The 568,324-nt window shown below is 48.8% G+C and overlaps 2 protein-coding genes, 7 long non-coding RNA genes and 1 pseudogene across 18 annotated transcripts, besides 41 other annotated features; 4 read left to right on the top strand and 6 right to left on the bottom strand.

Annotated features, from left to right (window-relative positions):
* Positions 3,736-4,123, bottom strand: DYNLL1P3 (dynein light chain LC8-type 1 pseudogene 3; annotated as a pseudogene).
* Positions 31,157-36,201, bottom strand: KLHDC7A (kelch domain containing 7A). The gene has a single exon (NM_152375.3). It carries the CDS (start codon positions 36,147-36,149, stop codon positions 33,816-33,818), a length of 2,334 nt encoding a protein of 777 aa, NP_689588.2. The 5' UTR covers positions 36,150-36,201; the 3' UTR covers positions 31,157-33,815.
* Positions 35,379-36,250: an enhancer, noted in NCBI's record as "H3K27ac-H3K4me1 hESC enhancer chr1:18807375-18808246 (GRCh37/hg19 assembly coordinates)". NCBI's record gives its function as "activates a minimal SCP1, AML or CMV promoter by ChIP-STARR-seq in naive and primed H9 embryonic stem cells {active_cell/tissue: H9 hESC(naive and primed)}" and the evidence as "EXISTENCE:reporter gene assay evidence [ECO:0000049][PMID:30033119]".
* Positions 36,251-37,123: an enhancer, noted in NCBI's record as "H3K27ac-H3K4me1 hESC enhancer chr1:18806502-18807374 (GRCh37/hg19 assembly coordinates)". NCBI's record gives its function as "activates a minimal SCP1, AML or CMV promoter by ChIP-STARR-seq in primed H9 embryonic stem cells {active_cell/tissue: H9 hESC(primed)}" and the evidence as "EXISTENCE:reporter gene assay evidence [ECO:0000049][PMID:30033119]".
* Positions 48,687-48,860: a silencer, noted in NCBI's record as "fragment chr1:18794765-18794938 (GRCh37/hg19 assembly coordinates)". NCBI's record gives its function as "represses an EF-1alpha promoter that drives an FKBP-Casp9 reporter gene in an ReSE screen in K562 erythroleukemia cells {active_cell/tissue: K562}" and the evidence as "EXISTENCE:reporter gene assay evidence [ECO:0000049][PMID:32094911]".
* Positions 109,071-109,764: an enhancer, noted in NCBI's record as "H3K4me1 hESC enhancer chr1:18733861-18734554 (GRCh37/hg19 assembly coordinates)". NCBI's record gives its function as "activates a minimal SCP1, AML or CMV promoter by ChIP-STARR-seq in naive H9 embryonic stem cells {active_cell/tissue: H9 hESC(naive)}" and the evidence as "EXISTENCE:reporter gene assay evidence [ECO:0000049][PMID:30033119]".
* Positions 109,765-110,459: an enhancer, noted in NCBI's record as "H3K4me1 hESC enhancer chr1:18733166-18733860 (GRCh37/hg19 assembly coordinates)". NCBI's record gives its function as "activates a minimal SCP1, AML or CMV promoter by ChIP-STARR-seq in naive H9 embryonic stem cells {active_cell/tissue: H9 hESC(naive)}" and the evidence as "EXISTENCE:reporter gene assay evidence [ECO:0000049][PMID:30033119]".
* LOC124903865 (uncharacterized) lies at positions 128,091-131,388 on the bottom strand. The gene is made up of 2 exons (XR_007065518.1): positions 130,911-131,388; positions 128,091-128,715 (listed from the first exon to the last, which is right to left on the bottom strand). It is a non-coding gene; the product is annotated as an uncharacterized LOC124903865 (long non-coding RNA).
* Positions 133,214-134,013: an enhancer, noted in NCBI's record as "H3K4me1 hESC enhancer chr1:18709612-18710411 (GRCh37/hg19 assembly coordinates)". NCBI's record gives its function as "activates a minimal SCP1, AML or CMV promoter by ChIP-STARR-seq in primed H9 embryonic stem cells {active_cell/tissue: H9 hESC(primed)}" and the evidence as "EXISTENCE:reporter gene assay evidence [ECO:0000049][PMID:30033119]".
* On the bottom strand, positions 138,648-409,333 carry IGSF21 (immunoglobin superfamily member 21). Of its 4 annotated transcripts, none has more exons than NM_032880.5 (10): positions 408,933-409,333; positions 289,121-289,233; positions 225,144-225,265; positions 182,121-182,239; positions 154,901-155,016; positions 151,434-151,908; positions 140,736-140,821; positions 140,139-140,331; positions 139,700-139,738; positions 138,648-138,875 (listed from the first exon to the last, which is right to left on the bottom strand). In NM_032880.5, exons 1-10 carry the CDS (start codon positions 409,000-409,002, stop codon positions 138,805-138,807), a joined length of 1,404 nt encoding a protein of 467 aa, NP_116269.3. In that variant the 5' UTR covers positions 409,003-409,333; the 3' UTR covers positions 138,648-138,804. The 4 variants fall into 4 exon arrangements, with proteins under 4 accessions (NP_116269.3, XP_016858093.1, XP_016858094.1 ...); XM_017002604.3 differs by lacking the exon at positions 408,933-409,333 and adding an exon at positions 308,189-308,477; XM_017002605.1 differs by lacking the exons at positions 289,121-289,233; positions 408,933-409,333 and adding an exon at positions 238,247-238,275.
* Positions 169,789-170,288: an enhancer, noted in NCBI's record as "H3K4me1 hESC enhancer chr1:18673337-18673836 (GRCh37/hg19 assembly coordinates)". NCBI's record gives its function as "activates a minimal SCP1, AML or CMV promoter by ChIP-STARR-seq in naive H9 embryonic stem cells {active_cell/tissue: H9 hESC(naive)}" and the evidence as "EXISTENCE:reporter gene assay evidence [ECO:0000049][PMID:30033119]".
* Positions 170,289-170,790: an enhancer, noted in NCBI's record as "H3K4me1 hESC enhancer chr1:18672835-18673336 (GRCh37/hg19 assembly coordinates)". NCBI's record gives its function as "activates a minimal SCP1, AML or CMV promoter by ChIP-STARR-seq in naive H9 embryonic stem cells {active_cell/tissue: H9 hESC(naive)}" and the evidence as "EXISTENCE:reporter gene assay evidence [ECO:0000049][PMID:30033119]".
* Positions 194,302-194,596: an enhancer, noted in NCBI's record as "tiled region #11488; HepG2 Activating DNase matched - State 12:CtcfO". NCBI's record gives its function as "activates a minimal TATA promoter and a strong SV40 promoter by Sharpr-MPRA in HepG2 cells {active_cell/tissue: HepG2}" and the evidence as "EXISTENCE:reporter gene assay evidence [ECO:0000049][PMID:27701403]".
* Positions 194,302-194,596: a silencer, noted in NCBI's record as "tiled region #11488; K562 Repressive non-DNase unmatched - State 20:ReprD". NCBI's record gives its function as "represses a minimal TATA promoter and a strong SV40 promoter by Sharpr-MPRA in K562 cells {active_cell/tissue: K562}" and the evidence as "EXISTENCE:reporter gene assay evidence [ECO:0000049][PMID:27701403]".
* Positions 210,210-210,367: a silencer, noted in NCBI's record as "fragment chr1:18633258-18633415 (GRCh37/hg19 assembly coordinates)". NCBI's record gives its function as "represses an EF-1alpha promoter that drives an FKBP-Casp9 reporter gene in an ReSE screen in phorbol 12-myristate 13-acetate-treated (for megakaryocytic differentiation) K562 erythroleukemia cells {active_cell/tissue: K562(+PMA)}" and the evidence as "EXISTENCE:reporter gene assay evidence [ECO:0000049][PMID:32094911]".
* Positions 216,389-217,016: an enhancer, noted in NCBI's record as "H3K27ac-H3K4me1 hESC enhancer chr1:18626609-18627236 (GRCh37/hg19 assembly coordinates)". NCBI's record gives its function as "activates a minimal SCP1, AML or CMV promoter by ChIP-STARR-seq in primed H9 embryonic stem cells {active_cell/tissue: H9 hESC(primed)}" and the evidence as "EXISTENCE:reporter gene assay evidence [ECO:0000049][PMID:30033119]".
* LOC124903863 (uncharacterized) lies at positions 218,800-228,023 on the top strand. Its single transcript, XR_007065516.1, has 2 exons — positions 218,800-226,076; positions 227,601-228,023. It is a non-coding gene; the product is annotated as an uncharacterized LOC124903863 (long non-coding RNA).
* Positions 219,021-219,546: an enhancer, noted in NCBI's record as "NANOG-H3K27ac-H3K4me1 hESC enhancer chr1:18624079-18624604 (GRCh37/hg19 assembly coordinates)". NCBI's record gives its function as "activates a minimal SCP1, AML or CMV promoter by ChIP-STARR-seq in primed H9 embryonic stem cells {active_cell/tissue: H9 hESC(primed)}" and the evidence as "EXISTENCE:reporter gene assay evidence [ECO:0000049][PMID:30033119]".
* Positions 219,840-220,726: an enhancer, noted in NCBI's record as "H3K27ac hESC enhancer chr1:18622899-18623785 (GRCh37/hg19 assembly coordinates)". NCBI's record gives its function as "activates a minimal SCP1, AML or CMV promoter by ChIP-STARR-seq in naive and primed H9 embryonic stem cells {active_cell/tissue: H9 hESC(naive and primed)}" and the evidence as "EXISTENCE:reporter gene assay evidence [ECO:0000049][PMID:30033119]".
* Positions 222,502-223,389: an enhancer, noted in NCBI's record as "H3K27ac-H3K4me1 hESC enhancer chr1:18620236-18621123 (GRCh37/hg19 assembly coordinates)". NCBI's record gives its function as "activates a minimal SCP1, AML or CMV promoter by ChIP-STARR-seq in primed H9 embryonic stem cells {active_cell/tissue: H9 hESC(primed)}" and the evidence as "EXISTENCE:reporter gene assay evidence [ECO:0000049][PMID:30033119]".
* Positions 232,841-234,040: an enhancer, noted in NCBI's record as "MED14-independent group 3 enhancer chr1:18609585-18610784 (GRCh37/hg19 assembly coordinates)". NCBI's record gives its function as "activates an origin of replication core promoter dependent on BRD2, BRD4, P300/CBP and CDK7 cofactors, and independent of MED14, by STARR-seq in HCT116 cells {active_cell/tissue: HCT116}" and the evidence as "EXISTENCE:reporter gene assay evidence [ECO:0000049][PMID:35650434]".
* Positions 232,841-234,395: a biological region, named in NCBI's record as "MED14-independent group 3 enhancer GRCh37_chr1:18609585-18610784".
* Positions 232,949-233,149: a silencer, noted in NCBI's record as "peak94 fragment used in MPRA reporter construct". NCBI's record gives its function as "represses an SCP1 promoter by STARR-seq MPRAs in K562 erythroleukemia cells {active_cell/tissue: K562}" and the evidence as "EXISTENCE:reporter gene assay evidence [ECO:0000049][PMID:32103011]".
* Positions 233,102-233,748: an enhancer, noted in NCBI's record as "H3K4me1 hESC enhancer chr1:18609877-18610523 (GRCh37/hg19 assembly coordinates)". NCBI's record gives its function as "activates a minimal SCP1, AML or CMV promoter by ChIP-STARR-seq in primed H9 embryonic stem cells {active_cell/tissue: H9 hESC(primed)}" and the evidence as "EXISTENCE:reporter gene assay evidence [ECO:0000049][PMID:30033119]".
* Positions 233,749-234,395: an enhancer, noted in NCBI's record as "H3K4me1 hESC enhancer chr1:18609230-18609876 (GRCh37/hg19 assembly coordinates)". NCBI's record gives its function as "activates a minimal SCP1, AML or CMV promoter by ChIP-STARR-seq in primed H9 embryonic stem cells {active_cell/tissue: H9 hESC(primed)}" and the evidence as "EXISTENCE:reporter gene assay evidence [ECO:0000049][PMID:30033119]".
* Positions 234,041-234,160: an enhancer, noted in NCBI's record as "active region_281". NCBI's record gives its function as "activates an Ori minimal core promoter by ATAC-STARR-seq in GM12878 lymphoblastoid cells {active_cell/tissue: GM12878}" and the evidence as "EXISTENCE:reporter gene assay evidence [ECO:0000049][PMID:35858748]".
* Positions 235,730-236,243: an enhancer, noted in NCBI's record as "H3K4me1 hESC enhancer chr1:18607382-18607895 (GRCh37/hg19 assembly coordinates)". NCBI's record gives its function as "activates a minimal SCP1, AML or CMV promoter by ChIP-STARR-seq in naive H9 embryonic stem cells {active_cell/tissue: H9 hESC(naive)}" and the evidence as "EXISTENCE:reporter gene assay evidence [ECO:0000049][PMID:30033119]".
* Positions 236,244-236,758: an enhancer, noted in NCBI's record as "H3K4me1 hESC enhancer chr1:18606867-18607381 (GRCh37/hg19 assembly coordinates)". NCBI's record gives its function as "activates a minimal SCP1, AML or CMV promoter by ChIP-STARR-seq in naive H9 embryonic stem cells {active_cell/tissue: H9 hESC(naive)}" and the evidence as "EXISTENCE:reporter gene assay evidence [ECO:0000049][PMID:30033119]".
* Positions 253,661-254,564, top strand: LOC124903864 (uncharacterized). The gene is made up of 2 exons (XR_007065517.1): positions 253,661-253,730; positions 254,073-254,564. It is a non-coding gene; the product is annotated as an uncharacterized LOC124903864 (long non-coding RNA).
* Positions 267,649-268,149: an enhancer, noted in NCBI's record as "H3K4me1 hESC enhancer chr1:18575476-18575976 (GRCh37/hg19 assembly coordinates)". NCBI's record gives its function as "activates a minimal SCP1, AML or CMV promoter by ChIP-STARR-seq in naive H9 embryonic stem cells {active_cell/tissue: H9 hESC(naive)}" and the evidence as "EXISTENCE:reporter gene assay evidence [ECO:0000049][PMID:30033119]".
* Positions 285,486-286,134: an enhancer, noted in NCBI's record as "H3K27ac-H3K4me1 hESC enhancer chr1:18557491-18558139 (GRCh37/hg19 assembly coordinates)". NCBI's record gives its function as "activates a minimal SCP1, AML or CMV promoter by ChIP-STARR-seq in naive H9 embryonic stem cells {active_cell/tissue: H9 hESC(naive)}" and the evidence as "EXISTENCE:reporter gene assay evidence [ECO:0000049][PMID:30033119]".
* Positions 304,741-305,564: an enhancer, noted in NCBI's record as "H3K4me1 hESC enhancer chr1:18538061-18538884 (GRCh37/hg19 assembly coordinates)". NCBI's record gives its function as "activates a minimal SCP1, AML or CMV promoter by ChIP-STARR-seq in primed H9 embryonic stem cells {active_cell/tissue: H9 hESC(primed)}" and the evidence as "EXISTENCE:reporter gene assay evidence [ECO:0000049][PMID:30033119]".
* Positions 315,707-316,207: an enhancer, noted in NCBI's record as "H3K27ac hESC enhancer chr1:18527418-18527918 (GRCh37/hg19 assembly coordinates)". NCBI's record gives its function as "activates a minimal SCP1, AML or CMV promoter by ChIP-STARR-seq in naive H9 embryonic stem cells {active_cell/tissue: H9 hESC(naive)}" and the evidence as "EXISTENCE:reporter gene assay evidence [ECO:0000049][PMID:30033119]".
* Positions 316,876-317,376: an enhancer, noted in NCBI's record as "H3K4me1 hESC enhancer chr1:18526249-18526749 (GRCh37/hg19 assembly coordinates)". NCBI's record gives its function as "activates a minimal SCP1, AML or CMV promoter by ChIP-STARR-seq in primed H9 embryonic stem cells {active_cell/tissue: H9 hESC(primed)}" and the evidence as "EXISTENCE:reporter gene assay evidence [ECO:0000049][PMID:30033119]".
* Positions 317,377-317,877: an enhancer, noted in NCBI's record as "H3K4me1 hESC enhancer chr1:18525748-18526248 (GRCh37/hg19 assembly coordinates)". NCBI's record gives its function as "activates a minimal SCP1, AML or CMV promoter by ChIP-STARR-seq in primed H9 embryonic stem cells {active_cell/tissue: H9 hESC(primed)}" and the evidence as "EXISTENCE:reporter gene assay evidence [ECO:0000049][PMID:30033119]".
* Positions 340,927-341,426: an enhancer, noted in NCBI's record as "H3K27ac hESC enhancer chr1:18502199-18502698 (GRCh37/hg19 assembly coordinates)". NCBI's record gives its function as "activates a minimal SCP1, AML or CMV promoter by ChIP-STARR-seq in naive H9 embryonic stem cells {active_cell/tissue: H9 hESC(naive)}" and the evidence as "EXISTENCE:reporter gene assay evidence [ECO:0000049][PMID:30033119]".
* On the top strand, positions 341,095-357,078 carry IGSF21-AS1 (IGSF21 antisense RNA 1). Of its 5 annotated transcripts, XR_007065512.1 has the most exons (8): positions 341,113-341,180; positions 343,450-343,573; positions 344,568-344,682; positions 345,057-345,154; positions 346,321-346,434; positions 347,464-347,590; positions 350,107-350,207; positions 356,995-357,078. It is a non-coding gene; the product is annotated as an IGSF21 antisense RNA 1 (long non-coding RNA). The 5 variants fall into 5 exon arrangements; XR_007065514.1 differs by lacking the exons at positions 346,321-346,434; positions 347,464-347,590; XR_007065513.1 differs by lacking the exons at positions 343,450-343,573; positions 344,568-344,682 and having other exon boundaries at positions 341,116-341,180.
* Positions 341,427-341,928: an enhancer, noted in NCBI's record as "H3K27ac hESC enhancer chr1:18501697-18502198 (GRCh37/hg19 assembly coordinates)". NCBI's record gives its function as "activates a minimal SCP1, AML or CMV promoter by ChIP-STARR-seq in primed H9 embryonic stem cells {active_cell/tissue: H9 hESC(primed)}" and the evidence as "EXISTENCE:reporter gene assay evidence [ECO:0000049][PMID:30033119]".
* Positions 360,254-361,132: an enhancer, noted in NCBI's record as "H3K27ac-H3K4me1 hESC enhancer chr1:18482493-18483371 (GRCh37/hg19 assembly coordinates)". NCBI's record gives its function as "activates a minimal SCP1, AML or CMV promoter by ChIP-STARR-seq in primed H9 embryonic stem cells {active_cell/tissue: H9 hESC(primed)}" and the evidence as "EXISTENCE:reporter gene assay evidence [ECO:0000049][PMID:30033119]".
* Positions 369,513-370,012: an enhancer, noted in NCBI's record as "H3K4me1 hESC enhancer chr1:18473613-18474112 (GRCh37/hg19 assembly coordinates)". NCBI's record gives its function as "activates a minimal SCP1, AML or CMV promoter by ChIP-STARR-seq in primed H9 embryonic stem cells {active_cell/tissue: H9 hESC(primed)}" and the evidence as "EXISTENCE:reporter gene assay evidence [ECO:0000049][PMID:30033119]".
* Positions 370,013-370,514: an enhancer, noted in NCBI's record as "H3K4me1 hESC enhancer chr1:18473111-18473612 (GRCh37/hg19 assembly coordinates)". NCBI's record gives its function as "activates a minimal SCP1, AML or CMV promoter by ChIP-STARR-seq in primed H9 embryonic stem cells {active_cell/tissue: H9 hESC(primed)}" and the evidence as "EXISTENCE:reporter gene assay evidence [ECO:0000049][PMID:30033119]".
* Positions 373,677-374,292: an enhancer, noted in NCBI's record as "H3K4me1 hESC enhancer chr1:18469333-18469948 (GRCh37/hg19 assembly coordinates)". NCBI's record gives its function as "activates a minimal SCP1, AML or CMV promoter by ChIP-STARR-seq in naive H9 embryonic stem cells {active_cell/tissue: H9 hESC(naive)}" and the evidence as "EXISTENCE:reporter gene assay evidence [ECO:0000049][PMID:30033119]".
* Positions 374,293-374,910: an enhancer, noted in NCBI's record as "H3K4me1 hESC enhancer chr1:18468715-18469332 (GRCh37/hg19 assembly coordinates)". NCBI's record gives its function as "activates a minimal SCP1, AML or CMV promoter by ChIP-STARR-seq in naive and primed H9 embryonic stem cells {active_cell/tissue: H9 hESC(naive and primed)}" and the evidence as "EXISTENCE:reporter gene assay evidence [ECO:0000049][PMID:30033119]".
* Positions 417,685-418,207: an enhancer, noted in NCBI's record as "NANOG hESC enhancer chr1:18425418-18425940 (GRCh37/hg19 assembly coordinates)". NCBI's record gives its function as "activates a minimal SCP1, AML or CMV promoter by ChIP-STARR-seq in naive H9 embryonic stem cells {active_cell/tissue: H9 hESC(naive)}" and the evidence as "EXISTENCE:reporter gene assay evidence [ECO:0000049][PMID:30033119]".
* Positions 426,142-426,436: an enhancer, noted in NCBI's record as "tiled region #487; HepG2 Activating non-DNase unmatched - State 22:ReprW, and K562 Activating non-DNase unmatched - State 23:Low". NCBI's record gives its function as "activates a minimal TATA promoter and a strong SV40 promoter by Sharpr-MPRA in HepG2 and K562 cells {active_cell/tissue: HepG2 | K562}" and the evidence as "EXISTENCE:reporter gene assay evidence [ECO:0000049][PMID:27701403]".
* Positions 438,698-438,887: a silencer, noted in NCBI's record as "fragment chr1:18404738-18404927 (GRCh37/hg19 assembly coordinates)". NCBI's record gives its function as "represses an EF-1alpha promoter that drives an FKBP-Casp9 reporter gene in an ReSE screen in HepG2 liver carcinoma cells {active_cell/tissue: HepG2}" and the evidence as "EXISTENCE:reporter gene assay evidence [ECO:0000049][PMID:32094911]".
* Positions 442,719-451,474, bottom strand: LINC01654 (long intergenic non-protein coding RNA 1654). The gene is made up of 3 exons (NR_125946.1): positions 451,284-451,474; positions 448,853-448,939; positions 442,719-444,911 (listed from the first exon to the last, which is right to left on the bottom strand). It is a non-coding gene; the product is annotated as a long intergenic non-protein coding RNA 1654 (long non-coding RNA).
* A 13,281-nt stretch (positions 451,475-464,755) lies between these two features.
* LOC105376812 (uncharacterized) lies at positions 464,756-473,377 on the bottom strand. The gene is made up of 3 exons (XR_947008.3): positions 472,576-473,377; positions 471,896-472,246; positions 464,756-464,900 (listed from the first exon to the last, which is right to left on the bottom strand). It is a non-coding gene; the product is annotated as an uncharacterized LOC105376812 (long non-coding RNA).
* Positions 473,378-506,641: 33,264 nt separating this feature from the next.
* On the top strand, positions 506,642-516,661 carry LOC105376809 (uncharacterized). Of its 3 annotated transcripts, none has more exons than XR_947006.2 (4): positions 506,642-507,195; positions 507,511-507,655; positions 511,587-511,790; positions 516,359-516,661. It is a non-coding gene; the product is annotated as an uncharacterized LOC105376809 (long non-coding RNA). The 3 variants fall into 3 exon arrangements; XR_947007.2 differs by lacking the exon at positions 516,359-516,661 and adding an exon at positions 515,269-515,480; XR_001737785.1 differs by lacking the exons at positions 506,642-507,195; positions 507,511-507,655 and adding an exon at positions 508,474-508,571.
* Positions 507,687-508,212: an enhancer, noted in NCBI's record as "H3K4me1 hESC enhancer chr1:18335413-18335938 (GRCh37/hg19 assembly coordinates)". NCBI's record gives its function as "activates a minimal SCP1, AML or CMV promoter by ChIP-STARR-seq in primed H9 embryonic stem cells {active_cell/tissue: H9 hESC(primed)}" and the evidence as "EXISTENCE:reporter gene assay evidence [ECO:0000049][PMID:30033119]".
* Positions 563,037-563,536: an enhancer, noted in NCBI's record as "H3K4me1 hESC enhancer chr1:18280089-18280588 (GRCh37/hg19 assembly coordinates)". NCBI's record gives its function as "activates a minimal SCP1, AML or CMV promoter by ChIP-STARR-seq in naive H9 embryonic stem cells {active_cell/tissue: H9 hESC(naive)}" and the evidence as "EXISTENCE:reporter gene assay evidence [ECO:0000049][PMID:30033119]".

Raw genomic sequence — 568,324 nt, 5'->3', positions numbered from 1 at the left:
GGCAAAAATGGTAATTACTTTTGCACCAACCAATACTACCTCACTTCTCTTTTGTGCTATTGTTCTCATATGAATTACATCCTTATATATTATAATATCTTTAACATAGTTTTTAAAAATATTGCTACATATAGTTAACTTTTAAATCAGATAGAAGCAGAAATTTATAAGAAATACATTTATAGTATCTTGCATATTTACTTATGCAGTTACTTTTACAGTTATCCTTGTTTCTTTCTGTGGATTTAAATTACCTGTCTAGCATCCTCTCATTTCAACCTGAAGGACTTCATTTAATATTTTTTTGGTCTTCTAGCAGCAAATTCTGCTTTAATTTATCTCAAAATGGCTTAATTTCTTCTTCATTTTTAAAGGATAATTTTGCTGGATATAGAATTATTGGTTGTCAGGTTTTTTGGCCATTATTTTCAATATGCCATCCCACTGCCTTCTGGCATCCACGGTTTTTGATGAGAAATCAGCTGTTAATCTTATTGATAATCCCTTGTATGTGATGAGTTACTTCTTCTCTCTTGCTACTTTCAAGATTCTCTCTTTGTCTCTCTCTCTTTTTATTTATTTATTTATTTTTTGAGATGGAGTCTCACTTTGTTGCCCAAGCTGTAGTCCACTGGCATGATCTTGGCTCACTGCAACCTCCACTTCCCAGGCTCAAGTAATTCTTCTGCCTCAGCCTCCTGAGTAGCTGGGACTACAGGCGCACGCCACCACATCTGGCTAATTTTTGTATTTTTAGTAGAGACGGGGTTTCACCATGTTGGCCAGGATGGTCTCAATCTCCTGACCTCATGATCCATCTGCCTCAGCCTCCCAAAGTGCTGGGATTATAGGCATGAGCGACCGTGCCTGGCCTTGTCTATCTCTTTTGACTACATTTGTCTAGGTGTGGATCTCTTTGGATTTATCCTCCTTGGGTTCACTGAGCTTCCAAATGCACAGATTACCATGGTTAAAAAAATTATATTTGGGACATTTTCTGCCATTATTTCTTCAAATTTTTTTTTCTGCTCTTTATTTTTTCCTCTCTTGCTGAGACTCTCACTATTCATATGTTGGTATGGTTGATTATGTCTCATAGGTCTCTGAGACTCTGTTTATTTATCATTGTTCATTTTACTTTCTGTTCCGCGAAAGGATAATCCAAATCTGTTACTGGGCTCTTCTAGTAAATTCTTCCTTTCTGTTTTAATTTTCAACTTCAGAATTTCTATTTGGTTCGTCTTATAATTTCTATCTCTTTTTTTGTATTTTCTATTTCATAAGACATTGTTCTTACACTTTCCTTAAATTCTTTAAACATAATTTTATTTATTTATTTGAATATATTTAATTTATAATGTAGATTTAAAGGCTATTCCTAGTAAGTTCAACATTTAGTTCTTTAAAGACAGTTTGGTTGCCTATTTCTCTGTGTATGAGCCATTCTTTGCTGTTTCTTTGTGTGTCTTAATTTTTTTTTGTTGAAAACGGTACATTTTTAATAATATAATGTGGCTACTCTAGAAATTGGATTACTTCCCCAGGGTTTGTGGCTGTTGATGTTTCTTTCCCCCTATATGTTTGTTTAGTGACATTTCTGGACTAACTGTATAAAGTCTAAATTACTTGTCATGTGTGGCTGCCTGTTTAGCCTAGTGTCAAGCTAATGATTAGACAGAGTCCCTTAAATGTCTTGAACAAATAGGACTTCTGCCCTTTGTCAAGGAGCTCTGTGTGCATCTTCAATGTTCTGTCAGTTTACAACTCTGCTTTACTCTCACTTCCTGCTTGTGTAGGGTCTCAGGTCATCCAGAGGTGAGAGATTAAGACCTTACTTGGTGTCTTCTGGGCACATGCACAGCCATGCACCTGTTCATGGCATTCCAGATTCCCAGGGATATGTTGGAGGTTTTCAAAGTTCCCTATGAACATCTCATTTCCTAAACATTAAGTTTTTGATCAACTTCTTATTTCTTCCAACTGGTCTGTGATGTTCAATAATTTCCACCATTTTTTTTTTAACAAATTCTCTGGGATATGACTTTTTCCAGTTATCAAATTCTGTCTCGGGTTAAATAATGAGAATATTTGCAAATATGGCTTTTTCAGGGAGCTGCCAGTTAGGTAAAATTGTGACACTTCTCTGGGGATGGGACTTTTTGAAGTGCTCCTAATATAAGCACAGTGGGGTATGTTAACTACTTCTAACTATACTGTAGAGTTTAAAGGAAGAAAACAATAAACTCAGCATTCTGTATTCATGACTCCAGGCCACTTAAGAGAACCAGAAAACTTCTATGGCTGCTTTAAATGTAATTTCTCATCTCTGTTAGACGTAGATCTAGCATAGTTGAAAATTAGTTGCATTGCTTGAACCACAGGCTGCTGAACTACAATATAAGTTGAATTCATAGCCTTATGGGTCTCTTGAGTGACAGCAAGCACATGCATTAAAAGAGTGGGACTCAGCTCTAAAATGTAGACTTTTGGAGAAGCTTTTAGTGGCTGAAGCAATCCCCAGTTCACAGAGCCTCCCATGTCAGCGAATCTTGCCTTGTTTGAAAATTCTGGGATGACCACTTTGTAAGAGGAAGCCATGTTTCTTCCTGACCACCTCCACTGCATCTAGTCTATCTCTAGAGCTGTGCTTAAAGTTAGACCCAAGCATTGTATGCACCTAAAGAGTGATTTTTTTTGGAAATTCTTGTTAGCAGAAAATGGGGAGATAGGTGGGCATAGACTCAGAATGTGTTAGACCAGGAATAGAAAAACATAATTTTACATAACATTTCTGAATTAATCTTTGATTTATTCTTTGGGGGGATTTTCCACAGAATCTGGATTCAATGTGCTAGATTGAGCAGCTGGGAGTTCTTACTATTTGCTTGGTTGGCTGCCATGACCCACACCTCCCTGTATTTATTTCCTTGTGTAATTTAATCCCATGTTGGATCAGGGCTGGCCTACTGACTTGCTTTAGCTAGAAATGCAGAAGAAGTGAAGTCCAGGAAGCTTCTGCTTTTGTGCTCTTGCGAGCCCTGAGTAGTCATGTAAGAAATCCAACTATCCTCCTGGAGAGAGAGAGATCATGTGGAGGGGTACAGGGTGCAAGATATGTTAGTGAAGAGGTCAGCTTGGATGTTACAGCCCACAGAGTTGGCCTGTTTTGTTATCCACTGCCCTTGCTCAAATCTGAGGTTTCTCTCGCAAGAACTCAAATTGGGAGATCTGGGTTTGTTCTGACGAAAGGAGAAGGTAGGTTCTTATACAACATACATACCATTGCCCAGATACTTCCAAGAAAAGCCACGGATGGGCCAGATTCTGGTGGCTGGGCAGGGGGATTCAGAGTTCCATGTGCCCATCAGACATCACCTGCCTTGGTGCAGTCTGGGCATACTCAAAGCCCTGGCCTGCAGGAGAGCAATTATTATTATTATTATTTTGAGACAGAGTCTCACTCTGTTGCCAGGCTGGAGTCCAGTGGCACGATCTCGGCTTACTGCAACCTCTGCCTCCTGGGTTCAAATGATTCTCATGTCTCAGCCTCCCTAGTAGCTGGGATTATAGGTACGTGCCACCACACCCAGCTTTTTGTATTTTTAGTAGAAATGGGGTTTTATCATGTTGGCCAGGATGGTCTCGATCTCCTGACCTCATGATCCACCCGCCTCGAGCCCATGGACTTTCAGGATGTCGACAGCTGGAGTTACAGGCATGAGCCACTACACCCGGCCATGCTTTTAACCAGATTTGAACAAGAGAATGGCCACTTGGTCCAGGTAGAAGTAGATGAAGTGTTTGATTTCACGTGTCATGTAACTACCGAAGTTCCTCCCCACGATACAATGCCAGGTGGGATTGTTCTTCTTGTCAAATTCCTTCTTAAGATGAGCTGCAATATCCTTCTCTATGTTATATTTCTCCAGTGCCTGAATAGCGCACTCCACCGAGTCCTGTTGCATCTCTTCCGACATGTCTGCATTTTTGATCATGGTCTCTCGGTGGCACATGGTTACCGTGGAGAAGGGGGCTGGCCGACGGCAACAGTCTCCTGGGGGAGGTGCTAGCATTGCTCAGGCGGGGCTGGAGCTGCTGTCGCTACTGAAGCTGTGGCACATCTAATGGGAGGCACTATTTGTGCCACAGGAAGAACATCAGGTTTGAAGCCTCAAGGCTCAAGTTTAAGACCTGGCTATTTTACTTATCACTGGTGGAACCTTGGGCAAGGGCCTTAATCTTCTGAGTCTCATGGTTTTTTTTCATCTGTAAACTAAGGGTGGTCATAGTAACTTCCTCACAGAACAGTGGAATGGTGTAAATGAGATAGCATGTGTGGAAGCACTTCAAAAATGGTCAAGTACTCTCTCCATATGGCAACTGCCCTTATTTTGCCTCATTGTACAATGAGGAGCAGTGCATGAGCTCATCTACCAATGGTCTGTCTTTTATAACCTCCTCACTCTAGGAAACAAGATCGCTGAGGGGAAGCAGGTATCGTCACTGTCATTTTCACCTTCCCCATCATCGTCACCATCCCATCATGATAATTGTCATCATCACCATTATTGTTGTTATTGTCAGCATCATCATGGACCATTTCCTGAACATCTACCAAACTATACCCTTGTCATAGACTCGCACAGCAATCTTTCAGGTTGTGCTGATTATCAACCCTCTTTTACAGATGAGGAAACTGAGAATAATCTAGGGTAATCCACTTGCTCAAGATCAAACAGAAGAAACTTTGGCTCACTGGAAAATTTAAAACCAATTAAAGGGATGTTTGTTGTTGCATCCATCTTCCTCCTTTCCCCATCAACCTCAGAGAACTAACATCTTCTCTGACATGGCTCTGGGGTATTTGGGATGTCAACAACATTATCAAGCTGCACTCCAAACACCAATGATGTGAATGACACTTTTTTTTTTTTTTTTTTGGAAAAACGGCCCCACGCATTGGAATAGTGGCGACGAATGCTGAATCTGAAGCTGTCGACATCCTGAAAGTCCATGGGCTGGAGCTAAGGGGAAGCCAAGCGTCCCTGTTTTATTTGCTGTGTGCAGCCGTCTTTCAGAAGCTGGGCAGGCACTAATTAGATAGCCACTCAGAAAGTTGCTATCGCTAACTGGAAGCCATCCAAATTGCTCTCTTTATTCCGAGGCTTTGGAAGAAGATACCCCCTCCCCAATTCTCCTCCCACCCCATCCTCACTTGCCAAACCTCAAGGACCACAAATACAGCTAATTATGTCAGCTTGGCTTGGCACTAGTTTTCCAGATAGCATCTTTCATCAGCGTTCACCTTCCGGCTGCCTGGCTTTCTGTACCTGCGGGGACTGTGGGTGATGTGTTGGTTACCCTGGTGACACAGGAAAGTGGTAGGGGGAGGCAGAGGGTGTGGACATCTCCAACTGTCCCCCAAACTATGTGTCCTTTTTCCTCCATGCTTCCTGTGCTCCCACAAGATGGCAGTAGGCGCTCTAGGGAACCCAGCAGTATGAATCTCTGGGGGTGACAGGGAGAATCTGGGGTCAATTTGTTGGCTGTCTCAGCCTTGAGCATCCTAAAAGCATCTGCTGGATGGTCTCCAGGGGTGAGTTTTTAAGGGCAGTCACTGTGTTTTATTTTAAAGGAATTCACTGTGTTTTATTTTTTTTATCCCTGTACCTCACCTCCAAACACACACACACACACCACACACACACACACACACACCCCTCCCAACACACACACACACACACACACACACACACACTGCCCACCCAGCCCTAGCAGTTGGAGGCTAAGTCTTAGGCAATGTATGTGGGATTAAATTAGCATCATTTATGCACCAATGGCATGCACCAAAGGCAGGGGAATGGTAGTTGATCTGCTTAAGAGAACAGACTGTTTCTGTGTTCTTAAACCCAACACTCAAGCTGAGCTCTGAGCCCAGGAGTCAGGCTAAATGTCATCGGCAACTATGAATTTGAGGAGGATCTTGCTTGCTAAATTCTCTACAAAGTGGGGAGGCATGTGGCCTTTTAAGAGACAAAAACATGGCACAGCATATACAGAAATGAGTGTGCCATTGTTTTCTAGACGACCTGATACACTTCCTCTGAGCAGGTGACCCTTTTCCTTTCGCCATGCCTTGGTCACAAGATGTTTCTAGTCCCAGCCCCAAAGTGGCCAGGTGAGCAGCCGACCAAAGAAAGGGCAGAGGTGTCTTATGTGCAAAGCGATCCCTTCCTCCTCCATTGTAACATGGCCCAGTTAATGGGAGGGTTAACAATAATTGCTTTTTCATTCTTCTGTCTTCCATTTTCAAAACTCTTTCTTAGCACTTTGGGAGGCCGAGGCGGGCGGATCACGAGGTCAGGAGATCGAGACCATCCCGGCTAACACGGTGAAGCCCCGCCTCTACTAAAAATACAAAAAATTAGCCGGGCGTGGTGGCGGGCGCCTGTAGTCCCAGCTACTCGGGAGGCTGAGGCAGGAGAATGGCGTGAACCCGGGAGGCGGAGCTTGCAGTGAGCTGAGATCGCACCACTGTACTCAAGCCTGGGCGACAGAGCGAGACTCTGTCTCAAAAAAAAAACAAAAACAAAAACAAACAAACAAACAAACAAACAAACTCTTTCTTAGTCTTAGTGTGACCAAGACCACCAGGGGAGACTGACTGCAACATTCTGCTTTTTTTTTTTTTTTTTTTTTTTTGTGCCAGGAATTGTGAGCCCACCAGTACCCAGCACCATCTGCCTTCCTCTGGCTTATCAGCCTTTTAGTGATGAAAGGGGGACCAGCCCATGACGAGGGATGGTTGCCATCTGAAATGGTCATCTTAGCAGAAACCATGAAACAAACCTTCATTTACATGGACAATAATGCTAACAACATTTAGAAAAAGGTTTGGAATGTTGCCCCAGACTCCCTCAAATCAACAAAATATGGAATCTAGCAGTGACCCTTATGAAATACACAGGCCTGAAGGTAGATTGGTTCCTACGGACAAGAAAATAATATTTCTTTTTCATTTCCAGCCTAGAAAATTTGGCCAGCATCCCAGCTGGCCACAGTACACAGAAGTCAGTTCAAATAGAGATTCCTGCCTCCCCTTGTTTGCAAGAGTTACTTGTATAAAAACAGTCAACAAACGAATCAGCCAGATGAGCTTTCCTTCCTTTATTCAGTCAGACAGTGTTTTATGTCGGGAATCCATGTAGAAACAAATTCATGTGCTAGGTGCTGATGAGAAACCTGAATTTGCTGGTCTGGTTATATAAACTGTGCTGAGATAGGCTGAAGGGAGAAGGCCCAGTGGAGAGCCAACCTGCAGTCGACTCTCTTCTGCACATCAGCAATAAGACTTGCAGCCTGGTGGCCAGTATGGACCGTCCATTCCTCTTTCTACGGCAGCTAATATTCATCAAGGTCGTTGATGTGCCAGGCATTGTGCAAAGTTCTTTGCACGTACTGCCTCATTTTGTCTCACAGCAGCCTTACGAAGTGGGCTATTCTCTAAGGCTCATCTCTAAGGCTCGGAAACAGAGATAATGCATCTGAAGTCATGAAGCTGGTAAGTCCGGAAGCCAAGATTGGGGGAAGATTCTCCAAGATTGGGGAAGCCACGATTTGGGTTTGCTTTTGTTTCTTTGAGACAGTCTCATTCTGTCACCCAGGCTGGGGTGCAGTGGCACAATCTTGGCTCAGTGCAACCTCTGCCTCCCAGGCTCAAGCGATCCTCCTGCCTCAGCCTCCCAAGTAGCTGGGACCACAGGGGCATGCCACCACACCCAGATCATTTTTTTATTTTTTTGTACAGATGGGGTTTCACCATGTTGCCCAGGCTAATCTTGAACTCTTGGGCTCAAATGATCCACCCACTTGGGCCTCACAAACTGCTGAGATTACAGGTGTGAACCACCTTTCAAATTTGATGAAAACTAAATCCACAGATCCAAAGCTCAATGAACTGCCTCCAAAAGCATAAATGTAAAGAAAACCCAAGCTATGTCACATGATAATACAATCACTAAAAATCAGTGATGAAGAGAAAATACTAAAAGCAACCAGGGAAAGGGGACACATTACATATCAAATAAGAAAGATCAGAATGAAAGCAGTCTTCTCATAAGAAACTATGTAATCTGGAAGACTATTAAGGTGACATTTAAAAAATAATGAAATAAAAACAATCTGTCCGTTTGTAATAATACCTACAATTTTTTAAATGAAGGCAAGATAGTTTTTTTCCAGACAAACAAAATCTTAGAGAATTAATCACCAGTAGACTTGAACTATAAGATATGTAAAAGTAGTTTCTTCAGGCAGAAGAAAAATGGCACCAGATAGAAATTGGGTCTATGCAAAGGAATAAAAAGTGCCAGAAATGGTAAATATGTGGATAAGTATAAAATATATATTTTTATAGTTTTTAAATCTCTTTAAAAGATTACTGGCTAAAGTAAAAATAACAATGTATTTTGGAGTTTGTAACATCTGCAGAAATAAAATGTATGATAACACCAGCACAAAAGATGGGAGCGTGGGATAAAAGAACACTGTTTATGATTTTTACCCCATGTGTGAAGTAATATTTTTCAATGGCAGCAAGTTAAAAACGTATATTGTAAACTCAAGAGCAACCTCTGAAAAACAAAACAATACCAAAAAGGAAATATAGTTAATAAGCCAAGAATGGAAATAAAAGGAAATAATAAAACATGAATGCAAAAGAAGGTGGGAAAAGAGGAAATAAGGAAAAAATAACAGATGAAATCAGTGGAAGACAAATAGCAAGATGGAATATTCAAACACAACCATATTGTTAATTACTTTAAATATAAATGGTCTAATGATACTAATTAAAAGTCACAGACTTTCGGTTTCAATAAAAAAGGGTGCAAGGCCTAATCAAATGCTGTCTTTAAGAAACTTATTTTATTTTAGATTCAGTGGGTGCCTGAGTAACTATGGGGCTTGGGCTTCTATTGAACCCATCACCCAAACAGTGAACATAGTACCCAGTTGGTAGTTTTTCAATCCTTGTCACTGTCCTTTCTTTTGAAGTTGCCTGTGTCTGTTATTTCCATCTTTGTGCCTGGATGTACCTACTGTTTAGCTCCCCCTTACAAGTGAGAACATGTGGTATTCGATTTTCTGTTCTTGCATTAATCCACTTAGGATAATGGCCTCTAGCTACATCCAGGTTGCTGCAAAGGACACAATTTTATTCTTTTTCATGGCTGCGTAGGATTCTGTATATGTGCCATATTTTCTTTATCCAATCCACCATTGATGAGCACCTAGGTTGATTCCATGACTTTGCTATTGTGAATAGTGCTGCAATAAACATATGAGTGCTGATGCCTTTTGGTAGAATGATTTCTTTTCCTCTGAGTAGGTTCCCAGTAGTGGGAGTGCTGGGTTGAATATGGTAGTTTTATTTTTAGTTCTTTGAGAAATCTCTAAACTGCTTTCCACAGGGGCTGAACTAATTTACTTTCCTGCCAACAGTGTATAAGTGTTCCCTTTTCTACACAGGCTTACCAATACCTGTTATTTTTTGATTTTTTAATAATAGACATTCTGACTGGTATGAGCTGGCATCTCTTGTGAAGAAGCCTATTTTTTATTTTTAGTAGAGATGAGGTCTCACTATGTTGCCCAGGTTGGTTTCAAACTCCTGAGCTCAAGTGATCCTCCTGCCTCGGCCTCCCAAAGTGCTAATATAGGTTAGTGTTAGTGATTGGTTTTGGCATGAGCCACCATGCCCAGCCAAAACCTATTTTAAATATAAAGACAAAAGTAAAAAGAAGGATGAAAAAGATATACCATGCTAACATTAATCAAAAGAAAGTCAAAGTGGCTGTATTAATATCAGTCAAAGGAGATTTCAGGACAAGAAATATGAGAGAAATATATCATCATGAAAAAGGGATCAATTCATCAAGAAGATACGATAATCCTAAATCTTTTTGCAACTGATAATAGGACTTAAAATTCATGAAGCAAAAACTAATAGAACTGCAAGAAGAAATACAACTATGTAATTATGGTCAAAGATTTCAGCATTCCTGTGGTAAGCAGAATAATGGGCCTCCAAGGCTGATCATGTCTTACTCCCTGGAACCCATGAATCTGTTGCCTTACACGGTGAATGAGAATTAAAGTTGCAGCTAGAATTAAGGTTGATAATTACTAGGTTGGTGTAAAAGTAATTGTGGTTTTTGCCATTATTTTCACCAACCTAATAGCTGACATCAACATAGGGAAGTTATCCTAGGTTGAATTGGCCTAATGTAATCCCAGGGATCCTCAAAAGTGGAATGAGGAAGAGGGAGGAAGAAGAGGAGGTCAAGTGATGCAATGTGAGATAGACTCAATCTGCCATTGTTGGCTTCAAAGATGGTGGAAGGGACCACAAACCAAGGAATGAAGGCAGCTTCTGGAAGCTGGAAGAGGCAAGACAACAGGTAATTTCCCAGAGCCACCAGAAAAGAAAGCAGTCCTGCCAACACCTTGATGTTAGCCCACTAAGACGCATCTCAAACTGTTCTGACCTACAGAATTGCATGATGATACATTTAAGTTGTTTTAAGCTGCACGTTTTGTGGCAGTTTGTTATAGCAGCAATAGAAAGCTCATATTACTCCGGTATCAGTAATTGATAAAATAAGTTGACAAAAAATCAGTAAAGATATGGATTATTTGAACAACACTAACGACCAAGACCTAGGGATTCGTATCTAAAGAATAGAATGCAGTGAAAATGCATGACTTCTGCAGCCAGGTCATAAAAGGTGATACAATTTCTGCCTGGGGATCTTTCTGTTTCTCCCTTTAAAAACTCAGTCACTTTGACAGGTGCAGTGGCTCAAGCCTGTAATTCCAGCAAGTTTGGAGGCCAAAGTGGGAGAATCACTTGAGCTCAGGAGTTTGAGACAGTCTGGGTCACATGGTGAGACCCTGTCCCTACCAAAAAAAAAAAAACAACAAAAACAAAAAAGCTAACAAAAACCCCAAAAACCCCAAAAATAGTCAGTGTGGTGGTGGGTACCCATAGTCTCAACTACTTGGGAAGCAGAGATGAAAGGACTGCTTGAGCCCAGGGAAGTTGAGGCTGCAGTGAGCTGTGATTGCACCACTGCACTCCAGCCTGGGCAACAGATCTTGTCTCAAAAACAAACAAAAAACAACCACAAAAGAACCTCAGTCACCATGTTGTGAGGAAGTCCAGGTCACACAGACAGGGTGTGTTTAAGTGTTCTCTCTGACAGCCCCAGCTAAGATCCCAGCCAACAGTCACCATCACCCTCCAGTCTTATTCACTCACAGGTGATTCTAGCTCCCAGGCTTCAAGCCAGTCCAGCTGATGCTGACTAATGCAGATATGAGCTGCTGCATGAGCAAATTGCAGATGCATGAGTGAAATACACACTGTCATCTTTTCTTTCTTCTTTCAATAGGAAAGATGTGTATTTCTCTCTACTGTAAAAGAAGTCTAAGGTAGGCAGTGGACTGAACATGGCAGTTCATCAATATCTGGGACCTACGTTCCTTCTGTCTTGCTAACACCATGTTTGGTTGTCAATTCATGGTCCAGGACAGTTGCTTGAGTACCAAGTATCATGGCATGTTCTGGGCAATATGAAAGGGAAAGGGTGGAAAAAGGCAGGTTTCCTCCCTGCTTAGGGAGGGAAGGCCAGCAATTTTTCTAGGCCAGAATTTGGCCACATCTAGCTACAGGCTATGGGAAAGGAGCTCTTTATCCCAGATGGCCATACATTCAGATAAAAATTGAGGATTCTACTACTGCTGGGGCCAGCACGAGCTGCTGGGGTGAGTAATTAATAATGCTTGTCAGCTAAAATAAGCCTCTATCATTTCTTTTTAAAAAGTTAAGATATTCACATACCATCTGATATGGTTTGACTCTGTGTCCCCACCCAAATCTCATCTTGAATTGTAATCCGAATTGTAATCCCCACATGTTGAGGGAGGGGCCTGGTAGGAAGTGATTGGATCATGGGGGTGGTTTCCCTCATGCCGTTCTCATGATAGTGAGTGAGTTCTCCTGAGATCTGATGGTTTTAAAAGTGGCACTTCCTCCTTCTCTCTCTCTCTCTCACCTGCCACCATACAAGACGTGCCTGCTTCCCCTTCACCTTCCATCATTATTGTAAGTTTCCTGAGGTCTTCCCAGCCATGCAGAACTGAGTCAATTAAACCTCATTTGTTTATAAATTATCCAGTCTCAGGTAGTATCTTTACAGCAGTGTGAAAATGCACAAACACACCATCAAATTTACTATTTTAAAGTGTACGACTCAGCAATTCTTTTTGTGTATATTCACAGAGTTGTGCAACTATCATCACTTTTTAATTCTAGAATATTTTTATCACCCCAGAAAGAAACTCTGTACACATTAGCAGTCACCTTTCATTTCGCCTTCTTTCTAGCCCTTGGCAACCACTCATATGTTCTGTGTATCTGCATTTTTCCTGTTCTGGACATTTTGTATAAAAGGAATCTTGCAATATGTGGTCTTTTTGTGTAGCTCCTTAAATTTTGCATAATATTTTCAAGGTTTATCCATGTTGTAGTGTATATCAGTACTTTGTTACTTTTTATGGCTATGCCACATTTTGTTTATCCATTTATCACTTGATAGACATCTGGGCTGTTTCCACTTTTTGGCTATTATGAATAATGCTGCTATGAACACTCGTGCACAAGTTTTTGTGTGAACATATGTTCTCCATTCTCTTGGGTATATACCTGGGAGTGGAATTGCTGGATCATATGGCAACTCTATTTAACTCTCTGATGAACTTTCAAACTATTTTCCACAGTGGCTACTGCATTTTACCCCCCTACCAGGAATTTATGAGTTCTGATTTTTTGACATCCTTGCCTACACGTGTTATTTTTTATTTTGAAAGTGTAGCCATCCTAGGGGATGTGAAGTAGTATCTTGTGGTTTCAATTTGCATTTCCCTGATGACTAATGATGTTGAGCATCTTTTTGTGTGCTTGTTGGCCATTTGTATATTTTCTGTGCAGATATGTCTATTAAAAATGTTGGCCCACTTTTCAATTTTTTTTACTATTGAGTTATAGGAATTTGTTATATATTCTGGATAGTAGACCCTTATCAGATATATGATTTGTAAATATTTTCTCTTATTATTGTGTGGATTATCTTTTTACTTTCTTGGTTCTTTCTCCTTCCCTCCCTTCCTTCCTTCCCTCCTTCTTTCCTTCCCTCCCTCCCTCCCTCCTTCCCTCCCTCCTTCGTTTCTCTCTCTCTCTCTTTCTTTCTTTCCTTCTTTCTTTCATTTTTTTGACAGAGTCTCACTCTGTCACCAGGCTGGAGTGCAGTGGCACGGTCTTGGCCCACTGCAACCTCTGGCTCCCAGGTTCAAGTTATTCTCCTGCCTCAGCCTCCCGAGTAGCTGGGACTATAGGTGCACGCCACCCTGCCCAGCTAATTTTTGTATTTTTAGTAGAGATGGGGTTTCACCATGTTGGCCAGGATGGTCTCAATCTCCTGACCTCAGGGGATCTGCCTATCTTGGCCTCTCAGAGTGCTGGGTTTACAGGCATGAGCCACTGTGCCTAGCCTACTTTCTTGATAGTGTCTGAACCAGTCAGGGTTTTCCAGAGAAACAGAAGCAATAGAAGTAACAGAAAAATATTTCTTTTAAGGAATTGTGGGAACTGGCAAGTCTGAGATTCCTAGGGCAAGCCAGCAGGCTGGAAACACAGACGGAATTAATGATGTAATCTTAAGGCAGAATTTCTTTTTTCTTCCACATTCCTCAGGTTTTGTTCTTAAGGCGTTCAAATGATTGGACGAGGCTCACCCATGTTATGGAGGTTTAATCTCCTTTACGTAAAGTCAACTGATTGTAGATGTTAACCACATCTACAAAATACCTTCACAACAGCATCTAGACTAGTGCTTTGCATAAGTAATGGAATATGGTAGGCTTGCCATGTTGACACATAGAATTAACCAACACAGTGTTGCTTGATGCATAGAAGTTTTCAATTTTGATGAAGTTGAGTTTATCTATTTTTTCTTTGGTTGCTTGTGTTTTAGGTGCCATATTTAAGAAACCCTTTCTTTCTTTCTTTCTTTCTTTCTTTCTTTCTTTCTTTCTTTCTTTCTTTCTTTCTTTCTCTCTCTCTCTCTCTCTCTCTCTCTCTCTTCCTTTCTTTCTTTCTTTCTTTCTTTCTTTCTTTCTTTCTTTATTTTTTTTTTTTTTTTTTTTTTTTTTTTTTGAGACAGCGTCTGGCTCTGTCGCCCAGGCTGGAGTGCAGTGGCGCGATCTCGGCTCACTGCAAGCTCCGCCTCCCAGGTTCACGCCATTCTCCTGCCTCAGCCTCCCGAGTAGCTGGGATTACAGGCGCCTACCACCTCGCCCGGCTAATTTTTTGTATTTTTAGTAGAGATGGGGTTTCACCATGTTAGCCAGGATGGTCTCCCTCTCCCGACCTCGTGGTCTGCCCGCCTCAGCCTCCCAAAAATGCTGGGATTACAGGCGTGAGCCACCGCACCCGGCCAAGAAACCATTTCTTAATCCAAGGTAGGAAAGATTCATGCCTTTTTTTTTTTTTATAGAATTTTATAGTTTTAGGCTTACGTTTAAGTTTTTGATCCATTTTGAGTGAATGTTTATATACAATGTGAGGCAGGAATCCAAATTCATTCTTCTGCATGTGATGTTGTCATCTTTTTAAGCTTCTCTGTTCAATTTTCTCCATCTCCTTAAGATTCCAGTAATGTGTTCAGGGTCCTTAGAGGGTGTGAACCCTTGACTGACCAATTTGCTCCTTAATCCAGTTCCAGGTCCCAAACTGGGAGAAAACTGATCTCATCCGCTCTGTTTGGTGGCTTTACTTAGGGCTTGAAAAACAATGGGAGGGGCTGGCACAGGTGAAACTTGGTGTTTTAGAGGGAATGTCCATAAGTTGATCATGGTAAAGTGCCTAAATTTGTTTGGACTTATAACCTGGCAGAAGAGGCTGCAAGGACCTGCGAAATATAGCCCATGGGCCAAATCTGGCCCTCTGCCTGCTTTGTCAATAAAGTTTTATAGAAACACAACACCCGTTCACTTACATATTGTCCATGCTTGCCTGAGTGCTAGAAGGACAGAGTTAAGCAATTGTGAGAGAGACCATATGGCCTTCAAAGCCTAGAATGTTGACTATCTGGTCCTTTAGAGAAAAACTTAGTTGAACGAAATATAAGTATGTGTTCTATTCAAACTTAGAGAAAATGGACATGTAGCAGGCGCTGTTGGTGCCACACCCAGATCCCTGGCTTCCTTTTTATAGTAGATTGCCCATCCCCCAGGTCCTGTGCAAATTGCTGCCTTCTCAGGAGGAATGACCTGGAATGATTGAAGCCATCCCTCCCGTAACTGGCTGGGGTCAGGCGGTGTGCACCAGAACTCTCTGTGGAATCAGGCAGAAGCTAGACTTCATCTTTTTTTTTTTTTTTTTTGAGATGGAGTCTCGCTCTGTCACCCAGGCTAGAGTGCAGTGGTGGGATCTCAGCTCACTGCAAGCTCCGCCTTCCGGGTTCACGCCATTCTCCTGCCTCAGCCTCCCGAGTAGCCGGGGCTGCAGGCACCCACCACCATGCCTGGCTAATATTTTTGTAGTTTTAGTAGAGACAGGGTTTCACCGTGTTAGCCAGCATGGTCTTGATCTCCTGACCTAGTGATCTGGCCGCCTTGGCCTCCCAAAGTGCTGGGATTACAGGCGTGAGCCACCGCACTCAGCCTAGACTTCATCTTTAACCATGTTCCTATGTGGCTCTTTTTTCCCCTACAGAACAAAGCTATACAGAAGCTAGCTTAAAGGCGTGCACACTGGCCAGATCTGAAGCAATTTGAACCTCAACATAAACTATGTTAAAGGAGATTATAATCCTTGAATAAAAGAGAAGTCCATGAGTCCGCATGGATATACATAAATAAATAGATAATGGGGGGAAGAGAAAGGTATTACTGTAGAAGGCCAACTAATAACTGTAGAAGGAATGATAAAATTAGGAAATCACCATTTGGCAACCATCATAGTAATAACTAATTTCTGCCAAGAAATATCAATGGCTACTAAAACCAGTGGGTGAAAGTTTGATGAGGCACAGGTTACTTACAGAGTCTCAAAATATCTCACCACAAAATACTTGTTACTTATATAGGGAAAAGAGTAACTTTACATGCAGAAAGCTGGCAGATGCTACCTCAATCAAGTGATCAATGCTGCCAGTAATGGGACACATCAAAATTGCATGTCACCTGACAGGATGCAATGAGAAGAACACAGCAGCACTTTTGTGATAAGTCCTGCCAAAATGCATAACTTGAATCTAATTATGGAGGAACATTAGGCAAACCCAAATGGAGGGATGTTCTACAAAATATCTGGCTAGAAATCATTGAAAGTGTCAAGGTCATGAAAGTCAGTGGAGTTGCTGCAGATTGAAGGAGACGGAAATGACCTCTGGTGATGCATGTAATGTAGGACCCTGATTGGATTAGTTTGCTGCAAAGGACATTATTAAGATAGTTGGGGTTGGCAGGTTGCGTGGTTGTAACATATCAATATTAATTTCTAGATTTTGATGGTTGTATTGTGGTTGTGTGGGAGGATGTCCTTATTTGCAGGGAATAAATAAATACTAAAGAATTTGAGAGTGTTGAAGCATCCTGTCACCAATCTGCTCATAGAGAAAAAAGTTCAGAAGAAAAGGTTTTGGGACTATTCTTGCCACTCTCCAGTTAACTTGAAATTACTTCAAAAGAAAAAGAGAAAAGAAAGCAGCCATCATCTCATGGTCCATTCCTTCTGCTTCACCCCTGAGAAAAAGAATTCCAGTGGAGAGAAACATTAGCAGTTGTACACCATTGAAGCTGGTACCTCTCTTCCCTACACTTTCTGCAGGGACCCCACGCTGTGTACAGCCCCTCGGTCTTAATACCTTTGACTCTGCCTGAGGGCTTTCTCTGGGTGCCCACATGCAGCAGGAAGAAGCGTCAGGAAATTCCAGTTCCTCCCCTCTTGCCCAAGAACAGCTCTCAAACACTGACTGATGGGAGCCAGTGATTAAATACCCCAATCCCCTCTCTTCTCTGGTGGGATAACTCAGGTAGGCTTTGCACTGGCTCCCTGACTTCCCCAACAGGATTGAGTCTCACACACACTCTTTAGTGATTTTTTTCCATTCCTTATTTTACTCCACACTCCACTATCCATGTTTCTTGGAATTGAAATGGGAGAGTTCCCCGACACACCTCGCAGGATGTGTGGCAGGGGTGTGTCTTGTCTGTTCAAGCACATGCGCAAACCCCTTATGGGAGGGGGAGCACGTAGACAGGCAGGTGCAGGAACCAGGGCGAGTGTTTTTGGGCTCCGGCCCCAGGGTAGCATCTAGGGGTGGATGCCTGTTAATTTCAAAGCCCCAGTGGGTAGTCTACAGTGGTCTGTTAGCTCTGCCATCCAAAGATGGCTTAAGTGTTAACCAGCTCAGTGCCCTCTTGCTACCCGGGTTCTTGTCCAGCATCCAGGAAGAATCAGGTCATGTGTGGACTTGAAGGATGGTGAATGTGGGGATTTTATTGGGTGATGGAGGTGGCTCTCAGCAGGATGGATGGGGACCTGGAAAGGGGAAGGAGTGGGAAGATATTCCCCTGGAGTTTGGCCATTCTATGGTCGATTTCCTCTCTGACTGTCCCCAGTCAAACTTCTCTCAATGTTCAGATGTCCCTTCTCTTTTCTCCTTCTCTTCTGTGCCACTCTTCTCTTCCTTTGCTCTTCTGTTCATCTGCTTGTCTGCTTGTGGAGCCTGGGGTTTGGGAATTATATGGGTACAGGGTAGGCGGGCATGGCAGGCCAAAAGGTAACATTTGGGCACTAAATTCCTGTTCTCATTTAGGGCTGTGGGTTTTCAGGCCTGAGGTTGGGGCCTTTGCCGGGGAACTGCCCTCTTTTACCCAGTATTTCCTTGCCTCCTGCCTCCTACCTATATCAGAATCACCTCCTTCATGAACTATTTTGCACTCAAACCCTTTTCTCAGAGTCTGTTCTTGGGAACCCCAATTGAAGACTCTCTCTGTTGTGTCACCTATTTATTGTCTTCATAGCATTTCTGACTATCCAAAATGGTCTTCTTTCTTCATTTATTTGTTCTGTGCTTGAAACAGGATCTGAAGCTGGGTGGGTGCTCAGTGAGTATTAGTGAAATGAATGAGAGAAGAGTGTTTTTCCATCTGGATTCCCAGAGGTCCATGGCATTGCTTCAAGGTCCCACCCCCTAGTCAAGGGAGAAGCTCAGCTGGGGGACTCTGTCTCTGGGCCAGACCCCCTCAACCCAGTAAAACTCTGGGCTATATAGGTTGTAGTTCCACTTGAAATCGAAGGAGATCAGAATATGCCACTCCAAGGCTGGGCATGGTGGCTCATGCCTATAATCCCAGCATTTTGGGAGGCTGAGGTAGAATTGCTTGAGGCCAAGAGTTTGAGACCAGCCTGGGCAACGCAGCAAGACCCTGTCTCTACAAAAATTAAAATTAGCCAGACATGGCAGTACACACCTGTAGTCCCAGTTACTTGGGAGGCTGAGGCAGGAGGATCACTTGAGCCCAGGAGTTGGAAGCTGCAGTGAGCCATGATTGCATTGAAGCCTGGGCAACAGAGTGAGACCCCATGTCTACCAAAAAAAAAAAATGCCACTCCAAAACATGAAGAAAACTTAGGCTCAACAGACGAAGGAAGCGTTCTCTGGCCTCCCCTTATCTGCCTAAAAGCAGGACATAAATTTCTCTTTGAGTAATGGGTTCCCTCACACTCCTGTTCCAGGAGAGAGGAGGACTCTTAACATCAAAGACTGGGAGTTGACACCAAGATGAGTTTGTCATAAACAGATTTCACTCAAATAGTCTTTATCTTCCGTTATTTTCCCCATATATTTTCTAGTTACTTCCCATAACTTCTTATCCCTTGAACCCCAACATTTTTTCCTCTCTTAAAAGAGTATATAAGTCCCCAAGTCTAACCACTTCTTTGAGTTTCAATTCTCTGCGAACTACATGAATATTAATAAAAATGGTATCATTCCTCTTGTGAATCTATCTTTTTTGTTACTTTAATTTGCAGACTTCCAATCACTGAACCAAAGAGAGTAGAGGAAAAGTTTTTCCTCTCCAGCAGAATATAAACAAGCAAAGAAAAAAAAATTTTTTTAAAGCTTAAAACCGCAAAGCAAATGCACCCAGCTTATTTGTCAGAAGACACTTGAGATTAGAGAAGTTTGGCCCCCTGTTGCCCAGCTAGTTGGTAGCAGAGCCCAGGTGATATGGTTTAGCTGTGTCCCCACCCAAATCTCAACTTGAATTGTGTCTCCCAGAATTCTCACTTGTCGTGGGAGGGACCTAGGCGAAGGTAACTGAATCGTGGGGGTGGGTCTTTCCCATGCTATTCTTGTGATAGTGAATAACTCTCATGAGATCTGATGGGTTTATCAGGGGTTTCTGCTTTTCCTTCCTCCTCATTTTCTCTTGCTGCTGCCATGTAAGAAGTGCCTTTTACCACCCGCTGTGAGTCTGAGGCCTCCCCAGCCATGAGGAACTGTAAGTCCAATTAAACTTCTTTTTCTTTCCAGTCTTGGGTATGTCTTTATCAGCAGCATGAAAACCGACTAATACACCAGGTTCAAGGTGATGCTGTTCTCATTCCACAAATACAGTGTTGGCTGAATCAGTCAGCAGGATGCCTGGTCCTCCCCAGCCGCAGCTGAGCCTAGAGTCTATCTCCTCATTCGATCAAATTTGGGGGAAGGCCAGAGTGAATCTACCTCCCATTTACAGACATAAACTTACTCATTAACTCCTCACAGTAACTCTATGAGATAGGCATTACCCCTACTTTGTAGATGCCAAAATTAAGGCCTAGTGAGAATTAATGAAAATTACCTAAATATCTGAATATAGGGGACTGCTTTCAGTGAATTGCTACATTATTCCTTTCAAGAACATGTGGTGATACAAACTAACTGTTGGCAAAGCGTTGCCAAGCACTGGTCCTGCTGGATCCCCATTAACTGGAGAAATAAGGCTTATCTGCAATTAGCTCATTCATTGTATGCAAATGATACTAATAGCTTGAAAACAGTGTGTTCTCTTAAGTAGGTTAAACATTCCCTTCTGAAATCTTGTTTATACTATTTGAGCAACAAACTCTTCTTTTTTTCTTTCTTTTTTTGAGACAGAGTCTCCTTCTGTTGCCCAGGCTGGAGTGCAGTGGCGTGAACTTGGCTCACTGCAACCTCCGCCTCCCGGATTCAAGCGATTCTCCTGCCTCAGGCTCCCCCGTAGCGACTAAAGGCATGCACCACCACACCCAGCTAATTTTTTATTTTTAGTACAGACAGGGTTTCATTATGCTGGCCAGGCTGGTCTTGAACTCCTGACCTCAGGTGATCCACCCACCTCAGCCCCCTCAAAGTGCTGGGATTACAGGCATGAGCCACCGTGCCTGGCCCAAACTCTTCTTTTATGGAGCAAGACAAACTCAGCCAGACCAGGCTGGGAGAAGGATTACAAATTGTCACTCATTTGAGATGAGACATGGAGGTGTTGACAAGTGCTTGCCAACCTCACTAATGGGAACCCATGGAACAGAGGGCCAGCAAGATTCAGCATCACCTGAATTATTAAGCATTTGTTGAGAGATGAAAATGGCTTCTTTTCTACCACCTGGAGAAACTCAAACTTTTTGCCAACGAAGTCTTGCCAACTGGATGTCCTGCTGGGCCTACTTTAATGAACAGATAAGACTCCATTTTAATTAGCACACTAATTGTTTCCATGCAAATGAATGTGGGGAAAGATCTTGCAAACAGTTTATTTCCTTAAGTGGGTTACCATGGTGCCCCCTGTAGCCCTGTGTAGGGGGCTCAATTGCACAGCCAACTGTTTTGTTCATTGAAGAGCACAAATCCAGCTCATCAAGCATCTCCTGAACACAGCCCCTGTGCTGGGCTCTGTGCAAGAGTTGGGGAATAAACCACACCCAGACCCTATCTTCTAGGAGCCCACTGTAGAAGTCAAAGGTGAGAGTTGCTAAACTCTGTTGGGTAGAGCTCCTGGTTGTAAGCAACAGAAATAAATTCAGGATAATTGATACAAAACAGATGTATTGGAGAGGTTAGGGGCAGAGGCAGGCCGGGCAGCAGGAGCCATCTGGTAGGTACGCTGCCACTACTCAGACTCACCTCTGCCTGCCCCTGTGTCCTTGTGGCATCAAGGCCATTGCCTCTTGCCCGGATGACCTCTGTATTCTTCTCGCTGGTATCCTGACTTCCCCTCTGGCCACCCCGCAATACATTCTCTCCATGGCAACCAGAGGACACATTTAAAACTGAAACTAGACAATGCCACTGAAGGAAACCAAAATATTTCTCTCCAACATAGGATTTATGGGTCTTTGTTAAAATACCATTCAGGCAAAACTCCTAAGCCACTGCCTTAAGAGAGAAATACTTTTGAACTGAAGCCTCACCCACATGATGGGTATAGCATGTGTTAATAAACTTCAGTTTGTTTTTCTTCTGTTAATCTGACTTTTGTTTTCAGGAGAGTATCTCAACTATGGGCCTAAGAAGAGAAAGAAAAAAAATTGTGATTTCTTCCCTAGACCACCAGTGTGTGCCAAAACCTCTGAAGACCCAGTGTCCAGAGTTTGGTTTTCAATATTCTTCTCTAAAAAAATAAACCACTGCTACCTGGAGAAATGTCTGGTCCTAAGACTGGGCTGGAAATACAGAAGATGAGTCTGCGTCAGAGTAAGAAAATGCTAAAAAGAAATCAGTGAGGGTGTACCAAAAGGACAGAGGTGCCAACTGAAAGAGCTCCTCATGGCCCAAACTAGATAATCTGATTAAGGAATTAAACAATGTAGTATTGCAGTATAACTCAAAGTATAAAGAAAATATCTATGATATCTGTATCTATAATATCTATGAGTCTGTACTGATATAAATAGATGATTGAATAAGTAAATAAATAAGGAAGAATAGATGAATCTGCCACAGAGACGAGTTCCAAATAATTTTTGTAGATACTCCCTGCATCAAGGAGGCAGAACATGACACTTCACCCTATAAGCTGCAAACAGTGACTTCCTTCTCTAGGGTAGAGTATGGCAAGGGGAAAAAAGAATAGGTTCACAGCAGAGAAATGTGGCAAACACCACCTCAGCCAGGTGATCAAGGTCCGCATCAACAGTAATAAGTTGTGTTAGTAGCATGCACTCTTAATATCATATGAGGAGAAGGGCACTTTACCTCTGTGGTCTTCCTCCTAAAACCCGTAAGCCCAGTCAAGAAACCCATAACTCCATGAGAAAAACATCAACCAAAACCATGTTGAAAAGACAGTCTACAAAACACTTGACCAGCAGTCCTCAAAACTGTCAAGAACACCAAAAACAAGGAAGCTCTGGAAAACTGAGGAAGGAAATGAGATTTAGCTCTAGGGGTGGGGCTCGGACACTAGACCAAATTGAGGACTAGCTAAAACAGGTCAGGGTGGAAGCAGCTTTCTGTAAGATCCGCCCATCAGTGTGCCTTGTCAGTTTACCATGGCCACCTGGAAGTTACTACCCATTTCCATGGCAACAACCCAACAACCTGGAAGTTGCCACCCTTTTTCCTAGAAATTTTTGCATAAACCACCCCATTTTCTTTTTTGAGGTGGAGTCTTGTTCTATCGCCCAGGCTGGAGTGCAATGGCATGATCTTGGCTCACTGCAACCTCTGCCTCCCGGGTTCAAGCTATCCTCCCACCTCAGCCTCCCAGTAGCTGAGATTACAGGCATGCCCAGCTAATTTTTGTATTTTTAGTAGAGATGGGGTTTTGCCATGTTGCCTAGGCTGGTCTGGAACTCCTGACCTCAAGTAATCCACTTACCTCAGCTGGGATTACAGGCATGAGCCACTGTGCCCTGCCAAACCACTCCATAATTTGCATGTAATTAAAAGTGGGTATACATATGAGCACAGAGTTGCCTCTGAGCTGCTACTCTGGGTGCACTACCTATGGGGTAGCCCTGCTCTGCAGAGAGCATTCCCGCTGCTGCTGCTGCTGTGCACTGCTGCGTCAATAAAAGTTGCTGTTTATCACCATTGGTTCACCCTTGAATTCTTTCCTGGGTGAAGAACCCTCCCAGGATAAGCCCCAACTTGGAGGTTTGCCTGCCCTGTATCAAAACCATCACTACCAAGAAAAGCCTAAGAAGACATGACAACTAGAAGTAATGCAGTGTCTTGGATGGAACACTGGAGTACAAAGGACATCAGATAAAAGGGAAATCTGAATCAAGTATGGACCTTAGTTAATCATAATGTATCAATGCTGGCTCCTTAGTTGTGACAAGTGAACCATCCTAATGCAACATGTTAGCAATAGGGCAGCGGTCCCCAGCCCTTTTGGCACCAGGGACCGGTTTCGGTTTCGTGGAAGACAATTTTTCCATGAACTGGGGTGGCAGGGGATGGTTTCAGGATGAAACTGTTTCACCTCAGATTGCCAGGCATTAGATTACCATAAGGAGCATGCAACTCAGATCCCTTGAATGCACAGTTCACAATAGGGTTCGTTCTCCTATGAGAATCCAGTGTTGCTGCTGATCTGACAAGAGGCAGAGCTCAGGCAGTCATGCTCACTCGCCCATCGCTCACCTCTTGCTATGCGGTCTGGTTCCTAACAGGCCATGAACCAGTACCAGAACCCCAACAGGGGTTGAGGACCCTTGCAACAGGGGAAACTGGGTGTGGGGTATGTGCGATGTATTATCCTTGAAACTTTCCTGTACATTTAAAACTATTGTAAAATAAGATATTTATTGTAAAAATTAAGTAAACAAAATCTGCTGAAGGCTTCTCAGTGGACTAGGAATAAAATTCACCCTTCTTATCTTGGCTGACAACACCTGTGTAACCTGGTCTCCTATCCCCTCTCTGGCCACATTGGCCTTCACTTGGGCTAGGACACAGGGCCTTTGCTCTTGGTGTTCCCTCCCCTAGAGTGCTCTTCCTCTTGTGCCTCTCTCTCTCTCTCATCTTCCCTCCCTCCCTTTCCCCCACCCCACACTTCCTCCCTCTTGGCCAAGTCCTCCTTATTGTTCACATCTCAGCTTAAATGCCACCTGTTTGGGGAAGCCACCTTGAGAAATATCTTAAGTGTACCCCCGCTGTCACTCTCCACCCCAGCATTACATTTGATTCCTGCGCTGAATCTGTGCCAATCTCCCATCATTTTCTGTAATTGTTCACCTGTTTATTTCTCAGCATCCCTAGCACAATGGGCTCAGCCATTCACAACAGTTCCCCTGGCACCTTGCAAGTAGTACTGGTTTAATGAACATCTGATGGATGAAGGGTGGAACCCATGCCTGTCAATTTGACAGGCAGATGTGCTAGCCTTGTCACTCCCTTTGTGGACCTTGCTGCCTCTGGAAACCTTCCCTGATGCCCACTTTGCACCCAAGCCTTGGTCTTTCAATCCTCCATACTCCCATTCATCCCTGTGGTTAAAGCAACGTGATGCTTCTTAAATACAGTCCCTGTCCTGGGTGTCAAACAACCTTGAAGCGATTCTTACTCCATGATCGTAGTTACTTAGTTCCACGTACCCAAAAGTGCCTGTCATTGCATAATTAGGATGCACGATGGAACAAAATCATCCCCATGTTTTATACCTCTATCATTTCCAACCTATATTTTTGTTACAACACCAAAAGTAATTCATGTAGCGAGAGGATGGAGGGAGTACCTGGAGAACAGAGAGGGTGATTTTCCTTTTGTCTTTCCCCATGGCAATAAGGAGGGAGCGCTGGTGACTTAGAGAAGAAAGCTATTCATCATGTCCTCTGGAGAGAGCAGATTCTCTTGCCCTGGAGCATCCTACTGAGCTGGGTGCCGCGTTGTTTGTGGAACTTTCCAGAATGAATGAAAACCAGTATGTCTTTGTGCTTAAGGCACATTTCCAATTTTCTGTGCTGACTGAGCAAAGAACTTCCTCATCCTCGTGAAGGATGCTTTGCAAAGTTAAAGACAACTTTTACTTATGGAGGGAGCGGGAGACAGAGGGGTATCCTTTAATGCGTGCAGAGTTTCAGCCTGGGATGATGGAAAAGGAGATGGATAATGACGGTGGTTGCATGACCATGTGAAAGTCCTTATTGCCACTGAAGTGTGTACACTTAAAAATAGCAAAAGTGGTAAATTTTATCTTATGTATAAGATCCCATTTTTTATTTTTAAAATTATGGGTAATAAGAAACTGGAAATAAAGAAGTCAAAACAATAACAAATTATTTCTGGGAGGAAATGATTTTTACTGTCTTCTTGGGCTTCTCTGGATTTTTCCAGTTGCATATTCTACAATAAATGTTTGTGTATCTTTTGTAATCACATACAACACAAATAGATGCACTGTTGTGAATGCACTTAATGCCACTGAATGGCATGCTTTTAAAAGTGGTTACAATGGTATGTTTTGTGTTATATGTATTATGCCACAATAGTGTTTTTTTAAAAAGACAATCTGTACGAAAGACATTACTTGCCTGGGCTTTTTGAGGTTGATATTGTCCTAATTTGTCACCATCTTCCACCATCCACCCCACTGTGTCATCCAGGGGAGAGAGACCAAATTTAGGAACTGAAAGCAAGTGGTCAAAAGGTACCGGATATGGGTTTAAATGTTTCTGGGTACAACTGAGGAAGCTAAACACTTAACCCCAGGGTGTGGGTGGTGCCTGATACTGGCTCCCTCAAATCTGATTCTATAACAGGAGTTTTTGTTTTGTTTTTAAAAGGATTCACTCAGAACGTATTCTGATTCAAGTTGAGGCCAGGTTAAAGCTGACCCTCATTTTATCTACAAAGTGAAGATTGCTGAATGTGATCATATAAACATGATTGCAGGAGAAAGAATCAAAAATCTTTAGAGGATAAACTGTTTTCAAGAACACAAAGAAACCACATCACTTTGACACTCATTGCAAATAAGATACATTATATCTGTGTAGTGTTTTTAACCTTCTAAAGTATATTCATGGTTTTTATTTATTGTACTACCAAGCAAGTCATGTGGAAGTGGCTTTTCTTTTAAGATAAAAGATCCCAGAGCCCATCTGAATGCCACTTGGAATCGTCTAGGAGCTAGTGGAGGATTGTCGGTGCCAGTGTAGGGCTGTCTGTGGTGTGAAGCCCTCAAGAAGGTAGAGGGGGGCAGGTTTGAGGGGAAAGAAGGGTGCAGCTCCTCTATGGTCTCACAAAGGGAGGAGGAGTAGGTAGGAGCACCAGCCAGGAAGACTGGGGTGATATTATTATAGGGATGTTATCAAGGTAGGTAGTGCTGGTGGAAACTGGGGCTCAGTCCTACCAGGAAATCTGGGAGCCAGTGCAGAACATGAACCTAGGAGTTATCTCACTCCAGGGTTGAGGGAGCTGGGGTATTTACACACCAACTCCTGCCTGTCATTGGTTCGGGGATCCTCTAGGTAGCAACAATCCCCAGGTAATGGCAACAGAACACCTTTCAGCAGCGGGGAGGCTCTTGGGGGCAGAGTGCAGGTGCTCTATCCCAAGATAGTTGGCCGATAGAGTGGCTGTGCTCAATAGGTGTCAGTGATTGCTTTTCAAGGAGCTAATCTCTTGATCTTTTTGTAAAGATGCTCCTCTGAGGTGGCTCAGAGTTTTCTCCCTGTAGACATTGGTTCCTGGGTCATGGAAAAGACCTAGCTGAGGGCTAGCACCAAGCCCCTTGGCCAGGCAGGCACCCAGAGGGTCCCCAGTGCCCTAGTCTGGCTAGACCAGAGCCAGGGCCCTATGGCTGAATAAGGAAGAACCCAGGATTTGGAGTCAGGCAGACCTGGGCGGTGGAGGTGTGGGGTAGGTCTCCCAGCTCTTCTATCTTATAGGCATGTGACCCTGGGAATGAGATTTCACTTTCTTGAACTCTAGTTTCCTCAACTGCAAAGTGATGAGATATCACAGGATTGTTGTGTCACTTACCTATTGTGGTGTTGCAAACCATTCCAAAATTGACTGGCTTAAAACCACAACTATCTATTTCTCTCATGAGCCTGTGGATTGGCAACTGGGGCTGGGTTCAGCTAGGTGGTTCTTCTGCCAGTCTTGGTTAGGTTCTGCCAGTCTTGGTTGGGTTCTTTCAGGTATCTGTGGTTGGTCAGCTGGTGGTCAGTGGCCTCACTCACAGGTTGGGGGTTTGGCTGGCTGTTGACTGGGGTAACTGGTAACTGGCTGTTGACTAGGGTAACTGGTCTATGGGTCTCTCATCATCCCACAGCCTAGGCTGGGCTTGTTCACATGGCGGCAGTCTCGTGATTTCTAAGAGCCACAAGAGAGCACATCCAATGCCCTAGCAATTTTCAAGCCTCTGCTTATGTCAAATTTGTTACTGCCCCACAGTGGCCAAAGCAAGTCACATGACCAGATTCAAGACATGGAAAAATTGATGGGAAAGAGAGAATTTGGCCAGAGACAATATAAGTAAAGCTCTTATTAGTCTTGTGTTTTATAAATGTATTGACAATGATTACATGCCTTATTCCAGTTTTTTAGCAATAAAAAGTAGGTGTTATAATTACTAATAATCATTAAATCAATAGGTAATTTTTGTGCAGGGTCCTGTCTCCACTTCCTCTTCTATATCACGAAGATAATTGCTCTGTCAGACAGTGATGTATTGAGGGAAGAGTGAGGGAAGAACAGTAAAGTATTTGCACAGAGCCTGGTGAGAGGAACTCTATTTATTATGGTATAAAATTTGCGTCTCCTCCCTGCACACAAAAAAGCAATGCAAACTTGATCGCTTTTTCATTTTTGTTTTCACATCTCACATTTCAAAAAACCCCAGGGTCAGAGCTGTTTGTGGAGACTTTCCTCCAGGCTGTCCTTTCTTCTCGCTCCCTGAAGTTACCTCCTCCCTTTGTGTTTCATGCTCTGCCTTCTGCCCCAGCCTAGGGGCTGCTCCTGGCTGAAGCCACAGCTTCAGGAGGATCCGAGGGGCACCCTAGGGCCACAAGGCCCTTTCCAGTAAGGATTACAAAGATGGGAAGTGCCGGCTGCTTCTGTCTGTGGCCTTTAATATTTGCAGCTCAGACACAGCCCAGCATACTCCCAGTTCCCCCAAGTGGTGATTTCTCCCAATCTGTGAAAGAAGGGAGCCCCCTCCATCTCGCATTTTCTCAGGGTTCCCAGGGGCCTCTGAGCAGCTTCTGAAGCTCCACAGCTCCGACTGACACCCCCTGGAAATTGCTTAATGCTTTCAGCCTGAGGAAACTCAAATCAGCCAGTCAGTCAATCCTGAACTACTCTGGAAGAGCAGAGTAGAGTCTCACAGTCTCAAAACCTGGATGGTCTAAAATATGAGTAACTTTTATGTTGAGCATCCCCTGCCCCAGACCTTCTGAGACAAGAATCGGCCGCTGCAGCTTAATTCTCAACCTTCCTCCTCCAGGGCCAGGATGAAAGAGAGCAGGAGGTGGTGGGGGTGGTAAAAGAAAACCTCCTCCTCTGAACTGGCTTAGGGCAGCCCCGCTGCAGGCGACAACTGTTCTTCCAAGACCTACTTTAACAAATTTTTATTTTTATTTTACTTTTATTTATTTTTATTTTTTGAGACAAGGTCTCACTCTGCCACCTAGGCTCGAGTGCAGTGTGGCATGATCTCAGCTCAAGGCAACCTCTGCTTCCCAGGCTCAAGTGATCCTCCCACTTCAGCCTCCCAAGTAGTTGGGACCACAGGCACACACCATCACGCCTGGCTAATTTTTGTATATTTTGTAGAGATGGGATTTTGCCACATTGCCCGGGCTGGTCTTGAACTCCTGGGCTCAAGCAATCCTCCTACCTTGGCCTCCTAAAGTGCTGGGATTACAGGCATGACTGCAAGTAGTACAAGATGTAGTAGTAGCAGTTCCTGGGCCGGGAGCTTTCCCTCTATTATTTTGTTAGTTCTCACAGTATCTTCTTGAGGCTGGCAGTGGCAAACCCATTTTACAGATGCAGGTATTGAGGATTAGAGAATTTAAGAATATGTCCTTTGAGTTCAAAGTTCAAAGATGGAGCACAATTGATTGGTGTGGGTGGAGACAGGGTCGGAGGCAAGGCTGATGCTGGGTCCTGGCCTCCACTGCCTCAGCATAGAGGAGTGGAGAGAGTATTGCATGCAAGGCAGTAAGGCTGGATTCAAGCACTTTTTTTTTTTTTTTAAAATAGAGTCTCACTTTGTCGCCCAAGCTGGAGTGCAGTGGCTCAACCTTGGCTCACTACAACCTCTGCATCCTGGGTTCAAGCGATTCTCTTGCCTTAGCCTCCTGAGTAGCTGGGATTACAGGCGTGCACCAACATGCCCAACTAATTTTTGTATTTTTAGTAGAGACGGGGTTTCACCATATTGGTCAGGCTGGTCTTGAACTCCTGACCTCAAGAGATGCTCCCACCTGGGCCTCCCAAAGTGTTCAGATTACAGGCATAAGCCACTCTGGCTGGCCTTGGATTCAAGCACTTTTAATGAAAACAGAAAAGGTCTTTGGATTTTGCCATGAAGGCAAATTTCATTAAATTCTCTGAGCCTCAGCTTTCTCACCCGTAAAATAGGGTTGTTGTGAGGATCAGTGAGGAGATGCATATAAAAGCACGCAGAGGAGAGCAGGGGCCCAGTGAATGTGGTGCCCCTGGATGGCCCCTCCAGCCAGCCTTGCCTCTCTCGCCGTAGGCTTCCAAGGACAGCTCTGTCCTACAGTCACAGAGGGGCCAGGCCCCAGCCCTAGGCAAATGCTATGGCTTCTGTGGTTGTTTCAACAACTCTACCATTGCAGACGGGACCTAGACTGGCATTCTCTTGTAAATATTGATGAAGGCCCCAGATAGGGAGGAATAAGAAAACAAAGGACGTTTTATTTGTGATAGAAAGAGAACCCAACAGAAAACAAAAATCTACAGGCAGGCCCAACAGGAGGGGAGATGTTTAAATAAACCTTGATACATTCACTCCATGGAATATTGTGCAACTATTGAAATGATGTTTACCTAGGATTTGTAATAACACGGGAAAATGCTTATTATAAAATGCTAAGTGAAAAAAGGAAGAAACGGAATTGTATATTTAGCATAATCGTACCTAAGCAAACATCAAGCCAAACAAAAACTTTGCACAGAAGAAAAAGACCAGAGGGACACACACCACAGTAGGGGGTGTCGTTGAGTGGCAAAATTGGGGAGATTTTTAATACCTTTCTCTATTTTTTTTCTATAATGGGCATGGTTGGTTTAAAGTGGAAAGCGACCCAAATTTAATTTTTTTTTGTTTTTCTGAAGAAGAAAGAATTCCTATTGGAAAAGCAAGAAGCCAAGTGACACAGATGTCACTCTGAGGCTAAGGGCAGGAGGCCAACAGACCCCAGGCTATTAAGTAAAGTCAAGTAGAAATCTGAGACTCTGGCCCCATGAAGTCGTCTCAGCTGCACACCTGAGTATAGGGTCTGCAACATTCTGGTAACGACACTGGCTCTCACTCCTATATGTTGTAAATGTAGGTGTAATTGAGTTTTTTTCCCTTACAACAAAGGCTAAACAGAATAGCTGGGCCCCTGTCCTTCTTCCTACCCCAAGATGGCGCTCCTCGGAAGCAGCCCGGCTCTCCCTGGTGGGCACAGGGAGCAAAGTCCTTCTGGCTGCAAGGCCACCCTTCCGGTTCCCTGGACCAGTCCTGGTCTGTGCATCTCCCAGATTTCCATTCAGGTCCCTGTTCAAATGTCATCCTATCAGGGAGGCCTGATCACATGATTTAAAAGAGCAACCCCTTTCCTCCGGCACTCAGGATCCCATGTCCCTGCCTCAGCTTTCTCCTTAGTGTATATGCAGCCTAGGTACTAGGTTCTATGTATTTCCTTTTAAAAGTGTCCATTTTCCTTTGCTAGAATGTGAGCTCCATTAAGGCAGGGATCTGCTGCATCTCCAGCACCTAGAACACTGCCCAGTCCAAATATTCTGTAAATGTTTATTTCAGGAGTGAATGAATGCATCCTGATCATTTTTTTTTTTTTTTGGTGTGTGTACATATTTAGTTTTATTGTAACAAAGCAACTTGTATACTTTTAATGTTTAAAACAGAGCATCATCTTTCCTTTCCAGTGAAACAAAAAGAAAACTTAAAAATAAACAGGAACAAAATTACAATAGAGAATGTCAATTCCAAATAAGATGCTACGGGTTCCGCTGATGCTCCCATTGAGTGGCAGGACTCAAGCCATCATTAGGAAAGAATTTATTTTTAAAGTGTCATCTTAAACTGCAAGGACGATTGTGCCCTCAGGGTGTCTTTCCAAGGTCTTGAGCTACCTTGTTCCACCCTGATGGCCCTGACCACATTCTTCCTGAAGCCCAGCTCTAGAGCCCCAGGCCAGCACATCAGCTCTAATCTATAGGTAGTGACTGCCTGGGACACTGTATTGAAACACTTATGAAGCCATTGTGAGCGCTCGCCAGGAAAAGATAGGACGACTGATGAATGATTTTGCCAATGGAACCATAAGAGAGGTGGATCAGATGGACTGTGTACTCCTCTTCCCAGCCCAGGCCCAAATCTCAGCTCCACCTCTCATTATGAAGACCACACCCACCATCAGCTGGGGCCTGGAACACATTTGTCCGTCTTATCCCTGGAATCACTCCCCTAGTCTCTACCACAGGTATGCAATGGGCTTTGGAATGTTTTTCCAGAGTGGTCCTTGTTCCTCCTGGGCTTGGAAACTTTCCAGAACTTTACCTAGCTTAGTTGTTGCCTTGTCCTCTGCCTGGCCCCTCACTAGGGGTTGAAGGTTGGATCTAGGTCCACCTGCCCCCAGCTCCTATGTAGAGTTCTCCTCCCAAGCAAGTCCTTCCCCCAGTCCAGCAGCACAATGCTAGTGCCTCCTTTGAGTCTTGTCACTGAAGCCATTCTGCCCCAGCCCACAGGTCCCTTGGAGGTTCATGCCTAGTGTTGACACTGAGCTTGAATGTGGCCTTGGCTGGGTTCAGGGGTCACTCTCCCAAGAAGGTAGCCATGGCCCCAGCTGACTTTCCCTTCCTGGTCTCTGATTTAAGAATAAATTCAGTTGCTTCATCTTTCGAGGCCCAGGCCAGGGAAGTGGGGTGGGGGTGTGGCCAATGTCACCCTGTGGCCTCTGAGCTGCCACTGGCAGAGCCTGGTGCCAGAGCCCAGACCAGGGATGGTGGTCTTCGGTGGTCCAGTGCAAGCTCTCCTCTTATGTCCATGCCAACCTCCTTTTCATCCTTTGTTCCAGTCCTGCTTCTTCCAACAAGACCCACAGCCTGGGCACCAGCAGCTTCCGTGGACACAGGATCTAGCTGGGACCACCTGGGAAACTGGGAAGAACTTTCTCTTTTATCCTCTCATTTATCCCCAGGGCAGACAGGGACATGAATTGTCCTTCCCATTTTCAAGACAAGGACACTGAGGTCCAAAGCATCCTTATTTTCTTCCTTGTCAGGCCCTGCTCTGGTGTACCTCCCATCTCCCCTGGCTTCTGGCTGGGACCAAGAGCATCACTGCCTTCCCATCTGTCACTGTCTCCCTCAGAGGTGGAACAAGGGCTGTGGTAATACACTGGGTCAGGCTCTCTCCCGTCCCTCCTGGAAGGACAGGTGCTTTCCTGAGGCTGGGGGTCTCCTTCATTCGGAGTTTATCAAACCAGATGTGAAAGGAGATCCAGTCTCTGGATGCTTCACTAGACTCTTCTAGTTCCTCCGCTTGGTCATCCACCTGAAAATGTGAATGCGGCAAACCAGGTGACCGTACCTGGCACAAGGAGGGCAAATTATGCTGTCACCCTGAAGTGCTGACTGGTGGTGGTTGCCCCAGCTTCCAGACAGGAAGACGGCTACAGATCTGAGAATGAGTGCAATGGTCAGTTAACATGGGCAGGGCCGAGGAGCAGGGTGGCCCTTGGATCACATAGTTTCTTCCCTTTGCTGAGACCTCCGTGTATCCTTAGCAGACCTCCACCAGAAGATAGCTTGGTACAATGGCTGCTTCTCTTTCTTCCAATAAGGAGAAAAGTAATGTGGGCTTTGGTATATTTTCTCGCAAGCAAGAGTCTCCTAGGCTGGCCCCAGCTTCAGCTGTTCTACTTTTCAAACCACCACTCCCTCTGGCCAGGGCCCCTGGGGCTCCCTCGGCTCCTTCCTGGCCCTGCCCAAGTCACCTGCCTCCATCTTTCCCACCTGTGTGTCCCGGTGCTTCTGGGAACTGTGGAGGTGGGGCCCAGTGGCTGATGTTTAGGAAGGGGCACTGATGGCTCAGAGAGCCAACCCCTCTCCAGAGCAACTAGCGAGGGGCTGCTGGGGTCAACTGGCTCCTAGAATTGTGATTGCAAAAAGACTATGCCCCCTAAGCTTTGGTGGGGTCCCGGTGTATCCCCCCAAGAATTCAGAGTTGAAGCAAGGGCGGTCATCCCTGAAGACATGAATGCCTTCTGCCTTGGAACACCAGCTCCTGGTCCTCTTTTCTGCAGTGGGGCCTCTGCAGCCCATGAAGGGTAAGACTCATCTAAGATCCCTCTCTCCCCAGCTAGGGGAGGAGAAAGGACCGGAATTCACCTCTTGATGGCCACATTCCTGGGTTGCCTGTTTGCCTAGAAATGGCCCCCAGAGGGACGGCTGGCAGTGGAGCCCGGTGGCCCCCAGCTTTGCATGAGGAGCTCAGTTGAGGGACTGCTAGACCCTGGTCTGAGGCAAATCGGGGGTGGGCAAGGTCAGGACGGTGGGCAGGAGGGTGCCCTGCGGGGCCGGGAAACTCCGCAGCTCCTTGGGCACAAACCTGGGTGAGACAGAGTCTGCTAGGAAGCAGAGGGTGCTCCGGCGTCCCACGCAGTAGATGAGGTTGTCCACCACGGCGCACTGGAAGGCATCCGGGTAAGGCGTCCGGTACGTGGCGCACTCGTACCAGAGCCGGGTGCTGGCGCTGCAGCGGTACACGGCGATGCCCAGGCTGCGGTTGAGGTCAAAGCGGTAGAGAAAGCCGTTGACCGCCACCATCTCGGCCGTGCGGTCCTTGCTGCCCCCGGTGGGGCCGGCCCACCAGCGCTGCTCCTGCGCAGAGAAGCGGAACAGCAGGAAGCGCAGCGAGCCGCCGGTGACGAAGATTTCCTTGGCACGCACCGTGGCCGTGTGCGCCAGGGCGAACGTGTCACTGGGGAGCGGCGGGGCAAAGTCCCAGCGGTCCAGGCGGGGGTCGTAACGCTCCACCGAGTTCAGACACTCTCCGCCGATGGCATACAGGTGCCCGTCCAGGGCCACCAGCCGGCAGTGCGGCCGGGCCTGGTTCAGCGGGCACACCTCGCTCCAGATCCCCGTGAGCGGGTTGTAGCAGAAGACGCGGCTGGAGGGCTGGTGCCCGGGCCCCTGGCAGCCGGACACCACGAAGAGATAATTGAAGAGACTGCAGATGGCACAGCCCCGGGACACGGCCTCGGGGGGCATGCGAGCCAGCGGGCGCCAGACATCCTGCTCATCGTCATAGCAACAGAGGCCGCCGGAGTCTTCCTTGGGGCACACGTCAGCCACCACCAGGTACTGGCGGCCCCGGAGCCGGCGCTGCAGGATCAGCTCGCGCTCTGCCCCGCTCAGGCACCCGTAGATGTCCGGGCTGCGCAGCACCTGCAGGTAGTTTTCGCTCATCACCTTGTAGGCCGCCTCTTTCAGGGCCTCCAGGTTCTGCCTCTTGGCCAAGGTCAGCACCTCATAGCAATTGCCCAGATCCAGGCGGACCTGTGGGGCTGAAGCAGGGGTGAGCGGGATATGGAAGAAATTGGTCCCGGCCACCGGCTGCACATGGGGCTCCCGGCTGCTTCTGCCTAAGCCAGGCAGGGCGCCCGGGTCTGGGCAGGGTGGAGCGGGGAGCCGGAAGCCATCTGGCTGCAGCTGCAGCTCTGGGTTCTCCGCTATCTGCAGAAGGCTCTCCTTCCGGCTGAAGCCTCGGGTGGAGGGCCACGGCCCTGTCTGCGGGGAGGCGGCTCTTTCGGCTGCACCCTTTGTGTCACCGGCTTGGCCTCCCGAGGCAGCCCCTGTTCCCAGGGACCCTGGCGGTGGCCTAGGGGATGGAACCTCAGTCAGGGCTGCTGTCCTGGGAGCCAGCCTGCCCTGGAAGATGGCCTGAGAGGTAGATTCCACATAGTAGTCGTACACCTTGCCCTTGAGCCGGGGCTCAACCCCCTCCGCCTTCTGTATGAAATGCTCCTCCATTCGGACGCGGGCTATGGATGAGAAGGTATAGGAGGAGTTGGGGGCGCCCTCCTGCTGATGCAGGGTCAGGTCAACATCGGAGGCAGCCTCGAGAGCCCCAGCCTCTTCTCTGCTGACCCCTATCACACGGGTGAAGACCCAGCTCTGGTTCATGTCACTGCTGCCTTGCAAGGGAGCCACGTAGTGACAGTGGGGAGGTTCTAGTTGCCCCAGTCCTGGATGCTCACGGGGTTTACTGTCCTGCCATGGAGAAGGCTCACCACCGGCACAGCTGCCGTCGGCTGCTGCAATGAGTCCAGCTGGGGAGCTCTTCGGTTCGCTGCCCAAGCGGGGGAAATGGGGAGGGTCAGGGTTACTGCCAACAGCTGTTCTGGTTTCCTGGCTGGGGCAGCAAGGAGGCACCTGCTCAGAGTCCGAGCCCTGCCCGCCCCGCTCCTCACCTGAGCCTTTTCTCTGGGGCTTCCTGTCTGTGGAAGTGGCCCCCGTGACCAGGACATAGGGGCCTCTTGGATTCTCACAGCTGCAGCCCTGTGGTGCTTCAGCCCGCTTGCTGCTCCTCCGACGTCTTGGCCCCCTCAGGAGCACCCCAGGAGAAGCCTCCTGTACAGCAGGCTGCCCTGAGCCCTCTGCTTCCTCCTTGGCTTCTGCCTGGCCATTCCCACCCCACCGCTGGGCTGGGGCAGGCCTCGACTTGTACAGCCTGTAGGCCACAGTCACCAGGAGCAGGGCAGCGGCTGACAGCACCACCTTGCCGGTCAGCTGCATATCCAAATGCCAGTCCTGGGCCTCTGCTCCTCTGGGGAACATGCTTCTCCAGCCAACCTGGGGCTGAGGAATGTCAAGAATCTGATTAATAATTGCCCAGTAGGGACCAGTTCCTGGGTCCTGCTGAGCGGAGGGGAGGGAGTTCTGGGCTGGTTCTGGCTGGCCAGCCGAGGAGAGGAGAGGAGCAAAGGTGACTTTGAGCTGCAGAGGGTGGCCGCTGGGGCCCAGAGCTGGCAGATCCCAGCGGCTGGCCTCCTTCCATGCTTCCCTGGTGGCTGGGGTGGGGGGCCCGCCCAGGGGCTGAGCTTGTGATCAGCCACCTAAGCCAGCTCTGTGGTCAGCAGCTAGGGGATGTTAGGAGTATCCAGTGGGCATACAAAAGAGGAGGAAGCTCTTAACCAAACAGTCACCCGATGCCAGGAAATGCATGGGGTTGGTTATTCTTTATGTGTGTGCTTTATTTTCTCTTTTGCAAGTCCACTGGGCTCAGAGGCTTGGGTGTGGTGAGTCATGGGCAGGTGGAGCCCCAGTAGGCGTGGATGGGGTCATTCTTGTGAGGTCTGCTGGTCCTCACAGTGGGGTCAACTTTATGCTGGCCAAGCAGGGAACGGGAACATGGCAGTGGAGTCTGGAGCCAGGGCATGCAGCCAAGCCACCTGAGCCGGCCCTTGAGTGCCTCTGCCCTCCTTCCCTGCCTGACAAGTTTATTAAGAAAAACCAGCCTTTCTGAGAACAGTGGAGAAAGACATTGCATTAGTGCTCAGATCGGGGTTAGATGTGGACACATCTTCTCTTTTAAAACCAGACAATCTCCTACGGTGAAAGATTGAGGGAAGACTCACGTCTCCCAGACCCCCCCTCACCATTTCCCCTCCCCCATCACCAGTGCTGTGGGTCCTGGACCCAGACTACCTGGCTCTGCTACTTACCAACTATATGACCTTAGGCAAGAGACCTCACCGCTCTGTGCTTTGTCTGAAAAAGGAGGATGACAGCATACGCACCTCATCAGCTTGTGGGGAGAACTAAATGGGCTACTAGGAATAAACACTGGGGCAGAGCCCCCATCATGAAAGCTTAGTAAATATGAACTATTCTCTGCTTCTTCCTCCTTTTCCTCTTTCTGATCATCGGCACCATCATCGCTAGTATCAATTGTCATCAGAGGACCTTCCAAAGCACAGAACTAATTCTACCCTTCTCCTGACCAAGGTCCTCAAAGAGTCCCCAAAGTCCTGTGCAGGGGTCTCAAACTCTTGCTGCATATGGAGGCTGGGTAGGTAAAGTGAACAAGTAAGGACGTCTGTCCGCCCCACCCCAGCCGATGGTATCAGGCCCAGCATTGCCTCATCCTCCCACTGTCGCAAAAAGCTTAGAATCCCAGTAGTGACATAATCACTCTCAATTTTAAAATGTTGGCATCTGATTCAAAAATGAAACTGAAAAACACTGTGGGCCACAGGAAGCACACGCATGGGAGGAATTTGGCTCTGAAGGCTTTGACTCTAGGAGACAATCCTGACTCCCTATGCCGACGTTCACAACTCTCTGTGTACCAGCTTCGGTTTACTCTTCCAGATGCATCTCCTGATCACTGCCTAGCAAACCGGGCTCAGGGTGACTTCTTGGCAGGGAAGGCTGGTGGACATCCCTCTGGCCCATCAGAGTTGGGTAAAAGGCTGTGTCTGGGCCTTCTTCCCTGGTGCCTTCATCCGTCCAAGATCACCTTTTCTTCCTTTGGGTCTCGTGTTCTCTGATGCTCCTCTTTTAGGCTTGGCCACAGCTGCTGCATCGTAAAGTGCATTGTGTGCAAGATCTGGTCTGCTGCATTCTAAGTCCTTGAGGACAGAGGCTGTAGCTGGCTCAGCTGTGGACCCTAAGCCTATGTGGGGCCCTGCACCATTTGGGACAATAGCCAGCAGGGATTGTCTTTACACTGAGTGGATTGGGGTGAACACTCGGGATGAAGCTCATCTCATCTCGTCTCATGCTCACAGCCCCTTTGGGGAGAGACACGATTGTTATCCCCATTTGACAGCAGCGGTAACTGGACCTCCAAGATTATGTCAACTGGCTTGTAAATGGGGACTCAAAACCTTGTTTGCAGAGTCCAGAGTTTTACAGACCTGACTTCATCCAGCAGGTGTGACCTCTTAGAAAGTCAGGTGTCCTCAGCCTGTCCCACTGGTAGCTGTCAAGAGGGGTCCCCTGAATTCTCTTTCTTTCCATCCTGGTCAAAAGAGTGCCTATCAATGCAATGTGCACAAGGATCACAAGGGGTGCTTGTTAGAGATGCAGCTTGCCTGCCTGCCTGCCTGCCTGCCTGCCTGCCTGCCTGCCTGCCTGCCTGCCTTCCTTCCTTCCTTCCTTCCTTCCTTCCTTCCTCCCTCCCTCCCTTCTTTCCTCCCTCCCTTCTTTCCTCCCTCCCTCCCTCCCTTCCCTTCCCTCCCTCCCTCCCTTCCTTCCTTCCCTCCTTCTTAACTCTCTCTCTCTCTCTCCCTTTCTCCCTTTCTTTCTTTTTCTCTTTCTTTTTTGAGACAGAGTGTCACCCAGGCTGGAGTGCAATGGCACAATCTCAGCTCACTGCAACCTCTGTCTCCAGGGTTCAAACGATTCTCCTGCCTTAGCCTCCCGAGTAGGTGGGATTACAGGCATGCACCACCACGCCCAGCTAATTTTTGTATTTTTAGTAGAGACGGGGTTTCACCATGTTGACCAGGCTGGGTTTTTTTTTTTTTTTTGAGATGAAGTCTCACTCTGTCACCCAGGCTAGAGTGCAGTGGCATGATCTTGGCTCGCTGCAACCTCCGCTTCCCAGGTTCAAGCAATTCTCCTGTCTCAGCCTCCTGAGTAGCTGGGACTATAGGTGCACACCACCACGCCTGGCTAATTTTTGTATTTTCAGCAGTGATGGGGTTTCACTATATTAGTCAGGCTGGTTTCGAACTCCTGACCTCGGGTGATCCACCCGCCTTGGCGTCCCAAAGTGCTGGGATTACAGATGTGAGCCACCACGCCAAGCCAGGGATGCAAATTTCTAAGCTCTACCTTTTAGATGTCCTGATTCAGTGGGCTGGGTGGGTCCCAGGAAACCTCCATTTTTAACAATCATCTCAGGAGTTTTTAGTGAGCCTAGGAATTAAAAATAAGTTAGCTTTTCTACTTGTCTGCTGAAAATTCCTGTTCATTCTTGGATGGTGGGTGAGCAGTTCCTCTCAAGTTACATAATCAATTCCTCTTGGTTACATACTCAAGGTGAGTAACAGAATGGGAATGAAGTCCTGGGTGCTTTGTATAAGTAAAATTATTTAATTTTCCCAGTAATCTGGAGAGGTGGTTATTATCATTGTCCCCATTTTACAGATCAGGACATCGAGGCTAAGAGAGACAATGCCAATGGACTGAGAGTGACAAATCCTGATTTATAATGTTTCTTGCTGCACAGCCCATTGTCTTCATCTAGAAACTAGAGAATGAGGTGTTTGGGGCAATAAAAATGATTTTTCCAGGGGTGAAAAATGCTTTGTTGAGGCTGATGAGGGGCCAGGCTACCATTCCACTGGTAGGGGTATGAAGCTCATCTCATCCCATCTCATGCTCACAGCCCCTTTGGGGAGAGACATGTTTGTTATCCCCATTTGACAGCAGGGGTAACTGGACCTCCAAGATTATGTCAACTGGCTTGTAAATGGGGACCCAAAACCTTGTTTGCAGAGTCCAGAGTTTTACAGACCTGACTTCATCCAGCAGGTGTGACCTCTTAGGAAGTAGGTGTCCTCAGCCTGTCCCACTGGTGGCTGTCATATGTTCATATGTCATATGTCTTTACCCTTGGAGAAGGGGAGACATATGAAATGCCCCCTTGGTGAGATGTGACCTCACATTGTCCTCTCAGATGCCACCAAGTTAGAAGGGTCTCAGCCCCTCTGAATGCTGCTTCCCACCTGATAAAGGCTCCATCGTGTCCCAGAGCCCTCTCTCTGTGGCTCCAGCTTAAACCCTTCAATTCAAACAATCAGCATTTCCATTTGAAAAGCTCCTGGGCACTGGATGTGCCCGAACCAGCCTTGGGGTGTGGGGAGGTGCAAGGATCACTGGGAGCAGAAGACAGTCCAAGTCCCAGGGGAACTTATTTTGTCCCTGGTCCAGAAGACGGGGCATAAGCCTGAGATATGATCAAGCTGCCATGCATCGCAAAGGAGAGATGAATGAGGTGGTTTATCAGAATAGAGGTCAGGAAAAAGGATTCCAGAAAGAAGTGTTTGGAATTGGGTATTGATAAAGAGAGGAAGAGGCATAGACTGATTGATTGATTGATTCAAAAAATATTTACAAGATGCTTACCACCTACCAGGCCATGTGTTGTGATGTCATGACATAGGTTAAGGAGACCGCCATGGCTCCTGTGCCCATGGAGGCTGTGGTCTAGGAGACACCAGGCAGGGAGATGGTGGGGGGTGCAGATGCTGGTTCGGGAGGGCTTCCATGGGAGTTCAGAACAGGAGTCCCTGCACCAGGCTAGGACGAGAGGGTGTGGAGATGGTATTTGACGTGTTGGGAATGGCGGAAATAGCACAGGAGAACGTGAGAACAACAAAGCCTGGAGACCTCTAGACTGGAGCTTGGGGCTGGGTGCAGGGCAAGGGGTGGGGCCACATGCCCCCGATTTGAGCCCTGGTTTGGCACTTCCTGCGACCTTCCCTTGTCTGAGGGCAGAAGTAATGCCTGTGAAACAGCTGAGCATAGAAGATGTCTTCATTAAATGAGGCTTCCTGCTGTCTGCCCTGCATTCCAGTTCTCGGTGAACACAGCCACCTGACAGTGTGTGAAAATGTAGGTTTCATTATTATTATTCAGGTCTGGCGAGGCCCACAGATCAGGAGGCGACTGCCATTGAAAGGTGGTTTTTTACTCACGGGTCCCAAGAGAAGGGGGCACACTGCACCAGGCAGGACCACGTGGGGAAGCACTGGGTCAACCAGGAGGCAGAGCGAGTGAGGCAGAAGCGTGGGTGAGAGACGCTTTATGATGGTTTTTGCAGGAAGGAGTGAGAGAGGCAGGGTAAGCAGGATTCAGATTGGCGAGTTGGAATACTTTCAGCAGGCTCAGGGCTGGCTGTCTTTAGTTGTCCGGTACCTGGGCCTGGGGTGATTAGAGGCGGGGAATACTGGCCCAGAGTATGAGAGGCCTTGGGAATCTGATGAAGGAGGTGGTTGGGGGGTATGGGCTCTGGATTGGTTAGTTTGCGTGTGAGAGATACACTCCCGGGTAAGCCGCTTGCTATTTCTAGGAACTAGCTCACCCTGGGAGGGGCAGTCTCTCCTGGTCAGAGAGGCCCCAGATGTAAAACATCAAGGATATAGAAAATAGGAAAATAGGCCAGGCATGGTGGCTCACGCTTGTAATCTGAGTACTTTGGGAAGCTGAGGTGGGAGGATTGCTTGAGCCCAGGAGTTCCAGACCAGCTTGTGCAACAGAGTGAGACCCCATCTCTATAAAAAAAAATTAAAAAATTAGCCGAGCACAGTGGCATATGCCTGTAGTCCCAGCTACTCGGGAGGTTGAGGCGGGAGGATGGCTTGAGCCCAGGAGGTCAAGGCTGCAGTGAGCCTTGATTGCACCATCGCACTTTAGCCTGGGCAGCACAGCAAGACCTTGTCTCAAAAAAAAGAGATGAAAATATAGTTAATACAGACAGACAGAAGAACAGACAAGAACAGGGACTTTGTGGCCCCTGACAGGCAGACATCTTCCTTGCAGGGCAGCTGGGAAGTGAGCTTTTGTCTCTACCCTGAGGTCTCATTCCATCCGGCAGGTGAACACGACGCTCCTGCTAGTTGGCTTCAAACTCCATAAATTAGCTCCTGCTAGTTGACTTCAAACTCCATAAATTACAGCTTTTTTTTTTTTTAAAGTCCCTGTTTGGAAAAAGTGAAATGAACAAATAAAGACAGGAGCGAAATTAAAAGATAATTGGAAGTCTATATCGGGCTTCTGTGAATGTGCGTGCCTGCCGCCAATCTGGTCTCTCCGTGCGGGCAGGATAAATTGAGAACTCTTCAGTTGGCTCAGGGGGTGGATAAAACAGTCAGAGACAAATGCGTGCCATGCAAATAAACAGGCCCATCTCTGTCTGATTAGCTTTGTGTTCCATCGTACCAGTCCCCTCGCCAGTCAGCTTGTTCTAAGGGGCTGTGTTTTCCAAGGTGAGGTCAGACTCCAGGTAGGTGTGTCAGGTAAGGCCTTGAGTGGAGGGTAAGAGGCTGAGAGGACATGGGTGTGAGCACCTGGGAGAGGAGAGGTGGGTTCTGAGGGGTGGAGACATCAGAGAGGGAGGTGTGTGGCCTTTTACACACATATACACACATGCACACACATGCACCCATGTGCACATGTACACACGCACAAGTACATATCCACACCCACACATCTCACCTTTTGAGTCCAGGAGGGTCAGAGATAACTGGATTCTGCTTTGACCAATGGGGAGACTGAGGCCGAGAGAGAGACAGAGAGAGAGACAGAGAGAGACAGAAAGAGAGACAGAGAGAGACAGAGAGAGTCCAGTCTAGCTGTGACTAGAATACAGGGCACCTGGCTGGGTCTGGGGGGTGGAGGAGGAGGTCGAAGATGAATTCCTACTTATCCAAAAGGTGCTCAGTAAGTATGTGGTGTAGTCTTTTTTTTTTTTTTTTGTGAGACAGAGTCTTGCTCTGTTGCCCAGGCTGGAGTGCAGTTGCGTGATCGGGACTCACTGCAACCTCTGCCTCCCGGGTTCAGGCGATTCTCCTGCCTCAGCCTCCCGAGTAGCTGGGATTACAGGCAGGCGCCACCACACTCAGCTAATTTTTGTATTATTAGTAAAGATGGGATTTCATCATGTTGGCCAGGCTCGTCTTGAACTCCTGACCTCAGGCGATCCACCTGTCTTGGCCTCCCAAAGTGCTGGGATTAGGTGTAGTCTTTTGCATTCACACAGGGGGCCTCTCTAGATAAACTCTCCTGGATGTGTCTTGGGGTTTGTTGGCTCGTTAAACCTCACATCCCAGTGCTGCAGCCCCAGCTGATGTGTGGCTCACCATCCATACTGGTTGTTAAAATGCTGAGAAGTTTCCATTCCGGTTGGTAAAAGGGCACTGCCCCAACCCCAGCAGCCTGGCTGGCACTCCCCCAGGACCCCTTCAGACCTCCCCCCTACTTATGAACTAGAAGCCAATGCTTGGCATTGCAAGGGTCCTCCAAACCCCGCCTTATTCAGTTAGGTCAGTCTTATGCATTACATAGTGGTGAATGTACTGAATAGCTCTCCGCCTCTGCCTCCCCCAGGCCCCTGTTTTGTTCTGTCTAGGGAGATGCTGGTGCAGGAGTAGTTACTCTGATGATGTTAACTCAGTTGGTATTCTGAGGCTGCAAAGGTGAGGCCAAACCGGTACAGCAGTGGACCGTCCATGAGGAATGCCGCCTGCCGAGACCAGATAGCAGCTCATTCCAGGGCATCTCATGACACCATCCATTCACACAACCTCAACAAATAGCTGTCACGGTTATTAGGGGCAGAGCACTTGACCAGACACTTTGATTCTGCCACCCTGTGTGGCTATCATCCCCATCTTACAGATGAGGACACTGAGGCTTCCTGGAGGCAAGGTGACCTCCTCGCCCAAGGTCTCGCAGCCTGTAAATGGCATGCAGGGGGTGCTCACACAGTTTTCTCTTTCACCTTGGAACCTACTTCTATTCAGCTTGCCCTGCTGCCTGCTGCCAAAGTTCACCTCCGTGGAACACAAGGGAGAACCAGTGTTGTTCCCCAGAGAGACACGGTACTGTTGCTCCTTTATGTTCTGGATAAGCAGAAACCAGGGGCAGGTGGTGTCAGGATTTTGGAAGGGGAGAGGCATACCACAGCTGCCAGGAAGGGGGTCTGGCCTAGAAAGGGAGTTTCAAAGATTTGGGAGTGCCAAGGGCATGAAGAAATGTCCTACTTACAATTGCCACCACACAGATCATTAGGAAATGGAATAATAGCATGAGCTTCGTGCCTGTGAATTTGATGGGGAAATTGAATGTGAAACGATTCGTGGGTGCTGTTTGAGATGGCAGAATGCATCCTGATTTTTTTTCTCCTGGGGTGGAAGGAGTTGCAGAACTAAAGGAGCATCCTGAGGTTTGAATATGTGGGAATGACCTTCTGTCTCCCTGCATACAGAGACAGACTTTCACAGAGGGCTCAGAGCCAATAGTAATAGTAACAGTAAATATGAATAATAATACATTACTAATTACTGATATTAGTAAATGCGGGCCAGTATTTACTAATAGTAAATTAGTATTACTAAATTGTTTTAGTATTATTCTTCTCTCTCCTCCTTTGCAATACCCCAATATTAGTATTCACTAATAGTATTAGTAACTAATAAATACCGGCCAGTATTTACTAATAATAAACTTGTTATTTAGTAATAGTAAATTAGTACTAGTAATTAGTAATGCTAATTTACTATTAGTAAATACTGGCCAGTATTTACTAATTACTAATACTATTTACTAATTACTATTTACTAATTACTAATGTACTATTTACTGATTACTATTTACTAGTTAGTATTTACTAATTTACTAATTACTATTTACTGATATTTACTAATAGTAAATGCTGTCCAGTATTTACTAATAAGAGTTAAGGCTGCAGACATCATCTCCTTTAATCTTCACAGCAGCCCTGCAAGATTGATAAGATGTACCCATTCTACAGATGAGGAAATTGAGGCTCAGTCTCTTGTCCAAGGTCAAGTCTGTGGACCCCAAATCCATTCTTTGGAAATCCTTGCTACTCAAAAAAGCATCACTGGCCAGGCATGGTGGCTCACGCCTGTAATCCCAGCACTTTGGGAGGCCGAGGTGGGCAGATCACTTGAGGTCAGGAGTTTGAGACCAGCCTGGCCAACATACTGAAACCTCATCTCTACTAATACAAAAATTAGCTGGACACAGTGGCCTATGCCTGTAATCCCAGCTGCTCAGGAGGCTGTGGCAGGAGAATCGCTTGAACCCGGGAGGTGGAGATTGCAGTGACCTGAGATTGTGCCATTGCATTCCAGCCTGGGTGACACAGAGAGACTTTGTCTCAAAAAAAAAAAAAAAAGAAAAAGAAAAAGAAAAAAGAAGCATCACTTAGGAGCTGGTTAGCATGCAGGGTCTTGAGCCCCACCCCAGCCTCAAAAGGTCAGAACTTTCACATGCATCCCATCCCCGGTGATTCTTGGGCATGTTACAGTTTGTGAGATGCTGTCAGTGCCTGGATCAGCACCCCATTCACCCACAATCCCAAGAATCAATCAATTGTATGACCTTGAACATCAAGAGCACATTTTCTCTCACCCTGGGTCAGAGAGAGGTCACACTTTTGTCACTGACCTCTTAACATTTGAGCTTCTGGATCAACCCTAACAGACGTCACTACTGATTATGAAAAAAACTTCTCTGTGCCTCAGTTTCCTTATCTGTCAAGTAGGCATGATGCCATCCATCTCATTGAGTTATAGTCAGCAAACATGCTAGGATGTCCAGGAGGGCACCTGGTGCCTAGCAGGGATTTGGTAAGTGTTTACAGGATGGATTGAGGGGTCATAACAGACCCCACCGTTGTCAAGTGCTGATGATTGTGCCTTGCTGCTTGCTAAGGGCTTCTTCAGGTGCATTTTCTCTCATTTAAGTGAATGTTCACAACCACCAAGCAGGCACAGTTATCCTTGTTTTATAAGGAAGAAACCCAGGCACAGAGGACAGGATAAGTTACTTGCCCAAAGCTGCACAGTTAGGAAACAGCTGAACTGAGATTCAAACCACGAGCCTTCAGATCCAAGGACCTTGCTCCCAGCCGTGCTGTCTCCCCATGGCATCACTGCTCTCTCCTCCGTTGCAATACTCCTGACAGTCACCAGCCCTGCTTTTACCCCTAAAGCAGCAGGAATCTCCCTGGATCCAGTTGCCCATGGAGCGCCGTCCTCATAGCACATTACCCCTCTACACTCCTGCTGGCCTTTCTTGCAAACCTGATTCCCGATCTGCCACTTGCTGGCTCCAGAATGGCCAGTGGCTCCCCGTGGTCTCTCCAATCAAATCTAAATGCCTTGGCCCATTCTCCGAGGTCCCCTTGATGCGCCAGCCTCATTTGTCACTGTTCCCAAACAAAACACCTGTTCTGCTCCAGCCAAGCTCATCGGTTTACTGTCCTCTCGTCACTGCTGTAACACGGGCCATTTCTCCCACTCTCATGGAGCTCTTCCCTGAATCTCTGCCATTCAGGTTGCTTTTGCAAAACCCCAGATCAAAACTGGGCCTTGTCTACAGGGACTCAAGCCGAGGCAAGGGCTCTTCACTTATGCCAGGTCCTAGGAGCCTCTGAGGATCTACTGGACGTTATGGACCCTTGCTGAAAAGATGCACATTCAGATAATGTTTCACATGCGAATGCTGGAAGGTCCCAGGCCTTTGAAGTCCCGGTTCAGAACCCCTGAGCTAAAGGAGGGCACACACTGGGCTCCCGGGAAGCATGTGTTGGATCAGCTGTGGGTGAGAAATAGGTCGCCATGATTGGCATGCTTTGAAGTGGGTGCTTTGGGTTTACTCCATGCAAAAAAAAAGTGGGTGGGTTGTCTGGCCAAATATGTTTAGAAAACATTGCTTTGCAATCTGCAAGCCTCAATTTCTTTATCAGTAAAATGGGGCCAATAAGACCTACTTTGATATAAGCTGTAGTGATGATGGAATGACTTAAGGTGCATTGAGGACCACACTGTCCTTTAGGCCCCTGTGTCCTGTGCTCTTTTCAAGAGACCCCCAATAGGAAGAGAAGCAGAGACCCTCTACTGTCTACCCTCAGTGGGGAGGGGGGACCCAGATGGACTGAGAGCCTAGCTGAGTGTGGCTGCAGCTCCCAGTTCTCTGCCCAAGCCAGGAGAGACAGGCTGTGGGAGGGAGTGAGGGTGGGCATTGCTGGGTAAGGAGCCCCGGCAGGCAGCCCTCAGAACTGATCTGACTCTTGCCTCTCCCGGGACTCCAGAGCCGGTGCTGGCTCCAGAGAGGCAGGGGAGGTTTGTTTGTGTTCCACAGCCCTGAGCCTCTAAATGGAGCTAACACAGTGCAGCCAGGGGTCTTGCGGGCCCATTAGAGCTGCGCTGGCCGATTACAAATCAATGCTCTGAAAAGAGACAGCCTCCCAGGTGCAAAAGGTGGTGAGAGCTGCCCCAGCCAGGGCTGGAGAGAGCTGGAGGAGGGAGGGGAGGCTACAGGGTGAGACAGCCAGGTACGCCTGGACCCGGGACTGGAGGGCAGCACCCAGCATTCACACGGCCTCTGTTAGGAGTCAGATTCCTTAGAGCCTGGGCCTGGGGATGAAGAAACAAATGGAGAATTAGCAGCTTTGTCGAGCATTTACTATGTGAGGGGCACTCAGCTAGGAACGTCACATTCCTTGGCATGTCATCTTTATAACAAATCTGTGGTGGAGACAGGCTATGTGTTCACTAAACCCTGGTTCAGTTTCCTTTTCTTGGGCACCCAGTAAAGCTATATTCTCCAGTCTCCCCTGAAGTTGCAAGGGTGGCATTTGGCTAAATTATGGCCTAGGAAGGGCAAGCAGAAGTGACCAGTGGCTTCTGAATCCAGGAAGTAAAGAACGAGCGTGTTGCGTCCTCCTCTCTCTCCCTGCCATGGTGATCTTAGAGGCCACATGTCCCAGATGGACCAGGGCCACCCAGTTCACCAGCAATTGTGACAATAAACTGGTATTGGGTTAAGCCATTGAGATTCCAGGGTTTGTTGGTTGCAGAAGCTAGTGTCCATTTCCTGGACTAATATACATTCCATTGGGTGGAAGTGATCGTTCCCACTTTGCAGATGGGAACCCTGAGGTTCCAAGAGGCCAAAACTCACCCAATTGGTAGGCTCAGCCTCAGATCTGCAATGGAACCTTCCCATCTGCCTTATCAGGCCCACTCCCAGCCTTCCAGAAACCCACAGTCTAGCTCGGAGGGAATACATCAGAGCAAATTATAATGAACCATGACGGAGGGCTTTGTGGAAACAGGGAGGAAAGAACTAGGGCTTTGGGGAAAGGCTCTTAGAGCTGAGTTGAGGGACTTGGCTGGGAGACAAGGTGGGGAAAAGGCAGTGGAAGCAGAGTCCACTGGGTACAAGGGCTCTGGGGCTGGAGACCACAATGCACAGGTCTACACGTAGGCGGAGCTCTAAGCACTAGAAAAGGAATGAGGTGTTAAAGTGGCCAGAAATTTCCACATGGAGAGCAAGTGAATTGTAGGATTTAAGACAAGAAAGATGGAGATAAGAATCTGGGAAGGACTTCCTTTGATTGGAACATTCCAGATAATGCCAGCTTGGTCGCTCCCCTCATCAGCAGTCACCAAGAACCGGGAGGAAGTGACAGAGTGAACGTTTGGAGAGAGAGGAGCTTAAGCGGTGTGATTCATTGTCTATGTCCCCCAGGTGTAACCCCATTATTTTGTCCCTCCACACTGCGGGAGCACAATTCTTTTCTGTGGTCTGCATTCCAAGCTCTGATTTCCCAGGTTCCATCATGCAAGATCGTGTCCCAGCTCTGTACTCTGGCTCTGGGCACTATGCTGGAAGGAGGTGGGGCTGTTTGTCACATGGTTTTAGTCACATCTGTCTAATTGGCAATGGGTGAAGGCTGCGTATTTTATTCTCTGTCTTCGGAGGTGCTGTGTTTCCGTTTCCATCGCTGATATGCTTGGATGTCCTGTCACCTCCAAATCGCATGTTGAAATGTGACCTCCACTGTTGGGGGTGCCTAGTGGGAGGTGTTTGAATCACGGGAGTGGATATCTCGTGAATGGCTTGGTGTTGTCCTCATGATAATGGGTGAGTTATTTTTCTATTCGTTCACTAGAACCTGATTGTGTAAAAAGAGCCTGGCAACTCCTACCTCTCTCTTTTTGCTCTGTCTCTCGCCACGTGACATGCCTGTACCCACTTCACCTTCTGCCATGATTGGAAGCTTCCTGAGGCCTCACCAGAAGCTGAGCAGATGCTGGTGCCATGCTTGTACACCCTGCAGAACTGTGAACCAAATAAACCTCCTTTTGTTACGAATTACTCAGCCTCAGGTATTCCTTTGCAGCAACACAAAATAGACTAACACAGCCACTGCCTGAGAGCCCAGAGAAGAGGTGAAGCTCAAGTGTTTCAAGGCAGAGCCTGGGCCTCCACTGTTTCTGGGCAGCCGGCTTGCTTTTCCGGTAATCAGAGCTTCTCAGAGCTGAGAGAGGCCTTGGAGAGCCCTGGTCCAACTTTCTCACATCAAAGGTGGGACAACAGGGGTGACTTACCCCCCAGTCAGCATAAAGGGGACTGAAGGCTGGGCATGGTGGCTCATGTCTGTAATCCCAGCACTTTGGGAGGCCGAGGCGGGTGGATTACCTGAGGTCAGGAGTTCCAGACCAGCCTAACAAATACGGTGAAACCCCATCTCTACTAAAAATATGAAAATTAGCCAGGCATGGTGGTATGCACCTGTAATCCCAGCTACTCAGGAGGCTGAGGCAGGAGGATTGCTTGAACCTGGGAGGCAGAGGTTGCAGTGAGCTGAGATCATACCACTGCACTCCAGCTTGGGCAACAGAGCGAGGCTCTATCTCTAAATAAATAGGACTGAAAAGTCAGCTTCAGGACCCTGCGCTCTGCAAACTGTCCTCACTCCCCCACGTGCTTGTAGGCTGCAGGCTCCCCTCGGCTGCTACCCCAGCCGAAAGTAAACTGATGAGTTGGGAGGCCCCAGTGTTATTTCACAAAGGAGAAACTGAGGCCCAATTGGGAAGTGACCTTGTCCAAGTTCCACAGCTTGGAGATGGCAGAGCTGGGATTTGAAGCTGATCTGTCTGACTCCAGAGCCCACATGCTGTCCACCGAGCCCTGCTGCCACCCAGTAGGGAATTCAAGATGGTTCTGAAACCAGTCCTTATCTCTGGGTAGCATCTGTGATGATGGGAGAGACCCTTTCTTACCTTGCAAGGTTGTCGGTTAGGAAGACACCCTGAGACAAAGGCGGAGCTCCTGGACCCAGTGCAGCTGCAGTGAGATTCCTACATCATTCCCTTCTCAGTGGCTGCCCTCCGCAGAGGAGGGAGGTGACAGGCATGAGGGCGAGCAGTGTGTGTGACACGGTCTGGCTCCCACTTGGGGTCCAATAAACATTTGTTGAGTAAATAAATGAATAAATGAGAATAGACTGAGAGACACTTTAAAAATTGCCTTGTCAACAAGAGCAAATAAATGCAGTACAGAAAGAGTTTCATTCGTTTAATTTCCGAGAGGCTACAAGCTGTTGTCATCAGGGCCAAGATCCATCAGGGCCACCTCTGGAAGGTGGAGGGGACAGAGGAGGTGCTGAGGCCACATCTGGAGGGAGGGGACGTGGCTTTGCTGAGAGATTCCTGAGGATGGGCTTTCTGGGAGGGAGGGCAGCTCCAGCAAAGGCTCTGAGGTAGGAATGAGCAGCTGCATTTGCTGGAAGGTCAGTGATGTGGCTGGAGCAGGGGCTGTCGGAGTGGAGCTGGCTGCAGTCTTTGAGCTGAGCAATCCATTCTTTATTAAAAAAAAATTATTATTTTGTTAAGTTCTGGGGTACACGTGCAGGATGTGCGGGTTTGCCGCATAGGTAAACAGGTGCCATGGTGGTTTGCTGCACCTGTCAACCCATCACCTAGGTATTAAGCCCAGCATGCATTAGCTCTTTTCCCTAATGCTCTTCCCCCCATGAGAACACATGGACACAGGGAGGAGAACAATATTCTTTCTTAAAACTGTTCTCAGGGCTACAGGGTCAAGTGGATTGTGTTGAGTTAGATGTCAGATAAGGCTTAGAAATAAAACAAAAAGAAAAGAAAAACTGTTCTTAGGATAGCTGAGTGATTTGAAGACTTGAAATCTCCAAAAACAAAGTGAACAATCATTTCCTTCAAAACTCAGGGGAAGCAGGGCTGGGGTCTGGCATTGTCATGAAATCATTGTGTGTTTTTGGATAAGTGAGTCCTGTTCTCTGGGTCTCAGTTTCCCCATCTGTAAAATGGGTGGGGAATTGGAAGTTTCTCTCCTGTGATGCAAGATCCTGAATGTATGTTCCACCAGTGGGAAGCTGCAGAGGATGGTGGGTGGAGATCTAAGATTCTGTCGCCTTGAGGCCCCATCAAGTCCTTCTCTGTGGTGCTGGAGGCCACGCAGTGGTTCTCTGGTCAGTGTTCCATCCTCTGCTTCCCCTCTGGCCTTGGCTTCTGCTCCTACACCATTCCTCTAAGAGGCTGTGCTATTCCTTTCCTAGGCCATCCATTCCTCTTGGTCTTCTGGAGACAGTTCAAGCATTGGCTACTTCGTGTCCTGCAACTAATCACTATTAATTCTAACAATGAAAATTGTCACGAACATTTATTTTGCCCTCACTATGTGCCACGCACTGTGCTAAGCACCTCATTTAATGCTCAACAACAACCCTGAGAGGTGTTGTTATTATTACTACTATTATTTAGAAACAGGGTCTCACTCTATTGCCCATACTGCAGTGGTGGTGTGATCATGGCTCACAGCAGACTCGAACTCCTGGGCTCAAACAATCCTCCTGCCTTATCCTCTGAGTAGCTGGGACCACAGGTGTGCACTACCATGTCTGGCTTTTTTTATTCCTTTTTTCTTTCTTTTCTTTTCTTTTCTTTTTTTTTTTTTGGAAAAATGAAGTCTCACTATGTTGCCCACGCTGATCTCGAACTCCTGGCCTCAAGCGATCCTCCCGCTTTAGCCTCCCAAAGCGTTGGGATTACAGGTGTGAGCCACCGTGCCTGGACAAGTAGATATAATTATTACTCCTAGGTGGGAAAAATGAGGCTCAGAGGGGCTAAATGACATAGAGTAAAAACCAGAAGTACCTAGGGGAGGGCCATCACTCCTCTGCAGTGCAAGGCCTGAACCTCAGGCTCCACCCAGTAACCCTTCACCCAGCCTGGGCACCCGGCCACTGCCTCTCCCCATGGCAGAGTTAAAGTCAAAGGCCGGAAGGTGACCCCAAGTAGCCCCAGAGCAGCCTCCTGGAACTGGCTTTTCTTGCTCCAGATCTGAGTCTGAGGCAGCCACTGTTCCAAGTCTGGACGAGGAGGACGTGGAACCTGCTCTTCCAGAACCTTCCAGTCACACAGTCTTCTGCCTCTGTAGGCTGGTGAAGTAAAAGGGAGGCTGGTGCTGACATCTGTGATCAGCTGTACCTGCGTGGGCAAGGGTGCGGCAGAGCCAGAAACAGCAGAGGATCGGGAGTCGGGAGAATTGGGCTGGGCCCTGACTTTCCTCATACCTGCTGAGTAGCTTTGGCTTAGGCCATTGCTGTTCCAGCCTCAGTTTCCCCTGTAAAATAAGTGCACTGAGTAGATCCTAAATAGCTCAGATGTAGAGAACAGTCAACACAACTGTTACCAAAGTTAATATTGACACTGCACGCATATGACAGGGAGAACGGTGTGTGTGTGCGTGTGTGTGTGCAGAGCAGAGGGGAGGAGCTGAGGGCAGGGAAGAGTGCTAGATGGACAATCAGGAGACCAGGTCCTGGTCCTGGCTACAGTATTGACTTGCTGTGTGTCCCTAAGAGCGCAGTATGCCATCTCTGAGCACTTAGATCCTCATCTGTAAGATAAGGGCCTTGGGCCAAATGACCTCCAGTGTCCCCATGGCTGAGTCTGATTCTGCCAGGAGCTGTTTTGTTGCTGAAGATCAGCAGGTGGCTGGTGAAGTAAGCTCTGTCCTAGTGGCAGGGCCCCTGGGAATGGCCCTAGCTCTGCCTCTTGCTGGCCTGGGCCAGTCACATTGCCTCTTCCCAGGGCCAACATTGACCACAGCAGGCACACGACTGGGGGCCGAGGCACTTTTAGGGGCCAATGAAATGTCTTAATTTCTTTTCAAAATCAGAAACTAAAAAATAATATAATCCAGCCTAGATTATATTTGTTTATACCACTGTAGGAAAATAGAATTTCTTTTTATGAATCAAGGCAAAAGTGCTCAGAGCCCCTGAAAATCACACATGGTCTGGTGTAATATCCCTGACCTGCCAGGGTGGTTGGGAGGAGGAAGTGAGATGGCTGTGTGGGAAGGTCCCTGGAACACAGGAGGTGTCCCTAGAATAGTCACTGGATCTGGGGTGAGGGGTGTGGTAGCAGAGTAACGACCCTGCAAAGATGTTCATGTCTTAATGCCCGGAACCTACACTGTGTCCAGCTACACAGAAAAGGGGAATGAAGGCTTCAGGTGGGAAACAGGTTTCTGATTAGCTGACCTTAAAACAGGGGGGCTGTCCTGAGTTGTTTTGCGGGGCTCAGTGTGATCACAGGAGTCCTTAAAAGCAGAAGGAGGGGCAGGAGAGTCTGTCTCGGTAATGAGATGTGAGAGGGACTCAGCCGGCCATTGCTGGCTCTGAAGACAGAGGATGGAGCCAGGAGCCCCGGGACGCCGGCCGCCTCAAAAAACTGGAAAAAGTGGCAGAAAATGGGTTCTCCCCAAGATCCTCTAGAATGGAACCCTGCCCTACTGGCACTTTGATTTTAGTCCAGTGACAGCCATGTCAGACGTCCGATTTCCAGAACTAACTGTAAGAGAGTGTTGTTTTGAGTCAGTAAGTCCACAGTAACGTGGAGCAGTAGCAATCAGGAGCTCACACGGGGGTGTTGAGCAAAAGTGATTGGGGAGGGACTTGGGCCAGGCTGAGGCCCCAGACTCTGTCACTGTTCCCTCGAGTGGCACCTCCTCTGGGGAGGAGCCCGCTTCTGGGCCTGGCACGGGAAAGTGGAAGTGTTCCCATGGAGCCCGAGGGTCAATGGAGGTGCAGGAGAAGCTGCTCACATTTTGTTTCTCCTGGTTTACTCTACCCCTTTGTCCCAGGCTCATATTTCTTTATTATTATTATTATTATTATTATTATTATTATACTTTAAGTTCTAGGGTACATGTGCACAACGTGCAGGTTTGTTACTTAAGTATACGTGTGCCATGTTGGTTTGCTGCACCCATCAACTCATCATTTACATTAGGTATTTCTCCTAACGCTATGCCTCCCCCTGCCCCACACCCCCAACAGGCCCCAGGGTGTGATGTTCCCCGCCCTGTTTCCAAGTGTTCTCATTGTTCAGCTCCCATTTCCGAGTGAGAACATGCGGTGTTTGGTTTTCTGTTCTTGTGATAGTTTGCTGAGAATGATGGTTTCCAGCTTCATCTCCATGTCCCTGCAAAGGACATGAACTCATCCTTTTTTATGGCTGCATAGTATTCCATGGTGTGTATGTGCCACATTTTCTTTATCCAGTCTATCACTGATGGACATCTGGGTTGGTTCTAAGTCTTTGCTATTGTGAATAGTGCTGCAATAAACCTACGTGTGCATGTGTCTTTATAGTAGAATGATTTATAATCCTTTGGGTATATACCCAGTAATGGGGTTGCTGGGTCAAATGCTATTTCTAGTTCTAGATCCTTGAGGAATCTCCACACTGTCTTCCACAATGGTTGAACTAATTTACACTCCCACCAATAGTGTAAACGCATTCCTATTTCTCCACATCCTCTCCAGCATCTGTTATTTCCTGATTTTTTAATTATCCCCATTCTAACTGGCATGAGATGGTATCTCATTGTGGTTTTTATTTGCATTTCTCTGATGACCAGTGATGATGAGCATTTTTTCATATGTCCGTTGGCTGCATGAATGTCATCTTTTGAGAAGTGTCTGTTCATATCCTTTGCCCAGTTTTTGATGGAGTTGTTTGTTTTTTTCTTGTAAATTTGTTTAAGTTCTTTGTAGATTCTGGATATTAGCCCTTTGTCAGATGGGTAGATTGCAAAATTTTTCTCCCATTCTGTAGGTTGCCAGGCTCATATTTCTAGGAAGCAGAGACTCAACTTGGCGATCTCAATTCCTGAATCCCATTTCCATAATCGCTCTCCAAATTCTGGTCCCCTCTCACCCCACATCATTCAGCAGAAAACACAGATTCCCCTGAAGCTGCTTAGACTCTGAAAACATGGCCATCAGGGTCTCGTCCCTGTCCACCTGGGCCTGTGAATCATCCGGGCGTGGATGCTCTGGTGAGCTTTCCCGGCTTCAGCACCTCCACGAGGACAGAACGTGAGCTGCTGCCTCGGTGTCCCAGAAGGGCCACGTTCCCTGGGAATCCTTCCCTGCCCTTTTGGCCAGCTCCAAATTCCCACCCAAGAGCAAGCTGCTCCTGCTGCACACTCTGGGAATTTGCTTATCACCACAAACAAAGGCAGGCTCTGGTGCCAGCAGCTGGGAGGCCACTGGAGTCTCAACCTGAGAAACATCAGAGAGATGTGTTCTTCTGCAGGGCCGCTTGTGGGGTGGGAGGCTCCTGGTTGGCAGGGACTCTCCTCGCTGCTCTGAACAGAGAATGACCTGCAGAGAGAGTAGAGGAAGAACAACACTAGTGTCTTCCAACTCCTCTCAAATCTCTAGGCCATTCAGGATGGCAACACTCACACCCACAGCAGCCCCTCAAGTTGGGAGAATTCTTCTCTCATTCATTGATAAATTGCTAGACACTTCTGTGCCTCTGTTTTCTGCTTTGTAGAATGGGACTAAGAACAGTACCTGCCTCCTGAGAATTCTGTGTGTTAATACCTTAGAAGTGTGCCTGCTCCTGCGTAGTGCTCAAAGGGTTACCCAGTAATATTGTTCTTTCATTCATCTCTTCCATCTTACACATCCTCTGGGAACCCGTGGTGCCAGGCCTCCAGGTTGGGGGTGTAGAAATGAATATGACATGACTCTTGCCCTCAGGAGGTTCATGGTTGAGCAGGAAATAAGCCACACTACCATTTTGTAGGGCACAACCAGTGATACAAACATGCCATGGAGTGCAAAGGACAGAGCCCAAAATCTGCCCAGGAGGGGAGGATTGAAGAGGACTTGCTTACCCACAGGCTTGAAGGATGTGAAGAGGTTTCCAGTAGATGAAGAAGACAGAAGGGAATTCTAGGAAGTGGGAACGGAATGAACAAGTTATAGAGACATAACATACCTGGGTACTAGGGGAATGGCTGGTCACTTGTATGTGTGAGTGGGCACAGGAGGCAGCGTGTCTGGTGAACATGCTGGAAAGACAGGTCAGTTTGCGTTCAATGGGCACACTGATGACTTCCCTTGCAGGACACTTTGTGGAGCACTGGGGATAAAGAGATAAAGACATTCTTTGCTCTTGGAAACCTCATACATAGCAGAGAGAGATAGACATTCATTCATTCATTCATTCATTCATTCATTCAATATGCATTGCTCATCACATGCTGGGCACCAGGAATGCTGTGGCAAAATGGATTTCAGTCCAGCCTTCATGGAGCTCACAGTCCGGGGTAGACAGACCTTCGTGGGATATTTATACACCTGAGGGAAGTATCCTAAGGGTGGGTTTCATGATGCCATGACAGAGAGGAAGGAAGGAGCGAGGCTGTTGGTGCAGTGGATTAGTGTTTTGTCTCTGAGGCCAGATGACCTGAGATCAAATTCTGGCTCTGCCTAATTACTTACATTTCATGTAAGTATTAGCCTAATTACTTACATTTCATGAGGCATCAATTTCCTAGATTGGATTCCTTTAGAAAGCAACTAGTTTACAGGGAAATGCCTTTTGGATCAAGCCGTCAGGGGAGTGAAGGACGTAGAACTGGGCAGAAGGAGGAGTTGAACTATGACTCTGCCTTAATAGAGGCCTCAGCCTGCCTCCCAGGGGGCTATGATGCTAGGGTGGCCCTGCAGGCTTATCCCAAACTGAAGCAAAAGGGCTGAGCATCTGTGCCCCTGATCCGACTGGTCATTAGAGATGGGCTTCCTGGAGGAAAGGATGTAGCCTTTAGGGTAGGGTCTTCCCAAGCTAAGGGGAAGCCTGGGGAGGGACTCAGCTGTGAGCTAACAACATTCCTGACAGCTGAAGGAATAGGCGTCTTGGCCCTGAAAGGGGTGATCTAACTTTGTCAGGGGAGGGTGGGGGCGTGGAACACCACAGCCTCCACTGCAGTCAACAATAATCGCATCTATCTCATTAGGATTGTCGTGAGGAATTCACAAGTGAACACATGGAAGATGTACATATTTAGCATCAAACACCAAGTGCAAGTCAGAGCTTAACAAATATCAGCCATTTTTATAAGCGAGATGTCTTATTCTTGGGCAGAGAGCTTCCCACTTAGAGGGATATGCAAAGGCCCTGCTGTAGGAGTATAACTTCTGCAGAAAGGAGAGCCAGAGTGGCTGGAGAAGAGAAAGAAAGAGGGAGTGTGGAAAAAGCTGAGCACAGAAGGCAAACCAAAGTTTAAGTAGGTCATGAAAAACCCTGAAATAGAATGATGAATAAAGGGAGACATGAATACACACACCGTGTGGTTTGTACAGAGGCAGAGAGGGGTTCTGTCAGGATCAGTCTCAGAAAGAGAGTTCATCAGCATAATAGTACTATCATTCAACATTTAATACATGTGCCAGGCACCAACACAAGCACTTCATCATCACTAGAATATTTTGTGCTGTGTATTCTTAAGATCGTCAGTCTAACAGATGAAGAGATGGAAATGTATGGAATTAAGATGAAGGAACACGGAATTAAGGTTTTTGTCCAGTGACAGAAAGCTGGTAAGGGGTCAGGCTAGGATTTGAACCCAGGCAGTCTGGATCTAGGGCCCTTGCTCTAAACCACCAGGATATACAATCCCTGAGGGGAAGAATGACTTCTAGGCAGAAAGGAGACTTCCAGGCAAAGCAGGTATCTGGGGAAGATTCACTGAACTCCCAGATGCTTTTATTGTTCAGCTCCAGTGTGCAAGGCACCATGCAACGTAATGTGCCCTAGGAGGGCCCCCCGATCCCCAAGCCCCCATCACAAAGGTCGGGAAATGCCACAGCCTCCTTCTGCAAAGGATTGCTGATAGGAACAAGAGCTGCAGGCTAAACCGACGGCTCGGAGAGAATCTCCCGCTGTGCAAAAAGCAGTTCTGGATGTCTGTGCGCCACTAATGGAAAAGTATACTCTTCCTTTGAAGATGATAGAGTTGTGGCTATTTTAGCCTGACAGGCTGAACCCCCTGCTGGGCTCCTACTGTGAAATGAAGAACCAGCAGAGGAAAGTGGCCAGGGGACCGCGTGTATGTGTGCGCATGCATATGCCTGTGTGCATATGTCCAGGCAGAGGCTGGAGAAACATTGCAAGACTTGACCCAGAGTCAGCAGCAACACAGTGATTCAATCAATGCCTCAACACCTGCTCAGCCTCATGGGGGACATGGATTGCACTGAGCTCGGCTTTCCCTCCAACACTCCACACTTCCTCCTGACTCAGGAACATTGGAACCACTGTTTCCTCTGCTGTGGAATGCTCTCCCCCAAGAATCTTGCATGGCTCCCCTCTTCACTTCACCTGGGTTTTTGCTCAGCAGTCTCCTCTGAGGAATCTTCCCTGACCACCCATAGCAGAGACAGTTGATATCTTTAAACATCTTCTCCCTCTTAGCTCTAGGTGATAGAACCCCTGAGTTTTAGCTGGATGACTGGCTGGGCACCAGAATAAAGAGTATATTTCCCAGTCTCCCTTGCAGTGAGATGCAGTCATGTGACTAAGTGCTGGCCAATAGAATATGAGGGCAAGGTATGTGCGCAACTTCCAGGCACTTCCAGAAGGGAGGGTGTGTGCCTCTTCTCCTGGCTTCCTCCCTCTTGCGTTGTGCAGTGTGGACGAGGTGGCATGGAGGCGGACTGTGCTCTAGGGGAGTCAGAACCACACTCTAGAAGGAGCCAGGGTGCCTGATTAACCTTGAGAAGTGGTGCCATCAAACCAGTCCTGGTGATAAGTGAGAAAGAAGAAACTTCTGTTTTGTGTAAGCCCCTGTTATTCTGGACTATTGTTACACTCAGACAAACCTGTCTTCTAACTAATATATTCTAACCACCTTATCCAAGGGGGCTCCATGCCACTCCTGGCCACACTCCGTCCCCTCATCTTGCTTTATTTTATACTTATCACTTCCTGATGTAATATCATACATTTACTTTGTTGTTTGCATATTGTCTTGTTTCCCTCTCTAGGATGTAAGCTCCATGAGGGCAGGGGCTTGGCTGTTTGCCTTGTTCCCTCAGTCTACCCAGCTCCAGCAGTCATGCCCAGCACAACACGGGGCTCAATACCAACTTGTTGAGTAAATAAAAGATGAGGACCTACTATGTGCCTGATGCTTTATTTGCATGATTGCAATCGATGTACACCACGGCCCTTCAAGAGAGTGTTATTATCACTACTCTGCAAGCAGAGAAGACAGAAACAGCAGAGAAGGCAGAAGCCACAGCCAGGGAGTGAGTTGCCACTCTGTCCCTTTCTTGGCAAGTCCTTAAGGTATTTGTTGAAACCCCAGACCCTGAAAGTGGCAAAACCAAGATTTATGCTTGGATCTGTTTTCCCACCAAATAAGCCCCTCTTGTCTTCTCCCAAAAGCAATTGTGATATTGTGGCTTGAGGAGAAATACGCTCTTATGACTGACTCAACAACACAAAGACAAATAACTCAATTAAAAATGGGCAAAAAGGGACCGGGCGCGGTGGCTTATACCTGTAATCCCAGCACTTTGGGAGGCTGAGGAAAGAGGATCATTTGAGCCCAGGAGTTTGAGACCAGCATGGGCAACATGGACAGACCCTGATCTACAAAAAATACGACAATTAGCCAGGCATAGTGGTTTACACCCATAGTCCCAGCTACTTGGGAGGCCAAGGTGGGAGGATCACTTCAGTCTGGGAGGTCGAGGCTGCAGTGACCTCTAATCACGCCACTGCCCTCCAGCCTTAGCAACAGAGTGGGACCCTGCCTCAAAAAACAAAAATTGGCAAAAAATTATAGTAGATATTTCCCCATAGAAGATATTCAAATGGCCAATAAACACATGAAAAGACGCTCAACATCATTAGTCATTACAGAAGGTCAAATTAAGACCACAACGAAATACTCTTTACACCCATTAGAATGGCTATAATTAAAAAAAAAAAAAAGACTATCCCAAGTGTTGGTGAGGACGTGGAGGAATCGGAACCCTCACACATTGCTGGTGGGAATGGACCATGGTGCAGCCACTTTGGAACTAGTCTGTCAGCTTCTTAAAAGTTAAGCATAACTTTATATGATATAGCAATTGTAATTTTCCGGTTCCGTCCATAAGAAATGAAAACTTGGCTGGGCGCGGTGGTTCACGCCTGTATTCCTAGCACTTTGGGAGGCTGAAGTGGGCAGATCACCTGAGATCAGGAGTTCGAGACCAGCCTGACCAACATGGAGAAACCCCGTCTCTACTAAAAAAATACAAACTTAGCTGGGTGTGGGTGGGTGCCTGTAATCCCAGCTACTTGGGAGGCTGAGGCAGCAGAACTGCTTTAACCCGGGAGGTGGAGGTTGCGGTGAGCTGAGATCACGCCACTGCACTCCAGCCTGGGCAAAAAGAGCAAAACTCCATCTCAAAAAAAAAAAAAAAAAAAAAAAAGAAATGAAAACTTAAGCTTACTCAAAGACTTGTATGTGACCATTCACAGCAGCATCAATATTATAAGAGCCCCAAAGTGGCAGCAACCCAAGTGTTCAATATTTAAGTGGAAAAAAAAAAACACCCAGATACAAAAGAGTCTATGCTGTCTATTTCCATTTTCACATGAAAAGTCAAAAAAAAGACAAATCTATTGAGCAGAAAGTAGATTAGTGTTTGCCTGGGGCTGGGAGTGGGAACAGACAGTGACTGCTAATAGGCACAAGGTTTCTTTTTAGGTTGATGGAAATATTCTAAAATTAGATTTCAGTGATTGTTAAACCTCTGCAAAATTTACTAAAAAGTCATTGAATTGTACACTTAGACAAATTTTATGGTATGCTAATTATGCCTCAATAAAGTTGTTAAAAAATAGATATATTTTTAGACCATAGCAGGTCTTCAAAGGGAAATAATTAAGAAATTTTTGGAGACAGCTTCTAACCTTCTGACAGGGAGGTGACAGAGAAAGTGTGGAAAAGGCCAATCTGACTGGGCATGGTGGCTCACACCTGTAATGTGGCTCCCAGCACTTTGGGAGGCCGAGGTGGGAGGATTGCTTGAACCCAGGAGTTTGAGACCAGCCTGGGCAACATAATGAGACCCCATCTTTACCCAAAACAAAATTCAGCTGGGCTTGGTGTTGTGCACCTGTAGTCCCAGCTACTCAGGAGACTGAGGGGAAAGGATCACTTGAGACCAGGAGGTCGAGGCTGCAGTGAGCTATGACGGCACACTGCAGTCCAGCCTGGGTGGCAGAGCCAGACTCTGTTTCAAAATAAAGAAATAAATATAAAACAAAAGCCCAATCTTTGGACCACAGCCAGGGATTGAGTTGCCACTCGGTCACTTGTTTGGTAAGTCAATTAAGTTTTCTTGGCCTCAGTTTCTTCATTTGTAAAATGGGGACAATAACATCTACCTCCTAGAGTACTTTTGGGAATTAAAAAGGGGTAATAAAAAGGTTTAGCAGGATGCCTAGTACAGAGATTATACACTCATACATGCTAGTTCCTTCTAAGGGGGTCACAACTAAGCCTTAACCTCATTGGTGAGACTTTATTTCTGGGGGCAAGTGGGATTAATTAATTCAGCAAACATCTCTTGAGCAAGTGCCTTGCATCAGATCCTGCCTTGGGTGGAATATGAAGATGAACAAGACTCAGTCTGTGCCCTCAAGAAGCCCAGCATCCAGAGTGGTGACAGTCATTTGCAAGGCAGTTACACTACTGAGAAGGATACAGAATAGGATTAGGGGAGAGGGCTCCAGCCAATCTGGAAGGAGAGTGGTGAGGTTAGGAGGGCTTCTAGAAGAGGAGTTGCTTGTGTGCTTGGAGGGTACACAGGAGGGAGGTGGACATCCCAGGCTATGGCAACAGCTTCCACCAGCCCAGCTCAGCCCACTTTACCTCTCAGAGCATATGATGAAGGAGCGGGAAGAGAATCTCAGACCCTTGGGTTGGAAGGAACCTGTCAAGGCCATCTTGCCTAATCACTCTGCTTACCAGGGCCTGGACTTCAAAGGCTTTCAGTAAAGGAAGAAGCTGCTCTTTAACTCAAGGTCCCTTTGAAGAGGAATCTGTCGACAGCAATACTTCGTGACTTGCACAGAGAGTTGCAGACAAGTTTCAGGAGATCCGGAGTCGTGGGGGAATCACTCAGGATGCATGGACCAGCCTTGGTTGGGGGGAAGTAGAGACGGATGAGGGATTCTGAGTTTGTGAGTCAGTTCTTGCCCATTGATCTTGGGCAAGAGGCTTTGGCAGCAGTTCCCAGTGTCCCAACCTAGGTGGTGGTCAGGAACCCACCCCAGAATGCCCACTGGATGTAGAGAAGAAAAAGAATTAGAATCTACTGGGCCCCTGCTATAGGCTTCTACATTGTGTCAAAGATTTTTGCTAGGGACTTTATATGAGTTCTCCATGAGGTGAGAATTTTCATCCTCATTTGACCTGAGAGCATCCTGGCGCTCAGAATTGAAGCAACTTGCACAAGGTCACAGAGCTAGAAAGGAGTAGGACAGGATTCGAGTTCAGCTCTGCTCTCCCCAAAGTGCTTGCTGCTTCTCATTCTATGCAACACCCTGCTTGCCCCAATCACACGCAACACCTAACAAGCCAGATCTCTGACATACTGGTGCAACTGGTACCTTTGGGAATTCCATATTCACATTATTTTAAAAAGAGATCTTTCTCATAATAATTTATCATATTTTAAATGAGATTAAAATACAAAAAATTGAAATTGCAACAAAAATAAACATAAAATTAAATCCAATATGTAAAGAAAAGGATAATGCTCATTGGTAGACCCATACTGTATTATGGAGTATATCTTTCCAGACTTCTTCCTAGGCCAGGAACTCTGTTTTTGCATAGTTGATACCATTTTGTATACACCATATTGTGTCCTATTTTTTCCTTCTCAAATTGTATCATAAACATTTCCTTTGCTACTTCAAGTTTCTTGTAAACATTTGGCAACACAATCTTCATTAATCTGAATGAGTTTATTTAACCAAGCTCCTGTACTTGAGGATTTAACTCATTTCCTTTTCCCCCCACAGTACAGCATTTGAAACACCTTCTGGCAGGTGAAGGTGGATGTGGCAGCTCCCTCTGGGTTTGTAGTGGCAAATGCCAACACATCTGGCCCTCACACCAAATGTCCATCTGTCAGGGGAAGGGAGGGTAAAAAAGAGAGCCAAGCACCTGCTTGAAGATTCTTGCGCACTTTCCTGTTCAGTTCCCTCGACAATCTGGGAGATGGACACTGTTCTCCTCATTTCACAGGAGGGGGAAGCCAAGCCTCAGGAGGTCAGTGAGCCAGGTCACAGGATTGGTGCTGAGCAGAGCCACGGTTCTGATTGAGATCAGCCTGAATCTCGGGTCATGCTCCCCTCTCTGCCCCACACTGCTCCCTCATGGGTGTGGCAGGAAGACCACAGGTCTATCCAATGTAATGACTGTTGCTGTCTCCCCTCAAATGGTCACATACAAATTCTGCTGCTTTGTAAGGGGCATTTGACTGGAAAATTCCACAGCCAAGAGCAGTGGCTCCTAAGCCTTTTGTCTGATGAGATGCAAATTCCTGAGGGAAAAATATTTCCGTGTGTCTTTGTACCTGTTCTTACACCCTTTCCATTTGTACCCTCGCAGACTGTTGCTATTCTAGGGCTAACCTTGAACTCACTCTAATGTCTGTGCTTTGTTTTTTGTTTGTTTGTTTGTTTGTTTTTTAACAAAGCAAATAATTTGCATTTTTTGGTATCCTATCTTTGGGGAACCCTCCTGGCGTGTCATAGCACCCAGACTGAGAACCACTGGCCAAGAATAGAGGTGAGAACCAGGAATGAATTTATAAAAGATCTTGGGCTGCCAAAAGTAGCCCTTGAAAATCCCCACACTAAAGCTCCTGCATTTGGATCATAGGAGATGCCCCCAAATCTGTTAAATAAGCACAATATCTGCTGCTGAATATTGCTGTGAGTTAAGCATGAGAATAGGCAATATTTGCAGATTAAAAGGCACTGTAATAAAGAAGAATTATGCTCAGCAGATCTGATTCTTCTCTCCTTCCTGTGCATACAGATGACTACATTTCCCAGACCCCTTTGCAGTCATGTGGGGGTCATGTGACTAGTTCTAGCCAATGGTATGCAAGCAGCTATAATATATGCCACTTCCAGACCAAGACATTTAAAAGCATGTGTGAGTTATTCACACTCTTCCTCACCTGTCTATGAAGACTCTAGAAGTTGGGATAACAGCATCACTCAGGGTCCTTCTACCCATCTGGGACCCTGAGTGACTCTGGGACAGAGCCACCTGCCAACCTGCAGCAGACATATAACATCAGAGAGAAATAAAACTTTATTGCCTTGAGTCCCTGAGATTTCTGGGTTGATCTGTCCCTAGGCTATTCCTGATCGATACACATTCCAAGCACAGGGCCTGGTCTATGGCAGAGGCTTATGCTTTTTCCTTGTCCCCTCCCTCAGTGGCTCAGAGAAGTGTAAGTCACATGCCAATGTAGAAAGGGCAGGTAATGTGGAGAAAACTTCACTGACCTGGAAAGTTCCTTTTGCTCTAAGATGGAGCCTTCTGAAAAGGCCAAGGGCTGTACATTCTCAAGTTCTCTTTGTTTTGTCTTTTTAAAAAAAATTACTTTAAATTCCGGAATACATGTGCAGAATGTGCAGGTTTGTTACATAGGTGTACATGTGCCATGGTGGTTTGCTGCACCTATCAACCCATCATCTAGGTTTTAAGCCCCAAATGCATTAGGTATTTGTCCTAATGCTATCCCTCCCCTTGCCCCCACCCCCCGACAGGTCCCAGTGTGTGATGTTCCCCTCCCTGTGTCAATGTGTTCTCATTGTTCCACTCCCACGTATGAGCGAGAACATGTGGTGTTCGGTTTTCTGTTCCTGTGTTTGTTTGCTGAGAATGATGGCTTCCAGCTTCATCCATGTCCCTGCAAAGGACATGAACTCATTCTTTTTTATGGCTGCATAGTATTCCATGGTGTATATGTGCCACATTTTCTTTATCCAGTTTATCATTGATGGGCATTTGGGTTGGTGCCAAGTCTTTGCTATTGTAAATAGTGCTGCCATTAAAATATGTGTGCATGTGTCTTTGTAGTAAAATGATTTATAATCCTTTGAATATGTACTCAGTAATGGGATTGCTGGGTCAAATGGTATTTCTGGTTCTAGATCCTTGAGGAATCGCCACACTGTCTTCCACAATGGTTGAACTAATTTACACTCTCACCAACAGTGTAAAAATGTTCCTATGGCTCTGCAACCTTGCCAGCATCTGTTGTTTCCTGACTTTTTAATAAAAAAAAATCCCAGTCGCCATTCTGACTGGGATGAGATGGTATCTCATTGTGGTTTTGATTTGCATTTCTCTAATGACCATTGATGATTTTTTTTTCACATGTTTGTAGGCCACATAAATGTCTTATTTTGAGAAGTGTCTCTTCATATCCTTCGCCCATTTTTTGATGGGGTTGTTTTTTCTTGTAAATTTGTTTAAGTTCCTTGTAGATTCTGGATATTAGACCTTTGTCAGATGGGTAGCTTGCAAAAATTTTCTCTCATTCTGTAGGTTGCCTGTACACTCTGACGACAGTTTCTTTTGCTGTGCAGAAGCTCTATAGTTTAATTAGATCCCATTTGTCAATGTTGGCTTTTGCTGCAATTGCTTTCGATGTTTTAGTCATGAAGTCTTTGCCCATGCCTATGTCCTGAATGGTATTGCCTAGGTTTTCTTCTAAGGTTTTTATGGTTTTGGATTTTACATTTAAGTCTTTAATCTATCTTGAGTTAATTTTTGCATAAGGTGTATGGAAGGGGTCCAGTTTCTGTTTTCTGCATATGGCTAGCCAGTTTTCCCAGCACCATTTATTAAATAGGGAATCCTTTCCCCATTGCTTGTTTTTGTCAAGTTTGCATTCCCAAGTTCTGAGTTGAACAAGAAGAAAGTGCTCTTGGCTGATAATAACAGATCATTTTAACAAAGCATCCTGAGAGAGTTCTGTGGAGGTGATTGTCTAAATCGTCCTCTCAGAAATACGCTTTCCTAACTTCTCTTGTTGAGACTTAAGTGGACTCTTTGATGATTCAGCCAACTGCCAGCAGACAGTACTCTCCCCAAGATCTATACAGAATTAAAAACTTCGAGTCCTAGATTGTCAGTGCTGAATGTTGGCTTAGAGGTTATTCCTACAGATGAGAAAACGAGCCTGTGATGGTTCAATTTTATGTGTCAGCTTGGCCAGGTTACAGTGCCCAGTTGTCTGGTCAAACACTAGTCTAGATGTTGCTATGAAGGTATTTTGTAGATGTGATAAACACCTGCAGCCAGTTGACTTTAAGTACAGATTACCCTCAGTAATGGGGTAATTGTAGGGGGCTCTCATTCAATCGGTTAGACGCATGTGTGAATTCTTCACAATCTCTCTGAAATGTTCACAAAGACTCTAGAAGTTGAGATAATAGCATCCTTCAGAGTCCCTCTACCCATCTGGGTTCCTGAGTGACTCAGGGACAGAGCCACCTGCCAACCTGCAGCAGACACGTAACATCAGAGAGGAATAAAACTTTATTGTCTTGAGTCTCTGAATTTCTGGGTCTTAAGAACCAAAACCAAAGTTTCCCAGGAAAGTAGTTCTGGTTGGGTGCGGTGGCTCACGCCTGTAAACCCAGCACTTTGGAAGGCCAATGTGGGCAGATCGCTTGAGGTTGGGAGTTCGAGACCAGCCTGGCCAACATGGTGAAACCCTGTCTCTACTAAAAATACAAAAATTAGCCGGGCATGGTGGCACACGTCTATAATCCCAGCTACTTGGGAGGCTGAGGCAGGAAACTGTTTGAACCTGGGAGGCGGAGTTTGCAGTGAGCTGAGCTCATAGCACTGTACTCCAGCCTGAGCAACAGAACAAGACGCCATCTCAAAAAAAAAAAAAAAAAAAAGGAAAAAGGAAGAAGTAATTCTGCCTCAAGACTCAGACTGTAACATGGAAATCCTGCCGAGTTTTCAGCCTGCCCTAAAAATTTCAGACTTGCCAGCCCCTACACTGCCTGAATTAATTCCTTAAAATCCATCTCTCTCATTTTCTCTATATATGAAATGTTCTCTTTCTCTGGAGAACCCTCAGAGGAAAACGTCAGGAAACAACAGAACCTTGACTGATACAGAGATTCTCTTTCATGCTAATCTAATTAGTAGAGGCTGCCTTGAAGGCTGTGTTCAGAAGGACTCTGAGGCCACATTTAGATTCAGTGAATCCAAATAAAGTGAATGCAAGTTCTATTAAAGCAGAGAACTTCTTTATCTTGTAAATTACTATATTTCCAGTACCTAGGACACCACCTGCTACATAGGGCATACTCTGTGATGATAAAAGTTGCTGGATGAATAAATGACCTTTTAGCGTGCCTGCCTGGACGCTGCCGTGGAAGAGGCATGGCATTGCTAACTGATTGCACAGATGAGAAAACTGAGGCCCCGAGAAGACTTTTCCCTCAAGGTTACGCAGTTAATTAACTGGCGGCATATTCAATGTTAAAACACATCTTTTGACTTTCTTGTCCTGAACTCTCCATTATCTTGTTTGACAAGGGATTTGAAGAGGAACAAAGTTATCAGGAAAGGAGAATCATCTGCTGGAAAAAGAGGCTTTGACCCTTATTTGTCAAGAATGACTTTGAAGAGAGACATCCAGGGCTCCTGTGGAGACAGAATTTACTCCTCACGCCTACGTGCACTAAAACCACACCACCAGGAGGCCCTCCCCAGCTGCTCTCTGCGGCACAGCCTCGTGCCTCAATCTGCTGCTGGCTCCTCATGAGAAGGGCATTGCAGAGGGGCAGCAAGGGCTGCCCCCACAGAAGGACCCAATGCCCACATCCCTTGAAAACCCCCAGCTTAGCTTAGGACTAGAGGCAGGGGTCAGGCAAGTCTAACCAACTGTTCAGGGAGTGTTGGTTGCCTCAGTTGGGACTTTCTCGGTTTCGTTGATAGGGAGGGGGTAGGTGATTTTCAGGTGAGCCTGACAGTGCCCAGGACCTCCTATAGGGCCTGGCACACAGTAGGGCTCCAATGAAGGCTTGTCAAAGGACTGAAGGAATGTCCAAGGCAGATGGAGATAGGGATAAAGCGAGGGATGAGGTACCCGTGTTTGTCTAAAGTTGGGTGATTTCTCCTTCTTGTTAAGGTCTGGGTCATCAGGATTATTGGGGTCATCATTGGGGTCACTGTGTGCATTCTGTCCTTCCCTGGCTGGCCTAAGCAGCCTGGCTGTTTTCATTTCCAAAGACAGGGCTGGTTTCCTTAGGAGCAGATGGGTCCTATCCATCTCTTCATCCCTGCATCCCCACTACACTGTGGGCCTGTGGACATGGCTGTATCTCACTGTGGTCCAGGACTCGGCAAGGGTTGGAATCCTGGCTCTGGAGGACCTGAGGCTGCTCAGTAAGTGTTCTAAGCGTTCATGTCTGCATTTGTAGAAAGAGAGTAGAATAATAATACTTGTGTTGTAAAGTTGTTGAAGCATTCAGTAAGCTAATCTACTCAAAACTCTGTGAATGGGTCCTGGAGTTAAGTAAGCACTCAGCTAACATCATCTGCCATCATGGTGGTGGGCGACTAAGACGGCATCCCCAGGTGACTCCATATTCAATGCCATTGTCTACACTTCCCCACAGGCACCTGATCAGGTAACACGCCAGGCATTAGCATTCATTCAAACAGCACTGAGACTCTGAAAGGTTACATGGCGTGCTCCAGGTGAGCCGCTTGACAGGGGATGAGCTTTTACCTCCAAACCCACCCCTTCTACCCAGAAAGAGGGTGCGTTCCCAGTGGCCGGGAGGATGGGAGGGTGGAGGTGTGACTGGGAGCTTCCTCTCCTCTCAGGAATGCAGGGAATTCTGTCATAGATCAGGATTCTGAGAACTTCCCCCAAGTAAATGAGAAGTTATTTTTGACTTCTTTTTTTCCTGAGAAAAGCATTAATTTTTCCACCCTGGGAAACGCTGGTGCAGTGTATGTGCATGTGTGTACCTGTGCACACATATGTGTATGTGTGTGTGTGCATGTGTGTGTGCATGTATGCACATGTATGTGTGTATGCGTGTGAGTGTGCATGTGTGCACGTGTATGTATGTGTGTGCATATGTGTATTGTGTGCATGCACGTGTGTGTATATGTGCTCGTGTGTGTATGTGCATGTGTGTATGTGTGTGTATATATGTATGTGTGTAATTGCATGCGTATGTGTTGGGGGTGGTGGAGAGGGGCCGCCCTTTGTTTCTTTGGAGGCTGGACTGCTGTGCAGCCAGAGGGCCTCCCGTGTCAGACAGCAGGGCAGAGGCCTGGCTGACCTGCTGACCGCTGTTGGCCTCTTCAGGGTCTGTATCTGGGGTTGCTGCACCCCAGGTCCTTGGATTCCAGCAGGCCTGGCTCCTTGCATTGACCAGCTTCAAATCTCTGATTGCATTGCTTGCAATCATTAGGTGCATCCTGGGGTCCCCCAACCCCCACCATACACACACACACACACACACACAGTGTGTGCATAGGGCAGGCAAACTCATTTCAATATTAGCTGAAGTAAAAGAGGATTAAGAAGTTAAATCTATAGTAGGGGAAAAATAAGTTTAACTGAATGCACTTCAAAGCCAAATAGAAATGACTTCTGGATCCTCGGCTGGTTTTGGATTATCTTTGCCTGGTTTCCCATTTGCCTGCATGGATTATCTGTATCTGTGAACAGTGCACATGGTTTCAGAAGGGACAGGAGTGGTGGGGCCACGGAGCCCAGGTTTTGCTTCCCTGCCAGGGTAGGGCCTGGCCTTGGTGGGGAGGGTCAGCCCCTATTGGCAGCCAAAATGTGTCTGATGGATTTGGGCGGCGGGAGGGAAATCAGGGTCCTTTGATGAAACACCAGGTGCAGCAGTAGAGGGGACTGATTGGGAGGGAGAGGCATCTGTTCTGAAAGGCAGGCTGGGGAGAAGAGAAAGCACTAATCACGGCTTGAATGCTAAACTCTGGGCTGGTGTTCACCAGGGGGCAGGGAGGGAAAGGAAGTTCTCAGAGCAGATGAAAATCCTTGTCATCACTGTTGAGAAACTACTGGTGGCCCAATGACTCAGGTGTACAGAGACTTATTGCTACTTCAGTTGTTCATTGATTTTCTTACCCATAAGTGTCTATTTATTCGTGACAGTGTGGCAGGCAATGTGTTAGGCACCTAGAACATAAGGGTAAACCAGACAGACACTGTCATCTCTGCTGCCAGGGATGAGTAAATGATTACTTTGGTGTGACAAGTGATAGCCTCTTGTCCTACACAGGATGTGTATGAGCACAGAGCAGGGCAAATAACTTTGACTTGGGAGAGATATTCAGAGAGGGCTTCCTGGAGGAAGTGATGTGTAAACTCAGACCTAAAGGATGAGATAGATAATAATCATCATAATAGCAAACTTTTCATAAACACTTGACTACATGCCAAACAGGGTTCTAAGCATGTTACGTGCATTTTCTCATTTATTTTCCACAAAAATTCTATTATTAATTCTGCTTCTCAGATAAGAAAACTGAAGCAGGGGGAGGTGACTTGTAGGGTCATAAGCTAAGAAGTGAGGGACAATGATGAAGAGGTGAGCAATGGGGAGAGAAAGAAGAGAAGCAGGGATATAGTGTATCAAGCAGAGGGAATGGTCAGCCCATGCAAAATCACGGAGGTGAGAGAGAGGGAGCCGTGCTGGAACAGAAGGTGCAAGGAGGAGTGTGGTGAGTAGGGAGGCTGTGGTGGATCCCAGTGGGTTCTACCTTACACAGGTGGCAGTCTTAGGGAGGCAGGGGATGGGGAGTTTACTCCCAGAGATGAATCCCACGTCAGGGGACTGCAGCTTAGGAACGTAGAGGCGGGAACACCCTCAAGACTGGGTTGACTGTGGATGTTCCCTGGACCTGGGGACCAAGACCAGACCTTCAGGACTGGGGAGGATTTAAAAAAAAAAAAACCTGGGAGGATGAGGTGGAATCTTAATCCCACCCCCACTGGACCCCTCTAGTGATTCAGCATCACTGGGAAACCAGACTTGGCCATTCCCCAGCATGCCCCTTGGCCATTCCCCAGTAGGGGCACGCTGATCCAAGCAGGCTTGGAGAGCTTCGAACCTGGCCACTACAAGCCCTGGAGTCAGGGAGGTCTGGGTTCAAATCTAGATTTCCTTGCAGAAGAACTCCGAGTTTGGGCACTGTATTAGTTCATTCTTGCACTGCTATAAAGAAATAACTCAGACTGGGTAATTTATAAAAAAAAAAAAAAGAGGCTTAATTGGCTCATGGTTCTGTAGGCTTTACAGAAAGCTTGATGGCTTCTGGGGAGGCCTCGGGAAAAATTTCAATCATGGTGGAAGGTGAAGGGAAAGCCGACACGTCTTACATGGCTGGAGTAGAAGGAAGAAAGTTGCTGGGGGGTTGGGGGGCATGCTACACACTTTTAAACAACCAGATCTTGTGAGAAGTCTATCATGAGGACAGCACCAAAGGCGGAAATCCACCCCCATGATCCAAGCACCTCCCACCAGGCCCCATCCCTCAACGTTGGGGATTACAATTCGACATGAGATTTGGGCGGGGACACAGATCCAAACGATATCAGGCATATAACCCAACCTTTCTGGGCAGAGGCTCCCTCATCTGTAAAATGGGGATAATAATTTTGTAGGGCACCTTTGCGACACTCACTCCCCATTCCTTCTTCCTAAGGGGACTCCTGTCTTGCTCAAGCATTCGCCCCTCCCTGATGAAGCCATTTACATATATGGGAAGCAGGATCTATCCCCAGGGCTAGGATGGATGATCCTAGTTAGAGTCCTCAAGCATGGTCAGGATTGCCAGTGATTGGCTAGGAGTCCAGACTTAAGCCAATCGGTGTATGGCATTCCAAGTGGGTGGCCAATCGTCTTGTCTGGGGCAGGTGGTGGTGGTAGGGTCTTTTTCTCTCCTACTGGATGGGAACAGTGAAGCCTCTTACTCCAGTTGCTCCTGGTGGCTGACGTGTGCTCATAAGAGCAGCCAGTCTGAGGATAAATCTAACACTTGGAGAAAGACAGAGCTGAGATAACCACAAAGAAATTGAGCCAGAGCCCTGATCATACTACACTCAGAGCCCATCTGACCTCTGGACTCCTGTTATGGGGAATAAAAAAAGTCCTCATTGCTCAAGCCAGGCTGAGTCCTTTTCTGTTACTGCAGGCAAACTGATGCAAATGTATTTTTAGTGGATTGCTGATTTGTGTGTTCATATATTTAGTCAATAAGTATTTAAGTGATTATTGGCCAGACAACATACTAGGGCACTGGAAAGGCAGCATCAGGTGAGGAAGGGGCTCTCACATGGACTTTATTCTCTAGTTGGGGAGACAGGTGGTAAATGAGGGACAAAACAAAACAAAAGCCATCAATGACAGGGACTACAGAAACTGGGGTGATACACAAGGGAACGAGAGGGCACCATGGCAGGGGAATTCTTGGCATCAGAGGAAATCATCAGACTGGGGTCTCAGAGGAGGCAGCGTTGGAGGGGAAGCTTGAATGGGAAGGAACTGGAAGGATCTGGATCATGGAGAACCTTGTAGCTCACTGTGGGGTGGGGGTTGGATTTTATTCTGGGGACATGGGAGGCTATTGCAAAGTTGTTGTTTTTTTTTTCTTTTGAGATAGGATCTTGCTCTGTCACCCAGGCTGGAGTGCAGTGGTGTGATCTTGGCTCACTGAAACCTCCGCCTCCCGGGTTAAGCGATTCTCATGCCTCAGCCTCCTGAGTAGTTGAGATTACAGACGTGCACCATTGCACCTGGCTAATATTTGCATTTTTAGTAAAGACAGCGTTTTGCCATGTTGGCCAGGCTCATCTCAAACTCCTGGGCTCAAGGGATCTGCACACATCAGCCTCCAAAAGTGCTGGGATTACAGGCATGAGCCATGGGGCCTGGCCTGTTGCAAAGTTTTAAACAGAGGAATGGCGTGCTCTGATTTGCATTTGTATGCAGTCACCATGGCTGCTGTGTGTACAATGGACTCCACCTGTGGGAAATAGCAGAAGCAGAAATGTTAGGGAAGCTGGAGCCTAGGAGAGCCAGAGCGACACCATTTTAAAATCAACTCCATCTTAAAACTAGCGAGGCACATTCTTTACCAGTCACGACTCAGGGTCATAAGATGTTTATAGTTGAGGAAACAACCTAAAGATACCTACAAGGACACACTCCCTCAACAGCAGAAAGTCCACACATCCTAACAGCCGTAACAACATATTCCTTCAAGATAATTGTAGTTATGCTTTGATGTACTCACACAGTGGAATGTCAAGGATAGTTTTCTTCAAATCAATAGAATAACACATTTTGTGACGCTGTCTACTTACCCGCACGTAGGCACAGCTTAGCGTAGTCTTTACATAGACAAGACCCCTATATAAGAAAAGCTTACACCAAAGACATTGTATTCCTCTGCCGGCTTTTGGAGGATGCTATACTCTATAACAAAGCAGCTTTCAATAAACTATCTCTTCTCACTGTACTCTGACACCCACCTTGAATTTTTTTTCTGCACGAGGTCCAAGAACCCTCTCTTGGAATCTGGATCAAGACCCTTTTTCCGATAACAGGGAGACCAGTGGGGAGGCTGTTGCAGTGACAGAGGCTGCTGGAGTATAACTGTCAGCAGTAGCAGAGAAGGCAAGAGGTAGACACACAATTAGAGTATATTTGGAGGCACAAGCGCCAGATGTCCTGATATATCACATGTAGGATGTGGGGAAGCGGATGAATCAAACTCCTTGGGGTTTTGGCTTGAGCTGCTGGGTGATGGCATTGTCCTGTATGGAAGTGGGTAACCAGCAGTAGGAATTGGTCTGTTGTAAAGACATGAAGAGGGTACATTTGAGTGACAAGTGGAAATTATTAACCTCTGCTTGTTTTCAATCTGTCAGAGAATTCTGCCTGTACCTGTTAAAGTCTTTTAAAGCTCAATGTTACTTTTTGAGACAGGGTCTTGCTCTGTTCCCCAGGGTGGAACACAGTGGTGTGATCATGGCTCACTGCAACCTTGACCTCCTGGGCTCAAGAGATCCTCCCACCTCGGCCCCTGGAGTAGCTGGGACTTCAGGCATGCACCACTACACCCGGCTAATTTTTTAATTTTTATTTTTAGTAGAGGTGAGGTCTTGCCAGGTTCCCCAGACTGGTCTTGAGCTCCTCCTGGCCTCAAGTGATCCTCCTGCCTCAGCCTCTTAAAGTGCTGGGATTAAGCATTGGGATTCAGGCATGCATGACCACACCCGGCCTAAACTCTACCTTTGAGGCAGGCTCTGCAGTGGCCAGACTGATTTCTTGGGCTTCTTTGCTGTGGAATGGGAGGAAAGAGAGAGGGAAAAGGTTCAGCCATTTAGGAGAAGGGGCACTAGGAGGCATGGGGAGAAGAGAGATCCCAGGAGTCTTCAGGAGGTGATGATAGTAAAGAAAAAGGAATTGCTGTTGTGATCTAGGAATCCTGTGGATGGAGAAATACACATGGGAACTTGAGTTATGTTGAAATTCCTTTTTGATTGCTGGGCTGGGTTCCTTAGCCATAATGTTGCCTTGAGACCAGAACATGGGGGCTGCCATTGTGCTAGGGTTACACACATAAGCCAGCAACAAGGGGTAGCTATTATTATTAGGAACTCTTCCCAACGATGAAGTGGGAAAAAGCATGGAGAAAATGCTCTTGGGACCCGCACTTCCATTCTTAGTGGTGGGTAGAGTTCTGGGCTGACAGGTTGGAGGGAGGGTCCCTCTTTTGTTGTAGCACCCTGACCCCCAACTGCTTCCTGGGCCCTGGAAATATTAGATCGCCTCCCCGCAACACACACACACACACACACACACACACACACACACACACACACACCCCAAGCCCAGCCTTAGCTTTCTTTGTTTAGTAAAAGATTGTTCCCAGGAGGCCCTCTCTTTCCCTGTAGGTTAGTTAAGATGAGCTCCCCAGACTTATACTGGGGGTAGGATTGGGAGAGAAAGTTAGCCTTAGCATGAGTGTTTGGTGGGCAGGGCAGGGGTTAGAGTGAGGCAGACGAGGCATCTAGGGTCTAAAATTTAAGCACACACACCTGTTCCCAAGTGCTCAAACCTGCGAGTGAGTGGCTTCTGACATTTTGCACCTCCAGTATTCTGCTTGCTGCATCCTAGTACCAACCCTGTTAATGGGAGAAGAGAGATGCAATAAAATAGGCTTATACTATGGCTCCATTTGTTTCTTTCTGCCAGACCTGCAGAAAACATACATCTCTCAGAACTTTGGTCCTTTTGCCTGCAAAATGAGGGTGCTGATGCCTGCCTCACAGGGTGCTTGTCATAGGTATTAACCAATGTTGGTTCCTTCTTCCCTTCTCAGGAGTCCCAGTTCGAATTATTTTCCTATTTTACACATGGGGAAATTGAGGTACAGAGAGGTTAAACAACTGGCCCAGGGGAGCGCAGCCTGGAAATGGCACAGCAGGGCCTTGAACCCGCACTCTCAGCAACCGTGGTGCAAAATCTCTCATTGAAGCAAATATAAGAAGAACAGAGTCTGAGGGGCTGTGCTAGGTAGAAGGGGACTTTGCAGGCCATAGAGAGAGGGGACTCCTAGGTAGAGATTTATGATGTCATAGGTGCCCCCCTGACTAGGCCACCCTTCCTCAAGGCAGGCTGGGATGTGTCTCACTATCACTCAGATATGATGAAGCCAACAGACCAGGAGATGCCTGCCATTGAGAAGACTGTTTGTTACTCACAGGTCCCAGGAGAAGGGGGCATGCCACCCTTTGCAGGGCCACACAGGGAGACACAGGGTCAGCCAGGAGGCAGAAGGGGTGAGGGAAAAGTAAGGGTGAAAGCCTTTATTGTGGTTTTCCCAGGAAGGAACGGGCGAGGCAGAGTAAACAGGCTAAGCTGGTTTAGGACCGGCTAATTTGAATAATTCCAGCAGGCTCTGAGGTGTATGAACTGCCTTTAGTTGCCTGTTACCTGGGGTGATTAGGGCAGGGGTGACCAATGTGAGCTCCATAAAGGAGATAGTTGGGCACAGTACATTTATGTTTACTGACTAACAGCTACTGAGTATTTACTTACGTGTCAATTACATGCATTTTTTTAAAGCCATCATTTACTGAGTACTATGTAGAAGGCAGTGTTCTATCCATGGAGGTACCATTACTATCTCTGCTTAAGAGGTGGACTTGTTGGTTTGCATATGAAAGGCACACTCATCTCTAGGAATTAGCTGGCCCTGGGAAGGGTAGTCTTTCCCCAGCTGGGCAAGACCCTTAAGATGTTAAACCATCAAGAATACAGAAAATAAGAACATATGGTGGTTAATACACGTTTCTGAGCTGGGAAGTGCTTACTTGTCTGGAGCATTTGAGGAGGAAAGATGAAAACATTTGTGCTCTGGGAACACCTGTTAAATAAGCTGCCCTGCAGCTTCACAAGCATTAATTAGATTGAGCGCTACCGGGAGGTGGGGTAAGGGGAGCAATCAGCCTTGCAGAGAAAACTGGGGAAACAGAGGCACCAAGAGGCCCTGAGTCTGGTGTTTCCGATCCATTGCAGCTTTGCTGACAGTGAGACCCTGGCTGCCAATTTATGGTTCCTGAACCTCAGATTCAGTACAGCCTAGAGGGCACAATTCTGGAGTCTGGAGTTAGATAACCTGGGTTTGATTTTTATGTCTGCCTCTTATTAGTTTGATATCCTTGAGCAAGTTAAACCTCTCCGTGTGTCAGTTTCCTCATCTATAAAATGGGGATGATAGTATGGATCTCATAGGTAGTTGTAGTAATCACCTAAGTTAATTCATCTAAGGCACTTTATGTGTATGTAGGATATAAAGCCCATCATAGACACAGGCATGCTGATGGTTTTCATTATTAGCCGTGCCAATGACAGTCAACTGAATAGATATCCACAGCTGTACCACCCGACAAGGGTTGTGGTGAGCATTAGGTTTGGTAATGCATGCTGCAGAGCCTGCAGCCAGGTACAGAATAGGCATGCGATGCCTGTTAGAGTGCCTGTCATGCTTACACTCTACAGTTATTGCTGCTGTTGCCATTATGACATGTGGTCCTGTCCCTTCCTCAGTTGTCCATAATGCTGGTGATTATGGGGTGCTCCCCACTTCCCTCTAAAAAACGAGATGGAAGTAGAGCATTAGGTGGATGCTGTATTTCCACCATAGATGATGCCCTTGCCTTTCTCATGGCAGGAATAACTGCAGCAGCACCCCTGACCCTGCTGCCCCACCCCCCACCCCACCCTGAGGAGGGAGAGAGAAAGGCAGGCAAGAGTTGGGAAGGGTGGGGACAAGAAAGCTTGCCCAGGGCTGGACCTGCATGCATGCCCCTCAGGCTTCAATATCCTGGCTTCTGCATCTCACCTTTCTCTTCTCTGTTCCCTTTCCTTCTGTTTCCCTTTTAATATTCTGTCCTTTAATTTGTTTTTAGTTTATCTGCTTGCAAAGTTTACATATTCTCAATTTTAAAAAAATCAAAAGATTCAGAAAGGCATGAGAAAGAAAAACTATTCCCTGGAATCCTGTCACCCAGAAACAAGTAACTACCATTCCAGACCTTCAAACACACAAACACACCTGTGCACGCACACTCACACGCACACACACACACTTTTACACAAATTGCATCAAATTAAACTCTGCTTGACCGTTTGCTTCTTTTATTCATTGACGGTAGCGGAGAAACTTGGGTATCAATGAATGTAGACATGTGTCACTTTTTGACCACTGTACAGGACTTTTTGGCTGTACCCTCATGTAGTTCATCCAGCATGGGTGGGTGGACAGGAGGCCATTCCCATTTTTTTTGCTACTATAAATCATGCTCATTAAGTATTTCACACCTACCGCTTTGCCTACTGGTTTGGGATTGATCCTTAGGAGCAGAAGTCTTAAGTCAATTTGGCACATTCATTCATTCATTCATTCATTCAACAAGATGTATTGAGAATTGTTTACATGCCAAGCATGATCCTAGGCACAGGGGTCACAGCCATGAGGAAAGCAGTCCCAGGTGCCAGGAGGTAACAGAGAATAAACAATGCAAATTGTATATAACAGAATTTTGATATAAACGGGCAAATTTGTTCTCTAGAAGCATGGTGCCAATTTACATGTCTACCAACAGCAAAAGAGGATGCCACTCCCCTTTGAGCTCTTTCCAAAGCTGTACAATGTTAATTTTCCCCATCGATCTGATAGCTAAAAGGTAAGATATTATTGCTGACTTTGTTTACTGACTAACAGCTAATGGAAGATTTACTTATGTGTCAATTACATGCAATTTTTAAAGTCATCCTTTACTGAGTTTCATGTAGAAGGCAGTGCTCTACCCATGGAGGTACTATTATTGGCTCTGTTTAACAGGTGGGGGAACCTGGGTATAAAGGGTTAAACACATGGATCAAGGTTGCACAGCCAAATGGTGCTGTGAACAGGGATTTGAGCCCAGGGCTCTCTGTCTTGGAGTTTAAAGACTAAATCACTTCAACCGGGCACAATGGCTCACGCCTGTAATCCCAACACTTTGGGGGGCTGAGGCGGGTGGATCACAAGGTCAGGAGTTCGAGACCAGCCTGGCCCATATGGTGAAACCCTGTCTCTACTAAAAATACAAAAATTAGCCAGGTGTGGTGGCGGGCCCCTGTAGTCCCAGCTACTTGGGAGGCTGAGGCAGGAGAATTGCTTGAACCCGGGAGGCGGAGGTTGCAGTGAGCCGAGATCACACCACTGCACTCCAGCCTGGGTGACAGAGTGAGACTCCATCTCAGAAACAAAACAGAACAAAAAAAAGACTAACCCACTTCATAAAGCACCTCTTGCCACCCTGCACTGACTACACAGGATTTATGCCATTTCATGTGTTGATTGGGCATTTCTAGTCCTTCTTTGGCCAATTGCCTATGCATGCCCCTTATTTTCTTATTAACACAGAATTTCCCAGGGAACTCCATGCTCTCATCAGTAAATGGGTATCAGAATGTCAACCTCATTGGGGAATGGTGGGGATTTCAGGGAGATGATGGGGAAAACACCCTGCTTTGTGCCTGGCATATAAGAGCCTCAACAAATGTTCTTTAAAAAACAATAAGGGAGTCCAGGCACTCTGGCTCACGTCTATAATCCCAGCACTACGAGAGGCCGAAATGGGAGGCTCACTTGAGTTTGGGAGTTCAGGACCACCCTGGGCAACTGGCAAGATCTCATCTCTATTAAAAATAATAATTAAAAAACTAGCCAGTCATGGTGATGCATACCTGTTGTCCCAGCTACTCAGAGGGCTGAGGCAGGAGGATTGCTTGAGCCCAGGAGATGGAAGCTGCAGTGAGTTGTGATTGTGCCACTGCACTCCAGCCTGGGCAACAGAGTGAGACCCTGTCTCAAAAAAACAAACAAACAAACAAACAAACAAAAAAAGAAGAAAAAGAACAGTGCAGCAAACAGGCCTGTAAACAACAGTCTTTGCCAACGAAGGGATTATCATTAAGCAAGTGGAGAGAAAGGACTCGCAGTTCTTCCTGGGGGGTGTGGCGAACTCAGTGAGCTGTAACTGGCCTAGGTTGTTGTGGAGGAGGGGGCTTAGGAGGGCTGGAATTGGGGTGGCCAGTTGAGGTGTGCGTCAAGCTCCTAAAGAACAAAGGCAGCGAAGTGGACTCTGGGGAAAGGTCCCAACATCCAGGACCCAGGAATCAGGGTGGCATCGAGGCATCCACAGATGCAGAAGATATGGAAATGGAGATTCAGCTGCTCTAGGGATGGGAACCACAACCTCTCTATGGTGGGCTTGGGATGGGACCAGAGCTGAGTGCAGTCACAGCTTCATCACTGCAGGCAGTCCTAGGCTCCAGGAAAACAACAATAAACTGACAAGCAGGGTGCTCACCTTCCAGTGGCCTGAAGCAAGACTCAGGGGAGGTGAGACACCAGAGGCTGGGAGACCTGCCAGAGAAGGTGAGGGCCTGGATAATGGGACAGTGAGGATGGAGAGAGGAGGCTGGAAGGAGAGGATTTTAAGGGTATAGAATCAACCAGAATTGTGATGGAGAAGGAGAGAAAGAGGACACCTGAATTCCTGGCTTGGGCACCTGTGGAAAGGGAGAGCGGATGCTGGGGACAGAGGGGACAGAGCATTGGGGAAGAATCCGAGAGATGTGTGGGTGGAGAACCCACAGGACCTTGGCTTAGGAAGAGGCCCCTGGCATGACTCTGGGATGCTGCTGTTATTGACTGGGTGGAGGGGTGCCATTATCCCTGAGATGGGACATGGGAGAGGTTGGTCAGCTACGAGGTGGGAGGAGTTCCAATTTTGGACATTTGAACATTCATGCCTCTGGGAACAACTGGGTAAAGATGTCATCTTTTGAAAGCCACTGCCTTCCTGGAATACTGGGGCTTCTTTAACCCAAAACTGGGAGCTTCTGGGGAACTCTTAATTTTTTTTTTTTTTTGAGATGGGGTCTTGCTCTGTTGCCCAGGCTGGGCAGTGGCACCATCTTGGCTCACTGCAGCCTCCACCTCCTGGGTTCAAGCAATTCCCCCACTTCAGCCTCCTGAGTAGCTAGGATTACAGGGGTGCACCACCACACCTGGCTAATTTCTGCATTTTTAGTAGAGACAGGGTTTCATCATATTGACCAGGCTGGTCTCGAACTCCAGACCTCAGCTGATCCACCTGCCTCGGCCTCCCAAAGTGCTGGGATTACAGGCATTAACCACCGTGCCTGGCCGAACTCTTGATATTCATCAGAGCTTCTGAAATTACCAGAAAGGCCAGGGTCTTCCAGGAATGGGGGAGGCGGACAAAAATGGCCCAAGTGAGAGGTGGGAGCATTGCCAGACTGTCTACACTTCACCTGTTTGTAGTGGAGAACTCCAGAACTGTCAGGCGATGTGTCCTGGACCCATTTTTTAAGGCAGAAGAATCCTTTCTACCTGGGTAATAAGGTGGTGAGGGCTGGGTGGAGGAGAAGCTGAGACTGGCACAGCCTGCAGAGGAGGAGGGTTTATGGGGAGTAAATCTGAAAAGCGTGCTGAGAGAGTGGGCTATGAGGGAGGTGGATGGGAGAGGGAAAAGGATGTTAATAAGGTTGGGGACTACATTTTTGAGTCACCTTGAGAGACTTTGGTAAAGAATGTAATTACTTTTAATTATCTCTAGCTGCCAAAGTGGGTTTTTGGAGTCAACATAGGTTCTGCGATTAGGCCACAAAAGTATTATGAATAATGACAGGGCTGTAGTAATTATAACCACTATCATTTATTGAGGGCTTTTAAGCCCATGGATTCTGGGACCAGACCTGGGCTTGATGTCATCTTTATCATTTGTGGTGCAGCAGCTTCCTCAACCAGGAAATGGAGATGATAATAATACTGTTCTGATTATCTACTGCTGTGTAGAAAACCACCCCAAAACTTTGTGGCATAGAACAGCCCCCATTTTTATCATGCTAATGATTCTTCAGGATGGGAATTTGGATAAGGCATGGTGGGGATGGCTTGTCTCTGCTCTGTGTAGTCTGTAGTTTCACCTGGGGGACTGTGGACAGAAGCACCTTCATATAGTGCCTCCCCATGTAGCTTGAGCTTCCTCACAGCATGGTGACCTCAGGGTAGCGAGACTTCTCATGTGGAAACTCAGGGCCCCAAAAGCCAGTGCTCCCATAAACAAGGCAGAAACTGCTTTGCCTTTGCTTGTCCAGCTTTGAAAGTCACATGACATCACTTTCCACTGTATTCTACTAGTTATAGGCCTGCCCAGACTCAAGGGAAAATTACAGAGACCATATCTCCCAGTGGACTAAAGGAAAAAGAACTTGCAGTCATGTTTTATTTATTTATTTAGAGAGAGCTTCTTGCTCTGTTGCCCAGGCTGGAGTGCAATAGTGCAATCATGACTCACTGCAGCCTCAATCTCCTCCTGGGCTCAAGTGATCCTCCTGCCTCAGTGTCCCAAAGTACTAGGACTGCAGGTTTGAGCCACTGTGCCTGGACTGCAGTCATGTTTTATAATAGCTGCAGGTACTCACCTGTAGAGTTGTTGTGAAGGTTAAGTTAGTTAATGTATGGAAAGCACTGAGAGCAGCGCTTGGCATCTAACAATTGCTCAGTAAAAGCCAGTCATTATTACTATTTCATCGCTGTTGTTATTGTCAGCTAATCTTATTCTACATGGAGGATATCAGTTTGAGGTCAAGTGGCAGCCTGGGAATCTGAGCGTGTGATTCTCTGCTGTCCTGCTTCCCTTAGCCTAAAGTTCTCAGTGCCCAGTGATTCCTTTTCAGCTCTCTCCCCCATTTGTAGCAAACCTCCACCCTTGGTGTCTTTTCTCCCTCCCTCGTTTTGCCTCCTCTCCCCAGCCCTGAGGCAAAGATGCTCAGGATACCATCTCTGGCTAATGCACTCAGTTCCAGGAGAACCCTTGATCTGTAACATTGTCACTGCTAATTCATTGAAACTCAGCCATTATTAGCAACTCCTCAAGCAGGTGGGTGGTGCTGCTCCAATTCCAGCAAATGAAACTTCCTCCTTCCTGGCTGCTCTGGGAGGTGGATCTCAGTCGTTCTCCTCCAGCCTTCTTTGCCTCTGGGAGGATGGAGTGGATGCAGCACTCAGATCTAGGCCTGAGCCTGCTGTTAGGGTCTGGGCAGCACTGATTCTCACCTTGGCCCTCCCAGCCTGAGCACCGGAGTTCCTGACCAGCCAAAATTGGGTACCACACGTGTGCTTGTTACTCAGTTGCATGGGAGATGAGGTCGCCATCAGGTGATGGTGGGCTGGACTTTGGCCTCTGAGCCTCAGCTCTGCAGCCTATAAGCTGGGTGACTCTGAGTAGGTTCTTTTTTTTTTTTTTTGACAGAGTCTCACTCTGTTGCCCAGGCTAGAGTGCAGTCATGCAATCTCGGCTCACTGCAACTTCTGCCTCCTGGATTCAAGCAATTCTCTCGTGCCTCAGCCTCCCGAGTAGCTGGGATTACAGGTGTCTACCACCACACCTGGCTAATTTTTTGTATTTTTGGTAGAGATGGGGTTTCATCATGCTGGCCAGGTTGGTCTCGAACTCCTGACCTCAAGTGATATGCCCATCTTGGCCTCCCAAAGTGCTGGGATTACAGTCATGAGCCACTGTGCCTGGCCCCTGAGTCGGTTCTTAACCTCCCTGTATTAGTCCGTTTTCTGCTGATAAAGACGTACCCGAGACTGGGAAGAAAAAGAAGTTTAATTGGACTTACAGTTCCATATGGCTGGGGAGGCCTCAGAATCATGGCGGGAGGCAAACGGCACTTCTTACATGGCAGCAGCAAGAGAAAATGAGAAAGATGCAAAAATGGAAACCCCTGATAAAACCATCAGATCTCGTGAGACTTAATCACTACCATGAGAACAGTATGGGAGAAACCGCCACTATGATTCAATTATCTCCCACTGGGTCCCTCCCACAACACATGGGAATTATGGGAGTACAATTCAAGATGAGATTTGGGTGGGGACACAGAGCCAAACCATACCACCACCCCCTGCCTCAAGACTCAGTTTCCCCAGGGAGAGAACAATGACTGGCCAGGGGACTTGCTACAAATGCAGATTCCTGGTTCCCACCTTGTATAATCTGGATGGAGAAGAATTGGCCTTCTCTTGTCCTGAGGATGGGTCCCAAGAGGATTCAGAAGCTGTCAGTGAGGGAGGGAGGCAAATTCTCAACACCCTAAGCCGCAGGCCTCCTCTGTGTGTCTGGCGTGTCTGTGTAACAATACATGTGAAGGAATTGTTGTGGAACTCCTGAGAAAAACATCCAGAAGTTCGTAGCCCAGTGCCTGGCACACAGTTACCTGTGAGCTGCTCTACACGTGTTGGCCACATACATTGTTCTCATACGCGGTATCCTGGGTGCTATTACCAGAGGCAAGTTCAAGGAAGGAAAGGAAGTTTCTGGGGGGTGAGAGCACAGAGGCAGAAGGAGTAGGAATCTAGAATCTCACCCCCAAAATGATGAGTCTGGGGAAGGACTGGAAACCCAGAGGGCAGGAGCCCATGGGAGGAGGGCACTTCTTTTATAAATCTAGGTTCAGTTAATTTGGGAACTTGAATATTCACAGTTAGTTGGCTTTCAAAGTGGGTTGCTCATCTCTCCGGGACTGCTCCACATTTGTGCAGTTCCATGGCTGACCTCAGTGTGTGTTTGATCCTCTTATATCTCAGGTTGGACGAATTCCTCTACAGAAGCCCCAAGCCTCCAGGCTGGCCCCAAGGCCTGGCCAAGGCTTGTGCTGTATTCCCCCACTTCAGTGGGGAGGAGTGGTGAAGAGCATGCTGTTGATGGCCTCATTGTGAACCACATCTGTGCCACTTCTTAAGCTGTGTGAATAAGCTGTGTGACTCTGGGCAAGTTACCACACCTCTCTGAGTTTCCTGGTGATAAAATGAAGGTAATCATTCCTAGCCTGCACAGCTCCTCAGGCTGCTGTGAGCTCCCATCAAACAATGGATGCAAACTTGCTTAGCAAACTATCCAGATCCTTAGGATGAGTTGGTAAGTGGCAGGGACCCGCTGAGCAGATGGGCAATGTGAGAAGGCTCATAGCTGCGGCTACTCAGAAAGCTGACAGTGAGCAGAAGGGCCGCCTCCTCCTCCTCCTGTAGTTTCTTTTCCTGTTGGCTTTGTCCTGATAAACTCCAGCCCCATAGAGGCCCTGTTAATGGGGTTGGGTCACCCTAACATTAGAGCACTTTGGTTAAAGGCAAGGGTCTAGAGCCAGACTCCCTTGGTTTGAGGCCTAGCTCTGCTACTTGCTAACTGTGTGACTTGGGGCAAGTTATTGACTTTTTCTGTGCTTCAGTATTCTTATCTGTAAAAAAAGGGTCATACATCTCATCTCATGGGGTTCCTGATTGTTTGCCTAGGTCGTGCATGTAGAGCACTTTGTACAGGCTCTGGGATCTAGCAGCTGCTATGAAATGCCAGCTCTTATTATTTCTCAAATGCTCTTTCCCCCAAGGGAAATAATGCACGTGTGTGTGAACCCACCTTGCTCAGCACCCGGTGGATGCATGCCCTGCTAGTGGGGGACTCAGAGGTGAGAATACCCTGGTCCCAAGCTCAAGAGGAAACTGAGAGAGGTGTGTGAATAATGGTCATAGCTAGAAATCAATATATGTTCAGGTTGAGGTAGAAAAACAAAACCTTGGCTGGATGCAGTGGCTCCTGCCTGTCATCATGGTTTGAGCCCAGGAGTTCGAGACCAGCCTGGGCATCATGGCGAAACACCATCTCTCAAACAGCAACAAGAAATAATAATACAAAAACTAGCCAGGTGTGGTGGTGTGTACCTATAATCTCAGCTACTCAGGAGGCTGAGGTGGGAGGATCACTTGGGCCTGGGAGGAGGAGGTTGCAGTGAGCCATGGTCGTACCACTGCACTCCAGCCCGGGTGACAGAGCAAGACCCTGTCTCAAAAAACAAAGCAAAACAAAACAAAACGGGTTGAATGCGGTTGCTCATACCTGTAATTCCAGCACTTTGGAAGGCCAAGGAAGGTGGATCATGAGGTCAGGAGTTTGAGACCAGCCTGACCAATATGGTGAAACCTTGTCTCTACTAAAAATACAAAAAGTAGCCAGGTGTGGTGATGTGTGCATGTAGTCCCAGCTACTCAGGAGGCTAAGGCAGGAGAATCCCCTGAACCTGGGAGGTGGAGGTTTGCAGTGAGCTGAGATCGCGCCACTGCACTCCAGCCTGGGTGACAGAAGGAGACTCCATCTCAAAAAAACCAAACAAACAGAAAAACCAAAGTCTTGATCACCGAATTGTATACTTAGGACAGGTGAATTTTTATGATATGTAGATTATAGCTCAATAGAACTCTTAAAGTAAAGCCAAACCCCCAAAACAAAGACTCCGGTGACCTTTCAGCATAGTGAACACTTGTGATGGCCAAGGAAGTGGTTGATCACAGCAGGCTCTTGGGAAGAGGTGGTGTAGGGGCGACAGGAAAACTTCCCCTTCATCCTCTGAAAGTTCACTGAAAATCAACTGACAGCAGAGAAATTCATAGAAGTGGAACACACAGTTATTAATGTGCACAGAGGAGAATCACAGAGTGATCCCCACCACTCAATGTGGTATAAAGGGTTATATACTCCTCCTCTTAAGGGAAAGGAAGATGGAAAAGTGTGGGTGATTTTAGGGAGATAACATATGATTTTTAGGGGAATTAATGGGCTTGAAGAACATATGATGGCCTGGGACAAAATCTGTTGGGTCCACAGAACAGACAACGGTTTGTAACAAAGGTCTGTCCAGCGGTGTTGACAGGCTTCAGTCTTTCTTTCTGTCATATGAGTTCTGATCGTGAAACTCAGTGATGGTACCAGAGGTAATTGTTTTCTCCTTTGGTGGGTCAAACTTTAGGCAGAAAAGGGAACTTCACAGAAAAAATTTATCCTGTGCTTTGAAGGAGACAGAGAATCAAGAGACAGGAGAGAAGGAAAGGTCAGAGAGAACTTGAGGCTGCTTCTCCAGTTCAGCATAACAACGTGCCATATTTTGGGGTTTTGGTTTCTAAGCCCCAACATTCCCCTGTCTGAAACTTCCCTAGAAGTTTTGCACACTAAAAGCTGAGTCTGTGGCTGTGGAGAGAAAAATCATGTTAAGAGTTGAGTATGCAAAGTCTCCCATTTCTGGGAATCGGCCAGTCCTGTTTCATTTCAGGAGCTGGTGCTGCAGACAGAATCTCAGAAAGAAAACAGAGGTTAATGTTTGGAACAATCTAAAAACCTGTTTCCTTAGAGCCTGGAGGGCAGTCAGTTGAGGTTTCTTGATGTTAGATTAGGAGCATCTTCAGTTAATGTGGAAGTAGGCAGTGGCCATCTGATATACTTTTCTTATCTGTAGTTTGCATGTCACAAGTTGTTTATGTATGAGCTTCAGCTTGCAGGGCCTCAGGAAAAACGGTAATAGCAATTTCATTGAGTCCAAGTCAGAAAATGGAAGACAAATTTGGAAACATCAGTTTGGAGACTTGTAGACAGGAAAAAATTCAGGATTCAGTCCAAATTGTAGGCAAATAATACAAACTCAAAAAAAAAATAGTCAGGGTTAGAATCCAATAACAGGTGTACTGTAGTTTTCTTCTGAAACATAATTTTTATCTCTTCAGTTTCCATTTCTACCAAAGACACATTATAGAAGGACCAATTTATTTGCACAATAAGTTTTAGTCTTATTATGTTTGGCCTGATTATTTCCATAAAGCGTGGTAAGAATAGTGGTTGGCCATATAGAACCTTAAAAAGGCTCTGTTTAAGTGGGGTTTGCTGGAACTTTCTTGTAACGAATCTCAGATTAGACTTTTAGAAGTCTCTTGAGAGAAAGCCAAGTCAAAAATTTGCCCCCAGACTATGCCTGTAAAACCTGTATGAATTGAGCAAATTCCTCTCTTCTTGAGGTTCCCCAAATATTTTGAGGCTCATGGGTCTGTCAAAAATTTTCATATTTATCACAAGGTCAGGAATCCTGTAAGGGAACTGTGTAGACAAGATACCAGGTCGATATTTTCCCAAGCCTATTGGCTTTAAAAAGTCAACCTTAATCCCTCAAAGCAGTCTGTTCATATTTGAAAATATGATATTCAGTCAAAACTTTAGTAAGATAACCAGTGTTTCCAACATGTCCTATTATGTAAGAAAATAGATCCTTATTGAATTTATGGAGGTAACTATATTGCCAAAAAATAAGGATATTTATAATTCCTGAATTCTGGAGAAATCAGGTAGAGAGGAGGGTAAATGTTTCAATTTTGTTCACAAAAGTATATTTTACACAATTGCTATATGCTATAAATAGCTCAAAAGAAAAAAAAGAATTTCTTGACTCTAGAAAACAAAACACAAAAAGGATCCGCAATATTTCAAACCAAAGCCATAAGAATGATTTTAATTCTCTATCAGTTCAATCCAATGTAATTAATTCTAGTTTTGCTTGATCTTGAATTAGGAATCTTCATGAACTCATCAGGTTTTGTTTTTCTTTTTACTACAGTTCTGGAAGTTTTTATCTAGTCCAATAGTATAATCTCCAAAGTTATTGGAAACCTGTATTCAAGATTACTTGTCAGAGTCCTTTCCATGAATTGCCTTGAAGACTCAACACTTTAGGATCTGCCAAGTGCTTTTAGAAAATAAAGCATCAAACTAAAGCAATTTACTGCCTATACTAAGACATACCACAAATGTCATGCAATTTTTGAACACATATTAAACCAATTTATGCCTAGTGTTCCATTACTGGAACACTAAGCACATGGGTTATTTATATCATACTGCTCAAGGTCATCACCAAGGTCTGATTGCAAAAATTCAAAAAATTGCAACCTCAGGCATAAATGGGTTAATAACATATCCATAAAAGTAGAACTCAAAAAAAGTCAAATCCCATTTCTTATTTGACAATAATTCCGGTGTGATTTTAACATACCAAATAAGCCTAGTATGTTTCTCTTGGACTTCCAGTGACCCTATATGGAATATCCAAATTAGTTTGGGGTCAAAAAGTCTAAATTTTAGGATTTAAGATTTGATTTGGGGAAGCATGTTAAATATCAAGGGTTTAACACACTTGATATCAAAATGAGAAAAGTTTAAAACACTTGATCAAAACAGGATCATAGATCACTGTTAAAAAAAGGTAATTTATTTAGCCAAGTGATAATTCGAATATTTCAAAAAGCAAAAATGTTGCTCTTTGATAGAGAGGAGACTCAGTTTTCCAAACAATCAAAACACCTAATAAAGACATTATGACAACAACAGAATCTGTCTCTCCCTCTCTCCCCTTCTGTACTTTTTTGCAGATTATTCAAAAGGCGAACAAAAATCTTTTACCTCTTATTAATACTACATGAAAATCTTGTTCAAAAGAGAAAATCAGGCTGGTCACAGTGGCTCTATCTGTAATCCCAAGACTTTGGGAGGCCGAGGCAGGAGGGTTGCTTGAGGCCAGAAGTTTGAGACCAGCCTGGGAAACATAGTGAGAACTTGTCTCTACAAAAAATTTTAAAAATTAGCCAAGCATGGTGGCTCATGTCTGTAGTTCTAGGTACTTGAGAGGCTGAGGCAGGAGGATTAATTGAGCCCAGGGTGTCAAAACTGCAGTGAGCTCTAATTGTGCCACTGTACTCCAGCCTGGATGACAAAGTGAGCTCCTGTTTCTAAAAAGAGAGAGGGAGAGACAGAATCAAATTCTGCCCTTGTATCAGTGTATTATTAATACTAAAGCTAATTTTTAAAAAACCTTATTAATATATCCATCCAATCTCAATCAGCATTGACCACGCAAGATTTCTATAAACTTTTTATAAACTCCTACAATTTTTCTCTTTTTCTTTTCCAAGCATTTCATATCCATTCAGTTTTATCTATCATTTTAAAAATTCCTTCAATTTAAAACAACATGTAAATAGCCTCTAAACTAGGCAAAACTACTTTCCCTTTAACAAAAACCACATTCTCATGTTTTTATAATCCTTTTTTAAATGAAAAACACATTCTACTTTTATTATATACTTTGCATATAGAATTGCTTCTCTTACAGCTAGTAGTTTTAATTATATATATATATATTAATTACAATGTTAACTCTTAGTAACTGTAATTTTTAGTGAAAAACCTAGGAAGTAAGCATTTTGAGTTGTTATATACCAGACTTGGAGCCTAGGACAGAGGACAGAGCTGTGAAGACCATGTCTAAGGGATTAGATCCTTCCAGGCATGACCAAGAGGCACAGCTGGGGCAGAGAGGATGCGGTCCAGGCTGTGGGGACACACATATGTCCCCAGTCCTCACCATGGCCACTTGTGTAGACCCCAGAATCCAAAGGGTCAAAATCAAAGCATAAGCTCATAAACAAATCAAACAAATACAAAAATATCATAGAAGTCACAGTTATATGACCCTAAAACATCCCATAAAGACAGTATAAATTGGTCTGACCAGTACACCCAGGCAAAAATGTCTTAAATTCTAAAAACATTATATTTTATTTTACCAACAATTTTAAAACTAGTGTTATTCATGAAAGATAACTAACATCATATGAATTTGAAAAGCATTTGGGATTATTAATTTATGAGTATTCATTTATTTATAAGTCAATTTGGTACCAGGTAGACAATATACAAATACAGATATGTACAAATAAAATACAGACAGGTGCAAAGTTATTATAGCATTGATTTTAAATTTTCAGTCCTGAGTCAGATAAAACTCACTGGCTGGACAGTTGGGTGAAATGGTGACTCTGTAAATGGAATAAGTTAATCCCTTTTACACGGTGGAAGCCCTTACTAAGTTTTAGAGAGAACTGGTAGAAAATTTATATCTCAAAGCAGAGAGAGAATTTAAGCTATTTCAAGATAGAAACTGGGTTTGTTATTTAGAGGAAGATTAAAAATGGATGCCAAGGGAATACAAAATCATAAGAATGCATCATAGAATATACATATATTTTCTTTGAGAGAGAGGATCTTGCTCTGTCACCCAGGCTGGCACGCAGTGGTGCAATCATGGCCCACAGCAGCCTTGTCCTTTCAGACTCAAGTGATCCTCCTGCCCCAGCCTCCCAGGTGGCTGGGACTACAGGCATGTACTACCATGCCTAGCTAATTTTTTCTTATTTTTTTGTAGAGACAGGGTCTTACTATGTTGCCCAGGCTGATCTTGAACTTCTGGGTGCAAGTGATCCTCCCACCTCAGTCTTCCAAAGTGCTAGGATTACAGACATGAGCCACCATGCCAGAGCATCATAGGATTTTTATAAGAATACCAATTTCATTTAGATAGGTAGCTTCTCATTTAGTCTCTGTTTTCCAGCTGGACCATGGAGCTCAGAGTGGAGCTCATCAACAAATAGAACAAACAAAGCATTTGAGACTTGCAGGTGCTAATATTTAAATATATGAAAAGTAGGTGCAGCTGGAAAGCAGATAATTTAAATCATTAAAAATCAAAGATCTCACTTTTACAATGAGTCTCAGGTCCCCCAAAAAGAGGAAACAGGCTGCTCAATGCTTCCACAGTGCAGTTGCTGCAAAGACATTTTCCTGAGGCTGGTGGGTGACACAATCTGCCTGTTCCTGCAGTCTCCATGTGTTCAAACTGTGCCCTTCTTATCTAAATGGGCAAAGAAACAAGTAGCCCTCTGTAGTAACAACCATCCATTGCAAATGCAGTCAGCCACTTCCAAAACTGCATCCCTCACAGGTGACTTTCTGGCCACTGTACACCCAAAGACTGTGTTCTTGTACAGTACAAAGTAACCCCTGTATTCCCCAAGGCCAAAGAGATCAGATAACTAGCAAATGAGAGTAGAGCTTTAGACTGGAGAGGAAACTGCCGTTAAATCTTGAGACTACGCAAGGAGGGCAGAAGACCCCAAGAAGGGTGTGTGGGGTCTTCTGTCTTCCTTTTTCTGTGTTCCTCAAGGGGTCTCAGGGACACTAGAAATCACCTCTAGCTTTCTTTATGAGCTATCAAAGATGGCACAGAGGAAGTAGAAGTAGAAGTAAATGAGACGACAATTCTTAGAGGAGCCAATTTGGGAAGATTTTAAGCTTTCTAAAATGCCAATGAAGTTTGACATTTTTCTCAGCAAAAGTCATTCCAACAAGAAAAGGAGCAAACAGAGGGACCAAATATATTAAAAAGTGGTTTCAATCAACTAAAAAGCTTCCCAGCAATAGGATCCAGAGGACAAAAAGCAAGAAAGCCTTTTAAAAAAAAATACTAGCCTGAGTATTAGCTTTTAATTAAGCTGACTTCTGACTATAGAGATCTTTAAAAGAATTTTTAAAAATTTGTTATCAGATTTCAGCCAGGACACCCAATATTCTTGGCTTTTGAACATTTTTTTTTTTTTGCTTTTAAACAAAAGATACCTTACCAAATGACTCACCAAACCAATAAGCCTTAACTAAGGTTATAACTTGACCAAGGACGCACTAGGCATCTACAAAGAGGTACAAATCAGTCTTCACAAGATCCAGAACCACCCCCAAAGATAGCTCAAAGAAAAGCAAGTTTCACTAGCCACAAACGGGGTCCAATCCATGTTTCTGTCCTGCCATATTCTCTAGGGCCTCAGTTTCTCAGCTGACCATCTACACACAAAGGTCCAAACGGCCCATATGCCCTACAGATGGGAGATAGGAAATCAAAAGCTGTCCATGGAAGGAAAAAGGATCAATAACAAATGAGTACCCTCAAAAGTCAAAAGTTACATAAATAATTTCCAATGGTGTACTTATTCCAGTAGTGACTCAATTCAATAAACCTCTTCATGGAAAGCCCAGGAAGTAATTTTCTAGGTTTAGAATAGGTTTCTACCATATAAGTAAGTGGTGTTCCTGGTGTAAGTCAAAAGCTATCTGAGACAGGTCTCAATCAATTTAGAAGTTTATTTTGCCAAGGCTAAGCACATGACTGTGATGCAGCCTCAGGAGGTCCTGATGACATGTGCCCAAGGTGATCACGCTACAGCATGGTTTCATACATTTTAGGGAGACATAAGACATCAATCAATACATGTAAGATGGACACTGGTTTGGTCCAGAAACGTGGGATAACTCCAAGCAAGGGGCTTCCAGGTCATAGGTGGAATCAAAGATTTCTGATTGGCAATTGGTTGAAAGAGTTTGAAAGACCTGAACTCAATAGAAGAGAGTGTTTTGGTTACAACAAGGGGTTGTGGAGACCAAGGTTCTTATTATGCAGATGAAGCCTCCAAGTAGCAGGCATCTTATCCGGCTAAAAGAGTCTGTTTTGTCAGTATTGAGGTCTCTGTTTTAACGTGAATGCTGGTCAGCTGTGCCTGAATTCCAAAGTGGGGAATGTATGATGAGGCATGTCTGACCACCCATTCCCATCATGGCCTAAACTAGTGTTTCTGGTTTACTTTATTTATTTATTTATGTTGAGATGGAATCTCACTCTGTCACCCAGACTGGAGTGCAATGGCGCGATCTCAGCTCACTGCAACCTCCGCCTCCTGGGTTCAAGACATTCTCCTGCCTCAGCCTCCCAAGTAACTGGGACTACAGGCATGCACCACAACACTCAGCTAATTTTTGTATTTTTAGTAGAGATGGAGTTTCACCACGTTGACCAGGCTGGTCTTGAACTCCTGACCTCAAGTGATCCACCTGCCTTGGCCTCCCAAAGTGCTGGGATTATAGGCATGAGCCACCCAGCCTGGCCTCAGGTTTACTTTAGAATGCCCTTGGCCAAGAGGAGGGGTCCATTCAGTTGGTTGGGGAGCTTAGAATCTTATTTTTGGTTTACAGTGGAGAGGGCATAGAAGAGGAAGTCCCCATGATCTCCAAAAATTCACTCCAAGGTTTACGCTAAGATAGCAAAAGACTCTTGCCACAGATGGTTGAGGATGGTGTTTGTGTGTATGGTGTCTCCAGAACCCCATAAATAGGTGGGGTCTACCAGTCACAGACCTGTTAATCTATGACACCAAGCAGACCCTCCTGGGATCGGGCTTCCCCAGGGCTAACCAGACAACAGGGGTTGAGACAACAAAAGCCCTTTGTGCATGGGACTTTTTATTAAGACAAACTCCCCTGAGAGCTTGACACCTTTGGAACAAAAAGAGTGCTGCTCAATGTCGTATGTGTCTCAGGTTCCCAGCCATTTTCAGACTGGCCACCAGATATGACCCAAAAATCATGCTCGCTGGACAGCAGGGACCGAGAGAGTGCTCCCGCTTGGTCACAAGTCAAGCTCTCAAGGACATAAAACAAGACAAGAGGGAATCTTATCCTGTTTTATTTTGGGAACCCACAGCAAAATTTGTCTTAACTGCTGGTCTGAATGGAACCATGAAACTGACCAGTCTATACGGCTGTTCCTGGAAAGGGGTTCAGATGGAGACTCCAAGAGAGGGTTCGAGAAAGAATCTGGGGCAAGGCCATAGAGTAAAATAAAAGCAAGTTTACTAAGGAAGTTAAGGAATAATAGAATGGCTATTCTATAGGCAGAGCAGCAGTGGGGGCTGCTCAACTGAGTATGATTTTATGCTAAACGAGGGGAGGATTATTCATGAGTTTCCAGGAATGCGACAGAGATTTCCTGGAACTGAGGGTCCCTCTCCTTTTTTTCGAATGTGTAAGGTAACTTCCTGGCATTGTCATGGCATTTGTAAACTGTCATAGCGCTGGCGGGAGTGTCATGGCGCTAGTGGGAGTGTCAGTGCCGTGACAGTACATATTAATATATTATAATTAACATATCACCCCCCAGCGCCATGACAATACATATTAATGTATTATAATTGGCATATCGTGAGCGGTGAGGACAATCAGAGGTCACTTTCATAGTCATCTTGGTTTTAGCCGGCTTCTTTACCGCATCCTGTTTTATCAGCAAAGTCTTTGTGACCTGTATCTTGTGCCGACCTTCTATCTCATCCTGTGTCTAAGAATGTCTAAGCTTCTGGGAATGCAGCCCAGTAGGTCTCAGACTTATTTTTAACCACCCTGTATTCAAGATGGAGTCACTCTTGTTCAAACGCCCCTGACTGGGCCAGCTTGAACAACAGGCGTATAGGGGTTTTAGGCCTGTGTTCTACCCTATGGTACCCTCTTTATAACAGAACAACACAGAAAGACAAAGACAGAGAAAAACACTATTTCTGGGAGGAAATGTCTCAAACAATATGAATGTTCATACCAAAAAGTACACCAGAGTCACTATACTCAGGACTAGTCACGCAAATCCTTTTTTTCCCATTAATCAAGATTTTGGAGAAGAAACAAGAACAAATTGTGATTTTTACTGTCTGCTTAAACAGGTTCCACAGAGAAAGAGTCTGGAAGCCTGGCTGATAAGAATTTCTTTCCTTTCTGCCAGCTTTTCAGGTCCTGGATTCCTTCACTGCGGCTTCAAACAGAGAGACTTTGGTGACCCTGCTCACAGAGCCAAAACTGTAGTTTTCCCTCACCCTCTGAAGGTTCACTGAAAATAAAGTGACAAAAGACAGATACATAGAAGGAAAGGCATATGCATTTTTTGACACACATGGGGGAGAATTGCAGAGTGGTTACCCCACCACGCAATGGGGTATGGAGGGTTATATGCTCTTTTTCTTAGGGGAAAGGGGGATGGGAAATTGTGGATGATTTTTAGAGGGATGGTAAATGATTTTGAGGGGAATTCAATGGGCATGGAGAACATACAATGGCCTGGGACAAAGTCTGTGGGACCCGCAGAGCGGACAATGGTGTGTGACACGTCTGTCCAGGTTGGTTGGCAGAATTCAGTCTTTCTTCCCGCGATATGAGTTCCGTTAATGAAAACTCAGGGAAGGGACCAGAGGTTACTGTTTTCTTCTTTGGCAGGTCCAGACTTTAAGCAGAAAAAGGAACTTCAGAGAAAAACTTCCTCCTGTGCTTTGGGAGAGATGGAAGATTGAGAGCCAGGAGGGAAAGGTCAGAGAGACCTTGAGGCTTCTTCAGTTCAGTGCGTCAAAGCATCATATTTTGGGGTCAGCTGGTCACAGTGGCTTGCACCTATAATCCCAGCACTTTGGAAGGCTGAGTGGGGGGCGGATCACCTGAGGTCAGGGGTTTGGACCAGCCTGGCCAACGTGGTGAAACCCCGTCTCTACTAAAAATACAAAAATTAGGTGTGGTGCATGCCTGTAATCCCAGTTACTTGGGAGGCTGAGGCAGGAGAATTGCTTGAACCTGGGCAGCAGAGGTTACAGTGAGCTGAGATCACACCACTGCACTCCAGCCTGGGTGATAGAGTGAGACTCTGTCTCAAAAAAAAAAAAAAAAAAATTAGCCGAGTGTGGTGGCGCACACCTGTAATTCCTGCTACTCAGGAGGCTGAGACATGAGAATCCCTTGAACCCAGGTGGGGGAGCCTATAGCGAGCAGAGATCGCGCCTCTGCACTCTGGCCTGGGCAACAGAGCAAAACTCCCTCTCAAAAAATAAATAAATAAATAAATAAAGCATCATATTTTGGGATATCAGTTTCTGAACCCCAACAGTGGCATTTGAACTGGACTGAAAAGAATGGTGAGAATTTGGATGCCAGATATTGAAACTGCTTTTGCAAAGTTACGGCAGTGAGAGAAATCTGACATGGCTGACTCCACTGTGCTTCTAGCCTCACTGTCTTTGCTCATTCCTGGGCATGGGCCAACCTAACTTTGAGAGAAATTTAGTTTATAGTTTAAATGATAATAGCCTTTCCCCAAAACTAAACTGTTCTTGTAAGACAAATGAAAGACCACCAAATTAAGAGGATGAGAGAGTCTTGGATTCTAAATAATTACTAGCCATTATTCCAGAGGTCATGAGATTTGCAACTTCCCCAAATAATCTTGCAGATAACATCATTATTGTAGAACCTAAAATTAGCCTTTTGAGATGTCTTTCCAGGTTTTTGCATTCCTGACGATGATGGCTCCACCTGGAGCCCCCACCCAGGAACTGACTCAGCCAAAGAGAAGAGATTCTCTGATTTCATCTCCAACCCAATCACTCAGCATGCCCCTACCCTAGGCCCCTGCTCACCAAACTATCTATGAAAAACTCCTAACTTCTGAGCCTTCGGGGAGACTGAGTTGAGTAATAACTCCATCTCCCTTGTGGCGTGGCCAGCTTCGTGTCAATTATACTCTCTCTTTACTGCAATGCCATGGTCTTGGTGAATGGATTTTGTTTGAGTAGCGGGCAGGAAGAACCTGCTGGGAGGTTACAATATGATGGGTGTTGGGCTTGGACAATGGGCCCTGTGGGAAAAGCCCAGGATGATATCCGTCTCTGCTGCTCTCAAGCAGGGTGACTGTGGCAAATGGCTTGCATCTCTGAGCCCCAATTCTTCTCACCTGTAAAATAAAAAGAGCCAAGGAATGTGTGCAGAATAGCTCTACAGAACACCTGACACAAAGCTGGTAGCTTTTCAGATGCAAGGTAATCAGCACGAGGGGGCCTATGTGGAAGGTCTTTTACTCAGTCAACAAACTTTCATGGAACCCTCGGTGTGTGTCCAGGCCCCTCAGCTCACGGAGTTTACACTGTAATGGGCACTCACCTAAGGGGTCCAAATGGAGATGTGCAGGCAGCTTGGATTGGCTGGAACTCTGGGATGCATGGATGGAGTAAAGGGGAATAATGTGGGACATAAATTGGGGTTTGTAGCAGACGGGCTTAAAAGCCTCAATAGGTTGTTTTGATTTCTCTCCACATACACTGGGGAAGCAGTGAAGAGTGTGGGCTAGTGGAAGATTTGTCATTAGCTCAAGGTGGACTCCTTTCCCTTATCGCTTTGAGGGAAGTTGCAAAAATTGCAACAGTGAAGACATTATGACAGTGAAAGAGATCTGATCTAACCAACTTCCATCTTGCTTTTAACCTCCAGCTGCCCTTAATCACTCCTGGGCTTACACTAAGCTAACTCTGGGAGACATTTAGTTTATAGTTTAAATGATAATAGCTCTTCCCCCCAAATCAACTGCCTTTGTAAGGCTAATGAAAGGCCTCCAGATTAGGACAATGAGAGGAGCCTGAATTCTGCTAAGGTGTAGACATAAATGATTACCAGCCATGATTCTGGAGGTCACACGATTTGCAGCTTCTCCAATTACTCCTGCAAATAACATCACTATTGTAGAACCTAGGATTGACCTTTTGAGATGTCTTTTCAGTTTTTTTTTTTTTTTTTTTTTTTTCTTGAGAAAGACTCCCACTCTGTCTCCCAGGCTGGAGTGCAGTGGCATAATCTCGGCTCGCTGCAACCTCTGCCTCCCAGGTTCAAGTCATTCTCCTACCTCAGCCTCCCAAGTAGCTGGGACTACAGGTGTGTGTCTTCACACCCAGCTAATTTTCGTACTTTTAATAGAGATGGGGTTCACCATGTTGGCCAGGCTGGTCTTGAAATCCTGACCTCAAGTGATCCACCTGCCTTGGTCTCTCAAAGTGCTGGGATTACAGGCGTAAGCCACCATGCCTGACCCCAGGTTTTTGCATTTTTGACAATGATGGCTCCACCTGGACCACCAACTGGTCCTATGGCCCCACCCAGAAGCAGACTATTTCCATACCCATATAATTGCCTCCCCAACCAATCAGCAGCATTCAGTCTCCATCCTGCCAGCCTACTCTTGAAAAACCCTAGCGTCTGAATTTTCAGGTAAGCTGATTTGAGTAATAATAAAACTCCATTCTTTTGTTCAGCCAGCTCGGCATGAATTAAAGTATTTCTCTATTGCAATTCCCCTGTTTTGATAAATCAGGTCTATCTGGGCAGCAAGCAAAATGAACCCATCGAATGGTTACACCTTCCTCCCTCACTCCCTTCCTTCCTTTCTTCTTCCATCAACTATTCCTGTGCTGGCTCCGGGATTACCAGACACAGGCTGTCTTCATGACACTCGCTCAACATGATGGAGGCAGATGCTAATCAAATAATCCCACAAAGAAATGCGAAATATGTGAAATTGTAATTCCAATTAGCAATAAAAGGAGAGGGGCCTGGTGCAATGGGAATTCATAAGAGAAGGGATCTCACCTCCCTGAGAGGCTGAGGGAAAACTTCCAGCAAACACAACTGGGCAAGATCTGAAAGATGAGCTGAGGAGCAAAGAAGGCTGGGAAAGGATTGCAGGTGGAGGGCATGGCATGGACAAAGGCCCTGTGGCTGGGAGGTGCATGGTGAACATGAGGCTCTGGAAGGTGGTGCTAGGGCTCTGGACACACCACCCCAAAATGTGACTATAGGAGACCAGAATATGCCACCCCCAAATATACCTCTTTGGCATAATAATTATTTTGAGCTGGCTATTTTGAAAAACTGCAGACACAGAAGGAACTCAAAAGTTGCCCTTTTATAAGAGAAATTTACATCTGTAAAGAAAATCTCCAGTTGTAATAGTCTCTTCCTGACTGCACCAGGGAGAAAAAGCTGACTTAATCACTAGAAACTCTTAAATGATGAAGAAAGCAGCGAATTCCATCTGCATAACAAACTTTGCCTTTGTTTAATGTGTTCTTCTTGGTCATCTCAACAGGGCCTTTTCCCAACAGTCTTTTTTTCCTTCATTTCAGAAAAATGATGGTATTTAAGCCTGAAGTTTAAGCTCTTTCTTTGACATCTTCTCTAGGGAATGACTCATTTATTTGAGTTTTCTCCCGTGTACAAGGAGGTAATCCATGCTAATAAACTTCTATTTGTTTTTCTCTTGTTAATCTGTCTTTTGTTACAGGGAGTCCCAGTTAACAACTATGAAAGATAGAGGGAACCCTTTTTCCTCCTTATAATGGAGTGCATGGTGGAAGGCAAGGTTGGAGGAGTCAGACAATCCATGCTCTTGGAGGCCTCTGTAGAGCAGAGGTTTTCTACCTGCAAACCAAAAATTAAATTCTAAGACCCCCCCAATCATCTAAAGGGACCCTCTTCTCGGCCAAGGGCATTCCAAAGTTAACCTGAAAAACTACTTCATGCCATGATGGAAAGGGGGAGCAGGACATGCTTCATTAAACCCCTCTCCCTTTTGAAATTCAGGAAAAGCCGACCAGCATTAACATCAACACAGACCTTAAGTCTGATAAGAAATATTTGCAATCTGTTCTCTTGGAAGCCTGCTACCTGGAGGCTCTGCGTGATACAGCCTTGGTCTCTATGACCCGTTACTGTAACCCAGACATTCCTTCCTATTGATAATAATTATTTTAATTGATTGCCAATCAGAATTTTGTTTGTTTGTTTGTTTGTTGTTTTGAGACAGAGTTTCACTCTTGTCGCCCAGGCTGGAGTGCAGTGGTGCATTCTTGGCACCTTAACCTTGGCAAAATTAAATTTCTAACTTGATTGAGACCTGTCTCACATACTTTTGGGTTTACATATCCATCGCTAGGTTCATGGCTGAGGCCTCTATAACTAAAGAGAGATTAACAAGAAAAAAGCATACTTATAAGTTTTAAGGGAAATAAAGACCCAAAGAAATGGTAAGCCTATGTATTTAAAAAGTGAATAGTTGTAGAGAAGCATAATTGGATAAAAAAAGTATGATCTAATGGTAATAAACTGGGAGGACCTTAGCAGGGTCTGTTTTGTTTCTGTTGTTGTTGTTTGTTGTTGTTGTTTTGAGATGGAGTCTCACTCTGTCGCCAGGCTGGAGTGCAGTGGCATGATCTCGGCTCACTGCAAACTCCGCCTCTCGGATTCCAGCCATTCTCCTGCCTCAGCCTCCCGACTAGCTGGGATTACAGGCATGCACCACCACATCCAGCTAATTTTTGTGTTTTTAGTAGAGACTGGGTTTCACCATATTGGCCAGGATGGTCTCGATTTCCTCACCTTGTGATCCTCCCACCTCAGCCTCCCAAAGTGCTAGGATTACAGGCGTGAGCCACCATGCCCGGGCAAGCAAGACCTGTTTATTCAGATTCTTCTCCCTGTCCCAGTGTCTTTGGAGATAAGCAAGTTCCTTTCCTCTGGATATAGGGAAGTCCCCTTTTGAACGAAGATCTTTTTGTTTCTTTTTTTGAGACATGGTCTTGCTCTGTCACCCAGGTTGGAGTGCAGTGGTGCTATTGCTGGAAAAAAGTTCCTGATCCAGACCCCAAGAGAGGGTTTTTGGATCTTGCCCAAGAAATAATTCAGGGTGAGTCCACAGAGTAAAGTGAACAGAAGTTTATTAGGAAAATAAAGAAATAGAAGAATGGCTACTCCATAAACAGAGCAGCTCTGAGGGCTGCTAACTGGCTATTTTTATGGTTATTTCTTGATGATATGCTAAAAAAGAGGTGGATTATTCTTGAGTTTTCCAGGAAAGGCGTGGGTAATTCCCAGAACTGAGGGTTCCTCCCCCTTTTAGACTATCTGGGGTAACTTCTGGATATTGCCATGGCATTTGTAAACTGTCATGGCACTGGTGGGAGTGTCCTTTAGCATGCTAATACATTTTAATTAGTGTATAATGAGCACTGAGGAGGACCTGAGGTCACTTTTGTTGCCATCTTGGTTTTGATGGACTTTGGCCAACTTCTTTACTGCATCCTGTCTTATCAGCAGGGTCTTTATGACCTGTATCTTCTGATACCAGTTCTGTGGACCTCCTATCTTGTTCTGTGACTTAGAATGCCTAACTTCCTGGGAATGCAGTGCAGCAGGTCTCAGCCTTATTTTGCCTATTCAAGATGGGGTTGCTCTGATTCGAATGTCTCTGACAGTGCAACCTTGACCTCCTGGTCTCAGGTGGTCCTCCTACCTCAACCTCCTGAGCAGCTGGGACTATAGGTGCATCCTACTGTGCCTGGCTAATTAAAAAAAATTTTTTGTAGACATGGATCTCACTATGTTGCCTAGCCTGGTTTTGAGCTCCTGGCCTCAAGCAATCCTCACACCTCAGTCTCCCAAAGTGCTGAAATTACAGGCTTGAGCCACTGCACCTGGTCTTGAATGACGGTCTTATGAACAGCTTTAGGGGAAGGTCAGAGAGTCCTTCCCAGGTGGTATGGCCCGCTTCAGGGAAGAATGGCAGGGGGAAAGTGAGAATGACCTTTCTACTTCTGCCATTTTCCCCAGTGTCTAGATGCCATATTTTGGAGTAGCATGTCCTGAACCCCATCACCATGTTTGTGGTTTTGCTTTTATCTGAGAGCAACAGGAAGTTCTGGAAGGACTGAAGTGGGAGGGTGACACCATCAGAGGTGTATTTGTGGAGGTCAGTAATGCTGTGGGGAGGGCAGAGTGGAGGGGCAAGAGTGAAAGCAGGATGTCTTAGCTTGGGATCATTAAAAAGCTGAAGTGAGACAAGGACTTGGGTGCAGGTGGCTCATTTGGGAATAATCTCTGGGAGCAGGAGTGAGGAACCATGGATTTCTGGGTTGCTGTACCAGGCAACAGGGGCTCCATTCTGCTAGGACCTTCTGAGAAGCAACACAAGGTCTCCCAGAATTGCCCTTCCACCCTAAATGGGGGGCCAAATGCTATCCATCAGTCCTGCCTTCACTGGTGGAGGAGGATTTCCCTCCAGAGTGTTCATTTGTGGGCTGTCCATGAGCACAGGCCCCCCAAACATCAGAGGAATCTTAGGAAGAAAGAGAAGACAAATATGGCACACATGTGAGACCAGACCACATCAGAATGCAGTGAATCATATCCCACAGGGAGCCGTCCACTCGAGCCAGGGATGCAATCAGAGGAGAAGCCAAGAGGATGAGAGGAGAAGGAGGAAGTGTCTGACACCTGCGAGGAGGCCACTGTAGTCATCCAGGTGAGAGAGGAAGGTGGCATGGTCTAGGGCGGTGGCATGGGAGACAGGGGAAGTGAATGGATCCCTGAAATGTTTAAGAGTTAAATCGACAGATCTTGGTGATGGATTTTGTTAAGGCTGGTGCTCTTCATTAAGAAAGAGAATCTTGGAGGAGGACCAGGCACCAGGGTAGGGAATGTGGGGGGTGTTTGGGAGTTCAGGGTCACACGTGGTGGTCTGGAGGTGCCTTTGAGACATCCCAGAGAAGGAGTTGAGCAGGAGCTGCATACAGTAAATGGATGGGGAGCTTCAGGGAGAGGTCCAGGCTGGAGCCATAAAAGTGTGAGTCATCGGAGTCTGGATGGAAATGAAGCCATAGGTGAACATGAGATCACCTGGAGAGGGAACAGTGTGGGAGGAGCCTCCAAAGAGGGCAGTGCGTCGGGCAGGCCTCCTCGATGGCCACCTGCAGTCCCCTCCTTCCTCAAACCTCCCCTGCAAGGGCCCACCTCACGGCAGGGAGTGACATTGCGGCACTAGTGATTCTAATTGAATACAATTGTCTTCTCCAAGTTGTGCTAAAACCTTTTCAAAGTCCCCTGAAATTAGGGAACATTGATAACACCACTCCTTGGGGTTTTAATCTGTGTCCTCCCTGAAAATGGTGATTAATTCTTTATAAGCTAATCATATCTCTTAGGCAGGCTGTCAGCAGAGGGCCCGTCATCTCTCATCAATAATGAAGCGATCCCAGCGCCTGCTTCTCCCAGCAGCCTCCTGCATAATTCACCAGGAGGGCTTCAAACAAAGAAGCTGAGGGGGCCAGGTCCTCTTAATCGGTGTCCTTCGTAATTATCCACAGGGGCGGGGAGGGGTGGGGAGGGGTGGGAGGGAAAGGCAGGGGATATAAAAACTGATTGATGAGCTCACATCTGGCTCCCCTTTTTAACATGCTCTCACCTGCCTCCGCCATCTGTCCGTCATCTCCACCCAGCCTGCCCCCTTCCTCTGGCTAACTCATTTGTACCCCTCTTGTTCTGCTCCCTGCCCTTCACCGTCCCCTCATCTCTTCTTTTCTGGGACACTACTCCATAGGGTTTTTTGGCCAGATTCTGCCCTCTGGCCATGCACCATCTTGTCACGAGGCAGAGGAGGAGCTATGGCCTTCTTTTGACAGATGAGTAAACTGAGGCTCAAAGAGGGGAAGTGACTTGCTCAAGGTCATAGAGCAAGTCAGTGACAGTCAGAACTAGACCTACAGTTTGGTGTCTTCCAGACCTGTGCTCTTTCCCCCCAAATCTCAGGCCAAGTGAGCGACAAGCCATCCCATCCTGCCCCAATAGTGTGCCTACACTCCGACACTGAAGAGGAAGCTGCTGTTGTCTTCCTTATCAACCCCAGCCCAGGTCTTTTCCTGGGAGTCCTACTGCCCCATGTACAGAGCTGGTCTGGGCTTCTGTCACGCCTTGTGGATATATCTCTGAGGCCAAACATCAGAAGCAAACAGTGGCCAGAGGTCATGAGCTGGGAGGAAGTGAAGGGAGACAGAAACAGAAGGCAGTTTCCCTCTCTCCTCTTTAACACCATTGCACAGGCCTGCTCCCACTTGTTGACTGGGCAGATTCCAGCCACAAGGGAAAGTCCTGGTGCCTGAAATCCCCACACTGTGAGCATGGTTTCTCTCATCTAACCCTCAAGCAAATGTCCTGGGAGGGTCAGGAGCTAAGATGTAATCCAGAGAAGCAAGACCAGCTGGAAGGAATACTCTGAGTCCAGTGCTCTTTTCTGCCATCACTGTCCAGGGAAGGAAGACCCCATCCTTGGGAGGGATCCCTCTCTCTATGCATGGCTCAGGCAACTGGGCAGGTCCCAGGGGGTCCCCAGGCCTCTATGAGTGAGTCCCAAATCTGGTTCTCTGGCCTGACCTTGTGCCAATGCAATGGCTGGGCCTACTCCCTGGGGACCTAACTCAACCCATCAAAAACTCCACCCATTTCCCTTCCAGCTTTCCACACCCTTGTTCCTTTGTCTCATTTCTGAGTCACTGCTAAGGTGAGCTATCATCACGTTACAGTGTACTCAGGACAAGGGGGTTTCCAGGGACACGGCACTCTGTTTTAAAATCAGGACTGTTCCAAGTAAGCCAGGATAGTTGGTCACCCCAGTGTCCCCTTTCTTCCAAGCACCTGGACTGAAAATTTCACCATCAGAGAGAGACAGTGCTGGAGGAGGGAGGAGAGGAGCTTCCTCCTGTATCTGCAGCCTGGCTGTACCTCCCCAGGGCTAAGTGACCTTGGGTATGGTCCTTAACACTTCCACTGTTGACTCACCTGAAACATATGTAATAATAATGTTGGAAACAAGTGCTCGGCATAGCCAAAAGAAACTCGCACTTAGACAGAAAATTTCTCAGCAAGACACCTTTACTTCTGCAGAAGGGTGCTGCTTGCACCAGTTGTAATCACAAGAGCACACCGAACAAAGGAGAGAAGGGGTTTTTAACCCTAACGCAGTTCCTGTTTCTGTGTCCTTCCCTGAGTGGCTGGGGTTGGACCGCACAATCTAAGTTGATCCTGATTGGCTAAGACTTAAACTTTCCAAGTAAGGTAAACACGCAATTTGTGAAGGGGGAAGGGCAAAGAAGAAACAATTAGGCTTAACTGAAGAAGGGGTAGGATTGTTTACAATGTATGATCAGAAAATTGAGTCTTTGAAGAGGAATTTAGTTGTCCCAACATAATAAAAACCAACTTTGCAAGAGGGTTCTGAGGAGCGAGTAAGATCAGATGTGAAACTGACTCAGTACAGCACCCTGCCACATGAATGTTCAGTAAAAGGCCGTTCTCACAACAGTCATCCCTGGCACCCTCTTCCTCCTCACTCACCACATTCAGTGCATGGCCAAAATCTGCCAAACCCATTAGGGCTTCCATCACCTGCAAAATATGGTCTCTACTTCCCAGGTTGGAATTCAAGCTCTGGTGGCCCAGGCCTAGCCCTAGCCAAGGCTTGCAGCCTCCCTGCCCCTTCAGTAGGGCCCCCAAGCTCAGCCTGGAAGGACAGTTCCCTGACTCTGCTTCCCACTCTTCAGCTGTTCCTCTCCTGACTCTCTTATACCCATTTTAGGTCCAGAAACAGAAGCTCAGGGAGGTCAAGTCATTCACCAAAGGTCACACAGGAACTTAGGGGCAGAGTTTGGAGAGATAGTTAGGAGGATGGATTTGAGAGTCAAATCTTGACTCTGGTACCTTCTCCGTAAGTGACCTCTACATCCTATTCATCTTCCCAAGTCTCAATTTTTCCTTTTTAAAAATAGGGATCCTAAAACCCGCTTCCTAGGGTCTCGGGAGGATGAAATGGTACTTTCTCTGCCTGGGACATAGTAGGTGCTTGATAAAGGCCTCAGTTGTTATTCTCTTAATTTGAGTAGTAGGTTCTTTTCTGCTTTCTGCTCAATGACTATTTCCTGACCCCCTATTAATTTGAGTCAGTGAATATGTCCAGGCCCTTTGTTTGGAGGTCCCAGGAGCAAGGGTGCACCACTCAAAACAGAGCCTGGCCTTCCTAGGGCTGCAGAGCCAGGCAGAGTAGAGTCTGAGTGTCCCGACTCCAGGATTTCCCTGTGGTACATGTGACCTTGATGAGGATGTGCCGACTTGGGCCAGAGGTCAACATCTGCACCACGGCCCAGGACAGAAAGGGCAACTGCAGATGAAGAAAGGCAGGACTTCAACTCACCGTCCATTGCAGCGGGCCTGGCCCCTGTCCTCTCCTGGCTTGGCTCCATCAGGTGCCCGCAGCACCCCTCGGATTAGCTGCAAGCCGGAGGTGGCCCAACCGGCAGGAGTGACGGCAGAGGCAAGGGGAGACAGTGCCTTTAATGCTGTTCAGATCCCTGGTTCCCAGCGAAAATGCTGCATTTGCATTTAAATGGAGGTTTGGAAGTCTGTAAATCTCCATTTCCCAATCGCAGAGGCCTAATGGCTGTTTAATCGTGTTTAGATGAACCCCCTGGAGCACTTGGGGTTGGTGCATCTTAAATCCATGCGGAAGAGACAAAGATCAAATGAGGACGTTCAGGCGGAGGTGTTGTCCGTCCTTGCCAGGTCAGCACTGCCTGGGGATGCAGGGGGACAGTTTGGTGTTCCCAAAGACCTGGGTAGTTCCCTGTCCCCTTCCAGGAAGGCTTCTGGGATTGCTCAGAAGTAGTTTTCACCTGAAACTCCCCAAGCCTTCCCATTACACTGCAAAGAAGAGAAATGGTGACCTATTGTAGTCAGTGGCTGAGATGTGGCTTCAGAGAGACCTGGATTCGAATCCTGACCTGCCCCTGATTAGCTGTGTGGCCTTGGGCAGGTCACTCAACTGTTCTGGAGTCCCGGTTTTTATCTATAAACTGAGAAGAGTATTTCCAAATCACGTATGTAAACTACCTGGCACACAGTAGGCGCTTTTTAAGCAGTAGTCAATGTAATTCCAAATTACCCTTAAATGGAGAGGGATTGTCTTTGGGGGGCTGCTCTGGAGCTGTGATTCTCAGACTTTCACATCAGTTACTGGGGAGCTTGTTTAAAATGCTGTCTGCATTTGTTCTGATTCAAACCTTAGGCATTTTAAGAAAGAGAGCTTTAGGGCTCCATAAGAGGTAATGACACGCATTTGGCCAGGTCAGCATCCTCTAAGTACCTGCCTTGCCACGGGGCATGTCTTAAGTGGCTGCAGGTGCGTTGAATTGTCCTGCTGTTCATACATGAATTCAGGTGGCCCCATGTGGGGGGCTACATTCTATGTGCTCCTCCAAATAATACCTGATGTTTCCAGGGAGCTTGACTCTGTATAAAGCCCTGCACCATTAATACGACCCTGTCACATCCATTATCTAGTGCGATCCTTACAAGAACCTCATGAAATCTATGCCATTGTCCCCTCTTCTGGAGGAAGAAACAGGATCTGAAGGGAAAGAGGCTTTCTTGAGGTCACCTGCTGGGGAGCAGTGCTCAAACCCCAGCAGGTTTACCCCAGGTCCAGGGCTGTTTCCAGTGCCCTCTGCTGCCTCATACAAGAGCAAAGTGAGAAGGTGCTCTTGGAATGTCTGGATGTGAAACATGCCCTCTGCCTCCAACGTTTTGTCTCCCTTTCTTCCAATTATGAGGAGCAAAGAGGGATTTTCATCTTCTGATCATTTCTACCTTTTCAGGTCATTGCTCCTGGGGCTCCTCTGAAAGCTGGGTCTGCAGGTGGGAGGGGAAGTAGGGGGTGTGGCCTAAGGGTGCTCAGCCTCAGTCCAGTCCCTGAGTGTTCTCTGGAGACTTCCCGGGGCTGTGTCAGCCCTGGACATTCCTGGTCTGTTTGCTGTGTGCATCAGGAGTAAGGTGCATTCCTCTCTCACCTGGCTGAATCCCAGGCCTTGGGACGGGGCACCTGACCTTCCCAAGGTGGCATTTCAGGCCTTTCCTTTGTTCCCTGAAATTTTAGATTGGGCCTACCCGGGACAACCAGGTCAGCCTGGAGCAGGAGAAAGTCTCCAATTTCTTAACAGCTTTTCAAATGCTTCCCGGAGGAAGCAGCAAGGTCTGGGACGCTGGGGCTTGTGAACATCTGGTCACCAGCCCTCCTGCCCTGTCCTGCCCTCGCCTGCCCTGGAGTGGCTAGGGCGTGATGCTGGAGGTGGGCTGAGGTGTGACTGAAGCCGAGCTTTCGTCAACCCCTCTCTCTGCCACCATCCCCACATCCCTCAGAGCTGGTCCTCCGTAAACACTCCCAGAATGCTTTGTCCTCAGACCTTTGCCTGAGCCCGGAATGTGCCCCCACTCTGATTTTCTGGCCCAGAACAAGCCCGCTTTTTTTGAAGAAGCCTTTCCCATCAAAATTTATTTCTTGACCAGGTGCGGTGTTTCACAGCTATGATTCTAACACTTTGGGAGACTGGGGTGGGAGGATTGCTTGAGTCTAGGAGTTTAAGACCAGCCTGGACAACATAGTAAGACTGTTTCTACAAAAAAATTAAAAAATTAGCCGGGCATGATAGCATGCACCTGTGGTCCCAGCTACTCCGTAGGTTGAGGTGGGAGGATACTTGAGCCCGGGATGTTGAGGCTGCAGTGAGCCGTGATCACGCCTCTACACTCCGGCCTGGGTGACAAAGCGAGATCCCGTCTCCAAAAAAAAAAAGAAAAAAAAAATCAGTTCCTTTTCCTGTGACTTCATGGTTTTATTTGTACCTGTCTCTGCCACTCTCACCTGTGACATGGCCAGGTCTGATCAGGTGATGTTTTCCGGAGCCTGCAGGAGGGGAGGGAAGGCTAGGCTGGTAGGATCCAGAATGCCCACCCTCACTTCAAACAGAGCAGCTCCACTTCTTTCTGCTCTAAATTTGGGGGTGTGGCCTCAGTTTTTTCTCTAAATCTGAGTTTTGGGAACTGTGTGCTCCTCCAAGTCCCTTTCACTGGAGGATTCTGGGATCAGAGCTCCCAGAGGCAGTGGGATTCGGGGTAACCGGGGACTGACCAGCCTCCCCAGGCAGCACCTGGCATACAGAGGGGATTTGGAAATGTTTGCTGAGTTGAATTGACTAGATTCTGTTATGTCAGAAATGATGCAGTCCCCAGGAATGACAGAACCTGCCCGGAGGGGCTGACAACTGAAGCTTTCCAAAATACGAAAGCGACGGTCATCTCCCACCTCCTCCGGGGTGGGGCTGGGGCTCCGCCCGCAGACGGAACAGTAGGAAGCCACACATGGGAGGACAGTGCAGCAAGAGGTGCATGGACCTCGGCGTTTGGCAGACTAGGGTTCGAATCCTGACTCTTCCACCTACGAATGCAGAGAATGTAGGCAAGTTCCTGTTGCCCCGTGCCGCGGTTTCCTGATCTGTAAAATGGAAATTTTAACAGCATGAGCAGTCAGTGAGATGAGAGTCAGTGACATATAGAGGACTTAGCACAGGGCCTGGCTCGTGGTAAGGACTCAGTACATGTCAGCTGTTGTTGGGCTTGTTCTTGCCATCCTCTGGGTGGAGTCTCAGTGACTGAAGATGCAGGAAGGAGCCGTGGGCCCTCCCCAGTCACCGCCATTGCTTTAGGTCTCACATACACACTTCCTGAAGGGTTTGTCCCTGGAATGCGGGCCCCGGGGGTTTCTGCGGGCAGAGGAGGTTTCTGAGGTCAGAGGGGTCTGGGAAAGGCTGGGCTCAGCAGAGCTAAGCAGGTTTCTTTACTACACGGTTTCTCAGAAACCTGATGCAGCTTCCAGAAAAGACACAGCTGTGCGGTGCTTCCCAAACTCCCCCGGCCACAGAACCTCCTTGTTCCAGAAGCATCTTGTCAAACCAGATGCTGATTTGAGGAAGGCTGGTGCTGTGGGTTAGGGGCAGGGCTCAGGTTGGCGGTGATGGCCCCTTGTGATGCGGTTCCTGCCCACCTTCTCACCATAGTGGCTACGTCCTTCATGACGTGCCCCCAAACTCCAGCCACCGCAGGCTGTATGGCTGCCCCAGAAGGTGCTAGCTGCTGCCTCAGCTGTGGACCTTCTCTGTGTTCCTCTACCATCTCCTTCCCCTCTTGCTTAGTGAAGTCCTACTCATCCTTTACATCTCATCTCAAACCTGGCCTCCTCTGCAAAGCCTGTTTCAACCTCTGTGGGCAGAGTTACATACTGCCTATGTTCCCACCCTACCGTGTTCACCTATTCAAAGCCTTACCGCTACAATATCTCATGTATGTGCCTCCTTCATCATTAAATAATGAATTTCTCAAGGGCAGGGACCTTATCTCATCTCTAGTCTGGCCTGTAGACCTGGGGGTTGCACAGAATAAGTGCTCGATAAACAGGAGTTGTTACTTGGACATGTGTAGTAGTATTCAGGGACGTTGTCTAGCTTACTAGTTAAAGGCATAGTCACTGGCATCAGAAAGACCTGGGTTTGGATCCCAGCCTTATTCCTTGTTGATTGCATGAAGCAACTGACACAGAGCAAGGGCTCAGCAAATGGGGGTTTGTTGAATAAATAGTTCCTCAGGTTCTGGGTAGACAAAAGAACACTTTCACTTGTGTCTTCAGCCAGTTCCCATCTGTAAAATGGAGTGATAATAGTATCATAGGTTGTTGTGACATTTTCCTTTGAGATGGAGTTTCGCTCCTGTTGCCCAGGCTGAAGGTGGGGTTTCTCCGTGTTGGTCGGGCTGGCCTTGAACTCCCAACCTCAGGTGATCCGCCCGCCTTGGCTTCCCAAAGTGCTGGGATTACAGGTGTGAGCCACTGCACCCAGCCGGTTGTTGTGACAATTAAACAATTAATTTGTGTAGAGTGCTTAGCTCAGTGCCTGGCACTCAGTAAGCTCTCAGTAAATGCTGGATAGTATTATCATCACTGTTGTTATTAAAGATCCAGGTGAGAGTCTTGGCACCCAACTGCCCCCTCACCCCAACAATAACCCTGGTGGTACAGAATGTCCTGCCCTTGACCTGAAGGGCCAGTGCTTTCCCCAGGACAATACCTCCATGTCCCCAGCATCTCCTCCCCTCACCTGCCTTCTCCTTTTCCCAGGTCAGAGTCTGCTGCTCACAGCCCAGTGCTCCTCTCCATCAGCTCAGCTCAGCAGCCCTGACACAGCTGATTGGGAATTTGTTTTATTTCTGAGTGTGCCTCCCCTCTCTCCCCTACGAAAAAGCAATTAAACTTGTGTTTACCAGAGTGGGTGGCTGTAAACTGCCATTTGCCCATCTTATCCTGTTGAGCTGCCCCCATGTCCCACCTGCTTTGCTTAGGCTGGGACGGGAGATTTGCATAATCGTAATAACAGAACTCAGAAAAGTGGTGGGGTTGGGGGGAGTTGGTTTTACGCTGCAAATTGTGAGAACAGCTCTGGGGACCAGACTGACCCAGGAGGGCTGATGGGGTGTGTGGGGGGAGGGCATCTTCCCTAACTTAGAGGTGCTCCTACAGGGTCTTAGCCTTCTGTCACTATTGGATCTGGCAGGTCTCCAATTCTGACTCAGCCGAATCCATCCCTGGAGGCCTGGCCAGTCTCAGAGGGGCCACAGATACCTGCTGATTATGCTCCTCTCTGCATGTAGCCTTCAGTGGCTCCCCAGAGCCCCAGCCCCCATGTTTCCCATCTTATCCTGTCCTCTCTCCTGTATTCCTACATGGGGCCAGTATGGCAGAATTGAACACGTGCTTGGGATTTCAACTCCTGGCTATGCTATGGCCCCTGTTTAGGTTTCCCCAAAGTGGATCTTGAAAAAGGACTTGGGTGCAGGTAGTTTATCTGGGAGGGGATTCCAGGAAGCACAGTGAGGGAGTAGGGGGAGTGAACCAGGGAGGAGAGAAAAGTTTTTAAAATGTGCTAGTGAGTGGATCACAGCTGTGGGCAACTGGGCTCAAGCCCTTTGTGGTCTCTCTGAGACCCTGAGTGGAACACACCTTAGAGTTGTCCCCCTGAGGGCTGAGGAAGCTGGCAGACTTATGCACTGGATTGATGGCTCATTAATGGCCTCCCTGTGGTCCATACCCTTGTGGAGGCTTCTCCCACATTGACTCTAGGTGGGGCCATGTAACTTACTTTAGCCATTGGAACATCAGCAAACATGATGCCAGCAGAGGCTTGATGAACACTTAGAATTAGGGCTGGCCCTCTGGGACTGCTGCTGCTACCACATAAGAAGCCTGGGCTGTTCTGCCAGAGGCCATACAGAGGGGACTGAGGCACCCCAGCTCACAGCTGCCCCTACACAATAGAAACGCGAATGAAGTCATATGGGACCATCCAGTCCAGGCAAGGCACCAGATTACACCTGCATGAGTGGCTCCAGGCTAGATGAGCAGGAGAACCTTCCAGCTGAGCACAGTCCAATTGCAGAGTCATGAGCAGATATATGATTGCTATGATAAGCCGTCAAGTTTAGTGTTTATTATGCAGCAATAGATAACTGATACACTCACCAATTCCTATCCTTTATTGTTGTGGGTTGTTCTGGGGGTGTTAACTCCCAGGTGTTCCTGGCTGGCCCTGCACTTGGATTTGTATGTCCAGAGAAAGCCTTCAGTCAGAGAGATATCCTATTTTGAGGCAGGACATCATCTCGGGGTATGAGAACTGTTTATCAGAGCCTTAGGCAACTTCCGGGTGGGCTGAGTTGTTGGGACGGAGCACCAATAGCGCCTGCTACAGTCACCTGGCTCTGAGAATAATCAGAGAAGGCTTCACCCTGGAAGGTTCTGCTTCTAACAACTAAGCTTCATGAAGACAGACACCTGGACTGCCACCATCTAGAACAGTGCCTAGGTGTGCCATAAATAATCATTGGATGTAAGAATGGATGAAGTGTAAAGTTGACTTGAAGCTAAAGGATTTGTAGAAATTAACCAGGTGAACAGGGGCAGCCAGACATCCCTGGGCAGAAAGATCAGCACCAGGCCCCTGTGCCCAGGCCCATGTGACTGGAGTCTAGAGGGGAAGGAGAGTGCAGTACAAAGTGAGACCTGGGACATGTAGGACCTTAGAGACCCCCAGTACGGCTCCCCAGAGCAAATGGAGAGCCAAGGAAAGGTTGAGTTAGAGAAGGAGGCTTTGTTTGATTTGCTTTAGGAAAGACCACTCTGGCTGCTTTGTAGAGAAAGGTCTGGAGGAGCAGAGGCAGAAGGCAGGGGAGGAGGGCATCTCACAGTCCAGACAAAGCACAGACTTGGGTGGGTGTGGAGATGGACAGACATAGGTGGATCCAAGAGATACTGAGGAGGTGAAGTCAGTAGGCCTTGATCAAGGAGCCCAACAAGGGCTCGTTCTGACCTTCCAGCCCTACCTTTGCTCCTGGCTCCTTCCTGATTCATCCATCAATAGCATCTTCACTGGTAAGCCTTCCCCCCAGGCCACACTGGGGGCTCCTCCTCTGTGTCTCCAGGGTGCCTTTTTCTTCAATTATGGCACATCACACATGGAGGTCAGCTTTTAATAGTGCTGGGCTCATGGTAGCCACACCATAAATATTGTCCTACCTTCGTTCCTTCCTCCCTTCCCCCACTTCCTTTCTTCCCTCTCCATTTCCTTCTTTCCTTTTGCATTCACTAAACCTGGTATCAGGTCCCCTGCAATATGAAACCACCCCACATAGCAAAGAGGTGGTGTGGGGAAGGAGCAAAGAACGTGGCATTTGGGTTCAAAGGGATTTCAGCTCAAACCCAGCTCAACTTCTTATTAGCTCTTATTAGTGTGACTTGCTGTCTTGCTGAACCTCACTTTACTTACCTGTGAAATGGTGCTCATGCCTTACAGGACTGGCATAAGGAGAGGCAGGATTATAAGATGCAGCACATGTATCCTCGGCAAAGGAGGCTGTCTTTGTGTTTAACCCCAGATCCGAGGGCTGAGATTGACTTGATGGGACAGGGAGGAAGGGCTGCTTCTGTCTCTCTTTTCTCCTCGTAAAATGCGCAGCCTGGTTTCCTGAGGTTATTAAATGAGGAGCTGGAGTGATTAGGCTGTTCTCTGAGGCCTGGCTTACATCCCATTTTCATTTGTGAAGCCAGTTAGGAGGAGGCAATCTTTTTATTTTTTTCTTTTAAATTAAATTGGCAAAGTTCTGCAGGAATCTTTGAAATGTTCAGAGTGGTGGCTTTTTAAAATAAAAGGAAAGATAAAGGAAGCCATCCCAGTCCTTGGGTCACACAGGGATTGTGTGGCCCCAAACATTGTTTGAAATGACAACCGTCAGCAGATACCCAGGGACCCGCTTTGTTGTAGAGAGAGAATCCTAGGGTTTGTTATAAGGGGTTTTGCCCCACCGAGCCCTCTCAAGAGAGCACTTCCAAGGAGCTCAGTGCATTTTATATCCATTAGAGTTTCACTTGTCAAATCAGAGATGTAATAAAACCGGTCTCCGATGCTTCACAGAGAACGCATGTGAAGACGTTTTGATAAAGTTAAAAGTGTTCTACAAATGTAAGGTATTATTAGCAGTGGCTGCCATGCCCTGAGAGGGGAGGTGATTTTCCCAAGGTCACAGAGAAAGTGGGTGGAAGAGCCAGAAAAAAGAAGTGGAACCTCTTCTTTATCCCGAGGGTTGAGACCTTGTCTCGTTTTACTCAAGTTGTCTACATAGCACTAAAACAGGACCAGCACACAGCAAGTGCACCATGAATACTGCTCACTGAACAAATGAGTGAATGAGTGAATGATGCTCTAAAAGTCCTGGGAGCCTGAAGGACCCTCATAACTCATCTGTACAGGGTCTTCCCATCCCATAACAGGCCTGGACTGGCCCTTGTCTCTCTTTTTCAGCTCTCCGGGTATCTGTGCCCTTGGCCATGTGATTTTGCATTGCCTCTCACTAGTAGACAGAGAGCATTTCTCACCCTCTGACTGTGAACCTGGCCATGTGACTGGCTTTGGCCAATAAAACAAAGTGAGGCAGTGAGCCTAATTCTGAGTTTGGGACTGGAGACGCCTTGCATGGTTCCACTGGCCCTCTGCTGTAGTTGCTGGAGAATGTGCCCGAGCTAGCCAGCTAGAAGCAGAATGAGAAACATATGGAGCACAGCTGCCCTGGTCCAGCTGCCCAAGAGGAGTCCAGCCCAGAGCAGAGCTCCCCAGCCAACCTGCAGATGTGGGAGCTCAATAAATGCTTTTTGAAGGCTGGGCGTGGTAGCTCTCACCTGTAATCCCAGCACTCTGGGAAGTCAAAGCTGGTGGATTGCATGAGCCCAGGTATTTGAGATCAGTTTAGGCAACATGGTGAAACCCTGTCTCTACAAAAAATACAAAAATTAGTAGGGCATGGTGGTGCATGCCTGTAGTCCCAACTACTTGGGATGCTGAGGTGAGAGGATTGCTGAGCCCAGGAAGTCAAGGCTATAGTGAGCCATGTTTGTGTCATTGCACTCCAGCTCAGGTGACAAAGCGAGACCCTGTCTCAAGAAAACAAAAAAATGCTTTTTATTGTATATCACTGAGGTTTGGTGGGCATAATAGAGGCCATAGTTCACTATATACCACCCAATCCTCCAGGACTTCCCTAGCCTGGTTCAGTCTTTACCTCTTCTTGGAAGCTTTCCCTGACTTCTTTAACCTCCTTATATGCATTAATGCATTAGTTCATTCATTCATTCATTCACTAAATGCCTGCTCAATATTGAGCCCAATGTTAGAAGTTACACAAAATACTGTACTTATGGAACACATCACTCTCTGTCACTTTGTTAAGCACATTGCTTCCATGACATCATTAGGCTTATTGCAGTCCCCTGAGGATCTCCAGATGAGCGAGGGACGTGCATGCCAACCAATGCCATGGCTGCCATTATGCTTGTTAATATTCCTAATCTATTAGCTACCATTTACAGGATACTTACTGCAACAAGCACTTTGTATACATTGCTTCCTGCAAACTTCACAGTCATTCTCAGGGAATGTTTTATACTCATTTTACAGCCGAAGATACTGAAACTCAGAGAAGTTAATTTATGTGGCCAAGACCAGACAGTAAGACAGTAGAGGAGCAGGGATCCACCCTCAAGTGTGCCAGATGCCTGAGCCTGTGCTTTTGCTTCCAAGAAGGGTGTGGTAGTGCAGGTGTGCCCAGGGGTGGGGTTGTGAGTGTCAGGGTGGGTGTAATGGGCTCTGAAAGGTGCTTGGTTCAGAGCCTGGCAGGGAAGGGAGGGCCCTGAGGTGGGAACTCTGCAAATATGAAGTCTTGGAAGTGTGAGATGAAGTGCCCGGCAGGGGTTGGGGACTGGAGCAGGGGGTAGTCCAAGGCACAGATGGGAAGAGCCACCTGCGTCAAAGTTACCTGAGGAACTTGTTATACAGGTGGGTTTCTGGGCCCTTCTCTAGGGCCATAGAGTCAGGATCACTTGGGGCAGACACTAGGTACCTTTATTTATTTTTTTTATTTTTGAGACAAGTTCTTGCTCTGTCACCTAGGGTGGAGTGCAGTAGCACGATCATGACTCATTGCAGACTCCACCTCCTGGGCTCCAGCGATCCTCCCACTTCAGCCTCCCAAGTAGCTAGAACTACAAGTACAACACCACACCTAGCTATGTTTTTTTTTTTTAAATTTTTTTTTTTTTTGGTAGAGACGGGGTCTTGCTATGTTTCCTGGCTGGTCTCAAACTCCTGAGCTCAAGCGATCCTCCCACCTCAGCCTCCTGAGTTGCTAGGATTACAGGTGTGAGCTACCATGCCCGGCCTCTAGTTCTTATAAGCCTTCTGGGTAAATCTCATGCTCCTTAAAAGCAAATCCTCTCATGAAGCTGGAAGCCTTCCCACCCTCCTATATCAGCCCTGCAGCCCCTCCCTCTCCTCCACCTCCGCCCTCTCATGGCTCCTGGTCAACGTTCCCAGTTGCTCACTGCCCAGTTGCTCACTGATTGTGTCCTTTGAGTGTCTTATTTATCTGTAGTCAGACTGTGGGTCCTTGAGAGCAGCTTGGGAGAGTCGTGCTTTTTTTTTTTTTTTTTTTTGCAATCCTATGGTACTTGTACCCAGGGTGGGTGGCCAGCCAGATTCGTCAGTTGATTGCAGTACTCATGGTGAAGTTAGAAAAGTCCTGGAAGATCCTGCTGAGAGGCTCAAGAGTCTGCATAAGCACCATCATTATCATAAAAAATACTGTAATGGAGCACATCACTCTCTGTCACTTTGTTAAGCACATTGCATCCATGACATCATTTCATCCTGCTAGCAACACTACGAGGACAGTTTCCCTGTCTATAAAATGGGGGTGATGAAGGAGGCTCCGAGAAGGTGAGTCACCTGCCAAGTCTCAGACAGAGCCAGGAAACCCAAGACCTAGGAGGTGAGATGTTCTGAGAAGCCTTCGAGGCCAGGTGCAAGCTGCCCCGAAATAGCCCTGGCTGGGTCAGTGGGTGGCAGAGGGGACCCTTAGGGTCAGAGCCCTGGGTTCCAGTCCTAACCCTGCCATGAAGCAGCCAGGGGATCTTGAGAAGCCCTTCCCTGCTCCCTGCCTTGGTTCTTGGACTTAGGATAAGGAAATTAATGATCCTGTCTTCCATGTTAATGGAAACTGCAAGGTCATGCCCTTGCCAAGTGCACGGGGGTTGCTCACTCTCCCCGGGAGCACCAGCAGCCAGGAAAGAGGGGGTCTGCATTCTCAGTCCCTCTGCTGGGCTGAGGTGGTACTCTCCCTGTCCTCCCATGTCCCTGGTTTGACCAGCTCCAAGCTTGAAGATGCTCACTCTCCCTGGGAGCACCAGCAGCCAGGAAAGAGGGGGTCTATGTTTTCAGTCCCTCTGCTGGGCTGGGGTGGTACTCCCCTGATCCTCCTGTGTTCCTGGTTTGACCAGCTTCATGCTTGGGGATGCTCCGCAGGAGAACCAGCAGCCAGAAAAGAGGGGGTCTACATTCTCAGTCCCTCTGTTGGGCTGAGGTGGTACTCCCCTGATCCTCCTATGTCCCTGGTTTGACCAGCTCCGTGCTTGGGAAGAAAGTCAGGTGGGACACCTCCTGCTGTATCCCCTATGCCATGAGTACCCAGCCAGGGCATCCATCTGGTGCACTTACTTGGCAGAGTGGCTGGCTCAGTACTGGTGGCCACAGTACAGGGCCTTATGGAATGTTTGCTTGCATGGAGGTACCACAGTGAAAACCATTTGAAAAAGACCGGGAGATAAGGCTTATGGGGGATGGGCACTCACCTTTGTGATGTCTGTAACCTCTGGGTGGGCCACACAGACCAGACAGGAGTCATCCTGGGCTTCCTTTATAAAACTCAAGGCCAGGGTGGTTGTATCATCGATTAGTTGACACTGTCACCTCTGTTTGCTGAGCTCCTTTGCAAGCATTGACCCAGCTTATCTCTCAGAGTAATCACCTTTGCTTCTGGGCTGCTCCTGGGGAGCCACGCTGCAGGTTCCATGCCTTCCCTGGCTTGATTCTCAAGCCAAGGCTAGAACACAAGGTGCCCGGTTCTTCCTCCCATCATAAGAGGTGGTGGGGGTTTCTCCATCACTCCATTACAATGACAGCCTCCCCAGACTCCATAGCCTCCCTTTTGGTTTTATCTTTCCTCTTAGGATGATGTATTTGCTAATATGTAACATAACTTAGTTGTTTTGTTTATTGCCTACCCCTGTTACTAGAGTGTCAGTTTCAGAGGGGTGGGGACTTCTGTCTGTTTTGCTCCTGGCCGCATCTCGAGTCCAGAGCAGTGCCTGGCACTTAGCAGGTGCTCACGGAATGTTCACTGAATTAATCAATTAATCAATGTGCCCCTGAAAAAAAAGTGTGGGTGCTGGTGCCCGCCAGCCTAAGACACGCAGAGCCAATGACATGGGCTCCCGAAGCCGGATAACTGGAAGGAAGTTGAGTGTGTGTGTGAGGTCAAACTGCTCTCCAGTGTGGATACAAAGCTGGCAGTGATACAGCTGTCATTTCTATCAGCTGCCATCAGCACCTCGAGAGTAATGTCCACTTCGCTGAGGACAACCTTTATTCTTAAAGCCCATATGAAATCTCACCTTGTCCCCACCTCCAGCCTGTGCTCTGTGCGGGGGTCTCCTCCTGCCTGCTGCATTGAGAGGCTTGGAGAGGAAGAGCCAGCTCAGACCCTGATTTCCTTCTCATCAGTCCCTGTTTCCTTGGCAGCCAATTAGCCCTCCTTTCCCCAACTCTGTCTGGGCCTCTTCATCTGGCAGCTTCCAGGGTGATTAGGGACTGCCTGATGGAGCGGGACAAGGACACTGAAGCTGCTGCATTAATAGCTTCAGGGCTGGGCTCTGGGCTCTTATCTGAGGAGGAACCAAGTGGAAAGGTGGTGATGCGGTGCCGCTGAGACACCTCCAAAGTGCCCATTCCCCTGCTCCATGGTCTTGCACAGATGACACAGGGAAGTTTTCAGAGAAGGAAGCTTCCCTGGACACCCATTCCTCATTGAAATGTCCATCACAGAACCAGCTAGCAGTGTTTCTCAAAGAGAGGCCCACAGATGCCTGGTCTCAGGACCACCCAGAGTGTGTGCAAATATGCAGATTCCTGGGCTTCCTCACTTGACCCACTGGATCAGAATTCAGGGGGTGGGTGTCTTAGTCCATTCTGGCTATGATAACAAAAATCCCATAAACTGGGTGGCTTAAAAACAGCAGAGATTTATTGCTCACCGTTCTGGAGGCTGGGAAGTCCAAGATCAAGATGTTGGTGTCTGGTGAGGGCTTGTTCTTCGGTTCATAGATCATGTCTTTTTGGAGCTTCTTCACATGGTGGGAAGAAGAGGCTAACTAGCTCTCTGGGGTCTCTTTTATAAGAATATTAATCCCATTCATCCTGGTCACCTCCCAAAGGCCCTACCTTCTAATTCTATCACATTGGGGACTAGGTTTTAATGTATAAATTTCTGGGGGACACAAACACTCAGACAGTGGAAGTGGAAGACCCAGAATCGGCACCGTAATATCTCCCTGGGTCAGGAGTCCCCAAACCAACCCCAGGTTTGATGATTAATTAAGAGGACTCACAGGTCTCAGCATAGTTGTACTCACAGGTAAGATTTATTACAGAGAAATCATAGAGAGCAAAATCAGCAAGAGGAAAAGGTGATAGGGTGAAGTCCAGAGGAAACCAGGCACAAGCTTCCAGGGTCCTCTCCCCGTGGAGTCACACAGGACTCACTTAATTCCTCCAGCAATGAGCTATGACAACATGCGCGAGGAGCTGTCTACCAGCATAGTGCATTAGACTCAATGCCCAGGAAGTCTCCTGGGGGCTGGTTATACAGGCACTTTCTGCCTGGCACATACCCAGATTCCAGACTTTCAGAAGGAAAGCAGGAGTTTGGCATAAGCCACATTGTCTGTACACACCATTTACACATTGTGAGCCACTCTTATCAGGGTGGTGAGAGCCCTCCTGAAACCCGAGTTCCCAGATGCCAGACATGGGCCCACTTTGCAAGCAGGTCTTTGAAGGACAGCAGTCTCAGGCCAGCTCTGCTCACTCTCCTCTGCACCACCTGCTTCTTTTCAAGGCAATTCTTACATACTTTATGGTTTGAGACTTACTCACTGGTCCGGTGGATGAAGCTGGCTCAGTCAACTCAACCTCTGGTTACTGTATGACTCATGATAAGTGACTGGATCACTCTGGACCTGACTTAACAATTCGCAACAGTGAAAGCATGTTCCCTCCCAAGGAGGTTAAGTCAAGTCTCAGGTAACCTCTTCCTTTACTAACGGAAAGGGAGGAAGCCCCTTTTTGGAGGAGTCCTGCCATGCAAATGGCAGAATTTGTCCTTGGCAGGGATGTAATGAGGGAAAAGGAAGGAAGTAGCTAGGAGGAAGAATTCCTCAGATTCATGAGAACTGGTGCTCTGGACCCCAAATTACCCCATTAGTGCTTTCTTCTAGGTCTCTCTGCATCAGAGCCCAGACTTCCCTCAGCATAGCTTATTCACCGGAGTGGGAGTGTTGGGACACTGAGCTGAGCCAGGCCCAGACTCTGCCCTCAAGGGAAAGCTGGCCAGAGATGAGGAACCCCACCAGGCAGGAAATCTCTGCTCTGCCATCCATGATACATGAAACCTGTGACCTTGGGCAAATCATGTCTCCTGGTTGAGGCTCAGGGGCCTCATTTTAAAAATGGGGCTCTATTGCCTAAGATATAGAGAAAGATTGTAAAGATGAAAAATGCTAATGAACAATTTTGAAAGAGCTTTGCAAATATTACAGACATGTTATAAAATGATGTATCTCTGTTGGTTCCTCCTTCCAAGAATGGTACAGATTGTGGATATTGCCTCTTTCCCACCATGGAAGCCCTGGAAATCTTCTATGAACAAATTTCTTCCTACCTGAACTCAGATCTGGGCAGATTCTTAGTCTTTTTGTGTTGCTATACAGGAATACTTGGGTAATTTATAAAGAAAAGAAGCTTATTTGGCTCATGGTTCTGCGGGGTATACAAGAAGCATGGTGCCAGCATCTGTGTCTGGTGAGGGTCTCAGGCTGCTTCCACTCCTGGCAGAAGGTGAAGGGGAGCGGTGTGTGCAGAGATCACCTGGCAGGAGAGGAAGCAAGAGAGAAGGGAGGGAGGTGCCAGGCTCTTTGTAACAAACAGCTGTCATGGGAAGTAACAGAGTCAGAACTCACTCACCCCCAACCTGGAAGGAGATTCATGAGGGATCTGCTCCCATGACCCAAACACTGCCCATTAGGCCCCACCTCCAACACTGGAAATCACATTTCACTATGAGGTTTGGAAGGGATAAATATCAAAACCATAGCAGCAGAGGAAAGAACGCATGATGGAGATTTAGGGCTGGCTCTGTCACTAATTCACCTGCTGACCTGGCAAGTTCCTCTCTCCCTCTGGGCCTCAGTTTTCTCTGTTTATAACATGGAAACAGCAATACTCCTGCCTATCATTTTACCACCACTTCAGATTCATTAGTTTTCCATCTTGTTCCAGAACCACCACTAAGATACATCTGTGCTGAAGGCCTCAGATCGGCACTTCTCTGAAGAACGTTCCAGAAAAGAGTGGAAAACATTGTTTTAGGTGGGCCCCTCTTGGAGGCTCAGGAGGCATGCTAGCATAGTAAAGGCTCTGATAAGTCCTGCCGCAAGGAGATTTTCTCAAGTTTGTTTGCTCACGGAAGTCCTTTGGGCAGAACACCCACCAGCATCCTACAGTCTCTGCTCTGCCATCCATGATGAACGGTCTGCCTACAGAACGGTCTGTGACTTTCTCTTGGTGGCTGTTGGGCTGGGAGGACCCAGACAAGATCAGTCCCAGTTATATCCACCGAATACAGATCCACGGATGTCCCCAGGTTGGTGGCTGCGTCTTTGCCCCAGCCTCAGTCCATTAGAAAGTGATCTTTGCAGCTGGAACTACTGACATTAGCTCCAGTTCCTCCAGGTGTTATTTCATTCCTGGATGCCTGAAAATCCCTGAAAGTGCTGCTTGAGCCAAATTCAGAAGACATGATAAACCAGGTTAATTTTAGGGCCCATGACAATAAGCAGGTGTCCTCTCAGTGGGTTGGTTGGATAAATGAGTTAATTTTGTCCAAGCTCCAAACATCTTGGGGACTTTGGTGCTGAGGGTGCACATATGTGTTGGGGGGTGGGTAGGGGAAATAGTTCCTGCATAGAACTGCTCCAGGGGGTTTGTGGAGACCTGACAAAGGACAGCTGCATACTCAGCACTGCAATTACTGGTGGTAAAATGGTCCGACGGTAGATCCCAGTGAGGGAGCTTGGCGGGTGGGCTTGGCATTCTTTAGAAAACCCCACATCAGCAGCTTTGCTGGTGGGAGTGGGGGTGATTGGGGACCTTGGTGCCTTATCCTGAGGCTGGGCAAGGCAGTCCAGGGCAGTGGAGGGTGGGACAGAGGGGAAGGTGTTTTTCAGAGTGATCCCAGCAAGGGCAGAGACAAGAATGGGGGTTTTAGGCAGACCACATAGGTCGTTGGGGGAACCTCAGCTGTGCTCTGAAGGGACTGTGTGATGTTGGGGGGCTCCTTTGGACTCTCTGAGCCTCAATTTCCTCATCTGCAAATGGAGGCAATAATCTCTCTCTCTCTTTCAGAATAATGAATGGAATAACTTGGGCTAAGTGCCTAGAAATATCTGGCACATAATATGTGCTCTTGTGAATACCAATTCTCCCCCATTTCTTTGGATAAGCTCAGAGACTGGCAGAGAGGTGTTTTTTTTTTTTTTAACTTTTAATTGAAGTGTAACATACACATAGAAAAGTGCATACAGCTTTTTTTTTTTTTTAATTTACAATTTATTTCAACTCTTCCAGGGCTGGGAATGTTACAAAACCTTAAACCAATAAAAAGTCATGTTTTTATTCTTTTTTGTGTGTGTTGCATTTTTTAAAAAGTAATTTTGAAATAACATAAGACTCACAAGTTGCAAAAATCATAGAGTTCCCATGAACGCTTTACCCAGCTTTTCCCAATGGCATCTTAGCCTCAGAACATTGTCAAAACCAGGAAATTGACGCTGGTACTCTAGTATTCACTAAGCAAAAAAGTCCGCGAGTCTTAAGTGAGCTCAGCGGATTTTCACAACCTGAACACAGCCCCATAATCAGTCCCCAGAATGAGAAGGAACATCTCCAGCACCCCAAAATGCTCTTGTAATCCCTCCAGGCTCCTCCACTCCCAGGGTGACCACGGTGGGCTCTGTGTGCCTGGACCCAAGGCAGCACGAGTTTCTTTCTGATTGGATTCTTCTGCCCTCCCTCCAGCCTGGGCACTTCATCCACATTGTCGTGTGTAGTTGCAGCTTGTTCAGCTTGTTCATTGCCACTGCTGATGGGCAGAGAGTTTTATAGGGTCACAGGGCACAGCTGCCCTGGTCCCCAGCTGCCCTACTTTTGGGGAGCCAGAGGAACTGGCCTTAGAGTCTCTAAGTCTCAGGGGCACTACTATGGAAGGAGTTGTGTCTCTCAAAATACATATGTTGATGTCCGAACTCTATTTTTTAAAAAATATTTCTTTAAAATAAAGATGGGGTCTCACTATATTGCCCAGGCTGATCTCAAACCATTTGACCCAGCCATCCCATTACTGGGTATATACCCAAAGGACAATAAATCATGCTGCTATAAGGACACATGCACACGTATGTTTATTGCGGCACTATTCACAATAGCAAAGACTTGGAACCAACCCAAATGTCCAACAATGATAGACTGGATTCAGAAAATGTGGCACATACACACCATGGAATACTATGCAGCCATAAAAAATGATGAGTTCATGTCCTTTGTAGGGACATGGATGAAATTGGAAATCATCATTCTCAGTAAACTATCGCAAGGACAAAAAACCAAACACCGAATGTTCTCACTCATAGGTGGGAATTGAACAATGAGAACACATGGACACAGGAAGGGGAACATCACACTCTGGGGACTGTTGTGGGGTGGGGGGAGGGGGGAGGGATAGCATTAGGAGATATACGTAATGCTAAATGACGAGTTAATGGGTGCAGCACACCAGCATGGCACATGTATACATATGTAACTAACCTGCACATTGTGCACATGTACCCTAAAACTTAAAGTATAATTAAAAAATATTTCTTTAAAATAAAGATGGGGTCTCACTATATGGCCCAGGCTGATCTCCAACTTATGGGCTCAACCAATCCACCCACTTCAGCCTCCCAAAGTGGAGGGATTACAGGTGGGAGCCACTGCACTTTGCCTGACATCCTAACTTTCAGGACCTCAGAATGTGACCATATTTGTTTCGGGAAGGTGTGGAGGGGGCAGAGTCAGGAGGATGAAGGGTCACATTGGCTGGGGGCCACTGGCCACAGGGGACACAGAAGAGAAGAATGCAGAAGACAGTGGCTTCCTTTGGGCTGAATGCCTCAGGGCATGGAGAGAAATCCCATCAAGAGTTCTGGGTGTGGGATTTAAAACTGGGAGTCATTTGCATTTGGAGGTAACTGGAGCCCTGTGGGTGGGTGAGATTGCTCAGGCTGTACCTCCTAACCCCAAATTTGTATGATGGAATCCTAACTCCCAGGACCTCAGAATGTGGCTGTTTGGAGAAAGGGTCTTTACAGAGGTAATTCAGTAAAATGAGGTCACCAGGGTGAGCCTTACACCAACGTACCTGGTGTTCTCATGAGAGAGGGGATTAAGACTCAGACACTTGCAGAGGGAAGGCCACAGGAGGACACAGGATGAAGACGGCATCCATAAGCCAAGGACAGGGGCCTCCAAAGGAACCCACCCTGCTGAATCCCTGGTCTTGGACTTCCAGCCTCCAGAGCTCTGAGAAAATACACACTGTTGTTTACACCCCGCAGTGTATGGTACTTTGTTATGGAGGCCCTAGCAAACTAGTGTGTTCTACTCCTTGGTTGTAGACCGGGAGCAAGTTCCTTAACCTCTTTAAGCCTCAGGTTCAACGTGCATAAAATGGGCCTAATCCTAGTACTTTTTCCTTGGAATTTTTGCGAGGTTGAGAATATGAAAATAAAACCTTAGCCCATTGTACGTGCTAAGCAACTGTTTGCTATTATTATACCAGGCGCTTTTCCAGAGATGAAGATATAGCAGTTACACCCTTGCAGAAGCACCCCCATACCCGTAAGCCCAGGGAAGGGTATATTCCGTGATGCTAGCATTCAGCCACCAAGCTGACTGGCTCCCAGGGGTTGCCAAAACCACCCTCATCCTCTTAGCCCAGAGCACTGACCCCAGAGCGCCTTGGTTGGCTTAGCCACATGGCAAAGAAGGCTTTCCGTGGATGCTGGCCACTCATCTAAAGGCGGAACCTCGAACATCATGTCCACGTCTGGAGCTGCCCCTTTCTGTGAGCATGGGCCGTCTGGTCTCAGCTTAGGAGGAGAAAAGCTGCCCATAGGCTGCCTGGCACCCACCTGGGCACTGTGGGCCATTGGCCAGCATGCTGAAGTGGGCAGTGAGTCCACGTGCCCGGCCTGTCGCAGCTCAAACCTGCTGGCCCACTGCAGTAAAACCGCCTTCGACTTAATATATGCTAATTAGATTTTAATGGGATTCAGATTTCCAACAGTAGTGCAGTGTTAGCCAGGGTAAGTTATAATCATATCTAATTGGTAATTCTAACATAACAAATTTCTTGGATAAATTATTCTTAGTTAATAGTCCCCCAGGAACAACCTCAACACGCGGGTGCCCCCCCCCCCACACACACACAATCACACACATATATATTTTAGAGGAAAAGAACAAGGTGGAAGCAGTTTCACAGCAAGGTAAAGTTATTATTTAAAACCTGGGCTCTTCAGAGGCTAAACCAGAGCCCCAGACTAAAGCCCTTAAAGTTGTTAGAACCCAGAACAGGGTTCAGAACGCCGGAGCCTGGTCATGGTGGTGCATGTGGCACAGTCAGGGCTGTGTCTTGGAGGGTGGGCTACATTCTCTGGTAGAAGATTCCCCTCTCCAGGAGGTGGCAGCAGGAGGGGCCACCAGGCTCAGAACTCAACCCCTACTTGGGACACGGTCCCTCTCCCTGGGGGAGGCCTGCTGTGGTTACAGCAGCCCCTCCCTCCCTGCCTGGGTTTCTCTGGAATTCTTCCCTTCCACCCTCCAAAAGACCTAAAGAGGGACCCACTGGTTACATTACTATTTTCTTTACTGGGCAGACAGCAGAATGTAATTCCAGAAAAAGGAGTGGGGGTCAGCCAGCCTGGCATCCTGCCCTTACTTTGCCACTAAGCCTGGGCAACCCTGGGTATAACCCAGGTACAACCCCAGGCAAGATGCTCAGGGCCTCTGTTTTCCCAGCTGTAACATGCGTTGAGACTCACCAGGCCTTTCTACTTTAGGTGGAAAGAAGATGCCTCCTCTCTGGTATTCGGGTGAAGGTGTGGACCCTACATAGTAGACAGATGGTCTGGGAATATACCAAGCAGGCCTGCCCTGGGCATCCAAGGAGAAGGTTCTCTCCTTTTTCTGTCAAGTGGCTCTCTGTCCTCCTAAAGCTGCCATTGGCCATAGGAGAGTGTGCCTCTCTGCCTGCCCTCCTTCCCTGCTGGCAGGAGCTTAAGGCTTGACTTCCCAGAGGGTCGGTGGTGAGGTGGCCGTGTGCAGAGAGCATCATTAGTTGAAGGCAGGAGATGTGCTTAAAAAGGATGGGATTCTCACCTGTGCTCCCCACTTACCAGCTGTGTAATTCTAGGCATGTCCTTTATTCCCCTTGGGGTCACTTCTTGTTTCATTTATTGAGTACAATAATACCTTCTTATATGGTTGTTGGGTGGACCCAGGGAAATAACCTTGTGAAGAATCTGAGTTAGTACGTGTGAGTTTCTCTCTCCTTTGTTCTTTTCCTCTTCCTCCATTCCCTTCCCTTTATAATGGGATGATTTGGGGGCACAGAATGACTTTGGGGGAAGAGCAGCCAGCCCCACGAGATCCCTTTTATCTAGTATCAAAGATGGAGATTACTGTCGACACCTGGTGCCAAGTGCGTAATAATGACAGGGAACATTTGTTGAGCACATAGTATATGCAGACACGTTTCTAAGTATTTTATATGCACTGTCTCATCAGCTCTCATAACAGCCTTAATGGGCATGATGGGCATGATTGTGATCCTCATTATTTAGACAGATGGGTCACGTGAGCACAGAGAGGTTATGTAAGTGGCCTGAAGTCATACAGCTAGTCAATCGCTAACCAAGGATTTGAATCCAGGGGAGTTTGGCTCTAGAGCTCTTTAAACACTTCATGGTGCTGCCTCTTGAACTGACTAGCTCAAGATCATCAGAATATTTAAAAGAACCATCTGCCTTCGGGGAGCTTCCAGGGAGAAAGGAGGAAAGGGAACCAACATTTACTGAGTGCCTGGCCTAAGCCTGACCCTGTGCTGGGCTTCTCACCTCTGGAGGCAAAATTACCTGGTGCATTAAGCCAAGTGCAGATCCCAGCTCCAGGACTTACTTGCTGTGTGATTGGGGACAAGTTACAAAACCTCTCTGAGCCTCTGTTTCTTTATTTGTAAAATAGAGATAATGCTTCCTCTATTGAAAGGTTATTATAAAGATCAAACAAAATGATTCATGCAAGGTGCTTAGCACAGTGCCTGGCACATAGAGAATATCTGGTAAATGATGAATTCCTAAATTTATGAACATTGTTACTTATGTAAATTCTTATATGTGTGTAAATATCCCCATTTTGTAGTGGGAAAACTGGGTTCCAAAAGGTTAAGCAAGCTGCCCAAGATCCCACATTGGGAACGTGGCAAAGTTGCAGTTTGACCCCCAAAGTCTTTCAAAGCCCTGGGTCTCACTGTCGCTGGATAGATTTGAGAGCCGTCCTCTGCGGCTCTGCAGCTGCACTGCCACCGGGCTCCAGCAGACGCCTCCTGCCCACACACCACCTTTCAGCCCTGACTGCCTCTTCATCAAAATGAAGACCATTCCCAGATGGGTGAAGTCAGCTGCCTGTGCTGGGAGAGGAAGCTCTAAGAGCATCCCCAGGGCTTGGCTTGGGGTCACCTCCAGGGTCAGGAGTGGATCCATTGGGCCTTTGAGCATTGTGCTCGCTGGGTGGTCTCCGTCTTCACTTCTCTTCCTGCACAGCAGTTCTGTTCAGGCTGCTATAACAAAATACCACAAACTGAGTGACAGCAGAAATCTATTTCTCACGGTTTTGGAGGCTGGAAAGTCCAAAATCACGGGAATAGCAGATTGAGTGTCTGGTGAGGGTCCACTTCCTAGATGTCTTTTCAATGTAACCTCACGTGGTAGAAGGGGAAAAGGACCTCTCTGGGACCTCTTTTATAAGGGCACTAATCCCATTCATGATAGCTCTGCCTCCATGATCTAATCACCTCCCAAGGGTCCCACCTCCTAATCCCATCACCTCAAGGGTTAGAATTTCAACATGAATTTCAGACCATGGTGCCAGTCTTTGGGCAGCCGCATCCCTCTACCTCAAGATCTTTCTCTCTCTTACCTTGGGATTTCAAAGGGGGCAATGGGTGCCCTGGGAAGCTAAAAGGCTCAGTCTAGCAGATACTATCCCTGCCCCACCTCCATCCTCAAAGCCCACCACGGGTCTCCTGCAGTTTACCATGCTATGGCTCTCTACCAGGGACTTTCTCTGGTTGGTTGGCTGCAGGTAGTGGATTTAATGCTCCAGCAATTGGTGACAGTGCTTCCAGCTTCCTTGCTCCTTAGTGGGGACAGTCTGAGATGCATGCAATGCAAAATCTCAGGGTCCCTTGGGATAAAGCCCCAATTGCCCAGGTCAGGCACACCCTGTATGAGCTTTCTTCCTTTCCCTACCCCATTTGCCTGTGTCACTGTTCTTCCTGGATCTCCTCCCAAATGAACCATTTGCACCCAAATCCCTATCTCAGGGTCTACCTTAGGAGGAACCCTAACTAAGACCCTCAGCCACTTCAAGCACCAGATTATGTGTGTTTGGTGAAGCGGAAAACAGTGTGAGTTCTTCGTCCGGGCGTATGGGAGGCTCTGATCACAGCACTGTGCTGTAAGCTGTGTGGACTTAAGCAAATGACTCCCCTCTGGGAGCCTCCACTTGCTCATCTGCAGGGTATGGAGCATCTGTTCTTACAGGCAGTTAGGCGAAGTGCCTGGCCAGTGGTTCGTCCTTAATGAATATGAATTATTGTTGTTCTCAAGGCAGATCATCCCAAATTGTCATGCCTCCTGAGCTCCTGGCCTGCTGGACAGTGGCATGGAATGTCCCTTCTTCCCCTCGAGCATGGCTTGTCCGGAATCCAACTAATCACCACCATCCCCCTGTGTTCCCATTCCTGGTTCTTTTCTTTCTTTCTTTCTTTTTTTTTTTTTTGAGACAGAGTCTGGCTCTGTCACCCAGGCTGGAGTGCAGTGGCACAATCTCGGCTCACTGCAAACTCCTCCTCTCTGGTTCAAGCGATTCTTCTGTCTCAGCCTCCCGAGTAGCTGGGACTACAGGAGCCCACCACCATGCCTGCTAACTTTTATGTTTTTAGTAGAGACAGGGTTTTACCATGTTGGCCAGGCTGGTCTTGAACTCCTGACCTCAAGTGATCTACCCACCTCAGCCTCCCAAAGTGTTGGGATTACAGGCGTGAGCCACTGGCCAGGCCCTGTTTCTGGTTCTCTATCCCATCTGTCCGACTGTGCAAGCCCAAGGCCTCTGGCTTCTTATGACCCCCATGACTACACAACTTCCATTCCCAGAGGGCTGGGAGCCTCCCTCTCAAGCTGCCTTCCTCCAGCCCCATTGTCTGGTAGCCCTGCTTGCTGGAATCAGTCCTGACACACACGGGGCATCTGTGCCTGGGAGAGTCACTTAGCCTCTCTAAGCTTTACCCCCTCCTTTGAAGAGTGGGAAGCAGGGTCATTCTGCAGGATAAAGCACCCAGCACAGCGTGCGGCAGACAGGTCAGGGCTGGTGCACCCTAGGGCCCTCCCTGTCCAGCCATGACTGACCTTGATAGTGTCTCACTCTAACTACCTAAGTAAGCTTCTAACTGGGCTCACCTAGGCCAGGAGCAGACTTCTCCAACTTGACTGGGCACACAAATGGCCTGGGACCTTGTGAAAAGGTAGATTCTGTTTCTGCAGGTCCCGGGTGGGGCCTAAGATCCTGCATTTCTATCAAGCTCCCAGGAGATGCAGCTGCTGCCGGTCCTGGGACTGTGCACTGAGTAGGCAGAGTCTGGAACTCTCTTGTTCCACTTTACTTCCAAGCATCTTCTGTGACTCTGAGGCTTTCACCCACTGCTCCCTATTGCATGATATTGATGACAATAGCTAATACTTACTGAACACTTACCATGTGCCAGGCACTGTTCTAAGGATGTTCCACATCTTCATTTATTTAATTCTCCGAGGTGAACGCCATGGACCTCGGCGTCCCCATTTTCAGAAGAGGAAGTAGAGGCACAGAGAAGTTAGTAAAGTGCCGAAGCCATGGAAATAGTGAGTGACAGAGCTGACAGTGACTTCAGACGCAGGCTGGGTCCCTGTGCTTGATCGCTCTGCCATGCTCCTCTTAAAGCAGGAGCCCAATCCCCTAAGCCTAGGCTTTAAAGGATTTAAGGAAGGGCTTTTCCTGTGGTCAGAAAAGGATGGTCCCTGGAGGAGGTCAAATTTGGGAAGTTGGAAAGGAGAAGCAGTTTAGAGAAAGATTCCTCCGAGGACCTTTTGTCTGTGGCTCTGGGAACTCCAGGCCCAGTGGAGTAAGAGGCAGGAGAGTATGGGGGCCAGGGTTGGGGACTACAAGGGCCCCTCATGAGCTGGCAGCTGCTGGGATAGGATGGGAGGGAAGAGGGGGAGGAGCAGTGGTGACGCAGGGGAAGCGGCTATGGAAACTCAGCCCCAAGGTCGGGTGCAGCTGGCGGCCAGGGCTCCACTGTGCCTGCTGACATTTAAGCCTGCCGCCCCATTTGAAAAAATGCATGCATTTTGCACGTCTATTTCCTTCCACCCACCACTCAGGACTGTCATTCCCCGGAGGAGGCCAAGGGTGTCATCACTGATGCAGCAGCTTAAATGCTTTTTGGAAAACTTCCCCGCTCTGGCCTGGTCTGCAGCTCCACCTCCCCGGCTGGGCTCCAGGGCCAGTCTCTTTCTCCTTACTGTCTCTCTGTGTCTCACTGCCTTTATCTCTGCTTCCAGGCTTGCTCTCCCAACCCTCTCTCTCTCTGTCCTCTCCTCCCCTCTTCTCTGTTTCTCTCTGCACTCTGTCTTTCTCTGTCTCTGTCTCTGTCTCTATGTCTCTCTTTGTGTGTTTCTCTTTCTCTGTCCCTCTGTCTCTGTATGTCCTCTGTACGCTGTCCCTCTCTGTCTCTGTGTCTCTGTACTCTGTCTCTCTCTCTCTGTATGTCCTCTGTCTCTCTCTGTCACTCTGTCTCTGGGTGCCTGTCTCTGTGTACCTCTCTGTGTGTGTCTCTGTCTCTGTCCCTATCTCTTTATGTCCTCTGTACTCTGTCCCCCTCTGTCTTTTTGTGTCTATGTCTCTGTGTCTCTCTCTGTCCCTCTTTGTCTCTGTGTGTCTCTCTCTGTGTGTGTCTCTGTCTCTGTCCCCCTCTATCTCTTTATGTCCTCTGTACTCTGTCCCCCTCTGTCTCTGTCTCTCTATCTCTGCCTCGTTTTTGTTCACTTCCTACTTCTCCAATTTTCTCTTTGCCTCATTCATTGCTGATTTTTGCCTCTTTTTGCTCTCTTTCAGAACCCCTCCCCCAAGTGAGTCCCCTTCTCTGCCCCTTCCATCCCATCTCCTCATCCTTGGAGGAGCCTTCCATCTCCCTGGATCTCTGAGCCTCCCGCTGCTGGCTGCCCCCTCTTCTCCTCTCTCCCTCTGCTCCCTGGCCTCTCCCCACCTCCCCTTTCTCAGCTCCCCTCCCACTCCCTTTCCCTCTCTTTCCAGGCTCCTCCTTCCCCTCCTCTCCCTCTGATTTTCCTTCTCCCTGCCTCTTGCTTTCATTTTCATAGGCACTGCAGTGCTTCTGAAGGGAGTCAGCCCCTGACCCTGGCCCACCCTCATCCCTGCCTCTGCCCCAGAAATGTGCAAGTCCACGTTTGGGGGTCTTTCTGGGGCTGCTGGCTCCCGTGGGCAAGAGTAGAGCCCAGGGGGTCTTGTTTTTGTTTTCTCAGCTCTGTGTACACTTGTGCCTTTAATAAAACCTACAGCTTTTCTGAGGTCAGGACAGTAAATCTGAAAACCCTGCATCACTGTCTTGTGAGGGCAGCCAGTGCCTCTTGGATGGGAGCCACAGTTCACTGCCCTGCGTCTCCCTGCAGACAAGGTAACCATGGCCCAAGATGAAGCTGGCTGCTGGGTCACAGTTACCTGTCAGGGACGGGGCCTCCAGATCCTCTCCTGCTTGGCCAAGAGCCCTGGCCAGGGTATAAGCAAGAGGGATAAAGGTCTCCAGTCTGCGGAGGCGAGAGGGCCAGAGGAGCATGTGACTTCCATTGGGGTGGGGGCTGTTGGGCCCCAGAAGCACAGTGCCCCAATGCTGTGGAGAAGACGGCGACCACAGACTCTGATTCTCTCACAGGCTCCTGGCCAAATGGACCACCATAGAGCCAGCGCCAGCCCTCCTCCCTGGAAGGGGCAGCCTTCCTCCTGGAAGGGGCAGCAATAGGATGAGGGGCATGGCTTCCCCGACTTCCTGTGTCCAGAGTGATGGGGAGGACCCCAGGTGTTCACACTTGAAGAGCCCAGGCCAGATAAAAGATGGGCCCATCTTAGAGCCACCACACACAAGACTGCTAACTACCAGCTGTGGGCACTTCTTGCTGATGAGCCCAACTCTGAGGGCTGATTGCCCAGGAGGCGGGGGCTGAGTCCTGGGCTGATGTGGTGGGTGTTGGTGACAGTGGCCCCCTTGAGACCCAGCAGGTGTCTCTGCATCTACCCGGCCAGCCGGGCACACCTACAGCCAGCAGGGATCAGTGGGCACCTTGGGCCATCCCAAGAGGCAGCTGACCAGCCCAGGGGGCCTCTGCACAGCCAGAGTACCCCTGGGGGAATCTGCAGATGGTGGGTGGTGACCAGGACTCATGACTGGGAAGAGCCATGGGCTGAGGTGGAGTTTCCAAGGAATGGGGAACTTGGTGGTCTGGCCAGGCCCAGCGGCCATGTGTTTGGCCAGTCTATTTTTTTAAAGATGAGGTCTTCTCAGGTGACAATGCAAACCTAACCAGAACTTGGGGCCTTGTCCCTCCTAGTGACCTGCAGCATTTGGGCTGGTGTCTGAGAGATAGCTGAGGCACCTGAACTAACCTGGGGCCAAATTGCATTGGTGGCAGAGTTGACTTTGATGCTCCCTCTTATCCTTCAAGGCCTAGCTGCAATGTCACCATTTCCTAGAAGCCTGCCCTGATGTCCTTGGGCAGAACAGCCTTTCACCCTTTCTGTGCCCCATTGCATCCTCTTCATACTTTTATTCTGATATTTATCACATGGAATTGCAGTGCTCTCTCCCCCAGGTCTGTCATTCCTGATGGATGGGAGCTCTTTAAGGGCAAGGCCTGGCTTGCTTGTCTTTGTGCTTCTCCTGCCTGGCATAGAGCCTGGCCCGGGTGATGCTCAGGGTTTGTCCAATGAGTGAATGAGCGTGTGGATGAATAAATGAGCATCCATCTCCCCTTTCAGGCTGGGCTCTGTTTTGCCCATCGCTGTCCTCCCACTTCTCAATTTCAGGTTGAATAAGCCACCATCTCAGCCTGCTCAGGGCTCAAAGTCCTCAAATTCAAAGCCCAAAGCAGGCAGCCGCCCCAACCCTTTAGCCTTAGGCCTCCCAGCTGGCTCTCTTCGGGCGTGTCCCCTGCCACTTTGCGTGGTTCATCCACTTGCTGCTGAGATATTAATGCCCCTCAGGGGTCAGTGGAGCCCAATGACCATGCTGTGAATGGAGCAAGGCAATTCCAATTTCATGCCTACATGGGCTTCCCTCTGTTAAGAAAAAGAGCGGGAACACATCTTTCTTTTTTTTAAAATTTCCTCCAGAAAACAGGCAAAGGTAGCGTGCAGCAGAGGCTTATGTAGAATTGCTAGCAGACAGTGAGGGGCCAGGTGGTTCCCATGAGACAGAGCAGGGCTTTGGGGAAGAAGGAAGTAGACGGAGGAGGCAGGGGGTACTCTGTTGTTGTTGCCTGCTGATCAGGCCTGGGTGTTTGTACACTGATGATTATCTGAGAGCCTTCAGCAACTGAAAATCATCTACTTCTGTCTTGTTATCAGCTTGCAAAATACAGGCATACAAATATTTATTACTGTTCTCACTGGCCTCCTCTGACTAATCCCTCTCACATTGATGCTTCAGCGTCCTGAGCAGGTCCTGGTGCCAAGTGCACATCACAGTTTGACTTCCATTGTTTAGCTGGATAGATGCTTTCCCAACCCAGGACTGTGAGCTCCTTGAAGTTTTCTTGCTCATCTCTGCAGCCTGGTGACCAGCACAGTGCTTGGCTCATAGTAGGTCCTTGGGAGGTACTGATTCATTCATTCATCATTCATTCACTCACTCAATAATTTGTTATTGAGCCATGTGCCAGGCTCTGGTCTAAGTGTGAGGATACAGCAGTGCACAATACAGACCTGGTCCCTGTGCTCATGGGGCTGACGTTCTGGCTCAGGGTAGGGAAAGACTGCCAATAAATAAACAAGTAAGTAGAAAAAGCATAGGGTAATAATGCATGCCTTGCAGAGAATTAAATCGAGGGTGGCACGATGGAGAGGGGTGTGGTGGTCAGGTAGGTCTCTCTGAGTGGGAGTTAAGCTGCCATCCAATTGCATGGAGGAGCCAGCCCTGCAAAGGAGAAGAGAATTCCAGGTGGAAGGAACAAGTAGAACAAAGGTCCTCAAGCAGGAGCGGACTTGAAGAATTCAGTGAATGGAAAGATGAGTGTGAATGAAGCAACAGGAGAGAGGGAGTGGGGATGAGACACGTTAGAGGGTCAGGCAGAGCAGACCACATCCAGTCGACCTGTAAAGGGCTCAGATTTGTTTTCTGTGTGATGGGAAGCCAGGGTTCTGAGAAGGAGGTCGCTGTGGCATGACAGATTTAAAAGGATTCCACTGGCTGCTATGTGGGAGACTGGACTGGAGATTGGGGAGGAAATCTGAAGACCAGATTGGAGGCTGAGGTGGTTTTCCAGGCAAGAGGAAGCTTTGTCTAGGTTGGCAGTGGGGAAAGAAAAAAGTGGGTAAATTCTAGATGAGTTTTGAGAGGAAAGCCAACAAGCTATTGGGTTGGATGCGGAAGAATGAGAGAAAGAGATAAATGAAAGATAACAGTGAAATGTTTGACCAAAGCAACTGGGTTGATGGTACTATTTCTAGAGAAGGGGAATGCTAGGGAAGGAGCATGTTTTGGGAGGGAAAGCCAAAAATTGGGTTTTGGCCACATGAAGTTGGAAATGCATATTTGATGTCCAGTGAGGTAGGGGAACCATATTATGAAGTTGGACATCTGAGTCTGGAATTCCAAGGAAAAGTTAGGGAGTCAGAAATTCGAAAGTCAATGTGGAAATTGATTGAAATGGTCATTCAGGACCCGACTTGACCAGGGCCAAATGGGCTATGATGACCACAAGGAGATAGAGCCAATGCTTAATTCTCAGCTTGGTGTGTCTGGCACCTGGAGTTTTTGTAGGGATGTCCCTGATTCTTTAAGACATTTGCACTGTCTGAGAGAGAGGCACAGATGACTCAGTGATGTCTCTGCTGGTTGGAAAGGGAGAAGAAGCACAGGGCATTCATGCAGCAGAAGTGATGAGAGCCATTTCTGGTGATGGAGCCTCCTCCCAGTCCTCCCTCCTCTGGCCACTCTGGCCTGGGCGGAATTCATTCATTTCCATGGGATGAAATAAATGAATGAATAATTTCCATTCATTTCATTTCATGGAAATGAATCATTAAATGGGTCCCAGCTTCTCTGTGGAAGATGCAATGCTCTGGGGTCATCATTCTATTTCCTTCTCCAGGGCACACAGGAAAGCTGCATTTCCCAGCCTCCTTTGCAGTCAGATTGGGCCATGTGACTACTCCTGGCCAATGGGGTATGGACAGGGGTGATTTATGTTCTATTAGGCCTGGGCCTTAATCACATCCTGGGTGATCATATTAGTTTCCTAACTGCTGCTGTAACAAATTGCCACAAACCTAAGTTTAAAAGAATATGGCAAATTTATTCTCTTAGTTTTGGAGTCAGAAGTCTGAAATGAGTCTCATGGGGCTAAACATGTTGGCAGGGCCAGTTCCTTCTGGAAACTCCAGGGGGAGAATCTGTTTTCTTGCCCCATTTGGCTTCTAGAGCCTGCCTGAATTCCTTGGCTTGTGGCCCCTTCCTTGCGTGACTCCTATCTCTTGCTTCTGCCATCACATCTCCTTCTCCTGCCTTTCACCTTCTTTGCCTCCCTCTTATAAGGACATTGTGATTACATTGAACCCACCTGGATAATCCAGGCTGATGTTTGCATCTGAAGATGCTTAACTTGATCACATCAGCAAAATCCCTTTTGCCATGGAAGGTAATGTATTTACACGTTCTAGGGATTAGGATATGGACATCTTTGGTGAGAGGGCATTATTCTGCCTACCACAGTGATACTCCAGCCTTCTCTTCTCCTCCCCTGGGGATTTTGGAAGCCACGTATTCCAGGTGATGTAGCTACAAGATGGAACAGGCCTGTTTAACCTACTTGGGCTTCTCATGAGCCCAAAATAAATCTTTATTGTTGGCTTAGGCTGTTCTTGCATTGCTATAAAGAAATTCCTGAGACTGGGTAATTTATAAAGAAAAGAGGTTTAATTATCTCATGGTTCTGCAGTCTGTATAGGAAGCATGCTGCCAGCATCTGCTCAGCTTCTGGGGAGGACTCAGGGAGCTTTTACTTGTGGCAAGAAGGAAAGCAGGAGCAGTCAAGTCACATGGCAAAAGCAGGAGCAAGAGAGAGAGTCAGTTGGGAGTGGGGAGGTGCTACACACTTTTAAACAACCAGATCTCATGAGAACTCACTCACTCATCACCAAAGAGATGGCACTAAGCCATTCATGAGGGATCTGCCCACATGATCCTAACACCGCCCACCAGGCCACACTTCCAACACTGGGGATTACATTTCACTATGAGATATCGTGGGGACACAGGTCCAAACCACATCAACTGTGTTAAGGCAGTAAGAATCTGGGCTCAATATGTTACTGCAGTAGGACCTACCCTATCCAGACTGCTTACAATCTTCCATGGGCTCTTCTTGGTGAATCCCAAGTCTTGACCATGGCTCAGAGAGGCCAAACCCCCCCCTCTCCAAAGACTCTCGGCCCTTCTCTCTGAGTTAATAGCTGAATGGCGTGATGAATTTGTAATGTTTGAGTAGAAAGTTCTGAGAAACCTGTACCACTGACATACATGTGACCTTGACTGATGTCAGCCTTGGCCATGTGACTTGCTTTGGCTAAAGGAGTGTTCATGGACATGACACAGGCAGAGGCCTTAAACATACTTGAATGGTTTGAGTTTCTTCTTGAGCTTTTGTGGTCTACCATAAGAGGATCAAATGTCAGGTAGTCACTTCTTTAGTGTGGGCCCCAGATAAACACCCATGGAGCAAACCAACCCATGGAGGAGGCCTGAACCCAACCCACAGCTTGGAGTCCAGCCCAGTTGACCTGCTGCCTGAAGCAGAACTGCCCAGCTGAGCCCAGATTAGATCAGCTGAACCACTTCAGCCTGAACATGAACATAGTTACAAGTGCTTGTTGTTGCATGCCACTGAGGTTTGGGTTGGTTTGTTATGCAGCATTATTGTATCAATAGCTGACTATTATACTCAGCCCTGAGGAATTTGGATTTCTCGTCTCTGGCCACATTCCACGCCTGGATGCTAGGACTTGAGTGAGATAGTGAGCTCCATGTCCACTGTTCATTTGGGAAGAGCATGCCTTCCATTTCCCTTGCCATTCCCCTCTCAGTGCCTGTCCCAATGCTGAATGCCAGGAGGAGGGGCCCAGTTGCTGCTACTGAACAGATAAAGAATGCAGAGCCACAAACCGAGGTGGGGAAAATTGTTCTGTTTGTTTTAATTAAACCGACTGAAGAAGCCAAGACACAGATGGAAAGAGACTAAGAACAAGACTGGAAATAGTTTAGAAAAGAAATGAAAACCGGTCGTGGAGATGTCAGTGCCTGATGGAGTGGCCGGGGCGGGTGCCTTCACGTCAGCTCCAGAATCACTGTCAGGGCGAGCACCAAGGTGAGCCGGGCACCAGTGGGGCCAATGGAACCTGTGCCAGGAATCAGGGAAAGGGTCAGAGCCTGCAGACCCAACCCCGTTCCAGAACAGCAGAGCCTCCAGGTCCCCAACAAAGACGCTGGATTTCAGCATCAGGACAAACTGGGTTCGAAGCCCAGCTCTGCCACCTGGCCACCTAACTGTCCATGATCTCCTCCCCTACCACTAGGCTTGCTGGGCTACGGTCAGATTTCCTAGAGGCCATGAGGATGGTGCAGTGAGGACCAAGAGTGGGAGCCTCCATTGTGAACTGTGAGATTGGCTCCATGTAGGGAGGGGGTGTGGCAGGCCTGGGAGCAGCGTCTGGGCCCCCTGGGGTGGTGCTCAGGCTAGAGCAGGTTGGGGGATGCCCAGGGAGGACAGTATAAAGGGCCTGCACTGAGACATCCGTTGATGCTCCCAACCACCCTACGGAGTGGTCTGGAGTCTCAGAACGCAGCCCCACGGTCGAGGCTGGACACACCCTTCTGAGGTCAGGGCAGCCAAGCTCTGAGCTAAGAAAGCTAGAGATGCCATGGGCAGTGAGATCAAGCTCTGAGCTAAGAGGGCCAGAGATGCCATGGATGGTGAGATGGGGCAGAGTTGGCCCTGGAAATCTCAGCTGGCTGCTTTGGCAGGCTGAGTCCCTTTTTATTGCCTCAGTACCCACCTCTGCCCACTTTGGACCCTGACTCTGCCCTACTAGAGGGCAATGACCTGCCTGAGGTGTCAGGGAGTGGCAAGGGTGTGCATATGGGAAGTTTGGGGGACCAGAGCTTTCTGGCGCCTCAAAAGCCACTCCCTTTTAAGCAAAAAATCCTGAGGGTAGAGACTTACCATTAGAGTCCTCCGTTCCTCTTGGGATATTTGGGTTTTCTGTTGGAAAGAAACAGAAAGAGAACCAAAGGGTGGATGGCCTTCAGAGCTCAGGGAAGGAATGGCCCTTTACCCAGCACCTGCTGTGAGGTATCACACGCACTGTCTCAGTGCAGCCACACAACCTTCAGGGGAGCTGGATAGTATCAGCCCCATTTTGCAGATGGAGAAAGTGAGAGAGGTTAAGCAGTTTGCCTAAGGTTCTTTCTGAGTCCGAAGCTGATTTATAGTTGTAACCACTGAGCGACCCTGCCTCCCAGTGGGGCACCCTCTCAGGGCAAATTTGGGAGATTTAGGCCCAAAATTTTGGGCCCCTACTGCTTCTTCCTCCTGGGGAAACCTCCCAGACAGGACCCGCCCCTGTGGTTGTTCTCCCAGTCCCCAGTTGAGCGCGCCATACCAAACACGATGAGCCGGGTGTGCGTGTCGGTGGAGCCCAGTGGGTTCTGGGCGGTGCAGCGATACATGGAGCCATTGAGCTCGGCGGGAACCCGCTCCAGCACCAGCTCCTTCCCGTCGAACTCAGCGCTGCCGTCCAGGAGGCGGCTCCCAACCCGCGTCCACGTGAACATGGGCTCCGGGAAGACTTCGTTCTGTTGGCCAGATCAGGGGAGAGGTGGGTCACAGGAGGGCCCATTCTGCCAGATCAGCAAGGGGTCAGGGGCTGCCTGGCCAGGGGTGGCACAGCATTCTCATCCGACGGGTTAGGAGTGGCTGCCCTGAACTCCAGGAGGAGGAGGAGTCTGGGACTTAAGAGAATGTCTCGTTGAAGAGCTAGGTTTACTCTGAGTTCTAGAAGGTGTGAAACATGCATGCACCTCTTTGCCATTCCTCATGGGAGCTGATTCTCCCAATTACACATTGGGAAACTGAAACCCACTGGATGTGGCTGGGGATCAAAGGAAGAGTGTTAGAGAGGACTGCCAGGAATGCTGGTGCTGGGTCGGTGCCTCTACCACCTCCCACCACCCTCCCAGATGCTCAGAGAGAGGCTGACCTGAAACCCATGGACCAGAATCCTCACTGTGTCCCCTACCCGGGCTCTGCTGGGCGTCATCACAATTTTGGGTCCTTTGGGGGCAACTGTAGGGAGAGAAAGGCCAGGTCAGAGAGAGTAAGGAAAGGAGGGACAGGGTACATGGAAGAGAAAGTTCTAGTCTAGCAATCAACATCCTTGGGATCAGCTGCTTCTGTGAGAAGCTCAGTGTGCTCATTCATTCATTCACTCATTCACAGCTGCATTCATTCAGACATATTCCCTAAGCCCATGCAATGAATCAGATGCTCTCTAGGACCTGGGGAGTCAAGGGTGTATATAGGACATGATTCCTGCTCTTGGGGGGTTCACACATCAGTGGGGAAGAAAGACAAACAACAGACAAGTACAAGCCAGTGCCATGAGGGACAAGATCAGAGAGGCCCAGTGGACAGTGGGGTCAGGGAGGGAAACGTACCTGGGGCACGTGCTACTAGGCTGCTGAGGGGGAGCAGCCTGCACCAGCAGCCAGACTTGAGGTACCCCCAACTCCCACCCACGCTACCCCCTTGGGAGGTGCGTTTCTGGTGTCATCAGCCCCATTGTCCAGTTGAGTTAACTGGGCCTCAGAGGGTCATGAAGTGATTTGCCAAAGGTCACACCTTGAGGAGAGCCAAGATCAAGGTGCGGGTCTCCTACTCCTGAGTCAGTGCTCTTTCTAACAGGTTAATCTTCCCAGTGGGATTTTTCTAGAACCTCTGGGTAGGGGTGGACATGGTGTGGGAAGAAAGACCACCTCCTTCCTTGTGCACAGCCTCCCTGCCTCTCTTCCTCACTTTCTTGTATCACCTCTTATTCAGTCCCTTTGTATCTCTGAGCTTGAAAGCCAAGATGCCCAAAGGCATGGCTATCCTCTGAACGACACCTGAGAATATCAGGGATGGAGGAGCCACTCGGGATCATTGGGTCTGTTCCCTTCATTTCAGCTGACAAACAGAGCTCCACGGATAATGTAGAGGCTTATCCAAGGTCACTCACAGAGCCAGTTAACCATGTTTCCTGACCTTCTCGCCAGCACTCTTTCCCCCAGATTCATTCATTCACTCACTCACTCACTCAACAGTAATTATGGAGCCAGCCATTTGGAGCAGAGCTGAGGATATGGTGGTGAACAAGACCCAGTGCCTGCTGACATGGAGCTCCCACTTCAGTAGGGGTGAGAGTTCATAAGCAAACAAACACATACGCAAAACAGGATGAGAGTGACAGTGCTCCATGCAGATCACTAGACCAAGGGAGGGGGCTCAGAATTGGTGGGTGAAATCCTCAGATAGTGGTCAGGGTGCCTCTTCCAAGGAGGTGACATTTAAGCTGAGCTGTGAAGCTCACGAGGCATATTCCAGGCACAGGGAACAGCCAGGGCATGGGACAGAGGCAGGTCAGGGAGGGAAGGGGGTTGGGAGACAGATCCCATTGAGTTTCCAGGGCCGGAGGAAGGGGTGAGGGTTTTGTTTGGTACTCTATGCTTTGTGCTACTCTGTGTAAACATCTTCTAAGGGTGGAAAAGGTTTGTCCTGAGGCCCTGGGGCTGCCCTGGGATTACCCCCACCTTTCCTTGCTGGTCCCCGGACCTCTCTTTCTGACGCAAAGCTCTTAGAACGGAAATCAGAGCAGTTGGCAGATGTGGGTGGCCTCCCAGGCACTGCCAATTTCATTCTCTGAGAATGAAATCAAAGGACTATTAATTAAACCATAAGCAAGACATCTGAAATGCCACATGGGTCTAGGGAAGCATCCGTGGGAAGAGCAGGGCTTGCACCAAGGAGAGGGAATCGCTGGGAAGGGAAGGGCTGGTTCTACAGCTGCATCTGCCAGCCAGTCGTGTGGAAGGGCCACTGGCCTGGGATACCTGCGAGCTGAGTTCTAATCTGTTCTTTGCGCCCTTGGATGAGTGGCTCCCCTTCGCATTCCCAAGTGCACCATGGGAACAATGATACCCCTTGCCTAACACGCGGGGCCGTTAGGAACATCAGGCAGTGGCAGGTTTGATGGCTAACATTTGTTTAGCGAGTCCTAAGAGCCAGGACCTACATGAAGTGCCATATGCATAATCTCATTTAGCCTTCCAGCCTTTGAGATTGTCGCCATAAGGAAATGAAGGCTCAGGGAGCCCAAGTAAGTTTCTGGGTTTTAAAATGAACCCTCAAGTGCTGTAGACATCGTTTTGCAGATGGGAAACCAGGCCTAGGGCAGTCTGCCCCTGGGTAATCTTGGGGGCTCTTTACGTTCTTCAGGTGCTGCTGGGGCGGCATTGTTGGCTGCAGCCAGGAGAGGGCGCTGAAGGGCATCCCGGTCCTGGAGAAGGCTAGAGCCCTGGAGGGCAGGGGCAGACACCTTTCCCTTCTAGGTTAGATTCCTCACTGCCCTGCTTTCTAAAGGGCTTGCCTTACTCCTTCAGGCCCGGGCCTGGGCCTGCTGGTTCTAAGGGAAGAAGGAACCAACTTTTCTCAGGTGTCAAACATGCGCTAGACTCCATTTTAGGCATTTTAGGACAGTCACACCATTCTGGTACTTACGAGGCAGGTTATCACGAAACCCATTGTGCAGGTCATAGAACTGGCCCTCCAGGGGGGCAGTGGCTTGTCCAAGGTCATGCTATAGGAAGTACCAGTAACAAGACGTGATAGCACATAGGGCTTCAGAGGGAGTCTCAGAGCCCAAGGGTGGAGGTGGGGCAGAGATGGGTGCCTTCTTCCACCCAGGGCACCCCGGCTCCTGGGCTCCTGTGTGCATCTGATCCTGAGGGGCACAGAGGGTGGGCAGAAGAGGGGTCTGGTCCTCCCTCGCTGCTTTCAAGCTCTATCCTGGCAGCTGCCACTAGACAAGTGCGTTTGCAGCCGATGGTCCCTGACTCCCTCTTTTACTGCTGTGTTGAGATGTTGCTTCTGGAAGCCAAGCCTGCTGCTGTCAGCCTCCTCACTCCTTCCACCCTCAGCCTCCTGACACTCCGAGCCTGGCCCATTAGCAGCTCCAGACAATCAAAACCTACACCCCCTTGCCTGCTTCTAGACCACAATGGCTGAGAGTGCCCGAAAGGAATGCTCTTAGTCTCCGGACTTTCCTGCCTCTCAAGCCCTGGACGTAGAGAAAGAGCAGGAGTCCAGAGACCCAGGATTGACACCTAGCCCTCTACTTTCTGGCTGCATGACTTGGATGAGTCATTTCAACTTGTTGGGCTTCAGTTTTCTAACTTGTAAATGGGGAGAATAGGCTACCACCCTGCTTGAGGAAATACTCTGAAAATGACAATGGAGGAGGGAGATAAGACTGCAATGTGAAATGTAAAGTGATGTCTATCTGCTCAGGGAATGAAAAAGATCCTGGACATATAAGTTGCCTTCCTTACCTGTCCTGAGCATCCTGATGCAAGGATAGTACTGTGGAATCTCAAGGAAAAGCTCCTCTAAGTTTCCCCTAGGAATTCTGGATGCTTTCTAAGACAATCACTCACCCATTCACCCACTCATCCATCCATCCATCCATCCATCCACCCATCCATCCATCCATCCATCCATCCATCCATCCATCCATCCAAATATCCATCCTTCCAAACATCCATCTATTCATCCATCCCTCCAAACATCTATCCAAACATCCATTCATCCATCCATCCATTCATCCATCTAAACACTCATCCATCCATCCCTCCATCCACCCATCTAAACACTCATCCATCCATCCCTCCATCCACCCATCCAAACATCCATCCATCCATCCATCCATCTATCCATCCATCCAAACATCCACCCATTCATCCATCCCTCCAAACATCCATCCAAATATCCATCCATCCATCAAAACATCCATCCATCCATCCATCCATCCATCCATCCATCCATCCTTCCATCCATCCAAGCATTCATTTTATTCATTCATCTATTCAAACATCCAACAATCCATCCAAGTGCCTACCCATAAACCTACCAATTTGCTTACCCATCCATTTCTTCATTTGCTCTATCCATCTAATTCTTTATTGTACACCTAATTTGTGGTGGTCACTATTCCCGGTCACTGTTGGGGATACTATGATGAATAATAACAGTAGCTTATATTTCCTGAATATTTCCTCTGCCTGTCACTATAAGCACTTTGTATGCACTGCCTTACTTAATCTTCTCAACAACCTAGAAAAGCATTAATTAATTAACTATTAAACAGTTGTTTATTAAGAACTATGTTGGGGTTGTTCTGAGCCCTGTACTCTGTGAACTAGGCGGATAAAGAAGACCCTGCCCATGTGCCATTTAAATTCTAGTGGGTGATGGGAATGCGCAGAGTTTGGTTGAGGTGGTGGTTACACCAGCATTCACATTTATTAAAATCTGTCAAATTGTGCACTGAAGGACCTGCATTTCCCAATATGTAAATTTTATCACAGTTAAAACATATATGAAGAATGAATTGTTCAAGCCAGTTCACCTGACTGCCATTACATCTAAAACCAAATCTCAATTCCTACCTTGTGGGCGATTCAGACAATAAGCAAATATAGAATATACTTGTAGGTGGAAATGAGTTATGTAAGAAAACAAAGCAAGAGAAGGGGTGGAAGGAACCAGGAGGAAGAGGCTGCTTTAGATAGAGTGTTCAAGGAAGGACCCTCTGAGTAGAGGACTCGAGCAGAGGCCTCCTTCCAGTCAATTTCCATTCTTCATAGGCCAACACTGTTCCCATTTCTATCAATGGATATTTATTTTTTGTTCTAGAATTTCAAATAAATGGACTCACACAGTGAGTACTCTGTCATCTGGCTTCTTTTGATCAACATTTTTTTTTTTTTTTGAAATGGAGTCTTACTCTATTGCCTAGGCTGGAGTGCAGTGGCGCAATCTCAGCTCACTGCAACCTCCACCTCCCAGGTTCAAGGGATTCTCCTGCCTCAGCCTCCCAAGTAGTTGGGCCTACAGGCATGAGCTACCATACCCAGCTAATTTTTGTATTTTCAGTAGAGCCGAGGTTTCACCATGTTGGCCAGGCTGGTCTCAAACTCCCGGCTGCAAGTGATCCACCTGCCTCGGCCTCCCAAAGTTCTGAGATTGCAAGTGTAAGCCACCGTGCCCAGCCTGATCAACATGTTTTTGAGCTCCATCCATGCTAATGCAGGTATCATGAGTTCATTCATTTGTATTGATAAAAAGTATTTTGTTATATGAATATACTACAAATACGTTTATTCATTTTTCTAATTATGGACATTTAGATTATTTACAGTTCTGTTGTTTTTGCTGTTGCCATGAATAAAGCTGCTGTGGACATATGTTTTCATTTCTCTTGGGTAAATACCTAGGAGTGAAATCGTTGGGTCATAAGAACAGAAATATTTTTATCTTTGTAAGAAACTGCCAGTTTTTCAAAGTAGTAGTACCATTTTATTCTGCAGTCAGCAAAGCATGAGAATTCTGATTGTTCTACCTTCTTGTCAACATCTGGTATTGTCAGTTTTTAAAATTTTAGCCACTCTAATAGATGTGAAATGGTATCTCATGGAGGTTGGAATCTTCATTTCTCTAATAACTAATAATGTAGTGTAGGTTTTTACATGTTTATTAGCCATTTGTATATTTTCTTTTTTAAAAAATTGGGTAGTCTTTCATTATTGATTTGTCATAGTTCTTTATATATTCTGGTTACAAATGCTTTGTCAGATATATGTATTGAGAGTATTTTCTCTCATTCTATAGTTTGCTTTTCTTTTTTCTCAAGGATATCTTTGTAAGAGCAGAAGATTTAATTTTTGATTAAGTCCAATTTACCAAATTCAATTTATCATTTAGTTTTTATTTAGTTTTTATTTTGTGACCACTTTAAGAAACCTTTGTTACACAAATATCACAAAGGCTATGTTTTGTTCTAGAGGCTTCATGATGCTGACTTCTACTTTTAAATCTATGATTCATTTCAAATTAATTTTTGTGTGTGTGCGAGGCAGGGGTCCAGGTTTAATTTTTCCTTATGCCTATTCATTTGTTTCAGGGTCATTTTTTAAGAGAACTTCTCTTTCCTGATTGAACCGCCTTGGGGGTCTTTGGCAAAAATCAATGAACTCTGTGTATGTAGATCTATTTCTGGACTCTATCCTGTTTTGTCAATCTATTTGTCTACCACAGGAAGGTTTTGGGCGGGTGTCATGATCTGATTTATATTTTAAGTAGATCAATCGGGGTGGGAAATAGGATAGGGTGAAAGTGGAAGCAGAACGATCAGTTTGAAGGCTACTCTAATAACCCAGGCTTGAACTGATGGTGCTTGGGTTGGGTATTTGGAGAGGAGACCGTGAGGAGTGGCAGATTTGGGATATATTCTGAAGTTGAGCTGCCAGGGCTTAATGATGGTTTGCATGTGGGATAGGAGGGAAGAGTGGAAAAGGTGAGGGGTCTGCAAGGCTTCTGGTTTGATCAATGGGAAGGACATGGTTGCCATTTAGTGAGATGGGTGCCAGGACGCTCAGGCATCTGTGGTCCAGATTACGAGAAAGGTACAAATCTGGTGAGACAAGAACTGAGAAGAGGCACAAACAGCTCAAAGGGTTGGGGGAGAGTCAGAGAAATCTTCCTGGAGGGGTGGCATTTCAGCTGCGGAGGGCATCCCTGCAAGGGAAGAGGAGGAGCGAAGGCTCATTGCAGGGAGACACATCCCACCCTCGTTGGCCTGATCTTCAAAATCCTTGTTGAATGATTGGATTTTGTGCTCTGAGGTCATCTAATCCGTCCCACTGTCTCACCCAGAGTGCAGGGTGCCCTGATGGTGCAAGGTGCATACACTCACGACTCTTTGGCTCATGGCACATTCCACTGGTCATATCCCCTGGCTCAGTGACGTCTCACCACAGCCCTGACAGGTGGGCTGTAGAGCACAGTGGTTAAGAATGTGAGATCTGGGGCCAGACAGCCTTGGCTGGCTGACCTAAGAAAGGTTACTCTAAACCTGAGTCCCTCACCTCTCAGATGGGAATAATATGATAGCAACTCTCAGCGGCCTCACAGGTTCACTGCAGGTTTAAAGGAGACCTGGTGAGGAAAGCATCTTGCAGAGAGCCTGGCTCTGAGTAGGTGCTCAAAACATTTGTGCAGTTACTATTCTCCCCCTTCATCAGGTCAGAAAACTGAGACTCAGAGACGTTAAGAAGTCTGAATTCTCACTCAGCAGTCGAGGGAGGCTAGGAAGTCAGCCCAGGTGTCTCTTTACTCACCCACCCAATTAGGGCCCTTCATCTTGGTGGCCCTGCTGTGTCCCCCATGCCCCAAATCCCCCGGTGTGTGCAGACCTGCCTGTCCAGGCCCACTGCTTATGAGTGGGCCCTTCTTTCTCTTGCTCTGATGATGAGTGGGGGTGCCCACAGAGGCGGCTCCAGTTAAGGGAGGGCCTGGGATCCAGGACAGAGCAGGCAAGTGCTTTAATGTGGTTTGGGGTGCTGTTGATAGGGGTCACACAGGCCAGCAGAGGCACACCCCCTCTCATCACTAGAAGATGTCAGCTACAAGCTCACTTTTCACCAGCTGCCTTGAAGTCTGTATCTGGCCTTTCATCTTTCTCCTCCTTATTCTTGGTGGGGTGGGGCAAGGGTGCCACCCCGCTGGAAGCCAGAGCTTCCACAAGAGGGGCAGGAGGGGGCTTTCATAAATGAAGCAACCAGGTAAAGGGTGGAGGCTGCTCTGTCAGGGGAGGAAGAGGCCATGGAAGGATGGAGGGTCCAGAGAGAGGAGTGAAGGGCTGGAAAAGCAGGAGGACCAAGAGAGGGGTCGGAGCAGGCTCTGGGTTGGGAAGATCCCAGCACTTAGTACAGGGCCTGGCCTTGTGATGCTTGTAATATCTTTTTTCCCCCCAACTTTTTTTTTTTCTTTTTGAGATGAAGTCTCACTCTATCACCTAGGCTGGAGTGCAGTGGTGCAATCTCGGCTCACTGCAGCCTCTGCCTCCTGGGTTCAAGTGATTCTCCTGTCTCAGCCTCCTGAGTAGCTGGGATTATAGGCACACACCACCAAGCCCAGCTAAGTTTTGTATTTTTTTTTTTTAGTAGAGATGGGGTTTCACCACATTAGTCAGGCTAGTCTTGAACTCCTGACCTCATGATCCACCCGCCTTGGCCTCCCAAAGTGTTAGGATTACAGGCGTGAGACACTGTGCCTGGCCCTGCTTGTGATATCTTTATGGAATGATGAACAAAGAGTACCCAGGAAGTGGGCACCTGTGACAGAGGGACGCCGTGAGGAGGCAGAGTGAGAGGCTTAGAGCAGACTCTGGAGCCTTTGAATTCTCCCCCACTCACCTTGGGCAACTTAACTTCCCTGAGCCTCAGCTTCCTCCTCTGTGACATGGGATAATAATGGTGCCTGTCTCACTGGGTTAATATAAGAGAGGCCACAGTCTGTGGCATATAGTAGGTGCTCACTAAATGTTAGCCTTTATTTTTAGTTTCTGTATGGGCAGGTGGCCTGTGAAAATCAAAAGGCTGCTGGGTGCGGTGGCTCACGTCTGTAACCCCAGCACTTTGGAGGCCGAGGCAGGTGGATCACCTGAGGTTGGGAGTTTGAGACCAGCCTGGCCGATATGGTGAAACCCCACCTCTATTAAAAAAAAAAATTAGCAGGATGTGGTGGAAGGCACCTGTAATCCCAGCTACTTGAGAGACTGAGGCAGGAGAATCACTTGAACCTGGGAGGCTGAGGTTGCAGTGAGCCAAGATCACCCACTGCACTCCAGCCTGGGTGTGACAGAGCCAGACTCTGTCAAAAAAAAAAAAAAAAAAAAAAGAGAGAGAGAGAGAATATCAAAGGTCCATTGTAATGGGTCTTCAGGGAACCAGTCCCATAACCAGTCAAGACACCACATCCTGGGGCTGGTGAGTTCAGTGGTTGGCATGGTAGTGAGTGAAGAAGGCACCAATAAACTTGGCTTGAAATTTCAACGCCGCTACATACAAAGTTAACGACTTGGCAAAGTACTCTACCAACTTGAGCCTCAGTTTTGCTCATATGCAAAATGAGACTACACAGCCAACTTGTGCTTGTGAGGATTGGATGAGAATCCTTGCAGATGTTCCTGGCACATAGTACATACTATCCGTACAAGAAATCCTTTTCTTTGGTATTTGATACTGAGGAGGTGTTGGGTTTTCTGATGGTCCAGATGAAACAGAAGCTCTCTAGAACACCTGACACAAGCTGCAGTCCCAATTCTTGTCAGTTACTGCTCTCAGTCCTTGGTCATGAGTGGCCTGGGTTAGAGGCTGTGGACTGCTCCAGGCAGCCCCTGACACTACAGGAGTTTTGGAGTATGAGCCCAGGCATCTCGGGCTCAGGGAGGAGCTGCTGGGGGCTGCAAATCAAGGTTCAAAGGACATAGGGGAAAGGACAAGCACAGGTCATCGTGCCCATCCCCTGCCCTCGCCCACCCAGTCCATACAAACAACTGGAGATGAGTCTTGTATATTTTCAGCAACGAAGATTCCACATCTCCCCTTTCCCTGCCCTGAGTCAGTGGGGAGGACCAGTATAAGGGGAAGAGAGTGAGTTACCAGGGAACTGCTTTGGGGATCCCTGGGTTGGTGCTCTGTGGGGAGAGGTGCAGATCATGGACATGGATTAGATTCTTGGGCTGAGCTGTCTCTGGGCAGCCAGTGTCCTCTTTGCCTGCCTCCCACATACCCACAGATGACAGGGTTTTCATTGTACTTAAAAGTGTAAGCCGGAGTGATATCCTTCCATGTCCTATGTGTTCCTGACCCCAACCTGGCAAAAATTCCTATGACTTTCAGAATTCTCGAACCCGATCCAGCAAAGCCTGCAACCTCCCAGGTTTGCAACCCTTATGCAGCAACTGTCCTCTGAGCTCACTGGGCTCATATGCAATCCAGAAAATCTCCCTGTCACCTCCCATGTTCCCACCTGTGATGTAGAAAACTCCCCTGAGCATGCCATGACCTCAAGGTTCCTCTCCTTGATCCGACAAATGTCCCCTGATCTCTTGTGCTCCTGAGGCTGACTAGAAAAATCTTGACCTCCCCTGGTCTTCACGCTGACCTATGCTTCTGACTTGACTCAGCAACCCTTCCTGAAGAAACCCGACTCTTGTGTATACTTTATTTACCCAGCAAACATCCTGGTTCCAGTTTTGACCTAGAAAACCTCCCCTGTTTTTAACACCAATCCAGCATATTTCTCTGACTTTCCATCTTTTTTATCTGGACTGTACAAACTCCCTGACCTCTCATGTTGCTGACCCAGCCCAGTGACTCCCTTGCTTTTCCCCAACCTCTTATGTTCCTGACCCAACCCAGCAAATCTCCTCAATCTCTTGTTTCTGACCCTTCCAGAAGACCTCCTAGACCTCCCATGTTCCTGATCTAATCCAGGAACTCCTCTGACCTCCCCTGATCTCCTGTGTCCCTGACCCTATCCAGCAAACTCTTCTGACCTCTCATGTTCTTGGCTCAACCCAGCAAACTACCTTGGCCTGTGGGTACCTCCCATCTTCTCCAATCCAGCTCAGCAAACCTCCCTAAGAACCTGACTCTACCATTTGTGCTCATCCTGACTCCAGTTTGCTCCATCTCCTCCCCCTTTCCATGGCTGTCCTCAGCCCAGGAACCCTATTCCAAGGCTCTCCCCACACCCAGGTCTGCAAGGGCTCTACAGAAGGGCCCCCACCAAGTCTTACCCAGCGTGACCTCTGCCTGCATGGGCATCGACAGAGCTGGGTGCTTGACCTCGCAGCTGAAGAGGGCCTCGTTGTCGATCTGTGGGTTGAGGGTCCAGGTGAGCAGGGCACGTACTTCCACAGTGCCGTCACTGCTCGGGGTGCGGCTGTGGCGCAGGAAGTAGGTGGGCTCGGCGCTGTGGACCCAGCGGGGAAACTCACGGCTCACGACCGTCTCTGGTATGTTCTCTGTGGTTGGCTGGAGGAGGATGTTGGGATCTGGGGTCAGGCCACGGGAGGGGCGCTCCGTGTAGGGTCGCCCACCCCGGTTCTCGGCGTCCAGGAGGGACAGTGACTTCTGCATCTTGGTGTCATCCAGGTCACGGTGCAGAAGGCTGCGGAAGGGCCTGCTGTCCTGTAGGGGGCCGGAGCTCGCAGCTGGTGGCTCTGATAGGGGCACTGCGTCGATTGGTTCCCCATCTCGTTTGAAATAAACCTGCCATTGTAAGGAGGGTGTGGGAAAATGATTTTGTGCTACTAACTTCAACCTCCCAGTGGGTTCTCCGATGAACTGGGCACAGGATGCCAGTTCTTCCAGAGCATAGTAGTCTAGACAGTAGCCCTCACCCCACTCTTTTCCCTTCAACACCCCCAAGAACTATGAGCCAGTGTGGTACAATGGGAACACATGCAGGCCCTTGGGGCAGAGGCTTAGCCCAATCCCATCATTTACCAACTGATGAGGTTTTTTGAGCCTCAGTTTCTTCACTTGTCAAGAGAAGAATAAGACACCTGCTTCATGGGGCTGTTGGGTGCATCAGTGGAACCACATGGGAAATGGGGACTTCGGCCTACACCATGGCAACCACCTGGGGCCCAAGGGTGTGGTCCATGCCCACTCAGGGAGGTCCTGGGGATGAGGGAAAAATGGAAGGCACCGGGGATGAAGTGAGACGTTGGGAGAGGATGAGGGAAGAAAGAATCTCTGTGCGTGTGCGTTTTGGAGATGGAAGGCAGAAAACAGGTGCATGTGTGGGAGGAAGCTAGGTGCGGGGATGAGGTGAGAGCAAACATCTCCTCACTTTCTCTGCTAACGGGGAACTCAAGTTTTGTGAGGCGGCATTTAATTTAATTTGCTGTCTTTTTATTTTGGTACATGTGCCCAGATTCCTGAGGGGATTGGATGTATTTTTAATAAATCTGATAAATAAATCGATAGGGGGGCGGGAGAGGGAAGAGTGGGATGCAGCTCTCTGGGACACAGGTGGGGGAGCGGAAGGAAAGTGTGTGGAGGGAGGGACTGCAGGGGGGTGAAGGAGGTGGGAGGGGATGGGGGTAGGAAATGTAGGATTTTTGTCGGAGTTTGTAATGCCAACAAAGAATCTCTTCTGCACATGATAGCCTGCGTTGGTTTTTTTTCCCCCATTTATTTTCTTCTTTCCTTTTTTCTTTTTGAAAAGTGCTTTAAATGCAGGTTTGTAATTTATATCAAAGAATTACTTTAAAGTTCTGATGTCTCAGGCAAACATAAGATGCCTGGGATTTGGGGAGATGAGGTTCTTTTGCATGTCTATATCTGAATATTTTATTGCCGTGTCGCAAATGTTGGGGCAGGCAGACAGGCTGGGTAGGAGGGGTCTTCCTACAGCCCCTGGGCTGTGAAAAGCCTTTCTTTGTGCCTTTCAGGAAAGGACTTTTTCTCTGTGAGAAAAAAACAGCTTTCCTGATTTTAGGGAGACTGGACCTGTCTATGGCCTCCAAAGGGGAAAATCTGGGGTCATGTCCTGCTTTCAGCAACTGGCTTTGAAGCTACCTTTTTGGGTCCACTTCCTAGGGACTGAGGCTTGTCTCTGTTCCCCTGCCCACCACCCCACCTGTGTCTCTGTGCCCCTGCCCAGTGCCCCACCTGTGTCTCTACTCCTCTGCCCACAATCCCACCTGTGCCTCTGCACCTCTACCCACCGCCTCACCTGTGTCTCTACTCCCCTGCCCATCACCCCACCTGTGTCTCGGCACCTCTGCCCACTGCCCCACCTGTGCTTCTGTGCCCCTGCCCATTGCTCCATCTGTGCCTCTGCACCTCTGTCCACTGCCCCACCTGTGCCTCTGTGCCCCTGCCCACTGCCCCACCTGTGTCTCTACTCCCCTGCCCACTGCCTCACCTATGTCTCTGTGCCCTTGCCCGCTGTCCCACCTGTGTCTCTGCATCCCTGCCCACTGCCTCACCTGTATCTCTGCATCCCTGTGACCCTGCCAGCTGCCCCACCTGTGTCTCTGTGCACCTGCTTACTGCCCTGTCCTGGACCTCTACAGACCCATTTACCACCCTGCCCCAGGTCGCAAGGCAGGGCTGGCCTAGATTCCCAAGGCCGCACAATTGGACCATGCCTGGGAGACAATTGGGTCTGGAATGAGGGGAACCATTTGGCTCCCGTCTTGAACTGTAATCCTATGTACCCATTGCTCTAGCTCCACACCTTGCTAAATCCTAGTACTGTGCGAAACTCACAGGATCAAGACCCAAAGTATTATAAAATGTCAAAATTGAAAGGGTACGTAGCCCAAACTTTCTCCAAATGGGTTTCATGGAAGCCTACGGGTTCTACAGAGGTGCTTCAGGTGCAATGAGAGTGACTTGGCCTCTCTTCACTTTTAAATGTCATATATATGAGGCTTCCCTGTATATCATTTAGACCAAAAGGGTCCTCGTGCTACTAAAAAAGCTGAAAAACAAATATTGTCCAGCCCCCTAAACTTCCTTGCAGAAACAGAGGCAGAAGTGGGGAGGGGGCATTTCCTGCTCATGGTTGTTCAGTGAGTACAGCAGGGCCAGGACCCCAGCTCTCTGGACGCTGCACCTCCTGCCCCACCCCCTTCAAGAGGTCATAAAAAATCTCGTGAACTGCACTGACAAATATCAAAGAAACTATGTTGGGTCTAATAAGTTGGTCAAAAAGGAATTTCCTCTCTCTTCCCTCCCTTTCTCCCTTCCTTCTCGCCCTTCCATCCTGTCCCTCCTTTCAGATGGGCTTCCTGCTGATCATGTGGGCTCCTGGGAATGCCAGTGAACCTGGAGCTTGAGACACGGACTTGAGACCCAGCTCTGTCAGGAGTGCCATGGTGACTTGGGACAAGCCCCTTTTCCTCTCGGGGCCCCCTTTCATTTGTCTCCGTGGGACTCAATAACTGGGGTCAGGCATGCTGGGTCTTGGGCTCCCCGAAAGGCTGCTCCTGCTGTGAAGTTCTAGTACTTTGTCTCCAGGAGAAGTGGGGGTTCTCAGCATGGGGAGATGGGTAGCAACAGGGGCACATGGATGCCTGGACCAGTCCAATGGGTAAACGGGATCAGACCAAGGCAGATGGGGACAGAGTCAGCCCTGGCCAACCACTCCCTTTCCAGGCACAGTGGCGACACCTGCAGCTGGACCAGCCCCGAAGCAGGGTGGTCCGGCAGATAGGAAGGAGCTGGGCACTCCAGGGGTACTCACCATGGGTGCTGGTTTTCCTCCAGACACGATGCAGACCAGCGTGAAGTTCTGGGCTTGGTAGCGGCTGAAGGGGGCTGGTGTGTCAGCAGCCACCACTTCAATGGAGGTGGGAGGAGCTGCCCCAAAAGGAAGCACAGGAAGACAAGGGCTCAACTGGGAGATTCAGGAAGAGTTCACTGATGACCTAAGATGGGCCACGTCCATGCTGGGTGCCGGGGGTGGGGGAGGGCAGGTGTTGCCAAACTCCAGGGGGTGCCATTGGTATCCACTACAGTGAGGAACACGTCCTTGCTGGGAATATAGACAAGAGCCCTCCCCTCCTGGAGCTTACAGTTTAGTGTAGAAGACACACAGGAATCAAGAGATAGCACAGATCAAAGTGTGAAGTGCATCAGATCCCCGGAGGCATCAGTGTGTTGAGGGGACTCTGCCCGAGCCTGGGAGTTCTGGGCAGACGCTGCTGAAGCAGCCACATTGCTGCCGTGATCTGAGGTCACAAGAGTGGGTGGGAGACAGCGTGGCAGGTAGAAGGAGCTTTGAGTTTTAACACCTTGAGTTTTAACAAGTCCTGAGATTCCCAGCCTCTCAAGTAGCTGGGACCACAGGTGTGTGCCACCATGCCTGGATTATTTTTGTGCCAGAGCCCGCAGTAGGTTGGCCAGGACAGAGCGGGGCAGGCCAGGGGGAATGCGGTGCCCAGCGGGGCTGGGCATATGAGCAGGGCACAGAGCACGTGGTGTGCTGTCAGGGGGATTATGACTTGAACTGGCATGCTGGAGCAGGTTGTGACATTTTCAGGAATTTTATGAACCGGCGGTTAACTGTTTGTAACTTGTCACAGTGAGTATCTTCACATCACAAAAAACAGCAACTGCTATACTTTGGGGCCTTTTCCCCCCTTCCTCTGCCCTAGCCCCCAGAGGGCTGATTTATCTTTAAAGCACAGGTTTTGGGTTTTTCTTCTTTATCCTGAGAGCAATGGGGAGCCACTGAAGGTTTTCAGTGAGAGCAGTGACATCATCTGACTTGCATTTGGAAGAGACTGAAAACAGAGTGGGAATTTCAGCTGGGGAGGATGGTACCGTACACTTGGATGGGGGCAGCTGGACAGCTATTTGTGGCCAGGAGTCTTTCCTTCCATCCTTTCTGGAAGTTGGCTTATTTTTGTTGGCCACCCCTCCCACCCACTCAACCTCTCTTCTCTCCTCACCCACTGCCCCTGGCTGGTTTGTCAAAACCCTTGCTCCCAGACACCGTGGGGCATCGCAAGGGGCAGGGACTGGGCCATCAGGCACACCTGGGTCTGAATCTCAGCTCGGTCACCACCACCTCCACGTGCTTGGGCAAGTCACCAAAACTGTGAGCCTCAGTCCCCCAATTTGCTAAATGGGAATAATATTAATACTTGGCAGACATTTTTGCAGGACAAAACTAGCTAATGCATATGAAAATGCTTAGCATATGGTAGGAATTTGCTATTATTGTGATTTCTGCTATTATTTCCCTAACCTCCTCATAATCAGCAGGACAGGAACCAGAATCTTAGAGCCTCACTTGGGAAAAGCTGTCAGTTCTGATTTACCCAGCCTTGGGACACGCACAGGGAGGGAAGCAGAGAAAATAAAGAGGTATGGGCCTTTCCTTCCTTCAGGGGGTTTTCACTCTAGTTAAGTTTAATTAAATTCGACAAACATTTCCTGACACCTACTAGGTGCCGGGAACAATGCCAGGTGCTGCCAGGAGGTGCCCAATGATGAAACAGGTGAAGCATTGCAAAGTTCACAGTCAGGTGGGGGCGACAGACACACGGGCAACTCTATTTCAAGGCCTAGTGAAATGAAATCAGGTATGAGTCATTCATTCATTCAGGGAGCCAACCCATGCTGTCAGCAAGAGAAGCAGAGCACACAGAAAACAATGGGAGAACAATAGTTGGAGAATTGTAATTAAGCGTAAGATCGCATAAAACAGATGGTAAGCCGGATAGGAATTCCGAGAAGGGAAAAATACAGCAGAACACGTCAATTACCTAGAAATTGCAGATTCTGCAATCTAACCTTTCCAAAACTCAACCGAAAACCTGGATCCCACACAAGAATCCACAACGGCTAACTCTTAGGAATCAGGACCTGTTCTGAGTTCTTAACATGTGTGCATTCTTTCTGTCTTCACCATCAGTCTACAGGCTGGGTTTATTTATTCCCATTTTACAGATGGGGAAAATTAAGAGGTGAAGCAACTTGCTCAGACTCACTCACGGTGCCAGTATGAGGAAGAGCCAGGATTTGAACTCAGGCAGTCTGACTCCAGAGCCCAGCCTCTGACATGAAGCTGAGCCACCTCGACCTTTGGGAAGAAAAAGGGAGCTTGTATCTATTGGTGCCTTTAGGTGTATGTACACATTTGAACCACCAGGAACATTCACTTACCTTCCATGGATGCCTTATAATCAAATTCCATCAGGAACTGATGCTGTGGGTGGCTCTAGTTACTCAGTTACCCCAAAGATCAGTGACCTCTGCAGTTAGAGCTTAGCATAAAACTCTGGCATGGCTCGTGATGGCAGGTGAATAGGTATCAGGATACATTCCAAGAATCCTAGAGGCTCAGAACCAGGCAGGCGACTCCTTTAAAATCACTCATTCATTCTTTCTTATCTTCACTGAGCAAACAGAGATCAGACACCTAGAACCTTCCTGAGAGGAGAGGATTGCTTTTCCTTCCTTCCTTCCTTCCTTCCTTCCTTCCTTCCTTCCTTCCTTCCTTCCCTTTCTTTCTTTCTTTCTCTTTTCCTTCCTTCCTTCCTTCCTTCCTTCCTTCCTTCCTTCCTTCCTTCCTTCCTTCCTTTCTTTCTTTCTTTCTTTCTTTCTTTCTTTCTTTCTTTCTTTCTTTTTCTTTCTCTTTCTCTCTCTCTCTTTCTTTCTTTTCTTTTTCTTTTTTTTTTGTGTTTTTTGAGGCAGGGTCTCGCTCTGTTACCCAGGCTGGAGTGAACTGGCACAATCATGGCTCACAGCAGCCTTGACCTCCTGGGCTCAAGTGATCAATTGTCCTGCCTCGGCCTCTCAAGTAGCTGGGACCACAGTTGTGTGCCACCACGCCTGTTTTGTTTTTGTTTTTGTTTTTATGTTTTGTAGAGCTAGGGTCTTGCTATATTGTCCAAGCTGGTCTTGAATTCCTGGCCTCAAACGATCCTCCCAACTTAGCCTCCCAAAGTGTTGGGATTACAGGTGTGAGCCACTATGCCTGGCTTCTAAGAGGTTTGCTTTGAAGAGTAAATGTGATGGCACATGTAAGTTACCTGCAATGCAGGGTAGCAATTTTAATTAGTGTATGACTATAAATAAGGGAGGTAGTACAGGACAATGGCTAAGGAGGTGGGTTCTAGATCAGACTAGCCAGATTTCAAAGATCAGCTGTACCACTTACTGGCTGTGTGACCTTGGGCAAGTTACTTAACCTCTCTGAGCCTGGTTTCCTGATCTGAAAAATGGAATTGTAAGGTACTTGTGAAGATTCAGTAACGTAGTGCCTGCAAAGTGTTTTGAAAGTGCACCCAATACATATCAGCTGTGCTTATTGTCAGTGTGATTTACTAACATTCTTATTTGAGCCTCCTTGCTAAGGACTGGGAGAATAAAACATGGTCGTACCTTTGGAGCATTCACAGTTTAGTGAGGAGATCAGAAAATGCCCTAGATTCGGGCTGTCCCGTAGAGCAGCCACTCACCCCATGTGGCTGGGGAGCACCTGAAATGTGGTTTGTTCAAGTTCACATGTGCTGTAAGTGTAAAACAGAAGTCTTAATTTTTTAAGAAGAGCGTAAGATATATTGATAACATATTGACATGATAATATTTTGGATATATTGGGTTTAATAAATATATTACTAGAATCAATTTCACCTTTTCTTTTTTAAACTTATCTTAATGCGGTTATTAGAAAACTTACAGTGACATATGTACTTTACATTATATTTCTCTTGGACAACTCTGGTCTAGACTTTCCATTTTATAAGTAAGCAAACTGAGATCAGAGAGAAGCACAGGTTTGGCTACAATCATACCCTAAGTCAGTGGCAGAGCCTGGAATGGCCCCTAGCCTTCCAAATCCTGGCTAGGATTCTTTGCACAGCATGGCGCTTACACCCTTCACCCCCCTAAACATTCACACACACACACACACACTCTCTCTCTCTCTCTGGAGATCTGCACCTAAGTCACACGCACCACCCACACAGACCCTGACTGGAGCTGTGTTTCCATCCCTCGTTATATTAGCAATATGTACAGTTAATCAAGCTCATAAGACAATAACAGATTTCAGTTGTATGGACGATGACATAGCAGAGCTGTTAACATCAGCACGGACAGCTCAGGCTTCCCACACCCTCCCCATCAATATACTCCCATCAGTGAGTCCTAGGAAAATGTCACTCTGCATCTCACCTCCTGTCTCCTGGTGGAGGGCTCTGAGTGCCGGCAGTCAGGGAGCCGTCTCCATCCAGGAGTCCCTGGCTCCTGACAGATGCTTCACTCTTCTAGTCACTATTAGCATCGCCCTCTTCTTTTCTATTTTTCTTTTTCCCTTCTCTTGACCAAGTACGGCATTCCTGCCTGCATAGCCCAATAAAAGCCAGTTTCATAGCCCAATAAAAGCCTTCCTTCACTTAGGCTTCCCTTTTTATATTCCTATTCCCACCCCACTCCCCCTCTCCACCTGCTCCTCCACTTCATTCCCATCCCCATCCCCACCTCATCCCCCATCTCCATTCCCATCCCCATGCCCACCTCATCCCTCATCTCCGTTCCCATCCCCATCCTCATCCCTACCCTCATCCTCATCCCCATCCCTTTCCCCAATTCATCCATATCCCCATCCCCATCTCCATCTTCATCTCCTTCCTTATCTTTATCCCCATTTCCACCCTCATCCCCACTCCATCTTCATCTCCATCTCCTTCCCTGTTTTTATCACCATCCCCAACCCCATCTTCATCTCCAAACCCATATCTACCCCCATCCCCAACCCCACTCCCATCTCCATCTCCATCTCTTCCCCCATCTTTATCCCCATCCCCATCTCAATCTCCTCCCCATCTCGATCTCAATCTCCTTCTCTATTCTTATCTTTACCCCATGCCCATCTCCACCTCTATCTCTATCTCCATCCCATCCTCATCCACATCCCCTTCCCCATCCTCATCTCCATTCCTATTTCTATCCCCATCTCCACTCCATCTCCATTCTCATCTCTGTCTCTATCCTCACATTCAGCTCCATTTCCATCCCTCCCCATCCTCAATCTCCATCCCCTATTCTCTCCTCATTTCTGTCTCCATCTCACGACCAACTTCAACTCCATCTCCTCCCCCATCTCTATCCCACCTCCATTCCTATCACCACTTCTATTCCTGTCCCCACACTTAATCTCTATCACATCTCTATCCTCATCTCCAACTCAATTCTCATTTCTATTTCCATCCCATCCCCAACCCCAATACCATCTCCATTCTCATCGCCATTCCCATCACTGTTACAGTCTCTGGCCAAGGTCAAAAGCCAGCAGCTTTTTATGTGTCCTATGCCTGGGATAGATCCCATGCCCCAGGAAGTGTTCAATCAAAGGTGGGAGATCAGCTGTGAACACAGATATCAACTCTACATGACTTCCTGGGCCAGAATAATCCCAAATACAAAGTCAGGTAACAGAATGAGCAGTGTAAGGTGAGGCCACCTGCCTGTGTCCCACTGTATTCACAGGAGATCCAGGTGGCAAAGAATCATCAACGAAGACCCCTGGCTCACCAATCTCCCTCCCACTCTTCTGTTATCACCTGTAGACAATGATGTCCAGTGCTCCCACCATCAGTGCCTCATTTTTGTGGACTTTGAGGCTGTGTTTTCTGAAATGCCTGTGGCAGTGCAATGCTCTCTGGGGTGTGTGTGGTGGGGGTGGGTGAGTAAACACACTCATCACACTCATCAGCACCATTCATCTGAAATGACCCTTCTAAGGTGAAGAGACACCAAGCAGGCATATTTTGCTTGGGGAAGAATAAACAGTAGTCGTAATTGTATTAGTAATAGTAAGAATCTAGGCCAGGTGCAGGGGCTGATGCCCGTAATCCCAGGACTCTGGGAGGCTGAGGAAAGTGGATCACGTGAGGTCGGGAGTTCAAGACCAGCCTGGCCAACATGGAGAAACCGTCTCTCTACTAAAAATACGCAATTAGCTGGGTGTGGTGACACATGCTTATAATCCCAGCTACTCAGAAGGATGAGGCAGGAGAATCGCTTGAACCCGGAAGGCGGAGGTTGCAGTGAGCCGAGACTGTGCCATTGCACTGCAGCCTGGGTAACAAGAGCGAAACTCCGTCTCAAAAAAAAAAAAAAAAAAAAAAAGAGTCTAGACATGGGCAGAGTTTCATAATTTACAAACCACTTACAGACACATTATTCCACTTGTGTAACACCAGACCTGGGCAGTAGGAAAGGCCGACCCTATTCTATAAGTCCACCATGATGATCAACCAAGGATACCACCATAAAACTCCCTTAAATCCACTGATCTCTGCCCCTACCCCCAATCAAACCAGTTGACTTTCTAGTTTTTTTTTTTACTGTGCCTTAAGGGGAGAGAATTGCTGCTAGAAGTTTCCATGAATAATTTTTTCTAGCATCGGGAAAGGTAAAGTGGCTTCCCATCTAACACAGCTGTATGTCACAGCCAACCTCCATCACTCCTGTTCCATGGCCACCAAGGGAGGCAGGAGTTGAAGTTATTTTAGACTCAACAGTTAACATCGACACAGGGAGGTAATGGTTGGATGATCGGTTTTATGAAATTAACTCCGAAATATTGCCTGTCTTTATCTTGAAAGCAGAACGTTATTTTGGTCATTGTAACTCACTTCGGAGACAATGCAGCAGCTCCTCTTTGCTCTGTAAATCATTCCGTGGCCTTTGAAATTTGGGAACACAAACCTGATCTGATATAAATCTCAGAATTGTTGGAGAGGGAAATCTGCCCCAAACCTGTGTCAAACTGTGAGTACTAGAGTTAAATACTCTTCCATGAGGTCCGCTCCCACTTCTCCCAGGGTGCTGGCTCTAATAGAGTCAGACCAAGGTTCTAGCCCAGGCTCTGCTCCCAACATCCCATAGAACTTTGGGCAAATCAGTTGATGCCTGTGGTCATCAGTCTTCCCATCTATCAAATGAGTTCAATAAGACATACCCTGCCAGCCTCTCAGCTTCCAGGGTTTTTGAGATGAGAAGCAAATGGAAAATAAACATAAACCTTCTGTAAGGATAGCAAAGTGCTGAGCAAACAGGAAAGCAAACATAAACCTTCTGTAAGGATAGCAAAGTGCTGAGCAAACAGGAAAGCTTTAATTATATTATCTCTCCAATGGCCCACGCCCCTCTCTTGGCTGAGAACAATGTATAGGGGAATTTCTTTCCCTCCCAGGAGTAACCATTGTCTCGAGGAAGGGAAAATCTCTCCAGCTCATTGGGTACCACTCTACGAAGGTGCTTAGCACACTCTGGCTCCCAGTGTCATTCATCATGGGGTGGTAATCAATTAGGCTTGGGGGAGGGATGGGGGAGGGGAGAGACAAGTTCAAAATTATATTGTTTGCAAAAAAACCCATTCTTTCCTCTCAGCATGCCTGCTCTATTGACTGCCTTCCTTTTCAATCAGCTCTTAGTCATTACACCATATTTCACAAAAGAAGAAAACCACCTTTTTAATATAAAAGTGTCCATGAATATAAATGTCCCTCCATATTCCCTACTTTAATTTCTTTCTTTTTTTTTTCTTTTGGTTCCACACATCTTAGTTTCTTCCCCATCATCTCCACTAGCCTGTCTCTCTGCTCCTTCAAGAACCTGCTCAAAAGAGCACCTCCTCTGGGAAGCCCTCCCTGCTTCAGCAATGCTGAGCTGCCTGTGGTTCCCTCTTCACTTTGCTCATCTCCTCTGTGCCCTGCACACACTGGGCCTTCTGCTAATTAACTCCACCTCATCCTTTAAGGCTGGCCTCAGATGTTGCCTCCTCCAGGCAGCCTTCCCAGGTTTTTCCAGACAGGGTTAGAGCCTGTCCTCTGGGTGCCTGGAGCACCCTGTGCTTTTCATACTCATTGCTACTTGTTATTCTGTTCTGGGTCAACGTCTGTCTCCCCACTAGAGTGCGTGTTCCCTGGAAGTTGGAGCTTTGTCTTTCTTCCACCTAGCCTCAGAGCTAGTGTCGACCAGCCATGCAATAGGAGTTCAATTTCAATGTCTGTTTGTTTCCTTCATTTCTCCCAGCACAGGAAAGCACATAGCCCATCTGTGGAAGAAAATTCCAGAAGACCCTGCAGTGCTGTAGACCTTGCTCCCTTCTCCAACCCTTACACCTTGACCAATACTTACCCTCCCATCACCATGCGCCAAACACACTGAGACATTTTTCTCTTTGAGTCTATGAACACACTCAGCTCTTTCCAGCCACAGGGCCTTTGCATGTGCAGCTTCCCCTGTTTGAAGTCTTTCACTCAGCTTTTTAGCCTGGCTGAGCCTTGTCAGGACTTTCAAGAAGTCTCAGCTCAAATGTCACCCCTCAATCTAAGCTAAGCTCTCTTTTGTTTGGGGCCCCAGCATTTTGTATATTTTCTTCACAGAGCACCTCACAGTGTATAATTATCTCACATATTGGTTCACACACATCTCTTTTCCTCCGATACCCTCACTAGAATGTAAGCAACACGAGGTCAGGGAAGGCTTCTTACCTGCGGCCGCACCCAAGAGCCTGGCACACCAGGATTTGCTCAATACGTATTTTCCAAGTGAATGAGTGAATGGATTGGAGGGAAGGGCCCAGGCATCCTTCCCTCCAATCCCTGCCCAAGTTGGAAGGGCTGAAATCTCCAGCCCCATCCTAAGCCCCTCTCTCCCAGCAGAGACCCGAAGAGACAGATCCCACCAGTGGAAGGGAGTCCCCGGCAAGAAAAAGAGAGAGGGAAAAAAAAGTGCAACTCTTTGGTTTATGGGAAAATTAAATATTGAACTGAGTAGTAACAGCAGCCAAGGGAAAAAAAAAAGCAACAACAAAAAGCCCCCAAATGGAGCCGCCATCAGTGACAGGAGAGATAAACGCTGCGTCTGTGCTTATATGGGCTGCAATGGGCCCTTTTATGTGGCAGCTGCTGAGCTGAATCTAGCCCCACCCCCAAACTTGAAAGCGGCCATGGGAGCTCCTGTGCTTGGTGCAGTGGCGAGGGGTGGGGGGCCCGGGGTCCAGGTCATTGCCGGAATCTGAGATGGGGGCCGTTCTGAGTGGAGCGGGTTCATGAAGGATCCCAGTGGCTGCGGGCGTCATCCACCCACACCGCCTCTGCTCTGCAGGGAGGTGCCTGGAAGCACCCGCTCACCTGCCTTGCCCCTCCCCTGCCAGCTGTTGTGCTTTCGCAGTGGTAGAAGATAAAATTAACAGCCCCAACTGGAGGCTCTGGCTGGCTGCTCTGGGGGTGCTGCAGACAGGGAAGGCAGCCTTCTAGGCAGTGAATCAGTGAAGCCGGGCAGAGCGGACCCAACTGAGGCTATTGCTGGTGGAGAAATAAAATGCCACACACCTGTAAAGAAAGGGGTGGTGGGCGGCCACAGACGTCTTGTGTTGGATCTAGATTTGTATTATAGCACTATTTTCAAGACTAGTCCCTTAACCTGGTGGTTCTCCAAGTGTGTTCCCTGGACCACCAGCATCCGAATCACCCGGGAGCTTATTAGAAACGCAAATCCTTGATCCCCATTCCAGACCTGCCCAACCTGGGATGGGGTGGGGTCCGGCAGTCCCCACCCTGAGTTTTAACAAGTCCTGAGATTCTAATCCAAGTTCAAATATGTGGACCGCTGCTTTAATCTATGTAAGCTTCAGTTGGTGCATCTCTAAATTAGGGTCCTAAGAACCACTAAATTATGTGAACTAAGGGCTTGGTTCATAGTAGGTGATCAGTCAACAGGAGTGAAGATGATTACTGATAGAAAACGAAAGGCTTGGGGGAATTGGAGAACCTTAGCCAGGCTACCCCAGGCCTCAGCAGAGGGGCACAGGAGAGAACCCTCTGGAGCCTCCCTGGCCCTATACGCTGATTGGATCAAAGGACTTCAAATCCCCAAAGCTCCACTCCCCACAACCGGTGCAACTTTCCACTTACGGCTTGATCGGCTACTTGTCAATGTCTCCAGTTTTCTGATTGGCCCCCTAGGCCTCTAGGCCCATGCAGATCCTCTCTGCTCCTGGAGTTTTGCTGGCTGGAAGCAGCCTGCCCCGCAGCCTGTGGGTGGCCGCTGCCTGCAACTGCCTCCGCTCTGTAGTTTATGTAGCAATAGAGAGAATGTGTTTAAGCCCCACGACAGGTGCCGTGTCTGCAGAGATGAAATCTATGGGGTGTAACGTGAATCTGTTTTAAATAGCAGCAAAGCTAGCCAATTTGGGGGATGTTTTCAATATATCTGAGAGGTGAGTATTACACACACGGGCGATTTCACCAGGTACCATACTTGCAGCTTTGTGAGAGAAGCCTCTGGAAGCCCACGGAAGCTTGGGGAGGCAGGTAGGGAGGCACATTCAAGAACTGGCCAGTAGCAGAGCACCAGCTCCTTATAAGCTGTTGCTCGTCCGTCCTCCCCCCAGAGAGCAGTGGGCTGGACTTGGAGGCTCTGGGGAGACCCCTCTTCATCTTCCCCCAGCGTGCAAAACCTCTGTCCCTTCCAGGAAAACCGTGTACAGGCCTTGGCTTTCTGAGGCTTAGAACAGAGCTTAGCCCTGGCCTTGAAGGCCTAGGGCCTGGGAAACCTGGCTCGAGGTCACAGCCCTTCTGCTTAGAAGCGGTGTGTCCTTGAGTCCACTGATGGCTTCCTGCCCACCCCTACCCCCCCACCCATAGAATGAAGATGGCACGGGTGGCTGTCTCATGCGAGGGTGGGGAATGAAGTACTGCCACTTAGCGAGCAGAAAGGCAATTCTAGTTGTTACGGCTTTTTTAGTTTATTATTGTGTCAGGGGAAAAGGTGTCAACCGAGAGTCAGGGGGCTGAAGATTCCGTCTCAGCGTTGCCGTGGACTTTCTCTGCGACATGGCCGTCATTTCCCCCTCCCTGGGTCTCGGTTTCCTCATCCAGACAGTTAGAGGTGCAGAACAAGGTGTCGAAGGGCCCACGTGTCCTCTAAATGTGGCAGTGGTAAGAAGTCCTCACGTGTTTCCACAGGTCAGTGCTCTGAGCCACTCCCAGTCTCTGGACCACTCCCAGCACCACTGGGCCACGCCTGCCGATCTCCCTGCAGAGCCCCTACCCCCCACCGCACTCCTGGCCTGGCTCAGAGCTTTCCTTCAAGCGGGAGATTTCCCGGGGGGCTCTGTGGCCACGTCTTTCCTGTCCTATCAGCGTTTTAGGATTGATTTCCCGAGTCAGAGAGCAAGTAAATCATTCTTGCCGCTTGCTCCTCATAAAGCAATTTCCAGGGGAGATGAGGTGGGTGAGTGGGGAGGAGCTGTAGAGAAGGGCGTTTTGTGGGAGGGGTATTTTTTTTTGTGGGAGGGGGATGCATTTTTTTTCCCCTTGACATTGGACTCTGCAAATTTCCAAACCTACCAAACAGTTCAAGTAATTGTACAATGAACATTCATGCACCCATCACTCAGGTTCTGCAATGAACATTGAACTGCGTTTGCTTGATTGAATATCTCTTGGATTGCATCTTTGTAAAGAGCTTGGTGAGGCAGATCAAGGCCTCATTCCCAAAGGAACACAACTTCTGGCCAGGGTGGCAGGGCTTGATTGAGAGTGAGGGTGTCTCAGAGACCCAGTGCCTGAGGCCTCTTCCCTTGGCCTTGCCCTGACCCAGGTATTGGGACCTCGAATGCACTTTTGTTCCCTAGGAAGTACTCTCTCCACCCTCACTCCTGCTCCCCACCCACAGGCTACTGCAGGGAGAGTCCCCTGGCCCATCTGGCTCTTGAGGCATCCTGGCCATGGGCTCCCCATATCCAATGGATGGATGGCACTGGATTCAGGGTCTCTCCTTCCCTCTCTGCCTGTGGCCAAGCCAAGTGGACAGTGGGTGAGCAGGGACCATGACAGCCTGGAGGAGCGAGGGCCCTTTCCTCACCACCCACTGCTTCCTCAGGACTGGGCACAGCAGTGGACCTTCCATGGGCTCAGGGCCAGGGCTGACGATTGTATCGTGCTTCGGACACCTACCAGCTGGGTAACCTTGGCAAGCCACTTATCCCTGCTGCACCTCATTTTCGTCGTGTGATTTGTTATATTTGTAATTTAGTGGTTTTTTTTTTAAGAGATGGGGTCTCCCTATGTTGTCCAAGCTGGTCTTGAACTTCTGGGCTCAAGAGATCATCCCATATCGGCCTTCCAAAGTGCTAGGATTACAGGAATGAGGCACACTGCGCTTGGCTAGTTTCCTCACCAGTGAAATGGGATCATCACAAGATCTACTTTCTAGGGATCTTGTGAGCACTACGTAAAGTATGTAGACCCACACCTGGCACCTGCCAAGTGATGAATAAATGTCAGCTGTGGTGAGTGCTGCTGTGGTGAGTGCTGTTGTGATGGATGATATGTTACTCCCTGCCCCTTCTCATGCCTTGGGTTCCTGCCATGCAGGGGTGCCCCCTCTTGCCATGCTTTTCTGCCCCTCATTGTTGCCTATATAGCTCCTTCTGCCTGCAGCGCCTCCTGTCCTATCTCTTCACCAGCCTGCTAGGCCCAGCTCCATGCCACCTCCTCCATGAAGCCTTCCTGATGCCCTCCTCTGGAGGAAGGACTCCCTCCTTCCTCATCTCTTAGCTTGCACCCTAGTCCTCCCCCATCATCCTTATTTTTCTTCTGCTGGAATTCTGGAAACCTGTGCCCTTCTCTCTCTCACCCATCATTCATGGACTCCTTGAGGGCCAACACTGGACCTTAAGTCCCAGAGCAGAGAGGCCAAGCTCTGGCTTCAGAGAGAGGGGCTTGGACACTCCATTTGGTCACTCCCTAAGTCACGGGGTCTTGGGTAAGTTGCTTCTTCTGTCTGAGCCTCGGTTTCCTCTTCTGTAAAAATGGGAATAACAAGAATGACCACCTCAGTAGCTGTTATGAGAATTAAACCAAAGAAAGCTCTTAAAGAACTTAGTATAATGCCTGGCACTCAGTGAGCACTCAATCAGTGCTAGCTTTTGTTATGAAAATTATTGTGATTATTGCTCCTAGGGAGTGAGTGAAGTCTTCCTGCCTCAGAGTTGGTTTTCAAACCCAGATTGCTTGGCTTGGGAGCTTCTCTACAGCACATGAGCTTCTCATATGCAGATGGGGAAACTGAGTCCAGGGATTCACTGCAAGTTGGCAGCAAAGTCAGGGCTGCTGAGCTTCATACCAAGCCGACTTGCAGTGTGATCTTGGCCTCAGTCTCCCTTTCTGTACCTGTACCTGAGGCAGTAGGATCACCTCTCTCTCCCTAAGAGTGCCTGTGAGCAGCATTCCTCCAGAGGCAGCTATAGCCTCCTCAGGCTGTGATCCCTGCTCTCCCAGCTCCTGATACAGCTGTTAACACCTGTAACTTCCACTTCCTGCCTGCCCCTTAAATCACTGGGCCCGAGGCACTGCAGTTTCAACAGCCACATATCACTAGTAATTAAAGGGCCTGTTCCAGGGAGGGGAAGTTTACCTTCTGCTGGAGCCACTAAATCCAGCTCCCAGGGGTGGAGAGGATAAAGCATCGTACTGACCTCACACTTGTCAAGGTTTAATGATGCACCTGCAGGCCTGCTCTGGCGGGGCCTGGGAGGCTGAAGCTGATCTGACTCTGGAACAAGAGGGGAGCCCTGGTATGTGAGACACAGAAGGTCCAGGGAGTTGGTGAGGGCCCCAGGGGGCTTCAGACACCTGCCTAGATAATTCCAGAAGCAGATGAATCCCTTCAGTTGGCTCAGGAGGGCTCAATGGGCCATCTCTTGAGAGGCTGTAGAGAAGCTCCCAAGCTAGGCAATCAGGGTTTGAAAACAAACGCTGCCACTTACTCACTGTGTGACCTTGGGCAAGTTACTTAACCTCTCTGGGTCTCAATTTCTTCATTTATTAAAATAAGAATACTAGAAATACCCATCTCCTAAGGATTGTGAGGATTAAATGAATTTATATATTTAAGTGCCTGGAGCAACATTTGGTACCTTATAACTGAAAAATTCATTGCTATTAGACTGTATCCTGGCTGTCCTATATCAAAATGAATTTCTAATTTGTATAGCTACCTTGAGGGAGATGGGACTCTCTCAGTGCTCCCCCCACAGCAGGTGCACAGTAGGTGCTCACAAATATTGCTTGAATCAAAGGATTTGTAAGCATGAGAAACGAAAGAGCAAGTGGTCTGTTTCCACTCTAGGCTCCGAGTTCCCTTGGAGAGAGGCTGATGACAGTCTGCTAGCTCTATTCCCCAGGGACAAGATGCACCAAAAACTGTGTGCTGCTTGACTGGGTTGTCTGCTTCATCCAGTCACAATAATGGGTCAGAGGTTTCAAAGGCCTCGCTTCCCTCCCGAGCTCAGGGCCTCAGATCCCCACGGAAGGAGAGTGGCAATCAGAATATTTAGATTCAAACTCTAGCCTTCCTTTTATTAGCAGACTCAGTTTTCTTCTCTGTAAAATGGGGATACAGATCCCCACCCCACTGAATTCCAGGACTGTTGGGAGGCCCTTGATCCAGAGGTCCATATGGCTACCACATTGTCCCACACTCAGAGAGGTGGATGTCCCTCTGTTTTCCTGACAGCTTCATGGAGTGGGAACGTCAAGGGCTCTGGTCCCAGAAGACCTGAGCTCCAATCTCAGCGCCACTCACTGCTGTGGGACAGTGGGCATGTCTCCTGACCTCTGTGGGCACTCACACTGAGGCACCACAGGCTCTGCCCTGCAGGCTGTAGGGGGATTAGAGGGACAGCTGGTGGAATGAGCTGGGCCTGTTCCTGGGTGAGGGTGGGCTATGGTCAAGGGCACTTCTTTGCAGAACTGTGTTCAGAGAGGGAGGGAGGGAGGGTTCTAGAAGCCTGTCCAGGAGGCAGTCAGCAGGCTTGGACCTTTGGGGCTGATGCTGGGAAGTGACCGTTCTTGCTAGATGACCCAGTTAGCTTCAAAATGCTCCTCCGAGCCCCAAACCCATCTGTCTGGCCCCTCTCTCAACTGGCGCTCAGCCGGTGACCTCAGCTGGCTGGGAGGTCCGTGGCAGGCAGGCGAGCAGCATGGGTGTCCTTCCTCCAGCTCCCTGACCAGGTCCAGGCACTCAAGACGACAGTGTCCCGTCTCTGAACATGCTCACATCCAGCTCAGGGGCCCCTGACCACTCCCGCCTCAGTCCTGTGGGCTGCAGCCCCCACTCCAGCCAGCTTTGGTAGCTCAGCACAGCCAGCTGTCTCAGGCCCCCCACTTCTCATTCTGCTGCCCTTCTCAGAAGCTCCGGCTGGCAGGGAGGAGGCCTGTAGAGGTCCATAGGCCCTGGCCTCTCCACCCCAACGGCCCATTTTCTGCGATCGCTGGCTGCTGAGTGAGATCACGTGGTTGCATTGGAACCTTCTCAGAGGACCATCTCCATCCAGTGCCAGGTCCGCCGTGTCTCCACATCTGTTCCCATCTTTCCAATTGGTCCCCATGTCCTGTGGCTTCTGCTTGGAAAGGCCTCTTATGTCCGGCCACTGCATTTATTGTCCTAAGTTGGCTCCTATCGTCTCTGTTCTTCTAACTTCCTGCCCTGTCCTAACAATGATGCCAGCATCTGGGCCAAGCATTTCCTCTACGCCCAAACGTGCCATCTTATTCATTCCTTGAGACAGCCCATAGGGTAAAAAGCATGATTACCTTCAGTTTCCAGAAGAGGAAACTGAGGCTTGGAAAGGAAAAGCCACAGCAAGACAGTGGAGGGCGTGTGATTGGACTCCGGGCTGCTGGCTGCATCCTCTTTCCTGACCACCTTTGCCAGCACCCAGGGTGGGAGGCCACAGATGTCACTGCCTGGCTTTGAGAGCTCCCACAGGGCCATTGTCACTTCTCATAGTTCTGACCCTACCCTCAACTCCACTGACATTTACAGGGTGAGGGTTGAAGCCAAATACGTAGGAAGTAAGAACAGCTTTCCTCCTCCAGAGCACTCACTGTGAGCTATGGACACAGCCCTTCACTTGTCTGTTACATTTCATGCCCCAACAGGTGCTACTGTAACCCCCATTCAGCAAAAAGGGACACTGAGGTCTAGGGAAATGAAATAAACTTTCAAAAGCCACATTCCAGTGAGAGGTGGGGGAGCATAGTGGCTGGGTCCCTGCGCTTGGCAGGCAGCCTGCCTGGGTTTGAATTCTAGTTCTGTGTCCTTGGGCACATTTTATAACCCCTCAGTTTTCACATTTGTAAAATGGATAAAGTAATCACAGAATCGACCTTAGAAGGCTGTTATAAATGATATAGCAGGTGTTAAGCAGAACAGTCCCTGGTATATAGTAAATGCTCAATAAACATTAACCATAGCCGGGTGCGGTGGCTCACACCTGTAATCCTAGCAACTTGGGAGGCCGAAGTAGTTGGATCATCTGAGGTCAGGAGTTCAAGACCAGCCTGGCCAACATGGAGAAACATGTCTCTACTAAAAATACAAAAATTAGCTGGACGTGGTAGTGCGCGCCTATAATCCTGGCTACTCAGGAGGCTGAGGCACAAGGATGACTTGAACTCAGGAGGCGGAGGTTGCATTGAGCTAAGACTGCACCACTGCACCCCAGCCTAGGCGACAGAGTGAGACTCTGTCTCAAATAAATAAATAAAAAAACAAGCAAACATTAAACACTTTTATTACTATTAGTTGCAGAAGCTGGTAGAAAAGTCATGTCTGAATCCAAAGCCCATACCCTTAGCCACTCCTCAACTCTCTAAGGAATTAAACTCCATTTATGGTCAAGCTAATTTACTAGAGAGATCATTCTCCAGTGGGGGATTATCTAGCCTCCACCTTTTCTAGTTTGGAGGGGCTGGGCATCTGCATGTCACTCACCCAGACTGGTAAGAAGGAGTGCAGGCAGAGGGAGAGGGCTTGGGAATGGGCTTGTCCAGGCTTTTGCTTGGGGAATAAGAGTAGCCCCAGCCTGGTCCTCAGACCCTGGGGGTTTCTGGGGTAAGAGGTGGAAGCTCGTGTTCATACCTCCTCCCCTTCAGTGCTCTGGGAATTCTCTGCAGCTCTGGCCTGGATCCCAGCCAGCCCATGCCTCCCTCTGCAGCCTCCTCGCTTCCCCTGTGGAGCAGCAGCCTGGCTCCCTGGAGTCTGTGGCCACAGTAATCGCCTGGAGCCAGTTAATGTAATTAGCCCAAGTCTGGCAGGTGGTTCATCCACTCAGGCTCTAAGACAGAGGAAGGAGCTGATCATTTTCCACCCAGCAGACATCCTGGGAAAGGAGGTAGCTGAGGCTCTGAATCTTGCCTTTCTGGGGATTTCCCAGGGATCTCAGACTGGCAGCCTCCCTCCACTGACCTACCCTGCCCCTTGGACCACCATACACACCATTGTATGGCGGCTTTGCTTGGAAGAAGCCCCACTTCCCCCACAGCTGTCCTGTGCACAGACAGCCTTCTTGAAAGGGGATTCTGCAAACTGAACTCTGCTTTCCCATTGCTGTCCCCCAGAGAAGCAGAGTGGTGTTACTTCTGTTTTGCTCAGGCCTACAGGAGATCAGCAGACCTCTGAGAGGGGTGAGGTCTGCCCTCAGCCCTCAGATCTCCTTAGCTCACTTGGAGGTATAGTGTATTCTTCTTCCCAAGTCAAAAGAGGTTCTTCCAGCCTGACCAACAGAGTGAGACCCTGTGTCTACAAAAATTTTTAAAAATTAGCCAGGCATGGTGGCACACACCTATAGTCCCAGCTACTAGGGAGGCTGAGGCAGGAGGATTGCTTGAGCCTGGGAGGTTGAGGCTGCAGTGAGCTATGGTTGCACCACTGCACTCCAGCCTGGGTGACAGAGTGGAAAAGAAAAGAGAGAAGTTCTTGGCACTCTGATTATTGGTCCTGGAAATTTGCTTCTTTTTCCAGAGGGGAGTGCCAGGCTGGGATTCCAGAGAATCACGTTCAAGAATCTGGTCTTAGAAAGCAAGAATCCAGCTCTCCAGAAATCCAAGGTTCTGGCTGGGCCTCCTGGAAGTAGACTCAGCCTTCATTACCCCCAGGACCTTCTGTACCCTCTTTTCCTCTGGGAACCCTCACCAGTCCCAGGGTAAGTTTCTTTTAAGGGGAAAGGTCGAGAAACTGAACAGGAGAGCTTCCTGTGAAACTCATTGCCTAAAGTCACATAGCTGGAGAGTAACAGCCAGGCTGGAGGTGGCAGATGGTTAGAAAAGCACCAGACGTGCACAGGGATAGACATATAGAGCAGTGAAACAGAATGGAGAGTCTGGAAATAAACTCGCACTTTCACAGTCAATTGATTTTCGACAAGGATGCCAAGATAATTCAATGGGGATAGAATAGTGTGTTCGACAAATGGTGCTGGGACAACCAGACATCCACATGCAAATGATGAAGTTGGACCCCTCCCTCACACCATATATAAAAATAAACTTGAAATGCATCATCAACTTAACTGTAAGAGCTAAAACTATACAAACTCCTAGAAGAGAAATACAGGAGTAAGTTGTGAGATTGAGTTAGGCAAAGCCTCCTTAAATAGACACGAAAAGCACAAGTGACAAAAGAAAAAATAGATAAACTGGATTTCATTGACATTAAAACATTTTGTCCTTCAAAGGACACCATGGAGAAAGTAAAAAGACAATCTACACAATGGGAGAAAAATATGCAGATGATACACCTGATAAGGGACTTACATGTAGGTCAGATAGAGAACTCTTACAACTCAATCATAAAAAGAAAAATAAGGCCATTGAAAATGACCAAAGGCTCTGAGTAGATGTTTCTCCAAAGAAGATGTCCAAATGGCCAAGAAGCACAGGAAAGGACGTACAGTGTCATTGGCCCTGAGGGAAATGCCAATCAAAGCCACAAAGAGACATCACTCCACATTCACTAGGATCCACTAGGATGGCTATATTCAAAAAGAGAGATAGTAACAAGTGTCGACAAAGATGTGGAGAAGTTGGGACTCATATGCAGTTGGTGGGAATATAACACAGTGCAGCCACTGTGGAAAACTGTCTGGAAGCTTCTCAGAAATTTAAATGCAGAGTCATTGTTTGACTCAGCAGTTCTACTCCAAGGATACATACCCAAGAGAACTGAAACTACACATTCACACAAAAACTTGCACGTGAATGTTTATAGCAGCATTGTTCATAATAGCCAAAAAGTGGAAACAACCCAGATTTCCATCCACTGAGGAATGCATAAACAAAACGCGATCTATCCATATGAAGGAATATTATTCAGCATTGAAAATGAATGAAGTACTGGTACCTGCTACAATATGGATGAACCTTGAAGACATTATGCAAAGCGAAAGAAACTAGCCACAAAAGACCACATATTGTATAATCTCATTCATATTAAATATCCAGAACCAGCAAATCTATAGAGACAGAAAGGGTGTTTGTGGCTGCCTATGACTGAGGAGAAGAGGGACAATGTGGGGTGGTGTGTAACTGCTGATGGGTACAGGGTTTCTTTGGAGGACGATGAAAATGTTCTAAAATTGATTGTGGTGGTAGAGGCACAACTCTGTGAATATGGTAAAACCACTGTTTTTTACACTTTACATGAGCGGATTGCATGTTATAGGAATTGTATCTCAATAAAACCATATTTTAGAAAAACCAAAGGGCCGGGCTTGGTGGCTCATGCCTGTAATCCCAGCACTTTGGGGGGCCGAGGCGGGAGGATCACTTGAGGTCAGGAGTTCAAGACCAGCCTAGCCAACATGGAGAAACCTCGTCTCGACTAAAACTAGAAAAATTAGCCAGGCATGGTGGTGTATGTCTGTAACCCCAGTTACTTGGGAGGCTGAGGCAGGAGAATCTCTTGAGCCTTGGAGGCAGAGGCTGCAGTGAGTTGAGATCATGCCACTGCACTCCAGCCTGGGGGACAGAGCAAGACTGTCTCAAGACAAAACAAAACAAAACAGAGCAAACAAACAAACAAACAAACAAAAAAAAAAAAAACAAGGAAAATGCACCAGGCACACTTAATAAAAATCAGTAGAACATACTGAAAAAAGACAAACCAACCAGAAACGTCATGTAAAGTTCATTAACATCTGTTCTTTGGGGTGGAAGCTGTGTTTCCTGGCTCCAGACTTGCAAAGCATATGGTGTGGTTTGTTGCCACTCTGGCCTCAGGTTCCAAAAGTCTACTTCATCTGCCAACCTCACTTGGAAGCTTCCAGAAGAGAGACAAGGATCCCAAGATAGAACATTTTATTAATGTGTACCAATACTTTATGAGTCTGGGCTTCCTACTCATTGGTAAACTTCTGGAGGAGCAGAGATGTTAACATGCAGGATGGCTATATACCCCTGCCCTGCCACACACTGGCTGGGTGATGTAGGGAAGTGACATTACCTCTCAATTTCTTCATCTGCTAAAGAGAAAGTGATAGTACTCACCTTGCAGAGCTTTTGTGAGTGTTCAGTGAGTTAACACAAGAAGAGTTTAGCACAGCGCCTGCATATTAGTCAGTGCCCAACGAAGGGTGACCCACGGGGTTGGGAGCAGAGAGTGTCAGCTTCAGAGTCAGACAGGGAATCTTGGTGTGCTACATCCTGACTCAGTTACTGCTGTGGGTTGAATTATGTCCCTGAAGATGATGTGTTGAAGTTCTGACCCACAGTCCGTATAAATGTAACCTTATTTGGAAATAGGGTCCTTGCAATTGTGCTAAAGGTAAGATGAGGTCACACTGGATTAGGGTGAGTCCTAATTCAATGACTGATGTCCTTATAAGGAGCAAATCTGTTGAGGTGGGCACAGTGTCTCATGCCTGTAGCACTTTGGGAGGCCAAGGTGAGTGCATTGCTTGAACTCAGGCATTTGAGGCCACCCTGGGCAACAGAGCAAGACTGTCTCACACACACAAAAAAAAAAAAGAGAAGAAGAAGGAGAAGGAGGGGGAGGAGGAGAAGGAGGAGGAGGAGGAGGAGAAGAAGAAGAAGAAGAAGAGGAAGAGGAAGAGGAAGAAGAAGAAGAAGAAGAAGAAGAAGAAGAGAAGAAGGAGGAGGAGGAGAAGAAGAAGGAGAAGAAGAAGGAGAAGAAGGAGGGGGAGGGGGAGGAGGACGGAGAAGAGGAGGAAAGAAGAAAGAAGGAGAAGGAGAAGGAGAAGAAGCAGAAGCAGGGGCAGAAGCAGAAGCAAATCTGAACACAGGGACAGGAACACAGAGCCAGAGAGAGAAGGCCATATGATGAGAGAGGCAGAGATCGGTGTGATGCATCTATAAGCCAGGGAACTCCAAGGATTGCCAGCAACACCAGAGGCAAGCAGAGGGACAAGGAAGGATTTTTCCCTTGCATGGGGAGCATGGCCCTACTGACACCTTGATTTCAGGCTTCTAGGACTAACACTGTGAGACAATACATTGCTGTGGTTTTAAGCCACCCAGTTTGCAGCAATTTGCTATGGGAAGCCCCAGAAACTAGTTTCGTCCTCTGTACCATGAAGCTATTTCCCTTAGAGAATGTGAGTCCAGGGAGCAAGGACCTTGTCTTATTGTCAGTGTATCCACAGCACCTAGAATTGTGCCTGGCACCTGGGGAATGCTCAGTAAGTCACTGAATCACTGACATGAATGAATGAAGTCCATATAGCTCACCTCTTTTGAATGTTACCTTCTCAGAGAGGCCACGTTGACCTAGAACAGCCCCATCCCTGATGGGTTTTTCCTGACATTGCTTTACCACCCACTGACATCCCATTTGTCTCCCCATCTCTTCACTTGCTCATCTTCTGCCTCCCCTATTGCACTGTCTGTGAGGACCAGTTTTTTGTTTGTTTGGTTTTTTTTTTGTCCTCCTTGTTCATTGGAAACTCCAGTGCACACAACAGTGCCTGCAATGTACTAGGTGCTCAATAAATATATGTTAAATGAATGAACACACAAATGAATAAATGCAAATTAGAATGTCCATGTACGTGGGCATCCAAGTCACCTTATAATATATTTGAACAAAAAAGACATTCTGATATGCTGTTTTACCAGAAAGGAAACTCAATACTAGACCGTCCATGTCAAAAGTAGACACTAATTGGGATTTGGACCCAGGTCTGCTGGACTCCAAGTTCAGTGCTCCTTTCAGAGGGTTTGAGAAGTGGGGGAGGTGCTGGATAGCAGTGGATGAGAGAACCAAAAATGGGGATGGGGACAGGAAGGGAGGCAAGGGCACAGACATTCTGTGTTCCTTCCAGACTCCTACATGTTCCGAAAGGCAAACAGCCCCACCCATCCATCGGAATTCGTTGTTGTTGTTTGGTTTTATTGGTTTGGTTTTGTTTCATTTTTGGAGACAGGGTCTCACTGTTGCCCAGGCTAGAAAGCAGTGGCGTGATCTCAGCTCACTGCAGCCTTTACCTCCCAGGCTCAAGTAATCCTCCCACCTCAGCCTCCTGAGTAGCTGGGACTACAGGCACATACCACCACAGCCCAGCTAATGTTTTGTAGAAACGGGATTTCGCCAGGTTGCCCAGGCTGGGCTAGAACTCCTGGGCTCAAGAGATCCACCCACCTCAGCCTCCGGAAGTACTGGGATTAGACATGTGAGCCACCATGCCAGGACCATCGGAGTTTTTGAGCCACCTAGTTAGGGCTCGGTCTCAAGGAAGTCCCCACTCCCTGCACTCTGTCTCCACTCCAGTGCTTGTTTGAGGTTTGTGTGACTCATGGCCTTTGGGTCAAGGGGAGGGAAATTTCCTTTGGGAGTTAAGGCTGCTGTATAAGTACGTGCTCTGGGCTCAGGCAGACCAGGTGGGACGCCCCGCTCCTGCCCACCCTGCTCTGTGACTCACGTGGATGTACCCCTTAAACTCTCGGAGCCTCTGCTCCGTCATCCGTAAAATGGGGATGACCAGGCCCACATCCAAGGGCTTTTGTGAGGTATTAACTGTGGGTTGAACACTGAGCTCAATGCTGGCACGCGGAGGGTGGCCTTGCTTTTTAGCTTTGGGTTGAAAGGGCCCCACTCGGTGGCAGAGAAACCCTGCCCCTTGGCATTCCAGAGGAGCCAGAAGTGCAGAGTCTTTTAACTTCGGTGGGGATGGGAGTGGGGTGCCTGGCTCTCACAACATCTAATTGATTGTAACAGCGCACCCTTAACACGCTCCCTCCCCCCTAACCTGCACCCCCAGAAGAACCTTCAAAATCCTTCCATGACTGTGTATAATGCGTTCCTGGGGCCCAGCACGCAACTTTCAAATTGGCTTACAATTTATCTGCAGCTCGGATAAAAACATTTTAATGACCGTGTGCAGCATACACCCTTGGTGTCACCCACGGGACTCCCAAATGTCTTTCCCCACCACACAGTGGGATGTTATAGGCGTGAAATTACAGCTGCACTCGCGTTTTCATCTTCACCCGGAGGCCTCTGGAAATGGCCGCGTTAGAATGTGCTGGATGTGGACGTGTGGATGGTAGACTGGGGTGCTGGGCTTTCTGGTGGAACTGCTCTGTGCTTTGAGGCAGGTGGGCCCTGGGCCGTCCCCAGCTCCTCGGCTCTCCTTCTCCCCACTGTCCTGGGAGCTTCCCATTGACCTCCAAACTGGGGAGGGTCTGTCTTGCCCCAGTTTGGCTGCAGTGGCCCTTAGGGTCCCGTGTGGCACAAAAGAGACCCCAATGTTCAGTGACCTCTGCTCGTTTGAAGAGAGGGTCTTTGTGTGTGAATGCAATGCCACAGATGAACCAAAGCAATGAGTCGATTTTAATTTTTGAAACCTGCCCTGAAACATATTTGAAGGAGACGTTCACAGAGATTGGTCTAATTGTGCCTGGTTTGTAACTGACCCGACTACTATTTGTCATTAAGAGATACTATTTATTGATCATCCAGAATGTGCCAAGCCTCAGGCCCAGAACATTCTGTTCTATAGATTATCTCCTTTAACCCTCCAACCTCGGCCAAGTCCCATGCCCCTCTGAGCCAGGTCTGTGCAATGGGCTTATTGTGGTGCCTGCCTCCCAGGCCCATGTGGTCGATGGGTTACAGGAGATGCTGTATGAGAAACACTCAGCCACGCCGCCTCCCCCGGCCCTCCCCTCACCATTCAGGACCTTGGTGAGCTACAGAAGCCACGCTCCTCTGGCACAGAGATAACCCCCACCCTATAAGGCCTGGAGCAAATTCATTCCCTTCCCTGGGTCTCAGTCTCTTCATCTGTGAGTTAGAGATAATAGTAATCCCCCACGCGCCGATCTGCAGTGAGGATTGGATGATGTCCTCAATGTGAAAGCCCCTCTGAAATTGCTCAGATTGGGCAAGTGTGGGGCATTGCCATCATTATGACAGTTGGGATATATCCTGGCTCCTTCCATAGGTGCATGGTGCCAGGACACGCAGACCTTTGGGGAAGAAGCCCAGAGAAGGTGAGTAAGGAGAGACCCCTGTCTCTGCCACTCCCAGAGACACACCCTGGCTTCCAGGTTGCCACGGTGCGTGAAGCTGTGTTCCCAGAGCAGTCATTCCTCAGACTAGTGCAGGGCTCTTTGGAGCTGTGAATGGGGGACTTCTCTTTGCTGGGGCCAAAACCAGGGGCAAGAGGGAGGCAGACACAGTTGTGCCCAGGAGTGGGCACATCAGAGACAGTGATAATAAAAACAACAGTGTCCAAGTAACTGAGCTCTTCAATGATATTCTTGATGAGGTAGGCGTTCTGCAAACTTTATCTACTTTAAGCCTCACAGCCACCCTAGGAGGGAAGCATCCTTATCCCTGTTTTACAGATGGGGAAATTGAGGCCCACAGGAGCACACTCCCTTGCTCAGCAGAGACCATCAGGCCAGTTGTGCAACCTGAGTGAGTCCCACGAGATCACTCTGTGCCTCAGTTTCCTCACCTAGTGGATGGAGTAAGGGACTCAGAAGTGTCAGAGCTGGGAGGGAGTGTAGGATGGTCTGGTCAACCCTCTGATGATACATGATATGGTTTGGCTGTGTCCCAACTCAAATCTCATCTTATACTGTAGCTCCCACAATTCCCATGTGTTGTAGGAGGGACCTAGTGGGAGATAACTGAATCATAGGGGTCGGTCTTTCCTGTGCTATTTCTCATGATAGTGAATAAGTCTCACAAGATCTGATGATTTCATAAAGGGGAGTTTCCCTGCACAAGTTCTCTTGTCTTCCACCATGTGAGATGTGTCTTTCACCTTCCACCGCGATTGTGAGGCCTCCCTAGCCACGTGGAACTGTGATTCCATTAAACCTCTTTCTTTTGCAAATTGCCCAGTCTTGGGTATGTCTTTATCAGCAACATGAAAATGGACTAATACAGTACAGATGGGGGAAATTGAGGCCACAGTAGGAGAATAACCTGCTCAGGGTTCTTTGGTGAAGTAATAGGAAGTGTGGGCCTCATGGAGGGATGGTTTTTAAGGACTCTGGCCTTGCTTGAAGGCACCTTAGATTGAGGCCTTAGCGCAGTGTCTTCACTGCCTCCAGCAATGCGACAGAGCTGGCCTTGGAGTCAAGATGCCTGGGTCCTGGCCCAACACTGAGCTGCCTGATATCATAGGAGGATTTTGTGATCTTGGCTGTGTGACTTTAGGCAAGTTGCTTGCTTTCTCTGTGATCCATTTCTGCATCTGCAAAATGGACTTAATGCTAGCACGTACCCTTGGATTGGTTGTGAGGACTAAATGACATAACACATGTAAAGCACTCAGCCCAATAGCTGCAGAGGGGCCTTCCCTGAGTCCCCTCCCTATGCTAGCAGCCACCCACCTGCAGTCACTCTTTATCCCTTTACTCTGCTTTATTTCCTTCCAGCATGTTGCAGGCTCTTTTTGATTCATCTATGCATGTGTTTTATGCTTGTCTCCTGCAAAATCTCTACAGATAAGCATTTTTCCTATAAAAAGTTTGGGTCCATTCCCGGCCACCTCATAGGTAGGTGCTCAGTACATTGTGATGCATAAATGATTGGTTAAGTACATGTCTCTCATCAGACTTGGAGTTCCTTGATGGTGCAAACTGAGTTCTGTCCCTCCTAGGTTCCCTGGTGTGGCCAACCCAGGGCCAGGCACCCAAACGCTGCTAGTTCCTTTATCAGAGGAGCTGAGTGGTGCATGAGTAACTGCGAGAGAGGGGCTTTTCCTGGCAATGCCACCTCCTGCATTGTGGCTCCATCGGGAAGCCAGAACCACCACGGGTGTGCTGCAGGAATCAATGTCCCTCTGGAGGTCTGGCCTTTGGAGGTTTTCAATTTCCCCAGAAGCGGCGGCTTTCAGCAGGGCCTTTATGCTTTCATCGATTGCCTGTGTACCGCAAGCTTTGTTTCCCTGATACGTATTATTTGATAAGAAAACCGGAGAACACAGAGTCTGGAGTCAAGGCCAAGTCCCCAGCATCCTTGCAATAGAGCCAGAATCCAAAGGTGTGTATCTGACAAGAACATTAGAGCCAGTGGGGGCTTCTGAGAACGTGCAGAGCAGCATTCTTGTTTTACACATGGGAAAACTGAGTCTGGGATGGGGATAGACTTACCCAAGGACCCAGCCAGCTAGAGACAGACACCAGTATTATTACCTCCATTTTACATGTGCATAAATGGAGGCATGGGGAGAGGGTGAGAACCCAGGAGCTCTGAATCCCAGCCATGAGCGCTTTCTAATTCATCTCCAGATCCTATGCCCTCTCCATTAAGGCCTCAGGAGGTGCAGGAGAATCTTTTGGCTGAGGGGCAGAATAGTTCCCTCTGCAGCAGGTGTGCATCTCGGCTGAGGTGCTATCCTTCACTCCCTGGGGAGGGTCCTGTTGGGGTACCTGTGCTGAGAAGGGGACCTCCTGAGGGGAGGCCCATGGGGGGCAAGACTTCACGGGTCACACCTTGGCTCAGCTTGGTCTGGTTGCCCCTCCACAACAAGAGCAGGAAAGGGAAGACACCAGCACAACAGAACTTCTGGTGGATGGCCCCCAGGATGGCCACTCTGTGCGCACATTCACACACTCAAGCATACTCGTCCTCCTCACTGAGACACCAGGGGCCAGTGGCCCTGCACTCACCCATGACGTTGAGGAAGATGTTGCCTGATGCCAGGACCACCTTCTCCCTGGTGGCGCGGTCGTAGATGCCCACATGGCACTCATAGGGACCATTGTCTGAGATCCGGACCTCGGGCAGCCTGGGGGAGGCAGAAGACAGGGTGAGGGCCCTTCATCGTGGGGCTGGGTGAGGCAGCGTTCAAGGAAACTCATCCTGATGCCCACTGGTGCAGCCTCCACTAACAAACACAGGCCTGTGTGCTGGGCTGGGAGGAGGGGAGCATTTATGGAACACCGACTGTATGCAGACCCTGTGCTCGGCATCTCAGACAGTGAAGGTGTGGACTGTGTTCAGCCAGAGCCCAATTTGTGCTCAGTGGGTCCTGGAGCAGTTATTTAGCCTGTTGGCTTCCATGAGCCTGGGATGGTGCCCACTTCCAGGGAGCCGTGAGGATGGCACAGGTGAAGAGGTATGGGCATTTAGTATGTCGCTGCATGCAGTATGGGACCAAAACTGTCACTGGAGGCATCGGCTCCCTCTTTCCTCATGACGGCCTCCACATAGGGTCCATATTCCCATTTCATAAACAAGGAAACTGAGGCTCAGGACGGAACTCAATTGCTAATAAGAACCAGTATGGAAATTTGAATTTCTCTCTCCATGCCGCCATGCTGCCACTTCATGCCCAGTCCTGAGATCATGGAAGAGAAAGACAATAAAATTCAGGTCCCAAAGGAGCCCCCATCCCAGTAGACAAGGAGGTAGAGAAGCTGATCTGGGTTCCACACTCACATGGAAAAGCGTGAGCTTATCTGAGCTCAGGTTGGGGAGCAGCCACTTCCACCTCTGAGGTAGTTGGGAGGGTGTCTCAGAAGAGGTGATCCCTAAGGATGGGAGAGACCCCCTCAAACCTGCTTTCAGTCTTTTCTCCTAAAAGTCCAGAGAGTAAATATTTTAGGCTTTCTTGCCCTTTACAATTGCAATTCAACCCTGTCCTTGCAGCACAAAAGCAGCTACAATCGGTGTGTAAACAAATTGGTGCAACTGTGCTCCAATAAAACTTTACTTATGATCATTTAAATTTGAATTTCACATAATTTTCATTTGCCATACAATATCCTTCTTCTGTTTTTTTCTCCAACCATTTCAAAGTATAAAAAGCATTCTCAGTTCACAAGTTGTAAAAAAATAGGCGATGAGCTAGATTTGGCCTGCAGGCTGTAGTTGGATGGCTCCTGTTCTGGATCTTTCCATAGCATCTATAGGGTCAGACCATGTGAAAATGAGTTGGTATGTTGCTCTGTCTCCCCATGGAAAATGCAAGCAGGGAGGCTCTTTCCTCCCTTCTATATTGAAAAGAGCCTTGACATGGAGTCAAAGAGAACCAGGTTCCAATTCTGCTCCTACTGTTTGTAAATCATGGGACCTTGGCTAAGTCAGTCCATCTCTCCTGGAGACTCCATTTTCTTTCCTAAACAGTGGAGATGCTACTTCCTGTGACTGCAGTGAAGATTAAATGCAATGATGTCCCTGCAGGACTTTTGTAAGCAGGAACATTGCACCAAATGGATAGAGGGGCCATTTTGTGTTTTTCCTGGGTCCTGCGAAGCTCTGTGGGGAGAGCGAATTCCTGGCAAGTGGAATCTGGACACTTGGATGGGAAGGAGCCTTGGCCTGGAGTTGCAGAGGCTATGTCATTGCTGCATTGGGGAAATATGTCTGTCTTCATGCGAGTTCCAGCCTATTCTGGCTACAACTTAGAGGGACTGGGGTTCTGTTTAAGTCTTAGAAGTTCTCAAGTCATAGCAGAAAACTATGGGAAGGGATCCATACCCATGGACTTACCTGACTAACCTGCCTGACAAGGACCCCACTGGGGACACAAAAGAGCAGCAGTTGGTTGGCGCTCAGGCTCTTGGGCGTGTGACCCATCTGCCACCCCTGAGAATGGAGGTTCTTTCAATCCAGTTCTTATCCTCCCTTCAGCCTCCTGGACACACTTCCCACTTTGCTCTCCCACCTGCTTTTGCAGAGCAACATAACCTCAGCTTCGCTCTTTTCTTCTCTCCTTTTAGCTACCTGCTCCATCTTCGTCTTCTGGCTCCTTTTCCCCTGTGACTCACTGTCCCCCCACACCTGGGCTGCCAGCCTCTTTTTCCATCACTGTCGTCTTAGTGAGCTGAGCCAGCCCATCCCTCCCACCACCCAGCACACATTAGCATAAACAAACACCTTCATTTACATAGAACACACAGAGGTTGACATCTGGTCTACCGACTGTCATGGAAGGACTTAAAGAATGGGAAGCTTTTCATCAGGGGGACTTTGTTGAGAAGACGCCGTCCCCCTCCACTCCCTGATCTCAGAATAAAGAGCGCAGTGACATGGGAACAGCAGGGGACCAGTCTCCCCTCTGGGAATGATTTTCTTTGTTTGTAACTCAGCTAGACTGAAAAAATAGCCTCTCTACCAGGCGCCATTACTGAGTGACAGTCACCTGGAGTGACATATTTTAGATAAAAAAAAAAAAAAGAGACTCAGAGAGAGATGGCATGACTTACCCAAGACCCCATGGCTTACAAACAGTAGGAGCAGAATTTGCACTTGGTGACACTCATAGGTGTTGGTTATAAAGACAACCTGCTTAAATGACTTTTGTAGGTGAAAGGAGTTCAGGTGGCAGGTTCAGGTGACAGCTCTGTAAAGAAACAGGCTCAGGAGACATGTGTAGCTGGCAGCTCTCCAGGTGAGGTAATAAGATAATAATAACATGGTTGACACCCAGGCAGATACGTGCAGGTAACCACCACCTAGGTGATGGCTGCAGAAGATGTGTTTATAGGATAGCGACACAGGTGTCATGTTTAGGCAACTGCTACCCTGATGACATGCTCAGGTGATAGTAACGTAAGCAATATGCTTGGGTGACACATGTAGGTGACATCTCACAGGTGGTATAGAAGACAGCTCGGGGTACACCGGGATTGCTGCTTTATGAAAAAGGCAGCTTCTCACTGAGGACTATGTGTACAGCCCCAGATGCTCCTTCTACCATCGATTGAAGGAGCAAGCCCAGGTTCCCTAGTTCCTTGAATGTCCAGACCTGTCCTCCACCATTAGCCCAAGGCACACTCTTGGGCACCCTCCTTGACATCTCCCACTTCCACACCCTCCAAATACAGACAGCGACCAAGTCCTGGGTGTTCTACTCCTAATAGATCCTGAACTATCCACTTCCCTCCATCTCCACAGTCAGCATCTCTTCTCACCTGGAATATGGAGGCAGAGGTTTACTGGGCTTTCTATCCCTGGTAATCTCCCTCCTGATCCATTCTCCAGGTAGAATCTAGATCTTTTCAAATGCAAATGAGATGAATGGTACTCCCTTACCTAAGTCCCAACAAAGGCTCTCTCTGCTTTTATGACAAAGACATTATATGAAAAGGATACTTGCACACGCATGTTTATAGCAGCACAATTTGCAATTGCAAAAATACGGAACCAGCTCAAATGCCCATTAATCAATGAGTGGATTAAAAAACTGTGGTATATATCTATACCGTGGAATACTATTCAGCCATAAAAAGGAACAAAATAATGGCATTCACAGCAACCTGGATGGAATTGGAGACCCCTATTCTAAGGGAAGTAACTCAAGAACGGAAAACCAAACATTGTATGTTCTCATGCATAAGTGGGAGCTAAGCTAGGAGGATGCAAAGGCATAAGAATGATACAATAAACTTTGGGAATTTGGGGGAAAAGGTGGGAGGGGGTGAGAGATAAAAGACTACAAATTGGGATAGGGCATACTGCTCGGGTGATGGGCGCACCTAAATCTCACAAATCACCACTAAAGAACTTATGTAACCAAACACTACCTGTTCCCCAATAACCTATGGAAATAAAATAAAATAAAATGGAGAATATAAAAATCTCCTAAATAGAAATAAAACTGTAAATCTTAAAATATGAAACAGCAATATCAATTCGATAAAAATATTTCAAAAGGTAGTAACATGTGCCAAAACCTAGTAAATGCAGAACACCAGAAGTGAACCCTACTGTGAACTACGGATTTCGGGTGGTAACGATGTATCCATGTAGGTTAATTGATGGTAACAAATGTGTCACTGAAGTGTAGGAAGTCAATGGTGGCAGAGGTTGTACATGTGTGGGACAGGGGCAGGTGGGAACTTTCTGTACTTTCTGCTCAGTTTTGCTGTGAACCTTAAGCTGCTCTAAAAAATAAAGTTTATCAATAAAAAATGGCAAAAAGAGAGATAAGAATCATCATCTTGGCCAACAGGGCCCAGCACACTTTTTCCTTCTACATCTCTAGCTATGTCTTCCACCTTCCCTTATCCCATGTCCCTGCCCCTTCCTCCAGCCATGTCTCCCACCTTCCCTTCTCCCACGCCCCTGCCCCTTCCTCCAGCCATGTCTCCCACCTTCCCTTCTCCCACGCCCCTGCCCCTTCCTCCAGCCATGTCTCCCACCTTCCCTTCTCTCTCGCCCCTGCCCCTTCCTCCAGCTACAGTGGCATTCTTTCCATTCCTCCCATGAGCCAAGTTATTTTCTAAAAAAATAAAATTTGTATTTTGGATAAGTTTAGAATCACAGAAGATTTGCAAATATAACAGAGATCGCTGTACACCCCTCACCTGGTTTCCCCTGTTACCATCTGACATGGCCAGGATCCCCCCACTTCCAACCAAGGCAGATTCTAGTTCTCATTGGCAGACCAAACAGCTGCCAGGTCACAGCTTTGATTTTGACCAATCCATCTCTTCTCAGCACCTCATCTAAAATTTGGTCTTTTCTGTTTTCTTTCTAAAGTGGATTAAGTGGCCCAGAGACTCCCTTTCCCCAGAATTGAGTGGCATTGATCTGCATGATGAATAGAAGGCTTTCCACAGATAGCAGGGACCCGAGGGGGGTGAGGGTGAGGAGGCCTGCTCTCATCAGCAATGGGCTGTGATCAATAAACTATTAATAACTGCAAAGGTTTCTGGAGAGATCAGTGTAATGCAGTTTAGCGGCTGGAGTTTACCAACACCGACGGCATCTCTGAAGGGTGAGTAATTGTGTTTTTGAAAAGCCAGGCACAGCGAGGGCGGATGCTGCATGCCCCGTGACCTGCATGCCTTCACTAGGTAAGGCCATGCAAGCGCTGGGCACTGCAGCTTCTGCTGAATCTGGAGCCAGGGCTGTGGGCCATCCACCTTCAACAGAAGTATGCCATGCCCTAAACTGAGGCTTGGATTGGGAGTGGGTACACGGATGCTAGAGGTTTTGGTCCCTGCCTCCATGCTTGTGCCTATAATGTTAAGCTCTATAGGCTCTACATTCAGATGCCACCTCCACCAGGCAGGCTACCTTGACTGCCCAGCCCTCCAAAGACATAATTCATCTCCACCTCTCCAGGGCTGCATCTGTCTCTGGGAGCACATACCTGTCCATGTCATGCTGCAGTATAACTTGTTTCTTTTCCCTCCCAGGCAAGGAGGGAAGCCTGGTCACTTGGTAGGTGCTCAAGGAGTATCACCTGTATGAATGAGGTTAGTGGAAACAGTCTGCACCAGGAGTCAAGAGCCCTGGGCTCTAGTCTTGGCTCTGCACCTGACTAGCATGTGATGTTGGATGAGGTCCTTTGGCTTCTTTGAGCTTCGGTTTCTCCATCTGATACATGGGTGCTATGACACCTGTCTTGTGGATTACAGCATCTGGGGAGGTGCCAATATGTATAAAGATTTACAGTAGGAGGCACTGCACTGAGCATTTTACCCTCTCTAACTGAATCTTTGCTACATAGAGTGAGTAGGTGGCATGATTTGAATTCAAGCCAGATGGAGGCTGGAGCCCATGAATGCTCTCCCCCACTGCCCCCAGATCTTCCTTTATCAGCAAATTGATTTGAGCTCTCTGGTCTCTGAATTTGCCTCCATCACTCTTGAGCGTGTCTCTATTCTGAGGCTTGCCACCTCTCTAGGTAATGAGAGCCATATGTTTTCTCCCTGCTGGAAGAAACAGGATGGCCTTTTATTTTCCTAAATTTCCTGCTCCAAGCTTCTGGCGGGCCCCTTAATTCTGATGACTGAGGTTTGCTGAGCAAGTCCTGTGCACATTCTCCACGCCCCACACGAGTTTACAGCCTCTGCTTAGCTTTCCTTTCCTGGTTTTGCCTTTCCACTGGGAAGAATCCTAGATTTTCATAGAATGGAGACACTGGAGGGGAGGGTGGAGCTGTGAGGACACAGGAAATGAGTTTGATTTGCTTTTCCTGTGCTGTTGAAGAACCAAGTGATCCAATATTTGACTTTTGCTGAGAACTGAAGCCTGAATGAATGAACACATACCAGTGCACTTACAACAGGGCCTGGCATGCTGGGAGTGCTTGTCATATTCTTCTCCTTACACTGTTAATTGATGAAAATTTTAAAACAAATCGTTAAGCACCCACCATGTACCATGCACCGCTTGTGGTGTTGAGTATATATAAGGGAACAAGACAGACAAAACAATACAGAAGGTCCCCGACTCACAATGGTTCAACTTACGATTTTTTTACTTAAGACAGCGTGAAAGTCATACACACTCAGTAGAAACCAGACTTTGAGTAGCCATACAACCATTCCATGGTTCAATTTCAGTATGGTATTTAATACATTCCATGAGATACTCAGCTCTTTATTACAAAATGGGCTTTGTGTTGGATTATTTTGCCCGAGTGTAGGCTAATGAAAGTGTTTTCCGCACATTTAAGCTAGGTTAGGCGCTAAGCCATGATGTTCTGTAGATCAGATGTTTTAAGTGCATTTTCGACCTAAGATATTTTGAACTTACGATGGACTTATTGGGACGTAATCCCATCATAAGTCCGGGAACATCTATACTTTTAAATGACCACACTATAAAGACACCTTTTCTCTGGAATCTGCCTCCAGTCTACATCCGTCTACTTCTTAGAGGGAGGAGGCTGGACGTTAATTAACCTGTCCCAGGATCAAGGTCATTAAAACAAACATCAATCTCATCCTGTCGAGTCTTAGGGGTTTTGCAATGTGTTAGGTGAGTTTATCCTGATGCTAAATGTCTCCTGGGATCCTTGCCTTTGTTTGTTTCAATTTTATTAATTGCTTTATTGGGGTATAATTGACAAACAATAAATTGTACCTACTCAGCATTTCCACATTTGATAAGTTTCAATGTATTGAGACCATTGCCACAATCAAGATAATGAACATACTCATCTCTCCCAAAAAGCTCCTTGTGCCCTTTTATAATCTATGCCCCTCATCCTCAGGCAGCCATTGATCCTCTTTCTGTCACTATAAATCATGATTCCTAGGATTTTATATAAATGGAATCACAAAGTGTGTACTATGTTTTGCTTGGTTTCTTCCACTCCTTGTCATTATTTTGAGATTCATTCATGTTGTTGCCTTCACCAATTGTTGCGTCCCTTTCCCTACTGAACAGCATCGCATTTCGTGGCTACACACCATTTACTTACCCATCCTCCTGTTGATGGACACCTGGATGGCTCTCTCTTCATTAAAACAGAGCCTCAAAGGCCTGGCAGCTACCTGGATCGTCTCTGTTAGCCCAGGGAGAGGTGCTGTGTGTGCAAATGAGGACATGGCACGGCTGGTCCTATACCTAACTTTATAAGACACTGCTCAAATGTCTTCTAAAGTGGCTGCATGATGGCTTCTTGGTTTTTCATGAGTTTTTGTCTTTTTGCCCACACTGCTCAGTGCCTTCTTCTAGAAGCAGCTCACTCCATGTTGCCCCTCATGCCCCTCCCCGCCAACCTATTCCTACTTTCTAAGTGTTGCTGTCAATTTGCAGTGAGCTTCAAATAACAAGTCCTGTTGGAATTGTGTGTGCAACGTGGATCAAAAGGCTTGGAGAGGAAGAATGGGGAGCTACAGGATTTCTCTATGAGAAAAGGGTGCATGACATTTGCCTGGGTGCCCCTGACCCTCTTTTCTTTTAATCTTCGCCCAGATTAGAGGATGTTGTGGCACAGGAGGCTCATCGATGTTTCCTCGCCTCCACCCCACTGTCTTGCTTGGCCCAGAACCTCTCCATTTTTGTCTTCATTCTTGCCACCATCTCCCTGCCTGAGGCCCCCACCCTGCTGTCAGAGTGACCTTATGACAGCGAAGATCTGGCCTGTCCTTTCCCAACATAAACCCTTCCTGCAGCTTCCATCGACTACGGGAGCAAGCCCAAATTCAGTCTGACTGCAAACTCAGATGTGGCCCAGACCCAGACAGGAGGAAGGGAGGGACAGATGGAGGGAGGAACGTGGTGTGTGGTTTTGCATCCTTGCCAAAATTCAGCAACTGAAGGAGAAGACTCTTCAGGACCAAACTTTCATAATCTACCCGATTTAAAAAGCATTTTGTAATTCAAACGTCTTCATTTATATACACAGTATCTCATTCTGGGCTAACAGAGAAGATTCAGGTAGTGATGGGTCCTTTGAGGCTGTGCTTTAATGAAGAGATGAGAGAGGCTTTTCATTTGTATAACCATTGTTTGCATGGAAACCAAGCTTCTAAAGGGCTGGGGACAGAGTTGTTCCTGCAAGTAGGTTAAACACACCCCCTGCAATCTTATGAGCCAAGTGCCTGCCTGGGCTCTGCCCTCCCTCATTCCTGCTGGAAAGATCCCAAGCATGAAGTAATGAAGTTTTACTGTTTCTGCGCCTGCCATGCATCCCTGATGGGCTGCTTCTTCCCTGAGGCCTGGGCCTTGTTTCTCACTCCCTCCAACACCTGCTCATTCTCCAAGTTCAGGGTCATGCCCTGTGATATGGGGGCAACATTTGCAGAATGCCTGCTCCACCTGGACAGAGCCGTGAGGCAGAGCTAATAAAACTGGCGATAAAGTGTCTGGCCACTCTGGGTACTAGAGGGATGTTTGCTAATAAGACACATGGAAAAGGTTTGCTACTCCCTGGAAAAAAAAGGGGGGGGCATGGGCGGGGAAGAGGTCTCTGCTCTTCCCCCCACCTCCTCACACCTGTGTAATTGGCAGAGGTGGCTGGGAGCTGTGGGTGGCTCAGGTCAGTTAGCTTGGCCTAGTGACCCAGGTGTGCACCTGCTCAGCCAGCCCTGGCTGCTGCCTATCCCCGGCTGCCCTCACGGCATCTTGCTTTTCCATCACAGTCCCTGGGTGAGAGCACAAACCTCCCAGGACTGGGGAATAGATTAGCTACTGGGGGTAGCATTTGTGGTAGCTGGCAGACCTGGGAAAACAGATGGAGACAGGCAGGAAAGGGCCTCCCTAGACCTTGTGGTGGGGTGGGGTCCCTTACAGGAGACCCCAGGGGGGTTCTGGGATGTACAAGAATCCCCTGAGGATTTGGTTCCAGCGCAGATTATGGTGAGCCTACAGTTGGAGTCTCAATGAATCAAAAATAGCTGATGTTCTTTTCACCAAACAATGCTGGGGAGTTGTGGTCTAATTTTTCCCCCAGCCACATAGGAAAGAGGCATGGCAGAATCATTCCGGGGCCCTGAGAATTTCTAACCAGCCACCAGGTACCGCTGCTGCTGGTCAGACAAGCCCGCTCGAAGACTCAGGGCCTCAGTCCTTCTCCCTCCCCCTCAGTCCATCCATCTGTTTACCCTTGCCCTGCCCCACCGCAGACACACTGGGTGGTCTCCTTCCATTGGCTTCACCAAACCTCAAATACCAGAGCCTAGTGCTTGGATGTTTTTGACACAGGGCAGCTGCCTAATGAATATCGTTGAATGGACATTCCTTGAGGACAGGGGTTCTTTCAAACACCAGGGGCTGCCAGAAAGCTGTACACACACAGACATGGCCCCTGCACTAACCGAATGCTGAGCCTTGCTCTGCTCTCCCAGCCCCTGCTCTGTACCTGCTTCCTGTCCTCCGGCTTCTGAAAGAGATGGCGATGCACTCTCTGTCTTTCCCTGCCTGGTGGAGGTGGGTCTACACTCGAGCTCAGCCCAGAAAGTGGGACCCAGACTCCAGGCCTAGCTCAAGAGCAAATTGTCTCATCCTCCCTGCTGTGAACTTGACTAAGGACACCTTAACAATGGTGTCAATATATTCCTGGGGACCTGCCTGTGAAGGCGAAGTTTCAGCTCCAAGGATACCGAAGACGGAATAACCCGAAATCCTGAAATGACTCCCTACCCTCCTTTTGGCCAAGCCCTGGGTTTTCTCCTCCATCAGGCCCTTTCCAGGGACACAGTAGGGACACACTTCCTCCGGGAGGGGTGGGGCCATTGGACAGCACCAAGCAGAAAAGCAGGGGGACACAGGAGACCCTCCCTTGAGCTAAGGGACCTGTCTTGTGAGCACAGAATGTACATGGAGAAGCTCCATTCCTTTAATAGCTCTCCCAGAAGAGTCTGGTCTTAACCAGGGTGACCAGCTAGTCCTGGTTTGTCCAGTCAAGAAAACTAAAGACAGGGAGGTGATTTATGCAAGGCCAGGCAGCAATCAGCAGCAGATCTGGGAAGAAGCGGCCGGGCCACCTGGACCAGGTGATCCGTCAAAGGTTCTGGGAAATGGGGGCTCATGACCGCCCCCTGCAGGCGGTTGGGGAGGCTTGGCGATCCGGCCATCTTGTTACAAAGCCTATGCATCCATCCAGAGGCGGATGTGGAGTACGTGCTCAGTGATAGGCAGCTGTGGCTGCTGTGAGCCAGAAGTCTTAATGAGTCAAGGTATCTCAATGAGCCAGAAATACATGGTGCTCTTTTCACCACACAACGCAGGAGAATTTGGGTCCAACTTCTCCCCCAGCCAAACAGGGAAAAGACACGGCCGAATCATTCCATGGGGCTGGGAGCCCACTGCCTGGGGTCTCCTGCCACCTTCCAGCCATTCCTCTGGCTGGGGAGCCAGTCAGGAGCCCGGCCATTCTTAATGTGGTGGGCTTCCCTGAGAACACTCAGCACAGATGGAAGGTCTCCCAGGTTGTACAGCCTGGGAGTGGGATGGGGGAGTGGGACCGGGGAGAGAGGCAGGGATGGGGCAGCGCTGGACAGGGGGCCTGGAGCCTCCGGAAAAGCCCCACTACCTAAGAGCTGAGCCCCTGGACACTGGGAATTTTATGACCTTCCTCCTTATGTGTTTTCGCCAATTCCAAGGCTGCCTGAAATCTTTTTCTTCAGGGCCTTTAAAAAGCCATTAGTATGATTTTCACCGCCCCCCAACCTGAAAATGGTTTCTGTCATACAGTTGCTCATTGGGTACAAAATATCTGTGGCATCCACTGGAATGCAGGGCTGGCTAGGAGGGGTACCAAAGAAAGTAGGCACAGAGGGGAGAAGTTCCAGAATACTCCAGCCGATGCCCTCTCCGCCCTGCCCCCAGCTCCCTCCCTAAGCCCTCCCCTCACCCGCTTCAGGGAGCCTGGGACCCCTCTCAGGCTCCACCCCTGCCATAGACGTCTCTTAAATTGGCCTGATCGTTGGCGGCCCAGCTGCCTTAGCTCCTTGGCCATTTCCTCCTGCTGACCTTGAAGGGTGAGAACGAGGGGACAACTCTTGACTCACACTGGGCCATGTTTGAGCCACATCTTTCTCAGTTCTATCTTCACACTGCAAGGGGACTTTTGGTGCTGGACGGGTGGGGCTCACCACACTCTGCTCTACCTCCCAGGACTGTGTGACCTCAGGCAGGTCATCGGCTCTCAGCTTCAGCTTCTGCACCTCAAGCCCTTTGTCCTGAGGCCCTGGGTGGTGAAGCTGGGACAGGACAAGGTCACCATGGAAAGCTCCCTTACTCCTGACTAGAGGGACACCCCAGACCTGCCAGTCATGATTTACCAGTGGGCAAACTGGTAGGAACCTTTTTCCAATGTGAGAAAGCACCTCTGAGAAATCAGGTTTTCTTTTCCAATGTTGAATTACCCCAAGAAAAACCAGAGAGAGCTTAGCTTGGGATCCTAGATCATCCAAGCCAGGAAGTCAGTGACAGGCCCTTGGGTGGTGACAGATATGGGGTCGCTGGTCCCGACCGCTCTTTCCTGCCCTGTCCAGCCACTGCTGTTCACCTTGGGCCCTGAACCCGCTTCCCCATTCCCACCCTCCATCTTTCACTGGCTGACCCCTTCCCCTGACTTCCTGGCCCATCGCTTCCCGCTCCCCTTCACCCATTCCGACATCTCCCGCTCTTCTCCACCGGCTTCCTCTCCAGGCCTCTTTTCCAGACTCTGGCTGCTGCCATGGAAACCACTTCCTCCTCCAGGTCCTGACTGATCCACTTAGCCCCTCACTGGTCAGCCTGTTGGACTCAGGCTCTGGGTTCAGGGGTGGGCAGGGGCGGGAGGGCCCAGGGTTCAGAGTGTTTTTCCTACCTTCACCCGACGCCATCCCAGGACTGGCAGGCAGGGGGCGTGGGGCACGTGCTCTTCAGAAAAAGACTCCGTGTGGTGGGGAACCAGGAGCCAGGTGGTTGGCCAAAGGGAAATGAGACCAAAGAAGCTGGGCAGTGAGCAAACTTGGAAGGCTGGGCCCGTGGCTGAGCTCGCCGCCTCCTTCCTATCGTTCGTGATTGCTTTATTTAACAGGAATCTCTGCCTCTGCCTCTCTACTTGGTGGTGGGTGAGAGCTGGCATCAGGAAGGCCCCAAGCCTGTTGGAACCAAGCCTGCCTCCACCAGAAGAGGGAAGACGGGCGTGGAAGGTGGCTGCCTCTGGGTTTCCCGGACTTCCTCAACCTGTTGTTTCTATGATCTTTTTTCAATGAACATGGCTGTGCCCCTACTGTGGGCAAGGTCAGCATCAGGTCCCTCGCCCTTGAGTTCCAGGAGCCGATGCAGGCCTCGTTCATCAGTGTACCAGTGAGAGGTTCACTGAGCACCTCCTGTGTGCGAGACCCTGTGCGAGGCACTGAAAACTGATCTCATTCAATTCTCAGGGAAAGCCTTTTGCAATAAGAACAATAATAGCTAATAACCTCTCTAGACCTTCCCATGGGCCAGAACCACCCAGCTGTAACATGCTGTAGTTGAGTGATCTGGGACAAGTTAATGCCTCAGTTTCCCCATCTGTAAAACTCAATTTCACAACACTCCCATGAAGTAGGTGTTGTTATTGTCACCCGGCCCTCACAGAGGAGGAAACTGAGTCACAGGGATGTTGCTTACAACTTGTTGGCTGAAGTTACTCAACCAGAGAGTGTCAAAGCTGGGTCCTGAACCCTGCAGCCAGGCTCCAGAGCTGATACCTGCTACGGTCCAAATGTCTGTGTCCTCCTCAAATTCAGATATTGAAACCTAATTACCAATGGAATTGTATTAGAAGGAGGGGCTTTTGGGAGGCGATTACGGTGGGATGAGCACCCCCACAAAAGAGGCCCCAGAGAGCTGCCTGGTCTCTTCCAGCATGGGAGGACACAGCCACTTTCTGGCTCATGGGGTGAGAGGGCTCCATGTGCCAAGTAGTGGGCCCCCAGCCAACCTGGAATCTGCCTTGACCTTGGGCTTCCCGGTCTCCAGAGCTGTGAGAAATGAATGTCTATTGTTCATAAACCACCTGGTTTATGGTATTTTATTACAGCTTTCCAAATGGATGAAGACAGTGCCCTTAACTCACAGGCTAGTTGCTGTTTGAGGTGGGTGTAGCACACAGAGAGGCCGAGGCTTCTGCAAGGTCACACAATCAATCAGTGGCAGAACAGAAACAAACTCTTTCAGGCTGGAGAGAGAGTCATAAAGGGCAGGCAGAGTGAGTGGAGGCTCTGGGGTCATCGAGGCATCAGACTGTGGCTCTACAGCAACATGGAGGCCTGGTGCACAACCTGCCTCTGCTTCTGGTGACCAAGGGCAGACCCTTTTGTCTGCAGGGACCATGTTTTCCCTGGAAGCAAACTCCAGCAAGAATGCATCATATGGGTCCCTCCAATATAGGGCCAGAGCCCCCGACGCCAAACTCTTCCACCACAGTTTGACAAAACGATCAGAAAAGAGGTTCAAAGAGATGGTGCTTGACCCCTAGAAAAGCAGGCAGCATGCCAGAGCACTGCAATTCAGAGAGAAAGCTCTGAGCTGACTTGGCCTACCCGCGTGGATGTCAATCAGCCCAGTTTCCTGCAGGGAGAGGGTCCAGGTGAAATATCCTCAAAGCCTGAGATGGACACAGCAGTCAACCGGCATTACATCATTTAGTACCTACAACCACCCATTGAGATCAGAATGATAAACCTCACTGAACAGATTAGGAAACTGAGGCCCAGGGAGGCCAAGCAATTTGTCTGAGGTCACGCAGCTAACTCCTGGAGGAATTGGGCAGGAACTCAAGTCCAGGGGCCCATCAACAAGATAAAATATTTGAGAATGGCTGGAGATCTCTCTCTCACTGTCTGTCTTTTGGGATGGACCAGGGGCAGCTTCAGAGCAGGACCGATGACTCCAGTTGGGCAAAGCAAACCTGAGCATTCCTTGCGAAGCTGTGGTTAGGCCTGGGGCCCCCACAGGAGGCCTTTCCCAACCAGGTCAGCTGATGGATGACCCGGGGCCAAACCTGACTCCCGCCGCTTCATCAAAGCGGAGCTAAAAACAGCTTTGCTTTGGCAGTGGAAAATTGAAACTCCGAGCTTCCTCTTAAGGCTCTTAAACAGGTCAGCCCACCAAAAGCCCAGTCCTTCAATCTGGGTTCTCTTAAAAAGTAGGGCAGGCCAATTATGTTTGACTGTCCTGCGCTACGTGGTGCTGAAGGCGGGGAAGGTCAGGCCAGGGTGCCCAGGGCTGCCAGCAGATGAGAGACAGAGGAGCCAGCCAGCTTCTCCTATCAGCCCCTTTGTCAAAACAAAATTAAAATGCCTGGACTCCTGCTGGCACCAAGATCCGATCCAAGGTAATAGGTATTTATCTTAGCGTGTTCTGCTCTGGGCTCAGTGCCATGGGGAGATGGAAACTAGAAGATATCTTGCTTCCGGTTCTGTCTCTCACACTGAGCACAGTACCCAGCTCTGAGAAGGCAATAGCTATCTGGTCATTCATGCATCCAACATATCGTTACTGAGTACCTACTATGTACCAGGGTCTATCCTAGGTGCTAGGGATACAGCTGTGAACAATAGAAACCAAAACCACTGACCTCATAGAACTCGTATTTTAGTTGAGGGACACAGACGGTAAACAAAGTAACCTTTGAAAAATATAGCAGGTCGGTGATTACAGGTGTATTTAGAAAAAGAAAGACAGGACAGGGATAGGGAGTGCTGGGAGTGGAGGGGGCGCTTCTATTTAAAATTTGAAATTGCTGGGAGGTCAGGGAGGCTTCACTGAGGAGCAAAGTCCTGACAAAGGGGAGACAAGTAACATCTGGTGTAGAATAGATGAAACAAATGCACAATCGCTGAGCTTATATTAAGTACCAAAACTTTGCTAGACATACTTACATTCGTCATCTCCTAGTGAATTCCTTGGAACAACTTAATGAGAGGAACAACAGTACATAAATTTTTAATGAAGTAGCAGAAGCTCAGAGCCAAAGTCAAAGACAAAGTTTCATCTTCACGGGCTTACAGCCTGTGTAAAGAAGTTAAACAATTCAGCAGCTATGCTTCTTTTCATAGTAATAGTTACTATGATAGTTTCCTGGACACATGGTTGCCCAAAATAGAGACTACACTTCCCAGTTACCATTGCAGCAGGTGGCCATGTGACTAAGTTCTGGCAGAGGGATGTAAGTAGGTGTGTTACACACAAATTCCTAAAGGGTTCTTATAGGAGGGGGTGTGTCCTTTTTTTCTTCCTGCTTCCTCCTAGCTGGAATGTAGATGTAATGGCTGGAGCTGGTGCAGCCTTCTTAAACTTTAAGGTGACCTTCAGAATGGAAGCCATGCACAGTGGAACATCAAGAGGGAAGGAGCTTGAGTCCCTGACACCAAGGAGCACCCTCTGTCCTTTAGACAGGCTACCTGGGACTCTTAGGAGAAAGAAAAATAAACTCTTATCTAGTTTAAGACATACTCACTTTGGGTTTTTGTTGCATGGAGCCAAAAGTAGTTCTCACCGATATCATTTCAGACAATACAGAGTGGTGTGGATGGTGAGGGAAGGAAGAGGTCATTCCCTGGTTTAAATCCAGCCATTATTTATGGTGGCTGTTTCCTACAATTTGGGAATAACCGGTATAAAAGCCACATCTTCAGCTTTTTAAAGCAAAGCCAAACGTATAGATTTGTTTGTAAAATCTCCTGGTTTTCAATAATTTGTCATTGATTTAATTAAAAACATAGTTTTAATTAAAAACGTTCAGTGTTAGTCAAATAGAGCGTGTTGACAGGCCGATTCTGGGCTGTGAGTCCCTGGTTTGTAAGCAAGGTCTGGTGAGGAAAGGGCCCCAAAGGAGAGAGTGTGCAAGTCAGTGAGTGAGCTGGGGCCGTCAGGTGCTCAGGGATGATCCTGCCATGGAAGAAGTGGGGTGGCATCCACCTGAATGGGTGAGTGCCCAGTGGGTTCAAATTCCTGGAGTGAGCCCCTTGGATTCTCACCAAGGTCTAAGCAGAAACAGTCCCATTTTGCCAAACGCACGCACACACACACACACACACACACACGCACGCACGCACACGTGCATGCACCCTATCAGTGGAGACAAGGCCTGCAGAAGTGATCTGTGGCTCAGCAAGCTGGTACATTTTAATGGATGCATCACAATCAACCAAAGCCCTCAGTATCTGTCCCTTCTGCCAATTGCCAACAATGTAAGGAGACGTGTTTTTTGATGGTAGTGAGGGCAAGGTGAGAATAAGGAAGGAAATAACTGTCTACCCACCTGCAAATTTGGGACGGGGGGCCAGGGCTTCTTCCTCATTCCCACAGCTGCATCATTTAACAGTTACACTGGCTCAGGAAATGCCAATGGCTGGGTGTGGTGTGGCCCACAATCCTGGTTTGGGAAGAGCCATCTATAGTCACCATGACTACCTGCTGGCTTCTAGGAAGGTCTTTCATTTTGCAGGGAACCTTTCCCATGCATTCTTCAGCCCCCACTGCTAGGGCCTGCATGAATAGCGTGGATGACAAAGACAGTGGGGCATGGACTCTAGAGCCTAGCTGCCCAGCTTTGAATCCTGACTCGCTGCGTGACCTGGAGTAAGTCACTCTACCACTCTGTGTCTCCATCTCCTCACCTTACAATTTGGGGTAATGAGAGTACTTTTCTCATGGGTTGTTGAGAGGATTAAATGAGATAATACACAGAAGGCACTTAGGACGGTGCCTGCCCCGTAGTTAGCACATGTGTGTTTGCTTTGTCATCATGCCATGCATTGGCATTGGTGTTCATGCTTTCTTCCAATCACTCAGCTCTCCTCTGCTGTCTTTTGAGAGGCCTGGGTATGAATGTGGATTCATGGCCATAGACTGAGTGGGGGAAAAGAAAAGGACCAGGAGGTCCCAGGAATGTGGAGCCATTGGGTGCACCAGAGAGAAGGTGCATAGATGCGGCTCTTGACAAACACTCTAGACCAAGCCTCAAGAATCCACATTTTCAAATGATTCCTGGAAGTGCAAGGCTTTGTCCTGGCTCTCAGGTGTGGTTCCCATGGAGAGGAGTGTGGCTTAGTAGCCAGGAGCACAGGTAGTGGCATCCAACAGACTTGGGGTCAAACCTCAGCTCTGCCACTTGAAAACACCGTGACCTTGGGTAGGTTGCTTAACCTCTCTGTGCAATGTCTCTTAATCTGTAAAGTTCAGTATTGTGATGCCTGCCTCACAGGATTGTGGTGAGGAGTGAGGTGGTAGTATGGGAAAAGATGAAATGTGTTTTTTTCTAGCCACAGACCTGGAGTAGAGGAACCACCACTGGTCCTGGAAAAATTAGCATGAACAAAACTAACCACCATTTACTGAGAAGGCTTTGGTTCTAAGCACTTGATCCACACTATCTCTAGCCCTGCCCAAAGCCTAGAGGGGCAGGCACTGGTCAATGAGAAACCTAGGGTACAGTCAGATTACGTGACTCACCCAAGGTCACACAAACAGGGAGTGTTAGAGAGAGATGTCGATCAATTCTGCAAAATAAAACAAAGGGTGGACTCTGTCCTTGAGGTTACCTCCATGAGCCACTCTGTCTACTTGCAGCCCCAGCATTGAGAACATTGCTAGGCATGGATTGGTGTTCAATGTTTATTTGTTGACTAATAATAGATAACACACAGCACTTGGTATGTACCAGGCGCTGTTCCAAGCACTTTACACATATTAGCTCATTATGCCTCTTGCAACCCTGTGCTGCCTATGAGGTAGTATGACTATATTATGTACTATTACTCTCATCCTCATTTTACAGTTGAGGAAACTGAGGCACAGAGAGGTCTAATAAGATGCCCAGAGTTACACAAAAAGAATGGAGATCTCACTATCAATCCAAGAGGTAAAATCAAATCAGGGTCTTATCCGGGAGGAATTGGCATCCCAGAGACAGACTACAGCTGGGACCTAGGGACAGGGGTTGCATTAGGGACCTGCTATGAAATACGGGGGCAGGGGCTTGCACACAAGACAGTAGGAGAATTGTTCACACCAGAGTTCAAGGTTGGATAGAGGATGATACAAAGGAGAGTCCATGCAGAGCCCTGAGCAGGAGTAGGACCCTCTGAGTCCACAAGCAAGGGTTAGGAAGGGGCAGGGCAGCTGTGGTTTCTGGAAGGCCCTGAGGACTGCTCCCTTAACAGCAGGGGAGACTTCCATTCTCCAATAATCAGCTCAAAAACTCATTCCCTCTGGCCTCAGCAGTGGTCAGATTCATGCTGGGGAGGAGGGGACAGGATGACAGCTCTGCTCTGACAGGGCCCAAAGTCTCTGGGGCACCTAACCGCCACCGCTCTGCATCATCGCCTGGCAAAGCCCAGGCCCTGTGAATGGCATGGGCCAAGGACCTCAGTTGGCCTCGTGATGCCTCTGCTTGAGGTTGGCTCTGGGTCTTGGTTTCCCATCAGGGGCTCTGCCTTCCAGAAAGTAAGCTTGAGAGTCAAGCGGGAATACCTGCACTGGAGCATGGCCGGGGCTTTGTGTTTCCAACCTAAAGAACACCAAATGACTTTTCTATGTCAAGCATATGCTGGAGGCTTCTACACAGCATCTCATTAAACCTTCAGCACATCTGTCCATCCATCCATCCACCCATCCATCCATCCACTCACTTCTCATCTCTCCAGCTATCCATCCACTCACCCCCCATCTACCTATCTAGCCATCCACACCTATCCACCACCCATCCATCCATTCATTCACTTCTCATCTTTCCAGCTATCCGTTCACCCACTTACCATCCACTTATCTAGCCATCTATCCATCCACACCTATCCACCATCCATCCATTCACTGTCTACCCATCCATCATCTATCCATTCTCCATCCATCTACCCATCCACCCATCCATCCTACCATCTACCAATCCATCATCCACCTACCATCTGTCCATCCACCCTCTACCCATCCACCCATCCATCCATCCATCCATCCATCCATCATCCATCCACTCATCCAACAATTCTACACTGAGTGTCTAGCATGTGCCACTCAATGGTAGATGGGGTAATTACTAGGAAGATAACAGTGAGCAAGATGAGCATGATTCCTGCCCTGATGGACCTGACTTTCTAGTGTTGCAGACAGGGATGGAATTAACCACCTAAATATGTGTTTAATTAATAGTGTGAGGAGTTCCCAGAGGCATCTGGGGTGCTGGTAGACCTGAGAACAGAAAGATCTGACCAGGCTATACTAGAACGTCAGGAAAAGCTGACCTAGGAAGGGACATGAAAGCAGAGATCAGGAGGAGGAGCAAAACTCTCAGCTCGCTGTTGCATTATCTGCATGCGGCCAAATGAGACCTGCCCTGGAGAGCAGAGATGGGCCGTGGAAATGCTCTCCACTGCTGAGATCCTCTCCTATCCCCGCCCCATCGCCACACTCTCCTCCCTTCACTCCAGCCACAGATCTCTGGAAGCACTGCCTGGCCCTTGTCCCTGCTCTCCCCTCTGCCTGGGATGCTGTCCTCTTATCAACCCCAACTCATGCACCAATCATGATCTCTGATGAACTTCCCAAACCCCTTTCCCTCCTGCACCTCCATCAGCTGGGCCAGGAAGATACCTGTGGCCTCCTGGGACCCCCAGCAAGAGTCCCCATCATTGTACCTGCCGCTGAGCCTGGATGTCATCCGCCCATCCAGCTCTTCCCCTCCTCCTCCCTGCAACCAGGTTTTGAGCCCCTCCCACCGCTCAAGAAATAAATATGTCTCATGGCAGCTTGAAGTCCCAGCAGGCCACTGGTGCAAGTTTTCTGAGAGGTAGGGTAGCACAGTGATGAAGACGAAGGCTTTGGCACGAGACCTCCCTGGCTGGGTCCCAGCTTCACTGCAAGTCACTCTGTGTGGTCTCAGGCAAGTCACTTGCCTTCCCTGATCCCTGGCTCCTTCACTTGCAAAGCAGGGATCATGAGAGGGCGCTCCTTGCAGGCTTATTATGAGGTTTAAGTGAGTTCCTGTAGAGGCCGTAGCAGAGGGCCCGGCCCACGATACCAGTCAAACCCACTCAATTAAAGTAGCACCATTATCATTATTAATTAGGCATGAATCATCTTTATCTATAATGGGCGACCTCCGCTAACCTCAGGGGAGTGAGTCAAATCTCTAAAGCTGGAATCGTGGTAAGAAAGGGGTAGCTAGTCTGGGTTGGAGAAAGAGTCCTGAGACAGACTAGATATTTTCTTTGTTTAAAAAAAAAAAAACCACTGGGCTATGCTTATGAGGAAGGCAGATGCAGGAGAATAGGTTTATCAAGGTGGTTTCAGTTCCACTGTAATTTAAAATAAATAAGTCAATTTAATGTTTATAGAGTGAGTTATGCCTTATTAGGGACACGGTGAGCTGAGAAACTTGGCCAAGGCGAAATTTGAGAAATTGGCCCCGGCCGTGAGAGTAATTACAGCAATGCTTCAGTGTGCAGCCTTGCCCAATGATATTTTCATTCTGTCTAATTTATTAGTTTATTAGCTTTATGGTGGATATAGAAAGTTATATCACAACATGGGCCTAATTTGATCAGAGCCAAATTTTCACGTCTTCCTGAGACGGCTGTAATAAAGGAAAAGACCCCCTGCTTCAAAACTGTTTCCAAGTTTTCCAGAAAGATTCAGGGCAGAGTTCCAGGGCTCTGGGTCCCAGCACTGCAAATCTGAAAGGTGAGAGAGCGCAGTGGCCCAGAGTGCAGGCCAGTTCTAAATACTGGCTCCTCTGCTTTCTAAGTATGTGGACTCAGGCAAGCACTCGGCAGGTCTAGGCCTCAGTTTTCTCATCTGTAAAATGGGAGCAATATTAATCCTTATCCAGGTGGAGATGGAGAGCCCTGTGTAACCAGAGGCAGAATTGCTCACTGCTGTCTCCCTGGAGCCCAGCACAATATCTGGCTCACAGCAGGTATTCAGAAAATGTTAGCACATAATCATCACCAGCCCCCTATCCTGCATACCTTGTGCCAGTTCTAAGAGCTTTATTAACTCATTTAAGCCCCATGAGCCCTCTGCAAGATAGACACTATTATCATCATGTCCATTTTAGAGATGGGGAAACCAAGGCATGGAGAGATGAGTGACTTGCCTAGGATTCCACAGCCAGGAAGCGGCAGAGCTGGGATTCAGAGGCTAGGAGCCTGGCTCCAGGTGGCTCTAACATCTCACTCTTGTCTGAAGTGTTCCTTATGTTTTAGCTTTATTATCCATAGCAGAGACCCAGTTCCATGACTGGTTCCCTGGAAGGGATCCACCTGAGGTGGGGCAAGGGCAAGCCTCTCTCATTTGAAGCCCGAGACCTCCCCGAGTTTCTTCCCCTCCCTCACCTTCCTCCCGGCGGTCCTCCCTGTCCCTCTGCTGGGGCCCTGTCCTCACCGGTCATGCACGGTACCCGGCGGGTCTGCTCGGTCCAACAAATGTTCAGGGCCAGGATCAGCCCTGGATGGTGGGGGTACAGGGATGAGTAAAACGGGGCTCTTGCCCTTCAGGAACTCAGGCCACATTCCTGAGCCCCTGCTGTATGCCAGGCCCTGAAGAGGGAACTAGAGACACAGAAAGAAAGAAGAAGGCAGTCCGTGTTGCAACAAGGTCACTGTCCAACAGAGGAAGCAAACTTGGACATGGTGAGTGATTGTCACAGTGATAACCACAGCTGTGGTATGTAATGCATCCTCCTGCCTCAAAAATGCCCACGTTCAAATCCCTGGAACCTGTCAATGTTTCCTTAGTGGCAGAAGGGGCTTTGCAGGTGTGATTAAGGATTTTGAGATGGGGAAGATTATCCTGGACTACCCACAAGGATCTAATATAATCACAAATGTCCTTATTGGAGGGAGACAGGAGGGTCGGAGCGGGAGGGGATGTGATGATGGCAGCAGAGGCCAGAGCGATGCCATTGCTGAAAGAGGCCACAAGCCAAGGTATGTGGGTGGGCTCTAGAAGCTGCAAAAGGCAAGGAAGCAGACTGTCCCCTGAGCCTCCAGAAGAAGCACAGCCCGATCAACACTTGGATTTTAGCCCAGTGAGACTCATCTCGAAGTTGTGACATCCAGAACTGTAAGATACTAAATTTGTGTTATTTTAAGCCACTAAGTTGGTGGCGATTTGCTACAGAAGCAATAAAAAGCTAACACAACAGTTAACGTTGACTGAGTTCCTACTGGGCTAAAACCTAGCTAAGCACGACCTATCTCAGTGAATCTCCTGACAATTACCCCTGCTCCTGCCAGTAGATGCTATTTTTGTTTTCATTTTGCGGATTCATTTAATTCATTCATTCAACAGATATGCATTGACTGCCTCAGGCAACCTACCAGGTGCTAAAGATGGAGCTGTGATCAGGAGACCAGAGGAAACTTGATTTCTAGTGCAAGAGGGAGACAAGAGATGGGCAAACAAGTGAGGATGCCGTGCCCACCCCTAGGCAGAGATACACGCTACGGAGAAGCAGAAGGAAGGTGAACCTGGTGATGGGGTGGCATTTTGGAGCAGATGGTCAGGGAAGGCCTCTCTGGGGAGGTGACACCTGAGCAGAGACCCAGAGGGACCAGAGGAGGGAGCTGATATTGTTTGGCTGTGTCCCCACACAGATTTCATCTTGAATTGTAGTTCCCATAATTCCCATGTGTTGTGGGAGGGGCCCGGTGGGAAATAATTGAATCATGGGGGCTATTCCCCCCACACTGTTCTCATGGTAGAGAATAAGTCTCACATGATCCGATGGTTTTATAAAGGGAAATCCCTTTCACTTGGCTCTCATTCTCTCTTGTCTGCCACCATGTAAGATGTGCCTTTAGCCTTCTGCCATGATTGTGAGGCCTCCCCAGCCATGTGGAACTGTGAGTCCATTAAATCTCTTTTTCTTTATAAATTACCCAGTCTCGGGTATGTCTTTATTAGCAGCGTGAGAACAGACTAATACAGGAGCCATGTGGACACTGGGCTTCCTCCTGGAACAATCCAGGTAAAGAAATGGATGGCAGAGAGGTGAAGACACTTGTTCACATGGTTTCAAAGACCAGCTCCGCCGCTCCAGAGCCTGCAGCCTTCACTGTCACAGAATGACAGTGGAGTCTGTCCAGAATGACCAAAGTGCAGAGACGAAGCAGAGGGAGGGCCTGCTGAACTTGGCCAGGGCAGATGTGCTTGGGGAGGCTCCTGGGGACAGTGATTAGTCTTATGGATGGGGAGGGGTTTGCCAGGCAGAGGTGGCAGGTGCTGCTTCTGCAATGTCTGGATGGGGAGAGGCATGGTGGACACTTTCAGAAACAGGGAGTCATCCTTGCAGCTGGGTCAAGAGTGGGGGACACACAGGATGTGGGGCACCTGGGGCTCTCATATCCTGCTGGCAGGGATGTGAATGTGTACATGTTCTTTGAAACTGTTAGGCGGTGTTGTAGGGTGAATTGCGCTCCCCACTCCCAAAAGATCTGTTGAATCCTAACCCCTGAGACCTGTGGATGTAACCTGATTTGGAAATAGGGTCTTTGCAGATGTAATCAAGTTAAGATAAAGTCAGGCTGGAGTTGGGTGGGCCCTAATCCAGTGACTGTGTCTTTCTAAGAAGGAAATCTGGACAGAGAGACAGACACACAGCGGGAGAACGCCGTGTGATGATGGAGGTGGAGTTTGGGGTGATGCATCTACAAGCCAACGAATGCCAAGGACTGCTGGCAACCACCAGAAGTGAGGAGAGGCAAGGCATGACTTTTCCTTGGAGCTTTCAGAGGAAGTGTGGCCATGCCAACACCTTGATTTCAGACTTCTAGCCTTGAGAACTGTGAGAGAATACAGTTCTGTTGTTTTAAGCCTCCCAGTTTGTGGCATTTTGTTACAGCAGCCTTGGCAAACAAGCACAGGCAGCATCTCTGAAAGCTGAACATTTGCCTTCCCTGCACCCCACACGTCCTCTCCAAGGGATACCTCCAAGAAAAATGAATGCTTACATTCAAAGCAGCTTTACTTGTCATGGCTCAAAAACTGGAAGCAACAGCTCCAATGCCACTCCACAGGAGAATAGGTAAATAAACTAATAAGGTCCACGCAGTGGAGTACTACGTAGTAATGAAAAAGAACAAGCCACTGCTACGAGCAACCACATAGAGAAATCTCCCTGACATTCTAATAGTCTAAATTAGACTTAAGGAAAAACTAGTCTAAGTTCATACAAAAGTCAGAATAGCACCTCCCTCTTGGTGGAAGGAAACCTCATGAGGGGCTGAGAATGTTTATCTTGACCTGGGCAGCTGTGTGTGCATGGATACCAACTCCTTTATAAAGCCCTTAACTGTGTGTATGTTATATTTTAACATAAAAGGAAAATAAATTGGTAGGGATTCCACAGTAGAGAGCCTGGAAGGCCTCACCAAGGCATCTGTTGGTTCTGTCAGCCTTCATGAGGCTGGGGATGGCGGGGTGTTGAGCAAAGGAGGAGGCACATGCAGCCACAGGCGGGACTGGGGATCTTTAGTGGTGTGTAAAGGGAGCTTATGACAAGTCCAGAGCCCCCTTGGCCCATCAGCAGCTAGAGCAGCTGGCAGGGCCTCCATGCACCCCCCAGGGCCTCGTCGGCTGGCATCACAGTCTGGGTAGGTGGGGGAGAAACAGAGCAGGAGAGCTAATGGTGTGGAGACTCAGTCCAAACTGTCTCTCCCTCCCCTGCTAGCCTCTCCTAATCAGCTCACTCTGCCGGTCCTGCTCCGTTTCCAGCAGCTCCAGCCCTCCCAGGGCACCCTGGTATTTCCTCTGTCAGACCGCAGCACCTCCCTGCTGACTGCTGCCTCCCACACTGGCAGAGGGCAGAGGCAAAAGGAGGCCGGCCCTCAGCAGCGGCTAGAGGCGGTGGAGAGAAGGGTCACCCAGGGTGCAGAGGACTGGGCTCCCTGTCATGGAAAGTGCAGTGCAGGGGCTCAGAGAGGCCCACATTGTCAAAGGGACAGATGTGGGGTTCTCCTGAAATGAACTTCCACGCCAATGGGGAAAGGAGGGGGTGTGGTCTAGTGGAGAAGGGCCAGTACCCTAACCTGACTGCCTGGGTTCAAATCCTGGCTCTGCCCCTTGCCAGGTGCCTAACCTAGGGGAGGGCATTGAAGCTTTTGATGCCTCAGGTTTCTCATCTGTGAAATGGGGTTAACAGTGGCATCCCCTCCATGGCTGAGTTCTCACATGTAAGTGCACTTGGCTTGGCACACAGTAAGCCCTAGACCCGAGTGTGTGTTATTATTAGCAAACAGTGGCATCATTGCCCCTAGGGTGGCTACAGAGATGAAATATGCCTTTATATTTCCTTTCATTCCCCAAAGGGCAATGACAGTAGCATTTCCACTTGGAAGCCCTTTGAGGGCATCAGGCCCACAGACAAACTCCCTACAGCTACCTCCTCCTGTTTCTCAGTGGCTCTGCTCGGGGCAAGCTGGGGGCGGGGAGTATGGGGGTATGCAGTGAGGGGGCTCTCACCCAGCTGGTGGAGCTCTGAGGCAGAGCTGCATCCCCTCCTTGGAGGTAGCAATATGAGTATGGGGACCTGGTGCCACCAGGTGCCAAGTGGCTCCCACTTCCCAGCAGCTCCAGGCTGCACCTGTGAGTGCCCTGGCCTGGGCTTGCCAGGCCCCACTGCCCTGATCTAGCCTGATGCCCGCCTTGAAATCCAGGGTCTCTTCTGCAGGCTGCATAGGTCCTGGGCATGGACTCAGGCTCTGCTGGGCCCACAGGTCTCACAGGTCATCAAGGCCATCCTCCTGCCTTCCCACCACACTCAGGTCAAGCCAGAAAAGGGGGCTCCTGCTGCATGTCTGAGTCTCCTGGGGGAGGTCAGAAGTGGAGGAAGCCCGGGCATGGAACACACATATCCTTGGCTCCCACAGCCCATTCTGGAGCTTGCACACTGTACTATAACTGCCTCATTACATGTCTGTCTGGGCCTCAGTTTTTTAATCTATAAAAATGGGACATGGGGCATGAGCTGCCTCAAGGGGTGTTGTGGAGCTCAAAGAGAGAATCCATGTAAGATATTTAAACCGTACAGGTGCTCTGCAAACCTAAACTCTTTGTGTGTGTGTGTGGAGGGGCTCTGGCTTTTTCTATGACCCAATCATCCCGCCGCACTTGGCCTCTGGTGCATCAGAGGTGCTCACTACGTGTTTGCTGAATGAAGAAATGAACAGGATGTCCAGTGATGTCTCAAGGCCAGAAGGTGGATAGGGCATGGGCTGCACTTGGAAAGGCTGGCCAGGGAGAGGAGCCAAGAAGCGGTCCCCTAGAAGCAGAGGGAGAGGCCAGATCCCCCGTTAATTCTTCTGTTCCCTCCTCACCTCTTTGTGCTGAGCTCTGTGGGAACCGGGGTGAGCGTTTGGCGGTGATGAGGGAGATGTGGACATGGCCCCTCCCTCCAGGAGCCACAGACTAGTAGGAGGAGGGGGACATTCACCAAACCATGGAAGAGAGAGGCTCATGAGGTCACCCAAGGGAGCAGGGTGTCCCTTTAGGGGCCGTTGGGAGGGTCATCTATGATGCGATGACCTTTTCTCCTTAAGATGACGATTGCATTTTATGATGTGACAATTGTTCCATCCAGGAGAATAAGCATGTAAGTTCTGAAGCACAGCATGAGCAAGGGCCTGGGGTCGAGCCCTCCTTTACTTCATGGACTGTGCACGAGATGCTGGCTTAGGCACCCTGAAGATGAGAACCACTACAGCCCTCACCGCAGCTTAGGAGTCAGAATTGTGATTCCTTTTACCAATGAAGGAGCTGAAGCTCTGAGTCCTGCCCAGTGTCACCACTGATAGCTCCCGGCAGAGGCCGACCACAGCTGCCTGTCTGCCCGCACGTGGCCAAGGGTGATGGGGATTGCGCATCCCCTTTTCCCAAGCCTGCTGGAGCACTCACAGGGCAGCGATGGACAGCCTGTGCCCTGTTGCTGAGTTTTCACCCAGCAGGCGGGTTTGAATCCCGGCTCAGCTGCTTGCCTGCTGTGTGACCTTGGGCAAGTCACTTAACCTCTCTGAGCTCCATCTTTTCATCTACAAATAGAAATCATAACAGGACCTGCTTCGTTGTAACATTGTGAGGATAGATGAGTCGATGTGTGTAAAGTTCTTAGAGCAGAGCAGGGCATATGCTAGGAACTTGATAAACATTACTGTGAGCACTGTTATTATTAGTCCTCAGATCTCAGGGCTCTTGCTATATCATCGCTCCCATGGGGGAAGCAGAGGTCCAGGGAAGTTAAATTAAAGTGTTCGAAAGCCCCTGGCAGGGTTGGGGAGGAGGAGGGAGAGTTATGACTGGACTTAGTCCCATGGTCCCCACAAAATACTCAACATGCCCAGGAACATTAACCAAGCAGGGGAAAAAAAAAACAAGACATGGCCAAACAAATGCCCTGTCAAGGAAGGAAATATGTAATCAATTAACTGAGCCTCCCCAAACCTCTCCAAATAATAATTAGGAGTGTCAGCCCAGCTCACAAGGAAATTGCCATTGAGAGGGCAGGCCACTCCCCTGAGAATCCAAATGCGAATACGCAGAACCAATCGGCTGACTGGGTTCCTGGAAGGTGGCAGGTTTTCAGCCCCAGTCCTGGCTGTGCCTGGAGCCTGGTCACCCTGGGGCCTGGTCTATTGCCTGTTTCTCTCAATCGTGCACCGAGGAAGGGGCCGATAAGTGAAGCTGAGGGGGCTTCCCATCATCCAGCACAAACACATTTGTGCATTGGACAAAAAGGAAACTGAGGCTCAGACACATTGTGTGACTGGCCAGCTCACCCTATGGCTCTGTCACAGGATCAGGACTAGAACCCAGGCCTCTCTGCTCAATGCCAGCTGATGGCCCAACAGCCAGGCCCTCTGATCAGGAATTCGCTTATCCGTATATGAAATCTACATTGGCCCCTGACTAGGGAGGGGCTGCCTGGTGCCATTCTGAAAGCTAGGGGGACAGAGGAGGGGCAGGGGGACCAAGTCTTTATCCTCGGGGTGCTTGATATGAGAGGGAAAAAGGAAAATGTATATTCAGATAAATAAATGAGTCTTACTGGGTAGTAATCAATGCTTTAAAAAACAAGCAAACAAATCGGATCAATGGGTTAAGAATGATGGGACACAGGGGTGGGAAATTCTGGGTGGAGGTGAGGCAGTCAGGGAAAGCATCTCTGCAGAGGGACATTTGATCTGACACCAGGGTAGAAGAAGAATGTATCTGGCAGAGAAAAAGCATGAGTAAATGTCCTGAGGTAAGAACAAGCTTGGCGAGAAGGCCAAGGTGTCCGGAAGCTGATGTTTAGGAAGCTGAAGAGGGAGAGGGTAGGAGATGAGGCTGGCCAGGTGGATGGGGCCGAGCATACAGGGTATCCTAGGCCTGATGGGAGACTGGGTTCTATCCCAAGTGAGTGGGAAGCCCATGGAGGGCTTCAAGCAGCAGGTGACCTGATTTCACTTTAGAAAGCTCACTCTGGCTGCTGGGTGGGTGTAGAAGAAACTCAGGTGGCAAGAAGCCATGATGCACAGAGAAAGGACCTAAGTTGTGAGCTGGAAAGAAAACTATAGCTCTTAGCTGGACATGAGGAAGGCTGGCCCCTGTCTTAGCTCCATCGCTACTGGGATATGTGACCTCAAGCAAGTTACTCAATGTGTCCGATCATCTCCTTCCTTTCTGTAAAATGAGGACGGCTTCCCTGCCCTGCAGCTTTGTGCAGTGTTGCTTCATTATCTCAGTTGAAGTCTGTTATTTGCAAATAGAGGCAATGGTACATATTTTGTACAAATGGCCCAATGGTCCACCAACTTTTATTTCTGTCATTTCTATCAATGGCAAGTTTTAGATGACTTCTTTTCCTTGACTAAGATTTAGGTCTGCAAAAACCTGATGATTCATCTGGAAGCTCATCCATCCATCCATCCATCTATCCATCATCCATCCATCCATCCATAATCCATCCATCCATCCATCCATCCATCCATCATCCATCCATCCATTCATAATCCATCCATCCATTCATCCATCCATCCATCCATCCATCATCCATCCATCCATCCATCTGTCATCCATGCATGCATGCATCCATCCATCCATAATCCATCCATCTATCCATCCATCATCCATCCATTATCCATCCATCCATCCATGCATCCATCCATCCGTCCATGCATCTATCCATCTATCCATGCATCCATCCATCCATCATCCATCCATCCATTATCTATCCATGCATCCATCCATCTATCCATTCATCCATCCACCCATCCACCATCCATGCATCCATCCATCGATTCATCCATCGTCCATCCATCCATTATCCATTCATCCATCCATCCATCCATCCATCCCCTTCCCTATCTCTTATTGAGTGCTTACTGTGACCTCAGGCAAGTCTCTTAACCACTCATCTTCTGCCCTCTCTCAGCCTTACTTTCCCAGGAACTTCAGGCTCACCAGACCTTCCCGATCATCCTCAATTCCACCTAACCCTCACTCCCTGAAACACAGTTATCTTCCAAGGCAAAGATTCTCCCAGAACTGGGAATTTTATTAGATTGCCATAATATATTAAAGAAGGTTTGAAGCACCTGGAGCAAATTCTAATGTGAAGAAATACCACGGCAACAAATACTTTATTCTGAACTGTTTACTAAATTGGGTCTTTCCTGGACATTTTTAGCCTTCAATTTTTTTAAATACCAGCAATAAAGCACTTGCATAATTAGTAATAAAGCTGACAGCCTGGTTACTGATTTTTTACTTAGAAGAAGGAAAAGGATAATGTGTGTGTGTGTGTGTATGTGTGTGTGTGTGTGTGTGTATGTGTGTGTGTAGATAATTTCCAACAGCTCTGGTTTCCTGACTGCAGACATAGAAATGATTTGCCATATCAGCAATTCTGCCCAGCAGGCTGCAGGTCAGGGGGAAGCTGCATTGAGCACTGTGGAATGGAAACAGTTCTCCTTTAGGAGTCAGAAGTTGACTTTTGATTCTGCGGCTGGCTTGCTGTGTGACCTTACGGAAGTCATCCACAGTCTCTGGGCCTTGGTTTCTCAGGTGGAGAATGAGAGGATTGGCCTGGGTGATGTCTGAAGGCTGCCAGCAGATCTGTCCCGAGTCTGGAGGGGATGGTGGCTTTAAGTGGCATCCGTGTGTTGGTGGCTCCCATATTTGTATCTGTGGTCACAACTTCTCCCCCGCCCTGTGTTTCCACCAACCTACTTGCTGGCTGTGCTCAGGCATCTAACAGACATGTCTAATCTGATTCAAACAACTCGTGAGTTCTGTCCTACACCCTCAGCCAGAGCAAGTCTTCATCAGTCACCTCTTCTCAGGAAGGAGCCCCTCTCCTCCCAAATGCAATGGCTATGGCCCTAGGGGCCACGTTTAACTTCTCTCTCACTTTCTGGTGTCCCCCTTCCAGCCCATCAGCGAGTGCTGCCAGGTCTGCTTCCTAATTCATCCCCATTTCTTCTCTCCACCTCCGCCTGTCCAGCCCCATCACACCCCACCCCAATCTCCCTGCTTCATCATTTGGCAGTGTAAAACTCAAACCGAGGTCAATTTCAATGACTCCTCATCACTCTAAGAATACAATTCAAGTTCTCTCTAATGACCAAGGATGTTCTATAACAGTGGTCCTCAAACTCACCTGCAGATTGGATGATTTAATACATGGATGCCTGTGTCCCTCACCCTTGCTGACCATATCCAACCTCTTCCTGGCAGAGCCCCACTGCCTCCCCACCTCTCTCTGTGTTGCTAGCATAGCCCTGGGAATGTCAGCTCCATGGGGACAGAGAACTTACCTGTCCTGCTCATCTCTGTCTCCCGATGTCTACAGTTAATAAACAAACACTTCTAAAAGGACGAATGAATAATTAAGTCAAGCCCTTACTTGAGGTGCTTGAAACATGCCAAAGTGCATTCAACATCGGAACTAACTTCCCATTACTCCCCCCAGGGTGCTTCCTGGCACTGGGCTACAATTCCTGATGGCTGATTCTGGGTGAAGATGCTGTCTCTGGAAGGCCCCTGATCAAGGCAAGCCACTACCCAGAGGTGGGAACAGGTGACCCCAGTGCCCCCACCCTATTCCATGAGCATAGGGCTCAGCCTCCTCAGCTGGGGAGGCTGCCGGGGGAGGAAAATTCTGCCTTAACGGGGAGCTCTCAGCTCTTGTGCAAGTCGCTTCTCTTCTCTGGGCTGCACCTGAGCCCCCTAAATAGAGTCTGAGATCTGCACTGCACAGGATGGTTGCTAGGGTTTGATCAAACAATGGGTGGGGAAGAGTTTTGCTGAAATCATAATTCCATATTTGGATAACCTGACAGCCCATTAATTTAACGAGCCTTTCCTGAGACCCGTTGCTGGGCACTGAGAACCTAGAGATGAATAAGGGAGGGTCCCTAGCCTTGAGAAACAAGACCCATCCTTGGTGGTTGGGGGCCCCAGGCAAGACGCCCCCCACCAAATCCGACCCCCAGCCCCCAAGTTGCCATACCCTAGTGCATCACCAGAGGGCAGCAGACAGCTTTGCAAGTGCTTCCCTCCCTGGGGAGCTAGGCTGGTGTCAGAAGGGTGTGTTCTGGGAGTTCCAGTGGCCTCCTTGTGGGTCCAAGGTCAAATAGAGAGTGGGGGAAGGTAGGTAGAGAACTCAGTGGCAGCTGTGGATGCAACAGGGATCATCTCAATTCCCTGCCTCAAATGTCTTCACTAACCCAAGACCCAACCAAGGAGAAATACCCCTGACCCTCCTTCTAAATTGGAAACGGGAGCCTCCTTGAAGTTCCAGGGGCCTCTGGGGCATCAAGATCTGGAGTCTGTGTTGCAGGGGAGATTTGAGGACCACAGAGGGACTCCTAGCCAAGAGATGCAAGAATGCATGGGGAGAGAGGGAATGAAAACACCGTGCAAGCCTGTGTGCACAGGATGGCAGGAAAAGGGCACCGCAATAGGAAGTGGGCTCTTGGAAAGGGGGGAGAGAAAGAAGAGAAGAATATCATTCTAAAAAGGAAAATCAAAGACTGAAAGTCAAGGAACAAGAGGAGAAGAGTGTCCACCTTCAGTAACAGGAGGTGGAGAGAGTTAGGGAGATGGTGCCGGTCCTCTGTGGAGCTTGCTCCTATGCATGAGGTAGGAGCCATGGAGAAGAATCAGCCCTGCCCTGTCTGGGCTGCTCATGGCCTTGGTGGAGACAGTAGACATGCGAGTGGACAGGTGGGAGCCAGCAGGAGAAGGCTAAAGTGGAATGCATGGGGCGCTCCCTGGGCACAGCAGGCAGGTTCAATTCTGCCACTGGGGAGAGGGTTGGGGAGGGCTGCTGCGTCAAGCTGAGCATTGGAGCTTGGGCCTGGAGCACCTTTGGGCTTTGAAAAGGCAGAGAAGGCCAGGCAGCCCCTGAAGAAGGAGAGAAGAAGTGGGAACCTGAGAGGTCAATGCCGGTATGGGGGAGGCAGTGAGAAGGTGCCAGGGGCAGGGGAAGATGGGGAGCAGGGGAGTGTGCCCAGCTCCATGGGGACTGAGGCGGAGCATTTGAAACACATTAGGTTAAACAGATTTCTCCTCTAGTCAATGGAATTGATGCTACCAGCCAAGAGAGCAGAGAAAATGCAGGGCACTGGCTTCCCAGGTCCCTCTCCCAGAGCCAAGAGTAGGCATCACTTGCTCTCCCTGGCTGTGGCATCCAGGGGCCTGGGACTGCCAAGCTGTGGCTCTTTTTAAGGTGATGACTGATCCTGGCAACTTTCTACTTGGAGGGACCAAGCATCCTGGGTAGATCCTCTGTGTACACACGCACATGTGTGTAGGGGTGGAGAGACAAGCTCACGTGTCAGTCTCCCCTACTAAGTGACCTGGCACAGGGTGGGCATCAATTACTGTTTGTTGGGGCTGGGCACAGTGGCTCATGCCTGTAATCCCAGCACTTTGGAGGCCAAGGCGGGTGCATCACTTGAGGTCAGGAGTTCGAGATCAGCTTGACCAACATGGTGAAACCCTGTCTCTGCTAAAAATACAAAAAATTGGCCAGGTGTGGTGGTGGGTGCCTGTAATCCCAGCTACTCGGGAGGCTGAGGCAGGAGAATCTCTTAAACCTGGGAGGCAGAGGTTGCAGCGAGCTGAGATCGTGCCAGTGCACTCCAGCCTGGGCGACAGAGCAAGACTGTGTCTCAAAAACAAACAAACAAACAAACAAACAAACAAACAAAACAATTACCATTTGTTGGATGACCTGCTCACCATGCTCCATGGCCCAGGGGCCCCACAAGTGGACCTGGCTCCAATGGCCCATGGAGTGCCACAGCTTGGGCGTTAACCCAGGCTTCCCACTGCACGACCTGCTTGACCTTGGACAAGTGACCATTCCTCTCGTTCTTCCATGTCAGCATCTGAATAACAGGATTCAATGAGTCTGAGATCTGTGCTCCACAGGTTAAACCAGATGATGGGTTGGGAAAGAGTTTTGCTAACTGTTTGAAATGATAATTCCACATTGGAATACAACCCTTCAGCCCATTGATTCGACAAATCTTTACGGAGGCCCTGGGCATCTATCCCAGGAGCTGGGCTGAGCATGGAGGACCCAGAGATGAAGAAGGGAGGGTCCTAGTCAGAGAGATGAGAACCAGGGAGGAAGGCTGAGAGCAGATTCCTGCAGTCTGAGCGGAGCGTTGCTCTGGGACCTGACAAAGGGGGGCCCCCCTTTCCTAATTAGAGCTCTGGGGGTAGGAGGCCTGGGATTGGGTCCAGTGGAACTTCTAGCTGGAAAGCATGCGCACACTCTATCTCTGGGGAGAGTGTCATGGCCAGGGAGCTACAGAAAGAGCATCTTGCTCCTGGCCTTCCCTTTGGCCTGCAGGCAAGGCCTCACTTCCTGAGGAGTTTAGCCCAGGGTCTGGCCAATGAGTGCACCACACATGCCAGCTATTATTGCTTTGCTAATGACTGGCAGCCCAGGTATGCGGGCAGCTCAAGCTCCAGGGCTGGCTGGTGCCTGTGAGTTCACTCTGGCCTCAGGGAATGGACTCTTAGGTCACTGGCTGGCCTGGCTATTTCATCATCTTCAATTAAAAGTGGTCTGGCTTTAGGGGCCTTAGAATAACCACCTGTTGGCAGATAGGGACCAGCAACAATTAGAATTATCTATGCCTTGGTGCCGGCCATTGAATTCTTTGACCCCAGTGTGCACATCCGAGCAGGTGGATGGGATTGTGTGAAGCGGGCTTTCCAAATCTCACTGCCCATATCTTAACCTGGAAGACTTTTTAGCAAATGAATTCCAGGTTCCCCAGGTCTTGCTCTGGGCTTGAATCAAATTCTGTCTTGGTGGAGCTCAGCAATTGGTATTTTAAAGCAACTTCCAAGGTGATCCTGATGCAGGCAGTCAGTGAGCTGGCCTGTGGTATAGACACCACCAGTGGGTGGCTTGTTGCTCAGTTGATATGTAATTTTATATTTATTTATTATTCTAGAGAAGAAGTCTCACTATTTTGCCCAGTGTGGTTTTGAACTCCTGAGCTCAAGTGATCCTCCCACCTCAGCCTCCCAAGGTGCTAGATTACAGGCATGAGCCACTGGCCAGTTGATGGGAAATTTAAGGCTGCTGAAGGCTGCTGAGCATCCCCCTAGTGGCTGGGAGGAGACCTGCAACCCTGTCTTCTAAAATCACCCCTGATTTTGAGAGGGGGACCAGGTTCCCACTTGGGGTGGAAAGCCAGGGGCTTTCAATTCTAATGCTAAGAGGCATAATCTGTTAAAAACAATAAAATAAACAATTCCACTCTCTCTCATTCACACTCCTGGATGAACTCTGGGTGGGAGAGAGAGGAACGGGTTTCCAGCAGGTCAGGAACTGAGCGTATTCTTGGAGAGTTAGTTTCATAAGGGCAGGGCCTGTGTTTGTTGTTGCTGAGTGCCTGGCAACAACAACGTGTGTTTGCTGAGTGGTCAAAAGAATCAATAAATGAATGACCACTTCATGTGGCAAGCAGCACCTGTTAGGTATATTTTAGAGAAAGAAGACGTATGCTTCATGAAAATATACAGAGGGAGAAGGGAGCTGGAGAATTCAGACTTTGAAATCAACGAGGGTCAGATGGCACTTTTCTTTGTATCAACTGTAAAAAAAGAGTTTGGTCTCCACATGAATAGATTGTAGAAGGATCATTTAACTTTTCAAAGGGAAACAAACCCCTCTGCTCTTTGAACCAAACAGTTAATGTGCCTATTTAAAAATCAATCCCTTATTTTTTTCATTTGAACAGATTCCAGAGAGCTTCCGCTTAGAAGCCATTGTCTGCCCATAGAGTGGTCTTGCCACTACTTGGTCAATTTCCTCTTGCCATGCCTTTGCACACATGGGGCCCTCTGACCAGAGAATCAGCTCCCAGCTCCTCTTTGTCTAAAACCCACTGATGCCTCTAGAACCACTTCAAATGCCAGCATCACCCTGATTTCCCCAGTCTCTGCATCTCTGATTCATCATTGTATTATATCTGAATCTTCTCTATGACAGCGATCACTTTATTACTTGAATTGTTAGCTATTTATCTCGTGTTTTATCTCCCCTTTCTCTCTTTTCATTCCACAAATATTTATTGTTCCTTTCTAAATGCCAAGTAGGTCCTGGGGTTACTGAGATGAAGAAGATATAGCTGAGCCTTGGAGGAGCTTATAGGCCAACGGGCGTGAAGGGAGAGGAACAGGCTGTAAGCTCCGAAGAGGCAGGGGCTGATTTTAGCCACTTTTGTGCACCGTAGCTATGTGCCTCAAATGCAGCCAACGCTTATTGTGCACTGTTGAGTGTACATGTGAACCGATGCACCTCAGAGTAATAAAGGAAGTGGCATTTCTTCCAGCGCCCTGCATTCTCAGCCTCTTTTTTTCATTTACTCCAGCTCTCCCGAGTCTCCCTCCTGATAAACATACATCAAAAGGTGCAGCCCAGCATTGGCTTTCTCTACATGGCCCCCAGGTCCACCCTGCCCCGCCCAGCTGTTCCCCACCACCTGTGGCTTTCAGGATGCTTCAGGAAATGGAAGACACAGCATGTGTGTGGGAGGAGTGGTTGAAGCCTCGCTGTGATTCACCCGGACCTCCAAGGAAGTCACAGCTGCCCTCTGGGATGGCCACATTCCATGGGGAGGGGCTTCAGGACACGCTACCTCAAATACGGCACCTTGGTATATTGAATACTTTATACCTGGAAGTCAGATTCCAGGCTCCTCTGTGGACGGCTTTGTCTTCGTTCCCTGGCACTTCCAACCCACCCTCTCTACCCAGGAACTAAGGTGAGCTTGACAAACCGCATATCAGAGCATGCCATACCCTTCAGCAGCTTCTAGGGCACAGAGAGTGAACGTCAGCTGACCTCCCCATTCACTGTGCTCTGGTGGCAATGGCCCTCTGTCAGCTCCCAGATCACACCAAGCTCTTTCTCACCCCAGGACCTTTGCACTTGCCATGTCGTCTACCTGGAGTGCCCTCCCAAGCCCCAACCTTGCCTGGCTGGCTTCTTATACTACAGATCTGTGCTCAGATGTCTCCAGATTCCTGGAGATACATTCCAGGTATCTCCTATGAGGAGCTGTGCAATGCCCTCACTCCATTATTCTCACCCCTCTCTATCACATTTCAGTTGGCCTTCCGGATCCATGGGTTCAGAATCTGCAGATCCAACCAACCGTGGACCAAAAATATTCAGAGAAAAAAAATAATAATGCAACAATATAAATAATACAAATAAAAATATAGTATAACAATGATTTACCTAGCATTTACATGATAGTAAGTATTATAAGTAATCTAGAGATGCTTTAAAGGATCCAGGTGGATGTGCGTGGGTGATGTGCAGATGCTGTGCCATTTTATATGTGGGACTTGAGAATCCTAGGATTGTGGTATCTGCTTGGGGGTGTCCTGGAACCAATCCCTCATGGATCCTGAGGGACAGTTGTACCTTATTCCCTTCACCACACTCATCACACACTGTAACTGTTTTTCCTTATTATTTTAAAGGCATTTTTGTAGTGTGTCTCTCCTCACCCACTAGATCAGAAACCTCCCGAAAGCAGGTCTGATTATGTCTTGTTCACCACTTTATCTCCATCATTGTCCCTGATATATGGTAACTACTCAATTCCTTTGTGATGAATGAATGATGTGAGTGTTGGGGGAAGGAACGGGGGCCTGGATGTTCCTTTCCTAAGGTGTCTTGTTCATCCACCCCAGCAGCAAGTGTTGCATTGAAAGGACTCCACCACCATGTTCACCACGAACTCATTCACCCCACAGATATTTACAAATCATCTACCACATGCCCAGGGTTGGGTGCTGTCCTGGGGGTTGGGGAGAGGATGGTGGTGAAAACATCAGACCTAGTCCCTGTCCTCATGGGGCTTCCAGTCTAGTGGGGGGGCGGGCAGACTCTGAAGACATAGCATCAGTCGGTGAGCTTGAGCAGTTGGGGCTGACTTCCTGTAGGAAGCAACCTTTAAGCTGAACTTGAAAGGACAAGTAGGACCTTGTTGGCAAAGAGCATTGGCCAAGGTGTTGGAGGGATCTGCAATAGCAGGTCGGGGGCAGGAATACACTGAGCCCCTCGAATCTAGATTCCCTGCACCAGTGAATTAAGGCCAGTGAAATCTGTCCAGTGTTCCTCATCGCTTCCTGAGCAGATCGAATGGGACAAGGGCCTCAGGGTGCTTCAGGAAATGGAAGACACAGCATGTGTGTGGGCGGAGTGGTTGAAGCCTCACTGTGATTCACTTGGACCTCCAAGGAGGTCACAGCTGCCCTCTGGAATGGCCACATTCCATGGGGAGGGGGTTCAGGACACGCCACCTCAAATTTGGCACCTTGGTATATTGAATATTTTAAGCAGATGGAATTTGAGAAATGGCAGGCGCAGGAAGGACTCTCTGACCTTTCCCTGAAGCAGGTCACAAGACCTTCACGTGAGAGGTTCCCTCTCTGTACCTGGAGGAAGGCAGCATCTTCACTTCCAAGGGATCTGAACAAGCCACCCTGCTGAGTGTCCCCAGTTTACTGCCCTTAGCTCAGGTCCTTCTATCCTTCACACTTTCCCATGACTCCCCACCCTTCATCCAACCCAGCAAAAAACACTCAGCTAGAACCACTTCTGTGGGTCTTCATTTCCTTATAAAATCTCCTGCATCACCTAAAACGTATACAAACTAGACTTGTATCCTTTTGTCTTGTGAATTCGTCTTTTGCTACCGGGGACCCAGCCAAGAACCTAGAAGGGTGGAATGAAGAGTAGACCTTGAAACAAGGATTTAGGAGGAAAGGGTTTATGTGAGAAGGGGTCCCAGGAAGCTGATGGAATGAGCTAGAAGGGAAGGAAGCCAATACGGGTGCCTTCTCAAGGTTATTCTGGGGGGTCACTGAGAAACTCCGGGAGAGAGTTGACAGCATTCATCCCATAGTTTCTCAATGTCCCCCCTTCTTATCCCATTTTCTAATTTTACCTATTAGGAAACACCCCCAAGGGGCCAAGGAGCATACCCAGAACTGCCCGCTCATTTTGCACATTTCATTATGCACCCACTGTGTGCCAGGCCCTGGGCTGAGAGCTGGGCATACGAGGTGAAGGAGGAGCTTGTACTTTGTCCTCCTGAGCATGCATCTGAACTGTCCCCCTGGAGGGACGAGGGGGCTGGGTATGCACCCAATAAACAGTCATTGGTCAAGGCTGCTCCCGGGGTGGCGTCAACTCCCCGGCACTTCTCACCTTTCTCATGTGCAGGCTGAGTGGTCTCCAGTGCCCTGAGAAAGCCCTGTGGAAGCACCAAGGATGCTGGCACTGCCAGGAAGAGCGAGGGGTAAGAGGAAGTGGGCAGGGTGGGATAACTGTCGGCCACATCTGCCTCCTCCCTTTCACAGAGGGCTCCTTCCTGCCCTCAGTTCTCCACCCAAGTGCCACCTTCCTCGATGGCCCTGCCTGACCACCCATCTAAATGGCACCCAGCATCTCATTCCTTCCCGGTACTGCACCCCACTTGCCCCTTCATTACACGCCCATGGTTTAGAATCACTTCTTTGCAGAATGTGGAATGATGTATTCATCTACATTTTGCCATGTCTCTCCGACTAGATTGCAAAGCCGTGCTTTTCTCATTCCCCCTGTATCCCTGGGCACCTTCCACCAAGCCAAGGTCCTAGTAGGTGCTCAACTAAATAGCCTTGGAGGGAATACATTCTTGTCAATTCCAACCTGGGAGTTCTGGGCTCTGGGGCTAAGACCTAGAAAAGCATTTGATAGATGTGCCTCTGGGACGCTCTATCCAGAGAGGCAGTGATCTGTCCAAGGTCATACAACCAGGGATACACACCTGCACCCCCTGGGGGCAGAAGTCCTGATGATCCACCCGACTTCCATCCCTCCAGGGCCCCATCAGTGGGACAAAAAGCTCCAGGAGTCCTTGGGGCTCCTCTAGGCTACCCGCGAAATTGCTCTCAGCCAATTCTTGGTAATCTTCTCAGTCTCATTCTCTCCCTACTTTCCCCAGCTGAAGAGGAAACGGCTCAGACAGCTGTGGAGCTGGGACTCTCTCTCGTTGAGATGCATTAATTTGTAAATATCTTCATTTATATGTAAATGCGGAGTCCCGCGCCCCGTCGCCAGCCCTGATGGGGCTCTGCAGCCTGAAGAGGCAGTCGCCCCCAGCATGGCTGGTTGGGAGGGCTGACAATCCTCCGTGATCCCGTTAGGCTCCAGAGGGTCTGCTCCTTCCTTCCCTCTCCCTTGGTGGTCACCAAACAGGACGGCTCAGCTCCCTGGGGTGTTCTTTGCTTGGGAGACCGCCCCTGTTACTGAGGCTCAGGGAGATTGGCCCCCATGTGGGGAAGAAAAGAGCACTGGCTCCTGATATCAGGCTTAAGTCAGGGCCGCTGTGTGACCTCAGGCAAGCCTCATTCCCTCTCTGGGCCTTGGCTTCCACAACTGAAAAGCAAGGGGTCTGGTCAAGTTCATGTCATTCCAGAGGGAGACTGTTGGGCCTGCTGAACTTTGACCTCTTCTGTAGTAAGAACAGGGCTAGAGAAAATGATTAATAATAATAATACCTGCCTGCATTCATGGGGTTGTTTGTGCAGATCAAAACAGAAAGCGCATAAAAGGAGGCTTTATGAGATTTGTAAAAAGGTGAATTTTTTTTGTTTTGTTTTATGGTGGGAGAAGGAGAGGTTGTTCTAGGCAATGGCAGCAAACATGTACCACTTAGAGGCCGGAAACCAGCACTTCACTTGAATGCACGCCATCAGCTCCTCACAACTTGCAGCTAGCCTCTTAGTGCTGTCATGTTACTTTGGAGGTCAGGAAACTCAACTGTGGGGTTACCAGCCCCAGATTTCACTAATGCCAGGATGTGGAAGAGGCAGGATTTGAACTCAGGCTGTTGGACATAAATTTCACTGAAATTCCACAATTGTACAAAGCCTGTCATGTCAAGTCTGCTCTACAGGCGAAGGACCTGAAGCAGAGAGAGAGAGAGGTTAAGGCTCTCATCCCAGGTCATACAGTAGGCAGAGACTGAGCTGGGATTTTCATCTGGGTCTTCTGGTAGCAGGGCTTGCCCTTGAGGCTCCAGGAAGCAGGAGAGGGTGGTGCTCAGGAATGTTCTAGATGGTCCCTGGGTTTCTTTCTTAGCTAGAAATCAGAACCAAGGAGTCCTAGAGGCCTTGCTGGTGGCAGCGGGTGGCTTGGTGAGGAAAGAATTCTCAGAGACACAGTGACCGGCAGGGGTGGGCTGGGTGGCATTAGGCTTCTGGGAGTCGTGGAGATTATTTGGGAGTTCACTTACTACAAAACCATCTGTGGTTTCCAGAATAGCTATTTTCTCCAAAATGAATTTTTATCTCCTTTTTCATCTTGATTGTAACTGGCTTGTTTTAGGTGTGCTTTAATATTTTAAGGCACCATAATTTCTTTTTGGAAGCAGGTTCAGGAGAAATCATAACTAGGGGGATGAAGGAGTTTGTGCGGCTGTTCACACACCTCTTCACACACCTTCACGTCCACATTCTCAGCATGGTCCTGGCACAGAGCCCAGAGAGGACGAGGACCCAGCCGGGCCGCCTGGGGAGCACACTCACCTTCCCATTTTTACAAAAGCAGGCAGAGGAGGATGCCTGGGTCAGATTCTTGATGCAGGGTTGGACTTACCCTTTACAATCTTCTTGTCCCGCTTTCTAATTTCACCCAATAGAAAACAGGCCTGAAGGGCTGAGGAGTGTAGCCTGAGTTGTCCACTCATTTTGCAAATTTCATTATGTACCCACTGTGTGCCAGGCCCTGGGCTGAGAGCTGGGGATGCAAGGTGAAGGAGGAGCATGTGCCTTGTCCTCCTGGAGCTCACGGTCACAGAGACCCACAGCCCGTGCTGGAGAGTACGGCTTCCCCCTCCTCCAGGCTCAGTCTAAAGACAACACAGTACCAGGCACTAGCTGAGACATCCACATAGCATGGTGCCACAGTGCACATCATGTGGGCTTGCCGGGGCTGCAGTCCCCCTCACGGTACCCGATGCAGCACGGTCCCCCTCCAGCTTTGGAGCAGACCACTACTTTCAGGCTGGGCACCTGGCAAAGCATTTGGCGGTGTGGCGTGGAAGAGTGTGTGTGTGCAAAGCTGTGCACTCTTCATGAATGCAGTGAGATTCCCTCTGAGGAGGGGTGGGTACTGGGGCAGTTGCAGCCGACCAGCTTTGGGGGATCAGTTCAGCTAAGGTGAGGGCTCCCATGGGTGGAATTGCTGGAGTGGGGTTCTGAAGGCTGATGAGGAGTTTACCAGATGACCGAAGGGAGAAAGGCCCTTTGAGAAGAGGGACCGGTGTGTGTTAAGGGTCAAAGGGATAAAACAGGACTAGGATCTTGTAGGGAGTTTGTGGGAAGGAGATAGAGCCACACACATAGAGAACAGCAGGCTCTGGAAGATCGAGTCAGCTTGATTCTGCCACCCGCCTCCTGGAAAACAGGGATGGGGTAGGAAAATCAAGCATCTCCGACTTGAGCACTGCTCCTTCCCACCCTGCTGCTTCTGACCTGGGAGTCCAGTTGCTTGGGGTCATTCTCTCTTAAGCTCGGGGCCCTTATGGCCTTGGAGCACACAAAAAACAGTAGAATGTGGTGTTTGAGCTTCCAAGCCGGGCAGAACTGCTTCACCGCCCAGCGGTGTCATTGTTGCCTGTGTGACTTTAGGCCCATTGCTCCCCCTCTCTGGGCCTCAGTATCTCACTTGGAAATAAATGGAGTTTGGAATACCCACCTTCCAGGACTGTTGGAGGAGCTGGCAGAGGAGGCCAGTCAGAAGAGCGGTGGCCTGGCCCTCTCCTGCCTCTTCCCTCCAGGGGATGTCCCTCCAGGGAATGGGTCCCACTTCCATAAGGGGAGCCCCCAGTTCTGCCTTCCAAGCCCAAGAGCACCGAGGGATTGATGTGAAAGGGCTGGAGAACTGCCCTCTGCCCCACTCCCCATCCCTCCGCCCTTCCCCCGCTGTCGGCCCGCCACCCCCAGGCACTCACCTCACAGTGGACTGGTACACCAGGTCCTCTCGCTTGCGGTAGTTCTCCATGTGTGAGTAGTTGGTGGAGAACATGGCGTCGAAGGTGAAGATCTTTTGCTTGATGGTGCCACCATCCGTCACCTGCCACAGAGCACAGAGATAGCCACACGTGAGTGCTCAACCGGCCCTGGTCACCCCTTTCCCCAGGACACTGACAAGATGCAGGCAGGAAGCCCAGAAGAAGGACAGCCCCCATCCTGAGAATAAGGTAATAACCGAGGGCTTCCTGGAGGCAGCGATGTTTTAAGTTGCCTCCTGAAGGAAGAGTAGGAGCCAGCCTGGCAACGGGTGGGAGTTTTCTAGGCAAAGGGAACAGCAAAGGCCCTGCGGCAGGAAAGAGCAGTGTGCGCTCAGGGGAAGCTTGCTGCCTTCACAGCACCTGGAGAAGAAAGGAAGTGGGATGAGAAGAGGCTGCGAAGAAAAATGTGGGCCAGATCATGGAGGGTCTCCACAGCAAAGGAGCTCAGCTTCTCCTGAAGGCGGTGGTCCCCGGGGCCAGGATTAGATTAGATTTACAAGCTCCTCTGGCTATAGATTGAGGATGAATCGAAAGGGGCAAGACTAGAGGCAGGGAGCCCGGGAGGAGGCCAGGAATCCAACATCCCGGCACGGGCGATGCAGACGGGGACAGCGTGGGGCACTTGCCCTCGTCTTGGGATGGGCCAGGAGAGAGGACATGAAGTCCCCATTTCACCTAAGAATGCGGAAGTGGGAGAAGGCAGGGAGGTGGCGATGAAGCCAGCGCTGGAAGCCCAAGGCTGCCGGGCTGTCCCGCTGTTCATGGCTGATGGAAAGCGAACCCAAGCGTCCGTGCCCTCAGCTGCCGCCCGCCTGCTTCCCCACATCTGCGCTGCCTCCAGCTAATGAAAGTGTTACTCCACGAAGCAGCAAGGTATGTGTTGTCACTGTTTCAATTATTTATCTGTTTACTCGGCTGCAGTTTTTCCGCTTGTCTCAGCAACTCTATTATAGACTGGGAGCTTGCAGCCTCTCGCAGCTCAGCTGGGCTCTGCGCTAACAGCCTGCAATGGGGAGGCCTCATGCCTGGGCCTAGAGAAGTGGAATTAGCTCCCTGCGGCTCTGTGTGGTGGAGGCAGCGGGGAAAGGGGCAGGGAGGGGGCTGGCTAGGGACGGGTGACTCCAAGGGGCTGGGGTAGGGGGGATGCTGAAAGCAGCTTCCCCAGGCAAAAAGGTGAGGATTGGAGTGTGAATCTGTCCCCCTGTCACCTGCCTGGGAGTACTGGCCCTAGACACAGCTGGGCTCCTCTGGACACATATGTACCCAAGCTGACTTGGACCACATCTCTCTGACCTAGGTGGTGTTGCTACTGGTTTAGGAGAGACTCCGTGCATCTGGCCAGCACTGGTTGAGCAACCAGCTGTGTGCAGACACAGGCTACGTCTGTGCCAGTCACTTTCCATAGCCTGCAAGCTTTGTAAAGAGTAAGGTGGCCTCTGTGAGGACGGGGGATGGTTAGAATCATGAGAAGGCCTTCGCAGGCTCTGGGACCCTGAGAGGAAGCGGCAGTGAGACTTCCCAGGGCACGGCTTCTCCTTACCCCTCCGTAAGCCCACACCCCTCCTATCTCTGTCGGGACTTAGCGACATGTACACGCGTCACTTTCTTCCCCTCTGAGGGCTTGGCGCTTTCTGACCATGTGCAGAGGGGAGACAGAGGACCACTTCCTCCCACCTGGCTGCTTCTGCAGCACAGGCCCAGCTTCTGAAACGGGACCATGAGAGTGGAGGAAGATGAGGAGGACGGGGACAGGAGGATTCTCCTCTCCTCTTGGGATCCCTGCTGGCACTCACCCCAAGAAAGATGCTCACCCCAACCAACCACACCTTGACTCTGCGTCCACTGTCATCACCCAGAAGAATGTCCCTGAGTTGACTGTGTCCAGCTTGGCATGGGGTGGAGAAGAGAGTTGGCTGTACTTGGGATCAGAGCTTCCATCTCCCCACATCCCAATGTCCCAGCCTGGGGTAGAGGCCAAGACCCTCCAGGGGCTCCCCATTCTCCATGCACCCTCTTCCCATCCCCGCCTCACCCATTTGACTTTTTTACAGCCACCAAAGTACCTTTAAAGCAGGGCCTTTTCACTTGGGGGGTGATTTTGCTCACCCTAACCACCAGGGGACATACAGCAAGCTCAGGAGACATTTTTGGTTGTCACAACTGGGGAGGAGAGGTGCGGTTTGGTAGGTACCAGTGTCTAGCTGATAGAGGCTAGGAAGCTGCTGACCATTCCACTATGTCCAGGACAGCCCCTTGCCCCCCTCCCAAGAATTATCTGGCCCCCAAATGTCAACAGTGCCCAGGTGGAGAAACCCAGTTTTAAGCCCATCACATTGTGTGGCTGTACCAGGTCCCTGGGAACAGAGCCGAATAGACAAGAATGTTCCCATTTTGCAGGTAAAGAAACTGAGGCTTGGAGAGGCAAAATGATTCGGCTGAGGCCCCACACTAGGTTCCTGACAAGCGTCTGGCTTCTGGACCAGAGTTCACATCCCATCCCATCAGGCTGGAAGAGACTGCGGGTGAACTGAATGCCTCTCAACGTCCCTTTCCACCCCTGGTGGCCAGGCTCATTAGGAGAAAGGATGTCAGAATCTCAGTGGAGGTGTGAGGATTTTTCTCCCAAAGTCATAAAGCGGAAGGCATCCTGCCTGTTTAACTGGCAGCCCGTCTTCTGGCCTCACCTCCCTTCAGGTACTGCTTTTTTATCTCCTCCTAAAATGCGGCAGCCCTTATCGTCCCAATCTCAAATTTCACTCCATTTTTTTTATTACACAAAAGAGAAAAAAATCTGTCAGTAAAACTGTCTCCTCAAATTTATTCGCCGAGACTGAGGGTTTTATTACGAGGAAAATACACCCACACCCCACACATCCACACACATACCCACACACCCCAGATAAAGCACTGAAGAATTATCCGAGTCGTAAATCTCTGTTTCAGGCTGAGGGACAGGGGAGTTTCAAGGACGAGACTAGTTTTCCTTTGGTTTTATTTACATCTGTTTCTCTGGGGCTGTGTCAGGGCCTCACTGTCAGCCAGAGGAGTAAATAACTGCTTCTGTGAAACCTGCTTCAGGCAGCTGGAGACAAGTGCTTATCTCAGCTGCAGGGTGAGGGATCTGGAGGGCAGGCCCCACTGTCCCAGCTGTCTGTGGTACACACTCCTTCCTCCCTCAGCCTCTCGGAAGGCAAAGGAAATGGGAGGCTCAGACACGCTCAGGTGGGGCCAGCGGGCTAGCAGCTATTTGCAAGGATGTTATTCTGTGGTTCCTGGTGGTTAGAGGGCCCAAGAAAGAGGCCAGGTGGGAGTTGGGGATTATTAGTACAGGCTGTGGACAGAAGGTGTGGTGGGTGTGCTGGAAGACACCTCGCCTTTAATTCTAGAAACATTTCTCCACGCCTGAGACATACAGGGGCAGTTGCAGCCTCACGGCCGAGAAGGAAATACATTTCAGACATGGTTGCAGCCCATTACGACCTTATTCACAAGAGGTACACAGTCCACAATTAGCTGAGGTTCCAGAGTCAGTAAGATGATGGCTGCAGCAGCAACAGGTAATTACCAAGTGTTATCCAATGATGTTCTGACACTTCTGAAGGAGCCAAGAATCCCCTTGGAGGGAAGGGTGATCATGGAAGGCTTCCTGGAGGAAGTAGGCCCTTTTCAGGGAGTGCTTGGTCCTAGGCTGGCTCTTTCTGTCTATGGGAGGCTTTGGAGCATGAAGCAAGGCTGATTTCCTCCATCCCCAGTTGAATGTTTGATTTCGGTTCCTAATTTTGTGCTCTGAAGAAGTCATTCCACCTCCCCTAGTCTCAGTTTCCTCATCTGTGAAATGGGGATAAGGCAACGTTCCTCCCTATGAGGATTACATGAGCCTTGTAGAGTCCCTGGTGGGTGGGAAGTGCTCACTCATGGGGTATTTTCACGAGCACTCACACCTTTCTGGACCATCTGTTTTTCTGTGTCCCTCCCCACCCTCCAGGGCTCTTTCTGTCTATGGGGCTGGAGAGCAAAGCATCTCTTGCTAAAATGCCAGAGGATGTGGAATTCAGTAAATGAAAGAAGGGAGCCCACACCCAGAGAGGGAGGCAGGTGGAAGGTGCCAGAAGGCTGGGTTGTGTCTATAAGGAGTGGGGTGCAGAGAGCAGGGACCGAGAATTTGCTAGTAGTCATCGTAGCAGCTTCAAAACAAAGTGCAGGGATGCCCTGAGTGAGTACCTGGAGGCAGGCAGGTCTCATGGGCTCTGAGAGGCTCCCATGGTGCCAGTGGGTAGGGACCACGAGGCCAGGGCCGACCGACAACCACAGAGGTGACAAGGCAGACAAGGTAAGCCAAGCCCTGTGGATGTGTGGGTTTGCCTGGCCCCAGAGCGAGAGGCACTTCTGAAATGAATGATTTCATTCACTCCATATTCAACAGACTTTTGATGAACAAACACACAGGTCCTTGAATATGAGCTACTCCTAGAACATAAGCTCTATGAGGATGGGTGGATTTTTTTTTTGTTTTGTTTGTTTGTTTGTTTGTTTGAGACAGAGTCTCGCTCTGTCACCAACCTGGAGTGTAGTGGCACGATCTCAGCTCACTGCAAGCTCCGCCTCCCAGGTTCACACCATTCTCCTGCCTCAGCCTCCCAAGTAGTTGAGACTACAGGCACCTGCCACCACGCCTAGCTAATTTTTTGTATTTTTATTTTTATTTTTATTTATTTTTATTTATTTATTTATTTTATTTTTTTTTTTTGAGACGGAGTCTCGCTCTGTCGCCCAGGCTGGAGTGCAGTGGCGCGATCTCGGCTCACTGCAAGCTCCGCCTCCCGGGTTCACGCCATTCTCCTGCCTCAGCCTCCCAAGTAGCTGGGACTACAGGTGCCCGCCACTACGCCCGGCTAATTTTTTGTATTTTTAGTAGAGACGGGGTTTCACCGTTTTAGCCGGGATGGTCTCGATCTCCTGACCTCGTGATCCGCCCGCCTCGGCCTCCCAAAGTGCTGGGATTACAGGCGTGAGCCACTGTGCCTGGCCGAAGATGGGGTCTTTATCTGTCCTGTCCATTGCTCTGTTTCCAGAATTTAGCAAATGGCACTCGCTCGATAAATATCTGCTGGATGAGTCAATGAGTGAATGAATGAGTTGAGACCTTACCATGTGCCAGGCACTGGGAATACCATGAAGAAAAGGGAAAAGGCCCTTGCTGCTCTGCGATACAGACTGGCCCCAGGACAGCCTGCTGTGCCTGGACCCTGATCTGTCTGGGACTCCCTGGTAAGAGTAGCCTGGCCCAGGCGGGACAGTGGCCTCAGACCACCTCCGATGTGAGGCTCCAAAAGGAACCAGCAGGCTTTCTCTTTCTTAAAGCTCCCAGCATTAATGATATTCTGTGCAGGAAAACATCCTAACTCTGCAAAGCGTACACCTGGACCAGACAGAAGAGGCTGTGCACGTAGTTATGCAAAAGAATCTGCATCCTAACCAGTGCCTACACAGGCTGAGTGTCCCCCAGCCCTCCCTTCCATTGTTCCTTGGAATCTCAGGACTGTAAGCTCCAAGAGCCCTGTATCCCAGAGCCTAGCACAGTGCCTGGCATACGAAGGGATGTTGAATAAGTGAACTATACCAAGAGACGTGTGTCATGATCCCCATTTGCAGACAGGAACCACGGCCAAGAAAGAGGCAAGTGAACTGCCCAAGGTCACACATGTATTATACTTGTAATAGTAAACAGCAGAGCTGACCGCTCAGCATGGATGAGTCCAAAAGAAGGGAGCAGAAGACCTACTTTGAGGTTGGGGATATGGGAAATGTGCAGAGGCTTTTGGGGTCACACAGCTCTGGAATCAGATCCCAGCTCTGCCACTCAGTTGATTGCTGGGTGAGGTTGGAGGGTTCTGTGTGCCTGTTTCCTCATCTGCAAAACGGGAAGGATCATGCCTCCCTGTAAGGCACACGTGTGAGAATTCAGTGCGTAAGAGTGAACACACAGAGAGCCCAGGGGATTGCTTGGCATGCGGTAATAATAGCATGACGGGAATAACAATAGCTGGCATACATTGGCGCCTACCCTGTGCCAGATATTGCTTGCAAACATCACCTCCTGTCATCGTAACAGAAAGTGCTCCATCATATTAGCTATTGCGTATTTTTCTTAAGTCCGAAGTAGGGAGGTTGGTCAGGGTGGGTGGACTGCAATGATGGCAGCAGACCGTAACATGGGTTCTTAAGAACAGGTGTCTCTTTTCTTCCCCATGCTGAGAGCATCTCAGCCAGGAATTCCCCCAAATGACCAGCTACACTGTGTAGAAGTTTCTGAGAGGCAGAGAGCTAGGTTCTAAGTCCCAAAGGTTGTCTCTGCACTGTTCCTCTCTCTGGGACCCAGTTTCCCTAAATGTTCCATGAGGAAACTGAGGACTCTTTGCTGCCCTGAATGCCCGCAGTGTTCTGATTCTAGAAGAGTCAGCCTAGAGACCACAGTTTCTCATGCTCCAGAGCTGCCAGACCCCACCTCTGGGCCCTGACTGCCCCCTGACCCCAACCAGCAAATCTAGGCTGCAGCCAGGCCAGGTTGCTTTTCAAGTAGAGTCATCAAAGCGTGGCCGGTGGACTTAGTCCAGCCAGCAGTGTGAGAGCCCGCTGACCGGCCTGGCTGTTTAATTTGAAAAACAAATAAGTCTCCAACTTCGGCTGCCTCACCAATGTCCCTGGGTGCTGTCATCCGAAAAAGAAAAAAAAAAAAAAGAAAAGGGGAAAATATCACCTCCCCCCACCTTCCCAACCTCCTTCTCTTTGTTTTCCACAAAACCAATTACAGGTTGGAAATAGCTGTAATAAACTTGATATCCCACTTATGGGCCAATCCCGCCACGGCTGGAAAGTGTAATAGTGGCAGAGAGTGAAAACTGCTGGTGTATTTTGCCGGCTGTTTAAATTGCCTGTCTACATTATCCCAACTCCTCTCCAGCCAGGAAGGAATTTGCTCTCCTGGAAATGGAGCAGCTGAGGTCTCTGTGTCCAGGCAGCCGAGAGAGTGTTTGCAAGGAGGGTTTTAATGAACTGATTAGATATAGAGGAGTGGATGGCACCTGGGATCTTGTGTCAGCCCAGCACAGCTTCCAATCCCAGCCCAGGCAAGAGGTGCTCCCTGGCTGTAAACAGCCTAAGGCGATACCTGCCTTTCATGGTAGTTAGGGGAAAAGGGCATTAAATTAGATAATGCAAGAGACAATGAGGGCTAGAAAGGGACTCAGTTTTACTGTGGGTGCTTCACTCCCTGGCTCTGGGTTCTCAGGCAAGTCACTGATTGTTTCTAAGCCTCAGTTTCCTCATCTGTAACGCGAGGGATATTAAACAAACTCACACCCCAGAGTTGTGAGAAATACTAAAAGAAACAAACATATGTAAAAGCATCTTGCAAAATGCAAAGGCAAGTGGACACTGCTGTTAGTGTGAATTTATTGCTCAGCTTCTAGACTGTGGGAGGTGATGAGCAAATCTAGAAACTTCTGCCATGCAACTATCAAGTGGGAGTCCTTGCCCATCTCACTTGATCCCAGGAGCCTAGCATGGGAACCGGCACGTAGTACATGCTCAATGTGCATTTGTGGAATGAACCAATGAGTCAGTGAAGGAAGGAACGGACTTCCTGTTCACTTAAGCAGATCTGCCGCCATCCCACCCACTCAGAAAGTATGCCTAGAAAGCGCCCTGCAAGGCTGGGCACAAAGATGGCACTAGACCAAGTCAACCTCAGGCTAGAGCTTGAGTCCACTGGTGCCTTTGTGAGTTTGTCTATTGCTTGAGGTCCTTTCAGGAGCTGTGCTTGGTGCTGGGAGTATGGCTGTAAACAAAGCAGATGAGGACAGTGAGAAAACTGACTCATCTCTTCTAAATTTCTGAAACGTGTGGTTTCCGACTCCTGCAGTGGAGCCTGAAGCCCAGGGTGGGACTTCATTTTGTTCAATGTTGCATCCCCGATTATAGAACGGAGTCTGGTACTTAGAAGACTCCTTTTCAACATTTTTTTTTATAGGAATGAACATCATTTTTTCTTTTGGATGCAAAACCCATGGCCAGAGAAGGGATGCCATTTGCCCTGATTCCCAGTTAGGAGGTGGTGAAATGGAGAGCTTTGAACATGGGTCTGATTCCAAAGTCCAGACAGGAAGTGGCTCAGGTAGTAGAGTTGGCTTTAGTTTCGGGCAGGGGGGCAAGAAAGGGAGTAGGTATTCTAGGGAGAGGAAAACCAGGGCAGGGGTGTTGAGGGAAGAGGTGAGGGGAATGAAGGCGGAGAGGAAGCCTGGGAGAATGATTCAGCCGCCTGGCCGCCTGCTGTGTAGGGGGAGGGGCACAGGGTTCTTCCCTTTCTTGTTGCCATAACGACCCTGGACCACTCTTCCCCTAAACCTCCCTGCCCACCTGTTCTCCACCCTGAAACCGCTCTTGCAGTTCCTAGGCCTGGGAGCTGGGCCAGAGAAGCAGCCTCAGAGAGGGTAGGGCAGGCTCTGTCCTCCCCAAGGGGGCCTGGGGGAAGAGGATACCAGATGCCCAAAGACAAGAAGAGGCAGAAAATCCTCATGTCAGGTGCCACTCACCTCTCTGGGCAGTCCCTGCTCTCCCTTGTGGGCCCCGGTTTCTGGCAGGGCTGGGCTCAAGGTAATTGGCTTCCCCTGGTGTGTGTGGGAGATCCGGTTTTGACAGAGACAGCTGGTGTCATAAATTGCCTGTCTCATCCGGTTACCGTGCGATGGCAGACAGCAGCTCAGAGATGGGCCTGGGGGCTGGGGGGAGAGTGGCAGGGAGGAGAGCGGCTGCAGCTTCTTTGTAGGACCCACACTCCACATGTGGGCAGGTGCTCCTGCAAGTGTGAGGAGGTGTGTGCCACTGGTGTGAGCTGGGACCCCATCCTGCGTGGGTGAGCCTGCTGTGAACAAGGAAGCCTGTGTTCAACGGAGTATGGGTGTGCATCTGTGCATCCGTAGGGATGACTGTACAAATAGGTGTGTTTCCAGGCTGCCTACGAGGCTGTACATGTGTGTGAAAGGCAAAGTAATAATGAGAATGTTCATGCGTAGTTTTAGATGTTAGCACAGGGAAGACCAGGAGGTCTCACAGGGAGTGTAAGAGAGTGTATGCAGGCATTTTCAGGGCTGCGTGTCAGTTTGTGGACTTACGGTGTTGTGCATGCACAATGCCTGCACCCACAGCTGTAAGTGCAATTATATACCCTGCTCCTCACTCCGGGAAAGGGTGTGTGTTTGTGTGTGTGTGTGTGTGTGTGTGTGTGTGTGTGTGTATGTAAGGGGATGAGTTTTTGGCAAATGTAAGGTTGTATCTCCCTTGCCATTTCCCATGCCCAGATAGGCACCCACCAGTCGAATACAAAGCCCACAGTCACGACCCAAACACCTGAGCCCCCCAAACTCTATCAGACACATGCATGGGAGCTCTGAGACCTCCTTCTCCACCTCCCATGCAGCACCCCGCTCCCGCTTCATGCTTTAGGGGCTAGCAGACAGGAAGCAGGGGAAATAGAAAGGGCCTCAGATAGATGCCAGACATTCGAACTTCAGTGCACAGTGGAATCACCTGGGCCAGAGTGGGGGTGGGGTTTGAAAATGTCAGTTTCCCCGGAAGCCCATCCTGGAGGTTCCAACTCAGTGACTTCTGAATGCAGTCCTTATTCTGCATTTTTAACAAGCGTCATCAGGTCATTTGGACACAGGGGTCAGGAACCACAACCGGATACACAGTCCGGAACCCCCAGGCCCACTCCTCACCAGGGTCTCTTTGCAGCTTTCCCAGGGGGCCATCAACTGCTGGACCCTTGGTGCCCTAGGAGGTCATTCAGAGCAGGAGCGCCCTTGACTGTCCCATTTAGGGCTCTCATTTTACACAAGGCAAAGCCAAGGCCCAAAGAGGGGAGGGGCATGCCCAGGGTCACAGAGGGAGGAGTCCGCAGAGCTGGGAGCCAGGCTCTTTGCTCCGAAGCACACCCTCTTTCCACCACACCCCCAAATCCAGATGCTTGGAATCCAGACCCTAAAAGCACAGGTTCACCGAGGGCTGAACAGCTGCAGCACCTGAGATACTCAGGTCCCTCCTCCAGACCAGGTGATCATGTCCAGCTCCTCGCTGCCTCCTCCCTGCCTCCCGACAAGTATGCTCTTGGAAAATCCCAGCATTAGAGACAGGGTTCAGGGTCACATGGCTTGCCCCTAAAGAGAGGGGCTCGGGGGCTCTTTCCCAGTTTAACAAATGCCCTCCCCTCTTGTGTTCTGGAAGGAGTGGGCTGAGGAGGAAGGAGGAGGGACTTATTCAGCCACCTGTGTCTCCATGACAGCCACTCTTTTTTTTTTTTTTTTTGAGACAGAGTCTCACTCTGTTGCTGAGGCTGGAGTGCAGCGGCACCATGTCAGCTCACTGCAACCTCCGTCTCCTGAGTTCAAGCAATTCTCCTGCCTCAACCTCCAGAGTAGCTGGGATTACAGGTGCCCACCACCACGACTGGCTAGTTTTTATATTTTTTTTAGTAGAGACCTCAGGGTTTCACTATGTTGGCCAGGCTGGTCTCGAACTCCTGACCTCAGGGTGATGCACCCACCTCGCCTCCCAAAGTGTTGGGATTACAGGCATGAGCCACCATGCCCGGCAGAAAGCCACTCTTCACTACACACCCTCGGTGTGCATTCCTGTAACCCCAGTGACCTCAGCTTCCCATTCTTTCACTCACCTGTTCATTCATTCATTCATTCACTCACCTGTTCATTCATTCATTCACTTGCCTGTTCATTCATTCATTCATTCATTCGTTCATTTCTTCATTCATAAACACCTCCTGCAGGCCAGGCCTGTGGACAGAGGGGTCATCAGGGAGTTCACAGAATGGGTGAGGTGGAGGTTGGGGTCAGGAGAGAAACATTAGCAGCAGGTGCTCGCTCAGCAGCAGGCTGCTGACATGGAGTGGAAATGGCACTGGCGTGCAGGCCGGGGAGCTCTGCCAGGGAGGGTCCAGGGCAGGCCCTGCCCAGAAGGGGACCCTGAGCCCTGCTTTGGAGGTTGAAGCAGAGCCTTCGGGGCAGACAGGAGGAGATCATGGGGGTCCCCAGGCATCAACAAGAAGGCAAGGCTTGGGTAGAGAGTGAGGGGGGTTCAGGACAAGTTCTGGGGGTGCTGTGTAGAAGGGCCTGGTGTGGGAGGGTCATGGCTCACACATGTGGAGTCTGGGTTTGGTAGTGGTTAGGCTCTGGAGTCAGACCTCTAGGTTCAAGTCAATTTGAGATCTCCTATCTCCCTGTCTCAGTCTCCTTACCTGTAAAATGAGGATAGCAATAGCACCACCATCTAGGGTGGAGGATGAATCGGGTTCTTCCCTATAAAGTGCTTAGAAGGTGTCTTTCACATAGTACACATGCTATAACTGAGTGCTGTTAGCTGTAAAATGCTAATAATGCATATTATTATTACTATTATTTTATTGGAGGGAAATGGAGAGCCATTGAAGGCTTCAAACAGGAGAGTGATCAGCTCCATTGGTATCAGAGAAATCCCCCTGGCTGCAGTGTGAACAGTAGAACTAGTGGCAATTGGGAAGAGGCATTGGGTTGGAGAGAAGAGACCACTTTTCCAGCCCCTCTTTCAGGGCTGCAAACTTGATTTTTGGATCCCACCAGTCAACAGGGCAGGTGTGGGGGGCGGGAGCATGGCAGAGTCCTATCTGATCCCAGTATCTGTGTACCTGTGTGTGAGGTTCTGGCCCACATCCCCTGCCTGTGACACCCCCTACAAGGTCTCCCCATGGTCATGCTCAGCACTCAGTCCCCGTGTCACCCCCCGGGCTGCCGGTCAGTGGGCACACCTGTGTAGACAGGTTGTGTCCAGCAAGGGCTCATCATGGGACAGATGCCCAGCTTGTACCAGTCTGGCTGACCAATGCAGTCAGAAGGGGCTGCCAGTCCTCGGAGAGGGCCCTTGCTGTGCCAATCTGCCTGGCCCACCCCACTTAGCAGGCGCTGTGCACAATTGGGCCTGTGTCAGCATGATCGGCCGCCGGCAGACCCGTGGCAGATCAGTGGCCTGCGCCAGCCTGCCCACCTGCTAAACGAGGGGCGGGTGCACCGGCAAACATTGCTAGGCTGGCATATCCTGTCTGCTGTAATTAACACATGGCATCAGGGCAGCCCAGCCCAGTGAAGCCTGTCTGTCCATCTGCCGGCTGTTCCTGGGAATCAGCACTTTACCACGAGCTCCAGCAGCCAGTTGGAGAGGAAGAACACTGAGCTGGGAGCTAGAAGACCTGGGCCCCATCTCTGCTCAGCCACTCACTGGTAGCGGATGCTGGGAAATTTGCATTCCCTCTCTGGGCCTTGGCTCCCCCATCTGTTAAATGGGGCCCAGGGGATGGCTGATTGCTAAGTTCTCTTCCTGCTGTTCTATGGGGGTGGCGTTAACACTAGGCAAATTCTGGGTGGCAGAATTCTACACTTGAGGGGTTACGATAGAGCATATGCAGGCCCTACTCATTGCTTCCTTCATTCCACAAAGAGTTACTGTGTCCCCACTATGTGCCAGAGATATTGCCATGAATTAGACAATGTCCCTCTTCTCCTAGAATCCACATTCTACTGTCAGGAGCCATATACCTTAAATTAAGGAAGATGGAAGAGATGTATCAGCTAGAGAGAATTGCCATGCAGACATTAACATAGGGTGATGGCTACAAGAGATGGGTGGCCAGGGGAGGGCAGCCTCAGAAGGTCACATGTAAGCTGAGATCCAAATGAGGAGGTGGGGCCCCGCTTGCTTAGAAGAATCAAGTTGCTTCCTGCCACGTCCCCATGGGCTCCTCTTTATTCACTGCTTCTCGTTTGATCCCAGGGTTGCCCGTCTGGGTAGTGCTGTCTGCATTTGACAGATGAGGCTCAGAGACAAGCCCTAGCTTAGTTCTATAGCTTCATGTTTTCTTCCCCCAACATTTGATTACGAACATTTCCCAACATGCAGGAAAGTGTAAAAATCTTTAAGGCAAACACCCATATACCCATTACCTGGCTTCCACAATTAAAATGTGAACATGGGCTGGGTGCAGTGGCTCGTGCCTGTAATCCCAGCACTTTTGGAGGCCGAGGCAGGCAGATTGCTTGAGCGAAGGAGTTTGAGATCAGCCTGGGCAACATGGTGAAACCCCATCTCTACAAAAAATATCAGAAAATTAGCCAGGCATGGTGGTATGTGCCTGTAGTCCCAGCTACTCAGGAGGCTGCAGTGGAAGGATTTCCTGAGCCCAGGAAGTTGAGGCTGTAATAAGCCAAGATCTCGCCACTGTACTCCAGCCTGGGTGACAGGACAAGACCCTGTCTCAAAACAAACAAACAAACAAACAAACAAACAAACAAACAAAAAAAACCTTACACCTGTAATCCCAGCACTTTGGGAGGCCGAGGCAGGCAGATCACTTAAGGTTAGGAGTTCGAGACCAGCCTGGTTAACATGGTGAAACCCCATCTCTACTAAAAATACAAACATTAGCCAGGTGTGTTGGGGGGGCGCCTGTAATCCCAGCTACTCAGGAGGCTGAGGCATGAGAATTGCTTGAACCTGGGAGTCAGAGGTTGCAGTGAGCTGAGATCGCGCCACTGCCCTCCAGCCTGGGCAACAGAGTGAGACTCTGTCTCAAAATAAAATAAATAAATAAATAAATAAATAAATAAATAAATAAATAAATGAATGCAGCCATGTTTGCTTTATCATATCTCCCCCCACCCTCCATTCATCCCTCTCGATGCAGCCACACAGCCTTATTTATTCGATGCCTTCCAAAGTGAGCTGCAGACACCTGTACAGTTTACTCCTAAACCTTCTATTTAGAGTTCAATATTTATTTACAATTCCTTTTCTTTTGAGGTCAAATTTACACACAATGAATTGCACAAATCTCAAGAGTACCACTCAGGGTTCTTTTTGAGTTTTGGCAAATGCGTGCACCAGTGTAAGCTGAGCCCTTCTCAGGATGCAGAACACTACCATTACTCCAGAAAATTCCCTCCGCTCCTTCCCAGCCAAACCTCACCCGAGAGATGATCGTTATTCTAATCTGTTTGTCACATTTTATCCTGTTCTAGAATTTCGTATCAACGAATTATACGGTACGTAGATTCCAGGGAAGGCTCTTTTCTCCCAGCATAATATTTTTTAGATCCACCCCTGCTGTGTGTGTACCATGGTTTATTCCTTTTAATCACTGAGTAGTATTCCATGTCAAGGAGACGCTATGTTTGTTAAGCTGTTCTTTTGTTAAAAGGCACCTGGACAGTTTCCAGTTGGGCTCTGCTATGCTTCAAGCTGCTAAGAACATTCTTGCACAAGTTTTCTTTTTTTTAAAAAAAGTCACGTTTTCATTTCTCTTGCTACTGCTTTGTTTGACAAAGGGTCAGTCCAATCCAACAAGGGTTCCCTGAGCACCTACTATGTGTCAGCCCCTGTGCTAGACACAGAGGTGAGTGAGTCTCAGCTAGGGCGGGGGAGTTTGGCCTCTGAAGGCCCCACGCAGGCACAGAGCATCAGAGTGTACAGGAGGGCCTGTCAGGACCAAGTGCTCCGTGCCTGGCACTGTATTTCATCCTTGCAACCACCCCACGGGATTCACGTTATGGCCCCAATCTTCAAAGGAGGCAACCGAGGCCAGAGTGATGGAGTGATCGGCCTGAGACAAGAGGCAGGAGCTGGGCCTCAAACTTGGGGTGACCCCAGCCTTTGTCCTGCACGATGCAGGGGTGACATCTTTTCTTTGTTCTGCACAATGCAGAAGCAACAGCCCAGGGAGGCCAGGCGATCTATTCAAGGCCACCAGGCAGTACGGTGACAAGAACACAGGCCCCTGGGTCTCTCAGTCCTGTCTCTTTCCCCAACACCATCTTGGAGACTTCAGAAAAGGTCTACACATTTGTTGAACCAGCATTTATTTCCAGAAATTGGGCTGGGAGAGATGAGTTATATAAAAGTTCTGATAATTTGTATGTATGAGTGTCCTTGTGTGTGGCCCATCTGACTGGTCCCATGCACCTGTTAGTCCAGGACCACCAAACGATGGCCCCAGGAGCCAAGGAGAGAGCCCCTGGCAGGCAGCGGGAAGGGTGGGACCAGTGTTGAGACAGGGAGTCTATGCAGGTCCAAGTCATCTAATTAAAAACAGAAACCCCAGTGTAGATCAAATTAACACAATCTGCAGGACAAATTTGGCCCCAGACAATGGCTTGTGACCCCAGCTCTCAGCAAATGAAGAAGGTGATGATAATGAGAGGAAGGAATGTGTGGTAGATGAAAGATGGCACATATTCTTTGAGATTCCTGCATTAGAGATGGCGGGGGTCGGGGGGTCTACGATCTCTCCCTTTGAAACTAGACATGTTTGGAGACTGCTTTGACCAATAGAATTGGCGGACGTGGCAGACGTGTGCCAATCTCCAAGCCCAAGCCTTAGGGGCTGGAAGCTTTCATTCAGGGCTCTGGGAACAAGTACATCCTGAGCTGCTGCTTAAGACATCCCATTGTGGTGCTAGAGAGGCCACCTGGAGAAGGAGGGGGACCTTGCTGAGCCAGCCTTCTAGCCATGCCTGCAGGTGGGTAAAGCTGCCTTGACCCCTGCAGACCAGATCAGCCGCCCACTGAATACTACCCAGTGATCCCAGCAGACACCAGGGGAAGCATTAGAATTGCTCAGCCAGAACAGTGGTCAACTTCTTGCCAAGGAGGAGCCCTGTTCAGCACCCACCTTTGCAAGAGGAAGTGTGGATGCAACTTCCATCTGTTACAAGGCTCTATTTGACTGAAGCCATTTGGGTTGGGGGAAGATGGTTGTGCCAGGCAGGGCACAGCAGGAAACAGATATTCCTTGAAAAGATCATAAATAAGAAGACCTTAATTCCAAGGTGATTTACAAAGATATGGGCACGGCGGAGAAATTCCAATAAGGCATGAGGCAACACTGGGGCAGAGACCGGTGGGGACTGTAGTCCTCTTAGGAGAAAAGGGAAGGGGGCAAAGGAGTGGGAGGTCTCCCTGAATCCAAGAGAGCAGCAGCTGAAGAAGAATTCCACCCAAAAGCTTGGGTGGAGGGACCCAGGGGCCCCACTGGGAGGAGCTGGGGAATAAAGACTTTGGCCGCATTTCCATCTGGCTTCCTGTCTCCTGCAGGTGTCTGTGCAATGGAAGGGCAGATGACACAGACTTTAGTCCAGGAATCTAAGGGGTTGGGGTTGAGCGGACACCTAGCATGGAAGGTTTCCATGAGCCCTTGTTCTCATTTTGCTGTTCCATAGTTGGGTGAGGTGAGGTTCCTTTCCCCACTGCTCCCCCATCAGATAGTTCCAGGTGAGCATGGGGAGAACAGCATCGTCAGAGAGAGGGTCCCATTAAACTGCCATGTGTCTTCTTATGGCTGCTGCATGTCTGATCACCAAGACACTCCCGGTGGGAGAGGCAGCTGGGCCCACCTCTGCTTCTCATCACAGCCAGGCTCCAAGAATGGGACGGGATTGCTGAGACGGGAAGGTCAGTTCTCCATCCCCTTGGCTTGGGGAGTAGATCCGAGGCTGGTCTTTCTGGAGGTTTGGCTTGGGGATTGGAGACGCCAAGCCCCAGCTTAGATCCCTGGGTCAAGACTGCCTCCCAGATCTACTCCCAGTGTGGTTTCCCAGGGAAGAGCATGAGCGCAACTTCTAACTCTGCCCAGAGCCTGCAAGAGCTGCACAAAGACCTGTGCCTACAAGGGCTCTGCAGTTGGTTTAAGACTCTGCTTCTGAAATTTGAAATTTGTAATCGGTTTTTAAGAAGAGGCCCCTGTTTTCATTCTGCATTGGGCCACACAATTTAGGTAGCCACTTCTTTTTTGTTTGTTTGTTTTTGTTTTTTCAGAGTCTTACTCTATCACCCAGGCTGGAGTGCAGTGGCGCGATTTCGGCTTACTACAACCTCTGTCTCCCAGGCTCAAGCGATTCTCTTGCCTCAGCCTTCCCTAGTAGCTGGGATTCCAGGTGCATGCCACCACATCCAGCTAATTTTCATATTTTTAGTAGAGATGGGGTTTCACCGTGTTGGCCAGGCAGGTCTTGAACTCCTGACCTCAAGTGATCCGCCCACCTTGGCCTACCAAAGTGCTGGGATTACAAGTGCGAGCCACCATGCCCAGTCATTAGGTGGCCAATTCTAGTTCTAAGCAAGAAAGAGATTTCTGGGCCTTTCCTTGGCCTGACTCCTTTGTTTAGATCAGTGGACAGCAAACTTTCTCTGTAAGAATATTTTAGGATTTGCAGGCTACACAGCGTCTGTCACAATTAATCAACTCTGCTCTTATAGCACAAAACAGCCCTGGACAATCCAGAAATGAATGAACATGACTGTATTCCAATAAAACTTTATTTACAAAAACAGATGGCCAGATTTGGCCAATGGGCCAGAGTTAGGCAACCCCTGGTCTAGCTTATAAGCCCCTCTTTTCCTCATCTACCTGTCTGATTCTGGCTCATTCTTTGCGACTCAGGTCAATAGCTTTTCCTAATCTCTCCAGGAAGAGTTCAGTTTCTCCTCTTCTGGCCAACCTGACCAGAACCTGTACATACTTACTTCTTGAGCCCAGGCTAAGAGGCTAGCTTTGTGATAAGGCACAAGGTCTGGAGTGTTGAGCAAGAAGGTGTGGTTATAGCCTTCATAGGCCTTTGCCATAGATACCTGATAGTACCTGGCTATAAATTGCAGAAGGGTAGGGGCTGGAACCATTTTGCCCAACACCGTGTATCTCCAGTCCTAGTATAATAATGGGGTAAAGAAACAAGTTAGCCAATACCCAAATGCTCTGCCACACACTTACAATTCTTTTCTTCTAACTGGACCATGTGAGCCCCTGACTCATCTTTGACTTGGTAGGTGTCTTTACCAGAGAGGCCGAGTGATTTCCCCCAACACATAGAGCAGCAGACTAGTGGCGAAGCTGGGATTCAAACTCCCAGGCCAGGTGCATTTCAGCCACACCCAGGAGTTAGACTTAGGCACTGGGGTCCTAATAGAGCCTGAGAGGTAGCACGGGCAGCTCCTATCTCAGGTCCCAGTGAGAGCTGTGCTCATGTTTTCCCTCCCACCTCGTCTGCAGGAGGCCTGGTTTATTTCCTTTGGGAGAGAGGAAGTTCAAGAGTCTAGTGTTGGTTTCTATTATAAGGAAACTGTTCAATAAAAAATCACCCAGTATATTAAAAAAAAAAATCTTTACCTGGCTTTGAACAAACCCTTGGTGTTATTACAGCAACAACAAAAAAACCCATTTGCTTTTCATTATAGATCTGGTTGTGTTTTGTTTTGTTGTCCCCAGAGAGCAAGGACTTTATGGGCAGAGTGGTTAAAAAAAAAAAGTAAAGAAAGACGAAAGAAAGAAAGAAAGAAAGAAAGAAAGAAAGAAAGAAAGAAAGAAAGAAAGAAAGAGAGAGAAAGAAAGAAAGTGAGAAAGAAAGAAAGGAAAGGAAAGGAAAAGAAAGGAAAGGAAAGGAAAGGAAAGGAAAGGAAAGGAAAGGAAAGGAAAGGAAAGGAAAGGAAAGGAAAGGAAAGGAAAGGAATGGTGGCTCATGCCTGTAATCCCAGTACTTTGGGAGGCCGAGGTGGGTGGATCACTTGAGGTCAGGAGTTCAAGACCAGCCTGGCCAATATGGTGAAACCCCGTCTCTACTAAAAATACAAAAATTAGCCAGGCATGGTGACATGTGCCTGTAATCCCAGCTACTGTCTGAGGCATGAGAACTGCTTGAACCTAGGAGGTGGAGGTTTCAGTGAGGTGAGAGCATGCCACTGCACTCCAGCCTGGGCAACAGAGGGGGACTCCATCTAAAAAAAAAAAAAAAAAAAAAAAAAGATCCGTCTGGCTGCTAGTGGAGAAGGGATTGGAGGGCCCAGTGGGGGCAAGGAGACCTGGCCAGTAACGGGGAAAGACACCAGCTCCCACCTGAGCATAAAGTGGACAGAGGCTGGGCCTCTTGTCCATTCCTTTTGTGGTTTTATTGTCTCCTCCCACATATCTCTGTCATCTGAGGGGTTTGAATGCATGTCAAAGGCCAAATGGGGAAAATTCTGGGGGAGGGATCTTTAAAGTTAAGTGCATCTTTGAATTAAAATGCCTCTTTTGTCCAGTGGGCAAGACTGTGAGAGGCTTGAGAGGCCCCCTCTCCACTGCCCCAGGGCAGCCAGGTCCCTGGCAAGAGCCGAGGGGACACACTCAACCTATTAAGAGATCCAGCTTCTTCCAAACCACTCATTCCAAAGCTGGAAAATGGAAGAAGGGGCTGTCGCGGTCACATGGGTGATGGATCTTCAGCATGAACATAATGATGTGGAGAGCAGCGATGACAACAGTGGAAGTGCGACCATTTCCTCAGAACTCATCTAAGGCCAGGTGCTAAGTGCCCTGTGTGCACTTGCTCACTGGATCCTCCCAACTACCTTAGGAAGCAGGGCTCTTATTCCACGCAGATGAGGAAACTGAAGCCTGGAGGGGTGAAGCGACTGGCCCAAGATCATGTAGCCAGGAAGTGGCAGAGAGGGTGATATGGCTTCGCTGTGTCCCCCCCACCCCACCCCCAATCTCATCTTGAATTGTAGCTCTCATACTTCTCACGTGTTGTGGGAGGGACCTGGTGAGAGGTAATTGAATCATGGGGGCGGTTTCCCCTATACTGTTCTAGTGTTAGTGAATAAGTCTCACGAGAGATGATGGTTTTATAAGGGGAAAACCCTTTCACTTGGTTCTCATTTCTCTCTTGTCTGCTGCCATGGAAGACTTGCCTTTCACCTTCTGCCATGATTGTGAGGCCATGATTATGAGGCTTCCCTGGCCACGTGAAACTGTGAGTCCATTAAACCTCTTTTTCTTTATAAATTACCCAGTCTTGGGTATGTCTTTATCGGCAGCATGAAAATGGACTAATACAGTGGACTTGGAACTCAGGCTATGACCATTGCCATGCTGCCCTGCCTCTCAATGACACCCTGTTGGTCCATCACGAGCCACACTCCATCCCTAGCCTCTCAAGGTGCCATCCTCCATGCCAGCTACTCACCCATGGTCTTGGGGCTTCCTACCCAAAATCTCCTTGACACCTTCCACAGCCCTGAGGGGCTGGGGCTTTGGCTGAGGCCACCCAGCTAAGAAGTGGCACAGGTGGGTTTGAGCCCAAGACTGAGTCTGGCCCATCCACCATGTTGCTCCTTCTAGAGACAGGACCAGCCACTGATGCTCCCGGTTGATCTTTCCTGCCTCCCTGGGGTGCCTAGGGGAGGGAGGGCAAGAGGAATCACAGCAACCGCACTTGTACCTTGGGTAGGCTATCAGATGGAGGAGGAAAGATTTTCAGATTTGCTGACATAGATTTTTCTGCATAGGGTGATAACTAGGCCAGGTTTGCTTGTGATTGAGAGGGTTACCAGGATGCAGGACTTTCAGACTTAAAATCTGGATAGGTTTAGACAAACCACACTGAGTTACTCATTAAAGTGGAGGCCTGGGATGTGGGGCTTTCTGTGTTAAAACTGGGAAACATCTGGGCAAGTCAAAATGAGCTGATCACCTTAATTCTACATCACCCATGAAGCAGAGGCAGCATTAATGGGTTGAAGTTATGGGATGACAGATATCATCAGTGTCAATACAGTACTTTGTCACTGTCAGAGGCACTCAGAGATGGAATGGTATGTCTACGGTGGGTGGTGAGCTCTCCATCCTCAGAGTCATGTAAGCAGCAGTGAGACAATGCTTCATAGAGAACCATGAAAACCAATCCTCTGCCCATAGCTCTGCGAGCAGCTGTCTCTCTGTGCTTGTCTGAGCTATTAGGACACCTTCTAATAATATTTCAGCTTCTCTTGGGCCTGCTGTCCAAAGTCAACGCCATCCCTGCTTTCTTCCATGCCTCAGTGGCCCACTAAGTGAAGCCTGAAAATTACTTGCACGGTCAGGTAAATATTACAGCAGTCAAAGGTGTGGCTTCAGTGGGGAGAATGATGTGTAATTTGCAGAAATGCTACCAGTGTGTCAAATCGCACATGCGGCTGGCTCGTAGGGAGGAGAGTGAGTGACAGCCTTGATGGCACCAGTTTGGGTAGTTTCCTTTTTTTTTTTGAATCTCTGATGGACACTGATGTGAAGGAGGCTGAAGAACACCCCTCCACTGGTGGGGTCTGCACGAAGGGCAGGAAGCCCATTGTCACGGAGCCCGGCTGTTTTCAGTGCAGCCAACATGGCCGCCTCCATGGCCTTGGTCAGAAATCTGGTCTCTAGTTAATGGTGGGCTCTGAGCATCCAAGAAGAGTCCTGCTGCAGATGCTCTGCACAGGGAAGGAAGCTGCATGTGTTGGACACCTCCCACCCAGGTGCCAGCTTGGTGCTCAGTGCCCTCTCCCTGCATTCTGACACCAAGGGCTCCCTCTTGCCCGAGGCTGCCCTGGAGAGGCATGAAGCAGGACCAGATGCCGAGTGTTGGCAGAACCTTGCAGGGCATGAGTCATCCAGGCCCACCCCCATCCTCTGCCCATTCACCCTCCCCAGAATATCTGGGGCTTGGGAACGAAACCATTATAAGGGATGGAGCCAAGAGAGTGGGAAGAAAATCTCAGAACTGTTCTCTCCCTTGTTTAAATTGAGGTCTTCAAAGGAGCTGTTTCCCTGCACTTTGGAGAGTGAGTGGATGGCAGGCAGGGTTGGGGTCTCTTCATTTTGCTTCCCTGCAAGACTGGTAGTTCAACCACAAGAAATGCTGTGAAGGCAGAATGGGGAGCAAAACAGCTAGTGTAGAGTCAGCCAGTGTAAGTGCAAAGATGCCACCTGGCTCTGCCTTGGGGCCCGGGGTCCTTGAGAAAGGGAGATAGCATGAGGGTGAAGGGCGGTGGTTGGTGCAGAGTCCTTAGAAGGTTACCTCCAGAAGGCACATGGCAGGAGCTGAGAGAACCGGAAGGATGCTTCTAACATACTGGAAAAGTCTCTGGGTTTTTGTTTGAGGGACACTGAGGCCCAGAGAGGGAAAAGGACTTGCCTAAGGTCACACAGTAAATTCCAGTTCCTAACTCAGTGGCTGCCCTTGCCTTCCTGGAAGACTCTGCTCTTTCTCAAGGGGCCCTGCGGGGAAAGAAAGGTCCGAGATCACCATTGGAGAGCAAGAAAGGGCTCACCTTGCTGCTGGAGGGATGAGGGAGATGCGCTTCAGACTGGGGGTATCTAGCACCCACCCACTAGGAGCTGCTGGTCCGGTGCACATGTATACTTACTGGTCTTGAGGAATCATCAGACTGATGGTGGAGACACAGCTCTGACTCTTATGGAGCTCCCAGACACAGCTCTGCAGCAGGAGGTGCAGACTCTGGACTTTAGAGAACTTCTGGGCCAAGAAGAGACCTTCTGTTCAGTCTCACTTCTTGGCTGAGGGGAGCCCACAGTAAGCTTTTCCTTGTAAACGTATCATTTATTCAAAGATGCTGATCCTCCTCCTCCTCCTCCAACAAGTCCTCCCCAAACACTTGCATCCATGCCAATGACACAGGATCAAGGCTGTCTGGATCCTTCTGCATCCACTGAGAAAGGACAGTCACCCTAAAGTCTCAGGCAAATGCCCAAATGGCCCCTCAGGGCATCACACTTGTCCAAGACCTGCCCCAGGTGGATCACCCCAAGTCTCATCGGCATCAGCAGCCACCCTCACCTGCAGATGCTATGGGATCCCATCAGAGTCTGCAGCCACCCCAATCCCCAGTGACCCTCTGTTTGCAAAGCTGCTGCAGCCTCACTTCCTCCTTCAATAGCAGCTCCTCCTGCGCCCCATGTGATGCGGTTGTTTACAGCTCATTTGCTCCTGGATTAAGAGGTTTGGACGAGGAGCTGAGGACATCAAGAACAATCGACCAGCTCAGGAAAGAGATTGCCCTGAATTGTTACAGGCACAGGATTTACTATACAACATACCTGGGAGCTATCATCAAGAGTGAGGTGGGCCTGTCCTATATGTGTTTCAACTTGTAGAATCTGCCAAGGACAGGGATGAGGGATTCCTGCTTTTGGTGTCACATGTGGGACATAAGACTGCCTTCCATCCGGATAAGCCTGTGGGACAGCTCTCAGCCCTTTCTCCAACCCTGGAGACCTTCAGGAGGGAGACCAACTACATGCATGATTCCTCCCGCCCTTCTATCTGTTTCTGGATCTGCAGAGGAATAAATTGCCTTTTGTTTTGCAAGTTCTGACAAATAACTTCCCCCACTCCCAAGGCACATTGGTGACCACCTTAGGGCCGGAGGAGAGATGAGGCAAACCACAGCTGCAGGTTTCACCGCGCACCTGAGTTGGGGTTGGGTGTCTTTCCAGACATATCACATGTAAGCTTGGTGACCTGTCTTTGGGACCCATCTCGGCTTCAGCTTCACTTCTTGGGACCCAGGAGTCCCTGACACCCCCAGCCACAGCCCAAAAGCACTTACAGCAGCTGGGAATCTTTTGCCAAATGCCAAAGGAGAAAATCTCCTAGCTGATGGTGCAGGCTACCTTGTGGTAAGAAGCTGTTGAGGAGCATTTCAGCATGTCCAGCAGAAAGAGCCCTGCCCTGTGGGTCAGTAGTCCTGTGTCCCAGAGCTGGCTCTGCTACTAACTGGCTGGAGGACTAATGCTGCTCACTTGGACTTCCCAAAGTTCTGTTTTCCCATCTGTAAAATGATCAGTCGAAGTAGATTAAAACAAAGGGGTTGGGTAATATTGCTCCGTGTGGTTGAAAACATGATTTGTAGAGAGGCCAAGTCGTTCATTCCTGCATTCTGCATGCATTGATTAAGCACCTGTTATGTGCCAGGCACAGTTCTGGGCACTGGGGACACAGCAGCAAATAAAACAGACGAAGATCCCTGTCCTAGTGGTGTTCTCGTTCTAGATAGAGCAAGGATTGGCAAACATTTTCTGTAAAGAGCTAGACAGTAACTATTTTAAGCTTTATGGGCCAAATGTTCTGGGTCACAACTACTCAGTCTGTTATTGCAGACAATACATGAGTGAATGAGCATGGCTGTGTTCAAACAGAATCTTATTTATGAAAGAGGTGGTGGCCCAGAGTTGGCCTGCAGGCTGCAGTTCCTTCTCTCCTAGAGGCCTGTTCTAGAAGACACAGGCTGCAGAATGAGCTCCTCCAACTCTGACGGTGGACCCAGGCATGGTCCAAGGAAAGCAGCCTCCACCTAGGGCCCGTGATCTGAGAGCTCAGTGTCTGGGAAAGTCCCAGGTCCAGCCGCAGAGCTACCCTCTTCTCCCGCTTCCTCCATGCTCCCCTTTTTCCAAGCTTCTCAAAGTGGCCTGAGGCCTTTCTCCAAACCTCTTTCCACTCTCCCTCTGAGCCTAGAAATGTCTTTTTCCATAGTGGCTGCTGTGGAGTGAGGGAGGCAGAGGAAATCTAGGATGTTACCAGAGGGTGGGCCCAAGTGGGAGGCCAGGGCAGGGTAGAGAAGAGTCTCCATCAAAGGCCAAGGAACTGGAAAATGAGCTCCCCACATCCTGTTTTCCTGAGCACCCTGATGCTCACCTTCTAATCCTTGTCCAGCTGAGAGCTGCTTCTGCTTCCTTAACTGTAGCTGAACCTCACCACCTCCAAAACGCCCACACAAATTGACTCTCCTGAATAAGTTCTTCCCGTATCTCCCCAAATCAGCTGGTCCTCAGTGTACAATGACATTTATTTTCTGCTTATATCAGTGTCCTGCCTCACCTATTAGACAACCCATTCCCATTAGAGTGAGGTCAATGCTTACCCTGTCCTACTGGGAGCTCTCTGAGCCTGAGTTACATACATACAGCTCTCCACAGCCAGGGGCCATGGGCTCTCCAAGGGCAGAGACTGAGTCTCCTCCATCATGCTGGCCTCTCCTGGAGGTCAAATATTGTCTCCCTTATTAGTCCTGGAAGTTCCTGAAAGCAGAGAGCTTTCATTGACCCCATTTGCTGGGTCTCCCTTTCAGTTTGATTGGGAGCTCACAGAGGTGGAATCCAGGGTCATGAGACTCTCAGGTGGTCCCTCTTGTCTCCCTGCAGGACATAGGTGCACACTGTGGCTGTGAAGGCCCCTGTGTCACGTAGTGAATTGCAAAAGGGTTCCCATTTTCACGACTTCTTGGGTCCACACTCAGCGTTTCTCACTAAAAAGGCAGCATCTATTTCTCTGCTCCTTGGACCTGGGCTGGCCATGTGATATGCTCTGGCCAACAGGGAGGTGACAATGCATGAGTGACAGTGCATGGCCTCTGGAGGCCTAGCAAGTTTCCACATAAGTTCTTGGGCCACTGCCATGAGTACATGCTGGGCCAGCCCACTGGAGGATGGGAGACACATGGGACAGAGTTGGTCACTCCTGTTGTCCCAGTGAGGACAGCCTGGGTCAGTCAAAGGTCAGATGCTCTCAGACATATGAGTGTGCACAGCTACCTAGCTCATCCACCTGAATGTGTGAGAAAAAAGTGCCTATTGTTGTACACCACTGAGGCTCTGTGTCCAAGTGTTACACAGCATGTTCATGGTAATAGATCACAGATACACATATGGTCAAGAATTTGGGCTCTTGAATCCAACTGCCTGTGATCAGCTCCTGGCTCTACCATATACTGGCTGTGTGGCCTGGAACAAGTTACCTAGCCTCTCTGACCCTCTCTCCTTTTCTATAAAATGAGAATAATAATGGTAGCCACCTCCTAGGGTCTTGTGAAGATTAAATGAGATAGTTCATGTAAGGTACTCAATGCAGAGCCTGACACATGGAAAGTGATCAATCAATATTATTCATAATAATATTGCTATTCCAGAGCCTGCAGGGTAAATTTCTGGGGCATTCCCACCTCATCTGCACGTTCTGATAGCAAAGAACCCCTTGCCCCTGTCTCCGGGCTTCATCAAGGCTGCATTAAATCCCTAAAAGCCTCTCCCTCAGTGGGCACCTCCAAGCTCTTAATCTCTATGGCTCAGGAGGAAAACCTGCTGGAGAAAATGCCAGTGGAAGGCCCAGGCGCTGGGACAGAGCCCATTGGCTGCACCTTGCCCGCTCCTCAGCCTGCGAGCTTAAGGAAGGAGCGGGCTTGCCTAGGAAATGCATTCTTTCTGTTTTGAGATCCCGGTTGTGTGGCTCTGGTGCCAAAAATCGGAGTGAAGAGCAGAGAATTCAGCCAGCAGTGCCACATGGGGGAAGGCAAGCATGTGGAGGTCAGGCAGGGAGGACGCTGTCCCTTCCAGTGGCCTGATGGGCACAGGAGTTGGCCTGGAAACCGGACTGGTGTAGGGGCAGGTGGGCAGCGTGATAGGATGGAGACTAAGCACTCCAAGAAAGGGGCTCCCCAAGGATGCAGGTGTACCCAAGTGGGTGGGTTTGAGCTGGATTTATGTACAGGGGCAAGTGAGGAGGCCGCTGCATGAACAACAATTTTCCCAGAATGGAAGCTTGCAGGAGGAACACCCAGAGGACACCCAGAGGTGAGAATTTTTGCCTGACATTAACACTAGTTCCACAACCACCATCCCGAACCCTTGGAGCCAGATGTGTCCCAGAGCTCAGGCTGAACCCTACTTCTGAAAGGTGATATGGGGCTTGTTCAATATATCACACAACACAACTGGGGTCCAAAGAATCACTGTGTAATCACTCAACATTAATATTTCTGCAGTGACGCATTTGGATGGTGATACTAAGTGAGAAAAACAAATACCATAAATATCCTCCCATCGACCCAGGCTGGGTTTTGCCACCAAGTCATTTCAAGTCAGTTCAGGTCAGGTTCAGTTTTCTCATCCAATGAATTACAAAAAATAGAACAAAATAAAATAAATCTTTCATTTATCAGAGCTTTTTGGATTTCTGGTTTGCAGGGAAGGGGTTGCAGGCTTGTGAAAAGAGCCGGGATTGTGACATCATGCTCACGACCACTGTAATAGCTGCTATTTGTGGGATGGCACGGTGTGGTGGCCCTGAGCCTAAGCTGGCTTGAATATTCACCATGGCCCTGCAAAGCAGGCCCTGTCTTCTTCATTTGGTAGAGAAGGGGAAGGGTAGGGTTGTCAAGGTAACGGGAGCCATCTAAGTCACCACAACTGATAAGAGGAGACAGAGCATAGAGGAGGTAAATTGTCCTCAGAGAATCATCTGGAACAAAGTTCCTAGAAGAACAGAGGTTTAGGTCAAATTCAATGATTCCTTCAGCTACATTTGCACCAACCGGTCTGGGGGCAGACATAGCTCCTGTATGTTCTGTAGGTATGTTAAGGAAATAACAAGGCCTTAAGAACTCTAACCCCTTTGCCTAGGGGCTATCTGTCCTCATGCCCTCCTGTAATGAGATTCTAGCATAATAATCCCTGCTCTGGGCTCCCTCCGTCCATGTGTTCTCTCCCCCATTTCACTGCTGGAAAAACTAAGGCTCAGTGTGCAATGACTTGTCTGAAGGCACAGACTATCTTGTTGAGACCAGAATCATGGTATTCAAATGTCATTAATAATGACAATAAACATGAGTTGGGCACTTACTCTATGCCAGGAGTTGTTCTATATGCCTCAGATATATTATCTCATTTAATTTAAGGGTTGGGGGCCGGGCAGAAAGCAAGCATGCTAAAAGTGGTTCATAAATGCATGGCTTCTTGCTGCCGGTCTTAACGGGATTCTTGTGAAATAAGAAATGATGAGAGAGGGGGAAATAGGGCCATCCCCTCATACAGAAGGAGGGGACTGCAGACTCCTGGGAATTTAAGATAATGAGCAAGGAAAACAATCACTTTATTTAAATGAGTTGAAGAACTATTTGGCTTCTCTCTGTAAGAGGAAGCAGTTAAGGGGTTTTATTTTATTTTTGGCCCTAATAATATTACAGTCTCCAGGCTGGTTATTATCTGTCACTTTCCAGGGAAGATTGAAAAGAAAATAGTTTTATCCCAGGCAATTGTAAACTGTTCCTTTTGATGAGTTGTTGCTTCCACTTAGATATTAAATGCACCAGCATCAGGTGACCTGGCCCAGCTGGGTGGCTTTGTTTAACTGACTACAGAAGAGAAAGAAGACGAGAAAATTTTCTTGTTTTTTAGACAGGACTTCTCAAAATGCAATACGTGTGAGAGTCAGGGGGGATGAGCATGCAGTGGAAGAAGAAAATTCCTGGGTTTTACAGGAAGAGTGTCTGACTCTGCAGGGCCCCAGTGGGACTGGGAATCCGCACTTTTCGCAACCGCTCTGGGTGATGCTGCCAGAGAAGGTTGCTCTGGGTTCTCCCTAAACCTGCTTGGCTGGAGAAGTGTTTGGTTCTGAGAGACCTCCCCAAAATTAAGATCCAGAAGCTGTCAGCAAAAAGGACCCCAGAGATAACTGAATAGATTCACATCGCAAATAAAAACCGGAGTCCCAAGATCCTACAGCGAGTGAGAGGCAAAAATGAACCTGAAACTCAGATGTGCATTCGCCTGGTTCAAAACTGGACCCGTTACACTGCAATGGTGCTGAGCAGGTGCCTAGTAGAGGTGGGGGTGGGGCTGGAGGACCCCCACACTCTTTCTTCCCTTTGCTCAGGCTCACCTCATTGTTGTTTCACAAGCAGTGATGCAAGTAGGTTGAGAAAGCCAAATGGCTCCCAGGCAGTAAGAGTCCTTCCCGAAACTGGCTCTGAGTAGCATCCTACATCCAAATCCCCAGTGCTATTATAAACTAGAAAAACTCAGTGTGATATGGTTAACCCTCTGAGTTGTTGTTCTTTTATTTCCCCAAGTGGCCCTCCGTATTTTCCACCATTGACCTCTCCTCTTTTCTGCACGACCTCCCACCACCTGAAATTCTTGATTTTGTCTTGCAGGTGCCAATTGCCCCATCCTGCGGATGTCCAGAATGCTTCCTTTTATGCCATCCCCCACATACTCAAGGGAGGGAGGGAAAAGAATGGGCTGGGAGCTACCCCGGGGTGGGGAAGGGGAAGCGGCCAATGCATTCCATTCCCACGGCATTCAGTGTGCAGTTGCAGTTGCCAACCACCCCTGGAAATGCAGACTTGCCTCACCAGCCCCTTGGAAAACATGCCAGGTCGCAGGCAGCCCCTTGAGGCCAGGTCTCTAGTAAAGCTTGCCTCTGGATGGCTGCAGATGGAAAGGACTTGGTTCTTAGCACCCAGGAAGAATCTCTCTCAATTGATTATTTACTTATTAAGGCAACGAGGATCCAAGCAGACATGGATTCATGCAGGGCTTGTGCCAGCCTGCAGCCTCCAGCTCTCTCCAGGAACCAGACCTCTCTCATCCCGCTTCTGGAACAGCGCTGCTACAGATGCAATAAACATTTACGGTGCATCTACTATGTGCCAGACACTCGCACCAGATTAATCTCATTACATCTCCATAATGACACCGATGTTGGAATTATTATCCCCATTTTTTCAATGAGGAAACTGAGGCTTGGGGAGATTATAGACTTTACCTAAATCCCACAAATTATAGAAGACAGGGCCAGGATTCAAAGCCGGACCCTCTGAGCTTGCAGCAGATGCCACAGTGTTCATCCCATCCGTCCTCACGTGTCCACTTGCTGCCATCCACTGCACTCTCTGCCTCAGGTTCTTTATCCGGTCGCCAGAACCTCCAGAGTTCATGCCCCCAGAAGCAGCCCTCAACAAGGACAGATGCGGAGTGGGTGGATAAATACTCCAGCTTCCCCATCCCTTTGTGGGCTGGGGATTAACCCAGAGGTGTAGTCTACACTGCTATTCAAAGTACGGTCCCGATTTGGCAGCATCAGTAGCACCTGGGAGTTTGCTGTATGCAAATTCTTGAGTCCCGCCCCAGACCTGCTGAATCAGACTCTCTGGAGGTGGGGCTCTGGAAGGTTTCAGAAGCCTCTTCAGGTGATTCTTACACACATTGGAGATTTAGCAACTCCATTCTACTCCACTTCCCAGAGCTCACTGGTGAAGCTGAGCCCCACCTGCCCAGTGCTACAACTTCACTGGCTTTCTTCCCTTTGCTGGTTCACATCCACACTCCCCTGACAATACTTCCCGACGTCACCTCCAAAATACATGATTTGTACTCAAATCCTTGTCTGAGGGGTCGGGGGGCTTCAGGGGAAACCCTGCCTAGGACAGACCCAAGTCCCTCCACTTCCTCTGGCATCTTCAAGGTTAAGGCAGGGAGACATTCTGGACGCTGATGGTGAGAGTGAGTTCTGAGAGGTACCAGGTCCTTCTGTTCTGGCCCAGAGGGCCAAGACCTAAGACCTCACAGGCAGGGCTACCCCACAGGCAGTGCACCGAGAGTCATAGCTCAGAGGCAGTTGTGCACTCCTATTTATACCCACTTTTAATTACATGCAAATTAAGGTGTGAATTATGTGGCCATTTCTAGAAAAAGGGTGGTGACTTCCAGGTCATCAGGTCATTGCCACGGAAGGGGGCAGTGACTTCTGAGTGTTGGCATGGCAATGGTAAACTGACATGGTGCACTGGTGGGCATGTCTTATGGAAAGTTCCTTCCATCCAGTCCCTGTTTTAGCTAGTCCTCAGTTTGGTCCAGCATCCGAACCCTGCCTCTGAAGTCAAGTCCCACCTCCTACCTAAGACCCCTGACTGGCTTTTCTTCTCTGTCTCCTCTTCTCCCTTCTTGCATGACACTTCTGGAAAACATTTTATAGGCCAGCCACGGTGCTAAGGGCTTCCCATGCGTCCTCTCATTTAGTTGCTGCAAGCATCTTCCTGAAGCAGGTGCAGCCAGAGATGCTTGGCCTGGCTGAAGTGGGAGGAGGAACAGAGAGCTGGGTTGGCCTGGGGTCCCCAGCTGGGTGCTCCAGCAGTCCTAGGCTCCATTTGAATCAAAATACAAGAGATAGGACTGATTAGAATGTCTCCAGTCACTTCTGGTCTCGAGGCAAAGCGATGTCCCCCCATCTCTTCACCTAGGCTCCATCTGCTGCTCCCTCACTCTGCATACCTCCCCTCAGGTAGGTGGCCCCCAACACCTCCACGTGGAAAAGGCCCCACTAGCCAAGACCAGGATGGATTCCTATGGCAACTGTGCAGAAGTTCCAAATGAGGTAGGAGGTGGGACTGGACTCCAGAGGCAGGGCTCGGACGCTGGACCAAACTGAGGAATAGCTAAAACAGGGACTGGATGGAAGGAACTTTCCATAAGACATGAAGGAACTTTCCATAAGACATGCCCACCAGTGCACCATGTCAGTTTACCATTGCCATGCCAACACTCAGAAGTTACTGCCCCCTTCCATGGCAATGACCTGATGACCCGGAAGTCACCACCCTTTTTCTAGAAATGGCCACATAATTCACACCTTAATTTGCATGTAATTGAAAGTGGGTATAAATAGGAGTGCAAAACGGCCTCTGCACTATGACTATGGGTGCACTACCTGTGGGGTAGCCCTGCTCTGCAAGGAGCATTCCCTCAGCGGCTGCTGCGCACTGCCGCTTCAATAGAAGTCGCTGTCTAACACCATCGGCTTACCTCTGAATTATTTCCTGGTGAAGCCAAGAACCCTCCCGGGCTAAGCTCCAATTTTGGGGCTCCCCCACCCTGCAGCACAAAGATAAGACAAAGCTCTCCTGCCACCATTTCTGGGCCTCTTGCTTCTTGGCTGGCCTTGGCCCCTGGACCAGCCACCTGCCCCTTCCCTCGACAGACATTGGGCTTTCACTCTCCTCGGACCATCCTCAGTGTCCCTCCTGTTTGCCCCTCTCCACATCTTCGCTCATCCTCTGCGTGCTTCTCCAGCCATGAGGAGGAAAGGGAGCCAACATTTGTTAAGAATATTCCAAGTGCCAAGCACTGTGCTAGTCTTGACTTAAATCTACTGCCTCTCCAAACGATGAGGGGGATGTTTTTATACCCATTCAAGAAGAGAGAAAGCTGAGGCTTGGAGAGATGAAGGGACATGACAAATGCCACACATCTAGCAAGTTACAGAGCTGGAGTTTTAACCCAGGTTTGTCTGTCACCACACACACAACTCCAGAACACCGTTGTGCCCCTACTGCCCAAGAACTCATGCTTCTTTCCATGGTGAGCCCTTCACTTGGGTTCCCAAGCCCGCCATTGCCTACACATGCTGTGGCCTCATCTCTTCATTGACTTTCACATCAGTGCACCTCCAAGTTCTCTCCACCCACTGGCTCCTTCTCTGCAGCCTATACACGTGTGTACCATTCCTCATCCTATGTGTGTACACACACACTCACACACCCTTCCTCCTTGAGCCTCATCCCTCACACTTTTCTCTCTCTCTTCTTTATATAAAATGTCAGGAGGAAAGTCCCCATGAAGAGAAAAGAGTGAAGACTAGAATGCAAGAGGTTCTGGGGAGGCAAAGAATGGAGGAAAGGCATTTGTAGGGGGACTTCCTTCCAACAGGAACTTTATGGAGGCCAAACCCAGTGGCCTTTTTCAGACCTCTTCTTTATCCTCTGCAGTTAAAATGAATGACCTTGATTTGTTCTATGATTCTGGGACAGGGTGGAATACTAGCCTGTACTGAGCACCTACTGTCCACAATGAGTTCATGGTGGCTTTCTTTCTAGTCCTGACCATTGTGAGATGGGTATGGATCTCCTCATTTTACAGATGAAGAAATTGAGACTTAGAGTGGCCCCATTCAGCATCAGAAAGATGCCCAAAGGGAGAATCAAGATGCAAACCCAAGCTGGCCTGGCCCCAAAGTTCCACTGAGATTTCTCTCATAAACTGGCCTCAGTCATGTGGCTCAGCCCCGAGGGGATGTGGCAGGTGCCCAACCTAAGAGTAATCTTTCTCCTTTTACTGTTTTATTTATTCACCTAAAGGCCCAGTGGCCAAACCCATTTAATTTCTTTCAATATGTATTTGTGTTTTGCCTGCTTTCAAAAGGGCCCCAGCAGAGGCCAAAGGGAGAGAGAGGGAAAAAAGGGCTGGACCTGGCTCCTTGCCTGGTTCTGTCCACCATCAAACTCAGATGAGCACTGAAGCCTGGTTACTCTTTCAGAATCAGTTGCAGAAAGCATGTCTGGAAACTGGATTTGGCGGAAGGGGAGAGATGAGCACTTTTGCACACTTACTAGGTGCTAAGCCTTGTATCAGAAACTGAGCTTTGCTGTGCATTCCATTCTCACAAGATCACATGGAAGGAAGTATCTTCCCATTTTATTGATGAAGAAACTGAGTCTCAATGAGGTGAAGCAAACTGCCCAAGGTTACACAGCTGGAAAACGCAAGGACCAAGCTTTGAATGCAGGTCTGAGCTCTTCACTGTATCATGCCTCCACCCTAAGGAAGGATTCTCTCCTTAAACATTCTTACACAGGGGCTTCATTTCACACACAAGGAAACTGAGGCTCAGACATGCCCAAATTCAAACAGTGTACTTATGACAAAAATCAAGACTAAAACCCAGGTTTCCTGACTCCCAATCCAGTCCTCCTTCTACCATCCTACTGGGCTTTGCTAAAAGCACCAACTGTCAAGGTCAAGGTTGCTGGAGCCCCAAAGGCTACAGGGTCCACCTTACCATTGGTGGTTACTGAGTCCCTTCTCTTGCCTCTGGGACATTCTGCTCCTTAATCAGTCTAGACAGAGAAGAGAACAGAAGTAGGCAGGGTGGTAGACAGAAGTCCCTTTAATCCCCAAACACCCCCTAGAAGAGATCTTGGAGAGAGCAACAAAGCCCAGTGCAAAGAAGGGAACCCCTTTCCCTCTCCCATCCCTTCTGTCTTTGCTTGTGTATCCTTGGTGGGTCACCTTAAGCAGCCAAAAAACTTGGGGAGTGTCAAGGAGCGCAACTGTCCCAAAGGAATTGAAGAAGCCAACAGAGGCTGCTACCTCCTGCACATTGGTGCCTGGGTTTCTCAGGAGGACCTGACAGGATGATTTACAAGTTGTATAAATATAACTCAGCAGCCAGCGGCCCTGCCTCAGCTCAATGAAGAGCATCACTCACTTTTGAGTGGGAGACTGCAGCAGGGGGCCCCTTGCCCACGGGGCTCTCAGAAGACTTCAGGTGAAGGGTTCATGAGGGGGAGGGAGAAGTTTCCCATGTCATTCTACCCTTTGTCCAGTACTGGACAAAGAGAAGAGCCTCAAGGAAAAGGATGCCTTCCTCTTGACTATTCTTCCAGCCCCCTTTTTGTAGATGTCTGTGCTCTGGGCTAAATCCTCCAGGTTGTAATGTCTGAACCTGGTGCACAGTAGGCATGCAGTAGAAATTCACTGTACCCAAGCCTTTCTGTGGCTGTAGCTCGGTGCCTTTGCCACACAGTGGGTACTGCTAAGTGTTTGTTGGCCAGAATTGAGCTCAGTGCATCAGGAATCCTAGAAACTCTAATCAGCAGCTCTAGTTTCCACTCCAGCCATGACTTGACATACGGTCTCTCTGAGCCTCCGTAGCCTCCACTGTCACATGGGGAAAGTACCTATACAGTTGTCTATAGTGTTGGATGGGGAAAAAAATTAGATGACAGGTGGAAATATGATTTATATATATAAAGAGTAATGTATTGCCATTACAAGGGGCTTTCATATGCATTCTCTCCACTATTAATATTAAGAAGACCTTCCATAGGTCTGACTTCCATTCTGCCTGCTGTAGTTTGGTAAAATAAAGATCTATGTATTCCAGGAGACATAGGCTAGTGCAGTCAACACTGGCATGATGCTCCTGGTCAAAAGGAATGTGGAGATGAAAATAAAGCGTGTGTTTTCTTTAAAAAATAATTTCCCTCACTTTCAATGCTGTTCAGAATAAAGAGTATAATTTGCTTGACTGCCCTGGCCCATCAGCTTATCATGGAGGCCCTAGCAACTCTGAGAGGGAAGGATTATGCAAATAGAAAATCAGCTTTCAAGAAAGTGGGCTAATCCAATATTACCAAGAGGGCTGGGTTTGAGAGGAGAAGAGGAGGCAACTGAGATGGGTGAGCTATGGAGAGAGTCAGCCAGTTCCTGGAATGATGTGGAGTAAAGAAGTTGGCTAGAGAGTGTCCGCTTGCCGGCAACTGGGCCAGGGTTTTAGGAAAGGGGACCTGGTCTCCATGTCCCTGGTACTAAAAGATGGAGGAAGAGGGGATTAGGCTAGCGGATGGAAAAGTCTTTATTAAATTATTTGCGGCTGGGATGTCTCCTCCCCTGTCTCAGAAATATAGCCAGATGCTGAGAGGCAAATATGGTACCAGGAGGTAACGGCAGCAGCTCAAAGCCTTCCCAGTGAACCTCCGCAAACCAGCAGGCCCCGATCCACTGGGAAGGGCAGATCGTGGATTCAGAATGTCAGACCAAGGCCTTTCCTTCCCCCTTGGGAAACATCCAGGAGAAGCGCACAGGGCACCGCCAGGGTGGTTTCTGAGTGAGGCTGCCCCTTGCTGAAACACGGGAACTATCAGCACCACGGACAGCTCTCAGGGCTAGCCCTGGGAGCCGGCTCCCTGGGTGACCTGAAAACAAACGTTAGGGAGACAGCTGTACGCTTTCCTTGGGGAACTGGAAGCCTATTGTACCCTAAGCCCTTGCGGCTCCAGCAGTGAAAGCAAACAATTAAACAGGCAATTAGAATTCACTTTAATAAATGCTGTAATTTAGGAATCACAGGGAACCATTGCAGTGCAGTTGCGTCTCAGTGCAGAAGCATCTCACCCAGACTTGGCAGTTGAGGAAAGATTTCCAGCCTAAAGGGGGGTAGGAATTACCCTAGTCATACAGGAGGGCATATACAGCAGGCAAAGACCCAGAGGTCAGGGAGGGCATGGCTAATTTGATGAATAGAAAGAAGCCCCATTGCATGGCTAGCCCATCAGGTGGGAGGGCCTGGGTTGGGGCTGATGAAAGATGGGGTGCAGGGTGGGCAGAGGCCAGATTCTGTAATGCTTTGTAGGACATGGAACAGAGCTGCACTCCATCCTGAGGCCAATGGCAAGCTGCTGCAGGGGTTTATGCAGTGAAATGACACCATCAGATGTGCATCTTGAAAGTTCCCTCTAGCTACAGTGTGGAGAATGGACTGGGGCTGCACAAGCCTGCACCTCTGGGCAAGTTGGGAGGTAACAGACATTCAGACTAAGATGATGGTGGACTAGAACAGCACTTTGGGACCTCAGGAGGGAGGGGAGGAGCAGGCACATTGAAGAGAGATTTAGGAAGTGGAATTGACAAGACTTGGAGCAAGATGACCTGGGTATGGGGAAACAGTAGGAAGGGGGGTTGAGGATGACTCTCAATGTGTGTGAGCAGGTGTAAGATGCAGAGAGGAAGAGAGGAACACAGGGTATAATCAAGAGGGAGTTTCAGGGAAAGAAAGAGGGAATGATTTAGAACAGAGATGAACAGAGCCAAAGAAATGAGAGTGAGGAGTGTGGAAGAAAGGGAGGGCCATGAGAAGTGAGGGAATGAGGAAGTTAGGGGCATGATGGCAGAATCAGGAGAAGGGATTTGAGCCTTTATTTTGTCATCTGTGTGTCCTGTGAGGATGTGTCCATGTCTGTCCCAATCACAGCATTGCAACAGGCAGAGGGCACATCTCTCTGCACAAGACCATGGGCAATATTGGGCTTGACAAAAACCATCCTGCTTGGATGGGAGAAAGCCCCCACAAGCCCAGCAGGGGCATCAAGGTGGGTGAGTAATGAGCAGGTACCCAGGGGAGTGCAGAGTGAAGTTTGGCTTTAGATTGCCATGCTCTTGAGGCAGGCTTAGCCCCCTCCTCCAAGCCTCAGTTTCTCACTCTGTAATCCAGGTGCTGGGACACTTCTTCATGCACATCTCTACAGAGGAAGGGGCTGGAGACTGGAAGACCAGATCTGGGCAGGGCCAAATTTGTCACTTTCGCTGGGGTCAGTGTATTTCACCTTGTGGCTTCAAAGCACCTATCCCTTGACAAAGCCTGAAGGCAGATAGGCTGTGTGAACTAACCCCTTCATTCTCCAGATAGTCCCAGCCCACAGTGCTGAGGGCCCAGTGTAAGAAGGACAACGTCACTGGCTCAAAATAAGTGCTGGATGAATGGAGGGATGGATGGATGGATGGATGGATGGATGGATGAATGGATGGATGGATAGAAGAATGGGCAAACAACTGAAGAATCACCATGCTCTTATAGGCTATAAGCATTGACAAAGTTTCTGGAAGATTCCAGAAGTGGAACAGAGCCACCAGACACTTGGCTTGGACAACCTATGTCCAGGAGTGGCACAGGCAACAGCCTATTTAGTGGTTGATGAGGAATTTCAAGTCCATCAGCCACAACCTGAGAAGGCCACCTGACAGAGAGATACCCCTTTGGGAGCAATGGCTTTCAATGGCACCTACTAGACTAGAAAGGATGAAGACAGCTGACAAGAGGGACCAGGGCCCAGGGACAAGTTCAGGCAGGAGGTCAAGATCCAGTGAATGGGTGGGTAGAACTAAATAAGGTTAGGATTAGGGTTAGGATTATGTTTTTGAATCTAACTCTAGGGTTAGGGTTAAAGATACCTAGATCCAGTGAATGTGTGGATGGAGCTAGATAAGGTTAGGGTTAGGGTTAGGGTTAGGGTTAGGGTTTTGAGCCATTCGCTGTATTCAGATAGAGGTCTAGATCCAGTGAATGGCTCAAAAAGAGGGAAATGGGGGCCTCTGGACTTCAAGGAATGACAAACTCTCTCCACTTCACATCTGCCTGAGCCCTCCCCAACTCATCTCTCACTTCTCAGCCTGGGGTTAAGAGCAGAAGCACTGGGATCATCTGCTTGGGCCTAGTTCAGGCTCCAGAACTTACTACAAGCATGAACTGGGTAGAAGCACCTAAACCTCAGCTTCTACATCTACAAAATGGTGATAATCATAGAGCCTGTGTCCCAGGGTGGTTTGAAAGATTAGAGATCACGTCTAAAATGCTTAGCGCAGTTCCTGAGACAATGAAAGTGTCCAATCAGCACTGAGGATTAGCCCCTCAGCCTCACCTTTGCTCCTGCAGAATCTCCTGCCTGAGAAGCCCCCACTTTCTTTCCACTTTCCCCTGACTTGATCCACCTTTCAAAGCCCAGCTTAAAATCTGCTGTTTCAGAAAGGCTTCTTTGAGTAACCTCACTCCATTATCTCATTTCTCTCTTTTGGCTTCTCTCTGGAGCCTTCTAGGAAGCAGGCGCCCAGTGACTGTGCGGGGTTGTTCCTGTCAGAGGAAGCAGAGAGGGTGTTTCCCAGAGGCTTCATTGCCTCCTCTTCCAGATAAAATGCTACCTCCCCCCATCCCTTCTCTTCCAGATAAAATGCTAGTAATAAAGTCATGTTGAACTGGCCTGGGCCTTTAATTGGTGTTTTGGCAAAGGACAGATTCCCTGCCAAGCATTAAAAGGTTTTAACATTCTCTTTATTGAGCTACTTCTGAAAGCCATGCTGGATCCCAGGGACTGGTAGGATCCAGCCTGGGGGTTCTCTGGGCAGGACCAAGGAGCAACGAAGGGGCCCATGCAGCTTCTGCAAGGCTGATGGGCTGTGGCCCATCCTGGGACCTGGCCCAGTCCTCAAGGGTGTGCATTGGCTCCCCTGCTCCCAGTGAATTTGATTCAAGGCAAACAACAGAAGTTCATTTAAGGACATTAGGGTGCCAGGAAACAGTGTAGCCCATCAGATGACTCAGGAAAGTTTGGGTTTGCTGAGGCCCCCCCTGGCCCTCTGGGCAAGGTGCCAAGGATGCATAGTGTATCTTACAGCAGAGAAACACGGGGCTGGGTAGACCCTGCACATCGGATGAAGATGCTGGGAAACGCAGCCTGCTTGGGGAAAGAGGGACACATTCATTTATTATGGTAGAGTGAGTTCCTAAGCTTGTCCCAATTCCAGAAGGGCTTTTACAAGGTGACACAGGGACAGCACCCAGGGTGCTGGGTGTGAGGGGGAAGGTGAGGAGAGGAGGCTCAGCGTTTCTTCCAATTAATTACTTCCAGGGTTGAGGATCTTCTAGGTATCAAGCTCTGAGCTAAAGGTTTGTTACCTACACTATCTCATGTAGCCCTCATAACAACCTGGCGAGGCTGGCATCATTAGCTTTCTTTTCTAAAAGGGAAGTCTAAAGTTCAGAGAGGGTAAGTAGCTAACTCAAGATATAACAGTGAGGAAATGGCAGAGGTGGGCTGGAACCCATGATCTTTGTACCCCCGGCCCCCGTATATTGTTTCTCAGGCACAAGAAGGAAAAAGAGCAGCAGACAGATTTGGGTGGGCAAGACCAAGTCCTCTCTGATTCCCTTCCTCCTCTTCCACTCAGATCTTATCTGATGTGACCAGGAGAGAAACTCTACCCCAGGCTTCCCCAGCTGTTTGTACTCTTGGACTTGCTGGGGGAGAAGAAATCCGGAAATCACTTGACTTCATAGACAGGCACATAGACCTGGGCCCTGGCCCTGGCCCCTGCTTAGATGTCGACTGCCTCTGTGACTGGAGCAAAGCTACGGCCACCTCTGAAGCACTCACTCTTTCTACCTGTTAAAATGCAGAAGGAAGACTTGAACATCTCTAAAAGCCATTACTACATTCCAAGGTTTTATGAGCATGTCTTTAAAAAAGCCTTGGTCAGGCCGGGTGCAGTGGCTCATGTCTGTAATCCCAGCACTTTGGGAGGCCGAGGTGGGTGGATCGCGAGGTCAGGAGATCGAGACCATCCTGATAACACGGTGAAACCCCATTTCTACTAAAAATACAAAAAATTAGCCGGGCATGGTGGCAGGCGCCTGTAGTCCCAGCTACTTGGGAGGCTGAGGCAGGAGAATGGCATGGACCCAGGAGGCGGAGCTTGCAGTGAGCCGAGATTGCACCACTGCACTCCAGCCGGGGTGACAGAGGGAGACTCCATCTCAAAAAAAAAAAAAAAAAAAAAAACGCCTTGGTCAGAAAGTGTTCCAGCCTATTGACCTTGTGAAATCAGAGAAAACCCATTTGGCAAATATGACTTCATCTTGTAAAGAAAGATTAAGGTGTTTTAATTATAAAGGATATTAAAATAAGAGCTATTGTGTAGTGGGGGCCTACTGCTTAGCCATAGTACCAAGTGTTGTATGAATGTTACATGTGTCCACTTCCCTGCATCCTCATTGCCACTTCTCACATGCAGGCCACCATCATCCCTCATCAGGAAGACTAGGAGAGCCTCTTAGCTCTCCTAGTCAGGAAGATTGGGAGAGCCTCCATATACACACTTCTGTCCTTAGCAGAAACAGCTGTATGATCCCCAAATCTTGTTTCATTATCCTCTTCCTGGGCATCCAGTAAAACTACACTTTCTCAGCCTCCCTCACAGTTGCATCCGTGTGGATGGACACAATGAGTGGAAATGACTTAAGCCACCTCCAGACTGGCCCATAAGAGCAATCCACATGACTCTCTTGGTTTTGTGCCCCCTTTGGATGGTAACTGTGCATATTGAGAGGATGGAACTACAAGACAAAATGAGCCTGGATCCCTGAGTCACTTCATGGAAGAGAGTAGCTCTGGAGATTTGCCAGACTCATATCCAACTTTCCGTGAATAAGAAATAAACCTTTGTTGTAACAAACCATTGAGATTTGAGGATTATTTTGTTAGTGGGGCACAACGCAGGCTCTCCTGACTAGCACACTCCCCTACAGTCCAGTCTATGCACAACAGCCAGATAATTTTTTTTGAAACCTAAATTAGATCATGTCACTCTCCACCTAAGACTCTCCACTAAGTCCTATTATGCTAAGAATAAGATCTACAAAGCCCAATGTGAGAAAGCCCTGTCACCGCCCTGACTTGTGTTCCCCTTTCCTTTGCCTATTTTCCAAGAACACAGTCTAATCCCTTGACAGTGTGACCACGCTCATCCCATCCATAGATACCCTCTCTGCCTGGCATGCTCTTCCCTCAGGTCTTTGCTTGGCTAACTCCTTGTCATATAGAGCTCAGCTTCAATGTCACTTCCCCAGAGGCATCTTTTCTGGCCAGCTGATCTAAGAAGCCCCAGTTACTCTCTATCACATCACCTGAAATTATCTACACCACACTTATCATTATCTGATATTTTCTTGCTAATTAATTAATTAATGGTCTGTCTCCTCACCCCACTAAAGCAGAGATCTTGTTTGTCTTATTCACCATTACATCCTGGTGCCTAGAATAGTTCCTGGCACTCAGGCACTTTATAAATGCTTGTAGACTGGGAATATTAACTTTTATGGCTCTGTGAGTTTAGAGTTACTATCCCCACTTAGCACAAGAGGAAACTGAGGTCCAGAGAGGTTAAAACCAGTAAATGGCAGAGCCGAGATTTCAACCTGGCTTTAACTACCTGGCGATCCTCTTTCTAGTTTATAATTTTCGCCATATAATGTTTGAAGGTAGTTTAATTACATATCTCTTTATGAGACAGCACAAAGAAGAGAGGGAGAGACAGCGATGGGTGACGGGTGGGTGGCCAGGTGCCTGTTAGACACACTGCACAGTGAACACACGGCTGAGTGAGAACATGGAGGCTGCTTCACCAGATGCAGAAGGTGAGGGAGAGGGAAAAGTGGTGTGGACGGGGCAGCTGTACGTGCAAAAGCACTTACTCTGTCTTTAGTAATTTCTCTTCATTCAGCCCTTGGCCTCAGGGGTTCCCAGTCTGTTGAGGGAGATGCAGTCATTTGCTCCTGAAGGAACTCCCAAACTGATGCTGAAGACACAGCCCTGGCACCTGAGAGCATCGTCAGAACATTTACAAAGCAATACACATGTGAATTCCCTGGGGTCTCTGAAAAGCCTGTACAAATTGAACTAAGAGAGAGCAGGAGAGGGAGGGAGGGAGGGAGGGAGGGAGGGAGGGAGCGAGGGAGGGAGTGGGGGATGGAAGGGGGGAGGGAGGAGGGAGGGGAGGAGAAAGAGAGAGACAGAGACACAGAGACCATGTTGGGCACTGGGGCCCCAACTGCCTCCTCCGTGTCCACACCTCTCTCCCCAGGGAAAGGAGGGGAGCAGCCTGCCTCATGGCAGAGCCGGCAGCAGAGTCAGATCCTGCCAATGCCTCCCCTGGCAGCAGGAAATGAGGCTGAAGACACACAAAGGGAAGGTGGTCCAGAGCCAGGGCCTGGGGTGCAGTCTGACTGTTGCCAGCACCCGTGCCAGTGGGTTTCCCATCCACAACTGTGGGCCAGTAGAGGAAAGGGAGGCAAAACCTAGCATCTAGAATCAGAGCAACTGTTGGCAGGTGTTATTTGAAAAACTGAAACTTCTTCTCTTGCTGCATGGCTCTGGGCCATTCCTCTGGCCCCAACCAGAGAGATTTATAGGCACAGCGGGGTGAGAGACACCACGGGGGCAAAACAGCTTGGGCTTCATTCAGGGCGGCCATCTAACTGTGCCGGCTGAGCTCTCCAAGCCCAGAGAGGCTGCCCCCAATGTCCACACTGCTTTTGCACGTACAGCTGCCCCTTCCCACACCACCTTTCCCTCTCCCTCACCTTCTGCATCTGGTGAAGCAGCCTCCACGTTCTCACTCAGCCATCTGTTCACTGTGCGGTGTGTCTAGCAGGCACCTGGCCACCCACCTATTGCCCATGATCCACCCCCAACTGCTGATCCCCTAACTCGGGCTGCCATCACTTTCACCTGAATGGCTGCAGCTGCCCTCAACCTGGAGCCCTTGCCCTGTCCTTACACCTCCCACCCTCCCCTAATCCCAGTTCAAGGACCTCACAGCTAGCAAGCAGATAAGACCATGCTGCTCCTCTGCTTAAGAAGAATGGCTCCCCTTTGTTCTCCAGGTAAGGTTCAAGCATCTCACCAAGGTGAATACCTGATCTGGGTCCTGCCCACCTCTCTGGCTGCTATCCATTCCTTTCCTCCTCCCTGTCTGGCCTCCAAACGCATGATCCAGTTTAATTTGGGCGGGGGTGCCACACTTTCTCTCATTTTAGGAGGCCTGCGCAGGCTCCCAGCTAGGTTCTACTCATTCTTCAAACCTTAGTGTATACTTTTCTTCCCCTGCGAAGCCAACCTTGACCACTCGAGTCTGGCTTGGGGGGGTCCATGCTATGTACCCCTCCATCACTTACCAAGCAGGTCAGGCCTACCTGCTCTGCATCCCAACAGGATGTAAGCTCCTTGGGTGTAGAGAGAACTTGCCTATCTCGTTCAACGCTATATTTAGTCTCAGCAACTAGCACAGGGCCTGACACCCCTGTAGGGGCCCGGTAACTATTTGTTAAGTAAAGGAATGGTGTGGGAATGTTGGAGGAATGAAGGATTTTCACCCAGAGCACCTTGCACCGGAGAACTCGCCATGTGGACTTGTCAGATATTATCTTATCAATATCTGTGTCTTAAGCACCACGGCAGGCATGAAGTGAACACATTGAATGAATCTCTCAAGGCCCCAAGAAGGAGACTGTCTGTCTGCTTGGGTAGCATTTTCCCAGCTCCTACCCTCTGACCTTCTAGAAAGCCACAACAGCGAGCCTCCCTGTTCTAATGGAAAATCCCAGCATCACTTTTCTACAAAGGCAATCTATCAATCACGCCACAGAATTTCACCAGATCACAGAAATCAACCTCCGACAGGCTGCCCAAAGCCCCCGCTATGCTGTGCAAAGTTTTGAGATGTACAGAGGGGTTAATTCTGGCAGCTCGAAATGCGTTGCAGTGTCTCCCTTCAGAGTCCAGTTAGCCAGCATCAGCCAGGCTCCCACTGTGTACACAGCCTCTTGTGGGGAGTGTTGAAGAAACAAAAGGGAAGTAGAGGCAGAAGCTCAGCTTAGGGGACATTTATAACCCCAATAACCTGGTTGCATCTCCTTTGGTGGTGTTACGTGCACATTTCTCTCCAGCACTAGAGGAAAAATCCTCCTTGCAGTGTAGACACTTCTATCCTTGCCAGTGTAGATGCTTTAATCCCTGGAATTTTTAACTGGAGTGCTCACACCTATAGCTAATGGCTCTATTTGCCTGGGCAGACTGCGTGTGTGTGGGGCTGGAGTTTGGGGGAGGAACTAACATTTTAAAGAAGGTACTAAATGAGAGTGTAGATGCTGAAGCCAAACCACCAGAGTTTGAATCCCACTTCAAATCCTGTGGGATCTTGAGCAAATGATTGCCTTTCTGTGTCTCTGTCTCCTCATCTATAGAATGGGGACAATGACAGTACCCACCCCTAGGGTTGCTATGGGGATTAAATAAGCTGATATATGTAAGTGTTTAGACAGCATTTGGTCTATAGTCAGTGCTCAATAAACAGTAGCTTGTTATTGGTATTGATATTATTTGCCAGCCCTTGCCAGAGTGATGTCATTTTCTCCCTGCGATACCCCATCCAGGGGCGTTACTTCTCTCATTTTGCAGATAAGGGAATGGAGGCTTTGACAGGCCAGTGACCTGCCACCTCCGAGGATGGGCTGCTTCCTGGCCCATGGTTCCTGGCTGGGCACTCTCCTGCCACTTTCACCTCTGATGCTTTGAGTGTAAGAGCTCCAGAAGCTCACACTCAAAGGATGGCACCCTCATTCCCTGCCACCACCCAGGGCAACAAAGACACGTGGTGGATGAGGCTGGCAGCAGGTCCCAGGCGGATGAAGGAGTTGATGGCCCAGGGGAGGAAGGGGATGTACCTGCTCCTTCAATCCCCAGCACAGTCCAGGCACCCAGTCTTGCCTCCAGAAGCCTGACAGAGCTGGCCCCCATCCTGGGGTCACCAAGGCTGGCAGCCCCTGTGAAGTGGAAGGTTCACATCCCCTGACCATCTCAAGGGAACAAGAAAACGGGTAGAGTGGCAGTCTGGAGTTAGAAGCACTGGGTTCAAAGTCCAGCTGTGCAGAGATCGTGCCACTGCACTCCAGCCTGGGCGACAGAGCAAGACTCTGTCTCAAAAAAAAAAAAAAAAAAAAGAATTCCAGCTCTGCAACTTTTGGGAATTCACATCACGTCTCTGCGCCTCAGTTTTCTTGTCTATACAATGGAGCTACTTGTAGTTCCTCCTTCCGGTGGTGCATGGAGAGCTCTTAGCTTAGTGCCTGGCTCAGCATCAATAACCAACAAAGATTCGCTCTCTTCTCCCTGAGTCCAAAGCAGCTTCCAAACTCAGATGTGTTGAGCTTCACAGAGTCTGCCAAGAGCCTGGGGCAGGGTGCAGAGCCTGAGGACTTCCCGGGATCCTGGGAGGCTCCCAAGCCTGTTGTTGGTGTGGACAGGGCAGCTCTTTGGTGCCGCCAGGGTGCGCTAGACAGGTTGCCACAAACCACACTGCAATTTAGTGTGAATTAATAAAAGATGTCCCAAGCATGGAGTTTGGAGATTACAGCACATACCGAGCTAGCTCCCTCTGCCTTCTCAGTCAGGCACCCCGTGTAGGGTGTAACTCCAGGGACTCCACAGCAAGACACCAGCTGCCATCTTTGCAGGAAGCCAGAGGGGACAAGACCACAGAAATAATTGCAGAGTATGAGCCTGGAGGTTGGAGTCCTAAGCTCCACATGCATAATTAAGCTGACTTGTGTTAGGTGAAGGGAGATTACAAGATACACGCTCATAGGGCTGTCAGATGCTGGGAAGAGTCAGTGCAGTGATGAGACGGAGTAATTAGCTCAAAAACCAAGGGCAAATCTATAGGCAGGAAGGGGTGGGACCTGAGGCAGCAAGAGTCATGCCAGGCAGTGAGGGGGGCCCACTGGGCACTGAGATGCCATCAGCCTCTTAGTGACATTCACCCAGGAAGCAAGAGGGCCTCATTCACAGACTCAGGGAGGGCCTGGGATGGCAGCATGCTGCCATGCCATCTCACACCCCCCAGAGCTGGGATGCTGCTCAAGAGAAACAAAATATAACTGGGACTTTCACTCCTGTTTAATAGCAGCAAGTCCCAGATGCAAGAACAAAAAGAAGGTCAGAGAGCTGGACCATTCAAGGCCAGGTTGCAGGGTAAGGGCATCTATCTTCACCTCCAGGCCAGAAATGACTGCTGCATTCCCAAGCTTTGGTTTCCCCTTCTTTGTCAAGGTTAATTACCCCTGCCCCTTGAAGGGGAGAGTCATCGGTCAGGAGGCAGCCTGACCTGAGGGTTAATGTGTTTGAATCCTGATCTGACTCTAAGTGGTTTGGGACCTCCTGGGATTCATTCCCTCATAAGGCCCCTGCTCTCAATATTCCAGCTGAAGAGGGTACTCCAACCACCCACCCTGCCAAGCAGCAGCAACAGCAGCAGAGGAAACAGATCCTAGCCCAGTGCCTGGCACATAGTAGGCACTCAACACATGCTTGCTCATTGCTAAATGCAATAGATCTAAAAATACAGGAAAGAAGGAAACAAAAATATCAGCTGGGGAGACTGGATGCCTAGACAACTCAGAGAAAGCACTACATGCTTATTAAAGAGAAAAAAAATGAATTCATCTAATTTGTAGGATGCAAGATAAAGCCACAAAAAATCAATTGCATTCTTACATCCCAGAGACCCACAGAAAATCCAATGAAAAAGATCCCATTTATAATAATAAAAAAACAAATACTTGAGAGCTCTTTTAATTTGCTACACAAGCTATTTGTTTAAAGAAATTACAAAAACCCAATGGAGGCTCAATATTAGGAAAAACATCAACATAATTCATTACATTAGTAAATTAAAGGAGAAAAACCATATGATTATTTCAATAGATTTTTAAGGAGCATTTAATTAATTTTTCTTTATAAAAATTCTAGGTGAAATTGGAATAGAAGTAACCTTCCTATTCATAACAAAAAAGAATATTTATCAGAAGCCAGCAGGAAGTATCATATGCAATGTTAAAATTATAAATGCATTCCTATGAAAACTAGGAATAAGACAGGGAAACCCTTTTTTACAAGCATTCTGGAAATTTTAGACAATGGAATAAGGCAAGAAATTATAATCAGTTCAATAAGTATAGCCCTACCAATATTTATATAGCGTCAGGCACTGTCCTAAGTTCATTACATGAGATGAGGAAACTGGAGCACAGAGAGGTTAAGTAACTTGTTAAAAGTCACACAGCTTCTAAGTGGCAATGCTGGAATTTGAATCCAAGTGATCTGGTTCCAGGATATACATTTTTCTACCTTAAAAATGCTGTCTCTCAGGCATTGAGAGGAGAAGTATTATTATTATTATTATTTGCAGATAATATTTTCACATCATAATGCAAAAGATCAAAATAAAAAAAATCTATTAGCACTGATAAGTGTCAGTAAGATGTCTGCATAGAAGATCAATGTGCAATTACCAGTTTCCTTTATTCCACCAGGGCAGGGGCCTCTGTGGCAGCATCCAGCACCAGGCCTGAGACACAGAGGGCTCTCAATAACTATTTGCTGAAAGATGAAGCAACAGGCTCTACGTATGGCACAGTTTGGAAAGGCCACATAGGTCAGCAATGCAGCTGGACTTGTGCAAGGGATCCATTGTTCCGGCATTGAGTCCACTCCTGGGTGACTGGGTTGCCTTTCCTTCACGAGCTTTCAGACACAGAGAAAGGCCCACCCAGCATCACCTGCAACAACCCCTTAAACCGTGATTCCTGTCCTGCCCATCACAGCCCAACACCTAGGTGGGATCAAGGCCCATGGTCCATGCTGGAAAGGGAGAGGGAGGTGAATTCCAAAGTCAGCTCTTTTCATCTGGCAGGCTAGGGCTCCGTCCCTCTTTCTACCATTGCCCAGAGTTGTAGCTTAAGAAATCTCCCGACCGGGGGCAATGCATGGAGCGCTGCCCTTGAATCTGTCCCATGGTCTATGTGCACAGAGAAGTAGAGCACCATCCTGAGAAACGACATTTGCAAAGCGCTTCCAGAATGCTGCATTGGCAAAAGTGTCATTTGTCGTCCAAATCAGGCACTTTTGAGGCTGAACAAGGGTTGCTCTTAACAGTCACCCTCAGATAACAAGCGCCATCTGGACTGTTCCAGGCATGCTTGGTTGCATGGTTGCTGTCATGGCCCTCCACGAGGTCAGTGCTATTATCACCATCCCATTTTATAGACACAGATATGGAGAATGGGGGAGGTGACAGAGGAAGAGGTGGAGGCAGGAGTTGCTCTTGGATCTTTCTGTCTCTAGAGGCACCTTGGCAAAGCAGCATCTTCACTGCTGGTCCATATGCTCGCTCCTCAGGGTTCATGCTGCTCATCTTTGAAATCCCAGCAGCACCCAACACAAGGGCCTGCACATCGTGGATCTGGAGGTGTGGGCTGGCTCCTGTTTACAGAACCCAAATGAGGCTGGTGTGGTGGGAGGTAGTGGAGTGGGCGAGGCCAGAAAGGGGCAGTGCCAGACCGGGTGGTGCCTCCCGGGTTTTATTGTTAAGTATCAGGCAAAACTGAGGAATGATAAGACTGTTCTGATTTCAAAAGGTCACTCTGGCTGCTTGGTGGATACTGGATTTGGGGGCTGAGGGGACAAGAGTGGAAGCAGAGAGTGTGATCAGGAGGGTGCTGACTTGAAGTAGTGATAGAGGCTTCAGCTGGCTTGGAGGCCCAGGAATGGGGAAGAAGCAGTGGATTCAGGGCTTGTCTTTTAGAACGGATTCGATGGAAGAGATGCGGGGAGTGGGCAGGGGCAAGGGATGAGATGTGATAGGAGAGACGCCCTAGATTTTTCGCTTCGGAAACTGGTGGATGGTGATGCCGTTCGCTGAGGTGGAGAAGACTAAGGGAGGGGTAGGTTTAGGGAAGAAATGCAGAGCTTTGCTTTGGCCATGTTAAGTCTGAGATGCTTATCAGACATCTCTAGGGAGGGGTCCAGAGCTTCCTAAAATCGAATGATGATGCTTTTGTGTTTAAAATTTCTTGACTGTTCCCCTTGGATATAGCTCAAGCTCCATTGCAGGGCACCCCAGACTTGGCATAGGTCCCTGATTGCCCTCAGCCTCCTCCTCCTGCCTCCCCTCTTCCTGACCCTTCACTGAGCGCCTGATGGGAGTCAGATGGGCCACCCCCAGGCCTTTGCACCTGCTCTCACCTCTACTTGCCATGCCCACTGTCCCTTCCTCACTCTTGAATAGCTCCAGACAAGGGTGCGGGTCACATGACACCTGTCCCCCCCAGCAGAGTGTGAGCCAGGGATGGCATCTCTAGGCTGCAGCCAAGGCCCTGCCAAGGTTTTCTGCAGGTGTTAGTTCTCTACCTGGAGGGATGAAGGGATGAACGAATAAACTGGAGACTTCCCTAAATTAGAGCCTGCGATTTCAGACAGGCTTCACTTCTCTGTCTCCAAAGAACAGGCTTTGCATGACTTGATATTCATAGAGTAAAGAGGGTTGAAGGGGAACGTTGAAAGCACGTAAGGAAATAAACAGCCTTCTTACACCCTCAATTATTTTAGAAGCACCTGCTCCCATATAATTAATGTGCCAATTGAAATGACTATTATAGCCATTACAGCAGGTCCCCCAAGAACCACTACTTGACAATACTTGTTTAGACTCATTTGAGTTACTCTACCACTTTGCAAAATAATAAAATAATAATAATACAACTTCCTTTCTTGAAGAATGGTATCCAATTCAGAAGCCATCCCTCTCATTAATGGGATTCCTGAGGTCTGTGTGCCATGACTGGAAGCAGCCTCAGCCGTGGACGGTTTTGCTAGACATTTTCCACCATTCACCAAAAGAGAGTCCAGCTTGGGAGGGGCATGCAGGGAGGCAGCGTGGGGGAGAAGGGGCCCTTCCTTACACCTGTCTGCTCTGCCGTGCTGAGAGTAGGTGAACCATGCTGCCTGTGTCATCTCAGAGTAGGTGAACCGTGCTGCCTGTGTCATCTCTGCAGGGTGGAAGCTGTTTTCCCTCAAGTCCTCATTTGACGTTGACAGCCTCTGTGTGGATCTGTGCCGCAGCACTACTGCAGACAGATGGCTCCGGCAGGGTGATGATGAGGACAGCCTGAAGCAGCCATGTCCAGAAGCTCCTCTGCCCCCAGGCCATCTCCATCTCTCCCCCACGGAGGAGGCCACAGAGCTTCCCAAAGGGGGATCCAGACCACTCCATCAGCTTAGAGTGAGAAGGCTGGGCTGCTCTAAGGGGACTCAGACAAACCCCTTCCGCCTTACCATATGCAAGACTTGGGGTCAGTTAGTTAACTTCTCTGAGCCTCAATGTCCCCAACCCTAAAATGGACAACTGTACCGGCATCTTGTGATTCCTGTATGGATTCAGTGAGGTGATCTTTGTAACATACCTAGCGCAGCACCTGACCTGAACGCACCGCTACAGCAGTGGCATTCATGATGATATGAGGGAGATGGGAGGAAGGCTTGTCTTACCTGCCACAGGCTCCCCAAGCCAGAGGGATTCAGCGCATTCGAGGGTCCAGTCCTCATACTGCCCATCGCTCAGGGGGAAATCCCTCCAACCCCTAACAGGGTATTTATGGCCTTCAATGGGACCTAACAGAAAGAGCTGAACTTTGTAGTCAGAGAGTTGGGTTTTGAAGTTTGACTCAACCACTATCTAGCAGCAGGACTTTGAGCAAGTTGCTTAACCTCACCTAACCTCAGTCTCCCTGACTCTAGTCCTTCTACCTCCTTCTCTCAAGGCTCTCTGAGGTCTCTGATATCCCCAGAATCTTCACTTATGGGTGCATACTGGGAGAGGAGCCTCGAGGGGCAGGCAGGGGCCAGACAATGCAAAGTCCTGTATGGCAACACCAGGGATATTTGTCTGTATCCTAAGAACCATGGAAAGGCATCACTGATGTGTTTAAAGCAGTGTGGCATGGACAGAGATGCTTTGTATAAGGCCATAAGTTGTGGAGTGGACTTCTGAACCCTATAAAATTCGTTCACATCCTCCCCCTCCTCTCAACTCCCAGGTGTCCCCTGGCCTCACCTTTGAATGTTCACTCAAGGGTGGGGCACTTTCTCTGGACATTTACAGCCACACATGTCTGCTTCTCAGAACAGTCACATAACCCTACTCCTGGGGAATCTGGAACTTTCTGATGCCTGATTTCCACAGAAGCCCCATACTCAACCCCAACTAGCCAGGTTGGCTGGACACTCTGCTTCTTACCCCTTGTCATGATATCATGGCTGCGCAGCTGAGCTTGAGGCAGCACAGAATTCCAGAGCTGAAACAAATAGGGTCAATAGCTCTGGGTGCACTGGGCCCAGGATTACTTCCTACTGCAGTTTTGACAGGTGGCCATGCCATTTGCTTAGACATTTCCAGGGTTAGGAAGTCCACCAGTCCTTAAGACAGCCCATCCATGGTTGAAAAGCTCCAACTGTGGGAAAGTTATTAACCTCATCAACTACAAGTTTACCTCTGTGACCCTCAGGGCCACATAAGATATCCATCCATGCATACATCTATCCATCCATCCAACCATCCATCCTCTAAGCTATGTGCTCAGCATCATGCTAGACACTCAGGAGAGAAAGACAAACAGGACACCTGGTCACTGCCAGCAAAGGGTTTGCATTCTGGGAGAGAGACATTCAACTATTACAGTTCATCTCCTACTATGAGCTCTCAGCAAGCAGACACCTGTCTTTCTCTGTCAAAGCGGTGACCACAATTTGAAAGAAGCATTTATTTGACAGTCTTTCATGTAATACCTGTTTCCTCCCGCTTAACTACAAGCTCCACAAAAGACAGGGCTACCTTGTTTTGCGTATTTGTTTTGGGTTTCTTTGTTTTTGTTTTTGAGACAGGGTCTCTTTCTGTCCTCCAGGCTGGAGTGCAGCGGTGCAATCACAGCTCACTGCAGCTTTGACCTCCTGGGCTCAATCCATCCTCCCACCTCAGCCTCTTGAGTAGCTGGGACTACAGGTGTAAGCACCACCATGCCTGGTTAATTTTTCTGTGTTTTTATAGAGATGGGGTTTTGTCAGGTTGCCCAGGATGTTCTTGAACTTCTGGGGTCAAGCGATCTATCCTTCTCAGCTTTCCAAAGTGCTGGGATTACAGGCATGAGCCACAGCCTGTGTGTGCCCAGCCCATTGTTCTTATTCTGTGCTCTATTCCCAAGGCTTGGCACTAGTTGGTACTCAAGAAATATCTGCTGCAAAAATGAACACATGAGTCCAGTGTGTTGAGTCATATGGTCACGTGCTTAGTATTTTGAGAGTGTTATGAGAAGCTAACTCAGCCTGGGTCATGGCAGTTGAATGTGGAAGAAGATTGAAGGGGGAAAAATGGATGGGGAAAAGCCTCTGGTGGCGGGGAGGGGGGGCAACACTGAAGCTGGGCCTTGGAGGGCAAGTAGGAGTTGACCAGATGGAGGGGAGAAGGGCATTGCACGCAGAGACAGCACATATGCACCAGCTCGGAGGTGGGAAAGAACGTTGGCACATTCTGAGAACTGCAAATCAGCCATATGATTCGAATGGTGGGCCCATTTGGGAACGTGGTAGGAAGCAAGGCTGAAGAAATCAGTCAACAGAGGTTGAATCAAGAAGAACCTTGTATGCTGGGCCAATGACCTTGAACTTGGTCTTTCAGGTGATGAGAAGCTCTTGCGAAGTGTGGGGCAGGGAGGGGTGGTCGTGGTAAGGTCAGATATGTGTTTTAGAAAAGCACACGGCTGTGCCTGTCTGCAACGGGAAGACTGCCTGCCCTGTGGGAGCTCACACCCAACAAGGAAAATGTGGGGAGAGGAGGGGAGAAAGGATTTAGGAGGGATGGTGAGTCTGAGCTGGGAAACATCCCTCATTTCAGTCATGTTCTTTTCTTTTCACTGGTGTGCTGGAGCTGAAGTTCACCTTTAATCCTTTTCCGACAAGTTAAGTCAGCCCCTTTGTCATTTAAACCCAACAGGGCATAGGAAAGCCAGGAAGAATCTGCTGGAAATCACACTTTGGGCTTAATATACTTCCGGATTCCATGTGCTCGGAGGCCCCAACAGTAGTAGCTCAGGCCAGGACTCTCACCCCTGAGAAAGCATTGTTCAAGCCTCAGCTGGGGGGTGCCCTGACCTGGGAGGCACCCACCTCTTCCATTAGCTCTGAGTCTTCTGGGGAAAAGATAGCGGGGTGGGGAGGTTGACCGCAAGGTGGGAGAGAGGCTGCATATTCCTTAGAGACCATCTCACTGCACGCTTTTATTTTACCTATGAAGATCCTGGAGCTCAGAGAGGGGTTGTGGTTTTTTCAAGATCACACAGCAGGATGGTGTGTCCCAGGCCCTTGCTCTTTTCTTTTCTTGGTAAGTGAAGTGAGCTGAGCCATCAGTGTGTTATCCTTAGATATGCCGTGTCTTTCTCACCCATGCAGTGTGGGAGCCCATCACTGGTGGACTCTGCATGTGGTCTAACAAAACACCTGGTTATTTGGGTGTCCACTTCAGCTGTTGGCACCCCCTCTCAAGAGTTTGGAAGCCAAGAGCTCTTATCAACCCCATGTGGACCAGGGAAGTGGTCTCCTTGCCATTATCAGAAACTGATCTTAATCCCCAAGAGAAGATGGATTTGCTTGGTCAAAAACCGCTCCCCTTCAAGCCAGGGAGAACAGTGATGTGTGGCCAAAGCCAGTCTTCCCCCACCACCCTGCTTCTTATCTCCTCTTCCCGTCCAAGGGCATCTGTGCACAAATCCAGGCTGACTGAGCTGTGGTGTCTGGACGGATCCCAATCACACAGCAGCTCTTCCTGCCTAAGGTTGACTGCCTCACCTCTCACCCCCATTCCCCACTGCACTCCTTGGAAGCTCGTGGACCACTCATGGGCCATCTGGCACAACCTCGCAGCTACAGGGTCTGGTAGAGCCAACCTAAATATGGACCTTGATGACCCAAGAGTGGAGATAATGAGATGCCCTACACATTTCACACTCAGCGAACACCTGCATGCCTGCTGTTGCATTTCCTGGGTTTTTCAGTTGGGGCATGGGGGCATCACAGAGTCCTTTGAGAATATTCTGCACCTTTCTCCCACAAAAACACACACAACATATTAGGCATATTTTCTGGGGTTTGAGCACCCCCAGAAGCCCATCCACATATTTCCTAGGGACCCTGAGGCCCCCACATAGAATCCCTGGCCCAAGGATCATTCATAAATGAAGGGCTAGAGCGGGATCTTTCTTTCAAATACCAAATATATTGTTTAATTACATTGGAATCCCCTAAACTCTCTGGGAAGCCACTTTCACATTTTCAAGGAGGAGTGCAAGGCTGCTACCAGTTCCAGATTGAAAGGCTAAAGACAATGGACTTGTAATTTTATGAATGACACATAGGAGAAGCGGAAAAATAAAACTCCGCAAGAGATGCAAAGATGAATAACTAAGCTACCAGGTGCTGTCTCTCTAATTGAAGAATGTACAAAACGCTGAGAGAACACAGCAGGTGATCTCTTAATTCTGCTTTGGTGAGAGGGGTCAGAAGGCTTCACAGAGGAGAGAATGAGTAAGATTTGCCCAGGCGGAAAAGAGAAGATGAAGTAATATATGTGAAGCCTATTTCCCCTGCGCCACGGGGGACAGAAGCAGCTCGTCTGTGGGGCTTTTCGTCTGTTTTGCACAAATCTTTGTGAGATCCTTAGGGAAAGTGCAGTCAAGCCCATTGGCCAGGTGATGAAACAGAACTTAACAACTTGATGATGGGCAACTGGACGGGAAGCGCTCCCCTCGAGGGGAGTGGGCCCACCTGTCCTTCTTTATACCTTCAGACCTGTGTACAGTGCCTAGGAAGTTTTGGGAATAGTTGTCATCCAAGGCCACTGAGTTAATTAAATGGTAGAGCAGGATTTTTCTTTCAAATACCAAATGCATTTTTTAATTACACTAGAATCCCCTAAACGCTCTCGGCTGCCACTTTCACATTCTCGATGAGGAGAGCGAGGCTGCCACCAGTCCCAGATTGAAAGGCTAAGGATGGTAGGAAAAGACAGTGGGCTTGTAATTTTATGAATGACATGCAAATAGGAGTGGATTCAATAGAAGCAATTGGGTCTTCATGTTACTTGCAAAGGTTTGTTCAGATGTTCAAGCTCAAAACTCTTTACTAGACAAAATCTCAAGGCCATGTTACTGCTGATCTCAATGCACCCCTCAGCCCACTCTAGCTAGGCATTAGCCCCCACGACCTCCAAGGAATCTGCCCTTGCCCAGGTCCCCAGTGGGCTCCATATGTTACCAAGTTCATGGTCATTTCTCTGCTCTCAAGTCACTCACTGGAGTGTGAGACACAGCTAGCTGACAGCTGACTCTACTATTTCTGAAACCACTTTCTTTTCTTGGAATCCAGGACACTCCACTCCTCACCGTCTTCACATCTTGCTGGCTGTTCCTCCTCCTTCTCAGCCTCTCTGTTGGTCTACTTTTCTATCTCTAAATATTGGAGTGCCCAAGGGTCTAGCACTGGGTACCATCCATTCTCTGACAATGCCAAGTATAAGTCTCCAGGCTTCACCTCTCCCCAACATTCCAGATTTGTGGCCTCAATAGCGGCTGCAGCAGCTCCATCTCCATGTCTTAGAGGCACTCCCAGCTTAACATAGCCAACAGAGAGTGCTTGACGCCTGTCCCTGTGTAATAGTCTGTTCTTACACTGCTAATAAAGACAAACCTGGGACTGGGTAATTTATAAAAGGACAGTTTAATGAACTCACAGTTCCACATGGCTGAGGAGGCCTCACAGTCATGGTGGAAGGCAAATGAGAATCAAAGTCACATCTTACATGGTGGCAGGCAAGAGGATCTTGTGCAGGGGAACTCCCATTTATAAAACCATCAGATCTCATGAGACTTATTCACTACCAGGAGAACAGTATGGGGGAAGCTGCCCCCATGATTCAATTATCTCCACCTGGCCCCACCCTTGACACATGGAAATTATTACAATTCAAACTGAGATTTGGGTGGGGACATAGCCAAACCATATCACCTTGCAACCTGCTTCTCCTGTCCTGTCCTCCCTGTCTCATTAAATAGCACTGCTCCTGCAAACCCAGCCGAAGCCCCAAAGCAGGGAGTCATCCTGAATCCCCCCTTCTCTCATCCCTTCCACATGTTAGCAAGCCCTTAACTTCTACCTGCAAATCATAAGCAGAACATTTTTCCCTTCCATCATCTCCACTACCACCATCCTGGTAGTCAACCAAACCACTGTTGCCTCTTGCCTGAACTATTCTAACCTCCAAGTGACCCCTCTGCTGCCAGTTTCTCACCTCCTCTGCAAACCATTCTCCACCCAGAAGTGACCTTTTTAATAAAGTAAACCAGACCCTGTTACTTCTCTGCTTAAACTCAATGCTTCCTGGTGCCCTTAGAATAACTCCAGATTCAGTTTCTTACAGCACAGGGCCTGGTATGAACGGTCTCTGCCCATTTTTCCAACATCACCCCCTATTCGTTTTGTTCCAGCCACATGCACTTTCTGTTATTTGAACACACAAAGCTTTTTCCCACAGAACTGTCTTGCATTTGCTTTCCCCTCTGCCTGGATTATTCTGCCTTCTTCCCTTGGCATGGTAGGTTTCCTGTTGCCTTTGCGATCTCAGCTTAAATGTCTTTTCCTGACCACACAATCTCTTTCTATCCCACCACTCGATTTTAATTATATGCACTGCGCTTATCATTAGCTGGTATCTTCCTTATTTGTTTATCTTTTTAACTCCTCCCCCATGGTAAACTGTGTGAGCACAGGATCTTGTCTTCTTCCTTGATGAAATCCCAGTGCCTAGAACCATCCTGGTTTCATAAATATGTGTTGAATTAATGTTGGATGAGTGCATGGAACAGCTCCCTCTATCAGAGTTTCACAAACGCCATGACATGCTCCGTGGCTGGGTTGAGTGCGTCACTGTCATCTGGGGAACTCGTTAAAAGTACAAATGCCCTGAGGCTCCAGTCCTGGAAATTCAGATTCAATAACTGTAGAATGAGTCTCAGACAACAGTGTATTTTTAGTGGCCTCTGAGAAGTCTAATGAGCTGTCAGAGTCAGGTACCCCTGCCGGTTTCCAATAGAACTTCCATTAAAGATCAAGGATCAGGGCTGCAATGATTGTGATTCACACTCTGGCCTCTAGAGGGAGCTGAAGGTTTCTCCCATCACCCCATCCCCAGGAGGAGGAGCTCAGTGTGATGAGTCTGGATGGTTACAACTTAACAGCTGTGGTTAGGGGTGGAGTTTTCCTTGGGGTTGAATTAAAGGATTGTGATATGGTTTGGCTGTGCCCCCACCCAAATCTCGTCTTGAACTGTGGTTCCCAAGTTCGTGAAAGGGACTCGGTGGGAGGTGATTGGATCATGGAGATGGTTTTCCCCATGCTGTTCTCATGATAGTGAGTTCTCACAAGACATGATGGTTTTATAAGCACCTGGCATTTCCCCTGCTGGCACTTCTCCCTGCCACCATGTGAAGAAGGACGTGTTCGCTTCCCCTTCCACCATGATTGTAAGTTTCCTGAGGCCTCCCCAGCCCTGCAGAATTGTGAGTTAATTAAACCTCTTTCCTTTATAAATTACCCAGTATTAAGCAGTTCTTTATAGCAGCATAAGAACAGACGAATACAGATTACAATGGAAGTAGACCTGGGAACTTGTTCTTATTTCCTGTTTATGTGTTATTACATTTGTTGTAAAATCAACTATTGTTTGGTGGGCCCTCTCTGGCTGCCTTCTCTTCCTTCCCATGTGACTGATATGATAAGACTGAGCACTGGACATACCTCATCAGGGAGAACCTGGCTCTTTGGAAGGCCAGGGGTTGGGGAAGGAGGCCTAGACAAGGCAAGTTGGGTTGGCTCAACCCTGGCTTTTGTCTTCCTCACTCACATCCTTTTCCAGACTTATATCTGTAAGATCTGAACTCAAGATCAGAATGTGGGGTCAGAGGAGTAGCAAAGAGCAGCCAGGATGAGTGGCTGCCAAGCAAGAAGGGCCAAAGGGGTTGTCTAGACCCATCCTCTGGGACCTTGGTGCTGGTCTCTCTTGGTCACCCGAGAGTGTACCTACCTTCTTGCCCTTATGATATGGTTGGACTGTATTGTTTCCTGTCTCCTTAGGATCATCATTTTCAGTTTTGCTTCAAATAATGAAACATTGTGAAGGGCTGGGACTGAGAGAGAGCCAATGATAGTAAAGCCATTTTGAAATAGCTCCCTGTTTCAGGGAGAGCTAAAATCCATTGAAATGGCTTAACTGTGTTAAGCCACTGGGTTTCCAAGAATTGAAACCCAGTGAGTTCACCAGCATAACCATTTAAAGCGTTGTCTCTGCCCATATCCCTTGGGAATGCAGGTGGTAGGATGGAATTCAAGGAATCTAACCGTGGTGATCCTCCCCAAATACCTTCCCCTCTTATTCTATAATTTCCCTCTCTAGATCCTGTAAGCTATCAACAGACATGAAATGACAATAGCTATCATTGAATAGGTGCCACAATGAGCTGAACAATGGGGTCTTTTGGTTGCAGACATTATCTCATTTAAGCTTACAAAATACATGTTTTCATGCCCAATTTCAGGTGAAGTTTCTAAAAGGCTGAAAGGTTAGGTCACCACCCAAGGTCAAACTCACACACAGGTATTCTGATGCTCAAGTCCTCTCTCTTCCTACCTCAGCCTTCCCAGCCTCTAGTCTCAATTCCTTTTCAAATGGTCCCAAGCAACCACAAACCCTCATTGCAGAGGCATCCAGCAGAACCCAGAGGGGACGATCACCTGGCGAGGTCGCATCATCTGCACCACAAAACACACACCCAGGTATGCATCTTCCCACATGGTGAAAAAGGTGAGATAAAGGGGTACTGAAAGCAGGGATGTTATCACTGTTTGTAGATCTCCTTCTCTCTCTATCTGGCTCTCTTTTCTGTGGCCTTGTAACCTGGGCCCAGAGTGGCTCCTGGGAACAAATTGTAAAAGAAGGAGAGAAAACAAAGGAGGGATGATAAAAACTGCTGTAAAAGGTTAAACTCCCATGATTCTCTGTGGCTGTTTAATGGAGTTCCATGATATAAACAGACCTTCGGCTTTGCCTGCTGGGCAGGCGGCCTCCAACCAAATGAGTTCAGACAGTGTTTCCTAATAAGAAATGTTCCCTTTTCCTTCATACTTAACAAAGCCCCCTGAGTATCCAAAGACCCACACTCCCCACCCCCTGACCAACAGATACTATCAACATTACACAGATGCCCACATGAGACAGAAGTGGGCTACATAGCATGGTCTGTCAACAGGTGCACATTATAGCTCCATGATTTGTTAATTTAGCAAATGTTCACTGAGGTGACTCTGCTCTAGGTGTCAAGAATACAGCAGGAGAAAAGACAGTCTTTGCTCTTCAGATAGTCATGGTCCAGGGGCAGGTATTTTGACATGATGAGGTAAGCACTAGTGTAAAGACCCACACAGAGGATTCATGGAGGAGGGTGTGCCTACAGCTTTCTGGAGAAGTCAGGGAAGGCAACATGACCCGAGACACAGTCTCTTCGAATGGCCTCAGTTTCTTCATCTGGAAAATAGAATTAATCATAGTATCTACCTTTCAGTGAAAATATGAAAATGAAATGTCATCACGTATGTAAAGCACTTGATCTAGTGCTCACACATAGTAAAGGCTCAATAATGTCAGCCACTCAAATTAGTATAAGCAGCATTAATAAATAAGTCCCCAGTTACAGATGTAAATAGGAATGATTAAGTAAAGAACATTATTTATTATTCATTTTCTTGAACCAAGTCCCAACTTAAGTGCTAGGGTAGATTAGTTATTAGCTGACAGCCTCCTACTGGTGAAATATGGAATTGCACCCCTACTCTATTAGCCAAAAAAAAGCTGTCTGGAGCTTATCTATATGAGCTGTGAAGATGAAGCCTGGACACTCAAATCTGGGAGATGAACCCATGTAACAGTGGAGAAAGCAGAGGGGGATGGTGAAAAGCATCCTCAAGTTGGACAGGGCTTTAATAGACAACTACGATACTCAGCACCTTAGAGGGATGACAACTCTCTTGACATCTTTATGTTTTCAAAGAAGTGATTTGAGCATGATGACCATCTCCCTTTTTTCACCCTCCCTCACCACACACACACACACACACACACACACACACACACACACGATCTAATGATGTCAGGTTACCAAATGAGATCCATCTTACTAAAATTCATTTCAGGGCAAGTTTGCCTGGAAAACTGACTCAATGATCACTCACTGCTATTCTCTTGTCAGGTGAGCACAGTGTATTCCAGAGGCTGCAAAAGAAAATCTCAATGTTCTACAGCAGGTTATCCAGTGAAACTTCCTGCAGTGATGGGAACGTGCTATACTTCATCTGTCCAATATGGAGGCCACCAGCTATAGGTGGCTAGTGAGCACTTGAAATGTGGCTAGTCTGACTGAGGAAATGAATTTTAAAATTAATTTGATTTAATTTAAATGTTAACATCCACGTGTGACTGGTGGCTACCATATTGGACAACCCAGACCAAGGGGCTATGATTACACATACTTCCTTGAGTCTATTCTCATAGTTTTGGCATCTTATTCTACAAACGGGCTGAGCTCCTCCCCACTTGGCCAGACCATGGGGGTAAAGTGTCCAAGAGTCAGGCTCTTGCCGCTTCCTCCCAATTTCCTTCCCCTCCCTTGAGGGGTCCACAAGCAAGACCTTCCCAAATATCCAGCCAGAGGTTTTGTTAGCTCCAAGGTTAGGTGATCCCTATGGCTTCAGATAATTTCATCAGCTGCCCTGATTTACCCAAAGAATCCAATGCATTCATGATGTTTTCTGACAGCTCAGGATGATCCCTTTGCTAAGATAATGTATTTAGGACCAGAGGGGAGGCTGCTGGGCTTGACACATGTTTTGGGCCATTTTGTGCCCACTGTGCTGAGCAGGCAGTGGCGGCCTCATCACAATGCCCTGCTTCTTCCTTCTAACGGGGTTGGAGCCACAGTCCTGACTGGGCCTGTGTAATCTATTCATTTCCTTCCAAGCCGGGCTCTGTAAGCTCATTCACGGAGGATGGAGAAAGGAAGCTGGGACGGGAAGCAAACACACGTACAGAAAACAAACAGCACTCGGCAGCTCCCTGCTTGGAGGAGGGGGGCAGGCTGCGGGGAGAGGGAGATGGGGAAGGAAGCCACAGTGGGGGGTTCGTCTGGCAGGGGAGGAAGGGGTCAGAGGAGGGTCTGGCTGGAGAAGGAGACTGGAGCTCCTGTTGCTGCTGCTCCCATTCCCTCTGGAAGCCCTGCCCTGACCTTGACTCCTGGAGCCCCCATCTTGGTAGGCTCTTATCTCTCTCCCTTCAGCTGCCTCTTTGGGAAGAGAGACAATCACTAGAGAAAGCTAGAGTGGCAGAAAGCAAAAACTGGCCACACGGAGCCCTTCCCTGGAATTTCCTTCCTTCCTCTGCCCCCATCCTTCCCATCATAGGCGGGCACGTGGGCTCCCTGAGACCTGAGGACAGTAACCAGTCAGCTGAGCCACCACCTCCGTCCAGCTACAGAATTACAAGGGCCCAGGCATTTGGCTCTAGTGGGTGATTTGCATGTGATTTGCATACATCTGCATATGCCTGCTCCAGAGGCCCTCAGTCAAAGGATGTGAAATGAAATAAAATAAATTAATTAGTGCAGCCTACCATGGCCCGATATGCAGCGCCTGACAATGGTAAGAGATGCCACTGATTCTTAAAACTACCAGTGGCATCAAGGTTAGGCAGCAAGAGTGGGGGAGAGAGGAGGGTCTCCCTACCGGAGGATGGCGAAGAAAAAGGAGAGTCTCTGTCCAGCCCAGGACATGGATCCTCCTGCCCCAGTCCTGCTCACCATCTTCAAGAACATCAAGTCAAGCCATGTGGAAACCTGCTCCTGGCTTCTACACCTGGGCACAGCCTGGCACTAGCATTGCCCATAACTCCAGCAGGAGCCTCTGCAGGGAGATTTTCACCACTGTGACTATGGTAACATTCGATTTCAAACCGGAGGGAGGACAGTTGCTTCAAGAGCTTGGAAGGCAATGAGGTGCCCACTGCTATTTTCCCATCTCCAAACTTCCTTCCATTTCGCTCCATTAACTGTTCCCACTGGGTCTCCATATTTCTATCTGTCTTTCACCACCCCTCCCTCTGATCCCATCTATGGGATGGCTGAGGGAGAGATGTGGTCCCATCATCAGCAGTGAGCTGGAGTTAATTTATCCCTGTCCTTCTGCCAGGTGCTAATGAGATGCTCCCAGCCTGTGTCAGCCAAGCAGTTCCCATATCCTGTAAATACACCTCTTAGTGATTCAGTTCATGGCACTATTTAACATATGCCTTGACTTTCTCTAGGCCCACTGATCTATCCAGGATGGCACCCTTCCTTAAGGCTGGGACCCTCTAGGGTGCTGGATGTCAGGTTCACACCTGTGAAGCCCAGGCTACCTGAAGAGCTTGGGTGGAGGGCACTAGAATTAACTCTAAACAGGAGAGACTGCAATGCTGAAATAGAGAACTATGATTTTTGGTTAGAAGGAGTGCAGATCACAGCCAACAAAATAGCAACAACAAGCAAACCATGAATCAGAGACCGAAAATGCAAAGCAGAGCAGCCAAGACAGGCTGGTTCAAAGCTCACCTGGACCAAGAGCAAGAAGGAGACTGAAGAGAGCTGTTCTGAGTCAAGACTATGAACAGCACGCATGCCCCAGGGATTCCTCTAACACTGAGTTTCCATGCTCTGTGTGTAGATGTGGTGACAGCTCCAAGGAGCAGAGGAGCCAGCTCTAGATCTTGAATCACAGTTTGGTGCCCACCCCCCACCTTCCTTGCCCTCTCTTCCATGCTCCATCACTTCCTCCAGAACAGCTCCACCTAACTGTGCTATCCATCCGTTTCATTTGAAGAAAGGGCAACAAAGATTAGGAAAGCGTGGTTTCTGATCAGGGATTTGCAAACTATAGCCCATGAACCAAGTCATTCTATAGCCTGTTCTGTACAGCCAGCGAGCTAAGAACAGTTTTTACCTTTTTTAATCATTGAAAAAAAATAAAAAGAAGAAGAAATTATGACACATGAACCTTGTACAAAATTCAGACTTTGGTGCCCATGAGTAAAGTTTCATTGACACACAGCCATGCCCTTTCATTTACACACTGTCTGTGGCTGTTTTGATGCCATACCAGCAGAGTTGAGTAACTGTGACCAAGACTGAATGTTTGGCAGACAGGAGAATATTTACAATCTCAGTCGTCACCAAAAAATGTTGCCAACCCCTGTTTAGATGACAGAAGAGGAGTTCTCCCCCAGGATGGTGGTGCCTTTATCTGTGCACACTCAAGCATGCATTGGAAGAAAAGCATCACTGCCCCCTGGACCTTCTGAGCCCAGCCCCAATTCCTTTGTGGCAAAGGGATAGAAGACTGGGATGCCCCATCCAGACACAAGAAGATTTCACTCAGTGGTTGAAAAGGCCCCTTGTGCTCAAGATTCCAAGCTGTTCTTCCTGGTGCCAACACCTGGGCCCTGGGCAGGTGGGTACCTTCTCATCTCTAACCAATTCCCTTCTCAGATGGTGCCAGACACCAGGATTAGTCCTATACGTAGTCAGATTAGGTGGCAGACTATCTCTGTGATTTGATTTTGCAAAAGGCAGGAAGCCTTCCTGTTTTTCTCTCTCCCTTGCCAAAAACATTATCCGAAGCCTCATGCTCAAAATTCCACCATCAGATATCACTTGTGATTACACTGTGCCCAGGGTCCAGGGTGTTCTCAGTAACTTCTACTTTGCCTAATGGAGTTTTCCAAGCGTAGGGGCATAATAGGAGCACAAAGAAGGTGGAAACCAGATCAGTCCTGAGGGTAGAAGGGATGGCTAGTACCCAAGGAGGGTGTCAGCAGAGGGCGGGGACCCAGCAGATGCCCAGGACAACTCAGGACTGGGTCAGGGCTGAGGTCATAGCCACACCAGTGAGGGTGTCCAGAGGGCTCTGAGGACCTCACACCAGTCCTGGCCATGGGCATGAAGGGGGCAGTAGTAGTGACTTACCCGGTACCACACGATCTCCCGCATGCGCCCATCTGTCTTGAAGTTACACTTCAAAGTCACGGCGTCTCCAGCCACCACAGGGGGGAGAGGCTCAATGTTGACTGTCAGGTAGCCTACAGAAGAGAGGAGAAAGGGGTGGTAAGGGCACGAGCAGATCAGAGGGGCTGGGCTGATGAGGGCAGGGCCAGGGAGACAGCAGACAGAGGAGGGAAGTTTGGGGTCTGTAGTTGCACAACTTTGAGGGACGCTGTTCACACTGTGGTTTCTGTGAATGGTGACTGCAGGCCCAAATGGAGCCAATCACCCTCTTCTTCCCTCTCTTCAACATCTCCTTTTTGGCTGCCTCCCTGGCTCCAATGGATCCCTCCAAACCAAAAACACTTCTGCTTGGGACACATTTTTCCCTGAAGGTAGGACCTGCTGGCACCTCCAAGAACAGCCTCAATGTATTTCTATAAGATACCCCAGAGAAGGCTTCTGTGCCCCAACATCGCCCCTCCACCCCTTTTTAGAGTTGTGGCATTCATGATTCATCTATTCGGTCCTGCAGGAAATGAATGCCGAAATGTATTTACTTGGCATTTCCAAACCTATTTGAATATGGGTCGCTCAGCCACCCCTTAAGCCCCACCACCATCCTACGCAGCCAGGATCTGAGAAATACACACTGGGACATGGTGTTCTAAGTGCCCATACTCCTCCATTTCCAACCTCATAAACAAATGACTCCTGGTAAAAAGAGAGCCCTGGGAAACCACCATTGGCTTCCTTAACACCCTCCATTGGCTTTCCCACCACACATACTTTGCCACCTAAAGGGAGGGTCGGGTCCAAGCCTTGGCCATGGCAGTGGTGATATGTTAGAGAAGTCCATTATAGACCCACTATCTGGGGAGGAGTCTGAACTCATTGCAAACACCAGGTGATGCTTCCCGGACTACTACCAGCTGCCCCTGGGAGTGCCTGGAGCAGACGCTGGGACTCTTGCCCTGGTAGCCACACCTTGGGGACACTGCTCTCTCCACACCAAAGTCTAGTCTGGTGAGGCCTCTAACCCACTCCTCTGCCTCCACTAGCCCCATCCCAGAGGCCTGGACCTTCACCGCAGTTCCGAGGGGAACCTCATTCCTGGGCTGATCATCCAGGCTCATCTGATCGGCTTCCTGCCGGCTGATGTCCAGTCATTGATCTAATGGATCAATCCAGTCCGATAGTCTTAATGAGAAAACTAGCCAGGATGGGTTCGAAGATTTCAATTGTGCAGGCAAGCTGAATAGATGGAGCCCATGGGCCTGACCCCTGCCTGGAACTCAATGGTTACAACACTCCAGGAAAACAAAAAACAAAACAAAACAAGAATCGACCTGGAGAGGATCAATTTGGAAGTTGGAGTCAGAGCGGACCTGCACGGTCCAAGGCTTCAGGACCCAGCCTCCAGGGTGAGGGGCAAGGCAAGGAGCTCACTCCAGGGAGGCCTGTAACTTAGGCCAGAGGTCAAGCCCCTGGATAGCCCTGGAGCCCACTTGGTCTGACAAAGCCACAACCACAACCAACCGGTCCAACTTCCAAGATCAGAAGGACCAACCCGGATCCTCCTTTCCTCATTTACTCAACCCCAGTTCACTCCCACCTACCCTGTGCGGGCCTGGGGCCAGGATCTGGGAAGCAGAGACCCAGGCATTGCTCGGCCCTCCAGGAACAAGCAGTGAGGGTGAGACAGAGATGCCCAACACAGTCACCACTCAGGTGACCAGCCAGCCTCTAGGTAGGCGGACGGGGGCCTGTGGGTGGGCACAGAGGGAATCTGATCCAGCCTGGATGATCCCAGCCATGGGGCATGACAAACAAGGAGGCCACCTTCAGGAGGACAGACCCCACGGAAAGGGAGACCTCCGGGCAAGCCAAGCCTGAGTGTAACATTGTGATACTGGCTCACATGTGCACACCTGCTTTGTGCCAGGCACTGGGCTAAGCACTTGATATGATATGCATCTACTCACTTAATCACCAGGACACTCCTAGGAGAGAGGAACTATTATGATTCCCACTTTCTGTGAGTGAACCAAGAGGTGAAGTCCCCTGCCAGATCACACAGCTGCAAGTTACAGAGCTGGAATTCAAACCCAAACCTTCGGGCTCCATGACAACCACCACGCTATTACAGCCTCTCGGAAGAGGTGAGAGAAAGTGGCAAACACTGTACATCTGCAGCCTGCATACTTTTTTCTTCCAGCCCTAAAGATGGAGGATGGGCATTGTGGCAGGAACTGTGATAGGAGTTGAGGACCTGACCCCATGGCCACAATTCTGAGCCACGTGGCTCAATCTTCCAGTGAGGCTGCCCTCCCCTGGGCTCTCTCTCACCTTTGCAGATATAGTTATGAGTTGAGCCTCATCAGTCCAGATGGCTGATGAGATCAAGGCTCATGAAGGTCCTCCTCCCACTGGAAAGAGGAGGGAAGGACATATTCTCAGATGCATAAATCTTTGAGCAGCCCGAGGTGGGTGCAGATGGTGTGTGCCTGTGAGGCAGGCAGGGCAGGATGGAGGGTCACCATTTGTTGGCAAGCCATGAGGGAATTGCAAGTGTAAGTGTGGCGGTGGCGGGGAGGGCAAGTAGGGGAGTGGTTGCAGCTCTGGTGATTGGGTGGTAGTGTTAGGAGCACTGGCAGGCGCAGCAGATGTCTGGGGCAGTAGAATTCACAGAGGCATGCCAGGGTGAGATCAGAGAGCCCACTGCATACGCACTCAGTCTTAGAGGTGAATCAGGAAGTGTGTGCAGGAGTGGGGTGGCTCTGACAGGTTAAGACAAGACAGCTTTTCCCAGAGTGTGCAGAGAATAGGGATCTTCTCACCAGTGTTTCAGGAAACATGATTTCTTTGTGTGTGTGTGTGTGTGTGTGTGTGTGTGTGTGTGTGTGTGTGAGAGAGAGAGAGAGAGAGAGAGATACAGAGTCTCACTCTGTCATCCAGGCTGGAGTGCAGTGGTGTGATCTTGGCTCACTGCAGCCTCCACCTACCGGGTTCAGGCAATTCTCCTGCCTCAGCCTCCTGAGTAGCTGGGATTACAGGTGCTTGCCACCATACCCAGCTAATTTTTGTATTTTTAGTAGAGATGGGGTTTCACCATGTCGGCCAGGGTGATCTCAAACTCCTGACCTCAAGTGATCCACCCGCCTGGGCCTCCCAAAGTGCTAGAATTACAGGCATGAGCCACCATGTCTGGCAGGAAAACATGATTTCCAACATCCATGAATTTTAAGAGATATTGGGTTAAGTATAATTAAACCCGTTCTTCCCTTCAGGACTTCTCTTAACTTTCTCTCCTTCCTTCTTCCTGTCTTTCCTTTATGCATGAAAAACAAATTAATTGAGAATCTATTCCGTACCAGGCACCGTTGTAGGCAATGGGGACATATCAGTAACAATAGACACGTCCCTGTCCTCATGGAGCTGCCAGTTTAGCAGAAGAGCCCATAATCAAATAAATGATGGAAAATATGTCCAGTGGTGATAAACATAATGAGGAAAAGCAAAGCAGAGTGAAGTGATAGAAGGCAATGGGGGAGGGGCTTCTTTAGCCAGAGGGGCCCTGGGAGGCCCTTCTGAGGAGGCTGGAATAAAGGAAGGTGTGAGCCATAGGGGTATTGAGGAGAGAGCATTCCAGGCAGAAGACATGTCAAGCGCAAAGGCCCTGAAGCTGGAGTGTGTGCTCACAGTGCCTTGTGACCCTCCAAGTTTGGGCCAGAGTGGGAAATTTTTCTTCATATTTTACACTCTGGAGCCCATCTTTTTCAGAGCATCTTGTAGAACCTGAGCCAGGAATGGGAGCGAATACAGTGAGACAAGCAAGGGGCCTGCAGTGCAAAATTAAAGGACACCGTCTCATTGCACCATCCTGAGAGTGAGTGGGTGCCTCTTTGAATGTTACCCCCTGTGCACCTGGCTAGCTTCACCCTAGTCTCAGCCCTGCTGGAGTCCTTGAAAACAAATGTCGGGAAACACCACTGTAAACCGAGGCAGGAGTGACTGTGTCTTCCATTCCAGGGATGGCCCTACTTGGAGTCATGGTAGCAGCCAGGAGGAGAAATGCTCGTAGCTGGGCACTCCCCTTCTCATCCCCGCAGGAAGCTGAGGGAGTGGGGTTTCCAGGCTGCAGAGACAGGTTTAGCTCTAAGGACTAAAACTCCTTGCCTGAGCATGTGTCACTTAGTTTTCCCAGCACTCTCACTCCCATTTTTTCAGCAGCTCAGGCAGCAACCAGTGCCTTGTACGATGCCACGACCATGAGTATGTCACACTGGAGTGCAATTGTCTGTTTGCACATCTGCCTCTCCTTCTGGAATATGAATTCCATTAATATCAGTAGAGTATTAAAATATGAATACAATAAGCGATGCATTCTGAGCGTTCATGGGCACAGGCAGTTTGGGTCCTCGTACCCTCCTGTAAATATGCCTCTGTCACAGACAGGAACGAGCTACTGTTCAGAGCTATGGAGCACCTCATTCCATGCCTCATGGACAGAGCAGCCAAGCTGGGATCTGAACCCAGAGCTATCTGGCTCCAAAGCCAACTTCTTTCTACCACTTCTTGCTACTGGCTGGAGCAGAACATACTACTTGATGGGGTCTCTTGGGAATTCTGGGTGGTATCCCCCAGTTTGCAGCTCCATCGATTGCCACTGAGTCTTCACCAGCTGCCTGGCTCTCAGACAGGGCAGGGAAGCCAGTGCAGGAGCTGGGCCAGGTGAGTGGGGAAAGGACTGACCCAGAATTACACACTGAATGATAGGAACCATAAACAGAGAGACCTGGGGTTGGGGCCAGGCTCACGTGAGAGATGGTGGGCAGAGGGGAGACCCTACTGCCTCAGGGCTTGAGGTCAGAGCCTGGCAATGAGCTGTGGGCTCCACCCTTCTTATCCAAGGCCAGGACAAACATCAGGTGATGTGTGGGGTCTAAGTCTCAGGTCTGGAGGTGGGCTCTCTGGCTGGGGTGAGGAGGGAGAAGGTGGAAAGCAAGGTGATTTTCCAACAGATGTGCCAGGCAAGGCTATGACAGCACCAATCAACACCTGGATCACAGGTGAGAAAACACCTCTGAGACACAGACACACACAGGAGAGGAGATGGCAAGGGTTCATATAGCAAGGGAGCTGTTTCCAAGAGAAAAACACAGGAAAAGTTCTCCTCTAGGTCCAATTAATATTCCCCCAGCCCTGATCTCACAAAATTCCATCATCTTCCACATACCCTGCACGGATTCTTTTCCTGAAAATCTCCTCCCCATCCTTCCTGGCTCTTCTCCACCCATGTACCTCCCCAGAATTTGAAGTCTGTCGATAGAATCGAGTTTCTCACTCTAGCATTCAGTAGCGACCTGGGCAAGTTATGGGACTGCCATGGGACTCAGTTTCCCCATGTGTAATGTGGATGCAGGAATAATCACAGGGTCCAAAGTGGTAAAGCATGGTCCAGGGCTTCATTCAACACAAGCTCTACCCAAACAGGACATCCTGGATCAGGGCGAGGTGGCACCATGCTTCCCGCCAACCCCCTTCCCTTGCCTGCACTCCCTCCAGCATTCCACTCTCCAGTCTAGGAAAGACAGCTCCAAGGTAGAGGTTGAAAGAACAGAGACTGGCATCTGGAAGCTGACTGGAGAGAAGAGAAGATTCAGAGATGACTAGCTCAGCCAGACATCTCATCCAGGCTGGGGTCAAAGTCAGGAGACCCACAAAGTGAGATCCTCCCCCGAGGCAGAGGACATAAAACTAGAGAGGAGGCTCAAGAAGGCTTCTGCTGGGGACCCTCCTGGAGAGGTTTCTGAATGGAAGCACTTCGGGGTTCATCCCTCCTATGGAGCCCCTGGGAATGAGGAGGCACAGCTGAGCAGGCATGGGTGGGGGAAGCCAGGAGCACAGCGGTGAAGAGCAGAGGAGAGGTGAGTTCTGGTCTCAGCAACACTGCCACCCAGCGCTGGGACCTCAGGCAAGTTTTCCCTCTTCCTGGGCCTCAGTTTCCTCATCTGTAAAATGAGAAGGGAGCTTGATTTTGGGGGTCTTCCTGCTCCAACTAACCCCGTATCAGATGCTAACTGAGCCTGAACCTGGGAGGCCAGAAGCAGAGGCCACCTTCCCACCTTCCTTTTGGGTACAACTCAACACCATTCCTTAGAGAAGCAAATCCACCAATTACTCAGCCACCAGCTGAAGACGGAGCTCTGTCTTTCAGGGCATTAAATTTGCCACCAATCAGCCTCGATGTGTGAGCCCCACTAAGCGCGGTATCGAGAAGTGGATCAGGAGTGGAGACGGATCCATCTTAACTAAGCAGTTCATTATCCTGGATGGTGCCATCACTCTCCCCTCTATCTCTGACAGCGTTTACACCACTCCTGTTCAGATACATTTAGCAAAATCGCGGGCAATATTTAGGAACCTGGCACCCTTCTAATGAGGTGATGACAAATAGCTCCTACACCCAGGAACTCTCCTGGCAACATCCCGACATCACTCCCCGCCCTTTCCCAGCTCCAAGGGGATGTGTCCAGAGGGCTGGCTCAGGCCTGGCCCCAGGGGACGGGGTCAGCGAGGGCTTCCATGAGAGGGATATGGGCCTGTCTCTGAAAAGAGACATAAATTATGTTAGAGTCACCACATGTCCCTATCTGCCCAGGGCTGAGGGGGTTTCCTGGGACGAGAGACTTTCAGCACCTAAAACTGACAATGTTTCTGGCAAACCGAGATGAGTTTTCACCCTTGTTATAACTTCACCGTGGTCCATGGATGGCCCTGGCTAATTCACTTAAACCTCTGTGCCTATTTGGATAATAGGGGTAACGATGCCTCCCTTGACTCGGTGTAAAGCTGAAGGAAAGTGAATGGTAATCCCCTCCTCAGAGCATGGCTGCTCTTGGGTTCTCAGACAATGGTGGTGGTGGTGGTGGTGACAAAGTATGCAACATGGGCTTCCTGCACCCATTCATGGTCCCTGATCATTTCTCTAATATGCACGCCCCTGGCTTTCTTTAGGGTCTCCAGGAGCTTCCCATTGCTCCATAGGAAAAGTTGCACATCCTCCCAGCAGGGAGATCTGGCCCATGCCTAGCTCTCAGGTTCCTCTGGCACCTCTCACTCATCATCCAGGGCCTGCTGCCTCTGCTCTCCTGCACACACAGCCTCCTCTAACCTCTGGGCCTGAACACAGGCTGTCCCTCTGCCCTAAGCCCTCTCCCTCACTTGGGTAACTTGGATATTTCCTGGGCATCCTTCAAGGATTCACAAAAATGTTACCTCCTCAAGAAAACAACTCCTCAAACTTCCATAGTCCTCAAAGCACTCCTGCCTCTCCTGCTCCTACTGCTTGGGACACCGAAAATTACTTGTAATGACATATTCAGGGTATGCTCACCTCAACACAGGCCATGAACTGTTTCTATTTGCTATGGTCCCCAGGTGCCTAGAACAGCACCTGGATCAAAGATGGTGTTGAAGAAAGAAACAAATGGATTCTACTCATTCCCTTGACTGTTTTATAATTCCCAGGAGGGCCCTCACAGAGGCACCTGTTTCTAATGGGCTTTTCCCTAAGCAGCCTGAGCCAAAGTCTCCCCCGACCTCAGGTGTGTTCTGAACCTGCTTCTCTGACCACATCTGCTTGGATTGGTGCTGCTGCCAGCTTGGAGTATCCAACAGCCTCCCATGAAACCAAGCATCAGAACTGCATCCAACAGAGGAAATCAGCACTGAGTGGTGAGTGGCCACCCTATCAGGTTCTCTCACTCAGGATGGTAGGATATGAGACGTTAACCATGCGTCAGCAGACAGCACGGTGGTAAGGGAGAGACTGTAAGGCAGACAAATCTACAGGTAGTGGCACTTAACTGAACCACCATAACAACAAGGCCCTCGAGCAAGAAACTTGGTGCCCACCTCAGCAGGTGAGTGCCAGAACCAGCAGACTCAGGGCTGCAAGAGGAGCTGCTGCTGCATCCTGAACAATATCCTGCTTCTCCTGGTCACAGTGAGCTGAGCTTTTGTCCTATCTTCCTGGCTTCTCCCATTTCCTTGCCATGAGGGGAGCTAACAAAGGAGCTTGCAGCAGATGAGGGTGTGGTTCTTCATGCTATCTCACAAGCCCAGATGCATGGACTCAGATTAGCCAGGAAACTTCACACTTAGAAATGCAAACATCCTCCATGCCCGTGCCTAAGTCCTGGGTAGGGAACCCTGCTGTAAGGCAGTCCATCACTGCCTGATGCACCTCTTGGTTGTCTCCAGGCACCACAAGGAAACAGGCCCTACAATGATGTGATGTTTCCCCTATTTGCCAATCAGGGAGCTCAGAGCACACCAATCTACTTCTTGGAACCTCCTCTTTTTCTCATGCTCACATCAAAGCAGCCAGCAAGGCCTGTAAGCTCTATAAAATATATGCAGAATCCAACTAGCTCACCCCTCCGCTGCTATCTCTCTGCACCTGGCCACCATCATTTGTTTCCTCACCTACTGCTCCATCTCCTCACTGGCCCACCTGTTCTGCCTTCACCTGGCCCTGTGTCCTCCCTACCTCTCTGATTTCAGCTCCCCTCACTCTGAATTCATTCAGTTTCTCTACTCACAATGAACGCTGCTGGCCCCTGAGCTTCCTAAGAATATCCTCACCTCAGGGCCTTTGCCCTTGCTGCTCCCACCTTCCAGAACAATCTTTCCCTAGATACCCACATGGCTCAATCCCTCAATCCTTTCTCTGCTCAAATGTCACCACTTTGGAGAAGACTCTTGCGACTACCCCATGTAAATAGCACCCCTGTCACTCTCTGACTTATTACCCTGCTTTACTCCTTCTTAGACGTTTATCACTGCCTACATATACTTACTTGTTTATTGTCTGTTGACATCCCTGACCTCCAACTAGACTGTACACCCCATGAGACTGTGTGTGTGAGTTTCAATACTTTTTTCTCTGTTATTCAGAGTGGATAATTTCTATTGATCTACCTCCAAGTTCACTGATTCTTTCCTCTGTCATCTCTATTCTGCTACTGAGTCTAGTCAGTGAGTTTTTTATTTTGGTTATTGTATTTTTCAGCTCTACTTTTTCAACTGGCTCTTCTTTATATCTTCTATGTCTTTGCTGAGCCTTTCTATTTCATTATTTGTTTCAAGACTGTTTTTGATAACTTGTTCAAGCATTTTCATAGCTGCCTCAAAATCTCTGTCAGATACTTCAACCATCTGTGCCATCTCATCATTGTAGTCTACTGATTTTCTTTCCCCATGTGAGTTGAGATTTTCATGGGTTTTTTGTGTGTGTGTATCAAGTGATTTTCATTTGTATTCTGCACTTTTTAAGTATTACCCAGTAAGACTGTAGGTTTTATTTATCTTCATTCTTTATGTGGCACCTTGATTCTAGTGTTTTCCCCAATCCATCTGCTAGTATTTACTTTTCAGATTTTTCAAATAGATGTCCATATATTCTGCCTAGGTTTTATATTTGAATTAGTGAAAGATGAAATGAGGCTTGTCTTCACTTCATCTCACCAGAGCTGGAAGTCCTTGATTTTGTGTTGTTTAATTACTACTTTGATATGATTTGGCTCTGTGGTCTCCACCCAAATCTCATGTCGAATCGTAATACCCAGTGTTGGAAGACGGACCTGGTGGGAGGTGACTGGGCAATGGAGGCAGACTTTTCCCTTGCTGCTCTCTTGATAATGAGTGAGTTTTCAAGAGATCTGCTTGTTTAAAAGTGTGTAGCAGCTCCCCCACTTTCTCCTGCTCCAGCCATGTAAGATGTGCCTGCTTCCCCTTCACCTTCTGCTATGATTGTAAGTTTCCCAAGGCCTCCCAGCCATGCTTCCTGTACAGCCTGCAGAACTTTGAGTCAATTAAACCTCTTTTCTTTATAAATTACCCAGGCTCAGGCAGTCCTTTATAGCAATGCAAGAATGGACTAACACTACTATATCCCTAGAATCTAGAACAGTGCCTGGCACTTAGTAGGAGCCCAATAAATAATTGTTGAAGGAATGAAAAAATGAACATGTGACCAGTGCTTGGCAGTTTTCAAAGGATTTCTGTAATTACTAGCTCATTGATTACCATTGCAACCCTGTCGGATAGTGTCCCCATTCTACAGGTGAGGAGACTGAGGCTCATAGATGCAGAGTGACTTTCTCACCATCACAGAGAACCAGGCTTGGCAGGCAGGCCCTTTGACTCTGAGTCCAACACTCTTCCCACCACCTCATGGCAACCCACTCCCCCTTGCTTCTAAATGGAGAAGCTGAAAACAGGAGTGGGTAGTGGGTAGTGGGACTACGGGCTAGGAAGGACACAAGAAGTCTTGCTGGAGTGTAGCAGGGTCAAGCACCCTGCTATAGTCACAGGACACAATGCATCCACAAGGTGGCAGCAGGAAGACAGATGGCTGAGGCCATTTTCAAGTTCAAAGCCAGCAAAGTCTGCAAGGAGGGCCAGGAAGTTGTGTTTGACTGAGAACGTCTCTGGAACTGTAAGAGACTTGTGGCTGGGCTGGCCAATTTGTTCCGCCACATCTCTGACACACAGTCCTCTGAACCTAGCTCAGGACCAGTTATTTTGGCCCAGAAGTGTCTGCCGTGTATCACCCAAACCATTACTTATTGATAGCAAGTAATTAGTGAAGACTGAAAAGCAACATGGGTCATCCATCCTTTCCTCAGGGGGCAGCGGGTATGTCTGCCATTGGACTAGGAGTTCCTGAGAGCAGGGACAGGTTCTCAGCCCACTCTGCATCTGGAAGTGCAGCAGTGGTGACAAGAATTCAAGGACCCTTATCTCCTAAGAGAACCATTGTGGATCACACCACAACTTGACCTGGGGCAGACGGGTGGTCAGGTGGTTGGCAGCAGCTCCACTAGCTGGATTTTAGGTCTTGCTGGGATGGACCATGACAGTCAGGGCCACATAAATTCCTCGCACCACCCTCCCCCTGCTGTGGGTCTGGAATTTATCTCCATGTGATAACAGGAGCTCCACGCACTACCACTCATGAAGAAAAGAGGTCACCCCTATCTCATGAAGACAAATACCCTATCTTGGCACTAAGGACATCCTCCCTGGGTTCCAGTGCTACATAATTACTATTGTAATAAATATTATTACAACAAACCAATTACTGCAACCATATCTTCTAGGCAGGTACAGAGAGTTCTGTGAAATACACTCTTCCATGCTGGACTAATGGGCACTCCCAACCATCTACCTCCTTGTTGGCCGAAAAAAGGGTGAGAGGTGGGGCCAGGAGTGGGCAGTGCCTTTAAGAAAAGAAAGCCACTCCATAAAGAGGGGGAAAGCTAACAGGTCATCAGTCTCTAAGACGGATCAATTCTGCTTCTCCAATAACTCTCACAACTGTCTTTTTCACTCCACTCTGCACCAATCTGGCCTCAGTTTGGACCCTCCACATCTCCTGGTGGAACTCTGCAATAGCCAGCTCACTGGTCTCTGGCCCCCAAACTTGTCCCTCTAAGGTACCCAGCCCCCTAAAATCTCAATGATATTTCTAAAATGCAAATATGATGATGCCACCTCTCTGGTTAATGCCATTCAATTTCCCTGCCCCATTGCCTTCCAATTCAGGATAAAGTTCAGACTGTCATGGCCAACTGAGTCCCTTATGAGCTTGCCTCTCTTTGCCCCTCCAACTCAATCAGTCTCACATTGTGCCTTTGCCCACCTTGCAGCACCCTCATCAGCCCTTCCAAACCCCTCCAATTATTTTTCCCTGTGCTGTTTCCTCTTCCTGGAACACCCTTCTCCTCTGAGTTCACCTAGGGTAATTTGCATCCTTCCAGGTTCAATGTGATGGTCACCCCCTCCTTGACTGATATGAGTCTGATACACCCTCTCCTGAGCTCATAGACCTTTGTAAACATCTCAGTCACAGCCCAAACACATTCCATTGTAATATAACATGTGGTTCTTCGTGTGTCTGTCTCAGACATCAGACTAGCGCTCAAGCCCAGGGACCCGGTATGCACCTCTGCATAATGCTTGACACAGGATGGGTGCTCAGTGAGTGTGCTGCACAAATAAAGTAATGAATGAACCAAGACATGAACACTGTACCTTACGGGGATTTGTGAGCCATGGAGCCCTGGAACAATGTGGATTATGCTGTAGCCCAGGTTGCTCATGTCCTGGCCTGCATCCAAATTCTTCTTTGTCTCCCTGTTGCCTTTGGGATGAAGTCCAAACCCCTGACCCCTATACAAAACCACTCATGGGTCTTCCTCCTGCTCTGCTCATCTCTTGCCCTTCTATCTTTTGCACCCTGAGCCACAGCCATCCTGACTTACTTAGAGCTCCCCAAGTATGTCAGGCTGCATCGGGCCACTGGGTCTATGCACCTGCCGTTCCTTTGGCCTGGAAGACCGTCACTTTGCCCCCATCACTTCGCTATGTCCTTCAGGTCTTAGCTTAGATGTCATTTACCCCAAAGACCACTCCTGATGTACACTCCAGCTTCACCTACCCCATGCCCAGCATTCCCAAATCTGGGTTAGGTGGCCCTCTCACAGCATCTACCATAGCCCTAACTCATTGCATGAGGACACTTCTTTTTGCCAGTCTGTTTCCCACAGCAGACTGGGAGCCTCTAACGGGCCAAATGCCTGTCTCTGTTACTACATTCTTAGTGCTTTGCGTGTTGCTGGCCACACTACTGGCATTGAGGACACATTGAATGAATGAATGAATCCATGAATCTATGAATGAATCCATGAATGAACTAATAAGTTCTACAGGTGATATGGTTTCGCTCTGTGTCCCCACCCAAATCTCATCCTGAATTGTAATCCCCACGTGTCAGGGGAGGGATCTGGTGGGAGGTGACTGGATCACGGGGGCAGATTTCTCCCATGCTGTTCTTGTGAGTGAGTGAGATCTCATGAGATCTGATGGTTTAAAAGTGTGGTACTGGCCAGGCGCAGTGGCTCACGCCTGTAATCTTGGCACTTTGGGAGGCCGAGGAGGGCGGATCACGAGGTCAAGAGATCAAGACCATCCTGCCCAACATGGTGAAACCCCGTCTCTACTAAAAATACAAAAATTAGCTTGGTGTGGTGGCGTGCACCTGTAGTCCCAGCTACTTGGGAGGCTAGGCAGGAGAATTGCTTGAACCCGGGAGGCAAAGTTGCAGTAAGCTGAGATCACGCCACTGTACTCCAGCCTGGCCAGCCTGGCGACAGAGCAAGACTCCGTCTCAAAAAACAGAAACCAAAACAAAAACAAAAAATTGTGGAACTTTCTCTCCCGCTTTCTCTCTCTCCTGCCTGCATGTAAGATATACGTTGCTTCCCCTTCACCTTCCTCCATGACTGTAAGTTTCCCAAGGCCTCCCCAACCATGCAGAACTGTGAGTCAATTAAACCTCTTTTCTTTATAAATTACCCAGTTTCATGTAGTTCTTTATAGCAGTGTGAAAACAGACTAATATAATAGGTATGTTCAACTGGCCCAGCCTGGACCATGAACTCTACTTTTGCTGCGGCTGGATACTTTTTGCCTTATTGAGCTATAGATTTCCCATCCTAAATTTGGGCCATGAAAGAACATCAGAGGGGGAGCATCTCACTCAAGATTCCTGGTTCTCACCTCCCCTAACAGGTCAGCTCAGCTCTGGGCCACCAGGGACCTCAAATGATTTACAGCCTTTGCAGGGAGCAGTCCCCGGTGCTTTCTGGCATCCATCCCCTGCCCCGACCTCCCGGGCTCTTTTGAAATATTCCCCCTCTCTAATCTCCAGCAAACTAATCAAATTCCCCTCTGTCAGAGGCAATAGATGTTCAAAAACTTGTAGGATTAATGTATTATTCATGATGTATGTATTATTTATCATTAGTTTGTTTATTTATTATTAATATGTGTTTCATTATTGATAATGATATGCTTATACTATTAATAAGACTTGGGAAGGCTGTTCTATGGCCCTTTGTAGACACCTGATGCTCCTCCAATTCCCTGCAAAGCTAATGTTGGTCATTTTTCTTCCCATTTTATGGATGGGTGACAATGAGGCCAGAGAAGGGCAGGACTTGCTCAGTCAGTCCTCAGGCCTTTGAAGTGTTGGGCAGGGAAGGTGATGAGACTAGGGAAAAGCTTCCTTAGGCAGCAGATCCTGGGCTGATGAGAGGGATTCCTGTGGGATGCAATGCTGGGCCTGCCAATTCCGGGTCCACCTGGGACCTCACGTTCTTGTGTTTGTCCCAGACTCCTTCACCCGAGCTCAAATTGGGATCTGAAGCTTCTGTCTTGTACATGGTCCTTGCTCTGTGCTGTGTGTGTGTTGCCCAGACCCAGGAAGATGGCCGTGTGCTCCCCACACTCCATTTCCTTTCCCTCCTAGCTACTCAGGCAGTACTTGCAGTTTGGCAGGGCCATGTGACTATATCCTGGCCAGGGGAATATGACTTTCCTGCTTGGCCCCTAGAAACCTCCCATGCTGCCTGCACACCCTCTCTCTCCATTCATCACCAGGGTGGGGAGGGCTCTGAGGACTTGGCAGAGGGTGGATCATAAGATGAAAGGATGAAAGAAACCTGGGTACTTGAATGACTGTATGGAGCCAAGTCCTCCTATGGTCCCCAAAAGCCCTGATATGAATAAGATATAAAATACCACTGTGTTAAGCTGCTGAAATTTGGTTTGTTACAGCAGTTAGTCTACTATTACATTCCACTAATGCATTGCATACAGTGGGAATTCAATAACGTTCTTGGTGGAAAAAAAGTGAATGAATGAATAAGATGAATGAAAAAGCAACAAAATAAATCAGTGGGTCTGGCCATACTGTTGCTGAATTGGCATCCCAAAGGAGGTTTCCCATGGCAGGATATCAGAGGGAGGGGACTTAAGGATCTGGAATTGAAACCCTTTTGTTACACAGATGGATAAATCAAGGCCCAGGGAAGAGAAAGCCCCGGGCCAAGGCCACAGAGCCAATTAACAGGCAACTCAAGACCAGGACCCCTGTCTCCTAAAGCACAGTCCTATGACCTTTCTACCATACTAGTGTCTTTTCCCTGACCGTCTTTCATCTGACAGCCTGTGGTCACCCTCTGGAACTTTCTCCATGTCCTTGGTGGTGGGTGAGGGGAATTCCCATTTTCTTAACCCTGGGTCAATCCTGCATCCAAGGAACAGCTGAAACTGCTGACAGGGAGGAGGGCTGAGACCAATGTGACCACAGGATGCTTGTGAGGTGCCCTGACAGCCCATGGCTGTCTTTGCAGTGCCCTCTCCAGGGCCAGGGGCATGTTGAGCAGAGGGGCCAGGACCCCCCCTGGGTTGGGCTGGTGGTGCAGTCAGCAATAGGGAAACCACAGGCTGAGGCAGGAAGAAAAGAAAGCAGCCCAGACCTTGAAGCAGAAGACCCCGGGCTAGCCCTCATTCTGCCATGGACACAAAGGGCAAGTCCCTACTCCTCTCTGGGCCTCAGTCATCTATCTCATCGGAAAAATGGGCTCATGGCGCTTATTTCTCAGGACAATGGTGATGCCAAGATGAGAACAGCAGGGAAGGTGTTCTGAAATGTTCTATTGGAGAAGTTGGTCTCATTGCTTGTAGGAGAATTGTCAGGACCACTAGTGCTGAGAGATTATAACTTTGAGCTTGGGAATCAGACAGACCTGGGGACAGCTTCTGACTCTATCACAAGCTAGCCTTGCAACCCTGAATAAGTCACGCCACTGTTCTGAGCTTCAGTTTCCACTTCTGCAAAATGGGATAATTCTCTTTACTTCTTAAGGCTGGCAAGGGGAGATGCAGAGAGATGGCCCAGGCAAGGACCATAGCACTGTGCCCGGCACCCGGGGGCCGTGCTGCCGCAGATGACCTGGGATTCACTGCCCTGCCATGCTCCAGCTCCCTGCAGCTATCCCACTTCTCTGCGCCCCTCCACCCCCATCAGCTGCTCCCAGCAAGCCTGCCTTATGGAACATTGCTGGGAAGCTGTGAGGCAGATGGCCCAACCTGTTGGCTGCTCCACATGGGCCTCAGGAGCGTGGAGGCTGGGCAGTCACCAGTGGCTGCTGTTTCGCTTTCTGCACTGAGACTTAAAGCAAAGCTGGCAGAGGATCTGGCAGCCCTGTATCCTCCAACATTACTCAGAATCATGAGGAGAGACGTGTGAGCAACAGGGAGGCATCTCTGACTCAGAATAAAATTTAAAATATGGATGATGGGTTATTAAGGAATATTTTAAAAGAAAAATAGTTATTACTCAAGGAATACAGTCTATGCTAGGTTATAAAACTGGTCTTAATAAGTGAAAAGAGGCAACTTAATGAAAAAAATTACAATTTAAAATAGGCCTACATTAAATAATAATGCCTCATAAACACAGAAGTCCTTTAGCACATACGAATTAATTGCTGGGCTCAGAAGCTAAAAGCAGAATAAAGGAATCCTTAAATATTTTGCCTTTTATTTTTCTCTCCCAAAAAGGCAACTCGCATTAAACTGGATTACCTTGCTTTGGCACGGAAGGGCCTGGAAATTTGCAAAGGGAATTTGCTCAGTAACAACGCTGTTTCCTTGAACCTATTGTCTTAAGACATGTTCTGAATGCAGCGTGGCTTTGCTCTCTGGATTTGCATCAGTTTTAAATGAACTCAGGTGACAGGGTTTTCCCACTGAAGAACAAGGGAATGGACTCTTCTTGCAGGATCAAAGCTCTTGAGTTCAGACTCTTCAAGCTGGGCAGCTTAGTTATCAGGGCAACAGCCCGACTGGCCCAGGGAGATTTCACATCTCCACTCTAGCAGCCGTTAGAAATGGTCCAGGGAAGGCCAGGCACAGTGGCTCATGCCTGTAATCCCAGCACTTTGGGAGGCCAAGGAGGGCGGATCACTTGAGGACAGAAGTTCAAGACCAGCCTGGCTAATATGGTGAAACCCCATCTCTACTAAAAACACAAAAATTAGCTGGGTGTGTTGGTGCACACTTGTAAACCTAGCTAGCTAGTCAGGAGGCTGAGGTGGGAGGACCACTTGGACATAGGAGGTGGAGGCTGCAGTGAGCCTAGATCACGCCACTGCACTCCAGCCTGAGTGACAGAGTGAGACTCTGTCTCCAAAAAATAAAATAAAATAAAATAAAGAGATGGTTCAAGAAAGCAGAGTGGTTCTCAACCAGGGGTGATTTTTGACCCCCAGGGGACACTTGGCAATGTCTGAAGACATTTTCTGCTATCACAACTGGAGGGGGGCTGCGCTACTGGCATCTGGTGTGCAGGAACCGGTGATGCTGCTAAACACCCTGCAGTGCGGGGACAGCCCCACAACCAAGAGTCATCTGGCTCCAAGCACAAGAAGTTCTGAGGCTGAGACACCCTGCAATAAAGGTAAGAAAACAAACTTCAGGGGGGTATGCACGTGGACTCAGGAGTTCCCTAGCACAGCAGAGAGAGTCTCCAACACCAGGACCGGCCGTCGAAAGCTGGAAGTATGGATTACTGGAAAACTTCTCCCCAAACGTTACCCCACACTAGCTATGCCTAACACCTGACATTCAGCCAAACTTCTTTGCCACTAAACTAGATCCACTCACTCCATGGGAGCATCTTTCCTGCTCTCTGGAACATATTTTGATTTTGCAATGCAAAAATCCTATGAGAAAGTCCCTTTACAGTCACTCTGTTAGGATGCATTTATTCTGCAAAGCAAAGGAGTCCTGGCTCACAAAGGAGAGTGTCTGGGGGGGATCCCTCTTCCCAGGGGAGCACCCAGCTTCTCTCTCCTCTCTAATCTCGTTCTTCCACTTGACAGGAGAAGCAATCCGGTCTTCATATTAATACTTCATTAAATGCATACATCCTACATCCAGCAAGAGAAACATCAGCCTATTACAGTTGCATGGTTATAGAGTGCCTGGATGTCACCCGAAGGCTATTTGTACCTGATTCACACACCATCTAACTTCGTCCTGCTGAAGGCCCAGGTGCAGACTGTAGACGTCTCATTGAATGGAGGGGTTGGGTGAGGAGCAAGTGGGCCGGGGTGGGGTGAACAGAAGATCATTTATTCCCAATCTGCAGGCTGCCAGATTCTACATGAAGACAGAAAGGCCTGGGGCCTCAAGGCAACGGATGCATGGACCGTGTCTGGGGCAGGTTTGTCTCCAGGGACAAGAAATGACAGGACCAGGGCAGGGCACACTCCACCAACTGTCCAGTACCATTTAGAAAAGAAAGCAGGCCTGGCCGGGTGCGGTGGCTCACGCCTGTAATCTCAGCACTTTACGAGGCCAAGGTGGGCAAATCACAAGGTTAGGAGTTTGAGACCAGTCTGCCCAACATAGTGAAACCCTGTCTCTACTAAAAAAAAAAAAAAAAAAAATTAGCCAGGTGTGGTGGCGGGCGCCTGTATTCCCAGCTACTAGGGAGGCTGAGGCAGGAGAATCGCATGAACCCAGCAGGCAGAGGTTGCAGTGAGCCAAGGTCACCCCATTGCCCTCCAGCCTGGGCGACAGAGTGAGACTCTGTCTAAAAAAAAAAAGAAAGAAAGAAAAGAAAAGAAGGCGGGCCCTCTGTATGCAGGTATTGGGTAGGCCCTGGGCCCAGGTCACCTGGCCTTCCTGATAGGAAAGGCATTGAGACAGGCCAAGAAAGCAGCCAGGAATCTTGTTATGTTACTTCCTAACTATGCTCTTGGACACAGGAAGCTTCAGTCTTTTTATCTATTAAGCAGGAATCATAATGCCTATCTCCCAAGGTTGGAGATAATAGCTGTATAGTGCTAATGTAGCACTCAAAATGTGGTTGATGCTACCACTATTGTAATGATTTTATTCCTTTTTGTAGGTATAATTTATAGTTAAATGCACAAATGCTCAAGCGAGCAACTCGATGCATTTTTACTTATGTGCACACTCATGTAGACACCACTCAACCATTCCCAGAAACCCAGAAAGTTCCCACCTTCTCCTTCCTCCCCAGTCACTACCTTCACCCCCACGATAACTTCTATGCTGGCTTCTCCATATAGATTAGCTTTGCTTTTTCTTGAGCCCACATACCTGGAATCCTGCAGTATGTGCCCCTTTGCATCTGGCTACACGTTCTCAGCATGATGTTTCTGACATTCCTCTATGTGTTGCATTTATCAGGAGTTTGTGCTTTCAAAAAAATGTGTCCTGGTTAGTATCTCATTGTGTGAAATATTGCAATCCACTTATTCCTTCCATGTACTATTGAAGGACATTCAGTTTGGGGCTATTATGAGAAAAGTCTGTTATTGGTATTAAGATATTATTCCTAGACTGGGCCGGGCACGGTGGCTCATGCCTGTAATCCCAGAACTTTGGGAGGCCGAGGCGGGCGGATAACGAGGTCAGGAGATCAAGACCATCCTGGCTAACATGGAGAAACCCGGTCTCTACTAAAAATACAAAAAAAAAAAAAAAAAAAAAATTAGCTGGGCTTGATGGTGGGCTCCTGTAGTCCCAGCTGCTCGGGAGGCTGAGGCAGGAGAATGGCGTGAACCCGGGAGGCGGAACTTGCAGTGAGCCGAGATTGCGCCACTGCACTCCAGCCTGGGAGACAGCAAGACTCCGTCTCAAAAAATATATATATATATATATATTATTCCTAAACTGAAGGAGAACTGCCCAAAACCCGAAACCTTTGGACAGCATTTTCCTTCCTTCCCAGGGGAAGGAAAAATTGCTTCCCAGCACATTCCTTCCCAGGGGAACTGAATTCTGCTCTGGGCAAGGAGATCAGGTGGGTTATGAAGAAGGTGAAGGTTGCTTTCAGCATGCCCACCAGGCCTCTGGGCCCCTTCCCTTCCTCCCAGGGGCCCTCAGGCATCTGTGCTATTCCTTCCACCAACCCAAACTTTTTCCGATAAATCTTCCCTTAGGAAAACTCCCCTGTTGGCCAATGATATGCATTTGATGTGGTTGTTAATTCCTATCTCTCTCCCAGGGGCATGTCAAAGCGAATTCCTGCCACTCACAAAAATAATGACACTGACTTTTGAACCCGTTTTTTTTCTTCCAAGTGTACAGCCCTTCTGTATCTGATCTTCCCACAAACATGTGGGGAGGCCAATACTCCTATTTACTGGTATGAAAACTGAAGCACATTGATTCATGCACTGGCTGGACAAATATTTATGAAACACCTGCTAGTTTCTGAGCCAGGCACCAGACCAGAACATGGACTGGTCTGGTGGGAGAGGTGTCAACAGGGAATCCCAGCCCCTGCCAGATTCTTCCTGCCTTTGCATCCTTTAGCACTGAGCTCCCTTGCATTTTACCAAATCCAGTACTTGCTTTCTGCATCATTAGTTTCAGCTCCCCAGTGATATGCAATTGTCTGCTGTTGTTTTAAATCCTTCATCATGCAAAACACTTTTAGGAATGCAGAAGTGCTTAATAAATGCTCTTTGAGGGAGTGCAATAAGGACTGGTATTGTAGTCCTGACTTTGTAACCCTGGATTTCATGGTCCATATTAGAGAGTCTTCCACATACCCAGATGCCTTTCCTGCAAGGAGAGCTAAACCATGCCTCACATGAGGTGGGCAGAATTCTAAAAACGATCCCCTTCCCTAAGGTTCTGCATCCTAATCACCAGAACCTATGAATATGATGGGTTATCACTCCATGATCATGTAATGTTACATGACACCCTTGACCTTAAGATAGGGAGATTATCCCAGTGGGCCTCCTCTCATCACATGAGCCCTTAAAAGTGGGAAGTTTTCTCCCTCTAGGGATGGGAGAGGAGGCCAAAGAGATTCAAAGTCCAAGATGGATTCAACATGCCCTCATTGTCTTTGAAGAAAAATGCAGGCAGTCTACAGGAGAAGAGAGTGACAATCAGCAAGGAAGCCGGGACCTCAGTCCTACACCCACAAGGAATTGAATTCTGCAACAACTTAAATGGGTTTGGAAGTGGATTCTTGCTCCTAAGACTCCAGATAAGAGCCCAGTCAGCTAATGCCTTGATTTTGACCTTGTGAGCCCCAGAGTAGAGACCTGAGTGTAGCCTACTCAGACTTCTAAGCTACAGAACTGTGAGAAAATAGACAGGTGGTGTTGTAAACTGCTAAGTGTGTAGTAATTTGTTACACAGCAATAGCAGACCAATACATCATGTTTATCTGAGATAGCAGCAGTCCTCTGAAGCATCAAGCAGATCATGCTGCTCCTTTGTGCCAAGCCTTTAGGTAGCTCCCATCATACTGAACAGTCAGAGCCAAAGTCCTCTCCATGGCCCAGAAGCCTGTGCGGTGAGGCACCCAGCTCTCACTCCAGCCTCACTTCTACCACTTTCTCAGGCCCACTCTGCTCCAGCTACATTGGACTCTTTGCTCATTCCTAAACATCCCAAGCTCATTCCCACACCAAGGTCTTTGCACTTACTGTTCCATCTTCCTAGAACACTCTTTTTTTTTTTTTTTTTGAGACGGGGTCTCACTCTATTACCTAGGCCAGAATGCAGTGGTGCGATCATGGCTCGCCGCAGCCTTGAACTCGTGGGCTCAAGCAATCCTCCCACCTCAGCCTCCCCAGTAGCTGGGATTACAGGCATGCACCACCACACCCAATTAATTTTTTATTGCTTGTAGAGATGAGGGTGTCATTATGTTGCCCAGGCTAGTCATGAACTACTGGGCTCAAGCAATACTCCCACCTTAGCCTCCCAAAGTGCTGGGATTGCAGGCATGAGCCACGGCACCCAGCCCCAGAACACATTTGAGCCAGCTGTGCACATGGCTTGCTCGTTCACTTTGCTCTGGTCTCTGTTCAATGTCATAACCCACAGAAGCCTTGACTACCCAGTCTCAAATGCTCTAAAATTCCCAGCTAACCTCTCTCTCTATCCTGAAAATTGCTTTATTTGTTACAGCACTACATCTTTGCCTGACACCATATTTAAAATTTATCTACCCCTTGACTAGAATGTCAGCCCCATGAGGGGATGGGTTTTGTCTATTTTGTTCACTGTAGTGTGTCCAGCAGAAGAAACAGTATCCAGGAATTGTTGACATTTTATAAGGCCTATGATGAGGTAGGCATAGTGTTAAGTGCTTTCTACTGCTTCTTGAAAATGACACATCAACCCAACCATTCTGTAACATAGCATTAAAAGAGATCATCATACAGGGCAAGCATTTAAAAGAACCCCGTAGGTAGAATTTTGAATCTTTCTCACGAATCCCTGACAGTTATCATTCACAATTTCTCCTAAGTCTGATTCCAATCTACATTTTTATTAGAATTCTTCATATAGATCACCTTAGTCCCACCTTGAGTCAGTCCTCCTCCCAGTTCAAGACAGACTCCAGGGTTTCAGCTGAGCTTAAAATCAAACGCTTGGGCAGTGTCTCTTGGCTACAAGACATGGCATTTTATTTGATTTCCAAAGCTGATTCTGCGATTACCCTCCTTCACAATGGGTTGTTTGAGTCATGCTCCGTGGGCCTCACTCGATCACAGTCCCTTTTCCATCCTTCTCCTTGTCAGCAAGATAAGAGGGAGTCAAGGAAACACCGGATGACAAACGTGTCCTGTACAAACAGGATGATTTTTCTCGCTGGAAAGGTAGCTTCCTACTCCTACCTGGCTCTGGAAGAAGAGGCACAGACCCACTCTTATCAATATTTTAATCTTTAATGACATCTCTCTCTGGTGATTTCAAGAATCATATATGTTTATTGTAGAAAATAAAAAATAACCCAGGTAATCATAAAAAAACAAAAATCTTCTCCCATAAACCACTACACAGAGAAAGCCATGGTTAATATTGCAGAATTCTCTCTCTCCTCCTCTCTCCTCTCCCTCTCTCTTTCTCTCTCTCTCTCTCTCTCCCCTTCTTATCTTTCTTCTCTCCCCCATTCCTCTCTCTCCCCATCAACTTTTTAGCAGGACTCTGTGGCCTTTGCATCTTTTGACATGTAAATGTAATCCCTCTCTGTCCTACATGATAACGATCTAAAACTTTTCCAGGAGTTTTTGGAAATCCTCTCAGAGGCTGTGTGTCCAACATCAGTTTATTTTAAACAAAAAACGAAAAGGGAGTTTTGAACACCTGAACTGTAAGGAAGGTATTTGTACCTATGGAGTAGTTTTTCTCTGCAAGTCATAAACTCCCAAGCCCAACAGGAAGACAGGATGTAGCCCTGAAAGGTCAACTCAGTCATCCCCCTGCCTCTGGGCTAAAACCAGGTCATGAATTGAATGTGATCCATTCTCAGGATGTTTCTCTAGTTCCTGCTCCTGCCCAACCTAAATCTCTCTTTCCAGGACTGAGAGAAGCCAGCTGTCATGCTCCAAGGGAGATCAGACACACACTGCCTTGTGTGTTTGTAAACTGGATGGCCCTCCTACTTGACCTAGCCTTCTCTAGCCCCTCTCCCCTTCATCTCCCCTCCACCTCTGAGCACACATTCAGAGACGTCAAACCAACAGATTCAAGCCATGGTAACCCAAGAGGTGAACTGGTGGCCAAATAAAACCAAGCAGCGCACGCCACACTCAAAGAAGGAAGATTTTTGTATCATCCATTTTCTGGCAGTGTTCCTGTCCTGGCTCGTTTTAGATTCCTTTGGATCCCTGAGAAGGATAATTAACAGCAGCAACAATGACTACTGCAGCTGCTGATCACTGAAGTTGCGAGCACAGGCTCTGAAGTCTGAGTCCCTGTGTTCAAATCCCAGCTCTGCCATTTAACCAACATGTAACTTTGGGCAAATGACTGCATCGTTCTAAGGCTCAGTTTCTTCATCTGTAAAATGGAGACCGAACAGTACCTATGTTATGGGGTCAGAGGAGCTTATGAGTTCATATTCTCAGAGGAGTGCCTGGGAGTAAGCCCTCCATCCCATAGGGCTTTTAGGATTATGGTGTTACCATGTGCTAAGCGCTGCCAGGCACATTCTGTCTGGTGTATGGAATACCCACAACCACCCTCAGAAACAGAGGTTGGTCACATCTTACAGATAAAGGAAACAAGGCTTAGAACAGCTCTCGGCAAGCGATGGCCCCAGATCAAATCTTGGCCAGCCTGTTTCTGTAGGACCCACCAGCTAAGAATGATTTGCATATTTATAAATAGTTACATTTTAAATGATATACAAATACCCACATAACAGTTTCGATTTTGCCCTGTGGACTACAAAGCCTAAAATGTTTACCATCTAGCTCTTTACAGGAAAATGTGCTGACCCCAGGCTTAGAAAGAACTAATACTGGAGGCAGGATTCTGACCACCCTCGCCCCCACCCCACCTGTTCCCCTTCATAGCAGACTCTGCTGCTCTCATTCTGGTGAATGAAGTGACTTCAGATTCAAGGATATACAAACAGTCATTCATTCATTCATTAACAATTAGTTATCAAGGGGCTGGTCACGGTGGCTCACGCCTGTAATCCCAGCACTTTGGGAAGCTGAGGCGGGCAGATCACTTGAGGTCAAGAGTTCAAGGCCAACCTGGCCAACATGGTGAAACCCTGTCTCTACTAAAAATACAAAACCTAGCCAGGTGTGGCGGCATGCACCTGTAGTCTCAGCTACTGAGGAGGCTGAGGCACAAGAATCGCTTGAACCTGGATGGCGGTGGCTACAGTGAGCCAAGATCGCGCCACTGCACTCCAGCCTTGGCGACAGAGGGAGACTCGGTCTCAAACAACACAAAACAAAACAAAACAAAAACAATTAGTTATCAAGGGCCAGAGGTGGAGCCAGTCATGTCCCTAGACTTGAGGAGGCAAAGACCTGCTTGTTGCAGCATCCCTGGAGCCTTTCCCCACCTAGCCTTGCAACAAGTGGGCTCAGCAGGAAGGACCATGAGGTTTCAGTAAAACTAGATTGATAAGAAAACGTCTCAGTAACTGAGTTGTGATGTCCTCTAGAGAAAGCCCACTCAACCACCCAGAGGCTCAGGGGCTTGCAAATCCCAGTGTTACCCAGCTAGCCTGATGCAGCCTGGCCACTCCCAACTTCCTTAGAAGTGTGTAGAGTGTCACGAATGGTGTCCCTCACCCAAAGCCAAGACTGGGATGGGTCTAATGGACCAGGCCCATGGCACCTTTCCCTGGGATAACAAGGTTTAGGGGATGCATAGTCTGTGCCTTCTCTGGATGCCATTTTTGGTGTTTGTCCATTCCCACAGCTTAAGAGTAGTCTAGCAGGTTTTGATGGTTCCAACCAAAAATAGATATACTGATTGATATGGTTTGGCTTTGTGTCCCCACCCAAGTCTCATCTCAACCTGTAATCCCCACGTATCAAGGGAAGGACCTGGTGGGAGGTGATGGGATTATGGGGCCGGTTTCCCCCATACTGTTCTCATGATAGTGAGTGAGTTCTCATGAGATCTGATGGTTTCACAAATAGCTCTTCCCCCTTGGCTCTCTCTCTCTCTCTCTCTCTTTCTCCTGCCACCCTGTGAAGAAGGTGCTTGCTTCTCCTTGGCCTTCTGCCATGATTGTAAGTTTTCTGAGGCCTCCTCAGCCATGAGGAACTGTGAGTCAATTAAACTTCTTCCCTGTATAAGTTACCTAGTCTTGAGTATTTCTTTATAGCAGTGTGAAAAAGAAGGAACACCCAGATTTAGGCATAAAAGAAGGGCCCCCAAAAGTAATGAAGGTGGTAACCCAAGGAAAGACAAAGAAGACACCTAGGAGTTTGGCTCCCAGAGTTTGCCTTGAGCCGTCCTCCTGTGCCAGTCCCAGCCAGCCCTGAGAATGTGAGATTGCATTGCTCATCGACTTTGAATACATGGAGGACTATAACAGGCTTATGAAAATATGGGTGTTTACAGCCTTATTCTCATCAGGGGAAAATTGACATTAGGAAAGTACATGATAAAAATCTTATGTACTTTCCAGAATGTAAATAGAGTTAAAAGTGAGACTGTCAGGAGGCAGCAGGGTGCGTGGAAGCAGAAATGAGCTGGGAAGGCTGGGAATGGAATTTTCCAAGTGCTTGGTGCTCTCCTGAACAAAACTGGCCACTTTTGGGGCAACTAGAGGGAGAAGAGGGTCAGGAACGGAGGGAGGACTGAAATCACAGATTTGATATCTAACTTATTTTCAGATGGGTTTAATCAAGATTAGAGGACAGAAATAAATGATTCCACTTGTAAGGCACAGGAAGGGATGCTTGGGCCTGTGGAACCTTCCCACTGTTGACTTTGTGGATGTTCTATCAGTACAGCTCAGACTTGGCTATAAAGGTCAAAATCTTCGGCATGGGATGGGAGAGGGATGCCAGTAACGGACAGACCCCCCGACACACACCCCAATGAGAGGGCAGAGGAGGCAAAGTCCAGAGATACCTGTTCCTTGCTATTTCCCTTAGAAGGGAGAGCAGGTGGGTCCCAGCTCCCAGATATCCTGGGGCCATGCCTGGTGTCCCTCACCAGCGTGAAGGAGGAATCAGGACCAGGAGGCTGAGTTGACATGGGTGCTGTCCATCCAGCCAGGCTAGAGGTTCCTCTGGGGAATTTCTGGATGATAGACTTCCACAGCTCCTTGAAATTCCAGTGCTCGTTGTGTCCCTCCGTGGTGAGGCTTTCCTTCAGCAAAAACTTTGAAATGTGTTTGCTGCTGGATTAGCCCTTGGAGCCACGATTCTGCTCCTACCATGTCTCAGTTCCACAATCTTCACTGGCTCCCCAGTGCTGGCACAATCAAGTCTGCACTTCTTAGCCTGGCCATTCTGAGTGTCAGCCCGGCTGCCCTTAAAGCCTGACCTCCAGGGAGCTCCATCCTTCCCTGAGCACGCGCTCAGTCCCTGACTCAGTCTCCCAGGGCTGCTCACCCATGCTGAGACAGCTCAGGGGCGCTCCTTCCTCCAGTCCCCAGCTCAAGCTCCTTCCTCTACCCAGAATGCCTTCTTTACCCTTCCAGGACCAGCTCAGTGGGTCTCTCGAGAGCCTTCCTATTTTCACTTCCACTTAGTGAGAAAGGGACACTATCTTTGCTTCCATAAATGCTTATCTCCCTAGTGTGGCCCCTGTCTCATGTAAACACTATTATCTGTTTACATCCATCCCTAGCACAGAACAGGATAGCGCAGCAGAAGAGCAAAGGTGGACCCCTCCTCATTATCCCTCCTCATGGGGCTGGGGTAAAATCAACGACATAAATCACGTGAAACTCAAAGCAGGGTCAGCTCAGTGACAGAGGCTGATCCAAGGGCAACGTGGATCCCGGCCACTCAAGTTAGGAAGACTTAGCCAAAAGGTAGCATTGTAGGGTGAGCTATATCCCTCTAAAAGATACATTGAAATCCTAAGCCCTACACCTGTAACTGTGGCCTCATTTGGAAATAGGGTCTTTGCAGACATAATCAAGTTAAGATGAAGAAGGGCCCGAATTGAATATAATGTTCTTATAAGAAGAGCGGAATTTGGACACAGAAGCAGACACAGAGGGAGCAGGCCACGTGATGGCAGAGGCAGAGACCGGAGGGATGCAGGCACAAGCCCAGGAACACCAAACACCAAGAATTGCAGCAGCCACCAGCAGCTAGGAAGGCACCAGGATGGATTATTCCCTGCAGGAATCAGAGGGAGTGTGGCCCACCCACACCTCGATCTTGGACTTCTAGCCTCCAGAAGTGTGAAACAATAACTTCTGCTGTTTTAAGTCACTGTTACAGCAGTCCTAGGAAACTAATTCAGGTAGGAAGCAAAGGGGGGCGCTGTCTACCTACTAAGCCCCAGGCATTTCCCTAGATAATTTCACTCACATAACCTCACTTAAACTCTCTTTGTCAGGAGACAGATAGGCTTGTTTCTTATTTTATAACCGAGGTGACCAAGATGCAGAGAATGGAAGTGACCATCATGCAGTTGGGAAGACGCAAGAGCCCGGATGTGAACCAAGAACTAAGGCAAGCCTTCCCACTGTCCCACAATGGGCAGAATCTCAAGGGTCTTCCAGCCAGCAGGAGAAGCAGCAGAACCCATGAGTGGGGAAGGAGCAGGGGCTTGGGGTCTTTGTCTGGATCCCCAGAGCCCCCTTGGACCCGCTCCTACCCATCCCTCCTGTTACCCTGCTCACACAATGCAATTGCCTAGGGATGGATTCTCACGGGGGTAGGGGGGGGCCGGGAGCAGCTTCCCTAGTGTGAGCCCCCAAGCAAGAGCACCTTATCTGACGAAGCGGGGAGGGGCTCTGAGCTCCCGATAAAACTTTGCCCATTTGTTAACATGTGTTCCCAGCTGAGATTACCAGGCGTGGAGCAGACAATGGAAGCGATTAAATAAAGTCGGAGCTTTGCAGCCGAGGTGAGAGATAGGGAGGGAGGGAGACCAGGGAAGGGGGAGGGGGGCTGCCACCTGCTCACTCTGGGCTCTATTACCGCAGCCACCGAGGAGAGGCACAGGCACAGCTTCCCATCACGCACATGCAGATGGCCAAAGAGGAGGCAGTGGAGTCACCAGGGCTGGGAAGCTGAGAACTGTGGAGTCGGATGCCTGGATTGACAGGGCCTCTGTGAGGGCACTTCAAGAGCCGGTGCCCAGGATCCGAGGGGCGCCTGGATGTCCGTGTATCCAACAGCAGTCAAATCACAGTAGCCGTTGTTGTAATGGGGATATCTGAGGAGTTTACTCTGAGCCAGGTGCATCTTTTGTCTTACTGAATCTCCACCATGAGAGGTGAGTTCTAGCACTATCCTCATTTTACAGATGATGCGATAGAGGCTGGGAGAGGTCGAAACACTGAAACACATCCCCTGGGTGGTGAGTGGCAGGGACAGTATTTGAACTCAGGGCACGCCACTGATGGGTGCAGGGGCCCCAACCCACTCTTTATTCACCAGAGCCACCCTCCCTTCTATCTGTTTAATGTACCGGGGGGCCTTGCAAAACTGAGTATTTTTTAAAAGTTTGCTTTAGAAGGACATGGGCCTAATTCATTCAACCCATTTACGGGCACCAAAGCACCCCAGTCCAAGGCCCGCTGGGGAAGGGGGACCAGTGAGATGGGCAGGGGAGAAAGACAGAGAGTCCCAGGGGGCCACCCTCATCTGGCCCATGGAACCTGCCACCATCAAGAAGTCTTGCTTTGGGGGGGCATCTGGGCAGAGGGGGCAGGGGAGAGGTCTTCCTATTGTCCTTTTATTCGAATTATTTGTAAATAACAAAGCCTATTACTCCCACGACCTTATTAGATCCTCAAAACACCCCAGCAGTAAAGTAGGGCCAGGGGGGTGGTGACAGAAGTGGCGTCACTCTGCCATCGGATGACCCAGCCCAGTTCCACCTGGGGCCCAGTGTGGAACTGCTGCAATACTCTGCTCTCTCTCTCTCTCTTGATCCCATACATTTTATACTGCCGGCCTCCTCCGTAATTTTAGAGTTTTTCCCCAGCCAGTTTTATTACAGCATTAAGAAAGCGCCTGGCAGGCCTTGCCTAACATCACAGACTCATCTGGAGACCGTCTGTATTTTTTAAGGTCTGGCTACGTGGTTTTTCTATGCTTTATAGTGAAGAAAATAAAAACGGGGGAGATGAATGACGACGATCCCTTGGCACCCTGGGAGCCTGGCTCCTGGGCTCACTCAGTTCTTACAATGACAGCTGCTCCCCTCTCTGCATGGGCAGGGCCACCCTACGGGCCCATGTGGGTCCCGGCAGCTATAAATGGCATCTCAGGAAGAGAGGCAGGCAGGACCCAGAGCTGCCACTTATGACTTGGGCAGGTCCTACTCCCTGGAGCTGGCTCTGGGCACTCTCCCCCAAGTTCTGATCTCCAGTGGGCTCTTACTCTGGTATGGCCACTCAGAAAATGGCATTGTCCAGTCAACCCCGTGTTCACTTCGAGACAGATTATACTGTGTACATCATCTTTATAAATTTTCAAAGGATTGCAAAATATCAGATACACTTGAAAACTGAAATTTTATTTAAAATATCTTTCTGCAAAGAGCCAGAGAAATGTCTACAAGTGATTAAGAAACTGCTGTGTGCCAAGCATTTTAAGCACATTGAATTTTTAAATCCCCATCCCCTCTACACAGATGAAGAAACCAAGCCTTGGAGAGGTTACGACACCTTTCCAAGAATCCACTGGATTCTTATAGAAGCCAGTGGCCACGTCAGCACAGCTAAGACACAGTCACAGTGACAGGAGCTGACACTGGCTGAAGACTTACTCTTGTTCCAGGCATCATTCTAAGCCCTTGGCTTTCACCATAGCCCCAATATGAGGTAGTCTTGGTTATTTCCCCAGTTGATAGATGAGGAAACTTAGGCTCAGATAGATAAAGTCACATACCCAAGGTCACCCAGCTGTTGAGTGGCAGAGCCAAGGTTTGAACCCACAGGCTGCCTCCAGAGCCTGGATTCAAGGCCCTCTCTGGAGCATTCCAACGTCTGCCTTTGTCCTTCACACCCAGTGACTTCTCTGTAGGTACCAGGCAAGTTTCTGCTGCCTGGGAATCACTGAGGATTTGTCAGCACCAGACAAATGCAGTTATTAGAACATCCAGCAGGGTGAATGGCTTAGCTGAAAACAGCATTTGTGGGATGATAATTATGGAGCGAGATTTCCAAGGACCAGAAAAGTTAAGTAACTTATCCAAGGTCACACAGCTTACTGTGGGCTGATGGAGACCTAGAATCCGAGGTCAGCCTCCCTCTTGGACTCTTGTACCTTGTGCATCCAAGGGACCCCTCCTGGGTCCAGACACCCCACAGGCTTGCCATCTGGGGGCCACAGCACCTCTCAGCACCAGGCTTCTCTGCTCTCCAGGCACTGACAAGACTGGGTTGCCCGCCCATGACCTTGTGAAGGGACAGGAGTGGCTTTAGCAATCCAAACACACTCCTTCCTCGCATCGAGACACCCGAATGCTGAGTGATTTGTATGCTCTGAGCACGTCACCTCCTTTCAGGAGACAGAGAGGCTGCCTGAAAAGTCATTTTTCAGCATTTGACACAAAGTCTCTTTCGCTCTCTAGCGAAGCCAGATAACCATCAGCAGCCGGGCCGATTAGAAAAAATATATACTTGGTACCGGGAAGCCGGGAAAAGAGAGGAAGCCAGCTCGTCCGTCTTCCTTCACTCATCTGGACAGGGGCACGGGGCGGCTCCCCCACTTGTCTCTGTGGCTTGCATAGAAGGGTGTCTTACTGGAGATATCACCTTCCTGGGAAAACAGCATCTTCCAGAGGTGGCAGCAGAGGCCTGGGCTTGAGAGGCTCAAGATCATGTGTTCAAGTCCCAGCTCCGTCACTGCCTAGGGTTGTGACCTTGGGCAAGTCACTTCCCTGCTTGGAGCCTCAGTTTCTTCGTCTATCAAACAGATATAAGAAGAGCACCACCTCATGGGGCCATTATGTGGCTCTGATGAGATAAAACAGAGCACTTCTAACAGACTCTGTCAACTAGACAGTGCTCAATAAAGGTCAGCCTTGACACGGATAATTTTTCAGGGGGTACCTTCAGGACCCTGTGGAGCCCCCTGCTAAGCTTTGGCAGTGAGGACAGACCCTGGGCTCTCCTGCTGACATCTAAGTATGTTGGTTGTTGAGCTCTTGGCTGCACACTGCACACTTGGATTCTGCAGACGCGCCCTGCAGGGACTCAGGAAGTATCCAAGGCATGGCCTCTCCTCCCTGCCATTAGGTCAGATGGAGTCCTGCAGGTCAATACAGAATCCAGCTCAACGAGCATTTAGTAATAACCCAAATTACTCCTCCCTTCCCTGTAACCCCAAATCCATTCAGCCTGCTGGCATCTTTCTCGGGGATTATAAGGTGGCATCCTCCCCGGCCTCCCTGCCTCCAGCCTCTGGATATCTGACAGAGATCCGACCACATTCAGCCCCCTGATTAAACTCTTCAAATCCTCCTCAACCCTACTGTCAATCTCAAGAGAAGGGATACCCCAGGATGAAGCCCCAGCCTCTTCATGTGGACCTCTCCATCAACATTTTCCCTTCCCAAGTCTCTCTGCACACAACCCCCCAGCATCACCAAGCTGCTTGCAGTTCCAGAAGGCTGAGCTCTCGCTTTTGCCCAAGGGCTCTGCACCTGCCACTTGCGCTGGCTGCTGCCTCTTCCGGGAAGCCTTCTCTGCCTCCCTCCCATACCATAGTCTGGACCAGGCTTCTCTCTGGGCTCTACTATTGCCATGCACTGCCCTAGGGACCAGCATCTGTTTATGAGTCTTGGTCCCCACCAGACTGTCTTTCATTTCATTCCGGTCTGTGTTTTCTGCTTTGAACACATAATTGTGTTTAAAAACTCCTGTGGAATCAGTGAATCCGCAGTGTAGCTGTTGTGTGCCGCTGCCTGTGTTAGGTGCAGGGAATGCAGGAGAAAAGAGCAAGCCCTGGTCTTGAGGAGGTCCAAAGAGAACGCCAGGTGCAAAGAGAATGGAATTCATTCCAGAGAGGCACAGACAACAGGGCTGGGCAGCTCAGAGCAAGGGAACACATTCACACAGAGCCGGGGAATCTGGGAAGGTGTTAGAGGATGGTGGTCTCTGTGCTAGGTTCAGAAGGTTCCAGAAAGTGGAGAAGAAGGAAGAGGAAGAAGGGGTTCCTCTGCCCCTCCAAGCCTGTTCTGATCCTCATTCCAACTTCATTTCAACTGACCTGTCTCCATGCCTGCTCCAGCCGTTATAATCCATCGATGGCACCCAGAGCACCCCAAGTTCCCTGTGCTGTTCCGAGGCTGGCATGACATTCCATCCCCTGGAGACAGCTTGGCTGTGTAGAGTGAGTGAAGACTCTCATCAAAGACGCTCTTGGGTGCAAATCCAGCTTTGCTACTTTCTAGCTCTGTGGCCTTAAGTAAGTTTCTTTACTTTCTGGATGCTCTGTGAAGTGGGGGCGTGATACGGTTTGGCTGTGTCCCTACCCAAATCTCACCTTGAATTGTAATAATCCCCATGTGTCAAGGGCATGGCCTGGTGGAGATCATTGAATCATGGGGGCTGTTCCACCCATACTGTTCTTGTGGCAGTGAATAAGTCTCAAGGGAGCTGATGGTTTTATAAATGGGAATTCCCCTGCACAAGGTCTTTTGCCTGCTGCCATGTAAGACATGACTTTGGTCCTCATTCATCTTCCACCATGATTGTGAGGCCTCCTCGGCCATGTGAAACTATGAGCTCATTAAACCTCCTTTCTTTATAAATTACCCAGTCTTGGGTGTGTCTTTATTAGCAGTCTGAGAACAGAGGGTGACATTATCACTCCGTCAAAAGAGTGGGTCTCCTGGGTTGACTAGTGAACCCCACAACATCCCTGTCCTCCTGGAACATCAGAATGTGAATTTATTTGGAAATAGGTCTTTGCAGTTGTAATTAGTTAAGAGGCAGTCATACTGGATGAGGGTGAGCCCTAAAGCCAATATGACTGGGGTCTTAATAAGAAGAGAAGGGACAGAGACACACAGGAAGATGTTGGCTGTGTGACCACAGAGGCAGAGCTTGGAGCAAGGCATCCACAAACCAAAGAACACCAAGATTTCTGGCAACCACCAGAAGCTGGAAGAGGCAGAAAGGATCCTCCTCTGGAGCCTTCAGAGAGAGTATGGCCCTGCCGACACCTTGATCTCAGATTTCCAGTCCCCAAACTTCAAAGGAATACATTTCTGTTGTTCTAAGCCACCCAGTCTATGATCATTTGTCATAGCACCCTAGGAAGCTAAGATAATAAGGGTCAAAGGGGGATTGTTTGTAAAATGGTCAGCACAGAGCCTGCACATGGTACCTGCATGAAACATGTTCGCTCTCCTCCCTTTTTAACTCAGTAGGAGGGTCTCCTTTCTCTTCCCTTTACCAAAAGCAGAGAACTGCTGTTTTGTGGAAGTGGGAATTCCAGTGGCTTCCCCTACTGACCTGTTTGCTCCAGCGTCTCTCACATCCAGTCACATCCTAAATTCCTATTATCCTAAATTCACTCATTCACTCTTTCACTCTCTGGGGACTTAGGAAACAGCCCACATGATCATTTCTTCATAAAACCACAGAATCTCCAGGTCACAGGGCTTACTGAGGCTGACTAGTCCAACCCTTTTCTGATTCCTGAATGTCCTCAAGTGTGGCAGCATCCAGCACACACACAGACACACACTCAGGGGGAAACTCCCCTTCAGCTTGTTCCATTGTAGGCTAAACCATATTTGTATGTTACATAAGCATATAATAGACAAACACCCACCCTGTCCATCCCTGCCCCATCCAAAGCCTCTGTGATGGTCAATGCTGAGTGTCAACTTGATTGGATTGTAGGATGCAAAGTATTAATCCTGGGTGAGTCTGTGAGGGTGTTGCCAAAGGAGATTAACATTTCAGTCAGTGGGCTGGGGAAGGCAGACCCACCCTTAATCTGGATGGGCACCATCTAATCAGCTGCCAGTAAATATAAAACAGGCAGAAAAACATGAAAAGGTTAGACTGGCCTAGACTCCCAGCCTACATCTTTCTCCCATGCTGGATGCTTCCTGCCCTCGAGCATAGGACTCCAAGTTCCTCTGTTTTGGAACTCAGACTGGCACTCCTGGCTCCTCAGCCTGCAGACAGCCAATTGTGGGACCTTGTGATCGTGTGAGTTAATGCTTAATAAATTCATATATATATATATATTCCATTAATTCTGTCCCTCTAGAGAACCCTGGCTAATACAGATTCCCATGGTTCTCGTCTCCCTTGGACTAGATTCCAGATTCTGAATTTGGCCCACAGGGCCCTGTAAGCACTGGCCCCTGACCACAGCTCCAGCCACACTGGCTCTCCCACTGCCTCTTTTCTCCACAGGGGCCTCTATGCTGCTCTTCCCTCTGCCTACTACCCCTGGCCCCACAAGTCTGGGCTTGTTCTTTCTTCACTCAGCTGTCGGTGTCAAATGCCCTTCCTCAAAAGCCCCTGGACACAGCCCTCACCCCCTTCCCTGTGGGCCACTTCTCTTTCCCCTTGTCTCAGCCCCATGAACTTGGTGTGCTTGTCTCTCTGCTTGGGGGTTGCTACCTGCTGCCCATTTGGAGTGAAGGCCTGTGAGGACCAGGATTCCAGTGTTGCCTTATTCACCCCAGATCCTCAGCGCCAGGGCTGCACTTCCCACTTAGTAGATATTCAATTAATATGTGTCGAATAAACGAATTGAATCGGCCCACTGCATTTTATGTCTTTCAAAGGATATTCACGTTTATTTTCTTGTTTAATTCTCACAGAGACTTCAGGAGGGAGATTATCCCAATTTTCTGGCAGAAGGAAACCAAAATTAAACTCAGAGTATGGAAGCAACTGGCTATTGTCCACCAAGATAATTCATTGCAGGGGAACGATGCCAACCCAGGCCTTCTGATCACCCCTCTGCACTGCTCTCCAGCCCTCAGCACACAGACTCAAATCTTAGCTCAGCCATAGGATCCCGGTGCATATGCTGAACCTTGTGGTCCCCAGTATGCCCAGCTGCAAGCCTGGCAATGGCCTTACCCTCTATGGGTCCCAGTGAAGTCACAGGACAACACCAGTAGGGATGACAATGTGAGCACCCACATGGCGCTAACTGTGCCTCAGGCACCCTCAAAGTATGTTGCAGATATACAGACTCGAGTACTTCCATTAATTCTATGAAGCAGGTCTTATTCCCATCTTGCAGATGAGAAAACTGAGGCACAGGGAGAGATTCACTAATATGCCTTGAAAGAACCAAGATACAGACTCCAGAGACCCGGCCCAGAGCCGTGTTCATGCCCCAGTCTGCTGACCACAGGCAAGAAGGTGTTAGACAAGACTGATCTTGTTGCATCCTTATGGTACTACAAAGTGGGAGCATGATCCCCATTTCACAGAGGCAGGAAACAGAGGCTTCTGGAGGTTTAGCTCAGGATGCTTACGTGGTAAATGCAGCGCCAAGAGTCCACCCAGGCTTGCGTGGCTCCAAAGCCAGTGCTGGGGAAGGCTGGGCTCTTCTGCCATCTGAAGCCTGGTGGGGGAGACAGGTGTGCATGACAGAGCGTGGCAGCCCTCCCCGGCCCAGGAGGGCTGGAGGGAGGAAGAAAGCTTCTTACTGGACTCTCAGGAGGGCAGATGTCACATGTTTGTGTCAGGCAGGGCCAGCGCCTTCCACAAAGATCTGCCCTTGCCCCACCCATCCCGGACCCTGGCTCTGAGACCTGCTGAGGCAGCCGGAACCACCTACTGCCCTAAGAGCAGATGCCCAGGTTGCAAACAGATCTGAGCCTCAGAACGCAGGGGGCAGGGACCGGATGAAGCCCCAAACAGATGCCAGGTTCAAAAGAAAATCGCAGGGAAACAGTGACAAAAGGGGAATTCAGCACAAAAGCATCCAAAATGACAGCAGAAAAACAGAGCCAGATGGGCCCGGCTTCCCCAACCCGCAAGCCTGCCACAGATCCACACAGCTCAAGCCGTGTGCTCCCGCGCCAGGGGATACACACCCCGTGTATCCCCTGCCCAGCAGACCGTATGGATCCCATTCCCTTTGCCTGGAATGCCCTCTCTATTTCAACCCCTCCTTCCCCCAGAGTCTTCAGCAAAGCCTCACATAATCTCCTGCTCCGGGAGTCCTTCTCTGGTCCCCCTGAGATGTCCCTCATCCCTCTAAAGCCATTCCTCTAGGTGTGTAATCCACATGCAGGCTTATCCTTTGATCTCATCCTTATGGGCACAGGACTTCACAGTTTGTAAGGCAATTCTTTCATATCCACTGCCTCAAGGGATCCCCATAGTAACCTGGTGAGACGGGCACTATTATTCCTATTGGACACTTGAGGCTCAGAGAGGGCAAGTGACTGGCCTGAGGTCACACAGCAAAGTCCAGCACTTTGGATAGCCTAGCAGAGGGCCTGGCACTGAGTGGGTGCTTAACGAGGAATGGGTGAGGGGGCCACTGACATTGATGCAGTTCTGAATGTTTTTTCTGGAATTATCTCCTTCTGGGTCCCTGGAGCCTCGCAGGGTCCCCCCACACTCTACCATCTCCCTGCAGGGAAGAGAAGAAGGAAGAGTGGGGCATGGAATCTGCCATGGTCCATTCCAGCGATGTGTCAGCCCCAGCAGGCCTGGCCCTGATGCCCCCCAGCTCCTCCACCCACCCGAGCCTTTTCCAGAGGACTTGGCTGCTGCCTTCCCAGGGTAACCCAGCTCTCCCCTCAATCACAGGCCAAGATCACCCGGTGATTAGGCCCAGCCGAGAAAGCACTGTGCCCTGGGGAGATGGCGTGATAGCTGGCCATGTTTTACAAGCTCACAAATCCCCGATAACAGCTGGCCAGTGGCTGGCTCCTGTGAGATAAAGAAGTGGCCAGCCTTCTGCCCGGGGCTTTCACTGAGCACCCTGCAGGGAAAGAAAGAGGGACCAGAGATGAAGTCTGAGGAGGAACCACTCACCCCCACTGTCCCCAGCACTGCCCAGCAGAGTTTACAATGACCCATAAGACAGGCTTATCGGCCCCACGTTGCAGATGAATAGAGGTGAAGAATCCCTTCTCTGTGACTTTCTCAGCTCCAGATGACCTGGCAGGGATTTTGGCAAATATTTATGAACACTTAGTGTGTGCCAGGAATCTTGTGCACACATCACACGCACACTGGCATGCTTGCCTCCAGACTACCTCTGGCTAGGTGTTCCATTCCCATTTCACAGATGGAATCGGAGGGGCAGAGGGACAACTATGCTTAGGAAACAGACCATGAGATAGACAGCTGTGTGCAGGAGATTGCGGTACTCTCAAGACAGCTTCTGCAGAAAAGTGGAGACCAGGCAAAGAGGGAGCTGGCTGTGGATCCACTGGGAGCTCTGAAGCTGAGACCAGCTTTCCCTGAATTGAGGGAAGAGGCAGGGCTTTGTGTCCTCATCCAGCAGCACAGATGGGGGCCACCTCTGGAGAGCATCACCTTGGGTCTGGCGGTGACCTTCAAGGGCAATTCCCAGACATGGATCAGCTGTGAGCAGGGTCTCTGTCCAGGAAGAGGGCTGAGGGTGGCCCACCAAGGGAGGAGTCCCCATCCCCCAGGCCATGGACTGGTACCGGCCCCCACTTCTCACCCCTGCAGCAGCCATACACTTCCCTAATACCACAAGCCTGGAGTGGCATTGGTTGGGCCAACCAAAGGGCAGTGGCTAAGGGTAAAGGCTCCAGGGCAGAGGAACCAAGTTCAAATCCGGTACCAGCCCATGGCCTGTTAGGAAACGGGCCACACATCAGTAAGCGAATGGCAGGCAAGCTTCATCTATGTTTACAGCCACTCCCCATTGTTCACATGACCACCTGAGCTCCACCTCCTGTCAGATCAGCAGCGGCATTCGATTCTCATAGGAGCACGGACCCTACTGTGAACTGCATCAGTGAGGGATCTAGGTTGTGAGCTCCTTATGAGAATCTAATGCCTGATGATCTGTCACTGTCTCCCAGCACCCCCAGTGGGGCCATCTAGTTGCAGGAAATCAAGCTCAGGGCTCCCACTGATTCTCCATCATGGTGAGTTGTATAATTATTACATTATATATTACAATGTAATAATAATAGAAATAAAGTGCACAAGAAATGCAATGTACTTTAATTATCCTGAAACCTTCGCCCCTGCCCTGGTCTGTGGAAAAATTCATCCTCCACGAAACTGGTTCCTGGTGCCAAAAAGGTTGGAGACGGCTGCACCATGGTGCCCAGCACAATGTCCAGCTCACATGATTACTAAGTGAGCTGGGAGGTGATGACACTAAGCCATCTCTCTGAATAAACTCATGATCCAAATTTAGTTTTCTGCTCCTTTCAGCAAGCGAGAGAGAGAACTACATAGCAAGAAGGGGATGTTTGCCCCAAAGTCGGGCGACATTGGCTTCAAGGTCTGGATCTGCTGGCACCCCGCTATGAGGCCTTGGGCCTGCTGCCACTGCCCATCTCTGGGCCTGAGCTTCCTGTTAAGTGTGGGGAAGGGCCTCCCTGGCCTTTCCCTGGGCTCTGACTCTGGGATTATCTGTTCTGTTCCTCACCCAGGGTGAGCCCAGGGGCAGTGCCAGCTCATCTCTGACTCTCACAAGGATCCTCACTCCTCACCCCTGCAGCAGCAGAGGGTTTGTGGGAGCCACACTGCCCTAGCACCGCAAGTCAGGAGTGGCATCGGCTGGGCCAACCAAAGGGCAGTGGCTAAGGGTAAAGGCTCAAGGGGCAGAGGGGCCAAGTTCAAATCCAGCTCTGACACGTCTGGCTATGAGTCCTTGATCAACTGACTTTGCTTCTCTGTGCCTCAATTTCCATGTGTATATGGGGACCATAATAATGTCACCTTCCTCTTGGGAGCTAGAGGAGCTAACACACATGAAGTGCTCTGCACAGTTCTGGGTACACAGGGAGCCTCATACACCAGCTGTCACCAGCACCAGGTTACCCAGTGAAGGAGTCTACACGCCCAGGTCTGTCCCCATCCCTTCCCTCACGCTGACAACCTTCAAGAAAGTCCAAGTTCCAAAATGTCACCGTTATTAATTTACCTCCTCTGCTTTCTCTTCCTCTCCATATATTTATATTTTACTTTGTGAGGATGTGGTGAGAGTTCCTAGTCTCAGCTAGCACCTCAGCCTTCCCTGCGGTGATCTAATCAAAGGCCATATTTTACTGGCATGCACTAACCCAAAGGCCATATTTTATGGGGGCGATCTAATCAGCAAACTGTATTTCCAAGGAGGAGATCTAAATTCATGGTTATATTTCATGGCTTGAGATCTAATCATGGGGCAATACTTCACAGCAGGGGATCTAATCCCAGAGGGATATTTCATGGCTGGGAGATCGGAGCAGTTCCACGTGACTTTTTCCTCTTCTTCTTTTTCGAAAATTTATTTTTGTTTCAGAAAAAGTCAAAATATCCTAGCAAGCCACAACTTTGCTACCAGTTAGGTCACTGCTAAGAAAAGATAGAGTCTTTGCTGAATAGTGTCTTATCCAGCCTCCCCTGTTGTCACAAAGACCTCTTGAGGCATACGTGGATTCACAGGGTTCCTCCAAAATCTAGGGGGGACCTCCAGATTCAATGTTCAAGCAGGACTATAATTTTTTTCATGTATTCACTTGTTTGTTCATTCATTCATTCATTTATCCATTTGTTCATTCATTTAACAAACATTCTGAGTGTCCGCTTACTACCAAGGACTGTGCTCAGAATCAGTGGTCCAGAGAGGAACATAACTGCCTGTTACGTACTCAATGTTTATGTCTCCCCCACCCCCCCAGAAAAAATTCATATGTTGAAGCCCTAGCCCTAATCCCTAATGTGACAGTATTTGGAGGTAGGATTTCTGGGAGGTAATTAGGTTTAGATGGGTCTTGAGGGTGGTGCCTGATATGGTTTGGCTGTGTCCCCACCTAAATCTCATCTTGAATTGTAGCTCCCATAATTCCTATGTGTTGTGGGAGGGTCCCAGTGGGAGATAATTGGATCGCAGGAGTGGTTTCCCCCATACTGTTCTCATTGTAGTGATTAAGTCTCGTGAAATTTGACGGTTTTATAAGGGGAAACTCCTTTTGCTTGGCTCTCTGATTCTTTGCTGCTGTCGCCATGTAAGAAGTACCTTTCACCTTCCACCATGATTATGAGGCCTCCCCAGCCACGTAGAACTACAAATCTATTATACCTCTTTTACTTTATAAATTACCCAGTCTTGAGTATGTCTTTATCAGCAGAGTGAAAACGGACTAATACAGGCCCTTATGATGGGATTAGTGTCTTTGTGACAAGAGGAAGAGAGAGAGATCAGAGTGTGCTCACTCGCTCTTTCTCTCTCTCTCTCTCTCTCTCTGTATCTCTCTCTCTGCCATATTCAGAAACAGTGTGTAGGCAGCCATCTGCAAGCCAAGAAGAGAGCCCTCCCCAAGAACCAAATCTTCCGCCATCTGATCTTGGACTTCCTAGTCCCCAGAACTGTGAGAAAAAAAAAAATAATCTATAGTTGAAGCCACGCAGTTTACAGTATTTTGTTATAGCAGCCCGAGCTTGCCTTTATGGTACCACTCCCCCAGGAGAGGTTAAAACGATGGTCACAGGAGGGATGATGGTTACAAAAATAAGTGTGTTGAAGAAAGACAGAGGATGCTATGAGAGCATAGATCCCAGACACAGCCAGGAAGGCCTCCATCAGTGAGCAAGGCAACGGGAACCTGAAGAATGAGCAGAAGTTACCCCAGGGAAGTTAGGTGAGGGCAGGGAGATCATGAGAGGAGGGAAGAGAATTCCAGGGGGCAGGAAAGGCATATGCAAAGCCACTGAAGTTGGACTGAACCCCCTCTGCAAAATAAGGTAAAAACAGGTCCTTCTTTATAGGATTTTGAACATTTTTCTTAAAAAAGGGAAGCCAACAAAGAATTGGGGGACGATCAGATGAGTGTTTTTTAAATACTCTGCAAGCTGCTACTTGGAGAGTGGATTCTAAAAGGACAAGAAAGGAGGTAAGAGATGCAGTTAGATGTCATTGTAGACATTCAGGGGAGAGCCACTGGGCTCTCCAGCCAGGGAAACAGATTGGGTCACTCCAAGTGCTATTCTGGAGGGATCTTTCTAGGCCTTGGTGACTGACTAGCCACGGAGGGTGAAGAAGGAGGTATGAGGAGTGATTTCCAGGTGCCCGGCTTTGAGACAGATGGTATCCATCTTCTTCTTCAATTGCTTTAGAGGAGGGAGGAAGAGCAGGAGACAGAGAGATTGAGATTCAACAATCCATTTCCCAATCATCCAGCAACTCACTGTTGGGGGCAAGATTTACAATTTCCCTGTCCCTTTGTGCTCAACCCCCTAAGAGCTTTGCCCTCCCCAAGCCAATTTTGAGCAAATCAGTCTCCCAGGTGGAAAGTGGAAAACTACGAGATATTCCAACACAGCAAGTGTCTGGGGGACAGGGAATACAGGCTTCTGGGGAGCTTCAAAGTTCTCATTTAAATAGCCCAGCTCATCACTCACCTCACTGCCACTCACACTTATGTTGCCATCCCCCTAATAATCCCTCAAAATGCATAACGCTTTGGCATTTGGCTAGGCACTTTCCACCACTTTATTTCACCAGATTCTCACCCAGCTCCTGGGAGACAAGGACCAGTGCACCTATTTTATAGAAACTGAGGCTCAGAGAGGGGCAATGACTTGCCCAGCTGCAGGGATACAGTGAAATGGCAACAACAGTAGCAACAAACACATGACCAGCTCTCCTGTGCTGGGTACTCTCAGAGGCACTTTCAACATTTTGATTTATTCATCCTTACAGCAACCCTATGACATAGGTGCTATTATTATCATCCCTGTTTTTCCAAGATGGGGAAACTGAGGCACGGAGAGGTAAAGTTGCTTGCCTAAGGTCAGAGAGTAAGAGGCAGAGCTGGGATTCTGAGCCAGGAAGTCTCACTCCAAAATCTATCTTTAACACCAGGCTCTCACAATTAGGAAGAAGAAATTCAACTCAGATCTGCCCAGTGTAACAATACCCCAGCTGTCTATAGGCTGCACAACCTGCAGCTTAAATGCCCGAGCAATGCCTGAGTGATGCCATTAGGAATTACAAATTCATGTGGATCCTGCTGCCTGGCGGAACTCTGGGAGGGAATATGTTTTGTTCCAGTGTTTCTCCTCAACCATTAACTTTAATACTTGGAAACCACTTGAAGATCAGTCAGAAGGATATTTCCTAGAAGGTAATAGAAACAAGCAGCCAGCTTCCAAACCCACAACCCAGAGACTAAGAGAAGGACAAGCTGTTCGTGTATCTGACATTCCATTAGTCCCTAGATAGGTCTGTGGATCCCACTCATTGTCCCACTATGCGGGGATCCCTTGCACCCTTTCTGCCAGGCTGAGCCAGAGTGTTGGACCTACATTAAGAGAGGGGTTCTAATCCCATCTCTATAACTTGGGCAGCTCACCTCACCTCTCTGAATGACTCTCTCCATCTGCCATGCATGAGTAATTATGACTTACAACAACCAACATTCATCAAGACCAAATACTATTGTGCCAAATACTACTTGAAGCTGTCCCTTGTATTCTTCCAACAACTCTATGATACAGGTACTCTTATGAACCCATTTTCCAGGTGAGAAAACAGTTAAGTTACACATGCCCAAGGTCACACAGCTCAGAAGTGTCTGGACTGGGATTTGAACTCACGGTCTTACTATTGTCTCATCTCACCTCTCAGGGAGATCGTGAGGATTTGACATGCCAAGTACAAAGACAGGGCACACATTCCATATAAGGGATAACTGGTGGCCAGTGGGTCACAAGAGGAGCTGGGGGAGGGAGGGTGCACGTCATCAACCACCCATTCCTACTTCAGGAAACACACAGGTAAAGAGGCAGGATACCCACAAAAGCTTGGGTTGTTTTGTTGGTATGAGTTCCTGATACCCACAATCTTCTTATCTCTGGGGCAGCTTGGTGCACCCTCCCCAAAGGGCAAGAAACCTGTCAGCATGACAGGCTGTCACCAGGCTGCAGCCCGTGTGCGGTGGGAGTCCAGACAAGCGTCTCATTTGAATCTCATTCGAGGAAAATGATTAAAGGTTCAGAGGGATTAATTTACGAGGAAAGATTAAAGGAACGAAATCTGTGTAGCTTGGCTTAACCAGGACCGAGACTGGGGACCCCAGGGACGTTTCCAAATATTTGAAGAGAGTGGAGGCCCTGGGGAGGGGGAGAAGGGAGGGTGGTTTGGCCCAGCAGAAAGAAAGGAGGATGCGGGGAACCAGAAAGGATAACAAAGAGGAAATTGGAATATCTCTCATCATCTTTGAAATCATGGTGGACATAAGTGCTCACTCTGTGAGAAGCCCAAGGCTAGAAGGCTGGATGGAGATTATGTCATTGAATGGGCTATGTTTGATATCTGCTTTTTTGGTGGGGAAATTGAGGCACAGAGAGGGGAAGTTACTTTCCTGAAGTCACATGGCTGATGAATATCAAAATGTGAACCCAGACTCCAGAACCTATTCTCTTGACACTATCCTGTGTTACCTTGTGAATGCTTGAACTGGTGTTCGGCAAATACCCACTCCCTTCTCCCCTTCTCTGTGGGCAGAACCTACTTCTTCATCCCATCACTGTGGGGTTTTGTCATGTTACTTGCTTTAGCCAATGGGATGTTCGGTTGAGCAATGGCTTGGAATAGGCTTGCCCAGTGGGACCCTCCCTTCTGCATTTCTGCCCCCTTCACAAGAAGAGCTTCCCCCCGCACCACCCGCCACCCGAGGGAGCTGCTGCTCCCTCAGCTGGGACCTCAGAATGAACTACACAGTTCAACCCACCATCTGGAGCCAAGCCCAGCTGGACCAGCAGCTTAAATGGCCCAGCTGAGCCCAACTCACGCAAGCTGACCTCCACCCACCATAAATCTGTGGTAGGAGAATAAATGGTTATATTTAAGCCACTGAGTTTTGGGCTGGCTGTTACACAGCGATGGCTGTTACGTATCTCATGATGTCAAATGCTGCTCAAGGCTATCCATGACCTGGGCTTGTGCCAGCTTTCCAGGCTCACCTCTGACCTCCTCCTCATGGGTACCAGATGCACAAGGTTATCATTGTTCCTGGAATATTATTTCAGCTGCCATATATCCTATCTACTTGCATTCATTGTTACCAGCTACCTTGAGGTTTAATTTACATAAAATAAAATTCACCCATTCACAGACATGGTCCAGTTCTCATGCAGTTTACAACTTAATGGAAAGGAAGAGCCCCCAAACCTCAGAGCTAGATGGTGCCTCAAAATTTGTGGAATGAACCTGTTTTATTTTATTATATTCTATAAAACGGACATTCTTCAGCCAGCCAGCAGGTTCAGACATGCAGGGCAAGGTAAGATCGTGCCTCCGCCAGGGGAATTACCTGGCTGCCTGTCTCAGGGGCTTCTGAGGCTGCTTTTAGAACAGCACATAGGGTTCAGGTCACTCTATTAGAAAAAGGATATTACAGAGGCGAGGGCAGCCAGGCCCAGGAGGGGGCAGGGTGGCTTCCTGTAATGCCTGGGCAGCCAGTTTGCAGCGGGTGAAGGAGGGTGATGTCGCGTCTGCTGGATAAGGAGAGTGATGATGCTGTGTCACCAGGCCTCGTGTGATTCATCAGGGGAACGAGAGATGAGGGCAGCGGGGCCTGGAGCATGGGTCAAGTGGACAGACACAGACATGGAATCTACAGGCAATTTCACCAGGTGGAGAGGCTTCGGACCCCATTAGGCACCTTGGCTCTGTTCCCACCCCTATACGGATGACCCCCCTCGAGGGGTGGGAAGTGCTCAGAGGGCAGCATGCTAGAGCAATGAAAGGACAGAACTCAGGAAAGAGTTTCATGTTTCATTCATTCATTCATCCATGCATGCATTCATTCATTCAACAGTGGTGACAGAGACAGTCTCTGCTCTCACAATGAGTCACTTAATGACAGCTCTGGTCACTGCCAGGAGGGAAAAGAACCAGTGCTGGGACAGCTGCTAAGAGTTGTGACATATGCCACAGGTTCAGGAAAAGAAGAAACAAGTTACCCTCAAAAGACACTTTCTGGGGGTCGGGTGCAGTGGCTAATGCCTGTAATCCTAGCACTTTGGGAGGCCGAGGTGAGCGGATCACCTGAGGTTAGGAGTTCAAGACCAGTCTGACCAACATGGCAAAACCCTGTCTCTACTAAAAATACAAAAAAATTAGCCGGATGTGGTGGCATGCACCTGTAATCCCAGCTACTGGGGAGGCTGAGGTGGAAGCATCACTTGAACCTAGGAAGTGGAGGTTGTAGTGAGCCGAGATCACGCCACTGCACTCCAGCCTGTGCAACAGAGTGAGACCTTGTCTAAAAAAAAAAAAAAAAAAAAAAGACACCTTTCAGAAGTGGTGGCAAGACTTTCCACTTTGTGGTGGAAGGAAAGGAAGGAAAGCTTGGTCTGCTGGACACTCAGGACTTGTCCCGATAAATAAAGGTTTCAGATCCCATTTAAAGGCTAACAAATGGGGGTGCCTGGCATAGGGCAGTCACCCAGAGTTCTGAATCTGAGTACAGCTCTGGAAATTCCTAGCTGGACAACTCTGGGCAAGTTGCTTAATTTCTCTGAACTGCTTTCCTCATTTTATAGCAGAGCTCATCAGACACAAAATGAACACAGCCCGCCGTCCCTCTCAGTGTCTTATCTAGTGATGGCAGTGGTGTCAAGATGGGAACGTGTGCTTACTGAAGGCCCTCACACTGACCCAAATGCTGCCTGGGCCAAGGGACCCTGGCTTTGGGTGGCCCAAAGATGCTGCCAAGCCAGATGTGCTTCTGGGAGCTGGGAGAAGAGTCACTATATTCAGAAGGCCTCCCCTGTTCCCATCTTCTGCAAATCCTTGGAGGACAAATTCAAAAAAGACAGAGCTGACATTCTGCCTAGCCAAGATAGGATGGGTGTCTTTCCAGGGCATGGCTAGGCAGAGTGGGCATCCATGTCAGGAGCAGGAAGGGGAAGGAGGAGCTGGGACCTGACCACAGGTCACTGGCTGGTGCCCTGCTCCCTGCCAGAAGCATGTATTATCTCATTTAATCCCCAGCACAATCTAAAGGTCCTTATTATTATCATCACACACAGCGTTTGGGCTGCTCAAGCTGGAAAATTCTGGGCCAAAACAGCGTTTGGGTCAGTGTGCATGGTCCTGTAATTAAACGCACCCTGTCACATCAATGTCGCAGCCATAATTAGACAAGAAGCCGAGCAGGGCAGTGGCTTATGTCTATTTGGAGTTCGGCAGAGCTATGTGCTCACAGCTACGTGTAGGATGGGGCTTCGGAGATATGAGGCAGGTGTTAAATGATGCCAGAACACATCCGCCGCACGACCGAGGATCCACCACCACCTGCAGGCATCAGGCCCTGAGCCGGGGACTAGGAGGAGGGGAGGCAGCAAGGAGGAGGGCTCATTCCCTTCCCTGGTGGGAAGCCTGGATGCAGAAGAAGGGAGCACTCAGCCCTGCCCGATGCAGGGATCACAGACTGTGGCCCAGTTCCCTCCTTTACAGAGGGGGAGACTGAGGCCCAGGGGAAAACAGATCTGCTTAGGTTCTGCAGGGCAGGCACTTAAACCAGTGTCCCCAACTCCAATGTCTTTCTTCTTGATTTCAAATCCCTGATCCGCCTCTTACCACAATACCATGTGATATCAAACGAGTTATCTAACTTCATGTTGCCTCAGTTTCTGCATCTGTGAAGTGGGGATAATACTGCAGAACTCATCAAGGTTGTATAAGCCTTAAATGAGTTAATATATGTAAAATGCATAGAACAGTGCCAGGTGCATATTAAATTCTGTATAAGTAAGTATGAGCTATAGTGTGACATCCACAGTTTCCAACAAAGAGCCTAGAAGGCTCTGGTGCAGACAGAAACTGAAATGCTGAACCTGGAGTAGGAAGGGAAATCATCAGCCCCCTTATTCCCTCATCCTTCCATAACTGCGCCTTCCAAACCACTTTTTTGCTCAAACCTTGGACCTGTCTACACTTTGTTTTATCCAGGGAAGCTATTGATCTACCTTAACTGTATGACTGTGGGGCATGCTTGTTTGTATGTCCAGGCCTCAGTCTCTGCAATGGTGGAAGAAGGCCAATACCTCCTCACTGAAGGCTGAGGGCTCAGCAACCCAAAGCGCTAGGCACAAAGATGGTTGTAACTGCCATGTATGTGCCAGACATGTTTCATTCATTCATTCATTCAGGGTTTTTTGAGCACCCTGCATGGCAGGCACTATTCTAGATGCTAAGTGCACAAAGAAGAATGAAACAAAGTCCCTACAACCTGGTAAACATCTACACCTCGCCACATGCAGCGTATATTCTATTATACCCTATGTTTCCATGTGTCACGCAGTGGAATATAAGGAAGCAGGAAGTGCTATGGAGAAAATTAAGGAGGGGAAAAGAACAGTGGATAAAGGGAGTAGAGGGGCTATTTCGATCCAAAAGCCAGGAAGAACCTCACTAGGATGGTGACCCAAGAAGAAGGGAGAGCGAGTCACTCAAATACCAGGAAAGAGGATGCCAGGCCAGGAGAGCTAAGGCGAAGGCCCTGAGCCTGGAATGTGCTTGGCAGTTTCTTTTCCTTTTGCTTGGAGGCTTTTGAAGAATGCCAAGGGGGTCAGGACAGTCAAAGCAGAGTGTGCTATTCATTCATACTCATTATTATTACTTTTGTTATTCATAGAAATTGATGATTCTTACTTAATTTCAATCTGTGATCTGGACCTAAAGGATGGGATCTGAGTTTCCAGATCCTCACATCCCTTGGGTGGCTCTGCCATCCCCTGGAGACCCTCACCCCCAAGCCGACCCCTCCTCACCAGTTCCTGCTTCCCTGGCTCAAGCATCCGTCACCCCGACCCCAGCCAGAGAGTTGCCGCCTCCATCAGGCCCAGTAGGGACCGTGCCCAGGGCCCAAAATATGTTTTCATTTTGATTCCTTTTAAAATCAGGGAAAAAAATGAATAAAATAATAATGAATATAGAATTACAAATCCAGCCTGGATTACATCTTTGGAATACATCTTTATTCCAATGTGGTCATAAAATAAACATTTTACCATTTTTACATGGAGGCAGGGGCCCACGGAGGTAACAGTGCTGGACCCATGAAAGTCACAATGGGGCCAGGCTGGGCTGGGACAGTGGCCCCTCTCTGAGGGATGGGGGTGGGAGTCTGCTCCATGCTTTGGGCAGCTCTCAGGTGGAGTCTCTCTCCCTCTAAGACCGCAGCCTGGGAAGGTTGGAGCTCAAACGAGCACCTGTTGAGTTGCCGTGAGCTGCTTGGATGTTGCCTCTGCCACCTGCCAGCCTCCCTGATGGACAGAGTCCCCTCTCGGCTTGGACAGGAACGAGGTGACCAATGGTCGGTGGCTCCGTAGTCCCACCCCACAGCTGGCTTCTCTGAGCCCTGCACAGTGGCATCTCCAGGACACCTGCTGCCTCCATCTATTGGTGAGTCCCCCACCCTTCCTCTTAAATCTAGGGAAGTGGTGATTTAATATTAATATTTATTCATGAACTCAATTCTTTCCCTGTTAAATAATTTCTCAGCTGTCGGAGGCTTCTGAAGGCTAATTTAAAACAGGTGTCACGGTTATCTAACTTATGCCCTTAGATTCTCAAAGAGAGGAAGGGCGGAGAATAAGCATCCCTGCGCTCGCTCCCCGAACTGCTGCCTGCCTGGGGGTCTGGAAAACAGGCACAGACCCGTCCTCTGGGAGGCCAGACCCTGGGGTGGGGTAGGGGGAAGGGGAAGGGGGGATGACATCACTTGCTGGCCGGAGAAGCCGACCCCAGGGCTTAACTCTTAAAAGGAAGGAGAAGCTGGCAGGAAGGGGCACTGGGAGAAAGAGGGAGGGACAAGATTTTTAACTGAACAATCTATGCTCGTAGAATAATAACAATAGAATAATAGCTAACACTTATACAGGATTTAATATGCACCTGGCACTGTTCTATGCATTTTATGTACATTAACTCATTTAAGGCTTATACAACCCTAATAGTTCTGCAGTATTATCCCCACTTCACAGATGCAGAAACTGAGGCAACATGAAGTTAGATAACTCGTTCAATATCACATGGTTATTATGGTAAGAGGTGGATCAGGGATTTCAACTCAGGAAGAAAGACATTCGGCTGAAACCCGAGTCTCCCTTTCGGTGGCCAAGGGACCTCTTTATGGTTTCACTTCCTCTTCTGTAAATGGAGAACATACAGCTTAATTGTAAAGAATAATTAAGGGGATAACGAGAATATCTGATTGGGCAAGACCTGGCTGTATGCATTTTGGGGCTGGCCTGCGGCAGGTCAACAGGACACGATGGAGGGAATGACGCTGTTGTCACAGTGTCTGACACTCCCTTTCTCTCTTTTCCAGCCTGCTCCCTCTTTCTCTCTCTCTCTCCCCACTTCCCCGCCTTCCTTTCTTCTTTTTCCTGACAACCTCACACTTCAAGGTTATATCTGTTACAGCTGATTGAAATCTATGTGATGGCTTAAGCACTGGCCAATGAGAGCTAGAAAAAAAGTAAGAAACTCGCCCCATCGTGCCCACCTTTGCATCCCACCCCTGCCCCTTCAGATAAACTCACCAATCTCAGCGCCTCTTCATCCACCCCCTAGGAGATCCAAATTCATCATCTTCTCCACTCACTGAGAAGCTTGTTTGCCATAGGATATATTTTGAAGACAACGGGCATACCGAATATGACTTTTTAACATATATGTGCCACCTCCTCGATCCAATCACCCAAACACACCCACTCCCCCTTCCACAGGGTCGTTGCTCTAAATGGGGAATTCCTTGTTCAAGTGGAGAGAGGGGATGAGACATTTGATCATTCCCCAGGCACTATGCAAACCCATGCAAATTAAGGAAATGCACACCACATCAGTAAGTGTGTTTGTGAATAAGAAATAAGAGATGAAGAGACAGGACAAGGCAATAATCAACTGCAGAAAAAAAAATCATCAGAGAGAACCTGAGACTGGATAATGGCCTGTGTTTATGTTTTATGTGCACATGAATATAGATAGGTTTATGCATATGTACCAAGAACCATGTACACACACACACACACACACACACACACACACACACACACACACCTCACTGACCCCATCCCCACACACGACCACAGTCCTTCTCAGCCATCTCTGGGTACATGCTCAGGGCTCTGCATGGACTTTTCGGGGCAAAGGAAAAACCTTGGACCCTGGACCACCTGCCCTGTTGTCTGAGTCCTTCAGAAAGTGCCCATTATTGGATTATTACTGACTCTGGATTCTCTAGGCCACCAGAGTCTATGCAATCTTTAGCTTATGGAAGGATCTGTCTGTAAAGTTCACTTCTAAGTCAGCTTCTTGGATCAAGCAATATATCTTCCCAGATAAACAGTGTCAGTGGATACAATAAAGTCATGGTTAAAAGCACAGACTGGGAGGATGGCAAACTTTAGCCTGGAATTAAACCACTCTGTGTCCTCATCTGTTAAAGGGGGAAATAAAAATACTCACCAACCTCAAATACATCCAGAAAAATTATAGGAAGCGCTGTATGTCAAGTGCCCAGCAAATAGGAGCTCAATAAGCAGTGGGCAAGGCTACTAATAGCACTGCTAAAGTCACAGCTGGCCTGTTGTCCTTAAAGCCCCAGGGTAGCCCCCAAAGCCCCCTAATCCCCAAGGGAGCTGACAACGTTTTATTTACATTTGTGGTTACCAATGACTTGTAACATTGTTTCCTTGGGGAATTGCTCTGTATTCTAAATTCTCTGTGGAGACCCCGGAACTCCTCCCACCTCACCAAGGAAGAGGAGGAAAGTCTTCCATGGTGGGAAGAAGGTCACAGGGTCAGGGGCGCAGATACTCTTAAATACCAGTTAGTGAAAACGGCACATCAGTGTGAAAAGGCTTACTCCTTGGAAAACTGCTCCCGAGGATTATCTGCTATGTGCCAAGAGATGCCCTACTTATTAGATTGTATCCTTTAATCTCGACAACAGTTCTGGGCTTGACTGACTCCTTTTGCAGATGGGACCCCTAAGGTTCAAGGAGGAAAAGTCTTGCTCTCAAGATCACTTGGCTAGAGCCTGGGGGAGACCAGACTGGAATTCAAGTCTGTTTGGCCCCAGAGCCTGTGATCGTTCCTTAACTTTGCCACAATGCCTTCAGGTGTCTGAAAAATGAAGCCAGGTGTCTCGTCATTTGCAAGTCAGATATCTTTAAGCTAGGATGCCTCTCTGTGTCCCCTCCTGCAGTTATCTGCCTAAAAGCAGCTCAACCATGTGACACTGCCTTGAAAATCCTTCTTGTTTTCACCCTGCAGGCAGAGCCGACAGCCCGCGGAGCAGGAAGCCTGATTCCCAACCAGGCTCATTGCTGTGTGTCTGTAATTAAGGCCCTTGACATCTCTGAACCTCATTCTGCAGTTTCAGACATCCAGGCCAGGCACCGGGCCTTCCCTCCTTCACAAGGCAGAGGGTACAATGAGCTCACATCCAGCGGCATGCCCAGGGACTGGCAGAGAGCCAGCATCCTACAAATCCACAGGTCTGCTGGGCATGATCTACTGCCAGGAGCAGGGAACAGGCACTGCCCTCTCCTCCAAGAGGGCTGGAAGAATTAATATTAGTACAATTATTTTAATCAGTGCGTGATTAACAGGCACATGCATAATTCACCCGGCTCTTCCCTCTGCCTTGCTCTGGGCTTTTGGAGGCGGAGGGAACATGGCTCTGGCTCATTAGCTCTCCCTCCACCCTGTCCTGCCACCCCTGTGCTAGGGGAGGTGACCTCCTGGTGAGAGAGTCCTCGTGGGAAGGAAGGTTCAGAACAGCCTCTGCCCAAGGGACCCCTTATAAGGGACTGGACAGAGGAAGGGAGCCCCCGCTACCCCAGGTTCTTCCCGGGTCACTTCCCACCAGGAGCAAGGGACAAGGAGGTTCCAGACTGACCCCTCCTGCCTTTAACCTTGGATGTCTGCACCCCTCTCCCCGCAGCATCCCTCAAGGAGCTGCCCTTGTTATTCCATGGCATCTTCCTCTGAATCCTTCAAATGGCTCTTTCTCGTTTCCTCCCGGCTGTCTGCGGGTGCTAACTCTGCAGTTCACTCCCCGCTAGATAAGATAGGGAGGCCTAGTATTTGTCCTAAAATCACCTCCTTCAACCTTAGCTTCTACCAAATGTCAGAGCTAGAGGGGCCTGTTTACATCACACAATCCAGTCCCTCCAGATTATAAAGGGGAAATAGAGCCCAGATAGGGGAAGTGACTTGTCCAAGGCCACACAGCACATCTGTGACAGAGGCAGAGACAGAATTCTGAGTTTTGGACGCCCAAGCCCAAGAGTTTTACTCAAACTCCAGATAAGGGTCACACGGGCATTTGAATATGTTTGTTTCAGGGTGGAGGTGGGTAGGGGAGAGGCTGGGAGTCTGAAACCTGGCTTGGCCACCCACTAAGTGCTCGACTTCAGGCAAGTTACCCATCATCTGCAAGATGGCAGTGAACGGTCCCACCTCAGGGGACTGTACTGATGAAAGCAGTGCATAAAGCAGCCAGCCCAGGGCCCCAGAGACCTCCAGTGCTCACTGCTACCATTTGGCTCAGAATGGGCTTCCCAGAAGCAGACCTGAGGCAAGGATTCTGGTGCAGGTAGTTATTTGCAGACTATGTCAAGAACCACTGTCAGGGCACAGGAGAAGCCAGGCAGAGTGTGTCGTCGGCAGCTACCCCAGTGGGCAACGGGGCTCAAGCCCTGGGGAAACGCTGGGAGCCAGTGTCGAACAGACGTGAGCCTCAGAGTTATCCTTCCCTGGGGGGAGAAGGCGATGGGAATCGGGTGGGCAAAACTGCCCTGCCAGGCAAAGAGAACCCTAAGCAAAGAAATCAGAGAGCTGGCAGGGGGAAGTCGGGTGGCACGCTTGAAGTGACAAGAGCGAGCGAGGGGATGTGGGTGGGTCGTGACAACATCAGCTCCTGGAGCAGGCAGCTTTTTGTCTAACCAGGGACATGGGAGAGACTCCTGGGCCTTCCCGTCATCCTCTTCCTCGAGCCTTCAGATCCATGCAGTTCCCTCACTTCAAAGCTTCATTTCATCAGCAGCGGGAAGAATAGTAATGAAGCATGAAAGCTTGAGACTAGATAAAAGAAGAACTGCCCATCTGTGAAGACGCTTAGACACGGGCTGCTCGGATTCGGGGAACACATGGAATTCCTTCCTGCAACGCCTCGGGGGTGGGGTGCAAGCTCTCTGGAGATATGAGGGAACTAGAGCTATTTAGATGAAAGATCCCAGGATGGCTGTTGGAAAGCAGTACAGGCTCAGCAGGCCCAGCCATCTGGGTGTTTCTGTCTTTGCGGTGTGATTCCCCGCAAGCCACAGAACACATGAGGTTGAGCTTCCCGGAACATTCATGTATGGAAAGTATGATTTTAAAATTCAAAGAGGCCAGGCGCGGTGGCTCATGCCTGTGATCCCAGCACTTTGGGAGGCCGAGGAGGGCAAATCACCCGAGGTCAGGAGTTCAAGACCAGCCTGGCCAACGTGGTGAAACTCTTTCTCTACTAAAAATACAAAAATTAGCTGGGCGTGGTGGCACTCGCCTGTAGTCCCAGCTACTCAGGTGGCTGAGGCAGGAGAATCGCTTGAACCTGGGAGACCGAGGTTGCAATGAGCTGAGATTGCACCACTGCACCCCAGCCTGGGCGATAGAGTGAGACTCCGTCTCCAAATAAATAAATACATACGTACATAAATACATAAAATAAAACAAAACAAAATAAAACTCAAATCCACATCTGCTATTTCCTCATAACAGAATACTACACAGCAATAAAAAGGGATGAACGAGTGGTCCGTGTAACCACATGGCTAAATCTCCAAAGCATCATGCCAAGTGAACAAAGCCAGACCCAAAAGACACAAACTGTATGCTTCCACTGGTAGGAAATTCTAGAAAAGACCAAACTGCAGGGACAGGAAGCAGGTGGGTGGTTGCCTGGGCCTAAGGGCAGGATGCAGGAGATTCCAAAAGGTCCGTGATGGGACTTTTGGGAGTGACTGGCTTATTCTATATCCTGACTGTGGTGGTGTTTACACAACTGCATACATTTGTCAAAATGCAGCTAATCTGACAGTTCTAATTGGACTTTTTTGTTGGTAAATTATACCTCAATTAAAGCTGATTTTTTGTCGTTGTTGTTTTGTGTTTTTGAGACGGAGTCTTGCCTGTCGCTGAGGCTGGAGTGCAGTGGTGTGATCTCAGCTCACTGCAAGCTCCGCCTCCCGGGTTCACGCCATTCTCCTGCCTCAGCCTCCCAAGTAGCTGAGACTACAGGCACCCGCCACCACGCCTGGCTAATTTTTTGTATTTTTAGTAGAGATGGGGTTTCACCATGTTAGCCAGAATGGTCTTGATCTCCTGACCTAGTGACCCACCTGCTTCGGCCTCCCAAAGTGCTAGGATTACAGGCGTGAGCCACCGCACCTGGCCTAAAGCTGTTTTTTTAAAATGTGAAAAATTTTATATTAATTATCTTTCCCAGAGTAGGATAGTAAGATGACTTATGGATTGAGTCACACACACACACCAGAGGGGATGCTTGACTAGCACAGAGAGCACACACTTTAAAGTGCAGACTTCTGTTCAAAGCCTAGCTCTGCCCCTTGCAAGTGATGTGATTTGGGCAAGTCACTTCACATCTGTGAGTTTAATTTTTCTTGGGTGTGCAGTTGTGATATGGACTGAATTGTGTCTTCCCAAGTTCATATGTTGAAGCCCTAACCCCCAATGTGACTGCATTTGCAGGTAGGGGTTTTAGAAAGTAATTAAGGTTAAATGAGGTCCTAAGGGTGGGGTACTAATCTGATAGGATTGGAGGATTTGTAAGAAGAGGATAAGATTCATTCTCTCTCTCTCTCTGCACATGCAACAAGGAAAGGCCATGTGAAGTCCCAGTGAGAAGGCGGCCATCTACAAGTCAGGAGGAGAGCCCTCCCCAGAACCCGACCCTGCTGGCAGCCTGATCTCAGACTTCCAGCCTCCAGAACTGTGAGGAAATCAAATTCTGTTGTTTAAGCCACACAGTCTATGATATGTGTTATGGCAGCCACAGCAGACTAAGACAAATAGGGATATTAATTCTGCTCTACTAGTGTGAGCGTAACAAGAAGTAATATGTACATAAGTGCCTTGCTCCAGGAAAACAGACTCTTACCAAACTTTAATTAATAGAGTATTAGGTAGATGCTTCCATCTCAGGTAACAGGAAACATCAACAGGAAACTCAATTTGGTTTAAACAATGTTGAAAATTATTCTCTCACATAAGAAGTCTTGAGCTAGGGGGATTCTAGGGCTGATGAATTAATCAGCCCAGGCCCTCATCAAAGTCCCAAGTCTATCTTTCTTTCCTGCCCTCCTCAGCCTGTAAGCATGGCTGCAAGGTGGCTGCTGTGGTTCCAGCCCTCAACTGCAGACACAATCCTGTCCAGGGGACAAGAAAAGGAACTATTTCTTCCCAGGTACCTCTTCAACCTTTCCCAGAAGCTCCTTTATAGATTTCCACTAATTGAACAGAACTGTATCAGCTGCCCATGGTTGAACCAATCACTATTAGAGGGAACAGGTCAACCAGGATTGGCTTAGCCTTAGACCAATCATCACTCACTTCTTGGCTCTGGAGTTGGTGCCACCCCCGTGAAGTCCATATCCACATGGGGGAAGGGGAATTACTCAACAAAATTAAAGTTTTGCTAGAAGAGAATGGTTGCTAAGTAGGTGGCCAAGGGAGTTTGTGCCAGAAATAAGAATGAAGGCTTTTGTTTATTAAGTGCTTGTGATAAGCATTGTGCATTATCTCAATGGTTCTGCATGACAACTCTAGCATGATTAATTCTTGATTTACAGCAGAGGAAACTGAGGCTTGGAGAGGAAAAGTCACTCGTGGCTAGTGAGCAGCAGAGCCAGAACGAAAACTTTCTGACGCTGGGGACTGAGTTCCTAGCTGCTCTGCTACACCCCTTCCTCAGCATGACTATTTCCTTACCTATTATTACTTAGCCCTTGCCAGGAATCGTGGACCTTCAGGCACTTCCTGTTCCAGAGCAGAGAGGGGAGCGATTTCCCCTCCAGGTTGCTATGGGTGCCCTGGCCTTCGTTCTGCCCTGCAGCCCTCTGACCCCAGCCCTCTGACCCCAGGGATCCCATCAGGCCCTAAGGATGAGTCTTCATTTGGGAGGATTGTGAATCTGTGAATGCCTCCTCTCTGGACTGACCTTTTAATCATGGCTCAATTCTCACTGAGCCTAGGGTGGCTCTGGAAATGAAGGCATCTTGAGGGCTTACAATTACTGGCATGAGAGTGAGGCCAGCATGCTACAAGACACCGAGACACTTGCTCCAGACAGTGTCTTCCAAGCTCATTCCACACACCTAGTCTCACTCCCAGGTCCTTCCACAGGCAGCCTCCCCGACGGGCCTGCATGTCTGCTGTTTCCTTGCTTTTGTTCATGCTATGCCTCTCACCCAGATTGTCCTCCTCTCTGATTCCCTGCATCCACCATAACCTGACCCTCTTAAGTCCACCTGCTCCATGAAGCCCTTCCTGAAGGTGCAACCTACCCTGACCACTGTCTTCTCTGAATGTAAGACCACTGGTTGACAATGATCATGAGTCTCAAATCTGCAGCCTGGAAGAATCATGGACAGGAGGGCGTGTGCCCAGCCAAGTGAGATTTCCTCAGCCTTCATCAGAACCGGGATAGCAGTGTGCTTTAAAGCATGGACTCCAGAGTCAGGCAGTGTACGTTCAAATCCCAGCTCTGACAATTGCTGCTGTGCCAACTTGAGCAAGTTGCTTAACCTCTCTGTGCTTTACTTCCTCCATCTGTAAGATGGGGACAATAACAGTACCTATTCCCATAGGATTCTTGTGAGGATTACATTAGTTAAACAAAAAAGTAAAATATATAGGATAAAATCAGCAAGCAGAAGACATTTAATACATATTAGGCATTCTTACCTATTGAATCAGACTCTCTGGAAGTGGGACCTGGCACTCTGTATATTAATGTATTATCCAAATGAGGTCTTTGGGGCCTATAGCCAGCCAGCAGGGGTTCAAAGTTGGCCATTTGGGAGCCACCGATTTGTCTTATACAAATCTGGATTCTAGAATCCCTACTCAGAAATGGTCACTGGCTTCATAAGACCCCATTCCTTAGCTAGCTGTCTGGTTCCCAAGAATCTCTCTTTCTGACCTCACTTCCTCCCCTGCCCCTGCCACTGGCATCCTTTAATCCTGGCACAGGATCCCCCAAATGCAGCATCAAGGTCCAGTGATGCCTTTGCCCATGTGGCTCCCTATAACTGGAATGCCCTCCTTACCTTCTCCACAATGAGGGCACTCACAGCTACCACTTCCTGGGCGCCTGCTGTGGGCTGGGGCTTGTGACAGATCCTGGGCTTGAACACAGATGCACTTGGTCCTAAGATCTGTGGCCTTCATGGCCACCTGCCATACCTTGTTGGCACCGCTGCTCTGTTGAACTTCTCCCGGTTCCATCTCCTGCAGAGTAAGAGATCCCCTCCCCCGCCAAAAAACCCTGCTCCACTCCTGTCTTATGGTCCACGCATTTTCCAGCCTGTCTGCCTCCCCCATCAACAGGCAGCTCATCTCTGTGGGCCAAGTACCACACTGTGGACCAGGAGCCCCAAGGACAGTCCTTCCCCGCACCCCCAGGACTCCATGATTTGAAAACCCTGCTCTCCCTACCAAACAAGCGGCTCATATTCAGCAGCAATTAGCCCATCTTTCATTTCTGTTAATCAGGCGCATCTGACTGCCAGTGAGAACTCCCTACCCTGGGCTGGGGGCAGGGGGCTTCAGCCATCAGCAAAGACACTCGCTAACTCGGCCACCTGTGCCGCCATCCTCACATGGGGCGGAAGCAGCCAGGGTATGTGATTTCCTTGGGGTCTTATGAGGAAGTGGAATTAGCCCTGGAATGCTTGGGCCACCCTTGTGAATTGGAAAGAGCAGAGGACCCCAGCACCACGGTTGGCATCCCAGTTAGCGTGGGCAAGACGGGGGTTAGAGGAATGGTGGAAGAAAGAAATACGCCTGGGCTTCGTCTTCAACCACTCCCAGGCATGAGTGGAATTCCCCAAGCACAGGGGCCCCACTTCCCAGTTCCCTGCTCTTCCTCCACCCTCAGGACCTGACACTGGATCCCGCTCGCCAAAGCTACTTCGCAGATGGGCCTCCATGGCGGATCCAGCTGGTGGGGATCTGATCTGGGGAGTCTCTGCCTGGGCCATTGGGGCCCAATGTGAATTCTGAGCCTTTCTCTGAGGGAGTAAACAGCAATTCCCCCAAAGTCATCATCACTCATTAAATATTAACACTGTCCATTTGCCAAGTGGGTGCTCCTAGGTGAGCATAGCCACGCAGGCGAGCAGCCACAGGTTAGTGCTGTGCCCTTGTCTGCAAACCCAGACAGACACTCTGAGCCCCCTACTCCTGATTTCAAAGCCTCCACACACAGGGCTCTTCGGGGCCCCTCGGGGCTGTCCACCTGCACCAGCACCTGCTCCCCTCCGGCCCCAGAACCCCGTGTTTACTGCAAATGACATATATGCAAGGGCCATAGGCAGGGTTCAAATCCCAGCTTTGTCACTTACAAGCTGGGTGACCTTGGACAAGTTACTGAGTCTCTCCAGCTATAAATGAGCAATAACACCTTTACTACTGTGTACAATCGAGCATTTCATGAGATAATATGTGTAAAGTGCCTGGCATGCAGCAGGTTAATTCGGATAGGGAGCGATTCCTTTCTTCTTCCATCCCCTGCCCCTTGCAACATAAGGCGTAATTAAGGAGAAGGCTGAGTGAAAGAAGGAGAGAGGGACAGGCGATAAAGTGACAGGGTCTCCTGGTGCATCTAGCAGTGGTAACATCATGGGATTCAGTGGTCCAGCTCTGAGGCAATGACCCTGTCCTCAGGTCCCCTTGTCTAAGTGACGATGACCCAGGGTGCAGGATGTTGGTTCTGTGCTGCTGAGAAACTCAGGCATGGAGCTGAGTGATGCTTTGATATTACAGTGGTTCTTATTTATGCAACAATGTGTGTGTTCAGTGTGCTGCTAAGTCCTTAAGCTGCCCAGTACCAGCCATAAAAGCCTCCGTATATCACCCTGAACTCCCTTCCTGGGTAGTTTAAAAGAATGAGAGGTGACTTAATGGCAGCGTTTAAGGGTTATTATATATAAGTTAACGGCCAGATGCTCTTCCTTGGTGAGCAGAGTGACGAGGAGGGGGCTCTGGCAGCAACAGAGACCCTCCTTGCAGTTCAGAGGGTTTAACGTGTCTTCACCCCACCCCCACCCCAAAGGCAGCAGGGTGGTCCTGCTGGACTCCCAAGGTCCTGTCCAGCCCCTGGGGGACATTTTGGACCATGATGCTAAGCTGGTTGTTCTCCTTCCATGAATGTGGTCATTAAAAGGAGAGCAGGTGTTCCTGCGGTAGAGGTGATCAAGGTGTTTGTGGCGCACGTGGAGCAGGGAGAAGAATGAGGAACGTGCAGGAGGAGCTGGCCCTGGGATCTGTGGAGAGGAGCCAGACACTTCGGAGTGGCACCCAGGGCGCCGGGAACCTGAGAGTGCCCTGGCCACACAACTGCACTTGCTGTGGGGAACAGAGAGTGTTCAGTGGGGACCCTTCTCTCCCCTGTACAGCAGGAGTGGGGATGGAGGTGAGGTCCCAAATAGGCTCCCCCACCCCAGCAGATCACGAGGGTGGAGGTATGCAATGAGGTTCCAGCAGCAGAAGGAAAGGGTGGACGGGGCCCTTTTCTCTAGAGTGGGCTCACCATAAACCCCACGCCTTCTCAGCCTAATCCACTCACGGTGGGAAAGGAGGGAACTTGGCAAGGCAGGTGGGTGGTGGAGGGCACTAAGCCTTTCCACAGGGATCACTTTCACTGGGGTCACCACCACCCAAGACCCTTTTCTAACCAGCATGGGGGTGCATGCAGAGAATTTAGGCTCCCCAGGTTCTAAGCTCAGCTCCTCCACCTAGTTCCTAGTTGGACTTTGGGTAAACAATTTCACCTTTTCAAGTCTTGGTTTCCTCCTCTGTACAATAAGGCCGGTCATATCTACCTTGCAGGTTTGCAGTTAGCATTAGATGAGGTAAAGGGCCAGGCACTGAGCCACCTCTATCCAGCATGGGCCCTTGGACCAATCCCCACTTCTTGGGGATGTCTCTGATCATCCAGCACTCTTGCTTCAGATACACCCTTCTCAAGCCCTCTGCGATCCGTGCCAGCAGAGCCCTTGCTCCCTGAAAGCTCAGGCTCAGCCAGCGATGTGTAGCGTGAACATCATCTGCTCACCCCGTGCCCCTTCCCTCTGCAAGCACTTGTGGCCTCACAGTCAAACTCCATCAAACACTTGTGTGTTCTGCCTGTTTCAGGTAAAGACGGTTCCTGTTTCCACAACAGAGTCTCCACGCTGCCTCCCACTTTCAAACCAGAAACTCTCGAGTAGACAGAGATGCCTTGTGATCCAATGAAGGTGATCTCTCCTTTCCTGCCTCCCTGCTCTGGGACATCCTGGGCCTTCCCACTGCAATGCCCTCTCCCACACCCCTCCTTCCTACCTGTGAAAATCCTCTTCCACTTACAAGGCTCAGATATGAGTCTCCCTTCCCCATTTGGGCTTTGAAGGACAGCAGGGCCTGGCCCATGCATTCCAGGTCATGGTCCTGACCATGAGTCCCTGAGAGCAGATGCCTGGACAGACCCCACTCTGCATCCCCCTTCCCCTCAGGCCCTCGGTGCCATGGATGCTTGATAAATACGAGCTGTTATTCATAAAGAAAATCGCAATGGTTGCAGCATACTGAACCCTGGTGACGGGCCAGACACGGAGCTACGCGTTCTAGAGATATCATCTCATTTCGTCCTCACAGCAGCTCTGCCAGCTAGCTATTATTAGCGTCGTTTATAGAAAAGAGACTCAGCGTCTCAGATAGAGTGACTTGCCCAAGGTCACCCTGCGGCTGTGCGAATTGCCAGGACTTCAGGCCAGGGAGGTCAAAGTGACTCCAAAGCCCATCACACCCTTTCCTCTGGATCAAGCTGTCTCTGAAGACAAATTAGGGGAAACCAGGCAAAGATAAACACTCAGTTTTCTGGAGCAAAGCTGATTTCAGATATTCAAATTTGGAGACTTGAGGAGGCTATACTGCATAGGGTAGGGAGAAAATATACAAGGTAAAATTTTTTTTAAAAGCAAGCTCAGAAAAAAAGATATGTGGGACTCTGTTAGTGGCTTGTTAGGAATGCTTGTTCCCTGGTTCTGTAAAGAAATAGCACTTGAACATAAATTTAATTTCTTCAGCAAGGCCATTTTTACTTTCTGCAGAAAGGGTACACTTGCTAGCAGTTTTACCACGAGAGTACACTGAACAAAGGAGACAGGGTCGTTTATAACCTGACACATCTACCTTACTGCTGTGTCTGGTTTCTACTGGCTGGAATGGGACCTCACATTTTGTATTTGTCCTGATTGGCTAGCAACTTAGAACTTTTTAAAAGAGGCAAAAGCAGAAGAGAACAAAGGAAGGAGGAAGTAACTTGTGGAATGCTGAGAAAGATAAAAACACTTTTAAATAAGGAAGAGGAACAGGCTATGACTTAATGCTTGCTTGGACTGGTATAAACATGCCAGGGCAAATATTTAGGCTAAATTGTGGGAGCTAAGAACATAAAGTGCAATTGATTTCTTTATTACGGCTAGCAGATATTTAAGGATGTTAGCACAGGTCTTTGAACAAATTTTGCCTCTAAGAGAAGTTACTATTTATTCTTAATTAGATGGGGAGGAAAGTCTTTGAAGAAGAACCTCTACTTTACTCTTTACAGGCTGAGAAGTGTTCCCTCAAAATTCTTATTTGAAGCCCTAATCCCCGGGACCTCAGAATGTGACTGTGTTTGGATGTAGGGCCTTTAGAGAAGTAATTGGCCTAAAATGAGGCTGTTAGGGTGGACCCTAATCTGCTCTGACTAGTGTCCTTATAAGAAGAAATAATTTGGAGGCACAAGAGACACCAGAAATTGCCATGCACAGAGGAAAGACCATGTGAGGACTCCGCAAAAAGGTGACCATCCGCAAGTCCAGGAGAGAGGCCACACAAGAAACCAACGCTGCCAGCACCTTGATCTTGGACTTCCAGCATCCAGAACTGTGGGAAAAACCATTTCTGTTGTTTAAACCACCCAGTTTGTGGTATTTTGCTATGGCAGCCCTAGCCAAGAAATACAGACTCCTATTATGAATGTTATCCTCAACATATGAAAAGTTCCTAGAAATTGTGAAGAAAATGTGGCACATATACACCATGAAATACCACGCAGCCACAAAAAATGATGAGTTCATATCCTTCGTAGGGACATGGATGCAGCTGGAAACCATCATTCTCAGCAAACTATTGCAAGGACAAAAAACCAAACACCGCATGTTCTCACTCACAGGTGGGAATTGAACAATGAGAACACTTGGACACAGGAAGGGGAACATCACACACTAGGGCCTGTTGTGGGGTGGGGGGAGGGGGGAGGGATAGCATTAGGAAATATACCTAATGTAAATGACGAGTTAATGGGTGCAGCAAACCAACATGGTACATGTATACATATGTAACAAACCTGCACATTGTGCACATGTACCCTAGAACTTAAAGTATAATAAATATATATATATATAAAAGAAAAAATACCAACAAAGGAACAAATATGGGCAAAAAGTATGAAAGATAATCGCGAAGAAAGAAATACAAATTGCCCATCAATATATGAAAAGATGCTCAACCTCCTTCACGATCAGTTAAAATTGCACTGATCAGACGGGCAACATTTCCTAAGGTGTGTGTTTGCTGACACCGTGTTTGGCAAGCCTGTGGGAGAACAGGGTGAGGCTCTCCAACATTGCTGGGGGGAGCGTAAATTGTACAACCTCTGTAGAGGGCAATTTATCAATATCCGATTGAAAGAAAGGAGAGAAAAGGATAAAAAGGAAAGATGGATGGAGGGAGGGAAAGACAGGAAAGGGAAGGACAGCAAAGGAGGTAAGGAGAAGAATGAAAGGAAGGAAAGAAGGGGGTCAGAAGGAAGGAAGAGAGGGAGGGAAGAAAGAAGGAAAGGGGAGAGGGAAGGAGCAAGGAAGGGAAAAACTTGTGCCCTGGAGTCAGTCAAACCCAGGCTGAAATCTCAACTCTGCTACTTATTAGTCCTAAACCCTTGAGTAAGTTACTTACCTTGCCTATGCCTCAGTTTCCTCATCTGTACAAGGGAGCAGTCATAATACATGCCATGTAGAATGCTATACAGATGGAGCTAGTATGCTGTTCTATCATTATTGTCATCATCATTATCCTCCATGTGTCAGCCACTGGGCAGTCTCCCATTGGTGGATTCTCTACTTCTTTTCACGTTCATTGTGGTCCAGTAATTCACCAAATCAGTAACTAAATTGCATTTCATATAAATGATGGCTATCACGGTATTTCCCTTTTCATATAAATCATTTTTCAGGAATTGGAAAACACCCGTTATTGTTAGATCCTGAGCTCTGACTTTTGGTTTGGAAGTTATGAGCACTTAGCTAAATCCATCAGTGCCCCTAGGCTGTGAAGACACAGTGAAGTCAGAGAAGACATTGGTGGGCACTTCTGTTCCTTCCCTTCTCCCACCCCAAAGAGGCGCTGGGCAGGAGCTTGGGGGGCCTTTTCCCACCCACCAATGCTGGCTGCACCAATGGGGTTGCAGGGAAGTTGGAAAAATGCAGGTCTCTAGCACAAATAGAGTGGATGAAAAGGACAGCATAGGCTTATCTCAGGAGCCTTGTCTCCTGCTGGGGAAACCGAGACCGATGTACCTGAAATGTAGCTGTGCAGCCTTGTCCAGAGCCTTGGGGATCTGCTCTAACCCTGTGCAAATGTGTCATGGTTTGCAAAAGAAACCGCCTCCCGGCAAGTGCCAAGGAAATTGGGATTTAGAGGCAGATACATCCATCCTCCCATCCTGCACTAACTCCTCCCTCCACCCTCTCACCTCTTTCTCTTTTATCCCTTCTGCAACTCATCCTCTGTCCACCACCCCATCTGCCATACCTCCTCCTGCGACATTAACACCACCACCAATAACAACCACTATTCTGAGTAGTCACCACCGGCCTGCCACATTGCCTTTTTTTTTTCTTTTTTGCCCAACAATTCCAGAAGGTAAATATCATGATTCTCCCTTTATAGTTTAGGAAACGGGCTCACAGAAGTGAAGCAGATTTGTCCAAGGTCTTAACCCCAGAATACGATACCCGGCCTCTGCCACTGTGCCCCCAAGCCCCATGGAAACATCTTTCATTCAGAAGAATCACCCTAGAATGACTGGGGATTAATTTAACCTCCCCATGTCCAAATCCTGCATGGCCAACTCCAACTCACCCTCCGTCTACCACCCCCAATGTGACACCATCACTGTTCACAGAACATGATCCTGGTCCCCCAAGTCCAAAGACTCCTCTGGGTTTCAACCCTTCTGCCTTCTGGACCTCACTTACCATCATTGTCCCCAGGAGAGCGGCTCCTTCCTTTTGGCCTGGTTTAGAGGGTGAATACGGTCTCATATCTCAGCTTGCTAAACCCTCTAATAAAGGGAATGAAACTAACATTTACTGAGCACCTATCATATGTCAGGCCCCACGCTATGTCCCTAATATGCAGACGCTCCTCAACTTACAGTGGAGTTACATCCCAATTAACCAATCTTAAGTTGAAAATATCCTAAGTCAAAAATGTATTTAGTACACCTAACCTACAGAGCATCAAAGCTTAGCCTAGCTGACCTGAAACGTGCTCAGAACACTTACAACGGCATATATTGGGCAAAACCACTTTGCACCACAGTAAGCTGCAGGGTATCAGTGTATCACTGTCCTGATGGCATGGGTGACTGGGAGCTGCAGCTCCCTAATGCTGTCTGGCACTGCTAGGGAGTTTCCCACTGCATCAAAATTCAAAATTCAAAGGATGGTTTCTACCAAATGGCTATTGCTTTCACACCATTAACGTAAAGTAGAAAAATGGCAAATTGGGCCAGGTGCGGTGGCTCACACCTGTAATCCCAGACTTGGGGAGGCAGAGGCAGGCAGATTGCTGGAGCTCAGGAGCTTCAGACCAGCCTGGGAAACATGGCAAGACCTTGTCTCTACAAAAAAATACAAAAATACAGGCACATGTGGTGGCACGTGCCTGTAGTCCCAGCTACTCAGGAGGTTGAGGTGAGAGGATCGCCCTAGCCTGGGAAGTTGAGGCTGCAGTGAGTTGTGAGTTGTGATCATGCCACTGCACTCCAGCCTAGGTGATAGAGTGACACCCTGTCTCAAAAAAAGAAAAGGAAAAGGAAAAAGAAAGAAAGAAAAACAGGAAATCGAATCATTGTAAGTTAGGGACCACCTGTATATTAAGAAGTTTGCTCTATAGGAAGGGTATGATGATCCCCTTTTGCAGATGAGAAAACAGAGGCTCAGAGACGTTAAGTGCCCTGCCCAAGGTCACACAGCCCTCCAAGGGGATCTGGAATTCCAACCCAGGTCTGCTTCATCTGCTTGATTTCAAGCCTCTGTGCCTTTGCTCCACCGCTTTGCCTTTTGCAGTAAATGCTTCATAAATATTTGGCCTCCTCCCACCGCCACGCGAGACTGTATCAGTGTAAGTTGGGAGCACATCTGTCTGGCATCTGTTTTCCTTTCAAACATGTGTTTGTTTAACCCCGTTTCATAGTTTTCCTCGCCTTTGAAAACTCTGGCAGGCCTCTCAGCCAGGGGATTGCTGAGGGTTCAGGCTTGTTTGTTCTCCTGTCACCGGTGGGATACTTGGAATGGGCGCTTGCAATGTGAGCAGCTGCTTCGGCCTCTGCCTGATAAGCCCAGGAAAGTGGGCTGGGGGGAAGGTAAATAAGGCTTTTGGTGGCCTGGGTAGAGTTCTGGGACTCAAGCTGGCATTTGCAGGCTCAGAATACAGGGCACGATGTTGGAATCAGGCAGGCCTGGGCTGGTGACCTATCTCCAAGGGTCATTCACAGCACCATCCCCGCAAGCCACCTCTGCTTGCTCCTCTGCGGCATGGGGATGGTAATAGTGCCTAGAGAAGCACCTGCTCTATACAGCAGGCATTGTGTGAATGCTGGCTTTCCCTTCTCGTTCATGCCAGTGGAGGCTGGGAGGGCCCCGTAGGGACTCTGTGGAGAAAGGAGGCTGAGGCTGGCCGTGCTAAAACGGGAGAGGGCCGAGTCACGGGGTTTTCTTTCCTTACCTGGACCCCTGAGATTCAGGAGTTTGCTGATCTCAAGTGCAGGCCAAGGAGGCCAAACTCTGGCCCAAGAGATTCCCTGGCCAGGCCCCAGCAGGAACAGAGGCCTAAAGCTCTACAGTTGGTCCCCTGCACCCATAATGACTTCCCAGTGTCTTCCAGGATGCAGGGGGTACATGGATCACAGTCACCTCCCATCTCGAGCAGGCCAAGTCAGCCTCCAGGAACGGCCACCACCACCCTCCATACCCTCTGTGGTCCTAACCGTCAGAGCCCACATTGGTCCAGCACTCTACAGTTTAGGAAGGCTTGTCAGCAATAGGATCTGCTGACTGCAGTGATTCTGGGTGGCTGCGGGTGCAGGGACTGTGATTCCCAGATAGAACAAGGAAGCTGAAGTTCAGAATGGGGAAGCTGCTGGTTTAGTTCCCCCCATCAGTGGGTTATAATGACTATGACAGGAGCAGCCATCGTCACACCGAATGAGCACGCTCTGAGTGCCCGGTCCTTCCCCAGACCCTGTGAGGAAGTACTGTACGATCCTCATGTTACCAGAAAAGAAATTATGACTTAAACCAGAAAACACACAAGTTCGCCCAGCTAGAAAGTGCAGAGCCAAGTGTGCCTTAAGTCAGACACCTGGGCTTGTCACCAGGAAGCCACACCCAGGAGAGCTCACCGCCTGCCATTATAGGAAATCTAACTATAATAACATCTGCCTTTTGTTGAACACCTACTGCATGAGGGCATAATGCTGTGAGCGCTTGAAGTGCTTTATGTCATGTATTCTCTGAACACATCTGATAAAGTAGGTTTAGCCCGTTTTATGGATAAGTATAGGAAGGCTCAGAAGGACCCCAAAGCTGGTTAAGTCCCAGAGCTAGGCTCTAACTCCAGCAGAGTGAGACCAGTGAGGCTTTTCTATCTGGTTATAACTCTTCTTAAACTAGTTCGGTGAGAAGTGACTGTTTTTCCTTCCTTCTCTCCCCCTAGCCTGGCCCTGCCCAAAGATCACCACTCTGCCCATCCTAGGGGATCCAGAAATGCTTCTGAATTTGTCCTCTGAGGACCTGGACCACGTCAAGATTTGGATGTTCATTGGGAAGCTGTACTAGTCTGTTCTCACGTTGCTAATAAAGACATACCCAGGGCCAGGCAAGGTGGCTCACGCCTGTAATCCCAGCACTTTGGGAGGCCAAGGTGGATGGATCACAAGGTCAGGAGTTCAAGACCAGCCTGCCCAATGTGATGAAATCCAATCTCTACCAAAAATTCAAAAAATTAGCCGGGCGTGGTGCTGGGCACCTGTAATCCCAGCTACTCAGGAGGCTGAGGCAGAGAATGGCTTGAACCTGGGAGGTGGAGGTTGCAGTGAGCCGAGATCACACCACTGCACTCCAGCCTGGGTGACAGAGCGAGACTCTCTCTCAAAAAAAAAAAAAAAGACATACCCGAGACTGGGTGATTTATAAAGAAAAAGAGGTTTAATGGGTTTACAGTTCCACACGGCTGGGGAGGCCTCACAATCATGGCAAGAGGCACATCTTACATGGCAGCAGGCAAGAGAGAGAACAAGAACCAAGCAAAAGAGTTTTCTCCTTATAAAACCATCAGATCTCGTGAGACTTACTCACTACCACGAGAACAGTATGGGGGAACCACCAGTCCCTTCCACAACACATGGGAATTATGGGAGCTACAATTCAAGATGAGATTTGGGTGGGGACACAGCCAAACTATATCAGCAGGTGAATCCGAGAGAAGGCAGAGGGAGCTGTGAAGGGCCCATTGATTCTAACATTTCTTCGGCCCCCTGTTCGGAGTCCTCCATGGCTCCCTATTGCCTGCTTTCTCTAGAATCCAAACTGCACCCTGACTTGGAGCATCTTCAGCAGACAAGTCCAGCCTACTGATCATCTTTCATTGAGCACATTTTTCTCAGGTTCCGGAGCTGTGCTGGACACCAGGCTAGTGGGTCAATAGAACAGAACAGCTGGAGGAACTCATAGTCTAATGGGTACAGTGACAGCACGATGTGATGGTCAGGGGATGGGCAGAGAGGCGACCAAACCCAAGGCAGAGACTCTCAACACAGGCACCAGGGAACCTGGGAGGGTCTGGGAGGAGGTGCCACCCTAGCAGAGCCCCGAAGGATGAGTGGGAGGGAATCGCCCTCAGCACCTCCTACCTCTGGGGGTAACGCCCATCTCCAGACTCTCCCACACACCCTACATTCTTTTCTCCTCCAGATTCTATGCCTGGGCAGGACCTTCCCACCCTTCTCTGAAAGGGTGCATAACCTTCTAACTACATAACCTCCCTGATTTCTCAATGCCTATCACCCATATCCAGTACTTAGCCTGAAGAACATGGCTCAGAGATGGGAAGTGACTTGTCCAGGGTCACACAGTAAGTGGCAGAATGGGGATTTGAACACAAGCCCAGGGCCTTCTGAAGGCAGAGAGATTGAGAGAGAAGAAAAGAGATTGAAAGACACAGGAGCTCCAAAGTCAAGGGCAGAGGGATGCCAGGAATGACCCCTGGGCAAGGGCAGCAAGGATGGCTTCTGGAGGCACTGTTCCCCGACGCTGCCCTGGTCAGGAGTGGGCAGCAGACACCCGGGCCTGGGTGGGTGGGCAGAAGTGACTCAGATGTCCTGTCAGGAGGATATTAACAAGCCGTCCATCCAATTAGGAGTCAGTAATTAAAATTCCTCTTCGTTCCTACCGCACAGTATTAAACCACAAACACTTCATTATATGCCTCTTACCTCGCTGATTTGCATAAATGGGAAGAAACACTTAACAGCAGCAACACTAATTAATGCCGAGGGTGCACTGTGGTTTAGTGGCCTGTTGGCAGCTTCTGCTCCGGCTGAGGGTGAGTCCTGTGCAGGATGTGAACACCATCAGGGGTGCCATGGCAGGGGGTCCTAAGGCGGGGGATGGAATGACAGGGCAGGTGTGTGAGATCCTGAAGGACTTCAGACTCAGTCCCTGCCCTCAGGGAGCTCCCAGTCTGATGGGGGCGCCACTGAGCTTGCCCTTAGGGAAAGATCCCAGTTTGATGGGGGAGATATGACCTTCATAGTGTCCCCAGGGACCCTATACTAGGATATTCCTAGTGTAATGGAGGAGATGCACGTTCTACCTTTCGAGGGTCTGGCTGACGGGAGGTGTACAGCTTCTGCCCTCAGGAAGCTCGCAGTCTAGTGGGAGAGACAGAGTTCCTGCTCTGAGCAAATGCTTACTCTGATGGAGGAGACCCTATGGGAGCCCTGAGTCAGATGGAGGAAACACCCCTCCCCTCCAAGACTCATCCAGCAAAGAGGCAATCTGATGGAGTGGAAACATCATGGTGTTGGAGTGGCGAACCAAATATGTGACCCTGGGAAAGTTATTTAACCTCTCTTAATTGCAATTTCCTCATCTGCAAAATAGGCACTTAGCATCCCATTAGTGGCTGCAGCTGGGAGGAAGACGGGCTGGACTTGCAGGTTGCAGTCTTGCTTAACGTGTGTACCAGACCGGGCTGGGAGGCAGAAAGTCAGAGCGGACACGTTGAGAACAGGACGATGGTGACCACAGAGATGAATGAACCCCCTGCCTTGGGAGTCCCCAGCTTGTGGGCTGCAGCGTGGAGGCAGGGGAGAAAACTACTCACTTATAGACAGACACACGCACAGGGCCATGGTGTGGCTATGACCGAGACCTTGAGGGGATTGGCGGGGAGCAGTAAACCTGAGCTCCTGGAGCTGCCCCCAGAGTGGCTCACAGGGTGAGGTCCTGGGGTACCCACCAGGCAGGTGAGCCACCATGGCCAGGGGACAGACAGCGAGGCAGAGTTAGCCCTCCAAAGAAAGAGCTAGAAGCCCCACTGCCCCTCTGAAATTCCACGAGGCACCAGGGAGTCTGGGGCCCTGGACTGAGCAACACAGCAGCAGTGAGGGTTGTAGAAAGTTATTTTGAGTCTGAATGTCTCTTTTTTTTTTCTTTCTTTTTTGAGGTGGAGTCTCCCTCTGTCACCCAGGCTGGAGTGCATGCAGTGGTGCAATCTCGGCTCTCTGCAAACTCCGCCTTCCGGGTTCAAGCAATTCTCCTGCCTCAGCCTCCCAAGTAGCTGGGATTACAGGTGCCTACCACCATGCCTGGCTAATGTTTGCATTTTTAGTAGAGACAGGTTTCACCACATTGGCCAAGCTGGCCTGGAACTCCTGAACTCAGGTGATCCACCTACCTCCGCCCCTCAAAGTGCTGGGAGAGTCTGAATGTCTTTTTGACGGGAACTGCTGAGTCCGGATTTCAGTCCCACTGTCCGCTCTCACTTCCAGCCTCACACCTGCACCCTGCCCGGTCACCTGCAGTGGATGCCAGACTTCCTGGGCTGTAAACACTCAGAGACAAAAGCCTCAGAGCTGGCTGTTAGTGGCAGCTCAACTTGTTTGGAATCTTCCCTTAACTTTCTCTGGTTTCTCAACATTTGAGCTAAATTAAGAGGAGAGACCCAGAATGCCACAGACCTCTCTCCGTATCCTCAGTACAGGGGATCAATGGGAATCCTTTTGGGGGCTCAGCAAGAGTGAACTTGGTTGGGGCTGGGGACGGGGACAGTGGCTTTGTTGTTGCTTTCTGGAAGAAACAGCACTCGGGCTTAGAGCCAGGGGACTGCATTTGAATCCCAGCCCTGTCGCCTACTTGCTGTGCTTCCTTAAGCCTCTCTGATTTTCTCCATCTGCAGAGAGAAGAGGAGGAGACGCAGAGTGGGCATGAAGTGTGAGGTTGTGGGCACGGAGCTTGGCCAGCGAGGAGTGCCCAGTGGGCACAGGGCTTAGCCAGTGAGGAGTGCCCGGTCCAGCCTGGTTTCCTTCCTTCCCTGATGACCACCTCCTTAATAGTGGAGAATTCCATGCCAGCCCAGACACTCCAACCCCTGGAAGTGCCAGCCCCAGCCCTGGATGCCCACCCACTCTATCAGAATGTTCCTCTAGGGCTACACAAGTCCAGGTGAAGCCCAGGCCCTCCCCGCAGGATAGAAGCCAGCCTGTCGCGTGTGAGAGGTGCCCTGGCCCACTTACCGGGATTAGCTACCAGCTGGGTAACTATTTACACAGGCTGCCAGGCCGGTGGCACATCATAATTATATATTATATGTATTAATACTTCACCTTTCGCCAGCACCGCATCCGGGCCCATCAAAACATGTACAACTTTAATCAATTAGGCTCTCAGCCTCCTGACCGACCACACTTCTTAGCTTCCCGTTCTTGATCCCGCAGGGATGGGAGCATGGCGCACCCCAGGTCAGCGCCCAGGCCTCCTGGAAGGCCCAGCCTTTGTCTGGCCTTCAACAGAGTGGGGTGCTGGCTTGCCCTCTTCCAGCCCTTCCCGGCTCCCCTCAACACTGCACCAGCAGTTCATCACCAGTTCCCCAAGCCTGGCTGTCTTTCTTGATTTCAGGCTTGCCAAGATGGTCTCTATGTCCTATGACTTGGTTGAGGGGCTGAGTCCCTCTGTTAGGCACCCCAGCTTTTTGGGCACCCGGGGCCCTGCATGCTGTGCATTCTTCCCCTTCGTGAGCTCAGCAGAATTGCCCCTGGAGGGGGCTGGAGAGCCAGCCTGGGTGGGACCCCTTTTTCTGACTGCTCTCAAGCCAGTTGGTTGACTGCCTCAGAGGTGCCAAGCTCATGGTACACAAGGGCTGGATGGTTATTCCTATAGCAACCCTACAAAGTAGGTATCCTTATCCCCATTTTACAGATGCAGGAGCAGAGGCTCAGCAAGGAAGTCACATGGCACCAGCAGAGCCAGGGCCAAAACTCAGAGGACTCATGGGACAGCTTCCATGCAGGGGCGAGGCTCTCTCTATGTCCCATCCCGTGCTGGGTGCCAGGTGTAACAGGACAGCCTTGCCTTCAAGGGGTCACAGCTGGGGAGGCGGGTGCAAATGACAAAGGCAAGTGACAAAATCCAAGTGCATGCACAGTGCCATGGGGCCCAGGAAGCAGAGGCTCCCTGGAGACCCTTGTGACTGGCTAGAATCTACAAAAATCCTGGAAGGCTGCCTGGAGGAAGTGTGAATCTAGTAGCGCTGGCCTCTTGACTATATCAGCCTCAGCTGGGACCTGCAGGAGGCATAAGTGAGCCCCCCATTTGCCTAGCCCCTGCTCCCCTCCTGCACTTCACAGTCTGCCCTCCCTGGATTCACACTTCCTCCAGACAGTCCTCCAGGATTTTTCCAGATTCCAGCCAGTTGCAAGGGTCTCCAAGGAACCCCTCCTCTAGGGAAGTGAAAGGGAAGTGAAAGGAAAATGAAGGGAGGAAGAGAAAGGAAGGGAGGGAAAGAGGGAAAGGGAGGGGAAAGGAGAGGACGAATTTGGTTACACAAAGCAACTCCATTTTCTCTGAGCCTAAATAGTTTAGCTCTTGTGTTCTCTGCCTGGAATCCACCCCACCCCCACCCCTCCCCACATCCTTCAAGTGAGTTCTAACCCAGAAGCCACTGCTCTCCCAGGGCAGGGCCTCCTCACCCAGCCCTGCCCTGGGCCTCCTTGCCTGGGATGAGAATCATTCTCAGCATCAGATCCATTGCAGCTGGGGACATGTGAGCTTCTCTCAGGGCAGAGCCCAGCACAGGGTCAGGGGTGACAGGGGTGATCCCAGCCTCCGTGAGCCAAGAAGACTGAGTGGCTGCCCACTGATATCTCCTTTCCTTTACTGAGTCTGAAGACCTGAGGAGGTGAAGCTTTGAATGGGGAAGTTTTGATATAGGAAAGAGGGCTGAAAAAAAAGATGTAAAATGGGAGATGGGACTCGCGGCCTTGAAAGAGATGACAAAAGAAAGAGAGAAAAGCACTCAAATCAAATCCCATCCAAGTCCCCTGTAAGGAGAGCCCAGGCAGAGAGGCAAATGCAGACAGTATCAGGCCAGCGAAGCAAATGAGCGCATCAGCCCAGGTGAAGGCGATAGGGAAGGGTGGGGACTGGGGTGAAGCGAGGAATGCATGTTCTACCTAAAGGTGAGAAAATTAACTAAAACACACAGACAGTGGGCTCACCGTGGCTCCTGGGATGCCAGTCAGTGGTCTGTGGATCCCACGGATGCAGATAAGGTGGTGAGACCTAGGAACGGATCGGCTCCTACAATTAAATCACTGTGTGATGCGGGCAAGACTCTTCCCTGCTCCGGGCTTCAGTGTCTCCACCTTTTAAAGGAACACATGGGCTCAGGGCTGCATGAGGGGTTCCAGTCCACAGCAGCTGATGAAATGAGATGCAGCTGGACAGTCCTGGTTCAGTGGGGATGGATTCGCAGACGCTGCGTGGGGAATCGGGGACAGCATGCATCTGGGGCTCAGACCAACGGAACTCAAGTCCTGGTCCCTTCGTGTCCCCAGCCCCCCACCCCACCACCTCTGCCATCCCTAGCTGGACCACCACAGATGATCACTTCACTCTCCTGACCCTCAGTTGCCTCATTTGCGAAGTAGAGATCATCACACCAAGTCCATAGGATGGTGAGGATGAAAGGAGAAAATTCACCTTCGGCACCTGGTTCCCAGTCAGTCATCCACCCCGTGGCTGCTGCTGTTTTATGAGCAGTGACTGTGCCTTGTTCTTCCTGCCTGTTATTGAGCCAAGTCACTGGGTTTGGCTGCGCTTAGGGTCCAGCCCTAGGCCTGGGGCCTTTTGAGTTCCCTGGGGCTACATTGCAGATGTCTGAGCAGCTCTGAGCCCCGCTCCATCCATCTGGCTGGGGCCTCCTCTGCGGAGTGAAGACAAGACTGTTGGCATTGGCCTTCTGAAGCCCATTAGGGCCGTGTGTGGATGCTAATGGGATGGACATCTCCAAGAGGACAAAACCATCTATAACTGTTCCATGGTTGACAGTGAAGCTGAAGCAACGCCCGGGAATGCCTCCATCACTCTCTTGGCCTCCCTACCACCCACTGCCTGTTCTAAGCCAGCAGAGCGGCTGGGAGCAAACCTTCTCCTTTCAGGACCCTGTGGTGGCTGCTGCTGGGCAGAATCTGAGTGCCCTTGGGGGCTCGAACACTGAGCCCCCAAACCTGGGGCTGTCACCATTGTTGGCCGGCACACTGCAAGCAATCAACATCAACCCTCGTGCTTTTCCATCATAGCTATGGGCAGAAGCTGTAGGAGGCTTGTTAACTGCATTATCTCTTCTATCCTCACCTGTACCCTATAAGATAGCCTTGGATATTCCTATTCCAAGGAAACAGAGGTTCAGAGAGGCTAAGCTGTTCAGACTTACACAGCTACTAACTGGCAGAGCTAAGGCCAGATCATGGAACCCTACGTGAAGAAGCGGCATCTTGTTATTTAGGGCTCTGGGCACTAGGAACTGGGGAGCTGTCCTTAGTTGGCTTTATAACAATGCATGATGAGAAGGGCAAAACTTCATGGTCCCTCCATGGCCAGAGACCAAGCTCCATAGTGATGGAGCTTCAAGTCTAAAATCTAAATAAGAGAAATCATGATTATGATAATCAACACCAGTTACTAGGTCCCAACCACCCTGCAAAGGTTCGGATGCCTGGTCTCACTTTGCAGATGAGCGAGCTAAGGTTCAGAGAGGTCAAGTGACTCACCTAGGCTTACACAGCACCCAAAAGGCCAAACCAAATTGTGAGCTCAAGACTGTTTGGAACTGAGTCTATGGTCTGTGTTTTCTAAAGATCTGTGGCTCAAATATCACCTTCTCAAGGGATCTGCTCTGACCTCACACCTGTAGCTAACATAGAATCCTGGGACAGGTGTCTCCAGGGCAGGGCACGATGACTGCATGCAGTGGAACGCAGTTAAAACCTTGAAGCCACCTCCAGACTCAGGCATGACCTTCTGGAGTCCTTGGACATCACCCTTTCTCATTTGACATCTGCTTAGCTCCAGGAGGGCAGGAGCACTGTGGATGAATGTGCAGTCGGTCCTCAAAAGGAATCTGTGAGACAGTTGAGTTAATTCATTCGTTCATCTACCAGGCATATAATGGGCACCTCTAATGTGCCAGGCCCAGTTCTAGGCACTGAGGATATAGCAACAGAGGGAGAAAGGTCCCTGTCCTCACGGAGTCCACTCCTAGGCAGTGATTAAGTGTGAAAAAGAACAATAAAGCAGGCTGAGAGGATGCAGAGTGATGAGTAGGGTGACCACGTGCCCCAAATCCCTGGAGCAACCTGCTTGAAACCCAGTGTTCAGAGGATAATCATTAGTGACCCCTTTCACCTTAAAATGGTCCCATTTGGAAGATGAATTATACGGTCACCCACATGATGAGAAGCACTACTAGGATCTCTTTAATTACTAGGTTGTGGGGCAGAAACTGTCAGTTTTCACCAATATCCATGAGCTTCTCCGTATTTCCAAGACCCGCCCCCCACAGCCCCCTGCAGTTAAGGAGGATGTGTGAGTCAGTTGTGGTCCATGGAAGCAGGGAATAAGTGTCGCCCAGGCCTGGCCCCAGACATCCTGTGAAATCCTCTACCATGGTGTGAATTATTCACTCCTCTCCCCCGCCTGTTATATGTGGCATGCACTGTCCCTCCCCATCAGTGTTGGATTTGGCCATGTGACCTGCTCTGGCCACTAGAATGTGGATGTCGATGGTATATGCCACTCTGGACCTGGCCCTTGAAACTCTAGGTCAGAGCCTCCATGTGATCTTTCTCTTCACTCTTCAGCAGACTGAATACAGAGGATCCAGCGGGGAACCTCCCAGGGATGACAGAGGCACAAAATGAAAGAGGCTGGGCCCCCAGAACCATTGCCTGGATGTGAGTGCTCAGGGGAGCCTCTGACCAGGAATAAATGCATTTGATTTTGCATGAACAAAAAATACACTTTTACTGTGCTGTGTCAAGAAGAGGTTGGAATTGTTTGTTACAGCAGCTAGTGTTAATTACCCTGACTGTGACAAGTGGCTCATGAAGGACTCTCTGACAAGGGAAGATTTGAACAGAGACCTAAATGAAGTGATGAAAGGTCCCTCCACACAGAGGATACAGCCTGGGTAGAGGCCCTGGGACGCTCAGGTATTCTGTGATTCATCAGGGCTGAGCCACAGCCATCCGGAGACCTTGCTCAGGTCACATACCCTGCCTGAGCCTTTGTTTTCTCTGGTGCCAACTGGGACAGGCACCACCCCTGCTTTTTTTCCCGATGGCACTAAGCTGGGAGGCTGATGTGGTAATGGACATGACAGGGATTTGGGGCTAGGGCCGCCCCATCAGCTCAGGGGCCACTCTTGCCCCACCAGCAGAATGATCCAGAGTGTAATGGCATTTGTGATCCCACTCAGAGAGACCTTGGTGAGGGGGGCAACTGCCCCAGTGAAAGTGCTGGAGTCCCTGATGGGGTATCTTGATGGCATTGGTGACGGAGGACACTGCACTGACTTCAGGGCTCTCAGCTCCCTGGGAGGTGCTGAGATGGATTGAGTCCCCTCTGGAATTCAAGGAGGAGAAAGGGGTCAAATGTATGTGGACTTCCTGGCCCTGAAGTAGGTATGAAGTTACCGGTCTCGCCTAGCCCCTTAAGCCCATCTCCAAGGAGGCCAGCATTCCTGTCTCTGACCACACTGACTCAAACACCTACAGCTAACACAGAATCGGGGACAGGTATCTCCAGGGCAGGGCACAGTGACTGCACACGGCAGGAACTCAGTTAAAACCTATAAACTACCTTAAGTATCCTGAGACCCCCCCCGCCATGCCAAGCACCATCCTCCTTGTTACAAGTGAACTGTCTCCAATCCTCCCAGCCTCCGTAAGGAAGGTGCTATCCCCATTTTCCAGAGAGGCCCAGGCCTTAGAGCACGTGGCAGCAGAGGATTCCACCCCAGCTCAACCTGGTTCCAAAACCTAAATTCTCTTTCACTCTGTCACCCAGACTGGAGTGCAGTGGCATGATCATAGCTCACTGCAGCCTTGAGCTCCTGGGCTGAAGCAATCCTCCCACCTCAGCCTTCTGAGTAGCTGGGATTACAGGCATATGAGCCACTGCACCCGGCTAATTTTTTGTTTTGCAGAGACAGAGCCTCCCTCTGTTACCCAGGATGGCCTCAAACTCCTAGGCTCAAGCAATCCTCCTGCCTCGGCCTCCCAAAGTGCTGGGATTATAGGCATAAGCCACCACTCCCCGGCCCCAAAGCCTACATTCTTGCTACTGAATAAATGAAAATGTAATTATTATAATAATAATTAGCGTATGGTGAAACTTGCGCTTGGCATTCTGCTCAGAGTTCCACATCATCCCAGAGGCTCCCCAGATCTACCTTTTATAGTAGACATGAATGATTCTCATTTTACAGATGCAGAAACAATGGGGGAGGGGAAATGACTCCCCAAGGTCACAAAGCCGAAAAATTATGGAGCCAGAGTCTAGAGATGGATCAGTGAAGCCAGGCTGATCCTGCCCCGAAGGAAGCCTCAGAAAAACACCCAGGATTTCCACAATCTGCCCATGTTACGAAGACCTATTGGGCCAAGCTGTCAGGCTGGCCTGCCACCGAGAGAGCTCATGCACGAGTGGCTCAGCCATTTAGCTGAGCGGTACTGGGGAGGCAGGTCTTGCTGGCCGGGCACCCAGCCAGGACTGAGGAGTCAGGATATATCACCCCTTATTATTAGCAACATTAGCTCTGTGATTCGCCAGCATTCACGGTATTGACACTAATGATTAGCACAGCCATGAGTCTGAGCCTCTGAACCGTGCCGGGATGGCCACCCCCTCCCTCTGTGTGTGTCATCCCCGCTGTGCATGGTTCACTTAAATCAGTCCCTTGCCCCGAAGCCTCGGAGACTGTCCCTGCTCCCATGGTCTCCCCTGCACACCGAGCGCTCCTCTGTCTCTCCACGTGTCATTACCCACCATGGCCACACACACCCTCTGCAGGCTGCTGGCCCATGTCCCAGCATTGGCCAGCAGGGGCTGTGCCAGGCTGGACAGAGGGGCTCAGGCACACATGTCAGTGACACGCCTGTCCCAGCTGTTGTCCAGGCAAGGTGGGCCGCAGGAGTACTACGGAGCATGCAGACCTCTGAACCCTGCTCCATGCACTTAGCCTGGCAGAGTCTCCGGGATGCCGCCAGACACACTCTGGTGAGCACGTCTTGCTGACACCGTAAGAACTCGTGCACACTTAGCTCAAGCACTGGGTTTATGCTCCGGCTTTTTTAATGAGTATAAGACACTAACTTGTGTGTGCAGGGGCAGGAGGGCTACTCTGTACTTGACTACAAACAATCTCACTCATTCAAGGATAACATGTTTATGCTTTGAATTATACAGGCTTGTTTTTTCCACTTCTTATTTTTATTTCCCTGTGTCTTCTGAGCAATGAAATAAGCGATGATATGATATCTCTGAGGGCAGGGTCTATGCTTACTCACCGTGGCACACATCCTCTCACTCCACAAACATCTACTGTGCACCTTCCTGGTGCCAGGCCTTGCACTAGGCACTGGGGATGCAGCAGGAAACAAAAGAGACCTGGCTGCTGCCTTGATGCAATTTACAGCCTAGTGTTGTGGTCCAGAGTCTAGACGCTGAAGCTGGACTGCCTGAGTTCAAATCCCAGCTTTACCACTAGCCAGCTGTGTGGCCTTGGGCAAGTGACTTAGCTTCTCCGGGCTTCAGTGTTGTATTAGTCCGTTTTCATGCTGCTAATAAAGACATACTTGAGGCCGGGCATGGTGGCTCACGCCAGTAATCCCAGCACTTTGGGAGGCCGAGGCGGGCGGATCATGAGGTCAGGAGATCGAGACCATCCTGGCTAACATGGTGAAACCCCATCTCTACTAAAAATACAAAAAAAATTAGCTGGGCATGGTGGTGGGCGCCTGTAGTCCCAGCTACTCTGGAGGCTGAGGCAGGACAACGGCGTGAACCCAGGAGGCGGAGCTTGCAGTGAGATGAGATCGCGCCACTGCACTCCAGCCTGGGCGACAGAGCAAGACTCCATCTCAAAAAAAAAAAAAAAAAAAGGACATACTTGTGACTGAGTAATTTATAAAGGAAAATGGTTTAATGGACTCACAGTTCCACAGGGCTGGGGAGGCCTCACAATCATGGCGAAAGATGAAGGAAGAGCAAAGAGATGTCTTACATGGCGGCAGGCAAGAGAAAACTTCTGCAGGAAAACACCCCCTTATAAAGCCATCAGATCTCATGAGACTTACTCATTATCAAGAGAACAGCACAGGAAAGACCCACCCCCACGATTCAATTACCTCCCACCAAGTCCCTCCCACGACACATGGGAATTATGGGAGCTACAATTAAAGATGAGATTTGGGTGGGGACACAGCCAAACCATATCAAGTGTCCTCAGTAAAAATGGAGATAATAATAGTACCTTTCACAAAGTTGTTGCAAATCTCAGTAAGTTATGTATATGCAAACCTAGAACCATCCTGGTATGTAGGAGGTACACAATGTTTCATCATCATAGTCACAACAAAAATTATATTCTAGTGGGGAAACAGATGATGAGCAAAAAAACCAACAAAATTATTAATGCTAGCAAGCAGTGTCCTGACAGATGGCTCAGATGTATTCATATAAAGGGAAAATAGGGGAAGGAGGTGACATTTCAATGGGGTGGTGTCAGGGAAGGTATTTCTCGGTGCTTTTTATTTAAATTCAGCCCTGCAGGACAGGAAGGTTGTAGTCTTAGGATCATCCCAGCAAGGGTGATCCAAGCGGAGGAAGCTCTGAGTTCAAAGGCCCATAGGCTGGACAAGCACGCTTGGGAGAAAGCAAGCGGGCCAGAGTGGTGGGAGTGGCATGAGCACAGGAGAGAATCAAACAGGGTGAGGTGGGAGAGCAGGCACCACCAGAGGAAGGAGAGTAAGGCATGGGATTTGATGTCAAGCACGATGGCAGACCTTGGAGGGGTTCAAGCCCGGAAGCGACTGGATCTGATTTACATTTTAATAATATCTCTCTGGACACCTGGAGAGCTGGATGATGAGGGTGGCAGCCGCAAGACCAGCAGGGAGGCTATGGCAGGCGTGGACACGTGGTGGCCTGGGCTGGGGTGGCAGTGGCGTCAGAGGGAAGCGTCATCCAGATGCAGGATGTATTGGGGGAAGAGCCTCCAGAACTCGTTCCTGGACCAGGCGTAGAGAGCAAGGGCAGACAAGGAATCAGGGTGACCATGTTTTTACTTTTGGTGTTTGCTACAAGGCATGTGTTTTATTTCTTACCCTACCATTAACCAGCTGTGTGACCTTGAATATGTCACTTAACCCCTCTGAGTCTTACTTTCCTCATCTACATATCAGGGGTGCTATGAGGATCAATTAAGATAGAACATGAAGACAGAGATGGGAGAGCGTCATGAAGAGAGAAATGTGGAAGAAAGGCTGGGGAGAGGGGCACGTCAGAACTGATTCTGGTCTCACCCGGGACCCTCGGTGGCTCCACAACCTTGGCCAGAAACCAATTCCAGTTTGCTCACATATCAAACAAGGCTGAACGCTCAGTTCCTCTCCTACTACCTTGACCAAAAGGAGGCACTTCTCCCCTAAGGGAGTGGAGGTGTGGGCAGCATGTGGTTGGGCTGGTGTGGGGAGAAGCCTGACTCTTCACTGTCCCAATCCCTCCCTGCGTTGGAGCAGTGATCCCAGGAGGGCCCAGGAGAAGGTGCACTGGCTCAGCTCCAGCCTCTCCTGAGAGTGAAATGACTCAGTCAAGGTCGCCCGCTGAGCCAACGACATGGCCCAGAATAGACTCACGTTGCCCCACCTCCATACTGCACCCCACCCATCCCCCTCTTGGTACAAAGCAGAGGAAGGGACCATCCTCAAACTGATGGACGCTCACTCCCTGCTAGGCCCAGTGCTTTGGACTCGGTGTTCTGGCACAAATATAGCAAGAGATCTGTCCTTTGCAGTTTGCAAGAAATTCGGAAACTAATGGAGAGTGGGGAGAAACTGGCATTGATTACATATTCCCTCTCTGCCTGTTTCCTTACAGTATGGCACTTAATCCTCATAATACCCTCCTTTTTCTCTCCTTTAGATGGATATGTAAACAGGATCAGAGAGGGTGAGGTATTTGCCCAAAGGTCACACAGCAGAGCCAGGGTCAGTGCCAAGCCCACTCTTCATTCACTGTCCCAGCAGAAGCCACACTTTTCTCCCCTAAAAGACCAAGCTAGGCTCCTGTCCCTTTCTGCCCAGGAGGGTTTGAGCCAGAGCCTGGAAACACTTCTTGGAAGGAGGAATAAAGGAGCAACCAAAGTTCCTCCTGGTTCTGGGCTCCATCCCCTGGCAGAGCGTCGACCTTGGCAGGGGAGCCCAAGGGCATCATTTGGACTTCCCTAACCTCCACGCTCAGCCGGCAGGTGCCCTGCGCATTCCTTATGAACCTGCCACATTTGCCGCCCTGAGAAGCCGACATGAGGGATGGCATTTTATTAGTCCCTCCCCACCCTTCTGTTTGGACTTCAAAACATCTACATAAATTACAGTCCTCGTATTTATTGCATCTGTGTTGTTGTGGCAAGAGGATGTGTGTGCTTCGTGTCCTCGGTGGAAAGAAGGTCACCCCCTGGACTCTCTGCCTGCCCATCCCTCTGTCCCAGGGCCCAGTGCCAGTTGGGGCGGCAGGTATCAGGCTGCCTCATGGGAACCAGGAGGGGCTGGGGGCTCTCGGGCACTGGGGAGAGAGTGAGGTGGATTTTACAGCGGAGTTTTCACATGGTTGGTTTTGCCATTAACTTTGAATGCCTTTGTGGGCCTATAAAGCTCCCCATGGTGGTTTATAGGGAGTGTGAATTGAGGAAATTGGTGGCAAGAACAGGGTAATGGGCAGCTTTCAGATACCCACACAAGGGTCAGGGAACAAAGGTGGGGAGGAGCCATCTAGCCACAAAAATGACTCCGAGGATAACTTTTTAAAAAATATTCCATAAATTCCTCTCTGTTTCCCTCCACGGTTCCCTGTCCCCACGCACAGAAAAGGCTGACAGGGTCAGCACCATGCCACGAGCAGCAGTCATCTCTGAGTCATGCTATTTTCTTTTTTGTGCCTTTCTAAACGCTTCAAATTATCTCCAGCTTTCGGGTATTACTTTTGGAATAATAATAAAAAAAGTTATCTTTTGGAGTCAGATAATTCAAAACAGCAGGGAGGAAGGCTTTTTGAGGCACCCGGGACTCACCCATCATAATCACTCATCAGGGAAGCTCCTCTTCTGCTATCTCATTTTATTCTCACCACAATCGTCAAGTTGTGGCAAATGGGGAAATAGAGGCACGGAGAAGTTAAACATCTTACTCAAGGTCACGAAGAACAAGGGCCCCAGCAGGAATCTCACTCTGTCCTTCTGGTCTGGCTCTCAACCCTCTCTGTCCGAGTGGCCCTGCTGACACAAGGGGGAGGTTCTGGCTGACCGTTCTCAGATCAGCAACGTGCTCTGGCTTTGAAGGGTCCTGGGCAGCTTTTCTTGGTGGTCTAAGGGGCTCTATTTACTGGAGGCTTCTCTGGTTAGACCAAGTCACCTAGTACTACCTAGTGGTATCTTCAGGGGACTGGAGGACTGGACCTAGGTGCTTCCAGAGGGTTCCGGACCCAGGCTAAGCTAGGTCAGAATTGGGCAGAGGAATAAATGGAAGGAAAGGTGGGCCAGATCTCTTCAGGGTCAGGGGCAGAGCCCAACAGCTGCTTCAGGCACAGGCAGCTTGGGCAGGGAGGTGACTAGGGGTAGCCCTACCTCTGGGTGGGACCTGGGGAACTGAGTCCAAGGGGGCATGGGGCCCTTGGCTCCTAGCCTGGGGCAGCGGGGCATGGAGGTCTGTGAGCCGCCTGTGGACTCAATCCTTCCAACTCGACTGAGGCTTACCAAGGTGCTGCTCTGTCCTGGGAAGGGGCTGTGGGCCAGGCCTGGGGAAGGAGAAGATGGGAGGAGCAGAGGCTCCTGCTGGCCTGTCCTCCTTCCTCTGCATGCCTCCTCCCCGAGAGGACCACGTGGAAACATCAAGGAACAGAAAACGGAACAGAGTAGACACTGACATTCCCCTAAGGTGGAAATGTGACAAGGTCTAGGGACACAGACCTCAGGGGGCTCCCACTCTGATGCAGGGAGACAGTCTTCTGCCATCACGAAGCCTTAATCTGATAGGGGAGACACAGCCCCAGCCCTGGGGAGGTCCCAAATCTGATGAAAGAGTCATAGCTCCAGCCCCGGTGAGGTCCCAGTCTGATCGGGGAGTCACAGCTCCTGCCTTGGGGAGAGAATCCAAGTCTGATGGGCACCACTCACCCCCCTACCACCTAAGAGCTCCCACCTAAACAGAAAGACAAGACCTCGCCCAGAGAAGGGACTTTAGAACCCTTTAACAGAGACATAGAAGGGAAGGCACGGGCCTACCAGGTCACCTGTGTGCAGAGGACTTTCTGAAAGACACGAAATCCAGGGGTCGCACAGACAGCATTCAGGAAGCCTCCCTGGGAAGGTGATTCCTCCAGCCTCTGAAAGTCCAGCCAGGCTCTGCCAGGCCATGGGAACAGATTCTCCAGCAAGACTTCATCCACCCCCACAAGGCGTCTGTGGTGTGGGGAGCTGGACACTGACAAGGAAAGCGAGGATTAGAAACCCATGCCATGGGCATGGGCTGGGACGGGAGTTTGCACTTTATGACTGGGCACTGGGGAGCCATGGAGAGTTCTAAGCAGGAGGGAGAGTGCTCAGATTTGTGATTTGAGAAGCTCAGCGGGACTGTCTAGAGGAAGAGCGGAGGCAGGAGATCAGGGTCCAGGCTGTTGTGTCATCCAGCCTAGAGATGAGGGTCCCGGCCTGAAAGGGGACAGCCGAGGGGGTGGGGGATAGCACACAGAAGTCCTGAAGCTCCGCATCCTGAGCCCAGGCCCGACAGAAGGGCCCAATGAGATTAAATCACGGCTGCACTCCAAGCAGCTGCCTGGCTGAGCTCAAGGACGCAGGCCCAGGGTCCTCCTCTACAGATGCCCACTCATCTGCGGGAGCCTTGGAAGCTGAACCGCAGACATCTGCTGTTACTAGGCCTGTGTGGGGTCAGGCTCATGAGTCCTGTCCCTGAGAGAAGGCCCAGGGAAGGCTCTGGGCATCCTGGGGTCCCCCAAATTGGAGAGGCCAGACCCTTTGGGTAGGGACTTGGGGAACATGTGACCACAGCCTCTGGTTCCCCATCCAAACACTCAGGTCATGATTGGACCCTTCAGCTGCCAGGCAATGGCCACTGGGGGCTGCCCAGGCCACAGGCCGCCCCTGCTTGCTGCATCTCCCATCTGGATGGGCATTTGTCCCACTCGCTAGTGCTTTAAACCAGGCAGTACAGGGGTCAGGCAGAGGCCTGAACTGACCCATCTGGGGGAAGCGCTAATCAGCCCCCCAATTTGCATATATGCAAACAAGGCTCCACTGTGGACAGTGCAATTAGCATTGCCTAATGCCTGGCCAGGCCACGAGGATTGGCTGTGGGGCTTGGGATTTTATCTGTTGGGCTCAGAGCCCGGCTCCTTCTCAGCTGAGGCCTGGTTGGGTGGATGATGAAGTCCCAGATTGAGCCAAGGCCATCTGGGAAGGGGCAGGGAGGGCCCGAGGGCCAGGGAAGACTTCCTGGGTCTTGTATCCTAATCTTCATTTTGGGCAGGGGGAGAAGAACCATCAGGTGATCAAGTAAGGGTAGAACATCTGACCATCACAGCTCCAATAATGTGGCAAAGGCGGAACAAGCCAGGGCGTTGAGTCAGAGAGGCCTGAGTTCTAATCCCGGTTGGACCAGTTAATTGACCACTCTGGGCCTCAGTCTTCTCATCTGTAAAATGGAGACGAGCCTCCTACATAGGCTGTTGTGAGGATTAAGGCCTTTATAGGTGCTAGTCATAGAGTAGTTGTTCATTAAATGGAGTCCCCTTGTCCTGATACGGATTGCTAGAGAAAGAGAAGCACGTGCTTGTTTCTCACCTTCTCTCCTCACCCTGTTGGTTTTGGTTTTGTTTATTTTTCATCCAAACTGTGCTTTATTTTATATATACATATACATATAAAAATTATTTTGCGACAGTATCACTCTGTTGCCCAGGCTGGAATGCAGTGGCACAATCTTGGCTCACTGCAGTTTAGGCCTCCGGGGCTCAAGTAATCCTCCCACCTCAGCTTCCCAAGTAGCTGGGACCACAGGCATGCACCACCATGCCCGGCTGATTTTTGTATTTTTTGTAGAAATGGGGGTCTTGCTATGGTGCCCAGGCTGGTCTCAAAGTCTTGGCCTCAAGCAATCGGCTCGCCTTGGCCTGCCGAAGTGCTGGGATTACAGGTATGAGCCACTGTGCCCAGCCATGAACTGTGCTTTAAATTGTATAAAGTGTATGTCCATCTAATAACTTGTGAAACAGCTGGAGATGTTGTCCAGGAATGTATTATTGTCCCCGTCTTTACAAATAAGGAAATGGAGGCCCAGAGAGGTAAAGCGACTTGCCTAAAGTCATCCAGCAAGTTGAGAGTAGAGCAGAGAATTAGCTCTCCAGGTCCCTCACTCTCAGTCATATGCTTCTTCCTGCCCCAGTGGCTACTGGTGATCCACAGCATCCTCCCTGTCCTCTGTGTGTCAGCCTCTCCCCCAACCCCCTGCCCTACATCCCTGTGTTCCAGCAAGTTCTCTGCCTGCTGAGAACTTGATGACAGCCAACCCTGCTCAACCAGAAAGTGGGAAGTTCCTTCTTTTGTCTGACTGCAGCTTCTCTTGCTTTAAAGTCAACCTATCTCTTTTTCATCATTGGCAGGTGGGCAAAACTTTGGCCCACCATTCACCTCATTACATAATAATGACAGTAGTCATTATAATAAATAGAAACAAGACAAAGCAAGGTCTCAGAGCTTTAAACTCTCTCTCTCCTCCTCCCTGTCTTCCTCCCGACTAGATGAGACCTTGAGCTTAAGATCCTTCCTTCTCAAAGCCAATTCCCATCAGCCTGGATGCCCAGCCTTCAGTTCCACTTGTCCCAGCATCCTGTCCTGCTGGGTGACCCCCGAGGTGGTGAGGAAAGAGAAAAGGTTGTGAAGGCATGGAGACTGGGGTGCTTCACTCTGGTCGTGCTCTCCTCAGATGGATGCTAAGCCCTCATTGTGCCACGTTTGCTGGGTTCCTGTGTGCAGACACAGGTCAAAGGCCACAGGGAGCAGAGGGCTAAGGGGTGTACAAGATTCACACCTGGGCTACCTCCTCCCCCAGAGAGCTGGGCAGCAAAGAAATGTGGTCTCAGGCCTCAAAGAATAAGTGGGGAGAAGGGGCAGCCCGCAGAGGATGGTAATCCTGGGTGTAAATGCCATGACAGTGGAAGGAGCCTATGTGGATGCTGAAGAGGGATCCCCCCTGCCAAGCCAAGCACAGGGCGTAGTCAGGGAAGACTTCCAAGAAGAGGTGACCACTGAGCTGAGTCCAGAAGGATGTCTTGGCATGAGCCAGGTGAAGAGGAATGGGAAGGCAACCAGGCAGAGGGCACAGCAGGAGCAGACACGCGACTGTGAAGCATGGTCTGGCTGGGGAACTGGAGCCACGATGTGGGAGTGCCCGCTTCCATGGAGCATGCATATGCGGCCGCCTCCAGTGCTTTCCAGATCCTCACCCATGTGATCCCCACAGCTGCCCCCACTCTAGGCACATTGAGGCTTGGTTTGGGCTCCCCGAGATGCAGACTGTGAGAAAATAATTCAGATGCAGGTAGCTTATTCGGGAAGTGACCCAGGAAACATCAGTGAGGGAGCAGGAAGGCAGGGCAGGATACTGGGTGCATTAAGCCAGCTTTCCTGCAGGCAACTAGAACTCCACCCTGCTGGGGAACTAGGCGAGACAGGGTAGAAGATACACCTCCAAGTATCAACACCAACAGCAAGGAAGCTGCGTGATTCCAGCACTCTGGGATGCCGAGTGGAGAGAATCGCTTGAGTCTACAAGTTTGAGACCAGCTTGGGCAACATAATGGGACCTCTGTCTCTACAAAAAATATTTAAAAATCAGCCAGGCACGGTGGTGCACACCTGTAGGCTCAGCTACTCAGGAGGCTGAGGCAAGGATTGTTTGAGCTGGGGAGGTTGAGGCTGCAGTGAGCCGTGATCGCACCACTGCACTTCAGCCTGAGCGACAGAGCGAGACCCTGTCTAAATAAAATTTTTTATTTTTTTTAAAAAAAAGGAAGTTGGGATATTCATTCTCGAACTCCCTGTCTGTCCTTGGTTGAGAGCTGCTTCCAGGAGCCCTAGCTCTCTGCACTTCTGGCCTGCCCTGTGCACTGGCCAGGGATGCTGCCTCAGGCAATGAGTTTCATTCACAGTAAGCAGACTTTGGCGGGTGGAGAGAAATACAGAGAGTACAGCCAGGCACTGACAGCATCTGCTACAATATTAACCCCATCTCACAGATGAGGAAATTGAAGCCTAGGGCATCCAGATAATGAGGCCTAGGTCACACACCCAACACGTTGTGGGGCTGGCCTTCAAACCCAGAGACCTGTCCCAGAGCCTTTGACCATAACCACTGAGCCACACTGCCTGACAGTGGTCCATTCCTGACCTGACGACAGCACTGCAGAGGGTGGTGAAAAATGAAGACAGAGGGGAAGGCCCTGGGCTCTGGAATGGGAGCAAGAAGCTCTGGGAGGCCGAAGACACTGGGAAGAGGGTGGGTGAGATGGATCGCCCAGGGAGCCTGCACGATCTTCCAGCAGGGGGAGGTGCTCAGGAACCCAACTGGCCCCATCATCGTGTGACGTAGACAGCTCCCGGAACCCTGAGCTTTGAGTCAGATGCCCCGGCTCCCATCCCTCTGGTTCAGCGACCGCATTTTCCCAGCCCAAATGAGAATTTCTCATTAGACACAGCACTCCCAGTGGGAAGGGAAGAGTGAATTTATTCATGCAAAAAGTGTTACCAAGATTTAAACATTAGAGTGCATTTGGTTATATATACCACAAATTATCTTTATTGAAAAGAATAAAAAGTGTTGCCATTGGGACCATCCTAGAGAATCCAGAAAATATGGACTCTGCACCCAAGAGGGAAGAGCGCTCCTGCACCAGCAGCATTGAATTCAGTGGGTAAGGATGTGGGTTTTAACGGCAAAGCCACGACCAAGCACACTGGCTGGCACTCAGCAGGTGCTTACTAAGTGCTTGAAGACAAAATGACAGGTCTGAATCCCAACTCTCCCAGACTCTCTTTGTGGCTCTCTCTGGGCCTCAGTTTCCTCATCTGTAAAAAGAGGACAATAATGTCCATTGACAAGACATTTAGCTAATTCAGGGAAGGGCCTTAGCGGGCATCCTGGCTCATAGTAAGTGCTCAGTTAATGGTGGTGGCGAGGGAGCAGATGCCAAGCTGGCATCTTGCACTTCTTTACCTAAAAGAAGTCTGCTGTGAGAGCACTTGGCCCATGTGTGGGGCAGGTCACTGAGAGGTGGGGGTTAGAGGATCAGTACCCCAGCTTCCTCGCCCCTTGCCAGGTGATTCAGAGTATGTCCCACACTGCCTGTCAGCGGTTCCCTCACTGAGAGAGCAAAAGTGAAAACCGCATCAGTTGCTTTTCTTTTCCCAGCCCACATCCCTCCTGCTGCTACCTCCTGGGGTCATTCCCAAAATAAACCCCTGCATCCAAATCCTTCTCTCTGGCTCTGCTTTGAAGGGAACCCCAAAAGCAAGCAATAACAGTAGCAGTAGTAGGAATACGGTCCCCCGTGCTAGACCCCAAAGAAGCAAGTGATCAAGCAACACCCCACTGGTCCCTGCTTACTTCTCAGGCCATCGTAAGGATGGATTGAGATAAACAGCTGGACAAAGCTGTGGAAATGAAGAAAGTGAGGCCACATGTCCTGCGAGGGATTATTATATTTCCTCGATGAGATAAGGATCTTAAAGCTCACTGGTTCTGTAGCCCATGCTTGGGGCTCCAGAGCAAACTGTCTCTGGCTCTGTTAATCCCAGCTCAGCCCACCTGTCACTTACGAACCCATTATCTTCAGCCCAACCCTGGGGCAGCTGCATGTGTCCCCAGCATGGATCATGTGTCCTGTTGCTGGGGACACGGTGGGCCAAAGACAGGGAGAGAAAGAAGATGGCCCTGGCTTCTATCGCCAGGTCAGATCTGCTGGAAACAGAATCCCAGCTCTGCTACTCCCTTGCTGTGTGGCCTTGAGTCAGCTACATAACCTCTCTGTGCCTCAGTTTTCTCCATTTATAAAATGGAGAAAATAATAGAATCTAACTCATGGAGTTTTTAATGCAGATTACACACATTAATATTTATAAGCGCTTAGAAGACTTCTCAGCGCACAGTAAGCACTACATAAATATTTGTTAAATAAATACCTATCTTGCTTACCACAAAGGGTTGTGGTAGGATCACCAGATGATAAACACATGAAAATCCTTCATATGTGGTAGAAATCCATGCAAATATATTAGAGTTATGAACTTTCTCTATGTCTCCATCCCCCCAAAGTGGCTTTCCTCAGTGGGCTTTGTCCTGCACTGTACAAAGGAGGGACTTTGGAGTTTCCCACGCCCAGCTATGAAATATGGTGCTGCCTCTCACCAGCCACGGGATCTTGGGCAAGTGACTGCATGTCTCAGAGCCTCAGTTTCCCCATCTGTGAAACAAGAATAACAGTGGCTCCAATCTCTTAGGGTGGGGTGAGCATTAAGGAAGACAGGTGATATAGGGGGATCAGGGGGATCAGGTGGATGTGTGTCCCCACCTAAATCTCCTATTGAAATGCAATCCCCAGTGTTGGAGGTGGGGTCTGGTGGAAGGTGATTGGATCATGGGACAGATTTCTCATGAATGATTTAACACCATCCCAAGTTGGTACTATTTTTGCATAGTGAGTGAGTTCTTGTGTGATCTGGTCATTGAAAAGTGTGCACCACCTCCCCACCTTGCTCTCTTGCTCCTGCTCTGGCCATGCAATGCACCTGCTCCCCCTTCACTTTCCACCATGATTGGAAGCTTCTAGAGGCCTCCCTAGAAACAGATGCCAGTGCTATGCTTCCTGTACAGCCCGCAGAACCACGAGCCAATTAAACCTCTTTTCTTATAAATTACCCAGTCTCAATTGCTTCAAAGAGAATAAAATACCTAGGAATCCAACTTACAAGGGATGTGAAGGACCTCTTCAAGGAGAACTACAAACCACTGCTCAGTGAAATTAAAGAGGATACAAACAAATGGAAGAACATTCCATGCTCATGGGTAGGAAAAATCAATATCGTGAAAATGGCCATACTGCCCGAGGTAATTTATAGATTCAATGCCATCCCCATCAAGCTACCAATGACTTTCTTCACAGAATTGGAAAATACTACTTTAAAGTTCATATGGAACCAAAAAAGAGCCCGCATCGCCAAGTCAATCCTAAGCCAAAAGAACAAAGCTGGAGGCATCACACTACCTGACTTCAAACTATACTACAAGGCTACAGTTACCAAAACAGCATGGTACTGGTACCAAAAGAGATATAGACCAATGGAACAGAACAGAGCCCTCAGAAATAATGCTGCATATCTACAACTATCTGATCTTTGACAAACCTGACAAAAAGAAGAAATGGGGAAAGGATTCCCTATTTAATAAATGGTGCTGGGAAAACTGGCTAGCCATATGTTGAAAGCTGAAACTGGATCCCTTCCTTACACTTTATACAACAATTAATTCAAGATGGATTAAAGACTTACATGTCAGACCTAAAACCATAAAAACCCTAGAAGAAAACCTAGGCAATACCATTCAGGACATAGGCATGGGCAAGGACTTCATGTCTAAAACACCAAAAGCAATGGCAACAAAAGCCAAAATTGACAAATGGGATCTAATTAAACTAAAGAGCTTCTGCACAGCAAAAGAAACCACCATCAGAGTGAACAGGCAATCTACAGAATGGGAGAAAATTTTTGCAACCTACTCATCTGACAAAGGGCTAATGTCCAGAATCTACAATGAGCTCAAACAAATTTACAAGAAAAAAACAACCCCATCAAAAAGTGGGTGAAGGATATGAACAGACATTCCTCAAAAGAAGACATTTATGCAGCCAAAAAACACATGAAAAAATGCTCATCATCACTGGCCATCAGAGAAATGCAAATCAAAACCACAATGAGATACCATCTCACACCAGTCAGAATGGCCATCATTAAAAAGTCAGGAAACAACAGGTGCTGGAGAGGATGTGGAGAAATAGGAACACTTTTACACTGCTGGTGGGACTGTAAACAAGTTCAACCATTGTGGAAGTCGGTGTGGTGATTCCTCAGGGATCTAGAACTAGAAATGCCATTTGACCCAGCCATCCCATTACTGGGTATATACCCAAAGGATTATAAATCATGCTGCTATAAAGACATATGCACACGTATATTTATTGCGGCACTATTCACAATAGCAAAGACTTGGAACCAACCCAAATGTCCAACAATGATAGACTGGATTAAGAAAATGTGGCACATATACACCATGGAATACTATGCAGCCATAAAAAATGATGAGTTCACATCCTTTGTAGGGACATGGATGAAGCTGGAAACCATCATTCTCAGCAAACTATCGCAAGGACAAAAAACCAAACACCGCATGTTCTCACTCATAGGTGGGAATTGAACAATGAGAACACATGGACACAGGAAGGGGAACATCACACACTGGGGACTGTTGTGGGGTTGGGGGAGGGGGGAGGGATAGCATTAGGAGATATACCTAATGCTAAATGACAAGTTAGTGGGTGCAGCGCACCAGCATGGCCCCTGTATACATATGTAACTAACCTGCATGTTGTGCACATGTACCCTAAAACTTAAAGTATAATAATAAAAATAAATAAATAAATAAAACAAGTACATAAATAAATAAATTACCCAGTCTCAGGTGTTTCTTTATAGCAATGTAAGAACTGTCTAATACAACAGGTCAGTGAGGCATCTTGGGCAGAGCCTGCCCCAGGAAACACCCAGTCAATGTGATTTTCTCTCCCCAGCTTCCTGAAGGAAGCCATTTCACGTTTGGGGTTTGGGGTCCTCATCTGTAACAGGAGCTCAATACCCCAGCTCACTAAGCTGACAGGAGGATGGCGTGGGCTGATGTGCGTGGAAGCTCAAAGCCCAGGGCCTGGAGTGAGCATATGCTCAGTAGCAGCCCTTTTCCTCCAGAAAAATCTGTTGCTCAATCTAAATCACAGAGAATCCTCTAATCTCCCAGGCATGGCTGTGGAACCCTATGTAGGATTTCTCTGTCTCACTGTAACTGACTGAGGCCCCGGTCTGAGCAGGTTGAGTCGGGGAGGAGCCAGCCACAGTGGACTCTCACTGCCCATGGACCCTGGGGCAGAGGACCTGGGCTTGGGTGCTGGGGTTTTTCAGTACCTGTGAGGTCCACCCTGAAGGTGTGGGCTGGACAGGTCTTTGTGGTGGGTGCTGTGGTGGGGAAGAGGGGGGTGGGCACTGAGGAGGCCAGGCCAATGCCCATGTGCATCCACAGCCCAGGAAAAGCCCAGAGATGTTTGTCCAAAGGCTCTGCCCTGCTCTGGCCTAATGTGTTTGCCTAAATGCTTATGTCTCAGATAAGAGGCCTGGGAGATGAGCGGATAGTGCCTGCGAGTAATTAACCCTCCCCCAGGGAGATGAGCTGGCATCAAAGCTGGTCACAGAGAAGAACCAGAGGAGGAAAGGGCTGGTTATAGGATTTCTGCCTCAGAAGCTTCTGAGGCCATGTCCACAAGGAATCAGAACATCTCTGGCAGCTCAAATGGGGTTTGAGATGACAGCCTCTCTGCCCCCCTTACAGAAGGGGAAAATTCAGAGAGGGTGACAGCAGAATCAGACCTCTAAACAGCAAAAATGCCAGCTCCCCAGGTAATGGGAAGGCCACAGAGGAGGGTTAAGGGGGGCCACAGAAGATGGTTTTCCTTTTATTCATTCATTTATTCACTCACTCACTCACTCATGGTTCTACTAAGAGTAACTGGTAAGCCACTCTCCTAGGTGCTAAAACACACATTACCTTCCTCTAGTTTGTAGCTACCTGAAGGTATAGAACCTCCCCATGCTGCTCACTGCTGTCTCCAAAGCCTGGCACATTATCAAAACTTGATAAAGATCTCTTAAATAAGGGATTTAGCTCATTTTATTCTCCCCTGCAAAGTAAATATTCTTATTATTCTCATTTTATGCTTAGAAAGCTGAGGAGTGAAGTCACTGACCCGTGTGGTCATCATGAATTTATTCATCCACAAGTAAATATTCACGAGCCCCTACAACGTGCCTGCAGTGACCAAGCCAACAAAGCCCCCCACCGGAGGCTTCCAGCCCCATAACGGGGATCGGCAGTTGTCCAATAGTGAAGGATTTGGCCTGAGGACGTGTCATTATAAACCGAGGCAGGGGTCACGGGAGGAAAGTGGTTACTTTGTATTCTGAGCTCCGTGCCATGGGGCAGACTGTTGGTAGGGGAAGATCTGAAGGAGATGGTGGTGCAAGGGGGCTGGCAGTGCAGTCAGGTGGAGGAGGCTGTAGATTACCTGAAAGCGGCAGCATGGAGCACCTGTCCATTTACAAAGCACATTTGCTCAGATGATCCCACTGGACAATGCCATGAAGGGTAAATTACAGCCGCATTTGTCAGATGGAGAAGCGGGGGCGCCCAGAGAGGTGAAGCGACTTGTCCAGGGCCACACAGCGGCTGTGTAGTGAAGCCGAGTGCAGACCCAGCCACTCTGCAAACCCACTGTCTTCCGCCAAATTGGAATCAGGGAAGCCGTGACATGGGGGTTAGACCAGAAAGGCTCCGCTGCTCAGCAGAGGCGAGATGGAACCGGAGCCCTGGCTCACATGCTCTGGGGGCCTCAGGAAGGTTGGGGCTGGGGCCAGAGGCCTGGCTTCACCCCCAGCCTCAGTGCATGGGTATCTTGAAGCCAAATCCAGCTTTCCCTTCCCCCTCCCTCTTCCTTTATGGAGACGCTAATTTTAGCAATCCACAAAGTCAGCCTGAGCTTTTAAAACCGGACTGATTTATGCTTTTCCTTAATTGCTCCAAAAAAGTGCTTTGCATCTAGAGGGAGAGAGAATGAATATAACTCTATTTAGGTTAAAAATTTAAAGCCAAATTCTCACTGGTCTGGCAAGAAGAAAGGAAGACACTCAACCCTGTCTCCGTCCCCTCCCTCCCCCACTCCCTCCACCTGCTCAGAGCCTCTGTTTCTGCCCCACAGGCCAGACCCCGCCCAGTACAAGAAAACAGGGAGATGCTAGGAGGCTTGCCAGATGCTTAAGGGATGGCAGGACACCTTTTAAGGGCATCATGGGGAAGTTTGCAGACCCTGTTAAACCCAGCAGCGGTCCCCCACCCCCTTGCCCACCAAGGGACCCATGAGCACAGGATGGATTGGGTGGGGCCCCTGGAAGTGAGGTTTCAACTCTCAGTCTTTGCCAGGGAGAAGAAAAGGGGCTTCCCTCCCTCCTTGCCTGACAGCCCAAGAGGTGGCCAGGACCCAGAACGCAATCATGGGGTAAATCTCTGCGGTCATTTTGCAGTGTGGGAATTAGCTCATATCTCAGCCATCTTGGCCATCCCTCTGCCTACAGGCTGGGGCTGCTGAGGCTGAGCCCAGATTCTAATACTGACCTTTCCAAAGGTCTTCTCTAAGGCTTCCATTCAACAAACACTGAAAAGCTGCCTTTTGCCATGCACCATGCTCAGTGATGGGAATCTGACAGTCAATGAGTCAGGCAGGGCCCTATGCCCACAGGGCTGACCATAAATCCAGGGGAAATCTATGGGTCAAATCTATGGGTCATAGATATGACCTTGTCATAGGTCAGTGTGTTTGTCATAGGTCATAGGTCATAGGTCATAGGTCAGTGTGGTTTGGTTTACTATCATTCCATCCATCCATCCATCCATCCATCCATCCATCCATTCATCCAGATATTGGATAAACATATTCTGTGTCCAGCACAGTGTTAGGTGCTAGGGTTACAGAAATTAATAAGCCAGGATCAATAAGACAAACAGAAACACTGTCTTCATGGATTTCACAGAAGGGGTAAAGCAGGCAAGTAAATGAGGTATTTATTAAAGTAGAGATAGCAGCTGGCTACCAAAAATTCATATCTCTCCTCCTCAGCATTATACAGAGTTGTCTCTGGAAGGCAAACCACCCCTCAACCCCCACCCCTACCACCTTGATACATTTCCCAGTCTCTCCTGTATGCAAGTGTGGCCAGTGACCTTTGTATATGAACCATAAGGAGAAGGCATGTGCCACTTCCAGGCTTATAAGAAGTAGAAGACAGTCCTCTACCTTTCCTCTTCCACTGCCTGGAAAGGACTATGTGCCCCAGAAGATGGCAGAGCCACAAGACAGAAGGAGGCCTGGATCCCTGAGTCAGCACATGGAGGAAAACCACCCGCCTACAGAGATACCTTCAGTGAACTGTGATGTGAGCTAAAAATAAACTTCTATCGAGCTTGTGCCAGTGAAATTTGGGGGTTTGTTATAGCAACAAGTGTTACCATGGCTAATATAATTAAATTTTATAACACACCTTTCTGTAAGTGAACAAAGAGATAAAATCATGTCATTTGATTCTTAACAATTACATGTAGCAATTAATTGTCATAACATCAGAGATGTGAAGTAACTTGCCCAGCATCACACAGCTTGTAGGCGGTGGGCCAGGATTTGAAACTGCCTCCCACATCCTTCATCCGTTCACTTTATATGACAGTGTGCTCCTAGCTGGAGGTATAGATGAGAAAATCAGTCTGGGATGGAAAAGCGATGTCTTCATCAACCTCTGGGTTCAGAAGCTAGGGTTGGGAGTTTATGTCTGAGCTACCAGTGTGGTTTCTGCTTCTGAGACACGTGAAGAAAAAAACAAAAATCTGCCTCAGGTATGCCCCTCCCCAAGCAGGGACAGGAAGCCTCAGCTGGACCCCTTTCCTCTAGCAGTGGCCATCTTTCTGGAGGGGTTTTTCTCAATCCACGGGGAGCTCCATTCTCTCCTCCCTGGATAGAGGAAATGAGGAGGTCAAGACATGCAGCTCCCTCGGGCCTGGCTCTGTCCTCAGCCGCCTAGGCGGACCTCAAAGACATCTCCATCAGCCGGCCCGAGGCTGTCAGAGCTGAGGGGCACTCAGGTCCCCCATACAGGCTGTGAGAGCTGTATTCTCCAGGGCTGGCTCAGCCATCAGAGCAGGGGGGCCAACAGGGACAGCCGGACATGGACAGATTCTGAGGTGGCTGAGTGGCAGGAGGGTCCATTGCACACCTGTAGGAGGGCTGCTGCTCTCCACAAGCGGTCTGGAGTCATCTTTTTTCTCAGGTAACATTTTTTTTCTCCACAAATGTCCTGATATTCAGACAAGGAGGTGTGCTGTGTAATGAAGAGTTCTGAGCTCCTGAGAGCCAGCTGATCTGGATTTGAATCCGGGCTCTGACACTCACTAGCTGTGTAACCTTGGGTGAGTTACTAACCCTTTCTGAGTTCCTCAGTTTACCTATCCTGAAAATGGGGCTAATGATGTTTATGTCACAGGGGCTACTGAGAGGATTACATGATACAGTGGACAACTGATGGTTTAAGAAGAGAGAGACACAGAATCAGAGAATGTTCTAGCTAGAAGAGCCCTCAGAGGTCTGGTAAGGAAAACGAGGCCCAGAGAGAGCCAGCCCCTTGCCCTGGGTGGAACAGAATGGTAGGTGCTCATGGTTCATCCTGACTGCTCCGTTTCTGTCTTTTCTCTTCCTCCCAGTCTTCTTCCCACAGGAACTTCTCATCCTGGTGTGAAGAGTTGAACTAAAGCAAGGGAGAAAGAGAAGAAGAGGGTGTCTCACTTCTAAGCCCCTTGTCACACTCAAAGGCCAGACCTCACAGGGTCACAGGGTTTCCCACGGCTTTTGTGGGATGGGGTTGGGGGGTGGTGTCCAGTGCTTAGAGCAGAAGGACACTGGGCTTTTGTCACTCAGAGGTAGGACCAAGTCCTGGTGCCGCCCATACTCAGCAAGTCTGTTTACCTCCTGCACCTCTGCCCCTCTGTCTTAGCCTGTTTTGTGCTGCTTTAACAAAATATCACAACATGGGTAATTTATAATGAACAGAAAGGTATTGGCCCATGGTTCTGGAGGCTGGAAAGATGGAGAGGCTGGCATCTGACGAGGCCCCTCTTGCTGTGTCATCCCATGTTGGAAGGCGCGCGGAAGGGCAAGAGGGGCCAGACTCACCCATTGATAACAGCACCAATCCGACCCATGAGTGTGGAGCCCGCGTGACCTAATCACCTCTTAACAGTCCCACCTTTTAATACTGCTACAATGGCAATTAAATTTCAACATGAGTTTTGGAGGAGACAGACATTCAAATCACAACATATCCTCTGTGCATGGGGACAAGATGCCTACCATGAGGGGTTGCTGGGTCGATACGAGACTGCACCTGCTGAGGCTGCTTTCCATGATGGCTCCCTCCTCACCAGCCCCACAGTGCTGGCCTGTATGCCTCCACCCACTGACCCCTTCTCAGCCTCTGAGTCTTGCCCGTGGGTGGCATGGCCAGGCCAATAACCTCAGAAGGGCCAGTGCCAGAGTCAGAGGCTCATCGAGGTGGCGTGGTTGAACCAATGTCCAACTCAGAGCCCTTATTCATGGGGAGGAGCTAGAGGGGGCACATGAGAGAACTGCATCCATGACAGACACCCTTGGGAAGACTGGAAGGGTCCCCCTCTGCTGACCCAGCACTCCTTTCCTGCCTCTCACCTCCTCTCCCACCTCTCATTTCCCTGCCCGTTGCCTTTTCCCAACCTGAGTAAAATTTGCCATCCTGGTGCCCTCCCAGATGGTCCAAGCCCCGGTTACTCTCTCTCCCCTTTTCCTGACCCAGGCACCTTGAGTGAGGAATTCTCCTGCCTCTCTCCCCATAACGCTATACTGCTAATAAGATTAAAACGTATCTCCCTCTTACAGTATCGATTCATAGCACTGACTTACTGTTGCTCCTCAGCTGCTACAAAACGGATGCACGGACCGCCACCTTAATCTCTATCCATCTCCCCACTGCTGGGGAATAACTGCTAATTAATACCTTTCTGCCTCCCAATGCCTGCCAGCTTTGAGAGCCATCAATACTCTGTGGGCTCCAGGCCACTCAGCCCACTCACCCAAGCGCTGGAGGCTCCAACCCTGTCCAGAGGTATCCTGGGGTTCAAGGTGAAATAAAAGGAGGTGAGGGGTGGGCTTTTTCCCTCCATCATCCTCCCATGTGACACAGAGACATACACACACACACACACACACACACAGCGAATGAGCAAGAGACAGTGGCTAACTCAGTAGTGATGGAGTCAAATCCCAGCTCCTCCACAAACCCACTAGGGGAGTTTCATCTCTGAGTCTCAGTCTCCTCATCTGCAAATGGAGAATACAGTAGGGCCCACCACGTGGAGTTCTGCAAGAATTAAATAAGAACAGGTCTAGAATTGCTTCCCTGGGGCCTGGAATGCTCTTTCCTCGGGTCTCCCCAGGGCCAAAGGGGACACTGTCATGGGCCAGCTGAGCTTGCATCACTGGTGGGAGGGAATTACCAGTGACAGATTCCCAGCAATGGGGTCAGAGTCCAGAGAAGGCCCCATCCAGGGAAGGAATCAGCTACAAACATACGCCCTGGCCAGGAGACGCCAACACCAGGGCTGAGCCAGACTTTTCCTGCTATTTTCTTCCCTACTCATCTCATAAGGCACCTCCTCCCAGAAGCCTTCCTTGACCACCCAATCTAGAGAAGCTGCTCTGCTCCTGAGTCCCTCACAATCCCACAGCCCTGCTTTACTCCCCTCACAGAGGTTCACAGCCAGAAGTAGGTTATTTATCCATATGTTTATTCTTGTCTCATCCACCAGAATGTCAGCCCATGCAGCCAAAGCTCTTGCCTCCTGTTCAGAACCACCTCCCAGGCACACAGTAGGAGACCAATAAATATTGGATAAACGAGTAGTAAGTTATCCATTAGTATTAGCTAACAACAATAATAATAATATCCAAGAGTATCACTAATCTCTTCCCTTGAATGAAGACCTGATTAAATGCCCTCTCTCCTTTAGTGAGGGAGCCCACCGTGAATTAAATAGTTATGGATGTCAGATGCTTTGGGCAAAGATGTTCAGCTTCACCCCCATTTGTTTTTAGAAGACAGTGTCTTGCTACGTCACCCAGGCTGGAGTGCAGTGGCATAATTATGGCTCACTATAACCTCGACTTCCCGGGTTCAAGTGATCCTCCCACTTCAGCCTCCCGAGTAGCTGGGACTACAGGAGTGTGCCACCATGCCCGGCTAATTTTATTCTTTATTTGTTTGGTAGAGATGAGGTTTCACCATGTTTCCCAGGCTGGTCTTGAACTCCTGGGTTCAAGCAATCTGCCCACCTTGGCCTCCCAAAGTGCTGGGATTATGGGCAAGAGCCACAGTGCCCAGCCAACCCCCATTTTGCAGATGAAAAACTGAGACTTAAAGCGGTCACGTGCCCTGTCCAAGATGACCCATCTAGCAGGTGGCTCAGCTCTCATTCAGACCTAAGTAGGCCCCACCCTAAGTTCTCCACGTGGCCCTGATACCACACAGCACTGTCCGGAGGAGGACTGCTTCTCCACCAGAAATATCTAGATGCCAGGACTCTTTCCTCATGACTTCCATATTGAAACTGACAGGTCATAGGGCACCTCCTCCAAGAAGCCTTCCTTGACCACCCAATCTAGAGAAGCTGCTCTGCTCCCGAGTCCCTCACTATCCCACAGCCCTGCTGTACTCCCCTCACATAGCTCCACAGCCAGAGGTAGGTTATGTATCTGTATGTTCATTCCTCTCTCATCCACCAGAATGTCAGCCCATGAGGCCAAAGCCCTTGCCTGACCTGGCCAACTCCCATTTTGCAGATAAGAAACTGAGGCTCAGTGTGGTCATGTGCTCTGTTCAAGATGACCCATCTAGCCAGTGACTTAGCTGAGAGCAAGGAGTTCCATGTGGTCACTGGTAGATGGAACATGAGCAGCCTGGGAAGGGACAACAGCCTGGGCTTGTATTTGCATGGGGTACGTGGGGAGGGTCAGAAATGCAGGGTGAGGGGCATCTAATGGGATGTGTGAACACCAGGCAGGATTATCATTCCAAATTCCCCAATCTGTCCCCACCTGCAGGATTTCCCTTCATCTCATCAGCACCTGACACCCTGGCTGTTCCTGGTGGTAGGGGTGGAGGATGGGTGGCAGCTGTCGGCTCTGGAGGGGGTGTGGGGGGAGGAAGCCTCAGGACTGGGCCCAGCAGCTGTGCCAGCGGAAGCCAGCACCAGCTCTTTTAATAAAACATAACGAAGCATGGGATCATAAAATATTTCGTTTAATTCAGGGCTCCCATGAGGGTGGGGCAGGCCAGTTGGGCTGGCAGAGGAGAGGTTCAGAAGGGGTGTCCTGCAGCTGGGCTTGGGGTGGAGGAGCCACAAGTAGGGGGGCACTGCCGCAGTCAGGATCCCCAACAGCAGCTGTGAGCCTCGGGTCCAGGGTCAGAGTCAAGGTGGGCTTTCTCACAGGCCTCCCTCCCAGCTTGGAAAGAGGCAGAAGTCAGAGGCATTTATCCCAGATCTGGCCCCCTCCTGCTGATGACCTGGGACAACCCAAAGGCCTCTCTAATCCTCAGTTTCCCCACATGTGGAGGAAAGGAGGGTGGAACCAAGCAGAAAATCTCCAGAACCTCCCCCAGCCCAGATGGCCTGCACTTCCTCCCCATCATCCAGCCCACTCATTTTCAAATTCCTTTTCTTGGCTATTTTATTTTCATTCAAAGTGAAGCTGGAACTGAAGCCCCATCTGTGAAAGAGCCAAAGCGAGCGAGCTCTCAGCTTGATTGGGGCACGAGAACCCCCTCAACCATCATCTTGAGCCACATTCTCGCCTCCCAAAGTGGTCCCCTGGGGCACCTCTATGGGAAGTTGGGGTTCAAAGGAGCACAGTTTGAAAACCAAAGGCCGGCTGCTAAGTCCTGCCTATGGCCTCCCATCCTTCAAGGCCCCACTCAGCTCTCAGAACCTCACCGAAGTCCTCCCTGATAGCAAGCCTCCCCTGGTCACTACTAACTGGGTTATCCTGGCTTCCTCCTTTTTCCTGAACATTTCCTGTAGTTGTTGATTACCTTTCTTGACTTCTTGGCAGCCCCAAGGCCTGCGCAGGGTCTGGAACATAGATATTCCATCAATAGGGCCCCTGCCCAATCCTGAACCCCCACACTTCACCATTACTCTTCTGGGTCTTAGTCTTCTTCATAGCAGTTACTACTTCCTTACGTTATCTGTTCACGTATGTGTTAGCTGGCTGGTCACACACTCTAGAAGGTAAGCTCCCAGAGGGAAGGTTTTATCTTTGGCCTATTCACCACTGTATCGCCAGTGCCCAGCACACTATCTGGAACATAGCAGGGGTCCAATAAACATGAGTTGAATGAATAAATGAATGAATCAATAGATGCACTAAAGGAGAAAGGAAGTGAACTCTCCCTTCCTTCCCTGAGCAGGTATGGCTCTGCCAGCTTTAATCAGTTCATTCAGAGTTCTTGATGTCTCTGCTGTAAATTTCCAACGAGGTAGCCGTATCTGTCCTCCAGACCCCAGAGCATCCACACAGGCCTTGGTAATTTCCTAAACATGTACTGATACCTGCCCTGCACCAGGACCTGTGCCAGACTCAGGGGACATGAAGAGGAGTCACAACTGGTCTTTGTGCCCCATGGTGTTGTGAACATAGTAGGTACACAGAAAATACATGTTGAATGAATGAAGTGATGTCCCAGATGAGACCTGAATCATGAAGAAGATATAGTCCAAAGAAGAAGGTGGGTTCCCGCAGAGTTCGAACCACATGTGCAAAGGCCCTGGGGCAGCTGGGAGTGCTGTGTCTTCAGTGCTGAGAGCCTGTGTGGCAGGGGGACAGGGCCTCCTGTCCAGTTTTATGTCTCTCCAGTGAGTCCCTCAGATGGCAACCATCCTCCTCTTCTTCCCAGAACGTTGCACAGTAGTTTCTCTCTGAGGCCACACTTTCTGGGGAAGGAGAGGGAGGGGATGCTGGCGGCACATCTTCCCCTCGAGTGCCTTTGCCCTGGCCCCATCACCATGGATGACATCTCCCTGGTCACTTGCACACCCACCAAACACCACACTCATCTGCTCAGACCCACACGCCGCACTAAATATAACTATCGCATATGCCTCTTCTGTCTCCTTTCCGAGGGAAATAACATTGTTTAAGTAAAGCCCTTTAAATTTTAAAGAGCTGGATTGTGTGTTGTCTGCGGGAAGCTTTTAGCAGCATGCTGGAAAGAAGTAATAATAATAACGAGGCCAGAGACAACACAGCAGAGCCAAGCTGCCATCCAGTGACTGCCGAGGCAGGGAAGGGCAGCCCTGTGACCTTCCACAGCAGCCCAGCCACGGGGTCCGGGGCCACCTCCAGCTGTAGCTGGAGCCCCTGAGACACGAAGAGCCACATAAGGTCAGGATGGGAAGTCCAAGCAGCCTCAGAATCACAGAAGGTCAAGTTGGAAGGGATTTCTGCAGAGAAGCAAGAAGGCAGAGAGTACAGGAAGCAGGCCAAATGGGTTCAAAACTCAGCATGGCCACTTACAAGCTGCGCAACCCCTTAGCCGGTGGCTTAACCTCTCTGCACTAGTTCTTTCTCCTGTAAAATGAGGATACTAGTGGCATGCACCTCCTGAGCGGTTGCAAAGATTTTAGGAGTGAGGTAATACAAGCAGGAGCTTGTCACAGTGCTTGGGGTACAGCAAGTGTTCAATAAGCATTTGCTACTGTTATCACTTTGCAGGTGAGGACGAGGAGGTCCAGGAAGAAGAGAGCCTGGACCTGGCCACACCCCTATTTTGGCTTCAATGTTTCTCTGGATCCATATAGCCGAGAGGGGCTGCTTTATAACTAGTGTGGCTGTCGCAGCTGCAGGGCCTGGGTTAGAAGGAGGCAGCACCTTGTCAAAAGACCAACCTCTGCTTCTTGCTCTGAAGCCCTGTCCCTCTGGAGTGCTCTTCCTGTCTGCATGGGGCAAACAGCACCAGTGGCATTTTCAGTGGGAAAGGGGGGCTTCATGCTTCCCAGGGTGGGGCCAGCAGAGTCCAGGCCTCCGTGAATGCCAGTGGGCCAGGGGGCCTACAGCTAGGGAATTTGTCTAATTGCAGGACTGGCTTACCTCCAGCAAATGCACTTCATCTGTCCCCTGTGTCCCCTCCAGCCTCACTTCTTACCTGCAATACACATCCTTCACCCCTGCCTCCCGACTCTCCCACGTGCCCCAGGCCCTTTCCAGCCTATAGGCCTTTATCCTTGCTGTTGTATCCTGCTCAGATCCCTCCACTCCCTTCTTTACTTGGCAAACTCCTATGCATCCTTCAAGACCCAGTCATGCATCACCCCTTCTAGTGATCTGTGACTCTCCTCCACACCTCAAGCAGATTAAGCATTCCCTTTTCTGCACTCTCCCTAGGACTTGGTACCTATGTCAACCTTAGAATTTCCAATATTATGCCATGATTTATTTGTTTGCCTGCCTATCAGCCCCAAGAGACTATGAATTCCTTGAGGACAGGCACTGGGTCTTATTTGTCTCTGGAGCCCCAGCCCTAGTAGAAGGCCCGAGCCAGAGCAGATGCTTGGTGCAGGGCTGCTGACTGGAGCTGGAATAAGGCTCTGTCCTATGCTCCCAGGAAATGGAGCATCCCTTGTCACTGGCACAGCTATTCTTTGCCAGGGTTCTCTAGAGGCAGATGCTTCATCCTAGAGGCAGGAAGCTGGGAAGGCATCAAATTAGTCTTTAAAAAATATTTTGAGCATAGGTGGGGTGTTCCTTCTAAATCCTATTGCCCATCGAATAATCTTAGAATGGGATCATCCGGACTCACCCTTTCATTTTACGGACCCGGGAGAGTGGGATAGTCACACAGCAAATTAATGGAGAAGTTAAAATCAGATCCTAGGGTCCAAAACTGCTAGGCTGGTGCCCTTCCTACCAAACTGGTATTTTCCAAAGCAGCTGACAGGCTGATGCTAAGATGGTATGAGAGAAGCTTCTCAAAAATTTCAAATACTCACATATTTATCTTAATATGAATTAATAAAAAATCTGGCTGGGTGCGGTGGCTCATGCCTGTAATCCTAGCACTTTGGGAGGCCAAGGCGGGCAGATTGCCTGAGCTCAGGAGTTCAAAACCAGCCTAGGCAACATGGTGAAACCCCATTTCTACTAAAAATACAGAAAAAAAATTAGCTGGGGCGTGGTGGCATGCACCTGTAGTGCCAGCTACTCGGGAGGCTGAAGCAGGAGAATTGCTTAAACCCAGGAGGCAGAGGTTGTAGTGAGCCGAGACCGTGCCACTGCACTCCAGCCTGGGTGACAGAGCGAGACTCCATCTCAAAAAAAAAAAAAAAGAAAAAAAATCGACAGTCAATACAACAAACCCATACATTATTCCCTGGAACCAGACAAGCCAAAAAAGAAGAAGTCCATTATTGAAATTTGATTTTAAGAAAATGATGGTGTAAAAAATAGTACAGTTGGGGTGGCTTGGCGTGGTGGCTCACGCCTATAATCCCAGCACTTTGGGAGGCCGAGGCAGGAAGATCACTTGAGGTCAGGAGTTTGAAACCAGCCTGGCCAACATGGCAAAACCCTGTCTCTATGAAAAATACAAAAATTAGCCGGGTATGGTGGCATGCACCTGTAATCCCAGCTACTCGTGAGGCTGAGGCATGAGAACCCTGGGGGCGGAGGTTGCAGTGAGCCGAGATTGCACCACTGCATTCCAGCCTGGGCAACAGAATGAGACTCTATCTCAAAAAAAAAAAAAAAAAAAAAAAAGAAAGAAAGAAAGAAAAAAGAAAAGAAAAAAGCACAGATGAGACATAGACATGACAAAAGTCGTGAAGAGGGTGACTGAGGTTTCTTTGGCAATCTCTGCAGTGTGTCCAGGCTCAGACCAGGGAGGGATTCGGAGCTCACAAGCCATAAGGCAGTACCCCTACCGCCCAGGCAAATGAGACTCATGGGTGACCAAAGCCATCCTGGTGACCCAGGACCTGGCTCAAGGAGACAGAAGTGGTGCACCTGCCTGTGATGGAGGACTGGCCTACAGAACGTGTCCCCTTATTCAACTGGAAAATGAGTCCTCATCAAAGGCAATTTGGACAGTCGGGTACATGGAACAGGGGCTGGGTAAAGGAATATCACCTCAGCCAACTTGGACATTGAGAGCCAATGGGGGTGTGGGTGAAATTTTTCCCCCTAAGGCATATTTGTCCCCCTTAGGCAACCCATCTCCTCCTAAAGGGTCACACACCACTGAGCACGTAGGAATGGCTGAGATGGACCTGCATCGGGGCAGGGCCAACAGCAGGGCTGGTGGAGGATGGCAGATCCGACAGATGGCATGTCGGCGAGGGCAGGTGCACTCTGTCTTGCCCAGAGTACTTTAGAGAATGAGCCAGGGAAGAAATTGCCACTGGTATTTGTCACGGCAATTTCAGCAAAGCACCAAATGGGTAAGCGTCTCATGAATTTCAACGGACAAAATTAGTCCTCATCAAAGTCAATTTCAACAGTCAGGTAGATGAGAAAAGGGGCTGGACAAAGGGAAATAGAGGATCGTGAGAAAAGCCACCTCAGCCAACTTAGTAGCTGGGAGCTAAGAGGACTGCCGGTGGAAGTTTTCCTGAGGAATATTTATCTCCACGTAGAAGCCAGCTACTCCCTGAGCTCCAGCTACTCCTTTAGGTCCCTCTAAAAGTGGCAATGGCACTTCCAGCTTTCAGATGAAGGATAAAGATCCAGTGGTCCAAAGTGCTAAGTTACTCAAGAGTATCTTCCCTTCCCCCATCTGCAAGGGTGAAAGTAGCCTCTGGCAGGAGTAGCTGAGGCTTGGAGAGTACCTGCCTTCCATTTGGAAGGAGACAGCTTTGAGCCTCTTCATAACTGATGTGGACCAGGCTGCACATGATAGGAGCCAGTGGGGATGGTGGAAAGATGACCTAAATGGATCTAAGGAGAAAGAACGTCTCCGTGTGAAATAGGGTGGAAAATAGACTGGGGAATGACGAATAGGTAAGCCCTGGGGTGAAGTAATCAATCAGTGAGATGGACTAGGGCACAGGGGAGATGTGGAGATGTCGAAGAGACCAGAGTAGGAAGGACACACTGCAAAGGTCAATACCAGCCTGTGGAGAGCGCTAGTGCTTCCGCTTTGCAAGCTGCAATTTGCCTCCAATGTTGTCTGCCCCTTCAAATTCACATGCTGCCGAAAAGCCAGTTCCACCTTGTACCCTAAAACCCCATTCTCATATGCTACTTCCTAGCTCAGGAAAAATCTACCATGGAGCCTGGGACTGCAGAGTAGGCACCGTTTTGCTGCTGTTGTTATAAATATAAATAGCTACCAATCATTAGCTATACATATGTTGTCTCATTGCACCATCGCCACAACCCTGTCAGGTACAATGAGCATCGTAGAGCATTTCATAAATGGAGAAACTGAGGCTTAGCAGAATTGTGCTGGATCTCTGCTACTTGGACCCCAGCTCGTTCTCTTCCCTTTCTACCAGCTCTGCACTTTGGAGGCTGATCTGTATGGGCTTTCAATAGGGTTTGATCAATGGGTGGCACCATCAAGGGACCCAAAGGCAGGAAGAGGGTAAAGTTGGGGTATTTCTCCCTCCAGCTTCCTGCCAGGCCCCCAAGAGTTGGCTGCAGTCCTCTACACAGGGCCGCCTGGCTGTCTGGCAGTCCTCTTGGCACAGCCCAGCCTGCTTTCTGGTTACATCTACTCCTCCAAGCTATAGGTAGAAAGTGCCCCACTCTTCTAGCTCCAAGGGGCTGCACCATCCCCTGCGGTTTTCCAGAAATCCTATGCAAATAGTCCCTTGAACAAGTCCTCCTCAGACGCTCCAGGCTGAGCCTGCCGTTTCCTGCCAGAACCTGATTGATAAGGACTGAAGTAACTTGTTCCCCGGATCACAGAACATAGAAATGGTGGTGCCTCCAGAAGCCCATGTGGTTCCATCTGAACCGAGGTTTCTAACTGCAGACATTCACATCCACCACCTTCACAGATTGGCCATATCTGCATGCCACCTGCTCCACTATGTACTTAACATTTTTAACTTGACTCATTTTTTACTTAAATAAAGCCATTTTTTTAAAAGAGGGAGAATTTAAATCACTGCCCCAAATGGCAAATTGGTACCAGTTGCCTTAAACAGAGAGTGACTGAAAAATAATTACAATGAAAAAAAAAAAAACACCGTTATTAAAAGCCTTGCCCCCTCTGGCTCGCTGGAGGCTTGTTGCCCCAGACCTATTATCTTTATGTTGGAAAGAAATCAGCATGTGATAGAGGGGCATTAAAGCTTGAGGGCATCAGCCTGAGACCTTCTCCTTGGCACAGCCAGAAGGACAATCTGAGAAAGGAAAAGAGAAAGCCACCCCCTTGCTATGATTCCTTGTTACTTTCTTCCTGTCAGTGGGCATGCCACACCCAAAGAGGAACATTGTCCTAGACCAGTGCTGTCCAGTAGAGCTTTTGGAAGTGCACTGTCCAATACCGTCATCACTAGCCGCCAATCACTGTTGAGCACTTAAAATGTGACTCAGGTGATTGAGGAACTGAATGTGTAGAATTCAGCTAAATGGAAGCTGAGAAAACTTGCTTAGTTTTAATTTAAATGTCAGTAGTCACACATGGCCACTTATTGAAACAGCGTAGCCCTAGACTGTAAGCCCCAGTGGGGCAAGAACTTGCCTATTTGCCCTCCTCTGGATTTCTAGAACCCAACACAGTGCCTGACCCCCAGGAAACATCCAATAAATATCTGCTGCATAAATGAACAAGAGCCAGAGAAGGAAGGAAGGAGGGAAGGGAAGAAGGGAGGAAGGGAGGAAGGAAAGAAGGGAATAGGTAAGTTCTTGCCCTCCTAGGGCTTACAGTCTAGAGCTGCACTGTTCCAATCAATACATAGCCATGTGTGACTACTGATGTTTAAATGAAAACTAAGTAAGGTGTCTTAGCTTCTATTTAGCTGATTTCAACAAAATTCAGTTCCTCAATCAGACAAGGAAAGAAGGAAAGAAGGAAGAAAGGAAGGGAGGGAGGGAGGGAGGGAAGGAAAGAAAGAAGGGAGGGAGGGAGGAAGAGACTATATTGCTTCCTGAAACAAGAAGTTGCTTTCTGCAAGCCAGACTGGCCTGGGAATGACTAACTCTTCCCCATGAGGTAACCCCCATGCTCTCCATGGGGTAACTTGTCCTTCTTCCCCCCACCTTCCCAAAAGCTCCCCAGCCAGGCAACAGGCCCTAGGAATTGGCCTTCTGATGCCTCTTCCCTTCCAAGCTGAGATCAGACCCACTTCTCTGCTGCAGACGGAAACAAAGAAGTCTTTGTGGGGTGACTGCCTTTGCCGCCCCCCACCTCACTCCTTCCGCCCCTGCCTGGGACATTAGGTGCTGGGTAACAATTAGCAACTCATCACCTGCTTCTGTAGAACCAGACACCTGGCCTTCCTTCAGCTCTTGGCTGTTGTATGGTCTGAATACCCACTCGACAAAACCAGAGCACTCGGGCGGTGAGCACCAGCTCAAGATGCCACAGCTACCCACCCTCCAGCTGCCCCAGCCTCTGCCAGTGTATCGGACGCTTGTGCTGCCCCTCCCCCAGCCCAGCCCAGCCCAGAATGATGCCAGGGCAGCCTGTGATGAACGCCTTCCTTTGGGGCGGCGTTAGGGAAAAAAGGAGGAAGAGATGGTGCTGGGGAGATAAAGGAAGCACCAACGACTGGTGACAAACAAGCCCATCAGAGGAGCGCTGAGCGCCTCTGTAGAAAGAGAAACAAAAGGGCAAAGGGAACAGCTTGGCAAAGGAACAAAAAAAAACCCCAAAGGCTCAGCTGCTTCTCTCCGTGGCGACTCCCAAGCTGTCCTGTGATGTAGGAGGCTGGGGGTTGCTCCCTACTGAAGTGCTGCCAAGGTCCCCACCCAATTTCAGGGGACCCAGAGGCTTCCCCATGCCAGGCTCTTCAGGTGGTGGGTCCACCTGGCCAAGCCCTGGGACAGGTCCCTGACATTGAAGGAGAAGACCTGCCCCCCACATCATGCTCAGTGCATGCAACAAAGAAGGACTCATTCCTCTCTCTGGGCTCAGTTTTCTTGTCTGTAAAATGGGGAGAGAGGAGACAGTGCAGATAATTTCCCAGCTCCCTTCTGGCTCAGATGCTCTGTAATTCCAAACCCAAAGGTTCTTCCAGTGATCCACATGGGGAAACCTGCCATGCATCCTCTCCTCCTGGGAATCAAGGGTTATAAACACTTCTTTCCCTTCAAACCTGGAGGGTGCTCCTACCACATGGTGGGGAGCCAAACATCATCAAGGGAGCAACCACTTTTCAAACACCTGCTGTATGCTAGCCACTGTGCATATGGCCTCCTGGTATTATCCATTCACGCTTCCCAGCAGCCCCCACCAGACGAGGCCACCATGAAGAGTGACAAGTGCGGTTGAAGAAACCAAGGGTAAAATAATGAAGAGGTTACTTGAGTCCACAAATTGGACAAGTGGTGGAGGTGGAATCTGAAAGCTGGTTAGACTACAAAGCCCATGCCCATTGGAGATCTAGAAGCTTCTCCCCAGGACCGCGCTCCTCCTCCCTTCACTCTTGGGTCAAGCCCAAGGTACACACTCAGGCTGGGGCAGTCTCATTCAAGGCTGTGCAATCTTGGTAGGGCCTGGGCAAGGGCCTGGCTTTCCCTCCTCACTGGGTCAGGATGTGCTGGGAGAAGTGGGCCATCTCCAAACGATGGCATTTCTTTCTGGAGTCCATCGTTTCTTTGGGCAACCCAGAGCAACCATTTATAACCCAGTGGAGGTTCAAAAGAGCTTCCAGCTTCAGGTGGCCCAGAAAAGCCAAATTAATCTTCCTAGAGCCCTGCTCTGGGAATGCCACTCCACTCTTTTAAACCATTCCCCTCAGCCCATGGGCTCAAATCCAGACCGCTTTCCTAGCAGGCAGGTCTCTGCCAACTCCTCCATCCTCCTCCCCAGCTTCTCAACCAGGACCTGCACTTAAGCAAGGCCAGGAGCCTCATAGCTCCAACCCTCACTTGCCCAGATGGCATTCCCCTCTCTTCCCCAGCCCTTTGCATGTGCTGTTTCTCCTGCCTGGAAACCACTCCTGACCTGGCAAGATTGTTTCAATCCTTCAGAGCCTTCCTGGGCCACTCCCTTTAATCCCCAAAGACATAAGCTTGGTTCAAGCCCTGTATTGGCCATTTGATTACATGTGATTTTTAATTGTTCTCAATGAATGTGGGATTGCCCACAACCTGAAACTCCCCGAGAGGTCTCTGTCAGTCCAGAATCAGGCCTGGGGCAGCTGCTTAATTAATGGAAGTGACTGGATCGTGGACTTCTCGCCCAAAGCAGCTCCAGCAGAGGGAGAAGAAACAGTGACCCCACTCTCCTCAGAGTCTCCATGGCCTGCTGGCCCCATCAGGAGGAAGGGAGAGGCCAGTTACATGCCAAAAGCTCTCATGTGTTATTGCTGTATCTCACTCACCCTCCATTTTTAAAAGACAGGGAAACTATGACTCAGACAGCGAGTGTCTTGCCCAAGGATACTTTGTTAGGAAGTGGTGGACAACAGGAGCCCATTGCAGATGGAAACCAAAGCACATTAACCGCAGGTGGCTGCCCCACAGAGACAGGGAGGGATTAGGAAGGATGGGCATACCCAGGGATGTGCTGGCAAGTGTGTAACAACCAATTCTCGGGTGAGGGAGGCCCCAATGTATAGTTTGCCGATTTCCATTGTGTGAATACTCCAGTAATGGTCTATTTCAAGCTACCAATGGGAGAAACTCAGATTTGGGAAGAGATGTGCAAATCAATGCCTGGGTGTGAATCTGGCTCTGCCCCTCACTCAGGCAAGTCACACAATCTCTCCAAGCCTCTTTACTCATCTGTAAAGGGGGAGAATATTATCTCCCAAACAGGCATTTCTGGGATAGTTGAGTATGATGTTATGTGTGAACATGTCTGGCACAGGGTTTGGCACATAGTAGCTGCTCGGTGAATGCTTGCTCCTCCCTCCCTCCCTCCCTCCCTCTCCTTCTTTCTTTCTTTCTTTCTTTCTTTCTTTCTTTCTTTCTTTCTTTCTTTCTTTCTTTCTTCCTTCCTTCCTTCCTTCCTTCCTGTCTTCCTCCCTCCCTTCTCAACCTTTTTCCTTCCTTTCCTCCCTCCTTCCTTCTTTCTTTACCTTCCCAAATCCCCATCACCCATCTAGGACAGTCCCCTCTCCAAGGAGAACATAGAGGGGACACGAAGTCCCCTTGGTCTTCCCATCACCTTGCAGTGTTGGCCCTTCCTCCAGATGCCAGCTGTGATGCCACTGTGGTCCATGGAATGGAGAAGGACAATGGACACATTCTCACACCAGAAAGGACTTCCAGAGGCAACTGAGCAGGGCCAGGAAACAAGCCTGGGTCTGGTGTTTGAACCAAACCTCAGGCTCAGGGGAGACATCATTCATTCATTCAACAAACACATCTTCAGGATCTATGTGCTCAGAGCCAGGCCTGGTGCCAGGGCCGAGGGTGCAGAGATGCTCACCCTCAATAGCTCTGTTCAGGAGGGAGACTATCCCCAACGATCTCCAGCCCCAAGGAGGGCTGCTTTCAAAGTGTTGCCAAAAGTACTGCTGCCAACATGCTTAGGGCACACCTGAGTCTGTGTGTGTGTGGTGGGGGGCTGTGGAGGGAGGATGTGGGTGAGCAGAAACTTGGAGAAAGCCTTATGGGGAGCCAGGGACTGTGCTAGCTGAGGGCAGATGTCTGCTCTCTGAGCCAAGAAAGGGCGGAAGTGGGGGAGGAGGTGGAGGATGGAGAAGCTAAGGCCAGAAATCTCTGAGCAGGACAAGACTGTGGAGACAGGGGAGACAGTGAGCTCTTGTCTCAAGCTGTGTGACCCTGGGCATGTCAGTGTCCTCACCTGTGGACTGGGGATATAACACCCACCTGGACAGCAGTGGAGGATAGAGGAAGTCACAGCAGCAAAGTGGCTACAGCAGCACACAGCTCACAGTGCACACTTGAGGTCAAAGCTTACTGGCCTGTAAGCACATGGGAAACTGACCTGTCTCATGCCAGACCCCTGTGGCTAAATGAAGTCCAGCAATGGGTTGAGGATGGGAGGAAGGCTGAGCTCGCAACCACAGAATCTGGGTTCCAGTCCAGCCACTGCCTACTGCCATCCTTTCATCTTCCTGGGCCTCATTTTCCCTCATCTGTTCAACAGGTACAAGACTAGCTGTCTCCCTGTGTGATGTGAGGTCTAAATGGAATAATGGGCGTGGAAGTGTTTTGTGCATTTTCAAGTACTGCCAGCAGGTAGAGAGTTAAGATATCTAGTCAGGGCCTCTGCTACTTTATCTGAGAAACTGCAGAAAGAAAGAATGTAGTTCCAGGATCAGAACATCTTTGCTGCCAGGAAGTCCACCTGCAAGTCCAGCCTCAATTCCACATGCTATAAGCCTTTTCACACAATTTTCCATAGAAATAGAAAGCCACATGCTCAGTCTTTTTCAAAACCAGGTTGCACATGTCGCAAGGCCAGAGGTAGCCTAATCACCCAAACAAACAACCTGACTGAGCACCTGCTATGTGTTTTGTGGAGGACTCAACAGTGAACAGAACCAGATGGGGTCCCTGCCTGGGTGGAGCAGGGTCTAGTGGGTCAGGGGATTGGAAGTTCACTATAAGATTGGCCTCCATCTGTACATTTTACTAGCGGGGAACAACTTGAGTCTCACACTGCACTCAATGGGCCTCAAGACTCCAGGGAAAGACAGAGGGCAGGCGGTGGGATTGGTCACCCCCAGCCAGAGGGCCATGAACCATCCTCTGTGCATTACCAAGAGTGCACTGACTGGCAACTCCAAGGCTGGCACTGGTCATCACACCTAGAGAGGTTATCACATGGGATCCTTTCCTTGCAAGCAGCAGAAATTGACACTAGACTCTCAAGCCAAAAAATGTAACCAATGAGAACACTACGAAAAAGTCGAGTAACGCAAGGACTGGGGCTGCTTCAGCGGGTACTCATCGTTACCATGGTTAACACTAGTAACAAGCATCAGAGCCCACGGGACTGAGCTAAGAGCTCTGCTTGTAATGCCTGATTCCACCCTCTCAGTACACTGGGAGATAGGTCCCATCATTATCAGTCTCAGGAAACCAACAAAGGACGGTTTCCTGGGGGTCCCAGGGGCAAGGGGGACATTCTAGTGTCTCTCAGTCTTTGTGACACTCCGCTCAATATTCAGATTCCAGGGCCCATCTTGGGGATGCCTTACCCAGTAGTTTCACCCACCAAGATGTCATGCAATTTATGTGTTGGGTGGGGTGGGGGTGGGGTGCGGGGTTGGTGTGATTTCCCAAAGCAAATTTAGTATGTGGCCAGAAGATGTAACAAAGGCTGGTGGAAAAACCAAACACCAGATTCCTTTCCTGGGAGGGGACTAAAGTCTGGGTCTCAGAAAAACCCCACCCCCAAGCCACACCCTGCCCACGACCTGTCTCTCCTGCTCTTTTGGGCTGCAGAGGTGACTGAACAGGGCCTGCATCTCCAGCCCCATACACACTACCTTTATTGCTCCATCCATGGAATCTTAGCCGGGGGTCTTAGTGAACATGAGCCCCCTCCACTCCTGGAGCTCACTGTAGCATAAAGGTGGGTTCCAGGATCTCACCACCCCAATCTTCCCTGGAATTTCATCCTAAAGAAGGACACCTCCTAGGAAGTGATCTCATGTGTTTTACCACCACTGACATTTATCATTTGAAATGAACAGCTTTGCAGCCTCCTACAAGTAGTAAGGGCTGCTGTACTCCCTTTCCAGTGATGAAAAAGCAGCTGTCTCTGGATTGCTTCAGACCTGGTTTTGAAACTCCCAGTTCCTCCACTTACAAAAGATCCTGAACCTCCTTTTATTTAAAAAGAAAAAAGAAGGCAAAAAGAAAAAAGAGAGGAAGGGAACAGGAGTGGATGGGGGAGGAAAGGAGGTGGAGAGGGAGGATGGACAAAATAGATTGTCGTTCATCTTTTCGGAAACATGCCCAGTCTCTCGCTGCCCTGGGATGAGGATCACACTCATAGGCCTTGCTCTTTTCACATGTGCCCTGCCCACAGCAGATGCCTATTCATTCTCTTGGTGATGGCAATAGCTTTCAGGGACACTCCCTCTCCCATCTGTGCAGATGAACACCCTGGATGATTCTATTTCAGTGTGGGTTTGGGAAGGAGTCAGGCATCCAGACAGGAGACTGGACACATCCATGTGGCTGGGGCTCAGGAAATGATCACCAGGAGACAGCAGAGCATGGAGGGAGGAAGCACAGGCCAGGGAGTCAGAGGGCCCTGTATCTGAATTCCTGCTTGCCATTCAATGACTCTGCAGCCTTGGCAAAGTCACCTAGCCTCTCTGAGCCTCAGTTTCCTCATCTACAAAATGGACTTCATTTTACTTCTCAGGGTGCTTGTAAGGATTCTGTAAGACAAGAAAGATAAAGCACATGGCGTGACACCTAGCTCAGTTAGGGCCAGAGAGAGATAATAGCCCCTTCCTCCCTCTAAATGAAGCATCAATTTCCCACTGAGCCTTAAACACCATAGAGGCAGGGGACTCCTCTACCAAGCTCAGGGCCGTTTTCCCAATGCTCAGCACCGTGTCTGGCACATAGTGTACAATAAGCATTTGTTGGATGCATGAATAAATGAATTCCTGGTGGCCTGGGGCTATAGCGGAGGCGGGCAAGGTGGTAAGCCAGGCTGTCAACTGCCTAGGTTAAATACCTCTACAGATCCCAGGAAACCCAGTTAATAGAACTAAACAGCCTCTATTTTGTCGGTCTCTGCCTTTGAAGTCACACACCACTATAAACCAGGCACCTAACTAAGCAAGTCCCCTAAGCTCCTCCACCTCCTTCCCCTACTCCGTCCTCTGCCCATCTTGCCAGAGTGTAGTGAAGTTCAAGTGTGTCTGTGACTGACGTTCTGAAATATCAGAGTAGCAGGCAGATCTGAGGCATCACTCAGATGACCTGGGTCCTTCTCTACTCACATGCCCTGCCCAAGGGATTCTTTGCGGCCAGAGAGAGGAAAGGAAGATTCAGCGGAAAGAGGAGCCTGGGGCAGAACTAGGAGGGAGCGGAAGGAGCCTGTACTTCTGTCATTAACAAGTCTTAAACCTCAGAACCTCAGTTTCCTAATCTGTGAAAAGAAGGTCTTAAATCTATCTTGCAGCATGAATGAGGACTGCGAAGCAGCAGCCAGCATCCTGCTTGACACATCGCAGCTGATCCATATAATCGGGGCTATTGGAAAAACAAAACCCCAGCTACAATACTAGCTGCGGAGGAAGGGAGCAGTCTTGAGGTTGTGAAAGACTTGTGTGGAAGGAGCGCTCGATGTGGGCCTCATCCCCAGCATCCACCAGGGCAGCTTTACTTTAAGATCTATCATCTTGCTCAAGGTATTGGGATTTTAGGAGGGTGATAATGTTTCCTCTAAAAGGGTTTTCCTACTTAAAAGAAAAAGAAAAACACACAAGTTTCAAAACCACCGAAGTGAGTGATCTCCGAGGTCGCTCCAGCTCGAATATTCTCTGCACTTAAAACACGAAAATGAAAAACTCCCATTTGCAGAGCGGTTATGGGGTGGAAGAGGGGTGGAGTTTATGGCTAGGGGCGGGGCCACGCTGGAGGGGCATGGGCGAGGCAGCCTGCAAGGGATTAGGGCCCTTAACTCCCCCAGTTGGGGCTGGAGAAGAAACCCTGCCGCGCCAGAGGCCCCGCCCAGTGGGAAGGGGGCGTGTGAAGGGAGGATAAATATATAAAGTCGTCACACCCGCTCGCGCGCGCACAGCCCCCGCAGTCTCGGCGTTGCGGTTGCGGCGGCCTAGCGGAGACAGCCCCTCCATCCCATCCACCTGCTGACACGCGGCTGCGGAGACAGAGAACCCGAGAACCCGAGAACCCGCAGGGCCGCCCACCTCCGCCCGCGCAATCCCGGAGACCCCCGGCTGGGGCCGTGGGCTACCCCTAACTGGGGCTGCCCCCACCCTGCTCTCAGCGGAACGTTTCCCAGGGCTGAACAGCGGCTAAGGACCACTCCTCCATCCCCAGCCCGGCGCCACTGCACAGGCTCCAGTGCAGGACTTCCCAGAAGTGCCCAGGCACGGTTCACGGGGGCTGGAGGAGTTGAAAACGCCCCAGGACACGCCCAGGAGTCCCGAGAAATGTGGGTTTCTCCTTTGGAGGGTCTGATTCTGGGAAGTGGGGAGCCAGGGCAAGGACTTCCGGCCCAGCCAGTGCGAGGGGCAGCGGCCTCCTTCCTCCTGCCAGACCCGACTCTCTAGCGTCGGGCACCCTTGCTCTGCCACCCAAAGGGGCAGAACCGGCGAGGGCGTTCTGGCCGTGCCCCTCCCCGAGCAGTGACCGCCAGTACGTTCGTGAAGGCCGGCGCGGGTTGCTCCTCTCTGCGCCCTCGGAGGCAGGTGGCCCTGCAAAGCCGCTGCCAGGTGCACCTCTCTCGGCCACCTCCAGGAAGGGCGCCCTCCTCCGGCACAGCCCGCCTCTTGCGTCTCTCACGGACTCTTCTCGCACCCCGCCCCCCATTCTGGGCACAGACTTGGAAGGAGGAAGGAGGGACCCCACCCTCGTGTGCTCTCCTCTGCGGAGAAGAGAGGGCTCCCGGCTGCCTCGGATCTCCCTCTGCGCCCCAGACGCGGAAAGTTTCCCATTCGCGATCCGCGTCTGCGCTCTTCCTTCATCCTGAGCAGCGGAGCTCCGAGGCCGCGCTGGCTGCACCGGCCCAGATGCGCTCACCCTCAGGCACGCCAACCCCCGCCTCCCGCAGCCCGCAGAGGCGGGCAAAGGGATTTGAGGCGTCAGGATGCCGGGTCAGCTCTCTGCAGCCGGGCAGCCAGAAGAACCCTGCTCCCGGGTTCCAGGGAGAGCTCGCAGGGTGGGGTCCTGACGGAGCCAGGGTTTCCCAACAAGCCCTTCTCATCAGTCCTCTCCTTCACCCTGCCGCGTCTCTCTGTTCTGCGCATTCCCAGGGAAAGGGGTGCTTACCTTAGGTCCCCAGCCTCCAACCCCCGCCCCCTGCAATGTCCAGGTGAGGGCTCCAGTGCCTTTCAACAAACCCCAGTGCCCTCTCGGCGGCGCTGGAACGAGGACCTCCCCCATGTAACCTTTCCCTCTAGAGCCCTCCTCCCAAAGTTGAGGGGGGACATTTTGATCCACTTAGGAAAGTCTCTTGTTCCAAGGGTAGGGGAACAAAGTACAGGGTTTGCATTCCTTCTGGGTTACACCAACCCCTCCCCCCTCGCTGTCAGGACCACCTTCCGGGCTCAAATTCTGCAGCTTCTCCCATCAGCAGACCCAGCACTCCCCAAGGACTTCGGGGTAGAAGGAGTTGGGGTTATTTTTAAGGGGGCACCCCTTCCTGGCAGGCACTCTCAGAGCCTAGGTAGGCACCTCCTGCTGGGACAAGGCTATGGCATAGGACAGAGGTGATGCCCACCTCTATCATCCAGTGGGGCTCGGGGTCGAGACCTTATTGATCATAAAGACGACTTTTTGGCACCTCGCGTCCCGCTCCCCTCCGAGGCGGAGCCAGGCTCTGACTCCAGCCAGGCTGAGGTTGGCACCAGGCTCCGAGGAGGATCCCGGACGCGGAGCCTGTAGTCTCGGTGCCTGCGGCTCTTCGCTGGTCCCGCCTCCCTCCCTCCTGGCTTTTAGCCTCACGTTGGCTCTCTGCTCACTGCGCGAAAGGGTTCAGCTCCATTTAAGACCCACTACGCGGCGGCACTGGGTGGGAGGCCGGCCGCGGACCCTGGGGCTGCGGAGCCACCTCTCACTGGCTCCGGAGAACCCGCTCGGCTTCAACCTCCTTCTAGCTGTCTTAGCCTAACCCGGGAGCAAGTCCACACGGCGGGACACACACACACACACACACACACACACACTGAGCTGCTCACAACTCCCCAGCCCCGGAAGCGTCCATACCTCCCTGCACACGATAACCACACGCTCCATGGCACGCATACACACACTCCCAGCCCCATGAAGCCCACGACTCCCAGGCACCTGCACCCCCACCCATCCCACATAAGCAGACTCTTGTCCAGTGTCACAGTCCCATCTCCTGTGCACACAGAAATAGTAATCCGCTGTCGTACACCCCTAGAGACCTGCACACTCGGGACACACGTGAAACGCCAAACCTCACATACCCACCCCCTAACACCTCACACCCACAGTGACACAAGCTCACACACTTCACACCCTCACAGGGAAGGTGGCACATGTTCACACCCTCCCCCCAACATTCGCTCACACTCTCACACACACACCTTCTCCATGTAACTGACACAGACACTCTAACACCCATCCAGACCCTCGCTCACTCACACGCAGACCCCACACCATCACACACACACGCACACACACACTTGCATCTCTAAATACACTCCCGCACCTTCTGCCCACACAGCTCCTTCCCGGACACCCTCACCCAGACACACAACAAAGACACACAATTTACACACACACACACACCCTGGCACAAATCCATGAGCGCTCTCCAAGAGGCGTCCTCCCTCCCTCATCGAGCCAACCAGCTCCACAGACCCCGGGCAGGACCGGTGCTCGTAGCCCGAGCCTCTCGGAGCGACCCCGGCCAGCGCCCTCCCCCGGCACCCCGTCCCCGCGCACGTTCACCGCTCGGCTCCCGCCAGGCGCCCGCGCACTCACCGCGCGCCAGGTCCAGGATCGCGGCGAGCAGCAGGCAGACGCAGCGGCGGAGGCTCGGGGCGGTTCGCATGGTGCCCGGGAGCTGGCGGCGGTGGCGGGGCGGCGGGGGTGGAGGCGGTGGCGGCGGGTCCCCTCGCCATGGGCTCAGACGCGCTCCTGCCTCCGGCCACTGGCCGAGGCGGTGGCGGGCAGCGCGGAGAGCCGCGGGGGCGCCCCCATGCCGCCGCGGCCAGGCAGCCCGGGCGCCCGGCTCGACTCGGCTCCGGCTCTGCGAGGCGCAGCGACCCTCGCGCTCTGGGCGTCCTCGGGGCTCGCCGCGGTTCTCGGCTCCCTAGCTGCGCGCGGTGCCCACCGCGGCCCAGAGTCCGATCGGCTGCAGCGCCGGAGTTTGGAGCCGAATCGCGCTCTCTGCCTCGCGCTCGCCTCTCCCGGCGGCGCGAGCACCCCCCTCCTCTCGCCCTCCCTCCGTCCCTCCCCCTCTCCCCGCCCCCCCGCCCTCCTTGCCCTCCCCTCGCCGCGCTCTCCGCGTATTATACAGACTTTTCTTTAATCCTTTCTGGGCTGTTCGGCTCTCGTCCGCTAAGCCGATTTATTGCAGGGAGAAGGAGAGCTCACCCCCTCCTAACCTCCCCTCTCCCCTCACTCAGGTCCCCCCTCACTCAAAACTGGCTTGCTGCCTCCAGCTTCTTAACCCTTACCCAGGTGACCCAACACCCCGCCCTGGAAGCTATGCTCCATCGGATCCGCCTTTACCTAGCCCCTCCTATCCCCGGGATTACCATCGCCCTCCCCGCTACTCAGCCTGATGAAAGGAGGCAGCCTCCCTCCCGAGAGGGAAAGATGCCATCCTGGGAGCAGGGCAGGCAGGGTGTGGCTCTGGAGTTCTGACCTTGCCAACGATGAATGCCCTCATTGGGCAAGATTAAGGGGTTTCCATGTTCTGAAACTTCCCCAATTACGGCTGCTCCTTCCCCCAGGGACCCACGGAAATGGGGTGTGTTCTGTCTTTTTCCCATGTGCTAGGATCCAGCCAGGAAGGGTGAGGAACTGATTGTTTCCTCCTGGCAGAGACCAAGTTTCCACCTTTTTGCCAGACCTGACAGCTTTTCTTCCCAGGTCCGAGAAGAACAGGTTTGGGACTTGTATGTTACCATTACTCTCCCACCAACACACACGCGAGCACACACACACACACACACACACACACACACACACCATTGAGCCTCAGCCCTGGCGGTGGACTTTGAGGCCTCCTGCGAGGATGAAGGGGAGGGGTACTCTAGCCCTTGGAGTGGACTGGGGATGTGGTTAGATGAGGAAGTTCAGGAGATAGAATTTCACCATTGGTAGGGACCCAGAAGATTGGCAAAGCCCAGAAAAACCAGCACGACCAGGGGCAAAACCTGCTCAGAACTCAGGTGGGTCCCTTTACCCAGGCCTTCTATGGAGAATCTCCAGCTTCCCTAGCTCTGGCAGGTTGCTGAGTCAGGCTGTTGCATCGTTTACCTACATGGGCAATGGGTCTATAGCCAGTTCCATCTCCAGCAGCCCTCTGAGAGGAGTGTAGGGAGTGGGGTGGGCAATGGGTGGTTGCTGGGCTGCCTCTGGGTGAGCTTTGTGCAGAGATGTCCATGAAAGTGAACTGCTCCCTCCTCCTGCCCTCTGGAACCTCACCCCATCGCCTCCCAAGGCAGCTCTGCGGCTCAGCTTGCTCACCCACCCCAGAAGGAGCGATTTGCATTTATGAAGATCTGAAAGCATACGTTCACCTGACAGGCTTTAGAATGATCCTCTCAGTAAAATAATAATAATGATCATAATAAACCCTTATAAATAGGTGTTTGATTACAGTTTGTCCCTAAGTGGGATTTTTTTTTTTTTTTTTTTTTTTTTTTTTTGTGAATCAGACTAATTGGTTCCAGGTTGATTGGACTGCATATGGCTTGAACACTTGATGAACACTGGAGTCTTAGGTCCTTTCTTCTCCCTTTGGCTGCTGTTCTTTGCTCCCTCTCACTCGCATCCACCCAGGTCTCCCCTTCTCCAGGCTGCTGAGGGTCAGCTTGAGGTCACCTCTCCCCCTCACCTTCTTCTCAGGCTGCAGGGCACAGTCCCTTACTGCCTCCTCCCTGGCCCTCCCTCCCCACTCTGACCCAAGAAAAAGTCAACAAACCCAAAAGTCCATCCCAGGTTCTAAATCCTCTGTGGAAGGGGCTCCCTGGCTGGGGAACAGCATCAGGTTCATGCGGTTCCTTGTGCTGGTCTGAGTTGTGCAGGGAAATGCCAAGCATCGCTGTGTGGGCATTCCTACTCTCTGGCCCCAGCTGCAAATCGGCGTGCAGCTAGGCAGGTGGACAGCATCAGTTCCTCAGGTGAACCCTGAATTGGTGGGGCTTCCTGGCTGCGCTCCCTGCAGCCCAGCCCTTGGAGATGAGGGCCAGGGAGCAGGTGGGATTCCAGGGCCCCTTAGTGATGTTTCTTCCCAGCCATGGTTCACACCAGCTAGAAAAGAGAGCCAGCAGAAGGAGCTAGAGAATGGCATCTGAGGATATGCTAGTGAGGAGGAAAGCAGGCCTAACAGCCAAGGGAGGGTTGCTTCCTAGGACCAAGGATTGGGGCTGGTGTGTTGGAGATCTCCTTCAGCCCCAAGACTTCTGAATCACCTCAATTCTCTTTAACATCACCCTGTATTATAATTATTATTATGCCTAGCCAGTGCCTGACACATAGTGGATCCTCAATAAATACCAGTTGGATGAATGCGTGAATGAATGAATGAATGAATGAATGAATGAGGGTAGGTCATTCAGTCTTATCCACTCTGTTCCTCAGCTCCTTGCACAAGTCTGGCACTTGGTAGGCGTCCTGTGGCAGTGAACCTCCTTGGAGCGCCAGGATCACATATTCTGACTGGGCCCATCAGAGAGGAGGTGTCTGCTCAGGTGCGCAGTTTGGTTTTGCCCAAAGGGGCCTGGCTGTGATGTGCATGTCTATGGCCATATGGTAACCATAGTGGTTAATACGGCTGCCTTCACAGGCCCCTCCAGGGAAGCCCACTCCTCCAGCTCCTGTTTCATAAGATATAGCTTTAAAGCCTTTCCTTTGTCCCAGAGAAAGACATCTCTGGAGCACTGAGAAGCACAGTTAGCAGAGGGCACAGGGTGGGGTGCCTTAGCCAAAGGAAAAGGTCACGCGGGACAGCCCTGGGGCTTTTAATTTGCTTAACATCCCTTGGCTCCTGTCTCCTAATGGATCGGCAGGGCCTCCACTTTGCAGTCCTGGCACTCAGACCCATGAGTCACGGCAGGACAGGCCTCTTCCTCGGACACTGGCTGAGCTGGAGTCCTTGGCGGAGGTGTGGCTGTTTGCCCCCAGCCTCCCTCTGTTCATGGTGCTGAGTTAGGCTCTCCCAACAGAGTGCACTACAGCACAAAGCAAACTTCTACTCCGCGGACCCCAGGGAATAGCCCCAGAGGTCAAAGGGCCCCTCTGTGACCTCTAGTCCCCACCCTCCCTGCCAGGAAAGGGGAGGGACGCAGCACATGACTGCCTACCCCAACCTGGCTCCCAAGGGAATGGGCTCTGCTGGTTTGCAGCAGGACACCCAGTGAGGTTCAATAATAAGAGTCTGAAGCACTTATGAAAGTGCCTCTTTGTGCCGGGTGCTGTGAAAGTATTTAATGTATATAAATTCATTGACACCACACAATAATGTATGAGGTGGGTCCCATCATTAGTCCTGTCTTACAGTTGGGAAAGCTGAGGCACAGAGAAGTTAAGCAACTTTCTCAGTACAATACAGCTATGAATAGGACCAGATTCCAACCTAGGAAGAGCTCAAGAACCAGAGTTCCCAAACACCTTACCTAGACACAGTACACCACACATACACACAGGCACACACATACAAGTGTACACACACACACACAAGTGTACACAGACACACACAAGTGTACACACATACAGCCACACACATAAGTGTCCACACACCAACACAGGCACAAGCAGAAGTGTACACACACAAACACAGGCACACACAAGCATACACACATACACACAGGCACACACACATGCCCACAAATGCCCACACACAGGCACACACACACAAATGTCCACACACACAGGCACACACATGTGTACACACACACATGTCCACATGCACATACAGGAACACACACACAAATGCCCACACACACACACACAGGGGCGCACACACACACACCCAGGCACACACACACAGACACGTGTCCTCACACACAGGCACGCACACACACGTGTCCACACACACATACAGGAACATACAACACGTGTCCACACACATACAGGAACACACAACACGTGTCCACACACATATATAGGAACACACACACACGTGTCCACACACACATACAGGAACACACACAGATGTCCACACACACATACAGGAACGCTCACATACAGGAACACACGCACACGTGTCCGCACACACATACAGGAACACACACACATGTCCACACACACAGGAACACACACACGTGTCCACACACATATACACAGACACACATCTTGGAAGCCAGTATTTGTATATAAAAACTCATGAATCCAGTGCGTTCCACCTCTCTTATCTCATTTAATCCTCCTGTAAGTCCTCTGTGGCAATTTCATTTATGTCTGGTTTACAGATAAGGAAACTGAGTCTCAGAGAAATGAAAATAATTACCCAAGGTGGCCAGGGTAGAGGATACTGGATTCTGGGGACAGGGATCTAGCGTGGACTTCCCCAGGCAGGCCCTGCCCCAGGGGTCCACATTTCTCTCCCTCTCTATCCTCCTCTCTCCCTCTCTCATCAACCCACTCCTGCAGTCCTCCGGCTTTCCTATCCTGCATTCTGCCTCTCTGTGCTGGGAATTAAACCTCCACCAGCCTCCATCGCAGTCAGGACAGAGCTTTTTATTGTTTGTTTAAATTAAATGCAACCGAAAGTGACATCTTAACACCAGTGACCCAAATTGATATGGAGTCAGCCACTTGGAATTAAGTCCAATGCTCCATCCTTAATGAACCTCAGCCCCACCTGGACTCTCAAGTTCCATCACATCTTCCCGGTAGAAGATGTCAGCAGGTGTGCGTGGGAATCTCGAGCTGTGGGCTGGGGAAGGGGCCTCAGCATTATGGGACCAGAGAAAAGGGATGGACCCAGGAGGACCATTGCTCCCCAAACTGGGTCTCACTGACCATTTGTTTTGCAGGTTTGTAATAAACATTTCTTGCAAGAGAGTTTCATGGCTAAATATATTCAAGAAGTGCTACAAACTCAGCTGTTCTCCACTTAGAAGTTTATAGTTCACGTGAGCCTATGAAAGGTTATGAGAAGTCCTGCAGTTTTTTGTGTTTGGCTTGTCTATGTTCATTTTCCAGTTTTATTTTGTTGAAGTCCACACTTGTTTGGCCTCAGAACCCTCTTTCCATTAATATCTATTAACATCGTGTGAGCAAGAGCTCTGGGAATCACAGGGTGGAAAATGCCGCTCTGGCCCTGAACAAGCCTCCTGATCTCTTCCTCGATATCATAGCAGTAGAAATAGTAATAATAATAACAACAACTACTGCCAATTGATGCCATTTATTGAGAGCTTACTATGTGCCAAGTGCTATACTTTGCTTGTACTATTCATTGAATTCTTTCCAGAATCTTGTAGGTCATTTCTGTGTTTAGACCATGGAATAAACAAGAATAATGAGACACTTAGAAATGCAAGCCCTGGCCTAAGGGCATAGAGTCAATAAGAGGTGAAGCTGGCATTTGAACCCAGATGATCTCTTCTAACTAGTCCCTGCTTCCAGACCCAGCCTCCCCAGTTCATCCACCCTGCTGCCGTTGGAGAGACCTTTCTCCTGCACGGTTCTCACCATGTCTGTACCTCAACTCCTCTGCTCTCTGTTTTCACAGCACTCCCTATTGTTGAAGGTCCAAGCTCTTTAGTATGCCCCTTTGGCTGCATCCTAAGCCCCCTCTGGTTTTGTCCCTCCTTCCCCTGCTCTCACTCACCTCATGCTCTGGATCATTCTATGTCCCTCCAACACTAGGGGTTTTGTTGCGTCTCTGCCTTTGCTGGTGCTGTTCTTCCTGTCTGATAGCCATCTCCCCTTCTCCAACCAACAATTCCCATTCATACATTAAGGCCAAGGTTGATAGTCACATCTGTTGGGAAGCCTTTCTTTCGCCTCCCTCAGAGTCAGGCGTAACTCACCTTTCCGATCACAGGCCAGCACCTATAACATTGTTTTATGGATCTGTGGGAATGTGACCAACATAAGGGTAGGGAACACAGCTGATTCATCTCTTTATTGACTGTGTCTGGCAGGTGGTAGGTGCTTAAGAAAGTGACTGTTGGATAAATGCAAGGAAGGAAGTTGGTTATGAGAATTACTGGGTGGGTGGATGAATGGATGGGTGGATGGATGTGAGAATGATTGTATGGATGGATATGGGAATCATTGGATGAATGGATGGATGGATGGGTGAGTGGGCAGATGAGTAATGGTAGGTGGGTGGGTGGGTTGACAGAAGGATTAGAGAAAGGATTGTTGGGTGGATAAGGGCATGGATGGAGGCATGGATAGATGAACCGAGGTTAGAAAGCATCAGCAAGATTTTTACTTTTTCCTGTATCGCTGCACTTGCTAAGTGTGAGACACATGGACCAACAGATATTAGTCATAGTTAGAACGTGCCAACAGATGTAGTCAAGTGTACCGGCTTAATGCATGGGCTCCAGAGTTGGCCTGCCTAGGCTCAAATCCCAGCTTCAGCACTCAAAAAAAAAATGACGGTTGGAAGGGAGGAAGGAAGGAAGAAAGGAAGAAAGGAAGGAAGGAAAGAGGGAAGGGGGTAGGTAGGGAGGGAGTTGCGAAGAAGGGAAGGAAGAAAGGAAGGAAGGAAGGGAGGAAAGAGGAAGGGAGGGGAGGGAGGGGAGGGAGAAGAAGGAGGGAGGGAGGGAGGAAGGAAGGAAAGAAAGGAGGAACTTCTGTAAGAACTTGTGCAAATTATTTAACGTTCCTGTGTTTCCATTTCCTCATCTGTAAAATGGGACTGGGTCTAAGAGTACCAACCTCATCAAGCTGTGTTGATTTATTAAGACAATGCTTCAAATGACATAAGCACCCAATAAACATTAGCTGTAACAACTCTTACTGAAAGCCAAGGCAGCCATACGATGCTGTAATTATCCCACACTGTGGCTCCTTCTTTTTGTCCTTAGCTTCCTGCATTCTTAAGTGGAGAGAGGTGGATAAAGACTCCCAGGGTCAAGATCTCAAGGGACTCAGATGTTGGCCATGACTCCAAATCAAAGAAAAAAGCCAATGGGAACAGAACCTGTGATTTGTTTTTCCTCTGTGGCATTTTCCAGCATTAGTCAGTCCATTCCTGGCTCTGGACTCTTGTCTCCACGATTGTCAAGACGGGGCTGGGATCTTCTGAGGTCACCCTTGGAGCGGCCTCTTTCCTCCTTTCCTGGACAAGCTGCAATATCACACATTGACAACAGGTGGCGCCATCGAATACATGATTTGTTCCGTTTTTACAACCTTTCAAGTTCAAGGGCCTATCTATATTCCGTAAAACCGAATCAGCTTCCTGTTTTACGAGTTCTTTAGGCTTTATTATATTTGCAGTGAGGCAGGCTATTACAAAACACAAATCCTTAAGCTCCTTAATTAGCCACAATTGTAGGATGGGTCCATAATACTATAGATGAGACCCAAAGCAAGACTGTCGGCTCCCTGCACTCTTGGAGGGGCATTTTGTCCCTCCTGCATAACGCAGCAATGCTCTCTTCGGTCGGTTCACGCATGTGTCTTGCCTCCCCAGGTAATAGTCCATGCTTTGGGAAGTCTGGGCCCATTTCACTTTGTTCCTTATTATCTTCCACACCTCCCCTCTCTGGCCTGGGTCACGTGGTTCTGGAGGAACCCGGAGCAAAGAAGGAAGGTCCGGCTAACCAGGCTCGTCACTCAGTTGGGAATGAAGAGGTATTTGTTACAAAAGGCCTCTGATTAATTACAAACGCCATCCGGCGAAGCCTGACAATTTCCTCAGCCTATTTTCCCTCTTGAGTTTCTAGGCCCTGAAACATTGTAGAAAATCCCCATTTGATTTATAAGATAGGGAAGTGATTTCATTTCTCTGGGCTTCACAGTTTTCATTTGTAAGAGGCAAAGGCTGGGCTGGCTTTCCGAGGCCCCTGAAAACCTATGGCTTGTCTGGGCACAAATCCACCTCCGCTTTCCTTCTCTTCATCTCTTCCTTCCTGTGCCACTATGGAAGCGATTACTCTGCACCTGGCACTGAGCTAGGACTTGGGAGACTGGCTTTCTGGAGGAGGTGAGACCTAAAGCTCTGAAGGATGCCCAAGTTAGCCAGGGAAAGAAAAGCTTTGGGGGCAGAGCTGCATGTGCAATGCCTTACAAAAGCATGCAGCAGAGATTGCCTTCCAGGAGAGAGCAGGTGGTCCAGGAAGGCTGGAACTAGGTGGTGTAGGGGGAGGAGGCTGTGAGGTTAAGCAGGATTATTGTAAACCACACAGGGCTGATGAAGGACAGTGCAGGAACAATGAAAACTGCATTGAACAAATGAGTGAGATGCACATGCCAGTTTGAGATTTGGTGACTCTCGACATTAGATCCTTCTGTACCGACCAGTTCCTTCTCAGCCCCAGAAGATGCTTCGTCATCCTTGGAGCCCTGACATCTCCACCAAGGTGCTCTTTTTCTTCCTCCTTTCTCTCTGTACTACTGATTGAAGACGAAGCAATCCCATACCCCTGCCGGTCACCTAACACTATCTCCCCTCCCTGACTTCCTTGTGTTGACTTCCACCCATGCTCAGCCTCCTGTCCTGCTCTCCATTGACCCTGGCAAGAGGATGATCCTACAAGGAGGCAATTGATGAATCAGACTGGAATGTTTCCCTGGAATGAAAGGCTATTGGGAGGCACATAGGGAAAATCACTTACCTTTCAAAGCTATCTTTTCCTGAAAAGAGTGCTAATGGACTGCTAGCACTGGGAACATAGAGGCATTGTTCATGCTTTTAATGACTTCAAAGGAAGGTGCCTAGGCACTGGGGGCATGGCAGCTGAGAGGCATAGGCTCAGCCCAATCCCTAACAGCATTACACCAGGGTCCCTAAACAAGTGGTTCTAGTGGATCACTGCTACTGCTGAGGGTTCGAATAACACACATGTTTATTGGGCTTCTCTGGACCAGGCACTGAGCTGGGTACAAGGGACACAGAAGCAAAAGGACATGGTTTGTGCCCTGAGGAGCACACAGTTGGCAAGTGTTGGTACAGAATCAAGACCACCTGAGTGCCAACATCTCAGGGCAGACAGCCTGTCTCTGCTCACCAGATCTCGTTGCCAGCAGAGCTGTACCCACTGCCTGATCCACTTACTTTCTGCTTCCCAGATGCCTCTCTCAGGCTCCTTCCCTCCTGCTGTGTCCCCAGACCTCACCTCACTCAGGCCTCCACATAAAGGAAGGACAGTTGAGCCTCCCCAGAACTGACATCTGCTCAATTCCTTGGACCTCATTTTCTGTACAAAGCACCACCCTCAACTATCCACATCCAGGTTACCTGGGTATACCCAGGGTTACAAGCTGATCAGGTTAGCCCCCTTAAAATCCTTCACTGGCTCCTCAGGGCCTGTACACTAAAGCCAGCATTCCTGGAATGGTTTACAAGGGTCTTCAGCTCTATCCTGGGTTCACTTCTGCAGCTTTGTTCACATGTTCAGTTCTCAGAGTTCACGAAGCTCTCTCTCTTGATTGCAGACCTTTCTACATGCTGCCCCCTCTGCTGAGATAGCCATCCAAGCTCCCCTCCCTCTCCCATCTCCCCTACCCTGTCCCATGCACCCCACACACATCCTTTAAGCTGGCTAATTTCTGCTCCTGCTCCAGAGCTCAGCTTTCTTTGTCATAGTTCAGGAAGCCTACATTGGATGCCTTCTCTTGGCCTTTTCAGCCTCTGTGCTTGCACCAGGGGATTAAGACTATAGTGGTCAGATGGGCAAAGTACAGGGTGGGTGTATTAGTCCATTTTGTGTTTCTATAAAGGAATACCTGAGACTGGTAATTGATAAAGAAAGAGGTTTATTTGGCTCATGGTTTTGGGGGCTGTACAAGCATGGCACCAGCATATGCTCAGCTTCTGGTGAGGCTTCAGGAAGCTCTTACTCCTGGTGGAAGGTAGAGGGGGAGCAGGAGTGCCACATGGCAAGAGAGGGAGCAAGAGAAAGAGGAGGAGGTGTCAGGCTCTTCTTAACAATCAGATCTCACAGTAACCTCAAGAGGTAGACCTCACTCACTACTTCAGGGAGGGCACCAAACACCTCCTATTAGGCCCCACTTCCAACACTGAAGATCAATTCCAACAAGAGATTTGGAAGTGACAAATATCCAAAATATATCAGGGAAGAAGAAAGGAGAAGGGAAAGAGGGAGAGAGGAAAGAAGAAAGAAAGAAAGAAAGAAAGAAAGAAAGAAAGAAAGAAAGAAAGAAAGAAAGAAAGAAAGAGAGAAAGAGAGAGAGAGAGAGGGAGGGAGGGAGGGAGAAAGGGAGGGAGAGAGAAAGGGAGGGAGAAAGGAGGGAGATAGGGACTGGGGAGGAAGAGAGAAAGGGAAAGAAGGAAAGAAGGAAGGAAGGGAAGAAAGAAAGAGAGAAAGAAAGAGAGAGAGAGAAAGAAAGGAAAGAAAGAAAGAAAGAAAGAAAGGAGGGAGGGAGGGAAGAAGGAAGGAAGAAAGGAAGGAAAGAAAGAGGGAGAGAAGGAGGGAGGAAGGAAGAAAGGAAGGGAGGAAGGAAGGAAACAAGGAGGAAAGGAAGGAAGGAAGAAGGGAGGGAGGGAAAAGAGGACAGGCAGGAGCAGAAGTCTAAATGTACAGCAAGGCTCAGCACCAGAAATCAGAACAAAGTCAAGGAACCATTGAAAGGTTGCCATGGCCAGAAAAGAAGCTCAGCTTCTTCTGAGAATGGCACCTTTCTTAGCTACAGCCTTGACCGGACAGGAGCAAAGTTGCTGGTCCTCACTCCAAGAGGTCTTAACTCACGAACGCCTCCTGGGACCTTCCTTTAAAGGAAGAAATGGTGTTTGGTGGCACATTGGGTTTTGGAGGGCAGAAGGCTGGAGCCCACATACCTGCAGGCAGCTCCCAGGGAGTGGGGTTCAGGGGTCTGTAAAGAGATGGATGCTGAGGGGCCCGTGCACTCCTTTAGCTGGTACCGTCCTCCCTGGCAGGACCAGCTCTCCATCCCAGGGAGGCCAAGGGAGTCCCCGGTGCCCAGGGACCCACAGTCTTCCTGGCTCCTACTTCCACGTCCAGCACTTACTCGCCAAGATAATTAAATTCCACCTCCCTCCAGCTGCCCCCTTGCAATGTCAGGAGGGACACACGCCTCTCCTTGAGAGCCGCTCCTTGCCTCTGTTCCATAAGCCCCGTATTTCACACCCCGAGTGGCTGCATTTCAGCGGTGGGTGAAGTGGTTTTACTTTTATCGTGCACGCAGGCATATAAATATGTACGAGCAGCTCAGAAGAACTTTAGGGTCTCTCTGGAAGGAAGGCTCAGTATGAGTGTGAGGGAGCATGGTAATTAGTTCATCCAGGGCATGGGCTCTGCTGGGTACGAAGGTGCCTCTCCTGGCCTGGCAGCATCCCTGGCCCCATCTCCTGAGAATGATGTCTACCCTGATACACTCCTGAGAACAGGGTGAGGCCTTGGCAAACTTTCCATAACAAAGCTTAAAAACAAAACAAAAGCAAACAAAAGCACCCTGATCTGGGTTCCCACCTTAACTCAGCCACTTCCTGGCTCTGTGACCTTGGATGAGGTCCTTGCCCTCGCTGGGCCTTCGTATCTCTATCTACAAAGTGGAGTTAAATGTGCCTTCCCTGGAAGCCTCCCAGGTTTTTTTTCCTTAAGGAAGAAATATGACGAAGAATTTGTATATTACTCTGAGAACAGTAATATACAACTGGAAAAGGCCTATCATTATTCCTCCCCAGTCATTCATTTGGAGCAGGTGAGAGACAGTACAAGGCCGCATCTAGTAATGCAAACAATGGCTGCTCCAGGCATTGCAGGTTTCCTCACCTGTCTTAGAAAGGAGGACAGGAAATAGCATTCATTGACCTCCAGCTCCAGGGCTGGGTGCTTTACATAGATAATCACATTTGAACATGACAGTAAGGCAGTGCAAGGCATGTTATTACTGTTTACTGATGAGGAAAACTGAAGTTCAGAAAGGGTAAGGAATTAGTGCCAGGCCACAAGGCTATGGAGTGGTCCAGCCCAGGTTTGACGGCAGGTGAGGGTGACACTTCTCTAGCTGGCCTATAGAGTTGCTGTCTCAGGTGCCTGCTTTCCACAAGGGATGGTCTGTGTGCTCCAGTCAGAGGATGTGCCGTACTGTGCTGAGTCCCCCAGAGCAGCCCCACAGTGACGCTGGCTGAAGAGCAAACACATGGTCTGGAAGAAAGCTCATTAGGCCAATGCCCCCTCTGAAAGCTGCATCCCAGCAACCCAGGTCCAGCTTTCATCAGGATTAGGTTGTTGGGTTGGAACAGATAGAGGATGGTTTCCATCTGCCAGGTCCCCAGAGTCAGAGAGAGAGAGAGAGAGAGAGAGAGAGGAACCAAGGGCTTTGGTGAGTATGTGCCTGGGAAAAAGATGGATTTTAGGGCAATTACAGGTCTCTGATGGCCAAGGACAGGGGTTAGAGGATGCTGAGCTCTGGCCTCTCAGCTCTTGAACCCACACCCCAGGCTGTGGAAGATCAAGAAGAGATCTTTCTGCAAGGTTGAGTCACCCCAGGAGGCCAGCTGCATGACCCAGAGCCCCAGGGCTCAGAACTGGCTGCCTTTCTATCCCCAAAGGGCTGTCCCAGCCCCCAGGCCCTGGGTCAGGAGGCCCCAGCTGTATCTTGAAGGTCCAGTGGAGGTGCAGCCCATAAGAGCAGGTGCCAAGTTGAAGGGCCCAGTGACCAGGCTGGATTGGACAAGGAGATTGCCTGGGGCTTGCTGACATCAGCCTGCCAGAAGTGAGAACCCCAAATAACATGGTTGATAGGAGTTGACTGTGTCCCCACTCAGGTCTCATCTTGAATTGTAGCTCCCACAGTTTCCACGTGTCATGAGAGGGACCCAGTGGGAGGTAATTGAATCATGGGAACAGGTCTTTTCCATGTTGTTTTCATGATAGTGAATAAGTCTCATGAGATCTGATGGTTTTATAAAGGAGAGTTTCCCTGCACACGCTCTCTCTTTGCCTGCTGCCACATAAGAGATGCCTTTCGCCTTCCACCACGATTGTAAGGCCTCCCCAGCCACATGGAACTGTGAGTCCATTAGACCTCTTTTTCTTTATAAATTACCCAGTCTTGGGTCTTTTTCTTTATAAATTACCTAGTCTTCATCAACAGCATGAGAACAGACTAATACAATGGCAAAGGCAGAGGAAGAGCCTGTGAGGCTGGTGGTGGTCTTCAGCCCCAGCAGTGGGGACGTAAGAGAACTCCATACCAACTAGGTATAGCTTCCATATACGAAAACCATCTTTGTTTCTAAATGAAGAATTAAATGAGGCCATCAGAGGGCAGCCCCTCTGGGATGGAGCAGGGCTCAGAATACACAGAAACAGTTTGGCTGTTGTTGGATGGCGGAAACATGGTATTCCAGCTTGGTTGTTCTATGTTTATTTCCTTTCTATTTTATTTCTTTTTTTAGGAAAGCTGGAAGTAGCAGCTGAAGTCAGCTGTGATCAGTGGTTGTAAGAGGAAAGGTGTGTCCATAGTCAGGCCACTGACAAACAAGGGAGGGTTGCTGAGTCTGGCGGGAGAAGAAGTGAAAGCTGAAGGCAGTTAGGGAGGAGGTAGGGCTCAGAGGCCAAGGTCAGATCCCCCAGGGCCATTCCTACCTGCTCAGGTGTTCTTACCCAGAAGGCCTTCTCTCTTCCTCTCTCTCTTTTTCCCTTAAATGTTTAATTGTGGTAAAATACACAAACCATAAAATTCACTGTCTTAACAATGTTTAAGAGGACAGCTCAGTAGTGTTAAGCAGATTTCCATTGTTGGGAAACAGCTCTCCAGAACCCTATTATCTTGCAAAACGGAAACTCCATGCAGATTAAACAACTCCCCATTTCCCCTCTCCCCCAACCCCTGGCAACCATCTCTCCCCTTCCTGTTTTAGATACCTCATGTAACTAGTGTGACACAGTATTTGTCTTTAGGTGCCTGCCTTATTCACTTTGCATAATGTCCTCAAGTTTCATCCATGTTGTCACATGCATCAGACTTTCCTTCTTTTTGAAGGCTGAATAATATTCCACTGTATGGATAGACTACATTTTGCTTATCCACTCCTCAGCAGATGGACTCTTCATCCATGTTGTCACATGCGTCAGACTTTCCTTCTTTTTGAAGGCTGAATAATATTCCATTGTATGGCTACTCTACATTTTGCTTATCCACTCCTCAGCGGATGGACTCTTGGATTTTTTGGTTTTTGTGTATAATCCTGCTCTACACACATGGGGGTACAAATATCCCTTTGAAATCCTGCTTTGTTTTGAAATATATACCCAGAAATGAAATTGCTGGATCAGACAACTGCTCCTCTTTAAGGAGAGAGACCTGCCCTGCACCCCTGGCTGCCTCTGAAGCTGCCTCTGAGCCTGGTCAGAGAGGCTGAAATGCACACAGGAGCCTGGGAGGCAAAGAATTCCAGATTCCCCTCACTGGCTGCAGCGGATCAGGGAGGATTTCACAGCTCTCTGCCTGCAGGGGTCCTGCATCTGGCAGGCCTCACTATAGACACGGAGCAGAGCCACAGTTACCCAGTGGGGAAGAACAATGTCTAGAAACCTTGGAGAATGGCCCTTAAGGACAGATTGAGCTGTAGGAAAGAGGGACTCAAGTGCCCTGAGCAACAGCTAATGACTGCCACCAGGGAGCTGGAGACATTACTGGGGTAACTGAGCACACACAACCATGGTAGACAGTGGTAGACAGATGTTTGTTGACCAAATGAATCATGGCAGTTCCAACATCCTAAAATGAAAATTCCACCGGGCTCTTGTTCATATGATAGAAGCTCAGTGAATGAATGCATGAATTAGCATAAAATTGTACTGAGTTGCTTTTCTCTGTAAAGGAAGAATATCCAGAGAAGAGGAAAGGTCGAGGACATTCAGCAGACTCTCCCTAGACCCTACTTGGCATAAAGTAAATATCTTGGCAGGCAGGGTAAGGGAAGGGAGAGGGAGAAGGTGTGGTCCTGCCCAGAAGGGGCAGTGGGGACAGAGGAGAATGGGTTCACCCCAAGTGCATTAGAAGAAGATGAAGTATGAAGGAGTATCACAGGTTACCACTAAACCTGGAAAGGGCCTCACGTCTGCTTGACATCTCCTCGGGGCCAGAGGCTTTCTTATAAGGTGTTTCATTCAACGACTCTGAGAGTCAGAATTGTTCCTACTGAACAGATTCAGACACAGGGAGTCATATACTCATTTGCTCTGCAAATGGTAGAGCAGAGATATGGACCCAGGACTGACACCAACTTCCAAGTTCTTCCCTCTTCACCAAAGAGGCAGTCAGGGAGACTTCCTGGAGGAGGAGATGAATTGAGATGAGGATGCATTTTTTTGTCTTGCAGAGGAGAGAAAGGCTTTCCAGGTGGAGGGAAAACATCCCTGCCAAAGCCCTGAGATAGAAAAGAGCAAGGAGTGCTCAGGAATGCAGCAAATATTCCAGTTTGACCAGAGCATGGGGTGGATGGAAGGGAATGTTAAGAAATGGTTGGCTGGGTCCAGTCTGGAAGCTGAGCCCAAGCGTCCCTGATGCTACTGAGTAATGGGAAGCCACTGAGGGCTTCCAGGGTGGGAGGGACACGTTCAGGGCTATGTTTTCCCTGGCAGCTATGTCCTGAGTGTGTTGGAGGAGGTGAGTCATGGGCAAGGCAGGCAGCGGGGAGGCTACTGAAATCCTGCAGGAAAGGGGAAATTCATTTGTCCTACCATGTGCTGAGCCTAAGGGATATAGCTGTGACCTATTAGGCACCTCCATCCTCATAGAATTAATTAAACCAAAATGATTACAAGTTGTAATCTGGACCAGGAAATAGGTAAACAAGATGATGAGAATGGTAATAATGGGAGCATAGTGCAGTCAGGGAACGCTTCTCTGAAGAGGTGACAACTAAGCTAGATAAGAAGGATAAGGAGCCAGCACTGCAAAGAGCCAGGGGAAGAGCCCAGGCAGACAGAACAGAGCCAAGTCTTGGAGGGAGGAAGAGCTTCCATGTTTCAGGAACTGGCGGACCATGCCTGCGGCAAGGGAGGGCCTGGGATGTTTTTTAGGAGATGAGCTGGGAGAGGTGGCAGGGCCAAAGCCTGCAGGGTGGGAGTTGGGATTTTATTCCAGAACAACAGGAAGCTAGGAGAAGGCTTTAAGGAGAAGAATTACGTGCTCCAATTTGTGTTTTTGAAAGGCCTCTCTGGCTGCTTGAAAAATGGGAAGGAGGGGGGCTGGGTGGGGATGAGGACACCAGTCAAGGGACCACAGCAAGGGACAAGGAGAGAGATGAACGTGGCCTGAGCTGGGCAGCAGCCAGAGAGATGGCCCAGAGGAAGCTGGTAGAAGTTCATGGGCTCTGATTCCAGAAAGGAGGGGCCACGAGTGAGAGGCATCATTTGGAGAAATATTCTGTGTTTCAAAGGCAGGTGACAGCCAGGATAAAACACAGCAAAGTTTGACCCTGGCAGCAAATCCAATTTTCACACATCTCCTTCTGGATGAAATTTGCCTTCCCTCAGAGGGGGAGGTCAGTAGCAAAACACTGCAATGCAACCAGAGGCTTTTCTGAGTGGGGAAGGCTCTCCCCAGGGGGATTATTCTGGGCTCAGGGCTGCAATATTCTGTCTGGGTGCCCAGAGGGGGATAGAGGGGAGACGAAGCTCCTCTTTATCCAGCCCCTGCCCCAGGTACCCTCATTCTGATACACTGGACAAACATTTGTGGAGCTCCTGTGTCGTGCCAGGCATTTTTCTAGGTGCTAGAGACAGAGCCGTGAAGGAAAAGACAAAGCCCCTTCTCCCCATCCCTTCTCACAGGCAGCCTCCAGTCTAGGTGTGAATGGCAACTTCCAACGTGGCCCTGATGAGGCTTCCTGGTATTCACAGGTCTTTGCAATCCCCTCTGCTGGACAGACTGACTCCCTTCTAATGAATAGAATGGGGAAAGTGATGGGAGGTCCCTTCTAGGATTAGGTTACAAAAGACTGTGGCTTTGTCCTGCCTGCACTCTCTCCAGGCCCCTCCCCCGCTGGCTCTGATAACGCAAGCTGCCATGTTGTGCGCTTCCCTATGCAGAGGCCCAGGTGGCAAGGAAAGGAGGGAAGACAACGGCTTCCCAGGCTAAGGCCCAGCAACACGTGGGGGAATTGATCTTGCCAACCGTGGGTGGAGGGAGCTTGGCAGCAGATCTGTTCTCAGTCGAGCCCTGACATAAGCACAGCCTGGGCTGATACCTTGATCAGACTGCAGGACACCCCTGACCAGAGGACCCAGCTAAGCCACACCTGGATTCCTGACCCTCAATTCTTTAGCAATGTTGTTTTATGCGACTACATTTTGGGGTATGTGTTATGCAGTAGTTGATGACTAGTACACAAGTGAATAGTTATTAAACACTTAATATAAGCTGGGTATGGGGGAGGGTGCTGCATGTAGTTCCAGCTACTCAAGAGCCTGAGGTGGAAGGCTCTCTTGAACCCAGGAGTTTGCAGCTGTAGTGCCCTACACTGCACTCCAGCCTGGGCAACATAGTGGGACCCCATTTCATAAAAGATAAATAAAGAAAAATTTTAAAAATCACCTAATGTGGGCTTTGCATACATATATTTTATGATATAGGAACCACCAATATCCCCATTTGATAGACATGGAAACTGAGGCTCAAACGGGCCGTGTAACTTCCACAAGGCCACACAGCCAAGAAGTGGCAGAGAAAGGATTCAAACAGAAGCAGTTGTCTGCAGAGCCTGTGCTGTCAAACACTACACTGACAAGGGAGGCACAACCCCTTCCCAGGAGAAGGCCTGATCTGATGGAGGAAGCACACTCCCCACATTGAGAGCATTGCTGTTTAGTTGAGAAGATGGCTGTCTCAAGTTTGTACCCATTTTTAAGTTAGCCAATGCATCCCCACACCCTCTGGCAAAATCCAACCAAAGGACTTTCCTGGACGGTCTTACCTCATCCTGTCTTGAGCTGGGCTTCCCAGTCTTTTACTGCATTTCCTCCTTGAAGCCTGACCTTTTGCACTGTTCCCTGATAGAGACTCACATTTACTCCTTGGGCCAAACCCTGGACCCTACCCCTACCTCCCCAACAAGTCCTGGGCACCCACCATGTGTCCGGCCTTTATTGTACCCTTTATTTATGTCATCCCATTTTACAGATGGAGAAGGTGAGGCCCAGAGACATGAACTGCCTAAAGTCACATGGCCTGTGGCCAAGATCTGTCTGACCCACTAGGCTGTGCTGCCTTCCTGGTCCTGATCCCACTGTGCTTTGCAATTGCCTTGGATGTTACAACCCTCAAACTGTAGATCTCTTCCCAGGCCCCCATCCCTTGTGGGACCTTGTGACTAGCATGCCCTCCATAGTGTGCCCCTGGGGGGTGCATTGGGGTCTCTCTAATGCTGCCTCCTAAAGACCTCCCCGTTAATTCCTTAAGCACAGCCCAAGGTGCCAGCACATAATAGGCACCTAATACATCTTTGTTGAATGAAAGAAGGGCACTTCCTTAAGGGGGAGGCAGAGCAGGCATTTTTCCTTGTCTGTCCAGCACCCATTCCTGCTTCCTAGCATGGCTCTGATTTCCTTTGGAAGGATTAACCCTTCCATAAGGTGTCAGTGCAACGGTGACACCCTCCCATTACCGAGGGGCTGGCAGGTGATCCAGACCCCCTGTCTGGAATTTGAGCAGAAGAACTGACAAAGATTATTTGCTTGTTCAAACTTTAGTCGCGTTCCAGAACTTTCTCTGAGGCCCATTTCATGCACTTCCTTGTGGAATCCAGTTTTAGCAAGAATCCTGCTAAGTCGGTTTAACCAGAATCCTCCATCCTCTATATCTGATAGGTTCCCCATCCTCCACATCCCCCAGGTGTTGTTTCTCATCCCTTGGTATTGCCTGGGAAACTCGTTCTAGGACCAAAATTTGAGAATGCTCAAGTCTCATATAAAATGATGTAGTATTTGCATATAACCTATGTCCATCTTCCTGTTTACTTCAAATCATTTCTAGATTATTTATAATACCCAATATAAGTGCTATGTAAATAGTTGTTATACTGTATTGTTTTTATTATTAATTTTTTGTTGTTGTTATATTGTTATTTTTTATGTATTTATTCTCTGCAAATATTTTTGGCCATAGTTGTTTGAACCTGCAGATGAGAAACTGGCAGATAACAGACTATACCCCAACCTGCTCCTTGGCTAAAAATTCACACTTCCCCAGGGTGTATTCAGAAATGAGCCCAGCTCTACACTGGTCTCTTTTCCTCTATTGCAACAGTCCTGAATAAAATCTGTTTTTTCAGCCTCAACTACTGTTCGGTTCGGTTTTTTGTTTGTTTGTTTGTTTGTTTTTTGGCAGAACAAAGAGCCTGGAGAAGGCAGATGCCACAGCAGTAACCGTCTCTGCTCTAGCTCAGCTGCCGACGGGAGGGATCTGGTTTCCTGGTCTCCAGACTGGCCTGGACAATGCTCCCCAACCCTGCCTGCAGCCAAACAGTCCTCCTGCACTCGGGAACTGCCCATCCTGCCTCAGCCTCTTTCTCATTAGGACTTTGAATCCGATTCACAAGCCAGAGGCTCTCGTGACCTAGATCCAGCGAGCTGAGGTTGTGTGCAGACACTGGCTCAAGGTAGGGATACCTGAAACCTTCTCTGCCCTGGCCTGACTTCCTGGGACCAGTCCAGCAGGATGGAGAAGTTGGGAACCCAGCGCCTTTCCTCCTTCTCTGAACCTCACCACCATGCCCAGCCCACTTGGAAATCACAACTTTCTGCCAATATCTTTCCTGACCTTTTTCCCCCCAAAGAAGCCTGTGTACTAATTAGCGAAGTGATAACATGGCAAGACTTTGATTCCTCATTAGCACGGGAGAGATTCCCTGCTACATGACTGATATGCATCTGCAAGAAAATGAACTCCAGTGCGAAGACTCCCTAATCAAGATTAATGAAGAGGTGGGGAGGGGGATCATGGGACCCTGCGAAGACTCCCTTATCAAGATTAATGAAGAGGTGGGGAGGGGGAACATGGGACCCAGAGCTCGAAGATCTCCAGGGTCCAAGGGGTCTCTACCAGGAAGGGGTGTTGGGGAATGGAGGTGGGGAGGTGAAACATAGCAGGGTTATTCTCAGAGGTCGAGGCTCTGTTCTATCCTCCTTAGGCAAAATGGTTCCCTAAGTGAATGCAGTATATACACCTATTGTGTGCCAGGAGAAAGGATACTGAAATGATTAAGTCACAGTCTTGTCTAACTAGGTAGATAAGTATAGTAGAAGGTGATGAGTAAGTGAATGCAGGGAATAGCAAGTATCTATTGAGCACCTACTATAAGCTTGGCATCATCCTAAGTGCTTAATATGCATTAATGTCTTTAATCCTTACAACACAACTATTAGTGACCCCAATTTACAGATAGGGAAACTGAGGTATAAAGAAGTCCAGCATGAGGCCAAGGTCACAAAGTGTATTAGTCCATTTTCACACTGCTATGAAGAAATACCCAAGACTGGGTAATTTATAAAGGCAAGAGGTTTAATTGACTCACAGTTCTGCATGGCTGGGGAGGCCTCAGGAAACTTACAATAATGGCAGAAGGGGAAGCAAACATGTCCTTCTTCTCATGGCAGCAAGAGAGAGAAGTGCAAGCAGTGGAAATACCAGTCACCTATAAAACCATCAGATCTTGTGAGCCTCACTCACTATCATGAGAACAGCATGGGGGAACAGTCCCCATGATCTAATCATGTCCCATGAGGTCCCTCCCTCAATACGTGTGGATAACAATTTGGATTACAATTCAAGATGAGATTTGGGTGGGGACAAAAAGCCAGACCATGTCAGAGTACTAATAAGAGATGGAATAAGGATGTGAATCCCAGCACTACAACTCTGGAACCCCAGCTCTTATGCACCATCCCACAGCTCTCCAGTGAGCACACTCTGATGGTGGTGGTAGTTGGTGGGGAGTGGGTATGGGTTTGATAGAAACCCAAGAGGTGGCCCTCAGTGCTATCCAGGCAGTAGGCAAGGTTTCAGGGAGAAAGAACCTTTGAGCTGTATCTTGATAGATAAATGGAATCTCACCCAGGAGAGTTGATTGATTGATTGATTGATTGATTGATTGATTCATCCCACACGTAAGTACCAGACCCCACAGGAGACACGGGAAACATGGAGCTGAACAAAAACAGACACGGAATGCCCAGAGTAGGCAGAGAGGCTGACATTGAACAAACAACCACACAACCAATTTATCTACGCCAGGGCCAGGACTAGGGTCCTGCTGCACTTCTGAGAATGAAGGTCTCCTAAAATTGTGTACCCTTGATGTCTCACCCTCGTCTCCACCATGGCCTACCCAGGCCCTGCCATCTGGGACTGTAGAGTGGTAAGGCCTCATTCACACAGCCAAAATCTGCAGCTGGAGTTCAAATGAAATCTTTGCATTTGTCAAGCAAGGGCATTTTACTGTCTACACTCCAAGTTCCCAGGTCCTTCCTGCCACTGGTCAAGGCAAGACCATTGAAACACGCTCAGTTTCTTTCCTTCCACATCTTGCAAAGCTTCTAACTTATCCTTAACTCCCCTCAATAACAAAAAAAAAAAGAGTCATTCCTTCAGAATGGAGAGGATTCTCCATGAACCTTCTTAAAGAAGCTTTGTCTTTTTGTTTTTCTCTTCCTGAAGGTGTTAATATCCACTGAGCTCAACAGAACAGATTGAACGCAGTGCTTTGCTCCAGTGGTCTTGCCACCCTCCAGTGTTCCAACAACCTGGAGGTAGAGGACTGGGGCCAGGAGGCTGGAGCTGGAGCACGAGAAAGACTGATCTGATGTGCCTCAGACACTGCCTTTTCTCCTAAGTTGCATTAGTAGGATGCAGCACCCATGGGGTAATTGGCTGAAGCAACTCCCATTAATGTAATAGGGCTACATCTGTTGTCAATTTCCCCTTTCTTCATTCTCCTGGTGCACCAACCCTCCAGGGGTTTGCTTAGCGGGCCTACCTCACATTCTCCCAATCACCGCTTCCCACTTCTCAGCCCCTTTTTAATGGAGCAGCGTATAAAAGTCTAAGCAAGACAGCCACAGTCTCAGATGACCCAATGAGGCCAAGAACAATGAGGGGAAAAGTCTGATGGGCTGCTTCTACAATGGTTCCCAATGATCCCCATCTCCTGCATGTGTGTTATCTCTTCCTGCTGAGTGTGGGCTGGACCTAGTGACTCACTTCTAATGCATAGAATAGGGAAAAAGTGATGGGATGTCACTTCTGAGCTAAGGTTAGGAAAGACTGTGACTTCAGCTTTACTAGCACTCTCTGTGGCCCCCTCCCTTGCTAGCTCTGATGAAGCAAGTCACCACGTTGTGAGCTGCCCTGTGGAGAAGCCCATGTAGCAAGGAACCAAGGAAGCCTCTCCTGACCCCAGACAACAGCTCATGAGGAACTGAGGCCATTAGCCCAAAAGGCCGTGAGCAACTGAATCCTGCCAGTGATAATGGAGTGAGCTTAGAAACAGACCAATCCTCAGCTGAGCCTGCAGATGACTGCAGCCCCTGGAGAGAAACCCAGAGCCAGAGGACTTAGCCAAGTGGCCCCTGGATTCCTGACCCATAGAAACTGTGAGATAATAAACGTGTTGTGTTTTAAGCATCTAAGTTGTGGGGTCATTTGTTATGCAGCCGTAGATAACTAATACAGGAAGTGAGCAGGAAACAGAAGATATTCCATGGGCACACAGACCTAAAAGAACCTTGGGCACCCATTGTATATATGAGCACGTTCCAGGATAAGATAAATCTCTGACATAGCTGATTCGTGGTTGAGCTGGGTCTAGAACTAAGGCCTTCTGGCTGCCTGTCCAGGACTCTTTCTGCTAGAACATAATTTGTCAAAAGTTGCCATTTTATTTCTTTTAGATTCTAAGTATGGATTTACAAAATGCTTGCATCTCTCAATGAGAATGTGTTTAATGTATTTATGTGTGTTTTGTTTGTATCAGGACCTGTACTGCGGTGGATGGCCCTGGGGCACAGGGCTGGTAGTGGCAGAGCTGAGATGTTTCTCTACTACAGAAACTTTCAAAATACGTTCATAGATCATGGGTGGTGGAGGCAGGGCATTGTTGGACCATGAATTAATTCATATTTATAACTTTTCTTCCATTCTTCCAGGCAAATGGCTTATGTTTTCATGAGCTTTTGTTTTGACATCAGACAAAGACCTATTGATTACTAACCTACTCAGTGAATTATCATCAGTGACCAAAATGTGGTATTCATAAACTCAGGGATCTATCTTTCTTTTAAGAGGTCTGGCTGCCTCACACATGTGACAGTATCACGAAGCTCCTGCTATGCAGTGGTCATGCAGAGACTGTCAAGTCCCCCAATTCATGGTGGGGAGGGGATGCCGTTATCAGCAAATAAGCAGGGTGGTCACAAGTAAGCTGTGGTTTTCAGCTGCTGTTCCTCTTGCTTTGTAATTCGCAATGCCTGATAGTTCAACTTCACTGTCAATTTAGTTCAATTTAGTTGGTTGGGGATGGTTTGGTTAATTTTACAGTGTTCAGGTAACCCTATTAGATTTTGAAATGTGTATGTGTTGCAGTTAGCAATGAATCACCCATGAATCCTTGGCTAAAGCAAATGTGTGCAATTGCATGGATGTTAATGCTTTTCTGTTATCACCAATTTTATTTTTTCAAGTGTAAAGTGGGCACACATTGGACCCTTTTGTCCCACTGATGTAATCCGTGTAGAGAAATGTCTGAGAGTGTCTGTTACAGCCTTGCCATCCTGCTTAGGGCCTTATCCTTCCCTTCAGATGTGGTCCAGCTATATCCCTTCCATGTATAGACCCAGCAGGATTTCCCTGCCTCCCCCTCTAGCTTCAGCTGCCACTCATTCCCTGAACCCCCTCCTTAAGGGCTGAATTGTCCCCTCAGCCTCCGCATTTATGTGTTGAAGTCCTAACCCCCAGTATCTAGGAATGTGACAGCATTTGGAGATAGGATCTTTAAAGGGGTAATAAATTTAAAATGAGACCGTTCAAGTGGGCCCTTATCCAGTATGATTGGTGTTTTGTAAGATGAGGAATTTGGACACAAACACACAACAGCAAAGATGATGTGAAGATTCAGAGAGAAGACAGCTCTCTGCAAGCCAAGGAGAGAGGCCTCGGAAGAAGCCAACCCTGTCAACATCTTGACCTTGGACTTCTGGCCTCCAGAATCATGAGAAAATTAATTTCTGTTGTTTAAGGCCCCCCAGTCTGTGGTCTTTGTCATGGCAGCCCTGGCCAGCTCACGCACTCCTGCTCACGGTTTGTGGACACAGTGTACTGCTCAGCATCAGGAGAATGGAAGAGGGCCACACTAGAGCAGAGAGGCTCAGATGTAGGCTTTGGAGCTAGGATCCTTCTGTTTGAATCCCAGCTCTGCCACCTTCTAGTTTATTCAAGTTACTTGACCTTGAGCAAGTTATTTGGTCTCTCCATGTCTCTATTTCCCATCTATCAGATGAAGGTATTACTAACGTCTGCCTCATAGGATTGTCAAATAGATTAAACTAATAAGCAATGTGCAAGTTCTGACTTTATTATTCACTCAGCGAATGTCTATTGAATGCCTACTATTGCCAGGCATTGTGCAAAGTCCTAGAGTATTATGGTGAACGACGCATAGATTATAAAGCATGCTTTTGATTTCTTTCTTTTTTCTTTTTTCTTTTTTTTGCTTTTTGTCTTTTTCTCCTCTCTAAAAGGAATCTTTTATTTACATTTCTCTGCCATCACTCTCTCTAGCTTATTTGCCCTTTGGGACTAGCTCAGGAATTGTCTTCTCCAGGCTGAGTTAGATGTCCCTTCACTAGCTCCCACAGTGTCCTGCTTCTACTTCTGACTTAGCCTTACCACCTTGAAGGTGCCCAAAATGTCTGTCTCCCACTCATACATGGCAAGGGCTTTGCTGTCCTTACCATGGGGCCCCCAGGCCTGGTCCAGTCCTGGGGGAATAGCGAGGTTCAATAAATTATTCTTCCATTGTCTTAGAACAATTGTTTCCTATCCCTGTCTTTCCTTCCCAGCTCATCCAGACCCATGGTCTCTTCTATCCATCTGTCCTCATCATCTCTACTCGAGATTTTTGCAGAAGCCCTGGTGTAGATACAACTGCATTTCAGAGCCTAAGCTGGTGGTCCCAGTTCTCAGGTTGATCCAACATGAGTCATTTGAACAGACATTGACATTCAGAGGCTACTTTTTTTTCCATCTAGCTAAGAGGGAAGAATAGAACTGATTCTGATCACATGGAGTTGTATAGATAGAATGGGATTTCAGGAGCCATCCAGTTTTACCTCCCTGCCCATGGGAGAAGTCTCCCAAAGCATCGCTACCAAGTAGTCAGCCGGCCTCTGCCCACTGACTGCCCACTGCTCATGACCCCCAAGGCATTGCTGATGGCTCCCAATGTTCACTCCTTGCTCCTCATCCTGTTCTCCAAAAATGTAGCGGAGAATTCCAGGAGGCAGTGTCAGGGGGCCTAGCTTGAACCTAATTCTCCACCCATATTAGTAGATATCATTCACTTAATGTCTGTGCTGTATTAGGTATATTTAATCTTTGCAATATCTGTAGACTGACTTATTATCCCCATTTTACAGATGGGAAAACTGAGTCCAAAAATGGACCCAGTTTGGTGAAATTACTTGCCCAAATCTCATCACGAATATGAGATAAAACTAGGGTTAACCCATGTCTGGCTGATTGCCAAGTATGGACTCCAAGTGGTCTCCCATTTTTGCCCCTCAACCTCCAGAGATGGATGTGGGAGGTTGATTCTGCATGTGGCTGGTGGCTGGAGGGATATGCACTTCCCATGCCATGGGCTGGCAGCAGAGCAAGAATACAGGCACCTAGTCCAGCCTGGGCTCATCTGCTTTATGGTGCCCATGGGACAGACCCTTGCTCCTGCTGGCCTCAAACTCTCAGGACAAGACCCCGTCCTCTCTCCACCCCCCACCCCACAAGCCCCCTGGGATAGTATCTCAGTGTGTTGCCATGGGCGGATGCTGAGCTCAAAAACCACACTCACCATTCCTGGCAGGGTCTATGGGTGGGGTCACCCTATCTGAGGCCTGCTGAGACAAATTCACTGTGATCGTTTCACTTCTACTGGGGAGAAATCTCACAGCCTCTGGTAAAAGAGGTGCCACAGCAAGTGACAGTAAGTCCAGAGACACTTGGAGGTAACTGGGCCAGTCGGGGATGGGGACAGATGACAGGCAGGGAGGATATCCTCCAAGGGGGAAGGGGGAGCCAGGCAGCAAGGGGGAGCCACAAGCCTTCCCAGGCCCCCCATAACTGGAGAAAGCAGAACAGTGTGAAATCTGAAGTCAGGAAGCCTGGGCTCCAACCCAAACTCAGCCTCTGAGCCTGTGTGATCGTAGGCAAGCCATTTTGTGTCTCTGAGACTTGGTTTCCCCACCTGTAAAAGAAAGGTCCTAATGCCTACCTTTTAGGGCCATGTGTAGACTAAATATATTTGTTTATGTAAACCTCTTAACCCCATGCTTGGCTCAGCACAGGAGTTATTTTCTCCATAGTCCTGATCATATGCATCCAAAATCCTTCCCTCCTAGTAGTAACTCAAACGGCCCATGTTCATGCAGCCCCTTTTGCAATTTACAAAGCATGTTTCTGGCCATTGTTTCATTTCCTTTGTCTGAGACCTGCTGGGCTGGCAGAGCTTGGTTGGAGCTGCGTGTCAGGACTGTGGGCAATAATGGGGGATCCTGAAGCTGCACCCAAAACACATCCATTACTATCACTGGCTTCAGTGCACAGAGAGGTATGGTGGGGGTGCTGGTTGGATCTGGGAAACAGTGTAGTGATGAAGAGCTGGGAAAGTAGGACAGTGTATAAGCTGGAGGGGCTGACGTGGCTGCACCTGACTTCAGAGGTGACCACTACAGAGCTACCTGCCCTGGACAACCCCGTGCACCTGCCCCCGGGGTCCTCCCCATCCCCAATCACCACAGCCCTTATTACTCAAATCACTTCCCTGAGTCTCCATCGACTCCACACCCAGCCCCTGACAGTCTCTCCTCCTTTTAAAGTTCAAGGCCAAGTTCGGCCTGGCAGGCAGGAGCCTCTGACATTTATGAGGGCCCAGTGTGTGTGAGGCCAGCTCTGAAGGGGCCCAGGAAAGCAGCGAGCCGGGAGGAGGCCAGGGTGCAGGAGGTGCAGGATCTAGCGCCTTTGTCTGGGCCTGGGCTGCCCGGTGCCATGCTGACTGCAGTTATTAAAACGTCGATCACTCCCCAACTGCCCACCGCCTCCTTCCAGCCCCCGGAGAAGGCAGGGGGATTCATGGTTTTGTCTTTCCCGGGCATATCGATGTCTCCTTTGGGGAGCCTGTTCAATGACAGTTCCAGAAAGCCACATGGAGCAGAGAGGCCAGAATTAAAACGGCCACACGGAGGGACCCCCACAGACCCCCAATTTCCAGAGGCGTACAGATCAGAAGGCAGAAAACGCTGCATCTGTTCTTTGGCAAACGTCGATGGTTTTATTCCTCATCCTCCCACCCCCTCGTGCTCCTGCCCTTATCCTCCTCTTTATTCCTACTCAGCGCGACTCTGCAAAGAGCTCCTCTCATCTGCTCTGCACAGAAGCCTGGGGATGAGAAGGCTGACAGGTGTCTCATTACCACTCGCCCGGCGCGGGGCTGTTCTAAGGAAGATGCTGACCCGTTGTTCTGCGGCTGCCTCTGCTGACAAAGGAGTGGGAGGAGAACTGGGGGTCTGAGTGGCGGGAAGAAGCTCAACTAGGCCACATTGCAAGTCGGCCCCGAACCAGCAGACCTGGGTGGGGCACCTCCTTCTCCGTCTCACCAAGGGCACGAAAGACAACTTCCCAGGCCTTCGTTGAGAAATAAGGTCACCAATTCCTCCCTCCCAGGGTGGGCAGGAAGACAAGTGGCACAAGGTACTTGCAGCCTGTCCTCCCAGCTCAACGTCACCCTTGTCCCCCAGGCCCAAGCACATACCTTTCCCCCTCTTCCTGGCCCTTTTTCTTTTCATTCTGAATCCTCAGCCCTCACCTCTCACTTCCTCTTCTTCCCTCTCTGATTCTAGAAGAGAAGATTTGCACAGCAGGGTCAAGGCTCTGGACTTGGGATACCAGAGTCCCCATCCCTTCCAGGAGGGGTGACCTTAGGCCAGTGACTTACCTTCTTCAAGTACCATTTCCTTGACTGTAAGAGCAGAGAATCATGGACTCACCATATAGAGGCTGAGAGAGTCGGATGAGCGAACGCCCGCGCAGGACTTAGAAGAGGGCCAGGTGCACTCTGGATACTCTGTGAGTGTCTGCGATTGCTGTTATTTTACCCCACTATGTGTGTGCACGTGTGTCTGTGTGTGTGTCTCAGATTCAAGATGAATCCAGAAATAGACCCTGAGGAGTGGAGGGGCATCCCTGAAAGAAGAGGCAGGATTGCTGTCCTCCATCCCCTCCCCTCCTGCCCTGCCCTCCCCTTCCTTCCCCCTCTCCTTCATCAGGGAGTTCCTTGCTACTCTACAGGCTTCCCGTTTCTGAAAATTCCCTTTGCTGGCAGATTCTGGGGCCTTGCTCCCCTCTCTGGCCACACCCAGCTTGGGTTGCTGCGCCCACCTTCTCCTGTTTGACGCACACTGGGTGAGAGGGGCTCCATGCAGCCCTGCCCCAGTCCTGCTGCCTGAAGAGCGCCTGGAGAGTACTCATGTGGGTCTGTGGGAGACACTTCTCATATGCCTTTCCCCTCCATGCCATGGATTGGAAAACCGTGTGTGTGTGTGTGTGTGTGTGTGTGTGTGTGTGTGTTTGTCAAACGTGCATGTGTGTGCAGCTCACATGATCACCAGGCTCACATATTTGCATGAGTGTGACTTGCCCACATGTGTGACGGCACGCATGTGTCAAAACATGTGCTCCCATGTGCACAGGTATCCCTTGCCTATGTGGGTGAAGCTGCATGTGTGCCTGTCTGGTGTGTTTGCGTGTGTACGACTCCTCCTGCATGGGTACACGTGGGTATGTGAGGGTGGGTGTGCCCACAGCTGCTTCTGTGGCTTGTGAGTAACGAGACAGGCCCCTTGTTACCGTGTAGTCTCATTAAATATGTGGCATGTTAATGACACCAACGAAATCAGTTATAAAAAGCTCTGTATTAAAAATAATAAGAAACGGCCCTCTTGTTCCACAACTTCTTAGCTGCGTTTGGCCGCGCAAACTGCCAGGTTATTAAAGTGGGATCAAGCAAGCATCTTTAATACGCCTTCTGTGGCAGCTGTTTGGTGGATCTGCCATTATCAGCCAGCTGGTCCCAGCTGCCTTGGTCTCCCCAGCTCACTTGCTCCCTCCGAGACAGGGAACAGGGGAGTGGGAGGAAGTTTATGGGAAACATGCCTGGCGGGGGCAGAGGCTTTGTCCCACTGGCCTGACCTCTGAAGATTGCTTTGCTGTGGTAGCACACCGTCTCTTGTCTCTGCAGGCCACCTGGACCCATGGGCTGGGGGAGGAGTGGGGCAGGTTGCCACCCCAGAAGGGACATCTGCATCCCAGAGCAGGGCCCCCTTTGGGAGCATCTCCAAATTCCTCTGTGGTCTGGGGTAGCCACAGCTCTTCTATCCTTCACTGTCTTCTTGGCCCAGGAGAGGGGAAGCCATGGCAAGCCTGGGCCAGGATAATGAGAACATTCAGTGCCCTGCACCTGCACTTCTTAAACGACCACACACATGAATCACCTGGGGATCTTGTCAACGTGCAGGTGCTGATTCACGAGGCCTGGAGTGGGCCTGTGAGTCTGCATTTCTAACAAGGTCTCTGGGGATGCTTGTGCTGCCGGGCCAGGTGCTCTGAGGAACAGGACCCCATGTTCCTCTGCAGGAAGAACAAATAAATGACACCTGCGGTGGCCAAAGCTTTTAAGCTCACCAAGGGCAGGGCCCAGCACGCCGCTTGTACTGGGAGCTCCCTGGGGGTAGAGGCTCACACCTGCTGTTTCCCACAGACAACCCACAGTGCCCAAGCCAAGGCTCTGCACCCAGGGCTGCCTGAATTTTGAAAAGGGCAGGAGAGAAAGCTGACAGTTATTGAGCCCCTGCTCTGTGCCAGGCACTATGCTACAACCTTCAATACTGCAGTCTCAAAGCAACTCCCATCCCCATTCTAGCGATGAAGACACAGAGGCTCTGTGAGCACGGCTGTTTGCCCAAGGACATGGGCTGCTACTAGGTGTCAGAGGCACCCTTGACCCCATGCCTGTCAGTTCCCTAAACCCTGCCTTTCCCACTGAAGCAGGGCACAGAGCAGCCCCCTCCCCGCAATGTCCTCTCTCCATTCCCCTCGCGCTGCCTCCCTGGGGCTGGCTGGGACCGAAGACGCTGATGCAGGGAAAGGTGTGTTTATCTCATTATCTTTCTGGAGCATCCTCTCCTGGTTGACCCCAAACCCTTTACCAACATTAGTTGCAACAACAAAGATGTCTCACCACCTCTCCAAGATGCCCAGAGCACATGACACTGAAGCTTCCTTTGGAAATGTATTTCAAGGCACGAGTTGCCCCAGGGGGGCTCTGTTTAAAGGCCAGCCAGGCAACTGGAGTCCAGGAAGCAGCCATCCATCCCCAGCATCCTCCTTGCTCCAGATATCAATGGAAAGAAATGAAAAACAGTAGTAGTAGCAGCACTCGTTGCTAATATTTGCTGAGTGTTTGCTAACGGTGAGACACAATAGATGCATTATCTCTTTTATAATTCTCAAAATAAGCCTCACAAACTCTTTTTATTCCTACCTTCAGATAAAGGGCCTGGGGATCAAGCAGGTTAGGTGATTTGTTTGATGATACACAGCTAATATGACCCTGAGCTGGGCTTTGAGCCCCAGCATACTGGCTTCAGGGCCCACATATTTCAGTATTCTATCATGCTTCATGGAAATATTAATACCTGCGGGTGACAGAGGCCTATGGAAAATCCTTGCTTATGTCGAGAGCCACAGGATCACAGAATAGTGGGGCTAGAAAGAGGTTCTGCAGCACCTGGTCCCATTCTCTCATTTTAGAGGGGGAGCCTGAGGCCCAGGAAGGAGAGGCACTTGACCAAGGTCACAGAGCAAGTTTTGGGAAAGCTGGGACTCAAATTCAGGTGCTCTCTCATCTAGCCTGATTGCAACCTTGAGAGGTCCCGCCACAATCCTCCGGGTGTGGCTACCTGCTCTGTCTTCACCCAGGAAAGCCCAGCAGCAGCATGTCGCTTGCTGAACACACTTGAGCATTCAGTAACCTCTAGCCGTGACATTACTGTGGTTCAGACCATGTCTCCGCCACTCTGGGTTTAGGCAGGCACCTATGCCAATTCTGGATCCAGGCCCCAAATCTCCCCTAAGAAGCTCATTCAAGGTGGCCAGTGCACGGCAGAAGCATGAGAAGTCAGTTTGTAAAAGGAGGACTGCAAGCCCTCCCCAGTATTCCTGTAATATCCTCAGGTGTGCACTTCAAAAGATACTCTTGCTGGCTTCTCATCCATTAATGGTGAGAGTGTAAATTGATGATACTTCTTTGGAGGGCAATTTGACAATAATATCAAAATTTGAAGTGCACCAACCCCTTTAACCCATCTAGGAGTATACCCTATAGACTCATTCTTGTATTTACATGCAAGATACACTCACACACACGCAGACACAAATATTCAGCATTATCTACAGTAGCAAAGGAGCAAAAACAACCTCGGTGGCCACAAATAAGAGACTGGTTCCATTGAGTACAGTTTATTCATACAATAAAAAGCCCCCTGGTTTAAGTGGCAAACTAAGAGCACAGTTCTGGAGCCCAAGGGTCTGGGTTTGAATCCTTGCTCTACCACTACGAGCTACATGAACCTGGGCAAGTCACTAACCTCTGTGGACTCGTTTCTTTCCCTATAAAATGAGGATGATGCCAGGATCTGCTTCAGAGGCTGCTGGGAAGGTTTAATGAGTTACCACCTGTTAATCACTTGGAAATAAGAATAGAATACGGGCTCAAACATGGAGACTTTTTTTTTTTTTTTGTTAAGACAGAGTCTTGTCCTTGTTGGCAGGCTAGAGTGCAATGGCACGATTTCGGCTCACTGCAACCTCTGCCTCCCGAGTTCAAGCGATTCTCCTGCCTCAGCCTCCTGAGTAGCTGGGATTACAGGTGTCTGCTACCATGCCCAGCTAATTCTTGTATTTTTTTTAGTAGAGACGAGGTTTCACCATGTTGGCCAGGCTGGTCTCAAACTCCTGACCTCAGGTGATCCACCCGCCTCGGCCTCCCAAAGTGCTGGGATTACAGGTGTGAGTCACTGTGCCCAGCCGGAGACTCTTACTAGGAATGTGAAACTGTTGAAAAGAATGAGGTAGCTGGATAATGTTGACTTAAAAAGGTCTCTAATGTATATTAAGTGAAAAAGGTAAGATCCAGAATGGTGTAAGTTTCTTTCTGTGTAAATTTTAAAAGTTGATATAAATTATGTTTCTCTATAATTCTAAGTATTCTGACCATGTGTGTATATCAGAGTTTTTTTTTTAATATGTAAATGTCAAAAGGGTGTCCTGGCTATGAGAATTAAGGGCCTCTTTTTTGCTTTCTTCTTTATAATTTTGTGTATTAAAACATTTAACACATGTATAATATACACTGTTTTTTGGCATAGAGGGTCTCATTCTGTCATCCAGGCTGGAGTGCAGTGGCATGATCATAGCTCACTGCAACCTCAAACTCCTGGGCTCAAGCAATCCTCCTGCTTCAGCCTCCTGAGTAGCTGGGACCACAGGCACACACCACTACACCCGGCTAATAGTATAAACTATTATTATTATTATTTGAGATGGAGTCTCGCTCTGTCGCCCAGGCTGGAGTGCAATGGCGCGATCTCAGCTCACTGCAACTTCCACCTCCCAGGTTCAAGTGATTCTCCTGTCTCAGCCTCCCGAGTAGCTGGGATTACAGGCACATGCCACCATTCCTGACTAATTTTTTGTATTTTTAGTAGAGACAGGGTTTCCCCATGTTGGCCGGGCTGGTCTCGAACTCCTGACCTCAGGTGATCGACCCACCTCGGCCTCCCAAAGTGCCGGGATTACAGGCATGAGCCACCACGCCTGACCTTAAAATTATTTTAAATTGTGGTACAAAGTATATTACATAAAATATAGCATCTTAACCATTTCTGAGTGTATATTTCAGTAGTGTTAAGTATATTCGCGTAGTTGTACAATCTCCAGAACTTTTTCATCTTGCAAAACTCAAACTCCGTACCCAATAAACAACTCCACATTCCCTCCTCCCCCCAGTCTCTGGGAACCACCTTTATACTTTCTGTCTCTGTGGATCTGACTCCTCTAGGTACCTCACATAAGTGGAATCATGTGATGTTTGTCTTTTTGGAGACTGGTTTATTTTACTTGGCATACTGTCCTCAAGCTTTATCCACGCTGCAGCATCCTTGACAGAATCCCTTTCCTCTTGAAGGCTGAATGTTCCATTGTATGGATGTCCCACATTTTGTTCATCCATGCATCCGTCAATGAACGCCTGGGTTGCTTCTACCTCTGGGCTATTGTGTATGATGCTGCTACGAACATGAGTATGTACACATCTCTTCAAGATCTTGCTTTTGATTTTTAAAAAATCTATCTCCAGAAGTGGAATTGCTCCCACAGAGTATATGCTATTTGAAAGCCTGCTTTATAGCTTGTCTGAGGGTGATGGAGCCCACCCCGTTCCCCAGAGGGAAACAGCCACCAGCTCCAGCCTTGGCATGGGAAATGATTTTCTCTGGGGCCTCCATGGAACAGACAGCTCTTCTCACATTCCCTCAGAGCAGAATAGTTGTCCAAGAAATGTAAAAACATTCAGGAACATTTGAGACACTTCTCTTTGGTTTTTGGTTGTGCTTTGGGGCTAACATTGGCCTGGAAGGTTGTCTAATATTTGGAACGTCTGATGTTTTGGCTGACTCAGGGCCAATGAAACAAAGCTGTGTTGGTGATTTCAAGGCGGCAGCTGCCTCCTCCTTCCCCACTCACCATGGTGCTTGGGGTGAACAGTTTTCCAGCCCAGGTTCAGACTGGTGTAAATACTCAGCCCCTGTGAAATTGACTTGTCTACTGCTCTCTCTCTCTCTCTCTTTCTCTCTCAAAGAAGGAAAGAAAGAAAGACGTTGAATTGTGTGTTGATTTCTAAAAAATCTTCTCTTCCATTTTCTCCTGGACTTTCCATGAGCAGGTAGTGCCCACCTGAATGCCAGCTGAGCGGAGGTGTCAAACAAGATGCAATACAGTCAGGCCAGAAATAGACTTTCCCGTCACGTCTACTCTGCGTGAAGGAGAAGGGTTTATTGCACAATCCTGAGAGTAACAAGAATCCATGAGGGGTCTTCACCAGGAAGGCTGGGGGAGGCTTAAACCAGGGTAGGCAGGTTTCAGGTGTGGGGGTGCAGCCAGGCACTGGGATTTGGGGAGCAGTGCAATAGCTCAGCCTCCGCCCACCTTCCACATCGCCTGGGGCTGTTTAAGAGCCGCCTCCTACTCCTGCAGAGGATTTTGCCCTCGGGTTCTCAAAGATACTGTTCTGTCTCAGACAGGAGTCTGGGAGGAAGGGAGGGGAGGCAGAGTGCGGCTGTGCTGAAAGGCATCTGCCAGTCTCTGGGTTTAACGGAGTGCAAGTGGCAGAGAAGGTGACAGTCAAAGTTGGTTTCTTTCTAATAAGCAGCTATCACTCTGAGAAGACCGAACGCCTGGCAACATTTTTCCCTAGGACTTAGCTTGCTCCTTTCGGTGGCTTCTGTATCAGTTATCAATTGCTACTATAAGGCTGCCTAACAAATATCCACAAAACCTCAGCAGCGCGCAACAATAAGCATTTATTCAGCTTGTGAGCCTATGAGGTTCAGCTCAACTGGCCTGCTCGTGTTTCTGTTCTCATCTGCAGGTCAGCCGAGTGGCTCTGCTGATCACAGGTTGGGGGCTGGCTGGCTGCCGGCTACTCTCTCGGATGGTCTCAGCAGCTCAGCTCTGCTCCACACATCTCATTCTCCTGCTGGCCAGCCCAGGCACATTCTCATGGTGGAGACCAGGAAGCCAAAGACAGAGCAGAAAGGCGCGAGGCCCCTTGAGGCCTAGACTCAGGACTGGCCTCTGTTACTTCCGTCGCATTCTATGGGTGAAAGCCAGCCCAGACTTAAGGGGTGGGAAACAGAGTGGGCCTCTTTAGAGAGGAGAACTGCAAAGTGACAGGCATGGGATGTAGACACAGGGAAGGTTGACGCATGAATGCAATCCGTGCAATTCATACCACAGCTTCTAAGAGGACAGCAAACACCAGGAGTTGGCCAGAGCAAATGATGATAGTGATGACTTAACGATGACGAGCACAGCAGCATCCATCGACTGTTTACTTTGTGTCAGGCAACAACATATTTGCAGACTGGACCAGAGATCACCATAACGTGGTGTGTGCATGACAGGTGCCGGAGCGGGGGATGCAAAGGGTGGGCTGTGGGGCACAGAGCCAGGGATCTGGCCTAGAATCTGACTCCCCCTGAGCTGGCAACATCTCGGCTGCGGCTGCAAGGATGAGTAGGAGGGAGACAGAGGAAGACAGAAGGAGGGTAGAGTGGATTAGGCAAAAGAATCTGCATGGTGACAGGCTGGGGAGAGAGGACGAGACAAAGACAGAGACTGAGACAGAGAGAGACTGTGTCAAGGCAGGAGGCTGGAAAGGCAAAGACCAGGTCGAGAACACTGTTCATGCACATTTGGGAATTTAGATTTCATCCTGAGAGCACTGAGGAGTCACTGGAGGTTTTTTTTTTTTTTGAGACGGAGTCTCGCTCTGTCGCTCAGGCCGGACTGCGGACTGCAGTGGCGCAATCTGGGCTCACTGCAAGCTCCGCTTCCCGGGTTCACGCCATTCTCCTGCCTCAGCCTCCTGAGTAGCTGGGACTACAGGCGCCTGCCACCAAGCCCTGCTAATTTTTTTTTTTATATTTTTAGTAGAAACTGCGTTCACCATGTTACCCAGGATGGTCTCGATCTCCTGACCTCATGATCCACCCGCCTCGGCCTCCCAAAGTGCTGGGATTACAGGCGTGAGCCACCGCGCCCAGCCGTCACTGGAGGTTTTAAGCATTGGAGGGGCACGATCCCATCATCGCATTCGTGTTTTAAAAGAACACCCAGGCCACTGCTGTTGCTGTGTTGAGAACAGATTGGAAGCAGAAGGGAAGCGGGAGCAGAGAGGCCTATTAGGAAGCAGGTGTAGTTGTCCTGGAGAGACAGTATGCTGTAGGTGGCAATGGAGGTGGAGATGGAGAGAAGAGGATGGAATTGATGTTGAGGAGACAGAAGTGGTGATGGGTTGGCGAGCTTGGTGATGGATTGGATACGAGGAAGGAAGGAGAGAGAGATGTCAGGATGATTACAGTGAGCACTGATTGAGCACACTGTGTGCCAAGTGCTGTTCTAAGCATTTTACATATCGCATCTCACCGACTCCTAACCACAACCCCGGGATACAGAAGTACTTCATCCCATCTCCTAGGTTAGGAAACTGAGGCTCAGAGAGAGTAAGTGACTTGCTCATGGTCACACAGCCATTGGTGGTGGAACCAAGCTGTAAACCCAGGAGGCTGACTGTGCAGCCCAGGACCTGAGTCCTTAATCAGTTGTACCTTCCCTTTCTGGCTTTTGGAAGGATGGAGGTGCTATTTATTGAGACAGAAAACCCCAGACGTGGGAGTAGATTAGGGACAAACGTGAGTTTTTGGAGGGTATGTTGGTTTTGAAGCACCTTCTAAGAGTCAAATGTTCAGGTATGGGAAAAGACTAGAAAAGACATTTGCCTTTGACTAATGAACCCAGGAAGGCATCATGCAGAAAGAGGTGATACCAAAACCCCTGGCCATGAAACATAATAAGGAAGGAGATGGGACAAGCAGAGAGCATTCCATGTGGACACAGCCTCCAGGGCAGATATTTTTAAACAGGAGTGCAAGTTGGAATCACTTGGGGATGGAGGAAGCCTTAAAACAAGTACAGCTCTGGGCCAGGTGCCCTGGCTTAAGCCTGTAATCCCAGCACTTTGGGAGGCTGATGTAGGCAGATTGCTTGAGCTCAGGAGTTCAAGACCAGCCTGGGAAACATGGTGACACCCCATCTCTGCCAAAAATACAAAAAATTAGCCAAGCACCGTGGCGTGTGCCTGTGGTCCCAGCTACTCGGAAGAGTGAGGTGGGAGGATTGCTTGAGCCTGGGAGGCAGAGGTTGCAGTGAGCCGAAATTATGCCACTGTACTCTAGCCTAGGTAACAGAGTTAGACTCCATCTCAAAAAAAAAAAAAAAAAAAAGTACAGCTTTGACCTTCAAATCAGAGGCTAGGGGTGGAGCCCAGCCTTCTGTACTCTTTAAAGTTCTCCTAAGCTTTGAAGGCCTCCTCAAGACCCTCCACCCTGGCCAGTCTTCTGCAAAATCAACCTCTTATTTAGCCTGGTCTATCTGCCACTCTCTCAGTTGCCTTTCAGCCATGAGATCAAATTCCAGAGACTAAAAATCCTGGAGTCTGTCCTATAATGGAGGCTGTGTACCCTAAAGCTTGTCCCCAAAGAAATAAACAAGCCAACCCCTCCCTGCAGAGGGAGGGCACATTGACGATGTGATTCTGGAGAGCAAGCAGCCGGCCTTTGAAGGTAACTGAAGCCTTTGATGACTCCACGGTGACACTTGTCTCCGGAAGGTGTCATGCACTTCAAAAGTAGCACATCTCTCCTGCTTCCTGAAAAGAAATTTGTTCTAGAAAATGTCTGGGTATTCACAGCTAGTCAGGGGAGAGACAGAGGGATGGCTTGAGAGCTTGAGTTCTATGGTCAGATGGACCTGGGTTTGAATGCTCAATCTGTCACCATGACGTGTGTGAGTTCTGGCAAGTTATGATTTGATTTCCCCATCTGTAAAATGGCTACGATAATGAACTTCCCTCATAAGCATGGAAAGACTGAATTTGGTGCTGTGTGTTAAGTGCTTAGCCTAGTGCCTGGCCCATAGAGAAAGCTTAATAGCAATACTACTACTATTACTTCTTTTTCTGTTATTTTTTTTTCCTTTTTTTGAGACAGGATCTCACTCTGTTTCCCAGGCAGGAGTGCAGTGGTGCAATCACAGCTCACTGCAGCCTTGACCTCCTGGGCTCAAGAGATTCTCCCACCTCAGTGTCCTGAGTAGCTGGAACTATAGGCACATGTCACCACACCCGACTAATTTTTGTATTTTTTGTGTGTGTGTGTGGAAACAGGATTTCGCCATGTTGCCCACGCTGGTCTCAAACTCGTGGGCTCAAGAAGTCCTCCCACCTCAGCCTCTCAAAGTGTTGGGATTATAGGCGTGAGCCACCACACCCAGCCTATGACTGTTACTTCTAATAATCATTTTTTTTTAATCTACAGTGTGGGAGTTAAGGGCATGAAATCTATAATTGGAATATCCTGGACTTTTATGCTGGTTATGCCTGTCTTATCCGGGCTTCTCTGGAAAGCAGGGCCTGCAGCCACAATCTGCTCCTTGCCTAACACTGGCCATATTTCTGTCCTCTGAACCCTGACTTGGAACCATCTCAGGGTCTTTTTCCTTGCTCTTCCCTCTGCCACGTATGCTCCTCCCATCCCTGAAAGAGTTTGGCAGAGGTTGAATCATGCAGGGCCTTAGAGGTTAGAGAAGGAGTTTAGAGTGTCTCTCAGTTTCAACAGGAGGCTGTGTTCATCAGCCATCTCCACATAATGCTGCCTAACAAGCCACTCAATGGCTTAAAGTGACAATCACTTGTCCTCCCTCATCTTCAGCTTGGATCGGGGTTGTCTACTTTTGCTGGAGCTTGGCTGGGCTTGGCTTGAACTCTAGGTGAGGTCCAGGTGTACTCCACATGTACCCATCCTCTTCCTGGGGCCAGCGGACTGCCCCAGGAATGCCCTTCTTGAGGCAATGGCAGAAGCAGAAGATGGTAACAGGTGATGTCTCTTAAGGTCTAGTCAAAACTGACTCACTGTCCCTTCCACTCCCATGCCATTGGCTAATGTAAGTCGATGGCTGAACCCAGTATCACTGGGACAAGGAAATGGACTCTGCCTCTACTGGAAGAGGGTACAAAGGCATATGGCTGTGGGTGTGGAAGGATTAGGAGCAATAATACAGCCCACTGGAGAAGTCATTGCAGGGCTTTCAACAGTTCAGCAGAGGTTCTCAACAGGGAGCAATTTGGCAATATTTGGAGAGATGTTTGGCTGTTAAGACTGGGGCAGGTGTTGCTGGAATCAAATGTGTAGAGGCCAGGGATGCTGCAAAACATCTTACAATGCACAGAACAGCCCTCCACACAAAGCATTATCTGATCCAAAATGCCAGAGAAACCAATAGAGAGATCTTTAAACGTATGCATCATGGTTGTGTTTCTGGCTGCTGTGCTGAAAGTGGCCCATAAGGGGTGGAGGGAAGAGAGAAGCACGCCATTATTTCTTTACCTCATCTTTGCTCCCCTTCCTCCTCCTTCTCAACTTCCTTCCTCCTCCTTCTCAACTTCCTTCCTCCTCCTCTGATGATGATCACACCTAAAGTAGTGTGATACCCACAGCTCTTTAGCATTGGCCCTGTCTGGTGATCCCAGGAGAGAGACAATGTGATCAACCCTCCCAATACAAACACAAGATAAAAACTAATAGGATAAGACAAGCTTCTTTCCCTTCCCAGTTCCCACATGATGCCTTAAGTACAGAATCTGTCTGCACCACTGTTCTGCACTGATATGCAGTTAGGGTTGCTGATGGGCTCACCATTTGAAATAGAACAAGCCTGTTGAGTGAGTTGGAAGCAAAGTTTGGGGGAAAGAGCCAGAAGCACTTGGGGAAGAGCCACTCCCGAAGCCAAATCCAGAGGTCCAGGGCCATTGTAAGAGATGCAGCTGTGACCTGAACCAAGAGCTGGAGCAGGAGCTGGCCGGGGGCTCATGGGAAGGCCAGAGGGGATTGCCCCAGGCAGGGGCTGGGTGCCTGCTAGAGACGGAGTGGGCCTGGGAGGTTGGGGAGACGGTCAGGCTCTTTCAAATCCCTGAGGTGCTCTGTTTTGGACCGTAAGAACTCACTCCTGGGTAAGTCACTAAAGCCTAGGGTTAGGATGAGGACCAGGGGCCACCACAGAAGCCTCTGCTTTCCATCTGGGAAGTTGTTTCTTCTCCAGAGACCCAAGAACACAATCATTTTTGTTTCTTCCCTGTCATTCAACTTAGGCGACACAAGTCCTCAAGGGGCTGTTCTGTAAGCACAATGACCACAAATATGGATAGTATGCAGTGGTCAAATTCCAATCCATTATCTGTTGGCCTTAAGCAAGTCACATAACCTCCCTGGGCCTCATTATCCTCAACAGAATAATGGAAATACCAATACTGAACTCGAAGGGTTCCAGGGAGGAACAAATGAGCCTGGTGCCTAGAGAGCCCTCCATGAATAGTGAGTGCTCAACTCATTGCCTTTTCTGCTCCTCTACTCTGGCTTTGCCCTCTCTCCCTTTGTCTTCATCCTGCTTTTCCTATTCCCCCTCTCTCTTTTCTCCAAGCCTGTTGGGGCCTTGTGGACATTGCTTGTCTGAAACCAGTATGCAAACTGGTGGCTCCCAAACCTACTCCCTAAAAATGCAAAGTCAAGTCCCATCCCAGACCACTGAGTGGGAATCTGTTGCAGGAGGTCTCCGGAGCGCGCTCTGTAGACAAGCTCCCCAGGTGATTCTGCTATATCTAGTTCAGGTGTGGGCATTAGAGAACCACTAGAGGAGACCTCAGAATCATCCAAGCTGGCGACACCTCTTCCCCGTCTTCCCCAGCATCTCCCCTGAGGCAGTTCCAGCACCCATCTCCAACATCACCTGCCATCTCCCACTCCTCCCATCAGTCCTTCTGGGCTAGGCAAGGAGCCTCCGGGAGAGCTGGCAGCCCCGCCTAGGAAAAAGACAAAGGAAAAGGAAACTGCCACCCACTGCTTCCAGCAGCCTGAGTCACTGCTGGGGGTGGCTCATCTGTCTCACTGGGGAGTAGGAGCCCCTCCCTTTTCAGAGTAGATCCAGAGATCGAGCCCATGCATCTGTCCAAAGGAGAACATGATTTGAAGGAAGAGAAACTTCCCACTGTCACTGTCCCTTAGTCCATCTCCCTGGGTCCCTGGGTGGTTTTTGCTCACAGATGCTGTCGTAGGTTGCCCCAGACCTTGAGGCCTAGGGCCAATCCTACTCCTAGCCAGGAGCATTGTAAGGAGCCCTGGACCAGCTCAGCTGTCCCTTCATCAAGGAAGGCTTGCCCTGACCTTCGACCCAGGTAAGGGGTCTCCTACCTCACCCTATTATCAAGCCATTGTCCAGTTCTCTGTATTGACGATTGGTCCTGCCAAGTCCTCACTCCTAATTGCCTGCACAACATTTAGCTTCCCCCAGAATTTGCTCTTGCCTTTCCTCCCTCTCTATGCATCAACTGGCCACCCCTCAGCCAGTATAAGGGCATCTATTGACTAAACAAACTCCATGAATTAAGCTCTGCTTGATAAGCTTGTGGTGACCCATGAGACTGGGACCACAAAGGGTTTGACCACCACTTTCATGGGCATCAGAAATCTGTGTGAAGCTCCACATTCCCACTTCTCTGAGCTGGTAATGCCAAGTAGGCACATGTAGAACGTTCTCTAGCCTGGTTTCCTCCTTCCAAGAAGATGGGTGGGGTTCCATGTATGACCTGAGGGATTCTGGGAGACATCTGAGAAGCTGGCCCTGGCATCATCAGCACCATGGTCTTCCTAGATACATTACTTTCCATCTTGATCCTTTTAAAAATTATCACAAATTCACCGGCTAAATCAACACAAATTGCTTTTCCTGCAGTTCTAGAAGCCAGAAGTTTGACGTGAGGCTTACGGGCTAACACCAAGGTGTTCACATGACTGGTTTTTTATGGAGGCTCCAGAGCACAGCCTGTTTCCTGACTTTCCTAGCTCCTAGAATCCACTTGTATTCTTTGACTCAGGACCCTTTTTTCATTTTCGAAGCCATCAGCATGGCATCTTCTCTCTCTGATTCTGCCTCTCGTGTTGCATGGCCTTCTTCTCACACTGAATTCTCTATTCTCTTGTGTTCTCTTCCAGGACCCATTGTGACTACACAGAGCCCGCTGGAATAATCCAGGATAATGTCCTCATCCCAAGATCCTTCATGATTCTGCAGAGTCCCTTTTGCCATAAAAGTGACATTTGCAGGTTCTGGGAATTACGACAAGGACATTTTGTGGGGGAGCATATTCAGCCTACCACAGCAAGTGCCATCTATTGAGAAGAAACCATATACCAGCCCCGGTGTGAAGTACTCCTACCCACACCAACTCCTTGCATTTCTCCTAAATAACCCTATAAAGAAGGTCATATTCTTTCCTCCAATTTACACAGAGAGGTTAGGTAACTAATGGAAGGAAGTGGTGAAGCTGGGATTTGAACCCAACTGGCTCTTGGTGATACCAAAACTGTGCTCTTAAAACTAAATGAATCTACCCCTCCTTAGTGCTCCTCTCCTTCCAAGCTGCAGACTTGCAGATTTGGGCATTTCAAGTTGTCTCCTAACTACCCTGCTTCCTTTCCAGAGTGGCAGGGTATGGAGCTACCCTTCCACCCACCAGGAAAGAAGTCACCAAAGGAGACTCGGCAATTTTCTCACCCAAATCCTGCTGCTCCTGAGGAGCCCACCTGGCTCTCCAAGCCGTGCCTCTGCTCCCAGGTCAGCCTTCTCTCATGTGGAGACAAGGCAGACCCTGGGGGAGGTTTCTCAAAGGGGTAGGTGGGAGAGGAAATGTCAGGAGAGGAGACCAGAGCTCTAGAGCACCCAGCCACCTGCAGCCAGGGTGGAGAGACTGACCTCGATTGAGTCTGTCTTATCTCGGGCTGTGCTAACCTCACTCTCCCTTGCATCCTGGGCTCACGAGCTATTTCCGTCTCTGGATCAGATACGAGACCATGATTTATTGATTGTAATAAACATTGCTTAACACGGGCTTTGGCCACACAGCTCACTCACCATTTAAATAAATCCCAGCCCTAGGGGCTGATGGAGCCCTCTGTAATATGGAATGCCAGGTTAGAAGGAAGCCTGATGCTGGGCAGGGGGAGGAGGGGAAACAGGAGCCACGTGGGTGAATAGATGAACTCATTTGCAGCCAGAGAATTAAGGATCATCTGTTCCCCCCAACCCATGCTCCCTTATTACTCTATCAGTTACTCTTTAAGGGGCTCTTGCCGAGATGCTGCTTGTGGGCAGAGGCTGCCAGACCCCAGCACAAGCCACAGTGTTCTCCCCAGTCCCTTTCTGGCATCTCATGGGCATTTTTTTTTTTATTTGAGAGAGCCACAGTCTTTGTGTTATTTCATTTCCTGCTCTGGGGAAATGCAGCTGTCTCGGGATGAAGCATCAGCTCCTTTTTACACTAAAAGAATTTCCAAGCAGGTCAGACAGCCCTCCTCCACCCATTGGGCTTTGGGGGGCTACACTCTGCGGGAAACTGGAGGCGTGTCTGTGTAAGGAGGGATTTCCCTCTGTACTGATGAGAAGATAGGAAGCAGAACATGGGCTGCAAGGATGGGGTAACTTTTTTATGTGCTCAGCTCCAAGCGAAGTGCTCAGGAAACAATGGTTGATGATATTATAGTGATGGTAATGGTGCTGGCAGTCAAGGTCATGGAGGGAGTAGTGAGGATGATGAATGGGATGAATGGAAGACTCCGAGAGCTGACACTTGATTTTGTTCACTGCTGTGTCCCCAGTGGCTAGAAGAGTACCTGGCACATAATAGAGGCTCCATACATATTTGCCAGATGAAGGAAGAAATTAATGATGGTGCCGATGCAGGTGGTATGAGTGGTGTGGAGAAGACATCTATGAAATGTTGTCACAAGGTCGGGGGGATGGAGGTACCCATTATTGGGCTGATGTCATGGAAGAGTTCAGCGTGATGATGATATTGGGAGTAGCCACGTGGGTGGCTACTCAGATGGCAGAGAATATATGCTCTGGGGTTCCTCAAGGGATGAGAAACCATCCCAGCTGCTGCTGGGCCAGGCCTTGTGGAGAATGAGAGCTTTGCTCAGTGTTGGTGCCTGGCACTTGCTGGGTGCCCAGTGAGAGATCGAAAGGTCACAGTCATGGGGCAAGGCTTGGACCATCCCCATAGGCACCATCCCCATAGCTCAGATCTTTCCTTTCTGTTGCTCCTCTTTTCTCAGCTCTTTGTCCCTGCTCTTAAGACATCTATTCACCTCTGGCTTCAGCTTCCAGCCTTCTTACCTCACTTTTTGGCCACATCTGCTCTTCCCCATTCCCTGAGTGTCTCTTTCTCTCTCTCTCTTTCTTTCATGCACACATACACACACACACACACACACACGCACACATACACACATTTGCGGGCAGGGGCACTACGAACTTCATGGTTCAAGAAGGAGGAATGGAGAGCTTTAGTTAATTACCACCCCAAAGGAGAAGATAGGGAGGCATTCCTAGAGACTGCTCTGGAGTCAGACAGATCTGATTCAAATCCTAACATCAGGCAAGTTGTGTAAGCTCCCCAAGTCTGTTTTCACATCTATGAAATGAGGCATGATAATAACAGCACCAGCCTCAAAGGACAGCTGTGAGTTAGGAAGATTGTGTGGTGGAGTGCTCAGTGCTGTGCCTGGTGTGCAGAATGTGCTCAATACCAGTGACTTATTGTTGCTAGGCTGGGGTTGAACCCCCAACCCAGGCCAACTCACAGGCTTCCCATCAGCCTACAGGCGGATGATTTTGGTTCAGGCCTTGATCCCAGATCCAGTCAGCCATGACCAAGAGTGAGATCACTTCCTGAGCTATAAAGAATGAATAGAGTTGGGCCAGGCGCGGTGGTTCACGCCTGTAATCCCAGCACTTTGGGAGGCCGAGGCGGGTGGATCACGAGGTCAGGAGATCGAGACCTTCCTGGCTAACACAGCGAAACCCCGTCTCTACTAAAAATACAAAAAATTAGCCGGACGCTGTGGCGGGCGCCTGTAGTCCCAGCTACTCGGGAGGCTGAGGCAGGAGAATGGCGTGAACCCGGGAGGCGGAGCTTGCAGTGAGCCGAGATGGCGCCACTGCACTCCGGCCTGGGCAACAGAGCGAGACTGCGTCTCAAAAAAAAAAAAAAAAAAAAGTAAAAAAAAAAGGATAGAGTTGGATAGAACAGGAATCCAAGGTGCTAGGAAGTGTGCTAGAGCAAAATCAGAGCCAGGAATGGGTAAAGCACTCGTGGGGGCCACTGAGAGAGCAATGAGAGATCTGATCATGCTGGGAAAGTAGAGTGGGCTTGGCGCTGTCCATGGTCCTGAGAAACAGCAGTGAACAAGAGTGACAGAGACCCCCACTCACAACATTGATCATCTAGATGAGGTGGGGACAGTCTATGTGAAGAAGACAATGTGCAAATCAACAAATAATGGAATCCCCAAGGTGAACTGGGTGAAGGGAGTTTTGGAACAAACTGAAGTAGGGTAAGTGGCCAGAGAGGGACAGGACCCTGTCTATCTCTGTGGTTTATCTCATGCCTCTGTTGGGTCAGGTACTGTCATTACTGGCCCTACTTTACAAATGAAGAAACTGAGGCTCAGAAAGGCTAAATAACTTCTCACTGACTCTTGAAGCAGAATTCAAAGACAGGTGGTTGTACCCCAGAGTTCAGACCATTAATGCTCACAATCCTACCTTGTCTTAGGTTGGGATTTTCCAAAAGGACACCCTAAGACAAGGATTTGAGTGCATAGAGTTTACTTTGAAGTGGCTTCCAGACACACCTGTAGGAGAATGAGGGAGTGAAACATGGAAGAGAAGAGAAGGAAGCCAACTAAGAGTGTTATGGAGCAGGTTTCCGCAGGGGGCAACCAGAGTTCCAGCCTGCTGGGAAGCAGCAGGTGAGAGCACAGAACAGGCCTGTGAGTTATTCGATGAATGAACGACTGGGGTGTGTATGTACCATTTTCCTACTTTGGTGGTTGGGGGTTGTTTTGTGTGGAAGCTGCTCCCACCTCCAGCCTGCCCCTTTGGCATGTGAGTTGGGATCTGACCACCAAAGAAAGCCCTCCAGTATGCTGGCTTGTAGAAGCCATAGAGTCACCATACACAGGAACGATGAGCTCCAGGAAGAGACTTAAAAGGGCACCAGCAACATCAACCATCCCAACTGAATTATATCATGTCCAGGCACAGTGAGAGTAACACTTCCAGAGAAAGGAAGATCAACAAGGATCAGAATGTCAGAATACCAAGGACCTCAGGTGCCAACACAAGGAATTTTATTTTATTTTATTTATTTATTTTATGGTGTCTCACTCTGTTGCCTAGTTGGAGTGCAGTGGTGTGATCTCGGCTCACTGCAACCTCCACCTTCCAGATTCAAGTGATTCTCCTGCCTCAGCCTCCTGAGTAGCTGGGACTACAGGCATGCCCCACCACACCCGGCTACTTTTTGTATTTTTAGCTGAGAAGGGTTTTCATCATATTGGCCAGGCTGGTCTCAAACTGCTGACTTTATGATCCACCTGCCTCGGCCTCCCAAAGTGCTGGGATTACAGGCATAAGCCACTCCGCCCGGCCGGGAATTTCCATTTCATCTTACGCATCACTTGGCACAGACACAGAGACATAAAGAGGAGAGAGTGCCACTAACAAATAAATGCCTACAGTGAACAAAAAGCTTTAAATTCATTAAATCAATCAAAGCTTGCATGTTCTCTGTAAGAAAAAAAGGCCTCTTTTTAGCTGAACAAACTGAGGCTCAGCTTTGGACTTTTCCCAGCATCCATAGCTCACCATCACAGGGCCTGGTTTAGAACATTTGACTAGATGAGCTCCTGCACTTTCCACCACACCAGACCTTAATTTGAAGGAAACTGAGTCCGGGGGGCCTGGGAACAGAGCCAGTGCCTCGCTGACTTCGTTCCCACATTCTCTTTCCAGTGTGAATGTCAGCTACCTAAATAACTTCGGTTATTTGGCTAAATTAATCCTCCGAGGAACTGCATAAATAGAACCGGGAAGGCATACACAGACACACAGAGACGTATATATATTTAACACGTACGAGTGATGCGTCGCCGCGTGCCGATAAACAGCCTGATGACAAGCAAAGGAAAGACATAAATACAAAAAATTATAACCCAGGGCTGGGTGCTGGGGTGCAATCCAAAGGCTCGCAGTGCCCAGTGCCAACAACGCGGGAGTGTGAGTTCCCATGGGGATTGTTGTAAAGACTGAATGAGACAATGTGTAGGTTGGTTAGCCCAAGGCTAGCTATAGTGGGGTTGGTAATCATAACTACTGTGAATTCCCTCCAGGGATGGGCTGCAAAGGCGGTCAGGGAGCTCTGGCTCAAAGGATATGTGGAGCCCATGCGGAGAGAAAAGGCCAAGCTGCCCCAGGCAGGTATCCCTGCAGTTGCGCGTACAAACACGCCACCAAACCAGTGATCCCGGCCCCCACCATTCCTTGTGCCGTGGAACTATGAGCAGGCCATGCCACCACCCAAAGCCCCAATTTCCTCATCTGTTAATTGGTAATAATAATATTAATATTAGGTTGGTGCAAAAGTAATGGCACTTTTGGCCATGACTTTTATGGCAAAACTGTGATTTCTTTTGCACCAACCTAATACTTTTGTAATGATTAAATGAAATAGAACGCACACAGCACTTGTCAAATAGATTGATGGAGTTGGTGAATGAATGGCAAAAGTGTAGCCCTATTGGGCTTGCTAGGAGGCAGGTTACAGCAACGAGGAACCCCAAGAGGCTTGACAGTTTACTTTCCACCTTTCCTTTTACTTCGTCCATTGAGAGTAAATGCATCAATGATCATGGTCCCCTCCCTCAAGCAGAAATTCACAGCAGCTATGATTATCAACTCCACTATAGCTAGCCTTGGGCTAACCAACCTATACACCTTGTCTCATTCGGTCCTTACAACAATCCCCTGAGGATGTGGCAATTTTTACCCCCACTTTCAAGATGAACCTTTCTCAGGACCTAACAGGTGATGTGACTTGCCCAGGGCCACACCTTGTGCTATAGGTTGGATCCCATCCCCTCAAAATTCACGTGTTCAAGTCCTAACCCCCCAGTGCCTCAGAAATGTGAGCTTATTTGGAAATAGGGTCTTTACAGAGATAATCAAGTTAAAAGGAGGTCATCAAAGTAAAGCCTAATCCAACATGACCGGTGCCCTCGTAAAATGGGGAAATGTAAATATGGAGAAGACACACACTCAGACACACACTACGTAAAGCGAAGGCAGGCAGGATGGTGCCTTTATGAGTCAAGCCATGCCAAAGAGTGCCAGCAAAACACCCAGTGAGAGAGCTAGAACAGATTCTTCCTGTAGCACTCAGAAAGATGCAACCCTGCAGACACCTTGATCTCAGACTTCAAGCCTCCAGCACTGAGTCAATACATTTCTGACTGCTTAAGCTTCCCATTTGTGGGACCCTGTTAGAGCAGCCCTGGCCTGTAATACAGCTGCTAAGTGCAGAGCCAGGATTACACAGAGCTGGATGCTCTCATTTCAGTTCGGTGTGCTGAGATGTCCTTTCACTCAGACCCAACCTTCCACTCAGGCCCAGCCAAGGGGAGGTGGAGTGAGGATGTGCTCAGCAAATGCTTGGAGGAGGCAGGGCGTGGAAGGATGGGGGAACAAAATACCACTGCGACCCCTGCCAGCCTTTCTAATTAGAGAGCAAAGCAGATCCTGGCAGGAGCCAGGGTCAGGGGTGCAGCAGGACAGAGCTTCCACTCATGCAGGAGGACATGAGCTGGCTGAGAAAAGCCCCTCATGCCCACTGAGTCCTGAACCTCTTTAAACCTCCAAGTGGTTAGGGATCAGCTCCAGGAGGAAGAACCGGCTGTGCCTGACAAAATTGACCGCCTTGGCAGCTGCCCGGGCTGGGTTGGGCTGAGCTAGGCACAGGGTCAGAGAGGGACGGGGCTGGGTGAGCAGGGACAGGGAGCCCCCGCTGCCTGTGGGTTGCCATGGTAACCGTGATCTTCCTAGTATGAGCCAGAGGAGGCTGAGGTCTGAGGGGATTTGGTGAGGACAAGGGTGCAGGTGCCGGGGGCTAGGACGGGGAAGGCCAGGGTTTACCCAGAGTTGAGCGTGTGCCGGACATGAAGCCAAACACTAACCTTAACTTCCCTTGTTTAAAAACCCCACAATAGCCCTTTGGGATGGGATTATTTTTTATCTCTCTTCTGCAGAGGAGGAAACTAAGACCAAGGGAAGGGGAAAGCTTTGAGTCAAGTCAGACAGCTGTTACGAGAAGGAGCCAGAATTTGAATCTGACCTCTCTGTCTCCAGAGTCCCTGCTCTTTCTTTCCACTCACAAGGCTGCCTCTGGGACTCAGCGAGTCTGTACTTTGAGGCGGGGAAAGGGACATTTATTTGAGCTTCCAGCCAGGCTACAGGAGACAGAGACCCGGGAGTCGGCAAGCGCCTTCCACATTTTGGAGTAAACTAAAAAGTTTACTGGACGGTAGAGCCTCCTTGCCTCCCAAGGCTGCCACCCTCCATCAGCCATATTAGTCAGATGGAAGAGGATTAAGACATGGTGGAAACAAAGCACTAGACATTCCACACGGGCCAAGCCGGGGCTGCACTCTATGTGCCCAGGCAAATTGGAAGATTATGGGGAACAGGCAGAACTGGCATCAGACCAATCCTGGCCAACTCTACTTTCTGCCAATGGTGATGATCCAAGAAGCCAAGAAGGAGGCTGGAGCTGGGATCTAGCTCCAGCTCTGGGGTCAAGCCACAGCAAGCACCACATAGGTCAGATCCTGCTGCACAGATGAGGAAAGTAAAGCACAGACAACTTGTCCAGGGATGCAATGACCACAGCCCCATTGCACAACAGGCAGAGGGGTGGATTCTGAGGTCCTTTCCAGCTCTCGTTTTCTGTCTGCAATAGCCAAGCAAGTGACGTGCATAGGAAGGATTCCACTTGCTCTCAAGCCTCCAACAGCTGAACTGCGAGGTCTAGGCTGAAGATACAGAGTTGCCGTCTTGAAACTACATCAAAGGAAAACTATGTGAGAGTTGGCGCTGCTCAAGAATGGACTTGCTCTGCAGGTAGTGAGTTCCCTGTCTTCAGAGGCATCTTAGCGAGGCTGGAAGAGGTGTGCCCTGCTAGTCCTTTCCATGTCTGTGCCCAACCAATAGGATGTCTTGCCATTCTCTGATGATCATGATTTTTCTTTCCAAATATAATCAGGTCTGCAGTCAGAGGCAGGGAGAAATAACAGAGCAGTGGAGTCCCCACCAGTGATGATTTGCAGTTCCTACCCTAACCCCTTGTGCTTCCTATACCCAGTCCGATGGGAGGAGGTGGCCCGTGTTCCCACTTGCAAAAGCCCCTGACCACCTTGTGTTGACCTTCAGTCGCAAGTCCTAGAAAGGCCAATAATGGACCTGTTAATGGGGCCAACTTGCAGCAAAGACCTTTGCACAAAAATCACATCTTTTGTTATGAAAACAATCTAATAATTCACACTTGAGTTGCTTTTTTTCTAATAACACTTCTATTCACACCACAGGAAGACCACACATATAAGGGATTCGAAAAGTGAGCATGAGGAATTTTATGCCCCAAAGAGGAAGGTCACGTTGAGGGTGATGCTTATCCTGCAGAAGTGAGGATAGTGATGAGTGTCAGAGGAGGCACATCCCAGGGTGAGTGCAGGGCCCAGCAGGGTCTGAGCTGGTCAGGAAATTTCTAGGGGAGTTGATTCCAGAGCGGAGTCCTGACTGATGTGTAAGGTGCACTCTGGTCAGCAGCCTGGAGATGCTGATGATGACAAGAGTTCAGTTGGACCAGAGTTTCTCAGATCCTCCCTTCCCATATCTCAAATGCAAGGATTTGCATCTCCCTGTGGTCCCTCCCTCCTAATCCTGGCCCAGGGAATGCTCCCTCCTCTTTTGTGTCCACCCACTATTGTTTGCTCACAGGTTCACATGGCTCTGCTGAAAGTGAATTAACTCTTGTTAATAGCCCTGTACTCTAGGAGACTGTAACTCCTCTAAGGCAGATACCTCTACCCTGTGGGTATTCCTAACAGTAAGGCCAGCCCTGCCCTGGCAAAGCTAATGACTAAACTGATGCTTGGGATGGTGGTAATGCAGGGTCTTGGGAGGTGATGGGTGAGAAGGCACACCTTGGGGCTGACTCCAGAATCTCACCTCTGCCCCCACTGGCTTTGTTCTCTTAGGCAAGTTATGAATGCTCTGAGCCATACTTTCCTCACCTGTAAAATGGGATAATAAATAGCACTTACCACGTATGGTTATGAATACTATTTACCGAGAGCTTTTAATAAGTACTGTGCACAAATTATGTGATTTTCTTTTATTCCTCCTGCTAAGATAAAGATGAGTATTAATATCACCCCCATTTTGTCCTTGAAGTAACAAGGTGTAGTGAGCTTTACTACCTGAGCAAGGTCACAAAGCTGGGTGAGAGGGGCTGGGATTCACATTCAAGCACTGTGTTCCTAGGCCCCTTGACCCCTGGCATCTGTGGGGTTATGAAGATAACACGAGGTCACACACCGGGATCAATTGCCAGAGTGCCTGGTCTTAGCACTCCTTATCTTCCCCTTTGTCTTCGTCTTTGACTTCTCAGAATTCTTTTCCTCCAGATTATTAGTAGTACCATTATAATTAATAAAGGTGCCCTCTGATCTGATGGGGAAGAAGATAACGTCCACCCTTTTCATACATGGCTGAATTATCTCAGGATCCAAATATCTGCTATAGTGCCCAGTACTCAGTAAATGCTAGTCCATTTGTATTGAATGAATGAATGAATGAATGAATGACTTAATGGTCCTCACAGTGGAGTCTAGGAAAGGTGTGCAGTGGGAAAGGGAGCCCAGGGCACCCTCAGAGCCTCCTGCCCTCTTGCTTGGGCCTGGAGGAGCAAGCCCCTTAGAGATGCTCAAACTCTCTCTGAGCCCCACTTTCCCTACTCAGAAAATGGGATCACAGTTAGCACCCACCTCATATGGTTACCATTATAGTATTTACTGAGTGTCTTCCATACATATTGTGCACAAGAGTGACCTCTTTATTAGTGGACAAAATAGAAACACCAGGACTTCCCTGCAGGAATCTTCTCACTGGGCAACCCCCAAAATCCAAGGCCTCTGGGTGGGGCATCACTGCCAACTGGCTCGGAGGCAGAAACACCACTCTCAGGTCTAAATGTTCTCGTCCTCAAAGAGCGGAACAAATCCCACAGGGGTATTGATTGAAACCATTACGGATTCGTGGAGACAACACGCTGGCCGGGAATAGGAGCCAGCTGCTGCCGTCTATTTCCATAAGGTAATAATAAGACGTGCCTTCGCTTTATGAAGTAGAATTTGTTACGGCCGATGAGCCGTAAAAATTGCCCGGTGGGGAAAAAAAAGAAAGGAAAAAAACTATAAATAAATTTGTAGTTTTAACAGGGATTACCATGTAATTGAGAGGGGAAGACAACTAATGGCAGAGGCAAAGGCCAGCTCAGCCCCCAGGTCTTGGCTCCAAGGCAGGGCTGAAATGCTGAAGCAGAATGGGTCATGAAAGCTCTGGAAGGAAAAGTTAGCAGGCACCAAGCCTTGAGAACAGACTCAAGGAGAATGGGGAAAAAATTCATTTGGCAATAATTTACTGAATGCCTACTATGTGGGCCTGACATGAGTGGGGAAACACAATGGAGATGTCCCCACTGGCCATGAATGGGCACCATGATGGATTCTAAACAAGAGCATGACATGATCTGCTTTCTGCTTGATAAAGCCCCCCTCTGGCTGTTGTATGCAAAATGGGCTGGAAGGGACAAGAGTGGGACCTAGGAGATGAGTCAGGCGGCTACAGCCATGAGACTCAGGTCTGAACGAGTGTTGGTTTGAACTAACACAGAAAAAGAGGACACACAGAGGGAAGAGAGGTGTTAAGGATGCAGAGGATGTAGGGCCTGGGATGAATCAATGGATGGGAGAACACAGAGGAGGAATACGATGGCTGGGGCCTCTGGCTTTAGTGACCTGGGTGGGTGACAGTACTCTCACTGAGAGGGTGGAATGTTTTGTTCAATAGTTGTCATATTACATTTCAGAGGCCTACAAGACATCCCAACAGAGACATCCAGTAGGCAGTTAGGTAGCAGAGAGATCTGAGCTGCGGTGAAGGTTGGAAAGTTGCCAAGAGAAAAATGGTCCTTGTAACTGGTAGGAGATGGGGGAGAGCTGAGGAAGAGTGGAAAGAGGACAAAGAGAGGGGGCCGAAGACCAAATGTAGAGAATAGTGATGTTTAAGGAGTGGGCAGAGAAAAGACTGACAGGGAGGAATAGAGAGAGTAGAAAAGACAAAGAGTGTTGAGTACTGACAGAGCTAAGCTCACTCCAAGGACTGGGTGTGGTGACTCCCACCTGTAATCCCAGCATTTTGGGAGAATGAGGTGGGCAGACCACTTGAGACCAAGAGTTTGAGACGAGCCTGGCCAACATGATAAAACCCTGTCTTTACTAACAATACAAAAATTAGCCGGGTATGGTGGCGGGCACCTGTAATTCCAGCTACTTGGGAGGCTGAGGCATGAGAATTGCTTGAACCTGGGAGGCGGAGGTTGCAGTGAGCACTCCAGCCTGGGCAATACAGTGAGACTCTGTCTTAAAAAAAAAAAAAATACTAAGCTCACTCCAGCTTGGGTCCCTTATGACCAGAGGTGGACATTTCAGGACACTTGCCATGGCTGCCATCAGTGCACAGCCATGGAACCATCCATCTTGATTGGAAAAGTAATTGATATTTTGAAAACCTGATCTCCAACCCTATACCCTAGCCCCATCACCTCTAGGAAATGTCAAAGGGAGTGGGTTTTGAAGGTTTGAATCAAGGCTCTTTCATTTAGTGGCCCAATATCTTCTAAGGGGATGGGTAGCTCAACATTTGTGTGCCTCATTTGGTCTTCTATAAAATGGGGAAATAAAACATTGCCCTTCAAGACTGTTGCCGGGACTAAATGAGATGGATTAAAGGAACTTGCCTGGTGTGTTGCAGACACTTAATCGATTTCAGTTTGGTTTCCTCCAACACATCAAGGTACCTGACCCAGAATAATCTCATCTTTAAAAGCAGCCCGGAGATAAATCATCATTAAAATGGGCAGAGTGTAGATGGTACCAGGGAGAAAGTGGGATGCTGGGATGTAGCTCTGAGTAGTCATGGAAACTTCCTGGAAGAGAAGAGTTTCTAGCAGTTTCCACAAATGATGGTGAGTGGCTCAAAGAGCTCAGAGGAGGTGAATGTTCCAAGGTGAGCCTAAGGTCTCCAGGAGGCAGATGAAGGAGTCAAGAGGAGGATACTGGGCCAGCCCGGGAGAATGCTTGGAGCACGTGATCCTGAGCTGACAGACAGCCACATCCCCAAGTGGCTCGGGCAGCTGTGCACAGCATCCGCCACACAAGATCTCAAGTTTGTCTGGGAGTGACATGGAGAATTCCTGTCTCCAGGGAACCCACTCTGGTGGGAAGGTTGCATTTTCCTTCCTTGTTTACACTTTGGAGTTATAAAATTTCACTTTTTCCCTCTCTCCTAAACCCCATGATGCTTATAAACAAACATCCCTGATATACAAAGATAAATGGAAATCATAAGTTCCCAAGCTTCAGAGTCCAAACAAAGAAGAGGAAAGAGAGCGGGGGTGGGGAGGAGGCAGATTCGATGAAATCTAGACCGTGCCAGCTCCGTTCTCTGGTCATGATCAATATGTTCTCCAAAGTGCCTTTTAAATTACTGTCGGAGGCAATGTGCCATATTTATGTATATACATGCTTAGAGGTGACACAAGGGAGAAATGCAATTTCTATTATGAAATCATAATGTGCATTTATCTTCAGGAATAACACATTGAAATGTTGGAGTGAGAAAAGTTGAAAAGCAATCTGTCTATAAATAAAGACCGCAGACATCCTGACATTTTACGATGCGGGGAATTTCAGTGAGAACTTCTTTGGACATATCATCCAAGGGATCATGTTTAAACTCCAAGTTCTTGGAAGACAGCATTTGGAAGTCCACAAGCCTACATGCTGGTATCTAAAGCAAAGGAAATTGATTTTGCTTCCTTGACAGAGAGGAGTATGGAGTTGGGCTGGGGTTAGGGGGTACATGTCAATTCAGGATAAATTTGGTTTCTACTTTGGTGGTAGTATTTTGAGGGGTTTCTCAGAATAAGGAGAATGTAGATTTCTGCAGCCAGGTTGCTGTAGGTACACCTGTTCTTCCTTTTGACAGTGAACAATCAAGTGTGAAAATCCAGGCAAATTCAGAGGAAATCTTTGGTCTCTCAGTGATCACCATCCCTTGACATCTTGAGTCACACTGGCCCATGGACAGGTAGATTGCATTCTTAGCCAGGGGCTGGAGTCCAGAGGTCACTGTGGTCTTGACCTTCTAGATGCAGGACCAAAACAAAGAAGAAGAAAGGGGGGGGGTGGGAAGGAGGCAGATTTGGCAGCATCATAGGCAAAGATGACAGGCAAATTTAAATGCTGAGAGGAGGTGGGTTATGGTGGTTGATGGGGGTGTGTTAGGGGAAGGAGTAGGGACGGGAGAGGGATCCTACCATCCATGTCTCTGACCCAGAATAAGGCAGGATAGGAGGGCAGCTTGCGCTGGTTCTCCCATCACTCATTCATTTGTTGATTCATTCATCTGCTTATTTGTTCATTCACTCTGCAGCCATTTCGGAGCACCTTCTAAGTGCAGCACAGTGTTGGGGACATGAGACAAATATGACACCTTCCCTGCCCTCAGGAACCTCACAGTACTCTAGACAGACATGTAATTGGCAATTACCAGGAAGAGAGAGATGTTAAAGGTGCTATGGGGCCAGCAAAGGAAGTGGGGGTATGTCTAACTCAGCCTAGGGAATCAGGTGAGGCTTCCTGGAGAACTGTCTGAGAGAATGAGCAGAAAACGACCAGGTGGGAAAATAGCAGAGATTTCAGGCAGAGGAAATGGAGATTCCAGGCATGCATGCAGGAAGGCTCTGAAATACAAATGGGTTTATACCTAATTGTGAGGGATCCCCAGGCCTGGAGAAATTAGACAATGTTTACCCTTGTGGGGGATGCGTGGGGGCACTGCACCAACCTCTTAATCAACCAAATAACTACATACTACATCCGTGCATCCACATGAGCATCCCTGCATATCACATAGGTCCTCGCATGTATATAGGCATCCTGTCATTTACAGGGCATCAGGATTTGAGCCCAGGCCTGTCCAACTCCAGCTCACACAGTGACCCCCACCAAAATGTGCCCAGGTCTGTGCTAAGCTTGAGAGGGACACAGAATCATCAGAGAATCAGTCAGAACAGGTCCTGTATGAGTTTGTCCAGTGCCTTAAAAAGAGTATGGGCTGGAGTCAGACCCAGGGGCGAAACCAGCCCTGCCACCCACAGCCGGGTGAGCTAGGGCAAATCTTGGAGCCCATGTTTCCCGCCTTTACAGGGAGGCTGGCAAAATGATTCCCTCCCCAGGGGGCTGTCATGGGGGTGAATGAGATCATGTTTGTAAGACATCAAGCAGGTGTCTGGCACAGAGAAAGGGCTCAATCACGGTAGCTATTATTACCATAATGATTAGGGGTAGTATGATTTTTATTACTACTATTACTAGAGCCACTGAGGGGTTGGGGGCTCTGGCAGGACTGGGCTGGAAGTCAGAGGCCCCACTTTGCTCTTGACCTCAGTTGCTCCATCTGCAGAGCCTGGGGCCGCATTTGCTGGGTTCTGAGCCCCTGGTTCTGTCATCGGTCTGCCTCTGCCCTTCTCAGACCCCCTGAGGAGCCCAGGGACCCAGCTGGTGGCAATGCTATCCAGGTCTCAGGGGCTTTCTGGTCAGCCTCGCTAACCCCTTGTTCTCTCCACAATGGAGCGACACTGAAGCCGATTATCTCTGCACCTCCAAGTGTTGGGATGGATGTACATGCTACATCCGTGCACCCACATGCTCATCCCTGTGTATCACATAGGTCCTCGCATGTATACAGGCATCCCGTGAGGAGAGGACCCAGCCCCCTAGGCCAGTCCATGCAGCCCTCAGGGCTTCTGCACCTAACCCTCTCCAGGCAGGTCACATGAGCTCTCAACCTCAGCCCGGTCAGCAAAGCTTAACTGGAGCATGGCCTTTGTCACACCCCAGGCCCTGCAGGCACTGGTACTTCATCTTACAGATGAGGAAACTGAGGCCCATAAAGGGAAAGTGACTTGCCCAACACCACCCAACGACTCGAGGCAGCAGAATCCTTCTGTGAGTTAAGACAGAAGATGCTGCTCAGCCAGAGCCCTGCTCCTCTGTGGGCTCGGGAGAGTCGCTGTGCCCCTCTGGGTCTGTCTTTACCTGGGAATGGGAGGGGATGGTGGTGGCTCCTGGTTGGATGACATGAGACCATTTGAGAGGGTCACTGGTGCAGCATCAGGCACACAGTAACCACTCAATAAACAGCACCTGCTCACAGTATGGTTACTCACATTGTTATTTTTATCCCAGTTCCTTAAAGAAATCAGCCCACTGTGAAGAGTCTGCATTTGTGGAAGTTCTTGCATTTTCAGGGTTGGAAAGAAGAAGCTAAGATTGGAAGTGAGTCTGGGGACAGAAAGAAGGCTGGAATAATACCACCAATAACACCACCACCACCACCAATAATACCACCACCAATAACACCACCACCACCACCAATAACACCATCACCACTACCAATAATATCACCACCACCACCAATAACACCACCACCACCACCAATAACACCATCACCACTACCAATAATATCACCACCACTACCACCACCACCAATAACACCACTACCACCACCACCACTACCACCACCACCAATAACACCACCACCACTACCACCACCACCAATAACACCACTACCACCACCACCACTACCACCACCACCAATAACACCACCACCACTACCACCACCACCAATAACACCACCACCAATAACACCATTACCACCACCACCAATAACACCAGCATCACCACCATCACCACCACCACACTACCAGCACCATCACCATCACCAGCATCATCAGCACCATCACCATCACCACCATCACCAGCATCACCACCACCATCAGCATCATCATCGCCATCACCATCACTATCACTAGCATCACCATCATCAGCACCATCACTATCACCACCAGCCCAGCAGCATCACCATCACCATCACCATCACCACCACCATCACTATTACCAGCATCACCATCACTATCAGCAGCACCAGGATTATCATTACCATTATCATCACCATCACCACTATTACCATCACCAGCATCACCATCATCACCATCATTATCAATATCAGCAGCAGCATCACTATCACCATCACCATCACCATTATTATCACCATCAGCACCAGCATCACCATCACCATCACCATCACCATCTCCATCACCAGCAGCAGCAGCAGCAGCTCTATTCTTCATTTCCATTTTCCACTCCCAGCCACCCCCAGCCACTCTCCTGGCTTGGGCCACCAGGCTCCCTGAGCTTGGTACCTTTTGGGTGGTGTCTGCTGGGGCTGAAACCCCGCTTCCCTTTGCAGTCTTAGGAACTTGGGCTCCTTTTCCTTGTTTCCTAGAGGTCATTACTGTATTTATCACATAGGTTTTTTTCTTTTCTCTCCTTTTTTTATGAGGATTACTTTACAACCAGAGATTTTGCTTTTTGCAGCACCAGACATGGCACCGGCCAGGCCTGGTGTTTATGAGGGCTTTTGGGAAGGTTTATGAGGCTCCAGTTTGGGCCCTTCCTTCTGGATCCCACCAGTCCAGGGCTGGGGGAGGTGGGGGCAGATGAAGCTGGAAAAGCTGTTTGTTTGTGGGTTTCCTCTTCCTCTTCTTGAGATCTTAGGCTGTTCCTGGGGCAGGGGATCCCTCATAACTTGTCTGGGAAGAGATAAAGAGACATGTGGGTTCCCAACTCATGTGGTCTCATGCATTTCCCTTCTACCCCGGGACTGAGTTTTTGCATGTATAAAATAGGAGTGTTTGAAGTAATTACTGTGCAGGGTTGTTGTGAGGATACATGCTCAGCACAGTCAGCAGACAGAATAGGTAGGAACCTCTCCACTCTTTCTCACGCCCTAGGAAAGGCAGGTGGGCCGCCAGCCGCACTTTGCACCTAGAACTTTCTGGGAGCCTGTAGCAATAACAAACAACATCTTCTCAATGTCTACATCAGAACCAGGTACTATGCTAAGCCCGAAAGCCCTTCATTGTACTTACTCTGCATAATAACCTCAGGAGGTGGGTGTTGTCATCATCTGCATTTTACAGATGACAAAACTGAGGCTGAGAGGTTCTATTGCTTACCTAAGGCCACCCAGCTAGTAAGAGGTGGGGCAGAGATTAGCATCTGGATAGTTTGACTCTACATACTATATTCTTGGATTTGAACCCTGATCTAGGAACTGTGAGAGGAGACAGGAAGAAGAGTCAGGGAGCCCAGCGGAAGAGGTTCATCCCAGTTTAGTGCAGAGAGCTCCTGGTCCCCAGAAAGACACCCAGTTTCTACCCTCGAGAGCGCCTTTCTAGACAGAAGAGGGACTGATTGATGCCCAAGGCCCTGGAGATTTAGATCTAGGGCCAGACCTTATAGGATGACTCTGCCTTGGGGAGGACACCCCAGCCATGCTTATGAATGTTTGTTTTCCCTTTCGACCTAAGACAGCCTACCAGAATGGGGCTTGTGCAAAGGCAGGCACACTTCTGTTCAGACACTAGGTAGAATTTCCAAATAAGCCAAGCAGCAGAAGAAACTCAAAATAAAGATCCTTCAAAATGTCCTCCTCTGGGAATTTTCTAAGGGAAGGGTTGATTTCCAGGGTGCCCACATGGAGGCAGGGGTCTGAAACAGATGCCCCCAGAGCCCTTTCTGCCTGGGCCATGGACAGAAGCCCCCACTATTAAGCAAGTGTGAGACAGCCACATGCCAGGCCTCTAGGCCCTCCTTGGCTGCATGGCCTCTGCCTTCCCCACCCTCCCCATGGCCCCTGGCTCCCTCCGAGCCTCCTGGGCCCTGGAACAGCTATTTAACAGGCCGTGATGCAGTGCTGATGGCACACGGTCTTGTCTGCCAGCAGGAAGGCTCTGGGAGCGGGATGTAGCAATGCGGCTTGTGGATCCTGCTAAGAGATATTTAATAAATATGCAAATCGCTGCCTCTACCTCCTCAGGCAGGTAAGGAGTGGGGAGAGGCTGGAGTTAAGTATTAAATCTCTGCACAATGTGGAGTGCTTAGCACACAGGCAGGGACTGGAGCTGAACTCCCTGGGAAGCTTCCATCTGGCATCCTAGAGCTCCTGCTTAGGAGGATGGAAGAGAGTGGGAGAGGAAGGAGGACTTAAAAGTAGGATATGGAAAAAAGGAGTACAAAGGAAGTGTTTTACTTAGGAGTCTGAGCATAACATTGGAAGGTGAAAAGACACTTTGTGTCTTTATGCAACCATTACCACACCAGCCAGCCACTCTATTATACCACATGGATCTACCCATCCAGATCTTCACCACCCACCCAATATACACTTAACTCACCGTCCAAACCATCAACCTACCCACTCAACCTTGCACCCACCCATCCAATCATCTTTGGCCTGCTCACTCTCTCACATCCAAACACGCAGACATCAAACCCTTGTTCCATCCATCCATCTGTCTATCTTCCAATTCATCCATAAATCCATCTATCTGTCTATCCACTTAACTACTAAATCACCACTCAACCAAATGCCTATCCAACCATCTGCCTGCCTTCTTACTTTTTCATCAACTATTTATCCATCTATCCATCCATCCATCCATCCATCCATCCATCCATCTATCCATTCATGTTCTATTTCCTCTATGCAAAACCCTGTTCTAGGCACTGAAAATGCAAAAACAATTGGGCAAGACCCTTTCCTTTGAGGAGTCTTCAGCATATTCAAGGGGATCAAGTGCACAAGGTGGAAAGTGCTTCTGCTACCCATGGCTTAGGGGAAGGTCTCACCTAAGATGTACTTCCTCCTGGGAAAATCAAGAAACTATTCCTGGACAAGATAGCATTTCAACTGGAATGACACAGATTGGTTAGTCTCCTGCTCCCAGCCCCAAATTAGCTCAGTTTATAGCACATATATTTCTGGAGCTCTGGGATAGAGACATAGATGAGCCGGTCATGATCTCTGCCCCCAAGATGTTACGGTCTAGTAGGGGAGAGAGATGTAGAAAGAATAAGTAATGCAATCACAGAGGACTGCAAGGCCCTGGGGCAGCAAGTGGAGGGTGTGGTTAACCTTGGTGTCTGCAGATGGCAACCAGGAAGGTGCCAGTTAAGCCTTAGCCCATGTGGCACAGACACACCTCACCTGGAATTTAGGGCATGGCTTGCAGATGTCTGCTTTTACATTCTGGAACCCAGGCCTGGCCAAATCTTGGGTTGAGCAGAAACTGCTGAACTGTAAAGGAGGGGTCGTCTGCTCCTGTTGGCATGACCTGCCATGCTTTTGCCTGTATATTAACTTTGCAAGTCAGCAAATGACCCACTGAGGGTCTTAGTGGAAGGAGCACTGGTTTTAGAGTCTGGCAGAATTTCCTTCCAATTCAGGCTCTGCTCTTTACTGAGAGTGAGACTTGGGAATCTCCACCTCCTCCTCTTCTAAATGAGGGGAACGATGCCTTCATCAAGAGGGGTGGGGCTGTGTGATGAAATGGCCCACGGTGGGAAGGCACTTAGTGAGTGCTCTCGGGCATGTGGCAGGCTCCCGGGCCGGCCAGTGCTAGCGGGTGGCTGGGCTCCTGGAGGCCTGGGGCTGGGCTGTGTGCTGTTCTGTACACAGGTCTGCACCATCCTTCCCTCTCCTCTGCCTGCCTCCACTTGGGTCAGTAGCTCGCTCCTGGGGGAGTCTCAGGGGACCTCATGCATTCACTCTTTGAGTCATTAATTCACATACGAATTGCCAGGACAGTTCTCTCTGCCAGTGACCAGCAGGGCATCTATTTCCAACCTCTCTAACCAATTATATAAAGCACTGAAATTTTCTTAAAGTACCCTCCCTCCCTGAAGTCTTCATCTCCTTCCTCCCCCCTACTTTGCAAGCTGAAATGGAATTATATATATTTTTTGCCATCATCTGCTGTAGACTATGGCTCCCAAAGAATCATGGGTAATTTCAGATGCAAATGTCCTATGCAAATCCAGCTGCTGGTTAAAATTAGGAGGAAGCCCAAGGCAGATGCAGTTGCAGGCTGTAACTGGAATCTCCACCGAGCCTTGATTTAAAATGCAAGTGACGCTGCAGGCTTTCAACACGGAGCTACAAGCTTAGTCCCAGGTCCCAAGGTTCTGTTGCTCCGTGCATGGGGTTTTGTAAAGCAAGTGTGGGTCACTTACCTGGCAGACTGGGAGCGGTTTTTCAGGCTTGTATTCCAACCCAGTGGTTCTCAACCAGGGGTGATTTTTGTCCCCCAGGGGACATTTGGCGATGTCTGAAGACATTTTGGGTGTCAGAACTTGGTAGGTGCAACTGGCATCTGGTAGGTGGACACCAGGGAAACTGCTAAACATCCTACAATGCACAGGCCAGCCCCAACTACAAAGACTCAGCGGGCCCAAAATGTAGACAGTGCAGAGGCCGAGAAACCTTCTTCAAACCTATGCCAACCCATGCCCTGGAAGTTCGCTGGGATCCACGAGAGGAAGAGAAGGTGGAGTCTTCGTTCGTTAATCAGTCATTACATTCACCTTGAAAAGAGAGTTGGATTAGTCCAAGTCCAACACAACGTTCAACTCACCATCCATTAACATCCTGATCTCACACAGCCTCACTCTTGTTTTGCTTTGTTCGATTTTTCTCCTTCTCCCTGATGCTATTGCCTGGCCCCTCCTGACTGCCCCCTCTGTAGCTCCACTCTAAAATCTCTAATATATGTCCTCAGATACGGATGGTGCCTATAAAATATATGGTGTTGTTTATTGTGCGAATGTGTTTTAATTTACATAAATTGTATTGGGCTATAGATCTCATTCTGTTGCTTAATTTTTTCACTTAACACCATGTTTTTAAGATCTACCTGAGTTGCTGTGCATTATCTCATTCGATGTTTCTGACTGCTGCAGAGTTTCTCTAGAGATGTCCGCTGTTCCAGGGGTGGACACTAGATTGCCTCCGATGCCCCACCATGTGGGTGACCCACTGGGACCACGTGAGTGTTTCCCCGGAGTCTCCCCAGGAGTGGGATGGTGGGGTCAGAAGGCGTGCAGTACTTCATTTCCCTGAATACTGACAGGTTTCTTCGAGGACACTGGTACTCAGCACATGGCATTATCCAAATTTCTCATTTTTTTTCCAACCTGATTGGTATGACATTGTTGTTTCCATTTGGGAAAGGAAGATGGAATTTTAAAAAGCATTTTCTAGGACCTAAGAATGAGAAGTCATCTTAAGAGTGAGCTAGTCCTGGGGACCTAAGGCTCCGCCTACTTACAGATGAAGCAGCTGAAGGCCAGAGAGCTCTAGGTGCACAAACTTAGGAAGCCATTCATTCTTCAAATGGTAAATAATTACCCGGAGTCTTCTCTGAGTCAGGGCCCCTGCATTCAGGACAGGGTGGTAAACAATAGAGACATGTTGCCATCCCTTGAGGAGCATATGCATGAGTGGGGAGAGAGCAAACCATTGCAGAAACAACTCATTAAATGCCACTGTGATTAGTGCTACAGAGATGCACAAGATGCTGCATTGGAGTGGGGAGGATGGGGTGCGGTGGGGGATGTCAGAGAGAGTTTCCCCAAGGAAGGGACATTTAGGCTGTGACGTAAGGGATGACAAGAATTCCCCGGGTGATGGGGGAGCGAGTTGTCAGGCTTCTCAGAGCCTTGGTCTCCTATGTATTGATGAGATAACATACATGGGCCATGTAGCTAATGTGAGATAAACATAGTGGCTGGGCACTGTGTTAGGAGCTGAGAGATGAAGCTGATGAGATCAGGAGCCCAGCCCTCGACAAGTGATGAGCTCACAAACAGGGGTTCCATTGCTGGAAGCCATGTACAAAGGTGAGGACACTAGGGAGCTGAGAAGCTGCAGGGATGGGTGGTACAGATGGGTGGGGTGGAATTGGGGAGAGGGGTGATGGGGATGGATGGGACAGTGCAGGTTAAGTGGAAGTGAAGTGGGGTCAGATGTCTCTTTCTGAGGGACCCAAGGCAGTCAGAGAATTCAGACTAGATGCGGGGACCAAGCTTTGAAAGCAACACAGTAAGCATTGAAAGTAGGGAAGGCTCCTCTGCGAGACCCCTTGGCACAAGTCTGGGGATGGGTAAGAGGTGCCAGGTTTGGTGACTGCAGAATTGAGAGTGAAGAGGACTTCTGCGTCGGAGCTTCCTGTGCTTATGTAGGTCCTCCTTCCCCTATTTCACTGGGGACTTCCCTGTGAAACAAGAGCTGGAGCTTTCTCCTCAGCCTGGGAGCTCTCAGTACCTAGGAGGTCATGGGCTCTGTCCTCCACCACCTCATCAGGCCATCAGGTCCTAATGTCTGGGTTCTCCCTGCAGCCCTGTGCTCATCAACCTGGGAGTTCCCTTAAGGTGGCACCTTCCTTCCCTGGGTTTACAAAGAGCTGGGCGTCTGCTGCTGTGCCAGGAGGGCATCACTGCCCCAGTGATTCTGCTGAGTATCTGGTGGGCGGTGTCCTTATCCAGGCAGCTTTGTAGCAGCTTTGAAGGGGCTGACAGAGGTTACTGTTCTGTACCCTCCTCTTTACCCTGCCTGCCACAATTTATAAACGTGCCTCTTTTCTAGAACTACACTGACCCCAGAACCTCAACAATTCCCCATCTTAATCTTTTTCCTGGGCACGAAGATGCCCTCTGAGGCCTTGGGGCACATGAAACATCCTTTTCCCCTCCCTGTTTTGAGAGGGAATCCCTGATGGGCCAGGCGCGGTGGCTCACGCCTGTAATCCCAGCACTTTGGGAGGCCGAGGCAGATGGATCACTAGGTCAGGAGATCAAGACCATCCTGGGTAACATGGTGAACGCAGTTTCTACTAAAAATATAAAAAAAAAATTAGCAGGGCTTGGTGGCGGGCGCCTGTAGTCCCAGCTACTCAGGAGGCTGAGGCAGGAGAATGGCGTGAACCCGGGAGGCAAAGGTTGCAGTGAGCCGAGATCACGCCATTGCACTCCAGCCTGGGCGACAGAGCGAGACTCTGTCTAAAAAAAAAAAAAAAAAAAAAAAAAGAGGGAACCCCTGATGGCCCAGCCTCTGAGAGCAGACCTCATTTTGGAGAGCCCAGGAGCAGCAGCCCTGACGGGCTTCATCCCCCCTTCCCCAACCTGATCCGATTTTCTCCTTCAGGCTTAGATGAACAGGGTGGGACGCCCTGCCTCTGGGACCCATTGGCGTCTCTGTCCCTTCCCACCCCCGCGGGGGCCCCTGCCTCCGCCTGCACAGGGTACTGTCTTCCCAGCTCTGGTCTGCGCTCTATCTGCATACTTATCAGTCCAGGAGCCTGAGGCCAGTAGACTTCAAAGACTATATAAAATGTGTTTGTGATTGTGTGTGTGTGTTTTTAATATCAGCAAACTGTATTTTCAGGGAGAGAAGGCCAGAGCCACAGAAAGAAAAAACAAAAAAAACACCCAGGAAAAAGATTGTGGTTGTGAGGGAGGGGGGACTTACTGCTGAGAGTGGGAGCCAGGTGGCTGGTTTTGAAGCAAGCCTGGGTACATTCAGTGCACCAGGAGGTGGCGGTGTCCAGGCCCCTCTCTATTCCCAGATGAAAGGCAGGGAAGGATGGAAATTCCAAGCTTGCAGCAGGGACTGCCCTTGGAGCCAAAATTCACCTCCAATTTCTTAAGGGCTCTGGGTTAAGATCACAGGCCGTGAAATCCAACAGCCAAGAGCCCTGGTGACTAGCTGTTTAAAACGTGACTGGTAACGGAGCCCAACCTCAGGGTTGTTGGGGGAATTTACTGGGATGACAGCTGGGAAGAGTTTGGTGAGTGATAGGCTATTTTTGGAGAATGCAAGCTGAATGAGGGTTTCCTCGTGTCACCTTGATTCCCCAAGACAGGGAGGGACGGCCTAATCAGAGGCATCAGTCCCTGACTTATCTCCAAGATGGGCTCTTAGTGAGGGGTTTTAGACACCAGGCTTGGGGTCTTTGGCTCAGCTCAGTGGCAGAAGACCATTCAACTCAATACCAACTTGGCTAGAACCAACCCTAGGAGGCTAGATGCCCCACTGCAGGCTGTACACTAGGAAAAGGAAGTGAAACTTTACGAGGACAGACTGTACAGGGGGAGGCTTACCACGACGAGGACAGACTGTACAGGGGGAGGCTTACCACGCACCATCTCACTGCACCCTCACCATTATCCTGAGGGGCAGGCAGACCTTGTGGTTCCTGTTTTTCTAGATGAGGTGACCCAGGCTCAAGAGACGGTTCCCAGGATACAATGGGAGCTCCAAGCACCCGCCCCTCCAACTTTCCTACCAGCTCCCTTCTCTGCCTTCTCCAAGTCCTGCCCCTCCTTCAAGTGTATTCCAGTGTGGAGTTGTTCAAACCTCCAAAGGCAGCAGGGGAGATGTTCAGGCTGAGGAATGTGGGAATGCTGAAAGAGCACGACAAAAACCAAGCAGGGCTCCACCATCACCCGATGCTGGGGCCTGCAGTGGCTGTGAGTGACGGTTGACGACCCACTGCAAAGGCTTTATCTCTGATAAGGCTCTTTCTGAGCTCCTCCATGACCAGGGAAAAGGGAATTACCTTTTTGGTGTCCTGAAGAGGTAAAGAAAAATCTGCTTGGCCTCTCTCTTTTAGGTGTGAGGTTTGATTCTGTGCAAAAGACAGCAGGAGCTCCATGGCCAGCTGATACTTACCTTTTTGTGGGGGATGAAGGTAATGTGATTTAGAAGCCAAACATGGACCAAAGCTACCTGCCCCTACCCACAGCTGCTTACAGGTATTTGCAGGACCAGGCCAGGCATGAGTGGAGGGGGCACTGCATCGATCAGTGGCCAGGCTTCCACGTGGACTGGAGCTGGAGAGAGGGGACCTGTGGCTCAGAGGCCAGAGGCCTGGTTAAAGGAATATTATTAATCCCATAGACAATGAACAACCATCAAAGGATCAAAGGTCTTTGAGCACTTATGTGGCATTTTTAAAAAGTAGAATGTAGGAACTTTTACTAGAACGACTGGATAAGGTTGCCAGATTGGGCAAATAAATGTACAGGATGAATAATTTTTTAGTACATGTTATGTAGCATGTGATATTTGTGCATGCAATACTTGGAACATGCTTATAAAATTATTTACCATTTAATCTGAAATTCAAACCTAATTGGGCATCCTGTTTGTGTGTTTATCTGACAATTCTAACTAGAAAGGAAAAAGAAGACAGAGAAAGGGGAATTAGAGAGTTAATGTTTTTTGGCTGGGAGAGGTGGCTCACGCCTATAATCCCAGCACTTTGGGAGGCCAAGGCAGATGGAATCTCTTGAGGCCAGGAGTTCGAGACCAGCCTAGCCAACATGGTGAAAACCCATCTCTACTAAAAATACAAAAATTAGCTGGGCATGGTGGTGTACACCTATAATCCCAGCTACTTGGGTGGCTGAAGCATGAGAATCGCTTGAACCCGGGAGCCAGAGATTGCAATGAGCCAAGACCATGCCACCGCTCTCCAGCCTGGGAGCAAGACTGTCTCAAAAAAAGACAAAGCAAGACTCTGTCTCAAAAAAAAAAAAGTATATAGTTTTGTTTTGTGTTTTTTTTTTTTTTTGGTATTTTATTCAGTATTTTATTAATTTTATTTTATTTTCTGGAATTTGCATTAAACATGATATTGCCTCTTGAATTATTGTTATAACTATATCTATCCATCCTGTCCCTCCATCTTTCCTACCAGCCCCCTTCTCTGCTTTCTCCAAGTCCTGCCCCTCCTTCAAGTGTATTCCAGCCTGGGCTTGTCCAAACCTCCCAAGGCAGCAGGGGCGGCATTCAGGCTGAGGAACACACATATGCTCTCTGTCTCCCTATTTCTCTCTCTTTCTGTCTCTCTTAGTCTCTCTCTCTCTCACACGCACACACAAAAATCATGGATTCTTATGTCTGGTCATTCAACAAATATGTGTCAAGTATCTATTATGTACCAAGCACTTTGCTAAGAACTAGAAATAGTCTAGAAATGAATTCAAGAGAATATCTGGAAATAGGCTTGTCTTTGTATTTCTGTAGTGCAGCTCCATCTCTCTCTCTATTTACCTTTGCAAAATATGCACATATTTATGCATTTATTATATGTGCATGTATACTTATGTATGCATACAAATATGTACATTATGCATCATGGAGCTCGCTAGGGGTGGGTGGCATGGGGTGCCCAGTTCCAAATGGCTGGCCACTGGTATTCTAAACCAGCCATTGCACCAGCACTTCTCTGTTACCTGCAGATCATCACATGCATTCACATATATGGCCTCACTTAATTTTCAGAGACCCTGCACTAAACAATGAGACAGACTCAAAGGGGCTATGAGACTTGCTTAAGGTCACACTGCTAGGAGATAGAAGAGCCTGAATATGAACCAGGTCCTGGGTCTGGAATATAATGGGCACCCAAAAAATGCCTGGCAGCTGACCAGCATATCAGGACTCACAGATTCCCAAGGTCATTGTGTTTCTGCTGTGTTGCATAACCCCAGGTGGCTGTCTCTGTATTTCTTCCTTGATGTCCTCCCTTGACTGCCTTCATCACCATGTTTTATCAAGATATAGTTTGAATTTTTTAAAAGAGCAGACCTTCTCCTTGGATGATGCTGACTGGCATTGCTCCTTCATCCAGGGCTGTAGTTTTGCTACAGTGGGTGTCTGAAGTAGGATTTGGATGTGCAGCAGCGAAGAGAGGCTGGATCTGCTAGGCGAAGCCTAATGCTTCTGGGGCCCAGAGCAAGATAAATAAATCCAGGGAAATGGATCATCCAGGCGAGGAGCTTCTAGTTCCCAGTTCTTGGGAGAGACAGAGAGGGATGATCCATTTGAAGAGGAGAGTGGAAGACATCCCTGAACAGCCAATTAAACCACTTTTAATGGTTTTGAAGAATATATGTTCAAGTTCCAAACCAATCTCAAGACTTAGTGAAGCAGAGATAACTGGGGCTTTGGCCGTGCAAGATAAACTAGCAAAATCTGAAATGCAGGCAATCCTGTTTTACATTAAGGCAAGTGAAAATCAGCATGAATTCAGGTCCTTCTCTCATTGCTGTTTGATGCATGGTTACCCACGAGAAAATGCTCCAGCATTCAGGAGACAGCCTGGTGCAGAGAAGATACCGAATGAATGAATGAATGAATGAATGAATGAATGGGTGAATGAATGAACTGTTTGCTCTGAGGCTCTGATCATTACAGCCAGAGGACAGAGCATAAGCTGCTTAGGGGATCCAATAAGGAAAGTGGATATTTGGGATTAAAGAGGGAGATGTGGACAGTACTTCGATTTATTCATCGATTTGTAAAATGCAATATTAAGCAATTAATTTCACAAGTGCTTATTTAACTTGTGTAAACTGGGATTATGCCAGAAGGGAAAGTTTTTGCATATCAGGAAGATATCTGGCCCAAGGTACAGGTTACCAGGCACAGAAAGGTGTCACTCTTATTTCAGAAACAGCCAAGCATGGAATCCATCTGTGGGTGGAGTCACCTCCCTTAGGAGGAGCTTGTGGTCAAGGCAGGTGCACCTGCCACACCTTTTTCCTGTATCTGCAGCTCTAATGATTTCCTATCTTCCCTATGTTCATTCTGTGTGGTTTCATGGCTCAGCCCCAGGTGTCAAGAGTTCAGCTGCCTTGGTTCAAATTCTGACACTACCACTTCCTTGGACAGACTATTTAACCTTTCTGAGCATCTGCCTTCTCATCTACAAAATGGGCACAAGCATAGTAAACACTTCCTACGGTTAATGGAAGAATTAGACGAGGCGAGGCGTATAAAGTGATACTCGCCACCTTGGCTGTATATTAGAGTTACCTGGAGAGCATGAAAAAAAATGCCAGGGTCCGGTTTTCACCCTAAACCAATTAAAGCAAAACATTTGGGGAGCAGGACTCAGGTGTCAGGATCTTTTCTATCTCCTGATGTAGCTGCATTTGCAGCTGAGGTGTGTACCACCCTTGTAAAGTTCTTAGCAGAGTGTCTGGTATCTAGTAAGCACTTAATAAACATGAGTTATTGTTATCATTCAGTACCTATTTATTGAAACCCCTACTAGGTACTAGGTCCTAGGCCTGGGAGATTTCGCAGTGTAAAAGATAAACATGCGTTCCACCCTTCTAGAATTTACAGCCCCAATCAAGTGGTGCCTAATTGAGCCAGTACATGGACTGCCAGGTATGACCACAAACACTCTTGTTCCCTTCCAGGTGAGATGTAATCCTCCCCTACCCCAATCACATTTGGCCACATTCCATTAAGACAATTCAGTGCCCCCAAAGCTAACTGTTCTTGTCTCAGGGTTGTTACCCCAGCTTCTCCTGGATTCCCTTAGAATGTCATTAAGAATTTGGACAAGCTTGCTGTTAATTCCAGATGCAATGGCCACCTTGGTTATGGATAAATGTGACCACATCTCACAAGGTTCTGGCAAGAAAGAACCTGGCCAATTAGTGACTGTTGAAAAGATGGGTCAATTGAGGTGGCATCAAGCTTCTTAGCCTAGGCATTGGGCAGCTGGTACCAGCGATAGGTGCCAATAGAGGAGTCCAGTTTCCTCCTCCACCCTGCTTTCTGGCTCTGTAATTGCAGTCAAATTACTTGCTATTTCTGAGCCCCATGTTACTAATACAAGAAGGACAATACCTACAGCTTTGAGTGGCTATGAGGAATCAGTGATGCAGAGACAGCAGCTCAGAACTTGGTACACAAAGGGGCTCCATGAACACCCGCTCCTGCCAACCCCAGGGCCCAGCTTTCTTTCCCCACTGCCTGTGTGAGCCCATACTACAATTCTGCATAGCTTTGGGTGGCTGGTTTGATGCCCAGGGAGATGCTAATTGGAGGGTATTTGATGTGTTCATGAAGGAGGGTTCAGCAGGGCCTCTCCTTGGCAGCATTTTGTAGGTGGCTGGTTTGAGGCACTCTCAGATCTCCCAGGTAGCCCGGCTACTTCTCTCTTGGGGCACTCAGAGTCACCACCAGTTAGCACTGGACTTACCAAAGTTGGGCTGTATTTGTGGGGGCCTGTGCTCCTACTTAGGAGTAGTCAGTGCATTTGTTAGGGGCCCAGGCTGTAGAGCTGGACAGACCTGTTTTCCTATATTGTCGTTACCACTATCAGTGGTGAAGCCCAAGGCAAATCTGCATACTTCTCTGGGCTTCCTTTTCCATGTCCTTGAGATGTCCCCACTCCCCTGGAGAGTTTTGGAGAGGCCTATGCTACTCTCCAGCCACAGCGACTTTCTTTCCTTTCTCCAACCACATCAAGCTACTTTCTACCTCAGGCCCTTTGCACTAGCAGTTCCCTTGCCTGGAACTCCCTTTCCTGGGTTCCCTTTCATATTTCACATTTTAGCTGCAAAGCCACCTCCTCAGATAGCCCCCGACCACCTGGCTAAAAGGGTCTCCCCTCTCTAGTTACCCTGAGTCCCACCAACCTGTTAACTTTCTTCCCAGCATTTATGGCAATCTGAATTTGTCTTGTTGGTTAATTTTTTGTTACCTTATTATCTGTGTCCCCAGTGGAGGATCCTTGAAGGCAGAAACTGTCTTTTGAAGTTCACCGCTGTACTCCCACGGCACCCATCACGTAATTAGAGCAGAGTAAATATTTCCTGAAAGAATGTGTGAATGAATTATGATATTGACAATAGTAAAAATAGTACCAATAGTAACAATAGTAAAAATAACAATATTGATTGAGCTCTTATGGCAGACACTGTTCTAGGCACTTTACATGTGTGAACTTCTTTATTTCTCTTATCACCCTGTTTTACAGAGGAGACTGGGGCAAAGGAGGGTGAAGTTGTGTGTCTAGGGTTACACAGTCAGCCACACGAGGTGAAGCCAGGATTCAAACCTAGGCTGTTTGGCTCCAGAGCCAGCAAGGCTAAATGAGTGAATGTAAAGGAGTGAATGAATGAGTGAGTTAGAGATAAAGCACTTTGCACGATGCCCAGCACACCATAAGTGCTCGGTATATGATGGTGATGGTTAGTATTTCAATATCACACTTCTTCTTCCTACCTGCAAAACTATTTTGCATGTCCCCAAGGGTTCCAGCACCCCACCACGCCCTTCCACCCCTGTCATCCTGTCTATGGTGTCCATGTCTCTGTGATGAAACTGCAAAATACACATACATATATTCAAAAGTACAGTTCTACATTTTAAGTAGCTGGAGACCTAAATATTTAAAGGAGCCATGTGAATTATTGACTCTGCTCTGCAGTGGGGTCTTTTCTTTGGTCACTCCCTGGCCTCACAGTTGTCATCCGGCTCCAGCTTCCCATTCTCCCCGAGTCCAGGCAACTGCCTCCACTGCCTTCCCTTTGGAGAGGCTGGGCCCTTGAAATGGGACATCTGGGAAAGAGATGGGTACGCGGGGGGGCGGGCTCCCCCATCACGATTGCATTTGTGTAGCCAAGGCTTTCCTCTACCCAGAGCTGGGAGGGGCTATTGGAGTTTTGAGATTTGTTTGTCTCCCTTGGGGGAGTTAATTCAGTTAATTTCAACTACAGAAACATTTAATGATCACTTACTGCATGCAACCACCCCCCCAATATCATCACATCATCAGCATTATCAGAAGCTATCATTTATTGAGGACTTGCTGTGTACGTGAATTAAATACCAGAACTTCCACTTGGTTGACTCCTTGACTAATCCTCTCTGTGCCTCACTTTTCTCATCTGTAAATTGGGTATAATACTAGCCCTCCTTTATAAGATTGTTGTAAAGGATACAATGAGTGAATATAAAAAGGTTATCCTCATCACCCTTTTAAGAATTGCAGTCCTGGGCTTTCATCTTCCTTACCCCAACCTCCTTTTGGTTTCTTTTCTCATAGCACTCATTACCTTCTCACAAACTATAAACTTTACTCGTGCTTTTTAGATAGATAGAGGGATGGATGGATAGGCAGATAGATAGATAGATAGATAGATAGATAGATAGATAGATAGATAATAGATAGATGGATAAATGAGATAGATAGATAATAGATAGATGGATAGATAGATAGATAGATAGATAGTCCATCTTTCTCCTGCTGGAATATAAGCTCCATGAGGCTAGAGATCTGCCTTTTATTCATAGATATATCCCAAGTACCTAGGAAAGTACCTGGCCTGTAGTAGTTGCTCATTCAATATTTATTTAATAAATGAATGCATGAAAGAAAAAAATATGCCCTCATTAGTTCAGTAGACACTGAATACCTGTTAGCCACCATTATTAACCCCCCAACTCCCTCCTCATGCCTGTAAGGCAGGTCCTGTCATTACCTCCATCTAGAGGTTCAGGGAGATGCAGACAGTCCCTGTCCTCAAGTAGCTTATGACCAAGGGGATAAACAGCGGGACCCTGCTCACTCTTGGGAGGGATGCCCTGAGGGAACCTTGGGAACCAGGTTTCCTAAGGACCACCTGTATGGCAGACCCACCAATGCAGGGTTGTATTTCAGCCCCAGCCCTGCTCAATCATCTGTGTGTGAGAATTCTCCATTTTGCAGATGGACACACTGAGGCTCAGAGGCTTTTCGGTGGCTCCCTGTCCAGTCTAAAGGATTTGGTCTGAACCCCTTGACATTCCTGACTCTGCTGCTCACTTACTTACCTCTTTTCCTGCCCCCTGACCCCACACCCCTCACTCTTAAGCTCCAACCCCACAATTATCTTCAGGTCTCTAAGAGGGGCTCACCTGCACTTCTCTCTGCCCAGGTGCCTGGCTAATTACACCCATCCTTCCTCTCTAAGATGTCCCCCAAGGCCTCTGCCCCCATGGGCAATGTTCCCTTTTTGACCCTGCCCCAGGCTCCTTAACACCCCAGCTCCCCAACCCCTGCACCCCACACACTTTATCATGTTGGCTCAATGTTCTCTTGTCCCAGATTCCCTCAGGCTCTATGCAGGCAGAGAGGCTGCTCTCTGGCTCATTGTCCCATCCCCAGAGCCTGTTTCTGTGCCTTGTGCATAGTGGGCACTTTCCAAGGTGCGGGTAAATGAACGGGTTCATACCCTAGGCCTCTCAGCTTATGACATTATGCTAGAATTTAGACTTCGGCTGACCCTGAAGCAAACACTTCTGAGTTCAGCTTTTACAGAAGCCTTCATGGCTGAGGAATATTCTAGGCAGGCCCTGAGGAGTGCATATAACATTGACAGGCTGAGCCAATGAGGAAAAACATAGTGAGTGGAAGGAACAGAATGAGCAAAGGCTAAGAGGTTTGTGAAAAGGTAGGGTAGGGTTAGGGAACATGAGCAGCTCAGTGTGACGGAGCACAGAGGCTTTCCAGAAAAAACTGTAGACGTATCCACTGGGGGACTGGAGAGGTAGGTTGGGATCAGAATGGAGAAGGTTCTGAAAGCCGACTAAGGAACTTGCTTGTCTTCTTGTAGGAAATGAGGAAGACTTGCTGTTTAATCAGAGCAGTGCTTTAGAAGTGTCACTCCAGCCAGAGCGGGAGAGAGATGAGGAAAGTGGTTGGATATTCTTACACTCTGCTGACACAGGGTGTGCTGACCTTGGGCAGCAGCAGCAAACATAAGGCAGAGAGGTCAGATGCAAAGGGGGCATCAGGGATTGGATTTGGTGGCTGACTGCTGATAGGGTGGAAAAGACAAGAGAGAGACCTCCTTGTTGCCCTCTGGAGCCAGGCACCCTGGCCCCCATAGTAAGGATTACAGAAGGGACGGTCGTCTCAAAAAACACAGAGGTCACCTCCAGCCCGACCTCAACACAGGCTGTTGCCAGGTGACGATTCATCACAAATAAAAAAAGGGAGGAAGGAGACACCAGCCGCGAGGACCCCGACAAGGGAAAGACTTCCAAATAAATGGGTCCTTTGATCACTAGACCGATTTCCACAAAGGCTTGTTAGCTCCAAGAAGATCAAATGGGGAAGATAATGAGCAATTTTCAGGTAGTAGGTGCAGCATGCGAGGTGACAACCCAATTTAGGCAGATTCTTAATCAAGTCAGAATCCCTGACTTGACGCTATTTGTGGAGTCTATTACTCCATTATGCTGAGTGCTTTGCTGTCTATGGTCCCCACATTTCCAGTCGTTAGAGGTATTTATCTCCATGCGATTTAATTGAAGTCTAGTGTTTAATGACACAATGTGCGCTAATTATTTCTTGTTGGTTGTTGAGGGTGTTTTTTCCCCTCCCCACTTTTGCAGCAAAGCAAAAATCTCATTATGTCATCTGGAAAAGGCAAGGGGGAAGATGGGGCTGGGTTGGGCTGGGTGGACCTGGTGACAGATCAGATGTCCAGGCTTCTGAGAAAAGCAAAGAGACCCTCTGTTCCCTGGATCCTTAATGCCAGGCAATGGAGGATATGCCTCTCTCTGTAACCTTACAGCATGAAAAGGGCTTGGCACAGTGCTAGGCACCCAGGAAATGCTCATTAGGTGTTGGTCTGCATTTTGATGACTATGATTGTTATGCTGCACATGGCTATCAGCTGGTCTACCCACATATGAGAAGGGTGGAGCCACGCCAAAGCACAGCACTTCACGGGTAAAATCCTGGCTCTATTGCTGGAGTCCTTGGTGGTTTTACTCTGAGCTCTTGTCAATGCAGGACACATACTAAGTTAAAACACCTGACTGGAGAGCAGTTTAGTCCCACTCTGGAGCACCAAGCCTAGGACAAAAGATGACCTTTGAGGAGGTGGTCCATCCACACACAGTGTCCAGGGAATAAGGGGAGCCTGGGCTTTGAGGTCAGAGAGCCTGCGATGTCAGCCTTGCCACCTTGGGAGTGTCATTTCCTCACTCTAAGTCTCAGTTTTCTCATCTGTACAGTGAGACCCAATGAAGATTAGAAGCGATAAGACCATGAAGCCACCAAGCCTATGCCTGGCACATATTCCTGCCTCCATGAAAAGCAGCTGGTGTTATGATAGCGTCTCTGCTCTCAGAAGTACTTGGTGGAGGGCAGAGCCCAGCAGTTTGTGGCAGTCAGTGTCGGGGAGTCAAAGGGGCTGTCTAGGGTGTGGGCAAGAGTCACTGCGGAGGGAGGTGGTGTATCAGAGTCCCCCAGCCCATTGGGCCAGGGGGTGGGCATAGTTCAGGACCCAGAGGAGGAACAAAAACACCTCCAAAGGACAGCTAAGGCCAAAGCCCACCCCGGGGCCAGTGAGCCTTTGGCAGGTTGTGTTGAGACTTGACCATGTCCTTTCCATGTCCTTGAGATGTCCTTGAGTGGTCCCAGGTCTGCTGGGCAGCAAAGAACTATGGAGTGGCTGGCAATTCCTGAGGCTGACAGTGGGGCTCATCTCTGGACACCACGAGGCAGATGAAGTGGGACAGTCCCCTCAGATGGCCCAGAGACAAGAGACAGCTTTCAGGGAGCTGGGACAGGCAGAGGCAGGGACTGGGGAGTGGTGAGTCTGGGAACCAGGGCTGCTGGGACATGCCATGTGGGCGGTGTAAGACAGAGGTCAAGAGCACAGGCTTCGGAGTCTACTTGGGCTAGAGGCCTGGTCCTTCTATGTCCTGAAGCAGGTCACTTCGCCCCCAAGTGGGCACCCCCACTCACCAACCCAACTGCCATTTGCGCACCTGTGAAGTAGGACAAGACCACGACCTAACCCCATCAGGTTGCAAGGAGGATTAAATGGAATCATACACGCCCATACACATGGCATGCCTAACACACCATAGTTATTTTTATTGCTTGGGAATCAGGGCACTCTGGATACTAAGACTTCATCCACGGAAGCACTGAACTGGGACTCCAAGAGAAGGATTCTGCGGGTCCCCTGCAGGTTCTGGAATGCCACGGGGACTCCACATTTCTTTCACTCAACTTCCTTCCTGCTGCCTTTCTCAGTTCCCTTGGTGAGGCCAGATACTTTCCCATCTTGAAGCCAGGCCCCCTTCCGACGCCTTCCTTCCACTCTGAAAGGCGTGTGCTGCTGGAGAGGGGACCAGGAGTCACTGGGGGCCTGCCCTGCCACTATCCCCTTTGAGGAAACACACCTAGGTGTATCCCTTTTTTTTTTTTTTTTTTTTGAGACGGAGTTTCACTCTTGTTGCCCAGGCTGGAGTGCAATGGTGCGCTCTCTGCTCACTGCAACCTCTGCCTCCTGAGTTCAAGTGATTCTCCTGTCTCAGCCTCCCGAGTAGCCGGGATTACAGACACCCGCTACCACGCCTGGCTAATATTTGTATTTCTAGTAGAGACGGGGTTTCACCATGTTGGCCAGGCTGGTCTCAAACTCCTGACCTTGTGATCTGCCCACCTTGGCCTCCCAAAGTGCTGGGATTACAGGCGTGAGCCACCATGCCCAGATCCTAGGTGTATCCTTCTACAGACTGGCTTTGGCCTGTGTCGTGAGCGTGGAGACCCTGCTATCCCCAGCATACCAGGCAGGCCACGTCTGTAAGGGAAGCCCACAACCTCTAAGGAGAGCTGGGGGTACCCTGCCTAGTCATGATGCTTTGTTCCAGATGGAAGCAAACAGGACCCTCAGATTCTCTCTGTCAGGTGGTCTAGATGCTGGGGGTTGCACAGAAGGTGGGTTGGGTCATCCTAGGTATTTCTGGACTATTGCTGAGCATTTGTTCCTGTTTTTCATGAACCTAGTACATTCTGGAACCTAGTATGTTTGTATAGCTATACTAGCTCTCTGCCCTTTCTGTCCTCACAGTGACTCTCCTTCCGCTCACCAAAGGCAACATGGACAGATTCATCCTTGAAGCCTTAGAAAGCCAGATTGATACAGCCCCTGCAGAGCACCAGCCACTGAGACCAGCTCCTGACAGCCAAGAAACTCCTGCCTAGCAGGAGACGGATGTGAGAGTAGGTCATGCGGTATCATGCAGCAGGTGCTAAAATAAAAGCAGGCACAGATGAGAGAGACAGGGGACTGGGGGGGTCCCTGGGCAGTAAAGAAAGGTTTCATGGGAAGGTGATATTGGAGCTGGGTCCATGAGAGAAAGGGAGCATCCCAGGAGGGCAGTCCTTTGTGTAAAGGCACTGAGAGGTGAGAGAGAGAGGTGGGTCCCAGGGCTGCAAAGAAGGTGGGGATTGAGGGGCACAGAAACAAGAAGGGAAAATGAGGGTGGATGAAAACATCTTTGCTGAGAAGCAGGCACCTCAGCCCACAGGCAGACACGCTGGTGTTGCCTTCTCTAGAGCCAGGCGAAGCCTAGGTGCTAGAAACTTCATGAACACCCAGTCAAATCTTGGGAAAACTGAACCCCTGGGCTGACCACAGGTGAATGCCTTCTGCTGACCCTGCCTGAGCCAAACTCACTGTCCTTCCTGCCCCAGCACTGGGGCCTGGGCTTCAGGTCAACCATGAGGAAAGCAAAATGATGGAGACAAGGTACTTGCCAAGTGCCCCCAGGGATTCTAGAAGCAGGGCTCACCTTTCCTGCGGCAGGAGAAAGACTTGGAAAATCACCAAGCAATGGCTAAAGAAAGTGTGGAAAACAGAGAGGTCTTTGGATCCAAGGGGCTCTGGGACTCAAAAGCAGCAGCTTGGAAGGTTTTATGGGAGTTTCTTCAAGGAAACAGATATCTTCACTGACACTTACCAAGGCATTTTCTCTGGTAACAAGCTTCTTTATTCAGCCAAACAAAGAAACCCTCGCATACAGAGGAGTGAGGAGAGCTGTCAGGTGCTGTTCTGGGGAGAAATGAAAGAGCTTTCGCAGAAGCTAAAGCACATAAAAGCTGAAGGTCAAGGCAGAGGCCTCCTTCCGGCTGTTCTGCAGCACGCGGGACATTCAGGAAGGCCTCCCAACCCTATGTTCCCGCTCTCGGGGCCGCAGCATGCTCTGGCCCTCAGAAGTAGAATTTGACTGGGCTCTCCTGGAGCTTCAGAGTCTACTCAGCCATCCTCATGGTCTCTGCAATTCAGGCTTCTCTCTCTGAGTGGTGAGATGGGAACGTTCCTCTCCCAAATGCAGGTCTTCCCAGGCTGGGGTGGGAAGGCAAAGAAACAACACAAGCTCCCGCTAGAACCCATCATGGGCTTAGCCAACCTGAAGGGTGGTCCCGAGACCCGAGAGACCTTGATCCTTCTCACTGCCTTCACATCCCAGGCTCTCACTCTCTGCCTCCTTCCTGCCCATCCCTCTTGGTACAGGATCATCTGGGAGATCTGTGCTGCTGGTTTGGAGCCGTTTGCATCTTTGCTTGGTCGCAAGAGGGACCCACGCTGTCATCATAACAAGAAAAGTGACAACCACCAACGTCTGTGGAGGGTTTCATTATTTACAAACTCTTTGCATCCCTCGTTCCCTCTGTTCCTAACAACAAACTGGGGACCAGCATGGAGGGATTTTCTCCTTTCCATTTTACAGATGAGGGAATGGAGCCTCAGGTGATTCAATGATTTGCCCGAGGACACGCCTCTGGTAAGAGGTCCAGCCACGACTCCAACCCAGCTTTGACCTGTTCCGAATCTCTGATGGTTTCTAGCCCCATGAACACAAGATAGCAGTTTCATTGTCAGATTCTAACATTAGGGAGAAAATCCACTGGCCAGCCTGAGCTGACCACACAGGAGTGAGCCTAGTAAAAGACCTCACCCTTCGGCTATTCCCCTGCATATCTGTCTGACCACTGAACAGTTTTGTGAGTGTGACATCTGCGTCCTCTGATGCTTTTCATCACAGCTTTAACAAATACTGATAGAACACAGTGATTTTAAAATGTGCTTTAAAAGGCTCCTCCCACCACTACCCCAGCTGGGCATGAGCTCTTGAGTCAGAGAGACCTAAGTATAAACTATGATCACTCCTCTTGCTAATTGTGTGGCCTTGGGAAAGTCTCTTCACCTCTCTGAGCCTCAGATTCCCACTGCAAAACAGAGATAATAAAGCTGTCTACTACAGAGGGATGGTGAAATGCTCCATACGTGGTAGCTATTGTTAAGAGAGTGATGGTGATGATGACAATGATGAGGGTTTTGGTTAACTAAGGCTGCATATCAGACAACTGCAGAATCTCCATGGCCCACAACAGCATTTAATTAGTTCATGGTGGCTGTGGATTGCTGACCGAGGCTGGGCTCGGCCAAGGTTGTGCTGCTCCACGTGGGCCTCCATTCTCTTCCCAGGTTCGACAGAAGGGAAAGAGCACAGGCTGAATGGCGCCAGTGCATCTCAAGACTGCTTGAGCCACATCTGCTGGCTTCCAGTTGGCCAAAACAAGACACATGACTGAGCCCCAGCTCAAGAGATGGAGATGTACAGTCATGCCACCGTGGGAGGGCATTGCAAAGAAGCATGCCCAAGAGTGTGGAGGTATAATCCTATCAAACATGCCAGGAAGTCAAGAGGCAGACACATAATCCAGTCTTCCACGATGAGCAACTCACTTTTATGTTTTACCCACTCATATAAGTGCAGAATTAGGATGGTGATGAAGTGGAACCAGCTTCTTCTTTGCCACAGTGATTTCTCCTAGTAGATTGCGGGTCTTCTAAAACCTAGTCAAGGGGGATTTCTTATCTGTCCATATAACTCGCGTATTGTTAGGCAAGTATGCATGTGTGGGCATCTGTGCACACCTTGCGAATATGAATGCATTGTGTATGCGTGTGTGGAGGCTATCTGAAGATCACATAGCCAGGATAAGAAGGCCAGTTGGGGCCAGGTGCGGTGGCTCATGCCTGTAATCCCAGTACTTTGGGAGGACGGGGCGGGTGGATCACCTGAGGTCAGGAGTTCGAGACCAGCCTGGCCAACATGGTGAAACCCCGTCTCTACTAAAAATACAAAAAAAAAAAAAAAAGTTAGCCAGGTGTAGTGGTGGGCATCTGTAATCCCAGCTACTTGGGAGGCTGAGGCAGGAGAATCACTTGAACCCAGCAGAAGGAGATTGCAGTGAGCTGAAATTGCACTGTTGCACTCCAGCCTGGGCGACAAGAGCAAAACTCCGTTAAAAAAAAAGCCACTTGGAACTAAGCCGTGTTATGCTAGAAGAGGAATGGAAATTCACAAAAGCTGCTGGTGGGTGTACGAACTAGTTTCCATCACTTTAGAAAGCAGCTTGGAATTATCTAATAAAGATGTCTATATCCCATGATTCAAACGAAACTGTTGAACATATGATCTAAGTACCTGTATCAGAACATTCATAGCAGCATTGTGTATCAAAACCTGTATCAGAACATTCATAGCACCACTGGGTATCAAAACACAAACTTTGACACATCCTAAATGTCCATCAGCAATAAGATGGACATGTAAATTGTAATATATTCATACAGTGGAATACCATACAACAAGGAAAATAAATGAAATATAGCTACAAGCTACAATATGAACCTTATCATGTAAATTAAAAGAAGCAAGGCACGAAAGAGTACTACAGTATGATTCCATTTACGTAAGGCTCACAGACAGGCAGAACTAAACTATAATATTTAGGTGTGGATAAACAAGTACAAAATCTATAAAGAAAAGCTGGGAAATTATTATCATACATGTCAACACAGTGGTCACAGTGGGGTGAGGGACACGAATAACAAAAAAAGGACACACGGGGTCTTTGGAAGGTGACAAAATTCCATCTGCTGGCCTGAAAGGACTTACATGGGACTCACTTTAGAGTTATTTATGAAACTGTGCTTTTGTATTTTATGCATTTTTCTGCATGCAATATTTCACAATAAAAATGTGTTTTCTTGAGGACAGCTAGAGGAAGTAGGGGTGTTTAGTCCAGAGAAGGGAAAACATGGGGTGAATGTAAAACCTTTCTTGCAGTATTTGAAAAGCTGGGATGTGGAAAAGACATCACCATTTTTCTAAATAGTCCCAAGCAGGGGAAAAATTCAGAACCAAAGAACAGATGTTTCAGAGGGAAAGGTTTTGGTTCAATACAAGGAAGAATTTCCAATAACCAGAAATGCTTAAAGGTGAAGTGCCCTTCGTGGGGGAGGAGATAAGCTCCTTTTTATTTAATGAAAGGACTCCAAAGCACACTGATGGAAACCTTGGCAAGGATCTTGGAGGATGAGTCAATGTCAGAGAGGCCTGGAGCAGGGAAGGTTGAGGTGGGCCAACCCCAAGAAGTGAGGTCAGCGTGGATGAGTGGGGCTTTTGGAGCCAGCCAGACCTGAGATTGACATTCCGATTCTATCACTAATTAGTTAAGTGACCTTGGGCGAGCTACCTGACCCCTCTGAGTTTCCATTTACCCAATAGAAAATGATGCTGCATATAAATGATCTAGTACAGAGCCTGGCACTTAATAAGCCCTCGATCAATGATGGTCATTATCATTAATAAAAAGTCATTTCTTCGAAACTTGAGATTCTAAGATTCTCTGTGCCCATAAGTGTATGCATCAAACTAGTCAGGTTTTGTTGCAATAAAGCTGCATATCAACCCAAAATCACAATGGCTAACAACCAGCACCTACTCTGTGCTCATGGGTCTGTGGACCAGCTGCAACTTGGCACGATGGGGCTCCAGGCTGCAGTCTCCAGCTGTGGATTAGGTTTAGGTCTATTCCACATTTCTCTCATCTCAGAACCGGGAAACCTGGGGCACGCCCTGTTCATGACAGAAGACCGAAATTTTGCAAAGGACAAGTAGAAACACACACCGCGTACTGCAAGTCACCCAAGCAAGTCACAGCGCCACACTAATACAGTTTGGATATTTGTCCCTGCCCAAATGTCATGTTGAATTGTAATCCCCACTGCTGGAGGTGGGGTCTGGAGGGAGGCGTTTCAGTCATGGGGTGGATCCTTCATGACTTGGTGCTGTTTTCATGATGGTGAGTTCTCGCGAGATCTGGTCATTTAAAAGTGTATGGCACCTCCACCCCAGCTCCCTCTTGTTTGCTCCTGCTTTTGCCATGTGACATGCCTGTTCCCTCTTTACCTTCTGCCATGATTGGAAGCTTCCTGAGGTCTCCCCAGAAGCAAATGCTGCTATGCTTCCTGTACAGCCTGCAGAACCATGAGCCAATTAAATCTCTTTTCTTAGAAATTACCCAGTCTTAAGTATTTCTTTTCAGCAGTGCAAGAATAGACTAATACACACTCCCAAACTCAACGGTGCAGAAAGCTGTGCAGTGCCTTCTCTGCTGTACATTATATGGCAAAGAGGAATGCAGGTCAGTGAAAACTTATGAACAATAATGCTATCTATTGCATGCTGTATGCAGAATGTTTAAAAGGGACTTTTCCCAATCTGAAAGAACATATTTAAAAAAAATTGAGAAACCATGAGGCTATAAAATATAAGGTTCAAAAAACTCAGTCTAACAGTTAACAGTGAAAATGTAATTTTCCCATTTTATTGGCTTATATAATAAAAATCATTGCATAGCTGATTAGTTGTAATGTTCCATGGTATGTCATTGAGGAGGTAAATTCAGAGCTCTGGGGGCTTTCTTCCTAATTCTACTTCTTACCTGTTTTCCAAAAGATCCTTGAGACTTACCTATCCCCTAGCTGGAACCTGTTTTTGCCTCAGACCCCCACCCCATTGTATCTATTTTATTTTATTTTTTATTTCAATAGGTTTTTGGGGAACAGGTGATGTTTCATTACATGAATAAGTTCTTTGGTGGTGATTTCCGAAATGTTGGTGCCCCCATCACTTAAGCAGTGTACACTCTACCCAGTGTATAGTCTTTTATCCCTCACCTTCCTCCCACCTTTTCCCCAAGTCCCCAAAGTCCATTGTGTCATCCTTTTTTTTTTTTTCTCTGTCACCCAGGCTGGAGTGCAGTGGCGAGATCTCAGCTCACGTCAGCCTCAGCCTCCTGGGTTCAAGCCTCAGCCTCCTGAGTAGATGGGGTTACAGGCATGCGCCACCTGGCTAATTTTTGTATTTTTAGTAGAGATGGGGTTTCATCATGTTGGCCAGGCTGGTCTCGAACTCCTGACCTTGTGATCCGCCCGCCTCAGCCTCCCAAAGTGTTGGGATTACAGGCGTGAGCCACCGCGCTCAGTCCATTATAGCATTCCTATGCTTTTGCGTCCAAATAGCTTAGCTCCCAATTTTATTTTATTTTATTTTTCTACTCTAGGATTCCTTGGTAAGTAGGAATTTCTGTCTCAGGACCAGCATTGCCTGTTTGGCAAGCAGAGGTATTTAAGGGGAAGACTACAGGAGTCTGGGCTTAGGTAGGTCAAGAAACCAGGTGCAATCAAGCAGAGTACAGCTCTAGTCTCTTCTGAAGAATTTTTAGCGGCTGTACCAGGTCCTGGCCTGGTGGTAACCCCCTCCCTCTTGTTAGCATGTCCTCCATGGCTGGCAGCTCCAGCACAGAGGACGGTCGTTGGGGATGCATCTCTCTTGCTGTTCTGTGCCATTTCTGAACCACTTCCAGATGTGCCTGGGAGAAAAGCAGATTGCTTAGTATGGTTCCCTGGAAGGAAGAGCGGGCCATTTCTTCCACGGGGGGCTGAGTCTTTGGGGATAAGGAGGAAGCCCTGGAGGTGCAGCAGGGAAGAGAGATGACAGAGCCATGCAGCCTGGCACAGATCAAAGGATGCTCCATGGGAGGGATGTAGGGCTCATGGAATAGAACTGATGGGGAGTGGATCCGTTCCTAAGTCTGCCACTAACTTTCTGTGGGAGTGAGAGAAAGTCATTTTGTCTTTCTGTGCTGTATCTCCAAATAGAATTGAATTTGAGGACCCCACTGGTTCCTTCCAGAAAGGCACGTAGTATACTGGGGAAGGAGGGAGACTCAAGGCAGAGCACACAGGCTTTAGGTACTGTCTCTGATGCTCATCCCTGTGTGACTCTGGGCAAGTTGCTTAACTGCTCTGAGCCTCAATTTCCTAAGCAGAAAAATTATCACACCAGCCCTTGGGGTTGTCACGAGGAGGAAATAAGTCAATGTGTCTGGAGCATTTTCAGCAGTCCCTGGCGCAGAGCAAACCCTGCCTCAGCGTTCGCTACCGTTATTTTTATTCCAGCTTAAGATGCTCAAGCACTTTGCTCCTTTTTTCAGCATGATTTATGTTTTTAGGTGGTGAGGGCTATTAGGGTGACTACGTGAGTGTATAATATATGGACCAGGGGAAGCAGTGAAGGCACAATCTATGCAGAGCTGCCAAGCGATGTGGCACCTGGAAGGGGTCCAGAGACAGGCTGCAGGCATGATTCAAGGCCTGAAGCGTAACACCTCCCAGCAAGAAAGGCCAAGAGTGGATTATTTACGAGAGCAGAGGTGGAGAGGTTACAGAAAAGAATTCCCAGACTCCGGCTCACCCCAAACAGCGAGAAACTTTAGGGGTGAGATTCCAGTTGAGCTTCCAGATGATGAACAGGGAGGCAGAGAGCCGGCTGGATCTTCACCCACCTGGCAGGAGGGTGTGCAGCGTGATCCAGCCTCTCAGACTCAAGCCTCAGGTATGAGTTTTTGTCTCTCAAAGTTCACTTCACCCCTTGTGCCACCCTAAATAAGATATGAAGGTAATACTCAGGTTCTTGGAGACCTCAGAGCTGGGGAAAATGGAGAGAGGCTTTAGGGAGGTTCCAGGGACATTCAAAACACCATAATGTGTCCGTATGACCTTGAAAACATGAGCCTCAATTTCCCACCTCATCTTAAGGGGCTGAGATGAGATCATAGTTAATGACAATCGCCACTTTTTGGACCAACCTGGATAATGTTCCAGGCTGTCTCCCAAAGCCACAGTGCTCTGACATCTGATGACCTAAAAAGTAATTGAAAAAACCAAGTTCAGCTGACGGATCACCTTCTGTCTCCATGATACTGGACATTCTGTCTGATTTTTATTTCCTGAGCTGAGCAGTGACTTGTAACCCCTGGAGCAATGTCATGGCTAGCAAAAGAAAGCAATGCCAGGACCCGCCCAGCAAATGGTTCAAGGCTGAGGGATCCCTCTTCTACCTTGGAGGTTTGGGGAGTTTCCATCTGACCAGGAAATACGTGTTTAGGAGCTGTGGTTCTGAACAACTGTGCAGTCCTTGACCTGGGGATCACCTTCTTAGAGCTGGCCCCAAAGCAGGGACCCGTGTTAGTCAGGACAGGATGAGTCATGTTGCAGTGACAATGATCCCCGACTTCAGTGGCTTACATCAACAAACATTTCTTTCTCCACCTGTGGCTTATATCAACAAACATTTCTTTCTCCGGCTGTGCATCCATCAGAACAGGGGTCTCAGCTGCCTTATCGTCTTACAGGACCCAGGCTGACAGACCTGTCAAGTCTACATCTACTTCCACAGTCACTGCAGCAAAGGGCAAGGAATTCTACAGGGTCTTGCAACAGCCATGAAGAGCTGCAGCACATAGGCGACATGCATCACTTCCCCCAGAAACTCGATGGACCAGCAACTACAAGGGGGCCAGGAAATGCAAACCCACCTGGTGGCCCTAAGGTGAAAGCAGGAATGTTTGATGAGCTGCAATGTTGACCACCATGCTCCCCTTCTGAGCCCCACAGGGCTATGCCTTCAACACCCGCCAGCACAGGCTTGGGCTTTGCTCTCTGCCAGGGCTTCATCCTCCCTCTTCCTACCTTGAGCAACATCCAGTGTGTGTGTGTGTGTGTGTGTGTGTGTGTGTGTGTGTGTATCAGAGAGAGAGAGACAGAGAGATAGAGGGAGGGAGAGGGAGAGAAAGAAGGAAGAAGAGGGAGAGAGAGATGGAGGGAGAGAAAAAGAGGGAGGGAGAGAAAAAATGGGGGAGAGGGAGAGAGAGAGGGAGAAGGAGAGAGAGAGGGAGAGGGAGAAAGAGAGGGAGAGGGAAAAGGACAAAGAGAAGGACGGAGAAGGAGAGAGAGGGAGAGGGATAAAAAGAGGGAGAGGGGAGAGAGAGAGGGAGGGAAAGAGAGAGAGGGAAAAGAGGGGGAGAGGGAGAGGGAGAGAGAAAGAGAGAGAGAGAGAGAGAGAGAATGCAATCCTCAACTCCTCCCTCAAGAAACAAATGAGTCCCTGACATCCTCAAGCTATTACCAAGGTAATTCGGTCTCTGTAGTCCTTCTCATTACACACAAACACATGTTATTATTATTGTTTATCATTTGTATGACACGGCAAGTCGGTGCTGTTCTCACTCCTCCTGCAGAGTGGCTCTGCTTGGCTCTAGGTGGCCTTACTCACCTCTTTCATTCTCACCTCCTGCCCTTGGGCCTCCTTCCTGCTGCCCCACATCTGCGTCACTCCCACCAGTGGGTCTCCCTGCCTGCCCTCTGCACCCAACGTCAGAGTAGCTCCTTGGGCCACCTCTTCTCTCTGTAACACTCTGCACATCAGTAGCCCAGATAGGAAAGAGGAAGCAGCAACTCAGGTGTGAACACCTGCTGTTTGCATGGCCCCGTGTCAGATTATGTACCCATGTGGTCAACCTCCTGTGAAGCAGGCAAGTGGAAACTTTCATGCACACAGCACAGGTAAGGAAACTGAGGCTCAGGGAGGAGAGTGACTTGCACAACATCCCACGGTGCGCGGATAGAAGTGAAAGTCCAGAAATAAAGCAGCCCCTCTGTGGGCATAGATGATCTGTGTCTAGGACCTGAGTGCCGAGTGGGGCTCCTGGAACAAGTCCTGAGCTTGGAGACAGGCTCTGAGTTTGGGGAGGGACACCGCCCAGCTCCATTCGTGTGAACCTGAGAGGGACTTCGCCTTCTTAAGCCTCTGCTTCCTTTGCTGCATGAACTGGGGAATGGGCTCGCTATTTCTGTCTGCCAGGATAAATGAGATAGTAAAGTTAATATCAAGAGTAACCATGAATACCTCAAGGGAAGCAATAGGCATGGCTACCTCTTTGCAACTTCACTAGTTCAACATACGTTTGCCTCAATGGAGTCCAGCTGTCCCTAAAAACCCAGGAACTCAATCTGTAGAAGGTCATGAGCAAGTAGATGGATGACCTCCTCCCCAGGCTGCCCCAGGACCCACAGGATGGCACCGTCTGCATGCCCACTCATTCAACCAGCAAGTCACAGGCCCACTCTCTCTGCACCAGTGCTGCTTTGAACACTGGGGACGTGGCTGCCCTCTTGGAGCTCATGACCTAGTTAGGGGAGACGGACAATCAGCAAGAGTGCAAATAATCACAACAATTTCAAGTACCAACATGGGTAATGAACAGCAACAGGCGGCTGCGGCACTGCGTAGCTGCCTGCTTCACTGACCTGTACCACCGTGCACTCATTACCAGGCACTCTGCTAAGCCCACACTGAAACTCTGGTGGACCATCATCAGGGTTTCACCAGAAACTCACCTCCCCAAGAAAGGCCCCTCTGATCCTACCTGCCAAAAGTGTCCTGCCTGCCTTGAATTTCACCTCTCTCTTCCAGACTTTGAGGTTGCCTTTTGTTTGTTTGTTCTTTGTTTTTTGCAACAAGGTTGCACTCTGTCATCCAGGCTGGAGTGCAGTGGCACGACCTTGGCTCACTGCAACCTCCACTTCCCAGGTTCAAGCGATTCTCCTGCCTCAGCCTCCCAAGTAGCTGGGTAGCTGGGATTACAGGTACATGCCACCACACCCAGCTAATTTTTGTATTTTTAGTAGAGATAGGGTTTCGCCATGTTGACTAGGTTGGTCTCAAACTCCTGACCTCAAGTGACCCGCCCATCTCAGCCTCCCAAAGTGCTGGGATTACAGGCATGAGCCACAGTGCCCGGCCTTGGAGTTGCCTTTTAAAAATGCTCTTAACAGCTCTAGTAAGCAGGTATCATCTCCATTTTACATATGAGGAAGCTGAGACTCAGAAAGGTGAGATGCACACCTGATCTGGACCACGCCAGTCTCCCTCCAAAGCCTGTGTTCTTTCCACTGTGCCACGTGACCCTGGTCCCTCTCATCCTCATGTTTCAGCTATTTGTGGGCAAGCCCTTCCTCCCCCTCATTCGGGATGATTCTGGGCCTGATTTTCTCTGCATGTTTACCAGACTGTGTGCTCTGCAGGGTGTCGGCAGTGGCCGTCTTAGCCACCACTGCATCTCCCTCACTGAGAACAGTGCCTGGCATACACTAGTGCTCAGTAAATATTGATGGGTGGGTGAGTGAGTGCATGGTGTTGCCCCAGGGTCCTGGCATATAGGAAGCCCACAGTAACTGATTGAGGAAGGGAGTGAGGAAGGAAGAAAGATCCCCCACTCAAGAAGCCCAAGGCTGTTCCCAGCAATAAGGCAGCAGGCAACCTTATTTTCCCTAAATTCCTCCAGGAAGCCAATTCTTCCCCGAGGCATCCCAGAGGATGGCTCTTGCTGGGAGCTGTCCCTGTGATCACCCTCTCTCTGCCTGCCTGGAAACTGAAGCTCCCTCCCCAGGGTCTGAACTGTCCCTGGTCATTAATTAAGACATTTTGGAACTTCTTAAGGGCCCAGAAATTTCATGCCAGTGAGGAGATCCGCTGACAGGCAGCCCGGGACAAGGCAGAGAGTCCCAGGGGATGTCCTCACCTAGCTTCTCTATAACAGCCTGCGTTAGCCTCAGTTTCTCCAGCTGCGTACCAGTCCTGGGTTTGTCTAATCCCGCCCCTTCGGAAGAACTGCTCTATGGCTCCCCAGCGATATGATCAGTTTTGTGGACTGAATGTGTGTGTCTCCCCTCCTGAATTCTTATGTTGAAGTCCTAACCCACATATGATGGCATTTGAAGGTGGGGCCTTTTCGGAGGTAATTAAGGTGAGATGAGTTCATAAGGAATCCTCAGAATGGGACTAGTGGTCTTATAAGACGAGGCCAAAGAACGTGCTCTCCTCTGTCCTTTTATCTGCCACGTGAGGACACAGTGAGAAGACAGCCTTATGAAGGCCAAGAAAGGGACCCTCACCAGGAACTGAATCAGTTGGCAATTTGGTCTTGGACTTCCAGCTTCCAGAACTATGAGAAATAAATGTCTATTGTGTGAACCACCCAATCTATGGTATTTTGTTATAGCAGCCGAACTGACCAAGACCAGGAGGAGATGGACAGAGGGAGAGCCCACCGTGTCAGTGCCTGTCATCATTTATCAGCTGCCTGTTGTGTACCAGACCCCGGGTTCTACCAACAAGCAGACCAGGTCCCTGCCTTTAAAGAAGGTACAGTCTATGCAGAAAACAGACATGTGGTCAATTATTATAAAACTTTGTCCACATAATCATGGACTAAGAAGGTGCTAGGGGAGTACTCAGGAGGCCAGCAGGGCCCTCCTCAGGCCAGGGGCAATCAGGGAGGTCTTGTTTGAGGAGGTGACTTTGGAGCTGGAACTTGATGTTTGAATTGCTTGGAGAGCCTGTCCTGATCTTTAATATTAACCACTACCCCCTAAGCTGGACTGTCTCCCAATGTGCAAAACCACGCCTTCTTCTACTGATGGACATTGTTTTCTCTGTGAATAATCCTTCCAGGATAATCCCCCTTCTTGGGACCCTCCCTAGATGGCCAGGCAATGTCTATGTCTCTAGAAGGCCACTGTGAAGTCTTCAGGGGCATTGGAAATTCTCCCTTGCCTGGATGTCAGGCACTAGCTAAAGACCAGTGGAGACAATTGGATGTGTACTATGGATCGGAAAACATGTTTTCCCCGAAAAAAGCTCTGTTGTTAGCTAGCCTGCTACAAAGAGATTTTAGCAAGTCTTGCCTGAGGATGGAGACAAGTGGTGTCTGCGGCTGTCTGCACTTCCAGTTCTGAAGGATTGGCCTGTGCGAGATGGATCTGGACATCATCCCAATCTTCAGCACCATCAGCGTCACCACTGTCACCATTGTCATCACAAACTCTCTCCTTTCATCATCACCTGCTGCATCACCACTGCCACCGCCTGCATCACCACCACCTTTCTTCTACTGCCACAATTGCCACTGTTATCACGATTCTGCATCACTGCCAGCACCTTCCTTATTTCTTTGAGTATCACGACCACAGCCACTGTGACAACTGATCCCATCATCACCATCACCAAACCTTCTGCACCGCAACTCATAACCAGCCTCCCATCACCACTCTTTACCCCTAAATTAACAATCTATGCCAATCTTGCAGAAAACCCTCCAGGCCTCTTTATTTTTACTGTCTGCCTGGCCTCTGGGGCCAGGGAACCCTGGCTGACATCTGTGCAGATCCCCTGTCTTACCTGGGACATGCAGATCCAACCATGGACCTAGGAGGAGCTAGGCTTGGCAAGGTGATGACGACCATGGAGCATTAGTACTTCCAAGTAACAGGTGCTTCACCACCCAGGATGCCACCCATGACCTTTAGGCACTTCTCGGTAAATGGAGGGTTGGGGTTCCAGGGCTTGTCAGCCTCAGGTGGTCCTTCCTTTTTCCCTCATCACTCCTGCACTGATTCCATTGTCTGTTCTCTGTGTCCTCTCCCCTTCCAGACCACCAGCCTCTCAAGGCAGGTTTGTGGCTTTTTCATCTGCTTTCTCAGCTGGAAGCTCAGAGCCCTGGACTCAGCAGTCACTGGGGAATGGCTGTTGACCTGGGATGTTAAAACAGGAAAGAACAATGCTCTTCAGATCCCTGCAGGTCTGGCTGAGCCTCAGTGCTTCCTTCCAGGAAGAAATATCTTGCTGGGCAGAAGCTCCCGCTTGGCGAGGCCCGTGTAGCGGCTTGCTCTGCCACGCCTGGCAGCAGGTGGGCCCGTGTCAGCAACAGAAATGAGGTCACTTACTACCCTGCCTGCCACCCGCGTGAACCTTGCATGCATTCCTTGTTCAATGAGATGTTGTTTGCAAATGCTTCCCAGGGAATTGGTGAGGGTTTCTTTCTTTCTCCTTTTATTTTCCTCTTCTCTGTCTGGCTTAGGAACAGAGTTCCAGCTGCTACGGCAGCAGGCTGGAGACTGAGATCAGGGTTTGTTGGCAGCCCAGCTACTGAGCTCCCTGCTCCTTGGCCTCAATCAGCTCAGCCGGTGATATGGCCAAGTGTTAACGGCAACTATCCTCCACTGTCCTGTCACCAGAGGCCACAAGAGAAGGGCTAGACCCTCTCCTCTGAGAACCCAGGGAGCTCAGCTGCCATGTACAGCGATTCCCCCAAGCTCCAAGATCCCCCTGCTCTCAGCCCTCCTCTCTATCTGCCAAGGCTGTGCCCAGGCCATTCCCAACCCTGGAGGCAGCATCCCACCAGGAAGCCTCCCCGGGATTAGCTCTTTTTTTCTACCACCTGCCAGTACAACCTATGACCTCCTAAGCTCTGCAGGGGGCAATTGGTATGTCTTGTATGTGGTTATTTCAATCAATACTTCCTGAGCACCTACTAAGTGTCAGAGCCTAGAGATGTGATAGAAAACAAGACAAGCTTGTTTTGTTACTGATATGGTTTGGCTGTGTCCCCACCCAAATCTCATCTTGAATTGCAGCTCCCATAATTCCCACGTGTTGTGGGAGGGACCCAGTGGGAGGTAATTGAATCATGGGGGCAGGTTTTCTCTGTGCTGTTCTCATGATAATGAATAAGTCTCATGAGTTCTGATGGTTTTATAAAGGACAGTTCCCCTGCTCATGCTGTCTTGCCTGTTGCCATGTAAGACACGTAAGACGTGCCTTTGCTCCTCCTTCACCTTCCACCATGATTGCAAGGCCTCCCAAGCCTTGTGGAACTGCGAGTCCGTTAAACCTCTCTCCTTTATAAACTACCCAGTCTTGGGTATGTCTTTATTAGTAGCATGAGAACAGACTAATACAGTCACTGTCCTCAAGTAACTTCTGTCTAACTGAAGAGAAAGAGGTGAAAGAAGTACACAAAGGTTAAAGAACTGCGAAGGATGCTCATTGCTATAAAGAAAACAAAAAAGGATGGGAAGACAGAGACTATGAGGGGAGGGAAGGAGCCTCTTTTCTAGGGATGGATCAAGGAGGATGTCTTTAAGGCAGTGCCATGGGATCTGAAACCTGAAGGATAAAGAGAAGCCCATCATGGAAACACTGGGGGTAGAGGAACATTTGAGGCAATGGCCCGAGGCTCATGGTGGAGGGTGAGGAGGAAGAGGAGTCCTGGGGGATGAGGTTGCAGGGGGTGGCAGGGTCTGATGGTGCTCAGGGAGGACTGTGCGTTTTGCTTCTGTACAACAGATGGCTTGGAAGTGCCTTAGGCAGACATCTAAAACAATGTCGCTTTATCCCCATTGTGCACACCTAGTACCCTCAGAGAGTATCTGCCAAATAAATGAGGTGAGGCTCTGCTGGTTATTTGTACCTTTCCCTTTACTCCACGTTGGATTTTCTATTCCATTAGCATGTGGATTTTGATGCCAGGCCTGTTCCTTCCTTGGCACCCCAGTGAAATCTGGTCCCTCTAAGTACCTGGAGTGTACACTGCTCTGTGCACTATGGGGCCCTTGGCCAGTCACTCCTTTCTTGCCCTCTGTTTCTCCATCTCTGAAAATCAATCATGGTCCCTTTTACTTTTCCCAGTCCTGGAGGCTGACAGCTCACATCTGCAAAATCAGGCAAGCATGGAAACTCTTCCATACAAACGGTGGTTATGGTCACCATTGCACATAAAATCTGATTGAAATAAGAATGGGCCACACATATAGGGCTCTGGAAAGAGGAATGCCTGCCTTCAAATCCCAGTATACTTCCTAGCTGTGTGGCGACTGTCAAGCCACTCCACCTCTCTGAACCTGTTTTATTTCCTGTAAAATAGATGTTTTGAGGGCCTTCACAGAGTATCTTGCTTTGGCAAATGCTCTATTCATAGCAGCCGTCATTCTAATTGCTCCTGTTCCCATGTAACCCTCGTGGCAATATTGCAAGGAAGACATTGTGATCTCCAATTCACAGATGTGGAAACTGAGGCCAGAAGATAAAGCCATCTGCCCCAGGTAACTCAGAGACTGAGACAGGATCACTGGTCTAGGTTTCCTGACTCTAAGTCTAGCACAATTCCCGTGCAGCCCTGGCTCCCACCACGGTGGGAGACTGTTCTCTCTGGGGGCACTCTTGCGGCAGCTTCCCAAATGCCACTTATACCGGAGAGTTCCTTGAGGGGATCTACTGTGTCTGGATTCTCAGTGGGGGGCATCTTTTCTTTGATTGTTTACCAGCTGAGTTCCAAATACAAGAAAGAGAGCAGGCAGGGCCCAGGCAAGGGCTGGGGAAGCTGTCTGCTGACAATACCAATGAATTTTTACAAAATTACCAACTCCCAGCATCTCCCATTAACGAGCAATTCCTTGCAAGGCAGACATGCTAACAAGACGCTTCTGAACTCCCATCTGCATTTTCTGCTGCCAATGGGGGAGATATGAAAAGTAACGTTTGGGGGAGCCACGTTCTTAATTATTGAGTGGGGGAGGAGGAAAGCTGGAAAAGGCTTCTTCATCCTTTGCAGATCTTTAATGAACCTTTTAACATAGTTAAAAAAATAAATGAAGAGAAAAATTTTTTAAAGCCCTTTTTTAAACTTTTGGCAGGTTTGATTAGTGGTTTTGAAAGCCCTAAGCAGCCACTTAACTGGTGAGCCCCCTTGACAGCTGGTGAATGGAGGCAGGAATGCAGCCGGCCACGCTGGCCTTTTTCTCTTCTGTGTACCTTTTCCAAGATGGCTCACAGGCCCCGGACTCGCTGACCCCCCCCATCTGCTGTCCATGGTGCCCTACAGATGCAGCTGTGCCAAGCAGGCAGATGGACGCAGAGAACTTTACGAGTATGATGGGTTCCTGCCATATGCTGGAAGCAAGATCCAGAAGGAGGGTCAGAGTGGGTACAATGGGATGAGTTTGGGCAGGGCTGGGACAACAAGGAGAACTTATAGGCACAATGAAACCCTCTCCGGAGTGGGCTGGCTGCCATACCTTCGAGTCACACTCTGGTTCCTGGGAGGGACTCATGGTGTTGCTACAGAAGCGTAGGCTTGGGGACCAGGCAAGTCTGGATTTGAATCCTGAATGTGCCTCCTTTCAGTTGTGTGACATTTACAAGTGAAGAACTTCTCTGAGCCTCAGTTGCCACATCCATAAATTGGGGATAATTATACCTACCTCATAGTGTTGTAAGAAGCAAATAGTTAGGCCAGGTGTGGTGGCTCATGCCTGTAATCCCAACATTTTGGGAGGCTGAGGCAGGCAGATCACCTGAGGTTGGGAGTTCGAAACCAGCCAGACCAACATGTAGAAACCCTGTCTCTACTAAAAATACAAAAATTAGCTAGGCATGGTGGCACATGTCTGTAATCCCAGCTACTCAGGAGGCTGAGGCAGGAGACTCACTTGAACCCGGGAGGTGGAGGTTGCGGTGAGCCGAGATCACACCATTGCACTTTCAGCCATCTCAAAAAAAAAAAGAAGAAGAAGAAGAAGAAGAAGAAGAAAATAGTTGTAAGAAGTAAATATGGTGTGCTTGGCATATAGGAAGCACCCCACACCCAAAAAAATTAATTTCCTCCATCCTCAACTTCTACACCATGACCTTATTCTTCTTGGGTATCAGGAGCTATATAAAAAGTCAACCACATAAGTAAGGAATGGGAAAGCCATAGTTAGGATATGTGAAAAACACAAGGGTTTAGAAAACAGCAAGTATATTGTGGGTCTTTAATGAAATATGGTGATCCAAACAACAACGGGATACTGCTGGTCATATTAATAGAGGCAGAGTAGGTAGCATGTGGGAGGTGATCATTTTATTGTACTACAGTATTCCCACCCCTAGAAAACTGGCATCACATTTTGGGCAATATATTGACCAACAGGATTGGGTCTAGAGTGGGCATCCAGAAAGGGGAGAGGGACTCCAAACCATACCATATGGAGAAGAGCTGAATAAACTAGTCCTGTGTAGCCTAGGGAGAGACTAGATGGGTAGAGGTGAGAGACTTCTGGTAGTCTTCAAATGCCTGACATGTGGTCCCCTGGAAAACATAAAGTGTTTCTGAGAAGATGGAAACCCCCAGAAGTTTAATTTTGATTAAATATACATAAAAGGACAATATATTTTTTATTATACTTTAAGTTCTAGAGTACGTGTGCACAACGTGCAGGTTTGTCACATAGGTATACCTATGCCATGTTGGTTTGCTGCACCCATCAACTCATCATTTACATTAGGTATTTCTCCTAATGCTATCCCTCCCCCATCCCCCCACCCTGCAACAGGCCCCAGTGTGTGATGTTTCCTACCCTGTGTCCATGTGTTCTCATTGTTCAACTCCCACCTATGAATGAGAACATGTGGTGTTTGGTTTTCTGTCCTTGTGATAGTTTGCTTAGAATGATGGTTTCCTGCTTCATCCATGTCCCTGCAAAGGACATGAACTCATCACGAGGAGAATATTTTTAAAAGTCAAAGCCAATTGTGAAAATTCATGCAACAATGCATACTGGGCACTGTCCTTGGTCCTGGAAATTAAAAAAAAAGTGAAGGAACAAAGTCCTTGCCCTCAAGGAACCCACCTTCTAGTGGACAAAGCTGCCCAGGAGGAGCGAGTCCCCAGAAGTACTGCCAGCCTCTCAGGGAGGCTGTGGTGGTAAGGTTGGACTTAGTGACTTAACATCTGTGATTCCCTGTATTTCAGTTGACTATTGCCAAGATCTTGTGCTGTAGTCAACCGTCTGGCTGATAAATGCTTTGCCTTGGTCTGGGGTTGACTGAAACATGGGCCAGCTCCGAATTTGGGAGCTGTGAATGTGGTAGTGGTCAAGGGTGGGGATGTAGTGGTGCCATCTAAAGCATAAATATACATAAATATCCATCTAGGTATTGTCTGCCCAGAATGCATCTCCTTTACTTCCCATAAGATTACTCTGGCTTCCTGGGATGGCAAAGCCTCCTCCCTGTCAGTCCAGGTGTCTTTAGTGGGATCCTCTCGTTTATTGCTCCAGGAATGGGCATGTGTTCCAGCCCTGTCCAATCAGAACCACTCCTTCTTCTGGCCACATCGATTGGTTCAGAGTTGAGCATGTGACTCTAACTGGGCCAATGGGACCCCACAGGAGTCAGTGCTGGTCTTCAATGGGGATTGCTGGGCAACAGAAAGACTCCCACTTAGAGGATGGAATGGCAGCTTGGAGGTGCTGGCAGCCATCGTGCCACCCTGAAGGAAGAGCCTGGGAATAGAGAACACAAAGGAACGCAGAGCCAAGCAATGGAGAGAGAAAGATCAACATTTTTATATTGAGGACTGATTATATTTTGTATAAATGAAATATTTTTATCCTGACAATATTTTTAGAGTGACCTGGATCCAACCAGACCTGAAGTATCACCCAAACTTATGCATTCTGGCTCTGACAAATCACCTGTTGTAGTGGTGATTTGAGGCAGCTTGAATTAATTTTTTTCTGTCACTTGCTCCCAAAAGGGTTCTCTCTGATGGAGGGGGCTCTGTTAAGTGTAAGATTGTTCCCTCTCCTGTGAAATCTCAAATCTCAGGTGATCTGGTGGAAGGAAATCATTTTAAAAGAAACAAGAGGGGATCCATTAACATCTCAAGGAGTTCCCCAAAAAGGATTGTGTGGAACTCATGAAGATAACTCGTGCTTCTTAAGACATTTGAAACTGGGCAGGGAATTCGCCAATCATGCTGACGTGATTCTAGAAGAAGGAGGCAGATTAGCATGTCTGTTATCACCCCGGTTTGTGGTGATTTCAGGGAGTGATTTTTGCACCCCACCCCCAACCTCAGGCTTTCCCACCAGGCACCATGAGTCAGCTTGCAGAGGCCCTGTGGGAGGGAATGCCACTGTGTCCTCTGATTATCATCATCATTATTATTACTACGTTAAAAAAACACCTTTGGAGATTATTAAAATCTCAAGCAAGGACATGTGGGCCCACAGACCAGGCGCCTGATGGGTCCCTTGTGTAAGCCCCTGACAGGGCAGTGGAGTTGAATAATAATGCTAATTTGTCACTAATGAGCTTCCCTCTTCAGCGGGCAGGTGAGAAAGCGGCTGGTGCCAGGGGGACTCCTGCAGGCTCGAAGGCTGTCACGCTGGTTCCCAGAGCCAAGAGGGTGACCGAGCCCCTGCCCCAGATGCTGCAGAGATGAGGCACAGCTCAGGCTCTGACTTGGCTAGGTGAGGTTGTGAAAAAAACAGGGATCCCCAACCAGGATGGAAATTGTCCTGACCCCACCTCTGGCATCTAAACGCTGCAGACCCTGTTGGCGAAGGCAGTGGTGGGGTGGGGGCTGGCCTGAAAGGGGATGGGGCCAAGCCCAGCCTACGCAGCTATGCTGTGAGCACCTTAGCACCACTGGACAACAGCGGCAGCCTCTGGGAAGCTACCTGGCCATCAGAGGCAGGGGAGGCCGGGTCTGACTGAGGTGGAGCCATGGGGCTGATTCATAGGAGGGAGGGGCAGAGGACTTGCTCCTGTGGCACCAGGGAGTGTGGGGTGGGGATCCTCAGGAGGGAAGGAGGGTGAGGCAGTAGGGGTTCCATCTCATTGAGCTGTGGCCTGCCTGTGAGCTGGGGGATCTCCGAGTGGGTTTAACCAGTAACTTTTTCTTCTTTTCTTTTTTCTTTTGTTTTCTTTCTTTCCTTCTTTCTCTTTCTTTCTTTCTTCTTTCTCTTTCTCTCTTTATTTCTCTCTCTCTTTTTTTTTTTTTTTAGAGACAGGGTCTCACTTTGTTGCCCAGGCTGGAGTGCAGTGGTGCAATCATGGCTCACTCCAGCCTCGACCTTCTCAGGCTCAGGCAATGCTCCCACCTCAGCCTCCTGGGCTGGGCATGGTAGTGTATGCTGGTAGCTTTGGGAATACTACAGGTGCGCCACCATGCTCAGCTAATTTTTGTATTTTTTTGTAGAGACGGGGTTTCACCATGTCGCCCAGGCTGGTCTCGAACTCCTGGGCTCAAGTGATCTGCCCACTTTGGCCTCCCAAAGTGCTGGAATTACAGGCCTGAGCCACTGTGCCCGGCCAACTAGTGACTCAAACTGTGCACTGAGAAGCCCGGGACCTCTGTGGGTGATCGTGGAAGTGAGAGAGGAGGTGAGTGGGGAGCACTCTTACCTGGTGTAATATCAGAGACCCATCTAAGGTTTTATCCAAAGGAAAAGGTCCACGGGCTTCCTGTCCTCCGTGGTTTTTAAAAAATGGTTTGAAAATGCCTGACATGGTCCATGTTCCCCTGCTGCAGTTATTTAACTGAGGCTCAGAGAAAAGAGCAACATTTCAGAGCCAGTATATTTTCAGCTCCCAACAGGACATAGGAGCATCTGTCACAGCTTGGCATCTTGCAGGGCCTGAGGCTGGGAAAAGCCTTTGCTGGGAGAAGCTGTAGTCCATGGGAATGTAGAAATGGGAGGCCCTGGGGACCTGCAGGGAGACAGCTGAGCCCTGAGGGCCCCCCAGAGACCCAAATGAAAGTAGGAAGATCAGATCCATTTCCATGGGTTCTGGCCAATGGCAAGTCCCAGCCAGAGAGTCCTAGGGCAAAACCCCACATCCCTGGGGTTGTGGGTTGCAGGAAAGCATGTTGGCTCAGGAATCTCAGTCTGGAAACTCTGGTGGAACTCAACACCCTGACAGGGGAGCTGGGGGGCCTCCCAGGGGTAATTAGTGGGACTGTTGTGTTACCGATGCGTCTACAGATGGCCAGGTCCTGCTCTCCAGAGCCTGCCGTCGCTCTCTGGCAGGTTCAACTTGTCCTGGCTCTGTGCTCACTGCATGGCTGTGGTCCACCCATCAGACAGCTGCCGGCACATCTGGGACAGCTGCAACGGGCCAACGCTGGCACCTCCACTGTGCAGAATTATTCCATCCTCCCTACGAGCCTGGGTGTTGAGGAAGGACATTGTGGTTTAGAGAGGGTAGAGGACTCTCCATGGAGGACAGGAAGCCCGTGACAGAGCCAGGTTTATAAGCAGATTTCCCAGCTCCCCTCTGAGTGCTCAAATCCTCTCCCAATGCTGCCCTCCTCGTCACAGCCCATGAGCATGTCTCACATGAGACATCTTCCAGCGGCGCCCCTTGAGTCTGGGAGAGCACCGTGGAAGGTTTGTGCTGCCACCCTGCTGTCCCGGACACTCACTCCCTACCAGCCTTTCCCAGAGATGTTCCATTGGATATTCATGGGAAGGATGGCTTGCTAGTCTATAAGTCCAGAAAACCTTGAATTAAAACAAAGTAAACATGCTGTTCTTTTTTTTTCTTTTCCTTTCTTTCTCTTTCCTTCTTCTTTCCTTCTCTCTCTTTCCTTCCTTCTCATTCTCTTTCTTTTCTTTCTCTCTTTCTTTCTTTTTCTTTCATTCTTTCTTTCTCTTTCCTTTGTTTTTTTCTCCCTCTTTCTTTCCTTCTTTCTCTTTCTTTTCTCTCTTTCCTTCCTTCCTTCTTTCTTTCCTCTCAGATCCTTCACTATAATCATGTCTTGTGAATCCCCAAGAAACAGATAGGGGTTGCAGCATTTCCCATTCTCAGTGAGTCACTTTATCTGTGAGGCTGGACTCAGTTATTCTGCAGTAACAATAATCTCCAAAATGTTCCTGACTTATAACAACCAAGGTGTGTTTCTTGCTCACGATCTATGTCCCCTACAGAGTGACAGAGGAGTTTGCTCCTTGTAGCCACTCACAACCCCTTTCCAGCAGGTGCTTCCCAGCAGGGGGAAACTCAGTCAGGATTCCTGAAAGTCTCCCATGAGACACCCTGGTCAGAAAGTGATGCACGGGACTGTCACCTTGCAGACGTTGGCCAGAACTGGTCACATGGCTTTGCTCGGGGACAAAGGGGCCAGCCAGTGCACTGCTACCATGCGCCCCGGAAGCACACAGCTAGGAAATGTGGGGGAGCACCATGCCCAGGGGCTTGCTGGTCTGCAGAACAGGCACTGACATTCCCCAGGCCCTGTGGCTCTGCAGAGCCCAACTGGGGAAGGAGGCTCCAGGCCACGGCAGCGGGAGAACTCTTGGATTTCTGGAGTTCTTTCCCCCACTCTTTCTGCCGACATCCCAAGAGTAGCAGTTGCCCATGTCCTTCCTTCTTCTGTTCCCCCCTCAGCCTCCCTTGCCCTTGTCATTTTCCATTAGACCTGGCTAAGTCCACTCAAGGGCCCCCTTCTGAGAAGGAATCTCACCATAGACATCTCAGTTATTGCCTGACAACCAAGGGGACTGTAATTACCAGGAACACATGTTGGGATGCGAACCTCTCACTTTCCTACAATGAACAGTCCCCACACACTCCTGCCTGAGGTGTCAATTTAGCCCACCCAAGTCAGAGGGGAGTTGCAGAAAGGATCAGAGTTAGAAGATAGAGCCCATGGTCAATGTCACCCTCTGCCTACAGCTCAGCTCAACCCAGCCCCACTGAAGCCCATGCTCAGTGGAGCCCACAGAGACCAGGCTGGTGAGGGGCAGTGGTGCCCAGTAGTGAAGGTCACGAGCACTGGATCCAACAAACTAGCATGTGGCCTTGAGCAGAACAGGGAGCCTCTCTGATCCCCAGTCTCTTCATCTAAACATACAGATGTTAGCAAGATTGAATCAGGTAGTACCGGACGCATTGATCATGACTGGATCATACTGAATGTTGTTGTGGAATGGTTGCTGTTGTCATCACCAGAAGGAAAGAAGGACAGGTGTATAATGGGACCTCAAGGGCCTGGGCCCAGCCCCGGCTCTGCCTCTAACCTACCATGTGCCACTGGCACTCCGCCTCTCTTGGCCTTGGCTTTACCCAGTGTAAAGCAAGAACATTTCCAATATCTTTAAGAGGGTCTATAAGGCCCTGCAAAACTCCAGCACCTGCGAGTTTTTCAGCCTCATGTTGCACCCTCTCCCTGGCCTTCTCTCCATTCCAATCAGGACAGAATTTTTCTTCCAATAGCTCAGATCTTATGTCAGTCAGCTACAGCCCTGCCAGTGCTTCATAACAAGCCTTCTCAAAGCTCAGTGGCTGACAAGAACAAGCATTTATCCTCAAGCTTATGGGTCTGCAGGTTGGCTGAGGTTTGGTTGATGTAGGCTATAGAATGATCTCACTTCTGCTTCACATTTTTCCCCCCAGAGTCTAAGGAGGTTCTGCTCATGGCAGATGACCAGAATGCAATAAACCAAGCCAAACCAAGCCCTGCCAATTTCCTGTCTGACCAAAGCAAGTCATGTGGCTAAGCCCAACATCAGTGGGGCAGGGAAGTACACACCACCCACGTGGAACGGAGAGGGAAATGAACACTGGCTGAACAACAGTCCACACTGTCACAGGGCACAGGTATCTATGCTTCCCTCCACCCCAGTCTCAGGGCCTTTGCACATGCTGTTTCCCCAGCCTGGAGTATTCCATCTGCACCATTCTGATGGCAGCTTGGACAGCACCTTCCCCAGGGAAGCTGCCTCTGCCCCCACAGTCTGGATTCACCTCCTCCTCATCCTCCCACAGCATTCTGTGGGCCTTTGTTCCTGAAACCCTCAGGGCTGCCCTGCATGGCATCCATCAGTGCAAGCTTCCATTCCAAGCCCCTTCTCTGTTTCTTCCTGTAACTCATGGTCTGGAAGGCTGAAATCCCCATCTCCCAGATTTCTCTGTAGCTTGGATTCAGGATAAAACCAAGTTTCCACCAATCCATATACTTGCACAGCACTGAGGAGGCAGACATGAGGTGGACTACTGACCCTCTCTGCTGGTTAGATAGCTGTGATTTTCCTACAGCCAATTTCTAGGTTTATTCACCAGCATCCTGGGTGTCATAAAGGAGTGATGGTGGGGACAGCTTTTTGAGCCTTAATCACTGAATCACAGCATTAGGGTCCCTCCATCACCTCCTCCTATGTGGGGGCTGTGGATCAGGATAGGGGCTCAAATCTGATAGCAGGGCATTGGCATAATCTCAGCGGTCCCAGCTGCTTCATGATCCGGGCCTGACTTGTTCTGACATCCATTCCTGGAAGCTTAGCCTTGAACCCTGCCTTTTCAGACCTTCTTGTGGTTTTACAAACACATAATCCCCTTCCTCCTGAAAATACAGCACTGCGCCCCGACAGACACCATGTTTTAATTACTTGTTCAAATGCCATATTCCTGACAAGACTGCAAATGTCTGCTGACAGGGACCAAACGAGTTGTGTTCACCGCTGTGGCATCTGTCACAGTTCCCAGCACACAGCCAGGACATGGTAAACATGACTTTGAACGATCAAATGCATGAGTCCACGTACTGCCTCTTGCAGATTCTCACCATGATCACCAAATGATAGACAGAGATTGAAATGGTAACCCAAGGAGAAGCCCCAGCCTGTTCCGCATCCCCAAAATGCCCAAAAGAAAGACATCACAAACTTTGTCCCCCAATGCTGTCTTCCAGGAAGGTGTCATGAGGTTGTATCTCTTTCAGTAGATAGGCAAACAGATCCTATTCTTGGGAAGCCAGAGGGCTGTAACAGTTGAGGAACAGGTTGTAACATCAGGCAGACTTAGACTGAGTCCTCTTTCTGCCACTTATGAGCTGTGCAGCTTTGAGCAAGTGAATTAACCTCTCTGAGACTCAGGTTTTTCATCTGCGCAATGGGGAAAATAATATCTATCTTGCGGGTACTTGAGTACTTTGTATACACTGGGGGCTTAATAATCGGTCGCTTTTCTTTCCAAAGCCTGAAGCCTGACATGGAGCAATTGCTTGCCTAGGGCTTCCCATTTTGACTCATCAGAGGCCTTGGGATTCTCCAGGGGCTTCCTAGGCTAAGGCACTCATTGCCCCCACACATGAGCCTTTCACGGAACCAGTCACCAACCATCCCTTGGTGGGAATACTCTGTTGGGCCCCTTGGACTTCATGGTGTTTCAAGACACACCTATAACTTAGCAGATAACAAGAGCTGTTAAAAATCCAGGTGGCAGAGTCATTGTAATATGTGATCTTGCAACAGGGACAAGTTATGTTCTCAAGTGAGGATTCCCTACCACCCTCAACTTCCCCTAATGGAAGTGTGTTTGCCAGCTAGGAGACTCTCCCACCCCTCCACCTCCATAACAGCCAGCCCGGTGTGCTCAGCCCACATAGAAGACCGGATAAAGAGACAAGGAGCAAATGGGGAAAGACAGGGCCAGGATGGCTTATGTTCTGCGTAAGAAAGAGCTGGGGCGGATCGGAGGAAGGAGAAAGAGTTCTGATGCTTAGGTTTAGAGAGAGAGCGTTAGCCATGGGGAATAGAGTCAGAGATGATGGAAAACTGGCAACTGCCCTGCCCCCCGCCCCAACCTTTCCAGCTCAGAATGTTTCCTCCACCAACCGAGGCAGATGCTGGACCGAGAGCTTCTGTGATTTCTTGGGTTTAACAACACAAAGGTCACAGTAAACAAGGGTGTATTAAGTCATCATGACACAGGAGGCTGAGGGGAAGGACAGAAAGGCCTGAGTAGGTATTTTGATGAAGGGAGAAGCTCAGGGAAGATTTGGAATGCAGCCCTCACAGGAGAACAGACAGTTCTGGGTGAAGTATGGGGGCCCCCAGCCCGGGAAGCCTGGCACCACTGGAGATAAGCTTCTTAGGAGCCTTGGATCTGCTAGCAGTGAGCCCCACTCCTCCCTACATCCTTGGCAGAAAGGAGAAAGTCTTTTTTTTTTTTTTTTTTGAGATGGAGTCTCACTCTGCCACCCAGACTGGAGTGCAGTGGTGGAATCTTGGCTCACTGCAAACTCTGCCTACTGGGTTCAAGCGATTCTCCTGCCTCAGCCTCCCGACTACAGGGACTACAGGCGTGCTGGGACTACAGGCATGTACCGCCACGCTTGACTAATTTTTGTATTTTAATAGAAACAGGGTTTCACTGTGTTTCCCAGGCTGGTCTCGAACTCCTGACCTCAAGAGATCTGCCCGCCTTGGCCTCCCAAAGTGCTGGGATTACAGGCATGAGTCACTGTGCCTGGCTGAATAAAGTTCCTCATATGCCTTTGAGGGCCTCTCAACAGCCCCTCCTGACGTGTGGAATCTCCCCAGCCCTGCTCCTTAGCAGAGGCAAAGGACACTTAGGGATGGTAAGATGGGACAATGATAGAGCAGAACACTTGGAGTCAAGAGACTTGGGTTCAAGTCCTGATTCTGCCACTTCCAGCTGTGAGTGTTGGGCAGATTCTCTAGCCTCCCCTGGGCTCGGTTTCTTCAACCGTGAAATGGGCACAGCAGTACTTACATCGTGGGGTTGCTCTAGATACAAAACCATCGGGCATTTGAAAAGGCTCAGCACAAGGGCTCGAACACGGGAAGCATTCAGTCCTTGATGGTTACTATTTTCAGTGCCGTTGATACCTATTCTGTCTTGTCCTGTGTCCCTGAGCCATGACCACTTAATAACCCTGTTCCCCACCCCCTTCCAGGCTCCAAGCCCTTCTCCTGACACTTGCTGTTTCCATGACATCCCTGGTTTGGGGAGCTAATTTTAATGAAAAGGATTGATTAATACCAAATTATTACTTTTCTTTTGTGTCCCTTTTGTCATTTAGAAATGGAAACAAAAGATATTCTTGAGCTCAAGTCAAACATTTACCAAATTAATTCTACTAAGAAATTGTTTGAGATTTCAAGGGTTGGTGGCTCCCCCCCCCCCTCCTTAACTCTACTACATCATAAAGTAATTGCCTGATTAAGGGACGCGCAGCTTGGAGAGTGACACATTTTTTAAAATTAGAACATGCCTGCCAACGGACACAGTTATGCAACTGGTTTTCTCTTTTCCAAACAACTTGATTCTCAAGGAGAAACGACAGAAGGGACAAGGGCACGGGAAAGAACCGAGGAACAGGAAGCAGGCAAGAGCGCCGGGCAGAGTGTCTTTGGCAGCCCAGTTCAACTCCTTTTCCCCAGGACTCCTCACCTGACACCTCTCTGGGATCTGCAGCTGCCTTCCACTGACCTTCATTGATGTCAACCCACTGTCATGAAAACCAACAATGGGGATTGTTGTTGTTGTTGTTGTTGTTGTTGTTGTTGTTGAGATGGAGTCTCACTCTGTCACCCAGGCTGGAGTGCAGTGGCGCGATCTTGGCTCACTGCAACTTCCGCCTCCCTGGTTCAAGAGATTCTCTGGCCTCAGCCTCCCCAGAAGCTGGGATTACAGGCGCCCACCACCACATCCGGTTAATTTTTGTGTTTTCAGTAGAGACGGGGTTTCGCCATGTTGGCCAGGCTGGTCTTGAACTCTTGACCTCAGGTGATCCTCCCACCTCATATTCCCAAAGTGCTAGGATTACAGTCATGAGCCACCGTGCCTGGCCCAATGGTGGGGATCCTTGTGAAGGCATCAATTCGAACACAGACTAGACCCCTGGTGGGAACCATGCCCCATGCTAGGCAGCAGGCACTAAGAGGTCCCTATGATTTAGGCCCTGCCCTCCAGGCTGGCAGAGGAGATAACATCATAAGCAAAAAACTGCATGACTATGTGTAAATGGACTTGGGAGGGTGGAGGGAACAGAAAACCTTACCTCCTGCCACTGTGCCCAGACGGACGCCCCAGCCACACTGGCCTGTTCTGCAACCACTCTGTGCCACTCCAAATTCAGCCCCTAAATGCAGTTCCTGCTTCTTAATGCTTTTCCCCAAGACCTTGGCACGGCTGCCTTCTTCACACCAAATACCCTCTTTTCCAGGAGCCTTCTCTGACCCCCACAAACTGAAGTAGTAGCTTCCCCAGGCCAGTCACTCTCCCCAGCTTCCCTCTTTTGCTCTGTGCATAGCACTGGTTGCAATCTGACAGTTCCTTTTGTGTGTGTCTGTTTCTATGTAAGTTTCACAGGCCAGGCCTCTCTGTCTTGTTCTCCTCCATCTTTCCATTGCCTCAAACAGAGCCTGCCATGTTACTACTTGCAAGTGAAGGAATGGACGAAGGAAGGAAAGAACGAATGAATGAAGGATGGAAGGCAACTGCTTAACTACTGCTCCACCAACGGAACTCATTCCCTTCCCAGGATCATATCTTTAAACAGCTCCTGACCCCAGCTTCCTGGGGGAAGGGAGGAAGAGCAGATCAGAATAGGCATCTGGAGACTCAAGTTCTAATCGTGAGCCTGAGGGTGCTCAAGTGACTGCCCCTCTTTGGGCTTCACTTTCACATCTGAAATATGAAGGATTTGGTTCAATGATCTAAGGGAGCCCCACCCCCCAACTCTGTCCATGTGGAGGTCTATGCAATAAATCCAAAGAAGCCAGTCACAAAAGACCACATAGTATATGATTCCGTTTATGTGAAATGTCTAGAATAGGCAATTCTATGGAGACAGAAAGTAGATTAGTGGTTGCCAGGGCCTGGGGCGGTGGGTGGAGGGATCGCGGGGAGGGAGTGATAGCTAAATGGCATTCTTTTTGCAGTGATAAAATGTTCTAAAATTGATTGTGGTAATGGTTTCACAACTTTGTGGATATACTAAAAACCATTGAGTTGTAAAAAAATTAAAAATAAAAAAATCAATTAAAAACTAAGTATGATTTAAGGAACTGAAAAATGGGTGGTTGGGGCTGTGATCCTGGAAACTACACTACAGGAAGCCACCCACGCCATCTATGTGAGCCCCTTTGGGTCCCTTGGAGGCAAGAGGGGAGTCAGGGTCAAGGGTGAGGCTCCTGGACACGCTGCTCCCAGAGAGTTTGGCGCAGGACCAGGCAGAAGTATCTGCCTGACTCCTGAGTTTCTTGACAAAGCCACCATCTCTCCCTGGTGCTTCATTTTTAAGACTAATTTGCAATTCCCTTTGATGGAGAATGTGCCTCCTGTCTTGGCCAAGTGGCTTCTCACCCAGTTTCTCAGCAGCAGGGAAAGGCCTGTTTCAGCACCACCTGGCCTGCAGCATCCACAGGCTGATGACGACTGCCCCCTACACAGCACTCTCCACGGGACAAGCTCTGTCCTGGGCACTTGGCAGGTACTTCACCCTCCCAATAACCACGGGACGTACAACTTCATTTTACAGATGAGCCACAGCAAATGTAATTTGCCCCAGTTCACATGGTGAGGAAGTGGCAGAGCCAGGATTGGAACCCTCAGTCTGGGCCCAGGGCTGTGCTCTTAACCTGACACCTTGAAGCCCCTGTGAGCCTGGGAACAAATGACAGCCAATGAGCTGGAGGGGCAGACCCTCCTCCAGACCACCACCCCACGGCTGGAGTGCAAGTGAGGAGTAGGGGGCTATGGACTCTTCCTCAGTCTTTGAACTATGGGGTAACAGCAGCAGCTCCAGGGCAGGAGACCAGAGCCCTGGGTCCTGCCATGGAGCAGCTTCATGGTCTCCCTTGGAATGACCATGACCATTGCCACAGCAGACATGGCTCTTACCAGGCACCAACGATGAGGCAGGAGCTGAGCTAGGCACACACGTCATCCCACGTGATTCTTACAGCCATCCGAGAGGGAAACTCTATCATCTCCACATTATAGGTGAAAATCCTGAGGTTTGGAGCGGGGGAGGCCACACTCTCAGATTCAAACCCTGGCTCATCCCACTCCCAAACCCATCCACCCCACACTGTGCTCACCCACAGCACCACCTTCTCACTCACCGGCAGGGGGCACTTAGCAAGTCACTTATCTGTCTGAACTTGTCTTCCTGGCTTTAAAATGAAGATGATAATGCCTTCCTAGGAGGGCCATTATGAAGGTTAAATGGAAATGATACACCATGATATAATATAACATGATAAAACAAGATAAATTTCATATAATATGATATAAATTTTATATAACATAACATAACATAAATAATATAACTACCTCCACTACAGCATAATAGAATAAAACGGAATATACTACCCATGCCAGCATGCAAACTTCATGACACCAGAGCCATCCCAGCACCATTAAAGCAGGACCTAGCAAATGGGAGGCATCCGAACAAGATTTATTGAATGGATCGCTACATAAGCCTGCAGAAAGGAGAGGGCACAAGGCAGGTGCTAAGACTTGGCCAGCATTGCTATTGTTACTGTTATTGTTCACTGTTGTTAAAAGTAAACCTGCCAGCCTGGGCAATATGGCAAAACCTCGTCTCTACAGAAAATTAGCTGGGTGTGGTGGCATGTGCCTGAAGTCCCAGCTATTCAGGAGGCTGAGGTGGGAGGATCGCTTGAGCCTAGGGGATTGAGGCTGCAGTGCGCAATAATCATGCCACTGCACTCCAGCCTGGGCAACAGTGAGACCCTGTCTCAAAAAAAAAAAAAAAGTAAACCTACCCCTAAAAGCAACAGCAAGTTCACAATGTCCACAGCCTAGACTTGGGAGGGGGCGGATAGGAGCAGGTACAGGTAACAAAATTCTTGACATTGGCATAATTCTGACACAGAGACTTAACTGTGGGCATAGGTGACAGACATCTGTCAGCTCCATCAGGAATCTCACTGGATTCCCTAAAAACCTTTCACCACATACTCAGAGTTCAGTCAATTCAGTTTAGTCATTCTGACAGTGAGATACTCAGCCCAGTGTGTGAAGTTTGATAGACAATCTACCCAAGATCACCTGGCTGGTGACATCACTGAAGTTGAAGAACTGGTCAGTGAGAGCCATCTATTTTTATTTTTATTTTATTTTATTTTGTTTTTGAGATGGAGTCTCACTCTCTCACCTTGGCTGGAGTGCAGTGGCGCGATCTTGTCTCACTGCAACCTTCACCTCCAGGGTTCAAGCGATTCTTCTGCCTCAGCCTCCTGAGTAGCTGGGACTGCAGGCATGCAAAACCACACCTGGATAATTTTTGTATTTTTTGATAGCGATGGGATTTCCCCATGTTGGCCTGGCTGGTCTCAAACTCGTGGACTCAAGTGACCCACCTGCCTCTGCCTCCCAAAGTTCTGGGATTACAGGCGTGAGCCACTGTGCCCAGTTGATTTAGAGCCACTTAAATCAATTCAACAAGTATATTTTGATGTCCTGAATGTGCCTGGTTTCATGCCAGACATATGGGATGGGGTCCACTACGAACAGGCGGATGCAGCTCCTGCCGTTGGAGCTCACCCTCTGTGGAAAACGGCTGGATCAACTTCCTTTGCAGAAGAGACAAGTCTTCCCACAGCAGCTGGGAACCCTCCTGAGAAGAGAGACGCCAATTTCTCATCTCTCTGTATTCCCCACTCTAGGGTCCCTTACCCCAAGGATACCCACATGCTAGCTCTGTAGGAGGGCAAGGATGAGCTCTGCAGTCATTGAATTGCCATGAAACAGTATCAAGCGAAGCATGACCCTGCCTCCAGCCCCAGCACCCCAGGTTTAACCAGTTTGGCCAGAAGACTGGTCAGAGTTGAGCATCCAGCTTTGCACCTCCAGGACTGAACACCCAACCTGCATGTGTTGAGACACAGAGGTGCGTACATCCCTGCTCATAGTCCAGGGGATACAGAGAAGAATATGCAAATCCTGGAAGTCCAAGCAGATGTTGTGGGTCCCCAGAATGTGGCTGAAGCTGTCCAGCTGGGATCTGAGGCAGTCACCATATCTTTGGAGTTTGGATATGATTTGGCTGTGTCCTCACCCAAATCTCATCTTGAATTGTAGTTCCCATAATCCCATGTCATGGGAGAGACCTGGTGGGAGGTAATTTAATCACCGGGACAGTTACCCTCATGCTGTTCTTGTGATATCGAGTGAGCTTTCGCAAGATCTGATGGTTTTATAAGGGGCTTTTCCCCCTTTTGCTTGGCACTTCTTCTCTTTCTGCCACCATGTGAAGAAGGATGTGTTTGCCTCCCCTTCCGCCATGATTGTAAGTTTCCTGAGGCCTCCCTAGCCATGCTTAACTGTGAGTCAATTAAACTTCTTGCCTTTATAAATTACCCAGTCTCAGGTATGTCTTCATTAGCAGTGTGAGAACAGACTAATACAGGGGACTTGCTGGCATGAGAGCAGGCAACCTACACAGCTGAGACCACAAGCAGCCTGGTGGGAAGGGGGAGCAAAAGCTTGTTTATCAGGGGAGGGAGTGTGGCAAGTGGAGGACAGGAGCAGAAGCGGGCTTAGCTTGGCTGGAAAACTCGATTTTGTGGAAATCTGGGTCTGAAATGAAATGAGCCTTTGGGGATGGAATTTAATATTGTCTCGAAGCCTTTGTCTTCATTTAGGGCGATGGGATTGCATTTATCGTGGCTTCTCCCTTCATCCCGGTTACATTTATTTTGGATTTATTCACTTATGAGTCTTGCAACAAGAAGTTGAAATGAGTAAATGTACTTTTTTTCCCGAGCTACATTAATTTTGAAGTGAGATTTATTCTGCCCACTGCTCCTCTTATGGTTACTGATGAGCTGCAGAACTCTGCTAGGGGCTGAAACAGGTAGGTAAGGCTCGGGCTCATAGAGACAGAAGTGAGGTGGGGCTTCCCAGTGAGCCTGGGATCCAGGAATGTTTCCGCTGAGCTGGGTCCTCAGCCCCTCACCAGCATTTTCCCAATAGGATCATGGTGGGGTGAAGGAGTGAAGTGGTCCATTTGAAGGACTGTAGTAGGAGGGAAGAGTGAAGTTGTCTATTCAACAGGTATTTTCCTCCAATGCCTATCAGCTGACCTGGCAAATAGAAGGTGTTATGGATTGAACTGTGTCCCCCCAAAAATGTGTGTTGAAGTCTTAACCCCTAGTACCTGTGAAAGTTACCTTAATTGGAAATGGGTTCTTTGCGAACATAATCAAGTTTAAAATGAGGTCATTAGGGTAGACCCTAATCCAATATGACTGGAATCCTTATAAGAAGAGGGATATCTGTACAGAGACACATAGGGAGAGGGTGTGATGTGTGCCTCTGTGTGATGACAGAGGCAGAGATTGGAGCCAAGGGACACCAAGGAACTCCAGGGACTGATGGTCACCACTAGAAGCTAGGAAGAGGCAAGGAAGGACTCTACCCAGAGTTTCAGATCTAACACCGCCTTGGACACTTTGATCTTGGACTCTGGCCTCCAGAACTGTGAGAAGTTACTTTCTGTTGTTTTAAGCCACCCAGGGTGTGGCACTTTGTTATGGCAGCCCCAGGAAAATAGTAAGTATATGTATTATTTGAATAAATAAATGAATGAATGTATGTCTTCATTGCCAAACTATGCTAGGTGCTTGAGATGGAGAAGGTATTGTTCTTCTTTCCCAAACTTCATCTTATGGGGACTAGGACCCCGTTTCCCGTAAATGTGGCCCTTTAAGGGCCTGGGGGTAACTTAAAATAAATCAAAGATATACCTGGTTTGCAGTATTCTCATGAGACTCATGAACCACAGAGACAGGCAATGAGACTGCCCAAACTTCTCTCAAATCACGTGTTTCTGACCAAGGTGTTTATGATTTCTATGAAGCCCTTCTCAGTTTATCTTTACTGATCTTCTCTTTGTCAGATGCTATAAAGAACTCCTCAAGGCCAGGCGTGGTGGCTCATGTCTATAATCCCAGCATTTTGGGAGGCCAAGACAGGCAGGTTACTTGAGGTCAGGAGTTCGAGACAAGTCTGGCCAATATGGTGAAACCCGTCTCTATCAAAAATTAGTTGGGTGTTGTGGTGTGCACCTGTAGTCCCAGCTACTCAGGAGGCTGAAGTGGGAGAACCTGGGAGGCAGAGGTTGCAGTGAGTTGAGATCGTGTCACTGCACTCCAGCCTGGGCAAAAGAGTGAGACCCTGTCTCAACAACAACAACAAAAAGAGGACTGCTCAAGACTGGGTAATTTATAAAAGAAAGAGGTTTAGTTGACTCACAATTCTGTATGGCTAGGGAGGCCTCAGGAAACTTACAGTCATGGTGGAAGGGGAAGCAGGCATGTCTTACATGGCAGGTAAGAGAGAGTGCTTGAAGGAGGAACTGTCAAACACTTATAAAACCATTAGATCTGGTGAGAACCCCCTCATCACGAAAACAGCATGAGGGAAACTGCCCCCGTGATTCAATCACCTCCCTCCCTGGACACATAGGGATTATAGGTCCCTCCCTCAACACATGGGGATTACAGTTCAAGATGAGATCTGAGTGGGGACACAGAGCCAAATCATATGATCAGACTTCACCCTCCTCCCTGCACCACTTATTGGTTCTCTGTGCCCATAAGGTCCAGCATACTCCCTAGGGAAAGGAGAAAAGTATTCAAATATCAAGAAATAGTGGAATAGAGGACTATGATATAGTCTGGAGCAGCTACAACTCCAGACCACTGATGCTTAGGGGTCCGGAGCCCAGAATCTTCCCCAACATTGCTTAAAGTTTCCCTGCACTTGACTCAGTTGATGCACCTCCCCCAGTGTGCACACCCGCCTGCCCCTAGTCCTGGGTCTCTTGCCCAGCTTCCTGCTGGAGCAGCCCCTGGGTTGGCTCATGTCATTGCCATGGCTGTAAAGCCCTGGGCATCCAGCCCAGGCAGCTCAGTGACCTTGCCCCCACGGCTGCTCCTGCCACCTGCATCTCGGTCACCAGGCCCAGTGCCCAGGTGATGCAAGAGTGTTTGTGAATGTACAATGAGGGTGTATGAGTGAACAAATGAATGACTGAAGTGCTTGATTTATGAACAAATGAGTGAGTGAGGATGTCAGCCGGTGAGTGAGTGAGTGAATGAATTGGGGAGTGGGGTGGTAGTTGGGTCAAGAGGTGGTCTTTCCCTGAAATGGCAGTGGCAGCCTTGTCCAGATTGATCAATGTCATCTCAGGCCATCCAGGAAGTTGGGGAGCTGGGGGATTTGAATGGACGCCTGACTTAATAGCCAATCTGCCAGATAATTGCCCATTTCCTTCACAGCTAGGCTGGGTGGGGGTGTAAGACACAGGGTGGGAGGGGGTGCTGGCCTCACCAGGCCCACTTATTCCCACTGTTGCAGGAGCTTAAAGAAGTGAACACTAGTCTTTCCCACATAACAACAAGCAAAAGTAAATGCAACATTATCTGATGCCATTTTCTCTCTTTTCTCCTGGAGGCCAGGCTCCTGGGGTCCCTCTGTGCTCAGGGAGCCCTGCTTAGATGCTGACATAATGGCACATCCTAACATGCGCTTCTAGTGCCCAGTGGGTACCTGCTTTGGCAAAACAGCCCCACTGGATTTTTTTTCCCCTACTGAAATTGACCAGTAACATAACTGAACTGAGCAAACTGAATTGAGGGTAAGTTACTTCTGGGTTAGGTAGCTGCAAATTCTTCTTCTCAAAAAAGGACAGGGCATTTTTGTTTATAGCAACAAGCTGGGGCTTTACAACCTGACGCCAACCCAGACACTCCACTCTCCTCCTGCCTCCTCCCTGGAAGGCTTCCTGCTACCAGGTGGCAGTGCGGAGTGCCACCCCTGCTATTCCCTGCCCCAGCACTATTGCCCACACTAGCCCCACCATCTGGAATCCCTTCATTTCTTCCACAGACCTGGACCCTACACACCCACCCACTTTGTGAATGTGTAATGGTTAGCACGTTTTCTTTCCTCCACCTGGAGTGTTCCTGCCATCATTAAACTAATAATAATAAAAGACTGAGTTAATTTACTGAACATTAACTCTACGCTGGTCACTGTACTAGCCTAGTGTGATACACTAGCCACATTACATGTGATAAACTTATGTCATCACATTTAATTCTCTCAACAAACCCATGAGGTAGATGCCCATTTTACAGACGAGGAAACTGAGGCTCCAAAATGGTAAGTCATTTGCCCAATGTTACAGAGCTAGCAAAAGGTCAAACCAGGATTTAAAGCATGCAGTGATGCAGGACCCAAGTGACTCATCACGGTGGTCCTGCATGACGTTTCCTTAAAAGTCACTGCCCCTGGGCACCCGCTTCATTTTCCCTCCCTGTGCTCTGGGAAGGGTGGCCTGTCCCTTCCCCTGAGTTCCCAGGCACCTTGCATATACCTCTCTAATGTGCCCCACACCATGGAAATTAATGGCATCTATGGCAGTTAATGGCTAACTAGGCTGTGCACCCCTCAAGGGCAAGGACTGTGTCCAATTCATTGCTGTACCCCAAGGTCTGACACATTGGGGCTCAGGCTTCATGGCAGATGTGAATCCCCTCACAGTCCCTGGCCCTGGGCTGGCACACAGCAGACAAGGAAATCCCAGCTGGAACCAGAGTCATAGCCAGTCCTTGTCAGAGCTCACTGGCTTGCTTGTTGCAGAAAAGCCAACTCAACCAGCTTAGGAAACACAGGCCAATTTCATAAGCTCAAATAACCAAGCAGCCCAGCATGGCTGGACTCAGAGCTCAAACAGTTATCTCTCGGGTCTCCTTCCTTCCTTTGTTTAGGTGACAGACAGGCAGGCTCTTGCCAAGAAAGCTCAGGGTTTGCCTCCTCCTGGTTTCAAATCCATAGAAAAGAACAGTTTCCATCAATATCCCAGGCCTGCCTCTCATGGGCTCAGGCTGGGTCCATGTGCCTGAAACTGAACCAATGTGAGAGAGCAGGGAGAGAGTGCACATGGATTGGTTCAGTCTAGATCACATGTCTACCAGGGGCAGGGTCAGCCCCACCCAGACCAGAGGGCCTGAGAGGGAGGAGAAATGGCTCCCCTGGACACCGGGCAGGGAAGAGGGTGGCTTTGCTGATGCTGAACGTGAGTCTTCATCTCAAGCCTGGGGCTGTCCTTTTGCGCCCTCCATCCTGTGACATCGTCTCTCAAAGGGAACACACAGGGCACCCTCCAGAGTAGAGCTCCGAGTTACAGAGCCTCAAAGGTCATGGCTCTGCCCTGCAGGTGTCCAGGAGAGGTGGGCTGGACCTACCCAGGTTGTGTGAAAATCACGTTTGGGTTTTGATCTGCCCTCACCTGCTTGCAGTCTGCAGCATCAGCAGAACTTCTGCAGAGACAGGCCTGGACCAAAGCGGGGAAGCCTGCCCAGGAAATGCACCCTTCACATCTCAGCTGTCTCCTGCCACCCTCAGGAAGCTTCCCCCAAGAACTACGTATAAGAGCATAAATATTCATAGAACATGCATGTGTTCAGGCCCTTCAGAACAGTATAATGTAGTGACTCGGGACACAAACTTCAGAACTGGCTTCAAATCCCAGCTCAGCCACTTACAAGCTTGCTTAACTTCTCTGCTTCCATTTCCTCCTCTGTAAAATGGGAATAAGATAATACTTACCCCAGGCTGTTGTAAGGATCAAATCAGTAAAAATATGTAGTATGTTTAGAATGATGTTGGGCATCCAGTAAGTGCTATGTACATGTTAGCTAATATTGTTACTATTATTATTCTGCGTGTAGCAGCACTGGGCTTGGCCTGGAGGTACAGCTCTTTTTCATGTGCTCATTGGTTAGACTGATGGGATGAACCACGGAGAAAGTGTCAGGTAATACACTGGGCTCACAGGTTGAACTGCACAGCTATAAGGGAGGGGGCATCTGGCCTGGCTCAGTTCATGTAAAAATTATCTCACATTTTCTCACATGAGCTAATGGTATAAGATGATCGTTTTAAAAGCTAATAAAATCCTAGGCTATGTTAATAAAAGGAAAATGTCAAGACCAAAGTATAATACTTTTTCTCTATTGCATTCTAATCGGATCATACACTGGATATTTTTTCAAACTCGGATTTTACATTTTAAGGAAGATGATGAAGGCAAAGGGAAAAATAAGGGAAAGCAGGACTCTAAAGGGCCCCACGTCACATGTCAAGGACCGGAGATATTTCTCTTGATGAAGAGGGACATGACCTTTACCATCACATTATAGTTGAAGGACTTTCTAAAAGATAAAGATGTTTGATCTCTGAGCCCCCAGCAGGTACAATTTAATGTAATGGATAATGCTGACTGGACAGTGGGTTTGTTGTCACATGCCAGAACGTTCCAGGCACTGCAGCTGGACAGTAATGAAACAGATTACCTTAGGACATGGTGAAGGCTTGGTTAAGTGAGGTGTGAGTGTGAGGCCAGATGGTTATCTGACCAGAACACCAAAGAATAGGAACACAAATGGGCTTCATCTCATGTGCCAGTCTAATAAATTGGTGGTGGGCATGTTGAGTATTAAAGAAAGATTGGATTTTGTGATCAAGAGTTCCATCATTGATTAGTAATGCCTGCAATGGGCACAAACGGGGTATTGGGTGAAAGGTGAGGTGCATCTTAGATTTCTTAATCCTGCTGTGGAAATGGCATTGAGTAGAAGGTTGGACCCTATATTCTACAAGGTCTCAGAAATCCTGTGGTTTTGTGATTGCATTTTATTGCACCCCTTAAAGAGCAAGTCAGGTCCAAATTAACATTTTTGGTAGCAGATTAGACAACTGAAACTCGGAGGTTACCTTTGCTCCAGGATCTTAGAGGGCCAAGCCAGCAAGACTGAATGAGAGTCCCCTGTCTAGCCAATTCCAGACCCTAGATGCATTCCAGACTCTGAAACTTCAAGCACCAAGTGGAACTTGACACCATCCCAAAATTTTGAGGGTGCCTGGTCTGTAGCACCAGGCTTTACAGTTGGCAGGCCCGAGTTTATGTCCTGATGGTACCATTTTTTGCTGTGTGACACTGGACAAGACACTTCACCACACTGAGCTCTGCTACCTTGGTGGAGAAATAGGAAGTAATATGAGTAAAATAATGTCTACCTTAAAGGTTTATTGGGACTTCAGACTGAGATGGAGTAACAGGACTGAGCTCTGCTACCTTGGTGGAGAAATAGGAAGTAATATGAGTAAAATAATGTCTACCTTAAAGGTTTATTGGGACTTCAGACTGAGATGGAGTAACAGGAATTAGATTTACCCTCCTGGATGAAACAACAAAACATAGACAAATATTTAAAACAATGGTTTTCAAGACACTTGGCATCAGAGAGTGAAGGAGCTTGATCCCTAAGAGACAAGAAATACATAAAGTAGGCCCCTCAGCTTCCCCAGCTTACTACCTTGAGAGAGTTTCCAGACTTTGGGTTAGGCAACAATTTCTTGCATATATAATCAATAACATGATCCATTAAAGAAAGAGTTGATAAATTGGACTTCATCAAAATGAAAATCTCCTAATCTTTGAAATCATGTTCAGATAATGAAATGATAAGACAAAGACTAAGAAAAAATATTCACAAATCAAGTACCTGCTAAAGGACTGATACCTGGGATATATGTAGAACTCTCAAGACTCAAGAAAACAAACAATTGAATTTAAAATGGGTAAAAGACTTGAACAGACATTTCACCGAAGAAGATATACAGATGGCAAATCAGCAGAGAAAAGGACACTCAACATAATTAGGCATCAGGAAAATGTCAATTAAAACCATCAAGAGATGCTAACATACTTATTATGTTGCTAAAAGTAAAAGACTGACCACGCCAAGCCTTGGAGAAGATGCAGAGCAACTGGAAATCTCATACATTGCTGGTGGAAATGCAAAATGGTACCAGCACTTCAGAAAACAGTTTGGTGGTTTCCTTTTTCTTTTTTCTTTTTCTTTTTTTTTTTTTTTTTTTTTTTTTTAGAGACAGAGTCTTGTTCTGTCACCCAGGCTGTAGTGGCATGGTGCAATCATAGCTCACTGTAACCTTGAGCTCCTGGGTTCAAGTGATCCTCCTGCCTCAGCCTGCTGAGTAGGTGGACCTACAGGTGTGCACCACCACACCATCATGCCCAGCTACTTTTTAAAATTTTTTGTAGAGATAGGGTCTTACTATATGGCCCAGGCTAGTCTTGACCTCCTGCCTTGGTTTCTCAAAGTACTGGGATTACAGGCATGAGCCACCACTCCTGGCATTTCCTTAAATTAAACATGTGCTTACCATATGATCCAGCCATTCCTAGGTATTTACTCAAAAGAAAAGAAAGCATGTATCCACAAAAAGTCTTTTACACAAATGTTCATAGCAGCTTTATTCATACTCATCAAAAACTGGAAAAGATCCAATGTCTATCAATGGATGAATGGATGTATAAACTGTAGCATAACCACAAGCTGGAATATTAGCCATCAATAAAAAGAAGGAACCACTGATACACAACACAACGTGGTGGAATCTCAAAATAATTATGATGAAAGAAATAAGCTGTGCAAAAACAGTCAATACTGAATGATTCCATTTATACAGAACTCTAAAAAATGCAAACTAATCTATAGCGACAGCAAGCAGATTGGTGGCTGCCTGGGAATGGGACGGATGGTGGGGAGGGGAAAAAGAGAAGGTTGCAAAAGGGCACAAGAAAACTTTTGGGGGAGTGGCATATATATTCTCTATCTTGATTGTGGTGATGGTTTTACAGGTGTGGTTGTGTGTGTGTATGTATATATTTATATCAAAATCTATCAAATGTATTACTTTAAAGATGTGCAGTTTCCAATGTGCAAATTATGCTTCAGGGGTGCTATTACAAAAAAAGAGAGAAAACTCAAAGTTTAATGAGGTGATTAAATGATGTGATACGCAGTGGCTGACACTTTCATCTCCATGGTGTTTGTGGGATTTCACTACCAAGGGTGGGAAAGGCGTAGAGGGTCTCCCGCCTTTGATTGGCTTCATCCAAACCATCAAACACTGGCCAGAGCTGTCACATCTGGGAGACCCTGAAATTTGCTGGCAAAAGTTCAGAGAAAGGCAGGAAGAAGGAGCTCATTAGAGCAGCAGCGATTGAAATTCCGGGCTTGGACAAGCTTGTCTCTTGCAGCAAAGTCCCCAGGATAATGCCGCCTGCTCTCCCTCCCCAGGGGGGAGCTGCTGGTCCTGAGGTCTCCCTCTGCTCGATGTCCCCTGAGTCACTTGAAAGAGTCACTTGCCTGAAAAGGCTGCGCGTGACTCCTGTGTCCTTCCTCCTGCATCCAGAGGGGTGCCCCACTGACTGCCAGTTGCAGGCTGGTTCAAGGGGCATCTCCAGGTGCTCCACAGAAAGTGTGGGCATCTCTGAGCCCAGTGAGGTTTGAGGAGAAAGTTGAAGGATGTGAGCAAGAGTTTCAGAGCCGGAGAGCAAATCTTGACCCCAGCGCTGATTCTCCTAGGAGAATCACACAGCCTCTCTGATCCTCAGTGCCTCATGGGTGAAACAAGGTAAGATGAACTCTTCAGAGGGTTCTTTTGAGGATTCACATAGTACATCTGGGAGGGCAAGATAGGTCTGCATTCAAGAAGGGGTGCAGGGGGAAGGCCCAAAAATGTCCCTCCCCCAAAAGATATCCATGTCAAATCCCAGAAACCTGTGGATATGACCTTATTTGAAAAAAGGGTCTTGCAGATGAGATTCAAGTTAAGAGATCTTGAGATGAGGAGATAATTCTGGAGTCTCCAGGTAGGCCCTAAATCCAATGACAAGGGGTCTTATAAGAGAAGACAGAGAGAGATTGGAGATGGACACAAGAGGAGAAGGTGACATGAAGATGAAGGCAGAGATTTGAGTAATGCAGCCTGATATGGTTTGGCTGTGTCCTCACCCAAATCTCATCTTGAACTTTAGCTCTCATAATTCCCAGGTGTTGTAGGAGGGACCCAGTGGAAGATAATTGAATCATGGGGGCGGTTTCCACCATACTTTTCTCATCATAGTGAGTCAGTCTCATGAGATCTGATGGTTTTATAAAGGGAAATCCTTTTCTCTTGGCTCTCATTCTCTCTCTTGCCTGCTGCCGTGTAAGATGTGCCTTTCGCCTTCTGCCATGATTGTGAGCTCTCCCCAGCCACGTGGAACTGTGAGTCCATTAAATCTCTTTTTCTTTATAAATGACCCAGTCTCAGATATGTCTTTATCAGCAGCCTAAGAACAGACTAATTCACAGCCTCACGCCAGGAAACACCAGCAACCACCGGGAAGCGGAAGACCCCAGGCACAGGATGTCCACTGGAGTCTTCAGCGGAGCACAGCCCAGCCCACACCGTGATTTCAGGTTTCCAACCTCCAGAATTGTGAGCAAACACGCTTCTGCTGCTATCACCACCCAGTCTGTGGTAGTTTGTTACAGCAGCCACAGAAAACCAACACAGGTGCTTTGGAACAAAACAAATCTGACTTTAATTTCCTGCCAGGCCATGGTAGCCAGGCTCCCCTGATAGTCAGGCCAGAGTTTCCCGACCACAGCACTGTTTTCATTTTGGGCCAGATCATTCTTTGTGGAGGGATTTCCTTGTGGGATGTACAGCTGCTTTCCTGAACACTACCCACTGGATGCCAGTAGCACCCCCTCCCCAAGTCGTGACAACCAAAAATGCCTCTAAACATTGCCAAATGTCCTCTGAGGAGACCAAATTGCCCCCAGTTGAGATGTTAGAACCATTGCTTAGGCCAGCCCATCTGCCTCCGTTTCATCAGCCGCAGAAAGAGAGCAGGGGACGGACAGTGGCGGATGTAACACTAGCATCCACCTCGTAGGACTTCCATCTCAACAACAATTTATTGAGCATTGATGTGCCAGGCACGTACTAGGCCCTGGGGCCACGGCAGTGAACTAAACAGATGTGATGTCTGCTTCATGGAGTTTACAGTCTACCAGGTTGGTCGTGCTGAGGGTAAATTGAAACAATACATTTAAATAACTAGATGCAGGCCTGACCCATCCTATGTATTCAACAATGGCTGTTTTTTAAGTTATTATTCATTTCAGTATCATTGTTAGCATAACCCTAATTAGCATCATAAGCATTTAACACAATGCCTGGCACAGAGTAGATTCCAAAATAAGATAGACATGGTAGTGATACAATAGCATGATGTGTGGACGGCGTTTAGCCCAGTGCTGGGCCCCCAGCAGATGATCCACAGATGGTAGCTTCTTTCCTCTCCTCTGGAGGTATAGAGGAAGTTAGCAGTTTTTGGACTACAGCCCAGGTCTCCTGCCTTGTAATCTGGAATAATCAGTTCTGTTGTATCATTATTTGAGTTCCCACCCAACCCTCTGTGCCAGCCAGACCTTTACAGCAATAATGATGCAAACAAATAGCACAAAATCTTGGTGGCTTACAACCGTGAGCATTTATTCTCATGCTCATGGGGCTGCAGGCTGGCTGTGGCTTGGCTGATCTAGGCTGGACCTGGCTGGGCTGCTCCACTATAGGCTGTAGATTGGGTTCAAGTCTGATCCCTGTGTGTTAATTCTTGAGCCTAGTCTGGTGAAACAGTGGTCACCCTGGGTATCTTCTTCTCCTGTTAGGTCACAAGAGCACAAGAAATCAAGCCAACCGACACATGCCTATTTAAGGCCTCTGCTTGGGTTATGTTCACTGACTTTCCATTTTCCAGAGCAAGCCACATGGCTAAGCTCCCCATCAGTGGAAAGGAGTGATAGGCATCACGGTGGGAGGAGAAGGGAAGCATGTCTGCTGATCGGTAATCTCAATGCCCCTGCTCCCTCCAGGCAAGACCCACATCCAAACACCTGAGGCTTAGGGAAATAAAACTGCAGGCTGGAGAGGAGGGGCCAGCTCCAACAGGCATGGCCAGGGCTGTGGATCCCAAAGGAAAAGAGAGAGGGAAGGGGTGAGAACAGAAACTGACTGGAGGAGCCTTGGAAGCATTTCCTTTTTCATAGGGAGAGGGTCATAAAGACAAAGGAACTGGAAGTGGTACTCAGTTCCCAAGGCCTGGACTCCACAGGTCCCGTCCCCAGGGGCTGGCTGTTCCCTTTCTCTGCCACAGGTCCAGCCTGAGACCACAGAGACTCATTCCACCAGCATCTATTATCAATATCTAATTAAATCTAATTGGGGGGACGGGAAGGGAGAGAGAAAGAACATGCAGTCAACATAACGAATAGGGTCTAGCTATGATTAATCATCCCATGACCACAAGCTGGGCGTGACTCCCAGGCCAGGAGCTAAAACCCAAGGAATCGTTCCTTTGCCGGAATTAACCCGTATGGGTCTTGGGAATCATTGGAGCAGACTCTGCATCATCACTGTGTGGTGTGATGCAAGGGTCATAGACCTCCCTTTCCCTTAAATGTCACAGCACCCAACTCTGCTGAAAGGCCACCGTCACTGGAGCATTCCCTTGGGTTCGGCGTCGCCCTCTGTAGGTAGATTGTGGAATTGCAACATCACATATCACTCTATCCTTCCTTTTGAAGAACTCCTTGTAATTTGCAGTGTTTTCATATCTACTATCCCAGATTCCTCACTAGTCAAACTTGTCAGGTATATATTGCATGCATATTATGTACCAGACACTTTGATGAGCATTGAGATACCACAGTGAACCCAAAAGACCCAGACCCTGCCTACCCCCTGAGAGCCCACTGTCTTCTGGAGAATACAGACATTTAAAAAGCCAATGATTATAGTCTGCGATCAATGCTATGCCAGGGTGCACAGCTCTCACAGGAACACAAAGACAGAACATCGGTCGTTAGAGAGGGCTTCCTGGAGGAGGTGACATCTAATGAGACCTCAGTAATGACTGGGTGTCAGCCAGATGAAGTAATTGGAGGAAGGGTCAGAAGAGGAGAGGGAGTCCATAGTGTGTGGCAGGCAGAGAATATGATTGCAGAGTCATCAAGACCTCATATTTCAAGTGCCCAGCCCAGATGCAGCACACAGTAGGAACTGAGGTGTCAGCTGTCTTTGCCCTTATGTTTATACCTATCAATCAAACTCCCAGCTGCCCTTTGAGTTGGATGGGGCCAGGACTTGCACCCTCATTCATCCATGTGGGGAAATGACACATCAGAGGAAGTGGGACCTGCCCATAGCCACAGAGTGAGCTAGTGGGGGTCTGGCCTTACCCAGGGAGGCTGTGCCCAGTGCAGTCAGGAATACTGATCACAGGGGTCAGAGGGCTTGGGTAATCATGATGGCTCTTCCATTAAACACCTGCTTCTCCTCAACTGGCTGCTTCCTGTCTCTGGCCTTGGAGTCTCCAATTGGAACATGGATGGAAGCAGAACTGAAGGAGCAGGGTCCCTTCCAGCCCTGACGTTCTGAGATGCTAAGACGCCTTGTGAACAAGGATGATTCTGAGGCTGCTGTGAAAAACCGAGCCTGACCCTGACACTCTCCCACCCACCCTGGTTGGGTGGTGGGGATTTCCTCCACCTCTCTCCACTTCCTCTGATGCAGCAGGAAAGAGGGGCAGGTCAAGGTCTCTGGGAGGCAAAGTCACGCCATCTTGGCCAGGTCATCAGCCTGGCATATTGGAAATAAACTACTGTTCAACAAACCATAGTGCCCATTCTAGCACTGCCCACTATTACTGGGTGGCCCAATACAATCTCCTAACCTTTCCAAGCCTCAGTTTCCCCATTTTATATGCAGAAAGTCATTGCCACTTTTCTCCCTCCCAAGGTTCTTTTGAAGATTGACAAATGTATGAGATGGCTGAAGGGCCAGCACCTCCCTAAACAACCTGGGATAATCTGGCAAGATCTGCCCTCTTCCTTCTGCCACCGCAGGCCTTGGTTTTGTCCCTTTGACTGCTCAAGGGATACCTCTGCCAGTGACTTCATGAACAGAAAAGTCAAGACAAAGCCCTCAGCTCCCAGGGGCTGGGGGTCGGGGCAGTGGAAAGTAGATAGAGGGCATCTCACTCAAAGTCTACACTAGAAAGGGGCGGAGACAACAGCTACCCTTGGATTGGGGAGGCCATGGAGAATCCGATGGACTATTCCTCTGCTATTCCTCATGACCAGGGTCCTTGAGTGTCCCCGGGTCACCCCAACATCTGATGCATCTGGTTGAAAAGATTCAGCTTGCCTTCCAGATGTGACCATTGGCCACTGGACATCTGGCTCTCTGAACACTCCTGGCAGCATGGAGGGACAAAACAGTTCATTTTCCCTAGCACTTTTTCATCCAGATGTGTGGCAGTCTATACAGAGCACACATCTGGAGAACCAGAGACAAACTTTCCTATTGAAGCCAATGAATAAACATGCAGAACCTAGACTGTGGGGAACGGAAGCAGCCATCTGCCTTACACTGATCAACCATGAACCACTCACTGTCTCCCCTCTCCCAGCCCTTCGCCCATTCTTCACTGTCTCCTCCCTGCCTCTGCCAACTCCTCTGTGCCAAGGGTGGTCAAGAAATGTCAGAGGGAAAACAAGAAAAGGAAAAATAAAAGCTGAGGGTTTTTTGATGCCTGCTAACATAACTTCATGTGTTACACCTTCTTTTCATTTGGGGACTTAGTCTATGAGTCGAATCATTTTTACAAGAGTTTACGTTTTTTAGTTAGCCAAGAGGAAGACACTGTGTTACGCTCTCTATACACTTTATCTCATTTAATCTACAAGGCTGCATGATTAAGTTGGGACTATTAAGAGCGCTCTTTACCGGGGAGGAAATTGAGGCACAGAAAGGTTAAGCTACTTGCCCAAAGACACACAGCTACAGAGGCCCAGACAAAAAAGGTCTTCTAAGACAAGATTGACTTCAGCGTCTGTGTGCTATTGCCCCACAGCATGGAATTCTTGCCAAATGGGCCAGGGGAGTGATTATTTATTCAAGCAAGTGGTTTCAGTGATCCCATAATAGCATGCTAGACCACCACTCCATCTTAAAAGCAAGCCCCACAGGGCCAAGATTAAGGTAAGGCCAATGAGGTGGGGTCATGTAAGATCAGATCTTGTCTTTATTTAAAATTTTAATATTTTTTAATCATAGATTTTTCACACTAAATCAATATTTTTAAATATTGCATTAAAATATTATTTACCTTAATTACTGAGCTTTGGAAGCCCCCTTAAGTTTTGCCCCTGAGGAGACTCCCCTTGCTCTAGCCCTGACCCTGAGTTACAGAGCCTCTATTTGGTGTCCATCCTGGGTCAAGGTCAAGGTGGGTAATGAGGAGTGTAAGTACCCAACCCCTGTCTTTAGGGAATTCACAAGGTCTTAGGGAAATAAAACGTCTGTAAACTCAGTACCTAGGGCAGTAGAAAAGCAAGCACTGGCTTGCGGGAAGCACACGTAGTAGCTTTAAGAGCAGACATGGTCATGTCAGAGTGCCTGGGCCTGAATCCTGCCCCTGCAGCTTACTAGCTGAGGAAGCTTGGGCAAGTTACCTAACTTCCCCGGGCCTCAGTTTCCTCAACTTTAAAAAGGGACTAACAACAGTACCTAGTTCCCAGAGTGGGTATGCAATGATCCAGGCAAAACACTTATAACTTGCCCCAGGACACCTTCACCAAGTGTTAGCAACTGTTGTTAACACAGTCATGATTATTATATGAAAACCATGAGCACCCAGAATATTTGGAGACAGAAGAGCTGGAGAGGGCTGGGGCAGCCTGTTGGTGCTGCACCAGGAGGCAAGACTTAAGGTACAGCCGGACTGGAGCAGGTGAGAAGAGAGGGAGTGGAATTCTGCGGAGGGAATACTGTAGCCTCCTTGTGAAACTGATACTTTAAAAATTTATTTCTAATTGTGGCAAACTATCGATAGCATAAAATTTACCACTCTAAGCCATTTTTAAGCCCTTTTTAGTTCAGTGGTATTGAGTACATTCCCATGGTTCTGCTACTATCACCACCATCCATCTCCAGAATGTTTGCATCTTGCCAAACTGAAATCTGTCCCCATTAAACACTAACTGCCAATTCTCCTCTCCCTTCAGCCCCTGGAAGCCACCACTCTACTTTCTGTCTCTATGAATTTGACTGTCATATAAGTGAAATCACACAGTATTTTCCTTTTTATGACTGGCTCATTTCACTTAGCATAATGTCTTCAAGGTTCATCCATGTCGTAGCATGGGTTAGGATAAAGTCTGATAATTTTTCAAGTCTTGAGAACTACCTGAAAATGGAGAGATGGATGGATGGATGGACAGTTGGATGAATGGATAATGGGTAGATGGATGGAAGGATGGATAGATGGACAGATTGTTGGATGAATGGACAATGGGTGGATGGATAAAAGGATGGAGGGATGGATGGATGGTTGGATGAATGGATGGATGGGGGGGTGGGTGGGTGGAGAGACAGATAAATAAATGGTTGGACAGATGGAGTGATGAATGTCAATGCAAGTATTCCAGTGAATTGATTGAAAAACGAGATGGTAAGTTAGGATACAGTCAAACCCTGCAGTGGCTCACAGCCTAGGTAAGGCACCATGAGGACAAACACTCCCTAGACACTATCCTAGAGTCCACACTAGACACAAACACAAAATCCCATGGGGCCCACCCACGAAAGGCATGACAATGCCAGCTGAAGATATCACAGAACCTCCCCCCAGGCCCCGCCTTCCCTGCAACATTGCAGCCAGGTGGTGAGGGACGCTCTGGAGTTTCCCAGGTGGAGGAGAGAAGACTCGGGCACCAGGACAGAGGACACAGCATGTGCAGAGGCCCCTGAGGCAGAAAAGCATGGAACAGAGAGGCAAATCTTGTTTAAACAAGTGCCTCTGGGTCTCTGGAATAGGGAGGACCTGCGTTCCATTCCAGGAATTCCTACTGATTAACTGTGTGATGCCAGGTGAGTGGCTTCACCTCTCTGAGCCTCTGTTTCCTGAACTGTGAAATGGGGGTAATGACAGCATCTACCTCCAAGAGCTATTCTGAGGATCCAATAGGACCGCGGAGGTCAAGCATGAAGTCTGGAATAAGCTCTCAAGAAATAGGTCAGCTCTTAACTTCCTCCCACCCCTGAGCCCCTTCCCTCCCAGGGTGCTCAGGCCAGCTGGGGCCAGTCTGGGAGGGGCCTCGTTGCATCGCAGAGAGAATCAAATCCCCTGGCAGCTGTGCAGGTGGCTCCAGAGTACCTGCTTCCAGCTCCCTCTGGGGCCCCGCCTCCACTGCTGATTGGCTGAGGTTTCTCCTCCCCCTCCCCCCTTATTATTGTCTAATGTGCACCTGCCATCACTTTATTCATGAAGATTTGCATTGATTTTGCCATAAACCGTTATGAATTTAGCTTGTGGAAAAAATAACATTGATTCTGCTGCCTTGTAATTTCTCTCTGAGCTGCAGGGCCCACCGCTAATGGTTTTCCCAAAGATTTACGTTGGGAAGCAGAGGACGTGGCTCCAGCCACCCACTCCGTGCCACCACCTTTGCTCTCGGGATTTTTTTTGGCCATTTTGTCCCTTTAGTTGGACATGGGCAGGTTTAGTGGCTGCAGACCAGAGGCCGTGCCAGCTGTCACCTGGCTCACAGCAGGGGAAGGAAGGGGAGAAGATGGAAGGGGTGGGATGGAGGGAAGTAGGAGGCAAGAGGAAGAGGAGGCTTGGGGAAAGAATGGAAGGAAAGAAACATTTGCCAAGCATCTTCCATGCACCAGGCACCTTGAACTTACCTTTCCTCATGTGAACCTCACAATAATAACACTGGTGTCGTTAGCTCCATTTACAAGAAAACAGAAGCTCAGAAGGTTAAACATGTCAAGCTCCACACACTATACAAGGAATAGAGTCAGTGTTACAGCCCAGCTGTGGCAGGAGCCTTGGTGGCCACAATGCTCTATTCTCTCCCAGGCACGTGGTGAATGACTCCCTTGTAGTTTAGTGGTGCCTTTGACAACTTCTGGCCACTGGGATGTGGGCAGAGGTGATGTGTGTCACTTCCAGGCCTGGCCCTTAGAAACATCTTCCATCCCTCTCTTCCCTGCTTGAAGACTTGAGTGGTGTTAATTAACTAGTTAGAAGATAGAGAAGAGCCACTGGCTGGCATCAGGTTGATATGAGTGAGAAATAAACAATTGCATGAAGCCACTTAATGTTAGAATTCGCAGCTCACATTAATCACCCTAACACAATACCTGATGTTAATTGAGCATTTACTACGTGCCAGACACCATACTAGGCATTTTGTATTATTTCCTTGTCTAAGCCTTACAACAACCCCATGAGATAGGTGCTACTGTTACAGATTGAGGCCTGTGGAAATAAATTACCTGCTCAAGGTCACATGGGTAGTAAGTGGCACAATCAGGACTCATATCCAGGCAGTGGTGCTCACGCCTGGGTGCTGCTTTCTCTTTGCCAGAACATCCTCCATGGCCCTGGAAGGAGGCAGAGTGAGTAGGGGTCAGGAAAGGGGTGGCAATTATGCAGATGCCACTAGCTTGGTTCATAGTCCATCGTTTTTGCACACTTTTTTTTTTTTTTTTTGAGACAGTTTTGCTCTTGTTGCCCAGGCTGGAAGGCTGGAGTGCAATGGTGCAATCTCAGCTCACTGCAACCTCCATCTCCCAGGTTCAAACAATTCTCCTGCCTCAGCCTCCCAAGTAGCTGGGATTACAGGCATATGCCACCACGCCTAGCTAATTTTGTGTTTTTCATAGAGATAGAGTTTCACTATGTTGGTCAGGCTGGTCTCAAACTCCTGACCTCAGGTGATCCACCCACCCTGGCCTCCCAAACTGCTGGGATTACAGGCATGAGCCACTGTGCCCAGACCACACACTTTATTTTCACAAGCATCATTTCTTTTCATCACACGTGGTCCTTGAAGTTATGCAAAAAGGAGTGGATGACAGTTAGAAACCTGTGGTGAATCCTGGAACGGGGGTCATTGCTCCCTAATCCATCCACTAGAAAGCTGTGTGTTCTGTGGCTGGCCACTGTCCCTCTCTGGTCCTCTATTTCTCTATATGCAAAACGAGAGAAGGCAGTGAACCAGATGAGCTCTGAGGCCCAGCTCTAGCCTGCCAGGGCAGGAATGTGCATTTCCAAGAGTGAGTGGGCTTGACCAGAGGTGCCTGGATACATTGTCAGCCCCATGTCAGAAAGCAGCAGGCTTTTGTCTAGAGCAGTCACCTTGTCCCAGAGAAATGCACAATTTCTTTCGCAATATAATTCCCTTAAGAATTGCATAGAGTTTCATTGAATTTACTTCTTCTCAGTTCCATGTACAAGTAACAACAACCAAGATCTCTTCCAGATAGTTTTTATGTTTGAAAATGTTTATCTTTAATTTCCTAGTGTCTCTGTCCTGCCTAGCCCCCAACCTGAAGGTGGCCTCCTGGGGCCATGTGGGATAGTGGGCTGGGGGAAGAGATCACCCTAATGGGACCTTTGCAGCCGTATTTTATTCTATGGTCTGGCTTGAGGTGCCTGAGAAAAGCCTGAGCTTCAGTCTTCTTCTCTCCTGCCCCTGCTCAGGCTTCCTCTTCCGAATCCCTTTCTAATGAACCTGACATCACCCCTCCTGTGGGACTTTGCTAAGCACGAAAGAATAAGTCAATACATATTACATTCTGGGATTTCCAACAGACCCCCGAGAGGGACACACACTATTGGCACATGATCTGCTTCCGAGGTTTCGCAGGCAACACCAGATGTTTTGCCTCATCATAACAAGGGCCGTCTTCCTATCCTGAGATATCTCCATCTTCACCACCTGCTCCTTGGCCACTGAACCAGAGCCTTACGGTTTAAGTCTCATTATGGCTGCACTCACTTTGGAACCAGTCAGTTTGAGTCAAACTAAAGACTCAGTTGCTGTAACAAAATCCAAAACGGGGTGCTTTAAATAAGACACAAGTTTCTCCCTTGTCTAACAGTCGATCAGGGCTGATAAGGTAGCTTCCAATGCCAGGGACAAGGCCTCCAAATTTATTCCCTGCTGTTGAAAACATGTGGCTTCCATCTCAAGGTCCAGCATTCTCACCAACAGGCAGAGGAGAGAGGGGAAGTGGAGGATATTCCATTTTATTTTAAGGGCATGACTGGAAGTTGCTCCTGAAATTTCCTCTGAAATCATATTGGTCAGCACATAATCACATGGCCATACCTGGCAATACAGGAGTATGGGAAATGTAGTCTTTATCAGGGGACCATGTGCCCAGCTGAAATCCAGCAATTCTATTACTAAAAGAAAAAGAAAGATAGAAATATGGGAGACAATCATGTACACCAAAGTCAGCATTCCATAGGTAGGAGAGTGGAAGTGCAGAGAAGTTAAATAAGTCACCAAAGTGTGCACAATTAGCAAAAGTGATAGAACCAGACCTCAGACTGGCAGTCTGAGTTCAGAGTCCATGCACACAGCTATAATAACAGGCTGCCTCCTCAACACAGCTGATGTTCCTAAAATCATGCTCAAAGATTAAAAAATAATAATAATAAGGTGTAGCTACCACTGCCCAAACAGGTAAGTTTCAGAAAGACAGTGTTGCTGGTAGTGATTTCAGGAGCACGGTGGGAGGGTTTAGCAAGTAACATCCTGGGTGTTTGGGTCTCTTGAGAAAATAGTACCCAGCTGTTCCACAGCATCCATTTGACTTAATTAGGGCTATGGGGAGCACAGGGATCTGCCCTGATTTGGATGAACACCAAAGTTTGACAACCAAATGTTTGGAATTTTTGCAAGGTGCTTGGAAGATGGTCACCTGCAGCCAAGTGGTAGCCAGGTGCAGTAAATACAATGTTTGACTTCTGAGCCAGATCAACCTGGGTTCAAATTCAAGCTCCCAGCCTTGTGAGTTCGGACAAATCACTGCACTTTTAGGATCCTCAGTTTCCTCATCTGTAAAATTGAGTTGAAAACACCTGCCTCACAGGATTGTTCATTCATTCAGCAAATATATATTAAGCACCTGCTATGTACTGAGGATGAATAAAGCAATAAACAGAGCAAGTCCAACTCCCACTCTCATGGAGCTTATGTTATAGTGGAGAGACAGGAAGCAGACAAGAAGGAGAAGTAAAATGCATCATATGGTAGGTGGTGGGAAGTGTTATGGAGAAAAATGAAGCAAGGGAAAGAGAACAAAACGGTGGTGGGATGCAATTTTAGATCAGGCAGAGGGAGGTAGAGCTCATGTGATCAAACATATCACAGCTTCCATGGGGGTCCCATGATGTATCTTTCTGCTTTGGCTTCTTGTAGCCCCAACTCACTGCCGGCATGCCCCCCAAATGCCAGGAGGGGAGGAGGGGCAGGGAGAAGACCACTGGCTGTGTACATGCTGAGCACCTGTGTGGTGCTTTCTGTGTGGTGCATGTTGGTTTGTGTACCTGTGTGAAGTGGGTGGGTAGAAAAGACCTTTCCTATTCCATTTCCTGGTTCACCTGGCTGTATATGTCTGGTTGCACATAGGTGTCTATTTATTGCCATTTGTATGCTTAGGTGCATATGCATATATGTGCACATACCTACATGTGGGTCGTTGTGTGCATACATGTCTGGGTATGCATCTATATTCAGGGGCATATATGTACATGGTGCCTCTAAGGCGTGCCTTTGTGTGTTTGTGTGCCCGTGTTTGCGTTGCTGTGTGTGCATCTATGCTTCTGACTCTGTAAGAATGCAAGAGTGTGAATATGTGTACACACTTTCAGGCACTTAGCCCTTCCCTCCTGGAATGCAGGACCCTTGCCAGCTCATTGGTGACACAAAAGGCCCTCTGTCCTCTTTGGGAGGCAGGAGGCTGAGCGGACAACTGAGGCAGATGGATCTTCTGGGAGCCGGGTGCAGTGGCTCACGCCTGCAATTCCAGCACTTTTGGAGGCCAAAGCAGGTGGATCGCTTGAGCCCAGGAGTTTGAGACCACCCTAGGCAACATGGTGCAACCCCGTCTCTACTAAAAATACAAAAAAAAAAAAAAAAAGCCAGGCGTGGTGGCGTGTGCCTGTAATCTCAGCTACTCGGGAGGCTGAGGCACCAGAATTACTTGAACCCAGGAGGCGGAGGTTGCAATGAGCCAAGACTGTGCCACTGCACTCCAGCCTGGTGACAGAGTGAGACTCTGTCTCAAAGATAAACAATAAATAAATAAATAAATTTTAAAAATCGATATTCTGGGCAGTTAGATTTTTTTCCTACATGGTGAAGCGTCTTCAAAGACTGGGGTCATGGCTGGCTCACAGGGCAGTGTCTCCATGCTGAGGAGGAGGCGAGGAGGATAGCGAGGACAGGAGATAGTACAGGTGCAGGGAGAAAGAGAGGATGGAGAGAAGGATGAGAAACAGGTGGAAAGAAAAGTAACCAACTGAATAAACATGGGCTGAGGAACACGTAACACATCCCCGAACGGATTAGTTGAAAAATGGAAAAATTACACAAAATTAGGTAACAGGTGCTGCACAGAACATCCACTGCTCATTCATTCATTTTTCAACTAGAAAACGTTCATGTCTCTGCCTGACACCGCCCAGTCCAGCAGTTTTAGTTCTGCCTCCTTTGCAATGTTGGTGACATGCCCACAAGATGCTGGGAGAACCCCACGGACAAGCTGGTTGGTAATGCTTCCCGCTTCCTCTTATGGCTCAGTATAAGACGAGGACCCCTGGCCTTTAATATAAAAATGTAATTGACTCAAGTCTCTTATCAGACATTCTGTGGCAAGCCTGATGCCCTCCTCAAGTTTTCTGAGCTCTCTTAGGGGAGCAGGTGCATGTGGTCACCTCCGGCACAGAGTTCTCCCCATCAGACTCTGTCATCCCCTGCAGCTGCACTGGTCCAGCTACAGAACCCTGTCCCATTTTCCTGATTTTCTCCAAAACCATTACAGGAGGCATTGCATGTAGCAGGCTCAATTCCATATGTGGAGTGCTGGTGGGAAGGTTACCCTGCAAGGCGAGGTTACCGTAAGGCATTCAGCATTGTTCATATTAAAACTTCTCCACAGTCACTGGCCCCATGGGCCATGCTGTCCACTCCACTGTCTTTCTCTTGCTTCCCCTTGTCTGGAAGTTGAGTGGACTGGATGGCTTCTGTGGACTTTCCGAGCTCTGAAATTCAATGGGGCTAGAATTTCAGAGCTCGGAAAGTCCACAAAAGCCATGCAAGTAGAAAGAAAAGTAACCGATTGAATTTAAATAGGCTGAGGAACCCCTTCTCAAACTGATTAGTTGAAAACTCGAAAAATGCCACCAGGGCTGACAGAGCTTCTGCACCCCAGGAGGGAGTGACTAAGCACCTGAAAGTGATCTGCCACTTGTGGCTCCAAGAAAGAGCCCTGCCCAGAGACTGACACCAGCTAATTATGGTTTTGTCGCATCCCATTCTTATTCAACTACATGTTCCCCCTTATCCTCAATTTCCACTCCCGTTACCTTCGTTTCGGTAGGCAACCCTTCTGACACGTTTTATGTGTATTCTCTTTGTATGTCCTTTTATGAAATGCACATTGCTGTTTAGTCTGTGCATTTTCAGGATACTAAATGGCATTTCTGTTCCAGCCCTGGATTTTTGCAGTTGATCCACATGCTGTGGGTGCATCTGGTGTGGCGCTGCTGACTGCTCTCAGCCTCGTGATGGACACACTCTCCCTCTATTATCCAGATACTCTGTGGGAACTAACATTTTCAACATCTGCCTTGTGGCAGACACTGCCCAACAAAGGCTTGAACTTGAATTATCAGACTAAATCCTCACAGCAACCCCTGCCATAGGCTCTCTTATTATCATCATTTGATGGAGGAGGCAACTAAGGCAAAGAGAGATTAAGCAACTTTCACCAATGTCCTCTCTTTTAATCACTCTGGGAAACAGCCCCCCTCTGGACCCCTTCCAAATACAATATTCTAGAGCTAGTTGTACTTAGGAATAAGAATCACAATGATAATAACAGCTATTACCTATTACATACCTACTGTGTGCTGGGGTCTTTACATCATACACAGCTGCCATGTACTGCTGCACAGGTAGCACACTGCACAACTTCAGGGAGCATCATCTACTTAGAGTACAAAGTAAATAACATCCCTTGGAGATGGAGGGTGAGGTGACAGCAATCCAATAAGGCTGGAATTGTTATGACTATTTCATAGCAAAAAAAAATTGAGTCTCGGCCTGGTGCAGTGATCAAACATAATCCCAGTACTTTGGGAGGTTGAGGCGGGAGGATCACTTGAGCCCAGGAGTTCCAGACTACCCTGGGCAACATAGCAAGACCCCATCTCTACAAAATAATAATAATAATAATAATAATAATAATAAAATTAGCAGGGGGTAGTGGCACACACCTGTAAGCCCAGCTACTGGAGAGAATGAGGCAGAGGATCACTTGAACCCAGGAGGTGGAGGCTGCAGTGAGCGATCATGGACCCAGCGCACTCCAGCCTGAGCAACAGAGCAAGACTCCGTCTCAAAAAGAAAAAAAAAAAGTGAGTCTCTGAGAAGTTATGAGACCTGACCCAGAGCAGAGTCTGTGAACAGCAGAGTGCAGCTCTGACACTGACTGGCTGCAGAGTCTGATTCCCTGAGGCCTTTAGACTCTTCCCCCGCCTCCTGCTGGGTAGTGGGCTGCCCATGCCACATGGTCACTTAAGAGGAGTCCAGCTCTCAAGCTGAATTGACCTCCGGTGTTCCTGAGGGCTGCTGCCTAAGTGTAGATGTTGACAGATAAGGTGCATCTCCAGAGTGTGGGGACTGAGCATGGCACAACTGCCACCCAGACACTGTTGGTTCTGGGTGTGCCTTCTCACACTCACCCATCCTCTCCACCCCTACCAGCCTGTGCGTGGCAGCTTATGCTCCCTCAACCCCGCTGCTTCACCGTCTCGGTCCCTATCCACCCGCCAGGTGGTTGGTGAACTTATCATGGCAGAAGGCCTTGAGAGGGGCAGTAATTCAAGAGAAGGAGCCCTTGAGAGATCTCCAGGCTTTGTTCACAGCATTAAGACAGCTTCAGAGAAAAGCCTTTATTGCAGACAGAAGAATATTATTTCAGAGCTATTCCCCCGGCCCATTACAGCAAAATAATAGAGCTTTAGTTTCTATGTATTTGTCATGCTTAGCGCACATGTATTTCAAGTGTATTTGACAGCATATAAAATTGAGGTGAAATATTGCAAAATTGGCCAATTCTTGTACATTTTAAATGTATTTCCTTTATTTGTTACACTTATTTTACATATCTACATAATCCATCTTTGGAACTAGAGAGGTAATAAGTGATGAATCGATACTGAGGTTTTCCATGGCAAAAAGGTTCACGTTGGATGTGAAATTTCCTTCTTGCCTGGCATGTCCTGGCTCTAGCTACAGAAAGAAATGGCTGCTTTCCCTGGTCTTCCTGGGTGGCTACATCTCCCAGGAGCAGGGAGCCAGCAGTTGAAAATTACAGGCAAAAGCCTTTTCTTTCCCATCTTGGGTACCAGCTTTCTCTAATGATACGAGAAAGTTTTATTGGTCTGAGTCGGAACTCTAATTAGTTGAACCAATCTTCTTAGGTTGGAGCTCTTATCCTGAGGTTCAAGGTGGACTTCAGGGGTTTTTCTAAAATTATTTGCATAATTTTGAGGTCAAAGACATTTTTCTGTGGCTGCAAAAGAAGTTAACCATATCTATTTAGGAGTGTGGGTTGGGCTCTGTCTTACTGAAGAAAAGGGTCTCCTTGACTTCCTGGCCCCCACCTCCACCCACTCTTGTAGGGAGTTTTGTGGTGGATGGAGCCCAGGGCCATCACTCCACCTATACGACTTCTTACCTGAAGTTGGCTCCTCAGTAGCCCTTCCCACAGGTGGCCACAAAGCAAGGGGCTTGGGATGCTTATTCACAGCTGATCAAGTGCAGCAGGGGTAGGAGGGAGTGGCCATTCCTTGGGGCCCAGGCCACAGGATGATGTCAGAAGCTTAGTACCAAGGCTCCCAGAGGTACACATCCCATCACCATGGTGTTCATCCATGAAGACTCTCATGGTTCAGCTTCTTAAATGCAGGTCCACGATGGGCAAAGCTCTGATCCTCATATTCCATCCTGTGGTGTCCCTTCATCCTTTACATGTTGGAAGGCAGCATGGGACCCATCAATAGGACAGCGGTTTGAGCCTGCAGAAAGCCAGCCACATCTATCTCTAGGTTTCAGCCTGAGTACAGTTCCCTCTCAGGCCTGGGGCAGAATTTACTCTGCGTGGTTCCTTTCTCCATGCTTGGCTGCACCCAACACCCAGAATGGTGCATTGACTGATTATTTGTGTGTCCTCCCCTCTACAGTGCTGGGGCTATGTTTTATTCATCTCTGTACTGTCTGTAGCTGGATTAACAGTAGCTGGATTAACACACAGAAGGCCTTAAGCAGACTGATGGGCTGGGCGTGGTGGTTTACGCCTGTAATCCCAGCATTTTGGGAGGCCAAGGCAGGAGGATCACGAGGTCAAGAGATCAAGACCATCCTGGTTAACACGGTGAAACCCCATCTCTACTAAAAATACAAAAAATTAGCTGGGCGTGGCAGCAGGCGCTGGTAGTCCCAGCTACTCGGGAGGCTGAGGCAGGAGAATGTCGTGCACCCGGGAGGCGGAGCTTGCAGTGAGCCGAGATCGTGCCACTGCACTCCAGCCTGGGCAACAGAGCAAGGCTCCGTCTCAAAAAAAAAAAAAAAAAAAAGACTGATGAATGGAGGCTTGGATGGATGGATGGATGGATGGATGGATGGATGGATGGATGGATGCTTGGATGCTTGGATAGATGGATGGATGATTGTGGATGGATGCATGGGTGGATGGATGGATGGATGCATACATGCATGAAATAAATCCCTTATATGCAGTCTCATACAGGCTTCAGCATGTAGAAACTGAGTCTGTAAGATAGTTCTCTCCTTTGTGTCACCCTCTCCACCAAGGTGGCATCCATAAAAACTTCATTAATATCTCAAACAATGGGGAGACCAAATCAACCACATCCCCTCCTCCATTAAGAATGAATGCCTCTCAGGGCCATGAGAGACACTAATGCATCTCTCCCCATGACTCTACCACAGCTGCTGACCATCAGGGAGCCCATTAAGAAACAAGAGGAGCTACTGATTTCAGATGAAAGATGCCCAGGATCCCAGAGCAGGCACTTGCTGGGCCCAGCAGAGAAGAGGCGGAGGCAAGAGCCTCCTCCTCACTGTGGCCAGCTAGAATCCAGATGGGCCCTGGAAGCCTGGGATGAAGTGGGTCCACAAGTCATCTGAGCTAGAAACAACATCCTATGCAATGTCTTTGTTTTACAGATGACAAAACAGGGCCAGATAGAGCGAGCGACTTACCCAAAGCTCTGCTGTTGTATATGAACTGCAAAAATGGCCCTATTTCTCCATCTATCCTTGCATCCACACCCATTGCAATGGGACTTTGCAGCTCTGCCCATCAAGAGTAAGAACCTGTGTCCTTAGCCCTTGAATCTGGGCTTGGCCATGAAGGTTTTTTGATCAATAGTCATGCCTATATGCCAGTTTCAAACCCTTGTCTCAAGAGTTATATGAGTTTTGGTCTCTGCTTTGCCTTTCTACCTCTGGTGAGAACATTCTTGGATGAGACTTCTGGAGGAATAAGCAGAACTCAATCAGTTCAGTCGTCCTAGTCAGGTCCCATACGTGAGAGAACCCAGTCAAGATCACCAAAGCTGCTTTGCTGACCTGCGGCCAATGGACATAAGTGTGGGCCCTGCCTGATACCGGCCCTTCCCAACTCCAGCCTTCTCTCCTTCCTGAACCCAGCTTCCATCAGAAAGGCCTCAACTGGTTGTTCCTGGCCTTCAGATTTCCCATCTTTCCATTTCCTTTCTTTTTTTTTCTTTTTGTACATACAGTGTACTAAAAATTTAAAACAGAGTTTGACCCAACATTTAAATATTGGATGCTCACATAGAATCCTTCTTTTGAAAAATCAGATCTTGGCCAGGCACAGGGGCTCAAGCCTGTAATCCCAGCACTCTGGAAGGCTGAGGCAGGTGGATCGCTTGAACCCAGGAGTTCAAGACCAGCCTGGCCAACATGGTGAAACCATCTCCCTACAAAAAATAAAAAAGTTAGCCAGGTATGGTGGTTTGTACCTGTAGTCCCAGCTACTGGGGAGGTTGGGGCGGGAGGATCCCTTGAACCTGGGAGGTCGAGGCTGCAGTGAGCTGAGATCGTGCCACTGAACTCGAGCCTGGGTGACAGAGTGCAACCCTGTCTCAAAAAACATAATATAATATAATTAATATAATATAATATAATATAATATAATATAATATAATATAATACAATATAATATAATATAATAAAACAAAACAAAAATAAAAATGAGAAATCAGATCTTATACCCTGCCTTCCTGCACAGCACCGCCCATCTGGGTCTGAGGAGCAGCTGCCCCACTAGAGTAGAATATGCACCATCCCCGCACTCTGACCCTGTCCTCGTCACTAACTCCTGTTCCCCCATGAGGAGTCTGAGCACAGTCACCATGGATCTTCTGCTCTTGGCTTTGTGGTTTTAGAGAAAGCTCCCTGTATGTGTCTCTGTCAAAAGTTGGCAAACAAAAGATAGACCTTGAGGGCCTATGAATTCAAAGAAAATAAAGACAGCATGTTTCTTTATGGAAGTGATGGATATTTCCATGTATTTAAAATGCAGACAACAGTTGATTCCTCCCATTAATGCTGGCCTCTGGAAGCATCTGGGCTTTTCACCCTGGCTCTAGGCCAAACTTCTTCAGACTGTGGTCCTGCTCACCTTTCCTGGCTTCTCTTTACCCCATGTCCATGCGCTCCAAATCCCATGCCCAGGTGACCACTCACTTTGCCTCCTTGCCCTTGCACCCCTGCCTGAGAGGTACCTCCTTACTCAGTGGTTGGTGTTGGTTTCAGACTTGTATCTTCCTCTCAAACCCTGCCTCTTCCCAGAAATCCCACCTCACCCCAGTCATGACTGCTTTTGTTTTCCCTTGCACCCCACACTGCCCAGCCCCATAATGACCCCCCATATCAGCAGCTATCACAGACTGCCTCAGAGTACAACCCCCCAGCACAGCTCTGCCTTCCCCTCAAAGGCGGGACATGTAATGCACCCTCCCTGCCAATTACCAGCCCTGCCACAGACTTATTACCAAAAGTAGCTTTGGACTGAAATTGAATGCTCATGATTTGCATAGTTTTGCATTCCATTTGCATAGCACTTATTTCCTGTCCAAAAATACTGACATTCACCCACAGTTTTGCTCCTGACTCTCTAGGGCTCCCAACGTTGTCCTCTGTAGCCCTGTCATCTCACCTGCCCACCTCATCTGGGGCTGACCACACCTGGAGAAACACCTGGCTGGCCCAGACCTGGTGGGGATGGGCCCCTCTCCCTCTCTCCCTCCCACAATGCTGCTGGGATCTTGGCCCTGGAAACCCCAACTTGGATTCTAGGATTGATGTTGGCTGTGCCCAATGCCCAGCACATTGTCTGGGCAGGCCAGGAGTTTAGGAAGAGCCTGAATGAAAGAATGAAAGAAAGAAAGAGTGAATAAATACATGCATGGCTGAGTAAACGGATGATTGAATTAGTGATATCCAGTGAGTGGGTGGGTGAGTAATGACAGCATGGCAAAAGGAGAGAGATGGAGCCTGGAAGGAAAAGCATGCTCAGGGAAGCGGGGTCTGCAGATGCAGTTTGCACAGCAGTTAGGAGCTCAATACTAAGAGTGAGACAGGTCTGGGTCTGAATCCTAAATACCTCAAACCAGGTGTGTGGCCTTGAGCAAGCCCCTTCATCACTGTGTGCCTCGATTTCTCACAGGAAGCCATGGACCCCACCACATCCCAGCGCCCAATGCAGTGCCTGATTCACAGAAGGTGCTCAAGAAATATGTTGGATGGGTAAATGAATGAATGAATGAATGAATCAGTGAATGACAACCTCATGGAATTGCTGAGCAGATTAGCAAGATGCTGCCTATGTGTCCCTAGCCTTTCACTGAGCACAACTAGAAACACAAATATGTGTCATTCAACAGTTTAACAGGAGACAGCTTTGTGCCCAGCCCTGAACCAGATGCTGGAGAGCCAGAGCTGGGACTCAGAGTCCTGCCCAGGGGTGCTTGATGGTCAGGCTGGGAGAACAAGGCTGACTCTCGTGAGAAATAAGAGATGTGCAGGGGGCTGGAGCCCGCCAGGTGCAATGCCAAGGAGTCAGTTTTCTTGGAGGAACTGAGCTTGCCATGGCCCTGGGTCTGTGAGGTTATTTGAAGGGGAAGGATGACAAGGAAAGGGGAGGAGAGCAAGGACAAAGGAGTGAAGGTGGAAATACATGTAAAGGCTAGACAGAAAGCAGAGGAAAGCGGGGTTGGGGAAGAGAGATGCCAGTAACAGGTGCACATTGCCATGGGCCACCTCCACAACCTCTGGCTCCAAACTCTGCCACCACGAGAGGTTGTTTGCTAAATAGAGGCCCATTTTCCCAGCATCAGGGCGGATCTACATGTACTGAGGATGCCAGAGTCTCCAGTTGTATCGCTGAATGGTCCCATCAGTGTTGCACAGAGAACGCCACCCAGCTCAACAGCAACCAATGGGAGCCCAGACAGGGGACGCCCACGCTAGTTGGGGCAGGAGCCAAGTCAGCAAGGCTTCCCTGAGGAAAGTGAGCTGTGCTGAATTTGGAAAGATGATTCCAGCTAGCTGGGGAGAAATGGTGTTTCAGGCAGAGAGAGAACCATCTGCAGGGGCTCAGAGGCGAGATGTACTGCTGCAGGCTTGGAGGCAAGGGGCCTGGGAGCTGGAAGGGACCTGAGACCCCTTTTGAAGCCACAAGCACCAATTAGCCTGAACTCCAGAAAGGGTAAGTGACTTTTTCAAGGTCACACAGCGTTTCAACAGCAGAACGTTGGTCTCTGGTTCCTGATTCATGGCCCAGAGCACTGCAAGCAGAGAGTATCAAAGAGGCCAATGAGGGTTGGATAAGAGAATACAGACCACAGGATCCTCTCAGCCCTGAGCCCACCTTATTTTTAAACATATGATCAGAAGTGACCCCAAGAAGAAATTACTAGAAAAAAATCACTATTTGAATTATTCCCTTTTAATTTTAACCTCTTCTGGAGAAACATGCATTTGTTTGCCAGGGAGCCTAGAGGCAGTGAAACCTCATCCCCTCATCTGGGGATGAAAAACCCATTCCCAGACTGGCCTAGGCCAGGGGGATTTTATTTGCTCAATCAACTCGTAAGTCTAGGACAGGATGGACTTCAGGCACAGCCTGATCCAGGGACTCAGACTGTGTCTTTCTAAGCTGGATTTCTCTCTCCTCCCTCTTCAGCTGGATTTCTCTTCTGTTGGCTTCCTTCTTGGAAAGGCAATCTCCTTATCTCCCTCACATGTGAGCTTGGCTCCCACGAGCTCTGGGAAAGTCTCAGACGGCAGAGGCCTCCACACCCAGGGCTTCACCACTCAGAGCCTTAGTTTTGCAATCTGCTGCCTCACTGCTCTCCCTGCCCAGTCCTTCTATCCTGAAGATTCATGACATATATCATGATGTCATTTTCTTTAATTTTAATTTTTATTTATTTATTTATTTTTTTTTTTTGTCTGTTGCCCAGGCTGGAGGCCAGTGGCACGATCTCGACTCACTGCAACTTCTGCCTACTGGGTTCAAGTGATTCTTGTGCCTCTGCCTCCTGAGTAGCTGGAATTACAGGCACTCACAACCACGCCAAGCTAATTTTTGTACTTTTAGTAGAGATGAGGTTTTGCCATGTTGGCCAAGCTGGTCTAAATTGATCCACCCACCTCAACCTCCCAAAATGCTGGGATTACAGGCATGAGCCACCACGCCCAGCCTCATGACATCATTTTCGAAGGGGCTTGGGAAAGCTTGTAATCTTGGCTCCACCAGGACCACACTAAACAGCTGTGGTCTTTGCCAAGTCACTGCCTCTCCCTGGGCCTCTGTTTCCTCACTTGTACAATGAGGGAGTTAGAGTAGATTCGTGGTTTTCAAACTTTTTTTTTTTTTTTCAGACAGAGTCTCGCTCTGTCGCCCAGGCTGGAGTGCAGTGGTGCGATCTCGGCTCCCTGCAACCTCTGCCTCCCAGGTTCAAGCAATTCTCTGCCTCAGCCTCCCAGGTAGCTGGAATTACAGGTGCCTGCCACCACGCCCAGCTAATTTTTTGTATTTTTAGTAGAGATGGGGTTTCATCATCTTGGCCAGGCTGGTCTTGAACTCCTAACCTTGTGATCTATTCGCCTTGGCTTCCTAAAGTGCTGGGATTACAGGCGTGAGCCACCACACCCAGCCGTGGTTTTCAAACATTTTTAAGCAACAGAACACATCCTCTCAATGAAGTATTACAGAGAAGGCCAGTGCGAGGCAGATCAAAGCAGAGTAACTCTGGTTGGTGTGGGGGTGATGGGGGCAGAGTTTGGGAACTAAGTTCTTCTCCTCCCCACCCTCACCAGTCTGCAAAACACTGGACTGGTTGCCTAGAAGGCCCTCAGCACTGAGGACACATGGCATTAAGGAAAGAGCATGGACCTTAAAGACAGATGGACCTAGGGGCTGGGGTTTGAATTCCAGTCCCTCCAATCTATTGGTTAGCTCTTGCTGCCTCAAAACTCAGCGACTTCCAACAGCAATTACTTCTTCCCACTCATGCACCTGCAGGTCTGCGGGGGGTGGCTGATCCTAGCTGACCTCCATGGGGGCAACTGTGTTCCACCTGTCTCTCACCCTCCCCTTGGGGACCTGAAGGCAAAACTGGGCATGTTCTCATAGCTAAGGCTGCAGCACAAGGGAATCCATGGAAACACACACAAGCGTGGAAGGCCAAAGTCTCAGAACTGCACCCATTGGCACCTTCACCAATGTGCCAGCCACTGAAACAAGCTTCATGGCCAAACTCACTGTCAGGAGTGGAGAAGGGCATTCCATTCATAGTGAGGCCAAGGCTAGGGTGGGGTGAGGAGTCGAGGTCCACATGTCAATTTACTGCAGCCACCTTTTCAGTGGGAAGCTTTACACAAGAGAACTAAACTGTGCCTCAGTGTCCTCATCCAGGAAGTAGGACTAATCATAGCCACCTGCCAAAGTTGTCATGAGAATGAAATGGCATTCAGAGATGATATCTCCTGCTTCTCTACCAACTTAACCTGTGACATGCTGCCCAGTAACCCCCAACTCAGATGTAGGATCTGAGCAGCTGGTTGAACACATAGCTACTATCCCATGACAGCATGTGATGGGGAAGCCTGGGTTCTGAAGGTGCATGTGTGTGCACGTGTGCAAGGGCAGATGTGGGAAGCATTCTTTCTGACAGGCGGATGCCACACATACTGCGTTAGGCTGCCTCTCGGAGGCTGAAGTCTCTTTCAGGGCCCAGCTCCCAGATTCTGCCCGCTGCAGAAATCATCGCGTTATAATTACAAGTTAATTAAAGCAGAGGAGATCAAAGCCACTTTAGACAGATTAATGATACAGCGAGTGCCAGAAATTTCACCATTTTATGTATTAACCACATTGTCGTTTTTATTCCACATTTTTCCCCTCTTTTGTGTCAGCCGAAAAGCCTTTCATATCTTTTCTCTGCCCCCATCAATGCATGAGGAATTTGAAGTCCTAACAGCTGTGAGGAGCTGTCTGTGGAGAAGGAGTCCATTCAAAGGATATCAGAAAAACCAATGAGCCTTTTAGCTTCTGATTAAAATGAAGCTGCCACCGCCTAACCCTCCCCTACCTTAAAAAAAAAAAGACCTAAAAAACATCAGTCATTAAAATCAAGCCAAAGAAATGGGAGGAATTGAAAGCTGGATTTCCCAGCTTTCTACAAGGAATTTTTGCATTCAGTTTCGCCACCTGGCTGGGCATGATAGTCGAGCCATCAAAGCTTAGCCTGGAGGTGAAGTGTGATTCAGATAACCCAGGCAGGAAAGTAAATAAAGAGAGCATGCACTCACCAGGTGTTTACTGAATGTCCACTCTGTGCCAGGCTTTGGGTTAGTGCATCGATACGTTGGAGAACAAGGCAGAGGCTGTCTCTGCCACCATGGTGCTTACAGTCTAGCTGGTGACAAGAGAATTAAACTGTGTCTCATGTCCTGGCTGGCTGAGAGACATTGCTAAGGCATTTCCTTTGTCTGGGTACCAGAGTTCTTACTGTTATTGTTCGACACATACTGATCAAGCCGGGGATGTTTCCCAATTCCAAGCTAAGGGTTGAGGTCGAGGTACACAAGGGTCTTCTTGGTTGGGAGCTTATGGACACATTGAGGAGACAGAGGAAAACAGCAAAAGAATGTCCCGGAGTACATGATTAATTGGCAATGAACACGTGTATTGTTAAGATGATGTGTAGTAGAACCACCACCACCCTCCAATCTCAAGTGGCTTAAAGTAAAAGTCTATTTCTCTCCTGCCTAAAAGTCCATCTGTGGGTGAGGAAGGGAGTTCTCTGGGACGCAGGCTGATGGAAGCACCTTCATCTTCAACGTATGTTCCCAAAGTCACATCCAACTGATAGACAGAGGAAAACAGGAAGTACAGAAACTGCATAGGACATGCTTGTAGGCCAGGACTGGAAGTGATGCACATCACCTTTGCTCACAATCTCAGCAAAGGTGAACTCAGAACCTGCCAAGCTGCAAAGGGGGCTTGAAAAGGTAGCCTCTGGCTGGGTGACCGCTTTCCAACAACTACACTACCTATGGAAGGGAAGCAGAGTCTTGGTTGAATAGTCAACCTCTCTGCCAATATGAGTAATCACAACAACGCATGATGGATGCTTAAGAGGAGAAGCTCAGGGTCCTGTGAGTGCACACAGCAGGGGACCTGTTTTGAGGATGTGTTCTCATGTAAGAAACCACCCTCACAACTCAGTGGATTAAAATATAAATTTATGATGATCTCCCACAGTTCTACAGGTTAACTGGGAGTTCAATATGTTTCTTTACTCGCATGTATAACACCGCCGCTGGGATGGCCAGATCAGCTGATGCTAGCCAGGTGTCTCTCTCTCTTTCTCCCAACCTGGCCAAAATGACCTTCTTCCTAGCATGGCGGACTTGGGGCAGTGAGACTCGTTACATGGCAGCTGGCTTCCCCTGTGTAAGCATTCTCAGAAACCCAGACAGATGTTGTAAAGCTTCTTATGACCTGGCCACGGAGGTCCCAGGGCATCACTGCCACAGCATTCCACTGGTTGAGCAAGTGACCAGGGCCAGCCCATATTCAAAGGGCGAGGAATCGGCTCCACCTATAAATGGGAGAAGCAGTGTGAGAGCAGCTCTCTGTGGGGGCCAGAGAGCACAGGGCCAACCTCATCTTGGTGATCATGGAAGTCTACCTGGAGGGGGTGGCATGAACCCACTTGTGTAAGGTGGGGAAGATCATAGTCAAGCTCCTCAAAGATTTGGGTGAGCTCAATGGGAAAGAGAAGCATGGAGAAATCCATTGTGGGTGGTGCCTGAGAGCAAAGGGCACTGAGGGGGAACTGAGACTGGAGAGACTGGCAGGGAACCCATGGAGGGTTTGCAAGCCACAGCAAGGAGCCTGGATCTCAACTGAGGGCAGTGGGAAGAATGGAAGAGTTTGAGGCCAGGAGGTGATCTGGACACATCAGCACCATAGGAAGGTCCCTTTAGCTCCTGAGCAGGGAACAGATTGGAGAGAAGCCAGTCTGGAGGCAAGAACAGTTTTAGAGAAGTTGCAGGAGTTGCATCCTTCAGGGTGTCCGCTGCTTCCTTATCTCATTATCTTCTCTTAGGAGGGAATACGTAGGACAGAAGAGATCAGTCATTCACATTTTACAGATGAGGAGGCTGAGATCTGGACAGGGAAGGAGATTCACCTGGTGTCACCATGAGCCGGTTCTACAGAAGCAGCCACCAAATATTCCCTTACACAGGCAACTGCATCTATGATCCTCATGATAGGTATCCTTTTCTATAAGGCCAACATCAGAACTCTGCCCTTTTGACTCCCGGGCAAGGGACTTTCCCCTTGAAGGTCCTCTGTAAGATGATAAAACCCAGCCTGGAGTGAGACTGTGAGGAGGCAACAATGGTAAATAGGCGAGGATGCAAGCTTGGTGCCGGCGTGGTTCAGTCTGGTAGAAAGGGTGCAGACTGTGGGTCCAGAAAACAGGTATTTGAGTTAAGCACTGCTACTGGCTGGCTGAGGGACATCTGTAAGGGATTCACTTTTTCTGGGTACCAGAGTCCTTACTGTTATTGTTCCACAGATACTGATCAAGCCTGGGATGTTTCTCAATTCCAAGCTGGGGGTTGAAGTCAAGGCACACAAGGGTCTTCTTGGCTGGGAGCTTATGGACACATTGGGGAGACAGGGGAAAACAGCAAAAGAATGCCCCAGAGTAGGTGATTAATTGTCAAATGACCATGGACAAGATATAGGAATTCAGAAGGAGAGACTCCTGGGGATGAGGGTGGTCATGGAGAGCTTCCAGGAAGAGGTGAGATTTGACTGAGGCCTAGAAGGATGGGTAGTATCTGAACAGAAAAGGAAAGAGGAGAGGGCACAAATGGGGAGCATGGAGTGAGCATTCATTCCCCAAATGCTTATTGTGGGCTCACATATTAGCAGCACTGCGCTGACCTGTGTGTGCAGAAGGAATGTGGGTCACACAGGCTCGAGAATGTTTAAGGCGTGGGCGTAGGGTGATGAGGAAAGAGGTCTGGCTAAATCAGAGATTTCTGATCCAGTGTGAAGTGATGAAACCTGAGGACCACATTCCCAAGCCCTTGAATTGCCACACCAAGGAGTCTCATTCTTGTTCAACAGTCAATGGAAGCCATGGTAGAACACTGAGGAAGGCGTGGCATCTGGAAAAAGTGTTGCCGATAATGTCACTTATTCTACAGGTAATGTTAGACGAACCACCAGCAGCAGCCCCAAAGCCTCACAGGAACATAACCTCTGCCTATTTAACATAATTGTGAGAAGTTGGTAACATCAAGAGCCTTCATTCGTAAATATCTGTGCCAGACTCTGCTCCAGGCACTAGGGAAATAAAGGTTAATAAGGCACTACAGAGCAATTTGAAAACTGCCGTGCCCTGTACAAAAGAAAGAGATGTGTTTAGGATTCTTTGGTCTTGGTCTCATCTCTGACCCTCACTGGATCTTGGGCCATGGCCAAATGTCTCAGCTACCCTGAGCCTCAATTCTTTAATCTATCACATGAGAGAGGGAAACTCTGTGTTCTCAAAGGCTTCTTCTAGCTCTTTATGTTCTGTGAGTCTTCCTCAGATAATAGGAAGACTTCTATTGTGTTGGTGCAAAAGTAATTGCATTTTTTGCCATTAAAAATAATTGTGCAATTATTTCTTTGCACATATTATTATTTCTTTGCACAAAAATAAATGGTGTGATTATTTCTGTGCACTAACCTAATAGAAAATGAATCTGGCTGCATTATCCAGCCTAAGTTGAAAGAATGACATGTAACAGACAAGGAGACTAGGCAGAAGATCATCTCATGGTTGTCTTTTTGTGCATTTTGCAGTTTTCCACTCACATCATCCCCCATCCTCCATCACCTGAGAAATGGGGGCCCGAGGAGTCGATGCCTTTGGTTTTGATCGGTCACCTTAACGCATTCACCTCAATTCATTCACCTCCCTAGGCCTGTTTCTACAAGCTGAGTCTGAAAGAGCTTTTCACACTTGGGAAAATATTGGTGATGAGAGAAGCCAGAGGATCTACACAGGAATATGAAGACATTTGTGAAGTACAATTTCCTTCCTCTTGAGTGAGAGCGGCTAGAACAAGTCAGCATCCTGGTCAGTTCCTGTTCCATTCCTTACTATGGGCTTAGCCAGTTTAGTACTCCTGGGATCATCAGCTGAGTGATGGGAGAAGGAGCGCTCTTTCTCAGGGAGCTCCCAGTCTCAAAGGAAAACTCAGATCCTGCTTTGAGGGGTGTATTAGTCCATTCTTACACAGCCACAAAGAACTACCTGAGACTGGGTAATTTACAAAGAAAAGAGGTTTAATTGACTCACAATTCCTCAGATTGTACAGGAAGCATGGGTGGGGAAGCCTCAGGAAACTTACAATCATGGCAGAAGGGTGAAGGGGAAGCCAGCACCCTCTTCAGATGGCAAAGCAGGAGAGAGAGAGAGCGAAGGAGGAAGTGCTCCATGCTTTCAAACAACCAGGTCTCAAGAGAACTCTATCACAAGAACAACAAGGGGGAAGTCAGCCCTCATGACTCAATCACCTCCCACCATGCCCCTCCCCCAACATTAGGGAGGATTACAATTGAATATGAGGTTTGGGTGGGGACACAGAGCCAAACCACATCAGGGGATTGTTAGAAGAGAAGAGAGCACCCTAAGAGTCTGTCTGATCCAGTGAGTAGAAAACATACTTGCAAAAGTCACAACATATGCAGAGTTGAGGGTGAAGGCAGGATTGGAGAGTATAGAAAAAAGAAACTTAACAGTTACTTATGTAACCCCATGCCAGGTGCCGAATAGATAACAGACAGGCCCCTCCCAGCCACTGTAGGAGGTCGATCCTCATATGCCTGTTTTGTAAGTAAGGGCATGGAAGATTGGAGGAGGGAGGCAGCTCCCCTAAATCTTATACCTTGTTAAGTGCAAGAGTCAGGACTTGAATCCAGGTCCAGCTGAATACAGGCTATAGCCTTCTTCTGACCATTCCACAAACTCCAGAGAGTCCAGATGCCATCTCAGAGTAGGACGCACAGCAGGGTCTCAGTAAATATTTCCCAAATTATTGAAGGAAAGAATAGAAGAATGGCGAGTGAACTAGGTCAGTGCTTAAGCAACTGGGAGGCGATGCATCTTGAGTTATATTCAGATGCTGAACTGCAGAGGAAGATCAGGTCATCCCAACTCCTCTCTCCCCCAAGGGAGCTGACCACCTCACCAGGGTCATGGGGTGAGTTGGCTGAGGGGTTCGCGTTGCAGCAGGTGGGCTTAGGTGCTCCTCCCATCTTGCATGACTGGAGGGAATGGAGCGCCTCGAACTGGGATGAAGGAAAGAGCACACTCTCTCCCCTTCTGGCTCAATTTGCTCAGCAACAGCATAATGAAGCAATCAGTGGCATCTCTGACAGGCCTGGACACGCCCCAGCACACGATGGCAAATTCAGGCCTGTTCTGAGTTTTGTCTGACATGAAGAAAATGACAGAAAGCATCCTTGAAGAAGAAAGATAGAATGGGAGTGGGGGCTCTTACGTTAGACCTAAGGGGATCTTCCCTACAAAAGGAATTGTCCAGCCCCACGATAGGTGGGAAAACCTCACTTGAGAGCAGATTCCTGTGAAAAGGGCAGGGAATTCTCAATGGGCCTTTCTCATGCAAACCCATTGTGCAATAGAGGAACTGTCCAAAGGAGCTCACCCCACCCTCCAACTTCAGAGCTGGAAGGGCCTTGAAACAGAAAATCTCTTAGATCAACACCCCCCCTTTACAGATCCTGAGGTCCAGGGATGGGTGGGAAGACAGCAAGTTTACACATCGAGGAGGGACCAAGCAGTCACCAAAGATCCCTGTCTCGACTTCTGTCCCAGGCCAGTCACCAGACAAAAGTTTTCTCTGTGGCTCTTTGCTCTGATCTTTTTCCCTTTAGCTGTAGGATTTTTCCCACAGATGAATATCATTTTCCTGTATTATATTTCATGAAACCACTTTGAATCTGTCTACTTTTTGGCCCTGGGACTCTCCAATTAAGACATAGTAAAGAAGACTTTTATAAAGGAATTCAGCAGCACGTAAAAGCAATTAGATTGTAAGTGGGTAACGACTTGAGGGCAATGGGCATTGGCTCCTGGGAAGCTGTCTCTTCCTAAGCTGTCAGTCACTTTGAATCTGGAGCCCTATGGTCTGGGTTCAAATCCCGACTCTGCCATTTTCTAGTAGGATGACTTTGGGCAAGTTATTCTCTGTGACTCAGTTTCCCCATGTGTGAAATGGGGATAATACCACTACTTCCTAAGAAGTGAGATAAAGTAACTGAATACTTATAGAGCATTTGGAACAGAGACTGCCACATAGTAAGTGCTCAATACATATTAGCTACTGTTTTTGGCATGGTGGGGCAGGGGTATGGGAGGCTGGCTTGGCAGAGACCTGATGCTGGCTAGGACTGGAAAGCTCTTCGGAGACAGGCTGGTCTATGACTCTAGAAATGTGGGCTCTAAGTCCAGCTCAGTCATGTAGGTTTTGCTGTGTGGCCTTGAGTAAGTAACCCATCTCCAATCTCTAAGCCTCAGTTTCCCCATCTGGAAAATGAAGTAATAGTACCAAGAAATCTCCACCTTGTACTCCCAACTCTAAGATTAGAAGAGTCAGAAGGCCAGATGCAGTGGCTCACGCCTGTAATCCCAGCATTTTGGGAGGCCGAGGCAGGCGGATCACGAGGTCAGGAGATCAAGACCATCCTGGCTAACACAGTGAAACCCCGTCTCTACTAAAAATACAAAAAAAAAAAAAAAAAAAAAAAAAATTAGCCGGTGCTAATTTTTTAGTGCCTAATTATTTAGGTGGTGGGCGCCTGTGGTTCCAGCTACTCCGGAGGCTAAGGCAGGAGAATGGTGTGAACCCAGGAGGCGGAGCTTGCAGTGAGCTGAGATCACGCTACTGCACTCCAGCCTAGGCGACAGAGCGAGACTACGTCTCAGAAAAAAAAAAAAAGATTATAAGAGTCAGAGGTTTTCACTCGCGGCACAGCAAGGGGAATCTGGCTCAACAGGCCTGCTTTACTATCCTCACCCTAATACAATAGCATTTGTAAATTCCATCCTTCCCATCTAGCCTGTTCTCATCTGACCCATTCTGGGAGATTTTCTCATGGATCTTAGAGTCAGGATAGCCAGGCTGGGCCATCAAAGTCAGCTGTCAGGGCGGAAAGCTTGTCTGTGGGCACTGGGGCTGGCCACTACCTGTCACCCTCCCCACAGGTTCTGTCAACCATCCTCGGGTACCAGTCTCCCTGGCTCCTGAGCCAAGAGACAGTGGGCAGCCTGTCAGAGAAGCTGGACAGATGCTCCTCTAGTGAGGAAATGGGAAGTCCCATGCTGGCTGCTTGCCTCCCTGAGCTGGAGTGCATCTGACAGTCTGAGAAGCAAGGAGAAGGGCTGCTCCCCTTCTCTGCTGGCCTGGCATGTGAACAAGGGACAGGCTGTCCGTGTGAGTCTGGGATGTGCCACAGCACTGCCTCAGTTAAGGGACTTGGGGGAGCAAGGAGGACCTCTTGGGAGCCTTCAGAACCCTCAATTCTTCCTTCCCTCTGTGCTTAGCCACACCCAGCTGCAGATGCAGGAAGCAGGAGAGGGACAGGCCGGGCACAAGTCAGGCCTGAGTGTGGCCCCACTGTGCCCCTCCTCAGCTTCGTGGTTTTGAGTGAGTCATGTCCCTCCTGGGCCTCACTTTCCTCATCTATAAAATGAGGATCCTACTAGGACACACCTGTGGGGTTTGGGGAATGTCTAAAAGAAGAAACAGGAGAATAGCTAACATGGACCTAGCATCTCAGTTTAACAGGCTCTGATCCAAACACTTTACCTGTGTGCTTTATTCACTGTTCATCACAATCCTTTAGAGTAGACACGGAGAGGTTAAGCAACTTGCCCAAGGAGAAGCACAGCTGGTCAGAGGCAGAGCCAGTTCAACCCCGAGCATCTGGCTCCAGACTCTACTCAACTCCTGCTAGTTGGAGAGGGCTTCCAGCACCAGCTAGAAAGCTTGATCAGTGTTAATTTCCCTGCTCTTCCCCTCACTGAGACTAAGTTTGGGCTACTTTGGGAGAGGCTGTGCTCTCCGCTGCTCCAGGAGAGAGAAGCAGAGATGCTTCTGGGCAGCTGCCTTGCACACTGGGCTTCAGTGGTACCAAAAAAATGCCAGCAGCGGCCGGGCATGGTGGCTCACACCTGTAATCCCAGCACTTTGGGAGGCCGAAGTGGGTGGATCACGAGGTCAGGAGTTCGAGAACAGCATGGCCAATATGATGAATCCCCATCTCTACTAAAAATGTAAAAATTGGTCGGGTGTGGTGGTGTGCACCTGCAGACCCAGCTACTCAGCAGGCTGAGGCAGAAGAATCGCTTGAACCCAGGAGGCAGAGGTTGCAGTGAGCCGAGATCGCGTCACTGCACTCCAGCCTGGGTGACAGGGCAAGACTCCATCTCAAAAAAAAAGAAAAAAAAGAAAGAAAGAAAAAGAAAAGAAAAAAGAAAAAAAAATGCTGGCAGCAACCTGAAGGTCCCCCGTGTTGCCCAGGTCTTTTCTGGACTTACCTGCACGGATTCCCACCACCTCTCTCTCTTCCCAAAAGTCCTTAAACAGAGTTTGAAGCCCCATAACCTGGGGGAAACATTTCTTCAAGCACATCAGAATGCAAAAACTTCATTCCCTGATCACCCCATATCACCTGGGGGCACAGGGGTCGGGGGGTATCTTCTAGACCTGGACCCTCCTAAGCCACATCACCAGCCAGGAGCTGGCTTAGGGCACCCAGGCCTGCACTCTGGACCCAGCATCCTGAAGGCTCACCTTTGAGGTCCTGGCCCACAGGTTTAATTCAGTCCAGGTAGAGTGGCAGGAGGTCCAGCCACCAGCTAGCATTAGGATGCTCAGAAGACAAAAGCCTTATCCTCAGGGCAACCCTGGCTCCCAGAGGGAATGGCAAGATGGGGCAGGAATGCCTGCAATTAATTAGATTAAAACCCAAAAGCAGGAATTTTCTTTTAACTGTCTGGCATGTGTCACCATGAGGGAGGGGACAAACGCCTCTGTGGAGGGAAACAGGGTTTGCAGCCACCCAGGGCTCTGGCTTGGTGACTGGGCCCTGCCTGTAGGGACAAAAAGGCTTTGTGCAGGGCCCCAGTCCCATGGCTCTAAGGAAACCCAAGGCCAATCAGCACAGGTGACATCCCCGGCTGATGGCCCTTTTCTTTCCTAAATGTCAATCTCCATTGCCCTGGGTCAGCTTTTCTTGTTCCTGTCTCTACCTTCTAACTTCCCCTCCTCCTCCAGCCCGTCTTTATTTATTTATTTATTTATTTATTTATTTATTTATTTATTTTCTTTTATTTGGAGACAGTCTCACTCTGCTGCCCAGGCTGGAGTGAAGTGGCACAATCTCAGCTCACTGCAACCTCTGCCTCCCAGATTCAAGCAATCCTCCTACCTCAGCCCCACTAGTAGCTGGGATTGCAGGCACGCGCCACCATGCCCAGCTAATTTTTGTATTTTTAGTAGAGACGGGGCTTCACCATGTTGGCCAGGCTGGTGTCGAACTCCTGACCTCGGTGATCCACCCACCTTGGCCTCCCAAAGTGCTGGGATTACAGGTGTGAGCCACCACGTCCGCCCCAACCCATCTTTCTATGAGTCTGCTGCTCTTTCTTTCTCCTCTTCTCTGTGCTGGGCTTTCTCTGTTTGCCCTTCCAGACCCCTGCCCTGTGCTTCTGTGCCTGGCTCTGTGCCCCAAGAGGCTGCCTCTCAGGTGCATCTCCAGGGCTCCCTGACCCTGGCTTCAGTTGACCAGGAAGTACTGGTGGGTTGGAGGCCAGAGGAGAAAGTAACCCGAGACCTGACTCCCCTCTACTTCCCTTGGGGCCCCTCGGGCACTGGCCAATCCTGCAGCTGCAGCTCCTATCCAGTGGTCCTGCCATCACCTGCTGGGTTCTAGAAGCAGCTCCCTCACCTTGGGCTTTGGACTTGCTGGGGAAGGGGCCATGGCTCCTCACGGTCACGGCTCCCTGGGCACTTTCTCTCGCTGGCTTCCCCTCACCCTGCCCACATCTCTATAAAAGACCCCTTCATTAAACTCTCTTCAGTTACACCTGACCACGTGCCCAGTGTCTCCCCAGAGACCCTGACCAATGCCCCCCGCATCCCCGTCTCGGTCTCCCTGCCCCACCGGCACCTGCTTCTCGACCCCATCTCCACCCCCTCTGTCTTTCCATCTCATTCTTTCCAGCTCCATCTTCCTAATTCCATCCCCCTCCATTTCGGTCTCATTTGTTTGTCTCATTTTCTGGGTTCCCTCTTCTCTTTCTCTTCCCATCCCGACTACATAAAATCCTTCATTTCAGAGACAGGATCCACCATCCCACATGACAGCATAGAGGAACGCTCACTGAGAGGATCTGAGGGCCCCTGAAGAAAGTGCCCACCCGAACTAGTCCCTCAACCTCCCACGCCTGCTGCCTGAATTCCACCTTTAGGTCTCTCCATGAGAGTCAAAGCATTGTCAGGGAGGAGAATAAACACCCGGCGTGAGAAAGTGAGTCTGCCCCACCCCTAAACCCCAAGCTTCCTCATCAGCAAACCCCATCCATGCCTCACGAACGTCTCAGGCTCCGCAAGCCCCAAACAGGATCTTATCTTCCTCTCCCTCTCCTCCTCTCCCCCAGCCCCCATTCCTCCCTGGGAGCCACACCTGATCCTTCTTCCTGCAGCCTCCACCTCCAAACTGGCGGCGTGGCTTGGGAATTCAGTGTCTAAAGTAAATCTCCAATACGTATATTGGTCTCCAGCTCCCATGCCCGAATCCAACCCCTCTCCCCTCCTGCCTGGATAATGCGGCAAACCTTCTAACTGGCCTGTCAGCTGCACTCCTGGCTCCTTACCCCACATTCTCCAACCAATCACCAGAGTGATCTTTTTAAAGCGTAAATCAAATCAAGTCATGTTTCTGCCTAGAACTCCGCACAAACCTTCTACCACTTACACTAAAAGCCAAACTCAGGCCCCGGCCCACAGTCCCCAAGGAGCCATCCGCCAGCCTCTCCCTCTCTCAACCTGCTCCACACGGTGTCCCCACCCACAGGGTCAGATCTGCCCAGACCTGTGGGCTCCTAGGTGCAAAGAGTGGTGCTCTAGACCTTCTGGTGCCCCCACTTCGTGCCTGCTGCTGATGGGCAACATGCTGTCCCTGAGAAGGGGAAAGGCTGCACGGCAAGACATGGCTGCCAGCCCCACATTGCCTGTGGAAGCGGTGGCTCCTCCAGGAAGTCCTCCGTGATCTGCCCAGTTCTTAGTGCTTCCTATCTAAGCTCCTACCCAAGGCTGGTCTATCCACCATGTCAACATATGCAATACCTGCCCAAGTTTGTTCTTTGTTGTTTTTTAAAATCTAAATCTGTGCTCATCTATGAGCTAAGTATGTGTCTAAGTCTCATACATAAGGTTGGACCAAAGTCTCCTGAGCACAGAGGTAAGGTCTTGGATATAGGTGAGCCTCTGAGCATTGCAGACCTGCCCTGCTTCCCACTGTCCCTCCTCCACTTTCCCCTCCCACTGCGGGCACCCCTCATTAGCCTTCACCTGTCCCTGAGCCTCCCCTCTGCAGCCCCTACCTTCAGATGCAGGTGAGATCAGGGAAAGTGAGCATCAGCGGCTCCTTGACAAGGAAAGAATAGAAAGGTACCAGGAACAGGCTCCCCATGATTCAAGGCTAGATGGGGGCTCATAACCAGCGTCAGTAGGCCACGGATTTTCTCTTAAAGGGATAGCCATGAGCTCCTCTAGGGAAAAAGCAAACTTCTGCCCATTTCTGAGCCCCAGAGCCTGGGAAAGGCTAACTTTGGAATCTGTCCTGGAGGGAGAGGTTTGGATTTGCACAGCTCTGGTTCCGTCTTCAGACCCTGTCGCTTACTGCCTCTGTAACTTGGCCAGCAGGATGATGACAATCACTGATATTTATTGTATACCTGTGGTGGGCACAGTGGCCAGTGCTGAAGGTATTCACTCGTTTAATTGACACAAAAAGCATAGGAGGTAGGTACTATCATCTCCATTTTACAGATGAGGAAAGGGAGGCACAGAGATTAAGTGTCCTGTCCAATTTCACAGACCTAGTAAGTGGGAGAACCGAGGAGAGTACAGCTCATAGCCCCTGTTCTCACCCTGACCTCACTAGTCAAGGGACCGTGTGGCCCAAGGCAGGGTGGGCTTTGCGGAGTGCAGTCTGTGCAGGCACAAGGGACTTGGTTTACTCTTCTGCTGTTGCCATCCTGAAATTCTCAATAATTTTTTTAACAAGAGACCCCACGTGTTTATTATGCCCAGGGTTCTGCAAATTACATAGCCAGTCCTGCCTCCAGATGTCAAGGTGACTTTGCAGGGTGATGGTGAGACCGGGGACCAGCAAAGCATGCCCTGCTTCCAGCGGCGTGCCTGGGCCCGCAATAGCTATGACTCAAGGGAAGCGAGATCCCACACGCACAGCTCCCCCACGAGGCGGACAGTCTGCCTGACTGTGACGCTGATCACCCAGTGTCACAGTCCAGCTCCGACCCAGGCAGGCCGACAGACCCACACATGGGTGAGCACACACCCACAGCATTCACATCATCACTGAATGCTTTGCATTTTGTCACTCAACTCCCCTAGCCCAATGTCAGATGGGTGTCCATAATCACCACCCCTGGCAGTGGCATGGCACCTCTCCTCATGACCTGCACAGCAGCTCAAAGGACAGGAGATGAAACTGAGGCCCAGAAAAGCATAAATTTGCTCAAGGTCACAGAATCAGAAAAAAAAAAATGGATAGCTGGCCGGGCTCGGTGGCTCATGCCTGTAATCTTAACATTTTGAGAGGTTGAGGGGAGAGGATTGCTTGAGCCCAGGAGGTCAAGGCTGCAGTGAGGCCTGGGTGACAGAGCAAGACTCTGTCTCATTAAAAAAAAAAAAAAAGAGAGACAGAGAGAGAGAGAGTAGAGGAGAAGAGAGGAGGAAAAGAAGAGTAAAAAAGAAAAGAAAAAAAAAGAAAAGAGTGGATAAGCTGAGTCTCAGCCAGGCGCGGTGGCTCATGCCTGTAATCCCAGCACTTTGGGAGGCTGAGGCAGGGGATCACGAGGTCAGGAGATCAAGACAATCCCGGCCAAAATGGTGAAACCCTGTCTCTACTAAAAATACAAAAAAATTAGCTGGGCGTGGTGGCGGCCACCTGTAGTCCTAGCTACTCGGGAGGCTGAGGCAGGAGAATGGCATGAACCAGGAGGTGGAGCTTGCAGTGAGCCTAGATCGCACCACTGCACTCCAGGCTGGGCAACAGAGTGAGACTCCATCTCAAAAAAAAAAAAAATACACAAATTAGCTGATCATGGTGGCACACGCTTGTAGTCCCAGCTACTCAGGAGGCTGAGGCAGGAGAATCATTTGAACCCAGGAGGCGGAGGTTGCAGTGAGCCGAGATTACACCACTGCACTCCAGCCCGGTGACAGAGCGAGATTCTGTCTCAAAAAAAAACAGTGGATAAGCTGAGTCTCAAATCCACAGCTCCTGCCTCCAGTCGCACCTCTTTCCAGCCCACACCCCTACCAGTCTGCCTCTTTTGGTCCAAACTCACCCTTTGATCTGAATCTTTAGTTCCTTCTCATAAAGGCAGACAGAGGCGATGTGGCCCGGCTGCCCTCAGAATTTCCCCTAAGTCTTCAGCCCCCTAAGGTGCTGAGTCAACGTCGGGCTCTTTTTCTGTCTTATTATGAGTGTGCGACAGTGGAGGGGCGAGTGAGAGAGGAGGAGGGGCTGAGCAGAGGACACCAGCCATCACTTACCTATCTATTTATCTGCCTGTCTGGCAACCTGCCCATCTACCTTTGCTTCCGTCTTCTATTTATTTATCTGTCAATCTTTTTTTCTTTCTTTTCATCCCTCACTTGTCTCTATGTGTCAGAGCTACCCATGCCTTTGCTCTCTCGCCCACCTTCCAGTGGGAATCCAAAGGCATTCACCCTCCACAGCCTCATCCTCCAAAACCGCAGCTCTTTTCTTCCCGCTCCCGGCTGGAAAAACCCCACCAGTGTCTGGAAACTCATGCCTGTTCCTGCAGGCTGGCCAAAGGAAGGCTTCCAAGAATCGACCTCGGAGTAAAATTGTTATTATCATCAATAGCAACTAAATAAAACAGCTAATAATAAAATTAATATCATCAACAGCAATGATAATTGGGCACCACATCCATGCAGGCTCTGCGCTCCTGCCTTTTACTCACTCGGCACTTATTTTCTGAGCTCCTGTCACATGCTAAGCTCTGTGTTGGGCCCTTAATGTCAGGAAGTCAAAAGGCCACCACGCTCCCTGAGGAGATGTTTCCACCCTGGGCCACACATACAAATGGGATCATCTCCCATCCTTGAAACAATCCTTCCGAGAAGCCAGGTGACTCCCTCAGGTTCACACAGCCAGTGAGGGGGCACAGCTGCATCAGATGCCAGCCAGGTGCTTCCCAAGCTGGTCTGTCTCCTTCCTGCATCACTGATGAATGCCTTGGCCTGGAGAGGCCCCTGCAGTGCCTGGGAGCATGACAGGGAGGGAGGGATGGGGGTGGGGTGCATGCCCGAGCTACT

This window comes from Homo sapiens, chromosome 1 (genome assembly GCF_000001405.40).
Source record: "Homo sapiens chromosome 1, GRCh38.p14 Primary Assembly".
Classification (NCBI taxonomy): domain Eukaryota; kingdom Metazoa; phylum Chordata; class Mammalia; order Primates; family Hominidae; genus Homo; species Homo sapiens.
This window is presented reverse-complemented; position numbering and strand designations above follow the sequence as displayed.

Coding starts and splice junctions, on each gene's coding strand:
- KLHDC7A (NM_152375.3), bottom strand. CDS start 36,149: ATGTTCCCCAGAGGAGCAGAGGCCCAGGACTGGCATTTGGATATGCAG.
- IGSF21 (NM_032880.5), bottom strand. CDS start 409,002: ATGCGAACCGCCCCGAGCCTCCGCCGCTGCGTCTGCCTGCTGCTCGCC. Junction 151,909..154,900: donor GAGGAAAACCAGCACCCATG/GTGAGTACCCCT, acceptor TTACAATGGCAG/GTTTATTTCAAACGAGATGG. Junction 138,876..139,699: donor AGGAACGGAGGACTCTAATG/GTAAGTCTCTAC, acceptor TTCCTGGCACAG/GTTCCATTGGCCCCACTGGT.